The sequence below is a fragment of the Balearica regulorum genome, chromosome 1 (genome assembly GCF_011004875.1).
Source record: "Balearica regulorum gibbericeps isolate bBalReg1 chromosome 1, bBalReg1.pri, whole genome shotgun sequence".
In the NCBI taxonomy this organism is placed as follows: Eukaryota; Metazoa; Chordata; class Aves; order Gruiformes; family Gruidae; genus Balearica; species Balearica regulorum.
The window spans coordinates 71,448,771-71,931,160 of NC_046184.1; the positions used below are offsets into that span (position 1 = coordinate 71,448,771).

The 482,390-nt window shown below is 38.5% G+C and overlaps 3 protein-coding genes across 3 annotated transcripts; 2 read left to right on the forward strand and 1 right to left on the reverse strand.

Annotated features, from left to right (window-relative positions):
* The first annotated feature begins 91,423 nt into the window (after nt 1–91,423).
* Nucleotides 91,424–301,058, forward strand: PIK3C2G (phosphatidylinositol-4-phosphate 3-kinase catalytic subunit type 2 gamma). Its single transcript, XM_075757739.1, has 32 exons — nt 91,424–92,164; nt 97,683–97,765; nt 101,273–101,430; nt 104,825–104,936; nt 113,376–113,478; nt 121,687–121,757; nt 128,650–128,713; nt 133,632–133,754; nt 139,847–139,880; nt 147,812–148,007; nt 151,137–151,259; nt 157,452–157,583; nt 165,321–165,435; nt 167,207–167,337; nt 173,057–173,245; nt 183,644–183,737; nt 185,192–185,286; nt 213,405–213,585; nt 214,935–215,042; nt 217,317–217,409; nt 219,525–219,654; nt 221,807–221,943; nt 224,644–224,813; nt 240,461–240,617; nt 248,487–248,596; nt 256,996–257,188; nt 257,755–257,876; nt 262,595–262,703; nt 271,064–271,139; nt 278,517–278,611; nt 294,306–294,431; nt 300,196–301,058. Exons 1-32 carry the CDS (start codon nt 91,517–91,519, stop codon nt 300,346–300,348), a joined length of 4,431 nt encoding a protein of 1,476 aa, XP_075613854.1. The 5' UTR covers nt 91,424–91,516; the 3' UTR covers nt 300,349–301,058.
* A 2,193-nt stretch (nt 301,059–303,251) lies between these two features.
* PLCZ1 (phospholipase C zeta 1) lies at nt 303,252–356,870 on the reverse strand. The gene is made up of 13 exons (XM_075757917.1): nt 356,857–356,870; nt 356,108–356,231; nt 352,306–352,540; nt 342,196–342,397; nt 340,423–340,567; nt 337,333–337,485; nt 327,224–327,451; nt 324,788–324,944; nt 323,054–323,170; nt 310,428–310,600; nt 307,895–308,027; nt 306,372–306,521; nt 303,252–303,334 (listed from the first exon to the last, which is right to left on the reverse strand). The coding sequence occupies exons 1-13, from the start codon at nt 356,868–356,870 to the stop codon at nt 303,252–303,254; spliced, it is 1,914 nt and encodes a 637-aa protein (XP_075614032.1).
* Nucleotides 356,871–357,206: 336 nt separating this feature from the next.
* CAPZA3 (capping actin protein of muscle Z-line subunit alpha 3) lies at nt 357,207–358,100 on the forward strand. The gene has a single exon (XM_010300096.1). The coding sequence runs from the start codon at nt 357,207–357,209 to the stop codon at nt 358,098–358,100; it is 894 nt and encodes a 297-aa protein (XP_010298398.1).
* The last annotated feature ends 124,290 nt before the right edge of the window (nt 358,101–482,390 follow it).

Genomic DNA, 482,390 nt, shown 5'->3' on the forward strand with positions numbered 1-482,390 from the left:
GTCTGATTTTGTTATGAGGCTCCTCAAGTGCTCTCTAATTGCTGTTTAGCTCTGAAAGTACATAAAATACTTGGGTGCGTAGGTTTAGTTAGTCCCCTGGTGAATAGGAGACTGCTCTAGCATCCAGGTTACACTTGTATACTTACTCTGTTCATGTTTATTTTATTTGGTTTATATAACTTGAATACATGTATTTATTCTGATATTTTTACTCTCTTCTGATGGAACTCTTATGCATTGTATAAATTCTTCAATAAAGCACTGCATCAGTATGCTTGATGATGCGTATTACAGATACAACAGATTTACATGAGCTCAAAAAAAGAAGCAGACAAGGTATTTGAACATATGTTGATTACAGCTGAAGGAACTACTTAGTGGAGGAAAATATATTTAAGAATAAACATGCAGACACAACTTCGCTTTGAAGTCCCTGAGTTACACGTTGCTAATGGCTGGAGGTGTGTTCAGGGTTGGATGCCCCTATCTTGCTTTATGGGGTTTTTTTGGTAGTTTTCTGCTATTGCTCACTCACAAGACAGAAGTTACTGTCTAAAAAGAACTTTAGTCTTTATAGCTATTTTAACATTAGTTTTTGAAATAGCGGTATGCTGAGATCACTGGAGTCAGTATTGGTATAACTGGTACAACTTAATATTTTACTATTTCATATACATTGAAAGCACTGCAACAGGAAAGTCTAAAACTGCTTATCCATGTGCACCCATTATCAAGGTTGCGACTTTTGCAGGCGATTTAAATAAATGGTTCTGATGTTCCTTTCAAGCAGAGGTGTGAGGTTTGAACCTGGCTTTCTCACAGCTTGGGAATGTACGTTAGTTTCTGTTGAAGTACGTGCAGATTATCACTATGCCATAGAAAGGCTGATTAACACAGTTTTAACCCCTATAAAAGGTCCATTGTACAGTAGAACAGAGGTTAACTCCTAAAAGGAGTGCGCTCGAGATGTTCTCCTCAGGTTGGCTTTTTCTCCTCCCTGATTTTTTTTTAATTTTTTTTTTCACTCTTTGCGCATTCATAGCAATGTTGGCTTATTATAGTCCTGTCCCTTATTCCTGCCCCTGTGGCATGGTGGGCCAGCACAGCTCTTTGTGCAGGGGTGTTGTAAAACTGAATAGAAGAACAATTGCGTTGTTTCAACTCAATAAATTCTATGATACAGCCATAGTGGAGATTTCCCGGTAGCTGAGGAAAGATGTGAGTCTGTTCCAGACACTCTAGCAGCCAAATGAGCGGAAGTGAAATCAGGAGGTGAGAGATGCTGCTGTACAGGAAACTTAGGCATCAATATTAAGGATGTGACAGCTCATTCAAAATCAAATGCAGAAGTATTGAATGTTGTACTTGGGATGTAAATTGTACAAATGCTTATTTTATACCCTTGGCAAAGTGAAAAACAGAATTGAGCTCTCCTGTTCCCATTACTGGGATTGAACTATAGGAACACTTTTCTCACCTAGACAGCAGATATGATAACCAAATTAGGGTGTTGCCCACGTTAAAGAATATAATACCTGGAACTTTTATTTCTTTTAATAATACAAAAAAGTTTCTTAAGAAAACTGAGACAGTTTGTTGTGTATGTTCTGTATGCATATTCCTTAAAGCATTAGAGAAATTAAGTTTTAATCCAAGATTAAACAATGTGGACATTTCTTTTCTGAAAGACTTTCTCCATCACTTCCCAGAACTAAATGGAATTTAGTACTGCAACATGTACAGTTGTCCATTTCAGTTCCTTGCAGTACCAAATCCATGCTAGCCATCCCTCTGTTCTGCAGTGGTTTTGATTTCATTACCCACAGGTGTAAATGTCTGTACAAAGGTAGAGGTACATAGAGAACAGTTCATGTCTCTAGTGAGCAGAAGCTTATGGTGTTACTTTCAGGTCTGGTGATCAAAAATGATTCAAATCTGTGATGCTCAAGTTAGAAGTGAGTAAACTTTCTTTACATGTGTAAAAATCTACTATGAAACTAGTAGGCTTCTCACAGGTATAATAGAAATAAATTAATAACCAGATAAATTACTTTTGCAGTGAACATGATGGAGGATTGATTTTGAACTGTTTAAGCTAAAAGTTTTTACAAGTCTGCAGATCACTGGTCAGGTGAGGTCACTTTGCATTTCAATCCCAGTTCTGTAGGTTAGGACTTCTATGGCTTGATGCCAGACCTCTGAGAGGCAAAAATGCTTGTGGAGAAAAGTAATATCAGAAAAACATTTACTTTCCTTTTTACCTTTTTTCATGCAGCTTAGCTGCTGGAAATATGGTGGAATTGGGAATATATGACGATCTGTTCTTTGTGTACAACCATAATACTTTGACCCAAAAAGCACAGTTAGAAACCACTGGCTGAAGCAGGTGCCAGTTGTTTGCTCCGTATACCACGGGATTTCTAAATCTGAGGTTTGCATCCCTACAGAATTAGTCCCCTTTTGGCTTATGGAGTAATTTTTTCCAGAGAAGATCTGTCTTTTAAAGCCCACTTTCCACCAAATCTTCAGGTAAATTTTACATCTGCTACTCTAGCTGCTTCCATAGCACATGAACTGGCCAACTAGAGGTCTAAAACCACAATAAACCTAACAAAACTAAAAGAATGGGATTTTCAGCTAAATGTGATGTTTTCATAATCTATAGACTTGTATGTATTCCTCAGTGGGATACTCAAAAGTATTTATTTATGACAGAAGACGATACAGCATGCCATCCAGAGGGACCTTGACAGGCTGGAGAGGTGGGCCCGTGTGAACCACATGAAGTTCAACAAGGCCAAGTGCAAGGTCCTGCACGTGGGTCAGCGCAATCCCAAGCACAACTATAGGCTGGGCGAGGAATGGATTGAGAGCAGCCCTGAGGAGAAGGACTTGGGAGTATTGATTGATGAGAAGCTCAATATGAGCCAGCACTGTGCGCTTGCAGCCCAGAAAGCCAACCATGTCCTGGGCTGCATCAAAAGAGGCATGACCAGCAGGTCGAGGGAGGTCATCCTGCCCCTCTACTCCGCTCTTGTGAGACCCCACCTGGAGTCCTGCGTCCAGCTCTGGGGGCCCCAGTACAGGAGAGACATGGAGCTGTTGGAGAGAGTCCAGAGGAGGGCCACGAAGCTGATCAGAGGGCTGGAGCACCTCTCCTATGAGGACAGGCTGAGAGAGAGTTGGGATTGTCCAGCCTAGAGAAAAGGCAGCTCTGGGGAGATCTAATTGCAGCTTACCAGTACCTGAAGGGGGCCTACAGGAAAGATGGGGAGGGACTGTTTATCAGGGAGTGTAGTGACAGGACAAGGGGTAATGGGTTTAAGCTGAAGGAGGGTCGATTTAGATTAGATGTTAGAAAGCAATTCTTCCCTGTGAGGGTGGTGAGGCACTGGAACAGGTTGCCCAGAGAGGTTGTGGAGGCCCCATCCCTGGAAGTGCTTAAGACCAGGTTGGATGAGGCTTTGGGCAGTGTGGTCTAGTGGAGGGTGTCCCTGCCGGTGGCAGGGGGCTTGGAACTAGATGATCTTTGAGGTCCCTTCCAACCCAAACCATTCTATGATTCTATGATAATCCCAGTTACTTTGTGTTCTCTTTGCATGGTGTAGTGGAAAAGATGAAAACTGCCCTTTTCCTCTTGAAAATGTTGAACTGGTCTTGGAGACAAGTTGTTATATTCAGTGATTTAAATTTTATCTTGCTGGCTGTAAGAAAGTGGGGGTTTTATCAGAAATTACAAAATTGTTCTATGCTAAAGTACCATTAGTACTCAACAAAAGTCACTTTGGATGTGAAAAACAAAACTTCGTAGCTTCTCACACATTTCTCACAGACTCTGAAAGTGCATATCCCCCATGGTATCATGAAGGATTCTGCAGCCTCATGATATCCCTGCTAGCTGATAACGCTTAGTATTAAGGACAGTATGACAGGGTCAGTTCTGTTACAGCTGCCATTACCTTACAGCCCGCCACAGGAGTGCACCCAGGTGGACAAACACTTCTAGGACTCCGCTCCCAAAGTTTGGACAACACATAGTCTAGTGAGAATAGCTTACTGTCACTGTTGTGGGAATGAAATCTGAGGCATCTAGACCTAAACATTTATAGCATGTATCATCTACTGTTTATATAAATACATGTCTTCATAACATGAAAAGTATGCTCAGAATCTTTAAAAAACTGGGTTGAGTGATTCTTGGGTAAACGGTATATTTTGGGTTGTGGAAGTCCCACACCAGTGTTACATTATGGAAAGATAAACTGACAAGTTGATTTTCAGTTTCCTACTTTAAGTAATTAAGTACATAAACCATCTATTTGTTTAGTATCTCTTCTACACAAACGTTGGGACACAGATTATCTTTTGAATGTATAACTATGAAGGGACAACTAGCACACACTAAAGGCCTCTACATTTCACTGTAATGCAAATATTAAAACATAAAAATAGTCTCATCATATGGCTTCAACTGCCGTATGGAAGCTTTAAAAATCCTTCTTGAATAATTAAGGTGTTAATGACAAGAGACAAGAGATTTTAAATGGTATATGTCTTCCTTATATATAATTATTGTAAATTCTAATTTTAGACAGAATTCTGCTCTGCTTGACTCTCATATAAGAGACTTTTCCCAGAAATCAGAAATCTTTTTCTATGTAGTTAAACATTCAACTTAATTCAAGTTCAGTAAAATCTGAGTTGCAAGGCTAAATGCTTGCAGAGGGTGCTTATACTCAAATCCCAATATAAAGATTACATTTATTTATTTTTAGTGCCTAGGGGAATGTTATCTCCAATTAAGCAGTTCTATTTGTAACAAAAATAAACCCCACATCTTTAACTACGGTCTATACTAGAATTTAATTTCTGTAATTTACATTAACAGATTAAACACAGTATACAGAGAAAATTATTAATAATCTCAGAAGAAGTAAAAGAATTGAAATCTCTTTCTGTAATGTAATTGGCCAGAAAGCAATATTGCTTGTTGAAATAATTCAGTGTTAAAGATTTTTCCCCCCTTTTGGCACCAGAAAAAAACAGTTACTTTCCAGATATGCTATGCCAGAATTTTAAAATATGACAGGGAGTATCATCCTAGAGTAATTAAGCAATCTTGTCATTGAGGAGTATTTGTTTAAGATTTAAAAAGCCCAATCTCAAGTCCTGAATCACAACAAAGATTTAAAATTCTATCATCTCCTACATCCCAGGTAATTGCAGTGCTCTTAGGGGATGAAAATTGTTCTTAATCTCTGTCATTGATCTATTTATGCAAGAAGTTTTTGTTTTGTTTTGTTTTTTTAAAAAAGCTACATTAAAATATATTGTAAGGAGCCCTCACATTCCGGGCAAGAATCACCTTTTCCACGAGGTTATTTGGTGCATTGATTTTTTTTTTTTGCCCTCACTTAAACTTCCATCTCTGATTTGAGAAGAATTTTGACCAAAGAAAATTGTTCTTTTTAAACCATTTCAGGTTCTTAAAGCTCTGATTGAGATTCTAAAATAGTTGTCATTGGTTGCACTTACAGATTAAAGTAAAAGAGAAGCAATCAGATTTTGTTGTTTGTATGGAGAAACTGTGAAGCAATATTGAACAGTGGAAATATTTCATTCAAATTCTCATTCACAGTCAAAATTACAGAAAATCTATCTTGGTTTCCCTAATGAGTCTGGACCTAAGGGTCAGAAGGCTTATTAAAAAAACCTCAGGGTGATCACTGTTGATTTTCAAAGGGCAATTCCAGTAACAGATATTGGAGTGTCCTGGCTAGAATAACATACAAGGTTAGTATCGTGTATGTTCATGATCTCTATTGTTCTGCCTGTTTGGATGTTCACATATACAAAAAATAAAAAATTTTAAAAAGTGAGCTGTCAAAAAAATCACACTCAGAAAAGTACATAGTGAAAAAGTACTTATACCATTTCCATCAACTGGAGAAAAAAAAAATCATGAACTTGCATCCTAGGAGCAATTAAGCATTGACTACTTTCAGGAAAGAAAGAAAGAAAAAAAGATAGTCACTACTTTGTTTAATTAATGTTTTTTTTTGTTTTTTTTAATTCCTTAGGAAAGAAATACATTGTTTTGTGATGTGAAGAGAATTTAGCATATTAGAAAAGCAATCCAACCTGTATTTATATTACTTTTCCCACTATCTAGAAAGAAGTGTCCCATACACAAAAAATGCAGAAACTGCAACTGATTTATTTTCCTCAAAATCTATGAAAGAAATAGGGCCCTGGAAACAGATGATACGAGCACAGCATTAGGTTACAAGTTTTCACTGACAATGAAGTAGGAAAAACAGACCGTCATGAACTTTGAAATTGATTGGAGAGCCAGTCACTATTAAAGCTTAGGGCTGAAAATGACACCTAACTGTCATTTCTGCTGTGATGGCAAATGCTTTTTGGTGGTCATTGATGTTTGTTCAGTCTACATCATGATTAAAGTCCTACTGAGAGTTCTCAAATAAGTTACGGGGAGATAAACTAGTGTTTGAAATTACAGCATTTTAATCATTCTGCAGTAAAATGCCAACACATATGTTCTTATCTCAAGTAAACATTTGAGATATGTTGATCTGTAATGGAAGTACAGTCTTTCTGCATGGTACTTAAGATGTTAGTGTTGAGCTATAATGTCTTACCCTCTGCTTGGGGCCCTTCAAGTTTAATGTCAGCTCTTTCAATAATAAGGAGAGGCTTGAGGTTGCTTCCATCGTTTTAGAGATGAAGGAAGACTCCAGCTGAGCATGTTCCTTGTCATCTGCAATTCTCCTGACTCTCAAAATCACACCTCCTGCATTTTTTGATTGTAGATATGTTGTGCAAAATCTGTGTGTTTGAACAGTATATATGAAGCTGAGGATGGATTTTTTTTTCCCCAGTGAGACTTATCTCTCTATAAATCCATGACTTGAATCATTATGGGGTGTGAAAAGGAGGAACATGGTTCCTTTTTAAAGGTTTTATGTTTTCTAATTATATATTTAATATATTTTTAATGCTTGCCTGTGTTATATATGTTATAATGTTTGTCTGTGAGTGATAATGGCACCTCATACTAGTAACTTTTTGATGATGTTTTTATTAGATCACAACATAAATAAGCAATTACTGAACTCCTAGTACTGTGAAGTTCAGAGTGCTTTCAAGCTAAAGTTGTGTTATGTCCCACACATATTAGAGCAATAAAGTAGAAAATTAAAACAGCCAACATTTATTCATAACTTCTTGTTCTACAGATGTTCGGTCTCCAAATACAATGTGTTAAATGTATCAGAATCTAAACTTTTCAGGAAACTACAGAGATGTTTCCAGTCTGTGGTTGCTGTGGTTTGGATACAAGAAAACACTCAAGAGAAGATTCAATGTTCATCTTAAGCTGATAGAAGATACTTGCATCAAACTCTTCCCTTGTTCCTTCCTGTGGACTCTTGTGACTGCTATAGCATTAAATCTTATGGTCTTGTGGTCCCTTGATTGAACAGATCAGCTTGCTAATCTGATATAAAAATAAATTTCAAAAAAATGTTATTGCACTTGGTTTTATCTTGGATCAGTTAACTGACTTGACTCAACACTGGATCACAAACAGTGGTATAAACAAGAGTATGGAGTATATAGCCATGAGCAGGATGGAGGGCATGCCTCCTACTTTCAGAAGCAGCCTGCAGTTGAAACAGCTTAAGCAGTGTTGGGCAGATACTAGCTAAACAATCCATGGGACCAGCTGGTCTGAATCCCAGGACGCTGCGACAGCTTTCTGTCTTATTTGAAAGATCATGGAGATTGGCATGTCTTTGATGGTGGGAAAAAGGTAAATCTTGCACTTATCATCAAGAAGAGCACAGAAAGGATAATCCAAGGGACTGTAGGTCAGTCAACCTCACTTTGGTTCTTGGGAAAATCTTGGACAGAGTCCACTTGGAAGTTGTTTCTGGGCTCACGAAAGAGAAGACGGCGATTGGGAACAGTCAGTGTGGATATCAAAGGTACCATGATTTACCAAAAGTAATTCACATCTGACCTGCCTTCTATTATAAAAGGCCTAGGTATGTGAATAAGGGGAGAGCAGTTGGTATTATTGCCTCAACTCCAACTGTCTCCCACAGCACTCTTCCATCCATGCTGGGACATGATGGTCTAGATGGGTGGGCAACCAGATGGGTAAAAAATAGGTTAGATGGTGGGGCTCTGAAAGTGGTGGTGAATAAGTCACGATCTACCTGGTGGCCAGTAACAAGAGGAGTCCCACAGAGGGCTGAGCTGAGATCTGTCCATGACCTGGAGGAGGTGGCAGCTTGCACTCTTGTATAATTTTCAGATGACACTAAATTGGATGTACCAGTTAATAAACTTGAGTGCAAAGCTGCCGCTAAGGGGAACCCAGCGAGGCCGGAGGAAGGGGCCACTGGGACCCCATTGACCTTCAGCGGGGCCAAAGGGAGAGCCCTGCCCCGGGGAGGCTGAGCCCTGCCTGGGGAGCAGCTCTGCCCAGCGGGGCTGGTGGGCAGCGAGCTGGGCGCAAGCCAGCGGGGCCCTGGCAGCAGAGGTGGCCAGTGGCCTGCGGGCCGTACCGACGGGGACATGGCCAGTAGCTCGTAGGAAGAGAGGGACCATCCCTCTGCTCAGCACTTTGTTAGACCATGCCTGCAAAACTGCATTTGTTTTTGCCCTTCCCTCCCATGCAAGAATGCTGACTAACTGGAACAAGTTCAGCAGCAGACCACCAAGATGGCAAGGGGCCTGGAGCACTTGCCCTGTGAGGAGAGGGACCTAACAGCCCTCTGGTAGCTATGAGGAGCTTATCAAGAAGTTGAAGCCAAGCTCTTCAGTGGTGCACGGTGGGAGGACAAGAAACAGCAGACTCGAATTGAAAAAGGAGACTTTCAAACTCAATATAAGGAAAATCTTTTCTGCCATGAGGACAGTCAAGCAGTGTAAACAAATTGCCCATCCTCTTAGACAGGCTGATGAAGTATAGGCTAGATAAATGGCCAATGAGGTGAACAGAAAACTGGCTGAACTCCTGGGCTGAAGGGGTTGTGATCAGTGTCATGAAGTCCAGCAGAAGTCCAGTCGCTAGTGGTATATCCCACTGGTCAGTAATGAGGCCATTATTGTTTAATATCTTCATTAGCAACCTGAATGATGGGACAGAGTATCTTGCTGTACCCTCAGCAAATATGCAGATGCAAAACTGGAACAAGTGTTGAAACACCACACAGTTGTGCTGCTACTAAGAGGGGCCTGGACAGGCTGGAGAAATGGGCCAGCAGGAATCTCATGAAGTTCAACAAAGGGACAAGCCAAGTCCTGCATCTGGAGAGAAATATCCCCACGCATCAGGACAGACTGGCAGCTGACCAGCTGCAAAGCTGCTTTACAGGAAAGGTGCTGGGGTCCTGGTGGACAACAAGTTGAACATGAACCAGCAATGTGTCCTTGAAGCAAAGAAAGCAACAGCGTCCTGGGCTGCCTCAGGAAGAGACCTTATCATCATCTGATGGGAGGGTGTAAAGAAGATGGAGCCAGACTATTCTCAGTGGTATACAAATACAAATACAGTACAGGAACTCAGTTGACCTGATTACATTTAAATTTGAGACTGCTTTTAGAAATGTATTTTTATAATGTAATGCTATGTCTGTGTATAGAACTGTAACATGTAATGAGAGAGCTTCCTGCCCTTTAAATCTAAACTGTAGGAAAAATTATAATGAATTGGACCACAGGATGGCTAGTTTCACTCTCTTTTTTCAGGTAGTATCATGGTACTTGAAATTCTAAAACTGCAAGACTGTCCAAACAGAAATGGTTATATTTGTTTTAGTATAACTATGCAGTTTTGTAGAAACATTTTTGATTTGATGGTAAACTTAGTTGAGTGCCCTCTTAAGTTCATTCCCATTGCAATTATGATTGAGCCACAAAAAAACATCTTTAAAAGACCTTGGAAGGTCTTTAAGGTAGTTATTACAAGATGTATTTCATATGAAAAGATGCTGAGCACTCCAAAATCTATCAGCCAGAATAGTCAAGTCATAATATAGCTATGTGACTTTGCTTATGCTCTCTAATAGGCTTGTGTGCCTTTAAAAAAGTCCCAGAGAATTTGCGAGTAGAGTATAATTAGAGTTATTAGTGTATTGTAGTGTGTCATTCTAGCTAGAACACTCCAGCGGCTCTCAGTAGAATTTCCCTTGGAAAACTAGCAGTTAAAACCCTGAGGTTTTTTTTAAATAAGCCTTCTGTCACTAAAGCCTACAATTTGGTTTAAATTTTTATGGTCATTTTTTCTAATTAAATGCATCATATTTTCATTTAATGCTACTTAATGTTTTACTAAATGTAGTTTCATCAGAATAAGATGCTTATAGTCTAAGATAAGGGTTCAGATGTAGAGTTCTACTGCAGATAAAAATGGTAACAAGTAGTTATTTTTGTTATGTTTTGGATATAGATAAAAACTGAGATTCTGAAGTTATTTTTATGATCCAAATTACTATTAATAATTGTATTGTTTATGTACCTTTTGAATTTTTCTCTGTTTGGGCAATGGAAATTGTCACAGTTTAGTATGGTCAGCATTACTTTCAAGTTCTCGCTAGGGGTTTTGTTTTGCTTGGTGCAGTGAAGAATGCAAGCATTTCAGGGCTAGAGTTACTAATTTAGAAGCATTGCCATTGGAATTAAAACAAAAGCCATGGAATATTTTTCTTGGTCTGAAATTTAGTAGGAGCTGGTCTGACTCAAAATTGACTTGATAGTGCCACGTTAAATGTGTATCTTGTTGCTAAGATCTGAAAAGGACCTAGTTAATTAAAACTGACTGAGCTGCAGTGTATTGAAAAACACTGGGTTTTTGGTACAGCATGAGAGATCTTGCATCTTTCTGGCTTGGAAATGAAAAGTGGAAAACACAGCATGTTCACAGAAAGCTTCTGAGTTTGGGTTGTGTTTGGTTTGTTGGTTAGGTTTTTTTCTTTCTTGAGGGCAATGTGTATATTTATTACTGAACCATTCTCTGGACTTTATTTGACGGTGAGAAGTTCTTGCACATAGACTCATGAGAAATTTATAAATTATGTTATTCTCATGCATATAGTGAAGATAATAGTAGTACAAAAAAAAAAAAAAAAAGTAGCTGTAGGATTGTGGAATGCAGGAATAGAAACAAGCCCCATGTATATACCACTACAGAGCGTGCTGTAAAGACACTAATGGGGCTTATGACTGTGAGGAAAAAATACCTCAGGATTTAACATCTGCAGCTTGAATTGTTATAGATGCTTCATGTGCCCACAGCTGTTGACTCTGCTGCTGAAAGAAGCAGGAGGGAAAAGAATAGAAACACATTCATCGGCAGGTATCTGCATCATGTAAATACTCAGTTACAGCTAGTTTTCTTCATACTTAATTTGTTGGGGTTTTTAATTAGCTCAGGTTTTATAAGAGCTTTAATTAGTGTATAGAAAACTGTAACTGCTCAGAACCCTTGGATACAGTGATGACAACTCAGTGTGTGGGGTAAGAAGAATCCCTTTGTTTCTGATAGAGCTAGACAACTTGAAAAAGATGTACTAAAAGGCAGGAACCAAACAGACTGTTACTGAATGGATTTGCAATAGCCGACAAACCAAATAGGTGGAAAGACATCCATTTTAGCATGTTATGCTGGGGACAACTTTTTGTGGTAAAATGTTGCAGTGAAGGTAATGAATTTTGAATTTGAAACTTGCATAAGAATTAATTATGTCTTTGCTTGTCTTTTTGTTCTGTTTCCCTTTTGAGGCTTGTTGGTGTCTCAGAATCAATCGTTGCCTAGAGGGCAATGAAATGGGAGAGTTTTAGTAGTCCTGCAACTTGATGATTTGCTTTACAATGTTGCTGCTCCATTTAAAGGGCTCAAGTGTTTTCAAGGTAATTGGGGAGCAGCTGGGTATAGTCTGAGTTTGGTAAGCACGGAGTGTTGTGCCTGTGTCAGCTGACTTTGAGGGTGGCGAGGAGTAGCCGGTAGCACTCATGGCACATCCTAATGCATTTGCAGTTGAACATTCATTTTTCTTTGACCATCCTGATAAAACAACAATGATGTTGCCAGAAATTATCAAGTCAGGAGGAAAACCAAGACCGGTCCCTTGCGATTTATCGCTCATTGTGCATGAAAATTAGCAAAAGCAGGTTTTCATCTGAAAGGACCATGGAGCATCAGGAAATTACTTAGGTTTAGAAATGGTTGATGCAACATTACCTGCTAGATAGAAAAAGTACAGCCGCTGACTTTTCCATACACTTACTTTGAAGTTTCGTTATTTTCACAAAGTAACCTAAATAACTGATCTTCCCAATTTTACATGCCTGATCTTTTTCTTAAAGGAAATAATGATAAATCACATTTTGGTTCACATGGGAACAGCCAAGCTCCCTGCAGCCCAGAAATCATGACCTTAATGTGTCAGGAGTTGTAAGACTGCTTCCTCACGTTTTGGAGGGCAGACAGGAATGGCATTTTGTGAGTACTTCACAGGAATGATATGAAAGGAGGTCTCACTGCTCCATCGCAGAACAAGTTTGGGCATGGCTGTGCTGTGTATGTGACTCTGTTCCAGACTGGCCTCAGCAATGTCTTCTGCATCGCTTCTCCCATAGCCTCGGATTCTGATTGCCCAGAAAGTGCAGGTCAGTGTAGGCTCATCACAGCTTATAAAATGCAGCCTTAGGCTAGGGGCTGTGTTTGCCTGCTAGATATGGTTAAAAGTCAGAGATTTTCTACCTTAGTACAAAACTGATGTTCAGATTCCACCTGAGATAGAGTAGGTTTTGTTTTCTATCATATCCTTGGCTTGGTTTATAAAAAAAAATCAGAAACTGTTCTGCTTGTTGAACACAAAATAAATGGATGTAGGTCTCTAGTGATCTGAGTTGGGTCAACAGGGATATCTTCTACCTGTCTAAATCATACTGAGATTTTTTATGATCATTTTGTGTGTCATAAGACTATCATTTATAAGATAAGCACTATCAAGAGCCTCATCTTGTTCCTGGTGAAGTCAATGGGTGTTTTTGCTATTGCTTTTCAACAGTAGTAGGATTGATGACTGAAACTGAGCAGCTGCTGAAAGGTTCGTTTTAAAGTAGAATTGTGGTCAGAAAAGCAAAGTGACCTGTCAAGCTGACATCCGGGGAGCACTACATTTATTTTTTCTCAGTGATTTCCAGACCAAATCTGCTCAGTTTACAAGTTAAACATTTTTTATTGACTTCCAGAACTGCAAAGTCAGCCTCAGTCTGAAAAATCAAAATTGTTACTTCTGCTTCAGTCTGCAGAAGATTCTGCATTTAGAACTTGGTTGACATGTCGCTGATGCATGACTGAATCCAGCCTGTGTCTCTATGTCTGTCCTAGCTCTGGAGGGTGAAAGCTGCCACAGAAAAAATTTGTTAGGAGAGTAAACAGATGTGACTTGTAGAGATAAGAAGATATACTGGGGAAGGGCCATTTTTATATCTTCTAGCTGCACCTACACTTTACTCCTTAATTTCTGCCATGGTAATGATTTAATGTTTTCAGATTGCTTTAGTCTGGGACTATAGAGTCTAAACTACCTTCATTGTAAAATACATTTTCCCAAAGTCCTTAAATTTTATGATAAAAGTAATGATTTCAACATCTGTTTAAAACTTAAGAAACCACACCTGAATGAGCTGACTCCTCCCAGGTCATGTGGTTCCTTGTTTACTCTCAAGGGTTCACTGAGTTACACAGGGATACGGATTGGAGAACTAATTTACTTTATTATTTAAAAGCTCTTAACATTATATAATCACAGGAGGAAATTTGGCAGATGCTGGCCTGTCATATCTGTGTCTTAATCTGACCCTGACCTCAGAATCTTGATTTGGCTCCTCAGGCAACACGTACATCATCTGATCTTAAACTACTCGTTTGATTAATATATTGTAGTTAAAAATGTATGCTTAGTGTTAAAGTTAAGGCCAAAGCTCTTCCCTTCCATCACAAGTGCACCAAGGGCAAACAGATTTGTTTAAAGCTTCACAGTGATTAAGACAGTCCAGAACAGAATGTCATCTTTCTAATAAGGGGATAAATGAGGACTATTGTTTCAGAGTTAAACAAGTGAAGTAGCTTCCACTCCTGTTTTTTGCAATGTTCGTGGGCTCTTCTAGAAGTTCCTCTGGATCTTTATTTTGTCGGTTTTCACAAAGAATAGTAGTCATTCCAGTGCCTGAATGTGTGCGTGCATGCTTGTTTATGATGATATGCCTATGACAGATGCACATTTTTAAGACATGTGCTAATTTCTACCATGCTTTATACCACACATACTGTGTTGAGTAATGCTTTGCAGAACTTACGTCTGCTGTCTGAAAGTATAGCTATTTTTAAGGGCAGCCAAGTATTAATGATTCTTCTGAAGTGTGAGCGTATGCTAATTGAACTCCTTGGATGCTACAAAAACTTGTCAGATTTTTACTGTAGGAGATTTTTTCATGCTTTCTCTAGGTATTTTATTTATTCCTCAAATTCACCACCAAAGAGGGGTCACAAAAGTATCAGTGTTTGCCTTCATCTCTGCAGTTCCTCCTTTCTTCTGTGGATTATAGAATTGCTTAGTGAGTTTGTTAATCTACTACAGGTGAGAGTTTTTTTAAATGAGAGTGTGGCTAGACAGGGAAAGGGCTGCCTCTTGATCTCATTCTGCATCCGTGGTTGCTGGTAAGCCTTTGAAGGACAAGGGAAGATTGCTCCTCCCCAGAGAATGACTGAGTATGCGTAGGTGAGAAGAGTTATGTGAGACAGCTGGGTGGTACAAAGAATGGGATAGAGGAAGTGAGGAGCAGGTAAAAGGCTGGAGAATAAGAAGCTGAAGAGGAGCAGGGAGCTTACCTGTAGGGGGGCTTCAGCAATGATTTGGAGGTGGTAGAAAGAAAGAGACTTTCCTGAAGATCTGGAGGTTTGTTCTAGCTAGCAGTTGCTGGATGAGAACAGCCTTTTAGCTGTTGGAAAAGTTCTAGTCTTCAAGAACAGTGCTCTTGGGGTACAGGTTGGTTTCAAGCCTTTCTGTTTAGTGTCTTACTCTGCAGATGTGAATTTTCTTTTTGAGGCTTGGTTTTTTTCCTTTGTGCCCTTATTTTGGGTGCCCCCAAGTAAAAAATTGGAAGTGTTTGGTATCTGTTGGTGTACTAACTTTTTAAAGAATTCAGTGATTTACTCTTCAAACTGTGGTAAGGTATGGTTGTACGTTCACGTGGTGGGATCCTGCTTTCCCTTTGTATTGACTCATGTAGTCTCTTCAGGAACTGTGATCTCTTTCTAGTTATGTAAAAAAGCCTGTTTGCAAACATACGGTAAAACTGGTCTATAGATGCATGTGGTTCAATGAATCAAATCCATTGATCCACTGGGTTCTATGTTACTGTTGTGCTATGTGTGCATAGCTCAGCTCTGTAGTACAAACAATGAAGTTTGTTTTCTGGAAATATCTTAAAAAAACCGAAACAAACAAAAAATAAGAAATAACCCAGCAGAAACAACAAAATGCTCTAAAAATCTCTTCCTCTCCCTCATTTGGGAAAACGAACAAAACCACTAGAGTGTATGGAAGTACTCAAGTTAATGACATGCTAACTTCAGCTCTGCTTCTATGCTTGTGCAGTAGTAGAACATCCAAGGGTGGCTCTCTAAGATAAAAGAACCCCTAAATCTTTCAGACAACAGCAAGCTTATGGCTTAGAGACAACCTCATAGCAGAATGTGCTTAAGCTTATCGACTCAGATTTTTCTACTTCAAAGAAAGATAAAGCATAGTTGTATGTAAGTGAAGACATTAATTGGGAGGTGTGTTGTATAAAACTTTATATATGTCCTGTATACTGTTACAGAAGTAGATGAGCCATAAGAAGCTGTTTTACATGATCAGAAAATGTTATGCACTAAGTTGTCCTGCAAAAGGCCTTGTTTTAGCAGTTTGTAATGACTCATCCCCTTATATGTGCCATTAATCCAATTATGTTTGCCAAGAAGCTCTTATGAATAGGTACGAGGACAACATGATCTTGTGAGCAGGGACACCACATTGGTAAAGCTGAAGTATCATCATAGTTTAGGAGTCAAGAGGTACATTCTCAGGTTTTCTTCAAGGGAGACAACCGAATCAAAGAAGTCGGTGCTATTTTACTTTTCCGTCAGTGTCATTTCTCTCATAATACCTATGTATGAGTTTGAATTTGCAGTTGTGGTGTTGCTGATGTTAGACAGAAATGCAGATGAATGGTGTTTATCTATTTCTAATTTGTGCATTGTAACAGTAATATGCTCTTCCTATACACTAAACAAATGCGTTTACCCAATTCTTAATTTACACCTGATTTAAGTCTTGGCTGCCATCCAAACTCATGTGAATACCATTCATATACTAGAATTTGAGAAAATGTGTATGCAAATAACCATATGGAGTTATGGGGGGGGGGGGTGAGAAACCAGGTGAGCAGGTTTGTACTGCATTAGTGAAAACTGTAAACTGAGTGCAAAAAGTCATACTTAGGATTTAGGCCTGCGTGCATGTTGCCTGATTCCCTAAAACGTCAAGAATGCGTAGTTTTGCTGGGCTGCTTTTTAAGTCGTGAAAGATTACTTCTGCAAAACTGACACTGTTACATACAGCTACCTAAATAAGCAGGTAAAAATTGAATTTTGCCATCTTGAGAAGAGGGTTCTGTGCCCTCTCCATGTGTATCTCCTTTGTGTGTGATATTTTAAAGTAATTCCTGCCAATACACTTAATACAACATGAATCAAATGTTTCAATGTCATATATTATGGCTGTTATGAGTACCTGTTGATGTGGCATTTCTAATAAGTAATCTTGATATATCTAGTGGCTGTTGAAATATACACAGTTAAATTTCTCCTATATTTTTTTTTAAAGGAATGTGTTCATATGCATTATTTAAGCTTTCTAGTTTTTAGTGGTTAAAATCTGTCAATGTATTGGTTTAGGTTATAATATTGTCAACTTCAGGTTTTTTGCTTTTACAATGGTTTGCGCAGTTTATTTTCTATAACTAACACATTATAAATCAGTAGGAAGCATCTCATTTTCTTGCTATAAAACTATATAAAGCACAACTCGCCCAAAGTCAATGATATTTTTCATCTTGTTCTTTGTGGTGTTGAGTAGCCTCCATTTCTGTCAAAATCAATTGGATTTGCAGTTTAGTATCAGTTCTGCGAGAGCTTTTGTAACTTCAGGGCATGTAAAACCAGACTGAGTCCTTTGGTTAGTATAGTCTAATCCATATATAGTTTATAAATCATGCTATAGTCCCCTCAATTTGACATGGTTTACTTATTCCATTAGGTCCTTTGACTTCTGTTAACTTTAGCTTTAGTCAAACAAAGCTATTCATATTTTCCAGAAAGGCTTTCTGCCTAGGTTTTGAGATGGACAGAAATGGAGATCTTGACTTATGTGGTTAGCTGGTTCAAGTAAGTAAATCTCCTCTATGGTTTAAAAATAATAATTATGCATTCAGTTCAGACTGGCTTCAGCTTCTAGCAGTCAATTCTGATGAGTATTTTGGGTCTATCTGCATTAGCATGTCAGTTTGGATCTGGAGGGTGTTTTGAAGCAAGCTTGCTCTTCCCTTTTTTTTTTTTAAATCTCTTCCCCCCCCCCCCTCCTGCTGCCATTCACATCAGAGAAGGTCCTGGAGCCGGTAAGCAGATTCCTTGGGAGTGAGCCTCTCCTAGCAGATACATTCCAGGAGCAGGAGCGTAGCTAATGTGCTCCAGCTGTGGAGAGGCATTTGGGGCCGGGAAAGCAGGCTATGGCTGGTCTGCAATATCTCTTCTACCTCCTTCCCTCCCCCCTGCAAGCCCCTAATGGGTGGGCATCAGGCCCTCAGCACCCTACTGATCGTTTCCTAGTGGGACTGTGCTGCCTGGTAATGTAAACAAAGCCTTTGTTAAAGGTCAGCTTAGTACATAATAACTTCTACCTGTGAAAGTATTTACATACTGTGTTGTAGCACAATCATGATGTTCTCTTGAATGACCTAAAAAGATTTCAAACTCTTAAGTTTTCTGAAAGATTTGTTCTTACTTCAAGGTTCTTCTGAGCACAATTTTCCATTTTTTCAAAGTTCTTTAGAAGTAGTCTTTAAATATTTTTGAAAATATTTTTATTTTAATTACAAACATTACTCTTTAAAAAGAGTGCTGATGAGAATATAATGGGGTACTAATTCAAATGTGATATGGAGGTAAAGGATGTTGCGTTTAAATCTAGTTGCATGAACCACAATGAACCAGACCTATGTGGAATCAATGTAGTCTTTTTTTTTTTTTTGACAGCATAGCTAGTGCCAATTATCTAAGTATTTATTGACCTCTTCTTATTACTTCGTTCAGGATTGACATTCAGCCAAGCGAGGTAGATATTTTTTTTATAGTGCAGGTTTTATGCTTGGATTCAGATTTTCCTTTTGGAATATAGGTAGATTTTTAGCTCTTTTCCAGCTGTATAAAATATATTCAGGGCATAAATTGTATTAGAAATGGATGTAGGTAGGCTAGAGAAGTCATCTGCTGAATATATTCCAAATATTAGCTGTGAGTTGTCAGAGTATACTAATTTTAAGAATGTTTATTTCTTGTAGATGTTGTTTAACATCCTCCTTAGTTACTAATGGACTGGAAAGTACTTCATCATCTTGTTGTGATACTAGCCTGTCATCCCGTTTCTTTCCAAGCATACAAAAAAAATGCACTGAACTACTACTCCATTAAAAACGTTTCTGTCTTCACACAGGAATTAGCCTATTGCTAGGAATTCTAGTTCTCATATAGTTTAAATTTGCTAGCCATGTTATAGCAGCAGAAGCTTAGATATTAAGAGGTCTGAATTAAAATTCTTGGCTTCTCCACAGGTTACTAGTTGGCCCAAGACAATTAATTTAGAGTCAGATTTTCATAGAATTGTTTGGGTTGGAAGGGACCTCAAAGATCATCTAGTTCCAAGCCCCCTGCCATCAGCAGGGACACCCTCCACTAGACCACACTGCCCAAAGCCTCATCCAACCTGGTCTTAAGCACTTCCAGGGATGGGGCCTCCACAACCTCTCTGGGCAACCTGTTCCAGTGCCTCACCACCCTCACAGGGAAGAATTTCTTTCTAACATCTAATCTAAATCGACCCTCCTTCAGCTTAAACCCATTACCCCTTGTCCTGTCACTACACTCCCTGATAAACAGTCCCTCCCCATCTTTCCTGTAGGCCCCCTTCAGGTACTGGTAAGCTGCAATTAGATCTCCCCAGAGCTGCCTTTTCTCCAGGCTGGACAATCCCAACTCTCTCTCAGCCCATCCTCACAGGAGAGGTGCTCCAGCCCTCTGATCAGCTTCGTGGCCCTCCTCTGGACTCTCTCCAACAGCTCCATGTCTCTCTTGTACTGGGGCCCCCAGAGCTTGACGCAGGACTCCAGGTGGGGTCTCACAAGAGCAGAGGTGTTTTAAATGTGTTTAAGTTGCTACGGATTTGAGGTTTTAGATATGTGTATAGAATTTTCTTCAGCTGCTTGCAGCCATGTTTACAGAATAAGTCTCCTACCATTTTCATCAAATAAAATGGGGAGGGGAAAAAAAAAAAACAACAACCTAAACCACTGTTGAGATGCTGTCACTGCCAACTTTGGTAAGAAATCATTGTATTTACTAGAGCATGCTTAAGAAATAAAACTTAAGTTTGGTGTTACTACGGGTAGGGGAGCAATAGTCCAAGCTACCCACTTCTTTTTTTCTCTTGCTGTACTCAACAGGAACTGAGCAGGCTACCTTGTTTATCTGCCTGTATAGCATTGAGATGTACACTTTGTAATCATGTTAATATTTCTTAGACATACACTTTATAGTCTGAGGAGATTCTTGTGGATAAAGGAACTCAAAATACTCATTCACTGAAGATTCAGTTTAGTGTAACAACGTCTTATTATTGAGAAGTATTTTAAAAATGGCCAGCAAGTACCCTATCCTCTTTTAAAATCTTTAGAGAAAAGTTGTTGCACTTCAGTCTGTGTGTTTCCTTGTTTTGAAGAAATGCTACAAACTGTGAACCCGTCCTATTTATAGCTGGCATTTTTTCTGCAATTAAGAAAATTGCTCATGCCTCCTTTTAAATGCAACTTGGCCACCTCCTCTGTATTGTTCTTTCATGAGGAGTCTTCTTGACTTCATTGACATTCAATAATGTTGAGGTATGTTGCTAATTATTCCCAGCATGAATGCCTGCTTATAATTGCAATTTATCATCAATGCATAAGATTTGTTAATGATTTTTTTAAAAACTTTTTTGCCTGAAGTCTTGAGGGTTTTATTGTTTCTAAAGCTGCTGAATAACCTGCTGTTTGAAAATAGTAGTTAATGCATACCACCTACTGGTAATAATTACATCAAAGCTTTTTGCCCCTTCTAGTGTGCTAGTACTGCAGAGCTTTGTGTTCTTTCCAGCTAAAGAGCCCAGTTTTCTTTCAGTACATCAGTTAAGAGGAGATTTCTACCAGAAAAAGAGTCTTTCCAATATACTAAACAGGCATATATATTGCATCTGACCCCCTGGGAAGTTCCTAGACATAGTAAAGGCATTCTCTGCCAATATAGTGTCTACATAACGCACCAATTTAACTTTGTGTAGGCATCAAAGAGCTCTGGAAACAGTTTTGCTATGAAACAGAGCGCTACAACGAAGATGGAAAAGTTGACTTCTCTAAACTAGTGGCAATTTGAATGTGTGGTAGATATATGCCTGGCTATGGGCTTTTAATGAGCTGGGCTTTCATACAGCTCAGATCAGGGCTGTGCTCGATGCAGTTTGGTTTGTTTGAACTGATTCCTGGAGCAGCTATTTAAAACTTGCTTCTCTCCAGCTGTGTTCCACACTAGCTTGACACTTCTCTTGGGATTAACTCCAGTTTGAGTGGCTCCACTGCTCTGGAGATTTGTCTGGAACTGATTGCTTGTGAGTTTGGGAGTCATAATTTCAGGCTTGGAAGGAACTCTTATAGTGGCAGTATACTGAATTTTATTCTCCTCTTCCTTCTATGTTTCTGGGTAGAGAATGTGTTCTGAGGTGGAAGTGACAGCAAATACAAATACTCTAAGTTCTGTTAATAAAGATTAACTTTGTGTATTTTAAACTGTAGACACTGAAACAAAATTCCTTGACTGTTCATGATGTTTGTCTCCATGCTCTTGGACTTTCTTTGAGGTGAAGTAGATCTTTCCAAGACTAACCAAAGGTATGACTCTGGAGATACTTTACTCCAAGGTGCAGTCTTTGCTGGTAGTATAGATAAGACTGTTACAGATTTGGCTTCCTCTTTTATAAAATCTTCTAATGCTAGCCCTGAAGGCTCTGGATCCTCAAATACCTCCACCTCATCTGAGCACGAAGCACTTGCTCTTGGCATCAGGCAGTGGAAAGCTATGATGGTACTCTTGTTATTTCAAGGTAAGGCCTGTGGGCAACCCAGGCCAAATGCTGTGTGGTGTTGATGGGACCCGTCTGACTTGGAGGCTGTAGATGTTGAGGAGTACAAATATATGTGATCACTCAACGCTGGCTGCTTTTTGTAACACTTGCTAATGTCTGCTGTTCCAGCTGAATATGGTTTCAGTGCAAGTAGAGCTGCTACATGATGAGGCAGGTGGGTATCCCATTGATATGTCTCTTCTGTACCAACCTAAACGCCACTTTATGTACTGAAATAACTACACTTCAAAATAAAACCAGTTATGTTGTAATCACTTCTAGAGGAGGAGAAAGCAAAAAAGATGATTTTTGGGGTAGGACTTTATTCATCAGTGAACTCTCAAGTAATCTTATTATGCGTTTTGGACTTGGTGCTAAGTACCATATTCTTGATACTGCTAATTGAATTCAGGGCATAGGCATCCAAAGAGCTTTAATTCTCATTATATTGTCTGTATTTGATCTATTTGATGTTGTATGTGAAGATTCACTGAAATGTGCAAAGCAGCAAGGCATATAAAAAAGGAAAATGATGATGTGAACTCAGAGTGACCAGACAGATTCAGAAAACAATTATGAAAAGTTATGTTGTTTGTGCTCTGTAACTTCTTATCTGGACTGTGACCTTGAAAGTGGCATTTCTATTGCCTGCCTGTGAAAAGCAGCTTCTTTCTCCACTGTATTTCTCCATACGCTGATTAGAAAAAGAAGGGATGCAGAGCAACCTCTATGAAATTTAAGCGCATGTCTCCAATTACTTTAAATACTTTAATGTACTGTAAAAAAGATGGGAAAATCTTCACATTAATCTTAGGTTATGCGTTGCTTTGAGTGTGGCTTTTGGAAGGATGTAGCTGTGAGTGTGGTGGAAATACTTACTATCTGAAGTTGTGTAAAATGTTGAGAAGTAGTTCCTGCCTAAGAAACAAATGCTACTGTTAGGATGACGAGACTCTCTACTGGCTGCCTAATTGCTGTGTGCCATGGAGTTCCCACACGTGAGTTATAATATAGTTTGAGCATGCCTAGACTCCGTTATTGTTGAGCCTTTCTCTAGTGGGGGATGCACATGAAAGGCCTGAGGGAACTGCTACCCTTGATAAGAGGGTAACAGTAAGGATGGGGTAGGTATGCAATGTGTAGAGAGAGAAAGGGCTCAGCTGTGAGCAGACTTGTAGATCTCTGTATCATGTTGTCATTAGTCACTTCTGGAAGATTAGCCGTGTGAACTTGTCTCTTGTCAGAGAGAAGGTGACTTTCTTCTCCTATTTTAGCTGGTAGGGCAAATAGCATGAGATACAACATATCTGAAAGAAAAGTATTAGGGAGGAATGTGGGTTTTGCTTCACATGCTCAAATTCAAAATTATCTTGTTAACTGTTAGTTTATTTTGAGTCAGTTAAAATAGCTGGAAAGATAACTTTTTTCTTAAGTGAAAGCACAGTCTGAGACTGCAAGGGGTACAAGTTGTGGCTTTTTTCTGGTTGCTATGTTGAGGTGTCTCTTACGTTTTGATGGCAGTATACAGTAGAAAAGATGTCATCCAGACAGTAGTTGCCCTCTGTGCAACTCAAAGTAAAGGTGGGTAAGGCCTGTCTTGCTTCCAGATCTGGCCATAACAGTGCATGGGCACAGGGAAGGAGAGGGGGGTGGAGAGTGGGAAACTGATGCTCAGAGCATGGTACACCCTTCCTGTGAGTTAGTGTCCCAAGCAAACACAGAGCTGATCCTACCCATGATATGGGCCAAGCATTCTCCTGACTGATTCTGGCACAAAAGTCACGCCAAAATTACTTTTCCTCTTTTCTTCTTCTTTCTATCCTAGCTGCAGTTTGATGGATGGGGAAAAACAAAACACAACACCAAGTGATTTATTTAGGGTCCTGAACAGCCAAAATATTTAAGCAGATTTATTGTTATCTTAGAAAAAAAAAAAAAAACCAACACTGCAAACCATGCTATTTTTAGACAAGTCTGCTATTTTCATCTGATTCAGATATCCTTAAGAAAAGAGGGCTTGTGTTTTCCCAGAAATATATCAATATAAAGTTCATATCTGTAGAGGCCAAATGCAGACAAATAAAGCAATTAATACTGGCCTGTGTTCATGTAAAATCTATAACATCTTAGTAAGGAATAATTCTTATGGCTAGATGAAAATGGCTTTAAAACTTGGGGATCTTATACTTAGTGTTTTCAAGGGCTAAAGTAATTCCTATTTTGCAGTTGTAATAAAAGGTTCAGCAAAACATCAGGTTGCTGAAGCTCAGCTTGACCAGGAAAAATTATTCCCAGTTTTTAAAAATAATAATAGTTTGCACTCTTGTTGCTATTTCAAGTTATTAATGTAATGGAAAAAGTTAGGCATACTGCCTGCAGTTCAACTGCAAGTGACAGACAAAGGCAGTCTTGGTGCTGTGGCTTGCTGCAGGGGTGTGTGACATAAGATGCAGAGAGGAGGCTGTAGGTCCCTTTGCCTAGACTGCCATGGTCTGCTCTTTGTGCCAGTTAGCTCCAGGACATGGAAAGTATTGCTGACTGATCCTCAGCATGAGTTCCCTTGTGCCAGGGAGGTTTTTTAGTCAGAGCTCTGCACAAGCCTGACCTCTGTCAATTCAAGATTAGCTCCAAAAATAAAGTCTTTGGCATCTGTTTATAGTTTACCCCTCTCTTATAGAGAAGACAAGGGGAAGAAGGTGCTTTCCTGGGCTATGTGTCCTGACTCACGCAACTCTCCTGGGTGCCCTGGAGAGTTTCACCTCTAGCCACAGCCTGAGGAAGCAGGAGTCTAGTAGAATTTTCTAATCCTGTCCCAGCAGAGACTGTCAATCCTAGTGTGCCCTGCACAGCACTGCAGGGAAAGCTGAGATGAAGCAGGGCTGATGGCTTTTATTTCTTGGCCTGCTCACACATGTATCACATTCAGAATCTTTCTCTTTTGGAAACATCCATTGTACATAGTTTACTTTCATCAAACTTTTTAAAGTATGATAAATAAAGTGCATTATCTTTTTCATTAAAAAAAATGCTCTTAAGCAAAAAAAAAAAAACCCAAACCTTTGCTGCTTCTGATGTCCTGCTGTTACTCCCCAGTGTTCATGTCTGACTTAAAGATTAATTAAAATAAATATCAAGTACTACTGAAATAATTAATAAATTATACAATTTACATTCGATTGTAAGTGGAAGAATGTCTTACACTTCCCTTTAAAAAATCAGCATGGTTCCAGAAAGGAAGGAAGCATGCTAATTACAATGTCTCCATGAGACTTTACAATTCATGGCTGAGAGTTGATCAGAAGATGCAAAGGAGGCAAAGCAAGCATTTTAATGTTTGATACTTCAGTGCTTCTACTCCCAAAGCTTGCTATTAAAATACATAACAAAATTTGTGGTGCATTTCCAGCAGTTTGATATTTCCTGAACTCTTCCATCTGGAAGAGTTAGAGGCATTTAAGGTTGGAGGCTGGTTCTGTGCTACTTCTGGCACAGATGTAACACGGCTGTGGTTTCTCTTAACTTAGTGGTTAATGTGAAATTAGAATTAGACATTTTAGCTTTTTCCAAAATATCCAAATGTTTCATAGCTTTTTTTAAAACATACCTCATAACCTGCATTTATGCACCTAGAACAGAATTTCTACCTCTGATAGAAGCAGCAAATGTAATGTGTCCAATGCACAGTCATTCTCTCTGGTGTTGTTTATGAAATGGTATTAAGATATTAATCACAGAATGGTTTGGGTTGGAAGGGACCTTTAAAGATCATCTAGTTCCAACTCCCCTGCCACAGGCAGGGACACCCTCCACTAGACCACACTGCCCAAAGCCTCATCCAACCTGGTCTTAAACACTTCCAGGGATGGGGCCTCCACAACCTCTCTGGGCAACCTGTTCCAGTGCCTCACCACCCTCACAGGGAAGAATTTCTTTCTAACATCTAATCTAAATTGACCCTCCTTCAGCTTAAACCCATTACCCCTTGTCCTGTCACTACACTCCCTGATAAACAGTCCCTCCCCAGCTTTCCTGTAGGCCCCCTTCAGGTAAGCTGCAATTAGATCTCCCCAGAGCTGCCTTTTCTCTAGGCTGGACAATCCCAACTCTCTCTCAGCCCATCCTCACAGGAGAGGTGCTCCAGCCCTCTGATCAGCTTCGTGGCCCTCCCCTGGATTCGCTCCAACAGCTCCATGTCTCTCCTGTACTGGGGCCCCCAGAGCTGGACGCAGGACTCCAGGTGGGGTCTCACAAGAGCAGAGTAGAGGGGCAGGATGACCTCCCTCGACCTGCTGGTCATGCCTCTTTTGATGCAGCCCAGGACACAGTTGGCTTTCTGGGCTGCAGGTGCACAGTGCTGGCTCATGTTGAGCTTCTCATCAATCAATACCCCCAAGTCCTTCTCCCTGGGCTGCTTTCAATCCAGCCTGTCTGTCCAGCCTATAGTTGTGCTTGGGATTGTGCTGACCCACGTGCAGGACCTTGCACTTGGCCTTGTTGAACTTCATGTGGTTCACACGGGCCCACCTCTCCAGCCTGTCAAGGTCCCTCTGGATGGCATCCCTTCCCTCCAGCTTGTCGACCACACCACACAGCTTGGTGTCGTTGGCAAACTTGCTGAGGGTGCACTCGATCCCACTGTCCATGTTGCCAACAAAGATGTTGAACAGTGCCGGTCCCAGTACTGACCCCTGGGGAATGCCACTTGTCACCATTCTCCACTTGGACCTTGAGCTGTTGACCACAACTCTTTGAGTGCGACCATCCAGCCAATTCCTTATCCACTGCGTGGTCCATCCGTTGAATTCATGTCTCTCCAATTTAGATACAAGGATGTCATGTGGGACAGTGTCAAATGCCTTGTACAAGTCCAGGTAGATGATGTCAGTTGCCCTTCCCTTATCCACCAATGCCGTAACCCCATTGTAGAAGGCCACCAAATTTGTCAGGCAGGATTTGCCCTTAGTGAAGCTGTGTTGGCTGTCACCAGTCACCACCTTATTTTCCATGTGCCTGAGCATAGTCTCCAGGAGGGTCTGCTTCATAATCTTGCCAGGCACGGAGGTGAGACTGACTGGCCTGTAGTTCCCTGGGTCTTCCTTTTTTCCCTTCTTAAAAATGGGGGTTATGTTCCCCCTCTTCCACTCGGCAGGAACTTCACCAGACTGCCAGGACTTCTCAAATGTGATGGAGTGTGGCCTGGCCACTTCATCTGCCAGTTCCCTCAAGACCCTTGGATGCAACTCATCAGGTCCTAGGGACTTGTGCACCTTCAGGTTCCTTAGATATTCTCAAACCTGATCTTCTCCTACAGTGGGAGGTTCTGCATTCTCCCAGTCCCTGCCTTCTGTGACCTGGGCAGTGTGGCTCAAGGATTTGCCAGTGAAGACTGAGGCAAAGAGTCATTGAGTATCTCAGCCTTCTCCATATCCTGGGTAACCAGTTCACCTGTTTCATTCCAGAGGGGACCCACGTTTTCCCTCATCCTGCTTTCATCACTGACATACCTATAGAAGCTTTTCTTGTTGTCCTTGACATCCCTGGCCAGATTTAATTCTATCAGGGCTTTGGCTTTCCTAACCTGCTCCCTCGCTTCTTGGACGGTTTCTCTGTATTCTTCCCAGGCTACCTGCCCTTGCTTCCACCCTCTGTATGCTTCCTTTTTTTGTTTGACTTTGTCAAGGAGCTCCTTGCTCATCCACAGGGGCGTCTTGGTCTGTTTGCTTGACTTTCTCTTTGTTGGAATGCATTATTCCTGAGCTTGGAGGAGGTGACACTTGAATATTAGCCAGCTAATGCATCTCTGAACATATTTGGAAAATAATATCATCTCAATAGAACAGTGACAAGAGGAAGAAGAATAGAGAAGTCCCTTCTATAGGGCTGAGTATAAATGTATAGAATCTTTAAGGTTGGAAAAGATCTGTAAGATCATCAAGTCCAACCATCAATCTTCTACTATGAATGATAAAGCCATCTTAAATACACAATCATGAAAACAGTTGTGCAGGGTCAGATTGAACATCTAGCTTGGAGGCGAGGAGACCAATGCAAGCATGGTATTTTTCTCAGTCTCTTGGCCTCCAGCCCCATGGCTCCTGAAACCAGAGGATGTACTACCTTGTCTCTTAACCTTTGCACTGCCTCTCTTTTGCTCCCATTCCTTTAGTGTCTCAACCTTCTTTCCTGTTCCTTCATGATACTGAAGCACCAGTAGCAGGAGTACTGAGAATCTAGTCCAAGCAGTTTGGATGCTTATTTTTTATTTCTCCTACTAAATGGGAGAGAGCCAACTGCAGTAAAAATGCAGCTCAGTTTTTGGCTGAAGTATGTTTATCACTGTGTGGGATTAGCCTGTGCTCCAAATGAGGAGTTGAGTCTTGAGCATGTGTACTGCTGTGAGTGGTTGGAGATCTGAATGAGTCCTGCACTGAAGAAATGTAAAGTTTTGGGGGGGAGGAACTGTAATTCTTTCAGATATGCAAGGAGTTTCGTGGGAGCTATGGAAACACTACATTTCTGAAGTGGAGGCCTTTGCCGTTTCCTGCCAACCTTCAAATCCCCATTTGATAGCATGGCAGGTTTACGGCCCCCATGAGAATGTTTTCACTTAGTGGTGGTGGTTGGTTGGTTTGTTTTCCCCCTTCTCATCTTATTACTTGAAACTGTGAAAGCACTTAAAAAAACCCCAACAAACAAACAAAAACCCCCAACCCAACTAGCTGGAAAATATGAACCAAAATGGATAGGCCAGGCAAGTTTTATGAGTACAGAAGTCAGAATTTTGTAAATGGAGAGTTTGGGACTGGTTCTGTAGTAGTGCTGCCTCATCTGCCTTCTAGAGGAGCCTAGGCAGAAGTTTTCAAACTTGCATCTCAAGAAATGTCTTGAAGTATGAGCAGTTAAACCCCGTATCAGTATGGCTCAGTGTCCTATACTAGCATATAGCTTGCCTAACATTGTCTGTGTTAGAAATTCATAATGTTTTAGTTAACACAATAACATCTGACAGGATTTATTTTAAGCTTGTTGCCCTTGTAGCTCCATAGAAAGCTTTTACTGGGGAAAAAAAACCCCAACAAACCCCCAACCAACATTTCCTTTTTGCTCTGATCTGAGCAAGACCAGGGAAGTGTACAGTTGCCCAGAACTTCCTGGCCTCTTTAATAAATCTAGTGCCCTCCCATTCTCTGTAGTATGTAACTTAATGCTCTGGAATTCTGAGATGCAGCTGAAAATACAGTTGTATATGTGATGTAGGCATTTAACTTGATCTCAGTAGATGTGAGCAATTACAGAAGTTCAGTGAAGGGTGTATCTTGTTAATTGTGATGGTCATAATATACTTACTGCCCTGAATCCTGAAGTCTTGTAACTATTGTTTTGCTACTTAATTTCAGGCTTATAGACACAAGTATTCAATTTACTCTCAGTGCGTGTTTTTATCACGTACTCCTCTTCCATTACAAACACTATATTGTCATTTTAGTTGCCAAACTTTTTTCTTTTTTTTTTTTTTTTGAGTCAGGAAAGATTGTGCCTTTCCTAAGTATAGAACAAACTAACATCTTGATTATAGTTTGGAAAAATCAAATAGAAACATACAGGGACTGTAGGGTGTGTGTATAGGATTCATGCCTGGGAAAAATATTGTTTGAAAAGTTTGGGTTTGTGGTTGGTGTGGTTTGGGTTTTTTTATTTGGATTAACAACACTTTTTTTCCTAGGGGAAAAAACGGAGAGCACAACAAAAAGAATAACTGTTTAATTTGATAATGCTGATTACTATTGGTTTTTGACTTAAAGGCTCATTAACCTTTGTTCCAAAAAGCTTATCTAAATAATTCAGGATTTATATTTGGAACTGGGAGAGCAGAGGATGTGGATTTTTGAACTCTGTTGGAACATCACTGGCTCTGCATTTAGAATAGACCTGACCTTTCTCAGGCTCAGGTCCTGTGCTCAGTGTTCACCAGACTTTCTCAATGGCGTGCTTTTCTTTTTTGTTTTCTTTTTTTTTTTTTTTTTTTGTTTGTTTTGTTTAAGGAGAGGGGAAGTCAATACTTGTCAGGCTTGAGAATATTTTTAATGCAGGTTTTTAGTTTGCAAAACTAATACCTTCAGAAAACAGGATGTTTGAGGTGAATGTCATGGAAAGAAAATGTTATGGTCCATAAACAATTTTGTGGAGTTTGTGTTGTTGCTTGCATTGTGTGGAGAAAATGGACAATGTTGGTGCTTGGGAGACTTCTTTGAGATTATTTAAATATATTTCACTGCACTCTAGCACTGTGAAGAAAGGCAGAATAGCAAGATCGAATGAAGGGAAATCTTTCTCTTCTGTCAATTTATAGTACTGTATGTCTGGTTTTGCAGTATGTCTGACTATTTCTTATTCCATTTCCTGAAGAACAGAAGTGAACGTATCCACAGTCTCTTTCATTAGTTAAATCTTTAAATGTGTATAATACATACACTATGCAGTTAAGTGGATTTGTTAGAAAACTTAATACTTTAACTTATTTAAAACAGTATCTACAGAATAGAAAAAAATTAAGATATCACAGATAAGCAATTCAGAGGGTATTTGTGCCTGTTACTTTGTAAGTTTTCATTAGAGAAATTATTTTTGAGAAATGGAGAGCATCATAGCTTTTAAAAAGGATGTTAGAGTCAGGAATAAATACCAACTCTCTTCAAATCCTCTAAAGACAGACAAAATTCAGGAGTCAGTTATGCAAAGGAGAGATTCTTAACTGAATTCAACCTCTAGATCTTTGCACAATTTAGGGGAAGTTTAGGAATTACGGAAGTATCAAAAGTCTACATTCTTAGTTCATCCCTATGAATATCATATAAATGATTGCAAGATCTCTGTGTAAGAAAAGAGAGCATCAAACATCATCTGAAGAAATAAATTCAGGCAAATTAGCCTTCACTGCATTCAATGTTGAATAAATTCAAACTTGAAAACAAGTTGTAAGAAAAGTATTTCTTGGAAATAAGCGTGATCTGTGAGGAGACATTAAAGAAAAACTTTTATTTTTAAAAAAAAAAAAATTAGATGGTGCAAGTTGCTTCATGATTTTGTAGATATGGTCTTGTATGCATCTTCCGTGATGTTAATTGGATGTACAATAACTTTGAGTTGTTAATTCCTTCTGACCACTTGCAGTTGTAAAGAAGTGCTGGATCAAACTGACTACAAGTGAGCATCAAGCCAGCTACAGCACAGTTGAAAATGGGTGAGAAATCCCATCTACCTCAATACCCTAAACTTCAGGAGGGAAAAATCTATTCTGTTCCTAAATTAGGAAGGGTCCAGCTTATATCTACTCTAAAGCTAAGCCAACACTTTTCACAAATAGCAATTGATTACATATGTGTAAGTGCTTAATTTTGGGGTGATTTCCAGGCTGAAATACTGTAAGACCTTTGTAAAAATGCTGCACACTTGGACACTTCAATTTAATGTATGTAAACTGAGGGGGGGGGAATCATATGAAAGGGATAGCTGGGAAATTCATCTTGCCTGAGCTTGGGCTTCTTTTTTGTATTTTCCTGTAGTGGAGGTTGGATTCTCTGTGTGGTCAATGAACACAAGAGTGTTTACATTTGCATGCCAGGATTCCCATCCTAAAGTGTCTGTTTCTTTCACTTGACTGAAGGAAGTCTAGACAACTAGAACAGACCAGGATGCAGTTGTCTGAAGCTGGCTCAGTGAGTCCTATTTTTTTATGTCCGATTTGAGATACCTAAAAGTGAGGCCTCCAAAATAGTTATAAATGTTTTCTTAGACTGGTTTACCACACTTCTCATAAGGTTTCACTCAGATTAGTGAGTAAATGTAGTAGAAGAGAAACGAGAACAAACTAGAACAACCCCGCACCTCAAGGGTTTGTATTAACTTTAAGATCATTTAAGATCATTAACTTTAAGATAATTTAAGACATTAAGGGATGTTGATCTGGTTATTTATTTTGTAATACATCTGTTCAAACTTAAAGCTCTGAAACTTCACGAAGAAGGAATTCTGTCCTTGGCCTTGATATATTTTTTTTTTTTTTTCCAGCTGGAAAATAGCTTAATAGACAATCCTGATGATGTGATCATGAATGGTTTCATTAAATAAGCAAATAAGTAACTGTTTGTAGTGTGAGGCTTTGGGAGTTGTTCTTACAGTAGGAAATACCAGGAACTTCAGAAGATCCTGTTGCCTGTCCTCATAGGATAGGATGGTGCAGAACTTCCGACTACAGAAGAATATGTAGGGAGGAGCTCTTGCTGGAATTAGCCTGAAGAAATGTGATCATTGAAGAACAGTCCCATTTTTTTTTTTCCGGATGTTTCAGCCATGCTGGTGTTTACCCAGTGATTGGTTTTCAGCATAGGATTGGATCTAGGGATTTTTCAGCCTGTAAATAATTCAGGTGTCTGTTGTTTCTATTAACAAAAGAAAGGGAGTGTGATTGCAGGTCTGAAAGCACAAAGCTAGGATATTGGAAGGCTGATGTAACCCTTACTCTTTATGCTATGCGTCCTTGTTAATGCTGCTTTGAAATCTGTAGATGAAAAGAACTTATAGCAATGTAAATGAATTATTATTTTGATTTGTCATAACACAGCTAAGACTTCAGAGAAGATGGGCACCACTCAAATGTTTCACTGAGAAAGCATATCAAAGGAGTACTTTTTTCTTCTTCCCTGCGGTGCACCTTTCTGACTTTTCCAAATTGCATTGATGTGAGTTTTTGCCAGGCAGAGATATATATTTAGTCCTACGGTCTCTCTTATTGTGTAGAACGTTAATAAAATTCAACAACAGTATACTTTTCTAGTTTAATTCCAAGAGAAACAGTTCACTCATAAAGAATTAAAATCCATAAATCTATGAAAAAATAATTGAAATTCATTATAATTTCAACAGGAAAAGATCTTCCCACTGGAAACAATGATTTTTATTTTTTGATGAGAGCAATTTTAAACAACAGAGTTGATATTGTTCTCCAGTAGAGCAAACTGACAACGATATAATTTCACTAGCTTCAGTCGTCTTTCTCTGTTGCAAGAAAGAGATTCATATTGCCGTAGGCAAGCTACAGTTTTAACATGGTTTTCTTCCAAAGGACGTTTAAATTTAGTTGTTATTTCTTTAGTCTACATACAGCTCTGTATTTTAACCAAAAAATGTGTGAATTGGCACAACCAGAAAAGAGAGCAAAAGGGACTAGCTTCGTTTCTTGAAGCTGTGACAAAGGATCTACTTGCACTGTGTGATGAATGTGAGTGGGTTAACCATCCTGCAGAAGCCGGCTGAGATAATATATGCTAGTACATGTCTTCCAAGGTTTCTTTCCAAGGGAAGGTTTCTCCTTGAAAGTTGGCAGGAAAGGCCCCTGTTTGCTAAGTTGTTGACTATTGTGATAGTTGTAACCAGGTTCTTGATGGTGACTCTTCTGTACCACTTTCCAAGCCTTTGAACTTACCTACGTGTTAGTTTACATTTCCAAGAGGCCTGAATACCAGCTGTTAGACTTTTAACAGCACCCAGCCTTCCTTTGCTGTAGGTTAGCGAAATAGAGGAAGGAGCTTGCTACAGTAAATGTCATCTTTGTATTTCTTGCTGTGTGTTAAATTGGACATGATTCAGTATGTATAGACACTGTCAAATTCCTAAAGTAAGCATTAACCACTACTTATTGCTGGGAGATTGCTCTATTTCAATGTCTGTGTTGAAAAACAGCTGTCATGGGGGTTAGTGGGTTTGTTCATCTTGACAGAGAAATTATTAATTCTTAGCTCAGGTCCCTTAAAGTACAAGGAAGAAGGCTTCTTTCAATCTGGACTCTTCAACTTCTTTCAAATGGGCTGCCACAAATTCATTTTTCAGTGTTAATTAAGATTCTGAAAAAAGTTGTGATCAGTTTCCTATGAGACTGAAGTTTAGCCTCATAGAAGGACATAAGCAGATGACACTGAAGACCTGTGTAACTTTTAATCACTGCAGAATCACATGGGCATTCTAGTCTGATGGACATGTGGCACCTGTGCTCCCCAGAGTCACTGGGGCAAGAGTTAAGAAACTTATAATGGGATTCTCAGCCAGGAGACTGAGCATGGAGCTGTGTCAGGTATTAGGATAAAATGCTGAGCTTGATGATTTCAGGTAAATCCTCCTTTCAGGGACCTGTATGGTCAATTCTAAGCTGCTGAAATCTGCCTGTTTTCACTGTACTGCTAAGCCCTAAATCTTCTCCAAAGGCAAGAAAGTTTGAAATGCATGTTCTTCCAAAAATTGCAAAACACTTGGGTTTGCCTTTTTTTTTTCTTGTGTAGAACAGCTGGAGATGGAGGTCATATTCCTCCTTTCTAATGTTGTATTGCACAGTCCTTTCTAAGTCTTCTTCCACAGGATGCAAGCCCGTATCTATTGCCCTGTCTTCTAGTCTAACAATATGAAGAACTTATAAGGGCACGCTGAACAATCACTGCATTAAACACCTAAACCACTTCTTGCAATAGAAAGAAATAAATCCTCCTTCCAGAGGAGTACCCTAACCAGTAGGATAGAGAGATTCTTCCTTTTCTGACCCTGTGACTTTTTAATTATTCCATGTAAAGCAGCACAGCTTGAAAAGTAGGCTGAAGGCTAGGTCCTTGGTCTCCCTGTTTCAGGAATAACTTAGTGTTTATTAAAATCAATAGGCAATTTTCTTCTCGTAGGTCAAAAAAGAAATTTGGAGTTTTCCACAGTCACAGTGTGTTCTTTAATGACTGTTGTTTAAGTGAGATTAGGAAAATATGGGTGTACTACAGTGTGTGCACAGAGGTAGAGGATACGTTCTTCCTTGTCAAGATCTGATCCCCTGTGTGTCTGGTAAACATGCTGTGTATATAGCAGCTTAACACCTCAGAAGACTTGGCAAGAAAAAAATGCCTAATTTAAATATACCTACAGTTCTTAGGAAGAAGGTGATGAGATGCTCAGGTTAACAGTACTGAGGTAGTTCTGAGCATTTTCAGGCAAACTTTGGGTCCAGTGACATTACCTGGTTAGGAACAAAACCACCCTTCCTCAGGTTCCTATAGAGACATCTGATGCTCTCAAGTTCTATATCTTGCTATAAAACTTCCTGTGTTGGTGACTAGAAGGAAAAGAAAGCCCAATTGAAATTGCCCACATAATATCCAATTTCTTTGAGGTTTTGTGAAAATATCACTTCTGTGGTTTTTTTCCTGGTAATAACATCTACTTGACAGTTAGCAAAAGGTAATTAAAATATTCAGAGTTACTCTGTCTCCATGTGTATGTGTGAAATGTCATTGTCAAATCATGGATAAAGAATCTACTTCTGTAAACTTTATATTTGAAAAACTTAGATTAGTTCAACTAAATTGATGTTTTTTTCTGGGGATGTGTTATATTTTATAGCAAAGCTATATTTGTACTGAGTATAATTTATAATCATACAGGGTACATAATCTTAATTCTGGAAAATTATCCCTTTCTAACAGGAACATTCCAGCACTGTAGCATAATCTCACAATTTTTTGTGTCACCTCTTACAGTCAAAATAATTCTGGCAGTTTAAGTGGTGAACACTGCATGAGGAAAAGTAAGGGGTAGAAAATGACTTCATTTGCTGGCTGGTTTTGCTGTCCTTCAGTGCCTGGAGGTAAAGGGAGCTTTCAGGTCTCTGCTGTCCTCATCAGTTTAAACTGCATCTTCAGCACCATCTCTGACCCACCCTCCCTCACCAGTTTGTGATCAGTCTGCTTCCTAAACAGTAAGTCACGGATGGCAGTGAAGAAGACCAAGTGTTCTATATGTACATCTATACTGCTTCTACTGGCTGAGGCACTGGTGGTCTTGAAACCAAGAAACATTACATTAGAAGCAACACACTGGTGACCTTAAACAGTGCATTATTTTTTTTTTTTTCCCCCAAAAAGCATTGAAGTTTTGTCCTCATTAAGACAAAATCCTATTGGTCTGCAGGACAAGTGCAACCTATAGTAATTAGATGATCATAGTCCAGGACCTACTAGAAGAAGAATATTAGTCTTTTAGAAAATATGCATTTCATAGCATTACCTCTTAGTTTTGTATCTATAGCCTTACACTGTTTCAGCACAGATATAAAGAAATCTATGAAATAATTGTTTTGGAGAACGTAGATCCTGTTTTTCTTGGAATAATGCTGTTGCACTGTTCCTTGCTAAGTTAGTCGTTCAGAAGAGAGCGTCTTTTAACTAGCCTCTTACGTTTTACAGTATTTCTCTGATAGCTCCTCCCCATGCCTTTGAGTGGTGGTTTTGTTGTGTGGGGTTTTTTATTTTGTTTTGTTTTAATTTTTGAAAATAACATACGTATTGCAACTTTAGGGTATGTTTATGCCTATTGTACCAAGACCTTGATGAAATGTAATGTGACACACTTTCTCAGTTGTGATTTTCCCTAAACAGAAAATCGATCTCTGCAGTGCATCAGACTTTTGAACAGCCTTAGCTCTGTACAAGGGTGCAAATGCCAAGTTAAACACCCTTCTCAAAAGAAGTACTTTTCTGTCTGTACAGGGAGGAGGAAAGGATTATGTATGTCTTTGCTTCATATTACATATCTAAACTTTCTCTGTTTACCTTTTCCCAACCCCAGTGCAGAATCCAGAGAGATGAATTTTTCAGTGGGTTTTTTTTTTTTCCTTAAGGCATGTTTTCTTTGAGGTTTTTTTCCTGTGCAGCTTTGCCTTAGTTTTCCTATGCTTTTTTAAAAAGGGAACAATCACTGGGAATGAAAATTTATGAAATGAGCCCCGTCTAGCAGTATCTCTCTTCAGGAACCTGACTTGAAAAGATTTCCTTTAAAAACAAGGAGAAAGGAATTGAAAAAGGGCAAAAGAAAAATGAAAGGGCATTATGGCCTTTATCTTAAACTTCTTTTTTTTCTTTTTTTTTTTTTTTTGTGGTTCACTATTTATCCCAGGGTTTAAAATGAAATTTAATCAATTCTGTAAATACATGTTTGTAAAGTCAGTTTAACACACATAGCAGAGAAAACTTGTGGGGGAGATTGGGGAGTCTTAATGGGTCTTGCACTGAATTTAGATGAGCAATATCACATTGCTATGAAAAATACCATCTTGAGATATGTAAGTAGGAGTATAACCTGAAAAGCAAGTGACGTATTGTAGAAGTTTTAGCTGGATTATTGTGTCTATGTTTAGGTGCTCTACTTCAATGAGGACCAACTAAAGACAAAGCAGTGAAAATAAGCAGAGATCTATCAGAGTATTGAGTGGGTCTCAAGAGGGCTACAGAAGGAGGACACAGCAGCATTCATCTATGTAAACAGTTTACAGAGGGAGCAAGAGTAGTCTGTATGCTGGATGAAATGGAAGATAATAGATTTTATTCCAGCAAAGATGACTTAGAATGGGCATTAAGAGAACTTGTAAGAATTTATAGCAAAAAACCTACAAAACCCCAAACCATAAACAACAAAAAGCCCCCACCACTTGATCTGAAGCCCTGAAAAGAGTGAGACCTTTAAGAATAGGTTAAACAAATATCTGTCAAGAATTGAATGAGATTAATTGATCCATTGCTGGTTCAAACAATGGATTAGACTACCTTCTGGGGTTCCTTTCAGATTTATGATTTTATGATGATAAGTTTTTAGTATAAAACATAGATTTTTTTTTTTGTATTTTTTTTTTAAGTAGGGAAATAAAAGTTAGATTGGGGCACGTCAACTGGGGCTGAAAAAAAAATCACCTAAGTGTTAAGGGGAAGTGGGTTTTAGTTAGTCATGTGTTTTCAGTGTTTGACTTTCATGAACCTGTGAATGAGTGAATTTTAATATGATAAATGTTCACAGGAAATAAATTTTATATTTTCACACAGAGCTATTCCAGAAATCAAATTTTGAGTTTGCATGCATATTTTATGTATTGGCAGTATGTAAACAGAATAAAATCAGTAGCCTGGTAACTTTTTCTGACAAATAACCAGTAAAATACATCTTGAATTTTGGCTATCACGTAAACATAATCACTTGTAAATTATCCACAATTAAAAATTATAAAAGAAATGATAATTAATAAAGTCTGAAAGGGACAATTTATTTAATGATCAGAGAGAAGCCAGATTATCAGATAAAATGGCTCATTCTGCTGTAGAGTATCGATCTGGTATTTAAGACTGATTATTTTCTTTTGGAAAGCTAATAACCACTGAATAGTTAGGACCAACAAAAAATGGTGACAAATAGGATCTAAAGAATGATGGAAAGGGAATAAGCACAGCCGGTCAAAAACACTGATAGGAGATGGAGACAATCTATAAGATTGCCTCAAACTTGGTAAAGTGCTTTTTGCTGTAAGTATTCATGCTAATTTATTAGCAGTGTGTGGTGAACTAGCAATTAATCTGCAGTGTTCAGAATTGTGCTTTCTGTTTTCCATAACTGCTTATGCAGTGGCTGAGTCAGGTTTGCACAACTACTTTCATAAAGATGGCAGCTGGCAAAGACTGAACCTGCAATGTAAACAGCCCCTGACTTATGGATGTAAAGTTACTGCTTTCCTTATTTGCAGATCTCTGCAAAATGTGAACTTCTCATGCCTTCTTACAAGTATTTTACGCTGCTGGATATATTAAGCTCCTTTCTGCACAGGCTATCTAAGCTGCAGTATTGCATACCATGATGAGTAGCAGCAAATAGCCATACAGTTTTTAGTCGCTGTTCTGTTTTTAAGAATGTCAGAACCATTGCATGGAATTAGGTGGTTTATTCTGAGACCAGTTTTGGAGATGCCTCTTGTTGTGGACTTTCATGGCTTCTGAAGATGTGTGAGATACATGCAGTATAGTTATTAGTTTGTACCATTATATCCTTGACTTCAGCAGTTCCGCCTGTGATGATGATGGATCTGGAACCTTTTTTTAACAAAAGAGGTTAGTCACAGTCTCTTACCTTGTTACAAGCAATTAGACAAAGTATTACCTACTGCTTTGGAGAACTTACCTGCCCTTGGCAACCCCTTCATAGCTGCCATTTGGACACAGCTGCAGTTTATAGTCATTTTTTTTCTCTCAACGTTGGCACAGCATTGCTTTCATGAAATGATGGCTGCTTCTGGGACTCTAAATCAAGCTGAGACTTTTATATCTGTATCCTAGCTGTTTGGAAACCTACATCAAAATTACTGAGTATTTGCAAAAATAACATTTGTTTACATTTTTCTGCTGCATAAGATGTCAGCATCTGATAGCCTCTGTCTTGTTGGTACCATTCTGTAACTTTAACAGCGTAAGTGTAAAAAAAAAAAAAAACAAAAAAAAAAAACTCTGCAGTTTGTTGGAGTATGCATTTATTGTGTTGATATGGTTCTCCATGACGAAAAGTAGTGGTTATGTCTCTTAACTGGAGCTTTGATGCAGAAAGCTTGATGCAATATCTGCTGATCTGTAGCTATTGTCAGGATTATAGTCAGATATGGTCTATTAGTAAGACATTATTTGGTTACCTGTTTACCTTATTTTATGAGGCTGTCTCTGTACAGTGGGAATCACTATGTAGGACACTATTTTGTTGGAGGAGTTGTTTTCCTTCTCTGTCATATATGTCAAATTGTTACCGTTTTGCCTAATGGAGTGAGCGTGGTGGTGTATGTGATGTTGTTGTGTTATTTGTGATGGGGAAAAAAAATAAAAGTCCTTTTCTATACTTGATCTGCAGGTAGTTTGGGTTTTATTAATTTGTACTTAAGTTATATGCTGCTATTCTTCAGCCACATCTTTCCAAAGGACTATCTCGGTTGCACCCACCACTGTGTTCTCTTAGGATGGCTTCAGAATGACTTTGTCCTGTTCATACAGAACACCCGTGGAGTTGGCAGGCATCACACTTATCTGTAAGCCTTTGCATCGGTCGCCAGCAAGTGCTTTCTAGCTTTTCCCTGGTTTGCTTGCCACATTCCCAGCCCTACAATGGAAGTTGTACGTAAGAAATGGAGATGACCTGCCTTTCACTGTCCACGGTCATCCTCCTGCACCAACATAATGCAATAGTTTGTAGTTATCAAGATTGCAGGACAAGAGAAAAACAATGGGAAAACTTCGTACGGGACAGAATCAGGGAGTAGAAGACCATAACTGCATGAGAAAGCATCACTATGTTTATTCCTAATTCTGTGATTGGTGTGAACAGCAACTGTTTATCAGCTGCTTTCTAACACTTGGAGAGCATAGCTATCTAACTGGGGTCTGCCAGCAGCAAACTGGCACCACTGTGCTTTGACAGCATCTTTGAGACCACAGAATCAGCCAGAATGTGGGCTGTCAATGGTAGATTTTCTATTTTGAGGTGTGGGATCTGTATTATGAACTGAAAAGAACTGGAGGTGCAGCACAAATGCTTCTGGACTGCATCAGACTCTGGAAGCTATCCATGTGTGATTCTTAATACTTTATGACATATAGTTGAGTGCTGGTAGGTCTGCCAAGGTCACTGACTCATGGAGGTCTGTGAAGCTGTATCTCTACTAGTCTCTGGGCTCGATGCCATCCAAAACAACCTGCAGAGCACTGTTCTAGATTCAGTGTTTGCTGAAGCCATAGATGGGCATGCAGTCCCAACTACTGCATTACCACCAGCAGTAGGTCAGAGAGTCCAGATGCATCAGTGATGGATGTATTCTGGGACACTAGTGCCTGCCTCCTCTATCCCCCTCCTGTTCCTTCGCAGCCACAGGCACAGCCAGGCATCAAGATGATTAACATGTATGCCTCAAAACTTTATGTGCCCGCACACCCCCTTTTTTCCTTCTTGTTTTCCAGAGTCTTTCTGTATCTTTTCTGACACACTAGTCCTCCTCTGTTTAGCTTTCCTGTATAGCAATGTTTTGTGTTTGCTGGTCAATGGTCAAAGATCATTATCTGGTTAAAAAGGTTTGAAAACTTGCTCCCTGCAGATGCTTACTGCCTCTCACCCATAACTAACTAGCTAATGGAAACACATCACCCAACAGCCTGCCTAGATGTCCTGGCTTAGTGTTCCGTTCACAAGAGTGCATCCCATTCTGGAGTCTTGCACTGTTGTATGTGAAGATGCAGACCAACACCGTTGCTCCAGTAGCAGGAAGTTCTCTGGCAAGACTATGCATGCTCCAGGACCAGCTCTGCTGGCACACTGAAACCAGAAAAAGGGCGTGTATCTATAGATACAGGATTCAGATTCTATACGTAGAAAATATGTCTCCTTTTCATTCCTTGTCTCGCCTCTCTTTTGTCTGTTGAGGCCACTTCAAGTGTCTTAGAAGTCACTCAGATCAAAACCTCTGCTTCTGTTGGCTGTGGCTTAGTTTATTCAGAGACAGAATGTAAGCACGAGCTCTTAAGGTAGGAAAAACAAGAAGGTATTTGCTAGTGCTGTTATGTGTCCTTATGTCTGTAGTAAACAAAAAATGAAAGTCATCAAGTATTTTTGCACTTCTAAATCATGGCTCAGGACTGCTGACATGCATCTTCGCATTAGAAGGTATCAGTATAAGCAAGTACACTGAAGAACCCTTTCATAAAATATGGAGGGGGAAAGAAGAAGGTGTATATGTAGGAACAAAACAAATAATGAAGCTGAATTTCTGTATGGCCTTAAGTTATTTCATGAATTCCTGTGGCTGGGCCACATCTCCCCCCTTGCTACCAGGTCAGATGTATTAGGCTACAGGGCATCTGCTGCTGTTTTTGATATCCTTTTGTCCTATACCTGCCATGCATAACGGTCTGTGAGACTTCTCGTAAACTGCTTGGTGATCGAGGGAGTTGCCTCTCTTGTGCCTTCAGCTGAAGTAAATGGGTAGGTCAAGATGCTCTCTTTTGCCTTTGAGTAGGTATTGGATTTGGCAGCTGTAAGGAGGCCTGGCTGTTCCAAAGGCAATGTGCCCTTCCCTGGGTGGTAGCAGGAGATCTTGTTCTCTGGTTTTCTCCCCTCTGTCTACTGTTTGGTAGCGCTCAGGATTGTTTTGGTGGTGTGGTTTTTTTTAATAGTCTGTCTTCAGCAGCCAAGAAGCACTTGTATATGGAAACTTGAGCTGTTCTCTCAAAAATAGAAGAGGTTTGTCTGCAGTGGGAAAACTGATCTGAGAGAGTTCTTGGAGAGCTTGCTTTGCTGCTGTCTCTGCTCTGCCATTGGTGAGTAGGGCTTGCTCTCCAAGAGCTCAGAGGCTAGTATACTTTATTAGGACTAATCACCCTATTAGGACTAATGACATTAAAAGATATTTTTAAAGACCTACTAAAACAATTTGTCTGTCATGGGAAGAAGCCAGGCCTGCAGTATTTCACTTAGCTGTTACCCAGAGTAAATTTTTTGGCTATGGAAGAGACAGTGAAAGACAGGCAATCAGGTATAATAAAAAAGAGCTAGAAGGGAAGGTGAAGTAATAATAAACCCTCAAGATCCAGTTGTGGACTATGAACAAACATTACCTTTTTAAGCTTTTAATTGACATATGCTAAAACATCAGTGTTTTAAAAGAAATTATGTGGAAGTGTGGTGTTTTGTTTCAACATTTTACTTGGAGTCCTTCCTGGGCTTTTAAAATGCATTTATCTTAAATGACAAGGTTTTCCAAAAGAGAAATGTGTAAGTTTGTCTTCCCATAGCAAGAAGGTAAGGAAAAGGCAAGTGTTGCAGTAGTCTGACACAATACTGGTATCTCAGGACTAATACCTGCTTTCCAGAATTTTGAAACAAAGACAGATGTTGTGTGTTTCTGTAGCCAAAATATGCTCACCTTTTGTTTTGGTGCAATCTCTGTAAATTCAGTAAGGTTGCTCAGATGTAACTGCTAGTAGAGCATTGTCAAGCTTGTTAATTTTGTCTACCTTAAAGGATACAAGAAAGTGAAACTTGGGGATAAGGAGAAGATAAAACCCAAGATTTTTGTTTCACAACCCAAACCTGTAGGCTGAATCTAGAAAGCTTAAACCCTAAGAACGGATTGTGTCCGCATGTAATGAGTGTTATATCCATGTGTAGTTTGGCTTTAGATGTGGAACCGTTGCTCTTGGAAATGATTGACCCATCTTTTCAAAATGGCTAGAGCCTTTGGAATTGGAGGAGACATTCTAGAAAACAACTTTTGATTCCAAGTTTTCAGTTGGCTTTTGGCTTTTATAATGAACTACAAAATGCTTCTAATTGCTTGTGAGCAAGATGTTTTGAAATGGTGCAGTGGACCACTATATAAGGAGTGATAGTGGATGAGAATACACAGCAAAATGTAGGAAGGTGCCACAGATGAAAAGCCAGTGTTGAGAAGGGCATTAAATATTTATGCAGATGTTTTCCAAGTCCACATCCTGCTGTGCTTCTGTCAGACTGACTTTAAACTCCTCCTTATTTTCTCCCCACTTGTAGGTATTCTGGTCTGGTCTGTGCCTGCACTAGTTGTCACTGCAGCGCTCAGATGTCTGCTGTGCATCTTCACCTGGGAGTAAAAAGAAATTTAGGTGCTGAAATGAAGTTTTAGTTGTGTTCGAGTTGGGCTAAACAAAATAATGCTAACACTTGAAGAGGATGGTTTCAAATGCAGAGTGCTGAAGTAGCTCCTGACTTTCCAAACATTCAAATTTTATTGGTTGGTACTGGCAGGCCAACTATAAGTAGTAGTAATAACAATAATTTTATTTATTGGGCACCCTTCCATCGTTAATGTCCTGTTAGATGGCTCACAAAAGATATAATCTGCTGTTAATGTCCTGCTAGGAGCCTCATAAAAGAAATAAAACATAAAGGCAGTTATATGCTTAATGGTTTATGCTTTTTCTTTCATGTTGACGTAGAAGATTACAGTAAAAGGGCCAATTTTGCATCTTCATTGAAATTAATGGAGTTTCAACAACTTATCCTGGATATGAAACAGGTCCGAAATATGTTAATGCTTGTTCCAGTCAGCTGATGCTGGAACATTCCTGATTGATTTGCAAGGTACCCCAACTGGATTAATTAGAAGAGAAAAATACTGTTTTGCCCTCTAAATTCTGCTTACTGCAAAACCCGCTTGCTATAAAATGCCATGTTAGGGAGGCTCCTTTTCCCCATCTTCTGGCTAAATTGCCATTTCTTGTGCTCATTCTTTTCATCTTTTATGTTGTTCATTAAAAGTGTTACGTTTTATGCCCAGTATTGTTCACAGTCTACAAGGTTTTTATCACTTAGATAAAAGCAATCTACTTGATGCACAGCTGGTCTCCAGAGTGATCTGATTGCTTTTGTGATAGGCCTTAGACACCTAATGCTGTGTAGAGCACTTCTATGCTTTTTTTTCAAATAACTAAATTAAATTACTTGCAGATGAACTTGTTTTATAACAACATATCTGAAAATATTTTCAGATTTATGGCCAGTCTCTACTGTGCTTTCTAACGTTTAGTAGCATTGCAGTCTTTGAGCAGTCCTGCTGATTTCTTTAGGAACGAGGTACAACTCGGCTTGAACGTGACTTCCTTTTTCTCACGCTTCTGGTGGAGTAGGAGAAGGGAGGAAAGCATCTTGCCTCTGGAGAGGAAACACAGGTGTAAATCTTAAGAGGAAATATATGCCTCTGTTAGTGTAGACTTAGATGCCTAATTACTTATGAGGTCTAAAAGTTGGTGTTGGGCCTCCCCGCTGGCTGTTGGATAGCCTAGCCCACATACTTCTGTCAGTCCTCTTCCAAGGTCCCTGGTGTTCTCCATGTGTCTGAGACACTGGTCACTCCAGTCCCAGCTCAGGATTTCAGTGGGTAACAGAGCACCTCACTATTAGGCATTGGAGTATGATGCCTAAGTTTTCTTGGCTGATGTGTGAGACCAAGTGGCATCCCGCTTCTCTCCAGCATGATGCTGCTTTTACTGAAACAAACAAAAACTCTTACAGTCAAAAGTTACTACTTTTGCCCCATCCCTCAACATATTTTAATATAGTTTCAGGTTATAGTAAAGCTGACATGGTTTAGCCACAGCCGGCAGCTGAGCACCATGCTGCCACTTGCTCAGCCCTCCCCTGGTGGGATGGGGAGAACTGAAAAACAGCGGCAAAGCCTCGAGGGTTGGGATAAGGGCAGTTTACTGGGACAGCAAGGGAGAGGGAAAACAATCAACAACAGTGCTGATAACAGATATTCACAATGGGTGACAACAAAAAACAATTTACCGATGCTATGATGCTATGACTCACTGACCAGATGCTCAGCCTGTCCTGGAGCCAGGCTGAGCCCGCCCCTGCCCAACTAGCCCCCTTTTATGGTGAGCATGATGTCACATGGTATGGAATAGCCCCCGGCCAGCTTGGCTCACCTGTCCTGGCTCCTTGGGAAATTAACTCTATCCTTGCCAGAACCAGGACAAAAGCAAACAGGTTTTTAGACAAACCTCTTGCATTGTTTTAGTGCACATACTGAGACTGCTTAATGGATTTTATCTTTTTTTTTTATTGAAGATTTTTTTTTTAAAGCTGCCAACCTGCTTCAGATGGTATCATACATGAGTTGCAACAGTCAACCGGTACCAAATATACTTTCATCCACGCTTCCCTAGGAATTTATTACCTAGCTGGCTTTGGTCCCAAGGTAATCAAATAGTTGCAAATCCTAGGTTATTAGGCTTCATCAAATTCTGGTTAAAGTTAACCCTGGTCACCCAAGCCAAAGTCATCAGACTTTTTGGTCATAGGAAATGTAAATCCCATTTAGACTTGATTAATTTTTCAGAATTTTTAAACCTATTTACTCTAACAAGAAATGTGTCATCCTCTATGGGTTTGGAACTGTTTTACAGTCTTTTCTGTTGTTTTGTAAGCACTATCTGGCTTTGTCCACACTTCATTAAAGGCATGTAGTGGCTCAAGAGGATTAGGATAACTCAAACCCAGCATTTCTACTCCCAGCGGAAATTAATCTCTTGAAAAGAAAGCTGTGCAGGTTTTGTTCTTGCTTTATTTCTTAAACTGCCTGTAGCTCTGTCATAATTTCAGACCGTGTTTAAGGACCCCAAGCAAAACCCAGTATATTAAAATATTTGATTACAGCTCTCCTTGATACAGTCTTATATCAGCCTAATTACTGTATCTTTTGGGCTTCCTAAATCTTCTTTACAGTAGCAATGCCTACTGCTCTAGATATTGCTGCAGGTGTACCAAATTTAAAAAGACTATGAAATTTTGCATTGCTATGCATGACACAAGATAACAGTCTGGCTTCGTTGCCAAGCACTATGCATGTAGCTGACTGCCTCAAGCTCTAGCCATTCTCAGTGGTGAAAGATTTTTAGCACCAGACATTTGCACCTTGCTTCCAGCTGCTGTTGTGGTTCTCTTCCCCTCCTTTCTCTCTTCCCCAGCAAGAAATACTTAAGATATCAGTAGTTCTTTAATGACTTGTAATTTTCATGAGTAGAAATGTGGCACCCAAAAAGTGAATTTGCGTGACCTAGCATGGCCTGTTGTAAGAAAAGAATCATTGCACTGTGTCTTAAAAGAAAGTGGCCGTAGATATAGGTTTAAAGGGGAGGCTGGAAGTAAGGAGGAAGTATTAGGTGAAAGTTTGGGCACTGTTCTCAGAAGCAAATATATCCAGAAAAACTGCAGAGCTTATTCCATTAGTTAGCAGCACAGTTTTCAGATTTGTAGTGTTATGGATGAGGTCCCAGCTCAGCCTAGCAGTGGTGTACACCTGTCGTGTACAGATACACGATCAGCAATGGTCTAAGCTAATGTGTTTTAGTTCACACCGGAGTGGCCTGAGCTCGCACGGAGGCGGTAGCAGTAGCACCGCTCTGGAGCGGGTAACTTGTTGAGACTTGTAGCTCATCATTTGGTTTTATGCCTTGCAGAATATTCTCCATTTCTAATTTTCATGAAACTGAAATAAGATTCTTCTGCTCTAATCAAAAGAGATGCCTGACAATTCCCTGTGTAATCATACTGTAAACAACCATGGGTAATTGTTCTTTATTTTCTCTTGATCTTTACTTCATTTCTGTCTTCTCCATCAATCTGTGCTATACTGCACTGTACAAAGCAGTAATCAAAGAAATTGAAATATATTCAACATTTGCACTTAGATTTGTTTTCCAAATAAGAAATAACTTCAGGCTGTACTTTGGTTGTACAAGTTCATATTCATCTAATTCCTGACAATCTCCTTACCTGAAAGTTACCAGTACAGATTTTTGGGTTGGAATACTAGAGCATCTGGGAACAGGAACCTTCATTGCTTGAGTTTTTTAGTGACACATTTTTACAATCTTATAGAGAACAGATAAAAGTGGAGCTTAATAAATATTGAGGTTAGACTTGAGACTCAGCTACCAAGATAGTAAAGCTGTGCAAACTTTTCTTGTAAAACTTCACCAGGCATTGGGAAGCATCATGTCTGAGTGTGGAAGTGAAAATCTCATGGTTTTGATGCTAAGCAAACAATAAAACTTATTTTATGTGGAATCTTTTTTTTTTTTCTACTCCAGCTGGAAATCTTTAGGGCTATTATTACTCATGAGGCAGGATCTAGAGCAAGATGCTAGCATTTACAATAAATTTTCTGGGTTTTAATGCAAGTCCTTCATTTTTGATAAACCTGCTCCTTGCACTCTTCTTATCACGTATATGTACACATACACATCCTTCTTATCTTAAAAGAGGAATTAAGGTCAATGTTCTTTTTTTTTTTTTTAAATGCTTTTATGGTAACTGCTTTCCACCACTGCTCCAGACACCACCATGCAGGAAATGTTTCATATTCATTCCAATGTATGTGAATCTTCTTGCAGTTTCTCATGCTGCTTTGTTTTGTTTTTTAAATAAATCTTGCTTGACAGAAGTTGTAAGAAGAAGTCAGAACAGTGCCCTGGTCTGTGGGGAGCCTGCTCGGCAGGGGTGGTGTGCAAGTCCATTCTACCTCATGCCCCCCCCCCCCATTTAGAACATACTTGGAGGGGGGGGGGGAACAATCTAAAAATACTTGCTTTCAGTAGCATTTTCATTAAGGATGGTTAACAGCTCTATAACTGTTCAGCTGTTGCCAATAGCATTTTCATATTGCACCTTCTGGGGGTTACTATCTTGCTATTTAAAAATAAATAGACTGATATATAGGCAGACACACCAAAAAGAGGTAGTATTGCTGACAACTCCACTATAACTTTCAGCCCGTTAACATAAAACTCCACCACTAAATCTCTCAGGGTAAACTATGCAGAGATAGAAAAGCCCCAAGGTATTAAGAGTGATTTTGATATAAATTCCAATTTTATTTTATGACCATTTTACAGCTGCTTCTAGATATCTTCTCTCGTAAACTACAAGGTACAAGGCAAATGTTACCTCTTTTTTTTTTTTTTCCTGCAGGGTTTCAGACAGTTGGTTTATTGTGACATGTTAGCAGCCTTTTCTCTGCACTGCACATTCATAAGAATGAATTTTAATGAGACTAAGCTAGTAGAAGACCCATAAAGAAGATGCGATTATGTTTTAAGTATTCATAAAAAAGTTACATTAAATTTACACATTTTGATTTTGTCTGTGACAGTCAAAAGAAATAGACTGAGAGTATGTGAGGCCGTGTAAATCCATACAGTTGAAATGATTGTATTGTATGGGCTGCATATCCAGAAAATGTTTCTCCATGCAAATAGGAAAGAATTTTGCTGGGGAAGGCCAGATTGGGGGGGGGGGGGGGGGGGATGCAGGAAGCCACTGGGCAGTGCCAGAATACTAACTCCTGTTAGCATCACTGCTGAATGACATCACTCATGCACGTACGGTTATAGGATAAAACCTTTTATTTGGCCACTGAATAGGGATAAACAAGTAGGAAAACAAGAAGTTGTGGGTATCCTTATTTTAAACTCCACAAGGAAACTTTAGCCCTGTGAAAGGAAGGCTGCTTTTACATTGTATGGGGTGATGGCTGCAATTTGGGGCAGTTCTATCATGAGTGGCATCTCCATGTGCAACCTGAGTTGATACTTTCATACATTAGCTGCAAGTTTAAAAATAAATAAATAATCCATGAACAATGGTAAGTTATATTACATATAATGAATGAGTAGTAATTTTTCCAAACTAGTATTTATTCTTACAAACTAATGTTGCTAAAAATATCTCCCCCTCACCCCATCCCTTTTCTCACTGGAAATTGGTTAAAACTAAAGCTTGATGGGACACTTTGAGTATTGTAATGGAACTTAGTTTAAACTTTTAAAACTCTTTTGACTTGTATTACTAATAGTGCAGTTCTAGGTTGTCTCTCTTGCGCATCTTTTTACAGCAAAATTTGACAGTATTACCTGCTGTCAGTCAGAATAGGGAAAAAATATTATTGCATAAAGCAAATAAATGAATAAAAATCTCTACTACTTGTAGTGCAAGAACATGCTTGGTCTCACAGCGAGGATGGTAACGCTACAAGATTTTTTGATTACTATGATGTAGTTCCACTAAGCACCAGAAGATAACTTGACCTCTTCATTACTCTATGCAAGCAGGTTAGTAAACATTAAAAAATATTTTTAAAATGTTGTTTACAAGCTTCATGAAAAAGCCAGTTATTCTTAGATTCCAGGTTTATGGCCAGTCCCCTTCATGTGCAGAGGGAAAACAATTTTAATTGTATTAATGTAAGTCAGTAATGGCTGTCTAATAGTGATCTTTTCCTGTCCTAGCTGATACTATTTCCTACCAGTATGTTTAAAATATCTGTGTGAGTTTAAATCTTCCCCTCTTCAACACCTCCAAAAATAGTTTGATTAGAATTAAACTTCTTGTACAGTTTTAGAGGCTTTTTTCCACATTTATTTTGAAACTGAAAGTAATATAGTGTTAAGAATATCAAAAGTAAACATTTTACACTTTCTAATATTATTTGTCATCTTTGGTCATCACAGGTGTAAGAGGAATAAACTTCTGACTGGAAAAAAAAATCAGCTGACTAAAAATGCATTGTTTTGGGAAATGAATCATAGAATGGTTTGGGTTGGAAGGGACCTCAAAGACCATCTAGTTCCAACCCCCTGCTGCCATGGGCAGGGACACCCTCCACTAGACCAGGTTGCCCAAAGCCTTGTCCAACCTGGTCTTAAACACTTCCAGGGATGGGGCCTCCATAACCTCTCTGGGCAACCGGTTCCAGTGCCTCACCACCCTCACAGTGAAGAATTTCTATCTGAATCTACCCTTTTTCAGTTTAAAACCATTACCCTTTGTCCTATCACTACAATGAAGTCTTTATTAAAAGTTTTGTTTGCCATTTGGGCACTGGCATTTTTTCCTTGCCGGCCTGCCAGAGATAGTTTCTCACATATATACACCATGACCCTACTGAAGTCCACTGGAATGAAAGGACATCCAGTAGAAGTTACTGCTCTGACTTAATTTTCATAGAGTACGTCAGTGGGAATATGCACCTTTTTAATCTAGGATCATCTTTGATTGTGGTTTTATTCAATTACTTAATTCTATCAGGACAGAAATTCTGCCTAATATTTTTTTCATTCTCTATTTAGACATACAGGATTTTTATTTGACATTTATGTCTTTAGTTACCAGGTGTTTTTTTTAATTTCTGTTCAAATCCCTTTTAAGAAAACTAAAGAAACCCTAACCCCTAATCAGTTTATTATATTAGACATTCAGAGCCAATCATGCTGTGAACAACCCTAAGTTTCTAATGTATGTTGAAAACTCTTTTGTGAATTTGAGACTGAAAGCCTAATAAAGCAGGAGTATTTGATATGGAATTACTTCAGTTCAACCTTGTTCAGTTTTTCTAGTGATTCAGTTGGAGGGAGCAGTCAGTGAATCCTGGTCCATTGAATTATTTTTTTTTTTTAATATGTTTGAAGTTCTTTGCCGGTCCCACGTGGGAGCCTGCCTATTAGCAGGCCTAAATAAGAGTTTCCCACTCAATTGGGTATGCCTGCTCCTCCACCCTGGAGGTCTCTACCCCAAAAGATCTTTTTTCCAGCTAAGTGTGTTTTTGTTCATAGACTGGACATATGAAGAATAAATAGTTTTGCTTCAAAGTCTATGAGATCCTCCTCCTTTGAGCCCCATTAATGATTTTCAATTTTTAGTATAGGATTAATTTTTCATAAGTACAGATTAGCTCAGCATAAATATAGTAATCAATGTGACATTGTGGAAAGTTCCAGCTAGTTTTGTTCTGAAAGAACTGAGAGACTTTAGTAATGGAACTTTTCATGGCCAAGTGCAAAGTCCCAGTTTCACTTGACACTAAAACTTAGTTGTCCCCCGCCAATCTGTGTGTATAGAGGTGCACAGTTATCTCAAATGTAAGCATCAGTTTTGGAAAATTAGATCTTGTATCTTGAAAACACTTATCTATGGTTTAGATTAAGGACATTCTTGATGATGCAGTCACTCTACAATTTATGTAGTTGTAACACATCAGCTAGTCTAAAAAGTATACTAAATAATCAAGTTGATACTTGACTGAAAATAACACTTTACAAACACAGTGTTACAGAGGCAATGATAGAATAGAGTTTTCAACAGTAAGTAGTTGAAGTATGCACTGGTTATATTTCAGATATCCAAATATTTTGGAAAAACTGCTTCTACTATGTGTTGCACTCCCACTTTTCACAGAAAAAATGATCTATGAAGTCCTGTTGTGGTTTAGCCCCAAGCCAGCTACTAAGCACCACTTGCTCACTCCTCCCCCTGCCAGGATGGGAAGGAGAATTGGAAGAAAAAGGTGAAATTCGTGGGTTGGGATGAGGACAGTTTACTGGGATGGCAAAGGGAGAGGAAAATAACAACAACATTTATAACAATGTACAAAGCGGGTGATGCACAATGCAACTTGCTCACCCCAGAGCTGGATGCCCAGCCTGTTCCTGAGCAGTAACCCCTCCTCCCTGGCCAGGTCCCCCCGATATCCCAAGCATGACATCATGCTTGGAAATAACCCTTTGCTGGTTTGGATCAGCTGTCCTGGCTGCATCCCCTGCCAGCTCCTTATGAAAATTAATTCTGTACCAGCTGAAAACCAGGACAAGTACATGATATCATAGTAAACAATTAGTGATGTGTAGATCATTAATTTTCCACTGACTACAAAACAAGAAAAGCGATAGAGCAATATTCATCATTGCAATAAACCAAATTAAACAAGATGTTTCCTAATGTGCTTTATCCTGAATAACAGGAGTGTGTGAAATGATTCAGTACAGGAAGGGAATGTTTAGAGCTTTTGCCCCAGGCTTAGTGCCACTGATACCATCTAACTAAATTGATGTTGTTAAACAGCACAGACTCCTGGCGGGGTGCTTGCTTGGGTTTAGAGAGTGGTTTATTCTGGTTACAGCTTTTTCTGTTTATAGTCAATTTAAGAGGAGCTGAAATCTATTATTTGTGAATTGGGAGAAGATTGTCCATACTGGAGTCCGTTTCCATTGGTTTAACCAAACAAGGTTATAATCAACTGAGTATTCAGCTAGAGCATATCTAGATAACAAGGTAGACAAATACTCTTTATGGTACATTTGGATTTGGCTGACTTCTATTCTTTCTCATTAGGTTTCTAAGATCCTCAGTAAATAAGCAGATCTCTTCTTCCCCTGCTTCTCTTTGATAATTTCTACCATTGTTCATTGGATAGGTGCTGTAATCCACATCAGAGTTTAAGGAAGGTACTTTTATATTTCCCTACTGTGTAACCAGAAATGGCTCCTGGACAAGAGGCTGCAGTGGGGTTTTTTAATGTTTTTTATTTTGATTTTTAACAGAGAATATGACTTGAATAGTGCAGAACTGTCTGATCTTCCTCCTCTTGATAGGTTAGTGTTGTTCACTTGAGTCCTCCTGTCTCCCAGTTCTGTGCTGTACTAGTTTTTGGGTGTGGGGGGTGTCTATCATGAAGGATTGAACAAAGTTATCCCTTATTTAAAACCAAACAAAAAAAAATCCTAATCTGAACTATATAGCGAGCAGAGGTTGGTCTCTCCATGAAAGCTATAGGTATATCAGTGATTTGCTGTATGTAACTGGACTTAAACAAGTCCGGTTCATGTTAATTTTGTCATTTTGTTAATTTATAGCTTGGCAGTTTGCAAGTACTGCTTTAATTTGAGCCTCCCAAGTGAGACACAAGTTCTGCTTAACCAATAGCTGGTCTCCTGGAATTGTGAAGTGGGTTTTTAGCATTTGGGTTTTTTCCCTTCCCTTTGTTCTTTGATGTTCTTATCACCGAAGTCTGGCTCCACTGTAGCTGAAAAACGGAACAAAAAAGAAACAGATGCTCTCCATAGATGAATGAAACACCATTGCTGGAATAAATAACCCAGCTCGTTTTTAAAAATGAAACCTGATCTGAGGATCTAACTGCATCATAACATGGGATCTGTGCCAGCAAATATAGCATTTTCATATTTCACCTTACCTGGTGCCTTACACTGCCTTCAGCTCATGGGCGATGGGGTGGACAAAGCTGCAGTGAAGGGCCAATCTTTCTCCTACACAGGTCTTCAGAAAGCAGGACCTCACTACAGGCTTCTCAGCTACTGTGCAGTGTAACAGAATGTCCCTCCTGTTCTGGGACCCCACACATCAAACACAGCCTCGTGGTGAGTCCAGCAACTGCATCAGGCACCTGTGGTCTGTGTCTTGGGTGGGAGGAGAGCCAAGGCGCAGTGGGGAGATGTGCTGTTAATGTGGAGCAAACTCCTTCCACAGCTGTTGCACATCACCTTTATAGAGCATCGGGTACCACTTTCCTGACACTTACAGACACCTCATCACAGGAAACTGCTGTGATGGTAGCGCGTATCTCAAAGTCTTTGGTCAGATCTTACTACTTTAAGTTTCATAAATACATGAACAACTTTTTGTATGTGCTGTTTAGCGTGGTGTATTTGTATCGGTATCTTGCTGAATTGGATGCTCGATTGTTATGGTACCTGAACTACTGTTGTCCCTTCACATGTCTTCATCTTGATCAAGAACTACAAGTTGAGTACATTGCCTTATAACTTATTAGGGGATACTGCTATTCCTTGCTGTAATTGTTTGGTGAATAAATAGGAGCTTTTGTTGCAAGTGCAGTAAATCTCACAAATACCCAAAGCATTAGAATATCAATCTTATTTTTCCCTGCAAAATAGAATATTAAGTGTCAAACAGATTTTAGATTAGCAATTATAATTTTTATTTTGCCTATCCAGTTTTCTGACAGTTGTCTTTTTTTCAGTTTTCATGATGAATAGATTTCCAGAAAGTAAATATAAAGTTTTGACATAGATGCACAAGTTTGTGCTGTAGAGTGGAATGATTAATTTTTGTGTTTTTCCACAGGAATTTGGAACTTAATGTCTGCAAGAAATAATTTTATGTAGTCTCCATAAGCATTTCTTTTATCATAATCACTGCTTTTTGGGTTGTTTTTTAAATTATCACAATACTAGATTTCTCTTATTACTGTTATCTATGGAAAAAATGGATACCAGAAATATTTCTTCCTATTTCTTTTCAAATAAGGTCTTTTTTTGTTCACCCCTCAGTCCCACTGCAACCTTAGTCTAGCTGTTTTTGAGTAAATTGAAATGTGGATGTTTTGATAAAAGCCGTGTAGTATTTTATTGTAACAATAGATCAATCAAGTGATAAGGATTTTTTAATAGAGATCTTTTGTTTTGGGGAAAAAAGCTTCTTTGTCAGAGGAAAAGCAGAAAGCTAACTGAGAAAAATTTTATGTATAGTGTAATAATATCCAGTAGGAGATAGAAGATAATGATGATTTATCCAAAGATGTTAGGAATAAGGTTAAAAATACTTTATGCTGTAAAGTGAAAAGTATAAAGTCAAACTTTGTCACTGTAACTAAATGCATATTCTTAATTTATTTTCATAGCTATGGGTACAAGACTTCCTTATTAATGCAGAGATATGAAGGGCAACCTATACGATGACACTATATCACTATTTTGTTCATATTATGACATAGAATTATTTGCATGCCTATTTGTATGTAAACATGTCTTTATGTAAGGATGGAAGTTGCCTTGATTTCTGGTGCTCTTATTAAATACGTCATAACAGTTCTGACCTTATTTTTTAAATTCCTTGTTTTTTGCTACTTTCTGACCTGACTACAGGAAAGAAATTTTGATCAACCCCTCAGTGTTGCAGTGAATAAAATTATAATCTGTCCTTAATGCTGAGGGAGGAGAAGAAGAAATTAAGGGTGTCTGCATAGTGTGTGGGTTTTTGGTTTTGGGTTGGGTTTTTTCTTGTTTCGTTAGGAGTTTTTTAAGTTCCATCTTTCTTATTTGATGATCAGCCTAGATCCTTAATTTGGGAATGGATGGGGAAAAGCTTGCAGTACCTGGTAGCATTAAAGTATAAATATCATTATGAAATTGATAAATGTAATATAGGTCATTTGCAGATTATCTTTAATGATGCTCAATCCAAACATACATAATGGATTTTTGTGAAGCAACGTCAATTCATAGGTTGTCTGTGGATCTTTGGTTTTCCTAATACGTTTTATATAAAATATACATATAAATAATACACACTATGTTAAATTTGGGGTTGTCTCTAAAGTAAATCTTCCAAGACAGTTTTGTCTGCATGATTCAAAGCAGACTAATGGAATACTATCCTGGTTTTGATCCTAGGCAAATTTAGAACTTGTTTCTCCATTTGTGTTTTTAGTAATTTCTCCTTCAATAATCTGTAGAAATTTAGTTAACTTTTTCTTAATAAAAATTGAAAGAAAAAGACTGGAAAAAACAATATGCAGTGATCAGTGATCCTGTTATGGTAGGGTTGTTAAGAGGGTTTTTTTGGTTTTAATTGCTTTATTCTGTTTACCTTTTTCATCATAATCAGTTTCATTCTACAGAGTCACTCCCTAACAGTGATGCTATACTTCAGTCAATGAAATTACAAATAATTCAAGAATTATGTTATAGTTAAAAACATATACTTCCTTATGGATTTGTAGTGCTGGACTAGATAAAGCTAAAGCTGCTCTCCAATTCTTGCTTAGCTGTTGCTTCTCCTTGCTCTATCTGTAGTGAATTGCTTTTCCAAAGCTAAACTGTATACAGTTGTCAATGTAATATGCTTGAAGTATACTCCACAGGCCTGTTAGGCAAACCAGTACGGTACTTTGCACTGTAATACAATGGATGTGCTCAGAAAGATTAACTATAGTATGCAGTTACAGTTACACAGTTGTGCAATACTGTCACACTCTAGGAAAGCATGATCCAGTACGTTAATATGGATGAAATAAATACGTGTTAATATCGAGTCCCTCTGTGACCACGCTAGTTATATAGTTATCAGTGCTTACTGGTACAGATAATACTTAATCAAGCTGCGATTTCAGCCCAGAGGAACAGGTCAAGAGGAAACAGAACACTTAACACTAGTTACGCTTATAGATAGTAACCAAATCATGCAGGAACAAATAAATGTATAGATTTTAATATCCAGAAAAGAACACAATTCCTTCATATGATGGCTGGTAGTATAAATAATGGAAAGAAATATTTGTAAAATTAGTTTGATTTTCTTTGCTAAATATAAATGAAGTAAGGTTTTCAACTTGTGTGATGTGAACTGCAAGACTTAAGCAGTTCATACCAGCTAAGAGTCTATCCTGTGAAATCTGAATTGGATGCATTGCTATCAGAGCACACGTCAAAGACTCATAGCTGTCGTCTGCAGAACTAAAATACATGTATTGCACTTTGACAGAAGAACCATTCTGGACTTCTAAGATTGATAACTATTGTAGCTAAGATTAGAGAAAATTTTAAGATGAAATATTTTATCTGATGAAATGAAGATATTAATTGAAGAATGAATGAAGAACCCATTTTCTAATCATATTCAGTTATAACTGAACTACTTCACGTAAAATTGAAGCATTGCATGCAGCACCCTTATAAACAGCTTTTATTAATTCTGGTAAAATCAACAAGGTGAAAACTGAAGTCACAAAGTGAGTGTTGCATGGCCCTAGGTACTAGCAGTAGGATGAAGTGGGATCTCCTGAGCCTGCACTGTTTCTTCCAAGGTGACACTGAGATATTTCAGTAAGGCAAAGCAAAGCAGCTGCACTGTTGACTATGCTGCACTGTTTTAAAAAGTATTTATTCCAGTTAGTGACTTCTGCCAGTTAACTGAAAATCAAATAGCTGCTCCTTTTTCTTCTTAGTACTCAATGGAAAAATGCATGAAAACAATCCTGAAGTACTTTGTTCAAGCAAAAAGCATTAGAGATGTGAAGGAATCACTACTTTTTTTCAGGCTAATTTTGTTACTTCTTTATTTTTCAAGTAGTGACCAGTTTTTTAAATAATAAATATGTATTTTTATTGGGTTGCTTGTGTAAACTACATTTACTAGATTCTGTATTCAGCTTTTGGCTTATCTTGTCGGGAGCAGCGCTGGTCCACAGCACTGCATTTGCAGGTGTGTTCTCAGAAAGGGAAAATGGGTGGCTTGGCCCAGTCATCCTTCTGCCTCCGATCTCCTTTACCATAATTAAAATGGTTGTGTTTTATCTTTGAAGCTTCTGAGGCCTAAAGGATGGTGTAGTGAATAATGAAATAAAAAATGTGGGGCTTTCTTTATGAGTCTGTAAATCACGCTTAATAGCAACTGTTTTTTTGAGTGAAGAGAGAGGGAGAACAGTAGAAAGGAAAGAGAAGATGAGATTATGCTACCTTGCCCTAGCATCTTGTCAATAAAAGATCCTTATGTTTTTCCTCTGTTCAGGTTAGAAAATTATGAGCCCTATTTTTAATCCCCAGTTCACAGCAGCAGAACACCAGGTAGTTATTTCTAGCATCTGTTTGTCATAAAGTAAGGTATACCCTAAAGAGACACTCTTCATAAACACTGAGCACCAGAAATACTGTTCGTATTAAATTGGACCACATGAATAATACAGAAGTCATGAATTTAAATTATTACTGGCATTTGGAGAAAATGGCAGTATTTCAGCCATTAAATAACAACTTTGCTTTATTTCTGGAAACAGAAAGTTATTAAGTTGTAAATCATATTGATGCTATGGCTCAGATATATTTCTGGTTCTCAAACCATCCAGACATATCTCAGCAGTACTGTGTTGCACTACAGTTGTTTCTTCAAAGGTCTTCAGCCCACTTCTGTGGGACACTTGAGCCATAGCTGGACTATAATGGCATTGTTTTATCATAGTAGGTCTAGGTGCCACTCTTTGTGGAGCCAAAGTATCATGAAGTTTTTGAGGTAGATTGTGTAACCCATACTGTGTTTGAAGCTTCCACAGTCCTGTAACTGGTGGTGTCAGAACAGCTATTTAAAGCTATCTGGGCTACAGTACACTAAACAGTATTGTTGCAGGAACTTTTTCTGCCTGATCTTTGAATTTTATCTGTTTACATATCCTTAACAGGGTAGGACTAAAGCTTTACCAGATGGTGACCTAGATGGGTAAATAATTCTCTCTGTAGCGTGCAGTGCCCATGATTTCCCTTTCCTATTCCCATTCCTCATTCACCCTTCACCTCGCTTTCTAGCTAGTGAAATTAAGTTGGGGTGAGTTGAAAAAAACAAGCGTTGAAACAAGTGATTGCTTGTTGATGGGGTCTATAAGGGGCTTATTTCAGAATGCGGAGGAGGAGAACAGGTTTAATTCAGATAACTTTGGCACAGGAAACCAGAAGCTTCCTTTCTCTGCTTTAAGAAAGATGTCCTGAATGTTCTTGAGAGAAATCATTTAGTCTTTCTAGGACTTTGCTTTGTAAAGTACAAATGCTGTATTTGCACAAGTGCCAAAAAAAAAAACCACAGGAAGAACTAGGAGGTACTTTCAGTTTAAGAGGAGTTTCTCCAGTTCATGTTGTTTGGTAGAAAATTAACTGGATATAGTGACCATAAGAACAGAAGCAAGAGGTTTATTTGGACTTTGTTGGGTCTCTTGTCACTTCAGTTGTTACTTCAAAAGGGAGAACTCAAGATAATATAAAAAGATCTGGTTAGAAAAGTCACCTACACTGGAAAGCTCAGAGACTTGAATATGTAGGGTTTCACACATCTCTTCATCAGAGATACAAGAGACATCAGAAACCAGAATACTAAGCAGGGGAAAACATAGATATAGAAGAGTTGCAAATCCAGCATGAGGAAAATAAGCTCCAAGAGGAAAATGCCTTTGGAAAGTGAAAGAAGCACTGAGCAGCACAGGAAGCTACATGCTAGAGCTCAGGTTAAGTACAGATAAGATTTGATAAAAGTCAAACTGACTTAGACCTTGTGAAAGAAGTCTAAGCAAATAGAAAAAGGTTTTTAAGCTATACACATAAAAGAGACTAAAGAAAGAAAAGCCTTCTAGACTTTATGATGGGAGAAGATAAAGAGTAAAAATGGCAAAATAAATAGTGCCTCACAATCCATAAGGATGAATAAGCTGAGTGTGGACTCAAAGACAGGAAAGAAAAAGGGAACAAAATCTGAGATGCAGAATATTTTACAATAGGAATTTAATGACCTTGAGGTAATAAAATGAGGTTCAGCAGTACAAACTGTTAGGTCATTCTTTTTTTTTTTTTTTGAAGGATTAAAAACATCCATTTCTGTTATGAAGTGCAGACTGCTACTTTTAGAGAAAGCTGAGATGAAAAACTCAAGCGGGCACTTACAGAGCACTTCTGAGCTGCCACCACTGTGGTGTGTCTATGGGACAGGAAAATACAAACTGAAACTGAAATGGAGGCGATTATTTCCACAGAGACAGGACAGTTGTTGCCATTACACGAGCCATGTTGCAGAAGACACTCACCTCTAATACTGCACATGGTTCTGGCCACCCATAATCCAAGAACGTAATAAACCCAAGCTGGAGTAGGAGAAGTACTACAAAGATGATGAAGATGGCTTTTGGAGAACCTGTCCAAGAAGAGAAAACTATGTGAGCTCTCTTTTTTTTTTTTTTTTTTTTCTTCCTGACTAGTAAAACAAAATCTGAGAGAGGTTGTTCTGGTAATGGAGCATTAAAATAAGAAACATCACTGCTATGGAAGTTGTTATGCAAGGTGAAACTCTGGCATCACTGAAATGTTTTTTGTTTTGGGTGGGGGGGAAGGGAGGTTAATCCTATCCTGTCATTAGCAAATAAGCAGTCTAGCTTGCTTAAAGTGACAGGGATTGTTTTTTTTCTACACACAAATATTCATATACAAATCTATTACGGCCACCAGTAAACCACAAATCATGTTAATCTTTCTGCTACGAAATGTGTTTTTAAGGAAAACAAGTATTCCCACATTCCTAAAATAATTTGTCCATTACCCCTTTCCTCTCTCACACATGCCTGAAATTCTCCTGTCTTTTGAAACATTAAGGTTGAAAGTTAGCTACTTTTTTTAAGTTGTAATATTCTTTACTCCATCAGATAGATTTGTATGATCCACATGAAGACAACAATAAGATTTGAGTTGTTCCACAGCAAAGTCGAAGGTAAAATGAAAATACATAATAGTTGTTCGAGCTAATTAAATCAAAGCAATAGCAAAGCAGCCACAATTTAGATTAAGATACTTCTCAGAAAATCAAATTAAAAATAAGTTAAGGCTCCGTTTTGGTGTCCCATGATGTAAAATACTGCTAAAGCCCTACTCTTTATCCTTAGCTTTCTTGTGCCATTTTTCAATTAATCTTTTCACAGAAATAAACATTTTAATAAGCATATACAATAACACCAATCACTGGTAATTACTCTAAGTAAAATAGCTATTTTTATTGCAGCAAATATAAAATGACAATTTTAATTATATAAAGTCTCTAATGCCTTAATGATTTTAGCCCATTATCCATGTTTGTACATGAAAGCTGCCTCCATATTTTTACTGTTACCAAAGTTACAAGGAGATATTATTGGGCTTTAAATGTTTATTGTCATCTTAGCAAAGTGGCTTTTATTTTTTGTTTATGTTCTAAAAGCTTGGCAGAGTAGTGGCAATCCACATGCTAATGGCTAATCTGGGTTTGTGCCAAAAGAACAGTAATAGCTACAAGCACAGAAAAAAAAAAAATCTGAAGAGTAAATGCCAAATTAATCCCTGATGTAACTCTTTTGCCTTTGTGCAGTTACACTAGAGAATACATTTTTCACAGCGTCCATCCTGTTATAATCCATTATCTTCTAAGGGGGCTTGCATATATCAGGACAGTTGAGCACACTGGGTTCAGCCATTGCCTCTCTATCCGAAAGAATCAGAAATCACACTGCCAGTTGTGGCCTATGTGCCCTACTATTCAAACAGCTAAACTCACTCAATCTCTGTGCTGGTTTTGGCTGGGATAGAGTTAATTTTCTTCACAGTAGGTAGTATGGGGCTATGGTATGGATTTGTGCTGGAAATGGTGTTGGTAACACAGGGATGTTTTAGTTACTGCTGAGCAGTGCTTACACAAACTCAAGGACTTTTCTGCTCCTCGCACCACCCTGCCAGCGAGTGGGCTGGGGGTGCACAAGGAGCTGGGAGGGGACACAGCCAGGACAGCTAACCCCAAATGACCAAAGGGATATTCCATACCATATGATGTCATGCTCAGCGTATAAAGCTGAGGGAAGAAGAAAGAAGAGGGCACATTTGGAGTGATGGGGTTTGTCTTCCCAAGTAACCGTTACGCGTGACAGAGCCCTGCTTTCCTGGAGATGGCTGAACACCTGCCTGCTCGTGGGAAGTGGTGAATTAATTCCTTGCTTTGCTTTGCTTGCGTGCATGTCTCTTGCTTTCCTTATTAACCTGTCTTTATCTCAACCCACGAGTTTTCTCACTTTTCCTCTTCTGATTATCTCCCCCATCCCACCATGGGGAGAGTGAGCGAGCAGCTGTGTGGTGCTCAGCTGCCAGCTGGGGTTAAACCATGACAGTATCCCATTGAGAAACCTAAATGAATTACACCTTTACAACTAAATTTAGCTTGTTATAACTTCCTCTTGAATGCCGTAAAAACCTAAAGTGATATGTAAGTCCTGCCAAAGTCAAAATAGTTGTATGCTTTAATGATAATGATGATTTTTTGGCTTTCTTCAATACTGAATGCTACCATTTTGATACTTGCTGTATTTCATCTTTTTTTTATAACCTGTTAGTACGCTTATTGTTTACACAAAATAAGAGCGAGTAGGTAAGCTTATTCATACTTGCTATGAGCTAAGTTCTGTTCTACAGAGAACAGCAGTGTGCCTTTTAAATTTATCATGCTCCACCCTTGGTAAAATGAGGAAAAAGAGGGAGGGTTCAATGTCCATACAAGGAGGTTTTTAAAAAACTGTTCTCTTAATGATGATCTACTGAAAAAGAAAGTTTCTAGAGGCTGAGGCACCCACCTTTATAGTCTGTAATTAATAATAATTTGATTTAATGAAACAGTGGGACACAATGCCTCACTGATTTAAAATGGATGATAGTACAAAAGTACCTTGGACACTTTTTTTTTTTCCTCCCTCCTTTGTATTCTTTCTGTATTCAGGGGCGTAATATCTCCATGACTTCTTTTACCCTAGTCAGATGTATTGCCGGAGTACAGTGTGAGAACCTCTTGGTTCTCTTCTATCCGCATGGGCTTTCCCCACTGGTAGCTGTTAGCCATACTAATCGAATAGCTCTGTTCAATTCTCTGACCACTTGTTGTGGATGTGGGCTTCCCAGGCCAGGTAAAGTCAGATCTTTAGCAATCTCCTTTTTTTCCTCTGTCTTCCTAGTCTGCTTTTGATAAATTTTATCAGTAGTGCTACCGTTTCTAAACAGTGGCACCAGAGCCTGTAGTAACTGTCCAAGTGTAATATTCACATTCACTGTTTCCATTTTCTGTCTCTGTTACTGATTACTGCAATCAAGCTTATACTTTATCTCTCAAAAGTTTTATCCAGTCATAGCCTGGTCTTAATCCATCAAAATCCTGGCCACCTTGTTGTCTGGGTTTGCAGTCATCCCTGTTTGATTTGGTTTTTACTGGGGCATTGCTGCTTTTAAATAAAGAATTGCTGTGATCTCCACATCATTCATTGGAGATCATGATATCATGTATGTCTTGAGCTGCATATTCTTTGTGGGTTGATGAGCATTTCAGCTGATCGATGCTGTTATTTTCCCTCTGTAAGTGAATGACATTTGTTTTGAATTCAGAGCCTTCATAGTGTGCAAAAGATTTTCTTTGGAGATAGCTGCCAACACCGTTTGGTTCAAATGCCATCGTAAACTCAAATTTCCACAGTTGTTCTAATAATTCATCAGGTTTATACCTGTACCTCTGGGGAATGAGATCATATTTATTCTCTGGAAATTTATACATAACCCAGTGACCTGCCTGGTTTGGAAGTCATCATCACATCTTCTTCCAATGGCTGCGTGACACTATTATCCCTTGTTTAAACAATTTTTTTTTTAGCTTAATTCAGCTTTTTCAAAATAGAATGATTTACCTGCAAGATATTTGCTAAGATATGTTCAATATGGTAGTTGAATGCAACTCATTTTTTGTTTTCCATAGACCACACAAAAATGTTCTGGATTATTTCCAATTACATTCTCTGGTTGTGTGTGGGGTTTTTGTGCTTTACTTGCTCCCTTGCTAGCAGTGATGTTCTTGATTTCGTGTCTTTCAAGACTTCTCTCACCTTTTACTGTTTAAGCATATTCATATTTTAAATGCAGGGGGTTTACAGCTTTACAGTCTGATTGATGATTGTAGTCTAGATAGTCTACTAAGCCTGGCAGGTTCATTTTGCCCAATATGTTCTGCTTGCCACCTTGCTGTTAGCGAATGGGAGGATGGCAGAAACTGAAAGTAACCCCTTGTTTGTATGCCCTGTACCCTCTGTGTGTCTTACTAAATTGTTACATTAACTCATCTGGGCTGCTTCATTGACCCGGTAAGCGCGCCATGTGCCCCAGGCTTTTCAGTCTTGAGTGCTTTGTGTTAGTGTCTCTTGCTATTTTGGTCCTTCATGAAATGTTTGCCTTCATTCTTAGTCCACTTTCCTTTGGATGCTTACTGTATTGGACTCCTTCGTCTGTCATCTTGAGCATAACTAATAATCGATCCAAACTCCTTGCTTCCTTCCTGTGGAGGTGGAAGAAGCCATGAGAGACAGCAGTTTTCAGAACCTTCGTGATTCCTTGCTCTATCCTGTTGGCTTAGAAAAGGAGGTAGAAAAAGTCCTTCTGTCTTGGGTGTCGTTCTGAACGGAGAACTAGGATATGGTTCAAATGAAATTGCAATTGGAAGGGTTGAGTTGATTTCACTGTTCGAAAAATCACGTGCAGAATGGTTATAAAGGGTTTTCTATAAAGCCAGAAAAATGGAAAAAGTGAAACTCCTAAGATCTGAATGAAAATGGCAGCCCTCTATGATAATCTATGTGGGAGAATAAGTAAGCATACTACATTGTCAGAATGAAATTAAAAATGTGCCTCATACTTCGTAGAAATCATCTGGGCCAGCAGATAAGAACTAGTGCTAAGTAGCATACTTTGAAAATAAAAAACAACACGAGTAAGAAGGGGCAAGGGGTCATATTTGGCTGTGCTATGGTATTCAGAAGCTTAATCTGGCTCTGGTAGATTCCAAATTGTACTAGTCAAAATTAGACTGTTAAGGAAGAAAAAAAAAGCCTAAACATTATTTAGGATTTATAAACAAGAAAGGGGTGTTAGACCCTGGAGGTAATTGCTGCTCTTCACTCCCAAGTGGTCATGAGGCATCAACAGGACTAACACTGTATTTAATTTTGGATACTGCTCTTTAAGACAAACAGTGAGACTCTGGAGGAGGATGGCAAAGGTGAGGGGAACTTTCAGATTACACTGAAATTAGGCAATTGAATCAAATTACCAGTTGATACATTTGAGTTTGAATACAACTGTTCATGAGTTTACACAGGTGAATTACATGGAGTCAAGATAGTTATAATAGTTGAGAGGTAAACTGATGAACTTTCATCTGTTTCTTTTGCCTTATGACTCAAACAATGAAACATCAAATATATAAAATAAGTTCCATTGTTGAGAATGTTCTGCAAAGGGTATGCAGAGTCTTTTAGTAACAGTATACACTTCGCAGAGATGAGAGGGTTTGAAAGTGTCTGAGTTACCTTTCACAATTGGCAGAATAGCTCCATAATATGTACATTGAATAGTCCTGTAAATAATTTCCGGAATTGTTTGTCTGTTTCATCTTAGAGAACAATTTCCTTGGGCTAATCATCAGTAACTGTTTCCTCAAAAAAAAATTAAAGCATATGTAATGAACTGAAAAATCTCTTTAAACAATGTTGGTTTTTTTATGTAATACTTTCTGAGGTAGTGTTGATGGTTTAAGATTCACATAGAGCTGAACACCATGCATAGTGAAATAGTGGTAATGCTTCCTCTGATTTCAGTGAGCTGTGGAGAAGGCACAAAAAGTGGAAGATGTTGCTCCATGTTACAACCAGAGCAAACAAAACTCGGCAGTGGCTGTTCCAATAATATTTATGGTTGCTGTTTGTTCCTCCCTCATCTGTGCAGCAATTCAAGTGTGTGTTTGGTGTGTGTCTGCAGGTTGCACCACACCCTGATGATGTATGGTAAAATTGGATTAACGCTAGAAACAAGACATCTTTTGGGGCTGAGATTCCTGTCATGCTAAATATGTTGTATGCTCTTTCTTTGAACATTTGGCCCTCAATGTCTACAATAAACTGTCAACTGTTTTACAATTTATAGGTCTGTTAGAGCCGTTTGTTTTGTAATGCTTCTGAAGTCATAACCTCAGACATATTTTTAGTACAGTTTATAATTACATTGATTTATTTTTTTAATTATTATTTATTTCTTTTCCTAAATTATTTCTGTACCTCAGTATGTAACTCTGGTCTCCAGCACTGCAGGTGTCTTATGTTACCTCAATGTTCTCTCACACTGTGTTCTCAAAAATCAGCTGTATTTGGTGTAGGCTTGATACCAGTTCCTGAAATTTTTCCCTTTCAGTTTCAATTGCATTTGAAAAGGTTTCTCTGTCATTGCCTATGATTTATATTTTCTTATTCTCTTTGTTGTTTTTTAGATTAGAGGAATATATTATCACACTTGCTATTCAGGTGTAGTTGTCCTCTCTTCTAACAGTGTGAAAAGACTGACATATGTCTGCCAGGTGCCTCAGTTCACTGTCCTCTTTCTCCTCAGCAATTCTGTATGTTGGCTCATGACTGGTGATGATAGGGCCTAAAAAGCAAAATGCTTCTTTCTACTGCATCTTTTGCCAGCTACTTTCAGTTTACTGACCACTTGTCTCTGAAAAAAAGCGACTGACCATCTTTAATCTGGTTGACTGGCCACTTTCCTTTTCCTGGTAGTGTGGTGATGGAGTTTTTGGGAAGCTATTTGGCAATGTCTGTCTTTGCTGTAACAAAGATGAGAACCACTCTGTCAACAGATTGATAGCTGTCCTCCACAAATCTCACTTTTACTGGAATTGTTTTTTATCTTGTAAAATGAGTCCAGTCTCTCTAGTTATTCTGTAGATTACGTTCTTCTCCTTGAACCATCACAGATTTTTAGGCCATCTTCTTTCAATCTTCTAGAAAAAAGCTAGAAGTAAATATATCTCTGCTCTCTTCAGTTACTTAAAATATGCATAAAATAATAATAAAAAAAATTACATTTCTATTACCTTTAGCCACAGTTGGCACTGCATCCACGCGTAACATTGATTTGCTATGTTAGTCTTGGATGACTCTTGAGATCTTGTGAGGGCACTTGAATTAAAACAATAACTGTGCTGTTTGGTCCTCAGTATTTCTGTTCTCCTGGAACCATGGTTCATGGATTTAGGATGGGATTTTTTCCTCTGTAAAATGTAGAAGAATTTTGTTTATCAATGTAGGAAGATATAGAGAAAAATGAAGATGGTCTGCTGTGTAATGATTGGGTTCCAGACAGAATTAAACTGAAACCACACATTTCTAGCTTATGGTCAAAGTCATAAGCACTTGATGAGATGCTCTAAACCTGGACTGGAAATAAGGTTGTCAAAGTGAACTAGAGTGGCTCAGTGCACAGGCTAGTTGTACCATTGAGGAACATTCCAAGCACTGTTGACTGTCAAATTTTTAATAAAATAGTTCCTGATCTCTCCCATCTTGCTGTAAAAAGATCTGTGAGCCTAACTAACATGAGGAAGCATTGCTACTGCTCTGAAAGAAAAAACAGAGCTAAGTTGAAAAGCACGGTTGCATTTTCTTGTGATGATTTCTTCATTTGCCAGAAATTTGCCAAAAAGTATTCCTGCAAGTCTTGGTCAAGTTGCTTTTTTGTTTGTTTGGTTTTTTAATCAGAGTTCATGTGGGGAATGATGAGGGGGAAGAGCACTGTGGCTTGTCTGACAATTTGATTGTACATTAAGCTGAGATACTAATTCTTATGAAAGGAACAAGTCCTCTAGATAGCTTTATTGTTAGAGGCTTGCACAGTTTAACAGTGCAGGAAAAAAATAGAAAATTAATTATGTTAGAATTTTTCTTTTATCACTTTAATAAACTTCTCTGGAGTACATCAGTAATCCACTCCACAACTTCTCCCACCCCCTCATCCCTTCAAATCCATGTATTCCACACTGACTGGCATAACATATAAAGAATGATACTACAAAGAGACTCAGAAATATGTAAAGATCCCTATGCCTTCCCTGAATATGTTAAAATAGTCAACAAAAACATGGTAATTTCGACTCCAGTTCATTTGATCTAATATTAAATTAGCTACTCTTGGGATATTCTCTTTTTAATCAGTCAGAACACATTTGTATGCTCACATTTTTCTGTGGGGTTCATTAAGAGTTAAGGAATTGAACAGAACTGCTTCAAGTAGAGATGAGAGACTTGCTCACCCTCTCTCCCAGATCATTTTGACCTTGTGATATTTTGGGTATCAAAAGGATGAAACTTACTTTGCTGTTTAGAACCAGGGCCATCACTGATATTAGCTTTTTAATATGGGGATGAAAACTACATTATTTCTCGAAAGTCCGCTGAGTCAAGCATATAACAGCTAGTTTTGGTTTGGAAAATTGAGATGTAACATTCTTGGAAAGAGGCAAAGATAAGGTGAACTTTATTCTGAGAACAACTCCATATGAGAAAAGGCGAGGAGTGAGGTGGTGAGAGGAGCAAAGTAGCAGTGATGCATATGTAACTGGGAGATTTTTTTCCTTTTAATTTAACAATAAGTTCTATATCTCTGTAAAATATATGGTAAATTTCACTGGACTTGCATGTAACCCTGATGGGAGCAAAGAGACTCTGAAAAAGAACAGAGATCTATTAGCATGGGTCATCTTGCAAGACCAGAACCTTTATGGTAGTGGAGGTTGCTAGTCATGCTGCTGTGGTCTTGCAATTTGATATTTTTTTGTGTGTGTGTGAAGTCTAAAAAAGAGAAAATAGGTTGTGGACCTTTTTATTAAAAAAAAAAACCCAAAAAACACAAACCAAAAAAAACAACTCACCAAAACAACAACAAACCCCCTACACACACGCTGGAGAAAAAAAAAAAAAAGCCCCTTGAGTCCATTAACTTCATTGCATGCAATTCTAAAAGAAATAGCTTTGGATTAGCTGGCAACTGAAAATCCCATAGGAATGGGTTAGCTCATATACATGCTACCCAAGAGAAACAAAATTGTCACATATTTTGCTTAAGGTGTGGGAGGAAAAATCAAATCAAATAGCATTTTACAAGTGCATGTAATAACTTGAATTTAAAACAAGATATGTATTATTCAAGTAATTCTAAGCATGGTACAGTAAATTTTTCATGAAGGTTAAGAAAAAAAATGACAGAAATACCATTTAAACTGAGTGGTTTTGATGCTGAACTTGAAAGTGGGGGGTTTAATAGAACTTTTTTTAATGTGACGAGTCTCAGATAACATCATATTTGGCAAAGTGCTTTATTGGTTTTTGGATTAGAGTTTTTTCGTAAATTTTTCTCCTCAAACTAATAAAATTCATGTAGCTGTCAGTTTGGATTTGATCCCTATTTTGTTTTGCCTCAACAGTGTAATCTCAATCAGTCTAACTTATTTTTGTGCTGCATTTACAGGGTATAAAGATGACAAATCACTCATGTCTCAGTGCTGGTATTTTATCAAAAGTTTGAATGAATATCAAGGCTGAGGACAACAGAGAAAGATGAGGCTCAGAACAACAACAGCTGTGTGACAACACAGGCTGGACAGATTCTTCTGTCTTTACACCACTGCTTAATAGTGCATCGTGTTAACAGTCCCATACAAATCAGCTTTGCACTGGCGAAGTACAACCTCATTTGTTCAGAGCAAAGGTAGCAGAATCCATGGGGAGGATGGATAAAGGGGTATTGTTTCTGGAACTGGTGAGGCCTTTGTTTTAACCCTCACCTTGCTCCTTGAGTGTCATTTCTGATGCAATCTTTGCACCATCTTTTGATGATGGTTTCCTTCCTGGTTTGTGACTGCTGGGGTGGTGGTCTTGAGATACATCAGAAACGACCTCAACTATATTGCCTAAACCAGGAGTGGAAAAACTATATAAATGCATTTACTGTGAGTACATTCTATTGTATTGGCTTTATGTAGGTTTTGAACTCTTAAGAGACGGGGCTGTTTTTTCACCATGTTTTCATGCAGCATGTCGCAGAATGAGTTCCAAATCTCAGGTGAGACATTGAGGTACCACTGAAGAATGCTATAATAATAAGAATTAAATTCTGATAGCTTGAGAAATGTGAGTTTACCTTCCTAGGAATTTCTTTGCTTGTTTTTTCTTCTTTTTCTTAAAATAGGCTTTACCTCAAATTTCTGATTCAATAGTCTTTTATTTCTGGCATGTAAAATGATTTTGAGAAGACAGAAATCCCCTGAGCATCGTTTGTTGACCAGGCAAAATGTTTCAGGGGAAGAAGTTGCAGAGAAGCATTTTTCAATTACAGTTTCTTAGTCCCTAACTTGTGATGACTCATAAGCAGGCAGGAATGTTAGCAGTGAATTTATCCTCTGAGGGTCCATCTCATGTGGCATTTGAGATGATTAGAGAATTAGGAGGAGGGATTAATTTGAAATATCAGGCACAGGAACATCTTGTGCCAAAGTTGGAGGATCAAATATCAACCTTTGGAAAGGAATTGCAAGCTCTCAAGCAGAATTATAATGGTGTAAATGAGAAGGCTGAAAGGGCTAGGCATTTATCTGTAGCATTGGTAAAGGAGACCCTGAACCTTCACAGGAAAATGGAAGTGATAGAAAATGAAATTAAAATTAAGAACTTGAGGTTGCTTGGTATGAAAGTGAGAACTGGATATAACTGAAACTGGTGACATGATGTAGGAGTTGCTTGAACTTTTTGCTTCAGCTGCTGTTGATGAGGCATAGAGTTTGTGTTCCTCAAACTTTTTTCTGCTGTTAAATATATTTGACAGTGATTTTGATGAAGTTTTTAATGTAACTCTTGCCCTGTTTCTTCAGTACTTCAGTTATCATCCCCCTCTACTCTGCCCTGGTGAGGCCACATCTGGAGTTCTGTGTCCAGTTCTGGGCTCCCCCGTTCAAGAAAGACAGGGAACTACTGGAGAGAGTCCAGCGGAGGGCTACAAAGATGATTAGGGGACTGGAGCATCTCTCGTGTGTGGAAAGGCTGAGAGAGCTGGGGCTGTTTAGCCTGGAGAAGAGAAGACTGAGAGGGGATCTTGTCAACGCTTATAAATATCTAAAGGGTGGATGTCAAGAGGAAGCGGCCAGACTCTTCTCTGTGGTGCCCAGCGACAGGATAAGGGGCAATGGGCACAAACAGGAAAACAGGAAATTCCATCTGAATATGAGGAAAAACTTCTTTACTGTGAGAGTGACCAAGCACTGGAACAGGCTGCCCAGAGAGGTTGTGGAGTCTCCTTCCCTGGAGTTACTCAAAACCCACCTGGATGTGATCCTGTGCAACCTGCTGTAGGTGATCCTGCTTTAGCAGGGGGTTGGACTAGGTGATCTCCAGAGGTCCCTTCCAACTCCTACCAGTCTGTGAATCTGTGTAAGTGTTGGAAATGGCATCTCAGTAAGGAGATGACAAAGACTGAAAGGGTATTAAAGACAACTCCTATCTTTCCAAAAAGCAATTCTCCTCATCACTGGGATAAGTTCTATTGTCAAGATTAAGGATATATTGATATATAGCCAATAGTATGGGTATATTGTCCATACCAAGCCTCTTCAGAGGGTTGAAAACACTTCAGCTTTTGACCTGCCAACCTTACTCTTTTTTTTTTTTTTTTTAAATAAATGCTAAAGTTTTGTTAAGTAAGAAATGTTTTAAACAATTTTTATACCAACTTTTCATTATTTAGCATGAAAATGGATTTACTTCAAAGAATCTTCTTGCTATCTTCCTAAAATATACTTTTTTTTTCTTCTGAGGCCAAGGCTGATTTGTACTCTCACTAGCTGTGAAAACCTGAAATCTTTTTCTAACTGTATTGAAACTAACAAAGAAATGAAATTCCATGATATTTATGTTATTTTTTAGAAAGTTGCTATCTCTATATAATGAATTAGGCACAACTAATTAGCTAGGCACCACAACTGTGAAGTTTTCAGTTAACTGAACTTCAAAGCTTTCATGCTGACTTTGCAGGAGAGTGTTCATGCTACGAGCATTACTGTGCTTGTCTGTTGCTTTTAATAGTGTCAGCAGTAACATGAGATATGCACTGATTTCCTTAATAGAAGCTGGAGGTATGGGGATCCTGATGATAGTAATAGGTTTTCAAAACCTGCCTGAAGCCATATACAAAACTTAACTGACACACAGATATGGTCAAATTTCGTTTAAAATTTCCAGTTATGAAAACTGGGTCTGAAGGTGTATTTTGAGTCAGACCCACAGGACAGACTTTTTAGCTTATCAAGGCTGTTCCCCTGGTAATAGGGGAATTCTTCGCCGAAAATTTAACAAGGTATTATTGTAAGAAGAACCTGTGTTTTAGTGGAAACTTCGTCACTGTCAGCCTGTATTTCTCTCGCAAATGGTATTTTCTAGATTATTCCTGCATGTGCAAAGGACTCTAATTCCCACGCTAAAGGCGTGGAAGTTCTTGTATTCATTCATATGGCGGCATTTGTTTCCCTAGGGTGCGCCCACACCCGATACTCCAGATGGGAGATGGAGACTAGACTTGTGAGTCAGCTAGCAACAAACAGGAGGCTAAGAGCTATCTGAGACAAAAAGGGCAAAGGCCTGTGCTAGCTTACATCCAATCAGGATTTCAGTCACCTTAGGCAAAGGACTGAGAAGCTCTGGCAGCATGCTTCCCAGGAGGTCAGTTCTTCAGCCAGAGGTAAAAACAGAGGCTGAATTCCTTGTGAATATTCTTTTTTTTTTTTTTTTTTCTAGTAAGCACATGATTTCATGCATATAAGTTGAAGATATAGTATTATTTCCAAGTTGAAAACTTTTTTTTTCCCGTTTGATCAATTTCTATAGGTTCTTCTGTAGTCTGAATTTTCCTTAGGGGTATTTGCAACATTTTCCAGTGCAATGTTGGTTACAAGTTTAATTAACTTGTTGCTTATTTTCTTTTCTGCTATTCGATTTGAATTTTAATATATTTAGCATTAATAATAGTCTCTGCCTTAAGGAATTTACAGTAAAAAAAATAAAATAGAGATGTACAATATGTGATTGAGTGTCTTATTTGCAATTATAAACTTGCCTCTTGCAGCTATTGTGAAAGCACTCTATTGTAGAATGGGATTTGACTGAAAGGCAGTTAATAGCTTGGCTTTAACAGAGCTTCTTCCTTATCATGCTAGTCAACACCCTCAGAAAAATATTATTGACAATGACAATAACTGCTCAATGTTCTCACAAAATTTCTGAAAAATAAATGATATCTAAGGAGGTTTTCTTTTCCCTCTTAACTTTTTCCATATACCCTTTATTTTTTCTATACTTAAATCGGTGCTCTGATGAATGAATAGATGTACACAGAGCACTGATCCTTGTCTTATTAACCTCCTGGATCTGATTTTATCTCACTTAGAGACAGAATTTGGCTGCAGCTCAACACTTGCTGCTGTCATGTGTGTTACTGGGCATACTAAGAGCTACTTTGTCACTGTAATGGATTGCTGGATTGGGGACCAGTTCATCCCTGTTCCATAAAGAGCTGAGTAATGTGCATACTCTTAGGAAAGTGTCCTGGCTGTTGACCTTAGTGTTCACTGCAGGGATGGTGTCCCCTGATGTGCTTTGTTGAACTTGTACCCTCTTTGTTTGTTAAGCGCTGACAATTACTTCTGCCATAGCAAGCCTGTGTCTGGGATCGGTTTCATTCTACAGTTCTGGGCTGTGGCCGCTTTGCTTCCTTTTACATCTCTCATGAGAATTTTTACAAGAGCTTAAAACACTGTTTATAAGAGGACAGTGGGTTCCAAATAGGTTCTTTTTACCAGGATTTTAAAAGCTTGTGCCAGATCTAACCTACATGCAGTAAATACACATATTGTTAGAGATTAGTGAGACTTAGCGTGCAAAAGAATTGCGCTAACACAATAGCTTTCACTTTACAGAGCCTGTCTTGGTGTGTAGTTTCCATGCTTATCCAAACATATGAAGTGGTAATTTTGAAATTGCTTGCATGTGGATATATGAGCAGAAACTGGTTCAAGATTAGGGGAACCTGGCAGAGAGGAGGGGAGTACCTTGTCTGGTGCCCAGCTGCCTAGATGGCATTTGTTTCTACTGATAACCACTGAGAGCAGTTTACAATAGGTTAGATTTACACAGCCTATACTGAGGACATGCTCCTTTTAATTTTATGTGGAAATCATAAAGATGTGGTAGTTATTAAAGGCCTATGAACAATCTTGTTTGTTTGAATTTAAAATCTGTAACCCTTGTATTTAAGACCCTCCTCTTCTGCTCTAACTTAAGCAAAACTTTTTAGCAATGATTGGTTTTGTGCTCAGCAGTTCCCTTTGTCCATTGCTTTGATGGTTCACTAGTATGGTATAATTAGAAACCTGTAATATTTTTGAAGCTTACATTTTAAGAAGCATTAGCTCAGAGGCCACATGTGGGTCAGCTGGACAGCTTCAGAAATGAGTGGGTGCTGCATGCCCCTTTCCTTTGTGGGGAGAAAAACGGGCACTGAATCATCCCTGTCAGGTAATTGGAGCAGCTCTAGTTGCACAGTTGGACTCTCTTCTTGGACTTTGAGTAGTGAAGCTTGTGTCCGGCTGTCAGAATATTTTACAGATCATACTGGTATTTTTTTCACTTGCCTGAGTTTTCTCCTGTATAACCCTCAGTTCAGTGATCAGGGCTGCAATCCTTCTCTGGTTTCCTCTTCAGAAAATGCTTGCTTCATGTGAGAATGTTCTAAAGTATTTTTCTACACTAAGTTGAAATGCTTTTGTTTTCTTGTTTGCTTTTTAAAGTCCCCTAGAATAAAAGACTGCATTGCTGGTTCCCACTCTGGGTCAGTGCAATCATCACCTGGGGTGCTTTCTCTGGTTTTGACTAAGAAACCCATCATAGAGTTTAGAAACTTTTCTGGTGAAAAAAAAAAAAAAATACTCTAGCAGGTTTTATATTCTCACAAAAGGTTTTGGTTTTGAAAGGTTAAGTACTTAAACAGAGAACAGAGGTTGAGTTGAAAAATCCATAGTTATCTCCATCCAGGGATGTTCACCATGAGAATGGTGCAAGTTCACGCTTGCTCAAAACCTAACTGAGTCTTCCTGCACTTCCAGAATTGGGTCTAGTGAGTGAAAAAGGCTTTATCCTATTTATAAAACTGCTTTCACATAGAAGAGATCAATTTTAGCTGTACTAATGCATAACAGATCGGGAGCTCTAATGAATAACATTTAACAGCATCACTTTCACATGCATACTATTAATTCTTGAAGTGCTTCATTAGTGCTCCAAGTCTGGTTTGCTTTCCCTTCTTCACAGCAAAGAATGGAGTGGGAAGAGTTCTTGCTAAGGGCCTGCTTTCCCAAAGCAGCTTGCTGAAATTACTTCAATGTTTTTGGTTTTATTTTTTTATGTTGCAAAATGCTGGAGTTCAAATTAAATGGTGTTGAAACAATAGAATCAAGTCCACTCTCAAAAGCATTGCAGTCATGGCTGTAAGACTTTTACATTCTGGCCAAGTATTTTAATACTGAAATGGGACCCAGTTTTGCAGACCTGGTATTGTAGTTGGAAGCTGTTTCCTGAGTGCTAATTGAATTTTGAGGGGCTAAAAGAGCATAGCTGGGGCAGGATTACTGAAAAAGTTATTTAAAAAAAAAAAAAGCCAGACTCTTCAAAATAAATTTTGGTTGAGGTTACTAGGGCTGTTCATTTACACATTTCAAAGTGTAAGATTTTTAACATTTTGCCCATGAGAAACTTGTAATACTTAACATGTAGATGAGGATGTTTACCCAGAGTTGGCAGTATAAAAGACAAAATACTGAATTGCACTGACTTCTTGGCTTCTTGTTTCTTCTTGACGTATTTTCCTTTCCTTGCAGTTGTTCTATAGTTTTTGTGGCTATGCTGTCATCTTTCAGTCGGTTGCTGTTGGATAGGAACACTCATTATAGTTGTCTTTTTAAATCAAGGTGAACAATAGCAAGCAAAAAAAAAAAAAAAAGTGTAAAGGGAGGAAGATGCAGGGGGCAGGTAGGGAGGTAAAGTAAGGTTGGCAAAAGCGTTGGAGCAATAAGACAGAAGACAGAAATCCAGGTAGCCCAGAGAAAGCCTAAAGGCATTGGAAAGGAGCTTGTAAGGGTGTTATCCAGAACCTATGGCAGTCTATGAGGTTGGGGAGGTGTTTATTATTATTTTTTTTTTTACTTGACTCCTTGAGTATTTGGTGAACTAAATACAGGCCCCAAGCCACCTCCTGACTGGAATTAACTGTATTGCCAGAGGTAAAGTGGTGTCTTTTTCTATTCTTTTTCTCTGCTTCAGCTCCTTTGCTTTCCTTATTCTCTTTTGTATGCCATTTTCATAATTTATCAGTTTTCTCTCTACAACTTTGTTTTCTAGTTCTGTGACATTTCTCTGCTCCGTTTGAATATTTTTTTGCCTCTACTGCACTTCTGCTTTAGATAATACCTTCCTTCCTTTGCTTATTTCTTTTTCCATCCTCTGCTGCCCTCTCTGATGACTTTGTCTCTTTTGCTCCCCTCCTTATTTGCTGTTCTTTCCTTTGCTCCTGATTTTTTTGATCCATTGCTACACAGCTTTGCCCGCTTTCTTTATTGCCCTTTTTCTTTCTTAATTTCCTTTCTTCCTTACATCTGGTAGTATTAAGACAGCCTATATCTTAATGTGTTTTCATGCCACTGAGATCAAGGTAAAATATTCAGACCAATGAAATTATATGTGAGTTGGAATTAAAGGCAGATTTCTTCTACGTTTCTCCTCATTTTCCTCTCTGAGGATAAGACAGAGGATCAAAAACCTCTTGTACATCAAAAGTTTTTCTAGTTGTCAAAATGAGGTTTAGCAGTTGATAATTCCTTACTAAGTGACCAAATGTGCTTCCAGTAGATTTGTGATTGACCTCAAGCCACATCAGTTTTAGATGTTTTTTGCTTGTGTTACATTAGCACCCTAAAATCTACAGTGCAGTTTGAGAGCACCATTATATATGGCTCTCATAAAACACATCCCTGAAACAGAGACAAGAAACACAGTAAGAAGTATCCCCTTAGATACAAGATCAAGTATCCAAGTAGATCGAGACAAGTTTTCAGATATTTTGAGAGCCAAATGTTTATTAAAAAGCTTCCTCAGCTGTAAGGAGAGAGGGGGGTGAGCCACAGAAAGGTGACAGATAGAAATGGATTTACAACAAATCTCACAGGAGCCCTGACCATGGCAGAACAAAGACTGCTGAGATCTTTAGTCTCCAGCCCCAGTGGCTTTTTGTCGACTCAGCTGTGGAAGGTCTTAGTGATGAGGCTGCCCCATTACATTATATGAAACTTAGTTTTTTGTCTTCTGTTGTGGTGCTGTGCCTCTGATGAGGAAAATGCATGTTTAGGATGTGACAAACTGGGACTGTCGAGGATTAGGGCTATTTTGTGTTGCTCAAGTGCCTTCCACCTTGAAAGGAATATGAAAATATGTAGTGTGTTCAGAAGGCTCTTTTTTTTTTCCCTCTCCGTAATAGATTTGAATAGAGAATGTAGCTTTAGGGCTAACCCGTTCTAAGATTTAATATCCTTAATAGCAATTTTTAGAAATAGCCTTGATTTCTTTCAGTCTTGCAGTGGAATATCCCTAATACCACACTCTTATGTAGTGCTTTCCTTCCATACCTTTTGAAGAGTTTTACAAGCGAAGTCAGTATCATTCACATTTTACTACCAAACTCAGCCTTACACAATAAATGTTTAAATCTTGTATAACATTTTTCTGCTCTGCTCCCCGAAGCAGGGGTGAAATCCTGGCCTACCTGAAGTCGGTGGCAGAAAGCCCCATTAACTTCCAGTGGAGCTAGAATTTCCACCCTCAGTGCCTGTCATCTATTTTACTTTCTCAGTTCTTAATACTCTGGAAAATTGAATTCACTGAAGCAACGTCCACTTCAGGCCAGGCTCCAGGGAATTCAAGCTGAAATTCAGCCCTCAGAGATGTGGATGGATCATAAGCTTTTGCCTTCTGGCAAATGGAGGAACAAGGGGGCCCTGAAACTCCACTATTTTTTCTGCGAACTTTCTAAAAAATATCACTCAGGCAAAAAAAAAACCCACTCAAACCCACAACCAAACCAAAACAAAGAGCATTTCTATAAGCAATCCTTGTTTTGGGTATTCCAGTTCTTTTTTGACAAGCTGTGTCTAGCTGCAAGAGGGTATCTCTTGCCTTGTCCTAATATTTCAGTGGTGCAACAAAAGGGTTCAACAATATGGGTCTGAGAAAGATAGTAACTGAACTTCAGCAGTTCATCAGAGCTTGTAGTTTCAGATGATGTAAAGAGCAATAAAAAGAAAACAAAAATGCTTGAATAAAAAAATATCCAGTTTTCTTCACTGTCTGGTACCTCTGTAGGCTTGTCAGCATCGGGATGGCTTAAGCTTCTCTTTTTAGCTAAAAGGGGCTCCATCTGCAATTCCATGTTTTTTTCATTTTGTATATATGCCTAAATAAATGGATATCCGATTCTTGGCTGTAGTCTACTCAGTTACAGTCTTCTGACTGGCAAAGGCAAAGTGGTGCTTTGTGCAATGAAAGTGTAGGCTTTATTGTTAATCCTGCACATCGTAACATTTTAGTTACTTGATCTTCTAAACGACATTGAGATTGGGACAACCTGCATAGTCAGAAGCTCAGATTTTCTTAACTCTTGTCATAAATTCAGGTCTCATGGCCCTTCCATGATTTTCTCTGTTCAAAGCTTTTTTGGGGAGGATACAAAACAGTGACCATAATGGCTCTTACAAGAATTTGGACCTCAGGGTGCATGGGTTTGTTTCACTGTCACGATTGTTTCTACTGTGTTAATAGCCCCCCAGGTGCTGCTCTTATGTGCAGAAATTTGGGGTGGCGCACATCAGCTTTTGGCTCCAGGGCCCACAAAATTATCTTATGGCCAACCTAAATCCTGTAAAGCAGTTAGTAAATGCTACACTTCACTTTTTACAATTTTCTTAGCCTTCTTAATCTGATTTATCTAATCTACTTTAATTGAATCTTGGTAAGCAGTTATTTTATGTTTAATGGCTGCCCAGAGATTGTTTCTGAATGTCTTTTTTTCATAAAAATTGCACATGGGATTAAATCAGAACCCCAGCATACCCCAGAGAAATCTGATCTGAGTTTTGAATTTCGGGAGTGCAGGAGGTGACTAGCTCTGTAACAGCACAGCAAAGCCAATGCAAGTTCCTTTCTCCGGGCTTCTATTCGCTTTTTCCTTCCCAACTTCCTTTGACAGAAAGCTTGAAGCAAAGTCACACAGGTGTATTCTGAGAATTGTCCAGAGAATTTGGGTAGATAACTGAGTTTCCAGGCATGTTCAGACCAGTCAACTAATAACAGGAAAGATGCGTACTTTTTGGTTTTTAGGACTTAGAGTTAAGTTTTTTATTATAGCTTGTAGATTTGTGATCATTTAACCTTAACGTCTTTGAGATTACTAAAATTTGTGTGTATTGTCTAGTGCCTTGATTAGGACTCACTAAAAAGACTTTTTTTTTTTTCACCATAGTCGGTTTTATTTGGCCTCACTGCAAGTTTTCCAGCCCAAACCATCCTATGATTCTTTGATTCTGCATAGTGGTTTCCTGAACCACATCACTGTACGGAGACTCCTTCTCCCACCCCCAAAAAAACTTTGCATGTAAGTGGAAAAACACGTTGTTCTTACCCAGTCACATTCAAAGCAGAAAGAAATGTATTAATCCAAAAAGTGAATCTGGTCAAAGTCCTGCTCCCACTCGGCCCCACCACGTACAGACACATTGAATGCTCTGGAAGAACAGGAAGATTTTCTCATACTCGGTGATTGAGTTAGAGAGGTAATGGGGGTTTGTTTGCGAGGGAAAGTACATCAGAAAAAGGAGGTGGTATGGAGGGGAGAAAGAGGAACCCTTCTGTGGTTTCTGTCTCAATTTAGAATTGTAAGAGTATCAGCTCTCATCATAAGGGTTCAAAGGGTTAATAGAAAGAGGGATTTTCATTGCATTGTGCACAGTACCTATGATAGTCTGAGTTTAAACTTTAAAGGACAGGTGAAAAGAGAGAGAGGGAGCTGAATGCTTGCCTTATATATTGGAGAAATTGTTCATTCATGTGAAATGCTGACCTCTGTCATCCTGCCAAGCTGACTGGGCCCTGGGGTTGAGAGGCTGCTTGAGTGCTGGTTGCAAAAGTTAAAGCTGCCAGGGGAGTACTTTAAAAGGACAATGTCAAGGTTGGTATACCCAAAATCTGACCTATTGTTGTTTTGGGTTTTTTTTCCCTTCTTTCTTACATCTATTTGAAAAGTTCATGTCATTTGTTTTTAAAAATCTTTTAATCTAAACCAAAATGCTTCAATTGCTATTGAAGGCTAGTGATTAGGAGGAGAAGCTGTGAGAGTTCAATGTTCAGTGTGGTGACACAAACGTCAGGAAGAAGGAAAGATCCTGAAATAAAACACAAGTGTGGGGACTGTCTTTGAATTAGGTGATAATTAGTAACAGAGAATTCAGGTTGAAATGGGTAAAATGAAAAAGAGCAAGGGTAATTTTTACTAATGAAAATATCAACGCAGATCCAAATTTAAGTTCACAAGAAGTTAATTCCATTTATCTTTATTCTAATAGTTTTTGTTCTAGTTGTATGTACTGATTCTTTCTCAGTAATACTAGTTCGTTATATATAATTCCTGACATAAGTGGAAGATACCCTTCCCTCCTATTTTCTTTGCTTGGTGGCTTAATTAAAAACACATTATATTAGTATCATTTTCTTCTATATGATACCGTATTCCAAGACCCTCATCGCTATTATAACCTCGCTATGCTACTTGCTGTAAAAACTGTCACACAAGTATTGCACCTACTCAAATAATTTCTAGTCTAATTTGAAAATAGATGGAACAAATACATGTGCAAGTCATAAAAGAAAAAAAAAAACCACAAGAGGAAATCCTAAAATCAAAGCAAAGAAACTATTGTTTAGTACATAATTGTGATGTTTCCCAGAAGATGTGGGGGGGAGGAGGACTCCAAAACCAAACCTCAAAACCTGAACTCTGAGGATTGCAGTTCACCACTGGTTTACTGTACAAAATTTCAGAGCACTCGGATAAACGATCATGCAATATACTGCATAATCACAAGAGGGCGACCAGATTAGACATATATGTTCACTTTCAAGTTGACCTTTCTAAGCTTTCACGAGTTTATCCTGTTTTCAAAAAAGTTTTCCCATGAATGGCGAGGCTCACTTCTGATTTCCTTCTCAGTTCTGAAAAACATGCAGCTACTAAGAAACCCTGGTATGTCACAGTCTCATTCCTAGCTCCAAAATATTATCCTTCCCTCTCTTTATGTTGGACAGGGTTTTCTAAATCCTGGAGGAATAGATGACCTTGCTCTGCGCTGTGGGACAGGGCAGCTCTGGTGAATGGGAGGAGAGTGGCGTACAGGTCTCACAGTAGCCGGTCCAGCCTCGAGGATACAGGAGTGGGCACAGAGAATAGGAAGAGTCTGTGAGATAATCAGTTCCTCTATCCCTTCCCCACCCAAACTGTCACAAATCATGCTGTGACTTGGGAACATCACTTTTGCAAAGCCTGAAGGATATACCAAATTCTAGTACTTGCTAACAAAGATGATGACTGGGGGAAAAAAAAAAACAAAACAAAAAAACTAAACCCACACCACCTTTTTGCAAGACAAACCTCTACAATAATAATTTCCAATTTCTCTTTGTAGCTAAGATTTCCCATATCCTCTAAAGCAGAGTAAAAACCCAGGCAGCAATAAAGAAGCTGTCTTGGTTAAAAGACATTCTGCCTCCTGCCAACAAGGCTATTTAGTGTTTATCTCTATTACATCCATCTGTACCTAATTGTATAGTTATGGTAATAGTGCCCTCCAGAGGAATTTTAAAGGAATTATAATACTCGGAGCTAATAGAAAAGATGTTTTAAAAGTCAGTGCAACAGGAAAATGGAATATTATTAAAAAGATAAAATACTTGAACCTCAGGGGAAAAAAATCTCAATATCAAAGCTCTTTCTACTTTGCATGTGCATTTACATCTAAGAAAACCATATCCTAGTTACAATAGGCTTCTTCATAGCCTGATAGCAAATATGAAGTTTGCATAACTCCATTTGAATCAAGGATATAAAAGTAGATCAACCACGCAAAGAATGAGATAGCTATTCCTAGTCTGCAACAGACATGAAAAATGTATTGAGTGGGCTTCAGTCTCAGTCTAAGATGTCTGGATTTTTCCTGGATTTGCTGCTATAATGTAGGCATGGTGCAGTTAATTGAGGCCATCAGAAGTAAGTGCAGATGTTCAAGGAACTCTTTGAATGACGTTTATTTTAATATCAAGATAAACCATGCTTGTATTCTCAAATTCCAGTATAGAGTTTTTTCATGGCCATTGATTGTAACATGCTGTGACACTATGCCTCAAAGGAAGGGCATGTTACTGTGGTACAACATGATATCTTACTTTAGACTGCGTCCCAGAGCCTGCAGTATATCTTCTGAGATGACATGTCAGCCAGCACCTGAACGTCAGGTATATTTAAGTTTCCTGGGTTTTGTGTTTGTTTTTTTTTTTTTTTAAGGCACTCAACCTGTGGGGTCAAATTTTTCTGTTTTACCTTCTGAAACTCCTGTTCCCTCCTCTTTCAAAAACCAACCAGCCCTTAATGAAAACCAAAATGACAGTGAGTTTTGTATTCATTTGCTTTTAGGCATACCCCAGGCTTGCATTTGACCTGAATGCTGCAGGTTTGCAGTCAGGAGTCCAGCTTTGGAGATTTGCATTAGGACAGCTCCCACACAGATGCTGCCAGAACCGGAAGGAGTAGTCTGGTGTTCTCACTCTTGGGATCAGATAGATCTGGTAAGTGCAGCCCTTCCTTGGGAAAGAAGCAAGATGGTTGTGCTGCTTGTGATTTATCTCTTTGTAACAGGGTCACTGCCCTCAGTCTAAAACTTCTTCTAAACTGAGGTTTCTTATTTTGCGTGAAACTCAAAGGAGAATGAAGTGAGCGAGGCTCCCCACAGCTGGTAGGGCGGGGTGATCAAACTTTACTACAGAATGCAGGGAACGTACCTAACCCCAAAGTTTCCTGTTTTTTCACTTTCCCTGACAACTGTGGTGAAAAGTATGTCTCTCTGTATCTGCAATCATGTCATCAGTGCATGGCAGTTTTAGCCATCTTGTAGGCCATGGTGATGGATGGTACTACTTGTTTATTTTGTAGTGGTTACCTGCTACCCCCACCCAAAAGTATCAGGTGATTACTGTCTGTGTAGAGATTATTGAACTTTTTGAATGAGGGACTGAGTAGAGCACTCTCTTGCTTTTTCTCTCTTCCTTTCCTAACCCAATGCTTGCCAGATGATCTGATCTCATTGTGAGCTGGCAACCTGTCCCTGGACGATACCAGCCACCTGTAGAGGCCATTGTGCATGGATATGAAGTCCTTCTGCTTCATCTTCCCCTGAGGTATCCCTACTTCAGCACCATTTCCTCTTGCCCTCCCTGTCTGGGCCTCGTAGTTACCCCTCAGTTGTATGTTTGTAGCAGCTCCCCTCTGATGTGAAGCACCATGCTGCTGACTTCCTTCTTGGCATCAATTTATTCCTGCACTTGAGAGGAAGACAGAGCAAGTGTGGGAGGCCAGAGGAGCAGAAACAGTAAGGGTTGGCCGGGCTGCCCAAAATGGTGCAAGGCAGAACACAAATCTAAGTCACAGCTACTGCAATGTGATGAGTACCTTTTGGTATCATTGAGTAGGGTGTATGTTTATCGCTGCAGAGGTGCTGCAGTGTGAGTATCTTGCCCAGCCCCAGTGGACACACCTCACCTGTTTAATTGTACAGGTCCAGTGAACAGGGTCTTCCTTGTTGCTCCCCTGGTTCATGAATGCAAAAACATCATTAGCAAAACCATGAGGAGGATAGCACATGACCTGACACAGCAGAAAGCAGTTGCTATTGTAAGGATAATCTTTGCCATTGATGGTAAAAGGCACTTCAGGGTGATAGATGAAGCTGGATTCTCAGCGCTGCAAGTATCTCTTTGCCAGCCACTCATTCATGGGCTGGTCCAATTGTGGTGGCGGGCTGCTGTGAGCTTAATTTCCATGTAGCAGTTTGCAGAAATATGTTTTATTGCAGGTAAGCAGTCCCTTTGCATTATTTATGTGAAAACTTAAGTAAATTATTGTTGGCTTTCATGCTGCAGGTAAAGTTTTAATGAAAACAGTAATGAATGCTTTGCTGGCATGCATAGGCAACCTAAGTATGCAGCCAAATTAGCTATCTAAGCAGATGCTTTATATCCAGAATTGCATATAAGGAATGCTGTTCAGTTGGTTTAAAAATTATATATACACCCACGAACTATTTTTTTTAAAGCCATATGTTTTGGTTTTGTTTTTTTTTAAAGCAAGTGTTTCAGTTGTACTGTGAGCAATTATTACAGTAAAATTAAAGTTGGAAGAAAGATGTAAGAAGCCATCCATGTGCAAGAAGATCAGGGAAAATTTAGAAATATTGCATTATTTAAAACATTGTAGTAGTGCAATATGCGCACTATTGCAAACATAAGCAAAGCATCCTTGTGGAAAGGCAAATTGAGACAAGGTTGATACTGTGTAAGCAAGCTCTTGTTTTGGCTTTAGATGCCTGCATTTTTATGCTTAAAGAGTTATTTTTTTTCCTTTGATAAAGACAGTAGAGTTGATTCAGATGTTATACTAGGTTTACAGTAGATACTGGCTTATAGTATAAACCTAGTATAAGGCTTTATAATTTCACTGGTTTCACTGAAGGTACCTGTGGCATCAATAAGAGAAAAGGACTCAGTACTACTACTTCATCTGAATACTGGTCAAGCGACTGAGCTGGCACGTCATTGGAACCAAAGGTCCACTCACAGCGAAACCCAACAAGGAGTGTAAGTGGGTCTTTATTGCCATTTTCCCTTCTCTCTTATGTGGTCACAAGCTATGCTTAAGTTAGATCCTCTTCAAGGTAATCATATTATTAACAGCTCCCTGAGGCAACATGGCCAGGCTACAATAGCAAAGTCTCCCTGGCTCGGTCACCCTGGCTCAGGTCTGCTGGAGTGGTCAAACTGTGTGCTTTGGGGTGTCCTCTGCTCTCCTTCTGCTCTGCCAATCCTGTACAGCCCCAGGCACCATGAGCTGCACCGGGAGGGGGTCTTAGGAATGGTCGCGAGCCAGGTCACTAAATTTTCCATAAGAAAAAGCCTGCTCTACTGGCTAGGGAGTATGTCTTAACAGTGTGCTAGTATCACAAGACTGTGTTTTTATGTTTGTACAGTGTATGATATGAACAATTTCTGGAAGGTCAACAAACCCTATTGAATCTACTGGAATGACAAAGCTGAATTTCACAGAAAGCCATGGAGCAGGCACACTGGACTGGGGAGGCGAAAAGAATAGCATGAGAAAACAGTGGAAAAAAATCACAGAAGGTAAGAGAAATGGAAGAAAACAGCACAAAGTGAAATTTATAAAGCCGTATGAACAAAAGCTTTGGCTTTAAGCACTCTTCAACTTTGGCATGTTTGACTCTCTCAGCTGAAACTTGTGGCTTGACTTCTGAAACATTTAAGCTCTTTTCTTGGGTCACTTAGTGTTTGGCATTGATATGTATACACATATATTAGGCTTTTATAGAGACACATGTATATAAAAATATATACAGATATATATGCATGTATGCATATACATGTATATTTACATGCATATATTTATATATAAGCATACATATATGAGAGCGTGTGTGTGCATGTGTACATATACACATAAAAACCTGCCTGTTTGTTTTAACTCTATATTTTAAGATGGTTGCAATAAGACCATTCTCCATTTCAGCACTTAAATTTCTCAGTAATTTGATTTTTTCAAGCTGGAGTAATTGTTTCTGCCAGAAAAAAACTGGTAAAGTGTGCTGTTCCTTTCAGAGGATCAAAGTACAAAAGATGTTCAAATAAAGGGAGAGATTAAAATCCATAGCCTACATTTAGTCATGGCTAGCTTTGCAGTTTGTGCATGCAGGCTGTGGAGGTTGATCTTTCACAAGAGCATATTTCAAACCTCAGGAGGGTGTTGGTAACTTAGTAACTTTGTATATTATATGTAGGTGTCAGCAGAGCCTGTGAAAATGTTTTTTATGTAAAACAAAATGTTTTCTATTTATTTTGCCTGAAAAAATGAAACTTTGCTTCCCTCCCCCTCTTCTTCTCTCTCTCTCTGTCCTTTCCCTGACTTTTGTTCTGTGTGAGTAAATAGAGGGTGAGGAGTGTTTTCAGAATTGAAAAGTCCTTTTTGCCCTTTACAGCAAATGTCTCCTTTACTGATGAATCATTTGACAATGATTCAACTACTGTGTTGTGTTTGTTGCAACTTTTATTTTCTTTGCCCAGCAGCATTTACTCTTGCTGGGTTTTACTGCACAGGTAAGAATGCACAATCCTTGCTTGATGAAGCTTGTAAGCGAGTGACAAAAAAGGGCTTGTAATACAAAAAAACCCCAGATCTTAACATCTTTTTGTTACCAGGATTCTTGTTCATCTGCTGCTTAAACACAACAAAATCTTGACATTGATCACTTGGTTTTCACCAGCACATGGAAAAACCCTGTTGTACCTATGTAGTTTTGCTGATACCTTGTCATTGCTTTGGTGCAGCAGCACTTTGGAGCACTGATCTAAGAGAAATAGCATCACACCGTTTTCAAGCAGTATCTCTAACAATCATGGGCCTTTCATAAAGGGCAACCTTCTGACAGGGGCCGTATTTGTCAGTGATGATGACAGAGAGATAGGTGACATTCCCTGCAGACAGGCGTAAAGCTTAATTGCTACTGTGCTTGACACGGTGATCTCTGTTCCTTGCCTCACAGTTTTGGGGAAATGACAGTAGGTGGCACTGGAGAATAGCAACACAGATGGCTGGCTCTGTTATGAAATGGAGCAGTTTCCTCACTGGCTCTCTGTTTAGCCAGTTTTCTGGCCCCACGGATTGCTGAAACACTTTGCTGCATTCCCTTTGCAAGCCTGTTATTACTCGAAGCCTCAAGGCTTCCAATGCAAGGGTACGATTTGGGAAAGCTCCAAACTGTGTGTGAAGCAACACTGAGAGCAGAAGCCTGCTGAAGATGCTGTATTTCATCTCGGGGTGTGTTAGAGTGACTATTTTGCCAGCAGCATTCTATCAGACTTAACTCATACGAGCACACTCGTGCATGGCTAAATCAAATACAGGATTCCTCTTTAACCTGAGTGAGATGTAGGCTCCTGCCGGTTGGTGGAGCAGCGAGAGTACCTAACAGAAGGAAAGGAGGCATCCCAGGGAGTATCCAGTTTTCTTTGTGTCTAGAGATTTTGTCCTACATGCCAGCAAAAGAGGAGGGGACAATGCTTGGGAGTTCTAGGAGGAGTTGGGGTAGAAAGTGACTCAGCAGTTTCCTGCCTACTACTTCGATGGGAAGCAGAAAATAGTAAAATAGTGGCCACCTTAAAAGTCTAATAAAATCCTGAAAATGTTCAGAGTTTCCCAAGAAAAACCTTCATAACCTTCTCCTGGAAATCACTGTGGGGAGAGAGGGGGACGTGTCCCAGCTCAGTTCATATTATGTGGATAGTCTTCTGTGTTTGCTTGGGAATATAAATTCTTCCCATGCATATTTCCTCTGTTTTCTCGATCCTCCTCCTTTTACTGTGTCCAATCACTGTGAGATGAAGCAACATCACGCTGCCATAAACTCTGAAATGGCAGCTCCTAAAATTGGTGTATTCGTCTCTCTCAGGATCACTTTACAGTAATCGCTGGTAATGACTACAGTACAGCACAAATCCCACCAAACAGTTTGTGGAGCAAGCTGGCATTTTAAGGGTTGGAGAATATACGAGAAAAAATACACCATCTTTCATCAACTGAAATAAGTTTTGTCCTTGGCTAACTGCTTTTAAATCAGAATGACATTATTGACAGCTTTTTGCTATACTTTGAAGGGCAGAGCTTTCCTTGTAATGCTTTATCATACTATTACTTATATCAGATAAACTGAATAAAGTTATCTGAGATTAATTATTAACTTTAAATGCTTTATCCTAATCTGTTCAGTCTTACTGCACGGCTTTTTATAACCGCAATATTGTTTTGTTGATGCTGACTCCCTAACTATTTTTGAGGATATTTTCTTGCCTGTAACAACCTTGGAGTGGACTAGGATTGGGATTTTGTGTGAATTCTGAACAGCCGCTTCAGTGGAGCAATTTAGACCTTTTTAAGGAATGGTATGAAGTGTGGAGGCAGATCGTCCCTGAGGGAACTCCCTCTGCGTCACGCCTGGACCAGCCTCTGCTGTTCCCTTTTATGGAGGGTCTTGTGCTCCTTGACGTCTAGGAAGATGTTTGAGACCACTGTGGTATTTACTCCAGCTCTTCAGCAGGCCCTGCAGAGGTTTTTTCCCCTGTTAGACTGTCCCAGCTCTGCAATGAGGAGCCAAAGCCTGGGGGCCTCTCTGCCATGCAAGATTTGTGCTGTTCCCTTCTCTGAACAGAGCTAGGAGCTCCTTTCAGAGCATGCACTACCAGCGCAGATAGATGGAAGCTGCATGAAGATGGAGTAGAGTAAAATTTCTGAATCCTGTTCTTGTGCAGAAGTCTTTCTGAGAGGCAAGTCTTTCCCTTGGAGAAGTTGTCTTGTTATTTTAAGCATGTCTGATACTTGTACTGGAAGTGTGAGATCATCTACCATCATGTTTTTTCAAAAAAAAAAAAAAAAAAGGTTGGGTTCCCAAATTGAGAAAGAGAACAGATAAGGTGTTAGCTTTTTATTGTTACTGCTGTTTGAAATTTCCCTGAAGGAAGACAAGGGAAAGAATCATTACCACAGTAAACCGGTTAAACAGGAAGGAAAGCTTCTGATGGAAAGTTACACCCCCTTGATACTGAAAGCACATAGGTCATCTGAATGTGTCTGTGAACAGGAAGACGTAGGAGACTGTATATTCTTCCAACAAATTATGTGTTTCAGGTAAGAGGTTGATTGCAACAAATATTCTGCTTAGCAAGTGGCCTGGTCATCGTCTCCTGGATTCTGGTAAAAAGGGAAAATTGAGCCCATGGTGCACCAAGCTTTGATACTAGAATGTATGTGCATGCTGAAGTAAGGAAAGTATTTTTGTGTGCTTGGGCTTGTGAGCATTGTGTGATGCTGTCAAATCTCTTGATTTGTAGTGAATATTTTACAGTATTTGTTGGGATTCTCCCTTAAAACCCCTGATCCCAGAACCACGTGATTATGTGAAAACACAGCTGTCATTTAAAAGGAGGGTAACAGCTTCATAGCTGTAGGAGAAAAAAGCCAAACTCTTCAAAATGTGAATTCAGAAACCACAAGGCAAAGGAAATTAACCAAAAACTTAACTTTTTTTTTTTAAAAAAAATACAGTATAGATTTTGCCTCATTAGTGATTTTTGAAAATTCAGTGTTATCAGTGCACTTTGCATGATTCACATGGGGTAATAGTAGCTGACAAAGAGCCAGACCCTTTCCTGAGCTTCGTATGCTGTTTTGAAAAGGATCAGGAGTTGGCCCAAATATAGAGCCTAGTCAGTAATGGAACTAGCAGCTAAGACTTAAACCACTGAGATTTACAACACGGCATGCTGAGTTTCCAGTCTAAATGGTTGGTTTTAAATGTGAGCCTATGTAAAAGAGACACGGTGCTGTACGAGGGTCTGCTCCCTGCCAGGCCCTCCCTCTGCTGTGGTCCAGGCTGGGAGAAGGACGCTTCTGCATCCTTCAGACTTCTTGTTACTCACATGGACTTCCCAGCCCAATGAGGAGAACGGGAGCAGAATGCATGGACCAGCCTTGGGCAGCATAGCTAAACTGCCTGCTTTTAAAGACCACTAGGAAAGCAATACTTCTCCTCAACAAGTATGGAGAGTGCAGGAGATAAACATTCGTACACAGATAGATGAAGGTGGGCTCTGTGTGTGTGAATATTTGTCTGTCAGAGAAATGCGGGATGCTGCACGTAAAGGACTTAGTGGTGAATAAGCAAGGTTAGCTGTTAGACGTTTATGTATCATTTTAAACCGAATTTGTTTGAAATGTAAAGAAAATACTTTAGAAACAAGTGAAAGAGCGTAGAAGGTATTATATTTTCTGTGCCTCTATTATAGTCTTCCAGGTAGCCAAACTTTATTAAGGAAGATGGGGCTCGAGGGAGGTATCATTCTTTTATCTTCTATTTTTCCTGAAATGTTCCAGTTTTCAAGATGAGGGAAGAAAAACAAAACCAAAACATTATTTTTCTTTATTTAGTGGATATATCCTTTTCTTTCTTGTTTTCTTTCTTTTATTTACCTCATATAGAAATGAGAAGTTGTAAATAAGGACAATTTCATAAGAAAATTCTTATTGCTATGCTTATTAATTTTTTTCTGCAAAAAAAAGAGTGTCGATCTAAAAATGTAGTGAACTTCAGGATTTGCTCAGAGAAAGGTGCAGAGACTGTAACTGAATGGTGATCTAAGCATGAACTTCAAAGTGGTATGCATAGTTTTGGTTATCTGGCTTAGTGTAAGTCTTAAATGCTTTTTTTTTTTCCCTTTTTTTCTCAACATAGTGAAAGCAAACCAAAGCACACAACACATGGAATCATTGAGTGCTTGAAAGTGTAGTTCAGCCTCTAACTTGGAGATTTCATTTCAACCTATTTAACTTTTCATTTCTCTTCTCATTCCTCACGGTGGGTGACAGAAGCCTATGTCACCTAGAGTTTGACTTCAAATAAAACAAAAATAAATAAAGTTGTGATGAATACCTTCTGTTGTAATATAGATTTTCATTGCAAGGTGCTATTATCTAAACTAATTCAGTATAGATTTTGGGGACATATTAGAAAAGCTATTTGTGGAGCTAAGCTTTAGCAATTTTTGAGCACACTTTTCATCTTGGTAGCTTTTATTTTCCTGCTAGTGAATATGGTTTTTTACTGAATTATTGAATCAGATGTTTCTATTTCTTTTACGTGATAAAGTACCCAGACCAACTGTGTACTTTATGTAGTATTGCTATTCTGTGTCAGTTGTGTTTTTAGGCTGCATCTGTATCAGTAAATGAAACAGGCCAAGGCCTTGAGGGCAAATGGCCCAGAATAGATTTTGGTTTTAGAACTAAACGCTCTTCCTAGAAAATATACCCTCATGCCTACTGACAGCAGTCTCCAGTACATGCTGCCTATCTGAACCATAGGATTACTTGGCATGTGCCAAAATCATATCAGGAAGTTTGCTAGTAACAGCATGAATGATGGTGAGCTTCTGCAGAAGCTCATGCCCTTGCCTGTTAATTTACTAAAAAAGATACAACCTCAGGCTTGGAAGAGATATCTGTTTTGAAAGACAAAGGAACAAAAAAGGCTGAAATTGATTTATTTATATTTGTTTTCCTTTATATATGCCATATCCAGGTTTTTGTGGTGTAGCGTTTTGAATATTAATTGGAGATCCATGTCTTCTATGTTCTTTGCATTAACTTTTCTTCATATTACACTAGGATAAAAAGTGGTAGAATACAAAGAAATTTCAGGCACGAAAAAAGAGGAAGACATGAATGAAAATGCCATGAAAGCGACCATTAATATGAATCTTTCCTACCTACTTGTTTTAGATTCCTACATTAAATGTGCTACACAAGTGTAAACTAATGGAAATAATACAGAGATTTTCTTTAATATTTGTCAGAATTAATATCTTAGTATTTAGATCAATTGTTTCAGGCATTCTGTTGCTGCCACTTAGCAGTCCAGGATAATAATAATAATAATTTGTTTAATAATAATAATAAATATGTCTGGAAATAAGGATCAGGCAAAATAATATTCAAGCTCCAGAATAAGAAAATATTTCCACCCTCTGGAGAAAACTGTAAAGCCAAAAAAAAAAAAAAAAAAAAAGACCAAAGCGGTGTACTGCTTTCATTATTCTAGATATTTTTGGGTTTAACTTTTATTCTGTGCTTCCTTTCAGTGGGTATGTAGCTCCAGTTCTGAACATTACTCTCTTGACCTTGGAACTATTGCAAGAGTTCCCTAAGGATTAATAAGACTGAACAGAAGAATCAGCCATGGCATACTTTGGGATGGTGCCTTTCTCACACAATGAATTTTGTGAAGGACAGGCTGGGGACCAAGCATCTTACCCAATGTACCATTCTGGTTCTGCCAGAGAGGTCCGTCTAGGATTCGATCGAATAGTGGATGAAGTCAGCAATGAATTTTTCTTTTATGGTTCATCACATTCACATCATCATGAAGTTTTTTTCCCATCAGACGTCTTTGGTCTCAGTGTGCCTGACCAGAAGTTTTGTGGTCAGCCTCTAGTTGCTTATGGTGAACTTTACCCTGGAAGTCCTATCTCTCACTGGCAGCAAGGCACAGTGTTGCCAACAGTTGGCTTCAGATCTTCTTTCCTACCTGATTACAGAAACTTCTCTCTAGCAGATCCCTACTCCTACAGTCAAGAGAGAGAAATCTATGGAGGGAATGGTATAAGTCCAGTCACAAATGTATTTGATTCAAGTGTGCAAAGAGACAACACAAATCTGAGTTTTCAGATAGGCTTTGACAATGCAGATGCTCAGTGTCCCATTTTCTTAGACAACTACCCATTTGGACACGAAGTGAGAGATGAAAGTGGAAAGACTTTAACCAACACTTCCAGAAGATGTGACATAGGACCTACCTGGCCCAGCAGCTCTGGACATGATGGAGAGGTATTTAAATTTGCTCATATTAACAATGCCTAAGGTTCTTGATTCTTGTTTGTGTCCTTGCACTTTGTGTATTTGCTTACACCGGTTTAGATGGATTAGAAGCACTTGGTTTAAAGACCTGATGAAAAATAAAATATTTATGCCTCAGGGGAAGCAAAAGCTTTTACTCGTGTAGAGAGTTTTTGTCATGTGTCTTACGATTCAACTGGCCAAAAGCAACTGTGAGACTTCTTATTCACTTCTTATTTGGTCTTTACTACTTCCAAAGATAGAAATGCAGGGAAGTGTCAGGTGTATTTTCCAATAATTGTGTAAGGTGATTTCTTGGCAGTCAGAATTTCCCACAGTATTTCTGTATCTTTAGAAGGAAGATGCCCTCAAACAAACAGTACATGATTAGTTAAGAGATTTTTATACAGTATGAAAACCTCCGAGCATCCTCTGCCTTGAATTCTAATATCAGAAGAGAACCCAGCAGACCATAAAAAATGACTTTTGAAGGGAAGATGCCTACTCTGGCTAGCTAATGAGGATTTTGTTCTGGCAGAATCTGTGTCCTACCTGTTTCATGTTTAACCAACTTATACTTAAAATGTCAACACATTTCTGCAACCTACCTATTAAAGAAGACTTCATTTTAAAGTAATAGAGGCAGTTCCTCACCTAGTATAAAATGAAGTTTCCATAAAATGAATAGAGTCTCCATTGACTCTGTTGGAAACTTGCCATTTTACACCACAAAAGAATCTAGATTATAGTAAAAAATGCTCCAATAGGCTCAATAAACCATAAAACTACCACCGAGAGATAAGTACAGAAATGTAGAGTAAGATGTGTTTGAAAGAGATAACAAATCTGTATAGGCTGATATGAAACCTGAGATTGAAAACAACAATACATTATGCTGAATCTTCTTTTCTGTTGACCCAGGTTATTGTCTCTGTCTAGCTTGTCTGACACATCCTGATCCTGAGAGATGAAGCATACAATGTCCTGCCTTCACCGTGTTCTACATGCACTTATGCATGCATATGTAATTATTTTCTGAAAATAGACATATCTACTTTAACTGTGGAAGCTGGATCCTTATGACACACACTCTGTCTTTAGCTGTCTTTTTGAAGCAAATACTTTATCTTTTTTTCTTCTTTCCATCAGGTGTTCATAGCTCCATTCGTTGGTTTGCCGTTTTTAATAACGATATCTTATGGGACTCCCATGAACTCTTTGATGTTATATCTCTCCTCATTTTCCCTCTTTCAAAATCCTGACGTAGAGAAGGAAAAAGAAAATAAATCTTCTCTTTCCTCTAGTCCTTGTTAGCATTCTGAATCATTATAGGAATCCTGAAATAGCCTACAGGATACCTCTGCATCATGAATATTAAAAGACAGTTTAGGTTCACGTTCTGCTTTTAAACCCCAGCGATTACAGTATCATAAAGCAAAGGGGAAGACACTTGATTGACTTGTTTCTGCATCTGCGAATAGGGAGAACTACAGAAGTAAACATGCAGACCCAGTCAGATGGGGAGCTGGGGGTGTGTGGAAATTTACCTGAGGACAGGAACTCTTAAGACAAATCCTGGGCACCACATTTTGGAAGTTCAGTGATGAATACAAAAGGGGAGGGGATGAATAGGTGGAGAGACAAAAGGTGGTTGTGGCTTTTTACTTATGGTAAGAAATCTAAAGCATACTGACATCATGATGAAAAAAACAAACCTTCTCATGAGAAACGCAGAAAATAGTGGGATACAAATGAGCAGGAGAAGATTAAATTGTGGTGTGGGAAGAACAGGCTAGAGGAAGCAGACATATAAGAACAGGCACAAATGCTTCTGTGATGGAGGAGGAGAGAATTATAGGGGAGGGAAAAGAAGAGATGAGTGAGTCAAGGGCAACTACAGTCGAATGTGTGGGAGGATTTGATTAAGTCAGGGAAGTATTCAAGCTGTCTAGCTAGAAGAGGAAGAAATGGGAGAGAGGAGAGAATTGATTTGTAGCAGAAAAATCAGTGTGGTCACAGGAATTCCTTCAGGGAGAAACAGCCATGTCAGGATAGAGAGACAAGGCAAGGGGCTGGCAACTGAACCTTGAGATAGTAAGAAAGGGAGAATAAGAATGAAAGAGAGTTGAGAAAGGGAAGGGTTAAAAAAAAAAAAAGCCTCTGAGGAAGTAACTCATTGCTACTGGGCTGGGAGTTTTGGAAAAGATAAGAGCTGTGGGGTGATAGGGCTGATGCCGAGTAGAACTGTCAGAACAGTTGGAAAAGTGGAGCACCACAGCAAAAGAAAAAGAACAAGCACAGATTGGATTGGTGAGGTCCAGAGTGAGTAAATGATGTGTCTGAGTAGTGGGAGATGAGAAACAGGACTGCAGACAGAGTGAAATGGAAAGGATGCTGAAACACAGAGATTAGTATTGAGATGGGTCATAGGTATGCAAGATGAAATATTCACATTGCTGAAATCATACTGTCATTATGATCCTTAGCTCTTGGATGCAGTTGTATGGCCGTAGGCTTTATTTTTAATGCACGCTAATCACAATGCATCCAGTGTAATAAAGGAAACATTAATTTTCTCTGGCCTTGTCATCATCAAGTCAGATGTTCAAAAATACTAAAGAAACTGTCTTCATGACACATCCCTGTGAAAACACATTTTATTTTCTCTGTATTAGAAAGAAAACCAAAATACAACCTAAAAAAATATCCAATAGATTTGTCTGCTCCATCTATAATATTTAGGATCTAATTTTCAGAATAACTAGCAAGACTCACTCCTTTGCCCAAGCCCAATTATCAGACCAAACTTCATGATTTCAGTTTGGGTGCTCCAGAAATGAGAAATACACAATTAGCGTTCATATTTGGGAAGGATGGTTCAGGTGACTTGATTAGCATCATGTGAGAAATCGGTGGATGGGAAAAGAGAGATTCTAGTTGTCCAGGGATGGACTAGTAACAACTAGAGTTGTTACTTTATCGCTGTTGTCATCATTTCTCTCCATACGCAATTGTCAGTCTCATTCACTGCACACTTTTCAGATACTTGCAGTGAGTGGAGACTGGAGTCCTATAGAAAAATAATGTGTGATCATGTGATTAATGTCTTACCTTTATATACAATGGGAAGAAATGAAAATTTCAGGACACATGAAAAATAACAACACTAAATCTCTTGTCCACATGATTCACCAATAGAGTTGAAACTATGTATCTACTACGTACACCTCTGCCACCAGAACTAATTTGAGTTAGTTAGCAATGGTATATTAATTGCCTCTTTGTAGACTATTACTGGTTTGCGCAGGATGCACGTTTGCCATTAGGACTCCCTCGGAAATGCTGCCAGCAAAGGTGCAGAGAGACAGAGGGCTCCTGTGTTACTCCTGTCTCCTGCAGGAGAAGGTCCAGATTCCAGCTTTGTCTGTCAAGCTCCTTTTTGCCATCCTTTAGTAATTATTTCATCACGTTCTTCTTCAAGCCATGAACTTGAGCATCCATATCTATGTTCTCATGGCCAATCATCCTTTCCCAGTCTTGGCCCTCTCCTTGGTTAATTCCTCTCTGTTCCTCCTTCCTCAGTTCCCAAATGCAGTTTTGCCCTTTTAATATCTTCAGTCCCATTCAATGTCACTTCCCAGCCTCAACTTTTCTTACCTGTTCCCTAGTTTTCTTAGCTTTTCATTTATCCACTGGATCTCTTTTTCCATGCATTTTTTCCAGGGCACTGTACCTGCTCTGTAATGACAGAACTGCAGGTGGAAAAGGAGCCTTTTTGTGTTGCTGGAAGCAGCAGGTTTCTAGCCTTCCTTCTTGTGGGAGCCTCCATTCACTGCTCCTTTAGGGTAGTCTTGAGTTGTCCCTCCTTAGCTCTGTAGAGTCCCTGTCAATCTCCTGTTCCTCCTTCTGGCTGCTCACCTCCTCCTGCAGCTCCTTTGCCAGCAGCTTGGCACCACAAATGGAGCACAGCTCCCACCAGCAAGGCTGTCTACCTTGATGTAAGTGTCATCAGGAATGGGGGGGGGGGTTGATGTTTTGTTTGTGTTATGGGGGTTTTTGTCATTGCATAATTTTGGGAGGCCATTACTGTTACCAAATTGTTCATAATTTCTAAATAGTGGATCTCCACCACACATTCTTATTACTGTCTGCTGAGGTAAATTGTAAGGTAGGTGTCTAACCAAGGTGGAAAAAAATGAACTAGTGGAGGTGCTATGTTTTCAGTGACTTTTGAAGGAGCTTTTTCAGCAGTCTTTAGAATCAGGGGGTGATGGACTACTAATTTGTATTGCTAAATCTCATTTCACTCTCTTATTTAAACCCTCAGGTTTATCCATTGTTTTTCCTACCACACATTTCAATTTTTCCCTGTATTGATGATGCCCTCTTATTATCTTTAAATTTCATAAGCACTATCCTAATGTTTGTCCTATTGTGGTTACTGAAAATACTATATACAATGAGACCCAAGACTGATGGTATCTATAAAAGGTTTGTAACTTCAGAGCTTTCAGTTTTGCCATTGTGATCTCCCAACAGATCTTTCATCTTTTATACTCATCCCATCTTTTAAACGGTAATTAAAATTTCCCAGCCTGCATCTTTTCATGCATATTGCACTTCCATGTCCAGAAAAAAACCTTACATTTATTACATTTTTTATTACATTTATTAATAATTTTTTATAAATTTACATACTTGTATATAAATTATTATTAAAATGATAAAATACACCTTTTACCATATCTCAGTTTACTCTTCTGTGACATGTCAGTAATTGCTTCTCTTTCTGAAGAGATTTAAAAATTGGTGCCTCAGTTGAGCCTTGTACACGTCTCTACATACAACAGTAGAAGGGGCTCGCAGTTATAACAGTATTAAGCTCTTTCTTGGCGGTGATGTTCTGACTGAAGGGTACTATGGCAAACAGACAAGGAGGTGCTTTGACCCAAAATAATGGCTCAGACCTGTGCTCTCCAAGTTTACAGAAAGTATCTGGGGATTTTTCATGTCCAAGAGAATTATCTGTCTTAGGGACTTACCTGACAGGTTTATGGAGGTTTGAAGGGATGCTGAGCTTCCTTCCAGGGCAGAAAGAGAGAAAATAAGGGTTAAAACTCACTGCAGCACAAGCTTCATTTTGTCTCCTGTCTCTTTTGTAAACTAAGCATACATCTTCTGCATTTAGTTATCTGTGCTCTGACACTAGGTGAATTTTGAAAGCTTTGTCTGGAATTCCTTATATTCTGCATGGAGGGGAAAAAATAATTGTTAAACCTAGGGTAGCTGATGCTGTGTGACTTTTTTTTTTTCTCTGAAAGCATTTAGAGTGCAGTCAAAATGGAGTTATTTGTGCTTATTTGGAGCTCAATCAAGTCAGGGGAAGGATGATAAGGTATGAAAGCTAGTTCTCATGGAACCAAATGCAAGGTTAGCTTTATGTTCCTTCTGCTTCTGTTATCTAAATAACTGAGCTCTGTTTCTTCTGGTGTCATTTTTGTATTTTTAGGCTACAGATTGGTCTATCCAGCTGGTTGAAGCAAATCAAGGAAGTAATGAAAACACAGTTGCTTTTTGCAATGCAGTGGAGAAGTAAGTAATGAAAAAAACTTTATTCAGCCAACTGTGACATTTCACTTATTTAGATTAATTGTATTGGTTATCCTTGCATTCCTGAACAGTGCCATAATTCCAGTATCTACTTAAATATGGAAACGCTCCTAATTTTGGTTTAAAGATTAAAATCCACAAAAGAATGTTAATTCTGAAAATATTTTCTCCCTTAGCTGTCCCCATTATCAGTGATAAGTACATTTAACTCTTCAGTATTGATGGTTTAAAGTGTGTGAAACCTAAAATCCATTTTCTACCATTGTCTTGGACAATATTAGTGCCTGTGTAGTTTGGAGAAGGAAAAAAGAATTGGAGGAACTGACTGACTGAGAACAGAATTGCTACGTACTGTCATGATGAAAAGTGAGACTTAGCAAGCAACAAAAACTCCTGTAATTATTGTTTACTGTTACAGTTAATAGCATGGCTTAATGGGATAGAACTCTTCTTACTTTCTTAATCTTCTTTGGAAAAAGAAATTGTGCTGAAATCCAAGAGCACTAAGAAATACAAGTTTTTAGACCATCTGTGCAGATTCATTTTCCTTTGTAGATATTCGCTGATCACACTATCAGGTTGTTAGCACAAATGCATGTTTTTTATCCCAGAAAAATAGTTGGAAAATGAAATGCTGCTTTTTTTTTAGTATTAGATTTTAATGAATTGACTGTTTTCAAGATCAGCCAAGTGTGCTTCTCTTAAAAGAAAAAAAAACATCCAGTTTGATGTTACCCTGAAATTAACAGTGAATATATTATATATTCATGTGGGGTGGACAGTCAGCTTCAAAACACTTATTCACGTGCATTTCAGTTTTCTTTTTTCCAACGGTTCATCAGTCTGAACCCCAACCCAATTCTAACATCAGATGCATGAAGGCACATTCCACTTGACAGACTTTCCTCTCAGATATTCAGAGTTTTTAATGTCCAAACATTCTACATTTAACTTTGCACTCTAATTATAGGAAAAGCTTTCTATTGATTTTTTTTTTTTTGTGAATAAATGTGAGTTTATTTACAGGGCTAAAAAGATTAATAGATTTAAGCCATTCCTGTTTTGCAATAAGTTTAGTGTGCATCACTAGCAAATACTCTTAAAAAAGAAAATAAGAGCAACCTTTGCTTTTCTTCTATCAAATAAATGGGAAAGCATTCTTAGGACAAAATGTCATAGTAAACAAAAGATCAAAACCAGTCATAAATTGGCAAATAACTAACATATTCAGTCTTGCCAAATGAGCATCTTTCCAGTCCCCAAAGAATCTTAATAACTGGCAGTTTCGTACAATCAGAGGCAAGATGTATAATTCAAACTGTGTCATGCAGACTTGCACCTCCAGCATGTACCTCAGATAGAAACCCATCATGTTTTTCTCTAGGTAATATTTATACAGGTTGCAATCTATAATTGAAACATTGCATTGTACACAACTGTAAAGCAGTTTTCAAAATCCTTTTATGAGGTTACTTCTACAATTATGGACTTAGGTATAGTGAACGTTCATCCATGGGTGGCTTCGGAATACATTCTAAAGCGTGTTTGATACCAGAAGATGCCAACTGATAGTCTCAGGGTTCAATGCTGCAAAATGCAGAGTTCCTCCAGCTCCTGCTGACTTCAAGGATGTGCTCTGCACTGCAGAGAAATACAAAGCGTTATGAAATGCTGTGAAGTATCAAATCCCTATAAATGTTCGTACTTTCTGCATACAGAGTTGTTGCCCCACAGAAAGCAAGTAGCATAACATTTTTTTTCATGTAATGCTTGAATAGTATGTCAGTTATATCTTGGAAGACTTAACTTTCAAAATTTTGTGATTGGCATGTTTTGCCCACCTGCTAGGACCAGAAGCCCTTTAATCACTTGAAAACAATAGATGGCCATAACCTAGCAACACTCTCTGGAACTGAATGCAGTTTTATCTGAAAAGCAGAAAGAGCAAATTTCTGTCCCCACATTATCCTAAAATATAGATAGTATAGGGGTAAGGAAGGAGATGATGTTCACTTAGTTTTGAAATGACTGCCAATAAGTTGAGGACATGATTCACGCTCCGTGTGTGTACATAGCACATTAATTTGATGCTGGAGAAAGGGGAGTGAAGTTTCCGGTCTTATTCAGTCCTTGACCTTCTTACAGAAACAGGTTACAAGAGTGAATTTGGTGATAGAGGAAAGCTTTGTGTACTTTGCTCACAAAGAAAATAGACTGACATCAACTACATAGGTCACCAAACCAGCCTCTGTAGTATAATGATTTTTTGCTGTATAAATCTATCTCATATTATTGTCAAGCCTCATTTCCTCCCACCCCACTGAAACATCATGCCCCCTGGCTTTTTATTATAAGAAATGGGTTGCTTCATTGGATTATTAATTTTGGAAGCCTAGGATTATTTTTTTTTTTCCTTCTTATGCCATAGAAATACATAGCATAAAAGTAGTTCATACTGTTGTTTAAGAGACTTGGGCCGCAGCCCTGAGGCAGGAGGTAACATAGTAATGAAGAACTTTATGCAAGAGAATTATGGCTCAAAATACACTGTAATCAGAGACGGTATAAAGCACTGCCAACTCAGAAACTACAAAATGCTGCTTGAACTTACAAACAAAAAAGAATGCAGTATGCTTAGTACAGGATGTTTGAGTTTAGCTACTAAAATATTCAGGCCAATTATTGAAAAGTAAAGCTTCAAATGGTACAATGTGTAACCTTACCTGCAGCTGCAAAGTGTATTTGCTTAAAAAGCAAGTTTAATCTCAGATGACAGACATAATACCTGTGACCAGTGTTCATTAGGAAATGGTACCTCAGGAGGAATTAGTTTCTGCAAGTCTTTGGTAATTGGAAGGAGAAGGGGCAATGTATTTTATAGGTAACGGTATATAAGAGGGACTCAATGACTGTAACAGTTATTGCTCTCTACAGACATTTACATAAATACCCAGGGTTTTACTAATGAGGATTTCAGACTGGATTCTACAGCACTGTGAAGATGGGGAATTCTTAAGATTTTGCATAGAAAGCAGGTTTCTGTATTCATTTTGACCAGCTGTCCTAGTCACAGCTGTCTGTGCACGTGCTTTTGGTTAGTTTTATGTTAAACCACTGTTGTTTAAGTACAAGTGTTGAGCACCCTTATTTCCACTGTACTCAGTGTACACTGAAGCCTGTGCTTAAACTCCTTTAGGCTTCACTGATGTCAAGCTCAACAGTGATTCTGTGAAGTTCATGCAGATTTTACTGATGGTTTTACTATTAAGTAAAATATGTAGTTATATGTATGCTGTCTGCTATGTGGTTATCTCAGTAATATATGAAAATAAAGTTTGAGTCGATACCATTTTCCCCTCTGCACAAAATTTTATTCCTAACAGCTATGTTCTACTATTATATGTATCTTATAAGAGCAAAACAACAATTCTACAAGAGAGCTGAAATGCATACCTATTTAGACATAATTTCATTACCTGTTCTTTTCAGAATAAGAAATGCCTATCCTGCTTTTGACTTGAAGACGAACACTGGGAAAATCTGGAGTGTTGCAACAAGGTTCCCAGATCATATCCTTGGTGAATCAAAATTCAGAATCAGCGTTTGGACAGATTCTTCATCATATCCTCTGCTTCTTGCGCAACATGGTAAGTGATTGAGGTGTCCATATCCTCCTTTCAGTTCCATGGAGATGATAACAAAATGTATTTGTTATCTGGAGAGATACTTGGAGAGTAAGCCTTATGTGAGTCTTGCATACTTTGTCAAACATATCAAACTTTGCTAATGTGTAGATCTCTACTTTCTTTAATCACAATTGGGACCAACTCTGGCAGTGTCTCAAATGGGCCATCATTTAGAGTTTGATCCATAAGTAATTTAAGCTTGTGCCTAATTTAAAGTGTAGGGGTAGTCCCCATATAGTCATTGAACTTTTCACAGCCTTGTCTCTGTTTCTGAATCCAAAACTTAAGAGTCTGCAATGACTTAGAGTCTTCTGCACCTAAGGTTATGTACAGGTCAGGGAAAGTGTGTCGGAGAATCATCAAATGGTTTGGGTTGGAAGGGACCTCAAAGATCATCTAGTTCCAACCCTCCTGCCATGGGCAGGAACACCCTCCACTAGACCAGGCTGGTCAAAGTCCAATCTAACCTGGCCTTATGTCAGTCATTAAATGAAAGGAAAAATTCCAACTGGGTGGAAAGAAAAGAAGGATAATTAAAGATTGGAACAGTTTGCTCTCGGAGGTTGTGGAATCTCCATCCTTGGAGATTTCAAGGTCTTACAGGACAAAACCCTAACCAGCTGGTCTGAATTCAGTGTTGACCCTCCTTGGGGGAGGAGGCTGGACTGGATGGACCTACTGAGGTCCTTCCCAACCTAAATTTTTCTGTCACTAGTGACTGTGGGAAGCTGCCACTGTTCCTGTGCATTCTGTATCTGTGGTGAATGGGAGAATCTTTGATTCCAGCTTTCATAATTTTTAGTTCTTAAGTTACATATGCAAAAATGAAATAAATTAAATCATCTTCTCTCTCTCTTCCTGTGCTGCTTCATTAAATGATAGTCTGGGTTTTTTTAGTGAATCATTTCTTCAGCTGTCAAGGAATTATTTATCTGTAACAGGCTGAATATCAGTTTGTTTGACGGGTTGAAAGCTGAAAATCCAAAGTTCTACAGAATGTCAGTCAACATATATTAAAAAAATAAATCTTCATAAATAAGGTAGCCAAGACTTACACATTTATTCACACAAGTTTGGTTGCTTTATTGGGAGCATCTACGTAGTTATTGGAAATCCTGGAAGAGTAGTGGGTTGTATCATCTTAAACCAATGTTTTGTGTGTGTCATGTAACAAAGGGCCAAAGATCTCGGGACACTTGGACCAGGAGGTAGTATATCCAGCACTTCTGTCAGCTAGGCAAGGGATCTACCCTGAAGTTCCCTGTAATTCAAAAGTCTTAACTACTGGCAAATGTTTTATCATATAGCATCATTTACCCTACAGATTGTTTGATTATTTTTTTTCTCAGTCTGCTTAACTTTATTTACAAAAATGCCTTAGAATGTACAGCTAAAACTGCAGGGGATATAAAAAACAGTCCCTATCCTAAACTTGCTTGCAGAGTAAGTAAACAATAAGAAATATTTAAAGCGGGGGGAGGAAGTACACTTTTTTGCCCCATCTAACATAAAGAATTGTTCAGTCATGCAAAATCATTTGGCAGAGTAAGGAAAGGGAAATTGGTCTGCAAAGTGCAAATGAACTATACTAGCAAGTTTCAGACTTTTTCCAATGAGTGACCTGAAAAAAGTGCATGTTACAGTTTTAATTCAAGATTCTGTGCCATCCATCCTTCTTTTCCTGGTGTGTATATTTAGCAAATGGGCATTGCAGTTTACATGTCAAACCAGCTGTGAGGACTTGCTTAGAACAGCGAGTTGTCAAAGGGCTAGATGTTTAAAACTAGTAGAACTGGTAGAAAATGTTTAATTGAAGTGGCTGTCTGAGCAAAAGAAAAATGACTTTGCAAAGAAAATGTAAATTTTCAGAAGGAATTTTTGAATCCATCGACGCATTTGTTGGTTCTTCCCTGGGGACAACCAAACCAAAGCAAAACACAAGCTAGCTATGGTAACCAACTCTGTTTTATTTCAGCTTTGGTTTTGTCACAGCCCTCTCCCCTAGACATGTCAGCTATTCTCTGAAGTTTTTTCCAGCATCAATTTCCCTTAAACTTTGTGCAAAAACAATTTTGCATTTCTTGGTTTGTTTTAAAATAATAGCCTAGCAACTCTGAACCAGATCTGCCGGTATGAATCGGCTGCTGTGGGCACCTGAGTAATTCAGAGTACCCTTAAACCCAATGGAACTGGTTGGTTAGGCTCAGTTTGAACCGGTTGTCTGAACCTGGACCAGTGTGAATTAGTCAACACATGAGTCTGGGTTACATGTTTATTTTCTGGGGCTTTGTATTTAACTGTAGGTAGTCTCCATTTTTTGATACAAAAAGTTCACTTAAAGCTTCAGTAAGAGCTCCTATGGCTGCTAATTTTGAAGCAATAAAGAAATACCATGAATGAAAAACTGAAAGGAAAATCTACTCTGGCTTTTCTGTGATCGGCTACAGACAGTGAGATTGTCTGAGAATTGTGGAGGAAATCCAGACTTTATTTTGCATTGTAAAACCATCTCAGCACATTACATGAAGACTTTTCACTGATGAGTCACGTCTTTTTTCTGCTAGAGAGGGGTATCTCAGATTTGCAGCATCAGTGCTGGTGCAGTGTGCTCTCATGCCTGTAAAGACCAAACTTATGGGACATGTTTGCAATTTGACCGCCAAATTATGCAGCTATTCTTTTCCATTTTTTGATCAGTTCTTCTAAAATGGACAGAGAGGAAGGATATTGATAGGGTTGGAAAATGGCTTAAAAAGTTGAAGTAGCACTGGAGAAAATTCTCAAAATGCTAGAATATTTCTGAACAGCAGATTGTACAAACTGACATAGAATTTCTTCAATTATATGTATTATAATAACATATTGTAATGTATTTCTGTACTATTGTAATGCAACTATGCATACTAATAAATAATATTAATTTAATACATATATTAAATACATATCAGCATTAATTTACTTCTTGATTATAGCTAAAAAGGTGTGCACAGCAGAAACAACAGCAAGTAAAATTCTGGAGCCTTCTTGTGTCATGAGTGGTAACCAAGCCAACTTTTGCATCAGGCCATGTTTGTTCTGCTTGGAAAAGTTGCTCAGCTCTTCATTCCAGCTACCTAACAAATTGCTAATTTCTTCTAAATGGACATAGATGCTGTGACTTGTTGTAGAGTATTTGAAGCAAAATTAAAAAAAAAAAATCAGGTGTGGCTTATCTAATTCCTCTTGATGGAGCTAGCCTACAGCAGTAGTTAGGAATTACAAAGGAATTCTTATTTTCTTTGCTCAAGTATCTAGTATCTAGCCTGGAATTCCCTAGCAAGCTACTGTTAATTTTTCTTGCTATCTTTATTTACAGCTGGCTGTATCACTCATGACTTAATTGTAGAGATCCTCCGTTGCACAAATCGATACCCAGTCCAAGAGGAATGCCTTCTAAGTGTTTGCGGGTCTGATGAATTCTTACAAAAGTAAGTATCTCATTAAGAGACGGTATTATGTATTGTATAATACAAGCTGCGCAAATAATGCACTCTGATTACGTGCCATGTAAACAGAACCATAGGGAGACTTAGAGTATTATGTTTCAAATGCTCAAGGTATAGTTTGTGAAATTCCCGGAACATGTGGTACTTATGTTCTACAGAGATGATGGTGTGCTTTAGTGCAAGGATTCAAATCCTGGCTCCTTTATATAAGCTTTGTGCAGCCTTGAATAATTTGTTTCACTCCATTGCCCTTCTGGTCTTTCTTATCCATAATACAAGGATGCTGCTACTTTCAGTATCTCATAAGATGAGATAAGCATGAAGGGGTATGCGTATCCTCAAAGGGGGAAATCACCAAAGAGAGGAGAAGCAGTATTATACGACTGCATAGCAGGTGATCCAGTTGCAACAGTAGTAAAGCAAATGAAGTCAGCACTTTGCTGACTGCAAGTTGAAGAAAAACACGTTATACAAACAGGTCTTTCTGAATGTATGTAGTCTTCAAGTAAGGAAGTAAATGCTCTGATTCACATTCATTCAAGTAAACTCTTGTGGTGGTTGAAAGCACTACTGGACTCAGCTAGTTGTTTCTTGCCCTCTGGCAGCTTAAATTCAGCTGTCAGCAAAAGTGAGCAGATTTTGTGTTGAAGCAGCTAAAGTGCAGGCTCTTGTTGTCAGCTGTGCTGTAGGGACGGTGACTTCCAGCAGAAAGGGAGAAGTTGGCAATTCTCTGTGGTAAGATGTTAAGCTGGCACTGCAGGAGTCACAGCTCATCTGTTAGAGAAGTAAAAAGTGTTAGATAAAATAGTATGCATCTATAATTGAAATGGAAATTTTTAGAAGCAGTCATGTTTGCAGTCTAGCATAAAGATTACCTGAACTATCCCAGAGCAAGTCAGCTTGATTAATGAAAGTAATGTAGTTGTGAGAGCAAATGTCACACCGTGACAACAAATGAGCTTTGTTGTATATCCAGCTTGGACACTTCTGCTCTTACACAGATACATAGGTCAAATGTTCAGATATTTATGGTGAGTTATGCTTTGCAACTAAGATGGAGACTTCAATGTTTCGAAGCCCACTCTTCACTTGTTCAAATCTCCGTAAAGCAGGAGTTGGTACAGCAGAGTGCTGTGCAAAGCATCACAACGCTAGAACCGCTGAGCAGAGAATCAGGTCATACATAGATCTCTTAATTACATAAGGCAGCCAGGGCTTCCCCCCCGCCCCCTTTTTTTCAAGACTCTCTTCTCATTTGAAACTAATTGCTAAAGAAAATGGAAATAACGAGTCATTGTATTGAGCTTGAGCTCAGTGCGTTTCAGTACAGTGTACAGTATGTTCTAGTTTTATTTTCACTGTTGGGAAGAACACATCAGTAGTGGACTGTTTAAATTCCTGCACTTGCAGAATCTCTGCACGTCTCATTAGCAGTGAAACAAGGTCAATAACGTTCTCAGCTTTTTTGCCTTGCTCCTTCACTGTCATGCAGAAAGCACTGAGCTGCACTTCTGGCCTCAGCAGCTTGTAATTCTATACTATGCTGTACTTTCAGGTCCCTTTCTTCTGCCTCCTTATCAGAGTCCTGTATCTGAAATGTGAAACCCCAGACCATAATGATCCCTTGGGTAGCTTAACACAGCCTGCGGAGTTGCCTCGGGGTAAAATTTTTCCTATGTTTGGCCTATCTTTTAGTGCAAATTGCTTTCCTCGAGATGTTGCTAACAGAGTGATTTGATGTAGTTGTGCAGAATTCTGTCCCAGAAGAGTATTTGGAAATTGTTCAGGGATGAATTCCAGGAGAAGTTCCCCAAGTTATGAGACAGCAAAGGGAATAAATACTCTGCTGCTCCTGCTTTATTGTAATCCAGAAAAAATTACCATGAAGCCAAAACAGTGACATGATGAATTGTTCTCAGACCAGAGTGGTTTAGGGAACCAGACAATTTTGTGAAGATCTGTCAAAAGCTTTCATATACTATTATATTGGACTGTATTAATGAGCACTTCACCCTGCCTACTGCAGAAGCACCTGAAAGACTTGATGATTTCTGGAATCCCTTTAGGTTTGAATGAGATGGGGGGAAAAAATACTTGTATGCTAATGACCGTTACCCTAAGCGCCACAAGATTTCATCATCCATTATTCCTTTCCTATGGATATATCCTTGAGCTCACATCCTACCTGACTCACAAGTAGAATATCAGATTTCAAATATCCACATTTTAAAAAAATCAGAAGGAGGTGTATAGGCTGCAGGTCAGTCCATAACTAATAGAGCCATTTGTGAAATTCTGATTTGGAATCTCATTTGGTTTCTGGTCTTTATGGTCATTTTTGTTTACTGATCAGAAATCTTGGCCTTGCCTCAACCTGCAGGCTTTATTTTTCTTCCTAGACTTTTTTCCCTTCATGTTTTTCTTAGAGCACCTGTAGAAGCTCTCAGGATTCATTGCCATCTTGTCCCTGCCCCTTCTGTCATTCTGAGGTGTACGTTAGTTACTTCCCCAGTTGATTTGCTGCAGTTCCTTTTTTAGATGTTCAGTGTAGGTGCATCTGAAGGCAGAACCCTGTCTGAAAGACAGAGACTCCTTGAAAGAAGAGGAGTAAAACCCATATTTGTGTCATCAAATTTTGCCACTATTTGTGGACGTTTCTGATTTTCATATGTATCCATAGACCCTCCTTCTCTGGGTTTCCCAGCTATGAGTATGCTTTCTGCTCCCTTGTACTTGTCCTGTTAATGATCATTTATTTCTCAGAGGGCCACTTGCTGTTTCTAAAAATTCTTCGCTTTATCATCCTGTCATCCAAACCTTCTACATCTATCTTTAATTCTTGCTCTCACAGTTTCCTTCTTTCCTTAGATTTAGAATGTATGCCCCTAAAATGATTTTATGATGCCCTTCATGAAAGATTTTATATAAAAATAAATTAAACTGGGGTTAAGCAGCTTGTGTCAAATAGCTCCTAGCTCTCAATGCCAGCAGCAAACCAAACCCACACTTCTCGTGTGACAGCAATGAATAAATCCTCTATTTAGACTTTTTTGCCTTTAGAACTACAGGCCACAAACTCAGGGCATCCTGAAATGCCTAATAAAACAAATCACATGAGTGTATGTAGGAATGTGGGACATCTTTTTGTATTTTTTATTATTTTTTAATTCTTTTTTTTATTGATCTGTCTGCTAGCAAGAGATTTCAGTAATGCACATTCAGTAAAGGAAAGTAGTCCACGGATATTTATAAGCTTTATTTATGAACATGCCTTTTTTCTTTTTTTTAAGACATTGGATTTTTTTAAAGGATCTTTTCATATGTACTTTTAATTCCATCCCCATTCTACCATAGTGTAATTTGTACAGTTACCTTACTGCTTTGCAGTTCAGCCAACATAATGAGCAGGGGTATGGAATAGAAGTCTAAATGCTTATCATTTCTGCTCACATGCTTGCCTGTGACCTTATTGACAACATTTTTTTGCCTTACTAATTCTATTCTCTGAGAATTGAGACCTCAATAAGAATTGGTTTTCACTCAAATTGAAGTTAAAGCTATTAATTATATACTGGGCAGAGTTATATTCATGCAGATTGGGATCATAAGAAGCAAGCACCTTTTGGATGAATATGTTCTTTGTAAAAAAACAAACTTCATTTTCTCTTGTCACTGCAGATTAAATTTCTCATTCAGAGATGCTGCTCAGCTGAGTCCTTTAAAAAAAACCTGAAAACAATCTGATTGAACTGTATTAGGATTTGGAGCTTATAGCAGCACATCAGAGAACTTTGCTGTGGAGAAGCAAAATCATCTAGTGGTGAGGGAATCTCAAGAGACTGAGGGATTTTCCCTTTCTCTGCTTCTGATATGTTGTGGGACCACAGGCAAGTCACTTTACTTTGATCAGTTCATTACCACTTCTCTTAAAGACAAAGACTGCTTTTCACTTTGTCTTTTGTCATGGCATTCTCATCAAAGCTGTATTCTTCACATAGTAATTCCAGCAAAAAATAGATGTAACTGTTAGGTTAATAATGTTGTAGCATTTGATGCCCCATCCCTGGAAGTGTTTAAGACCAGGCTGGATGAGGCTTTGGGCAACGTGGTCTAGTGGAGGGTGTCCCTGCCCATAGCAGGGGGTTTGGAACTCGATGATCTTTAAGGTCCCTTCCAACTCAAACCATTCTATAATTCTATTTTTATTTGTGTTTCCTTTACAGAGCTCAGAGCACTGTAAACCAGTTACTAATAATCATGCTATCCTCCAAAGGGGGCTATATTACTTTTATCTTAATAGTACATGTATAGTAGCAGATCTGCATAGTGTGTTTTACAGCTGGGGTATGGCTAAAAGGTAGTCTGTCAATCTATGGCAAAGCTACATCTCTGTTTCTTGTAGTTCACTTTTTTCATCTAGACCAAGTTTCCGCATGATTTTATTGAGGCATTAATCCATTTTGTCTAGTCCTTTGTGTCACAATACCTGACAAAACTTTTCTCTTTGTATTTGTGCAAATAAAATCCACTTGTGAAGTCAAGTGTATGGCCGGTACTTCTGACTGCGATGTTTCAGGCAGCATTGCTATGTCAATAAAGGATTTCATGATGTATAGTATCTGCCTGACACAGAAAGCTAATGCAAACCACTAGTGTAAAAGTAGTTATAACCACAAAATTCAACTTCTGTTGGTGTAGCTTGTTTCTCCTGGAAGCATGATGACATGGAATAGTTATACTGGAAAGAGATAGGTTTTATACATCTTTTGGTTAGCTATACCAATTTACACTAGCAGAATGCTCCTCTTTCTTGGTATAGCTATACCAATTTCTGTCATTGGCTTGGTGTAATGCTGGCATTGCAACAGAAATCCGTATTCTGGAGGAATCAGGAAAAAAGGACCCAGGACTCACAGATGTGTTTCTTTGTAATTTTCTTGTGACTATACCTGTCCCAAGGTTGAAGGTAAGACTGAATGGAAAAAAGCAGGAATAATGATGGGGTAAAAGGTTAAAAACCAAGTGTGAGGCAGTTCTAAAGGATGCAAGGATCATGGGAGAGTTCATCATTAGAGTCACAAGGCAGGCATGATTAGGTGAAAGGAGGAGAGGAGGAAGTTCAGAGAAAGTCATGGGTAGGCACAACAGAGACAAACGAGCTGAGGAGCAACAGAAGGGAATCGATGCACTGGTGCAGTCCCAGGAACCAGTTGCTTGGACTTCTGCTTGTAAAGGGATTTGGGAAGGGTTGAGGCATAACAATGGTACACTTTCTGCCAGTGCAGGTATTTCACTGTGTCAGTGTTAACTTCTGTGACTCTTATATCTGTGCTTTATGCTCTTAAAATCAAGGAATTTTGCAAATGTATGGAAGCACTATCAGAGGACCTTGCTTTAGGTATTTGTTATGTCAGATGGAAATAGGTTTGTCCTTTGTGACCTTTAATGTATTTATTAAATAAAAAAAAAAAAAAATCTATATCTACACTTCCACCTTTTGTGACCTCTAACGGAGAGTATGTATTGTACTTCAGTGTAGCGTAGGTGCAGAACATTTACAAGATATATGAATTCCCTGTGATTGTGCTGAATGGCAATTATGTACAGCACATTTATTTAAGTTTAACTATTCATTTGCACTGGGGACCTCTGCTGCCATGTGAGAGATGAGTCTCTCCCCTAACTCACACTTTCCATGATTTATTCATAGGGTGAGTGGTTTTTTGCAACTAAATTCCGCCAGTTTTATTCAGGCATTCCATCAAAAGCCCTTTTAGGTAGAAAGAAACACCGTTTACATCTGAATTCTGAGTTTTCCATGGCACTGACAAACCAGAAAAGAATAATCTTTCCTTCATGGCCCAGGGAGTTCTGAAACAACTTACCATGCTGTAAATATGGAATATCCCTTTTGGCATTTGTGTGGCTTAGAAGCTTGAAAAAAGCAACATGAATCTAATTGAATACATACTAGAGTTGTAACTGAAGATGGATATTAACTTGTTTTGGTGATGAATTTGCCTTTGCAAAAACCAGGGCCTTTTTTTCTATCCATTAATTCCAAAGGATTTTTTTTTAAATGTAAAAAGATGTTTGCCTTAACTCTGAAATACTTTTTGCATTATTTCACCTGATTTAAACAAAAAGTGGAAAGGAAACACTGAAATTAATTTTGTTCCAAGTAATTTTAAGCGAGTGATAAACTAAGGCTGTATTATAACTTAGAAGTTGCCAAGAGTCATAAGTGGGCTAGAAGCTACTCTGAGGCAAATAAGTATGAAGGATTCCCTTGTCGTGGGGCACAGCATCCTTGACCAGCAGAGTAGTTTGTAGGAACCACTCCAGCTGAGTGAGTAGAGCTCTGTGTCTGACCTTAGCTGGTGTATGATTTGAGGAGGCAGGCTGACTCACAGCTTCTTTTACCATCTGTATGTGGGCTGCACAGGGTGAGAACTTTGATTTCTTTGAGAATCAAGGGCCACCTGTATTAATGTATGTGATTTTCAAACTTACAGTTAATATTTGATTTTCAAGTTGGGTATCAAACACTACAAATCATTCTGCAGTGGTGCATTCATAACCAAGATACTTTATATAAATTGCACTAATTTGGGTTTGAATAATATGCATGAATAATTTCAAGGTTTGGGAGCATGTGCAGTTTGTTTAGGATATTCTTTTCTCTGTTGCATGGTTGTTCTGTTACAGAACTTAATGGTCAAAGATATAGAATCATAGAATCATAGAATGGTTTGGGTTGGAAGGGACCTCAAAGATCATCTAGTTCCAACCCCCCTGCCATCAGCAGGGACACCCTCCACTAGACCACACTGCACAAAGCCTCATCCAACCTGGCCTTAAACACTTCCAGGGATGGGGCCTCCACAACCTCTCTGGGCAACCTGTTCCAGTGCCTCACCACCCTCACAGTAAAGAATTTCTTTCTAACATCTAATCTAAATTGACCCTCCTGCAGCTTAAAGCCATTACCCCTTGTCCTGTCACTACACTCCCTGATAAACAGTCCCTCCCTAGCTTTCCTGTAGGCCCCCTTCAGGTACTGGTAAGCCGCAACTAGATCTCCCCAGAGCTGCCTTTTCTCCAGGCTGGACAATCCCAACTCTCTCTCAGCCCATCCTCACAGGAGAGGTGCTCCAGCCCTCTGATCAGCTTCGTGGCCCTCCTCTGGACTCGCTCCAACAGCTCCATGTCTCTCCTGTACTGGGGCCCCCAGAGCTGGACGCAGGACTCCAGGTGGGGTCTCACAAGAGCAGAGTAGAAGGGCAGGATCATCTCCCTCGACCTGCTGGTCACTCCTCTTTTGATGCAGCCCAGGACATGGTTGGCTTTCTGGGCTGCAGGCGCACAGTGCTGGCTCGTGTTGAGCTTCTCATCAATACCTCCAAGTCCTTCTCCTCGGGGCTGCTCTCAATCCATTCCTCGCCCAGCCTATAGTTGTGCTTGGGATTGTGCTGACCCACGTGCAGGACCTTGCACTTGGCCTTGTTGAACTTCATGTGGTTCACACGGGCCCACCTCTCCAGCCTGTCAAGGTCCCTCTGGATGGCATCCCCTCCCTCCAGCATGTCAACCACACAACACAGCTTGGTGTCGTTGGCAAACTTGCTGAGGGTGCACTCGATCCTGCTGTCCATGTCGCCAACAAAGATGTTGAACAGTGCCGGTCCCGGTACTGACCCCTGGGGAACACCACTCGTCACCGTTCTCCACTTGGACATTGAGCACAACTCTGAGTGCGACCATCCAGCCAATTCCTTATCCACCAGGTGGTCCATCCATCGAATCCATGTCTCTCCAATTTACAGACAAGGATGTCATGCGGGACAGTGTCAAATGCCTTGCACAAGTCCAGGTAGATGACATCAGTTGCCCTTCCCTTATCCACAGACGCTGTAACCCCATCATAGAAGGTCACCAAGTTTGTCAGGCACGATTTGCCCTTAGTGAATCTGTGTTGGCTGTCACCAATCACCTCCTTGTTTTCCATGTGCCTGAGCATAGTCTCCAGGAGGGTCTGCTCCATGATCTTGCCAGGCATGGAGGTGAGACTGACTGGCCTGTAGTTCCCTGGGTCTTCCTTTATTCCCTTCTTAAAAATGGGGTTATGTTTCCTCTCTTCCACTCAGCGGGAACTTCACCAGACTGCCAGGACTTCTCAAATATGATGGTGAGTATTCTTAAATTGTTTCACCAGAAAGTATGTCAGAACCAAATCTCATCATTTTTCACAGGGGTAGGTGCCAAGTACAGGTTTTATATTGTTCGGTCTGCTTTGCACTTAGAATTTAGTCTTCTGCTGCTTTTAGGAGAAAGAGAGCCGGGGGGGGGGGGTGGGGGGAAGGAAGGGAGTAGCAAGCAGAGATAACCATTTGGTTGTTTTCTTCTTCCCCCAAACTGCAGTAATCGTACTTTGGGCAGCCATGAAAGTCTTCGCAAGGCAGCCACCTGCATTCAGCTTCGACTGCACAACACTAGTAATTTGAAGCAAAGTTTGGCTCGAACGGTATGTTATCGTCTTTTTTCCTCCTCGTTCTTTCAGCATCCCTGAAGGAATAAAATTCTACCAATCCTTTTATGTAGCAACCTGCAGTAATAATCAAGGAGAGATTATTTGCTTTCCTGAACGTGCATATATTATTGCTGAACTTCAGTTGAAACGTATTGGAGAACATCTCTGCTTTGCTCCTGTACTTATATCTAGTGTGTTACTGTAGAGAACACACAACTGAAAAAGACTAAAGGTTACCTTTTTAGAAAAAAATCAGTTTTGTCAGAATTTGATGATGCTATTTATTTCAGGAGGTCAGAGAATTCTTATTTTTGATTGACCTTTCTGTGTTTTGAAATATAACAAGGGCAAAACCACTCAAAGTACTGCATAACGTGAATTAGATTTGGATTCTTGTCATTATCACTGAAAACCAGGGTGGGCTGATAAAAGCCAGAATCACAGTTTGTTTGTGCATATCTGATGCATACTTGTGTGTGTGTGTACGAGCTTAAGCAATTTTGCAGTGGATTACTGAGCTTTAATGACACTGATCTATGCTACTAAATGTGAGCTTTATTCCCAGTGGACCACCTTGAATTATTTCCAACCCAAAATTTGCAGTGCAGAAGCTTTGTTCTGGGCATTGTTCACTGGCAGCGTGTTGACTCTGTTTGCAGATAGTACCAATTACCTGCTTTGCATAGGTATGCTATCAGCCTGAGTCTGTCAATATATGGGTCAGATGGTAGATTTCTAACAAAAAAAGGTAGGCACTTTCTTTTCATTTCTGTTATGTGTCATCATCTGAAACATCAAGTTCAATACATTACCTGGAGCATTTAAAAAAGAAGACTATAACGGGGCTAAATATGTATTTATCATCTTAACCAGATAAAAGCAGAATAATTGAGTGCTGGTGTGTACAATCCTGACTTAAATTATTGGCATTCTTCAGTGCCAATATTATTAATGTATTTATTTATGTTCTAAAAAACGTTGATTCTTTTTGGTATAGCATTGTCCAAAAGAAAGTAAGCTGGGAAACATAGAAGCTTTCATCACTGGGTCACTTCTTCAAAAGTGATTCAGATCAATGAATTGCCAATTGCTTGCTCTCACTCTAGAGAAAATAAGTTGATGTTTGAATATACCTTCAGAAGTGGGTGAGCAAGTTTCCATCTCGTGTCCTTTCTCACCGCATCCCCTTATATTGTGTCTCTATGATATTTGAAAAGTCATGGCAGTCAGGTGAAGTCCCTGGTGACTAGAAAAAGGGGAACATTACACTCGTTATTGAAAAGGGTATAAAGGAGGACCCTGGGAACTACTGACCTGGCTGCCTCGCCTCTGTGCCTGGGAAGATCATGGAACAGATCCTCCTAGAAGCTATGCTAAGGCACATGGAGGACAGGGAGGTGATTCAAGACAGCCAGCATGGGTTCACCAAAGGCAAGTCCTGCTTGACCAACCTAATGGCCTTTTATGATGGAGTCACTGTATCAGTGGACCAGGGAAGAGCTACAGATGTCATCAATCTGGACGTCTGTAAGGCCTTTGACATGGTCCCCCACGGACATCCTTCTCTCTAAATTGAAGAGAGATGGATTTGATGTTCGGTGGATGAGGAATTCATTGGATGGTCACATCCAGAGGGTAGTGGTTGATGGCTTAATGTCCAGGTGGAGATTAGTGACAAGTGGTATCCCTCAGGGGTCTGTACTGGGACCAGTACTGTTTAGTATCTTCATCAATGACATATACAGTGGGATCGAGTGCACCTTCAGCAAGTTTGCAGGCAACACCAAGTTGAGTGGTGCAGTTGACACACCTGAGGGACAGAATGCCATCCAGAGGGACTTGCACAAACTCGAAAAGTGGGCCTGTGTGAACCTCATGAAGTATAACAAGGCCAAGCTCAAGGTTCTGCACATTGGTCAGGGCAACCCCAGTATCAATACAGGCTGGGGGATGAAGGGGTTGAGAGCAGCCCTGCAAAGAAGGACTTGGCGGTGCTGGTGGATTAAAAGCTGGACATGGCCCAGCCATATGCACTCGCAGCCCAGAAAGCCAACCGTATCCTGGGCAACGTTTAAAAGAAGCATGGCCAGCAGGTCAAGGGAGGTGATCCTCCCCCTCTACTCAGCTCTGGTGAGACCCTATCTGGAGTACTGTATCCAGCTCTGGAGTCTTCAGTACAGGAAAGACATGGACCTGTTGAAGTGGGTCCAGAGGAGGGCCACAAAAATGATCAGAAAGATGGATCACCTCTCCTTAGAGGATCAAGCTGAAAGAGTTGGGGTTGTTCAGCCTGGAGAAGAGAAGGCTCTGGGGAGATCTTACTGCAGCGTCTCAGTACTTAAAAGGGGGCTTATAAGAAAGATGGAAACAAACTTTTTAGCAGGGCCTGTTGTGATAGGACAAGGCATAATGGATTTAAACTAAAACAGGGTAGATTTAGACTATATATAAGGACATTTTTTGCGATGAGGATGGTGAGATACTGGAACAGGTTGCCCAGAGAGGTGGTAGATGCCCCATCCCTGGAAACATTCAAAGTCAGGTTGGACAGGGCTCTGAGCAACCTCATCTAGTTGAAGATGTTCCTGCTCATTGCAGAGGAATTGGACTAGATGACCTTTAAAGATCCCTTCCAACCTGAACTATTCTATGATTCTATATCACAGCAGCAAAATGAAGGTGTCCAGTGACCATTGGAATGAGTTTTGTCTTGGGAAAGTATCTGTGGTACCTTGTTGTTGTTGAACTGCAAGTTGTTGAGATTGAGGCAGGAATCACCATGTGATTTCCATTGTCTGCATTAACCAAGGACTAGATGATCATCATAGTCCTTTTTGGTGTTAGATCTGTGACAAGACATTCTGTGTTAGTGCTACCAAAGGAGGGCTTGACAAGAGTGATGGTAATTAGATACAATTATGGACGCACATAAGTATGTGTCATGATGGAAAAATTATTTACCTTTTTTTAGCATCTCTGCCTTTTAAAGGGAATAGTATATTATTGACTCTTCTACTGGGCAGTTGCAGGTTTCCAACGTTTTCTGGCCTGCGAAATCAGTGACATCAATGTAGGTTTCATACCAATGCAGTTTGCTGCTTATATGCATATAGCATGTGATGAAGGTATTTTTTACATGCATATACTGAGAAGAGGGAACCTCAGACAACTTCCTGACAATGTCGTCTTCAAACTTCCAAGCCAATAACTGATTCTCTACAAGTTACTCTGTCTTCAAACAGAAAAGCCAAAATATAGAGCAAACGACCGATTTGCTGTATATGGTCTGCTGTTACTATAGATCTTCAGAATTATCTGCTTTGGAACCTAATGATATGTTCAGGAGTCTCTTCTGAAGCTTTAAAGCCTTGTTTATGTGCTAAGGAAATGAAACTCTATACCAATGCCATCTGGAGACTGTCTTCATAATTCTTGCCTACCTTACATAACACTGTTGAAATTGGGATGCAGTTAAAAATACCTGTTTGTACGTGCAGATTACTATTATCTTACTATTATGCTTAATAACCAATGTAAGTGGATGCTTACAAGTAATGTGCAATTAATTTTATTTTTAAACCAGACAGCTTATGAGCTTTGGCCAGTAACTAAATGTTCACAATTCTTTTGTGAATTCAGCTGAAAAATGATTTTTTAAGGTGAATACTTGCTTCCTTTCCTTCTGTGGGAAGCTGGTATTCTGTTATGAAGTACTCAGAAAGAGGAAATTGTCTTGAACTGAGCAGTTATAAGCAAGAAATTTGGCCTGGGGCTTTACATGGAATCACAGGGTTTTTGAGCTAGTGGGTGACCTTTAATTTGATTTTGGTTTTTTGAGACATGAGATTTATCAGCCTTAACACTCTGGAACTAAAGTCTTTTAAGACCCAAATTTTTCACACGCTAGATTCATACTAACCTTCCAAATAAAGCTTATACAGAGAACACAAGGTTGTCTTTATAATGTAGAAACATATTGAAGCTCAGTTGAGACACCCATTTTTTTCAGAGTTGTCCCCACATACTGATTATCTGGGCAAAGCACGAATCTTTGCAGTGGAGAGGCATCAAAGAACACTTAAGGGTTTCTAACAAGAGCCTCACTTACTTCCAGAAAAATATTTTTGGGCTGAAGCAGCCAGCAAGCGATATTTCCTGAAAGTTTAAAAACATTTTTATTTATATGCATGCCACTGTTAATGATGTTAATATTTTATCAGACATTCAGTGGTCCATCATGATAAGAAGGTGGGTTTTTTCCCATTATTTAAATGTTTGTGGCTTTTAGAGGGAAGGAAGGAAGGAAGGAATAGAAGGAAGCCTTTCCTTGTGTTTAAGCATCCCTTGAAACTGAGCTACTCTAAAATGCTTCAAGTTCTATTAATATGCTCAAAGTCTCCTTCAAATCTGTTGAAGTTTGACAGGTCTAAATGAGGTTTAATATACTGCAATGCACTGTGGAGGCCAGGAGCAGAGACAGACATCAACATTTCACATTTTGGAAATAGTCATGTTTAGCAGGTAGAATGATTACAAACAAACAAAAGTAGTCTTCCAGGCAGGTAACTAACAAGCTTGGGAGACAAAGTAGCAGTGTTCAGGACATTAGAAAACATTCATTGTCTCAAAGAATTTGTGGAACTATAATTAATAACCTACAATAGGGTTTAACCAGAAAGGGTGACATTTTAAGATATCTTCAAGAGAATTATCGATCACCCCTTTATGGTAACTGACACTATTCTGAAAGCCTTAGGCCATGAAGTTACTGCGGGTTGCTAATAATAGCAAAGAACATGAGCAGCTCTAGAGCTGGCATTAAGTCATAGACCCAGAGCTTTCGTCGAGCTCCAGGGCATGCTCATGGCAGAGTGCTCATATCAGAAAGGAGCGGTTCTGCTCCCAGGTGGGAGCACCAGCAAGTCTGTCAGGACCAGACAAAATCTCACGGAGAAGACATAGGCTGTGGTGCGTTGAATGCTGCAGTGTTTCCTTTCGCTCTGGACCCGGTTCTGTAGATCTCTTTGGGTATACTGAAACCTGCTCCAGCCACACTGAATTCAAGGGTCTGAGGTAGTCTACACTGAGCTCAGTCAATTTTGTTGTTGCTGATCCCTGAAACTTGCAGCTTTGGTAATAAAATGTATTTGAAAGTCACAGATTTAGAGGCAGTTTATGGAAAATAATTTTCCTCCCTCAGAATTCGTATAAAAAGATGTGAAAATAATGTGGTGTTTGTTTGTTTTTAAAAAAGGCACAAACTTTGAGACTTTTAAGATTCCTCAGCTATCTCAGACAGTATGTACATGTGCAGCTACTGTTTATTTTTGTGACTTAATCTGCACTCACTCCTGGGGAGAATTTGACCTGTAATCTATAGGATCCTTTCAAATTTTGGGTTAAGTTATTTTATAGAAACCTACACTGAGGTTGTAGTTTAACTAGTGTCACAGAAACATATTCATATCTTGGCAGCCCCTCTATATAATAATCACCCATATGTATTCAGGTGCTAAATAATTCACATACACCCACATTTTGTCCTAGTCCATCAGATCCCCTTAAGCTTCTGGGTTCCTATCAGTCACACATCTAATTTCTCTCTGAGCTTCAGGGCTGTCTCCTTCAGTCTCTGTCACATTGTTTCCAAGTTCATCCCTCCCTGTCTTCTAGTCCTGTCAGTGAATGAGATCAAGGAGGAAGTTTGTCATTTATCAACCTTGTTGTGTAGCTCAAGCCTTATCCCTGTTCAGATATGCTCTGTGATTTGTAAGGTCTCCAGAGGTACCAGTGCAACAGCTGAGCATGCAGTGACATTATAAAAATGCAGGGTGGATTTTGCAGAATATGTACATTACTCATCTGTAGGGTAACATGACTTTAAAAATTTAAAAAAAAAAAAAAAGGGGGGGGGGGGGGGGGGGATATGATCTACTGAAAGTCAAGATGGATGTGATTGACCATAGCTCTGTCTAGAAGTAGCAAATTCAAATCACAATATTATAGCAAGCAACTAGGGAGTGCTTGGTGCTATTTCCTTCCTGGAATGTGTGCTTCTGATTATGGTAGCCCTACAGAATATTCTCAAGGTCTTGAGATGTTATACCAGTCCTCTAGCATGCATTGAAGCTGTGTGATAGCTGTCAGGTGCTCCAAGCCTCAGATATGGTATGGGCAGAAGACATGAGCTGTGAGCAAAACCAGCAGTTATTAGGTCACAGCCATATGTAGCACAATTAGTGCTGCACTCAGGAAATTGGCATCCATAAGCTATTTTTCTATGTCTTGTAATCATTTTTGTAGGAGCAACTCAGTGGAGTTCAGAGACAGATTTTGAAATTAGCTGAGAAAAGACCATTTACTCTCAAATGCATCCCCTAAACCCCAAATACTTACCATGGCTTCTCCTCTGTAATAACGTGTAACACGCTCATATCAGCACACTGAGATAAGGAACACAGGTGTTTGTATATGATCAAATACCCAGATAAAGTGGAGCTTAGTGCTTAGGCCTAAAGCATGTTCAAAGCTTAATGCATGAGAATGTTTTACCTTCATCCCCTTCCGTTTCTTTCATCTAATTCATCTTTTACTGGTTGCCACTATGTGATAAAAGAGATAGTAGCACTCCAGATGGGAATTCTTTACAGAACATCTGTAATGTATCTAGCTCAGCAAGATCCTGCTCCTTAAATAGTGCTCTTGCTCAATCTCTATATAGCGATCTAAAGCAGAATTAGTGTGAGTTAGTTCACGTGTCGATTAACATATTTAAACTGAATCCAACCATAGCAGAGACACATGTTGCTCAGGAATGTTAGCTTTTGGCCACTACTATACTTCAATTAACTAGAAAAAATTGCTAGTGTAGTCACCTTGTTCTGAACAAGCTTTCAATATTTGAATTCACTAACATTCAAAATATTAGGAGAAGGCTTTTTTAGCCAAGCAAATAGAAGACTTTTTTTTTTTTCTTTAGGAAATACAAATTTTCTTTCAAATTATCTTTAAGGGGGGGTGGAAAAATCATGAATCATATTTCATCACGATTGAATTATGCCATTCTCATTTTTTTAAAAGTTTTGTTTATTGTATGAAAGTTATAACAGCAAAAGATGAATAGAAGATTGATTGTTTTTCTTACTGAAATGTTTTAAGGTTAAACCACTTTGGCTTCCCTTCACAAAGAACTTGAAAGTTTCATTAGTTTAGTCTAGCCTAAAATGGAGTCACATTTCGTATTCTTCTGCATCCTTGGCCAGATATTTCTGTTCTCTGCTTCACTTTTGAGCAAACAATTATTTTAGATCAGTACACATATAAATAAATAGGCTGTAGCCTGGTTGCCGAAGCTGTGCCCTTCTCAGCCATCTTTTGCATTTCTAGAGATACTAAGAAAAATAATGTCTGGCAGCTGTCCTAGCCACTATATAAACAGAAGCTCATTACCACTAGGTGCCTACGTGCAGATATTCAAACCTACTCCACAATGGAGGTTTTACGGCAACCTCTTCATGTGTTTGACTACCTTCACAATATATTTTTTTCTTGCGTTAAGGTGGAATTTCGTGTGTGTTAATTTTTGCCCTTTGCCTCTTGTCCTGTCAGTGAGCACTACTGAAAAGAATCTGACTCCCTTGTCTTCGTTATTTCCCATCAGATATTTGTGCATATGGATGAGTCCACCTGAGCTTTCCCTTCTCCAGACTGAACAGTCCCAGCTCAGCCTCTCCTCATACAAAAAGTGTTTTAGTGCCTTGATCATCTCTGTGACTCTTCACTGAGAATAGCCCCTTCAGAGAGGTTGCAAAGATGGTACAGATGTTCTTCATTCTGTTCTTTCAGAAAAGGAAGCAGCAAAGAGGTTGCAGATGCAAACTAATGTATACTGCTATTGCAAAAGGATGCCTTCTGCTGTCTGTAACAAGAAAGCAGAGGCAGAGTTTACTGAGATGTGGCTATAGCCTTAATCTATAAGTACCTAGAAGGATCTACTGTGACAATCTGGTTTAGCATCCTATATAGTACAACCCAGTGTAACATGAGAGAAATTGACCAAATAAAATTTCAGACCAAAACATCCCTAACGCTCTGAGAGTTCCTAAAAGAACGTGATGGCTTTGGAAAATATAAAGCAAATCTCTCTAATGTACATTTTTCCTATCAGAATACTATATGTCACTATAAACTTCTCTTCCACAGTATGAGGATGATCAAAGGCTGTTCAGTGTGAATCAGCTGTTCGAAGACACTTGTGCCTGGAGACTGACTCGGTAAGAACACTGGTATTTAACAGTATTTCTGTTTGTAGTGAGCCTCCTGGCCCCAAAGGACAATTCCAAGACCTACTGGGGACAGGAATAATACCAAAGAGAAAGGAAATTGGTTCAATGTTTTAGACTCTTATTTTCAGACCTTATTGATTGCTTTGAAAAAATCAATAATCATTTGTAGATCTGTGTTGCTTTTCCTCATTCTCTTCCTTTCGTGTCATTGAAGGTTTCATTAGAACTTTCTTGTTTCCTAAGGATTCCTAGGATTGGAGGAATCATAATTTTCATGTGTGTGTTGCTCTCAGAGAATTTTTAAGAGTAAATATTGTAAAAATAATGGATTTGCTCTTCATTATGCCTGTGTTTTCACAGCTGAGTGATGTTTTATTTTATTTTTTTAATGGGGGCTAGCTATGACAAATTTTTAACTTGGCACTCAAAGGGCATCTGACTCTAAAGCTAACCTACCATGGACAAGCACTATATGAGATAGAGTCCTCATTCAACTTTCATTATGTTCTGTTTCATGCACTTAGATAAAGAAGCTGTTAACACTTTTTGTAATGTTTTTCATCAATTCGTTATAAAGTATTTTGCCAAGAATGGTAAATGCCACACCTGTCACTTAGCAGATGGAGGAAAACAGAGAGGTAGTGACTTGTTCAAGGTGAATATCTGGTGCTTACTGAGGACCCATCTGGCTTCCTAGAAGCATGGCCCAAATTTCTATTCTGGTTCTTGCGATAAAGAGATCAAACCGATCATGCAGTCTATACACACACTACTTATTGACTGCTTTATTTCTGTGATGTAAAGCGTGTGGCCTTTTCCATTGCAAAGAGAGTCTTCAGAGGTGATATGTGATAAAAGATGTGGACCTGCAAATCAACTGTGGTCTGCAAAATTTCTTCTGATACTGTAGGGCAATGAATAACTGGTAGCATAGGCAATAAATACTTTCTTTCTTCAACCACAAGTTCAGTAAATATTGAAAAAGTAAAAGCTTGAACTGTGTTTGATCACTAGTTCGTGCTTGTCCCATGAATTGTTGACAGGTAGGAGAAAACATTTTTCAGCGGTGATTACCCAGAAAGATCTGTGGTCAGGCCCTGTGCTCTCAATTGCATTTCTAACTTATCTGAGAAAAAAAGGGGTAATAGCTAAGTGACAAAAGTTTGCTGTCCATAACATGCACAGGAGCTGCCCGTGATGATTTGCAGAAGGATTTTATAATGTTGAGTTGAGTGTGTGATAAAGTGGCAGATGAAATTTGGAGAAGATAAATGTAGATGGGAGGAAACAGTCTTAAATTCAGATATGAAATCATAGGCTCTGAGTTAGCTTTTACCACCAGGAGTGAGTTCTTGGGGTTATAATAAATAGTTCTGAATGTCAGCTTGGTGTACAGCAGCTGAAAAAAAAGATAAAACAAATGTTGGGAATTATTTTGAAAGAAATGAAAAACAAAAAAAAAATATTATGCCACAGTATTGGTGTAGGGTGTTCATTTATCTTGAATACAACTGGCAGTTCTGCTTCTCCCGTTTCAAATATGATGTAACAGAACTTGAAAAAGCGAGGAGAAGGGCAGCAAGGATGCTCAAAGGAATGAAATGCCTTCCATATGAGAAACAAATAAGTAATAATATTCTTCATCCTGATGAAGAGATAATAGAAGATGGGTATTTTATAGGTGACAAGTCTATGAAATTGAGGAGCACAGAGAATGTCTGCAGAAAAGGATTATTTACTGTGCCTTCCAATGCAGGATAAAGGGAGCATGAAGTGAAAGTAGCAGATTCAGAACAGACAAGTGTAGGTATTTCTTTGTATAAGACCTAATTAAGTAATGTCCAGATGGTTTCTGAATATCTCCAAGGAGGGAGACTCCACAACCTCTCTGGGCAACTTGTGCCAGTGCTCAGTCACCCTCCTGTGTTTCGGTTTGTGCCCATGGCCTCCTGTCCTGTCACCACTGAAGAGACATCAAGAAGACCCCCCTAAGCTTTCTCTTCTCTAGGCTAAACAGTCCCAGCTCTCACCCTTTCCCTATAGGAAAGATGCTCCAGTCTCTTCATCATCTTAGTGGTGCTTCATTGGACTCTCTGCAGTACATCGATGGCTTTCTTGTACTGAGGAGCCTGGAACTGGACACAGTACTCCAGGTATGGCCTCACCAGCACTGAGTAAAAGGGGAAGGATCACCTCCCTCAGCCTGCTGGTAATACTCCTGCTAATGCAGCCCAGGATACGTTTAGCCACCCTTAGCCTTTTTTGCTGCAAGTGCCCATTACTGGTTTGTGTTCACCTTCCTGTCCACGAGGACTACCAGGTCCTTTTCTGCAATGTTACTTTCCAGGTAGTCAGCCCCCAGCACGTACTGGTGCATGAGGTTATTCCTCCCCAGACACAGGACTTTGCATTTCCTTTTGCTGAACCTCATGAGGTTCCTGTCAGCCCGTTTCTCCAGTCTGTCAAGGTCTCTCTGGATGGCAGTATGACTCTTTGGTGTATCAGCCACTCTTCCCAGTTTTGTGTCATCAGTAAACTTGCAGAGAGTACACTCTGCCCAATCATCCAGATCATTAAGGAAGATGTTAAACAGTAGTTCACCCAGGACTTACTGCTGGAGTACACTGCTAGTTACCAGCCTCAAACTAGACTTTGTGCCACTTACCATCACCTTCTGGGCCTGGCCATTTAGCCAGTTTTCAATCCATCTCACAGCTCATTCAGCCCATGGTTTATTAGCTTCTCTATGAGGTTGTTATGGATGACAGTGTCAAAAATCTATGATTTAATGTTGGAAGGTTATCAGATTGGTCAAGCACAACTTTCCCTTGGTGAATTCATTCTGACTACTCTCTATTACCTTCTTGTAGTTCATGTGCCTGGAAATGGTTCTCAGGATTAGTTGCTCCATCACCCTCCTAGAGTTCAAGGTGAGGCTGATCAGCCTGTAGTTCTCTGCGTCCTCCTTCTTGAAGATGGGAGTGACATTTGCTTTCCTCTAATCTTCAGGCACCTCTTCCAACCATCACGTTTGTTCAAAGATTATCAAGAGTGGCCTCACAATGACATCAGCCAGCTCCCTCAGCATTTGTGGGTGCATCCCTTCAGGGCCCATGGACTTATGTATGTCCAGTTTAAGTATTCTCTAGCCTGATCTTTATCAACTTCCTAGTTCATTCCAGGGACTGCTCCCTGGGGGCCATGTCTGTGAGCCAGCACCACCTTAGACCTCTTGCACATATGCAGTCTTCCAGCGTTGTGCTTAAGGCTTGCTCCAGGATGTGCGTTACATACCCTTCACATTATGGTATGGAAATATTCCCATGGTAGACTGTCTTATGTTACGTTAGACATTTTGAATGGAAACCCTCCTTTTTAATTACTAGAAAACCTATGTAGCACTGTAGAGGCGTAGGGGGCCTTGAGTAGGCTCCCACTTGGTGCTACACAGGGTGCAGAAGTAGTTCTATCTAACTGTGGCTATTCCAGGTATTGTGAACACAAGCCTTAACACTCCTTAACTTAGTGATCAAAAAATCACTGCCTGAAGTAAACTTCTTTAGCAGTCTTCACATATTCTTTTTCCCCATTAGAGGCAACTAGTTTGAGCTGAAATCACTCAATTATGTTGAGAAGGCACTTCAGTTTGAAGCACTACCAAAATTATAACGTGAGCCGTACAGTGAAGAAAAGCCCTTATTCTTGTAAGCAGTGCCACCCTGGTATTTTTTTGTGAGTAGGCCAGTCAATAATATCATACCTAGTCATAACAGCTGTTTCTAACATAATATGCAAAACTTCTTTGTGGTTACTTTGCACTGGGACCTATGTTTGCAACATGTGATAATTCCTCAATTCTATATATAGCTAGGGCTGTAATACAGATGGATGCAGTGGAATGGAGATGCAGTAGAACAGGCCCAACACAGGCTGTGCAAATCTGCCTGGCACCTAGGAAGGCCAGCAGATTACTTTCCCATATTGCTGTGTCTTCACAGCTGTGAGTATTTAGATTAGCTAAATAAAATAACACTCAGGGTTGTCTGCACGCACTGTAGTTACATTTCTGATTGTAGCACACAAACATTTGTGTTCTAGAGAATGTATTGATTGAGATGCTCAGTCTGCTTAGATCCAGAAAAGAAGGAAAAAGAACTGTTTGAACTGGCTTGAGATGAAGTAAAAGGAATGAACTGGAAGCTTACCTCTGTAATAATCAGATTTCCTCTCACAGGCAAATGTGATCAAATAAAACAGGCAGCCCATATATAGCTTCACACGCTGATTTTCATAGCCTGAAAACCAAACACAATGTAAATCAATGAGTACATCAAAAGAACTGCAGTCTATTGGCCCACAATCTCTGACACTGAGATGCCAGTAACTATAACACGATGGCTAGTCTGATCCATGCAGTTAGTCACAGCTTAGTTAGTCAGCATGGTGATAAACAGCGTTTTAGAAAGGAAAGCTATCATTGCTCCACGGTAGGTGCTGCTGCCAGGAAACTGAAAAATGAATGCTGTAAGTAAATGTTATATACTTGTCGTGTTCCTCTCATATAGACCAGCTGGGATCTAAGATTGAGTCTCTCAAGTTATTTGTACTTTTCTTTTCAAAACTATTGTACCGTATTGCCTTGCAAAAAGCTAAAAAAATTTCCTCAGTGTCTAAGAAACACTGAATGTTTATGGGTTGGTTAGCATTGCCATATTTATACACAGCTATCAAAGATGTACAAGTATGAAGTATGTCTGTGTGATAATATATGGATATTATTAGTTACCTAGCAGCCAAAGGTTCAGGATAGTGTTAGTAGAGGTATTTTGATCGTTGTTTCAAGTTGCTGGATTTGTTTCCTATTAATTATGTAAAACTATGGCTACTTTATACACAAAATTCTCTAGGGTAGAATAAACTGATGGAAAATATGCTAATTTTTGAACTAGTTTTATAACTTATGAAATTATTCTGAAACCTGTATTGAGGCCAAGCATGCTAATAAACATGCTTACCTATATGCATCAAGGCGACAAGGCAAGCTCATATGTCCAGAACTGCTTTTGAGCTGGGTAATGCTATGAAGATGATGTTATGCCTGGAGACTTGGTCAAAGCAGAGCGACAACTTGTATTAGCTATGATTTAACAGGATTACAGGAGGAATTGCCAGACAGCTACTCAACACACAAACTGCCTGGCTAGATAAGGCTAGTGCAGATTGGAAATAAAAAGCGGTAAAGGCAAAACCATCTGTAGGAGGAGGTGGATAGTAGGCATCTACAGGGAAATGCGCTCTGGTATTAGCACAGGGAAGGCCACCTAACATTTCTTTATTCTGTATGATGGTTTCAGTGCAATGACTCTTTTTCCTTCTCTTGCCATATAATATATATATAATGAAAGTCTAACCATGTACCGTGAAACCTATACTTTGGACCATAGTTGCAATTCTGATTGCTCAGTTAACCCAAGATGCATGAGGACACACACAATTTCTCTGAAAACGATAGTCTATTTGCTCTGAAGCAATCAAAATATTTTTGTGACTTTCAGCTACCAGACTGAAATGGGGGAGGAATTCCTTCTAAGCCCTCTGAAAAGAGATAACCCTAATGCAAAGGGTCAGTGGGAAATAAAGAAGAAAAAAAGTCAAGGATAAAGTGATAGAGTAAAACAGATGAACACTGAAGAAAGAATATAAATTGAAGTTTCCATTGTTTCATAAAAGCACATGCAAACCCTAGCTACCACTGAGGACCACCAAGGCGATAGTGTGTCAGTTTTACCAATCAGTAGGTTAGGCAGGGTGTGGAAGTGGGACTTAAGGTTTCCGTATTCTTTCCTGAAGATTTGACCCTATAGAGGAGGCTGCCAAAGGAGAAGGTATTCCTGTGCATAACAACCTTAGCCATGGTCTCATAGGCACCTTTTTTGTTTTGCTCCAGCTGACAAATAAATGACAACTAGAATTTCACTGTGTTTGAAACACAGAAAATTACACAAATGCTTCTTAAAAGCAAAACTGATTCTGGCTATCTGTTGGGAATAGCACTTGGAGCCTGTGGTTCTGAAGTGGTGAGATTTACAGCTGAAGCATCAGTCCTGGAGCTCAGTGTGGAGAGGTGTATACTCCTGTTCATAATCCTAAGTAATTTAGTGAAGCTTTGCTAAAGCACAGCAATCTGCCTCTACAAACTTTGTCATAATTTCTGTAGCATGACAAAGGCATGGGAATACAGAGTGGTACATGTCTGTCTACAGAAATAAAGCAAATTCACAGCTTAAGTGATACTATGGAAAAGGTAGTTGCTGAAACTGTTTGAGCATGTAAACTTAAGAACTGTAAGAAAATAAAGTTTAGTGCATTATGTAGCAATGGTGTCCCTTTTTATAATATATAGTTTTATACTTGTTACTTAGTATGGATTTTTGAAATGTGGAGCTTTTCCAGCTGTTTTGCCTGATTCTCTGCAGCTTTAGCCTGTGAAGTGATTGAGAAAGAAGGCATTGTAGCATGTACTTAAGTCCATCCTTTGCTAAGGTAATATTGAAGCACTTGCTTAATCTTTAAAATAAACGGGATTTGGATTTCAATAGATGTTAAAATAGCAAATCACTTGCTGGAGTTCTTCACTTGGGAAACATGTATCCTCCGGGTAAAAGTAGAAGATTTTTACTTCTATACCTTGTGGCAAATGAGTACCAAAAAAACTATGGCAATCCAGGCTCAATTACGTGACATCTGCATAAGTACTTGTCCTTATTTTATATCAACATAAAATCACTGCTAATTAACTATTCCTAGTTTATAGAATGTTGGAAAAAAGTAAACCCAATTGTTATTAACTTGATGTTGTTTTCTTTTTTCTAATTTCCAGACAAAACCTTGTTTCAGTTATTCTGAAATATAGAGGTCAAGTGGAATATCTGTTGCAAAATGAGGTATTTGTTCTCAGTTTGTTATACTAGAAAAGCATTAACTTCTGTGTGAAAGGTATCTAATTATTAATCTGTCTCAAATGCAATTAAGGAAGACTTTTAATTAAGGCTGTTTAACCTGACTTTGAAAGGATATAAATTCTCTTAATAAAACTTGGCTTGAGATTAGGAAGAAAGTGTTATAAATTTAAAATATCAAAGGTGACTGTTTCTAAGTGTCAAGGAACCTGTAAATAAAACCAGGTTCATTTGGATTGGCGGTATGATATTTGGAATTTAGTAGAGGTATAATACACTATATATATATCTGCAAAATTTGTCCCTGATTTTGCAAACCCGCAAGTCAAATGTTTACGTACTTAGGATATATATTCAAGCATACAATAGCTTGCAGGACGAGGTTTAGGCAGCAAAACTCCAAAGAGCTTTATTTTAAAGTATTGTGGGCTGCCAATTGGAAGTTACATGCTTGAAAGAAAAATCTCTTTGGAAATCTTCTCTACTGACTAATGTTTTAAGGACAAATGTCTAAAGGACAAATGCATATTTGAGTGATAGCTTGGACAACACCAAATGGTTATTTGATCTGAGCTCAGGTTGTCATGCTAACTGACGTCCCAGGGTTTGGGACTGGAAAGAAAATGAAGGATGTTAGTAAAATCAAAGAATACTGTAGTGTGGAGATATTCCAGTGCATCCCTTCTGGAGTTATAACTCATTATGCTGAAATATGGATTTCTTTGAAATATATGTTAAAACATAAAATTCATATTTTGTTTCAGAAATCTGTCACCTGTATTCAAGCCCAGATTTTAATCTTTCTGAATATTCTTGATCCATGGGTATTTCTCTTTTGATTACTCAGAAAACACACATACATACAAGTGTGTATACATATACACACATATATAAATGCACATACAGGCATGTACATGAATTCATATATATTTGTCAATACATATGTAAATAAATATGTATTGATAAAAATATTCTACATTTTTGTGTAAATCTTTGACGCTTTTACAAAGTGCGTACAAATTTAAAAGCTGTTGAACTGTGCCTAGCTACGAAGTAAAGCTCTGGTTTTGATACTGTGTAGGAATTCACCGAACTTTCCTTTGTAAGCAACTTCTCTAAGGGAACTATTTAGTGTATAAAATGTGATGCAGTCATAACCATTTGGAAAATTGAGGTCCCCAAACTCAAATGGGCATATATATTTCTTTACTGAAGTAGACCCATCAGTGTAGTTACTCACATTCAATTGAAATTTTAGGGCCTAAAGTAAGAAGATTCTAAATTCAAAGAAAGCTATAATCTCAACGTTAATGAGGCATTACAATCTACCCTCTGCAACTGACGATGTGTAGATATTCCTCAGACCTATAATGAAGCACTCTTAAAGTTGTTTTTGCTAAATATTTTTACCTTGAGTAAGCAATTACTTGAGATCATTAACTTTTTATAAAGGGAAGACGGGACATTTTTCAAATATTCATGCTGTGCAACAAATATGCATGTGTTACTCCAGAGCTAAATTTCTCTGTAGTGGTGGTGGTTTTTTGGTGTGGGTTTTTTGTTTTGTTTTTTTTTTTTAAACAAGGCGTTATCTACACAGGGTCACTCAATAAAGTTCATAAGAATTGCTTAGAAGACAGGATTGCAAGTTAATGACATAGGTCAGATGCAGATGTTTTCAGTCAGAGGCATCAGAGTGTATGGAGCTTTTCCAAATGTATAATAATTACAACCAGTGTTACCGCTTTGCTTTAATAAGTAAGTGACTTGAAAATTATGGACCTGTAACATAATAAGTTATAGTCATAAATACGTAGTATAGAAAGCAAAAATGAGAAGCCTTTATTTGCTCTTTGAATCCTTGTTTACTTATTTTCTCTAACATCTGATTAAATTTCTTTAAGAGCATTTAAAATTGGGATCTTTATAACTGTCCCTTATCCCAAGGTTACGTGGGAATAATTATGTCGATTTTCAAAGCCAGCACTCACATGACTGGGAGGGTTGTTACCCTTCTTCTGATTCACCACAATCCACCCTCAGCACACTCTGAACTTTAAGCCACTGGAAGTTACTCACATATACTAAATAAATACGTACATACATGCCTAAGTTCTGTCCTCAGCTGGAACTTCCTTAAGCATTCAGTTTTAATCATATAGATCTTGAGATTCTCACTTGGGGGGGGGGGAATCAATATTTTGTTCCCTATATTTATCTACCTGCTTCCAAATTTACTTGTTCAAGATTGTCTGTTAAAAACCCTTGGAGATGCCAATACTTCTGATTTATGTGAGAAACCCACTATCATTATTACTAATAACAATCAATAAATGGAAAATTCATTTTGTGATGGATAGTGCCTCTATAAAATGAAAATGAAAAAAAAAAAAAAAGAAAAAGTTTAGGATATTTGGCATGAGGTGAGAGTGGGATTGGTGCTGTTGGGGTTGACATGTAAAGAGTATTCCCAGAGAGCGTGTGTAGTCAGATAACTAGCCATTTTGATTGCCCTGATCATCACTTGACATGCACTTCATTTTTAAATCGATTCAGAATGTGCTATTAATGTAGAGAGAAAACTTTGTAAATTTTTAATACCGAGTATAGAAGTTCTAGAATGAAGTAGCATTTTTTAATCATATAAATAATTTAAACACCAAAATATCCTTCAAAGGTTCTGCTGGTATTTAAATATGTAGAGGGGAAAAAAATCGCATACAAGACATTGACTATAATTCTTTTGGATTTTCAGAAAATGTAAAACTTCTGTAAGAAATTAATTGCTATCTTCCCTTCTTTGGGACAAAAATCAATGTCATATGTCTACATATGGAAAACTCTTTACATGATAATATCTAAAACCAGAAATAGTGTGAAAGAAGTCATCATTCATAGTATACAGTATTACACATTTTTTTTTATACACTTTCTTTCCTTGATCTACAATATGCTCCTTAGAAGTAGCTACCATATAAACAAAGTCTATGGTATAGTAACTTCTATAAAATATTAAGTACTTTGTTAATTTATCTCTTAATAGAACAGTATATTATACAGAAATGGATACATTCTTCAAGATACCCTACTGTCTTTGTGGAACAGCATATATATATATATACACACACACATACAAAAATAGATAAACTGTTGGGTTGGGTTTTTTGGGGGCAGCAGTATAGCAGTATTCTGTCCAGCAGTATAGCTGTTTCTCTACTCGAGGATTACTTTTGTGTATGTCTATTGCTCGTGTACCGCTCAGAAATTGCTCTGCATGAATGTGTCTTTATAGACATAAAATCCCTTGTTCTAATAATCCATATTCACTTGTGAAGAAGAAAAATGCTAAATTAAAATGAATTTAAATTAAATGCTAAATTAGAATTATATTTCATTTTTAATTACAAACTATATATAGTAATTAAAAATTGTGTGTGCGTGTATATATGCATTTATTCAACAACTGCACAGTAAACCAGCATGTATAATGCTTTGGTTTCGTCAGTGTTATACATGGTAACAATACCATGCCATTTTAAAGGTTTCTGTTTCTGCTGACAATGTATGGGTGCATAGAGAGTAAATCCTGCAAGAGTTCAATTTAAAAATTTAAGTGGTAGGAAAGAAATATGAAAGAAGGGAAATGTACTCCTTGTAAACTGGCGGAAGGGTAAATCAACTTCAGACCAAAGGAAGGTCTAAAGTTCTCAAGAAATCAGTCAGGCATAGCCTTTTTCTCTCCAGAACCTCTAGTATGAAAAGGTGTTGCTGCCTTTAATTGCTAAAGACCCAACAATTTACATTTAAAAGAATTCTGATCACCAATTATTTGAGAATATTTTATATAACTCATTCTTGCTTTAGTTCTGCTCAAGGCAGGTAATGTGGAATTAGTAACCTCAATATATTTTTATATTTATTTGTATTAATGACAGGTGGTAACCTTCTCAGTACAGTCTGGATATAGACCTTAAGCTTAAAAATAGAGAGTTCATCTTGGTACAGTTTTTCTTTTTCAGGCATGAAAAAGATGAGTTAGAGAAATAGACATGCTGTAGCGCACCAAAAGGAACGTTTATCAGTACAGAAACATGGAGAATATTTATAGGAGAGCTTTACTTGTTCAGAGAATGTATTTTAGGTTTAATGAAGTGATATAACTATGCAGGAAAACCATGAATTTTAATTTATTTATTTTCCTGAACATAGAGTACTTGATATTTGAAGACTGCATTTTCCTTTCTTTGGAATCCAATTTTTTTTTTCTTGAATTCCCCAAAGTATTTCTGAGAATTATTCATCTAGAGATTTTTTCATATGGTAATATTTAAATATCTAAATTTGTTATCAATAAGATTTAATAGTTTGAACTATATATATATATTGCAGAAAAGCTAGTCGCAGAAGTACTCAGTCCACAGGTGTCAGATCATACAGCCTCCCACACAGTCACTATTTTTAGGAGGAACATGGGTGTCTGCCAGCTCTCAGAGAGATGAGTAGGAGACAATAGTGGGGATAAATTCACAGTATCATAAAAACCTCAGAAAGTTTGTGAATCATTTGGGTTCAGGTTTCCTCAGAAGTTTCTCCACAGTGTTTCTATGCTCATGAAGTTCAGACAAACCAATGTTTTGCCTGAAAATCAGTCTTAGATACAAAATTTATCACAGTTTTCAACACGGCACAATTTGACTTCAACAAAAATGATGCTGTCCTTGGGAAGCTATTGATTACTAGTGATTTCAAGGTAGCTAGACTAATTCATGGTGTGTTTGAATTTTTGCATGAGCAGATATGGTTTTCTACATACTCACTGGCATGAAGTTTATGGTAAGGCATTTCTAATAAATGATATGCATCTACTGGTTCCTTTTTCACTTTCTTTCTTTGCTATCAACAGCGTAAAGTTGATAATGTGATTGAAGTAGCTAAAGTGATCTGCAGCATCCTCGGTTTTGTGGAAACCAGAGACATTACTGATGCAGTCGAGAAACTCCGTGCACTGCCACTGGTGAAAGCACAGGTAAAAGATGCAAGTTGATATCCTATTTTTCTCTTTAAAACTGGAGCTTGAATGGGTATGACTAATTTTCTGATTGATCAAGGCCATTCTACTGTCTTACTATGTATTTCTCCTCTGATAAGCATTAGGTAGAGACACTCAGAAAAAAGAAAAGATTGTTGGCAATGTGTGTCAGAGGAACAACAGAAGACTTGTCCTGTGTTTAACTGTAACTGGTACGCTCTTCTGGTAGTTCTTTCTTATTCTTACCAAACGTACAAATATCTGCTTTGCCACATCACCAAATCATGCAATTTCAAAGTATTCAATTTTCATATATTTAGCATAGGTTGTTAACAATTACAAAAAACAACCAAACAAAAAATCTTCTGTAAATGGCACTCAAATTATAAAGTTTTCAGGTAGAAATGTCTATGCTATTTATACAGAGAAGGACCAGCATCATATAGTCCTGATTTTAGCTGGAATACTCACTTTTAAAACACTGAAATGTTTTTTCCAGGGGTTACTGTATAATTGTGAACTGGGACTTTGGAGGGCCATATCTCTTCTGAGTTTTGTCATCAGCTGACCTTGAACAAGTCACTATGACCTGATTTACAGAAGTTCTGAGCACCCAAAAATTCTTTTGAAGTCAGCATCTTGGAAATACAGGTGCTCAGCAAATTTGAAAATCAAGCCATTAATCACTTGGATTTAGCCTAGTGTAACCTTAAGTCATGCTAATTCTTTCCCATCCTAATGAAATTCCCTCTTCATGCTTTTTAAAAAAGTTTAACATATTACTAAGGAATTTTTTTCTTTCCTTGCATTGTCTCTGTCTTCTTATTCTTTCTTACAGCAAATAATGTTTAGAAAAACATGCCAAACTGGGCAAGATGCTTGCATTCTCAGACCGTTACCTGCTTACAAAACTTTTATTCTTTCTCTTTCTTGTTTGTTTTAGCCCATGGCTTTTGATATGTGTAAGAACACCTAGGACAGGAAAGTAAACAATGAGATAACTGGTGTTAACTGAGTTAACTAGTGAGTGTTAATTAGAAACATGTCTAGCTACATAAGTGCAATTTATTTAATTATGCCTGATATGTAGTTTGAGATCCCAAACATAAGACTGGGGAAAGCTAGCGTAATGCTTTTATAACATTTGTTGTGTCATAGGAGTGAGATATAGCAAATTCTTCCTGAGAGGTGAAAAGTCTCACCAAAGAGAGTTGGTTGAAGAGGCTTTAGTGGTGCTCAGAAAACCTCTCTTCTGAAATCTCTGCGTTCTTAGCCTCTCTTTATTCCACTTAGATGGGGCAGGTGAAGGAGGGAATAGTTGTCACCTTAGGTAAAATACAGGACCAAAGCAAATAAACTCCAGAAAAATCAGTGTAGCTCTCTGCAGGTCTGGGTTGTAAGCGAATCTCTGCACCATGTTTCTGGAACAGAGGACACCGGAGATCGCAGAGCAGACATTGCTGCAGAGCCCTGGGCAGAACCAGCTGTGCCCTTCTGGAATTAGTTATATGGATGTTGTCTTTCTGAAGGCTGGCAAGTTTTGTTAAGGACCAAGCTGCAAGAAGCGACATAGCTCTAGTTTTTTTGCTGTTGCTCTGAGCTGACCAGCTTATTCGCTTAAGCGCCTTCTCTTACTTCCCTTCTAGGTCATGACTCACTGTAAATCTTGTTTCTATAGCATCCTAAATCTTTTCATGTCTACTTCAGCATCAATTATTAGAAGTTGCTATTCTGGGTAGATTCCAGCATAAATGGGTCTGTGGCAGCACACATTTTATCTGGCATGTTGTTGATGTAAATGGAAATAATAATATCTCCATTTAATAAAAGTTCTTCCGGTATATTAGAGGGCAAATACAGTAGAGAAAGAGATAAAAGAAGTAAAAAGGTATTCACATCATCTGCTTTTCAGTTAAACCCCAGGCAGTCCTGAGAGGCATCAGACAGATCAGCATCTTCCCCTTGAGAAAAGTATTGTGTCAACCCAGAATCTTTCTTAAGAGATAGATAAAGAGCTTGGTCCAGTAAAAAGATAGAGAGGGCAGTAACAGAACAGGTTCTCCTTTAGGAAGGAATTAGAGCAGAAGAAATGTATTGGGACTAATTTGTGAAAAGATTTCTTTTGGAGTTAGGAAGAATTTAGTGTATTTTCTCTTTGAGTGTTCAGGTCAGTTTTGTGAAGCCAGTGTGTAAACTGCCTCCTACGACTGGCTTACATTCGCTGAGTATCCCTGAGTCCATTTTCAGCCCCATCCTCTCTGACTGCCAGCAGAGAGATATAGTGGTCAAAGAGCCAAATCGGTTTCTGTTAGTCTGGCCTGTCCTGAGCAATCAGAAAGCCCCACATGCCATGCCATGCCATGAAGAATAAGATAATGGGATAAAAACCAAAGAGTACAGGTCATCTTTTTCAAGTCTAAGGTGTCTGTTGAAGTTCACGTTTGCTTCTGCTTCTCTTCTGAATCACTGTCATGCGAATACTGTTTTTATTTTAGAGATGAAGTGATTGTTACTAGGCAAATAATTGAATTATGAGCTATCTATTCTGTTGTAAAAACAAACAAACAAAAAACCCTGCTTCAAGTGTTCCCAGCTTGCCATCACTCATTCTCCAGCGTGTGCCCAATTTCCAACTCCACTGTATAGACAGTCTTCAATATATACAGGTTCTGCTGAACTAACTTCCATGTATTTCCTCGCACAGAGCGAGCAATACACTTTCCTTTTTCTGTTTTACCTATTAAAATTACAAGCTCTTCAGAGCAAGGAACACTGCTCCTTATCTATATGTACAGTCTCCAGCACAGTAGAGTGCTGGTCCTGGCTGTAATCTCAAGGCCAAAAATGATAAGTGGTGGTGCTGATGATGATAATAATGATGGTGTTTGCTCATCTGTAATGAGTGAAATGATACTGTTCCTGAATTCTCTCTTCTGAATGTTAAAAAGATTCTGTCCTGATCGAATACCTTATCACTATCTTAAAATATTTTTCTGTCCTAACATTCACATAAGAAGCTGCTTGTCTCCACATTTCTCTTGGAGAATACTGACCAGATTGTTACTCATTTTTTGAAGTTTTTAAGTTATTGAAGTTTTGTTCCTTTAACATTCCTTTTCAGGCTTGGTGAGCTGAACTAGTTGTCTGTCCCTTGAAGCCTTCCTATAAAGGCTGTCTATGACCCTGACTGACACCCCTCTCCCCCTTACTCCCTCCTGGTGAAGCAGACCTGACTAACCACTGACTTCAAACAAATGGGGTGGGGGGCGGAAGTCAATCTGTTCCTGCACCAGCAAACACCATTGCTGCAGCTTGCTTTTTACTCCTTTGAGAAATAAGTGTTAGGACAGTCGATTAGACTTCAGCAATCTAGAAAAAGTTCAGTTTTGATTTTATTTTTCATCTTTCTCAGCAGCAACTGAACTATAAATGTCACAAAAGCAGTAAAATTATTTCTGCATGTTCTGTAACTAGAACACTGTTCCATTTTATGAAAATAGAGGTTACTTATGTAACTACCTCATGTATAAGATAGTATATAAGTGTAACATCAGCTTTTTTTTTTTCTATATTTGTCAATATTTATACAAAGACAGTGGACCATCTCTCTTGTCTGTATCGACATATGTAGCCAAAATTAGTATCCAGTGGTTGGATGAAACTTTTTAAAGTTAAACTTATCCTGAAGTGTAGGGGCATTTTATGTGAATTCTGGGTACAGATAAACATATTAAATACTGCAATATTAGCATATCTTGTCAGTCTGCTTGAATTGTTTCTGTTATGCTCATCAGCACAGTACCCCCCAGACTTTGTTAGGTAGAAGAGAGGCTTTTTTTCAGACAAGCAGGTAACTTGCACCGTAAGTAAAGTGAAATTTTTGAGGCTTCCTGTTACATCTCAAGTGCTGCAGCATTACATATGGGGTAAGGGAGAAATGCCAGAAAAAATTCTAATTGCTTTTTCACTATGGTTTCCTAATGCTTTAGTGTAATGTATGGTGTGGTTTCGTGTGGAATACCTTTTAATGCATCCATTTGGCAAGCTCCATGTGCGCATAATGCCTCAGGGAAACTACTGCTTACTCCTTCCAATGTAAATTACATAGGGTGTCAGTATATGTTTGTGTATACGTATCTGTACATGTGTGCTTGCATACTTTAAAAAAAAGAAAATCTCGATGTGCTTCTATTCAATTCTGAGTTTATGAAAGAAAAAAACCAAAGAAACTTACTTCGAATCTTCTGTTTAATTAAACTGTACTTATTAAGTCCTTACTGCCTCCTCACTGCCAGTACTGTGCACTCCTGCACCGTGGTTAAGAGATTATGAAAGCAACTGCCACCAGTGATAGTTTCTTCTTAACTGATTGTGTCTCTTTATAAATGTGATTCATTCTGTCTCTAACCAACCTAACCTTGGGATTTTAAAATCCGTTCAGGGGGAACTCTGGGCCTGCTGCACAATTAATATTATTCATCTTTTTTTATTTTTTCTTCCTTTCTTGCAGCAGCTCACAAAAAGTCCAAGGAGATCAAATCCTGCCAGAACAGGCACTAATCCACTATATATTAAATAGGCTACACTATGTTGAAATTATAAGCGCTGTTCCAAAAGATTGTTTACTTTCCAAAATTTGAGAGAATTGAACAAAGGTCTCTGTTCCCATTTGTCTCACTGCATTATAAAGATTGTGAAAACATATTTCTTAGCCTGGAGGTTGCTTTTCTTCCCTCAAGTAAGCATTTGACTTCTCTTCATATTTACCAGACAAATGCTGGCAGCTCCAAGCTGGGTACTGGAGGGAGAATGTACATCCAGCATAGTACTTCTTATGTCACCTCTGCATGCATTGTGGTTTTTAAGAAGCATCTTGCTGCATGCATACGTACTAACGTGAAGCATCCGCAACCCACTGGGAAGGAATTAATGACCGTAAAGGATAGTAAACCTTTCAGGGACATGGGTTCAAGCAGTGCAAGCCACGGGCAAAATTGAAACACAGAATTTACTTGTTAGTCTCTCTGGTCAAGGTTTACACCTCAGTAATTTATTTCTATGTCACCTTGGCACGTGCAAGTCTGATGTCAGAGCAAGGCGAAGACAGCTGGCGGGGGAAGCCAGTCGCCCGCGCTTGCCTTTGAGCTGAGGCTGGGTCCCACCTGCGACTCCAGGGCTGTGGGTGCCACCTGTCCTGCCGGGAGACATGCCGAGCTACCTGCCCTGACCACGGCAGATGGGGAGGCACAGCCAGCGTAGCAATATTTAATTTTGTCCAGTGTGTGAGAAGGCTGGTGCAAGGTCTGATTGATGGCAGTTATTGTGCTCGGGGATTTAATAGAGCAGCTTTAGGGGGGAAAAAAAAAAAGTTTAATTAGGCTGGTCTGTTCAGTTGAAATAACTGGCCTGATCTCTCAATGGTCGTAAGCACCCAGCAGTTGCTGCTGACAGCAGTGGGATATGAGAGGTGGGAATACGGATGCTGAATTAATGTAAGGCGTCAAGAGCTGTGTTTAGGCACTGAGGGCATAAACAGCCCCTAAATCCCTGCACCTAATATTTCCTGTAGGCCACCTCTGGTTAGCTGCCTGCTCAAAGGCCTTTGAAAAGCATAGCTATTTTTGCTGATTTGGCACAGGAACGAAGGTGAAGTGTAGGCCACTTGAGTGGAGATTTGGTGCTCCTCAGCTTTGAAAGGATGCTCGTGGTTGTGGGATTCACATATCAATATATAAGGTGCGAAAAGGAATGGGGAGGGTATTCTTATCTCTGTTATACCAACACAGACACAGAAAACGCGTATGCACCAAAGGTAGATGAGTGTATCTTGACATGCCTAAATACTGTCAGAAATCAAGTCCTGAGTGACTTGTCTGAGATGGGCAGAGGAAGCAGGTGGAAGGGCTGGAAAGCAGATCCTGGTACTCTGAATCCCAGTCATGTTCTCTGTCATTGTAACATCAGGATACATCCTTCCCCTTTCTCAACTTATTTTCCATGGGTACTGCTCCTAAAACCATTGTAACTGCTATCTGTTGTTTTCTTCTGAAGTAACTGATTATTTTTTGCTTGTTTTTTTTTCTTTATAGAATTCACTTCAAAGTGTGGAAACACCAGACAAAGGTAAAATGTTATTTTAAAAATATGTTAATTCAAGGTGTATCATCATCAAACATGTGTTTTGCTATTTGTTTGTATTAGTGAACTGTTATAGTTGGCGTATTGCAGATGTTTACATATTTAGTCATATTATAAGGTAATGATGATAAGTTAAATTTTAAGTGATCTAAAAATGTAAGTAAGACAGCATTTCTCAAAACTAATCTGGCGATTCAAATACAGAGAATGAATAGCAGAGTGAAAGAATTTGTTGCAGTTAGTGGTGGTCATAGCAGTTGTGCTTAATCTCAACTTCTTCTGTGGAGAAAAGGGAGAATAAGGAACTTCATGAAAGCCTAAAAAGTTTTTGTGTATGACTTTTCTATGCGGCTCAAATAACTTTCTTTCCTCCCTCCTTAAGCTTTAGTTCTTTTTTGTCTTTTGCTGTGTGCTTAGTGTGTTGTCTAAAATGTTATACCGTCATAAGAAGAGGTTAAAGAATGGTAACGGACAAAATCGTAGACCGTGCCTTATTTAATTCCTTGGTTAAAATCAGCTGAGACTGGTTGGCTAATGCCCAGGTCCGCGGGCGTTGCTGCGGAGGGAGCGCCTCGCAGATTGCGGCACGTGCAGGAGTCCGTCTGTCCTGTCGCGGGTGCCTGTGTCGGGGTCCCGGAGAGGACTGCTGCGCGGGGGCACGGTCCTGCCCTGCGTTTCTGTGGCTGGCCTGCCACGCGCAGCTGGGGGAGACGCGGATGCTTTCAAAGGGCCCTCCATCTGAACGTTGCGGTGGGATGGGGGTGTGTGGAACGGTGGTCTCCCTCCACTTAGTTTGATTGTAAAAAGTGGCACCTCAGATGCTTTTTTTCCTCTTTCTTTCTTCCTCTGTCTGCTTGTCTCCATTACAGTGTGCTCAGAGAGGCAAAAAAGTGAGCCAACCGCAAAGATTGCAGCAACCTTTCATACACAGAGGTGGTTCAAAGGCAGGATCCTAAATGCCAGGCTTGTTGTTTCACCATTATTCAACTTTATGAACAGCAAACAAAGAAACAGCAATTATGTTTGTAAGCTGCCAGGAAAGGCTAAGCAGCTGGAGGGCCAGGGGAGGGGCAGGGAGAACATGCAGGTGCAGAAGAGAAGGTAAATACAGTTTGTAGGACTCTTCTCCCTTGGATATAGCAATTTATCCCATGAAATTTTGTTAACACCCTTAACAGCAACTAATTGTTGGTGATGAAAAGAGTTAATAGTTACTAATCAATATCTACCTTAGAAACATCTTCCTCTGCACACAGTTCAGAAAACCTGGCTGGAAAGGTTCTAAAACATTCCTCTGCTTAAACATATTTCCAAATTTGGACTTCATTGAATCAGCACCTTACTCAAGGAAAATATGATTTATTGAATACCAGTAAAGGAATCAGATTTATTTACACTCTACTTCTCTGTACCTATTTATTTATGCCAGGAAACCCGCAACTGTGAAGTGATGCTTCTGTTTGTTCTTGGCACGCCCTCATTTCATAACAATTGCAGAATCCTTTTGGTAGTGTAATATTAGAAACTGCAGCTTACTGATTGCAGGTCAGAACTTGCCAGGCGGTTAGTCATTCTGTGGAGAAGCCTACATTCAAAGTTGTCCAAGGTAACCAAAATTCAAATTGACCTCTTACATGCAGTGATACACATTTCGTATATGTTTTAACGTACTACATGCCTTTACATCTGCACCTATTAAATAAACTTCTAAAGGCCAGCATACTATTTAAAGTTAGGCTAATGAGCGTTAACAGAAAAGTCTGGCTATCATGTCAAAGCTGGTGTTAAGGGCGTGTCTGATCAAAACAAAGTGAGAGCAATGACCAAAACTGATCTGCTGGAACCTAGGCCTGGTCCCTGAGAAGTGGGCGAAGCCATTCTACACATCTTTTCTTTTGGGGATCACAAGCTTTTTGTAGTCCCTGGCTTCTCAGTGCTCATCTTCATGATACAATGCCATGGGGCCTCCCATCCGTTGCCCTAGGGACACTGAGCCTGAGAGAAATCCAGATGATATTTTCACCTGCTGAACCTAGAAGTAAAAACCAACTAGGTGAGGAGTTGTGCATTCCTGCTGAAATCACCTTTGTGTTTCCTTTTCCACCTCACTTGCTTCCCCTCCTCTTTTAACTTCTTTATGCTTAGCTGGCTAGAATTGCAGGCATGAAAATATTTGCAAGCCTATAACACAAAAGTAAAGTAAAATCAGTGCCTTAGTTCAGTGCTAGTAATTTTTTCCAGATCTCTCAGAAGCTAAAAACTTTGTGCTTTGCTTTCTTAGCAGCACAATTGCAAACGAAGTCAGCATTGACAGCCGAGGAGGACACAGACTGCCTTTCCCATTTGTACTGTTCTTTTTTGTCTCTTATATGTATTCATGTTCATCTTGAAGAAAACAACATCAAATTTGAACAGCAAGAGCAGCAATCAGTTACTCCAACTACTAATTTTTTTCCTCTCCACTTCCTCCCCCAAGTGATAGTTATTAACCTGCGTATCATAAGAGTTTCGATTTTCTTCATTATAGCCTCTCTCTATCACAAAAGAGAAAAAGATAAAAGATACTATTAAAACTAAAGCCTTACTTAATAATTTGTTTAGAAACTGCTTTAATCTTTCTCTTTAATAAAAAATTATCAGAGGTTTGATATTAGTCATTCACCATCGACTAAGCAAGTCAAAGACTATATTCATAATATCTAGCCTTGATTTAGTGTTGCAATAACTGGCTCTATTAACAGTATTATCTCTGTAGACCAAATTTATTCCATTGCTGTGAATAGAGCAGTACTTATCCATGTTCTGCTTAAGTGTAGATCACGTTCTTTTTCCTCTGTAGGAGGTCCTTAGAAGATTACATTAGTATTTTGGCACTCAATGTATATTTTTATTTCTTCTTAAATGTGAGGAACGATAGGCATTTCTAGATGTTAGCACCTTTCTGCAGCATCAAGTGTTCCCAGAAAATAAAGAATAAGATTATTCACATTAATAGAGATTTAGTATTGGAGTTTGCAATCCAGAATATGACAAGAGAGGCTGCAAGCTGGTACAAAACTGAGTCTGTGTGTGTTTCTCAAAAGCTGATGAATGAATGCTTATACAACATCTATAGCCTTGCTACTTCAGGCAGGGATTTCACTGGATCAGCCATAATAAGCAGCTTTTGGAATTTGATCAGTAGTTCTCTGGGACTCATCCCAGAAAGTCTAGTATGCACCATGAACTGATGATATTGAATCAACAATCTTTTCCAACTGAATTGCTGAAGTTGCTGTCTTGAGTGAATGCAGACATCAGATACCTTGATGACAATACATTTAATGAAGTCGTCATTACATTTAAGACTATGAAGGTTCACTAATTGTGCTTGGGATTTGATAGTTGCTTCTAGATGGGATCATAAAAATATTCACCACAGAAAGTTTAAAAAAAATAAAAGGGGGAGGCAGGATTGAACAGGGGTTTTTTGAAGGTTTTCCTATATAAAACTGAAAACTTCACTTCCTTCTTTTCCTAGCACAAAGCTATTATAGTTTTGGTTTGGAAAAATCACTTTTTGATTTGGAATATGGAAAACTGTCAAGGGCTTTTCAGAGATTGTATTTCATCTCCGTGCTTCCTGCCTTGTTTTCAAATCTGAGCATGCCTCTTTACCTCTAAGTTTTTGCTGTGGTGCATCCTGATGTGTTGTTCACTCCATCCAATTATTTGTGTTACAGCCTTTTTGTGTTTTGCCTTTTTCTTATTATAATAATGGTCTAATTAATGCTGCTTAGCACCTTACCTAAATCTTAAGGGTTTTTTTTCTGGTGGTTTTCTCTGTGTGACCTAAACTGTATTTAGGATCTTGCTCTTTTTCTTCTCTCTGAAAGTAAGTGGGGAAAGAACAATATCAAGCTCCTGTTCTCAAAAATTATCTTTAAGGTGTCAAAAGGGTCTTAAACCTTCCTTCCAAATTCTGTTCAACCAGATACTTGTCAGAGTCAGAGAGGGTGTATTTAGTATATATTGAATTGATGTTATCTGCTAGTGCAATAACAGCAAAGTACCTACTCTGTTGGAAGGCCTTGCACTAAAATACTATGCGAATTGTAAGACTGGACTGAGAAGAAAGTGGTTTTCTATAAGGAGTAAGCTGGTATGTTCCTTTGTAAATCTTGAAGGCACCTGCAGGTATATTCATTAACACTTTCAGGGATGGTGCGGATTGTTCTGTTTCCACTAAGGATAAAATTTATACCTTCAAACTCTATGTACAAGGGACCCGTGTCAGAAATAAGCATATCTGGCAGCTGTGGTTAAAGTTCGCTTCCCTTGGTCTCATCTCATTTCTGCAAGTCTCGTTTCTTCTCACACTCAGTGAGAAGATGATAACAAATAATTTCACACCAGAAAAAAATTACAACTTTTGGGTTGTGAGATTATTAATCTTGGTCACAATTCACTTTGTGGTGTATTCATCGTCTCCTAGATACTGCCTATGCCTGAGACACCTTTCTAGAAAATAAACTCTGACATAGCTGAAGCTGTGAATCTGCTGTAGGAAGTCCATAGCCTGTGCTGTGTAATTCAGTGAAACACCATAGTACTTTCTCATCTAAGATTTATTAATCATAAAAGTCATAAAAAGCAGTAAAGTTCTCTGGCTTCATGAATGGGTGATACAATTTCAGCTTACCAAATCCTATTCAGCAGCTCATAAAAATACAGTGAAAAGATGCTGACCAACTCTTGTGAGTAATGGACATTTACAGACTAGCCAAGATGTTTGTCTCTAATTTAGTTAATTGCTACCGGGCTTAATGAGTGAAGAGTGGGGGGAAAAAAAGGCTGACTCTGGCACAGAAACCATAGAGTGTTTTTAAACTGAGAGCTGACAAGAGTAAGAAGATGAATGTAGAAAAAATCCTGCAGCTGTAGACGAGGTCATACTTGAATGTTTGCTTACATCTGAAGAACTCTATTCCTGGGAAGATCTTCATTCTAGATCTCCTAATAATTAAATAAATAATGCTGAAATTTCATTTGTCTCCCTTTGCTGGCAACTGATTTCCCCATTGCTGCCTTCACCCCTCACATGCCATTGCAGCAAGAGAGACAGCCTGTAGTCCCCCACAGGCCCTGCTTCCAAACTGGCTCCATTTCTGCAGTCAGGTACAGGGTCTGCAAGCCCACGGGTGAAAGGTAGAAATTTAAGACAGAGAGGAAAAAGAACATCATTTCCCAGCTCCCCTCAGCAGGCAGTCTCACGGACATTGCCTGCAACTAAGACTTTTAACCTTGCCCCATCTAGCCATGTAGGTCTGGTAGGGTGGGCAGGTCACTGACACCCAGGAAACTTTTTTTGACCTCACCACAGACAGAATGAAACATGTTATAAATAATTGAGGCAAAAGTTGTGGGTTTTTTTTTCTTTTTTCCCCACACTTCTGGTGGATTTCTTTGTCTGTTTTTTTACATATCTGGCATTCAGGTTTTTGACTTGGGTAAATCATGAAAATCATTCTTCTGCAGCCATGGCCAGTGGACAAGATAGCTTAGGTGTAGTGATAGGCACCTTGCATCTTGTTCACTTCCTTGCCTAGCATGTGTAAATTTTCTATTATGGAAAATATTTACCCTATCAGGTATGGTTTTCCTGACTTTTTTTTTTTGTCCAAGGAGTATTCCCTTCCTTCTGTGGCTTAGCTGAAATATAATACATTTCTTCTTGTTCTGGAGACAAAATTTGAAACATTGCCTTAAAGCCTACAGTATCAATTGTGTAAAAACTGCTGGTGGCCAAAGAGTACCTTTCAACACACAGCAGGAAGTTTTTACAGATTCTGAACTACATTTCATCCTCTTTTGGAGAAAATGCTGAGAAGGTTCCACTCAGTAATCATTGACTTCAGTAGGCCAATTTGCATAAATAAGGGCTTTGCTATTAAACTACGTCTACCTGTCTGCCACTTCAAACAGATTGGAGCCAGGGAGTCTCCTAAGTAGCTGTTTTTCTTTAATGTAAATAGTGTGGTACTTTTCAGATAAAGTAGAAAATATTGGTTCAAGTAATAGTCCACTGGTGTCCTCTTCTGGACCTCTTAAGAAGGCTTTATGTATATGACTACAGGTAATTCCTTGGAATGTAAAGGAGTTCAGTGCAAATTAAACATGTAGTTTGGAAGGTACTAAGTTATTACAAGTTCAAGAGAGCGGGGTATGAGAATAAAATTATATTCTAGGGATAAAATTCATTAGAGCAAAAGATTTATTCAGAACAATTATGGTGAAGGATGATAAATATTGAAAATAGTAAAGAGAATAAATAGGTAATTAGAAAGAAGTGCTCTACAGAGAAGTATACATATACAGAGAGTAAAAGGACTGGGTTTTCTTAACCTGTTGGTCTCTAAAATGATTCAGTTTTTACATGTGGAAGATGATTACAACACAACAAAGTGTAGTGTTCTAGCCAGTCCTTCATGAGTGCAATAATTTGCTGTTAGTATTTCCAGTAGCAAATCCCACTATATGTCAAACTATTTCAATTTTATGTATATCTCTATTGCTACATAGTTGAAATGTGTCTATTATAAAATGAAGACTGAAATAACTCCTTTCCACTAGTTGCAATACATTTTGTGACCCAATAGTTCTAAATATTTGCTAGTTTAAAGGCAAAAGCTATCAAAGAAGGGGAATAAAACTCCAGACCTGAGGATATGATTTTTATAGAGACATTTCTGTCAGGAAAATGGGATAGCCAAGTCCAGTGAATCATGATATCTGTATTTGATGTTGGGCAGGATTCCTGCACCTATCCCCAAGTATAAAAAAGCTGATATAAGCAAGTCTCAGGCTTTCTATTCCTGGGAATTATTTTTTTTTTTTTTTCAATAGACGCTGTTAGGCATCTAATAGATGGCTGCTGAATACAGTGGTCAGACAAGTTTAGGGAGTATGTCAGGAACTATAACAGGTGATGAGAGTATGTTCTTGGTCGTGTAAGAACCCATGAGTTGGAGGGAAAAAAAGGAAAATTTGGGGTACTCCTCTTGGAAGACAAATCATCCTGATCTTGGAATGATACAAAGTACTGTGACATTTTCTCTCTCAACCTGTCCCTTGCCTAAGAAGCAAGTGCTTGTACTAGCTCTCTTCACTCAATGGAGACTGCCAGGACTGGAGATTTTAATTTATACTGGCAATCAGGCAATCCCTAGCTGCTACAAAAACACAGAGACAGGGAAGATGGATAAAAGCCAGTAATTGCAGAAAAAGAGCACTGCAGAGCTGAAGCCAGAGGAAATAACATAAAGGTGTGATATAAATGAGGGTACAGCCTGCATTTCATATATATCTGTATAGATATGTATTTCAGTGTCCATCATTTTGTAAAGTTATCACCAATCCATGACCATCTGAATGCTGACTATGTCTGATTGTGGCTGCTTTTATAGATATTTTATGAATTGTTTACCTACAGTTGCAGCAGCTTTATAGTCTTAGAATTTAACCAGTGCCTTTTCTCCATTCTACTGCTGCATTGCCAGTTCACTTGAACTAGGTAGCTACTTAGCTGCTGAAATTACAATATACCTACATAACAAAAATTCTTCCAGCACAAAAATTAACAGACTAAAATAGCATATCTGAGGCACACACTGACGTGCTGCAGTTTAAAATGCTTACTTTGAAAATGCCTTAATTTGAAAGCACTGTAATGAAAGACTGTTAATGATACACCAGAAATGAGCTGAGGCTGGTTTCAGAAGCACAGATGGCTAATTGGCTTCAGTTGGTAGGTTATGTCATTTTAATTAAATTTTGTTAGGAAGCATTTCAAAGCCGTAACTGATGGTTTAAGATAAATATGATTCTTCATAAATTACCTATGGCTAACCTTTACTTATTTCTCCCTCTCGCCTCAGCGTTAATAGAGGCTGCTGTGACTGAGCTCTCCATGGCCATCTCCTGTCTCATCCATGTTTACAGCAGCAGCTTTGATGCAAATTTCCAGCTTGCCACCATACCTAAAAGCCCTTCACGTGTGGACATCAACCTAGATTCCCAGCTCAGCTTCACTGTGTATGCTGCCCATAACATCCCAGAAGCCTGGGTGAACAGGTAGGAGGAGGTCCAGAAGGTGTTCGTAAGAAGAGGTGTTGTCTCTTAGATCACATATTTTTCACAGATACTAGCTTACCTCTGTTGCTTTGGTGATACTCCTATATTAATGTTGGAGGCTGAGTAAGTGGGTGTATCGCCACTGTTTTTTCTAGCATAAAGTGCATTTCCTTTAGCTTGAGTGACTAGGACACTCCCAGGCCCCATAGATGGATGGAGAATTAGGGAGGTGGCCTAGATGGTTGCCCTTGACCAGTATGGAAAGATGGTAATAGAAGCAACGTCAAAGCACTGGCCCTGATGGGTATGTGTACAAATGCTTCTGTGACCGACTTGCTCAGCAGGAGGGAGGAAAGGATGTGTGCTGCATGCAGAGACTTTGTACTGGGACTTTGTGTGGCCTCTGCAGTACAAGTAACTGGAAGGGTTGGAGGCCAGCTTATCAAGTTGAACAGAGGGCTGCTTTTGCTTAAACCAAATCTGAATGAGGCTTTATCAGGAATTCTTGTTCTTGTATTTCAGTCCCCATTACTTGGCTAAGCATGTGCATTGACAACACCCTTTATAGATGGTGATTAAAATAAAGTATAGTTTATAGATCTGAGTATATCTAGTATATCAGCATAGGACAGGGAAGAAAAGAGGGAGACAACTTTAATAAAAAGCTGGTTGTTTATTTGGTCAAATTAGTTGTCTCTTCAAAGAGCTGCTTTTCTTACTCTGAACAAAACTGGTGTTCTTCTCTTACCACTCGAGTGTGATCAAGGAGGACAGGTGACTACAGTCTGGTAGCATTATTTTTATGAATCAAAATGCTGTTCTCCAAGTTTTTATTAATACGTTCCCCTTGCTCCCACTTTACCTTGAATTCCAAATGACTGATTAAAAAACAGTGAAATCATTTGCATTAGACTGAGCAAGAGACTGTACTATACAGCATTAGCTGTAATTAGCAGTTTAATAAAAATCTGAGAGAATTTGCATTAGTTAAGGTAATAAATACAGCACTATAATCACTGTGCTGATTTTCAGAGGGTTGTACCATTCCCACTGCATTTTATGTTTCACCATAAAGATGTGAAATTACATATGTCCTAAAGGCCACTGATGGCTTGAGTGCTATGTTCAGGCATGTGAAAACAAGAATCTCTGTTCCTCTTTAATTTCGCTTTCCAGTCTTTCCAATATTCATACCTAGCATGGACTTCTTAACATGGACTGCTGCTCTGACACTTGCTTTCCTCAAATACTTTTACTAACTTCATTCACATGCACACTCCCTGGTTTTGTTTCTGCACTGCATGAATTCATGCTGGCTATGTCACAGCTCTCACCTTCCTTTTGCTGAAGGTCACATTTTATGATCTAGCTGCTGTTTGTAACATGTATTTTAATATATATTCCTGCATATATATATGTATTATGAATGTTAAAATTTTGACATCCTATACTGTCTGTCTCGCATTGTTTGGGTTTTTTCTGTACATACTAGTATGTGATAAATGGCTTTTCTATTAATCATTTGGGATAAGGGAGAGTGAGTTGTCTTATATTTTACAGAATCATGTTAGTGTCTTGTCAAATTCATCTCAAGTTCACTTTTGTGGATTGGCTTTTTGTCAATTTTTATATTTATGCTCTCAATTTCTTATTCCTGTCTTACAGACATTACAAGTTCCAGAATAATGTTGCAAAACTGATTACCTTTCTTTCTTTACTGTATTTTAATTCCTTCTTGTTTCTTTTATCAGTTTGTTGTTTTATCTCATTTAAATCCCAAGCAGATGTGCCTTATTTGCTGCCAGTGGCATAATGTTGCTAGCTTCATACTCAGCTGCATTTGTTTCTACAGCCCAAAACAATCAGATTCCTATTTAAATCTGGATGATATGAAGTGATCTTTGGGACAAGACTATAGAGTCATGCCTTTGAACTCACAGGGAGGCTACCTAGGCAAAATGCTCCACAAAGACCTAAAATGGGTTGAAGTGCATGCACTCCGAACAACTTTTCTGACTTCAGTCAGACTGAGGCATTGTGTAAACATTCATCTTTCCAGGATTAGGTCCTTCTGGTCTGTATATTGTGTATCAATACTTCTGTTTAAACAGCAATGCTTGATCATTTGATTGTATTAAAAACCTTTTTTTCCTACACTATCCTCCAACTGTTTGTAATGTTTAGACTCCGGAGGAAAGATGCCATATTTAAGAACACAAGCATTTCCTAGTCTTATAAGGTAATTTTTCCTTTCTCTGCATCAATACCTCATAGGTACTGCAGATTCCAGATCCTTTTCTTTGAATTAAAAAAAAAAATAATGAGAGAGAGAGAAAAAAAAACAAAAAAAGCATATCTACTACAATAATTATGGCAATTATTTTAATGTTCTGGAAGAGATCAACCATCCTTCTTGTAAATAAGGTAAAGCCAGGCACCTTCAATCTGCAAATGCTTCAAATTTACTGTTCAGATTTGACTCTGTTTCCCATGTTCATCATTCTTGTACAGAATATGCTCTAAAACTGAGAGTGGCAGGAAGATCTGGAAGTTACAAGACTAATTAAGAACATTAGTTGATTAAACACTATTCATCTATTTTGACTAAAATTTTATAAGATTTCACTAAGAAGAATATGAAACCAACAGCCCCAGATCCAAATTACACTATGAAGCTAGTTGGTCAAGTATCTGAAGAATGTCAACACAGAGAGCTTTAATGCTTCTGCTGTAATGAAAGTATAGATTCCCTTAAGTAACCTATTTTTTACAGGTTGGGAAAAGTAAGTATAAATAGATTGGCTGAAGTTGTATGATGAGCCAGTTGTAACACTTCAAAACTTTTGCCCAAACTTCCCTTGACTGCAATAATAAAAAAAGATAAATTAGTCTTAATGAGAAAAATATGGAACAGAATCTATATGTCTTAAGTACTTTTCTTGAACTCTGAACATGAAAAAACCAAACAACTCAAAATAAACAACCTCCCCCCAAATTAATATGAGATTCATTATTTCAATTATTTTTGCATGTAAGGATGGATCTTCACAAGTTTCTGAATGGTTAGCTCCAAATTTACTGTGTTGGACATGGTACATTACTTTTTTTTTTTTTCTTTCCCCTTTGTAGCTACAAAGTTTTCTCTTTTTCTTGTTCACTAACTTATGCTGGGAAGACAATATGTCAAGTGAAGATTTGCAAAAATATACCGGTTAAAAGATCCTTCTTTTTCCTGGCTGACTGGAACGAGAAGTAAGTTTCCATCTGTGTTTGATATATGTTTGTCTGACAGAGTTTACACATTGAATATTCATTTTAAAAAAAAAAACCCTCCATCTTTATTATGGCTCTTCTGAGCAAATTAAACTCTACAGAATTCAGAGAAACTTAGGGAGATGAGTTTGAGAAAGGACTAGGACAGCCAGAGGAAGAGAAAAAGGACTAAGCTAAATCGGGTCTGATAATAAACTACACTGAGCTGGTCTGAGACTAGCTTTCATTCACTGGAGGCATCCTGGAGGAATGCTAGAACCAAAAGGAGATGCATTCTGTATTACTTTTCTCTCTTGAGTACTTCCGCCCTTTGGATCCACCTCTGGTAGGTATGGAATCCAGCTTGAGAACCTATTGTAACTCAACTTTCTTTAAAGGTTCTTTTTTTAGAAGACAGAAGGCCGTTGTGGGGTTTTCTTTATATAAGAAGTACCTGCAGTTTTAAGATGAGGACCTTAGTTTGAGACTGGAATTTTAGAGTAAAGGTTACAAACCCTGTTACCTGCCTGACTGCTTTGAGGAGAAGAACTCCAAGCAAAAGCAAAGCACACACTCAAACAACATTCCGTTAAGGCAATGGGATGACAAAAAGCATGTTTGCAATAGATGAGGGAGAAGTATGCAATTTTTTAAGATTAGGCGGTAATATTGTATTCTTCCAGCATCCTGAGCGTGACATGTTTATATTTACAATCTTTGAAAATTTTGGTATTTTACATCACTGCTTACTATGTTCTAAATCTGAAAGCAGCTTGATTACATTATAATTAAAGGCTACAAGTCATCTGAAAGGGTTTTTTAAAATTATAATTGAATACAAAGTGTAATTCATAACTTCTGTTTGCCTTTACCCAAGACAGACAGATCTTTAACTCAGCAGTTGGAAGCAGGTCAAATGGAAGAGGATCTTTCTATGTCAAGCCTATTATGCATCTATCGTAATGGAGATTTTGCTTAGCCTTCTTGGACAACACTCCTGAACAGATATAGGAAGCTTAATATGCCTGCCCTATGGTTAAGAAACAAAATGGGTGCATTTCTGCTAAGCATTCAAATTAGGTGTTTTAGGACCTAACATCTGCTTTGGTGCCTCAGTTGAGTCCATAGAGTTTGAGTGTTGAACTCCCAATCTTTTGTGTGATTGGAAAGTAACTGTTATCCTTGTGTGTTTAAAAAAGAAAAAAATAAAATCATTCCCATTTGCTCGGTAGGAATTTTCACCTTATCAAAGTTTTGGTCTAGTACTATCTTCATGGTACATATGGGCAGATATAAGTGAAGTACAGGGGAAGGATTATATTGCTGTTGAGCATTTTTGGCTTCTAAAAAATGGCTGATGCCTTTCTGGAATGCATCTTACACAACCTTTTTCTAAAACAAAATATAAGAAGATAGAATAGAAATAAACTCTTTAGCCATAAGTGGAACAGAAACTCTGTTGTTCTTCAGTTTCCATGAAAATGTAAAGAAAGCAGACCAAAGCTTCAGGGTTTCTGTTTAAACCTCTCCCTCTGCAAAATCAGTATTAAATGTCTGCAATTCCATCAACAAGTTTCTTGGAAAAAGAACCAGTTAAGTATGCAGGCCAAATTCTTTCATAGTCATAGATACTTGTAAGAGGCATCCTTTAATGTCAGAAACAAGTTCTAGACTTGTATGAAACTTAATAATATTAGTTTGTAAGAGCACCTTTTTACTTTTTATTGGTTGCTTGAGTTTCAAAATCCAATTCAAATAAATTCCAAAGTAAAAACCTAAAAAATTCTATCTGTCTGGTAGGCTTTTCAATATTTCCCTCAGCCAAGGTATTCACATATTTTCCACCTCAAACCAATTGGCATAGATTTTTTTAAGTCTCAAAACACGAAGGGAGGTTTCTTGGACCTAATGACCTGAGGTCCAGAAGCACAGGCTGAGAATCTAGGTAGCCAGGCATACCATTATTTTTGTATATTTTAACTTGTATCCACAACTGGATTTTGTTAACGGATGCTATTTTTGAGTCAAAATGCAAGTATCAAATGAGTATTTTAAATCAGCTAACAGTCTTACAGCTAGAGCTTTCCCTCCCTGTCTTTGAGTCACTAAAATGTTCCCGGGCTGGCAGGGCAGATTCTGCTCAGGAAAGAGATGCTTATAAAGCAGACATTTACTGCAGGACATGAACATGTTGAGATCATGGTAATAGATTCTGTTCTTATTCCAAATCTAACACAGCGCTTAACAACAAAATCAAACATTTTCACATGAAGACAGGAACTGACTGCTTGACTGTTGTGCTTACTGCAGGATGACTTTGGTATAGTGTCAGAATATTAGGCAGGATGGTGATGCCAGAAGATCTTTCCTGCATGAATATACGCGTAGGGAAAGAAATGTTTATGTTGTTTTTAATTTATTTTATTTTAAATATGAAATTTTTATTTTAATTTATTTTAACTATGAAATACTTGTCACATTTCTATAGTGAGAAAATGTGCTTTTTGCTATTTGTGCTGCTAACCTTCTAAGAAAGAGTAAACAAATAGCACCAAACTTGACAGAATAATCAGTATATTCAGAATATTTTGAAAAACACAGAGAGAAGCAACAGTAGAGGTGTTGCCATATTATCACTGAAGGTGCTATGTGCCTAACTGGCATAAAAACCAGCCAGGAACAGGTTGGTTTGGCTTTTCTGCAATAAATACATATATATAAACACAAATTAATACTTTTTGCAAGAACTCAAGCTGGAATTGATTAAAAAAATAGAGGACATTAATGAAGTATTACTGCAATTGTTTTTCCATGTCATCAATTTCCTATCATAGGAAGTCTGGGTCACTCAAAACTGTAGCCAAGCTATGTTCACTCTTAGTTATCTTTTGGCTATAGTATTACCTTTCAGAAACAGAAGGGCATATGTTTGCGTAAAAAGGTTACAGAGGAGACAATTTCCTTTTTGTAAAGTTTCTTGTCTTGAGTAAAGCGCTACTTTCGTTCTAATCCATGTGCTATTTTCAGTTGATCACAGGCATTGAAAATGCATGTGGTAAAAGGTCACCAGGAAGAGCTTCTATTACATTAGGAAGTCAAATATTCTCTATACAGTTAGGGATCAAGCAGGGTAAAAAAAACCCCTAGCTAATTCAAAATGAGTCTTGCTCTTAGATTAGCATTGACTCAATGCAAAAAAAAAAAAAAAAAAAAAAAAAAAAAAAAAAAAAAAAAAGGAGAGCAGTGTTTTGATGATTAGGAATCTAGGAAGAGAGTTTCTACTGAAGACAAGTCTTGCTTTATTTGCCGATTTTCATGTATTTATTTTGTGTTTTCAAGTGCTTTAACCAGTTACTGTCTGAACTTTAACTTGATATGTTTTTATATTTAAACATGAGCTTCGGTTGATGCCTTTTATCATATTTAGTCTTTCCCAGAATGTTCTCAGAAAAGATGGGATTCATTTGATACCTAAGGAGGTTTCCTTGTTTAGTGTTTCTTCTGTTTGTCCATTTTCAAGAGTATACTTTGTTTGCTTTAGAACTTATGTGTTCTAAACTTTGAAAAAATCACTTTGAACAGTGTGATTGTCACCTTAGTGCAGAGTTGAAATAGGCTGATACTATCTAGCACGTAATGTGTGAAGTCCAAAAGCTGCCCTCTTATTTTCTCATGAGTTTCATTTTTCAATGACCAAAACCTCTTAATTATTTTCTTTTGTCTTAGCTGATTACTCTTAATATATTCATTCCACCATCTCTTTTTCCATCCTCTGTAATTTATGTTAAACCTACAGACATGAAATATGGAATTAAAATTAAGCCTACCATTCATCACCTCAGATACTTTCTTGGCATTGGTTTCCCTCTTCTCCATATTTTGTTTGGCTTGTCTATTTTGTTTATACTCTGTCAGGGCAACGCCTGAGTTGCCCCAGAGCTCTTCAGTGTTGAGTACTCTTATGATATTAGGCCCATGGCCTTTGAAAGCAGCTGTATAACTTTATCTAACATCTGTGAATAGCACTTTTTCAGTGAGTGTCTTCTCCATTCTTCTCAACTACTGTTGAAATTCTTCACCCACAGAGTATCTTATTTCTGGTCACTGTTTCATTTCCTTTTCTTCTTCTTAAGTCATCCATTTGACTCAGCCTCATGCAGTCAGAATGGATAATACCAACTGTGTAAGCTCAGACATGCATTAATCAAAATTCTTGAAAGCAATACAGATATTCCCCTTCTCTGTGTATCGCATGTCATTGGAAGGGAAATTTTGCTTCTCTGGCCTATACTTTAACTCTTGGCATGTCTAACTTTGACAAAAGTTTCCAGGTTCTTTTCCAACTGGTGTACATCTGGTAGTGGTATATATTGTGTCCTAAGGAAACTCTGGCAAGCATTTGCTTTCTGTAGTGAGGTTTTTTTATTGCTTCAGGTTCACAAGGAGTGTTAACAATTGTCTGTATTAGAAAATGCGTGTCTCGATTTTTTTATTTTTGTCTCTTCAGAGCATTAACGATTCTTTAAAGTTAAGTGTAACTCTTTGTCGAACAGTTTTAGGTAACATGGGCAGAGTTGTTAGCCTGTAAGTGAAAAAGACAGAACAAGCTATCTATAGCATGTAAAACAGTTCAGTTTCCCAATAACTGTTTCTAACTAATTACGAGTGAGAAAGAGGGCATGAGACAGGGAAAGCAGAGTTGAAAGCTATAAATAGGGACACGTAGGAAGACAGTTGAGAATTGCTTCTCAATTCTATTCATGTTAATTAGAAAGAGTGGGAAATTGCTGTCTTGCTTTGTTATTCAAAGAGAGAGGTATGCAAATTGGAATAATTTCCAAATGTTTAGGACTGATCATCTGAAATTTTGACACTAATGCTAATTTGGAATACTTCAGAAATTCAACTGAAAACCATTTACTTTCTTTCAGTGTCTCCTCAGTGCATTTAAGGAAACTTTCCTGAAGCCAATAGAATTTTGACAGATTTGGAACCAGGAGCAAAATCTTATGCTAATTTTACCTTATACTATTAGCACATCTTATTTCTGCTACCCATAATCCTTATATTTTTCAGGCTGCTATACTTTTTAATTACCGATTTCTGCATTTGGTTACTGCTTAAGTATGTCTATATCTTTTTAAAAATGCTGAGAGTTGCATTGTTGTGCCACTCCAGATTTAGTATCTTAAAATTGAATCTATATTATTGAAATTTATCTTCTAGTTTGTTTTCTTAATCTCAAGTTTATGCAGATCTTTTGTTTTCTTAATGCTTATGTTGTCAATGCAGAATAATTCTTTTAGCCTTTAGCTCCTTATATTGATTTTGTTTATACAACAAAATGTAATTAATTACACTTTCCACTTAAGAAATTTAAGTTTGCACTGAATATACATGGAAAAAGCTAGAAATGCACCATCCGCCATAAACGTTCTCTTCAGGAAAAAAGAAAATATAGAACTTGCACGTGTCTGGGTAGTTAGACACATGATCTTTCCATATAGCATGAAAGTATTATTAGAATTGTTCGAAGTTATTATTTTAAATCAATTCATATAATCTATATAAACAAATCGAATGACCAACCAAGTTTGCTAATGGTCAATGGAAAATTAAGATGAATATTGATAGATCTGAATTTTCTCACTAAAAAAATGTGAATCACTCATTGCTGTTAAGACAAAATCTACCTTTAAATTGTGTTTGGGAAGTACCACACCACCAAAGCACATCTGAACAAGAGAATGATTATCACACTCTACTCACAAGCAACTCCTAGTTTCTTAAGTAGTGTTTTCCTCTGAAGACACGAGACAGCAAATAGCTATTGGTTTATAAATCACCATTAAGGGATGCTTAATTCTGAAATAGCCTTTCATCGATAAGATAATTCTAAAGCAAAAATTTAACTAAGCTTTTCCTGCCTTTGTCAGCTCTAGTGGTTACCACTGAAGTGAATAGGTGTTTATATGCCTCTTCTCAAGTACTGTGACCCAAGTTAATGTTTGGCAATACTCATCAATGTGTTTAAGGGATCTGTCAGTTGCATTTGCCTTCAGAGTGCAACTCTTGTAATTTACTTTGATATATGTGTTAAGATATCTAGAAAAATGTAGAAAGAACTCACTTTTGGAAACAATGCTGAATTTTTTTTAACTTTTATTTTTCTCTTTTCTGATTTTCTTTTAGAATCAACTTTCCTCTACGAATAAAGGCTCTTCCAAGGGAAACTATGCTGACAGTAAAACTACTTGGAGTAAACAGTGCCTCTAAAAATACAGAAGTACTTGCATGGACATGCTCCCCATTGTATCCAAAAGAGTAAGTTCAGTTTTGTATGACAGCTTAAGAAAAGACCATTCTTGAACAGTATTGCACTCAACTTGGGAGAAATATAAAAAGACAGAACTACTCACTTCAGGACCTTGCTGTAATAAGACTGAGACAGTCATTTAAAGTAAACTGCTCTTGATGTGCCAGTAAGAGCTCCATCCGTAAGTTTTTCTTTCTTTCCAGTATGTTTTATTTGAACTTGGCTTATGTAACTGTTTAACACTTGCAATAAAGATCCCTATGCCTCTTGAAAGGCCCTGCTGTACCCTCTCCCATAGCTTTGCAAAATCCTTGTCAGTGTAGCTTCTTGTTCACAGTGGTTGGTGTTTTTTTCAGTCTGCATTCTGTTCTCACACCCATTCATTCTACTCAGAGTGGGGCAGTTAGGGACAACTGCAAGGAGCACCTTTCCCTCTATACACCACTTTAGAAGCTTTCTCCTCTTTTTTAACCTCTTGTTTCTACACAGCACACAGATTAACAGTGGTTTAAAGATGCTTGTAGCCTTGAATGTGTCTGCAGTGATGCGTAAACAGAGATCTAAGGTAAATTTTCTGCAGCACTCTAAATATATTTTAGTAGCACTGAGACATCTGAATTTAGATCAAGCCTTTACAATGATGTTTAATTTTTATGTAGACTCCATAGCCCTGCATGCCTTCTGGGCAATAGATGGATACGTTCAAGCCCCACAAGTTTCTGTATTAGCATCCATCTCTAAGCTATAGCTCTTTCCTCATCTTGAGACATCTTCATCTACTTCTCCATATGGTGGCAATCACCATTTAAAACAAAACCAAACCAAAAATTCTGATAGGATGAATGAATTTACTATGTTTGAAAGACCTTGGGTTCTATTTGACTTCTAAGCTGAGAGGCTTAAAACACTAGAATACAGGTTGGATTGGGCTAGAGGTTTTTTCCAGCTTTTCAGAAGAAAATTCAAGATTACTCTGTTCAGAAAGAGAGAGCATTCTTCTGTGACTTAGCGATTAGAGCGCTTAGCTTAAAGGAAAGAAAGAAACATGAATCAAATCGCTGCTCCAAGGATTGCTTAGACATTTTATTCAGTGAGTTTTCTTTTGTAGTCTGAAGAAAAGCACATCACTCTTCCATTGTGTGTGTCTTTTTAAACAAAACACGCATTATGTTTATGTTGAGTATTTCTACTATCGTGGTGCTTAGGGTGAAATAGAGTATCTTGGCTGAGAATCTAACTTGACATGAAGTGTTAAGATGTCTTCATCCCCTAGCAAGCTCATATGTGCTGAGTACCTTCAGAAGCAGAGCATTAGGCATGATAACTTAATTGGGGAACACTTAGGCACCTTTGGGTGCCTAAATGGGATATGTGAGAATCCTGTTCTTGAGGACCTGTGTTGTACTAGAGGTTTTCTTATTTTTCAGCATTCATGTCCCAAAGGAATGATTTTTGGAAAATCTGAAAGCCCTCAGCTCCCTGGGATGTATATTTTTAAAAATGTATGCCATTGGAGCAAGCACATTGATTTTCATTAGGTACATCTCCAAGTCACCCAGACAGTTTCAAAAATTTTACTGAAAAATGGTTCCATTCTTCCATGGTACACACAATCAGCACAATGAAGGGGATAGAGGGCTACTTTCCTTTCATCTGCTGTATAATTGTAGAGATCATTGCTAAAATGACCCTTCAAAGCAAAAATAAAAGTTGAGCTGTAAGGGAGGAATTATTTAGGAATAGCATGTTCAACACCCCCTAATCTGATAGCTATGTCATTTACAATTATAGTAATTACTAACACAAAGAAGCCTAAATGCTTTTTCCTCTTTTAGCCAACCACAACTCTGCAGAATTATTCATTCACCATGATTTCAATTTATAGAGTGGTTTAAAAATAAGGGTAGCCCTGAAATTCCTTCTAAAGTATGAAACTTGAAAATATCTGAACATTTGCCCAGCCTGCTTTTCCTTTTCTTTGGAAGATCATGAATATATTTTGGTAAACTAGCTCTGAGGTAAACTTTCTCTACTTAGAAAACAGAAGGATTCAAAACTGTCAGGTGATTCTTAATAGGTAGTGCTATCAGTTAGTTGAAATAATTGAGAAGCAACAGGAGGACTTTCAGACGATATTTCCTGTTCCACACAAAATTTAAAAGTTAATAATTGTTTTTATTTGACTCACCAATTTTGTGGAAAACGTTAGTAAACTGAGCAATGAATCCAACTTCAGTCCCTCCCTGCTAGAATGCAACTAAACTTCAATAATTACTTCAATAGAGTACTTCTGAACTAGAAAATATGTACCAAGGAAAGATTTGGACCTGTAGTGTCATGCTAATGTGTGTCAAGAGTACCTTGTATTATTGCAAACATTGTGGTATTAGGGTCTCTAAATGAACAAACTCTGTAAATTTATATAAAGACATTAAAGAAATCTGACCAGAAAGTCTTTGACAAAACATTTCTAACTTGGAAATTACCACTTTCTTAAAAAGAGAACTTTCCTAAGAGGTGCATTTGAGTTCTAAAAAAGTCTTAACATTCTCATGTCTGGGATTTAATTTATAGAGGAAAGGACAGAAGTAAGCTCTTTGAAGAAGCCAGTAGCCCTGAGGTATTTGCCTGGGTCATCAAACATCCTTGTTCTAATCCTTGTCCCAGTTGGTCTCTGAGCCATTCTTCTCAGGGTCAGCAAAGATAAGGACGGAGTGTGACCTCTTTTTCTTTATTCAGATGCTTGTTTAAAATAAATGATTTTTTTTTTTTGTTAAACATTGGAAAAAGAAAATAAATGTCAAACATTTTAAAAATACAGCTCCTCATTTCTGTCCCATTATATCTTACTCTGATTAAAAACACAGGAATTCTGTTCAAGCTGATTGTGGCTTATGTTAAAAAGTGAAGGAAAAAAATCATCAGTTTTGGGTTATTCCCAAATATTACTTAGGAATCTTGATGTTTGAGTGACCTCGGGCAAAAAGATGCTTTATTTTGAAAGACTCTGAATTTACTCCTCTCTGTAAATTTGGTATCTATTTTCTCTTCCAAAATAGTTATTGTCATTGTATGGTCACTTCTTATCTCATCGTTTAATTCTTTATGTTTAGCTTGAACTGAAGATTAAGAAAAACTAAACTTATTTTAACATATAATATACAAATTCCTTTCATCTGTTTCAAGAAGTGTGAAGAGTTTCTCATGCTTTTGGGCAAGACCATGTCAAAGTCCCTTGCCAGATCAAAGGTCTGTAGCTATTTTCTGAGATTTGAACACTGCAGTTCTTCTCTAAGCAGAAGTCTATGAGAAATTTATAAAAAAGTAGAGAAGAAAACCCCAACTGTTTAAATAAAGCATATTACTCATTTTTTAGCATTTCTTCTTGCAATCTCTTCTCTATACTTGCCCATGTTGAAACCACACAATATCTAAAAATATTATCAAGAATTTGGCCTGTTTAATTTTGGATGTTTTTTGTGGTAGTGGTGGTGATGTTGTTAAAGACTTGTCAGTGAACAGATGTTTAGTAAATTTCAAATTTGCTTAATTTACATTATTACCTGAATTCTAGTAATATCTCTCACTATTCTGATAGTTGTCTTGTAGTGTGCTGATTTATAAACATGACTAGCTGATGGATATACAGGGCAGCCACTATACACTTTATCAAATGTGTGTTGGAATTACTGCTTATCAACTTTGCATGTTTCTATACAAATAGTCTCACTCTTTACAAAACTGACTTCCTGCAGATATTCTCCAATCTTTGCCTAAATATAGTTGTTTACTTAAAGTCATTGCTTGTAACTTATTTTTTAACTTTATGTTTAGGGCAGAAATTAGGAAAGAATCAAGAATATAACTGCAAATTTGTTTTAAAAGTCTAGAATAATCTGATAATTTTGTATTTGCTGTATTTGGCGCTGTCAAATGTATGGAAGTTATTTAAACTAGAAACTGTGAGAATGGAAGGTGTGGTCCTTATAAATGTCTGTAGGACATTTAGCGTTACTTTGCAGTTGAAAATCATATCACTAATTTGAATTTTCTAGAATTCTGTAGTATTTGTAATTATAATGAAGTAGCTATTTCACAGTATCATTCCAATGGGGAATTAAGACTGCTTGGACCACAACATATGGAGTTTTTATAGCTTAGCAGCTTTGGATTACCTTTAAATTTAACCTCAACTCTGAATTTCTGAGGCTTATAATGTCAGGTTTGGGGATAATTATGTTATTTTTACACTATATTTTGTCCTCATTTTCCTGGTATATCCAGTCTCAACAGCATTTCTACTGTTATATGCATTTGGAAATGAACACAGTAATAATGATTGTAGCTGCCATCTTGCCTAGTAGGTGAGCCTCCACATCCACATTTCTCATCCTTATCAGGTAGTTGACTTTAGATAGTGGCCCTAAATCAATGCCAATAAAGCCCTTCATGGTGCATCTGTATCAAGAAGTTTTATTAGACACAAGAGGCAGTTCAAAAAGTGTTTGCAAGCCTGTGTGCCAACTTTCCATTCCTTCACATCAGAAAAATGTGTTTGTCTCTTGGGTTGAATAGTTTAGTGATCCAGAACTAATTAACAAATCAGAAATCCATCATTTGGGGCAATTTGGGAGTTGTAATGTCCCCCACAGTGCCCATTGCTCTGACTTCACTGATTCTAACAACACATTTATTTTGAACTGGTATTTCTAAATCAGACAGAGCAAGCAACAAAAATTTCCTCTTGCTGGGTTTGGTGAGGGAAGTCTCCCATATGACTTCAGGATACAAGGTTGGTTTCGTTAAGTTAGGGTAACTTGAGCTGTCCTTAAATAGCACTGTCCTCTTCTCTCTTCTGCTGTAATAAAATGGGAAATTTATTTTAGCTCCAGTAATAAACAAGAGCTGGGAATCTGTGTAATTCCAGGGGTTTCCATCTGCCCTGGTTTTGCATGAACATATAAAAAAATAAATGGCAGTAAGCAGAGAGCAGCAGTTGTTTATTCACCTCCTGATGTGCTTGATGCTGAAGTTGCTACGTAGAAGCCATTGTCTATAGCTGTGATCATTCAACAGTCTTTACAAAGGTCAGTAGCACCACCCTCAACTTACAGATGGGAAAACTGGCAGGCAGAACGGGGAGTGACCTGCCTGAGCTCATCAGCAGGGCCAGATAGCAGAGAGAGGAATCTGTTGAGTAAAGGTTAAGGTTGTCATGCTCATGATGCTAGCTCCTTCCTTTTCTGAACAGAAAAGTGTGCAGGCGCTCTCTCCTGCTTCTTTTCCTTTTTCTAAAAATAATGATGCATCTTTTTACTGTTTCATTCACCTGCATGGCCCATGTTATTGTTTCATTCGTGTGTTGAAAAGCAGACTTGGTTCTGAAGAATGTTAGCTGTGCAGTGCATACAGTGCCCCAAAGATTGCTAGGGAAAGCTGTGCATCAAAAACATACACCGTATTTTGCAGTCGTTGATGCCTCTTCACATCTCTTTAAAAATGCCTCCTGTGTTTACAGACTACACTTAGTCCAAAGAGTGACTTACTGATGGAAGATACATAAGTTGCTCACTTATTTGTAAATGTACAAATTAGGCTACTCTATATACAAGGCATAACTATGTGTCTAGTTTTTAAAATGAATTCATTTTTTCTTAGAAGATATCATCTCCATACTACAGAAGTGGTTAATGTCTTTGGTTTTACTCACAGTCCTGTCATCTGCTTTAACAAGTGAAGCCATCTCCGTCCAGCAAAGAAACATTGCTTTACTTGCTGTTTCTCCAGTTGAGGACTCTGAGAACCCCACCTGCTGATTCTTCCTTATCTTCCTGGACAATCTTTAGCCACATCTGCACTGGGTGCAAATGAGTTGAAATAATGAGCTCAGGAAATGTCTCAAACACACACTTCTACAGTGTCTCTGAGGTCCATGCTAATTCTTGTATTTGTCTATACAGGTTTCCCAGGAAAAAAAATCCTCTATATAGATTCTTTTTTAAAGCCTCCTATGGTTTTAGAGCACAGTATGAAAGTGATTGGCAGTGAATGGTTGCTCAGAAGGATAATTTAGTCTTCATGTTCTTTCAGTTCTCAGCTACTCTCTTCCCTTCTGACAAAAGTGCCAATTAGTTCAAATTGATGTAAACCCCTGTCAACAAAGGAGTTGTTGAAGAGATGCGACTCGCCTATTGAAGCTCATCCCAGTACACATCACAGAAAAGCAACTTGGAACCACCATTGGTCACTTCCACATTCACATCTGTGACCTAAATGTGAAAGACTTCATATTACACAACTGCTTTCCCCCGAGTGCTGTCTTTTTCACATGACAACTTCTTTTTCTGCCTGCATTCCCCTGCAAATGCACTTATAGCTGCAAAAGAAACTTCAGAAAATGCTTTTGTCTTTAATTCTCCTGAGCTGTATTCTCACAATAAAATAAAATGTTTGCACTAACATGAATAGCTTGAGAAGTGAAAAAGAAAAATTAGCCCTGAATTAGATTTACACTGAGTATTGACTCTAAAAATGACTTTTGTAGGAGTTTCTTCTCTCTTCTACAGATAACTTAGAAACAGTTTATTTCAGTTTGCAATTCAAAAAGTACTTTCTTACAGCAATGTTATAAACTCATGCTGGGATCAAAAAGTCCATCTAGGTTCTTTTGTACCTCTAACATCCTCATCTCAGATAAAAGCTGTGCACTCAGAGCTCATCTACCTGGCTGGCTGTTTCTGTTGGAATGGGCAGAAGAGAATCCAGCTCGTTCTCAGTTGTTTTGACTGAGCAATGCTTGGAATGATCATAATAAAAATTATTTGTCAGTAAAAGAAGGGGTGTTGAACATAATCAAATTTCTGACTTTGCTTACCATTAAGATGTGGATGATTTAAATAGTAAGTCCAGCGTACTATATCTTCCTTTATTCAGGTACCGCATTCTTAATTTGAGTGGATTGGTTATGATTAGAATTTACACCTGAACTTTCTGATTTTTTTTTCAAGTTCTCTAGACTGAATTGTGTTGACCTGCCAAAAAAATGCTCCTTTTCTTATCTGCAGACCACATGCACGCCTGTTTCTGATAAGACTTTCTTGAACATGTAGTGCTCAGACTGGTACTTCAGACCATCTTCTTTCATCTTTCCAAAAACCACATGCAGCACATGTGGTACAAACTATCCCACTCAAACTTCTTTCAGCTCTTTAGAGACTCTGATATCATACTCCCTTCTCCCTGCCATCAACACACACAATCAGCAAGGATCCTTCATGGGTGCAGTAGGTTGCCATGAGGTTGTTCTTTTTGTGAAATAAATACATACTGCCCTCCACCTTATATAATGTGTTGACATTTCACATTCTCTAATGTATTTGTCCTCAGAATTAAATCTTGAGCTAGAAATATGGTATTATCCTTATTTTACACCCAGCTTAAATGGGAGCCCCTGTCACACTAGAAGTCAGCGGTAAAGCGCAGAGCTGACCTAGAACGTCTTGGCAGTCTGATTTGTGTCGTGATCCCTGTAACTGCACAGATATTGCTACAGCAGTGAGGCCAGCGGTATGCGACCTCTGCTGATCTACGCCAGGTTTGTACTAGCCACGTAGAGATAAAAGGTTTATTCTCCTTTTGCTTGTCTTTTAAGCTATCCGGTTCCATGTTCTTTGACGTAATTTTGGTAAACCCTGTTCACCTTGCCTCCAGGACTGATGCATTGTTTCCGTCTGTGTGTATTGCAGGCGGCTCATTCACGGAACTGTGCTGCTTAACATGACGTTGTACAGCACGCTTACAACAACAATGATTACGCCAGGCATCTGCAGTACTGATACACCAACCTCAGTAACAATGCAGGTAAAGAACCGAAAAAGCCAAGGAAAGAGTTGTTTTCTAACAAAGTGCAAGAAAAAGGATTGTTCCCACAGCTCATCAAGACCACACAGATTAAAAATCCTATTTCCATTATAGCTGCTTAAAGAGAGCATGTTAATCTTAATGGATGGAAGTGTGTAATTCTGCACAGTGGCAAATATGTATCATACTTTCATAACAAATACCACCTCTGATGACTAGAGAAGGTTTTTGTAGAGTAATTTTCATTGTTATAATTTTGGTTCCAAAAATACTTTTGACACAAATTAATGACTTGGTACCTGACTTACAGCTGCTTTTTCAAATGTGAACTTTTGTTCTGAGTTCTATTGAATTGCATGCCATTATAAATGTAACATACAGCTTGCAATTAGACTGTGTAGCATAAAGGATTTGTAGAGGAAGTGGCTACCAGCAAATTGTCAATAGGCATCAGTATAGCTCTCCCTTGATGAGCACATGCTGAGCACCCACTCATTCTGGGCAGAATGGCGCTCCCAGAATGGAAAATTAGGTCCGCATGGTAGTTTTGTCACCTTTCCAGATTAAATTAGCAACTGGATGCTTCAAGGGCAAAGCCGATTGTTTTCTGTATTAAGAAGCTGAATGACTATTAGCAAAAGACATGTAAAAGGAGATAATACAGATAAATGAGGCTGGCCTAAAAATGCTCTGGTTTTAATAGTCAAGCAAATGGGGATTTTCTAGTTTGAGGAGTTCAGTCAAAGACAATGCCTTAAAATAGCTCCCCCATTAATAATAAGGGGAAGTTGAGACACTAAATGGCTATTAATTAATAATCTCTCCCTGCTGAAAGAAATGGAACAGGAGGATCTCTCATTCTTACCCCCACCCTCCCCTCTGCTCCATTTTCATTTATTCCCACACATGTGACAGTATCACAATTTGTGAACATGCTGGAAATGTCATAAAGATAGCTTTTCTGATGTGACCGAGACACATTTTGTAGGGAATAACTTTGTTAACCTTTAGAAGAGTGATGTATATCAAATACTTGTATTAGAAAAATAGATATAGATAACAGATTATAATGTGTGTTAATAAACCAAAACGAGATGTGCATATTGAGCTGGATTTTGAAGAACCTGAATTTCCAGCTAAGTCTGTACTCAAATTATCAAGCCCCTCAAGCTTTGTAATTATGGTTGAATGTTTTCTTTCTCTATATCTTAAAAATATTTTCCTAAATTTCTGACACTCATATGTAAGTGTAAAGAATTAACAGTTGGTAGATGCTGGACAATATATGTGAAACTGAACATCTGGAAATGAAATCAGGAATCTGATTTCCATTGTTTACACTGGCAAACTACACATCAGAATTATCCCTATTTTTTCAGAAAAAAACCCTCCAACCTATGTTAATGGAAGCTTTCCATTTAAGAACCATCTCATTAAAAACCAGGAAAGGAGGACTAAAGGAAAAAATTACTTCAGTTTTGAGTTCATGCAGTTCTAACAAAATTGAAATACAGTGGATGAAATTCTCCCAGGAAAGTCAGTGACAAAGCTCCCACTGATTTTTGTGGGCTGAGTTTATCACCAACATATTTAAGTAGTATATTAGATACAGTGAACATCCTCAAAGAATTATTCCCTGTTCTTTCTCTCATGTTTTGTATGCTTCCTGTACAAATCCAAGATAACATTTATTGACAGTTGTATCTGACAATACATATTGCTAAAAGGACTTATCTCTTTTCTTTTTTCCTTTTTTTCTTTGTAAATAAAGATTGACTTTCCAGAAACTAATTTGGAGTTCATTAAACCTGAACCTGAAGAAAGAGGTGGTGATCTTGAAGAGCTAACTAAAGACTGCCTGAAGCATATTACAAGACTTTCGCAGACGCATTCTCTCTTGCTGTAAGTTGTACCCAGCTGGCCCCGCTGATTCTTGGCTTGCTGTACTTATCCTATCGATCACAATTAAATGTATCCAATTCTTCAGAAACAAAATTTTCCTTTGAAGGAGCCTAGCTTGATTGATTTGAGAAGTAACACCTCTAAGTGAGAGAACAGATCACAGCAAAGCCTAAATAAGCCCCTGAAGGTGGCAGTTTAGAAAAGAATTGTTTTTCCCTTTCTATTACTGTATCTTTTTGTGTCTTTGAAGCAAGAAACTAATTTTTGATTCAGAACATGAGATTTTCAGGTGATGCAGTAAGTCTACATCAGTATTCGCAAGAAAACCTTTGGGTTCTATGGAAAGCAGCCTCCTTTAGTAATTGTATACTCAGGCTTCGGGTCTGGTAGTTAAATGACATATAATCATTAAAACAATCTGTGTCAAGCTATAAGCAAGGAAAGAAGTACAGAAAGTTTATTTTTCACAGAAAGTGGATGAAGAGAAAGTGAAAGAAAACATACTGCATATACTGGGGCAGATTAATATGCTCAGCTGTATGTATGTTACACTATCAATTAGAATTATGTACTGTATAAAATAATTTTAGGTATAATCAGAGTGGAATTGGGAACACAGGTGCTTACAGAGAGCCATTATACCAATCACAGTTAATTATGTGAATTAATCCTCCATCAAAGGTCAAAAGGTGCATTAGTTGTACAATGACTAAATAACTTAAAGCCAGTTCAGCCCTCTCAGTGTGATATGATGTACCTGTTAAGACGACTATTCTGTGCTGATTTCTGTGTTGGTTGTTTGGAATTTTTAAATCAATTTCTTTAACAAAAGACAAGAGACAAAGTTGCTGGTGTATTTGATGTTTACATCAACTTTTAAAAAGACAGGATGAAACGTAAAGTTATTTTTATTAACCATAGGATCTGTGATTTGGTTGTTCTTTGTATTTTATTTTTAAGTATGAACGGGAGGTCAGTGTTTTATTGTGAATAGCCACTGTGCAAGGGCACTGGCAAGTTGCCAGCAAAATTTCCACCTGCAAAAGGGTACTCTAGAAATTATTTGGAGAACTTCAAGCCTATGTGTCTGACCTCTATTAGTGGTAAAATAGTGGGTTCTGTAAGAAGGAAAAAGATTGTTAAACATTTAGCTAAGTATGGAGTAATTTGTCAGGCAAGAGCCAGTGTGGCTTCTGTGAATAGAAACCCTGCCTCATCAACCTGTTGCTGTCCTAGAAGGTTGTCAGCGGTTGCACGGATATTGGGGATTTGGTGGATGTTCAAAAACTTTGCTGAGGTTCCACATCAGATTGTAAAAGAAATGAAATTGCCATGGGTTTAGAGGAAACCTGGTTAAAGGCAAAGGTTGGATGTTTAATGGGTGGCTTTTCAGAATGGAAAAAGCAGCAGTAGGGTCTTTCAGTGCTGGAGATTGGGACCAGTTTTATTCAGTATCTTCACTGATGATGTGGACAAGGAAGCGGGTGGGGAAATCTCCAGGTTTACAGATGGTACTAGGCTCTGCCAGATTGTCAAACACTGTGCCATGAAGGGGACGTCCAGAAGGACCTTACAAAACTGGGCATAAACACGACAGATGAGCTTCAATGTGGATAAATTTAATGGGATATATTTAAAGAAAAATTATCTAAGCATCTGTATGTGACACTGAACTCGGAATTGGCAGTTACAACACAGAAAATACATCTCGACATTACTGCTGTTATTTCCCTGAACTCACGAGTACAATGTGCAGCAGTAGCCAAAAGTGCCAACAAAATATTGCGCATAATCAGGAAGACTGTAGAGAAGAAGCCAGTATGTGTTATTTCACTGCTGTCTAAAACCTTGACATGCTATATTTTGAGTATGCTGCATAGTTCTTTTCTCTGCAACTCAGGAAGGACTCAGTAGATCTGGAAAATGTACAGAAATGATTAAAGGGATTAAGCAGCTGCTTGACTAAGAGAAGCTAAAAAGGCTGAGACTCTGTACTTTGGAGAGGAGAACATTAGAGGATGTGTATGTATGTACGATTAATTTTTATAAAATCACGATGGTGGTGGACAAGGTGAATGCATCATCAAATCGCACAATATTTGAACGAGGGACATTTGATGAAACAAGTAGGAGATGCTCAACAAATGGAAGAAAGTACTTCCTGAGACAGTCAGCGGTGAACTTTTTAAATCTGCTGTCACAAAGCTGTGGAGGTAGAAAACATCATCAGATTCACGAAGGCTATACACAAATTTAGGTTCATAAAGAGGTATTACAAAGACCAGGCAAGGGTAGACCCTATAACATCCCTGATACAACAATTTTGGATTCTGTGGGAATATGAAAGGAAGAGAACACTGAAAGTCACCAGGCTGGAGTTAAAGCTTTGATAAGTTCCATAACAGGTACTTGGAGAAAAGAGAATGGTAGTCCTGGTTTTTTCCAGAGTTTGTTTGTTTCCAGACATATGGGCTTCCCAGTAGCTGAATCTTGGACCCCTGTCTCTCAGGTAGCTGGCTCAGATCACTGGTCCCCATGGCCAGCATCTCTTGGATGTTGATTAGTGAGAGGATCAATGGAACTGAAGGAAATTAACTTCACCATATGGCTCTTGTGCTCCTCACAGCCCTACGCCATGTGCTGCTGTCTGATCTCTGGCATCATCGCCAACCCAGGCAAGAGAGGTGGAATGAAGAGAATTCATTGGTTACTGCCAGCCACTTTGGCTGACTTCTGAAAAAAATTCATATGTGAGCCTTTGATTCCTTTTAGGATTACTGTGTTTGAAATGCAAACCCCAGAAAACTAGCCATCTGAGATAATAGCTGCTCTTTGAATGTGATTCAGCCTGCTTATGCACAGTGGCTTCCAGTGTAAGGATCAGAGACTGATTTAAAGCCAGGAAGATGACAGTCTTGTTTCTGCCATCTTTCTTTTTCATTCATCATTTGCCTTCTATCTTACTTTTTTCTTTTCTTTCAGCTTCCTTTTTCCTTTTCCTTTCTGCCACTTACCTAGTAAGAAACTAGTTTGCCTACCAGTCGTTACTAGAGTGCCATTGCTGTGGATTGTGATTAGAAAGGTTACTTCCAGTTTGGTGAATAGTGGAACAGGTCTAAAAAAGTGCGGTGATGCTGCATGCTTTGCTAGTCTGTCTACAGGAGAGAAACTTGCAAGTGAGAATTGGTGCCAGGGGGCAACATTTTGTGTTTTCTAGCTTTGTTTTTCCTTCCTCTTTTCCCTTTTGTCTTGTTCTGCTTTAATACTGAACAAGAGCAACAAAAACAGCTCAGAAGCATTTAAACTCATTTTTGCCATTTCCCCCACAAAAAAAATAATAATTAAGACCAGCTAACAAAGCTTTCACAGAACCTGTTTCCTTCATTTAGCTAAAAGGATTAATGAACACTTTTAAACTGAAAACTACTGAATTATTTAGGTTTTAGGATATTTCATTTTTATTTTATTTTTATTTGTGTTGAGTAGAAGGCTATGTATTTTAATATAGCTGTTATATAGAAGGAAATTTAGATACAACTCTAGCTAAAAAGCATAAACTGCATTTTTATCAGTGAAGTGGGTTTACTAGCATCTTATCCCTATTGAGCCAAAGAAATATCCTTATTTACATAAGAATTGTCAGATGCTATCTGTATGCAAAATACTTTTACCATCTATCTTAAATGTCCTGTTACAGGTATATGTAAACTTTTGTTACAACTAAGAAATTTAAAATCAAAACTTAAAAAAAAAACCACGCAACCTTTAATTTTATCTCTGATCTTTAAAACATGGAAAGAGGAAATGGCATTGCCTCTGGAGTGAAGTCAGAGGGAGAAATCTGTTATTTAGAAAACCTGATACAAGGATTGATTTCTTATCTCCCTTTGTAAGCTCAGTAGAGGCTTTAGCTGCTTTAATCTGAACAACAGATTCTCTCGTTTGGAGGATGCTGTTTGAAAGCTTAAATCTCTGTTTAAAGTCAACATATAAAAGGGGTCCTTTAGCTGAACTGTCCTGCAGAATACCATCCAAATGCATAAGAAAACCAAACAGGCCATAAAGTCTTAGGTCTGCTTTTATCTCTTTTTCTGTGTGTGACTTCTTCACACAAACACAAAGACATCTATCTGTTGTCACAATGGACACGCTGTGAATTCTGAAGACGTTTCTTGAAATGGTTACCAAAATGATACTTTTTTGGAAATGATTACTGAATGTCATGACAGAATTTGTATCACAGGTTCATCTTCTGCATACATTTATGAGCTTATTCTCCTAAAGGAAAGAAATAAACATTCACTCTTGTGACAGTGAAAAACAAACCCATCTTTGTACCGCCACTCTCTGTTCCTGAATGTCTGGCAATTCAAAATTGCAAAGAAGAAAAGGTCTCCAGTGCATACAGAGCCAGAGGAACTCATTGCTATGAGTTGTGAAAGCCACAATCTTGACAGTTAGAGCAGGGCTAAGAGAGTTTTTGGCTAAGAATGTCCCAAAACATTGCAAATAGAAGGAAGACGACCTTGGAAATAATGTAAGCGCTTGGAATTTGAGCCCTGCCTGCTCATCTGGAATGAAACAAGCTATTTACGTACTGCCTTCTACAAGGTTTCTCACACCTTGCTCTGAAATATCTAGGTCTGTTTAAAGTCATAGTTATGTTAAGTAGATGGATCACCAATCTGGTCAAGTTTGACCAAGAAAACTGATGTTCCTTTTGGTTTCAGTAATGATTTGTGTGAACTGGAGGTCAGTTTGCACTCTCAAAACTTGCTTTTGAAGGCTCTCATATCAGATTAAGGAGATTGTCTGAGCTTGTCTCTCATGGGGAATTTATTTTTCTGTTTTCTGATGGTAACAAACCCTAGGATTTCATATGCGTGAGGCAAAGATACCTGAATTGTTGACCAATCAAAGGATATATAGCAAACTTTATTCTGAGGCACTTCTCACTGTGGTGAAATATGGTGTGATGACTGACCACTTTATCAATATGTCATTTAGATCCCTAATGTCTCTATGAGAAATTTGGTATTGCAACCTTTTTTGTGAGTGCAGCAAAGCACAGCACGCTAGGCCTTGTGAACAGACAAAAGTTGCTGGGGGCTTTCCTTCCCTTTTCCAAACTCATACCAGTGCTAGGGATAATTGCACTTTGTGTGTGCACACGGTAGTGTTCTTGTGTATGTGCACGGATGTGCCTTTTTAAATGCAAATACACTAAAAATAGACACACCTGCATTAAACTGTCAAAGCAAGGGCAGGAATGAAAGCTATGGCTAGCAGTGTTGTGTGTCAAGTTGTTGCAGTAGTTAGTTAGTGGTCATGTGTAGCAGATGAATGTAACAATAATTTATCCCGTGATAACCGCACCTTCCTTGTCTCTGTCAGAAAACACCAGTAAAAACAAACACCACCACCACCAAAGACAGTGCAGAAGAAAAATGAGAGTGCTTGGGAAGTGAAATAACCATATATGTGTGTCTTTTGACACTTCATTTTTATATGACCTAAGGCTGACAGATCTAGAGTATAAGTATCACTTTTCTTATAAAAGCTGGTCTGCAGAAAATTATATCCTACCCCAAGGAAAACACGTACTTAGCCAAAAAGCAGTGTACTGTATGACTTGGCCCCTCTGTACAATAAAGTTTGTTGCTACACAAAGCTCCAGGTGGTTTTAATTTCAAACTGAATTTCTAATCTTCTCTTCCAGACTCTCAGAGCAACAGAGAAGAATCTTATGGTTTTATCGTTACTACTGCAATAATCAAAATTGCTCCCTTCCTCTGGTACTGGGCAGTGCACCCAGTTGGGATCGAACGACTGTATCAGAAATGTATGCAGTGTTGAGGAGATGGAGATTTTCTAACCCTCTGGAGGCACTTGGGCTTCTGACTTTCAGGTAAGGGAATATTAACCAAGTAGGAAAATAACAATAAACAGAATGATCACTTGCTGATTAATTCAACACCTGAATTTGCTCAGCGCAGTATCATGCTTTGGTTCACTGTCCATGTTTTTGTTTCTGTCCCTGTGTCAAAGTCAAGGTTAGTTGCAACTCTTGTTGATGACCTTGAGTTGAACGTGCCAGCCCTGCCTCCTTGGTTGAGAAGGTTTTCTGTTTCTCAGGATAATGAAAAGAGTACTTCATTCTCTATAGCAGATTCAGTCAGTTTCTGGTAACAGGTGATCAGTCAGATACTTAGCGCTTACATAGCACTCCATATCTTCAAGCTACTGTACAGATGTGAAGTGACTAATGTGAAGTCCTCCTAATAAGGAGGACTGAAGTATGCTTCCAGATCGTGATACCATGTAAAAATGTGCGGTCCCACCTGTAGCCCATCTTTCTGAAGTAGATAGGATGAAACTTTGAAGTCAGTTCCTTACACTTTGAATAAATTCTGTTGTGATGCCTTAGGTTCCACCCCCACTTCTTACACTGGGAGCTGATTGTTTGTTGGAAGGCTTTCTTGATGTTGGAGATAGTCTTGGCTATGATGTAATAGTAGATGTCAGGGGACAGAATCTGTGTCAGCTGTTACATTTCCTCCAAAAGCTTGGGAGGTATTTGCATTAAGTGAGCTACCTGTGAAAACATTAAACGTGCGGATGAAATAGTTGAGCAAATTTGGTTTATCAAGCCCTTGCTTGTCTGGGTAAGCACAAGCTGTACCAGCTTTGCAATCTCAGTTCCATGTTGTATCTTTAGAAAAAAATACCTCGCCTAAAGCTTTACTTGAGAAAAGACTGTATACACTCGCCTCCACATTATTAAAAATAGCTATTTAATAATTTAAAACTCTCTATTGATTTTTATTTCCCTCTGGATGTGATTTCCTAGGAATACCTGTATCTCAGGTTATATCTGAACTGCTAGCAGTTTCACACGTTTGCATACCTGTCTTTTTAATATTTGGGAATGACAGAAACAAAGATCCTGAAAGATCAGGTTCTGGAGCATAATGTTGTTATCTTATTTAGCATTATTAAATTATTAGAATCAATTTCTAAAAGAATTGAGTAGAAAGGAGTATACGGGCGGTGTGTTGTCTTCTACACGGCAGAGTAGCAAGAGATTTTGAGATGATTTGACAGAGCATGCCAGGCTTTCAGATCAGACCTTTTGTCAAATTTTGTTTCTGTGTATGGGTGGCATTTCTGCAAATGAAGAGCTTGATTGCTCTTTGAAGATGCAGCTCAGCATCAGGGTGTGGTGCATAGTATCAGTCCTGTCAGGTGCTTCACAGAGTATTTAATATGACTCAGCCTGTCACAGAGCTGCTTAGCGTGTAGTGGATGCAGTGTACACACTGTTCATTCTGGCTACCACAAAGATTGCTGGCATGAAAAGATGGGAAGATGTCATCACTTTGTCTCTCCTGGTGCCACTGTTGGGAGTGGCTGGCACCTGCAGTGGTGCCAAAGAACAAGTACTTCTGATCAGGATCTTAGCTGGTTTGTCCCTTTAGTTTCTTCCTCACAAAAGATAATATCAATCTGGGGTTTTTTTTTGCTTCGTGCTAACACTACAGAAAAGTTCTGGATTACAGCAGAAATCCTCTTTAAAAATAATTTCTGTCCTCATATCCACGGTATTTTGTAGGTGCATGAACAACTGTGAAGCTAACCTTCAGAAACAGAAGGATTACATTTCCTTAAACATGTCTGGTTTCAGAGATGTATAGGTCGCATGATTTAACTGCTGAGACACATGTATATGCAGATGGAGTGGGTTGAAGTGGAGGAGTACTTTCCATATAAATGAATTTCTGAGGTTTCTTCTCTTGGTTCTCTTTTTCTCAGATTTCAATCATTTTGAAAAATAAAGTAGTACTGGATATGGTCCAACTTCCCTTCACCATTACCTTCACTGACTTTGGATTGTAGGCTCTGTAACTGAGCTGTTTTTGAAGGTTCATTCAACTCTATCCTGTATTATGTTTGGCACTGACAATTCATCAACTTGGTTCCTCACTTCTATCATCCACAAAACAGCTCTCTGATTTCTTGTGATTACTGAGACACAGCTGAAAGATCCACGTTCATATAAAACATGAGCAGAATATGAAAGAAATGCTCTTTATATATTCATGTCTGTTTTAAGGACTTGTGTTACCATTGCTATTTTGATTTTTTTCCAAATAAAAATTGATTCCACATAAACATTCAGCTTTCAGAACATGGTGTAGCAAGGAGATCCACAGTTCAGGTCTATGTTGTATCGTTTCTATAGACTGCAATTTACCACATTGTTAGCAATACCATAAGAGAGACCAAGACTTTCCAATCACTCAGAATTTTGGATGCTTCCTTTGCTGAAGCCTTCAGTTTGCAGTGTCTTAAAGAGAACCTGAATTCCTCCTGCAGGCATGTGCTTACTCCTTATACAGTGTAGAGAGGATACTCAAAATCACTAGTCATTTTTGCAAGCTTTGGTCTGGGGACTCTAAATTATTCTTCTTCTCAGAATGAAAAAGCAGCATCTGTCCTGATGATTAAGCTCAATCTCACATTTGCAAGAATAAAGAAATGAAAATGATTGGAGGCACTACCTCATTGCCTGGGTTAGAAGACATTATCACAGAGCTTAGGGAGAGGTACCATGGCCCATCAGATCAAGCCTCATTATCCCACATCTGAGTTAGAGCACTGCAACTTTTTGAAACTTCTAAATTCTTTTTGTTCCCTGCACAATTAAATTTACAAATTAATAGATATTTCTTGTTCTTTGAGCATGTCTCTCCAGATTATGCTTTTTCCACTTTGCAGGCACACCTCAAGGCAGCCAAATGATAACATACTCATTTATGCAGTGGAAAAGAAGAACTTTCATAAATTGGAAACACAATCATGGCACATTTCACAGATAAATTCAGTAGCAACCTTGCATCCAGTCCTTGCAGTAAACGCATTGATTCTTAAAGCCCCAGAAGCCAACACTTTAAAAACAATTTAAAAAAACAATGAACGTTTCTTTAATCAATAAAGATGGGATAGAGAAGATGGCAGGGGGGAGTGTAGAATAAGATTTTACACTCTTAGTTTTACCTCTAATTTCAGGGAAGGGTGATTATAAGCCATTGCCTGAAAAATAAAATTTTCCTTAAGGCAGAATGTATAGAGCTGGTCCCTCCTACTCAGCACTGCTTATTGGTGCCCTGTGCATTTTACCATTGACTTCACTTATTGAGTTTGGTAAAACGCCAAGTTTAGTGGAGTTAGAGCTTTCTATAACTGTATCTACTTTGCATGGCACACTTGCCAGGGAAATGACATGGGTACACTTGTTTATTCAGAGAATTTTCTTGATGACAGAAAGAAATGAAAGGCAGTGTTAGAAAGTCTATCTTTTATGATGCATTGCTAACATGCAAATGTTTTTTGTATGTATAGAACAACTGCACTTACAAATAGATTTTTGTGAGGTTATCTTGCTATTCAAATTATTGAAAATGAAAGCCAAAATATATTCATTACCCCAAATAGCAGCGTGTTTGCTCCAACCTTCGTTTTCTGGAATATCTAGAGTACACTTGCAGCCTTGTGAGATATTGTAGCTAGGAATCAGGAAATCAAGCTAGAATCAGGAAACAGCCACCAAATAAGGTATGTCATTTTCCAGTATTGTGCATGGCTGCAACCATTCTGAAGAGAGAACTTTTATTATTCAACAGTGGAGGTGAAAACATAACCTCATTGGTAGGCTTAATGGTTTTTCCTACAAACTTTCTGATAAATTATAACTCTGTCAGGGCAAGTGCATAGAAAAGAACATTCCTTTAAAACCGTGTGCCAATTCAGAGGATTTTGAGACCAGACATGAAGGTGTTAGAGGGGTTTTATGCTGCCTTACTTAACTCCCTGTATGGAGCTGGCAGAGTAGGGGAAGATATGAGTCCTCCTACTTCTCCTTGACCAGAGAAGATGCCCTTCTGGTTACAGCATCCCTCAGCCTTAATACTAATCTCACAGTATTATTGCTGATTTTCACATTATGTAGCAGAGTAGCTACTGAGTTTCAGAGGTTAAGATATATACCAATATATGCAAAACTTTTGAACCAATAATTATAATAAAATGTGATAGCTTGAAGCCAGAGTTTGTTCTTCCACCTTTGAAAGCCAAATTGATTTTAGAAGTGTTGAATCAGGTTGTCATTGTTTTAATAAAAGCAGAATGTGAACTGTTCCTGAAAGTCCACAAAGAATGCCCAACAGAGTATTTATCAAACAGATACAGCTAGAGTATATCTGGCCTGTTTACATCTTACTTGGTTTAAAAGGCTGTAGTCGTATATCAATGTGGAAACCAAACACAGGCTTATGCAAAGAAATAAGAACAAAGTAAGTCTGCAATTAATTTGTTACTTTGATGTACAGAATGTACTACTGATAAAGCTTTAAAACTGTTTTGTAGTAATGTACATGAAATTTAGTGATAACTTATGTGGGAATATATGCATTGTTAGGAATAGACAACTCTTCATTTTAATCACCATAATGTGATTAATTCCTCCCCCCCGTCCCCCCCCCCCGTCCCCCCCTACTGGCTTTAACCATTTCTAGCTTTCTTGTCAATAAATATGAAGGTATGACAGCAGACAGCTATAGTAAGACAACAAAGAACGGATAACTATGTAGGACATGTCGTGCTTTCTGTACGTAAACATGCAATCTGATCAGGAGGCTAATCCTGTAAATAATCAAGTTTTCCATGTTTTGTTCTTTTGTTTTAATGCGACAGAGAACAAAGTTTGTCTCTGGGGTGGGAAGAACCTTCTAGACCATACAGATTTCAAATGGCAAATTCCTTTTTGTTAATTTCTTCCTGTCTTGTTCTCTCCTAGGATATGGTTCACCATATGGTCTCCATGACAACTTAAACTTATTACTAGTTGTTTTAGTTAGAATTTCTTATAGAAAATCTATGTAAGCATTACTTAAAGTGTATTTTCTTTGAGTAAATTCTACAGATCCATCTGCCAGTTGATCAGCCAAAGCAATAGCTAGTGTATCTGACCATGAGCTTTGCAGTGAGGGGGGGATGGGGAGGGTTTACATGTCTTATCACAATGAGGAGTGAATATATTACTCTTTTTCAACTGAAAATTTTGAAAATCCAGTGTCCTTTTTACTGATGGTATTTGTTATTTTTCTGTACTATCATTTCGTCCTTGTCATTTTCTAATCTTCTTACACTGACACAGAGTTTTCTTTAGAAGGCCTCAGAAGAATTAAAAAAATCACCAACAGAAAGTAAATAGCCCTGATAATTTTATCTGTGTGCTAAAACTAAAGGAATTCCTTAATTATTATTCTTTAAGTTTCTTCTCTCTTCCTGTCTAATTCGTTTTAAAATACTTAAACTGTTACCCAGAACTTATCTGTCTATTCTTTTAAACAGTTCTTCCATATTTTCTGTACTGGCCCAGTTGCACCTGTCAGTGACATGATATCCTTTACTACGTAGAGGGCTTTTTGTTTTGAATTGGTATCTTCGTTACAGTAGATTTGCTAGCTCAGCCTTCCTTGTTTCTACCAGATTCAATAACATGCATTTAATGAGGCCAGAGTCTTTCTTTTTTGAAAATGCAACAGAACTTAAAAAGTGAAGGGAATATGTGGCATGTTATAAACCTCTAACTTAAAAGATGGCTCGTGGAAAGGCCATTCTGTTCTCTACAGAGATCGCCACGTACCAGGAAATGTAGTGAACTGTACAGTTCCATTTACCTGACAAATATCTTCCAGCATAGGGTTATTTGAGACAATGCAATAAAATTAGAATAATAAAACTGTTAAAAATGAAATGCACATCTATTTCTCATTTCCAATCAAGTCACCACTGGCAGATGCTAAAATCTCAGGAGAATTTCACAAATCCACAGGATGCCTCAGCAGTGCTTAGTTTTCTGTTTGAATCAGATTTAGCTGAAAGGTACAGCTAGACAAATCACTCCCTACTGGCTATCTGTATGAAAAGACTCAAAGACTGTAAGTTGTTCTTACTTCTAAAGTAAATGCTCATCCAGCTCATCCACATGCTCATCTATGCTCCTCCAGCTCAAAATTCAACTTTTACCAAAAACATCTTAAAGTCTCAAGGGACACCTAACAATCTACAGCTACTTAGACAGAAGATATAAAAATGGATGGCTGTCAATCATTGGAATCATGCAGGGAGGGAAGAACAAAATAGCGGAAGGGGTGTTGAGGTTAAATATCAAAGGAAATCAGTTTCATAACCTAAGGAGAATCCAGGTTGCAAGACGAGTTGTGAAGGGGAAATTTGAAGTCCTGCATAGTGTGACCTATTGCTAAGGACTAGACTCAACTATCATTTACGTATTGTTTGTTTTTCAGTAGTGTCTCTGAGTGTGTAAACCTGGAACCAATTTGTAAGAAGTCACAATCTCTGTTATGGAGTACTCATTACCTGAACAGAGAACAAATAAAATTGGCCAAAAGAAGAAAGCTAGGATATATTACAATGCAATCAGGCAAATAAATGAGGAACACCATGGTTCTATTCATGTAATTATTTATTGACCAATAGGTTGTTTGTAGAGGGGGGAAAAAATACATCTGGAAGTAATTGGAAACCTGGATGAAAATTACCATTTTGAAACTGCAAAGAAGTCATACAAGCATTGTTAAAGGTTCTTGGTTTAAGTTGCATTTTTTCTAGCTAAATTCTCAGAGATTTTGGCGGCAACGATAAAACAGCTAGGGAAGAGAAGTGCCTGAATCTCCTGCCTCTCTGAAGCCATTATCGGAGGCCACATGTCAAGAACTTGATCATCTATGGTTCAAATACTTTGCAAAATTGATCTGATATAGAGAGCTCTGATACAGATGTGCTCCTCTTTCTTAGGAGAGTACCCTTAAAGCTGGAATATTGAATTTGTTGTGATACAGTCGTCTCACTTCTCTGCTTCCGGAGTTTTCAGTATGTGTAAATAATTACATATTCATTGTTGCAAGCCCTGGATATCAGATGTCTTCTAATACCCCAACTATGAAGCTGTTTTTCTTAGGCCTAAAGTGATTTCTTTTGCATTGAGTCACAGAGCCAAAAAATCTATTACTTGTGTCCTCTAATCAAGACTAATTTATGGATTACTAAAATCAGATTTGATACAACACTCAAAAGTTTGCAAGATTATTCACTGGAAAAAACCCTCTAGCCCTAATTAATTACCAGGCATGTGAAGGATAGGATTTTGTACTCGGATCTGCTTCTAGACCTTAACCTGTTACTGGCTTTTAGCAAATTAATTGATGTTTATAAGCACGAATAGCATAAGCACCATGTAATACTAGTTGAGTTCATAAGTATTTGCTGTAGTTCTAGTGTTTCTGAGAATGTTAAATGTTTGCTCAAATACAAATGTAAGGGGTTAAACAAATAGCAGTAAATATTTTTCTGTTGTACCTGTGGCCCTGACTGTCACTGAAATTCAAGAGAGCAATGGATATTACATCTGGGGCTTAACAAATTGTGAGGTAGTTAAAAGAACGTGTTAACTGCCCATTCTTTCAAAAAGATTCAACTCAGCCTCAAGCTCAAGATTTAAAAGCTGAAGGAAACAGTTTAGTAACCAGGGCCAGCAAATTACCAGAAGGTCATTCAAGAAGAGTGACAGGAGCCATGTTTCCTGAAGCAAACCTACCAGTAGATTTTTTCCCCACAGTGCCTATGCGCTTGAGCTCATCGTTATTCTAATCACATCTCCTAGAGATACTTTTGCGAACTTAGATATAGCCCCCATTTTGACTTACAGCAAATTAACTCTAAACAAATCAAATGTTAGCTGTTGAATTTTCTGGCAAGGTTGGGATTAAAATAATTTTATCGTTCTTAGTTTAGCTGGAAAAAATATAGGCGTTTCTCTCATCATAGCATTGCATGTATTCAAATGTTGGCTTCTAGTAAGGACAAGCAGTAACTAAGTAATAACATTTTTCTGCTTGACTTGGTGCCAGCGTAGAGCATATTTCACTGTTCAGTAACCTGTTGAACTAGGCGAGAAGAGAAAGGGGAAGACTAATTTCCATATTATCTGCACATGCTTGGCACACAGGCCTTTGGAGCAATTGCATAATTAGAAGATAGGATGATATGAAAGGGATTAATTTTTTTTAATATGCAGTCCTCCTTCAAATATGTTTTGTTCTAAATAGACACGTGAATATTAAAGTAACAACTTCATATTCCTAATAGGTTGCCTAGAATAAATAATAATTAAAAAAATCCTTGCAAAATAGGCTAATTTGGGGCTATCATAATTTATTTATAATGTATTCCCTCTCTCCTCATCAAGGCCCTCTCAGCATTATACAATTACAAACTGTATTAAAAACATCATCAAATATGTACCATAACAGACAAACATAATAATAAAATCAGACCTAAGCTGCATTTTTAAAAGGGACATTGAAAGTGCTCTAGGAGGCAGCTGATTGCAGCACAGAAGCCAGGCCTTTCAACTAGGTCCAACTGTTAGCTTTTTTTTTTTTGCCTTTTTTTTTTTCCCAAAAATCTACATTTTTATTTGATGACCTATAGTTAATTCGATGATCGCAGTGGGGAAAATTAACTCTATATCAGCCAGACCCAATATGGTGACTTCTGATTTATTTTTCTAGTGGGTATATTGTTGGCAAAAGTTGCTGGATGGGAAGCTAGGAAGAGAGCAGTTTGTTTTTGTGTTGAGTGCGTAAAGCAGTAATACTGCAGGCCTCGTGACACCTTCTGACATACATGACGGTTCTGATTTCAAAGGACTTTCTCCAGGGTGAATTGACAGGATAACCTCTGTCCTTTACTCATCATTTTTATGTATGCCTAAACTGCCAAATCAGAGATTTTGAAAAGAGCCTAATAGCCATATCAGTACAGAGAGGGGAGGGATTCACTCCTTTCTGTGGGGCAAGTACTTACCCTCAGAGAACTGGATCAAAGCCCAGCAGCTCTTTTGAACAATATCTAATTGACTGTGCTGCTGTTTGAAGACATTTTTGCCTCTTTGGCAGAGATGACCACTCTTGCTGCTCTGGTGACAGAAAGGTCTGTATGAACATTTCCAGTTTGCTTCAGGGGAAGACAGAAAAGACTCTTGGGATGGCAATGGGCAAGCTCAAGTGCTAACAGAGAGTTAAGGGTGACACCACGTAGCAGACATACACAGAAGGGCACATCTGTTCCTTCCCTTGTGAAAGGGACAGTAGAAGAATAGCTACTGTGAATCAATCTAGGCAACTTCTGTGTACATGAAATTCTCCATGTATCACGATTAATGTCACAAATGCAACACATGAAAAGGTGGAAATTGTTTTTGTATTTTATTTTTTCAAAAAAACTTCTTAAAATATTATTTTGCAGCTTTCAAATATTAAAACAACAGTGTATACTTTTGGGGTTTTTTTTCTCTGAAAAGAGAGAAAACGTTCAGTTAAAAGTCAGTTTTGATCAGTTAGGTTACACTAAAATTTCATTCTTTTTCTTTTTTTAAAGAAAAACGTTTTGACCAGCTACATTATCCAGCCTTCTTTCCCTGTTTTATCATTGCTGCTATACCATGTTTTCCTCTTTTATCATTTTTACAGTTAGAGCTCCATCACAAAATCTATATTAGGCTACAGCCACTCTGCTTTCAACCAGAATTTGTTAAGAATACAGATTATGCTGAATTCTCAAACATTTTCCCATCAGAAATCGATGTTTCACTGCCTTTACTAAATTTTCCTTTAGAAAAGCTAGAAAGAAAACATGTTTTCCATTTCAAAATTACTGCTGTTTAAAAATATTTTTATTGTGTTATGATATGAACCAAAAGAGCTGACATTGAAATAAACTGTCTGAAATGAACCTTTTTTGTGTGGGAAATTTCAAGCTTTTGTGTTGTTGCTCAGAACAAAAGAAGTCTTCAAGAGTCTGTTAAAAGTTCCCATGGCACAGGTATTTCCTATTTCAGGTAAGTAGGAGCAGCAAGAGAAGATCCATAATTTGCTTTATATTTCAGTATATAGAGAGGAAATTACAACATGTGATAGCTCAATTAAAGATGTGTTTGATCAGGTTCCCCCCCCCCCCCCCATGAGACTGCGGCAGTCAATCCAATTAAGTTATCTGCTATGTGTTTCTTGACTCTTCTTACAGTAAAGCAAATGAATTGATTTTTGTCCTATTCCATTTTGAGAGAAAACCTGGCTTTCTAACATTTTATATCAGTGAGAGCTCAGGACAGTTGCAGTGGTTCAGTAGCTCTTAATTATATCTTTTTGTTTTGCTCTAGTTTTCCAGATCGAGATATTCGCAGAACAGCAGTCCAACAAATAGAAAATCTGTCAAATGATGAATTGTTAGAATACCTCCCACAGCTGGTTCAGGTAAGGAAGAAATTGATAGCCAAGAAATTCTTCTGTCTAGATCAATAACTTCATTAAATACTTTTGATTCTTTCAGTTTGATTGATACATTGTAAGAGGAATAAATAAGAAAGGCTGTTCAGCTGATGCAATGATTGAATTAACAACAGGGCTGAGCTATAGACTGTTTTCCACTTAAGAGAATGTAGTTGTTTAGCACACTGATTGAACTTTTCTGTATACTAGGAGAGGGTGTTTTCAACTAAAAAACAAAAAGAAAAAATGGATCTGAACAAGAGATTCTGCTATGAGCACCAAACCAGGGGCTGGTGGTGGCAGAGCTTTGTTGTAGTCAAGGAAGTAAATGGTGTTGCAACAAATCACAGTTTTCTTAATACCACATACATGGGGAAAATCACTGTCAGCACAGAGTAACCAGGGCAATTTGGGTTAGAATTGTCTCTTTGCAGATGTACACTGCATTTCACTGGAAAGTAGTGTTTTACAAGCTATGGGCCCACTACTTCCAAAGCAATGACTTTGTGATTGAGTAGGTCCTGTGTTGCAGTCAAGGAGGAACCGGACACTTAGAAAGCTTTATCCTCTTACTTTGTAACACTGTGCACGTGGATTGCTTACAATTCTGTCTTTTGGAGTTCCTGGGGGGGGGGGGCGAGGGGAGGGTTGTGTGTTTTTAAATGTATATTTATATAAATGCATGCACATATATGCACATATCTAGATAGATAGATGTGTATACGTGTATGAATATATTTATGTAATCCACTACCATGAAGCAATGGAAAGGACAAGGGGTAATGGGTGCAAGTTACTGCTGAGAAGATTCCAGCTGGACACAAAAGGACAATTTTTCGCAGTGAGAACAATCAGCCATTGAAATAATCTCCCCAGGGAAGTGGTGGATTCCCCAACACTGGACACTTTTAAGATTCAGCTGGACGGGGTGCTGGGCCATCTTGTCTAGACCATGCTTTTGTCTAAACGGAGCTGTTGCCAAGAAAAATTTGGGCCAGATGATCCTTGAGGTCACTTCCAACCTGGTATTCTATGACTCTATGATAATGGAACCTGCACAGCTTTACAGCATTCACACAGTAGGACACTAACGTGACCTTTCAGTGCCCACAGCTTCTGTTTTACAAATAAGTTTATTTTCCAAACCAGGTAATCAGATAAAAATTTAAACATAGCATTGATAGTTTTATGCGAGGGAAGAAAAGCTGCATGTTTACATATATGTTAACAGAGTTGGAATCAGCATATCTGCCTGTCTTACAGATGGCGGCAGACACTTGGGTCCTGAAGTTTCTTTGCTTATTGTGTTGCTAGGACAGTCTCCATATGTTGGATTGCTTTGTTCGAACTAAGCACTGTGTCCTTTCTGATTAATTTTATTATAAAGGAAAGATGACAAAGTCAGCATACAAGTGATTCTTCTTAATTTATCTCTTAAGGTGCTCAAGTTTGAGTGGAGTCTTGAAAGCCCTCTAGTGAAACTTCTGCTGAATCGTTCTCTTCAGAGCATCCAGGTAGCCCATCAACTTTACTGGTAAGATCATTTGCCATTACTACCGTAGTCATTTTCTGTTTTCATGAACTTTATTCATGATTCTGTTGGTGACAAACTCTCTTTTTTGTTTAAAAACAGCAAAACCTAGGGTTTTGCTCCTTCTTTATTCTCCTTTCAATACTTGGGATGGGTAAATTGTGTAATAGACCTACTCATCCCTGCCTTCATTCTGCCCCTGGCAGGAGGGGTGGGGAGAAGTTCTGTCCACTTGTAAGATACCATTTGTATTTTTCTGCATTTTCCGATTTGAGCCAAAAATAGTCTTCCTCAAAATTTGCAAGCTCCAAGCAGCATTTGGCTTTCTTATAAACAATCCTGCTTTTGTGATTTCTCTGACCTCTCCTGAAGTTTTCAGGCTTCTCATACGTGCCAAAGTATATCTCGTACTCCTTTGCATATCAGTCTGACTTGTGATGGTAGAGTTTCCAATAGTTCCTTTTCATGATTATAGAGATGTACCAGTCTTGACAGTAACTGCTATTCACTGTCTACCTCTACAATATAAGGAGCTCTGTAATTGTATTATTGCTTGCAGTGGTTATTCTGTTTGCTGTGCTGTTACTTTAAGGCTCCCTGAACTGGAATGTGGCTTTCTGTGTGTGAACAACTGCCCTGTGAATTGAAAATCAAACTGTTGTGGCTGGTTGGTTTTTTTTGTTTGGGTTTTGGGTTTGGGGTTTTTTTTTTTCATGTTTAATAATGATGGATGAACTGAGTTTTAATTTACAGTTCAACTGGTTCAGACCCCTTAAAGCAAAAGCTTTCCTTCCTGCAAAGGAAAAACAACAACTTGAAATGTAATCATTTGGTTGATGAAGTGTGAGGTCGGAAAGAGCATAGATCATACTTTCATACCTGCATGATCTCTTGAAGTGTTAGTGGGGATAAAACAGAATTATGAATGTGTTTGTTTCACTGAAATGAGTAGGATAACAATAACATGCCTAATAAGCGTATCTGTCAAATGAAGAGGAACCACATTTAGCAAGCCATTTTTCTGACAGTGCCTGAAATATACCTGAGCGATTTCTACTATCTTGTATTAAATATAGTCATACTGGATATAAAATGTCCAGGCTAGTGCTCTTAAATGTGTCCAGAGAGTTCATAGTTTTTCTGTGCAATTAGAAATGATTTCTAGAGTTCATTGGACAGTGGGAACATCATTGGTTTGCCTGTGTTTTCTTTAACTCCTTCCTTCTTCTCAGAAGGAAAATGACTAAGTATCTGCGGTGGTCTTCCTCTTTACTTTGCCGGGTAGACCTGTGTAGATTCCTATTTTTTCCCCAAATTTTTCTCAAGCTGTCTAATACTATAATCTTGGGTAATATAGAGCAGATATGCCATCCTGAATAATAGATATCTTTATCTGGCACAATATAATTTAATGTGACATTACCAGCTAACATGTAGCATCCACTAACGTTCCTTGTAAACTTGCTGCCAGGGCCTCTTTAGCCAAAAAAACAGATAGTATCAGAAGAGAGAAACACTGTGATTGTGGATCGGGTGTATATATTTGAGTTCTTTTTTCATGGAACAACCTGTCAATAAAATACAACAGATAACTTCTTTCTGAGAACAAGTTCACCTAATGGCAATGTGTTAGAATATGGCAAAACCTGGGAGAGTGGGGAAACATCAGCAAATACAACAGACAAAAATAACAGCAGCCACCTCTGTGGTAGTCATCCTTGGAAGTATAGTTGTAGAGCTATGTACACCTAATATAAACTGAGTGGTCATTAGTTTTAGGTGGGGAGGTTGTTTCACAGGATGTACTTGCTGGCTGCTCTCAGTTTCAAAAATTGGTAAATTTTAAACAGTCTGATTAAACTGGTGTGTATAATATAGGTGTTTAGCTGCACAAAGTAATTGAGCAAACATCTAGTAGTCCCATTCAATTTAGTGGAAGGAGCCAGAGTACCTCTTTTATTTAGGCTTTTTGTTCAAATGTTTCAATCTAAACTGAGAACTTAAATATGGCACGTTATCTGTTAAAATTTTGCTTCTTGTGTTCATCACACTATGCACCTTTTTTTCTTTGGTAAGTCTGCTCCACCATGTTCTTCAGTAGTAAACTCTCTTCTACCTAACATGTCAATTTATGTAATTATTCATATTCCTGTTCCAGCATTTTAAAAGGTGGTTTCCCAAGTCATAAATGCTTTTTACAAAATTTAATAGTGATTTCATAGTTTTTATTAATAAAACCTTAATTAATTAATAAAGGCTTTCTTTACTTCACAAATTGAATTTCAGTCCTTATAAAAGTAATGGAAAACAGAGGTTGTCTTATCCACTTATCTCTAAGGAGATTTTTAAAAGAAGCTCAATGATTTAATAATGTGGGAAACCCATATGTGCATGTACACTCATGTAACTTCTTTTTAAGAAATGTGATTAGGTAACATTTTATTCTTAATTGTTGTAGTCTGTTTCATTACCAAATTAGCAATCAAGGAGCAAAGACTGGTAAAAACAAAGTTTAATAACAAGATTATATTTATTTGTAATTGTAATGAATGACATTACCATTCGATTATTAAATAATACAACATTATGCACAGTGTACCTGCCCAAAATAAAACTTGGAAAAGACAACTTTAATGTAATTCAGAAAACTGGTGATGTGATTTCAGAACCACAGGGGAAAAAATCAACTGATTTTAACATCCATGTTTTACAACACTTTTGTGAATTTAGAAACTAGTTACCTGAACTGGTGGTGACTGTCAACACTAACTTATTTTAATGACAAATATAATTTATAATAATATCTCAGTTATTTAAAATTGACTCAATTTCCCTGCATACCACAGATAAGCAGTTACTCAACAATGATGTAGCAGCTCATCACCTTTTTAATATTAATGTTGGATAGTAAATTGTTAACTCATTTCCATCAAGCAGTGATAAGTTTCTCTGAATATTTTGTTTAAAAATGATGGGACAGTAATTGCCAAGGTGGACAGAACAGATAGAATGTTCATTGTTGTAAATAAGGATAGCTTCAGTCTGTTCTTTGGTTGTATCTGCTGCAGATTTGTCTCATTAATTCTGCTATTTAGAGTGAAAAGGTAATTGATTTTACACCCTGTGTTTGTTTGTTTTCTTATCATGTATGACTTTTCCCCTCTTTAAATTCTTGAGGAATTTGGGCGACCTGCATCCATCAGTGTTTCAGCTCCTCGTTGGTACTTTTGAATGCACTCCCCTTCCCAAGGAGACTGAAAATTGCCCGTGCATACAGTGCCGGTGCAGGACCCGTGTGTCACTTAAATCCCATTTAACTCTTATTTCAAGAGTTCCTAATATCCGTGAGGCATGGAGAACGTCTACCCTGCCCCACTACCTTCTAGAAATTCACTCTGATTCTAGTCTTTTCCCATCAGAGTTTCTGGGAGGGGGGAGAAGGCTGGAGCAAGTTTTCCCGTTCCCTGGAGCTATGGTGAGAAGAGAAGTTTATTAAACTGGTTCTAGCAAAGCAGAGGAGTTGCTTGAGGTGAAAGAAACCTGCTTGGGCCCCTTCTGCTTCCTGGAAGTCTCTGTTTATCTCCTCGCTACTGTGTTTTGCACACAGGTGGTTTTTGTCAGCTTTTGTGCTGGAGTTTTAATCCGCCGCTCTGGCAACCTGCCAATCGGTTTCCCCGCTTGCTTGAGTGTTTTTGGCTTTTAGCTATTTTCATCGGTGGCAGGTGCAGCGTGCAATTGAAACAGCTGGCTGGGGCAGCCGGTGGCCAGGAGTATGTCTCACAGATGGTTACCTACCACAGGAGGAGTGAGTAGCGGGGAGAAGCGTAGTGTCCTCCAAGAGCTGAGGCAGCTGCTTAAAGGTGGTGCTAAGGAGCAGGTTTCATCATCGTGGAAGAGTATGCGTGTGTGTAAATTTTGGCCAAGCATGAGAATCTGGCATGCTTAGCTCAAGAAAAGAAAAAGTTAAATCCTTGCTGAAGGCAAAAAGTCCTTTTGTAACTTGTCTTCTAAGTTCTCTTAAAGTCACTAAAACTTTACAGAACTTTTCTATTTTATAACATTTCTGTAGATTTTGACTGACATCCAAGAGAAGAGAGATTAGTCTTCTGTCTTTTCCGGTCCAGATCTTGCAGATAAGTAACAATGTGAGATTAAAAAGGAACTCTTGGTGAAATCCAGCACACTGAAAACAATGTGAATTAGACTATTAATTTCAAGGTTAGAATGTAATATTTTATTTTTATTTCTTTTTCTATATAAAAAGAACTGTAAGAATCAAAACCAACATACCCAATGGGTAAAAGTTTAAAAAGACCTAAGTTAAATTCTCTGCAGTTGGGAGGTTTATCCCTCAAGACTGTGTTTTCCAAAATCATTACCACTTAATTTCATGCAGCAGTCCAGCACTAGAACAATAGATTATTGCTTCATGTTTTCTGAAAGGAAATAAATTTTTTGCTGTCTAAACTGGTTTACGTTAATCATAATTTACTTGAAGACTTCAAAAGAAGGAATAAATGAAGGAGATACTCATCTGTCCAACACTTAATTATCTGAACATTAAACAGGCGGCCATTCTCCAGCTCTTTCTCTTCCCACATTATGGTGTCTTTCTCCCACAGTCAAAAGTTGTGAAGTCTGCTAATAATTAATGAACTTCCTAAATGGCCGTGCAGAGCAGGTTGAAAAGCCCAACCCATTAAAATGACATTAATGTAAACACAAAAGACATCTATTTTGTTTTGTGTTAATTTGGTCCTTTTTGCTGATCAGAATCAGAAGATCACTTGATCGTATGTGTAACTTTAAACCTGTGAATAGCCAATTTCAGTATATGTTTGATCAGCTGTTTTGCTACTCTGCATTAGGATTTGAGTTCAAGTCTGGAGTTGCTCAATCTTACAGCCTTCTGAGGTAATGTATCATTCAACCAAATAATGATTATAAATTTCATCTGAATTCAGAGTATTTGATGTGATTATCATTGTGTTTTGCGTGTCAGAAGCCTCAACCATAGAGTGGATTTACATGTAGGGATTTTAATTCTGAACTCATAATTCTTACTTATGAAGTGCCAATATTTTGGTGACCTTTTTTTCTCCAGGTACTTATGTGTATAGTAATACCATTAGATCGTTACTTTTGTGAGGTAATGACTCAACCATCTACTGTGCTAAGTGTTTCATCATTAGCCATGTGGGACTTGGATTATTGCCTTGGAAAACAGATAATTATTTTGTTTCCTAATTTACAGACGTTCAATCTTCTCAGATTCCCGTTTTAGAAAAAGGTGGTGTCAAATGAAACAAAGAGATTTTGTTGTGAAGCACAAAGAAGTAAAATATCTCGTTGTTGTTTTTGACCTTTGGTATTTACAGACTGAGTAGGCAAACGGTACCTCTAAATCAACAAAACCATGCCTTGCATTTAAGTCAACACATTTTAGTTTTTAAGAAAAAAAATGTTGGTTCAGACTCACTTTTTTCCAGCTCTGAAGAAAGGAAGGCGTGAGCTGGCTGTGACCACAGCTGAAATTGATAAAAGGAGGCAGTATACTGCAACTCTGGGTTGTCAATGCCAGCTACTGTCAATGTTTAGCTACCCTGGGTCCACCAATACTGTTCAATACAAGAGGACCGGGGACCACGACCAAGTGCTAGACCTCTGTTCTGCCTTGCTTTGTAACTGCTGCCTTCCTCTCTGGCCCTGTTTTGGAATGCTTTTTCTAAGACGGCACTGGAGCACAGTTTGGGATTAGTTCATTCCAGGCACCCCCCATAAAAGATAAGATGGGTTCAAGTGCCCCAGTTTTGACACGCTCTGTCCTCCAACGCTGCTCTGCCCATGCTTGCAGGTTTGTGTGAACCATCTGAGTCAGATACGGCTGACCTTCAGTCTCTTTTAATCTCTCTACCATTTGCTGGACTATAACGAACCCATCACGGTCTTTCTGAAGCTATGGGCTCAAACACACACAGAGAATCTTATGACCACAGGGCGAAGCACACGGAGCACCAAGGAGTCCCAAAGCTCGGTGGTGCATGGTGAGATGCAGTCTGTGCTGCAGAGGGAACTTGCCCTGCTACGCCTGTGCCGTTTGGCTCCAGGTCCAGGAAGCGCTCCATATGTCTCTCTCAATCTTAGAAATGTGCCCTACAGCATAGACTGACGTTGTCTGACATAATCCAAAGGCTGGATGGCCTGGTTTGCATGCTAGAAATGGTAGGTTCAGGGAAATCTACAGACAGATTGGCAGGTGTTCTACCCTTCAGTAGAAATATTTATTAAGTTGCTGTCTATACAATATAATATAATGTACAAAGGAGAGAAGTCTGAATCCATACCTCTCTGCGGTTTATGTGATTCTTTCCATTGTTTCTAGTGGCCTTTTAATCAGGCAGTTATTCTCTGGGACTGTGTGATGTGTTTTGCTAAAACTAAGTTCATTTATTTAAAGGGTTTTGCATGTAACGTCTGTTTGCCTAAGGTGCTGCAGATGCTATGATTTCTCTTCACAAATTGAAATATTCTGACCAAAGTAATAAATATTTTTAACTTCTGAATTTCCATCTAAAGGAAATAGAAAATAAGTTCCAAATAATTAAAAAACAAATTGCAAACACAGCTGGGAAAGGTTAACAAATAACCTAAACATGGCATTTTAACATTTTAAATATAAAGAGGCAGTTATTTTTCCCACTCTGTTAAAAATCACCACTTTTAAAAAAAGAAATCCATTCAAAAATTAATAAAGCAATCAAAGCTATGCCTTGTAATTCAGTCAATATGATATAATCTGGTGAATCCTTGATAAAGGACATAAATAACAGTTGTGTCTGGTTTTAATTATTGTAATGATTCCTAGTAGAATGAACATGTTCTTGAATATTTAGAAATCTAGGAATGTCACGTGTTTTTCCAAATTGGGTGCAAGCATGAAAAGGAAGAGGTAAGGCATCCTTGTCATCATATATCAAGGTGAGAATGTAGTGAAGCGTGATCCTTCACGTCACTGATTGTATTTGTGCAGGCAAGTATTCAGCTGCAGCTAAATAAGTTAGAGAACATAGAGATAACTCTGTGTGTGTGTGTGTGTGTGTGTCCTTTGAAACAGAGAAAATTCCATGCCAGAAATCATATTTGAGGAGGATTAACATTGTCAAGTGCAATATAAAGTCTGCAAATGCTAAAGTTATCAGTGCATGTTATTGTAATGAAAAAACATGACACTGTGTAAGTGTACAAGTAAACCTTCTTAAAGTTAAACAGATAAACTAAAAAAGGTGAAAATTTTCTAAAAAAAAAGAGCAGCAACTGGTCTTAATTCTTTTAGCTGCTTCATGATTTATAAGGTAGCATTAAGGAAAATGTTTTCCAGTACATTGTTTTTCAAAACACTGCTTATCTGATTTATTTTTGTTTTGGCTCCTTCTACATTTAAAAATGTTGAAGCTGACAAATCTAGTTTTTCAGTTCTGCTGGAAAACTCCCTGCTAGCTTCAAGTCATATCTATCATAACCCCTCCAATAATGTAACTGAATATGAAAGATGGGTGTTGTCTTTTCGATACCCTCTGTGGAAAGGATTGAACGTGCTGTTTTGGCGGTCAGTTACTGTGTCTCTGATGCTGGGATGTGATGGACTATGATGACCAGCTTGCGGAGTTGAACAGGACTGAGGAAACGGAGCGGATGTTGCTGCAGAAGGGATTCAGAGCAGGGCTCTGTGCAGATGTCACACGAGGCTTTCATCTGTGCCTTTCATCTTTCTTCCCCCCCCCCCCCATTAAAAATGTTTTATTGTTTTTTTCTTCAAAAACGAAACAAGAGAGCCAAAATCTTTCCTGATGGATAACTCACATAATCTTTGCTTGTCCCAGAGGAACATTTGGGGATGTAAAATAGAGTAGTAATAAATCAGGAAAGCTTTTGACAAAACATTCATCTAGTTCTATCACTTCAAAATGTATAATTTTCAGTCACAAATTTGATGGATGTGGAGGAGTTTTGTTTTGTTTTTTTATACTGTGAAAGACTGCTGGAACAAGATGACTGAGAGTAATCCATGAAGCTATGTCTTTAGGCTGAAATTTGCTTTAAGTATTCTTCGAGCTAGGCCAATATATGAAGAGCAGCCAGCTTTAATAATCTGAAATCTCCAAATCATAAATAATAGCAGTAGCTGCAATTTAAAGATGAGGCAAATTTTGCAAATCAGGCTGTAATGATTTTGGAGAGTGCAATCCTCAGTCAGGAAGCGAACAGCATGGAGAATCGCCTGGGATTCTCAGCTGAGCAGCAGGGGTTGTGTTTCACTGGTGGCATGTTGCAGTCCTGCGGGAGAGAGGGGTCCTCCAGCACGCTGCTGCTCTGCTGCAGGGTCGTGGGGCTACCTGAGCCTTATTGCTGAGGTGAAATCATAGGAGAGGACTCCTCGCCTTAAAATTGTCAGATGTAACATCTAAAAAGTTTCTTTTCTTCGTATTTCATGCTCGCGCTTTCACTTTTTGCCTTTTGCGACTGTGTGGAAACTATTTCATTATGATCTCCTTTGTACGAAGCTTTTTTTCTATAAATGGCAATTATTGTATGCAAAATGAATCTGCAGATGTTTCAAAATTGCATCAGATTATGTAAAACATTTTATAAGTCTTGCTCTGTTATAGGTCTTTTTCTCTTTCCAGCTTAGCAAGATTTTGTGTTTTAACTATAGCTGTTTGAATCGGGTTTTGGCAAAATTTGTCTTGAGCTACTCTAGGGAGTTGTTTCCAATCCATTTTTCTTTGGATGTGTTGCAAAGTTCTTACCACATGAATAAATGCAGTGCAGACTCAGAGTTTCTTGGATTGATATGTTGGGAATCCCCATTTATAGTTATCATGCAATTGATCACAACCTTATGTGACAGGTTTCAGTTTAGTAAATAATTACTATTTCTTAACACTGTTAAGCTTTTGGGAAAAGTATGAGAGAGAGGCTTCAAGTGGATACTGGACATTCAGTGTAACGAATTATTGGTCATCTTAACATTACTGTCAGTTGGATGTTTCTATGGCTAATATTTCTAGGCTTAATTGTCATTTTCCACCAGAATAAAAGCTGGGTCTTGGACTTCTGTCTAGAGGAGAAACATGATTTAGATTTTGTTGAATATGTTCCATCAGTACATGATATAACAGAAAATTACTTTGTGACTAATGGAAATTTTTCTGAGAAGAGACATCCCTAATGTAAACCCAAATATAATTATTAACAGGTTTTAAAATTAAAAAAAAAAAAAAAATCAAAACCTATAATAAAAGGCAATATTTCTAGGAAGGAGAAGGGGAAGGATTGATAAAAGGTCATCCCAGGTCAACAGTGCAGAATTACTATAATTCAGTATTTTTAGGTATTTGCAGATGATGAGTATTTCAGGATTAAATTTATAAAACCCTTGCTGTTTGAAAATATTTCCTTAAGCATTAATTGCTTTCTGAATGCTCCCTCATACTAAATGGTACATTACTCTGTAATCATAATGTTGTCATTTGGACGGGGACCAAATTAAAAATAAGCTGAGAGCAGAAAGAAAGAACTGTCAGATGAGTTGTCTTTGCGTGGCTTTTTTGCTTGAGCACCACTGCTAACATGTTGTAATAACCTTCTTTTGAGCAAGAGAATTACGCAACGGACCATGTCTCACATTGTCTCATTCAGTGTTTTCTTGGCAAAGAGCCCACTTGGTTAAAACCTATGTATGTTGGACCTTTGAATTAAATAACAGAAATGACCAGTGAATCTGAAGGAATTAAGATTCCTTCCAAATCTAAAGCCTGTAAAACTCTAGCCAATAGTTTGTACAACCAGTAGACATCTGAGTAAAAAGATAGACAGCTGGATTGTTCTTTAGCTTCCACTGTGATGTCTATCAAATACACAGAATGCTGCTTGGTAAAGTTCATGACATTTTTTCATTGTTTTAGAAGGAAAATCGGGCTACCAGAACTGAATTTTGTCTCTGAAAGGCCATTGTTCCTATAGAAAAATATTCAGAGATATGTTATCACAATATTATATCAATAGTGGTTGTTTTGCTGAAATAATGCTGTGGCTGAAGGATTGCTGTAAAGTAGTTAGCAAGGAATTTTGCACTGAATATTTTGAAAAATGTTCATCAAAATCAAAGCTTTTCACAGAAACATTGAGCTTGGATGAAAACATTCAGATGGTATCTGAAGTGCCAGATGAAGTTGAAAAAAAGGTCTTAATACTTATGCTCGTCACTGGAGATGTGAAAGTAGATACTTGTGGCTGAGATAACCCAGTGAGTAGTGCCACACTGAGCTATTTTGAAGGATTTGTCTTCCCTCCCTCCCTCCTTCCCTGCACGCTGTTGGAAAGTACCCCATTCATTCTAAAACAAGTCATCAGCATTTTTTCAACTCAAATGAGAGGAGATGTAATGCACATTTTAAGATAATCCCTAATACAAAGGTTGTTGTATCAGGTACATGTCCATCTTGGAGTTCATCTGAATTGCTCAATCCTAAACCATTAACAGATTGTCTTACTTAGCTTGAAAACATAATTGTCTTTTAAACATAATGATTTATGAAATACCATTGATATCTTACTTGTGCTGTATGTCACCTGGGTGCTTTTCATTGATGGCCGTTACTTGATGGAAAACCCATTTGCTTATGTTAAAAAGAAAAAAAAAAGTATTATTAAGTAGAGGGTGGGTTTTAAGACAGAATAAATTGCTGGCAGCACATATACGGGAAACTGGTTGTAAACTTGATCAAAGCTTCAGTGCTGCAGTAGCTATTGCATTTCATTTGTTTTTCTTTCAAAGAGTTAATACGAATTACCTCCACTGAAAATTTTAAAAGGTGAATACGAATTTGTTTCTATTCCTATTTTGTTTCTACTCAGTTTAGGATTTTACTAGACAGAAGCAAAATAAAATGCAGGGTGTTGGTCTCATCAGAAAAAAAATTAGAAGGCCGATTTTCCAAGGTGTGGTTGAGCCATGCAAGCAGAGCACAACGGAGCATTTGCAGGTTCTGTTGTGAGGATAAGCAGACATGGAAGTAACATCAAACCCTTTTGTTACTATAATTAACATTATTAATGATGAGAAGAACTGCAGAGGTGATCAATTTTAAGATGTTTTAGGAGATGGCTTTTAGAGATTGCCTGGCCTGAACTATGAAAAGGATTTCTCTACTGCTGACTGTTCTTGCTGCCCTTATAGGGATCTAGATAAACTGTAGTGAACAAGCAAGTAAATTAACCATCTTGTTAGTAAAACTAAGAATAGTAAAATCCTCCTCATTAAAAGGAGAGAGAGCGCTGAAATAGGTATTATAATAATATAACATGGGAACAAAAATTTAATGGTCACTTGAATAAAGAAGTAATGGAACATATACAAGTGGATGATCTTTTTGAGTCAGCACCATCCCTCTCTTGCATACTGAGATTTCCTTTCTCATCTCATCTAGTAAATGGCTTGGAGAGTTCAAATCCTTAGACATAAAAGGTGACTCTAAGTATTTCAGTGTAAACAACAAAGCAGCCTTCAACATCTCTCTCAATGAAATCCTGTTTTATGCTTCTTACTCTTCATTTTTCTAGCTTGTGTAGCAGGGCTTATATCCAAGTAGATTTAAAAAAAAAAAAAAAAATCTTTTTTCCCTTACATAAGTGCTCAGTTTTCATGTTCAGCTTCCTCCAGCAATTGTTCACAGTCTGTCATCCATTGAAATTAAAATAACTGTTCCCCCGAGGCCTCCTCACGATGTATTCCCAGCCCAGAGCTTTCTCACATGTGTGCAGTGGTGTTCGTATATTTACAGATATACATACTGGTGCGCATGCTTTCCTGCGTGCAGTCTTATAATGTAATCTATGGGGTTTCATGTATGGAAACTGAAAGCTTTCTTCAAGATTGGCTTGGAAACAGGTAGAGGATGTAACGTGCAAGCATGCTGCTGGCAGTCGAAAGGGTTGAAACCAGGAATTCCCTCTGCCCGGCTGTGCAAACATTTCTGTCTCTGCTGCTTCCAGATCCCAGTTCTTCTCCCAGAATCAGAAGTCTGAGCAGTCTTCACTGGTTTGAGAAAGGGGGGAATTGCCACAATAGTTCCAGTGTCTGCACAGAAGTGTGGGACTATGTTTGAAGTGATGCAAAAGAGGCTTTCAGCAGGCTAAGAGATAAAGAGCAGTCGCTGGTAGTCATTGAGGGAACTGAGAAGGATAGCAAAGCAAAATATCTTTATAGGAGGAAGGCTGCAGAAAAGCAAGAGGAGAGCAGAGATAAGCAGTACAGTAAGTAATATAGTTCTGCTATAGTTCTCTAAGAAGTAAGAGAGTTACTTTTTCCCAGCTGTGACATTTAGATTCAGGTGAAGACCTCCTGAGAGATCTAGAACCGCTTCCACAAAAAAGCATTATTCCCGAGTAATACTTGTGCTGTTACTTTCCCCTCTCTATATAGTGTAATTTTGATTTGATTGCCTATATTGCTACATGTTCCTCTGGAGACCCATGTGCCTAGACATGTAACCACTCTGTGCTTCTATCTCCATCTAAGTTATTGATTCTCGAAAACAAACAGCCATCAACTTCCCTTTCAGAGGAGCCACTGGAGACTCGTACTTGATCATTTCATGCAAATCCTGACTCTGACTGTTCTCCTTTGCCTGACCTAGCTTTTCTAAGAACCTGGAAGACTGTAGGCCAAATAGTGGTAACTAAATAACTAAAGTGGTTCATTCAGAGAAAGAAGCTTTTACATTTTTTGCATTGCAAACACACAAGAGAATGTTGTCCAGGCAGTGGCATAGGCAAAACCCCAATCTCTGCTGTTCTGTACCCAAGGGTAGTTCTGGCTGATGTGGTTTAGACAGCGTAAAGAATAGCATGGAGTCTTTGTTCATACCCTAAAATTAACCTATATCACAGAAATTTTGAAGTTTTTTCTGTTCCTGTGACAGTTGGATCCAAGCTAGAATTACTTGCCAGAAATTGTGTTTCAGTTGGAGTGCAGTTGATGGGACTGAAGGCAGACCAGAGTGACATTCACAACTTAGAAATGCAGTTCTTTGGCCTCTTATTCAAGTTACTATTTCCAAAAAGTTAGGATGGTCAACAGAATTTTAAGTCTTCCTAAGGTGAACCGCTGTATCCTTGAAGGTCTACTTGTCATTAGGTCATGTCTTTTGAAACCACCTCGTGTTCTGGGGCTTCATCATCGTATGGTCAAATTGCATCTCTGTTTTTTCCCCTGTCTCAGGAACTCTCCCAACCTGCTGCTGAGGCCAGCCCTCTGAACAACCTGATCTAATATCAGAGCTAGCTCTGCTTTGAGCGGGGAACAGACCAGAGGGCCTCCTGAGGTCCCTTCTGATCTCAGCTGTTTTGTGTTTCTGTAAGTTACAAATTAATTCTCTCTCTTGGCTTGTTTACAGATTCAGTTTCCACAGTCCTTCAATTCTTGAGCCGTCAGAGTGGTCCTTAGATAATGTATTGCAGAAAGGGTGCTCTCATCTTAGGAAGGATTGAGAATGATACGAGTATTTCCCAAATAAGCAACTTGGTAATAGGTATCATCTGTTGGATGGAGACTCTCATCAGTAACTTTCTGTAGTGTTCCAGACAGGTCAAGTTACAGCTGAAAGATAGTATCATTGTGAAAACTACAGGATAGGATCCCAGACAGACAAGAATGGTCAAATGATGTGTTCAGCCCCAAGGAGTTCCACTTGCCATCAGGGATGACAGTGTTGGGCCACTGCTAACACTCCATCGCACAAATGTTAATGCTATTTTTCACCCAGAAGTGTAATGAAGTATGCTTCCTCCTTCCTCTTGTCAGTTACTTGAAATATAAATACTGACATTCTATTGTAGCCGATGAGGGATTTTATCTTTTATGTTAGAATAAGAACAAGTGGTATAGCACTAGGGATGTGCACTTTCTTCTGTACCATCTGAAGAAAGCAAGCCTGAAGGCAAGCTGAATAAACCCAAATTTATTTAGTTAAAAACAAAACAAAACAAACCTCCAACAACAAACAAAAAACCCCTCATCCACCAAAAAAACTAGAGGGGCTGAATTCAACAGTGCTTAAATGAAGAGTTGTTTCTTATACTTTTATTCATTTGTTTCAATCAATCAGAAATGTTACACATATATAATGGAACATATGGTAAAATTAAAACATTTAGAGAAATTACCTGATTGTTCCATTCTGCCCACATCACCAGTCATATGCTTGGGTATTAAAGTTCTGTAGCTAGGCAGAAAACATAAAATTTGATGATGATATTATTTGAAAAATAGCTGTATAAAAAGCCGTAAGTTATAAGTGACAGCAAATGCTCTTTGGAATAAGAAACCAGTATTTTTCAATTAGTGTTAAATGAGAAATTATGTTATGTCAGCTGATATTAAATGGGTATAAATGTCTGGATTAGTACAAAATTATCTGATGTCTGGGAAAAAAAATATAATTTACTGAATTGATATTAATCAAGCTTATTAGCTTTAGTGTGGCAGCTGCCATCTTGTCTAATGCAGAAGGGATTGAACTGGGATTTCCAGAGCCAAATCCGTGGGTGTGGATTAACTGAAAGAACAGTCCCTCATCATGAGCACTGTAACACATGATACATTTTTAGCTGAGGGAAGACCTTGTTTGTACATCAGCAAGGGAAGTGGGGTTCTGTCTGGGAAATAGATCATTGCCATCTGCAATAATTGTCCTGTGAGCCCTGGGCACAGAGGAGGTCAGGCAGTAAACAAGATTTCCACTCTTAGGGCTTGGCAAAATGACGGCTGATAAAATTCTGCTTACCTAGCTCAGCTAATTTCTACTTTGACCTGTAGCATTTCCTTTGTTGAGCCTGATATTAGAAGTCAGTATTTATTCTTCTGCTTAACCTTCTCCACAATGTCATTCCATTGTGTGTGATGATTTCCATCAGGAGAAGCATTTTTATTAATTAATATTTTCTAGTAGGCACTGCTTAGCCAGCTTCTGAGTGACTTGCATAACCCATAGATCTCATGTGTGTGTTTTTGTTGATAGGGCAGTTTGCTGAATGAGTTTAAGCAGCCGTTGTGGTGAATATTCTTGCAATTGTCAATGCTTTGTGCTGTGTGTCGCTCAGAAGTACATTGCTTGGTCATGGTATGAAAATGGAAAGTCACTTAAATAACGGCCCATTTTAATATAATTTTTTGCATCAGTTTAAAGCTGACACATGCGGTCTTCAGCTGTTGCCCTCATTTATCATCAGGAGTTTTTCAAACAGCAATTTGAAGGAGGTTTTAAACAGTAATTTGCCTGGCTCTGCAAGGCTCGCCCATGGCTGCCACCCCATGAGTCCTGCCGCTGCTTTGCTGGTAGAAATAATATGGCACTTATCCATATTATTTTTTGGCGCACAAAAATTTTTTTTTGCTGCTTCAGCAGAGTACACATCCAAGGAGAAATGTAGTTGATTCAGAGGCATTCACCCAATAAAAAGTGAGTATGTGTATGGTGGGAGAGGGGAGGAAAGTGATGATTACTGCCTCTCAGTCTGCTATCCAGCTGCACCCTCACATGCACTGAGCGTTAGGACAGCTCTCCGAGTGCAAGGAAGATACCTATAGCAGAGCCAGTGAGTTTCAAAGTCCCAGCAGAATTATGTGTCAGATGGCTGATCTATATTTATTCTGCCAGTGCAGTAACTGCCCCTGGAGAGCATGCTCCACTCTTTACCTGACTCAGTACATATGGAAATATGACATCTGCTTGCTGCAATAATACTTCCACAAATGTGATTGTGAATCTTGGAACTAGAGCTGAACTTTTCATCATAACAACTAAATCTGAATTCTGCTTTTCGCATGAGGAAAAAAATGCCTGGGGCTGCTATTTTCTCCCATACGAAAAATGCTGGCTATACGAGTACCACATAGGAAGGTGGCGGCAATGTTATTAAACACACCTATTTGCCATGGCATTTACCTCTAGCATAAGAGCAGCTTACAAACACAGCATCCTATGAGAAGGTAAATAATCCTTTCCTCTTTTGAAAAGGAAAACAAAATCATAGAAAACTTAAAGAATTTTGCCAAGGTCATCCAGCAAGTAAAATTGGGAATTCAAGATGGATTTTCATTCTTATATCTGCCTTAAATTCTTCTGACATTAAAATCTATAAATTTTAACCCCAAGACTATATGGTTCAATCTGAAAAGTCATGTAAGGTTTCCTTGATAAAAGCTTAAGAAGTAATGCCTTCTTGGTTAGGGGTCCATTAAAAGGGAATTTAGCTTATTCAAAAGTTTATTCAGATCTGGTCCCACAGTTAAACATGTCTCAGCAGAGCAAAGATGGACTTGTAAACCTAGATGAAACTTAATGTCTACTACCCAGCAATGAAAGAGCAACAAACTGTCTGAAATGAGAGATTAATTTCAGCAAGCCTCTGTAAACTAAGCCAACCTAATTTCACATAGGTCTATGTCTCACTTTCCTGCTGTGCCTGCCCTCCAGCTCTTCTGTTTTCCATGGTAACTAGGCCAGCTGTCGACTAGGAAAATACCCTTGGGCTAACTAAAAAAAGAAAAGTTTTCTCTTACTAATATCTTGCAGCAAGCTTTCCCTGGTACATGAACTTAACTTCAAATTCCCACTTCTCTTTCTACAAAACCAATATTTGGTGGCAATAAAGCAGTGAAACAGAAGCAAGATCAGAACCAGACCAGTATTTAAAAAAGAGAAATCTAAAGATATTTCCTTTTCTGCTCTCCTCTCCTACCCTTGCAAAAGATGCTCTTGTAAAATATAAGGGCAGCGAAAAATGAACAGAGACCAAGAAAAGAGGAAGAAAGAAAACTGGCCTAGAAGGAAGGAGTATGAAGATAACAGAAACACTCTACAATGTAAATGCTTGTTCTTCTGTCCTACCACTGACAGGAGTGAGCTGACAAGAGCCATCCCTCACAGTCTCATCTGCTTTAATTAAATGAAAACATGGTAGGTATCATCTGGTTTGAGAACGACTGCAGAGCAGCCTTATGCATAAGGAGAGCTACAGTCTGAAGAGATTTCTCCCTTAGAAGAGTCAGAATCATGAAAGGATGAAAAAGCATTATTGGGAGTCTGGAGACTCCACTATTGAAAAGTCTGATTCTCTGTCTTCTGTTGTTCCGTGAAAACAAATGAGTTTTGCTAGTTATTTTTGAAGCGTAAAGGACCATATGTCTTCATGATGCCACTTTATTTGAGTTATGGAGGTTCTCGTAAAATTATTCTTTTCACAAAGTCACACACACGTATGCACAGAGGTAAGAGGTTGCTGTGATCTGACGATCTGATCCATGCTTCCTTTGTTGTTGTGCAGTATTGGTCCCACTACTGAAGCTGTACCCTTCAGTAGGCTTCTCTAATGAGATGCCACATGGCAAATTGCTAGAAAAAGAAGACTCAACATCTGACAGAAAGCATGCTACATCAAATATGAGAGGAATACTTAAAACAAAGTTTTGCAATCTTGTAATTATACTGAGGTACTATCATTGCTGAAACACCTAAAGCAATACCTGCTGAAGGCTCATTATATCTCCTTATTCCTGTACAGGCAGTGATCTGAAAAAAGTTTCCTTTGTTAGATGTTGGGAAAAGAAGATAAGCAGGGCCACTACCTAAAGCAGAGATGTCCAGATGAAACTAAAGATCCAGAAGAGACAGACATGTCAGGAAGTGATGTGGGATCAGGATCCTAGTTGTTCTTGCACCTGTATTACCTGTGCTTAAAACACAATGGATCTACAGTCAGTTTCTTCCAGGGAGATAGGAACCTTAAAAGAAACATTAACTCCGCATCTATTTGGAATGTATCAGACCTCATCCATCCTTCCTCTGCTGTTGCCATCTCAGCACGTTGTCAGTAAAAGTCTGAAACTCTACTTGAAAGATAACAGCTTTGATTGTAGACGTTTTTAAATAAAGCAAATTCTTGTAACTGAGTACAGAGCAAATAGGAAAATTAACAGCCCATCTCAAGATCCACTGCTCTGCAGAGTAAATTATTTTGAATGACATAATATTTGCAAAACAATGTCACTCTCTCTTCTTATTCCCCCTACCCCAAAAACCAAACCCCTCCCTCCCTATGCCCAGGGTAAGTCGTAAGAATGGTAATCTGAAAACTCTAGGATGATAAAGTGCAGATCTGGGTCAGAATGTAGGAATAAAATCTGGAACTGTTCCTAATATGAGCAGCCAAAGGCCATAATGACCTTGTAGAAAGACAATTTCAGTTTCCTCCCTGAAGCTACTTCTGTATTAGTATGTAAAAAAAAAAGGGGGGGGGGGGCGTGAAGGCAGCAAAGAAGTGCATACAGCATTTTTAGTGAAGTTAACCGAAGTCTTGCAGTGCAACTCAGGTTTAATTCTGCAGTTTCGTGTAAATCTGGATTGCCCAGTGCATGCAGAACAATACAGAATTAGTTTTGTGTCATACATTTTTGTTTTATAGTGTCATAAGGGATTTTTGTTCCAGCCGTGAAGCTAATGGGAAGGTACAGAAGCTATCCAAAGCCATTTTGAACTACCCAAACAATAGGCAGATGAAGAAAACCATTTTCAGATTCTCCTCAGTGTATTGCTGTGATAACTGTGACCTAAATTCAGATACAGTGCAAAGCTTACCAACTCCATTGGCTCTTGTGGACTACTTGAACCTGGATTAATTTTGCATTTCATTTTTATGGTTTGAATGTAGAGTGGCTTAGTCACCTCCTGTATCCAATTAATTGCTGGCATATTTGGACATCATCCCATTAAAGCTACTGGGTCTGATTATTTTAGTGGTGATTATCCCATCTAATCCCATTCCAATGCTGTCACCTACTGAGAAGAATACTACAATTTCTGTTATGCCTAGAATGAATGGCCATTTCAGATCCTGTGCCACAAATTTACTCTAAGCTATTACAAAGTTAGATGGTTTGTAACTTTCAGGCTTACTGATTCTGGTGTAACATGCTGCATAAAATTCTGGCAACAATGTTGTACTTGTTCTGAGGAGAAAATCCCCAATTTTGAACCAACCGCAGACAGGGACGTACCTAGTCACATGAAGAAAGCACTGGCAAAAATGGAACCAGACTTTTCAAAATTAACGCCAGACTTGAATGCTGTGTTTCTCATTGAATGCAAAATAATACTGCCCTATTGATAATCTTCATGTAGGTATTAAATGCAATATATGTGTTAAGCAGGGTTTTTTATTTATTTGGAATACAGTTTTTGGAGGGCAAAGTTAATAATTCTCATTGAGTCTCTCTACTGATACAGTGGTACTTTTGCTATTAGTAGTTGAGAGCAGTTAGACCTGTAGTTGCAAGACTGAGCTAGAGTTAAGTCACTGTCAGCCTTGTCATTTCATTTCTGTAGCTCTGGATTGATGCTTTATTAGGGTGGGATCTTTGGCTGACTGTGAACCCTCACTCCCAGATTTCTGAAGTCATCCAAGATCAGCTCTGTTGTATACAGATGTTGTTGGAAACAACCACTAATTCTGTTATGCCAATGTTCTGCTGCAGGTATTTTTTGTGTTCGTGATAGTGTCTCAATAAATTTGGTCCTCTGCTGCTTGCAGACCCCACCCAATTAAGAAAAGTAGACTAGAAAGAGAGAAAATTGCTAACAATTCTTCTTATTTTTTCTTTTTTTTTTTTTTTTTAAAGAACTGGAGCAGCAAGAGACAGCCACTGTTTGCACTTCTTTTTACTAGACAATTCTTGTGGTGCTTCTATTGACATTAACACATTCATTCAGAAATTGGAGATTATGTGTTCTGAGGGTGATCATTTCTTGCTTAGACCAGGTAGCATCTGCTAGCTGGTAGTGGTGGTGGTACCTGTGCACCATTATACTCTCCTATTATTTCTTGATACAGTTCATTTTCAGGGTAAATGCTCTTTCTTCTCCAAAACCAGTTTTATCTGGGTTTCATTTTCTTAATGCAGAACTGTGTGCAGCTATGTTATGTATCAAATAAAACATTGTTCTGCTAGACAACTTTAGCAGGGTTTGGCAACATACTTGCACGGCGTTGCATAGCCTTTGTTTTCACTGATCTGCTAATTTTTCTGAGTTAGCGGGACATGCGTTCCACAGTTAAGGCGTTCAGTGGGAGTGGGGGTCTGTTGGTTTTGCGTGGCAAGGTTTTGGTAGTGGGGGGCTACAGAGGTGGCTTCTGTGAGAAGCTGCTAGAAGCTTCCCCTGTTTCCGATAGAGCCAATGCCAGCCGGCTCCAAGACGGACCCGCCACTGGCCAAGGCCAAGCCAATCAGCGCCTCTGTGATAACATATTTAAGAAAGAGAAAAAACAGTTAGAGAGCGCTTTTGCAGCCAGAGAGAGGAGTGAGGTGTAAGAACATCTGCAGACACCCAGGTCAGTGCAGAAGGAGGGGGAGGAGGTGCTCCAGGCGCCAGAGCAGAGATCCCCCTGCAGCCCGTGGTGAAGATCATGGTGAAGCAGGCTGTCCCCCTGCAGCCCATGGAGGGAGGATGAGGGGGTGTAGCGATTCCACCTGCAGCCTGTGGGGGATCCCACGCCGGAGCAGGTGGAGACACCTGAAGGAGGCTATGACCCCGTGGGAAGCCCGCACTGGAGCAAGCTCCTGGCAGGGCCTGTGGATCTGTGGAGAGAGGAGCTCACGCCAGAGCAGGTTTGCTGGCAGGACTTGTGACCCCGTGGGGGACCCATGCTGGAGCAGTTTGCTCCTGAAGGTGTGCACCCCATGGAGGAGACTCACGTTGGAGAAGGTCGTGAAGGACTGTCTCCCGTGAGAGGGACCCCACGCTGGAGCAGGGGAACGATGAGAGGAGTCCTCCCCCTGAGGATGAAGAAGCGGCAGAAACACCGCGTGATGAACTGACTGTAACCCCCACTCCCCGTCCCCCTGCGCCGCTGGGGGGGGCAGAGGTTTGAAGCCAGGAGTGAAGTTGAGGCCAGGAAGATGGGAGGGGTGGGGGGAGGTGTTTTAAGAGTTGATTTTATCTCTCATTCCTCTACTCTGTTTTGCTTAGTAATAAATAAGATGAATTCCCTCTCTAAGTTCAGTCTGTTTTGCTCGTGATGATAATTAGAGAATGATCTCTCCCTGTCCTTATCTCAACCCGTAAGTTGTTTTTTTTTTCCTTGTACTTTTCTCCCCTGTCTAATGAAAAAGGGGAGTGATAGAGTGGCTCTGGTGGGCACCTGGTCCTCAGTCAGGGTCCACCCACCACAGGGGGGAACTGGGTTGATTGAATCTACTGGATCAAGTGATCTGTCTGGATGTGAATTGTGTTGCCTTGTTCATAAAGATCTTTGAGAGAAGATTAGCAAATAATGGCAACTAATCCCTTGGCTCCCAGAACAACGTTACGTTTCTCAAGCCTGACTTTATAATAAGTCTGCAACAATTTTTTGTTGTCTAACTAATGTGTTAGACATCTGATCTAAGTTATGTTATTAAAAAAGAATCAGAAAAAAGCAAATGTATGGCATAGCATTTTAAAACAAAATTTCACTTTGAGCTGAGGTATTTTCCGTTCAAGGGTAATGCTTTGAAAAATGAGTCTATAAAAGCAGCTCTGTTACATGAGAAGCAGCAGGTGAAACTGACTGCAGGTGAGACGTGTGAAGAGCCAAAAGTGGACAGGTGCTGCAAGCAACTGAACAGCTGCTGCTCTTCCATCCCTAACCACTTTCCTTGGTTAGAAAGATTCAGAGAAAATATTGTACCACGCCTCACTCAGTCTACTCAGGAAATATAAACTTCCATTCTCATCTTGTTCTAGAGTAGAAGAGAAGAAAGATCAGCAGATGAGGGAGAGTTCTGCCAGCCCTGTGTGCCTCTCCCTTTCTGCTGGCTTTGTACTTGGTGAAAGGAAGGGAGAGTGAAAGGGAGTTCAGTCTTGGTCCTTCCAGTCAAGTGGATGACCTCGCGCTGTGTTTCTGTAAAGCTATGGAAAATGCCCAGTACTGCAGTCGCTTGGGAGAACTGCTTTGTTGCTTCCATCTTTGTTGTACATTAACCCTTCTACCTAATTGGCTTTCCTCCCCATTCTTCCCTGCAGAAATTGTGGTGTTCTCAACATGTTAGGCAATTTGTGCTTCTCACTTGTTCATTTTTTTTTTCTTTTTACATCTGTTACTTTGTTGATTGCCATGCCCCAATAGGTCTACACAGAACCATGCTGCTGTTTTCTGTGTTTTCTTTTCTGACTTGTAGTACGTAAAAACCACCTTCTTAGAATTTGGGGTTAGATTAAAAAGGAAGGTATTATCTTGTATCTATTTTTTAAAGGAAGTTGACAGAGATAGCTTGTGTGGTTCTCTTGAATACAAAAGGACCATGAGAACAGAGAAGAGAGCCACCTTAAGGCTTTCCAGTAAGGTAAAAGAAATTACATTTTGCTGTCCAGTAAAGGAGGCTGGGAACAGAGATTACATTGCAACAAGTGCAAATGTTCCTTTCTGTTCTCTGAAGCAATAGCTGCCATCCCACAGACATGTTCCTGGGAGATTCAGCAAGTTCAGTCATCCATCCTGGGCACTGGCAAAGTGATCAGAAAAGCCGCAGTCATATTTGCCAGCTTGGCCTCTGCTGTCTTAGAGTTTGGCTGTGTCTAAAGAGCGGAGCAGCTAGCAAGTGAAAAAGATGAGTTCTGCAGACTTGGCTGTACTCCGCAGAGGAGTAAGGGGCGTTGCAGGCGTAGGAGATGGAGGATGACAGGTACTTGTTAGAATCTGGAATTTGTTGGAGTTTACAGTGTTTGTGCAATACCTGCTATGTTGATATTTCTATCAAAGGGATTTTTCCCCGTTATCACTGGCAAAGAAGTAAAACCCTTGTCCAATATAACCTTGGGGAGATAAAAGAGAAAACTAAGAAAGATTTTACTTGAAAGTGAGTAATTAATAGCAGCAGTTGCCCACTCATCCTCATGCCCCATCGCAGGCTAGACGGACGTACTAACCTTCAGCTGCATATTTTTTTCATCTCTCTCATCCTTATGTCTGCAAGTAACTTGCAGTGGGATTTAAGAATCTGCAGACCCCAAACACAACCCCACTGGCAAACCACCTTTTACTTTCTCTCCTGTTTAAGAACACAAACAATAAAATGTTTTCTTCAAGGAGTCAAAAATTAAATCCGTCGTATGCTCCAGGTGTGTGCTATAGCTCCATGGCACAAAAAACCCACAAAGGACAGGTTAGGACTGTTACAAGATGTCTAGTGAATATCAAGATGGATGGCAACCTTAGACATGGAAGCTGTGCAGTGGTAGAGAAGTCTGTTCGTGTGCTAATCTTTGATATGAAGGACTGGAGAATCATTTTAAAACAATTACTGCTATAATGAGCAACAGTCTTGTACTAATGTTCTCTTCTGTGACTTGTCCCGCCTTCAGCTTAGTGAAACAGAAAATAAGCATAAAATATACCTTCAGAACAAAGCATATTGACTTCCTTGGTCAAGTTTACCAATGATTGACCAACAACCGTAAGGGCCTCAGCATTCACCTTAAAACCCTGAGGCACCTCATTTTCGTGGTGAATTCTCTGAATTCAAAACACCTTAAGCAGAGTACGCAGTCTGTGTGCTGGTAGGCACAGCTTTTGCGTAATAAATACCAGACATCCCTTGGAAACATATTAGCCAGGATCACTGCTCTGACTTTGACACCACATGTAAATAACCCAGTCAAACTGTACCTCTCTCCTTCATAGCACGTAGGGGCTAAAACCTGCAATAAGATACTAGAGATCCTGGCTTTTTCTTGGGTTTCTTTTGCTGCAGTGTGGTTTAACAGGCTACCTGCAAGCTAATCTGTCCTGTCAAGCATTACTCTCTGGTTCACCCTGCTTCCTTTTCTGAAGGAGACAAGGAACAGATGTTCAAGCAGCAGAGTTGTCTGAGCAGCATCACTCTTTCACTTGTCTGCCAAATCCAACTCAGAGAGCAGACTCTGCTCTGCTGCAAGATCTTTAGAGCACCAGCTTCCCTCTCTCCCCACACCGCAGAAGGAGAGAATGAGGCCAGCTCACTTGTTTTGGTACCAAGATCCATCCAATCTCATTCCTTCCTTTTTTTCCCCTTCATCTTTTTTTTTTTTTTTTTTTTTTTTTAATTTCCCTTTTCTCCATAGCTGCTGGTTTTAGGTCTGTTTCTCCTTCTCTGACGCAGCAGCCAACTCATCCTGATTCAACCCCACCTTCCCTTCTGCCTTGTGGCAAAAATCTCTCCTGCACACTTGTGTTTCTGTACCTGGAAAAAACATACACAGGCTTCTGCAGCTGCGAGTGCCAGAAAATGGGGTTGGAGTCACCTTGCAGGCATGGAGCAGGTGCATGCAGAAAGAGAGAGAAGCAGCTGCTTGCAGAAGGAAGTTGGGGGCTCTTTCAGGGCACCCCGGGACCTGACTTGGACCCTCTGACTGATGCTAAGCAGGAGCAGTCTGGTTTGCTGCTTTACTAAATTTCAGGTCAGCATCCTTCTGTTTCCAGCCCCATTGTGCTATTTCCCAGAAAGTGACCTTGGGACAGTGTATCTGAATGACCCTGGCCTTGCTGCGAATGAAGGTGTTTGTCCCAAATCGGAGAACCCTGAAGAGCAAGGAAGTCTCCCTGTTGTTAGGAGCCAGATCCTCTGTATAGGCCTGGCATAAAGCCAGGCTTTTATATTGAGTTCTGTCTTGCAGAACCCTGTGAAAATTGTCAGAGAAAAAAAAAGTCACATATTTCCTTACTGGCAGCCTTGAGTTTTAAAGCATTCCAATTTTGTCTTCCTCTATCAGAGCTAGGCATCCTGTCCTAACATGAAAATTTCATTAGCGTCTTGAGCATTTCTCCATCCTGCAACCTCAGAAGTTGCAGACTTTCCTCTCTCTGCTGAGTTCTCACAACAGCAGAGCAAAGATGTGTGGGCCAGGAAACTGGGAAGACAGAATTACAACTGCATATTTGTTCAGTTGTTGAATAAACATTTCGGCAAAGCCTGCAATGAGTCATCACATTAGAAGCTGTCCTTTGTATCCTCTTTGGGACTGCTTTTATAAAATGAACATAAAAGTCAGACCCAGTTAATCCAAATCATTTTGCAAATTAAGGTCTTCAAGCTTTCAAAAGCCTGCCTACCCCCGTGGGTCAGCAGAAGGAAGTTGTGCTGCCTGTGCTGCGGTCACCAGACACATTTTGAGTGCAGAGCCCCTCACCCCTCACAGGGCTGCTGAGCGAGCACGCGCGCTGGCAAAAGCTGTCATGTGGGCTCAGACCGTGGAGCGTGTGCTGGGCTGCAGCTGGCGTGGAAATGGATTTCACCAGTGACATCATGATGACCGCCTCAACCTTCCCCACGGATGGGGCTCAAGAAGCACATGTGAGAGGATTCAGACTATCCATCCTCTGTCCCCATCTACGCCTTGTGCATAAGCTTTCTGAATCTGGCCTGTAATCCTTTCTTACGTCGCAAAGAAATCTTTGTATCATCTATGTATATAAGCTTATTTTCTGTGAATGCTCAACCATAAGAATAATCAAAAAATGGATCTTCAGAGTTGATCAGCCTTATGGAAGGAGTAGCTCTGTTTAAAATAGGAAAAGATTTTGCTTTTGCTAATTTGTTTCCTGAATGTGAAATCCTAAGCCTTTCATTTTAGGGAAATAAAAGTTGTTTTAATGTTCTGTATATCTGAGAGGATTAAAGGGACATTTCAAACATGAGAGGGGAGCCTTTCTGAATTTCCTAAATATGTACTGTTAACAATGGAGTAGGTGAATTAATGTAATTTAGATGCTCAGGAGCTGATTTCAATGCAAGCCTAAGGGCAGACAGAAGATTCTGCACCAACATAACCTGGTCAGTTCAAAATAGATATCACAGTAATATCATCTTTTCTTAGGTGCGCTTGCACTTGTCTTTGCAGGGCAGAAGTGAACAAGTTCATTCCGCCTGTGCTCCAAGAGAAACGCAAGCTGTTTAGCTGGATGGAGACTGAGCTGTGCTCTGCTTCAGTAGACTAAAATTCCTGCCCGTGTGACAGTTTGGACTGTGCCAGTAATGCTTTTGTTTAAAAAATAATCACCAAGCCTGTTCCTGACTTGCTGTTGAAGTGCACAATGTTTTTGATTTAAATCACTTTGTTTGTGTATAACTGAGGTAAAAGGGCACTGCAGAGTGTGATTCAGTACCCTAAACATTAGCTGTTTTACACAGCAAAGGGCATCTGAGGTATCTGCGTGGGAGTGACACGTGCCCTTCCAAGGCATCAGCTGGACACCAAATAGGATTTCCTAGGGTAGCTAAAATGGCACGAGGTATCTACATTTAAGCAAATGAATCCCATCCTGTGGAATCTTGGACTTACTCTGCTTGAAATCTGGAAGAATTAGTTTCTCCAACGCCATATATGCATGTGGTCTCAGCCTTCTTCAGTTTGTGGAGGGTTCAGGATAAGAATACAGCTGCCTCTATGTGCTGGGGTTTGCCTTCCACCAGGCACTGCAATGACAATTTGTATTTCTTTCCGATCCAAAAAGTAATTATTTGTTTTTACTAGACTAGAGAAAGAAATGTCATTTCAATCTCCTCCAGAGAGTACTGATGATAAACTTCTCACATCTCTTCCTTTTCATGTCTAGGCATTTCTGGTAGAAACACCACACATTATTTTAAGATTTTTCAATACTTAAAACCCCTTAGATGTTCAGAGGTTTTGTGTAATTGGAAAGACTTTTCAGAAACCAGTAGATGATATTATTCTGCATTGAACTATGTAGGAAAAGACGACCTAGAAGGATCACTGCCTTATAAAAGGTGACAAGAATCCCTCATCACCAAAAGAGGCATGGACTGCAGTTGCAATATTGTAATGCCTTATATATGATTTGAGGGAGTTGAAGTGTCTATAGGAAATATGATTTTTTTACCCTTAAATATCAGTGCTTGATACCTCGTTATGGCTTTTTGTTATGTGAGATATTGATATGTGATGTGCCTTAAAAGTCAACAGTTTCACTGACTTTTGTCCTCTGAAAACTACCATTATTTATTAGGTTTGAGGAACCTCATCAGGTAAGGCAAACTGCATTAAGATTCAGACATTTATAAGGAATTAAAGGTTTGAGATGTTCTTAAGGATGAAGTTGTGGGGAGGAAAGTTTGGACAAAATCAAAGAGCAGTTCATCAGTCCTATAGGCAAAGGGAAGTCGCAGGTGATGGGCAGGATGTTAGTAGCAATATAAAGCTGGTGATTCCATCTACATTTATAAAAATAAATCAACTGTGTACAAAACCTCTGACCCACATAGGGAGAAAAATTCCCAGTAATCAATTCAATTAACTAAACAGACCTCTAAACTCCACAGCTTTCTTGGCCCAACTGAATGTGTGATTAGAGAAGACTGCATGGTGAACACGGGGGAAGTATGTTTTTGGTTTTATTTCTGACTCTTGTGTCGGTAATAACTCCAGTTCCAAAGCTTTTACAAACTTTAGTAGAACTAAGAGCCGAGTGTGTGCTCTAGTCCAACGCTTACTGGTAAAGAATGGAATAAAGTGGGCTCATTTCACTCTTTTTAGCAGTATAGCCAATTTCAGAAATGTCTCCTCAACTTAAAACAGTGAACATTTCTGGAACTGTTGATACATCTGAGACTAAAATGGTCTTTAAATGCACCTTCTAGCTGAAAGATGTGGTTGATTGTAAGTGTATTGGCAGGAGAAAAAAAGAATAGGTTTAGGGATATATATTTAAGACTGGACTTCAAAAAAATACAACTTTCACTTTCTAAACTTTTCTAGCAGAAATAAGAAGCAATACAGGCACCACACTATGTATGACAATAAGAAATGGCAGGTTCTTATTGATTCAACACACTCAGAATCTCATTAGTTATCAAATGGGACTTGAGTACTGCCAACAAATAAACAGTATTTTTTTTTCATTCTCTGCTGCCCAAAGTCTGCAAATACAAATTAGTCTGGAGTGCATTTATTGTTCCTGCTAGAGGTGACATAAAATAAAAATCAGTTTTAGATACACAGATGTTTTTTTCCCCCTCCTTCCTCCAGGCTGTTGAAGAATGCACAGAATGAAGTTCATTTCAAAATCTGGTATCAGAAACTACTGGCTGCTCTCCAATTCTGTGCTGGAAAGACCCTGAACAATGAGCTTTCTAAGGAGGGGAAACTTATCAGAATTCTGGAAGACATTGCCAAAAAAGTGAAAGTTGCCAGTGACCCAAAAAGAAAGGTTTGTTAAAAAATACCTCCCCTTCCATCTAGGTTTCTTCAGGTAATTTTATTTTTTCTAAGATGACCCCTATTTCCTATAATGCCCTTTACATAAATAAACCCAAGATTTGACTAAAATTTGTAAAATTTTGTGCTGCTCTGAAAACAAGTAAAACATGTATATTTAACTCATATTACTATTACTCTCAAGATCAGATCTTTTAAGCCATTTAAATGCCCTCATCAATGGTTTCTCAGCCAGACTTGGCGGTGGTCAGTAACAATGGCAACAAAGCTGGTTAACATTTTACTGAAAGGACCGCTCACATTCAGCACCTTATCCCAATATATTTGACTGCTGTAGAACTGCATTGTTTCTTGAAAACTTTGCTAAGAGTTGTCCTTGACAGACTGAACACCCTCATTTCTTAGCAAAGCCAACCAGTGTGGACTGTACGTAATATCTCAAATACAGCATTTAGCAATTAATACTGTAGGCATATCTGCAGAGGTGCATTCCTGGCAGTGGAAGGCTTGCAGTCGTCTTCTCCAGCAGGTGCGGCTTTTCTGTTGCGTAGGTACATTTCCAGTTCAAAACTGTTAATTTTCCAAGACAGCTGTTGTTACTTACCTGATGTGTAAAACTGTTTCTTGCTGAGATCTCAGCAAGACAAACCAGAAAGCCAAATAAAAATATACCTGCCGCTGCTGGTTATCATGACAGTTATGCATTCTTTCTGCCTTGTTAAGGATTCAAAGATTTTCAAAGGATTTTGCAGAAAACTCTGTGTTGCTACAGAGAGCAGCAAAGCAAACATGGAAGCAAAAAGACCAAAATATTTGCAAAGAGAAAGATCCATGTAAAGAAAAAGAAATAGTAGTGATACATTATACATTACTGATGCATAATTCAGATTTTAGAGATTAACCTCAAGGCTGCAGTTACTGTGATACTGAGAAACTCCCAAACCTTGCAGTTAACATACCTACAGTTAGGTGAGGGAGATCACAGTGTTGAGGCAACAAGCAACAAATCGCGAAGTTGTCCAGCAAAGCGGAAAACACGTGAGATGCAGCAGAGCAGATGCAAGGCTAATCAGCCCCTAATGAAGGGTACTGAATCTGGACCTATGTGACAGTGTGAACTGGTAGTGCATCTAGGCAGTAAAAGTGTAAATGTGGAGTAAAATCACAGTTCTTATTTTTAATAACTGCACCTCAGTGTGACCTCATTAGCTGTTACAAGGTTACATAGATGCTACTATCTCCAGAAATTGTACTGCTTGTTTAAAGCATAGAAAGACAGTAAATGACTGAAAAGCTGCTGTTATGTTCTTTCATGTTACCATAATGATTCACATGTTGCAGGAGGTATTAAAGGTGGAACTCAACACACTTCAGCAGTTCTTCCAGGAGGTAAAGGTTTGTCGGCTTCCTCTGAATCCCGCACTTGTTGTCCAAGGCATAGAGGCAGACGTAAGTCCAGCTCGTGCAATGGATTACATTTGTAAATTTTTTTTTTTTTTTAATAAGAATAAAGGGGGAGAGTGAATGAATGGCAGCATTGATTGGCAAATAATCTTACTGGTATTAAGCTTGAGTCATCTGGTAAACTGACATTCAGCCTAATCCCCTTGAAACTGGGGGCCTTTGTTGGGGTTGAGGTGAAGGGGACTGGTGGGGTGGGCGTTGCACGCGGGTCTCACTTTGCGCAGCAGCAGAGGTTTCACGCTCTGAGCAGCCTGCTCCCCCCTCAGCTGCTCTGCTGCGGTGGTGGGATTGGCAAGGGCACCCGGCATCCCTGAAGCTGAGCTCTGGTTACCGTCCTGCACAGGTAGCTCTTGGTGGCAGGTTTTTTTGTCATCTAAGACTCCCCTGTCACAAATGGGAGCAGCTAAAGGTCTAGAGCTAGCTCTCTTTTTGCTAAGGTGAGATGAGGCACATGACTGAGAATTGCTAAAATATTAAATATTCACAGTAACTTACCCATGTTTGTGACCCCTATTGAAAATGACTGAGAAATAAAGGAAACAACAATGCTCTTTAGTGTTACTTGACTTTACTTTGACCACAGTACTAAGACTCAGTTATTCATTGTTTAGAAGTGTTTTCATAAAGAATATTATGCCAGGAATAAGCTGTTCCAGCTCTGAAGAAGGAAAAAGTATCCAGCAGCAAGAGAAAACAAACCTGAAGAGCCATATATATTACCAGTTATAGCTGTCTAATTACAGCAATTTGTGCTCTGTTTTTGTTCTCTGGCTCATTATCCACAGTGGACCTGATTCTAAGAGGTGCTGATCCCTTCAATTGCCTTTGACCTGTGATTCTCCAAGTAATTGCTATTCAGTCTTGATCTCGCTGAGAACAGAGGTCTTCCAGCACCCCGCAGGTTTGGGCCAATTGTGTATGATATAAGTCAGAAGAATTTGAAGCCTGCTGCTTCTCACTGCTTTCAGGCTTTCTGGAAATAATGACTAATGGGAACGTATCTCACCATACAGTCACACTATTTATACTGCACCAGCTTGGCTGGGCAGATATAAAGTGTTTAAATATAAGTATCTGAAGAGTTTTTTGTGTTGTTTCATTTTTCTTACATCATTATAGGCCATTATCTTGCTATAAATATATGGAGCTTCTTGATTGAACTGTATGTCAGTATAATCACGCAAATTAACGTTTTAAAGTGCTTATAATTACCCAAATTTAATTAATTTTGGTATCATCTATTGATTTTACTAGTAGCAAGCACTGCTCCCCGCTCTATCAGTAATGCATTATCTCACAATAACCTTTCAAGCACTTATTGAGACATTTCAGTTGGCAAAATTCCATAGGGGGTCAGGATTTCATCATCAATAATAGCTATTGCACATCGCAGAGGTATGATGTGGCTAAGAGAATATTTGCGTGCTTGTACCATGCTTTGAGATGTTTAGATGAAAAGCAAGAGACAGCTGTGTCTAGTAGTGGTTTTGTTCAAATTAGCCACCATTGCACTCCACCCAGTAAGGACAGCAGTAGCTCCTGTGGGGGTGCTCATTATTTCTAGAAACCAGGCCATTAATTTACCATTGTCTTTGGTTGTTTTTTCGGTGGGTTTTTTTCCCCCCTCCTTTTTTTAATGATGATAATATTATCTTCCTAACTCACCCAGGATTTGCAGTGCTTGGCTCATTAATGGTTTTTGAAGCCCTTTGAGGTCTTCAGGTGGAGGGAGCTGTAGGGCATGAGAAGTCAGAATTTATGTTTAATTAAGATAAATTCCACATAAAATGGATTGTGATTTTCAGTATTTCCTGTGTCCTCAGCCAGAGTGAGGTCACGAAAGAAATTAGCATGTTCTTTGCTTCCATAAAGACTGTATGATTGGGCTTTTTTTTTTCCCCCCACAAAAGCTTTTCCATGCTTTACAGATTCTCATTAGATCAGTCTTATATACTTTGTCCACTCAGTCCCAGCCAAACTTTATCATTAATAGGCCTGGGTGAAAATGAAAAACAATTAGTATGGAAAATATTATCCATTCGTATAATCTGATTATTGAGTGAAACAAATCAGGGGAAAAAGAATTTCTAATTTTCCTGACCTAATTAAACAGTCACTAATACCAAGAATTATTTATTTTTATTATCAGTGCTACTGAGCAGTATTTAGAGATGGTACCTTTTTTGGAGGTATTGTATTAACTTGATGTATTGTATATATGACATGGTTGTTCTCTCTCATCTTTTTTTTCCCCTGAAGTCATGTTCATATTTTACATCCAATGCTTTTCCATTAAAAATCTCCTTCATCAACGCAAATGCTCCAAGTGGAAACATCAATGTTATTTTTAAGGTATGTTCTTCCTCTAATCCTCAAATCCTTTTGTATGGCAAATGTTGTTTTGAAATTCACCTAATTTATGTTTTAAACTTTGAGCCTGAGAATGTGTGATTTGGCTCTGCTGTTCACTTTTCCCAATTATTTTTGACATTAGAACTTTTAATGGAATATGCTGAGGCAGTGCACTGAAGTATCAACTTTTTGATCGGTGGAGAATCAAACAAATTCCTGCAATTTTTTTTTTTTTTTCCTTAGTGGAGACAACCAGGCTAAAATGTGAAGTTTATATTCAAAACCTAATTTACCTCACTGAAGTCAGAGGGCAAGTCTCAGAGAAGAGATAGTTCAGAATGACTGAATCCAGTAGCCTTGTCCATATGTCTCTAATAAATCAAAATCCTGGAGTGTTAGAGACTGCATTTGCTCCACAGAACTAACTCTGCCTTGTCAGCCGGTGTGGGGGAATGGGCTGAGGAAGAGGGAGGTGGAGGGGACAGCAGAGGAGCTCTGTCTCGTTGGAGTTACTTGCAGGAACTGACTCTGAAGATAAACTCCAGTTTATTTTCCAGTTGTCACCTAGAAAAGCTTCAGAGTTCAGGACAGTCCATCCTGAAGCCCATCCTCAGGAGCTGAGTCCATCCACAAAAGACCATACATACAATCTAAAGTTACCTCTCTTTCAAAAGAGCAAAGGTCTTCCATAACAGTGGGTACTGTTTTTAGAGAAGAATACTGAAGATCATAAAATGGCTGATGGATACAAAATGGTCAGTGTGGCAAAGATGTTATTCCTAGGTCTTTTGCAGTATCATGTGCCAAACCAGAAGGCTAAAAATTGGTAAAAATAAATTAAAAAAAAAAAGAAAAAAATATTTCTACATCATCTTGAATTACATTGACCTTTAGAGCAGCTGTGATTCTCAGGAATAGAAGTATGTTTTCCAGACATGTTAGGGGAAGACTAGCAATGTTAAGTTTTTCTGAACATTTAGAAAGCTGGTTCTTACACTATTTCATCTGAGAATAGGTGTTAAATAGACAGGTTCCTACTTACTTGAGCAAATGCCTGCTCATGGGGCATTTAAACATTTGTACTTGTTTTACCTAGACAGTATTTTCTTTGCCCAGGAACATTCAACAAACAAGCGTCCAGCATCATAGAAATATTATAGCTGACATCACCTTCTGCTGTCAGCAAACCATTATGTTAAAGTATCTTTTACTTGTACTATAGTTCTGTTATTTGTTCCTGACGGGTAATGCATACACAAAGTGATAAGCACTGGTATTGTACTGAATTATCTACTGACTCTACGTGTGAGCGAAGGAGGGAAGGTAAGTGGAGAGAATAAAATTTTTCTCAGGTTTAGGTACTAAGAAGAATTAATTGGAGTTAAGATTACCTTTAAATGAAAGAAAAATAGATTTTGATTTATTTTTTTTAAAGAATAGTTTATGTCCCCTCAAGTACTCATTTCATAGCATTAAATATCTGTAGATTGGAACACTTATATAAAAAGAATGTAATCAAATAACAAAGCACTTAAAAATGCCAGTAAAAGTCACGTGTATTTTATATGGGATGGGGAGGAGGAAACAAAAAAAAAGCAGGGCTTTTGTTTTCACAGGTCATTTACTCAGCCATGGTTGAAGATAATCTCTTCCTTACCTCTTGTGGCTACAATTAAAGCCCCGTTTCACTAACATTGTTGTTTGACCGACTCCATGGGGAGAGCAGTCAACACTGCATCACTGTTTGAAACTGAATATGAATCATGTCATGGATAAAATATAAATTCATGATAAAATTCCCCTTCAGCCTGCTACAAATACCAAGTCATGAAGCTTAACATTAGACAAACGCTGTCATTTGTGAAAAGGGATCTAGCATTAAGTAGACTTTAAAATGTAACTAAATTAGGATCCTACCTCCGGATTAAATTTTCAAACTCTAATAATTACAAAGGAATAATAAGCAGAAAGGTTGCAGTTAATCAGGAAGCATTTGTTACCATCTCTGTGGCTGCCAAAACTGTTTCTGCCTAGGTGTGCCATTTACTCTGTCCTCTTAGTTATTTTTATCTGGTACCGAAGGAGTAACTTGGATTTCTTATGCAATTTTCACAGATAGGCGATGATCTACGTCAAGATATGCTGGTTCTGCAAATTATTCGAGTGATGGACAGCATTTGGCTCCAAGAGGGACTGGATATGCAAATGATCATTTATAGGTGTTTATCTACAGGAAAAAGCCAAGGTCAGTTTTAGATTATAAATTACCTGTATTACATTATTCATATCTCATATAAACAACAGTAGACAAAAATCCTCTCTTCAACTTTTATTTTCATGGGTGTCTTATTTATTTCCCCATTAAAGAAAAAAAAAATGCTCAGAATTTCAGTTACTCAGGCCCTAAATTGCATACTTGCCTACTCGTGAATGTTCATTTTATTTATTCATTCTGCCTCTCCAGAAGAAGTACAACCAAAGTCATTGAATTTTGTAGCAACCTAGGCTAGAATTTTCCAAAAGCTACACCACCATCAGCTTGCACCGGATTCTTAAAAGTAACTTCATACATCAAAAAGAGGGCTTTTGCGGCTACTTAAGTTTTAATCCAGCGTGATCCTGCATAGATGCTTAAATTTACCTAGATGCGTGTGGCTACGGAAAGTATCTGTAGACAAGTTATGACAGCTTTACTGTGTTGATTTTGAAATATTGCTCTTGCAATTTATGCTACTTAGGGCAGGCCTGACTCATCTGAAAGCTTTATTTCTCTCTTTTAGAGTTGTTATAGCAGAGCAATAGCAAGGATACCAATTGCCCGGTAAAGAAATTTACTGACAGCAATAAGCTTACTATTTTTTACTGACTCTTCAAATCTTTTACTGAAAATAATCCTTGCGCAAATAGAAGACTGATGTATCCAGATTACCTGCTGGTACAAAAACTACAAAAAAACCTCAAACGACCCCAACCAAAAAATTCATTGCTTTCTGAGCCACAAAGAGAAAATGAGAGAGGATGAATGATCTGAAGGATCTAGGAGAAAGTATAGATGAGTTCACGCACATGGAGGGTCGTTAAGGTGACCTGAAAAAGACTCGTCCCTTGTTTTCCTCCCTTCTTTGTAGAGATGTGAGTCAAAGCTTGAAGGCTTCTGCTTCAAAAGCAAATAATACAAGAATATTATTTCTGAACATGGTATTTTAGTCTCTCATTATATGAACACTTTAGTCTCTCATATATACTAACACTCAGTATCATTTTTGACAAGAAAGATACAGGGATTGTCCGAAAATAATATTCTCTGCCTGACAGTCTCTTCCTTTCAGCACCGTAGCAGCGGAAAATCTCTCAGTGTCTGTCAGATTTTCCACAGAAAGTCTTTCCTTATGAGCTACAGAAATGTTAATATCATTGATTTACAGTTAATGATTAAGGATAAAAGGACCAAGTGACATGCCTGTGGCCGTACAGGACATGTACTAATGTAGTCTTCTGCACCCAGGCCTTCCAAGTCCTAGGCTAACAACTTGCTCCATGGGCCACCTTTTCTACACAAGGGACATAGGAGATGATCATTTCATAGTCATGGGAACATGGAAATCACTTTTCATAGAAACGTGAAAAGCAGATAAAGCACTGGTAGGATACCACTTTCCAGGCATGGTATAGTAGAGGAGCCTGTCACCAACTGAAATTGTTAGAGAAAGCCCTTCCTGTAATGCAGAGTTGTGGGATGATGTGCCAGGGGACTACACACAGGGAGAGAAAGCTGGCAACCTACGTCTCAGTTCCAAAAAAGGAATTAAGTGCGTGCAGTAGAGGCAGAGGATTCAAGTGAAGCATTGCAAAATGCTTGGCTTCTCTCTGCACTTCAAAGTCCCAGTTTATGTCATCTCAGATCAGACTAATTTCTGCACTATCTAGTATCCTTTCTCCCAGCTGTGATCAGCATCACATACTGCAGAAAAATTTGTGTAGCATTCTTGACAATAAACACCTATGAAATAACTTTATATTTAATAATAAATATCTGATCCTATTTTTTATAGATTCCTGTTGTTTGTGCACATATTCTACCCACTTTAAATCTTGTTAAATTGTTGGCTTTGTTGGTACCTTGAGGCAGTTATTTCCACAATATTGTTATTGCTGGTTTTATTTCTCATTTGCAGAACTGCCACTTTTTACTAAGCATTCTTAGTTTTTTGTGTCTAAAGAGAAAGAGGGAAAAAAATCTTGATCTATGTTTTTCTATTGCATTCATTATTTTATAAGCTTTCAAGCATGTATTTTCTCTGCATGGAATGACCCAACAACAGGCCATGTGCATTGGTGGTCTTCATATCTTTTTAAAGTTGAAGGTTTTTCATGTGAACTCTTTTCTATCTGATTAGGATTGGTACAGATGGTGCCAGATGCTACCACACTAGCGAAGATCCACAGGGAGTCTGGTCTGATAGGACCATTGAAAGAAAACACAATTAAAAAATGGTTCCGTCATCACCATCCTCTGGAATCAAGTTACCAAGAGGTAACATCATAATGAAGCTTATTATACATTTCATGTTTTACCATGGGGAAAAAAGAAACCAAATGGCAATAAGTAGCAAAAACAAATGACTCAGACACAAGACAAACAAGTCACATGCATAGAAGCCAGGGAATTGACTTAAATGCCATTCTCTTTCTAAGGAGATACTGCTCTGGATCAGGTGCATTGTAATACATTTTCTATAAAAATGTGTCACAGAGATGTTTTGAAATTTAGTAGTAAATTGAAGAGAAGCTGCAGTAGAAATTAAGTATTGAACTCAAAAACATTTATTTTTAGGTCAACTCTCTAAATACTTTATTTTATGTAAACCATGCAAAGTCTCAGTGTATTTCCTGTATTTGGAAATGGCCATGTCAATACCCACAGTTTTAGAAAGCTGTTTTATCAAAACTACCTAGTCATATGATACATAAGATCATGCTTTTTATACTACATTGTGGGATCCCATGTAGTGCATCTGATTTTATGAAACTAGACATTATGCACGAGCTAAAAATTTGCAAATTTTATTTATAGAAGCAAAAGTTTCCCCAGGAACTCTTCTTATTCATTCTTTGTTGTCTGAACACATTCTGAGGCCCATGAAAAACCTTTTAATGTTTGTGTTGCTGAAACAGTTTTTAGAACTCTACTCCATGCCCACAGTAGATTAGTAGCCAAAATTATAAATTTAAAGGGGACCTTTGAGTGTTTACCATTCTGAAAATGAAATTAATGAAGTGCTCTTGTAACAGTTTATTAGTAGATGTGTAGCATATATGTGTTTGATAAACTTTAGTAATCTTGTAACTATACCATAGACGGTTGTTCATCCACATTTTCAATAAAAGCACTTGAAATTCCTAGTGTAACATCTTGATTCAATTAAACAGGAACAATCCGTATAGAATTTTTTTACAAGTTTGTATGTTTACGTTTACAGTGTTACGGTAGAAGTGCAGCCAACATTTCAACTGAAAAGTGAGATACTATTAGTTATTGATTGAAAACCTGATTTCTTGCTGCTGCTGTTTGTAAAAAGTGCCATGGAATATTCTAAAACCAATTTCTACCCATTTTCTTTCCATTTTTTAAACGCAGAAAATACAGCCAGATCTGATTGCATAGGATGTGCAGAAAATTACTGCTCTACATTCACCTTGCACTCACTGGTGAATGAACCTTTCTCTTTACTCCTTAATAATGTTTTACTCATACAATACTGTTTCTAAGATGCTCAAAAAAACTCATGCAGAATAAGCTTTAATAACCTCATTTTACAGTTGGGTGAACAAAATCACAGAAAGCTTACATGTTTTATCCAAGGTCATCGAAGTGGAGAAGTAGTACAGTTAGACATAAAATTGAGCCAACTCGAGCTGTGGCCTGTCTTCCACAGTGCTGTCATCCGTATCAGCCATTGCAGGTGGCACCCCGCATCTACAGGCAAATCCTCAATGCCCAAATCACAATTTATCTTGACTAATGTAGGTTTTGTCCAAAACCATAAAGATCACAGATTAGGATTGTTTAGGTTTCTATATAAATGAATCACATTGTGATTGAGATTCATGGGAGATTAAGACTTTCTGAGTAAGAACTGCCTTTTCAGTACTTAAACTGTAGTAGGTAAGATTTAAAAAACCCAAAAGCTGTTCCTCATGCTTTGGGGTAGAAAAGTAATCAACATTTGAATCGGGAATAACTGTCCCCTGAGAGAGGACACGGAATATGTGTGTTGTGATAGAGATCGGATAGATTCTTGTACTCGGAGAAGGCACAGTTAAATACTTCCCACTGACGTTAGCAGACAACTTGGAATCCACCTATGAGTGTCTGGTGAGCAGATTATTAGCTTGTACATTTTCCTACATCTGCCATGGGCACATTTTTGGCAAAGAGCAATGCCACAACATAATACTGTAAAGAAATTCATGAGATAGTTCTGAATGAACCAGTCTACTTACACAAAACAGACTAACCATGAAAGTACACATCTCCACCATGTAAAAGAGCATCAGAGGAGTAGGTTATATTAAACATGACTGCTAGACTGGTTTTTGGTTTAATCACCCTCTTGGGTCTCTCTGCATGACACTAGGTTTGATCCCATAGTCTATTCAGATTTGCAGATGCTATGAGCAGAAAAGGATTTAGCCTTTCTTTGTTTCAGTTCATTTCTGTAAAATAGGGTTAAATTCTTTGGGCTGGAATATTGTGAGAGTTGATTAATTAGGATTTGAGAAAAAAGAGCTATGTAGATATGAAACAGTGGGTGTAAAATAGCGTGCTTTCTATACAAAGCAAATGGTTAAATTTGTGTATTTTCAAACAATTGTTTTTACAATATAAATGCAGGCTATTGAACAGAAAATGTCAGCTTTCTGCCAAGAAGCTTGCTTTCTTAGGTACGTTTCATCTTAGAAGTTTTCCATAGAATTCTAAGTATCTGTAAAACACAAGGTGAAAACCTCATGCATAAAATTGTTCTTGCATTCTGACTTTGAAATTTGTGTATTACTTGTTTGAGTAGCACTCCTACGAACACTTGTCCATTAAAATTTTAGCAACATGTGTATCATTTGTAGAACTATAATTTTTGGTTTTCTTGTTAGCATCACAAACAAATACATCTCTCTACATATACATCTCTGTAAATATGCAATTTCCAATAAGTGCTTTTGTTTTACTAACTAGGCAATAAGAAATTTCTTTTACTCCTGCGCTGGCTGGTGTGTTGTTACCTTCATTCTGGGAGTCTGTGATCGACACAGTGACAACATAATGCTGACAAATACTGGACACATGTTCCATATAGATTTTGGAAGATTTTTAGGTCACGCACAGACATTTGGAAGCATAAGAAGGTTAGTATCTATAGTAATGCCCATAGTAAACTTTAAAGCAATGTTCTGAAACTTCACAGCCTTATCAATACCCATGGAAAATATACAAAGGAGATCATGCTTTGTTGTTGTTTCTGAATTTTCAAGAACAACATCTTTTTGTTGTTCACAAAACCTCTAAAAATATAGGAACGACTGGAAAAGGAATTAAATTGAGATGTTGGACATCCCCTTTCAGTCTAAAAAAAAAAAAAAGTGTAAATTCTTGTTTTGTCAGAGATTTGAATGATGCAGTTCAGTAGTGACCAGAATAGGAGACTGGCCTATGCCAAAAGAATTCTGATGTCCATTGTTTTTTTTTTTCCTAACAGAAGAGTGTTCTTATAATTGATCCAAAACTATAGATGTATCTAACTGACCACTTTCTTCCCATACACAGAGAAGAAACCAGCTTTTCCAAATAGACATTATGCCTCTGTGGGTAAAATTGCATACTTTGTCATTATCTTTTGAAGGTTTACATCTAACCACACTGAGCTCCTTGTTTTACCTTATCAAGACTGTGATTTTTCTGTGTTTGTATCTATCTGTGATGAAATTATCCCATGATAAAGATAAATAAAATAGTGTGATCATGCATTCTAGTTCTTAGTGAGAACATACTATGGAGGAATGAATTGGGATGGAATAAAAATAGGTAGGATAATGCCACTATGTGCAAAACACAAAGAAGCTGTTATAGCAGAGTAGAGAATAAATAAATGATCCCTAATACTGACAAGATGAGCGGGGTGGGGGGATATGTCTTTCCTCCATGTTTCCTAATAATTTCAAGAACTAGTCCTAGAATTAAGTTTGAGCCAATTGTTCTTTTTTTCTTTTTTCTTTTTTCCTTTTTTTTTTTTAAGCTGGCCTTTGACTATTCTACACTATCTCAGTGTGTTAGACAGAAATGACAGCGTGGGAGTATTGATTGGAAGCTGATGGGGCTAATAAGTACTTCTAAGCCAGGCAGTCAAAAGATTTAGTTGCAGTGCTCAGAATTATCATCAATCATTCAAGATATGCTCCCTTAATCCTACTTATTTGCTGTGGAAAGAATAAAGCAGAACAGAATAATAAAAAAAGATACTCATGCACACTCTGTCAAGTGCTGCATCCCTCACTCCAGCAAACCTCCTTTTGGAGCCTAACAGGCATTTCCTTGAGCAGTAATATTACATGAGCAAAGAATTACCTAGTTTGAGTGAGTGACAGGATGAAGCAAATGTAGGGGAGGGGATACAACAACCAAATTTGAACTGACATCATGTAATAGCAATAATAAAAATAGATATTAATTTTACCGTTTTACTGTTTTACAACTCACTCATACTACACTTACTTATTAAGTCTATGGAAATGACGTAAAATATAGTCACTTCCACAAACAGCAACCATTTTTTCCTGTTTCTTCATGCAGTGTATTACTTTTGACCTATAAAATAAAATAATACATTTCAGGACTTCCATTCGTGGAGTGCCCTCATGGTTCCTTCGTAAAACTAGACTCACATTTAACAGTGGGTTGTGAACACCATGGGACAATCAATGGTTGTCTTCCTCGTACCTACAGGCAACTGAGCAGATACAATATTAATGACTATAGTTCTCATGAGTTGTACACACCTTCATGAAGTGTAATGTATTATTTGTAACACAGGGATATCACATTTCTACATCCTTAAATTTCAGGCGCTCTCAAAATTTGAAACCCTCAGTGCTATTTGTATCTACTCATTCCCACAAGGCAAGTCCTGAAATAGGTTTAGCCTCTGGTTCCTTTAACAGCTCTTTATATTAGATTTTTATTTGAGTTCTTACTAGATTTTTATTTAAGTTTTTTGCACTCCCAACAATATCATATACCAAAATAATATTGATAAAACAGCAGCACAATGCTTTCAAATCTTTAGAATTATTAGTGATGACCCTTGGGGTTTTGTACAGTAGATGCTATACACATATTGTGAAGTTCTATAGTGGCTTTAAAGAATGAGAAGTATTATATACAAATCCCTGTACATGCAACTGGTCTTTACACACATCACACAAACAAACTTTTTTTTTTTTTTAAAATTGTAAAATGAAATCTGTGTGAATGCATGAAGGCTTATAGGAAAGGAGTCCTGACTGAACTGTTTGAAATAGTCATTCCTTTCAGAATTTAGGAAGATAACTTGCTTGCCACCACTGTCCATTTTCTGTTCTCAGGGAGTGCTTTTTGCCATTAACAAACTCTTATTCCTCACAAAGCTTCACGGGCATAGATCCTCTCCAGGGTTCTGTATATGGAGCATTCCTTCTGATGTAAATAAAGGGAAAGGCATACATGTCAGCTTTAAGAATCACGTGCTGTCATGCATGGGCTGCAGTTCTTTCAATCAAATCCAATATGAGTCTTCAGAGAACCCTTTGAAGCTGATATGATTTCATGCAGTCACACTCACTTTTGCATTCATGATTGTATAACACCCCAACAACGGATTAGTTAACTTTTCTACTTCCTGTCCTCATCTTTAAATGATGTCCAATAAATCTGCTCAGTTTGAGTCCAAGGCACAAATCAGTAGGTCAGCTCTTATTGATTTCAGAGGGAAGAGGAATCAGGAACTTTCTGTCTTTTCCAGTTCCATGTACCTTCACAGTGCAGCAAATATGTTAAATAGTGCTAATAACCTGTCTTTACTTGGGTCTAGGAACTAATGTTTCAAAAGTGTTGGAGACAGACATATGAAGTATCTGACCAATAGCATAATAACAGAGCTTGGCAGAAGAATTATTCCCAAAATCCCACTTTTCTACCAAACCAGGAGATTTCGTTATCTTTATTTATTAATTTATTTATTTTTAAAATCATAGCAGATGACACATTTTGATAGTGGTGATAAAATACTCCTTCTTTCATTCTCTAATCCAGCCACCACATATGAGCCTACAGTCCCCTAAAGCAGTAAATTCTGCAGGTCATATTCTTTATCTACTGAGTATTCTGTGGCAATCATATTAGACCTACTCTGACTGAAATAGGTGTAATATTATCCAGGTAATCATGCAGAATAGGTCATCAAATGGTACAGAAAAAGGTGTCTGGCTCATGGTTGTACCTGCCATGCTTTCTTTGCTTTTGTTTTCTTCTTTTCAGTTCTGACCAGTTCCTTTTGAACTTTTATTCTTTGGTGAATTAAGCAGTAAGAAATTTATTTAAATCCTGTGCTAACTGAACTAATCCTAACTTCAGCAGTCTCATCCTCTCCACTAGCAGTCACTTCCAGCACCGTTGTTTATATTTTTTCAGTCAATGATGTGTAGTCTGAAATCTGATGGCAAAATATGGAGTAGTCCAGCTCGTGGCACTCTGTCTATTCACCTTTTGAAAATCTAGGTGTCCATTCTTTTTTTTTTCTGGGTTTTGTTTTTTTTTTTTTTTTTAATATCCAGTCATCCTGATTATTTACAACATTCACTGGCCTTTCTCTTCCCTGAGCTGAATCACAGAGACCCTCTTGTCTCTTTGCCAAACTAATCCTGTGTCTTGGCGTGATATTCCCAGAAGTTAAATCTGCTAGGCTGGTTTTGTTCTACAACGTTAATTACAAGAGGCAGCCTAACTATTCCATTGGGAAATTCCATTTTTTTTAAGGAAGTTTCAAAAATATGGGAAAATTATCTTTCCCACACTTACTTTCTTTGTCAGTGTTTTCCTATTCTGAAAAGCACTTAAGAAAGTCTGAGCATGTAGAAAAGTAGAAGTGTTTCTTTTTATTTTAAAAGTAACACATTTCATTTTTAGTGTTAATAACCTAAAATGAGTGTTACTGTCTCACTGGAAGTGTTTATTTGGAAGAAAAAACATTCTTTTCAGGTATTTCTTTCTAAAACAGAAAAGTTGGCATGCTGTCAGGGAAAAATAAGTTGTATCTACATTCTTTGACTACATTGCATCTATATGTGTTCCATCTTTTTCCTAAAAATAGGAACAAGTGGGGAAGAAGGAAGATAGGAATTAGAGAATTTCATATTTTACTTTTTTCTTTTTGCCTATTTTAACTTTTATTTAGAGTACTCATCAAAGGAAGAGTCTAAAACTTGAAAGTAAAAACTTAAAGTATAATTACTTTCCATTTCCTAAATTTGTGCGTGAAGACTTGGACTAACCTCTATTACCTGCTGAAAAGTTTCATTAGGAATTTTTAGTATGCCTACTTATTAATTCATTTTCTGCAGTTTAAATTTATTTTTCTGTCATGATCGATCTGGAGTTATTAGTTTATGTGAACTGGTAACTCCTTTGCCACCACTTTCGGCACTTCCTGTATTCCACCCTCAAAAAATATCTGACTGAAATCCTGGAAAGATTTAATTTCATGACTTAAAGCACCTTGGTAGCCCCAATGATCTTAATAAGATTATACAGATGTTTGAAGATAGTCATACACACATTAGTCTATGCATAAAGGCTGAAAGATGAAATATGCATAAAGACCTAAAGGTGAAACAATGTCACCTCCAAGGTGACTAAGGGGACTTGAAGTTATGAGGCAAGTCCATCACTTCTGAAAGTCAGATGTCTCTAATTGCCCCGAATTAAACACTAAAAGCTCAAGTCAAGTGTGAGAACATATGAGCAGCACAAGTTGCGGTCGTGAGTTTCAGGTGCACTTCTGTTTTCTTTGTCTGCCTTGAAGAGTAGGTGTTTATTGTTGCCGGTTTGATGCTTTCCCTAATTATCGAGCCTGGATAGTAGTTTGCCCTTTACCATTCGTTATTTATTTTCAGAAATAGCCTCTTGGGGAGGGCATTCAACTAAGGCTTTTTGAAATCAGAGTAAATTATGTTCACTGTCCACTTTATATCCCTAATTTTTTTTGGTTATCCTTTCCAAAGTACCCTGACGGTTAAGGAAGGCACTATTTTTCCCATACAGTGGCTGTATGGATTTGACTCTATCCAGTTTTGTTCATCCAAGTGCATTGTTCTGCTGCTGGATTGAGTTCCCTGGAACCCAGTTATCATCTGCCCCGACTCTCAGTATTCTTCTTGGCTTTTCATTCAGTTCAAGCATGACATAAACTTCTTTCCTATCTTCAGGAACAGCCGCTTGCTTGAAGGAGTTACCATGTATTCTTGTTAACTATTATCTGGGCTAGAGAAATTGTTTGATGCCTTCAAAGCTACCAATGGAATTCCCTCTGCTTTGGGAGATTTACTGCACATGACTTATTTAAGTGATTCCCTATCAACTTCCTGCTTCAGAGATTTCCTCCTGCCCTCTCTCCTTCCCTCCTTCTATTTCTATTAGTCACCCTGTGATTTTTTTGTAGACTGTGACTCTAGAGACAGGAAGTTTAACAATAAAACAGAAATAAAAGGGGAAAAAGACATAGTGTTCACTGTCCATTTTGATTATATGATTGTGTTATCCTTTTCAAAGTATAACTCTTTGCAGACATATATTTTCTCTTTCCTGCTCCCATCAGAAACATTTTATTGTATCATCTCTTTTTCCAAAAGCCTTCTATACATCCCACTTTATGTTCTGGGGGAGCTGTTCTCACATGCAATCAAGTGTACATTTATATGCAGGGAGACCTGTTCTCACACACAGTCAAGTACACATCAAGCACTTTTAAATTAATCTCCGTTGTTTGGTCTTGGTATCTTTTTTCTCTTGTTCTGCACGCTACGCCTTTGTCCTTCATCCTTAACTGGAAAGCATACTGATATATTTAATTCATGTAAGACTTCATCCCCTGCCCTAAGGAATTGCTTTGTAATTCAATTTCTTCATCACTGGTTTACTTCTCTATTTTACCCAGTAATATACAAAACTCCTGCAACAATCTACTACTGTATTTTCCAAGTAGCCGTGTTGGGTTTGCGTGGCAAGGTTTTGGTAGCGGGGGGGCTACAGGGGTGGCTTCTGTGAGACGCTGCTAGAAGCTTCCCCTGTGTCTGACAGAGCCAATGCCAGCCGGCTCCAAGACGGACCCGCCGCTGGCCAAGGCCAAGCCAATCAGCGCCTCTGTGATAACATATTTAAGAAGGAAAAAAAAAAAAAAAAAAGCAAGTTAGAGAGAGCTTTTGCAACCGGAGAGAGGAGTGAGAAGATGTAAGAACATCTGCAGACACCCAGGTCAGTGCAGAAGGAGGGGGAGGAGGTGCTCCAGGCGCCAGAGCAGAGATCCCCCTGCAGCCCGTGGTGAAGATCATGGTGAGGCAGGCTGTCCCCCTGCAGCCCATGGAGGAAGGATGAGGGGGTGTAGAGATTCCACCTGCAGCCTGTGGAGGACCCCACACCGGAGCAGGTGGATGCACCTGAAGGAGTCTGTGACCCTGTGGGAAGCCCGCGCTGGAGCAAGTTCCTGGCAGGACCTGTGGACCCATGGAGAGAGGAGCCCACGCCAGAGCAGGTTTGCTGGCAGGACTTGTGACCCCGTGGGGGACCCCATGCTGGAGCAGTTTGCTCCTGAAGGTCTGCACCCCATGGAAGAGACCCATGCTGGAGCAGTTTGTGAAGGAGTGCACCCCATGGGAGAGACTCACGTTGGGGAAGTTCATGAAGGACTGTCTCCCATGAGAGGGACTCCATGTTGGAGCAGGGGAACGATGAGAGGAGTCCTCCCCCTGAGGATGAAGAAGCGGCAGAAACACCGCGTGATGAACTGACCATAACCCCCACTCCCCGTCCCCCTGTGCCGCTGGGGGGGGCGGAGGTTGAAGCCAGGAGTGAAGTTGAGGCCAGGAAGATGGGAGAGGTGGGGGGAGGTGTTTTAAGATTTGATTTTATCTCTCATTCCTCTACTCTGTTTTGCCTAGTAATAAATTAGATGAATTTCCTCTCTAAGTTCAGTCTGTTTTGCTCGTGACGATAATTAGTGAATGATCCCTCCCTGTCCTTATCTCAACCCGTAAGCTTTTCATTGTCCTTTTTCTCCCCTGTCTAATGAAGGAGGGGAGTGATAGAGCGGCTCTGGTGGGCACCGGGCCCCCAACCAGGGTCAACCTACCACCCCATCTCATACTAAGACCTGTTAGCTGAATATTCGTTAGGTATGGGATATAAGGTCACTTGTTATATTTATTTTAAGGCAACTTTTAGGTCTGAATTTTAAAATCTTTTTTTCAGTACTGAGGGTCAGTCAGAACAAAAAAAGCAGTTGTCCAGCAACCTCTAATAATAAGAGGAATTGCTTCAATCTCCTTGTGAATTAACTCTCAACTGTTTTATCAATAGGGTTAGTAATAAACTCCTAACAAGCTTGGAAAATTTGGTAGTCTTAGAAAATGGTGTAAGACATCAGGAATGCTGTACTGAGCACTTTCAAATATAGATATTGAACGTGAAGTATATACAGGATTTAAATCCACCTTAACATTGTTATGCAATCTGGTTGCTGGTACAGGCTGCTTTATATGTGTCTATGTGATCAGAGGATCCTAACTCAGCTCAGAAGGTGCCTGAGCTGGACACAGCAGTGCTTTTTAACCAGTCAATATAAGATGCACATGGTTGCAACAGGACAATGTTCGAAACTATTGAAGACATGCATGTTCTTAAAGCAGAGTACATCATCTTTCAGGGGGGATCTTTTTTGGATTCTTCCAAAATATACAATCAGCTGACTGTACAAAATGGTTGAAATTCTGTGATATAAGTGAATAAATTCTGTGGTCAGACTGCAGAATAACTAGTAATCACAGCAGAGACCAGGGCAATGCAACCAGAGTGAAAACCATCAAGAGATGCCTGGAACTAGTTTCTGCTTTCCCATCACGAGGCTATTGCAAATTTTCTTGTTACAAGGTAAGCTTCCAGATTGCAGTGGCAATACAGGCTGCAAATGCTAGGTCTACACTAAGAACTGTAACCATGTCTAACCTCAGCTGTCAACATTTGGGTTAGCTATACTGTCATTTAGCATAATAATCCTATTGGACCAGGTGTAATCAAATCTCCATGATTTACAAACTCACTAACTTCAATTGTCCCACCATGACAGGGATTTTTAGTTAAGTCACATTCCCTTGCACTTTGCACAGGCAAAGGGGCACAAATAAACAGTTACTATGGCTCAGTTTACATGGGGATGTTAGCAGAATGATGAATCAGAGCCCTTTGCTTAGGTGAGGATTATAGCTTGTTTTCTACCATATCCGTTAAGCATGATTAAATCTCGATGTAACCAATTCAATTACTGACAGAAACAGATAAATCTTTCAGAATAAGCCAGTCCAATGTGTGAAATATTTCTTTTACTACTGATCAAAATAGCGGGTATGTCCAACAGAGTAATTTTACTGGAAAGCTAACATTAAGGCATTGATAGTGAAAAATAATGATAATAGTAACGTTGATATACACATAAGAAGAACTAACTTCATGAATAAATAAGACCATAATGGTTTAAGAACTGTCCTCAGTTACCTAAGGAATTCAGGAGATTCTTTCTAGTTTGATGTTTCTGCCTATAAAGGTAGATGTTAATATAAAAATAATGTGGATAAAACTGTAATCAGAAATGAGATTTTAAATTTGTAGTTAGAAAACTTTTTATGCAAACTTAGATATCTCAAACAGTAGCAGAAATGGCAGAAAATAGAGTTAAAACCATCTTATCTGGTATAGACTTGACTTCTGGTTGTTTGGTTGAAGATTATAGGTCAAAAGTATTAGATACATGTTTCAAATGTCTAGGCCCTGTAGTTTACCTGAGCCAAGGATGCTCAGGGCATTCAGGAATCTTTCTGTGTAAGTATTGAGGGGATAAGGTCAACACTAAATTCAGACCAGTTTACCCAGGGCTATGTCCAGTTAAATCCTGAAAACCTTCCAGGACAACCTTTCCAGGCAAACTGTTTCAATATTTAATTATCCTCATAGTGAAGAGTTTTTTCCTTATGGCCAGTCAGAACCTCAGCTGTTTCACTTTTCTCTCTTACTCTTTCCTGGATCCATCTGTTTCATAACCTCTGATAGATACTAGAAGATTGCTGTTTGGTCTCCTGAAAATCTTCCTCAGCCTCTCCTCATAGGCAAGTTCTCTAGCCCCCAGACATCTTGGTGGTGGCCCTCTGATGAACTTACTCCAGTTTAGTGACATCTTTCTTGCTTTGGCAGGGTACGGACTGCCAAGTGCTAAGTAAAGGGCATCTACTGGCTGTTCTCCCATGAATTCAGGCCAGGATGTTGTCAGCCTTCATCACTTCCAGGGCTCATAGTTGGCCCACCACTGGCTCATGCTCAGCTCACTGCCCACCACCTGGGGGTCCTTGGCAGTGAAGACTGAGGCAAAGAAGGCAATGAGTACCTCAGCCTTGTCTGTGCTGCCATGTCACCAGTCGCCAGCAGGTCCACATTTTCTTTGTTCGTCCTTTTACTAATGATGTATCAGTAGAACTTTTTCTTGTACTTCGTGTCCACCACCAGCTTTAATTGTAGTTGAGCTTTTGCTTTCCCAACACCGTTTTTTCATGCCCAGGCAGAGTTTGTATATCCTTCCTTTGTAGCCAGTCCTTCCACTTCCTATATATGTCCTTTTTACCTTGAAGCTTAGTCACGAATTCCCTGTTTGGGCAAGCAATTCTCCATCTGTCTGTTACTGGAAATAAAAGTTGTTATTAAAAGTACAATTGACAGTAAATCCCTCAGGATAAATAAATTCTGCATTTTTTTTTTATTTTTGAAAGCTGTTTCAAATTTGCCAATTCACTTGTCTCTTCTATTCCTTTTTATAGCATTGTAATTACTATTTGGCAATTGAAAATTAGACTGTCATTTTATTTAGATGCGGATGGATATATGTCAGGTCTGGGTGAATTGAGGAATAAAGTCTCAGCAAGATGCTGTTTACACTCTTCAGGAGCAGACATGTATCTGTGGAACTGTTAGCAAGATTTCTTCACTAAAAGAAATAGAAAACAGAAAAGTTTTCTAAACAAATCTGAATATAGATTTGCAATACAAGCCAGTGAAAATGCAAGTGGTAGCAGATGTCATTGAAAAACTGCTGTAAAGTCCAGCAAGTGAAGTATTTATATTTTATACAAAGCTCAGAACTACCGCTCTGTTATGAAGTCACTTAAAATATATTTACATCATTTAGATTCTATGCTTGCTGAAGAGACTGTCGTCATCTATAACAGTGATCAGAAGAATAATAAACACTGTTGAGTTCTCCTGGAGCATTCACCTTTCTCGATTGGTTATTTTTTTCCAGGAGAGGGTCATTTTGTGGAATAGAGGAGAAAGAATAGATATCACGTAACTTGGTGCAAGATAATGTAGCCTTAGTAGACCTCCTGTAACTTTCACAAACAACATTATCATGAGGCACTGCCTAGATAAAACCACTGCCGTGCAGAACTGCTTTAACAGCCATTCATGGAAAGTACCTGCCTGTGTTTCAGTATCGGGAGGGAAGGATACACCACATGGCATACCAAAAGGTTTGCGATGAGACTGACATCTTTCAATATGTTCATTAGTAACCAGTATGATGGGATAGGGAATACATTTGTTCATTTTTTAGTAGAGGCCTATTGAAAGAGTTTTTAACTGTGTTGAATGTTAAGATTAGCAGTGATAGGTAGTTTTTCAGAAAGGGACCTGAGAGTTGTGCTACAGACAAGTTGAATATGAGTTGATGATAGAATATTGAATTGGAAAACATGAAATGTGAAATAATCCTTTTGCTTCACATGACACTGGTCAAAACTTCAGCTGGAATATTTTCAATATTTTACTTTTAGAAAGATGTGGTTAAGGAGTCCAGAGAAATTACAAGGAGTCCAGTGAAAAGCAATTAAAATTATCAGACATCTGGAAAACAAGACTTAGGAGAAAAGTCTGAAACAATTGTCTACATAAGATTGAGGAAAGACATAATAACAGTCTGCAAGTGCATTAGAGGCTGCTGTAAAGAAGAGGGGATCTTCATGTTCCCTTAGGAAAGAGCAAGAATTAATAGGATGAAAGCACAGCAAGGTTAGATTAGCCATGAAGGAAAAAATCCTCTGTGAGGGGAGTTACTGGAACAGAAATTTGATAGGGAGGTTGGAGAAGAACTCTGTCACTAAAAGGCTTTGAGAATAGGCTAAATAAGCATCTCAGAGGCATGCTTATGGTTGATCTTGTCCTGGTAAGCAGAAAGATGGAGTATGTCTTGTGGTTCCCTTTCCAGGCATATTTTTAAATCACTTTTTATATGTTTGCTTGAGACAAATTGTACAGTTGTCCACTGTTTCATTCTTTAATATATGAAAGAAATACACTTGCACATGTCTTCTTCTGTGTCTACAAATATATGTGATTACTATGATTAGATGTTTTCACTTGGCTCAGAGATACAAGTACTCATGTTCACTTATTTTGTGTGAATGTGTTCTTCAATAAGCTTTTGGCTTTTGCTGCAAAGGATGTCAGCATTCAAACACTCCCTAAAAGCTTCTCCTATTTTACTGGATACATCCAAATTCCACATAGTCATGCTGAATACTATCAGTCATTCTTGACTCAGCCAAAATGGTTTTAAAGCAGTCAGGGAATATATGGGGGCATATGCTGCTGAGCAGCTGACTTTTAAATTGCAGACAGTTCTGTATGGTTTCTCACACACAGTCTCCTATGTCCATATGACAACTTGAACTATAACTTTTTTTGAATCTCATTGTATTACTGTGTGTAACTTTTCCATAACTTCACTATTAGGAAGTTTAGATTGGATCAGAGTAAAGGTCATTTGTTGTTGTTTATCTCATATGCTTTTTCTACTTAATATAAAAGGAAGTCAATGTATCATTCTTAAATGTCCTGTACCGTGAGATTCATAATAGGAAAAACTAAAACCATTGTTGATCTTACAAGCTTTGTTAATCAGTTTACATCTAGTATTTCATAACAAATCCTGATCTTACTGGTCTTCTTGGGAGCCAGCATATTTCTAGCCTACACTGAAGTCCCAGTAAATGTTCCCATCACCCCAGACCAAGTTTGTTTTTGCATTATGATCTCTTCAGTTGCTTGAGGTTTCCTTTCTTTCCTCCCTCTCATGACATATCATCCAAACATTCTTAATCTCCAGAAGAACTGCAAAACACATTCTCATGAAAATCTTAAATCTCTCAAAGCAGTACACAAGAAAAAAAAGAATGCAAACACAATAAAACTACCCTTGCTTCTCACTGCATGAGTTAAGTAAACTCTTTTGTGACAGCCATAGTAAAGTATAAGTCTTTAATATCCAGGACTGCATTCAGACTCTGTCATAAATGAGAGTATTGCCTTTTTGACTAATGTCTGTTATAAAACTAAAGGGCTCATTAATCTCATCTAGGGCTTTGGGGGGGAGGGGGGAAGAAAAAAAAAAAAAAGGAAAAAAAGAGGGAGCTAGCTGTGATAAGGAAGCTTTAATGATTTCAGGAGGCTTATTGGCTGTACATCTTATTGGCTGTACATCTTTGGTCTATCTCAAGCTGCACCAGTTCTCTCAAGGCTTTTTTTCCTGCAAATGATGGTACCTGTCATTACCATTATACAGTAGGAGTCATTCAAGAGTTCTTCAATTCCGTATTTCTTTAGCACACCATAAATAAAAAAGTCTTATGGTCTTCTACAGAGATAAGGTAAAAGCCTTTTACTTGAAAATACTTCATCATACCAGTTTTGTTTAACTGATGCCAGTAATTTAATTAATTTGATGGAAGCAGCAAGTTGTAATAGATACGGATTTTAGACCAAGGGGCTCTTGTCCCATTGGCTGTAACACAGTCATTGGTCTTTGAACATCCCGTGGATGTAAAATATTACAGGGCTTAGCTGTGATCTTGAGGGTATGTTTTGAGGTGAGAAGTATTTCATGTTTATATCTCTTAAGTAACTTTATGTGAGCAAGCTATGCAATAGATTTGTGTCCAAATGAGTGATGTCTTTCATAGTTATCATGAGGTCTTTGGATGCATTGCATATCTTCAAAATAAATGCCATCAGGTAATACAACCTCCGCTATGTGCCACAAAGAAGGCCGTCAGAGATGTAGTGGTTTAAATATAGAAATACAGGTTGTGCTTCAGCGTGAGGTTCATTTGCATGTGTGTGTGTGTGTGTGTGTGTGTGAGATAAATTAGAATGCTCATGCAACACCAGGGCATGCATTGCTTTTTTTTCTTATGTGGGCTAAAACGGCCTCTATTGTTTACTGATGTAAATTTTCCCATGCATAAGGGACTTGACTTGGTTGTTTGTAATTTTGCTGGAGTAATTTTTAGACTATCCTCTTCTATGTTTCTATAGTCCAAAGGAGTTTGTGAAAGCAGCAAGCAACTTTTTGCATCTATACGCAGGCATTCAGCCCTGTCAGTTGGTTTTTCAGAATCTCTAATGTACTCTTCAGTAAGCATCTCCTCCCACTGAAACTTTGCTTTTTAATATTATCGTGAGAAATGACTGTGTTGTTCCTTCTAGTGGGTCTTGTCTCCTATACTAAGTTGGTTTTACGTGGGGTTTTTTATTTCAATTACAAAGTGTTCCCTTTATGAGCACTGGCTTACTTAGATATGTGCAGAAATGGAGCTTCGGCATCTGATTGATTGCAGGGGTTACCTTGTGGGAGAGGCTCTGATATCACGAGACCTTGAGCAAAACCAGGAAAAACAAATTTCTACGTAGTATTTTGTAGGTTAACAAGGGAAGACAGGCCTACCACCTTAGAAGACAGTCTTAAATGATACTGAGAAATTTAAGAACCTTGTAAAACTGCTTGAAAATCATCTTACAAGTAAAATTAATCTATAAATGCAAATACTAATGTATCAGTTATATGTTCAAATGGATCCTCTAGCAACAACAGTAAGAGAATTGACTAATGTTGCAGTCATTGCATTATGTGGAAGTTGGCCCACAGCCCAACCCAACATGCTAAACACCATATTTCTTCCAGGAAAGTAATTTCTGATTACAGTATCTGTTTTCAGCTCAAGTAGCTTAATGTGGGAGACTTGGACTAGCTCAGAAAAGGCTGTTTTCATAGTTTAATTGTGTCTCTTGATGCAGTTGAACATCAGAAATGAAATATGAATTTTGAACATAATACATAATATGGGACCTTTAGAGCAGTAGTTTTGACTTGGGATATTTTAGTCCAAAGACATAAATGCAGATAAGAATCAGATTTGTTTTTTTTAAATTCCCAAGATGCTAAAATGCTTTCAAATCAGGATTTAGATTTTACTTCTGTCTGCAGATAAAGGAAAATGTTAACATTGCTAATTTTCTGGCTCTATCTCTCCTTCTTATTGCCTTCAACAAATTACACAATAACTGTGTAACAATCATGGTATAACATAACTGTCACACTATGAACTCACATCTTGCATAATACAGAAAAATGTGGAAGGAAAGAATAAGAAGGACTATTGTGGACCTTCATCATTCCTAGTGCTGCCTAGCTGAAACTGAATAATATCTTAAAAAACTTTAATGGCCTGGGCTGTTTTGAGGTGAACAGCACCCATAGGAGGTCTGCTTTCAAAGTTAGCTTCAACATAAAACAGGAAGAATGTCCATATGTAAGAAAGGGAAGGACACCTGAATGTTACTTGTGACTAAGACTTCCAGCTGCAGCTTAAAAGATGGCAACTTGACTTTCTACGATGATACAGGGCAGATGATTTTATAGGAAAATGAGGAAAACTCCTAGGAAAAAAAGCATTCAAGCTTCCCAAAAAATTTAATTTACTCAAGTTCATTTTGAATTAAGGGTTAACACGCTGTGTATATTTCCTTGGACTATAGCCCTCTAATCTGTTTACATGCCTCTGTATACACAGTTGTGATGAGTAAATCACTGCAGTAGTTTTGTCTGTGTGAGGATGCAGTATATCAGGCCTTTCTGAAACTATCGAATGATAGGATTATTAGCAGAAGCCTGGCTGATCTGTTTTCTTCTGCAACAGTGTGCCATAGCTATGAACTATACTAAAGCTAAGAAAAAAAGGTAACACATGGTGTCAGATTCTGCACCTCATTTACTCTAGAATGAATACAGGGCAACTGTACAGAAAATAAGACAATATATTTAGGTTTATTTTGTTGTTACTTGGGTCAGAAATATCCCTTCAGATTGGTGTATATTTAATGACAGCATCATATGTTGTATTTTGTTGTTGTTGTTGTTGGATTGTGGAGTTGTAATTTTTTCTTAAATTCACTTCTTGCCTAGTAGGGAGTTGACATTTATATCTCATCCTCTTTGAGAACAGCTTTTAAATATTTCAATACCAGGAGAGAACTTGTTTCCACATTCACTTTCAGACTTGAGTCAAGAAATTAAAGCAATGAGAGTTTAAAAAGAAAAGCAAAGAAAAGCCAGAAGAAAACACATAAGCTCCATACTTGTTCAGTTGTTGGCTTTCTCACTAGGAAGCTCTTGCTGTGAGACCTGTCTCTGCCCCAATTAGTCAGTGACACCAGGCAGAGCAATAGAGCTGTCCACATGGACGAAGGGAGAGATGAAATAATGAGGAAGGTAATACTGGAAAAACAAATGTGCATAATGAGTTACAAATATTAACTGTCTTGCATGATTTGCTATTTTCAGTGAAATTTCTTATGTAATTGTTCTCTTTTCAAGGGACCGAGCTCCCTTCATCTTCACATCAGACATGGAGTATTTCATCACCGAAGGTGGAAAAAACCCACAGCGTTTTCAAGAGTTTGTGGAGCTTTGTTGTCGAGCTTATAATATAGTCAGGAAACACAGCCAGTTACTCTTGAACCTGCTGGAGATGGTAAGAAGCTTGAGGATGAAACCAAAAATCAATTTTCTCTGGTGTCCCTCTTCCCTTTTACCGCTTGTCTGCTGCCTCCAGCAGCACTGTGATTTGAAGAGGTATCAGCTGGTCTCCTGGAGATGTTAGTGCTGGAACTTCCTGTGCAAAGAAACTATCCAGTTCCAGCACTAGTTTCTGAGAGAAGAAAAGAAAAGCTATGCTGCTTGGGTTTGAGAGTGGGTTTTTCCCCTCTTTTTCTTAATTCATTCTTTTTTACAAAATAGCAGAAAACTGGAAAGGAAGCCGAGTACAAGTTTTACAGTCAGGAATTGCACTGAGCCCTTTTTCTAAGTCTTCAAACAATCATTTACCAATCCCATTCATGGTTACAGCAAGACAAAGTAAACTAAATATTTCATAGAGTAGGTGATGTGACAGTACCTAGTAGCACTGCAGATACCAATGATGCCATTAGAGTGGTTTTTTGCACATTTCCACACTCCCTTCTTGGAATGGCAAACACAGGCAAGAAGGAGCACTACCCACATTAACACAGGTTTGAAAATCCTTTTGCATAGGATTTAAAGACCTCTAGGAGTTTTTATCCCTTAAGTATTCCTACCAATTCACATGCTGTGACAAATTCCATAACTGCTTTATGCCTCTATTTACTTGAGTGAAAGGTTAATTATTTTCCCCCTTCATGGGTAGAATGATAATATGAAATTAACTAATATTTGCTAAGAAGTTGCTTGGCTAAGGTATTAATCTAAAATTTATGTCCAGGACCCCATGCAAAACTGAGATGACTGGTCTGTGCATGAAAAAATCTACACAACCTTATGAACACAACCCCTGCTGAGGTTGGGGTACAGCCAAGAAGTTACTCTGTAAATACTGCTCTATAATCTCCAATTTCTGCCATGAAGAGGAGAGAAGGGGCGAGAATTTGTTCATCTCGCTTTGAGAAACCTGGTCTACTGGGGGCTGATGGGGTCCATCTGTCAGAGAAACGGAAGAACATCTTCAGTCATGGGCTTGCCAAGCTAGTGATGAGGACTTTAAGCTAAAGTTGCCGGGGGGAGGGAAACCTAAATCCATCCCACTCTTACTAGTTTGATGCCAGTGCCAGCAATAGATGCCCAGAGCTGGGAGAATCATAGAATCATAGACTATCCTGAGTTGGAAGGGACCCATAAGGATCATCGAGTCCAACTCCTGGCTCCACACAGGACCAGCTGAATCAGAGCATATGACTGAGAACGTTAAGACTGAGAAGGATCACAGGTCAGCAGGAGAGCACCTGAAGTGCAGCACAAAGGAATTACAGCCAGTAAGTCAGCTTCATTGGGGGCCCAACTGAAATGCCTCTATGCAAACACATGTAGCATGGGGAATAAACAAGACAAGTTAGAGACGTGCGCAAACCTGCAGGGCTATGATCTTATTGTCATCACAGAGACATGGTGGGATGGCTCCTATGACTGGAGTGTTGGAATGGAAGGATACAGGCTCTTTAGGGAGGACAGGCAGGGGAGATGAGGAGCGGGTGTGGCTCTCTATGTCAGTGACCAGCTGGAGTGCATGGAGCTCCACCTGGGGATGGATGAGGAGCCAACCGAGAGCTTATGGGTCAGGATTAAAGGGAGGGCAGGGACAAGTGACACCATAGTGAGAGTCTGCTATAGGCTACCCAACCAGGAAGATCAAGATGATGAGGATAGATAGATAGGAGCAGCCTCACATTCACGAGCCCTGGTCCTCATGGGGGACCTCAACCACCTCGATATCTGTTGGAGGGTCAACACAGCAAGGCATAAGCAGTGCAAAGGATTACTGGAATACATTGATGATAACTTCCTCCTCCAAGTGATAGAGGAGCCAATGAGGAGAGGTGCCATGCTGGACCTTGTTGTCACCAACAAGGAGGTGCAGGTGGGGAATGTGAAGCTCAAGGGCAGCTTTGGCTGTAGTGGCCATGAAATGTTGGAGTTCAAGATCCTTAGGGCAGCGAAGAGGGCACACAGCAAGCTCACTACCCTGGATTCAGGAGAGCAGACTTTGGCCTCTTCAGGGATGTGCTTGGTAGAATACTATGGGACAAAGCCTTTGAGGGAAGAGAGGCCCATGACAACTGGTTAGTATTCAGGGATCACCTCTTCCAAGCTCAGGAGTGATGCCTCCCAACAAAGAGGAAGTCAGGCAAAAATGCCAGGAGGCCTGCATGGATGGACAAACTCAAACAAAAAAAGAAAGCCTACAGAGGGTGGAAGCAAGGGCAGGTAGCCTGGGAGGAACACAGAGAAATTGTCTGAGCAGCCAGGGATCAGGTTAGGAAAGCCAAAGCCCTGATAGAATTAAATCTGTCCAAGGACGGCGTCAAGGGCGACAAGAAAAGCTTGTATAGGTATGTCAGTGATAAAAAGACTTGTAAAAATGTGGGCCATCTCTGGAAGGAAATGAGAGACCTGGTTACCCAGGACATGGAGAATGCTGAGGTACTCAACAATTTTTTGCCTCATTCTTCACCAGGAATTATTCTAGCCATACTGCCCAAGTCGTGGAAGGTAAAGGCAGGGACTGGGAGAATAAAGAGCCCCTCACTGTAGGAGATGATCAGGTTCAGGACCATCTAAGGAACCTAAAGGTCTACAAGGCCATGGGATCTGATGAGGTGCATCCATGGGTCCTGAGGGAACCGGCAGATGAAGTTGCTAAGCCACTATCCATCATATTTGAGAAGTCATGGCAGTTCGTTGCAGTTCCCACTGACTGAAAACGGGGAAACACACCCACAATTTTTAAAAAGGGTAAAAAGGAAGACCCAGGGAACTACAGGCTGGTCAGCCTCACCTCTGTGCTCAGCAACATCATGGAGCAGATCCTCCTGGAAACTGTGCTAAGGCACATGGAAAATAAGGAAGTGATCAGTGACATCCAACATAGCTTCACTAAGGGCAAATCGTGCCTGACAAATTTGGTGGCCTTCTACAATGGGGTTACACCATTGGTGGATAAGGGAAGAGCAATTGACATCATCTACCTGGACTTGTGCAAAGCATTTGATACTGTCCAGCATGACATCCTTGTCTCTAAATTGGAGAGACCTGTATTTGATGGATGGACCACGCGGTGGATAAGGAATTGGCTGGGTGGTCACACTCAAAGAGTTGCAGTCAATGACTCAATGTCCAAGTGGAGATCAGTGACAAGTGGCGTTCCTCAGGGGTCGGTACTGGGACCGGCACTGTTCAACATCTTTGTCGGCGACATGGACAGTGGGATCGAGTGCACTTTCAGCAAGTTTGCCAACAACACCAAGCTGTGTGGTGCGGTTGACACGCTGGAGGGAAGGGATGCCATCCAGAGGGACCTTGACAGGCTGGAGAGGTGGGCCTGTGCAAACCACATGAAGTTCAAGGCCAAGTGCAAGGTCCTGCACATGGGTCAGGGCAATCCCAAGCACAGATACAGGCTGGGCAGAGAATGGATTGAGAACAGCCCTGAGGAGAAGGACTTGGGGGTATTGATTGATGAGAAGCTCAACATGAGCCAGCACTGTGCGCTTGCAGCCCAGAAAGCCAACCGTATCCTGGGCTGCATCAAAAGAGGCGTGACCAGCAGGTCAAGACAGGTGACTCTGTTCTGGTGAGACCCCACCTGGAGTACTGTGCCCAGCTCTGGGGGCCCCAGTACAAGAAAGACATGGACTTGGAGCAAGTCCAGAGGAGGGCCTCGAAGATGATGAGAGGGCTGGAGCACCTCTCCTATGAGGACAGGCTGAGAGAGTTAGGATTGTTCAGTCTGGAGAACAGAAGGCTCCGGGAAGACCTTATAGCAGTCTTCCAGTACCTAAAGGGGGCCTGCAAGAAAGCTGGAGAGGGACTTTTTGCAAGGCATGTAGTGATAGGACAAGGGGTAATGGCCTTAAGCTGAAGGACAATGGATTTAGATTAGATATTAGGAAGAAATTCTTCACTGTGGGGGTGGTGAGGCACTGGAACAGGTTGCCCAGAGAAAGTTATGGATGCCCCCTCCCTGGAAGTGTTCAAGGCCAGGTTGGATGGGGCTTTGGGCAACCTGGTCTAGTGGAGGGTGTCCCTGCCCGCAGCAGGGGGGTTGGACCTAGATGATCTTTAAGGTCCCTTCCAACCCAGGCCATTCTATGATTCTGTGATCTTGTGTCTGTCTTGTCCATAGATTATCATGCCGTGGTACAATGAATGATTTCCCAATATGGAGCAGGAAGGATTGCCCCAGATCTCTTAACCTCAATTCTAAGTACTCACAAAGGCGCAGCAAAACTGCATTGCCATCATAAAACATAATTTTGCCCAAGTATGTTGTACCATATTGGCTGAAGGCAATGCAGAGTGCAGTTATAGGAGTTACTGTCTTAAGTTAAAGAGCCTCTGGAAAACTCAGGAGCACCCATGTTCTCTCATCCACAACAGTAATCTCTGCATTTCTGAACAGGTTGCCTAAAACTGCATGCTGCAAATATAGCTACATCTTCTGCCCACCTCCTCATCACCAGTGCAGTCCCTTTTTCTGCAATCAGCAGAGATAATGATGTTAGATTACTCTGGGATAATAGAGAGGGTGCGTTAGGAAAATGTTCCTGGCAGGAGCTCTGAAATAACTAGCTATCTCTGCCTGGGTATAGCTCAGGTTTGTCTATATTCAGGACATGCTGCATCTTCTTTTGTTTCTGCTGATCTTTAAGGAGAGGTAATAGTGCTGAGCTGAAAGTCAGCATACAGATATGTTTTAACATTTGTCAATGGGCTACAGTTCAGGCAATTGTGTTGCATTTCATAATTGAAAAATAGCTGGCAGCATACTCACACCTCCTCAATAAATACTTCATATCAAAAAGAAATTAAACAAACAAGACAACTTTGCGAACGCCTTGTTTTTGCCAGCGATGTTTGGAAGGGTGAGTCTGCTTGTGCACTTGAAATGAGGTGTTGGTCAGAAACTGAAAGTATCAAAATGTTTTAGTTACATGGGTTATTTCTAGAAAACTAAATAGACTGTGAAGAAGTTCCACTTTGAATTCATTTCCTTGCAAAATATCAGATGTTATCATGAAGGGGCAAGATAAACTAACCACTGCTTATTTGTATCGATGACAGTCTAAGATTTCTCTCAGTATCTGGAAATCTGCATCATTAATCTTTCCTTCCTCTCCCACATTCTGTTTTCTGAGTTGCTATTTATAAAATAAGGTTAAAAAATCCAAACAATAAGACTATTTCCAAAAAGTACAGTACTTCACAGGAGCAGTAAACTGCTCTGGATGGTCAGTAACTGTTAGTGGTTTCCAGCAAACCATGATTATGAACAACAATTTGGGGTTTTTGGCCCAGTTTGGTACTTAATGCTTTTTCTTGGTAGTGAGCAGCATCTTACTAGAGCTGTACTGACATTTGCTACTGGGAGTAAGAAATTATCCATGAAGCTTCCATCACTTTCAAAAGCAGAAACATCTGCGGGAGACCCAAGAGTCCACTGGCAGAGTTCAGCTGCATAAATGCCTGCAGTTCATCAGCTTTGCTCACATTAAAGATATGATGTGAGCTATTATAAAGAGGGTGATCGCAGGACACAAACACCTTTCGACTAGTTTAAAGAAATGCAAAATCCATTACTGTTATAAAGATTTTTCAGGTAGAAAATTGTTAAAAGGGGCTTAGAGGTATCACTAGACAGCAAGTAATTGATCCACTTGCCTCTGTTGTGATGAGAAACAGGTCCACCTAATAGTATAAACCAGGAGACACTGCTTTGACAGAGGATATCTAAGACTCAAGAATCTCATGTCCCCATACAAGTCATTTCACCCTTCTAAACTCAGAAACACCATTTGGGAAAAGAGGATCAGGAAACACCCTCATTTTGGAGGTTTAATGTGTGGAAAGCACATGCCAGGAGGATTCATTTTTCATGGGATGGTGGGCTGAGCATCACACACCAGCCCCGAAACCAGGCCCAAGGAGGGTGTAGGCAGCTCCACGCAGTGAGTCAGAAGGCCTGGGATAACCAAGTGGTAGGTCAAGCCGTACATGTGGGCAAACAAGGGGAGCGATGCAGGCAGTTACACTTAGGCATCTAGTGACATTTGAGTTGCCCTAGGTGACCTGTAGTTGTTTTTGGAGCAAGTCTTGTCTAATTAGCATCTAGTATCACTAGCCCCAGCGTTCAGAAGCATCCTCCATCAGGGAACTGGAAACACGAAAGATATGCTATGTGAAGCAAGAGGGATGAAGCAGTAGAATAAGAATCTAGGACCCCCTTGCAGCCAGCAAAGCACTGTTGTAGGTACCGCCCAGCTAAGGGCATATTTCATTTGCTCCAGCAAATGGTTTTCTACCTTCCACAATACAGAAAACCTAAAAAAAAAAAATCCCGTTTTTCAGGTTTTTCTGTTGCACTATAGATCATTCAGATAATGTTCATATCTGTCATTGTTCCCTTTTCTAATGCAGGGCAAGAAGCTTAATTTGCTTCTTTTTTTTTTTTTTAAAGGGGACAGAAGTTGTTACTATCTTTTATAAATGGGTCGAAGGCATGCAGATAAATAGCATTGTGCGTCCTTAAGTGCTGAATGTTGTTATTGTCCCTGCTCTTAACTCACTTAAATTCACCTCACTGAGCATTCTGCTTCTCTTGCTAGCCAGAACTCTGTGAGACAGCAATCTACCTCTCCAGTGGTAGTACAGGTTGGGTATTTCCCAAGATTTTCCTCATAATGCCAAAAAAGAAAATATACAAAATATTGAAACTTGATTTAAAATATTGAGAATGTTTGAAGGATTAAAGAAAATACACCCCACCATCTGTTTTCCCCTTACTCTGTTCACCTCTCAAACAAACCTTAAAATAAAAGTACTACTTCCTTTTATTTTTTGCTGTTACTTGCAAAACTCAGTGGGTCCTTCTGTCTGAGCTAGACATAAATATCAATGAAGAATGCACAGCAGTGACTGCAAATTCAGATACGTTTCCTTCTGAGCAATGCGAAGGAGTGATTTTTTTTTTCTCCAATACACATAAAGCATCTCTCGACTTACTGTGATTGTTGAGAAAAATCAGTAGGTTTTGAAGTGAGTAAAAATTATTTTTGTTGTTGGCATTTTAAAATGCCTGGAGAGAGCTGTATGGGCAACTGGACACCCTCAGTTGTCTACCCTATTCATGTGGTTATTTTGTAAGGCGAATATTTGCACTATTTGTCTTTCGATCCTAACTTGGCCAACTAACTAGAACAGCTTCATCCCTCGTTGATGGAGAATGATACCCTCTCCAGAGGGAAATTCTCAGTGCCCAGGTCAGGGCTCCTTCTATGAATCAAAGTCTAAAGGAATCTTTCTCCTCTATTGACTGTAAAGGGATTGAATTTACCATACCTTTGCAGGAGGAGTCCAGAGCAGTGATGGTGGAATCAGTAGTTACAAATGAGAAGGTGCTGTTACACTAAATTGGATTAGGACTAAGATAATACTGTGAACATAACACAGTTACTATTGTTCAAGTGGCTGAATATGGTCGCCTTCCCTTTATCACCATTAGAAGGCTATGAAGGAAACTTAGCAATGCACACATTAGGCTTATGATATCCAAAGAGAAAATAAATAACTAAAATAGATCGGTGATTTTGACCCATGCCTCTTTGCAGTACCTCATTGTGAAGGTTTACAATGCAATATATTCACTTCAGTATTCCAGGCATTGCTCTAGCATCAGAACCACTTTTCAGATCAGCAAAACTGTGTTTTACAAGAAGACCTTTCAGTGTAAAACCTTTCTTTTCGCACTTAGCCCCATTTCATTTAAATTTCTTTTCAATAGAACAGTGAACTAACAGTATTTCTTTACTTTAAGATGCTGCATGCAGGATTGCCTGAGCTAAACAGCATTCAGGATCTGAAATATGTGTATGATAACCTCCGTCCTCAGGACTCAGACCTCCAGGCTACAAGCTACTTTACAAGGTAAAAAAAAAAAAAAAAAGAAAAAAAAAAAAGGCAGTCTTTCTGTTATGTGAAGAGGTTGTAATCAGTGAAATTACACAAAAGGATAATTGGGCTTCATGTGCATACTTTAAAAAAGTCCATTCCTTATGCATGTTATAACCAATCTCCTCAAATTCCTGGAAGAAACAGTTGTGCATTTGTGGTACACTTGTAACCAGTCACCTGTTCGGTGCCTAGAGATTTCTTCGGCTTTCATGGTGAAACCATCCTGGTTTGTCTCTAGTCAGCTTTCCTCTCTACTTTTAAATGTAGCAGCTGCGTGCAACAGGATTTGGACTGCATAAAAAGGTTCAACTTGTTAATGGACTGAGTGAGGATCTGGAATTCCTGCATTTTATGTCCTTTTCTGTTCTTCTTTTGACCTTCAGTGTGGCTTCAGGCAAGTTACTTTCCCTTTGTTAGTCATAATATCTCCATCTGCAAATTGGTACTGATTTTTTTCCTTTTAAGCACTTAACAGATCTATCACAGAAAAGCATTGTGTGTGCATATAGGTATGTTTAAAGCTCGATTTGTGTTAGGATAATGAAACTTTTCACTTGTTTGTGATAATAACTGGGGATTATTGATGAGGAACTGCAGCTGACAAGTTTGAAGCCCTCAGTCCTGATTTTTCAGGTCAGGCCTCTGCATTACATATAGTTCCCACTGTTGATGTGATGGAGGCAGTGGAGACTGTCTGGATTTGCAAACTCACTTTCCCATTCTAGGCATAGTATGTGAAAAAAATCTCCCTGTCAGGGCCTGTCCTGTGCAGCACCATCATTTCCCAAGGACAGTCTATGAATTCACACACCCCGGACACCACGTACTCTGACTCTTCTGACAGAGCAAGCCAGACTCTTCCGACCTCCTCCTCTGGTGCAAGTGCAGGGCGCGTATCCAGGTCACAGCTCTGGACTCTGCGTGAAGGGCTTCTTTCAAATTCACATCCCTAAGGGATGCTCCCATAAGGCAGCACAGTTCTCTGTGGGTGCAATCTGCCTGCAGGCAAGAGCAATCCCCCTACTCTTCAGTACAGCCAGAGGGCACGCTGCCACAAATGAATGAGATGAAAGCTTGAGCCAGAGCAGCTGAGCCACTCTCATTACTGTTACGGAGGCCCATATGAAGATTTTGGGCAATTTGAATTGTGTTGTTTATATGTCTCCTTTTCAAGTATTAGAATCAGAAACTAAGGCCGCACGTTTTGAGAAGGCTGGAACAGAGACCTAGAGAGTTTAAGGAAGACTCTTCTTTAAATAGAAAGAGAGGAACTTCTCAAACAAAACTATTGTTTTATTATGTGTGTTATTACTTAACACACAGTAGAGCACTGAGTTCCTTCTCGTTTAATACTTGTTTTTTTCATATGCTTTCACTCTTGCCCCTTAGCAAGATTGTTTTATTTTAAAATTTAATTACAACTTCACATTTACTGTCAACTCCTACCTTATCCTTTCCTTTAAAATTTCACATATTCCCAAATTAAGACTTGTATTTCCACTTCAAATGGGAAACATGCAGTTTCTAATTAAATTGTAGAAGTCTTGAATCTGTCAAATAGTTTGGGTGTTTGTGTCCATCTGTCATGGGTAAAAAAACGATATTCATTTGATTAGTGAAAAAAGGCTAGGATATACATAACAAGTAGGGAAACATGAGTCTTCAGAGTGAAAATTGCATTAGTGTCATGCAAAGCTCAGAGCTAGTGCCCAGTGCTCGTCTAGAGGTGGAAAGGATCAATATGTTTTTCAGTTGGGTAGGACTAAGGTTATGGTTAGGGTTAATATCACTGCAGTCTTCCTTACCTGGCAGACAAAGTATGAAGGCTGGGTTCAGGACAGAGTTGTAGCTCTGTCTTGGAGTTGGGCAAGGTGGTTGTGGTGTTTTGAGGGTTAGGGTGAAGGAAGTGAGGGACTTCAGAGAGGGAATTCACCTGCAGTCTTTCTCAGACAAAGCACGTGGAGTAACAGCTGGCCTTAGGAAGGAGACGTGGCTCAACACTGTTTTGGAAGTAGGAAGAGTTGGTGTGCTTTTTTGCCTGGTAGAGTTTCTTATTAGGGTTAGCAAATCCGGTTCAGTGCAGAGACTCTATAGGCAGGTCTCAGAGGCCAGCATGTCTTTCTTCCCATTAGATTTCTTGTTAGGGTTGGTGTTAAGGAAATTAAGGCCTTCAGAGTGGAAATGCCACTTGAGTCCTGCTTATCAACATCATGGTGCAGATCTGTACAGCTCTGTGGGCTCTGTTCTTATCTGAAACTGTATTTTCTGCTAAAACTTTTTTAGTGAAGTCCAGAGCTATTGTTACACTTCCCTTCGAAATGCTGCAGTGCAGATTTGTTATTGTCCATAGAGGTCATTACATCACGTACAAAAGTCTGATATTGCTAGGGTGTATATTTTGTTCTTTAATACTCTTAGGTATGTTCGTGTTATATATGCTCATTTGCAAGAAGAAAGTCTTTTGTCATTAGCTCATTAATTTCCATGAATCTCATTTCTCTTGGAGCTCTTCTTTTTTTGCTCTGTTCTAATTTCTATTCATGTTTGAACATAATTTGTGTTAATTCAATACATATATTAACTAACATTTCTACATGTTTAAACATGGGTAGAACATTAGGCTTCATGTCTAGTAGTATTTTAACCTCTGAAAAGTGTATCCAGGCACTTATCAAAAGACTTTTGGATAGCCTGATACCCAGATCCATGCAGAACTTACGCCTCTGTATAAGTGTTTTCTGACCTGCCCCCTGAAAAGTTAATAAATTGACATTTTTGTGAGCTTTGCATTACCTATGTCATCTTTATTCCTGTCCTTCAGAAAAATCCTTCCCCACCTCCTTGTTATACAAAATGTCTGGGTGAGAAAAAAAATTCCAGTTGCAAGCTACTTATAGTCACTCTGTAGCTTATTCCTGTATCTATTTTTCAAGCTGTCCTTAGAAAGCCAAGGAAATTGAAATTTCTGATTATTAGCATAACTTCCAGTAACTCTCAAATCCTTCACAATTCATAGCTCCTTTTTCTCTGTAATTACTTCCAAAAACACTTTATTGTATTTTAAAAGTTCTTTTCTAGACAAGGAGTGTGGTCACTGGAATGTTAAACACTGCCAACAGAAAGTTATTTCTTGTGCTAAGTACAAGGTAGTTATTGTAATCTTTCAGATTCGATCATATAACGTATCTGCTGAAAACCCCAATCTTCTGCTAGTGGAAATAGGAGAACAGTATTTCTCTGTATTTCTGTAGAAATAGGTTGCTTTTAGCAATTGTCTGAGTTTGGTTTGAGTAATAATACTGACATTGCCTCTACTGTTGTTTAAAAACAACATGAAATGATGAACGATGTCACAAATATTCCTGGCAAAACAATGTTAATTTGTGCATTGCCATCACCTTTTTAGCCAACAGAATAATGCTACCGGAGTTTAGACTGTAACGCACTGACCTCTTTCAGGATCATAAAGCGTTCTGTGTTTTACCAAATTCCTTTGCTCTCATTCTTGATTTAAGACATGTTCAACAATCTGTGGTCTCATTTGTGTACTGTATTCTTCTCACATCGGGTCAGTTCGCTGTTATGAGCTGATGAGCGGCAGTGTTAAGCCTCATGGCTTACAGCCTTCTGGAAGGTCGCACCCCCAGATCGTGGATAAACAATGCACCAATTGAGAGTTAAACAAGAGTTTCTGTGTTTGCTTGTCAGTTCCGTACACCTAGTGCCAAATGAAACATTGTTGTCTCTCCAGCATCTGCCCTGAACTCAGTTTGATCCTTGAAACTCAATTTGATCCTTTCCCCTCCCTCCTTTCCTCTTCCCTTGACAACACAGTTTTACCAGAAAGCGGAAACCCATCTTAACTCTGGATATAAATTTCCTCTTTGGTTTTCTGCAGATATCTTCAAATGTCAGCATGCTGTGGCATGCTGCTGGACGTTTTTAATGTGCCTGTAAAGGGATGTATATTGAAAATTATTTTTGAGGGATTTAAGTTAGCCTAATGCAATGAATGGAGGGGATTTCAACTGATTGCAGCATGCAATCTAACCCCTTCATGGAAGCCCATAAATAAGAGATGCATCATGGATCTGACAATTACCAGCGAAGCGCCACTGCATATCTTCAGCAGCCTGATTGAGGGGCTTGCCTGTTGGGTCAGCTGCCATCTTTACATATTTATTAACAGAATCATTTGCTAGGTACCTGCCATTGCCCAGGTCAAGCATATGCACTCCAAACCACAAATGCCAGCAGTTGCAAAACTGGACCGTTCAAGGTAACTCCTTTCAAAACATGACACTAATCTCAAACTGATCAGCCGATCCCTGTTTCTCGGGTGGCTGCAGATATTCCAGCAAGAAATCTCCCAAACAGCTGAAACACCAGTGAAATGGCATAAACAAACCTACAGTATTAAGCTTTCAGGGGCATTCAAGCAATTTGTAAAGATAGTGGTATATGTGCCTCAAAGGAACAGAAGCAGACTTCCTCCTCGGATTTGTATGGTTTGAGGCATTCATACTGTTGTACAAACCCCACATGCCACCGGCTCAGGGGAGAGGAATGTCCTCTGTCCTGGGAGAGGCACGTAGGAGGACTAGTAGGGAAACTAGACTGGAAGATTCACTTCAGGAGAGTATGTGATATGCTCAGCGCAGCGGATCAGAATTAGTCTGAAAGTAAACCTGGATTTTAAAGCCTAGTGAAATAAGGGGTAAAAAGAGCATGGTTATTGTCCATATACCATCACAGTGGGAAATAAGGTTTTAAACTGAAGGATTATTACTGCTGTACACAAAAAGAATATCAACTGAATATTAGAAATATCTGTCCCTGAAAGCAGTAATATTCTGGAAAAGTCTGTTAAGAGCTGTTGGGGGCCTTATACCCAATTTGTTTTAAAGTGGAGCCTGGTAAATTCATGGATGGAAAAGTTGGATATAAATGAAACACCATGTTCATTAACATCTGAGAATACCATGAAAATAAATTTTGCTTATATATTCTCAATTATTTTCAGGCCTAGATGGAAATGAGAAGCAGGATGCTAAATTGATTATTACATATACCAAAACTAAGATTTGGATAACTAGTCAGTCATAATGAGTATATGTGCTTTTAAAAGGCTGTGGAGAAGGGCTGGTGTGTCCAAAAAGATCTAAGCACCAGCCCTCAGAATACCTGTCCCATGAAGAAACATCTACTTCCTAAAAATCAAGGCATCAACTATCACCAGACACTCTTGAAAACATTAGCCAATCTTTTCATCCAGCTCAGTTTACAGAAGCAGCCAACCAGTCTGTGCATGTTTTACCTGATGCTGTAATTTGACAGTTCTGTACAAAGACTGTGAGCCAAATCTGAAATTCAAAGTCAGTTCAGCAGGTGGAAAGCAGAAAGTCATTACTTTTCAATAATCCTGGATATTTCACTCAGTTTTCCAAAAAGTAGGTCAGACACCAATCTACATGGTAAACGGGTATTGTCATGTGGAAAAAAAAAAAATATTCTGCTTGAAAACTATGTGTTAGCAATATTGTGATTCAAAATTAATGTTACTCTAGTTGATGACAGTTTCCTGTTTTCTTCTGATTAATCTATGCTTTTGATGCCCTTCGTATAGGTCACTTTAATTTTCCCATCTATAGACCATTAGGCACTAATTCTCTAAGCTTCTTGGACTACCGGAGCTCTGACATAACTAAGAAATTTTTTGTCAGCTTTGTGAAGGCAGAGGCAGCTTTAGGCACAAAGATGGTAACATCTTAGGGAGCAAGAGAATCTAACCAGGACAGCAACGAATACCCATGACCTTACCAACTTCTTCGCCTATGGCTAAACGTAATGTGGCTGTAGAGAAAAGAAGGTCTATGGGGATCTCAGAGAGTTCGAGGAGAGGGTTCCACCACTGATCGTTAGAATGAATTTTAAAAATGCTAGCAGAAAGGGGAATCAGATTATCACAATTTGGTAAACTGGGTCAGTGAACTAATCCACACCAAAAATAAACTGCAAAATTAAAAAAGGTAAGACACATGGGTTTGATGTACCCCATTGCTCCATACATATTTAGGAACCAGCTTTTGGGAAGCTGTGTGAAGGAGGGTTTCCTTAAGCCAGTTTGCCCTTGAAAGAAAATGCAGAGAACCATAAGCAGAGTTGTTCTGCCTTGCTGCAAAGACATGTTCTGAGATGCCATCAGAATAGTAGAGGCCTTTTCAATTCTTTGTTGATAATGGGATGTAAGGATTGCTTAATGTTTTGTATTCTAACAGAGAGGACTGTATACAGAAAAAACAGGGTATTGAGAGGGGGAGAAAACAACATATACTTCTGGTTTTATTTTATTTTGAATGTAATCATTTAAAATAACTCACAGGAAAAATCTGCAACAATGATAACAAAAGCCTCTGTTTAGGTTTAAAGTATGTGCTTAGCAATCTAGGTGTTAAAGGCATTTTAGAAGCTTAATGGACCCATGGAAAGAACAACAGGCCATTAAAATACTGAATCGTTTAAATAATGGTATTCTGGTATCAGCTGTTCTTTGTAGTGATGATGTCTGAATTAATACTAGTTTATAAGCAGAGGCCTGCTTTATGTGAATTAAAATGCACTGTATTTAGCTGCAAAGGTAATATGCCTCATAGTTATGTTGCGAATTCCCTAACTATAATATAGCCCAGTTACAGATTCTATAACCTAAATCATGTCTCAGTGATTTAGGAAGTGTTTAAACTAAATATTAAATACATAGGAGTTAAAAAAGGAAAAGTTCACCACAGATGCAACCTAATTAATCAACACTGAATTGATTTTGTACTAATATTTAGAAATGAGATTTGTTTTCTTGTTTTCCATTTCAATGTTAATTTGTGTCATTTATTAAATAATCTGTATGTATCTGTTTCTGGAGAAAGTAATTAATAATTAAGATAATTGACTGAATCAATTCAGAGATACCTTTCCTTGTATTACATTAAGAAAAAACTATATATCTTCTTTCCTCAGTTTAGTATGCCTAATTGGTGTATGATAAATTCACATAGTATTTTGAATGAAATCTTAGTTTTTTGGGGGGGCAAGCCAGGGAACTATCTGTAGGTAGAATGTTCTTTTTGGTATGGTTGCATCTGTGAAGGTACAGACTTTAGCCAGAATGTCTGAGATCATGACAATTAGGCTAATGCAATGAATGGAGTTGATTTCAATTGATTGCAGTATGCAATCCAACCCACTCACAGAGACCCATGAATAAGAATTTAATTTAAAATGACAGGTGAAGCATTTGCTCAGCTTTGAACAGGGGATGATGAAGATGGTTATGGGTATTGTCAGCCCTTGTAAACTAGTTATAGTCCAAAACTGGAAGAAAAAAAAAAAAAAAGAAAAAAAAGCACTTGACAATTTGGTAGAGATTTGCTGCCATGTGGCCTGAAATTAATGGGTCGTTGTTCTATAACATCAGAACCTGTTCAGAATATCTTCAGAGAGCTGTAGAAGTAAGCAGGGAAATAGAAAAAAAAAAAATAAATTACAAGTTAAGTAGATCTTAACCAGCTATTGAATTCAAGAGGGCAAGTGTTTTCAAATGAGTACTGCATCTTACTCTTCAAAGACCAGTGATTATCTTGCAGTGTTATTTCTCAAGTTGTTCACTTTGACGTTAAAACACATTTGCAGTACATATCTACATGCATATCTAGGGTTTTTTTTTAATCTATTGTGTCTTTTCTGATGAAGGATCTTAAAACTCTAGGAAATTAGAAGTGTGTTCTGGCTCCCGTTGCACAGGGATGAGATGGGGGAGATAGGGTGAGAAAATCCTCTTTCATTTTTTTTCTTAAAGCATTTTCTTAAGCAGCTCCACATGGATAGAGCTTTTAAGAATTGGGTAGAGGATTTTTGCAACACATCAGATACAGCTAAATCACAAATTGGATGCAAGAGCCTTGCACAAACACGTGTAAGTCCCTGTGAGGTTGGTGTAACCAAAAAGAAAGTGTTAGGGCACGCTCCCCTACCTGTTGCAGTGAACACATGCTGTTCTGTCCTGCAATTCCTCAAAACACACATGGGAACATTCTGTCCATCTCTATTATCTGAAAAAAGGCTGATGGTATCCAGATCATGAAGAATAACTGCCCCAAGGTAAGCCATGAGACGGGCTATGGCAAGAGCACTCCGTTAAGCAGCGGAGCTCAGGGGCTGGCTATGCTGTATTTGCTGCTATTGGTTGTGACTGGTGTGTGTGTGAGGTGGGTTATAGGATTTGGAGATTTTTGGTTCTTGCATCCATGAAACCAAGGGTCAAGAAATGGAAACAAAACATGCATAAATCATGCCCCTTCTGTTTGTTTGTTCTTCAGGAAAATAAAGGAAAGCTTGGAGTGCTTTCCTGTTAAACTCAATAACTTGATCCACACACTTGTACAGATGTCAGTGACAGGCTCAGCAAAGCCTCCAGCTCCAGAGACTGTCCCCCAAGAATGGACGATGCTGAACGCAGAGAAGTCAATTGCAAGAGCCACCATTTTGGGGTTCAGCAAAAAGTCTGACTCCGTATGTATTATGTTCTTTGCTTGCCTTCATTTGCCTTGATCTTTAACGACTCCTCTGTGAGCTTATGTACTCTCCCTCCTCCTTTATAGAAGATGTGCTTGTGCCACATTAAAAGGATCACAGGATGAACAGCAGTGCCATAAGCAATGAGCTACCAGAGAGAGAGAACACCAGGCAGACAGCTATTAGCAGGGAGCCATTAAGGAGAGCAGTTCATGCCCTATAGTGAAAAATAAATCAAGAGCTAATTAAAGCATCCAGAAGGAAAGCATGGCACAAAATTAGGAAGTCTAATAGAAATCGGAGGCTGTTATATGATGCTTTAATGGTGCATTATTAGTTTTCACACACTGCAGCGATCTTTCAGTGTTTCTGTTGTATGCTACCCAGGCAAGTTTCTCTTTCTGTGCAGCAAAGACTATAAATTACAAACTGAATGGCAGTTTGCACTACATTAAAGAAAGGTTTTTCTTTGTTAAAATCACCCTATATTTTCTCTTGTACATTTCTTTAATGTGCCCCTCTGATCATTTCTCTTTTCTGCCTCTCCCTTTTCCCCAATACAGCTGTATCTAGTCCAGGTGGTGCAAACCTGCAATGTGGTCACTTTTGTGGAAAAATCGTTTGACCAGTTCTCAAAACTTCACAGCCATCTCCAGAAGCAATTTCCATCACATGCCCTCCCAGAGTAAGGCAGCATATTAGCAAATGTTATTCTGCTGTTAAATGGTTCTCTCTGTGCACAGATAAAAATGTGAGAAAATGTACGGCAGACATATTTTTAGAAACACAAAGGCAACGCGACATATTCTATCAAGCCTTCTATTCAGCCCCAGAAGGAACTGAATCATAGACCATTGTAACAGTCTAAATTTTAAATATTTTATTGTTCCTTTTTTAATGGGAGGAGAAGGGGGGAGCAGCTTGGTCCTGACACGGCTATTCCTGAAATCAAAGGGTAAGTGGTACTAACTTCATTAAAGTCACGATAGGGCCTTTAATAGTTTTCATTTTCTGCATGATGCTGATCAAAACTCACAGCAAAATCCATATATTAAAGCAATACAGGAGTGTTCACACTGGGTCAAAAAAGAAACAAGCCAATCTCTGACACTGATAGGCGTGATCAACCTTTCTACAAAAGAGCGCATACTGCCCAGCTGAGAAATATGCAATAATCTTATGTACTATCCTGGCCCCAAAACACGATACTTTGTGCCTCACATCATTCAGTTTAATATCCCTTGAAAAATACGCTATCATTAGTTGCAATAATTCTGAATATTACTTTTTATCCATGTGCATGTCTATTCCTGCATTTCATATTCTGAATCTTATTTCTTCACTGTTTCCCGGGACAGTGAGTCCTGTGGTTTATTTCCATCTTATGTGAAACAGCTTTGTCTTATGTAGTTATTGTCCATGGCTTTGGTAATACAAGTGGAGTTATGTATTCTACAAGTATCATATACATTATAATGCATACACCATTGAGAACAAAGTAGTCCTCTCTTAAACAGTCATGCTGACTGACCTGATACAAGCCCCTCTTCAAGCTCAATCTACAATAGAACATAAAGCTGGCCAAAAAGACAAGCAGTTTCCTTGAACGAAGCTGAGATTCCAGTGCTATGCTTGAAAAATAGAAAGGTCTTGAGGTTTGATATGAAGTAAATAGCTACAAACAACATGGTTTTGACTTAAAAAATAAAGTCCCTGAATTTCAGGTCCAAGTTGGATATTCCCCCAAGCTTATGAAATGCATTCAGTCAAATGGCTTTAGGTTAGTTAATTCTAGAGAATCTTTCTCCTACCTGAGGGTATTTTAATTGATTCCAGTTTGACGCATTATGATTGGCTCACATGAACTGGCTTGCAGCAGTTGGTGAGAATCAGAATTTCACTAAACACTGAATGTGCTTGAATCATGGTTTTGATTTGAAGATATTTGCTCGCTAACTATTAGATTGTAAAATAAAATATTTAACAAGTACCTATTTATGATTTTTTTCCTGTGGTGACCACAGCCCTTGAAGGAAAATATATTTCTCTTTAGAAACACATAGACCTCAGAACCCCTGCAGTGAATTTCAAAAATAGTACTAGCCATTTTTCAGATAACTCTACCTTTAATAAAATCCCTCACAACATTTTCACTGCAAAAGAGTCCCAGAACTCACAGAGGGTTAATCTGCGTATACTCAGGCTGTGTCTAAGAGCTCCAGAGCTTTATTGTTATAATTCAGTCCCAGCAGTAACCTGTTACTGTATGATCTTTCCCCAATACTGTGTTAAAGTAATTCATTTTATGATGTTTCTTTATATGTGTGTTCTTTAAAGTTAAAGTTTTGGTTTGTTTTCCAACAGAACTTTGCCAGTTTGAGGCTTTTCATGTATTCCAGATTTTATTCTAATAATAAAAACCTAATTATTTCTTTATAGGAAGTTATCACTGAAACTGCCATACCTTATCAGACCATTAGTCTGTCTGTGTGTTACAAAGCTCCAGCTCTGGCGGATGCCAGACATTTCAAAGGAAGCAAAAAAGCCTTGTTCCATTATGTAACCACAAAATCAGTTTGAAAATCTATGATTTAAAAGTAAAATGTCTAACATCACTAGGATAATTGGAACCGCTAACAGAAAGGACTTGGTTACTGCTTTGCATTGATTCATGAAATTGTATATATTCATGTCTCATTAGAGGGAAATAATGCAATATGAGTCTGCTTCATACAAGTGCTAAATACTGGCTATATCGCAAGAAACTAATGGCAAAAGCTCAGAGTTCTCAGAGTCTGAAATTTTGCTATTGATATGTAAACATTCAGCCCGTATTTATAAACCAAAGCACAGCTGCCCCAAGCAAGGCCTTGCAGTCTAGCACCTTCCCTTTTATTTGGTTTCAGACAGAGTATTAATTGTGTTTAGTTATTGTTTTTTAAAAGGCCAAAAACCTTTTCACCCAACAAAGCATTTAAGTGATGTAGTGTGTACAGAGAATGTTCTAATAAGCTAATAAGTAGGAAATGGAATCTGCTATGCAGGAGGTTTGCACATGGCACGAGTTTGTATTTTTCTGACCTACTTAAGGTAGGTGCAAAGCTCAAACCAGCTTGGGAAGTTAACTTTTTCTAACACAAGTGTGTTCACAAGTGCAAAGTCAGCTTCAGCCACAGGCGCGATTCAGCAAAAGCGTGAAGGCCTTTGAAAGAAGCGTTCAGCAGTGCCACAAGGTTCGTGTTGTCCTTCAGCGCAGCAGGGTTATTGGTGCTATCAATCAGCAGTTTCTCTGTCCTCTCTTTGGCCACTGTGTGGAGGAGCATGCATCTTCTGAGGGCCTACATTTTACAGCCAGAGTCCCCTCTTTATGTTATACAGTCTAATTAATTTTAAGCTGCTTCCAAACAGATCCTCCCTACCATCTCTTGAAAGAAGTCCTTTCTGTGCCCCAGAGGAACGCAGAATATTCACAGGCTATCTCTGTGTGCCAAATGACCTGGGCTCTATTTTTATCTATACAGCTCATATGTGTCGTGATCCTGGGTCACTTTCCCCCCGTCTCATTATGAGTCCTGCCACCGTAATTTCGTGAGTCAAGAATTGCCTCTTACTGTTCATTTTGAGCCCTGATCTTTCAGTGCTATAGGCAAAAATAATCAAAAGGTCATACATACATTCAATATGCTGCTATCATCCGGGCCCCTTGCTGGTTTCATTGCAGACTAAGTTTTACCAGTGCTGAGTTCTTCCTCAGAAGTATTACACCAGATGGGTAAAGATCTGTCCGCTCCTAAAAAGAATTACAATATCTTGTTAATCAGTATTCTCTTCATAAAAGAACTTCTGTTACAAAACAAGCTTAAAAAAGCCCAACCCAACAGGTCTAATTACAGTTCATAAAATCTAATTACATTGAATCTCTTGGTAACAAAAACCGTGGGTTAATCATCTTCGGTCTTTTTATTTTCACTAGGTGAGGCTGCTATTTGCCATTTTTACAGCTGGGTGGTTTGCAAAGCTGGCCAATGTTCCTCTCTAGGGATGGCAGTCCAGTGCTCCATGTGTTGCTATTTGGCTGGCCTTTGAAAAGCTGATGACATCTTATCACTGAGCTGTGGAATTGGGTAAAACCTGTTCAAAGTAGGATCTGACCAGCTGCCTTTCAAAAGGCCGGCCAAATGTCTCTTTTCAGTGTATTGCACTGCTAGATGGCTCTTTAGTCATTTGTCTGGAGCCTCCAGGTATCTCTTGAGATCTAGTGGATAAACAAGGTTGTACCAGAAATAAGAGGCTTGTAAATAAGACACGGTTAACTATTTACAGTGGTGGTGTAACAAGAAACGCAAACAGATCAAAACTTCTACCTTTCTATATCACATAGATTACAGGACATAAAGCATAATGTTCGTTATGAATCCAAACATTAGCAATCCATATCACAACACCCATTACATGCAGCATAGCACAGATAGCTTTTCTAATGCTCCTTCAACCTGAGAGAGAAATAGTCCTTGTCAGGGCAAGGTTAATATAAATCGATTATGTGTATTGCTAAAAATCTAATCTTTTGACTGATCTAATGTGCATTGTCTCTAAAACGCAAAGATGATTCAAGTAAAAAAAAATGTGGGGTTTTGACATTTTCAATCAACAAAGCATTTGAAAATTGACATAAGGCCATTCTATGCATATGTGGTTTATTTGCTAAACTGAAATGAAATTCATCTTAATAAAAATTCAGCCAGAACATTATTATTATTATTGTTACTGCTTTTGTTGGGATTGATTTTGTTATTGTGACGATCATTTGTTTTCATATATTACTTTTATTATACTAGTGCCTGAAATTACATATGGGATCAGGGACCTTCTCTGAAAAACTTATCCACACTCTAAATAGCAGAGGTAAAAAAGCAAGCAATGATATATTCATAAAATGTCGCATTGCTGCTGTAAGCCTTGGGTATTCAATATTCTATAGGAAGGGTTTGTGTAGCCTGAGCCCTGGGCTGAGATCAGAGATCTGTTTTGCTATGTGCAGTGCAAAAAAAAATGGGAAGGGTAGTGTTTTCCTGGCATCACAAAGGGGCAATTTTTTAGAGGTATTTAGATATCATAAAATGTAAATAAGCACCTTTTAGGTTTTTATTTGGTTGGTTGGGTTTTTTTAAATTCATGATTTAGACAGAAAAAGTGGTACAGTATGAAACAGGTTATCAGAATTATTAGAAGAACCAGAGTCAGAGGGTAAACGGTCCTCTGGAAACTGTACCCATCCCTTCCTCTCCCTGCAAAGCCTCTTAGAAAGTGTTAACTTTCTTCTGGAAGCGTTCAATTTCTTCTGGAAATATTTTCAGCAAATACAGTGCAAGAGTTATACTTACAAATATTCTTCTTTTGCAGGTTTCCCCCCTCATGGCATTTACCTTTTACAGATCTTGAACATAAAAGAGTGAAGGATTTGAATCTCTATCTGAAGCAGCTATTGAGTGGATCCAGGAAACTGGCTAATGTGAGCACTTCCACTATTTATTTTATTTGCATATGACTTTTAGTAGCATTGTACCAAAAGATTCAGGAAGCTTTCCACAGCCTTACTTGGGGAAAAAAAAAAAAAAAAAAAAAAAAAGACATAAATGACACATCTTCTAATGCAGCCATTTTGTGGTGGAGCCACTGTAGCATTCATCAGAACTTAAGACAAAGACAAGAATGACTGAAAAATATATTAGACCTAGCAGGGCATTTTTCAAAAAACTTCTCTTCCTTTGCTGCCATCCAAAAGTAGTAATTCACTGAATTTTTGACAGTAAGAAGTAGGTTCTTAGGAATGTACTGTCTAAAAAAGGAGTAATTTTTGAAACATTGAAGTCTGATTTTGACAGTTTTTAAATGAAAAGTTCCATTCTTTCAGCCCAGAAATACTCTTCATTTCAAAATTTAGTCAATGTGTAGAAGAAATTGTTTTGCAAACATAAGACAAAACCCAGAATGTTTCGATATTATCAGAGTGATACATTGTGTCCATTAATATTGGCATTTTCACATTTTTTTATCCATTATTGTTTTCTGAGATTTGATGTTCTCCTCCTATCTCAAAATGGAAAGTTGAAACGATAACAAACTCTGACTCCTCACTGCCTGGTCCAGCATCGTAAAAGCCAGGGCCAAGAGCAACTAACGGGCCACATGGACCCGGGGAGGAGGATGTTAAGTCATTATGCTGCGTCACTTCGGAGGCTGAATGGTCATTTTGGAAGTTGAATGGTCAGTTACGGATCATGACACCAGGGTCTGAGAGAAAGGACCATCTTCCAGCCACCGGCCATTGTCAGGAAAGCTGTCAGGCAGGAAAAACAGTGTTTTACATTAGATCCAAGGCTTATGTAGAGGCAAGTAAACTCAAGGGAGCCAAGGCATGAGCTCGTGCGTTGACGCTGCTGTTTCACTGTTGGCACATTCTCTAGCAGAACTTGGGCCTCTGTCAGGTGAGCCATCTCATGTCCCGCGGCCTCAGGGCCATAGCACAAACTGGGGCTGGGCTGGTTTAATAGCATAGGTAATCTAGGATGCTGAAAGAGGGTATGATGAGATGTTTTTTCTCCAAAATTTCAAACATCAAACATCTTGCAGGAGGAGAAAAATGTTCACTGCCTAACTATATAACTTTCCCAGCTGTGACTGTGTAATGGAGATTAAAGAGGAAATTGTCCATATGTAAAACAAACAGGAGTTTCCTTATTAATAGGAATATAAATTCTGTGCCCTGAGTTGAAATTGAGAAGATTTCCAAAGAGGATAGATAATATCTGTCTCACATAGTTACACTCAATTTGGTATGGACAGCTGACTTGGTTGCTTGGTGCCCTTGACTGACCTTGCCAAATAAACTGCACAAGTTGGGGTTAATTGTCGTGCAATTTCTGTCGCTCACATTAGGTCGTGGGATTATTTTACATTAGCGCCTTTTGGTCACAGCTGAGGAAAAACTGATATAAGCCAGTGACCTAGAAATGAAGAGCTCTGTATCTTCTGCTGTGCTCTGGGCTGCTGTAAGGTACATGGATTTTCAATCTGGGACAAGCACTGCTGTTTAGAAGCCTAATCTATGGTTGAAAAATTAGACTGCTTAAAGCCCTGGGATAGCAATAAAGACATTTCCTGGTCACGTGCAGAAGCTCTCCTCTCTCTCCTGCTCCGTGGTCTGTGAATGGACCAGTAATCAGCCAGAGCATGCTGCCTTGCAATGGGCTTCCTAATGCCTTTCCTCCTCCCTTTATGGTCCTGCAGCACGCACCTGTGGAGCTGGGTAGGTTCTCCCAGCACACAGATAGGGTATTCAGAGGGAACTGTGGGCAGATCTGCTTGGGGACATGCGCTGGTGTGGCTCTCAACCAGCCCGGTGGGACCATTCAGACGTGCTGGACTATGCAGTTGCTGAAAACCGTTCCAGTCTGGTACAGCTTGTAGTGCTGAACCATGAGGAGAAGAAAACCATTTTGTGTCTCAAGAGGGCTGTACAGCTACTGGTGTGCTGGACTTGGAGGGCATGATAATAAACTAAGTAATGAGCAGATTGTTACCAGCTGTAAAGCGCTATTGCATGCGGGAAATCGTCTTGTTTACCACCATGCAGCTAACCTGCAATTCTAGATGATAACCTTTAAAGTTATTGATACTCTATAAACATTGAATCATTATTTTTACTTCAATATGCTTCTCCTGCTGGGAGATGTGAGAAATTTATAAAATACTGATGTGTTCTGACCCATTTAGAACAAGGAGACCAGTCAGCGGGTAATTTCCTTTGTATTCCCAGCTGAAGGCTTTTTTTTTTTACTTTTCCCTTTGGTATGACTCTTTTAAAAGTGTCATGGTGTCGTCTTGGTTTTACTCTGAGCAGAAAGCCATGCTAGAAGGCTTTCTTGATAAAAATAAATACAATTATTTTGTCTCTTTTCATGCCTTGGACAACTTTGCAGTCAAATGTGTCCTTTTTTCTCAAATTGCTGGGGAGCCTGACCGAAACCATTAAGTGAGTTATCTGTTCTCAAGCATTACCAAACTGTCATTCCTATGAAATAGTAAAACTATGTAGGAATAAATAAATAATTCAGAAATTTGCAAAGAGATCTTGTAAGATCAGATGCCTGTAGAAGAGGGTTCCTTTTACTTTCTTGACACAGTCATTTCTTTCTTCTGAATTGTACCTGTATGGTATCGTAGGTGTGTGGTAACCATACGGTGTACTGGAGTATTGTCTGAGAGGGAAAGAAGAGCTTTTATTTCATTATAAAATACCCTTGCTAAAACTGTAAACACATTACCCTGATTGACTAGACACTGTCTTCAGCTCTGAAAAGTTTAGTCCAGTCCACACATGACTGACTACACGCTTAAGTTACCAATTAAGTAATTAAAAATCCTAGGAATAAAGAAAGAATTGGATTATATCCAAATTCTTTCTTCAGTCATGCCTTAAGTGCATGCTTTTTAGTCCAGACTAAGTTCTGATTATGAAAATTGTGTTATAATTAAGAGTAGGTCAGAATGTCACTGACCTTTTCTGCTAAATGGTTTGAACGAAGGAGGAGAGGTGGAAAATGGCTGCCTTCTCATTTGCACTGTAGTTCAAATGGAATTAAGTATTTCTTTAAACCCTTCTTTTAAGAATAGAAACTTCAAGCCACCTTTCTCTGTCTCTGAATATTAGTATCAGATCCAAAAAATGCAGATACATCAGCTGATGGAGATATTTGCTGTTGGGCCAGTTTAAATGCTTAAATGCACTCATGCTCTTCCCTATTCAAAGAAGTTTTTTAAGTCTGTGATTTACTTTGAGTGCCAGCCTCACTCATTGACTTGCTCTTAGACATTTGTTGAAGAGTTGCCTTGAATAGGAGTGCTTTTCCTAAGTTCAGGTTAACACTCGGTTATAAATAACTACACCACCAGACTATATACATGAAGAACAAGGTATATTCATTACATACTAAAATGCAAAAGTTGATGCACCTCCAACGTCATATTGAGTCATTTAGGACAGGATCAAAAACAGGTTTCAGGATCTTTTTTAGTTTCATTCTACTCCCCTCAAACCAGTGGCAATATATGTGATCACACCGGAAGAATATGTAGTTTTGTGCCAGTTGCACCAGTGCTGACTGGGTGATCAGCTGCATGCGTTGAAATGCTTGGGTCTTCTAGATCAGCAAGGCAACGTACTCAACAATGTTTAGATTCCTGGAGTTTTGCTTTATTAAATAGCAAAACAACCAGGTAGTGCCACCAATAAGAGCTGAAGCATCAAGAAACAATAAATTCAAGGTTGGTAACATGGAGTGGGACAAAAATATACATTATCAAAGTATAAGTCAAATCTGTGACAAAAGGCAGCTTCTACTGACGACTTTTACATTTTTCTCTATTTCACTCAACTCCAACTGAGTGACAGGCTGAATGGAGATTGCAGCCCAAATCTCATAACATATCATATAAATTAAGGCTGCCGTAGTGGCTTGTCATCTTAATGCTGTATTGTAGAAGGGTTGTACACTCCCTGGGGACACAAAAGCAAGGTAAGGCTCCATTAATTTAGGCTGCTCCTGGCCCTGGTGTCAAACAGCAGCATTCACAAAGCTGAGTGTCTACATGCTTATCTTGAAAAGACAACTTGCGGCTGGCTTGGGCATTATGAATGAAAAAGTATAAGACTGAATCTAAATCTAATGTTTTATATAGCAATCATGCGCGTTTGGTACCATCAGGCAGCTAGTAACTTTCTATGGATAATCTTCCCATCTCACACCATTTTAAAGAAGTGGCATTTAATTTGTGGATATCGTTATTGATAACACAGCTCAGACACTAGATGTACCTACTGATCTTGCAGAACTACATAGCCTTCAATAAACACACGTAATTTGTCCTACATCTTTCACATAGATTGGTTTTGTGTGCAGGTTTGGTGGGCTTGGATGTTTGAGGGGGTTTGTTTATTATGGTGGGGGGTTAAGCAAACATAATAGTAAGTGCAGGCGCACAGTAGGCTAATCAGTAAAAAGTAAATGAGGTGTATTAGGGTTTGACTCTATACAAATTTTCTAAGTATCCAAATTATCTAAAGACTTTGGGGCCAAATATAAATGCTAGTGCAAGCAGGTAAGCAAACAGTAACAGTGTGACAGCTATGGATAGGTTTTATAAACAGCTTTACGGTGACTTTTAGACTGTGTAAAAGGGCTTTGAACAGGATGTAAATGGAAATGATTGTAAATTATGTTCACTCATTTTCAAACTTACAGTGAAAACCAGGACCACAGCATTGTTCTAGAGTGACTAATGTTTTACACTATAAAAGTAATCAAGTTTGATAAGAGTTTCCCATATTTCATTTGTGTTTTATTCACTGGCACTACTTGGGCTTTACAGAGATGAAAAAATAGCTCCTGCAGTGGAGGTACATAATGCGGTGGTACAAAGTGCACCCAAGGAATGTGGGTCCCTTAAACTCCCACCACTCCTGTACTCTTGCAGCAAGGAATCCAGCAGAGCCAAAATGGGGAGGGTTCAAAGTCCTCTCTTTTCCGCTGTCCTTTCCTGAAGTTATAATAGCTGCAGCAAGGTCAGCTTTTTCTGGTTTCTTTCTTTCCTGCTGATTCTCCATCCTGTTAAAGTATAAGAGGTGCATGGGTGTTCTTTGACCCCAAATCTACTCTAATGCAGCTGAAAAGAAAGCTGAAAGCAGAGGAGAGGCTGCTTTTCTTTCTAACAAAATTAAATCTGGCTTGAAATCTGGCTATGTTTCACTAACAGCAGAGTGCTTTTCTAGTTGGGCTCTGATGGAGAGCAGTAGACAAATTCTACTGTGCTACAGTGGCGCAGGGATGTGCCACCTCCCCTGATGCCACTGAAGTTGCTTATTTCGGTTTTATCCTAGTGTAAGTGAAGGTGGAACTTGTCCTTTTTGAGTTTAGTGTCCTAATAAAGGTCATGCGTGAGTTCTAGCCAGGCCAGCGCTGGTGCACCCATACCTACCTGGCTTTTCCCCAATAGACTAGTGTTGTTGAGTGACCTGAAAACATTACCTACTAAAGATTTTTGTCTTACTAGGTAAGAATGATATCAGACAAATGATAGGAGACTTTCATAAAAACCCCCAAATGGGCAGTATTTTAGGGAATTTCCATTTACTGATTTAAAGGTAATAATTCCAGGGGGAAAAGGGTAGGTGAGTGCTGGTGGTCATCCTCAGTGCCTACCTGTCTGCCACGGCTGTCACAGGGTCTCTGAAATTCTCACCTATGTTCACGTCTTTGTAACGACAGTTGCTTCTTTAGAAGCAGACTCTATCCACCTAAATATGGTGTGCTTTTGATCATACATACATTCGAGGCTCTGCTGTGCCTGTTTCTATTAAGCTGTGTAATAGATGCACACTTGACTCTAAGCATGTACTTCAGTACTGTTGACTGAAATCCAATTGCTTGAATTCTCATTGATTTAGGAATCACCTGAAAGTTCAGAATGCTTTGGTGATCTGCAGGCAAAGGGTAAACTTAAGAAGGTGCTTTCACACTTTGCCTGTGGCAATCTGACTGGTGGAGTCCTGCAGCAGGCAGATTAACAGAGTGCGGGGAGAAATTGGTGTCTTGTGAATAACAGCATGCAAAATGCCTTTTTCCGCAAACATGTCGGAGATCACCTCCATTGCTTTCCAAGCACTTTGCCCTGGATAGACTGCTACATCTGCCCTTGCAACCTGGCCTGTTATGCTTTTGCTTTCCATTTGCCAACATTAGCCATGCTGCTTCCCCACACGCTTCGATATCTGTTGCATACAATGGACGCACAGACAGGGAAAGCTTTCGAATCAGTGCTGCGGCACCAGCAGCGTACATGCCTGTCGTGCTCACACCTGATGTAAGATCAGCACAAATTCCACTTCTGTTCTTAAACCAAATATCTTTTTTTTTTTTTTTCCGAATGTTTTCTCCTTTAGAAATGAGAATTTGGAATTATTACCTGAAACAATCTTTGTACCTCCTGTTTACAAACCTCTCTCTTCATATATTTCCATTTACTTCTGAAAGAGTAAGCGGAGAGGAAGCAGAACACCAGGCTGCTCAGTGTGGAATTTTTTATTTCTCTTTCAAGTCAGTTAGTGTACCCTTCCTTCCACCTCCTGCCCACTTCTCTCAAGATCTTTGAACTCGAAGGGCTACTTAAGTTTCTCTGCTTATTTTCATGCTGTCAAATAAAGACTGAGCTGCCAAAAATATACTCTTTCAACCCTTGAGATTTCCTACACTTGGGACTTGTGCTGAAAGAGCAAATGGAGGTCCCACAGGGAATAACTCGGATGTTTCAAGCTACTGGAAGCTGAAGCAGGTGTACGGGCTTTCCCCTGTAAGCTCTCCTCACAAGATGTGAGAGAATAATTACTCGTGCTCAGAACAGACAGGTATATTGGCAGTCCACTGCTAATAGCTTAAGGATTTGTCATTCAGTTCAAGGAAAATAATTCTGTTGGGTTATCTTTCTTTCCTCTGATTTTTCTTTTAAAGAAAATACCAGTGTGTGAAAAAAATTCCAAACAGTAGAATGAAAAATAAAGGCAACTGCTAAAATAAATCCAGATTGCTAAGTCTTATCTCTGTGCTGAACATAGACATCTTGTTTCTCTGTGCTGAACATAGACATCTTGTTTCTCTGTCTGCTGTAACCACTGTTAACTCCTTGCTAGCTGCATTTGTCACTAAACGCTTCCTTTTTTTCTCCCCCTGCACAAATCATGCCACATCTTGTCAAACTGAAACAAGACAAATGCTACATGAAGTACGTCTTGCCGATAAGAGACACGTTATTTTCCATGGCCTGGAAAAAAGCAACGGTGACATTTTAATGCTAGACTCTAAAAAGTTTCTTGTTCTACCCATTCATTACAGTGTCAGTCCAAGTAACATCGGTATGAATGTAGCAATTCTAACCATCCTAAAGAATGGCCATTCTGAAATACGGCTTTATGAAAAAGCTAATAAAATGCAATTACTGTCCACCTTTGATTCAGAATCATAAGAGTCCATTTCAGAATTCACATTTTTATTGCCTTGGACAATACTCAAATCTGGAGATTTGGTTTATTGTTTTAATTCTCTGCAGCTGATGTAACTACCTGTTATATATGTTCACTAGAGCAGCACAGGTCAGTACATAAAAATGAAAGTTATAGTGCAGTACATAAGGTGGATTACTGTTTTAAACAGGACGGGGAAATATGATCATCCCTTTCACTCCCCATGTGTTTCTGGTAGGAGTTAACTCTGTATGGAGCTTTTCAGCGTGAGTGTCCATTAAGCTGCCATGTGAGGGAGGTATGCACAGTATCTAAGCCTCAGGGAGGCACACATTAGGTCAGGTGCTTGGGGTCAGTCCTGTGCCAAGGGCGAATTTCACGCTGACTACACAATACGTAGCAAAGATGTTCTCCTGCCTTTGTTTCGCAGATGGGCTGCTCCGTAAAAGCAGTTGCAGCTGCTAGTACGTATCTCGAGACGCTGGAGATCGAGTGAGAACGCAAATCTATGGCCCACGTGGCACGCTGCTGCTTGGAAGCGTGTCGACAGAAAGGGGCCGGGTAGGCAGCAGTGCAGCACCCCTGCGCCGGTGGTAAGGGGCACCGTTGTCTTCCCAGTGCCTGTGTAGAAATCATTCCCTGGGATCCTTGCCCCTGATCAGAGGGGAAAGGCTCCCCTTTATTGGTAACTCCAGTGTACACATTAGAAGCCTACCACCAGTCTGCTCGGAGGGGAAGAATTTAAGAAACAGAGCAAAACATACGATATTCCCTAAAATATTGTTATTTTCTTTCAGAATGAGCTTGTACTCAGCTTCTTCCTGAATTGCTGCAAAAATACCTTAGCAGAAGATTCATCATCTGTGACCTTAGGTATGTATGTGAATTACCAATGCTACTTGTTTTCTAAGAAGGACTTTTAAAATAAATATTAAATATAATAATGCAAAGGTGAGTCTAAAGTGTTTAGGTGGCGCTTTTTTTTTTTAAGATATAAAGATACCAACAATAATTTCTGATTTCTCAAGGTCTCTGAAAATGTGTTAGTAATGTGACCTGTAGCTCTCTTTCACTTTGACGTATTTTCCTCAGCCTTGCTTCATTTCTTTTTGAATAAACTTACCTATATGCAAAGTAAAAGTTTACACAAACTGTGGCAGGTTTCTTGTTTTACAAAACAAAATCTTTAGAGAAGAATCTGGAGGAAAGGATCTGAGTCATGACAAAGCACAATATGTGCTTGGACGAGCGAAGAAAATTAGGGATGGCTTCTAAAGTCATTTTCACAATGAGTGGAGCAGGTAAATAACAGAACATTATGTTAATGCCTAGGCATACATTATTAATGATAGTGGTAATTCACTTCTTACTAAATGAGATTCTGCATTGCTCCCTTAGCCTATCTAAATACTTAACCCATTTCCCTCTTCTGTCCAGCACTTTATTTAATCTAATCTCTGGCATTACAGCATTAAAAGCCAAAGCACAAACCATAAAATGTAAACTGTGAATGTTTATTGTCTTCCACTGCGCTAGTTCTGCACTGAAAATAATCTTCCATAGTCAGTTTTTAGGCAAAATAAAATCTCATAAAGAGGCCTGCAGCTGCACTCTGCACCACAACAATTCAATGTGCTCCAAGTGACAGGATAGTTTTCAAGATCACCAGTTATCCACATTTCAGAAAGGAGTGCAAGTACCTCAGCATATTTAGTTTACATGGCCATTAAGTTAATTTAATCTCTCTGCAGACAGGGCCTTCATTATCTCTTTTGCTGGGACCATTTTTTTTTAATCCATCAGCACAAAATAAATCCTATTCTGGCTTCTCAGCCTTTGGAAGATTCCTCCTGCATAGAGTTTATTTGATTAGGACATGCCATTATCATATTAAATCCATTATGACTATTGAAAATTACTAATGATTTCTCTAACTTTTACAAAGGAATGAAGAGATAATGCAAAGATGTCCTAGGTGTTAGGAATATGCAAGGCTAAATCTTGTCACAGAAAATCCCAACCCGAGTTCAGATGTAACATGTAATCTGGGTTCGTGGGCTGCCTCTCCTGTAGACTAACACAGATACATACATGTGAAAGTTAGCTGAGGCATAAAGGAGTTAATGTCCCAGGTCTTTAGAAGGATTTTGATATTTCAGTAATATTTAGGTGCCTAATTATTCAAGAGAATCTGAGTGTAAAAGTCTTATGCAAAAGCATGAACTGAGTCTGTAATAAAATTAAAAAATAAATTACAGTCCATAATTCCTACAGTGGTCTCCTGCGCCAATATAGTCTGAAGGGTAAACCCTTTATCTTTGTTGTCAATGACATCAAAATCAGAGAAGAGAATAAAGAAACAGAGGTAAGAATGTGTTTAGTGGGTGTTTGATGAAAGCTATGTGACAGGTAACCCAATCTGCTGGTTCACTGTACAGTTAGTGGAGGTGAAGGTCACAACCTGGTCAAGGGAGATAGTTACAGAGGGATTATTTTTCTCCTGCTCAGTAACTCTGCCTTTTAAAGTTTGGACACTTCAGTTCTAAACTCAGGGCAAAGCCTTTATTTAACACAGGAGAAAAAAAAAAAAAATCACCTAAAAACCTACCTCCCTTTGGCCTAGAAAATTCATCGCTATCATTTATTGATAGAATACCAGTAGCACACAAGGTCCGTATCAGGACCCAATGAGTTTAGACTCTGTAAAAACAGAGAACAAGAATAATGGGCTAAGTTGCTCTGGGTATGGCACCACTTCTGGTCAGCGAGGAAGGGAATGCACCTGGTCAGCAGTCAATTGCAGCAGACTGTGGAAGTAGGTGAGCTCAGCTGTAAATGAGCTAGCTCAGCTGTCAGAGGAAGACCAGCCATGCACGTGCTAATTACCCACCTGAAAAAATTATTTTCACATATGTTAGTCTATGCCTCGCCCCTTGCTGTTGGAGTTAGACTGCTGCCGTACCCCAGCTAGCTCACTTCGATCTGTGCTGCACGGCACTCTGTACCCCGTTATCATCCGTCCTGTGAGGAGGAGGAGACACGAGTCCAGCTAAGGCAGGAGGTGGCTGACCATGCCAAGCTGACAGGTAGCAAACACGGAGTTGCTGGGAAGAGCACGGTGGTCCTGGAGGCTCTTAGCATGCCCTGAAACACTCTTAATTTGAGAGTAAGTCCTGTAGTAATGCCATAGTCAGTCTGGGCCAGGAATTAAGTTCACTGAGCCTTGCAGGAGAGAGGCAATTTCCATGAAAAGAATGCATCCTTCCCCCACAGCTTTTTTGCTTTATGAGCTTATAGGGGCCTTAATTTTTGCCTGTTTTGAAGAATAATTCAGGTTTAATATGGGCTGTAGCTTTCCATGAATCTGGTGATTTCTCTGTCAGCCTTTACGCAAGGTAATAATCTGTCTCTTAGTTAGGATCAATGTAAAATGAAATGAATGCCCAATAGAAGCCGGTTATGAATTTTGATCAAGATAGCATCTTTCTCTTACATTGCTTTAATTTACAAATGTTGTAGGTAATTACACTTACTAAAGTAAAATAAAAATTAAAATTTATGAATTTGTACTGTGCTTCTAGCAATGAAGAGATTAAAAATCAGTGCTAAATTTACTTTGACATGAATACTGATTCAGTATTCCCAGTGGGGTGAATTCTGAATTATACTGAATATTGTCAGCATTTCATTATACCAAGCTCACTACAAGGGAGTGAGAGCAGATATCAGGAATGATTTCACAGACAGCCTTTTATAAAGCCCTTTTAAAAAAAGGAAGAAAGAAAATCTATCAAAATAATTTTTATATCAATCTTGTTTATTTTTCTTCTCTTGAGTTTATATGTCCTGAAAATATTAGTAATTCAGACTGTTTTGCCAAAGTTCTGAAATCACGAAGTCTTTGCTAGTGGTTATAACAGTGTACAACCCAGGTCCCAGTCTGGCGTGTTTGATTAGTGCTCCACTCATGTCAAGGGCTGCTCTCCATTTAGTGCAGTAGAGAAACTGGCTCTATGTTCTTCTAAAGGAAGATCCAAGTTTTCCAAAAAGAGTATCAAGTGGTACGCCTCTCCACGCAGAATCACAGTCCTCCTGAGGACTCACGAGTCCCTCAGGAACGTCGACTATTTTGCTCATCTTATGTAGTGTTTCGACCTGCTGCAGTTGCTCATTCTTGATGTAAAGCTTTTGCCCCTAAAGTTGCATTCCTACTTTAGTTGCATTTTGGCTGTTTTGTTGGCCGTAATCACCTCTTGTTGGCTTGCAGAGTGAAAAGAGTGAGATAGTTAAGGTATTTACAGCTGAGTATCTGAAGCTGGGTACATTGGAGGCTCATAAACCCAAGCTGTAGCTAGAGCAGGCAGCTGGTTGGCTTGGGGTGTTCAACCCTGGCCCTGGAAAACCAAACAGGTTCCAGTACCCTTTGGTGCCAGGTGTTAATACAGGCCGTCACCAAGAAGAAGGATCTAAGACAAATCCGAGGGTCCAGAATACAGAATAAAACTTAACTCCCTAACAGTAGTGCTGGGACACTTAGTAAATTAGTGCTTTCACTTTGCTTTGTGGTCCATGTGTGAAAGGCAGTGTGTTATTAAATTATAGTTTCTCTATTGATTTTGTCAGTCTTCTGTGTAGCACCTTCCTCGCTGTTTATATTTCTCATGCATTGTGCAAAGCATAATGCGGAGCTTGTTTTAAAATGCTGCTAGCGAAAACATCGCACAAATTACAGTATATAGAGCTGGTAGTTCTCCAACATGCTAGGAAAGACCGTCTTGATAAAGAAAAGAACGGCATACTTGACTACACTGAAGATCATTCCACCTTTGGTAGAAATTTGAACACTAATTGCATTAATTTTCTCATTCAAAAAGAAGAAAGGAGCCACAGTTTTCTAGCGTTTATGTTCCTTGATAAAAGAGAATATAAACTGGCACAGTGTTTTTCTGCAGTAGGGGTTGGTGGCTGACTTCCACCGCAGAGTGCTGGGACACGCAGGCACAAGTCATACCGAAAAACGCTATGAGCGCTCCAGGGTCCTCATTTGGCATTTGACAGCTTTTGCATTGACACCAGTGAGCGAAGAATCAGTCTCTGGGCGGGGGGAAATCTTGCCTCAGCTGAAGTCAGCGGAGCTTTGTCCTGTATCTACAGCAGACCAGCATTTGGTCTTTGCCTCTAATGGAGTGCAAGTGGAGCGTGACAGTTCTTAAAAAAGCAGGGCCTGAGCTCAAGTCCATCTGCCCAAGCTGGATAGACTGGAAGTGATGGTTGTATGTGTATTTTATTATAATTTGAAGCTAAAATCACCTAGACTCCAAAGGGACTATGATTTAGCACTGAATGTAGAAAAACCTAAAATGTAACGGCAGAGTGTAGCTAACAGTAACTTTCGTTATAAAATATAAGCGAAAGAAGGTTCTTCTGTGTTTATCAGATTCCCTGCATTCTGTTATTTTTTTCTTTTCCTTCCTTTCAGAGTTTTTATTTTTTTTCCATTAATGCTCAATTTATTACATAGCAAGAGCAAATATTTTAGTAATAGCCATGCCCATAGTGTCTGTTTCAAACTTCATTTTACATACTCAATTAGAAATGCATTTTCCCCTCCCATATTTTTCATTAGTTTCAACTTGGTTAGAAACTTATTTACATTTGGTGTTTTCTAAATGAAAATGCCAACTCCCACAGAGAAATTCCTTGACTGGATATAAGCACTCACACTGTAGAACTTAAGTAATGCATAAAAAGGCACTGGTATTACTGGTAGGAGAGGAAAGGCCTGGTGTTCAGCTGAATTCTAATGATGTAATTTAGCCTTTGAAATCTGCTGCTCTTGTTGAACCGCTCAGGATGACCCACTGCAATTCACAAAATTAGCAGAGCCCTGCAAGTGGATTGTGCCCTTACCTTAAAACAGAACTCCCCTGGTGTAACACTATTTAGTGCTCTAGGATTCTACCTTCCATGCTGCAACTTAAAGGCAAAAGGCCCAAAAACTTAAAAAAAAAAAAAAAAAAGTACAATGGCTTTGCATGGTGGGGGGAAGAACTGATTTTTGTGGGCTTTTTGTTACCCTGAAAAAAACTCAGCATTAACTGGTCCATGGAGTTTTCACCCCCGATCCCTCCCTGTCCTTATTTGCATACAACAAGAAATTAAATAAGGTACAATCTGGCTAAGTGATTTGTCAAAGTTCATAAAGGAGAATAACAAATGAAGAACTGCGCCTTGGTCTTCTAAGTCCCAGCTTAGTGATTTCTTCATAAGATTTCAGTTCTTCAAGAGTCTCTTTCTGGCCCTTCTCTAATTAGGATGTGATTAAAAATGTGTCTTTGTAGTCTCTAAAGGGAAGAAATTGGAGATGGATTCATATTCTAAAATTCCAGTCCAAACATCAGAAACTCAGAAGTGTTGATTTCCAGGCTGCCTGGAAAAATTATATTATGGCAGTTGTATGTACATATTGTGTTCTTTTTAATTCATTTGAATTCCTATTCTTAGGATAAATGGCAATTGCACTAGCTCTCTGGCTGTCAGTAGTACATGACACCTCTGTAATTCTATCTGCTTAGCGGTTATTTTAGCCTCTGTTTACTCCAGAGGTTACACATTTGGTTTCTCCAGAAAAATACAGCCAACGTGGCTTATCCATTACAACTTCCACTCTGCTGCCTCTTCTGCTGAGCAGCAGAGTAAAAGCTGAGGAGAGGGAGTTTGGTTTCTTGCTCTTACAACCCTGGCTGTAAGAGCTCTGGTGCACACGTGGAAAAGAGAGAGGAGGAACGCGACAGAGAACGCGCAGGTGTCTGCGGAGGCTGGCAGGGAGACGTGGGAATCCTGCTGCTACTGAGCGTGAACAGTCCCTGTACTCTCTAAAAAGCCGCCCCTTGCTAGTGCATAACCCTCACGTGTGGTGGTGGTTCCTTCGTTCTCATCATCCTTTCTCATTCCTTTCGCTTCTTAAAAGACATGTTTCTATTTAAAGAATTAATTATGACTATATATATTTTTTTGTCTGGTGTCATTATCTCCCCCTGCGGTGGGCTTCAGGCTGGTGTGTCAGACCGTGAGGCACGAGAAGGGGACCGGGACTTTTCTGTCTGAGGTCTCAAAGTCAGCTACTTCTTTAGCGGGGAGGCGGGCAGAACAGAGCGCAGCTCATGAGAGATCACCATGTTGGCCTAAGGTTAGCAGCACTGAGTTCTTATTTTTCCAAGTACAATAAATATATAATGCTGAGTGTAATACAGCTTTGGTCTAATTAAATGAAGCCCTGCTTGCATAAGTAAAACCAGGCTAGTTCACACAGGCAGTGTCTCGACTGTCGTTGATGATGATCACGTGGGGAGAAGCCCGGGTCTCAGACCAAGTGGTACAAAATGGCTCATGTCCACCCTGCTCAGGCTTAACACTGCAAAATAAGAAGGTCAGGTAGATGGAGAGGTTGCTGTGTTCACCATTACCTGGTATACTGTGGTAAAAGCCATCTGTATTTTCTCCTCTGTCTCTGTGGTGCAGGTAAGCCGCATTACTCACCCAATGTTGAGGAGACACCTTTTTGGCAGTGAAGGCAGCTGGCTCAGTCCCTCCTGCAGAAAGAAGGAACGGGATATGCTTAGTCATTTCTTCCACATTATGAGACTGGTCCATCTTGCTTGGAAACTGAAGATGGGGTTTTTTTCAGTGGGAACAGAATCAAACTCTGTAAATGCATCTTAGTAGAAAAATCTATGAAAGCAATGGGTTGCATGAAAACCAGCCTGGAATGGGAAAAATACAGAATGAGGAAGGGAGAAATTTATGTATGATAGATATAGATGTTATTTCTGTAACAGTTGTTTTGGAACTGGTCTGGAAACTTGCTTTTTTTCTCTCTTTTTTTTTTTTTCTACTGGGACCAGGGGAAAAAAATTCCAGTGTTTTTAACCAGACAGAAAAATTGCAATAATACTGACTAGTATCATCAATGATTGCCAGAAAAAAAAAAAAAAAAAAAATTGTTACTCAAGCATAAGTTTCCCACTGAAAAAGTTTCACTGTTGATGTATAAACAGGAAAGAAAATGAGCACTGCATGTCAGACCACTTTCTTCTGTCACACTCCTTATCCATGTTTTCTAATTTCATCCCCGATTTAAACACTCAGTAGGTTCTTTTTCTATATTAGTTCATGTGTACTGCAATTTTTTACAGATTTACTTCTGCTGAGCTATTAACTAAAAAATCAAACTATCTGGCCTTTTTTTAGGTCCTCAGTCAACTGATCATAAGCCTGGAGTACAATTGGTCATATCCTATGAGAGCACCCGTCTGACAGTAATGTTGAAACACATGAGGAGCATTGTAAGTATTTTTATCATAATCTAGAACTCATAAGTCCTTGCATTTGCAGAGTACTGTGAAAACATTAATCCTCAAACACCCTTTCTGGGATAACTAATTTTAACTCAAAACAATGATGGTGCTGTTCTGTCATCATTTAACAGTTGCTTTCTCCCTCTGATCTCACTCAATACGGTTGCAGGTATGGGACAGATACAGAAACTAGGTTTCCTTAATGGCTGGTAATGGCCTTTTCCATAAAAACCAGTTTTGATGACTGTTTTGGCCCTTTGAGACGAGGCATTTTGATACCAGTCAGACATAAGGCATCATGCAGCGGCATGACTTTTTTGTAGGGTGTCAGCCTGGCGTTATTGACTGCTTATCCATACATTTCTTTCAAGCCCAGCGTGGCTGGTCCATGAACGGGGAAGAGCTGGGCAGAGGGAGCAGTGCTGTATTTTAAGAAGCAATGTCATTTGGTGGGGTGATGCTCAGCTTTGTCATGCGCTCTGCGTCACGAGGCTGAGCGGTAAGCGCTGTGCGTTCCTGGAGCCAGGCTGCGAGAGGGGGAAGCTGGCAGCGCTCCCGCAGCACGGGACAGGTGAAATTGAATATCTCGAGAGATCTAGCTGGTGCCGTGTGCGATCTCTCGGCTGAAGCAGCGTGTCTGCTGTTTCATAATGAGCTCGGCCGCCTAGATGTGCTCTTGAATTCCCAATTGCTCAAGACTCAAGTAATGGCTGTGGCAAAGAGATCCTTTGCTGTCTTTGTTTAGCTAGGAGATTAAAGCATTTATTAACATTGCAGGTTCTCGTAGCATACACTGATGCCACTTCCATCTCAGAGTGGATTGCAATCACTTCCCCTAAATGGGGCCAAACTGAGGAACCTATGTGAGCACCAGCCAGTAATAAAATGAGGGTGAATGTTTAATTAGTTGTATGAGACACATGAGGCTTACAAGCTCCAACTGTTCTCTGTTGGCCACTCTGGCTTCTGGTTTGCAATTCAAGCATGTTCATTTTGGTTTATAATTTCCAATAAGTCTCTGTCCCGAGAGACTTGTCTTTTGTTTCCTATGCACCACCTTGACAGGTGAGATCAGCCTCTGCTGACAGGTCCAATTTAGATGAACTTTACCTTCAGGATTTAGTACAAGACCCTTTTTATTTTTTCTATTGTGCTTTTTAAAGCTAAGTGACTTTGATAAACCTCTGGTAAAGTTCTAGTTGGTGGGAGGGGTGTAGTTAAGTGATTGCCATGCTGATGTTGTTACTGTGAGTTCAGACAGGTGATGTGGAGATGCACACAAACAGAGCTACAGCTGTCAGAAACTTTCTCCTTCTTTCCATCATATTAAGTGTATAGGCTCCTAACAGTGTTCTTTAACTTAAAAAGTTCCAACTATTTAATTAAATGAAAGTAAATTGCAGCATAGATAGCTGTGTATAGCAACTGTAAAATCAAGGGTTCAGTTCACTTCATTATGGAAAGAGACAATACAACTTTAAGTTATTGTCTAGCTTTTGAAAGTAGGTAACTTAAATCAAATCTGTTTTAGTGAGTTTGCAGAGAAGTGGCAGGAGTCCAATTCAGTAAGACTAGCAATGATTCATGACTTCAAAGTAAGGTCATTGTTTTAGCAGCCTAATTTAGGCAATCATGCTTTTAAATCCTGGCCTTCCGATTCCTTCCTTCCATCCGGCCATCCATCCATTGTCATCTGATCTGAAATATGAAATAGTAGTGCTTTGGGTACTGTGATGCTGGACTGCCTTCAGACTAGTAACCTATAGCAGAAAGGTTCTTTACCCCATTAGTAATCTTCTCAGCTTTCCAGTCATATAGATCAATCTCTCTGACGTGCTCTCTTTTCTTTTTACTTTCCTTTCCTTTTTTTTTTTTTTTTTTTTTTTTTGGTGTAGCTGAACAGGGATTTTAAAAGTATGCCAAGATCATATCTTATTCAAGACATGTTAAAGCTATTTCAGGTATATTCAGTCTTTTGCAGAGTCTCACTAATTATATTTTAGTGGTTCATCTGTGCAGAGATTACTTTTGCTATCTTGTTTTATTTCATAATTTATAGTAAATAATTTTTGTGCTGCTTTTCCCCATTTAATTTATCTCTTTATAGAGATTTTATGATGTGTTCAGATGTGAAAATAATTGTCGTGGTCCAAATTAATCCCAAATGTAGCTTCACAGAACTGACAAGAATTGTGATAGAGACTTTTGATCCATGTAAATAAATTTTATTTACTATTTGTGTGGGTTTACTTCTAGGGGTTTTAATAGCAGATCTAGATCCTGCTGTGCAAATCCTATATTAATATACAACGCACAAGATAATCCCTAAAGAGCTAGTGTTGTTTATAGCCATTGTCAAATGCCACATAGGGTCTTTAACAGAGAAAGTCAGAAGAGTGCAATGCTATAGATTCGCGGGCCTGTTTCATGAAGCTAACCCCATTCACACAAGATGTCACAGGCGAAAAACGCGATAGCACTTGAGAGAGCATTGGTCTGGTGCAGACCTGCCAGTGGACTGTCTAATGTGGGTGCACGCATGGACTCCACAGTGCAGGCACTTTTGATCTGATGCATCCACATGTGCCAGATTTGCTGCAGATGTACAAGTCAGTCATCCCTAGATCTGCTTCAGAATGTCCTCTCCCTTATCACTGCAACATTTCAGTCATGTGTTACAAAAACCAGTCCTGCTTGAAGAAAACTATCAAAACCGCAACAATTGAGAACAACAGCCTTGTAGATTTTGTGACTGGAAAGAACCATTAATCTAATCTAACCTCCTGTAAAGCACAAGCTGTATTGGTTTTTTCACCGAGAAAATACTTGCATCTAGACCAGGAATGTAGATGGAGAAACTGAACAGAGAGATCTAAGACTGGTTGCAAATGTTTGTCTACATTTTAAGACTGTGGGTGCACAAAGAAGACAAGTTCTGTTAAGTAGATATTTATAAGATACTAAGAGTGTTTCAGTCTCAAGATTTCCCTCAGCAATTCATATTTTTGAGTCCTGAGATTCTGTAAGTCAGGTGAGTCACATTAGACTCTCTGCTTCTACTTATGATTTGAATGGCATCACTATGATTGGTGAGGAAAACAACTTTAAATCCAATTTTCAAAAACATAAAAGCCATGATGCTAATAAAATGCAATTTTCCAAATATACGGAATACATAATTTTAAGTCAACCTCTTGAGGCATTACTTGCTCCACTCAAATGCAGACAGTGCAACACTGGGCACTTTGTGCATAGGCAGTACAGGCAATATTGCCTTAATAAAGTGAAGCTGGGCTAGAAGGAAACCTTTGTGGAGGGATGAAAACTGGAGAGGTTATATGGAGAGACCTCTGAGTCATGGAGGATGTGGCAGCAGGAGGGGATGAGACAGGGCAGGCTTCTTCTACAAACACAATAGTGCAGTACATGGCAAAGTGCACTAAGTGGTCTTCAACGGAAGATACAGGAACTGGGGGGGAAGTTTGTTTTGGCATGTGAAAGGAGTTGTAGCTAAGAGCAAAACTAGTCTGGCTGTGGCAGCACAAGACCCAGAAAAACGGCAGCAAACAGGAATAGGTGCACGGGGGCGTGCTGGGAAGAAAGCCTGAGAGACTACCTTAAAAACGTAGGCTCCTAAATCTGTGTAGAAGCTGTAGAGATGGATTTATGAAATTTGAGAGGCTTGTAGGTTTTGAACTTGAAATGGTCAAGTCCAGTTCCATTCATCTGTATTAACCAACACAGAGAATTGGGGATATAAAGAGAATGGGGGATACCTTACAGGATCTTACAGAGAGCAGACTATGGGCCAGCTTTGTACTGCACAGCCAGAAACAGCCAGGCTACCTACTGCTGCTCTGCTAGGCTCACCTATTCAAAAAGACACCAGAGGCAAAAAGAATTAGCCATTTCTGAAGTTCAGAAAATGTTGGCTAATATATTTCTTTTCCTGCTTCATAGAGATCCAGAAGGGAACAGTGGTTCAGCGTTGGCTCAGAAGGAAGTCTGCTTTGTCTGCTGATTTCATTGACATGACTTCAGGCATGCCCTGTGTTTCTAGATAAGCAGCTAAACTTTCAATCCTCACTGCTAGATATTTTTGCCCATTACTTCTTGTGGACAGAATAACTCCTCAAGGGTAGTGGGGAGGAGAAACAAAGCCAACTTATCCTAAACCTCAAGCCAATAAATGTAAAATGTTACTAGAATTCAGGAAAGCATGTGTGGGTGATGAATTCAGAACTGATTTTACAGGGGGAAAATTTGCTGGAAGAAAAATAAACTCCTACAGTACTTTCCAAAACTACTTCCAGCTTTCCTTTTATAAAACCTCTGAAGCTGTCATGTACCACTCTTGGTGATTAATGATTCTGGGATAGCTGATATGTGGGTGACGAATTAGTAATCAGCTTTAGGCTTACACAGACATCCAGCCTCTTTCCATTTCATGTACTACACCATCCGAGTACAAATTGCTTCCAAAAATGTTTGTGAGATGTGATGGCTTAAATGCTTTGGGAAAAGAGGTGAGAGGCAAGCTTTCCCTAAAGCACAGGGATGAAATCTATGTCAAAGCCTGCAGGTGCAGGGCTGCGGGGACGTCCCCACGTACAGTATGGGTAGATGCTCCACTGCCTTTGCTGGGCTTTGTCCTCGCTTGATGTGGGTAAGGGGTGGGGATTTTTGGTCAATCTCAGTTGGTTGCCATCGTTCCTCTCATGGGCCCACTAACTTTTACACTTTATGAATATCATTTTATAGATTTAAGTGGAAAATTTATTACCTGCCAGCCACACAATGCCTGCCAATTAAATAAAATCCTGTCAGAATATTTTGAAGGTATCCCGCTTTCTTGCCTGCGGCCCATGGATCAGACAACAGGGATTGGGAAGAAGTTGCATAGGTAGGCCAAGCCTGGCCAGTCATCCAGGGATGGAAAACAAGTGGAAAAAAATCTCTTTGAGCCAAACAAAAGTTATTCAGAAAGTATCGGTGACAGAATAAAATCAGCAGTTTGGCTGATGGAGGGAGGTAACACATTCAGATGGAGTTCTCCCTAGACTGGCACAGAAAAACAAAATAAAAAGCCATGAAAAGAAAGCTCTTGTACTAACTCTACCTTATAAAGAATTTGGATTTGATTTAATTTTATATTCATAGAAAATGCTTCTGCTTTAAAAATGAATGCAAATTAGCTTAGATAGCCTATGTTCTATTTCAAACTAAAAATTAGCTGAACACCTATAAACCAAGGGTGCTACTACTCAGCAATAGTTTAAATCAGGAAGAGATGAGGTCTGTTCTTGTGGCACAGGGATTACTGTTGGATTCCAACATATTTGTTATGAAAGGTGTTTGACAAATATGTTGTACAGAAAGTTGTGTTATTATTTCTTGTTAAACCCTTTAATCTGTCACAGTCGCATTACTGCCTCACTTCTAAATTCTAACTGCTAATTCTTAAATAAGTAATTCCCTACATAGCTGGTATGTGTTGAATAAGAAAAAAAACAACTCAACAACAAACAGTGAGCTCTGTTTAATAATATGAGTGATCCGGGAGATGAAGGTGAACATAAATTAAATTTGCCAGTGGTTGCAAATGAAGAAAACATTAAAAATAATAGTCGAGACAGAGCAGGATCAAGAGAATAAAAGTAATTTCCAGAACCCTACAGCCAGCTTGGACAAATGAAAAGTATTTCCTCAGGGAGATGCAGATCTATATCCCACAGTAATGTGAAGATAAAACAAGCAAATGGTGAGACATGAGGTTGCTATGAGAGATGCCAATGAGAAAGGCCAGATCCTGGTGTCATGGTGGAGAAAGAAAGTAGTTCATCTTTATAAGGCTTTGATAGTAGAATACGTCTCTCAGGAAATTTCTTAAAAACTAGAATATAAGTTCAAAGCACAGTTCTCAGGTGGGTTACTTGGGAGTGATTGATTCTTCAGGAGTGATTTATTGTTACTGAAACTTAACTTAGTTAAGAACAGACTAACAAGGACACAAGTCAATTGTGCAGATATTTAAGGGAGAAGACAGCAAGGTTCAAGAGGAATTATTTAGGGCATTGAGCAAGAGCGTAAGCAGAAGTAATGAGAGATAATTAAGGAACAGAAATTGCATGCATCATATAATGAAATGGTTTCTTAAAAAGGGAGGTGGCAAGCTGTAGAATAATCTAAAGAAAAGTGGAGGGAGCTCTGTACAGTCTGAAAAATTAAAAATAGTCTAGATCAGGCATATACAGACATTTTTAATTAAGAAATTGAGAAGAAAAAATAGTGCACGGTGAAGACACAGATAACAGTGTCACTATTTATACGTTTTTACATTCACTTACTATCTGTGCCTAGGCAAAGAGAGAAAAGAATATGTATGTGACAAAAAGATAGAAAGAGAACAACAGCATTTGCTTGCGTTTCTTTTCTCAAAGGCTAATTTTCTTTCATGCCCTCTAACAGGCAGCAATGGGGTTAATCCTGAGTAATTTCTAAAGAAAAGCAAAATGGCGATGTTGCCTTAAGTATTTGTTCTCCCCCCGTGCTTTATTCAAGAGAGAAGAAATTCTGGGATCTATGTTTCTAAGGGTCCAAACTACATCGGTCTTATCTCAGCCAGTGTCATAGACTCTGCAACTAAATCTTCATCTGAAAATTAAATGTTCCAAGCACAACAATAATACAGGGTTGAAAGCAATGGAATTTAACTTTACAGGCTTGCTGGTAATTCTGCAGTAAGAGCTTGAGAGATCTGTTCATGAAATCTGCTCTCTGCATTTTATGCCCGGCACCAACTTTGCTTATCCATAGAATAATATAATTTTAAAGCATGACCAAACCTTGATTTCTTTCATCTGTTTAGTTTAGCAGAGTTTAAACGACTTAAAGATAGCAATAGATACAGCATGTGGTTTGGGAATCAAGAACATATCTTGTCACCTCCTTTTCTTTTGGAAAAAAAAAAAACAACTTCTAGGTAAGTCTTGCTCAAATCTTTTACTGGGAGTTTTACATTTTATACATTCCCACTTCTGGTTATAGAGTTGCCTTCTTTTATATAATTTTTGCAGCCTTGGTAACTTTTTTATACCCAGATGGTGCTATGTGGAGCACCCAGTAATCTAGTCCTAAGCACTGGTGAAGTGTTGGAGGGGTGTCAGAGCTCAGGATTTAGACTGAGGGGACACAAGCCATTCTAAGACATCTTTTCCTTTATTGTTAACTCAGAAACAGTAAATGCACACAAACCTGTATCATTGCTTGCTGGAGCTAAATTCTAGCCCTCCTTGTCTGCTACTGCTGATGGTCAGTAAAAGATATGAGCCTGCTTTACCTGACAGTTACAGTCACGTAGTTGTACAGACTTTTCCCCTTTTCGTTTGGGATGGTGTCTATCCTAATACACAATGCTTTCTGGGTTATCAAGACAATAAATTACTCTTCTTCAACAGGGTGTCAGAGCTAGCTATGTCTCAGTTCCTTCATCTTTCTGAAAGTGATTCTGGATTCAGGGGTCTAGAGAAATAAAGGCTAGGAAGGGGAACCCCTATGACCACCTAGGTATCACAGGCCAGGTTTTCTTTTATTTACTTTATTCTAAGCAGAGTTAGATGGGCTTTTCTCTCAAATGATTGAAGCAGAGCAGAAGCTTTTTATATTGTTCTTAGGAAGCCCTGAATCTTTCGGGATCCACAACTGTTTCCCAGAACTATCTTTGTCCTTATAAGAAAAAAAAAAAAACAAAACCCACACCAAAAAAACCACACTAGTTTTGTTAAATATTTAACAAATAATAGTTGTTCATTTTAAAAAATCGCATTGTCTGTGTGCCTTGGTCTAATTGGAGTGGGATTCAGTTTGAAACTAAGATGCATACATATGTGATTTCATGGAATTCAGTTGCCTGATCATGGCTGTTTTGAATACCATGAAGTATCTTGCTTGACCTCCAATGATCAGTCCAGAATGGTGCCAGTTTCCCATAAAGCCTATGTCATATTTCCAACTCTATACACACCTTTTGTCATCTGAGGTGACATGAGGCAGTAGTATTTTAGAAACGGGATGCTAGTCTGGATGGCTAAGTTCCCATTTTGATAAGTCCCAATTCATTTTTGTAAACATCTAGGAGATGACCTAACATGTCCCATCTGGCCTCCAGCTGCCATTGCAGAAGAGGAGGCCCTCAGGTAAGGCTTGTGTCTTGTCTGAGAGTTTATGCAGATATCTTATCATCATATGTGTCTCAAATGATGCCAGATACCAATGTGTAGGCAATTTAACCAAGCCAAGCCAGGAGATGTCCACAATATGATGAGTTGAATCTCTTTCTGACCTCCCTCCTTGACAGCGTTTCAGAGATAGGGGTAGGTCAACACCTCGACATTTTTGCCCAGAACTGGTGTGTTCGTTGCAAGGCGTTAGCTGTGAAGCCTCCCTTCAGTCTCAGTTACTGAGGGTTAGTTTTTCCCATTTGACAGCCAGGAGACCTTGGAGAGTGTTGGCTGGTTCACTCTTCAGAGATTTTGTGACTCAGGACAGCTCTAGACCCCATGTTTGCTAGCATTGCTCTCCCTGTTAGGAACGCAGCATACCATCCTTTATTAGCCGCCAGACTGCACAAGTCCTTGCTACTCGACTACAAACAAAGCCGAACCAGTGAACCTGCACTTTTTTTTTGCCCAAAAGCCTTATTTCACTTGGGAGAGAGAGGGCTGGAATAAACTACGGTGACAAAGGCACTGTTTGTTCATGAATTAACAGCACCCACAGTTCTCCCATTTGGTGCACCGACAAGCTACATGCAGAACGCGCAGGTTAATGAGGATGTTGAAGGTGTTGGACTGCACAAAGTGCATAAGCTATATTTGGAGATTAAAATCAATAACACAGATAGAGCACCTCTGCATTTGTATCAAAGCACATGACAAAGCCATCTGGAGGCTTGCTCCACTGACACCACTGACACTACCAGATTTCTGAAAGGTAGAAAATGCCTGCTTAAAAAATGCTTTCCAGAACTTCCCTGAAACAAAATACCTGTTGTTCTGAAACAACATATAATTTTATTTCCTCCATTAAATTGAGATAAACTTCATTTCTTTTTTTGTTGCTTTGCCATTGGCCTCCATGCCCGTGTTCGTGTACATACCCGGATGCATCCATGAGATAGGAAAGAACTTAGCAATGGGAATGAAGTTGCTCACAGAGAAGAGGGGAAAAAAAACAGGATCAGAAAATATAATAAAGTAAAACTTATCTTGCAGAGAAGCAGTTAAATGTTTTCAATTTTTAGGTGAAAAAAGCAACTGTTTGGGAAAAAATTCCTTATCTGTGCAATCACTTTTGGCCGGGTGCTTTTCTGTTTTGTCTTGCCAGTAGCAGACAGTGCAGGGTGCACCACAGCGATATAGTGGATTATCTTCTTTTTGTAATTATTATTTAATTACTGCAAATGTGATTTTGGTTGAATTTTCTTTGAAGTAATTCGAAAATATTTTGTGGCAGGAAACCTAAAAGCTTAGTAGCAGAGCAGAAAAGAGGTGTTCAGTGCTCTGAGATATGCAGAGTTCAAAGGAAAAACAAGGAAGGGTCTTCAGTCCCACGTTAGGATTTAAGAAGTAACAACACAACCGCCCATTCACACAGCAATCCCCTTTGTCTTGAAGTTTATATATCTTATTAATCTGTTTTTGAAGGAACCTCTTGCTTTGTAATATCATTATTTTAGTGCTGATTATTTTCTCAGCTCTTTAAATTTAGAATTAGCTCAGAGGATGTTATCTTTTTCTAAGGCAGAGGCTGTATTTGTTAATCAAGCTGGAGCTTACAAAAACAGGGTTGAGCCTTTCTCTGCTAAGTTACACAGGGACTCAGAGAAAGTCAAAGACAGTGTAGCAGCAGTGATGGCTTTTCCACATTTCTTGCTAGTTTTAATTTTGTCAAGAGGCAGCTAGTAATTTATACAGGTTAGAGGGGTGCAAGGCTGATTTCTTCTGTGGATTTTTTTCTAATCCTCCTTTATTGGATAATAATCAAATCTGCTTCATATCCACTTTTAATATATAAACATTTTGCTTCGTAGCTGTGAAGGGTTTTTTCTAACCATTTGGTATAGTCATATGATTTTTAGAGATGTGAGGATGTCTCAATGTTAAACATTAAGGAATATCTTGTAGTCCTTTCTTCACTATGTAGAAGATAAATTCTCATGGCAGTGCATGGCAAGGAAAAACACAAGATGAAGGTAAAGGATAGGAAAACTGAGTTAGAGCTACCGGACAAAGTGAAATTTTTTTTTTTTTTTTTTTTTTTTTACTTTGGGGGGAGTAGCTGAAATGGGAGCCTTTCTAAAGCCTGGATTTCTTTTTTTTTTTTTCACTGAAGAAGGGGAAGAAAGCAACTGAGATTTGAAGATGTCCAGGAAATTAATTTTGGTGGAAGAAAGGAAGTTATTTATAGAGGAGGAAAGATGGCATTAGTTAATACAAGTTACCTTTGATCTTTTTTTTGGTCAAGATGGTTGAAAATGAAAAATGGGAAAAAGAGAACAGCAGCTGGAACTATCAAATGTTCAGGAGCCATCAATCTGTCTCACTCTAAGAGAAAAGGTGGAAAAATATCTGCATGTCTACCACTAAGACAAACTGATGACATGATTTAAATTTGAGGCAGTAGTCTCCTAAAAAGAAAATTAGATGTTACTTAGGAAGAGGTGAGTTTTTAAAAGCTTTACAATAAATTATCCCTAAAGTGCATTTTTTAAAAATCATAAAACTTTCCTTAAAATTCATATTGGCTGCTAAATTGCGTAGTTTAATATATGGCAAATTTTGAAGTAGTTAGACCTTTCGTAATGCTAACAAAGAATCCGTCCTTAAGGAGACTTGTAGATGATTAGTAATGATCAAGGGAGAAAAGTCATTAGGATAATGTAATTCTTATGTAAAAATTAATTGAATTTCATCCATTATTTCCCAGCTACAGCTAGTGTATTTAAAATTAAATTACACAGGACATAACCTATCTGCGTGGGGTTTTGTTCGTAAATATCAATACTTCTTAGGTCTTGGAAAATAAAATTGGAGTGAAAAATGGAACACAGCTATAACAGATACATGTCTGTATTAGTTTTACAGTATTGAATTACAGATGTGGAAAGAAGTAAATCCAGAGTATTATTTCTGCTCCCTCACTCCCTGTCATTCTTAAATATTTTCATCACCTTCTGCCTGACTTTAGAAGAAAATAACATTTCAAAAATAAACTGCTTTTTTAAACATATATACAGGCAGTTGTAAGTGAGTTCCTTACAAACATCAGTCATTATCAGGGTCAAGAAGGCAGGTCAGTCTCTGAGAAAATTGTTTGGTAGTGGCTTGTTTGTATTTGAAGAAAGTACAGGGAGTCGGCTTCTAAATTCAACTCAAATTTTTTTATTGGCAGATCAAAATGACCAGGGGATTTTTTGTCCATAGGCATAGCAAGGAGACAGCTATTGCATTTCTGTTGGGAACTTGGTTTTATACCTTTCCAGCCTTACGGGTTTTGATAGCTTGAATTTATTTACAAGTATACACAATCAAAGATTTAAGACAGTAGTTTAAATGGGGAGTAACTTCTTTTAAAGGAAGTAAGCTTCCTTTATTTTGGGGTTAATGAAATTACTACAGAATTAAACATAAATAGAATTCAATCTAAAACTTTGAGGTTTTCTGTTTGCTTGATCACACATACATTCAAGCTATAAAGGTTTTGGAGAGTAGTTAAAGTGCAAAATGGCATTTCCAAGGTACCCTTTGATTTTCCTTCTGGCCTGGACTATGGACAGAAGTCAATGATTTTTGATCCATTAATAATAACAAAAGGGGTTTTTTGCTGGATTTTAGAATTACTTGCAAGTCTGCTAGACATCTTACTCTGTGTTTATAATGGACCCACCAGAACAGATATTCTTTGGTGCAAATGAGACTGGCATTTAGGTCAGATATCCTAAGTTTATAAAAGTACCAATGCAGTCTGAGTTAGAAGTGGAAGGATAATGCAGGGGTTTTGCACACTAAATGTGACACTGTAATATGACAGAAGACATCTTTTTTAAAAAGAAAAAAAAAAAACAACCTGTTGTTTTCTCCATTCTCCTTTATTCAAACAAATACTCAACTCGCAGGTAAAAGACTGAGAAAGGACTAGTTTGCCCGAAAGCCTGGGATTTTTGCCTGCTATGTCAGTTGTCTTAATAAAACAGTTTACCTCAAATGTCACCTATGTTAGACCTAAAAAGATATTTCTGCTATGTTAATCCCTCTCTTGTTTTTGCTCTGTGGTTCTCAAACTGTTGAGGTCCTTCTTTGTCCCTGATAGGGGAGGGTCTAGCAAAGTACAGCTCCTTCCATGGCCATTGCGAGTCTTGTCTCAAGAAGCCCTTCGGTGAAGCAGGCTTTTCACAAGAAAAGATGGAGCCATTGTGCCAATCAAAAGAGAAGCCAGCACAAACTCATCGTACGAGCTACCCAAACTCTGCTCCTGTAAAGCCATGGCTGATTAATGCCTGCTCTTCCTCAGGAGTTTTGAATGATGAGTGTGTAGTGAGTCAGAGACTTTTTAATGCTTAGAGACCCTCGTTAGATGTTTAGTGTCACATCAGGAGGCCGTGGAGGGCAGCTGAGAAGTGGAAGATGTGATCTGTCTTGAAGAGTGCTCAGCTGAAGCTTTTTGATCGCTTGATGGCATAACAGTGCCACTGCAGATGGAAAATGGGGACGATTGTGGAATTTGGAGTGGCCTGCTTGCCTTTCCTCTGCAAGGGAAGATGAAGTTGGGAAATGTTATCTGTAAAGCAGGAAAAAGAAAAAAAACCCACCAACCAGAACTAAGATATCTAGTTGGAATTCAGGTGGCTGCAGTTTAAAATACCTCTAACAGTCTGGCTGCTGATTGCTACTATTCATGAAAAGTGGCTTTGTTTTAGTTCTGAAAGATCCCAGAGCAACTGCTCTGCCCTAAGTTTTCTTCTCTGAATCACTGAAATATTCTCTTTTTTTAATTTTCTCTCTTGATCTCTCCTCCCCCTCACCTTTTTCACCATATATTAAGCTACATTCAAAGGGATAGCGAGGAAGTTGTTTTCTGTCCATGTTTCATCTGGCCACAGGAGTATTGCAAAGTGCCTCCTTTAGAATTTGGGAGGAGTCGACTGATGGAGGAAGGTGTGTTGGATGAAGGCTACATAATGTGCCAGCACTGCTAGCAGGGTACAGGGAGCAACTCAAAGTCATAGTGACAATTTTATCTGCGACTTTTTTGTGATTTACCACATGCGCTTCTGGATACCCCGGTCCTGTTAAAAAATCACAGGGCAATCAGCTTGGATTCTTTCCCTGGCAGGTGAATGTCAGACTGAGCCTGTTTCAATTGCAAAGTACAATGCCGTGATCTGTGCCTTTGTTGTCCTGAGGTGTGCAGTGAGGCACGGCACAAGTGACTACACCCTGTCCTATCTGGGCATCTCAAAGGCAAGCAGAACTGGATGAATGCAGCTGTCCTCTCTCTTACCTTTGTAGCCCATTACCTACCATCTGGGCTCCTCTGCAGCTGCTGCTGACCTCAGCTTTCAAAATTAGCTCCAACATTGTCCCTGGTTAGGCAATACACTGCTGGGATGATTTATGAAGCCAGACATTTTACAGGACTCTCCCTGTCCTGTATTTCCATCCTTGAGATAGCGAAGATCGTTGTGCTGAGCCTCAGCAGTTGAGCTGATAAGGTCTTCTTCAAGAATGACACCATCCCCCCCCTTTTTTTTTAAACCATATTCCCTTTTTTGTCTGAAACAACTAAAATCTGCTGACCTTCAAGTTACAGTGATGCTTATCTATTCATTGAGAAGGGAAGAGTTTGATTACAGCTAGGATCCTGGTTGCTTGGACTGGTATTTAAGGCTACATTTCTTTTTTCTTCCTGATTTTTAGGAGACTGTTCAATTTACTGTTACTTGTAATCCTTGATTGCAGTTTTAGTATAGTCCTAGATCAATAGAGATGGGCTTTCAAACGGACAGTCTAAATTATAAATCTTGTGTTAACAATATAGTACTTTGTCCTAGGAAAATACCTGTTAGTTTCACTGCCATTTAATGGCATTCTTATTTTGGCTGTTGAATCCCATCTATCTAAATCCCATGTATATTTTAAATCAGACGTACTCTGGGGAGCTTAGCAATAGTAACATTAATAGTTCACATAGTGCTGACAATATGTAATGATTTGAGTAGTGCATCCTTTGATGCTGTATAGTGTTAATGATAGCAGTAATAAGCTTTGTGGTTGACCACGTCATTTGCCTTGAAGGATCATTTCAGATAACAAAAAACAGAGATTTGTTGTGCAAGAACTGGTTGCTCACACACACAAGCTCTGTTTTTCTTCCCAATAGAGAAGTTATTTATTGTTAGGACACCAGCAGTTTCTCCTATCACAAGGATATGTTGTTGATAATGTCAGTAGAAAGCCCCATATTTCTAGACACATACTGTGAATAATCAACATCTGAGTAACGACTTTATTCTGAGCCAGGTAAAATTACAATGGGAAATATAAATGCAACTGCCTGTGTAATGCTCTGGGTTCATGTGTTCCAGACATTTTAAAATCTGTTCTTTTTGCCTGCATTTTAATTTGCATCCTGTCGCTGGATTGCCTATGCGCTGTCAGGTAAACTTGCTGCCTAAAATGATTATAATATGATTAAAATTACTGATATTTTGATAAACACCCATACTTTTATGCCCCATTTTGTCCTTTCTGATTGCATACCATGTTAGCAACACAAAGGTTTCTGATTAATTATAAGCTAAGCACTAAGTGACATATGCTGGCAAGATACCTGTTCCACAGTTTTTCATGATTATGTTTCTTGTGTGTTCTTTTAAAACCTCTCATACAACAAATGTGTTTTCTGAGTAACTGTGATGTTGCTTTAGGAATAACCTTATATCTGTTCACAAACCCTCCACCCAGCAGCATCAGCTTATGACTGAGCCTGGCTAATTGGCTCTGATCTCGAGTAGCTACCCTAAGATGGAATATCTGGAATATCATTCAGTAGTCTGAACTGGAAAATTAAAGAGAGTTTGCAGCTGTGTGATGGGAGAGATCGGAAAGACTGTTGTTATCAGAATCCTGTTCTGCCCATATTGCTGCAGGAAATGGTCCTGGCTCTTCTATAGTAATGTGCTTTATGAAACACCCTTAGAAACAATCAGTTTTCCCCAGCATCAGCACTGCTACTTAGGGGTTAAAATCAATAGGAGCTTACTGGCTAGAATCCAGTTTCTATGCATTGCTCTGGAAAATGGAAGGGCTAGACTTTGTATCAGAATAAGCTGAGTAAAGTAGATTGAGGCTTAAGGGTTTTTCTATGGGAACGTAAAATATTAAAGATAGGCAATTTTACCTTGTTCTTGTACTATTTCATTTCTATTTTCCTGATTCAATATTAAGCTGAATTCTAAGAATTCCTGTTGATTACTACACTAGCACTCCAATTTAGCCAAGACAATATTGAGAATGTAACACGTTTCTGTGTCTCCTTAAAGTTCAGATTTCATTTGGTACTTTTTATTTGTTTTCATTGCTAGAACATGGGCATTCATATTTATGACCGTTTTGTTTTTCAGCGCCTCCCAGATGGCTCTGCCCCAAGTGCACACGCTGAATTTTATCTTCTGCCAGATCCTTATGAGGTCAGTCGAAGGAAAACAAGAACAGCTCCAAAAAGCTCTGACCCTACTTACAATGAAATTGTGAGTACCATTCACTTTCTTCCACCATTTCTCACTTGCTTGATAGTCTTTGCCCACTCTTGAAATAAAATAACAACACAGCATTTAGAGGTGTTGCAATGAGTACAATCAAAAAGAAGGAACATATCATAAACTGAACCACAAATGGGGACAATCTTCTGCTTTACATCTTTCTCAGAAGCGAAACAGTCTTTTTATGTCTCTTTCTTCAGGAAAGCAGTTGGATTATTCACACTACTCTGTCTTACACCAGAACCACAGTTACATGTTAGCCAAATGAGACCAAGCTTCGTTGCAGCAAAACCTAGGCTGGTTTGAATGCAGATTTGTACGGTAACATAACAATTACTAATTGAATGGATTCCATTATTCAAATTCACATTTGAAAATAGACAAGCAAATTGACAACACAGTAATAGATAGCCCGGTTCTTTTTTACATCAAAATGCTAGCAGTTCACAGCCATATATAATTATTTCACACAGCACTGAAGTGCTCGTGCCTCTGGGGTGAAAAGAAACATTTGTACGGAGAAACATTTACGACAGAATGGGAAGCAGCATAAACTATATTCTTTTGTAAGGGCAGATGAGATCCAAACAGTAGGTAGAATTGAAGATTATAATTATTACATATAACAGATCTCCTAACGATCTCAAAGCAATTTACAAATGCACTTTTGAGCAGGCTTTAAAGTAGAAGGCATGGAAAATATTACCACTCCACCCTGTTTCATAGATAAGGTATGATGAAGCTTAAGTTAGTCAGCTGAGACTAAGAGTCCTCATCTCCTAGTTTCCCAGTCCTGGAGTTTTAATATTTTTCTTTTCCCACATCTATTTGATGACAAAAGTTACCCACTTACACTGATGACTTGCAGCGCTTCTGTCAGTAAGGTCCTCGAGTAGTAGTGCTGCTAACAGCTGAGGCAGATTTCCCTCCCTATTCCCCTGCAGTGGAATAGCAGGGAACTAGGTGCCTTTTTTTTTTTTTTATGTTCTTTCCTTGTTTTGCAAACAAAGAGACACTGGAATGAGCCTAACTGACCTGTCTACAGAAATTCCTTTACATCTGAAGGGTATTTAAAGCAAAGAAGTATAATATGATTATCTAATAACATTCATTGTAAAATATCCAAAATGGGCTACAGACGAGAACCAGCCAGCATCGCTGGAAGACAACTATTTTACTAATCGTTATTAGATGAAGTTGATTGCAAGAAAATCCAAAATCCTCTCTGCAGTCAGACAGTAGTCACTGGGAGATTTAATTGTGGTTAAGGAGCATTCCACTGCTGTTAAGAGAAATTCCATGAAAACTTTAAGATCCTTTACTCAAAACTTACAACCTTTTTCACCGATGCTCAATCTTTTTCACCAGGAACTGCTGGACTGTCGCACTGGGGACATACGGTTCCATTGAACCTGGACATTTCAAACCCAATGCTTGTGCTCTTAGCAGCTCTGTTCTTCCATATGTGATATCACTCTGTATGCATTTTCTGTCCAAGGCTGGTAGACTGAGGCAGAAGCCGCCCCAGGGAAGAAAAACTACTAAAAATATGTCAGCTGTCTTTCAAGTTAGTTACTGTCCGAAACACTCTGTACAGAAATGTACTAGCCTTTTTTATGAGTTCATAAGTTTTTATTAAAGCCAAATGGCTGGAAGGAAACTGTATATTAATTTCTCTCTGTGTTCGAGACTGAGAAAATTCTGAAATGTGCTTCTCTTGGGTATTTTTGGTTTTAGTTTTGTACTTTTATTGCTTATGACTGCCTACAGCAAATCATCAACCTTGCAAAAGTGCATTTTATTTTTGATTTTTACTCATGTGTGTGAGAGTAAAGATATGAAAGTCCAGGAGGGATGACAATAGAGTGAACTATGCCAAATGTTCTGGAGTTGCTTTTAACAAGGATTCCTTTTTTCTTTTGTTCCTTTATTTGGATTTTGGAGTTTGTTGCATTCACACTGGTATAACATTGCATTAAAAAGTGATGGTTGAGAAGAGGAAAAAGAAGATAGAAAAATGGAATGGAATGGAATGGAAAATTCTCTTTTTGTAAAGAGAAAAAGAATAGCATACCTGCTTATAGACCACTGTTGGGAATAAATAAGACTTACCTGGGAGGTTCCAGAGTAGTTTAGTGAAAACTAAGAAAGTAAAAAACCTGAAAATAAATCTGAACGATTTAAGTTTAAACTCTTGCCAAGAAAAGTCGCAATGACCAGAACCAACTGCAGTGGGGTCTTGCTCATGTGTGTAGCATTTGCCCTGAGACGTGCTTCAAGGTCTCAGTTGTCCTCAGTTTGCCTCTTGAGTGCCTGCATGTTTGCGCACCCACGAAATGAGCAAACCTCCAAGGCAAAGCAGAGTGTGCACTGCCATAATGAAGCCAGAACGAGAGGGAACTCTCTCCATCCTGCCCTTGGGGTGCGGCCAAACGTGAGCAAATACACCTGGGCCACGTCAGTCTGTTAGTGCTGCTGCAGTTGCCCTCGGAGCAGAAGGGACGCCGGCCTGCAACAGCCAGAACAGCACAGGCAAGCCTGATGGAGGGGGAGGAGGGGACCTGCACCAGGAGCCACAGCCGCTCCCTCCAGCACCCTGCATCAAAGCTAATTTGGACAATTCGGAGCAAATCTAGGAACTGTGCCATGGCTACCTAAGGGGAAGCAACTGTCCCGCATTTGCGATTAAAACGTCATTAGACTCTTGTAGGTCAACAGTGCTTCTCTTTTTGGAGCCAGGAATACTTGAATTCCAGCCCTAACTGTCCCACTCTTTTGCTGCACGGCCATGTATAACTCACATTTGATCTAGCAGTATAAATGGGAGGCAAATATTCTTACTACACAATCATTTTGGGATTTAACTGTTCTGATTATGAAATTCTGGCAGGTGGCATTTGTTTTATCCACATACTAATTCAGCTATCTCCAGACCTTTCTTCTGTCCCTACATTCTGATGATCTATACCTTGCTCCAGCTGAATTTGCAATACCATTTTAGAAACAGTTTATTGGGATCATTTGAAAACCACCCACCCTGCATGTTAAGGTCTGTCATTGCTGAAAGCTGAAAGCCTCTTTTTGTCCTAAGATTGAAAGTTGTTCACTACCCCAGTTCATGCCTGTTGTGATCCACCGTACTGAAGATTTCTTAGCTTTTACAGCTTACATGTACACTTTTTGGTGATTTAAAGCAACAGCTGAAGATGGTATCTTCAATATATTGGCAAAGAAACAAGGCACCTTTCTATGGTAACATTAGTATCACTTCAGTAATCAAATCATAGATTTATTCTAAATTATATTATCAGTGACTGTACCTATCCTTGCTTTTCGAATTTTCTTCATCATTTCACTTTAGTTTTGGTGGGGAGATGCCACTGGGGGACAGAGAAGCTGGCATTTTTAATTCACATACAACTTGGTGAAATAGACACGGTAAACATCAAAACCAAAAAGTACCAGGTGCAACTTCCCTGGCAGCTGTTCCAAACTATGATTTCTGAAGGTTTCTAAATGGAAATGTTGCTCCCTGGTAAGTCACTAAAAGTCAGTTAAAACAAGTGAGGGGAACAGTTTTTCTTTCCCCCGCAATCTGTGGCAGTGGCCGTTCATCCCCACAACACCAATTATCCCCCTACACCAGAGAGGTTGGTGTCCTGTCTGTTGGTGCTTGCTGCCAGAGTAGCCTGATGTCCTGTCTGTTCAGCACTCACTGCGACACCCCTGAGCCTTGTAGTGCAGACAAAATCATGCAGTGGTCCCACGGGGCAGCTGCCACCAGATAGGGTTGTCTGGGAGAACCAACAATTTTATGCCTCCTGGGTCCACCCATGAAGTTCAGAACCACCCTTCTGTTGCCACTCCGCGTGAGGAACGTTGCTGGGGCTGAGCCTTTACAAACTCTATCCCTATCTGAAGGATGTCTCCCATGGCCGTTTCTGCTTCTTTATAATCAGAGGTACAGAGAGGACTCAGCAGTCCAGCCCGCAGAGATCCAAGCTAGAGGGGGCTCGGTCTGATTTTGCTTTTCCTCAGCAGTGCCACACATACAGACTGCATTCAGATTGCACAGCAAATGCAAGCAGGTTGCATGGCAAACTCCTTTTAGGCAGTTTCACTTTCCCGTTCTCCTGAAGTGACAGCGTGTCACCGAGTTTGCTTTTTAAGCTGCACAGAGATATTAAAATTTATAGGTTTTTCCATTGCAACTAAAATGGCAAAAACATTTCCAGCCATACAAATTTTAGATTAAAGGTACTTCTCTCAACAAATCTTACCTTTCAGGCCTGAAACTAGCTGAGAGCATTCTTTCACATTTTATCAACTGACATTTTATCAACCAAACACTCAGCAGTTTTTGATTAATGCAGGGACTGAAACATAGGAATCTGTTCTGAATGCAGCTCATTCTTGTTAGCCCATCACTCCAGATGATTGTTTTTTAAAATTCAGAAAATACACTATTAACATTTCATAATTAACACCAGTGTGTTCTCATAGTATTAAGGTAATTTCAAGGATATTTTAAGAACTACAGGCCTTAGTAATTTTCTAAAGAGATGCTAAGCAAGCTGTCTCATTTAATTTGAGAAGTATTAACACCGCTTCTTGAGTAACAGAAACATCCAAATTTAGTAAGTTCCACTTGCTAAATTGGGTCCAATCTCAGAGATGTTCCACATCTACAACTTCTACTGAGTGGGCTGAGCTTTCTGTCATGTTTAATATTTGATGATTTCATTAAAAATGCAAGTATGTTTATAATGGGCACATTTGGATACAGTTAGCATCCAGAATCACGCATAAAGTTATTGTATTGAAATAGTAAAATTTATACAGAGAATTTTCAAAGGAAAATTATTATCTATTTTATGATGTTTGTTGGATCTAGAACAGTTATGAAATTTTATGGAAGTCTTGGTTAGAATAAAATTTGGTTTTGCTTTGGCTTGATCTTTTTTAATTCTGTTATGTAGCACAAGATTTAATCACAAGTACAGTAGAAGTTCTGAGGTACTGTGCATTGATGTGATACAGCTTTATGTGACATATCAATGCAACCTAAAGTTGCTTTAAGGCACTACTAAGCAACATGTAACAAATACAATATACATAGGTTAAAAAAAAATAGTTCAAAACTGTTTTCCTATTGTTTTCTAATTTTTGCAGAAGAGCAATACCATTTATCAAAGCATCTGCTATGGAAACATATTAAAAATATATAATAATCTACACTTTTACAGAATTACCTATCTTATGTTTTCATGCTTCTGTCCTTGATGAGTACCCTCCACCCGAATCTCTCCTCCAGAAAATCAACCGTATTGTCATTCCCTGGTGAACTTCATGGAGGATCTGATATTTCTTCACATTTGAGTTCAAAACCCTGCTTAAGTTAGAGTTTCAATTTTCACGGGGAAAATTATGCATACCTATTTTTTTTTTCTCAAGGATTGTGCAACACAGGTTTCAAATTTACTTACAAATGTGTGGTAATCAGATTTCACAAGCCTAAGCTGGCAGAATCTCTTTTATATAAACTACATAAGGTCAAATATTTTTCTGAGACAAATTCAATAATTTCAGTGAATTTGGTTCATGGTTAGTAGTTTATAATTCTGGAGGGCAGTTTAAAGCAATTATTACAAATTTTGTAATCATCCTGAATGCTCTATTGAAGTAAATGTTTTGCCTGTCAAATAGATTCACAAATTCATATTTTTTTCTGTTTCATTATATATTATTTCAGGTTGTGTACGACAAAGTCACAGAGCTCAAAGGCCATATACTGAAGCTTGTTGTGAAAAGCAAAGGAACATTTGTGGGAGCTGTTAACATTCCACTGAGCAGTGTCCACTTAAATGAAGAAAAATGGTATCCACTGGGAAACAGTGTGATTTAAATGTTGTCTAAGATAATTCAATTATTTATCCACTGATGTTTCTTTATCCCATTTCCCACGGTACCTTTTGTCTTGGTTGCCCTTGAGAATACGCAGTCATCTGCTGATCACATACCTTAACATTTCTAATCATAAGGCTATTGTCTTAAAATTGCTACCATCTTCCTGCGACTGATTCCTGTCAGTGTGAGTTTAAGAAATCGCATGCTAAGAACTTGTAGCAGCATGCAGAAAATTATATGAGAGCAATAAAGATTTTTATTTTGTTCGTTAAATAGTACTGTAAAAATACTAAATTCTGTACAGGTCGAAGTGTGGGGCCTAATTCTTTGCCCATTAATTCCACTGACTGTTGAAACAATGCTGATAATGGTGTAATTTATCAGCATCTGCTATGACCTCGCGGCGTATGATGATTTCACCAGAGAACCATGGAACAGTTCTCTAGGTGCCAATATATTTCAGATGTCTAGCAAATTTCGTGTTATATCTTATACAATCAATACATTTAAAAAAAAAAATTAAGAGCTTAGCACTTTACCTGTTTTGTGTAGTATATGTTGGTGTGCTTTTAACTTTTGATATAATCTAACATTCAATCCAGGATATTAATTTGTCGATAAGATATGTCGTCGTTTCTTTTATTTTGACATCCAAGAAGCAGATGTAACTGGTCATTTGTGAGAAGAAAGGAGGAGGGAGAAGCTAATATTCACAAATAAATAAAACATATTGAATGTGAGCTTTCAGTGTGGTATTTATTTAAGATCATGCTACAAGGAATCTTTGTTCACTCGTCTTACCGCATTACATTCTTAGGCTGCGTAAGGGAATCAAGTCAATACCTGCATTGACCTCAGGGCTATAAAATGTATAAATACATATTAAACAATGAACATAAGTGGTTCCTTTGAGTTCACTGAGACTAATTAGGGGCTCTGTTCTTCAAAGCATTTTTACCTAAATTGAGGAAGCACTTAAGCACATCTTTAAGCATTTAACGTGAGCATCCATAATGAACTGTCCATTATTGCCAGCCTCTTACACACACATAGTTGGCCATGTATATATACCTTTCTAGGACCAAGGGCACATTTTTAAGGCACAGGAGACATGTTGATTTCTGATCTGATGTGCTGGAAAATTTTAAGTTACGATATGCTGAGTAGGTCCGACATTTGTCCTACCAGGTGGAAAAGTGGTCAACAGAGGGATAATAATGCCGAAGCTGAAGATAATTGCCGCCTTCCCCCAAAGGACACTCACAAGTCAGACTTCAGGAGGCAATGTTGTATAAAGCTCCTGAAGTGGGACTAGGAGTGTTATTTAGGAAACTAAACAACCTGGAGTTTTTCTCAGCATCAAACCAATTGACTATGTCACTTGGTCAGTTTTTATTTGAGAATAGATAGACGAGATTGCCTGGGGAAATTAAACTGCTCCTCAGTAAGGGGAGGTAAGGGGAACTCTGCTTGAATATTATTAGTAGTATTCTTCAGAGATGAAAAAAAGCTATAAAATATTTACCACATGAAAAGGATATTGGCTAGCATACAGATATGATCACTACAACAATCAGTAAGTCTAACATTTTAGATTATAGGCTCTCCTGGGTAAAGAATCAAGTGACTTGTCACTCAAGCACAGAAAACACATTGTGGCCAGCTTACAATGTTATCAAATTACCTGACCTTACAGTTCAGTATTGATTTTAGATTCTTCTTAGTCTACTGTCTTGGTTTCCTTATTATAACTATAATGCAATTTTCTACTAGTGCTATTTCCTGTGACATTTTCTAATCATTGTTTACCACATGCCCTGATTTTCCATCTTAGAGCAGCATTAAATAAAATAGCATTAAAATGGCATTAAATAAAAAGAGCATTAAAATACATTATCAGAACTGTCTGTGAACATAAGGAATACTGTTTAGTATTAAAGAAATAAACCTATCAATAAAACATCCTTTTTTTTTTAATAAAAAGCCATGTTTGAGTAACAAATCTACAATTAACAGGTAGATACAGTCCTGTGGAAGCTCAACAATACTTCAGGTTTTTAAGGAAGATGGGGAAATTGTGTCTTACGGGCAAGAGCTACACTGACAGCTATGTCAGGCATGCTAAGAGATCTTAAATCACACAATCAATCCTTGCCTTTTCTAAAATTCTTCTAGTCCATCTCAAAGCATTGTGCTTCCTCTTTTCTGAGTTCACAGTAAGACGTATCCTGAGCTCCCTGCTGCTATGAGGAACATAACCCTTTACAAATCAGTCCGTGAATTATTTGTCTGTCTTTAGCAGCAGGAGGTTGAAGATTAAGCTAAGAAAAAGTACCAATATTAGCATCTGAGTTTTTATCATTTTAAGAGCCAGGGTTTTTCTCCAAACTATTTTTCCAGGTAGCAAAATTACAGTGGACATTGAAGACGTATACCCCAATCAGAAGCTACTGTTATTAGAAATTTAAAGGGTACATTGTATGTGTAATTTTTCCTGTTCCCATGGAAAGATACAATGGTAAGAAATTTTGTTCAATACAAATAAAAATATCAGTGCAGCACACTCATAATTTTGCAGTCTCAGATCATAAATATTAGACTATTATTCTCACTCATAATTTTGAATTTAGCTGCAAATGAAATTATTAATTAACTGAATTTTAAAAATGTCCAAAAAAGTTCAGTCTGTATTAATTAATTCTAAATAATGATAGGGCCAACATCAGTAACCATTACTTATTCAGGATACCATTTACTCACACAAGAAATCCCATTAGCTTAATAAAATCATTGAGAAGGTGCCACTCTGAAAATCAGACCACTGGGTTGTTGCAAGCCTAGTGATGATGCTTTATTGAGAAGGGTGTGATCCTCCAGAACAGCTGCTACAGCAGAGCATCATTAATAGTACCAGACATGAACAAACAGCGAGGCAGCATCGAGATTGTCACCATCTTTGGACAAGAGGGGAACGTTACGGTAACCTGTAAATATAATGACACTTGATTAGTGTATTAACTGCAAATGCAAAGATGCATTAGCTGCAAATGCAACTCCATCATAATGGAGTGGTTTTATGATCTACTATGCAACAAGGCATAATTTATGATTCTCTAAATAACTTTTTAAAATAAACTGAAATTAAACAGAGGCCAAGTCCCATTTCTACTGGTTTTCTCCTCTACATATACAGTATTTCAATTCTGGCATTTTTGGACACAGAAAAACTCCAGAGTCTTTCAGAATGTGGTGTGTTTTCAAACTGAAGACTTTTAGCCCAGTGATATTTAAACATGGGGAAAGCATACATTTTAACATCCAAAGATGTTACATGCTGCACACATTGTTCTTCTAGCAAATCAAATAACTTGTGAATCAACAGGTAGAGCCTTAGAGAAAAATGGTGTTGCAGCAGCAATGTACTGTCCAGCTGAGGCAGAAAAAAATGTATAGTGTAAGATCTTCTACCATCTTCTACTTAAGCCTGTTAAGGATCTCCTTTTACATATGAGAGTGATTCCCAGTATCAGAGATAAGACATGCCTCAAAGAACTACACGTTCATCTGGTGAGCGGAAACATTTGGAGAAACTGTAGTTTTCAACTTCAAACTTTACTTACCCGCTCGGAAAACAAAATAATTCCCTCTCCAAAACCCCATATCTGTATTGCTTTATATGACTGCAAATTATTATTTCATAATAATAAACAATGTCACTTTCAATTAAAAAAATATTCTGTGTTTTATCTATGTATATATAACTGCAGTTATTCAAGTAAGTATTTATTATGAATAAGTATCTACATTCAGAACTGCAGTTTTCAAAATCCTTCTTTAGTTGTGTCTGGATGTGTGTGTAGTCTTGGTACCCTCATTTATTTGGGTTTGGATTTTCTTGAATCTTTTATATGACATGAAAGTTCACCTGGCATCTAAGGTTCAGCTTCTGGGCAGCAGATATTAAAACTGAGTCCAAGCACTGAGCATTTGAGATCAACTTTTAGAGCATGCACAGAGTATGCAGAAGACACTGTTTATTTCCCATCCAAAAACACACTTCAAGGACTACGACTCCTGTTTAAAGTCTGTCTTCTAGCCCTAGAGAATATTCTATAAAGTGTCCTGAGAGAAGTAAAACTTTTTTTTCATTAAAGTTGTTCCAGCTTGTATGAAATAATTAATTAATCGTTGATCCAGTGATAATGGCAGTAACAACTGAATTCCTGTCCTTCCTGTATTAGTATTCTACATGGCAGGCTCATTGGGACAGAGACTGCAGCCCAGGACTCCACTCCTCTCACCTTTAACCACTCAGCTAAAGGATTATCCTCACCTTCAGCCCCTCTGAGTATACCTATTTAATCACTGCATGAAAAATCAAATACTGCTACAGGTGAGCGGCAAGCATTCTTCCCCAGTGCAATCTACAGCTGAGTTGGTAGGCTGCTGCTGGGGAAAGGAAGGAAGCGATGATATACATTTGAATCTTTTCAAGAGAAAATGCAGAGGAGGGTGGCAGTGGCACAACTTTGTCCCACTCTCTATCAAAGACAAAAAAAAAAAAAAAAAAAAAAAAAAAGATGTAAGCACTGCTCAGCTTTTGGAAGCAACATGCCCTCAGTTGACACCTCAGGGATATGAATCCTAGGGAAGGAGGGACAGTCCTGTAGTGCAGATTAAAGCAATCGGGGCTGCAAAGAGTAAGATTTAAACCCTAATTTGCTCTTTAGCATGGTTTAGACAGTTCTTTCCTAAGAATTCTAGACTGCTATGACTCCCGCTGTAAGACACATTCCCCTTTCACTATTTAGGGAGCTTAGGGACCTAAAGCAAAACTATGGTTCCAGATCTGGAATTCAGACGTCTCAATGTTAAGCATTGCAATAAAGTTTGAAATGATCTGTCAGTTCATCTCTTAGAAGAATTTTATTTATGCCTTTGGGTATATTGATGGCATCTTATATTTTTTTTTTACATTGTCTTAAGTGGAGATTGGGGCGATTTGTTTGGCACTGTTTATAGTTTTTGTACCTACACTTATTAGCTAGTATTTTTAATTACTCCACTCAACTTCCCTGTAGAATCTGCATGCTCTTTTCAAAAATATGAATCCCTATTTGTGACCAAAATTAATCATACAGCCACATTAGAGACACATTTATATATGAATTTATAAATGAAAATTTATAAAATTAAAAAAAGCCCAAACTGACATTTTTTGCAAGCATATGCAAGCTTCAGTGTCTGCTATTTAAATTTGTCTCAGACATCATGAGTTGGTGGGTGTTTTTTTCATTATCCTGAAATATACAAAGAAAAGGAAAGTAAAAGGTGATCAGTGTAAAAATTTATGTTGGAGAAAAGTAAGTGTGCTTTAAGAGTAATGTCTTTCTTTGTTCTTGTGTTACTCCTCAACCTCAGCTAGGAATCACAAACACCTTTATGACTTCAGAACCTGGAAAAAAAAAGCCATTCAAAATCCTGTTAAGCTTAATAAAAAAAGCACAGTGCCCATTACCAGCTCCAGTGTTTTGCCTTCACATCTTCATTCACTAATAAAAAAGTTGGTTGTTTGTTTTGTCAGAAATAGCTTTGGAAATTCAATATAGTAAACAGTCATTTTACATAAGCTTTTCTCCTTGGCCTACTAACTTCTGTGTCTGTTCTTTATGTGCAAGCTATTAATCACGTAAGATTCCATAAGCTATACTGGTACAATAAAAGAAACACTACCAAGAAAAATAACATAAATATTTTGCTTAGTTTATATTCTGTGTTCTCCACTCTGAAAAGTTGCAGATAGATTATGTGAGGGGTTTGTTTGTTTTGTTTCAATTTGGCTTGTATTATGTTTCGAGCTTGTATTATGTTTCAATTTAGCTTGTATTACGCACTAAGGAGAAAGTGCACAAAACTTGTCTTTATAGTAGTTCTGACTAATCTCTCTCCTCTTCTTGATAAAAGCCTGGAAAGTTGTAGATTTTTTTGAGCTGTTATAGGTGGGTCACTTAAAAATATTACCTTTACTCAGGCTCAGCAGTGGTAAAGTGTATTGACCAAGGAATTCATTTGCAACCAGAGATATCTCATCCTTCACACAGAAGCGTATCAATGCCAGTTCTGGAACTTGGATGGTAAATGAGAATGTTTCATTCCATCTAGGGCTCAAAGCTAATGAAAAGAGAAAATCCACAGTATCAAAATACCATTTCATTTATTCTGCTTAATATCTGAATTATTGTATCTGCTATTACTACTCTGAACTTGTAGAGATTCCTACTTTTTCCCTAGATTTCTGTCCCCATTTAAATAAATGATGAGACTCCCACTGACTGCAGTGATATATATGTAACATCTTTTGTGTAGATTATGGAGTTAAAACTGTCAGAGGGAAGTTCTCAGAATGAAGCAAACATAGAGAGCTTGGGACTTGCCTACAGTATCCTTCTAAGGATTTGTCATGTATTTGCTACATAATACTGTAAATCAAAAGCCTCTCTTCTAGAGAGTGAAATGGGACAGCAATGCCAGATTAAGAACTTCTGCTCAACTTAAAATTTCCTATAGCCATACAAGTTTCATATTTTTGCCAGTGTTTCTCCTTTCATAGTGTTGGAAATGAGGCAGAAGCTAAATAAATTAAGGTAGTAAAGCGATCACTTGACTAAAAATCTAAAAAGAGGATATGGAAGAGGAGGGGGGGTGCTTTGTCTTGAGCAATATTCATACAGAGAGAAAAGGCATTCAGGGGCCGATTTAAAACAGTCATCTACAAAAAGGAAAAATGAAATATAGAAGACAGAGGCACAGAAGAAGGGAGATCATAGGGAACCTTTAGTCTGAGACATCAAGAACATCTATGTGATAAAGGTGAGAAAGTGCTTGAAGATAACTACAAAGAGTGCACACTTCACCTGTCAAGCAATTAAGGCACTAGTCCTACTAGAAACTTCGTATGAGCTAAGTGATGAAGTCACAGAAATTTCTTCAGAAAAAATGCCTTTAAATTTACAATTACTGTACTGGTTTGGACTGGGACAGGGTTAATTTTCTTCATATCAGCTGGTATGGTGCTATGTTTCAGATTGGAAATGGCTAAACGTCTGCCTGCCGATGGGAATTGGTGAATGAATTCTTTATTTTGCTTTGCTTGCACATGCAGCTTTTGCATTATCTATTAAACTGTCTTGATCTCAACCCAAGAGTTTTCTCAGCCATCCCACTGGGGGAGACTGAGCAAGCGGCTGTGTGGGGCTGAGCCGCTGTCCAGGATGAGCCCACAATAGCGAGTAAAGACAATGCGCTCCATTTTCCTTCAGGTGAATGCTACTAACTAAGAGAGTTTGTGCTTCCTTAACCTACTAGTCTATAAAAGTGGCCCATAGCATGAATTTCTGCTACAGATTTTGTGCCAGAAGATCCTAGTCTAGAGAGAAATAATTGCAGTCTTTGTAAGTACACAACAGCTTCTTGGCATGGAAAAATAGTAATTCCTTACAAAATATTATTGTGCTTTGTTCACAGAGAATAAGACTGATACTCACCATTGCTTTTTATAACACTAGATTTTTTTTTTGTTTGATCTTCTGGCACACCATAAATTTCTATCTGCACTAAAGGGTCAGCTTTGTTAGTCTTCGACAGGTTACTGGGTGGTAACTGATGACCACTGATGAGCTGCAAAATTAAAGTTGTAATATAATGTATTGAAATGACTGTAAGAATGAACGTTATATAGTAGCCATATAGTAGACATCATAGTAGCAAAAACTGTTCCCTAAGAAACTACTATAAGAAGCATTTACCAGCCATAAACTGTTAGAAAAATACATATTAAATGTAATGAAATTAAGAATATGGTACTTCCCATTTAATTTAATTCTTGGCTAATTTCATAGAACCATAGAATCATAGAGTAGTTTGGGTTGGAAGGGACCTTCAAAGGTCAGCTAGTCCAACCACCCCCTGCAATGAGCAGGAACATCTTCAACTAGATCAGGTTGCTCAGAGCCCCGTCCAACCTGACTTTGAATGTTTCCAGGGATGGGGCAGCTACCACCTCTCAGGGCAAACTGTTCCAGTGTCTCACCACCCTCATTGTAAAAAAGAAAAAAAAAAAAAAAATCTGATATCATGCTTTAAACAATAATTTTCAGATTTAAGCTTTTTTATTGAATACCCATAAAAATATATATTTGGTTACCATGCAAAATAGTAATGTTGAAGGAATCAGTCACATGATTTTTGCATTTTCTGAGATCAAGCTCCTAAATTCCTATTAAAGCTGTGTCTAGTGAACCAGCACGAACATCCACAGTGACATCAGCTTTGCGTTACAGGGTATGTAGCAGAGTGTCTCACTTGCTTTCTTTGTCTTTCATAGTAACAAAACAATGAGTTGTTTTCTGCACATTATGACCCAAAGCCATAAATCCAATCAATTTTTGAGACCCAAGATGAAGCAGACATACAGACAGACTAGTAAATAACATGGTAGGGTCAGAAGTTTCCAGATGAAATATCTTGAATATTTGTAGTTCTGCTTCAAAGGCTATATGCTTCTTGTTGAGAAAGGTAACCATCAGGTTAAGAAGAGTATTGAATTCAGTAAAATTGGGCCCTGTGTGATTTTTGTGTTCCCTTGTGTTCTTCTCTTCATTCATTCATTCATTCATTCAGAGTCAGTCAGAGAGATTTGACCTCTACATACTTTGTACCTTTGCCCTCTGTTAAGTAATTTCTCCATTCATTAAGTTACTAACTCTTCTTTAGCAGAAACTGCTTTTCCTTTGACTCCTGCCCCTGACTCTTTTTGTCTTCAACCACCATCCCCTGACTCTATGAAAGGGGCTGTCTGCACCTTGCAGTCCCGCAGCTGGTGGGACTTTGTAGCTTTGTATCCTGCACTACCCAGCCTGTTGTCTCAGTCTAGAAAGCTGCCTTTCTCTTTTCCAACTTCTGCTATATCAGACATTTCCTTCCCCTTTGATGGTTTTGTCTGTATCCTGCATTACAGTTGGGGATTTTTCCTCATCTTAATTAACTCCAGCTTTATACAAATAAGGGCTAAAATAACTGATGTATATGCATGGGTGCTTGAAACCATCCAGTAAAGCCTATTCATAATTGGTATGCTCACTGTTAGGACACTAAAATGTTCTTGATTAGGTGCATGCATTATGTGAGTATTTTATAATTGTTATTAGCTAATGTTTTATCTCCACTATTTCTCTGAAAGAAACAAAATAGCAATTATACAATAATTTTATGCTAATCAAATAGCGTTTATGCAAGTAGTGTACTGTGTAATCAGAAATAGAACTTTTTCATCGGAGAAGGTAGTTTTCTAACTACTGAACAATTACAAAACATCTACTTGACCTCAAAAGAAGGGTTTTTCTAACCCATTAGTTTTAAATGACATGTATTTCTAATATTTTTAAGAATAAAATCAGATATTTGAATTTGGGAGAAGTAGAAATAATTCAAAAGCTTATTGATTCATTCCCCTTTTTACACTTATTTATATCATTTTAGGATGATAAATAGTCTTTCATGTATGCATAGGAAGATAATGAAACATAAAAGAAGCATAAAGCCTCCTATCATATGTTTAAACATTTCCATTTGTCACTTAGCATTATAACAGCACATGTGGTATTACTAATACTTAAAGAAAATAACACCAAAAGTGCGCATTCTATTTCTGAGTTTTCAAAGTCCCTTTGTCAGCTACACTTGTGACACAATGCAAGGTATATTTCTGTTTCTGTACACAACATTGTGAAAAATCATGTATTTTTACAAACTCTTATAACTTCTGAACTCTACATATTTTTAGCACACTTAAGTGAACTACAGATGGAAAACCATCCAAGCAGCAGTAGATATTATATGAGAGTTTTAACATGTTATTAATAAACAATATTAAACTTCCCAACAACCAGGAATGGGGATAAAATGAGAAACCAATAATAGATAGCCAATAGTTCTGAACTACACAATATTTGTTTTCACATTTTATGGGGGGAAAAAAAAACCCAAAACCAAAACATACCAAAAATTAACTAAGCTTACCCTTATTGACAGAGATATTGGTTTACTGTATCTCCCCACATTGTGTGGGGTAAATGTTGAATTGCGATTTCTCAAGAATTCTGGTTTCAGAATATAGCCACAACGACCATTGTCTAGGAATTTTCCATTTTGCAATTCCATTGGTACTCCCGGTGTCTGGAAGTTTAAGGCCACTATAAAAATAAATAAATATTGATTTTAGTGAATTAAAGTTGATATTTTATAAAACAACTCTCTCACAATAGTAGTAAAAACAAAAGCAAAAGAGACTAAAATATGTGTATCTTTCAACTCATATGTAAGATCCTGTTATTTCTCTTAAATTTAGCAGTATTCAATAATGAATGATTCACATGCAAAAGTGCACTATTTAGAACTGTACCATGTTTTAAGCATTGCCCTATAGATCTTTTTTACACTGCAGCATGTTGTGCATTTTCCCTTTTCTTTCTAAATTAGACCTTGGAGAATATGAAATGAGATCTCTTTTTTCTCCATAAGGACTGAATTCACATACTAGTTTCTCTACAGCGGCAAGACTCTGCGCCCTGAACCTGCTTACAAAGTTCTGGTGCAGAAGGCAAAAAAATAGGATTGTAACTAACCTTAGTTATGGTGTAGAATTCATCACAAAAGCATGTCACCCAGAAGATCAAGAAGCTTTAGTTTAGAGTTAGAATGTTCAGTGTGAATACATATAAGTTTATAGAAGCAGCAGCAATTTTAAAAGTGTTCTTAAATTTATGTGAGCAAACTCTCTTCATGCTTAATCCTCCAATACTGGTGGTTATTGTCAGTATACACCTGACAGATTTTCCTTTCCCTGGCAGCTCAAAACACTTTTGGTTTGCTGCAGCAGCAATAATAAAATAACACACTTCTCATCAACAGGATATTGTAATTCATGAGATAAAGTCAACATTGAAATAGACCTGTTTAATGAAATTTTCCCCTATTCCGCTACATTGGAGCTTCCTGTCACATTCAAAATAGAAAATGCACAAGTCAAATCAGTGAAATGATAACATGACATGTCTTAAATAGAAAATGATAAAAAGTCATTTACTTGATGGCTTGGCAGGGAAAAAAAATGAAGATGTTAAGCAGTACAAGTGACTCATAATAATTCAGGAAGAGGACCTTATTACATGTTCCTATGAGATGATACAAATGTATTGAATGAGCATTTGGCAGAATTCAGAAATCCTTATCTTATGTGGAAAATGCAAGCAATTTGGATCTGTTTCATTGCAAAAATTATTTGTTTCTTCACTACTTTCATGGCCCTTTCAAAAAAATTCTGTAGTAAATGACACAAATAGGAACAGATCTGCAGAGTGAAGCAGGTACTATAGACCTAATGTTTACACTATGCATGTTTTCGGTGGTGTTACTTCCGAAGAGCTCTAGCCTGGTCCCATGACCTCAATATCAATTAATGGCTCTAATACATCAAGTGCTCCCAGAGTGCATCCTCTATTTCATCTGAAAGGAATCCCATCTGTGCTAGGTAAGATTGCTCTACAAGATGAACCAACACGCAATAAGTACGAACATTTGGGAACCTTGCCTAAAAAAAGCCCCAGACAAACAAAAACCCAAAACCACCACCAACAAAATACAACATGCACTCCTGCTTTAAACTAAATGCTAATGTAGACGCAGGCATAGATTCTGTGGCAATATGCAAAGGAGCTTTAAGCTTATTTTACCTTTGACAACAGAAATTAAACTTCAAAATGTTCATATTGCCCATTGCATATCATTGCCTGGTTTTGAGAGGGTAAGTATTCTTTTGGCATAGTTTTGGAAGTGGTTCACAACTTGTTTTTTATGACTCAACACATCATCCAGAAACAGACCCAAAAGTGGTGCTCTGTCACCCTTGATGTATCTTAATGCGTTGTTTCAAACCTGCAATGAATGCTACAGAGCTGCAACCCTGAGTCCCTTTGAAGCCGAGGCCCTGGCAGGATCTACAGATAACCCAAGATCCCTCAGCACATAGGTGATTCCTAGGCTGTAGCTTCAGAATAAGTGGTTTAAAAAGTGTAACTGAAATTAGGCAAATTGAACAGCCATAGCTTCAAATAGCATCTTCCACATGATGAAACAAATTACATGATTGCACATAATGAGAATGTTGCTAAATTTGCCAGGCTTCATAGGCTACTAAGCAGGAAAATCTGATTTAACAACAGAAACAAGCAAAGGAGAATACTTTACATTTTATCATATTAGGAAAATTACTTTTGCAACACAAGTGAAGGGCAACGTTATTATGGGTTGATATCTTCAAACATCAACACTATATTTTTACTTAATTTAATTTTATCTTAGAATAAGTTAAAAACACACTGAACAGTAGTTTTAATTTACCTACTGATTTCCCGGTGTTGCAAGTTGTAACTCGATTAAGGTAAGTGAATGTGAAATTTTGTATTATATTCTCTGAGATGCATACCTCTACTACAACTGTTTGCAAGGTTCATAGCTGTTTGGAGCATCCTGGGACAATGCTTTATGGTGTACTGTTCATGCACAATTTTTCTTTTTAATCAGATGCAGTTATAACCTTTACACTTCTTGAGAAATGGCAAAGTTCATAAATTAAAACCTGTTTTCCATTGCCTACCAGTGTGGTCTTAGCAACATCTTTCTCCAAGGAAGACTGAATTTCTACCCAATATTTCATCTTAATTTTGCTGAATTCAAGAACAGAACTGTCAATAACATGCTTTGTACTGCCGTTTTATGAAACAGTAGAAATTTAATGCATGTATGAACAGAGCTTTAAAGTGCTGGTTTCTTTTGGAAAGAAGCCCAAATATGCTTACTATGAAACCATCTGAACAGCACATAATTTTAATGTATGTTTTTCATGGGAAAGTACAGGCACTTGAAGTTTAGCACTGTGTAAGTTAAACTTTGTCCACAATCTTTCCATTAAGCCCCAAAACCCCTTTAATATTAGCATCAAAATCAAAACAGCAGAGCAAAACATGGGCTTGGATGACAACCTGAGCAAAGGAATTCCTCAGTATTATTCACGCATCTGAAACAGAATCAAGTCTTCCCAGAACCATGAGGCTGAATCTTCTTCAGATCAAAGGATTTAATATTCATCTTCTTGCAAAGGACCAAAGCTGCCATGGCTGTCCCTGTTGGCCCCATGTGTAAAGAACTTCATATAGCAAATGCAAGTTAGGAAATAGCCTGCCTCCAAAAACGATGAAACAATCCATAATGCACAGAGGAATACAAAGAGTATATTTCATCCTAAACTTCTGTATCACAAGCAGTTAACTGAAGTCAGTCCCACAGCTAATTGCAGAACTAACCACAATCTAAGAATTCAAATACAACACCTTCCATAAGCACTACCATTCAAGACATAATTGGTTTTTAGACAGAAAGTAAAAGCTTTTGAAAACGAAGGTGAGCATCGGGGTTCTTAGATTTCTAAGTGACTATGATTTGAAGGCAGTTGCGGAAAACTGCATATCTTTCATCTGTGATGCTGCCTCCCAATTAATGTTTCTATTGGGACTTTTTAAATTGTCATTTTTACATTTTATTCTTTGCTTCCTGGTTCTGTTAGCTATATTATGATCCGAAGGTTTAATATATTTTCTACATTTAAAAGGGACGATTTTAAAAGGGATAAGCACACATTTGTCACTGATTTTTCTTAAAATGAGTTACTTAATTGCATTTTATACCATTTAAAATCCATCTCAAAATGTCTAAATTTTATGCAACCTCCAAATATCATACATAAAAAGCACTCAGTGCCAATATTCCCATCTCCATGATTTATTTCACTCTTTTGCATCTAAAGGGATATAGTAGATCACACTTCCAATCCTTTGATCAGTCTCATTGCTATCCTCTCAGCTCTTTCCAATTGTCTATGCCCTTAAAATGGGCCACTCACAATGATTGCAAAGCATCTTCTGTGCCTTAGATATCCACCATTGGAACTGAATTCCACATAGACTGGGAAACGCTATGAAAACTGGACCATATCCTAATGATCTGACATATTTTGTCATTGGCTATGAAATGATCTATGTGATTGGATTTGAAGACACTGCATTCATTCCACGTTAGCACTCCCAGCTAGGCATTGACTGTCTATCCTTTCTTCTCCCATGCAGGTCACAGCTGTACACAATCCACCACTGCCCGAAGTTACAGAAATAATTTCAGAAGTCCTTATGTGACTGGGTAGTCCACATTACTTTTTTCAAGGTGATGTAGGTGGCTTTTAAAAAATTTCCTCCACAGCCTGAATAAAGGGCATGCTGAGTATGAGTTGACTCAAAATGTGGTTGCAAAGGGAGGATATTCAGTCATGAGATTACATTGAAACCAAGTGAAGACATCTGAAGGAACGATAAACTGTAACCATGTGACATACAAGGAAGCAAGCATTCATTTAAACAGGAGCAGCATACCCAGCAGTAGGGTCTCTTATCAGTAGTAAACAAATTCTATCAAACTGGAATACGATAATACCTTTATCACCTGAATGATAAATATAACACTAATTTCTAACCCCTATGCAAACATTTACTATCACAATATCATCAAGTACAAATAGTATTTCCCTTTTAATATATTGAAAATATTGTTCAATCTAATAAGCAGTCTGATGGAGTCTGCATTAGAGAAATGTAGTGCATACTATAGTACCCTGTAGACCCTTCTCACTAACAGCAGATCTAAGGAAGACAGCATGCTCTATCACCAAGTGGTCAGAACATCTGGAAAAATGGTGGCACACAGTGGGTTTGAAACATCTTTTTCATCTGGGTCTATCAGAGAAATTAGAAAGAATTCCAGCATAATTAAGACACCGCCAAATTACAGCAGGCTCCTCAGGCTGCTCTGAGTCTGAGCATTACTCGCTATTCTGGTCCTGTCTTGACATGTCACTCTGATCCCCACTGCCATATCTGGGTACTTATAAATTCAGGCTTGTGGACATACTGTCCAAAGTCTTTTCAGTGTCCTCAGCATCCCCTTTGCCTTGGACTTTATGAGTTTTTTTAAATCTTTATGCAGTTTTAGCCCTCTTGCCAAGCCAGCGAATAGGTGAGGTCCCACCCAAACTTTATGAACAAGGAGTTACGCCTACCAGAAAAAACCAAACCAAACCAAACCAAAACAAACATATAGAATGGTTGGTTTCCTGACAACACACAGCAGACTTCACTGGTTAGTATAAATTTTGGCATACAAACCATCTCTCATCTCTTTTTTCTGACAAAAAAATTTGGTCAAATTGTATGTATTTTTTTCCTCTCCTTACAGAATAAAATGGCGCTTTAGCTATTCAGACTCCAAATTTTATTAAGCTTAATTATAATTTCTGGCTTTGCTTATCACTGACACATTTTTAAATGGATGTTATTATTCTACAGAAACTTAATTTATGAATGACTTACAGCATAAGGTATTCTGCTCTAGTAAGAACGACTACTCTTCAGACAACTGAGTAACATGCATAACTGTCTGACACATCATGCCAGCATATGCAGTCAGCCTGTCCTTATTGTCTTGGGGCCAATTCAATACTGTTGCTCTAAAGACACTGTCATTATGTTCATAATTGCTGACATTGTTCCTATGTAATTACAAGTAGCTCTACTCGAAAAAATATGTCAGGTGATTAAAAATCATCCATTGTCCAAGTATATCTGCAACGGGTTTCAATTAGGGATCCTCTCTTGTGAGGTTCTCATGGGAAAAGTACCTAAAGCATTTGTGATAAACTATCAAATCCAAAATCTAAATTGATTTTTGCTATTTAATCACTGTGTCAGTCTGAAAGTTACACTGCAGTGTAAGTCTGAGAATCTTTTGGTTGTCATTTCACTTATTTCACATCTGAAAGAGATACTTTTCCAAAGTAATGTTCAAAATTTGTTTGCCTTGTGCTTCTTGGCAGAACAGTATGTATTATCAGCTCTCCTTTCCTGTTTTAGTCTGGGTCTCTAACGCAGGGTTTAAGAACAAGGTCAGCAATGAGTTCAGAGACAATTGTGTCCCTGCAATTTTTTCTGTCATTCTTTTAAATTAACTAGATTTCAGATAAATTATTTAATATTCTATTAGTTGCCTGCAATTGTGGATTTAGTGAAGATAGCTGGGAAAAGTTCCAGTATCTATTATGCACACCAAAAAAGCCCAAAACCTGCCTAAAAAAGAAGCAGGCTACAGAGTAACCCAAGAGCTTTTTCATAAACCCAGCATTTAGAGACCTTCCTGCAAGAGAAACATGAAACCTTTATTCAAAACACCTCCTGGCCCTTGAAGCTGTTCCAAATGAAAGGTGAGTGTATCTAGGTAGCTTCATATATCAGGGTGATACTGTCCTACCTAACTTGTAGATGTCTGCACATGAGTTAGCTGCCCCACTACAGCTAGAGAGCATCTAGTCAATGAAATTTAAGGGACAATCTAACAAAAAATTGATCCATAGCATGAGATGAATCATACCCCTGGAGTCTGCAATTCTAATGTTTTTTCCTATGGAGCTGGGGACTTCTGGGAGCAAACAGTAATAGGTGGAGTAACATTTTTCTGGGGTTCCATAAATCATGATGGTCATGTGGCCTATCATCTCAGCTGTGGATTGGATTTTTTTCCAACTACATGACTTCGTTAATAATAAACACGCTTCTTTGCTTGGCATCTTAGTGTTATCTTTCTACCACACACTATTCAAGAATATTTAGTAAGATTTATGCCAGTTGTGCAAGATGATGTTCACTTCCTAAACATGAATTTTTGGACTGTTAAAACCATACTAGGAAGAAAGTAATAATATAGGTATTGACACACAACACCCCCTGCCCCTTTCTGCAAGCCAGCCGCTGATCTATGATGACTAGTCCTGTTCTTGAAATCTCAATTGAGGTGGAGGAGGCAACTAAGTGATGCTTTTCTATGCCTTCTCATTTCATTCTTCCAAGGCATTTCTTGGCTTGAGAGCTAGCAGGAAATCTTTCCTGCCTTTCTTACAGCGCATTCTCCATGAGTCAGTTGTGGGATAAAACCCCAGCAAGCCCAAACAAAGAATGAGCTTCCAGACTGGAAGAATACCTGTACAGAACAGCCTGGGTGTGTTTTTGCCATGAGGTGTATGATGTGTCAGATTCATCCCCTGCCTTAGAGCAGAAGTGTTTTAGTTTGGGACAAAATCTGGAGCCCATTTTGGAAAGATAGTGAAGCACTGTTTAATGGCTGGAGACTATTAGGCTTTTAGATGCAGAATGAACATAGATGAAATGCTGTGATGTATCAGTCTTTTCCATGTCACAGGCCATGTTAAGAGTTAAGTCATCTGTAAGGTTTTAAGGATCACAATGCTAACTGCATTATCATATCTAACTCCAATAATATACACTGAAAAGAGCTTAGATGTATTCTAATAACCTAACCAGACATAAAAATAAAAACACTAAAGCATGTCACTTCACAAATTTCACTAGAAATCCAAGCAACAATGAATCAAAGCTACAATGTAATGAATTCTGTGATTCTGTGAATATTCTCAGTTTGTTTAAGATGTTGCATTAGCTGTTGAGAAAAGCCATGTCATAGAAAATGCTTGCTTTATGCTGTTGCTGTGTTGTAAAAAAATGTCCAGTAAAAATAATATCCCAGAGTATAAAACTAATTAAATCTAAAAAAAAGTGGTATTCCACTATCTTTTAATAGAAAAGCCTGTGTTTTTCCTTAAATTCAATTTCCTTATTTCACAAATTCCTTTACTAAATTTCACACTCCATCACATATTCTAAAATGTATATTGTTCAGTAAGATTGCAAGAATATCTAAACTTCCCATGATGAAACATAATCTGTTTATTTAGGAAAAAAAAAATCAGTCCCTGTTGTCTCTAGTTTTGCTATTTGTCCAGTGAAAAAGAAAAATACAGTTTCACAGAAAAGATACAACATCTGAAAATACCAAAGTAAATCACTGATCCTGTGCTCTCTGTTTGCTTTATAAGGCTTTCCAAAGTCTGCCTCTTTAACTTTTCACTCACTCAGAACCCAAGTAAGGTCAGATTGACAGTCACTTTAAGTTGCACAGGTGAGGCATACTAAGATCTAAATAAGTGTGCTGCTTTTCCACAGGTAGCTTCAGAGCTTAAAATCAGAACTAGTTAGATAACTCTTTATCATTCATCTGTTTATGCATTATTTTTTGTCATATTATTGCACACAAGATTTTGCCACAAAACAGATGGGACAAAATTGCCAAACTGCATTTTGATCTCATGGGCCAAAACAAAACCTACAATAAGGAAAAATCCATCATACAAGTAGTGGAACCTTCACAATAGCATATAAATTTTTATGAGTGCTCCAGAAAACATGTGCTCTAAATAGCCTCTTCTAAAACAAAATCCTGTATCTAGTTTCTCATATAACTTACGACATGTTTTGGTCATTCCTGTAGATTGTTTTGATACATGGCCAATGTTTTCTATTGCATGCAAATGACATGTTCAAAAGGATATTTAAGTCTTTCTATTTTTATTTTCACTGAGGTTTTCTTTTGGTTTGTTTTTTTGCCGTTTTTCTCAGCCAATATAATACAATTGATATCTGTTGATTTAAATAACTGTCCTGAATTTTCTTTCTCTGCATAAATCTTTACTTTCCATTTTATTTACTAAATAAAAAGGAAATATGTATACGCCAAACCAGTTCTTTCCAGTGCTACACTGCAGTTGTATGCAGGAGGCATACTAATTTTCCCAGACTATAAAAAGTTATTGTAGGTATTTTTCTCCATAAGACCTCTTTGTTCACAAAACCTATCCTGTTCTTATGAGCCTCAATTTTCAGAGAATGGACACTGAGTACACAGTGATATCCAAAAGCAATTTTGTGGAAACTCTGTACTTTTTACTGTCATTTTTAACTTGCCTTCCTCTGGAAATTTGGTTTACACAATTACATATTTCTTGTCCTCAGCCCCAACAAATCTTCAGCCTGTTGGACTATTTCATCCTGCTTTAGCCAAGTGCCAAGCTGCTCTGAGCTAATATGTTCCAACCAATTTAGAGAAAAATGCTGGCAAGGTACAGAAGAGAGCACTGGTTTGGGCCTGTCACTCAGGCAAGTGAAGGAATAACTTAAATCTCACTATTTACATGATGCGGCGGCCTGCAGACAGTATTATATGTAGGTTTGAACAAAATCTACTTTCTTTGCCCAGTCAGAAAAATTATGGATGTTAGAGGAACTTAAAGGTAAGTGAGAAGGGTAAGCTAGTAGGTGTGGGGAGGGTTGGAGGAGCTGAGGAAAGGGAATAGGTGACATAGCAGAAATCTGAGAGTCCCGTGAATAGTTTTAGAAAAACAGTAGAAGCGATCTGGAGGGATTTCTTCTGTGCATGGGATGCAGAGTGCAATGGTAGGGAGAGAGGGAAGGTATGTGGCTATACGGACACAGGATAGACACAAAAATTAAAAAATCTGTGTTAAATCAGTGGAAGGACATCAGCAGAAGATTCACTGAGTGGAGCTGTGGGAGTCATATTTCTGCCAAACAGTTATCTAAAACAGATTAGGGAATCAAGAATAGATCTGACATGGCTGGGAAATAATATATGTGGAGAATTGCTTATAATCAGCCTATTCCCACGAGAAAAATGTTTCTTTAAATGAAGATGCAAATAATGTGACCAAGAGAGCTGATCTAACCATTTCCTGCATATTTTTAATTCTTCCAGGAAGGGGCCCAAAGCCCCTATACAGCAAAAATCATATGTTTTGTATACTAATGTTTAGAATGACCTTTCATTAAAGTACACTCTGAGTGAACAGTTAGTGTAGTCATTTTGAAAGACTTCAGTCATGTTTGAGATCTAACAAATGGATGTTCTTTGCAGAGATCAGTGTGGAGATTTACAGGCTAGAAAGAAAACTAGTACACTGCAGTATGATAAGCCTGAGAGATTCAATTTTAAACTAAGGACCACTGGCTAGCGCTTCTTCTAAGCATTAAACAAACTTACTAGTTTTTAATAGCAACGTAGATAGTATACAGAGAGTGCACCATCCCAGATAAATAATCCAGCAATAGCAAGACATCAGGCTAATTGAGGATCAACCACAAGGACAGAATATAATCAAACCAATTTCAAATGGTATGGTAACAGTGAGATACTTCCAGCAACAGCCTAGCCCAAGTCCATATCAGCACTATAAATAAACATTGTGACACAGACACAAATAAGATTTATACTAACTACTAATTTTTTACTCCTATTGTAGCTGCAAAACTATACCTCAATACAACAGTCAGGATGAGAAGCAGAATTTGTAATAATGAGAGAATTATGGGGCATCTGAGTACATTTCAGTTCTTCCACTGAATGGCCAAATTCACACAGTCTCCCTAGTCATTGTTTCCCACATGACCTCAATGGTGTGGCACTGACTGCAAGGCGTAGCTTGGGCCGGGGACAGCAAATGGTCAGAAATTTAGGTTTGGGGCTGTCCTCCACTGCTTGCAGTCAGGGCCACAGATGTGGGAACAGCAATCTCTCAATGAAAGCTGAAACATGAGACAGTTCTGTAACTATAGGAGAGTAGCTGAGGATACATTAGGGGCTTAAACAATAAATAATACTTAAGAACATGATTGATTGGAAAGAGCACACTGTTAAAAACTTTTCTGAGAAGGTAACTTGAAACAGAAGATATTCTGGGAGCTGAGAAAGGAAACAAGTGAAAAAGGATGCCTGGAGCGAGGGTGCACATAAACTCCAGGGCCCTAGAGGCGAAGTGAAATCTGTGCCCGTCTCTGTATGAGTGTGTATTGGAATATAACAAGGTGAGACTATACCTTTCACCTCTCAAAACTGGGAGCCTACGGCAAACTGCCCTGCTCACCCCACGGTCTCCCTCAGGTGGCCTTGGTATAGAATCAGAATAAAAGACAGAATATATATGTGGATGCAAAAAATATTGTTCTCCACTTTACCTAAGGCTGAAGAAGGTATAGCAGACTGACGTAGAAAAATATTCTGTAACTGAGAATCTTTTAAACTGAAGAACAAAAAAGATGAAGGCAAGATTGCCTCTAAAGCCATTAAAAAAGGGAAAGTGCTTACAGGCGAGACATTTTTCAAAGCCTGCTGAGTAGAAAAGTCATGCTTATTTTTAACAATTTCAAATTAAAAACTAACTTGAAGAGAAATAGGGAACTAATATGCTTTGTACTGGAAATTTAAATGCGAAACTCACTTTGCATCTGTACAGTCACTGAAGGCTGACCAGGAGCATATGAGTGCTTCTTTGCAGTAGCATATCATAGTCTGGGAATTCTTGGCACCAATATTAATAGTTGTGCCCACATCTCCTGCTTCTGTGCCACTCCAGTCAGTTGCACAAAAACACTGAAAAGCCCCAGATCCTCCAGATGGGGCTTCCATTGCTGTGTAAAATTCCTAAATCACACATATTTATCTTTCCATCACCACTTCTAATTCAATGCTATAGGGCAACCTTTGGAAAAAGCAAGTGCAATTGCATTCCAACAGTTCCCACCTTTAGCTAAACAGGCAGCTACTTCTATTCCCTTGCCAACTACAAAGTAGCTATAAAAAGTGCTAGCCCTCAGCTGAAAAAGGTGGGGTTTTTTTTCCAGAACAAAAAGAGAGAAAAATAATAAAAGAGAGAAAAGAGGAAAAAAGGAAAAAATAAAAGAAGAAGCTACCATTCCCATTTTCTCTTATAAATGTGCTCTATTTATACCTTAGCCACAGATGACAAATAAGCATGAAGGTCATGGAATTTGATTAATATAGCATGCAAAATAATTTAATCTATTCTCATTTTCTTGAAAGTTATATTGCAATCTCTTTTTTTTTCGGCAGTACAATGCTTAATGCATAGCACACTCACTTTTACCTCAAAACCTAAGGTAACATAGTTAACATAATAATCTCAGCCCAAAGAGACAGGCAGTAAAATATAAATTATCATTTAGACTCTCCTTGCAAACACCCACAGATAAATATCATAGAATTATTAATAAAAAAGGAGATAATATATGAAGAAAAAAAAAAATTCTGTTCTAGCAGTTGAAAGTTGTTTATATATGTGCTTTTGCTACATTATTTCATAAGATAAAATCATGCTTTGTTTAGTCTTAGGGCTCAACAGGAGTAATACAAAATGAGGTTCAAAACTTTAAAATGTTTTATTGTTCTTACTAGTGTTTTTCTTATTGTCCAATAAAAAAAAAAAAAAGGGTAGTTTAAAGGGATTAATGAATTATAATAAATTGGAATATTTGAGATAAGATATAGCTATTTATCAGAACCTGATATTTATAATTACTCAGAAGTAAATAGATGAAAATAATATTCCCCTTAGTTATTCTGTAGCAGAATTCCTGATTTCCAGGATGTAAAATTACTAGGATATGTAGACTGATGAAGATGGTTAGATAACACAAAATTAAAGGGATGCCACTGAGAGAAAATATGTAACTTACATAACAGAAAAAGTGCTCTAGGAAGGAAAACCTCTCGTATCTCTATAGTCTCTGCAAAGCCTGGAATGCAACAGTCTCTGCAAACGTACATACCCATTTGACACCCCACATTCCAGAACTCTTGAGGATTATAATTTGAAGAGTTCGTTCTTGTTCCTTTGGGGTAGATTCTGGTAATGAATCTTGAAGTATGTGAAACAAACTGTTTAGCTGAAAAACAGAATGACAAAACCTTGGTAAGTAAAACTTTATTAATAAAGAGATCCTATTTGAATAAATAAGAATAAAAATATAATAATCTGATCCAGCAATTTTCTTTTTTTACACAATCTGTATATCATATCAGTGTATTTATATTTTAGGACATTTCTATGCATGTTAAAATTAGTATATGGGCCACTGAGATATAGGTGAAATCCTATTTTAAAACCTTAAAATGTGATAGTATTTTGTGTATATTTGAATGTGATAGTATTTCTGTCTATAGTGCAGACTTTTGTTAAAGGTTCAATAATCAAGAATCATTCCTTCACAGAAATATTCTGTTTCTTCACCTCTTTGTTAGGTAAAAATACGATTTTTGTACTAAAGCCCACTGTGTTGTCATGGAAAATTGGAAAGACACAAAACAGGAAATTGATCAAAAAGCCCACTCATTCTTTTATAGTTCAATAGGAGAAAAATCATCCCAAGATGATCTTGGCTTGATTGCTGTTTTGAGGTTTAAATAAATGACTGAATAATCTCAAGTGAGAACAACGCATTTCTAAAAAACACTTAATTGGTTCCTTTATAATCTTCAGAAGATGTTAACTATTCAAGTGAGTTGATTTTCTTACTCCTAGCAGTGTTCCCTCCCACAAAGGCATAAAATAAACAGATGTGGAAAACTTCAAATCACTTCTACCTACACTATTCCTGTTTGGTAATTACACAGAAAGCTTTACATTCCCAGGATCATCACTCTGATCCTTTCCATCCTTCCCCTGACACCCCACCCCCTTTTTTTTAAATAGAACTAGATTACTAGAGGGACCAGAGAGGACTCTGTCTATGGACAGCTGGCAAAAGCCTACTTGTTTTGATGCCATTCGGCACCATTCACCTAACCAACCATTGAATCATCTCCACAACGTGGTGGATGGCAGCTGGGCTGGCCCTGAATGAATGGGCCTGTGGCAGACTTCATTCTCATGGTCAGTTATCTCTGTTCTTAATGCTCCCTTAAGGCTGTTGGCAGGCAGCTGGTTAAAACAGCAGGGGCTGCACTGTATCAGCTGCCCCAAATGGAGATGCTCCAACACAGAATGAGTTTTGAATAAACTCAGCTTTGCTGGTATGAAAGGTCTGGTCCAATGGAGCAAGCTGCCTGCTATGGAATTTATTTATTCTGCTAATGCAGATTCTCTTATCTGCAGTTATCAGCAAAGCCAGAGTACTGCAGGACCAACTCGAGTGAGTACTACAAACTGTACATGGGTGTGTGTGTGAAATCTATTCTACACATTTTCAAGTATTGACTGTAACTTCTAAATTATTTGATGCAGAAAACAATGACTAAAAACATATTCATACATTTTGTATACTATGTTAATATTTGTTCTTATAAAACTACATGAAATTAAAACAAAGCTGAGTTTCAATTTTCCTCACAAAAACAACTGAAATATAAAAATGCAGTACAAATGACATTTCTAGAACAATGTTATAAAACAACCAAATTAAACTGGACAGCATGTGTTTCATAAAATTTTAACCCTTCCAATGCATAAGCAGTGAACCATAGCAGCACTGTAATTTTTATCTGATTAAATCAAAAGAAATTACCTGAATGTTTTACAAGTTTTTGTGCTCGAACCTCTCCAATTGAATTATTTTCATAGCACTTCTGATTAGCTAGGGAATGCGCAAAGCTCACAAATTTCTCAGATTTGGTATAAATCACAAGGTCTGACAATGCAATGGCAATTTTTATCTTCTTCATCTAATAACAAAATATAAAATAATGGAAAAATAAAAAATCACAATAACACATATTTCATTATTATTATTAACAATTCAGAAGAAACTATCATTTCAGATGCATCAAGCATGGGAAAATGTCTCACAATTAATGAATATTTGAGCTTAAGATATGACTTTTGATAGCGAGAGGTCTTCCAGTTAGAGACAATTAAGGTTATTGTCTCTATGTTCATTACAGTAATTGTAGGGTGAATGGAGAGAAGTTTCCAACACTTCCTAGCACAGTGTTCTCTTGGACAGCTTCATCATTTCCCTGCATCTGAGTCTGGTATGCAAAATAACATAATTTCTCATGACTCTTAACATTACTCATTTAAAATACATGTCCAACTTTATATTCCTAAAGTACTAGAAAAGGTATACTGGTAGGAGTACTTGGAGGGAAGGGAAAAAAAAAAAAAAAAGCAGAAGAGCAGCAGAATCTATACATCAATAGCACAAACTTAACCACAAAATGTATAATAAATAACAGGAGAATATTTTACCATGCCAAGCAAATCAATCAAGCAAATCCTGCAAGCGTTGCTCTGAAGTTAGAAAAACTCTGTTCTTCTTAATTAAGATGGAAAGTTCTTTGAACAAGGTCTTTGTTTAGTCTTGTTCCATTACCAAAGCAAGCAAAAGCAAAGGTTGCTGTACATTGAAGCAACTGAAATTTTACCAGGGTCTTATCTTTTATACTGAGGTACTATGTGATCTCTGCATTTTACTTAGCATGAACTTGTGAGCTAATCAGTGGTAGTAGCCAGCAAAGAGCTGATGGTACTAATAATGTTTACATTCCATTAAAGCTTCTGCATGCAAATTCTCTTCTGACAAAATAATAGGGATTGCCTGCTCATGGCTCTTAAACTACTCAAAGTTCAAGTGCATTAATTATTCTGGGGCTATGTCACATGAGGAGCCATAGGAGTGTAACTGGCACAGAATTCCTGAATAATACAGCTCTCCGGATGTGGAAGGCAGTGAGGCAGCCAAAGCCAACAGCATCACTAGGGTATCTTGGGTGCGGATTTCAATGCTCTCCCACCCTACCATAGAGCAATAGAGTGGGACCTCAGAATAAATACTCTCACTCCAATAGAGTGGGAGCCCAGAAACCATTTTCTCTTGTGCCTGTGAAACATGATCAGACATCTGTTGATTAAGATGTGGTATATTTTCTGGTCTGTAATATGATGTCACTAACATATGTGACCCTATTATCTGGAAATTTGGCCTTCCCTGTTCAAAGAGAACTCCATCCTTCCTCAGAATTTTTCCTTAATATCTCTCTATATTAGATGGAAAAAAAAAGAAGCAAAGATCTTGACCTTCAAATCACTTAGAGAAAAGAAACACAGAGAAAGAGACACTGCCTTTCAGCAAAAGCACTGAGCCCTGAGGAGCATTGCCAGTCTATCCGCATTCAGATAATCAGAGCATGATGTGCAAAGTGACTGGATACTGGGTGCTTCCTGCCGGCCGAAAAAACTTGAACAAAGCAGTTTTAACCCTGATGGAGCAACAGATTTCCATGACAGAGAATTACTGTTTGGTTAAAAAAATGAGTAAGTTCAATTCAACTATTAAAAAGAAGATTACATCCAATTTTTACACTCTCTTTCAGAAATAATATTTAATGTTAAGTCTCTACATGATAAATGTAAAAATACCTTTTCTATTATAAGTGCTTAGAAATGTTTTAGTGCAACCAGAACTCTACACCTAATGTCATGCATAAATCCAGAATGGAAGAAAATAAGGGAATGGGAACTCTTCAAAATTTCCTTCATAGACTGGTAGGCTGAGGGAAGAAATAGTTAACTCTGTCCTTCATCATCAGGAACTGCTATGAGTGTTTTCTACGCATAGCTCCAGGAGGGTCTTGAGACCAACAAAGCAGTTGGGCAACTTTATCTTAGATCTATTGTAGACCTGGGACAAGCACAAGACCTGGAAGTGAAAAATGCAGGGGGAGTTTAGGATGGGAGCACAGGGAAGTTTGCTTTTCAGTTGGATACTAAAATATGCTCCAGTTTGGAGTGTCTTGTAAGAATCAGGAAAACTCTGAAACCTTGAGTTAAAAAGTATTATTTCAAAATATATTACCTCTAAGTAACTTTAAAGCCTATCTTTTAAGTTTAGTCCCTATCTTAAGCTAATATATTACTTCTTTAAAAAAAAAAAAAAAAAAAAAAAAAAAAAAAGTTGGCATACATCTATGTGTTTTCTAAATTGAATTGAGACAAAAGTTACCTTTGCCTTTTTTCGAGGTGGAGATGAAGGTTTCTGGTCACTTTTTCTCTTTGAGGAATCACTCTTTGGGTACAGAGGGGCTTTTGCATCAGTCTCATCTTCATCAGACATATTTTCGAAGTCAGAAATTTCCTCTGTCTCACCATGCCTGTCAAGATGTCTCCTGAGCATACCTTCCTCAATTGTTCCAACTTTTTTATTTTTTATCAGAATTTTGAATTTTAATGCCTGTAAAAAAGAGAATAAACAGTAGTGACTAGAATTATGTAAGGACTAATTGTAGGTTTTCGTATCTACGTATTGTTTAACCCATGTTCAAAGCTGTTTGTTAGGTATAATGAAGGTAACACAATGAAGTGAAGATAGATGTTGGTGAGGCAGAAGTCAAAAGCAACTAAAACAAACAGAATCTGGGGATCAAAGTACACATCAGAATGTGAATATCTAACCCCATGACAGGAATAAAGGCTCTCCACCATACAGATCCACAGATGTTGAAAGTGTGAGCAAGACTAAGGTAGGAAGTTAAGTAAGTGTCAGAGGTTATGGCCAGGTAAGACAGAGGAGGTATATTTTTTTACTATGTATGAATCCATTTTTATATATGGACTTGTAGACATGTATCTGATATTAATTTGATTTTTTTTTAATCATTGCAGCTGCTGGAAATTTGTTACCCCATTTGATTAGTCCATTTGTACACATCTGTCTAGCATATCACATGAAAACTTTTGTCATTATATCATTAGATAGTGGATCCTTATGCTGATCTTACTTGGCCAGGGAAATTATCAGTTTGGTAATTGGTTGCTTGAGCAATTTCTTTCTTTTTAAGTGAGCATGTTTACAATTCCATAATAAAGAATGTAGGAAAAAAAATTGCACTAGTGAAAAGAAAGGTTATACTGCTGGGAAGGTTACAGAAAGAAGGAACAAATACTTACATATTAAATAAAAGATAACTAAAACATTGTGGTTTAAGATATCCATTAAGTAAATATGAAAAGCATGGATGATAGAAACATATATAAAAACCCAAAGCTTTATAATAGAAACTAAAGCCATAGACAAAGAAATAGACATTCCATTTATTTACATTGCAATCTCTGTTGCTGGTAATCCCCTTATTGCTTCAGATCTTGTATAAGTAGTTTGTAAGTGTGCCAGTGGAATGAGATATCCCATGCTTAATATCTGTCAATGCCATGCTAGTGTAAGATTTGATTAGTGTCTCTGCACTGGTGAATCAGAATAAGGATGCACTTTAACATTTCCTTCATTTCTTATTGATGCACTCATTTTTTCTCTGTGATAATTTTAGAAGAGCTTTAATATGAGTAATGCTACTCATATTTTAAAGAGTTCTGAATTTTCCTTTGCATATTCATATTTCCCAATATTTAAAAGCAATTCTATCCACTTTTGGTCTTGTATTTTTTTATTCATAGGTAAGATTTAATTTTACAAATTAAAAAAAAAAAACCCAAACAACAAACTGTTATACAAGGGAAGGAAAAATTTTTTATGGATGTATTACTGTCTCATATATGTAAACTTGCTTTAAGTAAAAAAAGACCATAGTCTCTGACATGATCTAAAAATGGGCCATGATGTTTTGAGTCAGATATAGTTTCTAAAATTCTGTTTATGAACTGTTAGCAAAGATATAAATATACTGAGGTAGAACAGCTACGTTTCTTTTTCTTTTCTTTTTTTTCTTTCTTATAAAGATAACATTTTAAAATCACAGCTCTCTTTTCAAAAACAGTTACAGAAAATACTCTAGCAAGAAGAAATTTTGCTATTTTTTGGCCAGAAGAAGAATCCAATAATAGTTAACCTAAATCACTGAAAGTGAACCATGAACTGAAAAAGACATACGATGGATTTTAAGGCTAGGCTTGAAACAGATCTTCAAAAAAACTTATGACAAATGTATGGTTAAAAAATCAGTGACTATGTGAAATTTGAGTTCTTTAACTGGTAATCAGCAGCGCTAAACATGCAGCATCTTTTTTTACAAATGTCTAAATCCTTTAGGCAGATAATGAGCTGAAAGTCTGAATGTTCACTATAACCTCTCTTTTCTATTTTAAATATAAAATACAAAATATTTTTAAAAATACGTGTACTTATATATAAGCTTTAACCATATTAAAAATTTAAATATGTAAAATAGAATAGATCTTCCATAGAGCATAATGGGACTTCAAGGCTGGCATAAGCAAAAGTCTCCAAGTACAATCAATTGGAACAAATATTTAAATAATTAAACGAACAAAACTTAGTTATTGTACTAAATAGGCATTCTGGTTAATGTGATGTACACTACAAATCGGAACAGCTGAAGTAATACAAGACTCTAAGACAAAATCACAAGTACTTTGGAATGGATCAGGCAAACCCATCTACTGACCACTGCAATTAATGTAAAAATCAAGGGACAAAAGTCAGTCTTCAGAAATGTAGAGAACAAACCCTGGATTTGGGTCATGAGTATTAAAAAGAGAAGAATAGTTTCCCCTACTTAAATTGAGCATGTTCTTCTCTCTTCTCTCCTGACTAGATGTAGGTGCTTAGAATATCAAATCCTGAAAATCTTGCTAAGTATCAAGGTTAAAATGAGTTTAAATTTTTACATAATTTTCTATTTCAAGAATTATATTACTGTCTTAAATACTGATATAAAGATGCAACACCTTCCGTGAAGTCTAATATGGGGGAAACTTTTGAGGCATAGACAAACTTTATCTTGAATGAAAATAAAGGACACTATTAAGCACAACTGTTAAAAAACCTCTAACACCAGCATTCTTCTATGATTCAAGAAGAGAATCACACTTAGTGAAAGTGTGAATAGATTTCTTTGTGGCAGCCTTATAAATCACAGTTATTGAGATATTTCAAATCAATACTACCAGTAATGTCTGAGCTCTAGTTAAATGGATATTAATTGTATCATCAGGAGCACCTTTTTAGCTCATAACAAGGTTTCATATGATACAGTTATCTAGTGAGAAGTTCCCCACGTTGAAAACTCCAGTTCCATGTTGTGCTCGTAGTAAACACAAAATACATGAGACAATCTTTCTAATTGTCCTCTTATTAAAAATACAAAAAAGCAAAAAATGCCTAAAGAAGGAAATTGGGAGGGGTGACATAGGCAGACTAATCTTCTGGATGAAGTGAAAACCTGACACAAACTTGGGTAAAAATGTATGTGTTCTAAGAACCACTCTGTCCTTAAAAACAATTTTACAAGGTATTATTTCTAATTCATCTACCAGAAAGAGTCCCACTCAGGAACCAAACTTCAAAGATAGAGAGAAGATCAATTTGCTAATGGCTCAGAGGCTTGACCTATTATAACTGTTGGCAGTAAGGTTAGATCCCATTGACAAACAGGACCTTTATCTGGCACTGTCTTGTCCAGTTTTACCTGAGGACTCCATCAGATGTAAGAGAAATATGAAAACACACATAAACTTTCCCAATCATGCAATCAAAAAGACATCAGACAGTGGTCTTGGAGAAAGTTCTAGTGCAGATGATTTTGCATTATTTGAAAGGCAAAACAGTGAACTGAAAATGTTTTTGACTTGCTAAGAAGCAAAGATATTTCTGATGCAAAGACTTGGTCAAGACATTTGCATATGTGACTTGTAGGTCAAAAAAAAAAAAGAATGAATCTCATCGCTGAAGCACCAGAATTAGATGTGCTAAAGTAGTCTTGATCTTGAATTTCTGAGTGAAAACCTTCATGTTCTACTTTTTCACTAACAAGAAAATAAGACTATAAAACCCTAAAAAGATATGGAGAGGAAAGTTTGGGGATGGTTATACTGAAAATTGAATCATATAGCCACAGGTTAATCAGACTGTTACCCTTTTGTCAGACGTTACAAACAGTCAGTAAGAACCTATTTGTCAGAGATCATAGTCAGCCAGGTACAACCAAGTTTTGAAAGTTTATCAGTGAGACAGGTTTTTACAGAGAAAGGCAAAAAAGTGCAGTAGCAATATGAGACTCTTAGACATACACTCAAATGTTATATCTAGACTTCAAAGACATACTTGGTTGACCCAGACTGGTACATTCTGGGAAAACAGTGAATATTCTTGGAAAAAAGTGAATGCATATGGAAAGCTCCTTTGTATGTTGAGTAGATACAGGTGAAGAAAAAGGTAAAGGAGCAGTCCTGGCTATAGGGTCTGTTTTTTTTCTCCCCTAAGATTAGGATTTAAATGCCCAGAGACTATAAAGTTGTACTGGAGACTTTCTATGAATCTTTCTCAAGGTTCTTTTATTTAGATCGCATGGCTTTAATAACTGTGGGGAAACCTTGGAGATCATGGCCAGAAATGCTTCTGAACCACCACAACATTGTAATTGATCTTGCAGCTGTGTGGTAAACATTAAAGATGACTTGTAAAATAACAATAGTTGCCATTTCACTTTCAGTTAACAATGCATCAATCACTTTCCAATTTTGTGATAGGAAACTTGCAAGTAATAAAAAATTCCCAAGTAGTTCATGTATATATCATGACAGCAGTGTAAGGCAGTTTGATGTACTACAATGCAAAATAATTGAGGAACAAACCTTCATCAAAAGCCTCAATGCATTTACATTCATTTTTCTGTGTTACATTTGAGGCTTACTTGTTTCTTTCAGTAGCTGTCAAACTCATTAGAGAGGAAGGATTCAGCAGGGTAAGAAAAAAATTATCTTCTAGGATTCTAATATTTTCTAAGTTCATCTACAAATTGCTGCACAAAACACCACATTCTGTCATTTTATATCAGCATAATCCAGGAGTGCTGGTGCAATCACCAGAGGTCTCTGGTCCCAGTCAGTGATGCCAAATATAATTTAATGTGGGAAATTACTCAAAGGACCTAATATTATAGTGAATATTAAAGTTAATGAAATCTCTTTAGAAGCATTGTAGTGGCCAAGACTGCAAGGAGAGGATTGTAGTGGGTCTGCTGCTTTGGGTGACAAAATATCTACATGGGAAAGCAGTAAGAGGATAGATATGGCAGATGAGATCAGTCAAGCTCAAGGGTGGCCTCAGTTTATCTCAGTGGGTAAGGGGTGTGTGAAAGAATGAAACAGTGCAAAAGCCTTCTCTTTCCTCTACTCCACACTGTAGAGGAAGAATTGTCTGTTGAGACGCTATAGAATATAGTAATATTCCAGGGAATTAGCAGTACTAGTATAATCAGCTGCAGGGTGTACATATGACTGAGGCCAAAGAATTAAAAAACCTCTTTTCCTGAAATTTTCTGGGTTTTGTGTTTCAGGGCAAGCAGGTGTTGAGAAAAGGCAGACAACAATAGCTTTCAGTGACCATCCAATTTTCTTTTCTGGACCTCCTTGTGATTTTCACTTAGATTTACAATGGTAGGAGACATCATGCATGAGCTGTGGTCCAAGGAAGCACCTAAGACTGAGTTTGCTCTGCATTTTAATCCTTCTTCCAGACACACACAATCATTTCTGCCGACAAAGATGTAGCTCAAAACCTTCTTAGAAGAGGAAGTAGGAGAGATTAGACAACAGAGGAGAAAAAAATTTCCATGGAGATCTCCAGACCTCCAAGATCTAAATATGACCCTGTAATTGGCAAATGTTTCTATGAAGTGTTTGGAGAAATTATGTGGTAATCCACTTCATGTACAGACGAGGGCACCATTTTATTTGGATCTTGAAGGATATTGAGAAATGGGTATTAAAAGAAGTCCTTGCATGAGCTGCACATACCCCTTCATTGGAGGATCAAAACTAGGAACAACAGTAGCTGTCAGATGAGGAAGATTTCCCACCTAAGAAACATAATGTTTGAGTCTCATGTGACAGGAAGAAGCTGCATGTTGAAGGTCCTTGCCAAAGAAATCTGAGAGAAAAGGGAAGGAGGGTTAAACTGGTTAGTCCAAAGCCAAATCTTTGATGGATCCTACAAGCAAGTTGTTAAAAAAGCCTAGCAAAGGCCGCAACAGCAACAGGTCGTGAACACAAGAGGCGACAACTTGTTGTGACACAGACAATCAAAGGACTTGAGGGACAGAAGTACGCCCATTGCATTTATAGGCATGTGAGGCGCATGTGGAAGTAAAGAGGTTTGTGCTGTGTACCTAGGAATATTATTAGATTGGAATATTCTCTAACAGAGCATATTATTAAAAAAAGTGTCTGTGGTTATTGTTAATTTCAATGAAGAGTGAAAGACACACTACCTTTTCAATCCCTCCCATCCCTTGCTAAGATCCAACCAGAAGGGAGGAGGGTGAAGCTCAAAGTAGGTGAAGATGACAAAAGAAGGTAAACAAGATTGTAGGGGAAATGGAGGTAAAGTATTGTAACTGTAATCAAAATACCTTAATTTTCAAACTCAGAGTAATTCAATTCATGTGTGTGTATATATATATACACACATACACACACATACTAAAGTGATTTGAAGTATATTCACCTTAATACTGAGCTACTTTAGAGTGACATTCATACTCATTTATAATCAAGTTAAGTAAAAATTTTAGCATATAAGCAATTCACCACCTATTTTTATTTTGCTTTAATATAAAATAGGGTAACAGTCTAAAAAAAGAAGCAAAACTGAAGAAATAATATTAAATTAATATTTAGAGCAGACTTTAAAAGCATATCCTATAAAAAATGCTAAGGAAAAAGCTGATAAATCTAGGTGAAAGGAATGTATGTTGGCCACAGAACATGCTGAACAGAACACTGCAAAGAAAACTTAAGACCTGTTAGCAAGCTAAATTAAAGTGTATAACAATTTCTTTAAAAAAAAATGTTGCTTTTTGCTATATTTTCTATTTCTTCTTATTTTAATATTCAATGAAGGATACAGGTTCACATATAAATACAGATGAGTTACACAGGAAAATTTAAAAAGAGGAAACTGATTTCAAAGCTTTCCATTTTTGTTGCATATGAATATAATATATGCCGTTATCTGATAATTTTGCTAGTAAAATTACTCGTGTAGGCAGGTGCACCAATTCCCCTGAGTGCATTATTCATAGTAATTCTTTTTTGAAGTGAGTTATCAGACTATCAGTTGTATCAGCCTCTAAGCAAGCAAATTTCCTGCTCTTGAGCCATGCCAATCAATGAACACTTACCATTCTGTTGAACCAATCTCATATCTGAGCAATTACAATGAACTTTAATCTTGCTCACACTATATTTTATTAGAGTTATATTAGAAGACTGTCATGTTTAAAGAACAACACCTTTACTCTGTTACTGGTGTTATATAACGCTTCTGATATACAATTTTCTTCCTGGGATGATTTTACCAGTTGAATTCCTATAGAATCATACCAGATGCAATAGTTTCCTCCCTATTCTTGCTAGTGCTCCATCTTGAAAAAAGTGGAACAGTAAATGATATAGGTGACAAATATATATATATTACTTTTTTTACACTAACTGAGAATCCTTCTCACAAACAGCATTTTAAATTCATCATTTATGGTTCTGTAACATCTCTTTTGCACTGTTTAATTAAAGCAGGCTTAAGACTAAGTTCAGCATCTGGCTCACTCAAATGATAATGAATTTATTCAGGACTTGAATACGCACAAGGTTCCAAGCTTTAAGAATGTGATGCCACTAAACACCTTTTGAATATGCACCAAAAGTGATTCTTCAAAAAGATGCTAGCCAAAAGTCAACCTTCCTACTCTATTTGCAAATTCAGTCATAACTACATGTTTCCATTGCAAAATAAAATCCTAATGATTTTTCTTAAGTGCTTGATCAGAGCAGCTAAGAGAAATGGAGATGATTGTAAACTTTGTTCATTCTCAACATAATGATTTATTAAATTCAGACTTTTGTAAATCAGCTGAGGACAGTCGTATTATTTAAGTAACTCTTACATCTTACATAGATGTGGAATGCATCTCACATAACTTTAAAAGAGTAAAAGTTCAATAGAATGAATCTCACCTGAACAGTATACATTTAAGTGAGGAATAAGTATAGAAACCAGCAAAACATTTTCAGGCAAAAATTCTATAGAGCTGACTTATGAAAACACCAAGCCATGGAAATATGAAGTAGGAATTCCCTATATCGCAGTAAATATATGTTAAGGGACATATCTCACAGAAAGTAATATTTTGAAGTATGTGATTCAGTGACTCCAGGATTTAGATGCAGTACACTGATTTTGTGTTTGCTACAGAGGACATATGATCCTTGGACATCTGTTAGACTGAATGCAGCTATGCTCTGAGAAGCTTTAAAACAAACCTTCATGTTTAATACAGCTTATATTTTTTTCTAATTTACAGAACATTTTTTAAGGTTGCAAAGTGATCAGGTTTGTAACTGATAAGGTTACAGTGTGATACAAAAAATATAATGTTATAATCTAAAAAACCATGATGGCTTACTGAAAAATTTATTAAGATATATTAAATGTATTTACGACAACATTGCTATGTAAATGTAACAGTATGCTAATACTTTAGCAAGTCTTTTGGACACACCACTTCAAAAATGTTTTTTTCCATAACAAATCCTTTACAAAAATACATTTCTCTGTGTATTGTCTTCCCTTATGACAGTGTTTCCTCCTCACATTTTCATTTGCATTGTTCCTTTTTCAATTACTGTAAAAAAAAAAGGTATAAAATATATCTGTTCTATCACTGATAACAGTGACAAGCCTAAATAACTATTTTGTATGTATGCATGTATTTGTGTTACAAGAGATTAAAAAAAAATCTTTTGTCCTTGAAAGAAAATTAAGTGCAAAGACTGGAACAATTGGAATTTATTTGTTTTAGTTTGCAATAAAATTTTCAACACCCATCTAATTGCCTTTTCTGACTGCATATCCCAGGGGTCTCAAGCCACCAGCTGAGAAACACTGCCTTAGGGAGAAACACGCTGAGAAAGTGACAATGTTTTTGCAGTAACAGAATTCGATGAAATAGCTCTATCAACGTGGTTATTGACAAAAAAGTAGATTCAGGTTTTCTTTTCAATAGCTTGTTTAAATTTAAGAAAATTCTTTCAATCTAAGGAACAAAAAATAAATAAGCAGAAAACAGATGCACTAACATGTTTAAAGTGAAGATTTTTAAATTTTGGTTCAAAGCATAATGTTGTTTAGAAACTTATTCATTGCCTTGTCTTTTAAAACTAAAACACTGGAAGTCTCATTTCAGAGAAAAGGAAGAGGGAGAGGGAGAGGATAGTTCAGTTTAACCTCAAAATGTTGACTTTACAGGTCAACAGAAACGTCGAAGCTGTTCTTTATAACATAATGTTTCCATAACTTGAAAATTCCAAAATTAAATTAATCAGGTGTTTGCATAGCTCTCAGATTCAGAGTTCAGATCAGTAGTACTTATTTCTACAATCTTTGGCAAGTCATTCCCTGTATATTAATCTGCCCTCTTTAAAGGCAGATGCTCTCTTCTGTGTTTAGATTACCACATCTCCAACATAGGACTACTGTAGATGAATCACTCTATAATAACGTAATTCATATTAAGTAATAGTCTACTTTAAAAAAATCAGAGTAATTTCAGTGTCACTACTCAGTTTTTGATAGGCAGGTTTATTCATTGTTAGTAAGTGTGGTTCAAAATAACAAGACACATTACTATAGCTGCCTTGTTTCCATATAAAATAAACTGCAATACACAAACTTTACCTAACTGTATTTGTAAACAAAACAAAACAAAACAAAATGCTTAATGCATCCAAAGCACCAGAAGTTGGACTGATGTGAACTGCAAGATATAAGGCTTTGAAAAAACATTAGTATATTAGCTTTTAATAAAGACATGCTTCAGCATTGTACTGAGAACAGTTTTCCATTAAAAAAAAACCCCTTCCATATCAATCCATATGATTAAATTTTGCTTTTTCTGTTTTCTTTATCTTTTCATGTGGGTCTTTTGTGTTGTTTAATTATTTTTTTTTACCACCTGAAGTCTATTTCAGACATCAGATGAGCAGTTTCATAAATTCAGTTTCAGAAGATTCAAAAAAAAACCAAAACCAAAACCAGGGCTTTTTCCCTATCTTTTGCAGAGAAAAATGAAATGTTATTACCTCAGGAGAAGGTAGTTGAGTGAACTCTGTATCATCAATTGCTGAAGTAATAAGTTTGTCACCAAGAATACTTTCTAAATAGTCTGCCATTACTTCCTGTTGCTTACAGCTGCAGTGGTTCTCCAAAGACAGTACAATGGGATAGTCAGATGCCTGGAAATATAATTTAAAGGCTTTTATTAATAAATTAATATATTAATATTAATAAATAAATATTTAACAAATAAATATTAATAATAATAGATAAAAATAGGACTACTTGATTTCCCAAAATATCTCGCAAAAATTCCCTTGCTAATTTTCTTTTATTTTCAAAACTTTCAGAGTATAGGTCAGTTGTTTCAGGTTAGTAACACAATAAAAAAGCTCATAATATTTACAGAAAAGAGAAAGTAGAATTGAAAAAGAGAAAAAAAAAATGCATCCTCAGGAAGTTAAGGGGGGTTAAAACAGGGCTAGATATATTCAGAGATGAAAAAAAAACCAAAACAACTAGTGAAATCAAATGAAGATCAGTTAAGGAGGACACAAGACTTCATTAGAGAAACCAGGTAATATCTGTGCTGATCTTTGGAACGCGCATATTGAAATGTATTTGTCCAATAAGCCATAGAAAATAAATTATCAGAGGCATTTAACTTACTAATTAATGTTGGATGTAACGAAAATAGAGAGAAAATAAGTGTTAAATCAGCCAAAAATCAGACTGATTAAATTGCACTGGGCAGAGTACAAACTGGAAGCAAAAAGCAGAATTTCTCAGAGAGTTAATGGCCTGGGTTATACACAGAGCTTCTAAAGAATGATACATTGGCTATCGTGTGTCTGAAACAGCGTTTCTCAACAAATGATCTTACAAAGAAAAAAGAGGAATTATAATGTCATCTGCCAAAAAAGGAGGATGGGGTAAAACCTCCCCGATGTGCTAAAGCATAAAAAATTATTTAGGTTCATTTCAAAGGAGACTTAAAACATTCTGAATTCTAAAAACATCAGTGTTGATCATTTTGTTGTTTTTCAAAATTAAAGAAATGTTCACCTCTTCAGAACTAACATCTGCTTTTTCTTTTGCACCTAAATGTTACATATCACAACTGCTCTGAAATTCTGTTGACTAAGTCATCCCAACAGGGAATTATCACATTGGGTAGATGATGTTTTTAGAAATAATGACTAAGTTTTGCGAAAAATAATTTCAACAAGGGGATATAAGGGAAAAGAAAAACAGAAAACAAAATTATTACAATTTTCATGTACCTATAGGAAGAACTTGGAAGCTTTGACATAATGATGTACATTTAAATTTACATCTGACATATTTTAGTGATGGTTCCTTTAGTAGCTGGCATCTATTTTAAAGGACAATGAAAAAATAACGATAAATAAGGCAAAATTGGCTTTCAGCTAAATATAAATTGTAGCCACCAGCTTACTGTAAGTAACACAGATTTCAAATATTTCTCTGTTTTGTGGGGGAGAGAGTTTCTTCTGTTTTGTTATATTTTGTTGTTGGTTTTTTTTAAATGTAAAATCAGATTCTAAAAGTGTAATTGACACAATAAACCAGGATTAAATGTCTTTTGCTTTAATTTATGACAGATTTTAATTGACTACATTTCAAGTTGACAGTATCCTTACCATTTGCTCAGACATCATTGCCTTCATATGAACAAGCTATGCATATCTTTTTATAACACCACAAACTTTTCTTGGATCTCTATACACGTTACTCATCACAGTACTCAAGTAAGACAGGTGAAACATGTAAATTGAGTAAAAATTAGAGAATAGCTCAAATGAGACATGTCCATTTAGACTGTGTAAATACATCTCAGAAGTTGCCAGTAATACTGGTGGCTACAAAACCCAAATAGTCTGAATAAAATCTTTGCTTGGGCAGAACCTAAACTGTCCATTTCTAAGGGAAGTGTCAGTTTATGTTTGCCCTGTTTTTACACTTTTCCCCTGAACATTTGCCGTTGATCACTAATAGAAGCACACCTTGGCCTGGATAGGCAGCTGGTATGAACCATTACCTATTGTTGTGATTTTATCATCTTGTTGTAACTTGTGCCTGTTAAATGAAGTTTGTATTACAGTTATGTACAATATGCTGTGTTTTAGCAAAAACAGGTGAGTTACATTTAATGAGTGGTAAAGAACAGTGAAATAAAACCCTATTTTTGTTTTCACTGTCTTTTAAAATCAGACTAATTAAATTTTATACAGAAATCACAACATTAAAAAATATAGGTTTGCTTAACTCTGAGAAGGCTATAAATATATATGTATAAAAATCCATATAAAAGTATGATCATAGGTGTATATATTCACACACGTAAAGCTGGCCTGAATACAAGAGTTAGCTTAATAGTTGTTCAGGACTTCATTTGAGCAGGAGTTTTGCCAAAAACCTATATAAAAGACTGAGACGGTGCCAAAAGCTCTCCAGCTTTAGCTGTTTTGCCAGAGATAGGCAGAAGGGATGTCGCCCTAATGAGTCATCTCACAAAAAGACAGCAGTAGATGGTAACCTTTATCAGGCCTTGAATTCAAAATAAAAAGAGAGGAAATGGAAAACAGAGTAAGCTACAAACTCAGCTATAATCCAGCTTTTTTTCTCTATTTTGTAAATTTAAGCATAGGATGTGACAGACAGATAGCAACAGAGGAACAAGTGAAATAAAAAAATGAAAAATATAAAGAAAGAGTAAAACATCAGACTGATTCTGAAGTAGTTTTTTACTTTATATTCAGTCCTTGCTTAAAGGGTGTCAGGTGAGAATTCCACCTAACAAGCTGAGTAGGATCGTCTGAATTCCTTGCACCAACTTTGATTTATCATCATTATCAGCAAAATACGTTTACCGTTCCTTAAATAAAATAAAAAATTATATTAAGAACAAATAGCACAATTTTCCCTTAATTTATTTCAGCAATGCCCACTGCCACGACCACTGTCTTTGTTTCATATTTTTTTAACCTGGAGAATCTCTGACAACAACCATGTCCCTGGGCTTTGTTAAAGTCACCATCACATTTTAACCAACACAAATACATATATATATATAAATAAATGTATATACATACCACAAATGCATACTTGTCTATCACTTCAATTACAGACTGAAATGGAATTTTGCTTGTTAAAGTGTGACCATGATACACAACAGGTTCATTGTTTGAGCCATCCCAGCAGTCAATTTCCAGGCAACGACATCCTTTTAAGAGAGCACTTCAAAAGAACAAGAGAAATAATTTTACAGTCAAAAGAAAGATACCACACTTTCTTATACAAGTCATTGTATTTCTGATTACAAGCACATTGAATAATTGCAAAAACCTCTACTTTTTCATCACAAAACAAAAGGAATCCTATAGAACTATACAGATATGAGACAGCTATATTTTCTGTTGTTTATCTTAGGCATGTTGGGTAATAAAATTTATTAGAGCATTAAGGAGTAAGATGGATTATCTGAATAACATTCATTTAGAGACTAAAAATGAGGTTGAAAGATTTAAATAAAAGAATTTTGTAATTATAGCAAATCGCTGCTTAAAATAGAAGAAGAAATGTTTGAAAAGGCCTTTTTTATTACTATTCCAGGGTTTGCCTGCAAGTTTGAGAATCATTATACTTAAAAACAACAGCATCACCCTTACAGAATCAGGTTGTGCTTGGTCTGTACATAATTCAGTTGTTCTCCCTCCTTGTTATTCCTAAGAGGGAGTGCTAAAGTTTCTCAGATGTCTTAAATTTACTCTGTTTTAATTTTTAATAAGTTAATGGTACCCCTTAAAGGTCTTCAGTTTCTAATATTTGGCTTGTTACTAATTTAAACGTTTCTTGTAGATTAATTTGCCTAATTACCAATCTCTCTTTTAAATGCTGCCCTTTACATGCTAATAATATCTCAGAGATGCTTCTAGCTTATTTTAGTATTTCAGATTTTCCTTACACAAACAGTAGATAAACTGGAAGAGAGGGGGGGTTCATGCCCTCTTTGTACTTACTTTAAGCAAGGCAGTATTTACCTCATATAATCTTAAATACTGTTAGAAATAGATTCACTAGTGTTTCTGATGGTTGCAAGCCATTATAGAATATCCAGAGAACCACCAAAACAGAAAAGTTCAGATAGATGAAGGTTCCAACTGCTTTCACCTCACTAAAGTAGTACAGAGTAATAGGAATGCTGGACACCTGTCTTCCCAATTTTTCATGCTTTCTGTCCCCCTCTGTATTGCCTTTCTAACATAACCCATTTTCTCCTTGCCTGATCATTTCTTCTAAATGTGTCTTGGCAATAAAGCATCCTGGTTTTCTTCTCCTCTTGGAGCCATATGCTGCACATTCAAAGTTTCTTCTCTCCCCGGCTACTCTAGTGCCCACATTTTTTGCTGTTGTTGTTTTTAAACTGACCACATTGCAACACATGCTGATCACAGATATCCTTGACATACCCACCATACTGTGCCTTTATGTCCTGTATATTGATCAGATTAGATTTTGCCAAGGAATTTTACTTTTATTTCAGGGAGTTATTTATTTTTGCATGGCATGTTGAGATTAAAACTGATTTAATCATATACTGTGCGGCATACTATAGATTTCACTTGCTGCGAGGTAGACTTCTTGAGATGTAAGTAAAAAAATAGATTGTTTCCAGACTACGAACAGATGGTTTGGCAAATATATTGAAAAGTGTACACACAAAATAAAATACCACTCTCACATTTTCTACTTGTATCTGTGATGGCTTTGTACATTACTGCCAAGTAGGATTATATGTGACTTAATATTCATTTTAAAAAAAAGCCAAAGAATGTTTAAAATATTAAAAACTGGTATCTAAATACCTGGTATATCCCCATAAATGACTGGGCCCTATTAGCTGGTCAGATATCAAGTAGGTGTTGTGAGAAGATGAAATAAAATAGTCACATAATGGGTGGTTCATATCTTGGTAGACGGTCCTGTGGTTGTTTTTAAATACCGAACAGTCTTCTGAGCTCATATACCTTATAAATCCTTCAAATGACATCTGCCTTCTTTTCCTCACTGAACAAAAAAAGAAAGAAAAATTTCTGGTATGAAGCTAAACTGATGGTTATATCTGTGCACTTTCCATAATTTTTAATAGCCAATTCTGAACATCGCTAAAGGTTATACATCAGGACACTTTCCCACAATTTTAAAATTCATAACAAACAATATAAACACAAACATCAAATGTGTGCAGTTCTGGGGCTGAATTGCTGGTTCAAAATTATGAGAGGAAACAAATGTGTTCTGACATTTTTGTTCTTCTATGGACATGCGTAAGAAGAGTTTGCAGTAGTCCTAATAAAATACAAAGGAAAATATTTGCTGTTTAGTGTTGGAAAGTACCATGCCAGTCAATGCACAAAGAGAATTTCTTTTCTCTGTAGAAAGAAGAAGAATTGTTCTCCAAAATGTCAGTCGGAGACTGTCAAAATAATCTTGCAGAAACTGATTCCTAGCACCAAATATCTTTCTTAGTGGTGGAAAATTCCAAATAAATACTGATGGAACAATGTTTAAATTAGAAGTATTTCAAATAAAAACAGCATCTTAACAAAATAAATGACTGCCCACAAAGACGAATTGCAAATCAAGCTTATTATATTACAGCTTCTATAACAAAATGTGCTAATTGCCTCCATACCAGTGACAGTCATCCCATTTGTTTTGTTTTTAACTGATTTAATGACAAACAGATCCATTATACTGCCAACTGCTGCTCCAATGTCATGCTTCAAATGTAATAATTTTGCAAATGATATAATCTCAGAAGTCAGCTTTGCTTCAAAACAGAACCTAGTTTGAATTAGTCAGTGATTTTGCCCAGCTCTGGCTCTAAAATAACCTTATTATTATCACCATAGTAGGCTAGTGATAATTAAGCAGTAAGTAATCCAAGATTACTTTCTGTTAACGATAACTTAAACCAGTCAATGTATTCAAACTTTTAACAACACACTCCCCCTCCCTCCCCCAAAAAATCCCAAACAAACAAAGAAAACCCACAGCACTTATCTGACCTGTTAATTCTCAATACAGCTATAAGAATCACAATTTACAGGTTAGAATTGCAATTATCAATCATCAGTATGTGTACAGATTGAAAGCTTTCTATCTGAATGAGAATTTATGAATGTCATTCTGATGATGGTAACACAAAGAAAATAATTATTTCTAAATGACATGTTTTTTTGAAATAGAAAACTTTGCAATGTTATAAAATAGAAAACAAGGATGAAGGCCCTCCAGACATCATACATGCATACACTGTTGTCCTTAATCATACAAATGATATGAAGTCTGTTGAAGACTTCCATTGATGACAAATCCACAGACATCCCATTTTAGCACCTAAGTCACCTTGTTGTTAGAAACTTTTCCATAACTTTTACTCTGAAACTTCCTCGCTGACCAAAATATTTGTTCTCTTTTGTCAACTGGTCTTCACTGATCTGATTAAGTCACTTAAGCATGCCCTCCCTATTTTTTTCCATATTTTTGACTGAGATCTTTGACCTCATTATACTTAGGTAGTGCATCAAGAATTTCCTTGGTCTTTCTTTTAACTAACATATTTGCAGAATGACTTGGTGTTGCACTGATGATTCTTGATAGTTGTGTTTTATTATCTTGGCTTTTTTGGTTTATCCCCATGCACGTTATATTGTTTTATACTTGGAGCAATAAGATTAAGTTTCTAGTTTCTGAATCTTTAAAAAAGTTTTGATTTTTTTTGCATGTTGCCCAAAACAGAATACATTCATCCTGTACGCTTTATCTACAATGAATTACATGACTTATAGACTTAATTCCTTCGAAGAGAAGGCTTTTGATTAATAGTATCTAGTTTACATTTCTGATTAATTTATTTTTCATGCTCTATATATTTTTCTGTGTAATTACAAGTTGGGCCAGTAACTTTTTGTATTTTTTTTTATTTACCAACTTTTTGTATTTTTTTATTTACCAACAATTCTTACATGATTTTTTTTCATTTATCTTTTAAATTAGTGAAAAATACTGACTTTCAAAGGTTTTTTTTATTTTCTGAATTATTTTTTATGATTTCCTGGCTGCTCTTGTCATAGATAAAAGATAACTACTGAGTTCTCAAGAACTCAGTATATGTTCAGATAAATATGCTCATGACCATAATGCCCTAAAAGTGAAAACATTATAAAGTAAATTTGTGTTACTTTGGTAACCAACATGTAAGGTCTTTGAAAGATGGAGAGGGACTTTTTACAAGGACATATAATGATAGGACGAGGAGGAATGGTAAACTGAAGGAGGGTAGATTTAGATTAGATAGTAGGGAGAAATTCTTTACTGTGAGGGTGATGAGGCATTGGAACAGCTTGCCCAGAGAAGTTGTGGATGCCCCATCCCTGGAAGTGTTCAAGGCCAGGTTGGATGGGGCTTTGGGCAACCTAGTCTAGTAGATGGTGTCCCTGCCCATGGCAGGGGGCTTGGAACTAGAAGATCTTTAAGGTCCCTTCCAACCCAAACCATTCTGTGATTCTTTGACTTCAGTAAAATATTCAGCTCATGTCTCTAATCAATGGACTAAAAATATTTTGTATTTTTATAGAGTTTATTACAGGCCATTGTATTACATTGGCTTACAATTTTTTTTTTTCCTCAGGGATCTGTAGTTGCTGTCCTTGAACCGCAAACAACTAAAGCCACCATCATGTTTCTGGAGAACTACCAAAACTCCAAGCAAGTTTGTAAAATGATAAGACCTATCTGTAAGCAGGAAGAGAGTGGCTTTGCACTAACAGTTCTGGCAACATATGCAGTTCTGTGAATTGAGATATGCAAAAGAGCATCACGTGAACATAAATGGCATACCATCTGCTAAAATAAGTTTTCTGAGATCTTATGTTTGGTAGAAGATATTAGAATTTAAGATAAAGGTAGGCTTAATATTTTGTTATTGCTACTATTCATTCACGCTTCTCCTACCACTGGAGAAAACTTACCGGCTTTCTTTATAACTCTCTCTGATGAAGATACCAAACCTAGTTAGGAATGGAAGGGGATGCTTTTTATGTTCTGAGGAATAGCACAGTCATACCACTTTCTGACCATTTACAGACATTTTCTGCTTCTACAAAAAAGAAATGGGAATTCATCTCCATAACTGTTCTGCAGTCAAAAGATACTTTCATCAAGCCCTCACATTTCTTCCCAAGAGGAACCTCAGTCTTTTTTTCCATTAGGATCCTTTAGCAGTAGTTAGTGTGCACACATATCCATTTGATGTAGAAAGAAAAAGAAAGCAAGAAAAGATTTCTGTCTTGTAGCTTCTTGTTGTTTACAAAGTTCTATGCTTTATTCCTCCCCCCTCCCCACCCCGCCCCCCGCTTTGGATAGTAAGGAATATAATTTATTAATAAATATTCTTTTTTTCCAAGCATCATTTTGAAAAAAAAGTTTTTCCTCATTCCTCCAGTTAAGGTAAATTCCAGCTCTGCCATATATACAAACACTGCCATATCAGAGGGGAATTATGGATATGACCTGAATATTTTAAAGACTTGGATCACATTATATACCTATGCTTTTTAGAGTTTATTACGTTCTGTTTTCTCACTTATCTTGGAACTTCTTTGAAAGCATTTTTCTTTCTTTATGGAAAGAAAAAAATGAACACTTTCAAAAGATGTATGCTGCCCTGAAGGGACCTGTGGGGAGGATCCACACTGAAGCAGATGAAACAAGTAAGAACGAAGCAGTAGCAAAAAAAAAAAATGTGAGAAAGGTGGAGCAGCAGAAAGAAATCACTATGCATTGACCACAGCCTCCTGCAACACCTGTTTCCTCACTGAAAGGACTGAGTACAACATGCAGCAATGACAAGGTGGGAGGAGAAGTGCCTGGACTGAAGTGGAGACTAGGAATTAGGGAGGAAAGGAGTCTGAACTGAAGTTCAGCCTGGGAAATGAAAAGAAAGCTGTTTTTGCTGTGTTTAGATGTGTATATTCTGTATTTCCTAATAGCCAAATTAGTAATTAAATGTTTATGTTACTTGGCCACCAGAAATAGTGAAATGGGTACAAATATGTCTGCTGGGAATCTTAGGGGTGAACTTTTGAGAAATACTTGCAATCAGCAACAAGGGTGTTGCACTGCTATATTGGAAGAAGGAAGCTTTCAATTATTGTTAGAAGTATCAATAATAGCCTCAAGGCAGAAACATTATCAGATGGAATTTCATACTATGAAATTTGTCTACTTAATGTCAGACTAAAACATTTATACTCTAGGTGAAAAGTAAAGACAAATATTTCCTTGGCTAAAATAAGAGTTCAGTTATTCTTTTTCTACTCTGAGTTTACATTCCAGGGAGTCTATTTTCCACCTGACTCAGACTTGTAACTAATACTGATGCATACTGGAATAAAGTATCTGTCTGAGCTGCAGTTTAGTTTTCTAAGGGCTTGTATCTCATATTCGGTTGTTGTCATCTGGTGAAAGCTTTTCCTAAAATTGAATATTTACATGCTCTTTCATACATCTGAATTCTCATGTTTCATAAATCCAGCTTCAGCCATTGCCTTAGCTGAGAATTTTAAGTCATCTTTCTTATTTCACATGATTTTTTATGAAATCTGTAGGAATTTGACTTAGGTATCTACTCTGTTAAATTTGGTTTACATTGGTCAATGGGATCAAAAGTTCTCTCCCACAAATGCATGCTCTCCCTCTTGCTCTCTCTCTCACACACACATGCACACACAAAAAACAATTTTAAGAGAACGTATATCCTAGTAATAAACTTAAGATGTTGTTTTGATTCACAAATACATTCTGGATTACTCAAATTCTTTACCTGACAGATGCACCAAGCTTATAGTGTTATTTACAAAGTAAGCAAGTTTTTCAAGACACGATTCTAGTTTTGACCTGGTTTTCTACTGCCTAGCAGGAAAACACAGAAACAGGAATAAAGTATTTGAATAGCACTACACTGTAAATAATAGTGGGATGCACCTTCTTATCCTCACAGTGCCTCTAATCCTATTCACGCAAATACTGAATTACGAGCAATTTATTTTTTTTAAAGAGATATATACCAAGCTTGAAAAGTAAAGTGCATTTGCTTGGCATGATATCTTTAATCTCATTTAATGATTCAAGATCTCTATTAAAAATTAATAATAAAATGGACAGATAATTGAATGTTTGTGTAGAACAAAACTGGCATTTGGATGTTAAGACACAACTGTCAGGTGTGAATCATATATTCACCCCCTTTTATGATTAATTCCATAAAATGGTTCCTTCAGTCAAAAATGCAAGTTTTAGCACACACAAAAAAACTCTTAATGCAGCATTTTGCCACTAGAAATTTAAATTGTACAATAAAAATGGGAGAGTGATGTATTCCCTACTGTTCCTAAACTAACTACATTACCCTTAGAGAGTTATTTCAGAGTTATCTGGCTCAATAGCATCGAAAAACCTTCTCTCTGCACCTATACGTTAGGGATGCACTAAATGTCATAGACGGACTTATCAACGTTGTATATAAAATCTAGTCCATTTTTATCTTAATCCTGACATACTAGTGCTATCAAGTTTATCAGATAATGGTTGTCACTATTAGCAAACCAGTCAATCAAGTGTCAGAATCTGCCCTTTTCCCTTTCTGCAATACACAGGACAAGGATGGTAGATGAGTTCAACAGATCATCCTGATGAAGAATATTCTAAACCAAATTCAGAATGACAGTTACACAAAATGGTCTATATCACAACAGCATATGAATCAACTATCATGTCAATCATATCTGGAACTTTCCAATAAATATCTTTGAGTGGGAGTATTAGTTCACTCAAAGGAGCATGAATACAGCTATTATTTCATTCAGTAAGATTATTTCCAATTACAAGACAAACAATTTAATCACAGATAAAGAAACAAACAATTTGACTCAGCAGCTGAAATTTAAACTAGACATTAAATTAAAATTATAGAAACTTTAGTTGATATTTACAAATGTGTTTTCTAACTGACTACCGAGTCTTCATTGTTTATAGCTATTATCTTTCTCATCAAAATTGATAACTCTACACAAAAGAAACATTTTAAATGGGTAACTTATTATATAATTAATTAGTAAACATATTAGTTCTCAGAAAGAGTAGAATCTATTCAATAAATGTGTTTTAATTTGAAAGGCAATCTCAGAAAGTAATGTCATAAGGAATCAAAAGTTTTGCAGCTATTACTGGACAGTGAGTAATTCTTAATGAAACACTAAATATCTTCTTTTTTTTTTTTTTTTTTTTTTTTTTGAGTTGAAAGACTGATCCAGTTTCTTCTTTCTACCACAGTGGGACTGATCAGCATAGATATTCCAGGGTTATTATCCCAAAAGGAAGATTTTCTCCTTCTTGGGTTTATTTTTCTTAACCAGTTATCAGTTTCACCCCTTATCAAAGACAAGCAACCAAGGAAACTAGCAAAGTTAAATATCTGAGATTCACCTTCCACTGAACAAAGTAATAGCTTGCAATAAAACGCAGTTAGTGCCAATTTCCTCTTCTTAGCTTGGCTGCAAATTTTGCCTTAAGTTATATTCAGTGAAACTCAGCAGAAATGTTACACCCCCCCAACTTGAAGCAGCCTTCAATAGCTGAAGAATATGCATACTACAGATTTAACAAACCTCCACTCTTGTCAGTTCTCATGATTCAGGAGTGGTGATCAGGCACCTATAAAGATTTTACATAGTGCTTCTTCTGCAAGTAAGTCAAGGGGACATATAAGTATTCGGGTTTGGGGGGGAGGGGGTGTACATTATCACTAAATGACTCAAGTGAGAGAAGACAGTATAAAGAGCAGACAAGTAAAAGGGAAGATAAGAACCCTAAGAAAAATAAAGTAAAAAATGGTTTGTAATGGCCAAGAATGAGTTGAAAAACAGAATATGTTAAAGGACAAGGGAAAAAGACAAATAAATGACAAAGAAGAGAGCAGAGAAAGAAGAGCACCATGAAAATAAATTAAAACACAGATTCTATCATCTATTCTCTATCATCTTTGAAAGACCATAGAGATCAGGGAAGGCCCCCATGACTGGAAAACAGCAAATGTTGCACTCATTTTCAAAAAGGGCATGGACTTTTTGCACTCACAGCCCAGAAACCCAACCATTTTGTGGGCTGCATCAAAAATTGCATGACCAGCAGGTGATTGTCCCCCTCTACTCTGCTCTGGTGAAGCCCCACCTGGTGTATTGTGTCCAGCTCTGGGGGCCCCAGCACAAGAAATACATGGACCTGTTGGAGCTGGTCCAGAGGAGGGCTATGAAGATCATCAGAGGGATGGAGCACCTCTCTTATGAAGATACGCTGAGAGAGTTGGGGTTGTTTAGCCTAGAGAAGAAAAGGCTCTGGGAAAACCTTATTGCAGCCTTTCAATACTTAAAGGGGGTTTATAAGACAGATGTGGGCAAACATTTTAGTAGGGCCTGCAGTGATAGGACAAGGGGTAATGGTTTTAAACTAAAAGATTCAGACTAGATAGATATAAGAAAGAAATTTTTTATAATGAGGGCAGTGAGACACTGGAACACATTGCCTAGAGAGGTGGTAGATGCCCCATCCCTGGAAACATTCAAGGGTCAGGTTGGATGAAACTCTGAGCAACCTGATCTGTCGAAGATGTCCCTACTCATTGCAGGGGGAGTTGGACTAGATGACCTTTAAAGGTCCCTTCCAACTCAAACTATTCCATGATCCTATGATTGATTCTATGATGCCACAATTCTATGATTCAATTCTGGGAATTACAGATTGGCCAGCCTCAATTTCATCCCTGGGAAAATCATGGTGCAAGAACTCTTGGAAGCCATTTCTGGGCACATGAAGGAGGCTGTGGAGCTCTGTCCTTAAGAGTTTTCAAGTTTTGACTGAAAAAAGCCCTTAGAAACCTATTCTGAATTCAGTGTTAACCTTGCTTTGAGCAGAAAGGTGGGGTAGCTGCCCTCCCAAGGTCCCTTTCCATCTGAACAGTTCCATGAGGCTGTGCTAGTAGAAGTCTGTGTTTAGAGACTTACACTTAGAAGCTGATCAGAGAACAAAATGGAAATGGCATTTCAGCTTGGGAGAGCATAAATAATTAACTACAGCTTTAACCCCATGTCGTGGTTCAGCCCAAGCCAGCAGCTGAGCACCATGCTGCCGCTTGCTCATCCCTCCCCCACCCCCATCCCGGCAGGATGGGGAGGAGAATGGGAAGACAAAGGCCAACCCCATGGCTTGGGTAAGGACAATTTACTGGGAGAGCAAACGGAAAGGGAAATAACAACAGTACTTATAACAGTATATACAAAACAGGTGATAACACAAGGCAATTTACTGACCAGATGCTCAGACCATCCCAGGACCACCCCACCCTTTCCCCAGCTAGCCCCCTTTTATGGTGAGCATGATGTCATATGGTATGGAATACCCCTTTGGCTAGTCTGGGTCATCTGGCTGTGTCCTGTCCCAGCCCAGCTTCTTGTGAAAATTAACTCTGTCCTAACTGAAACCAGAACACCCCAATAACATGGATAATGACATCAGTAGACACATGATGGGACAGATTAATACCCAGACTCCATGCCTGCTGAAGATGCTGAACATCCACCATGTCTGCAAGACTGCTTCAATGCATCCCTGATATCATTACCAATCATATCCAGCTGAGGGCAAACCAGAGTGTAACTGCCTAAGGTTTCAGTCTTTCTCAGTAAAGAAAAAGTGATATAACCTTCTCAGTAGATACATCCTTAGAAGTTGTTTTCCTCTGTGAAATCTCTGTTACTAGATTACTTCTACATTTAAACTTCCTGTCACATGACAAATATAGACATACCAAGTGCAAAAAGTATGATTCATGGAGAGCATTCCATTAAAACAAATTGTAGGTTTAAATAGTACAAAATGGAATTACTATATCAGAATCTAGTAGCATGTATTCTTTCCATTTGTAAGATAAACTTTAAGCATAAAGTTCTACTATATCAACAATTCTGTAAAAATTAACGTGGCCCCCAAGTAGGATTAAAACAATCTTGGTTGTAAACTGTGCTTTGAAATGCAAAAGGTTTAACTAAACTTATTTTCACTTTATTGTGATTATGAATCATAATACTGAGTAGTTAAACCAAACTAAATTACATAACAATAAATTCTGACATCTTCTAGTCTTAAAAAATCCTATCTTCAGTCTTCATATTTTAATACTGAAAATTTAAAAAAAAAAAAATTCATCCATTATTACCGATTTACTAATAGTTGATTTCCTCTAAGACAAATATTCTGTGCTGAACAGACCAGTTGCTAAAAAAAATAATTGCTATTTTTTTTATCTTCGCAATGCAATATTTATATTCCGTTAATTAATTGAGCAAAATTATTTTTGAACACTTAGCTAAACAAAAAAATTCAGTCTGGCTTCCTAATAATGGTCATTCACATGTTTCAGTGGGCATTAAAAAGATTTAGTGCAGTTTGTATTAGTTCATCTACTATATGAAAATTGTATTTTGTTTGAAGCAATCTACATGTAGGTTTTGGACCAGTCTGTTGCAACAAGAAGAAAGAATGACAAATCTGGTAAGTAATGTAATATGCTATTGCTGAGCAATATGCTGTGTAAATTTATTGTGCTTCATTAATGGTTTCTCCTATTACTACATTCACAATGTTTAAAGATCTGAATTTCAAAAAATCAACATTTAGTACAAGTGCTTACAAAATATATTATACAACATACATAAATATAATATAAATGCTTATATTATTTTTTTCTTTCAAATGTTCAATTTGTATAGTTAGATGAGTATTCAAAATATAATCACAGTCACTGACAGAAGCACAATAAATAAGAGCTAGAAATCAAACACTTAAACTATGCATACCTTCTTCAATGGGTTCATACTTCAAAATAATTTCTAAAGCAGTTGTTTCACAAGCTTCAGTTTCATATTGTTCCTTTTTGAGAAATTCAGCGAGCTCAGTGTCAGCTAGAATTTTTCCATTTGGAGAGTAAATATGGAAAAGTTCTTGAAATTCAAGTCGATGTACAATAGTTCGATAAATTGCCCTGAAGTCTTCTATGTTAATCATATGTACCTTCCGTTTGTCAATTGCTTTCTGGGGAAAAAAAAAATTCAAACCAGTCAACGCAAAGATATGCAATGATACAAAGATACACACAAAATACTCTTTTATAACTGATCATAAGAGTGAGAACAATAGAGAAAACTTCAGGCAACAGTGACTGCAATGCATTATCAAATTATATTCTTCTATCTCTATATAGAGATCAACTTTTAGATTTGATTTTGTGTGTTAAAAATATTTTATACAAATTAAAATGTACTTTATGACATAATTATCATCTAAGTAATTACAATAAATTTCTATATAACACATATGTAATACTAAAACACATTATGTAACACCTCTAAAATGCCACACAGTAAAATAAATCTGCAGCATAAAAATTATTGAGTGGAAAATATATCTAATATAATACCTCTCCAACAGCAATTTAAACCATATTGTAAACACTGTCAGCTAAATTTACATACAACATACAGCAAACAATAATCTAAAAAAAAAAAAAAATTATAATGAATCTCATGAATTATCATGAAAGCCAAATCTTTCAATACATCAGATAAGAAACACTATTAAAGTTTGGAGACAAGATACTTTATAATAACCTGTGACATCGTGTTCTATTCTTAACAAGCCAGAATGTTTAACTCAGATTAATTATTCACACTGTCAGAATTCTTAAACTGTAAGCTTGTTTTCATAGAGCTTACAAAATGTTAGCACATTAATTAATTTCATTATTTCAGTATAAAAGCCACAAAAAACAATGAAAAGGGCAAAAGAATTTGAGTAGAATAATACTTTTTAACCATTTCTGCCATTTACATTTTCTCAGGCTTAACAACTAATCCTTTAAAATTTTCCACATGAAATATGTAATTGTGCATATGAATACAGATATTTCTAACAGTTTAGCTTGTATTATTCTTAAAAGTTGCCAAATAAAGTTTTGAAAATTACTGACAAAATTACTCACAAAAATAATAAAGAAATGGGAAACCATTGCCTCATTGATTATCACTGTAAGCTCATCAAAATTCATAATCGTTGGCTTCTTAAACTGAGAGTATCAAAGAGGCTAAATTTCAGCATCTAATAACATGGCATCTACTATGGTTTGTAGAGCTTCCCCAAAAGTGTCCATAAACATAAAATAGCTTACAAGTTCTGGCTGCAATTTGATGAAGAATTTTGATTACTATTAAATTAGATTAGTTTTGAAGAGACACCATAAAAACTAAAAGCCTAATGATACATTACCAGCTTCTTCCCATGCAAGTACAGTTCCTACTAAGAGATGTCTGAATAAGTACAACAATAAAAGAATACATTAGATAACCAAAACAAGTACAAAAGTAAATTTCATGAGTTCTAGCCAAAAAATTTACAAATCAGTTTTTAAGTATTTGCTTTGAATTTGTGAGAGAGATTTGTAATGATAATTTTTAACAAAAATCACCAGTAAGAAAATAATTCAATACAAACGCTAATAATACGCACTTCATTACTGCTTGAGAAATCCCACATATGAGGTTGATATCCACAATCTAATTTCTAACATCTTTAAGAAAACTGCAAATTTACTCATAACTGTTACATAGAAAAAGAAAATACCAGCTTATTTTGGAATGAAACAATCTATCAGGACTCGGGAGATGTTCACTTAGGTATTGGCACAAAGTGAAGCTGGGCAAAAAATTAAATTTTTTATCTCAATTGCCTCTTGACGAAATACAGGCAATAATAGTACACAGGGGAGCTTTTCAAATTAAAGCTACGAAAATCATGTCAATATAAAAAAAAGATTGTTATAAAATTTTTGTTGGTAGATTTTTAGTATTTTTTTTTCTTAACGCACATCAAATCTTTACTATTCAGAAAAAGAAGTGTCTTGACAAAGACTGAGTCTTGAGAGGAATTATATGAAAACGTATTATTCCTTAAAAGTCTTAATGTCCATAATTCTGATATTTCTCAAAGGAGCATTACAATGAAATAAATTCAAAGAGAATATACAAGAAAAAAAGCAGCTTATTCTTTAAAAACTATGTTTCCTAGAAAATTGGTTTTGCCATGTATATCCATTCAATTAACTGTTATGTATAGTTACTGACAATGATGCTGGTAAGCTTTCCTTCCAGATTGCTTTGCATTTTTACATTCTATTATACTGATGAACAATTTGAGCCCCAAAACTATTGAAAAAAACTCAAATGTCTCTCAAATAGCAAAGAATACCTAACAGTACTGCTGCAAATAACTAGATCAGACTGTTGAGTATATTATATTGTTAAATATAACTAGATCAGACTTCTATGCAGGTCACTTCCTCAAATAATTACTGTCTACCCACAATTGATCATCACTCTCAAATTTCTGTCAGAAAGTAAAGTAGGTGGAAAATACAGGAAACAATGAGAAATAGTTTCAAATTCTCATGAGATTCTCAAGGTTGACAATTCTTTCAATGTAGTGCAGGTTCAAAAACCACAGGCAGTCTCTTCAGCAAGGGTTGAGTTCACACTGCTGGTTTTGCCTTGGCTCTACAAGGCAGAGAACAATGAGAGGAACAAGAAAGAGTGAGGAAATCTTAATGCCTTCCCTCTGCCTGCCTGTCAGCATGACGTGACCTAAAAGTTTCTGACTTGCCATAGTTAATTGTCCTCTGTCAAATCTGAACAGAATCAGCCAGCTGGTTAGAAAATTCTCAAAGAAATCATATATATACAGCCATTTGGCATCATTCCCTTAGGAAAACAGCTTTACCAAGCAGCTATTTCTGGTAAAAAAAATGAGCTAAAAAGAAAATGCATACATCTTTTGAGTAATTACTAGAGGACACTTGAAGAACACGAAAACCTAATATGCCCAAAGGCACTCAATTTTGCAGTATTTGCTTATTGGGACCGCATCCACTTGATGGTAGTTTGCTTAACTACATTGAATTAACTCATTAGCAAGTTCAATTTCTAGCTATATCACTGCAACCTTCACAGAAATCTCTCAAGTGTTGCCATATTTCATGGCCACGTCCTTTCCTGCAGGTTAGAGTGCAATTCCCATCCATTTGGGCACACCTCTTAAATACTTCAAAAGAGAGGCACAGTGGAAAATTAAATAAAAAAGTGTGCTGGACCTATGTTGACCTGAAGCCTGAGCAGATCAGACAACTTCATATTGTCCTCCTGGCAAAAGGATTTTTAGGAAGTCACTCTAATGGCTCTGCCCAGCACCAGACAGGCATGTCTGGACTCATTAACTTGAGCACAGAAGCAGCTGGATGGGATGAAACGAGAATATTTTAATTTTTCTCAAGGGAGGCCTTGTTATAAAAAGGTTGGGAATCAAAATCTACATATTTTCCATCACCCTACACTATTGTGGTGTGGTGGAGATGGTGGTAATGCAACCACTCAGTTATCTATTATACACTGAAACAAAAGACCCGGACGAGGCAAATTATTTGCTGATTTTGCACATCCAACTAGCATGAAATTCACTTCTCAAGACAATAATTTTAATAAGTCAGCAAATACAAGGTACTTATGTAACTAGATTTCTAAATGTATTTAATTGCTTTATCGACATATTCCTCACCTTGAAAACATGTTTTACATGTGCGAAATCAAAAGGCATTTGTAGTTTTTCAAGCAGTTTCATTGTGCTATCTAAATCAATCTTCCCAGTCCTGAACTCATTCTGAATGACGGACAAAAACCACGTATGACAGATCACATTAAGGAAAGTTCTGGCCTATGTCATTGCCTTGTAACAGAAGGAGGAGGGGCAGAAGTTTAATTTTTATAAACCTAAAAAGCTTGCACTTTGCTTTTCTCATACTTTGGAACATCCTTCTCTTCTGATCTGATAACGCAGCAGGCACACAGGAAGACATTCTTGCTCTGCGCCCAGAGACTCTGAGGGCAAAAGTGACAAAAAGGGCCAGGGAAAGAGAAGGGGAGGGAGTGAAGGAAAACAAGGGGTGGTCAGGGTGAAGAAAGGGGTGCAGTGAGAGGAGGGAAATGTGGGGAGACCAAGGAGATTCAGCAGCTGTGAGGAATGGAGGGAAGCTGAGTGCCAGCAAGCATCAATAAGGTGAGGGTGCCCAGCATTGCACCCACCCAGCCGGCCTCAACCAGGCCAGATCAAACGGAACTGGCTGCCCCAGACCCTCCCTGCCACCCAGCTGGGGGGTCCCATGGGTGCACAGGCAGGGTCCAGGCTTGAGGGGAAAGATGCAGGTGGGGGAGGTCACACAAGGGTGGTTGTCACAGGGCGGGGAGAGGAGAGGAGGAGGAGGAGGTAGATCAGCAAAAGGAGGAGGTGGTACAGCAGGAGGAGGATATCTGTTCTCCTCCATGGCAGCTCTGCATCGCCTGCTCTGGTCTCTTCACTGTGGTGGCACTGGCAGCGTTTGGCTCAGCTTGCTCCAGTTCCTGGCAGGGCTCTTTCCCTACCCTCACACCACCATGTCCCTTCCGGCATGCCCAGCAGTCTCTCTGCCCAGCCACTCCACGCTCAGACCCCCACCAGCGCTGCTGCTGTGAGGTCATAAACTGCAGGTCCCCAGCGCAGGCCCCTTCCCACCACTGCTCCCCTTACCCCCGCTGCCGTCTTGTGCCTTTTCCCTCCGGCGGCCCCTGTGCCCTCCCCATGTCTGCGGCCTCCCAGCCTTTAGATAGCCCTCACCCCCGGCATGTGTGCGAGGCAGGAGCTGCGTGAGCCGGAGAAGGTGTCTCTCATTTGCAGCCTACTGCGCCAGTCTCCTCCCGGGGAGTTTGGCCAGGTTGTCCAAGATATCTCTGCTCTGGTCCGAGATGACAAGCTGATGAGACAGGAGGCTACCCGCATGGGGGCCTGTCACAACCAGAACAACTTCACCCCCATCCAAATAAATAGACACACTGTTCTACTGACTCACTACAACAACTTAGGGGGAAACCGCTTCTTTGACCCTCAGGACAAATTCTCTTTTGAGTTTGACCACCTACGTGGGGTCACCAGCAAACCCCAGCTGCACGGTGTGATGCTAGATGAAGGGGAGCTGTGGCGAGAGACCCTCCACAAGGGCTTGAAGGCCTACGTGAGCCGCCACTTTCCTGAAGGGAACTGCTGTGTGTTCAGAAGAAGCCTGGGGAAGAGGCATATGTTTGTGGCCTGCATTGAGGCTCATCAGTACCAGCCTTCAAATCACTGGAACAGCCTTTGGAAGTCAGACTGGACTTTCGCCCTCACTCCATTTACCACGCAGGTTACAGGGATCTTTCTCCTCCAGATACACTACTTCAGAGATGCCAACCTCCATGTAACTGTCAGCAAGTCTGTGAGTGAGACTCTAAATGTGATAGACCGAAGTCAGTTTGCCACAGATTTCGTGAGATTTGTCAAAGCTGAGGACACCAAGTTTCATATTGCTATCCTGGAAAACATTCAGGCTTTGTCAGAGGATATATGGGAGAAAAATCTGCGAAGGAAACTCCCTGTTACTCGCACTTTTATGAACTGGAATAAACTACTGAATGATCAGCATCTGAACACCAATGTCTCCAATACAGAAGTGCTTCCATGCTTACTGAAACACACTATTTGATATGATGGCCTAACTAAAAAAAAAAAAAGTAAGACAAAACGAGGGTGTTTAGTTGATTTATTTCTGGATTACTCAGGAGAGTGCAGAAACTGTCATCAATCACCAGTTTGAAAATAATTTGCTGTGGGTTGTTTATTTTCTTCATACACTTTTCAATTGCTTCTAGAGGTACTAGTAATGGTCACTGTCAAAGGCAGTACAGTGGTACAGGTGAGCCAGCAAGCAAACTCTTACTTTCCTTTGTAATTTTACCCACTATTATATTTATTTATGTAACTTCATCCTATATGTAGCATTGGTTATAAGGAAATCAGTAAGGTAGATTGGCAAAGATATTGAGGCATTTTTTTCTAGATTTTTTTCATTGATACTGAACCGCAGGAAATTTAGCCTTCAGGCTTTGCTTGTGCATACCTCTCTCTATGCACAAGAGACATCCCTAACAGAGTCACAAGAACAAAGGGAGATCAGTACACAGGAGGAATAAATATCTTATAGCTAGTACAGAAGCTATTTCAGGACTGACTAGTAGGAGTGTATGCTGGGTGTTGCAGCATTACAGAATAAAGCAATGCTACTTCCCTTCACCCAGTCTTTATTACAAATGCCAAAGGAATGTATGTGATTTCTGTATTACTTTCAAACTATGACAGTGACACTTTTGCTAACATGTTTATTACAATAAATGAAATGCCTACCACACTTGCTGTTTTCTGTAAACATACCTTTTAATTAGAGTTTTATTAGAAACAAAGTTTAATTTTAAGCAATAATGTAAACACTAAACTTTTTAAAAATACTGACATGAACATTTAAACATTCTTACAAATATAAGATGTTTTGATCGTAAGCATAAGATTTCGCTTTTGTTCATCGCTGCTGGTGGCAATTACATTGCCACATGGGTTGAACATGCCCTTTTGGAAATATCAATCAGTGGCTTTATAACTTCAGTACTCAGACTGGCCACGATTGCTTTCATTGTCTCAGTTTTAAAAGGTAGTAGTAGTAAAGAACTATGCATTGTTATGGTTTTGGAGATAACCAACATTGTGTGAAAATGCAATCTTCAGATTACTCTTCTGTAGTCACACCTGACATGGGAGGTTCCTTACTCTATACATCTGGGTGTGATCATTAATCACTCAGAGAAACCAATAACAAAAAGGTGTCTAATATAAAAACCATCATTCTACATCATTCTATATTGTTGATGACAAAGTCATATGCTCAATTTTTATTTAAAAGCATACTAATTTATAAAGCCTTATTGTAGAAGATGAGGTTGTAGTGTTGCCAATATTTGAATGAAACTGAAGTAAATGAAATCGTTCCTTTGACATACACTGAATTTCTTCAGATTTGCATTGACTAGAGCACATTTTTCATCTGGTTGTTCATTTTTATAGTAACTCAGCACAAAGATTCTGGGAGTGTTGTACTAATTTATGTGCAGAAAGGCACTCATCTCGCAGGGTTTCCTTCCCTCAAGCAGCAGGCAGACTGCTGCCCTTGTAACAATGTCCCTTGACAATGCCTTCTACAGATGCCCATTTGTTAGAGAATCTGCACCATGCACTTGAAGAGGGAGAAGGAAGGAGCATGGAGAGCATTTTCTGTGCTCCTTTGGTTCTTCACAGAAAGCTGCATTACCTATGGGTCACTCTCTTTTTCACCCCACAGCTGCTACTGAGATGTGTCCAACATCAATCTAGCCCTTGTAGTGCCTATGCTGCTGCTGGAGACCATTCAAAGAGCAAGCAGCTGTCTTTACATGGTATTTATTTGAATATGTGATTATTTCTTTATTGAAAAGAGTAATTTTATTAAAAATGTTATACAACCCAGGGCTGCTATAATGAAGATGGCCTGTTGTGAGTGTAGTTCATGTCTGCAATAGAGAATTACAGATGAAATTTTGGATATACATTTAAATGCTAACAGAAACAGGGTCATAGCACTAGAAATTCTGGATTGTGAAAAAAGCACTTTATTCAAACACAAATATTGAACATGAGCTAACAATAAGGAACAGTAGGGAACAATGGAAAAGATGAAGCAGTTAGAAGACACTGAGTTTCAACATTTATTCCACCAGATCAGTCCCTTATGAGATGGATATATATGACATTTTCCTATCTTCCCTACCCATCTACCTTTATGAACTTTCCATTTTCCTTTAATTTCCTTTCTCTATAAGAGACAATCTGTGATACCACAATCTGCAACAAAAGCTGCTCAGAGGGATGGAGTTTGGGCAGAGTAAATGTTCTGATTTGACTGAAAACACTAATTTTTTGCAAGACCTATGAAATTAATCTGGAAAAGGTAATTGCAATACAGGCTTTGTCAATTTTCCCTCTACATTCCTCATGATGGGCTTGGAATTATTTTTTTGCCTTTGGAAAGTTGAAACTTGGGGAGGAATAAATATTATGAGAAGAAAGCAAAGGTGTACAACTCCATTGAAAACTTTACTGAACTTTTACATATACACTTTTGTGACTCAGAATATGTTTGAGATTTAGTTGCAACTTATTATTCTTTTGCCCATAACAGATTTTTTTTGTTGTTGTATACGGAATACATTCTAACTCACATTATCCTTATTCCTAAAATTCCCCTCTTTGTCTGTCTACTGCTTTGAAACCCATTCACATTCTTACAGCTGTCTGCGAATCCATCTCTTTTTGTGGCATCAGTACCCTGTATTTTAAGAAAAGAAATGAAGAATAGGCATATATAACTAAAACAAAAATTAAAGTTGTCAAACTATATCTTACAATAGGTTTCTACTGCAGCCAGGAGTATAGCATATCTACAATTGAAGCTATATCTACCTATTTACAATGACAACTATCTACTGTCACAGACTTGCTTTGTGCCTGCAAAAATACATGATCATCAAGCATCTTTCTATAATATGCTTCCAATACTGCTTTCTCCTTCTTCTTATCTCTGGTTGTTACCAAGTGGCCATGGTTATTTATCTGAAGGAGAAGATCACCTACTCTATCAGTTCAGAACATTTACATGATGAGATGTAATTTTCTTTCAAAATAAAACGTGATTTTTTTTTTAAATTCTGCTCCTCCATTTACAGGCTTGCAGACTCATTGGAATCATGAAGTTGGTACAAATGTACCTGAGCCAAATTGGCTCAAATTTTTGATTTCTGAAAATAATTTTGTAGCTATCATTAATTGTTGCTGCAAAGAAAATTATCATTTTTATTACACCAGTAACATTAGAGCTTAGCTTGGACTTCATTGTCAGCTTCCAGCTGCATTAAAATTGGAAGAAAATCAACACTTAATATTAGTATTTGGATTGAATATTTAATGTTCACATTATAAAGTTTGTTTCATGTTTTGCTAGTACTGCAGCAAATGGAAAACCTATCAAAATGAGGACACTTAGCAAAACAAGTTTCAGAATTTCATTTTCAAATATATGTGTTGATTTAAAAGCTACTTTTTTTGTAATTTCAGAATAGATAGACAAATCTTTAACAAGCACTAAACGCTCAAGTTATCTGTTGGCAGAAAGCAAGGTCTATCGATACTCCTTGTCATTGGAAGAAATTCATGTTTCCCCCCTTACATTCTCCAAACCCAGTACTAATTCTTTCTTTGCTTCATTCATGGAATGAAAAAGACAATATTGCAAAAAAAACCCACCCCTACTTGTAAGTTTTCCAGGCTGTAGCCTGTATTAAAATCTCCATTGTATTCTTTACTCCATAATCCTTATCAAGTTGTGGAGAAGAAAGGAAAACATGATTTTGAAACAGAGGAAATAAAAGTGAAGGAAATACAATGCACGTTCTGTCAAGCATATGTCTCTCATTGATTACAAATAGTCAATGCATTAATGCTCCAATTATAGTAAGACCAATTTCAAGGATTATTTTCCCTTCTTCAGTAAGAATGGTTTAATATGTTCAACAAATCTGAAAAAGCGGATTTATTACATTCCAAGTGCAAGATATTTTCCAAGTCCGTATGTCAGTATGCCACTCTTACACAAATAGTGGTTTTTATAATTCTTTTTAATGAAAGCTTTGGAGTTATTAAAAATGTGAAGAGGTTTCAAAAAGTCACTATTTCAATAATTAACTATCATGAACTATTCAAAGCATAGTATCCTGGGATTCTCTAAAGTTACAAGAGGTATTTGTTGTAGTAAGACTTAGGAATTGCCATCATACAAAACTGAGGGAATAAGAGACCTAATGATAATTAAAACAGATAACTCATGTTATATTAAGTCATTTATGTAGCAGATTATCTTTGAATGGAACAGGAACACATCCTTAAATTCATAACCAGAAAATATCCTGAGGTTGTGGGATCCTTATAATGGAGTCTGGTTGGTTTTGGTGTTTTGGGGTTTTTTTGATATTATTGTTCATATAATACATTTGGAAGAAAAGGGAATGCGGGTCTCAGCTTTTTTTTCTAGATTTAGGTGTAGACCTTTCAGTCCTGAATCTTTATACATAATTAAAGGTTTGCATTTCCTATTTGCTTACTAAGGAACATATCAACTCTTATATACACTGCTTCTTAAATAGCATTCATAACTGCTGTGTTGGTAACATGAGCAGCTGAAAGCCTTTCTAAATACTCTTCTCAAACCAGAAGGCTAAAAATTTTAAGTTTGTATGGCAATAATCATAGCCATCTTTTCAAAGTATGCTGACAGTGATAAAACATAAAATACAGTTTGCAGAACTTTATAAGCCCTTTATAAGGGCCCTACCTATGTATCCCACCAGAACTGTGAGACAGTTGTCTCTCCATAGGGTAATGGAAGCACAGTGTCTAGTATGATGTTAGAGGAGAACCAGCAACCTGGAACAGGAGGGATGTATGAGTATGAGGGATGAAAGAGTATGAGTTCCTCAAAGGGTTAAGAAAAATATATTCCCCTTGCAAGCCACTTCTCTTTGAACAGGGAATTGACAGCTAAGCCTCCTAGAGAGTGGTTTCAGTGGAAAAAACGAGGTTTCAATAAATGTCTTTGGTTTCAGATAGATATACTTGCTGTCTGGAATGAGATAATCAAAATGAAGGTGAAGATGAAGTATGAATTATTAGAGTTGGGGGTTTTTTTACCTTGTAGAGTTTTGGGGGTTGGGGTTTTTTGGGTTTGTTTTTTGGGTTTTTTTTACCTTGCACTGAAAATAACCATAAAGGGAATGCCCTCTGAGAAGGTCACCACTCGGAAGTCAGACTCACAGAGTGAGAAATAGAAACTCTTGCATATACCTTTAACAGCTATGTTGTCCTGTATGTGTCATGAAGTAATTAGGATTCCATTGATCTTGAAGCAAGTGCCATAGATAACTTACCTGTAAAACCAGATATATCCCAAGTTGCAAAGTTTCCTTATGCTATATTTCTTGCTTTACAGCATTCAACAGATGAGAAAAAGCAGGTTTTGTTTCTAATGCATATGAGTTCATTAGTAAGTATCTTCTACAAATCCCTGTGATTATTTCTGAGAAAAAAACATTTCTGCCAGTTCACTGAAGATATTATTAATTTTACTTAAGAACTGTATTTCATACAAGACTTCCCATTTGCAACTTACTTTTAATTATATCCTCATTAGAGACAGATATGAGAAGCACAGCTTATTTCAAGTATTTATTATTCATTCTTGTATTGTTAATGAATTAATGCCTGAAGTGCATCTCTACTAAAAAGTCACCTTCTTGTTCATCAGTTTTGCATGTCCATAAAATAAATGTGATTGCTTCAGGTACTGTATTACATAGATTCAGTACCATTACTTTCCATATATAACATCTACATGCAAATTTATTCTGTTGTTCTTTCTTAAATAATTAACATTATCTGCTAATATATTCTTGCTCAGACCAGTTCTTCTAGTAATTATAATCGAGTGTGCAGCATGTATTCACTGAGCATCTATAGTTCCATTCTTTCTCTTCCCATCAAAAGGTCATTTTGAAGACACATCGACAACATGCTTTCTATGATCTGTAAGCCCTGCAAAAACCAAGCTGTTATTTCAGCCTCTGGGCTGTAGTTCCATATGCCTAAATCCATTACAAAACATGGATTTAGCTGAAGCCAATGAAAAGCATAATTAACATTTTTGTATTCTGTGTGCAATAATTTATTTTCCATTATCAAAGTTACATAGGCTGCCAAATGTGTGATACAGATTATGGAAGAAACTGTGCTTAAAATGCAGGTTTTTTCAAAACAACGTGTTATGTCCTGTGAAGTATTCATGGGGAGAAAGAGAACATTAAAATGCATAGGCTCTATTTTGCCTTCAGCTGTTTTCTGCCTCCTCTGTTTAAGTCCCAGTTCAACAAAGTACCTAATTGTTTAATTATAATCATTTGACTATTTCCACTGGGAGAAATACTATGATATAGGTACTATGATGATACAGCTGGTTAAATTGGATCATACCACGCTGAAGGACCTGATATAGAAGGTACGGACAGCAGCAGAAAGATTCCCTTCTTTGGACTGTGAACTTTAGACTGGCCTGGAGAAAGTTCCTACAGAACAATTTCCACCCCTTTGCTCAAATCTACCTTATAAATTAATTTACATTATCCTGCTCCATTTTGTCGTCTGAGTCTATGAAACATGTTAATTATGAAACAATTAATTTTCTTTAAATTAATACCCCTACATCCAGAAATGGACTTAAAAGTCTAGAAGCTTCACTAAATTAAATTATAAGCATTTATTTATTCTCTAGTCAAATACACAACAGTCAAGTGAAGCACTGTTGTGGTTTAGCCCTGGCTGGCAACTAAGCACCACACAGCCGCTTGCTCACACCCCCCACAGCGGGATGAGGGAGAGATCTGGAAGACTGAAAGTGAGATAACTCATGGGTTGAGATAAAAACAGTTTAATAGGACAAACACAAAAAGGATGAGGATGATGATAATAATAATAATAATATAAAAAAACACGTGATGAACAGCACAATTTCTTACCACCTGAAGTCAATGCTACACAAGATGCCCAGCTGCCCAGCCTCCCACCCCACACGCACAAGCAAAACAAGACAAAGAATTCATTCCCCACTTCCCATGGGCAGGCAGGTGTTCAGCCATCTCCAGGAAAGCAGGGCACCATCACGCGTAACGGTTACTTGGGAAGACAAACGCCATCACACCAAAATCAATGCTACACAAGACCTCCAGCTGCTGCGCCAGGCCACCAGCTGCCCAGTTAGAAACAGGACATGACATCATATGGTATGGAATACCCCTTTGGCCAGTTTGGGTCAGCTGTCCTGGCTATGTCCCTTCCCAGCTTCTTCTGCACCCCCCACCTTCTTGTTGGCAGGCCAGTATGAGAAACTGAAAAGTCCTTGACTGTTTGGCAACAACTAAAACATCAGTGTGCTATCAACACTATTCTCATCCTCAATCCAAAACACAGCACTACACCAGCTGCCAGAAAGAAAATTAACTCTATCCCTGCCAAAACCAGGAGAAGCACCTATGCAGCCCATGGGTATTTAGGCTCTGAGCTACAGCAAGCTTACTCCCTGCAAGAGTATTCAATGTCTTCTTAGGGAGGTTCAACTCTGTGTCTCATTCTTCCAGTGGAGTGCCCTTACAGCTATGTTATGGACTGGCACTCAGAGGAAGCACACTACACTACACCTGTACAATATGTGTGAATGTGTACCACCAAATGTGCAATTCGTGGGCATAAAAAGAGCAAGATTAACATAATTGATGACTTAGCTGGAAGGTAGCTGGAGAACTGCATTCTGATCACTTCTTCTGCACTATCAAGGTATAAAACAAATTCTTTAAACTCTCCATACTGCTTTTGTGGATCCAGTAAAGTATAATTCTTTTTAATGATGAGGTAATTGACCATTTTGTATTGGGAAAGTAAATACATGAAAGCATATGAGCTGCTGAGATTCTGCAAGAGTAGGGATTACTTAGGTGTCTTCAGATAACAGGAGGGAGGGAAGAAATTAGGTGTAGAATGAAGGAGAACAAAACCTTGGATTTTTGCCTGCAATTAGGATCTTTATTTTAGACTTTGAGGTTATTTCCAGTACCTTTTTTTAAAAAAAGATCAATTTTAAGAATTTCCAAAAAGCACTTATACTATTAAAAGAATTTCTTTGATTCTGCGAACACATAGAACCATACCAGAAGAGGACAAAGCATTTGCAAGTTTACCCCTGTAACTGAGTAGGTAATTCCAATGTCTGTCTATCTTTTGATAACGGCACAATATTTTTATAAGCAAAAAGTTGGAGTGGAAACAAAAAGAACTCAACATATTTATCATAAAATTCTGTGTTCAAAAATCACTTTGTTGCTTCTGTTCTCGTTTCATTAAATCCCTCCATAGGCAGCATAATCCTGATAATTTTACTCCCTGGAAAAATATCGCCTATTTCATTTTCTTCTAAACCACCAAATTATTAACTATGTCATACTGTAAAAATATCATCTAAAGACACCATGATGTGCTAAGTCGAAAGGAAATTGCCAGAGGCTGTAAGCTTTGGGTCAAAGGACAGCTGTGTGTAGCTCATTAGTATGATGAAGTGAAATCTAAAATTATATTAAATGTTTGTTTAAGATGTAATTAGTGAGGAATTTATGCATTTTCAAGTATTCCATACAGATTTGTAGTCTCATATCAACAGTGGCAGAAATGCTTTCTTGGGTACATTAGTTGCCTCCTCCAGAGGCAGGAAAACAATGCAAAAGCCAAAATCTATTGCTCAGCATTTGTTTGCTTTTATTATGTTTCCCACTTCTCTCTTTTCTCAGCTGTGCAATCCTGACTGCCAAATTATGATTTCACAGGAGAGCTCAACTGCGTCTGTCCTGTTTCCTTTCTGCCTTTAGATATCTGAAGAAAATTCAAATAAAATCTGAATTAGTCTCATGACTTTGGACCACGTAGGCCAAAAGTCAGCTTCCAGGTTGGTGTAACATGAGTACCAAGTACATCAAAAACTGTTTCTCAGGTGCACAAGCTAAATGCTGGACGGTCTGTTTGCTCAGACTGGTCAAAAGGAGAATAAAGACTTCACACATGAGACTTCCACCGGACTCATTGTTTTTGATGTCAAGGAAGCTGCCATGAAAGAGGAGACTCCACTTTTCCCTTGGGAAGTTGGTCTTAACACTTTTGCACTGTGTGACCGGTGCTGCACACTCAATTTAGTGATTCACCCACTATCCAGAGCTCTGGGCAACTACTACTTCCTCTCTCTAAAGCAATCTCTGGACGCAGAGCTTCAGACCAAACAGTAGAAGCTCTCCTTCAGTGTCTTAGGGGGAAAGGATGAAGATCCTGTTTTCCGCTGGTGCATAGGAAGGAAAGAGGCCTTGGCAAGCAGCCCAGTGACTGTGAGCACCCATACAAAAAAATTAAAAGGAAGAAGACAGACAAGAAATCTAAGTATGGGTGGGAAAAAAGAGTACATGTTCTTAGAGTACAGTAGTACCTGACCTGTTTCTGAAAAAAGACAGAGAATACAATAGATGCAGAACCGATATACTTCTATCAGACTGTCAAAATAAGGACTAGTGAATCCTGAAAGAGAAAAACCTTAAAGGACATTTCAGAATGCTCAGAATAAATATGGTGTCCTCTAGATGGTATTGTGCTTAAATAAGAATGATGCATAAAAATGACTCAGTGAAAACTATTACCTGCATGTTTTAAATAAAAAGAAGGAACGATATTTCCCATCCAGCATGTAGACATTATTTAGAGTGAACAACTGAAGATAGTTACAGTATTAAAAAAAACCCTATATGACCAATGACTTCATAATATCAAAAGACATCTTAACTAAATATAGAATCATAGAATCATAGAATGGTTAGGGTTGGAAGGGACCTCAAAGATCATCTAGTTCCAACGCCCCTGCCACAGGCAGGGACACCCTCCACTAGACCACACTGCCCAAAGCCTCATCCAACCTGGTCTTAAGCACTTCCAGGGATGGGGCCTCCACAACCTCTCTGGGCAACCTGTTCCAGTGCCTCACCACCCTCACAGTAAAGAATTTCTTTCTAACATCTAATCTAAATCGACCCTCCTTCAGCTTAAACCCATTACCCCTTGTCCTGTCACTACACTCCCTGATAAACAGTCCCTCCCCATCTTTCCTGTAGGCCCCCTTCAGGTACTGGTAAGCCGCAATTAGATCTCCCCGGAGCCTTCTCTTCTCCAGGCTGAACAATCCCAACTCTCTCTCAGCCTGTCCTCACAGGAGAGGTGCTCCAGCCCTCTGATCAGCTTCGTGGCCCTCCCCTGGATTCGCTCCAACAGCTCCATGTCTCTCCTGTGCTGGGGCCCCCAGAGCTGGACGCAGGACTCCCGGTGGGGTCTCACAAGAGCAGAGTAGAGGGGCAGGATGACCTCCCTCGACCTGCTGGTCACGCCTCTTTTGATGCAGCCCAGGACACAGTTGGCTTTCTGGGCTGCAAGCGCACACTGCCGGCTCGTGTTGAGCTTCTCATCAATCAATACCCCCAAGTCCTTCTCCTCGGGGCTGCTTTCGATCCATTCCTCGCCCAGCCTATAGTCGTGCTTGGGATTGCGCTGACCCACGTGCAGGACCTTGCACTTGGCCTTGTTGAACTTCATGTGGTTCACACGGGCCCACCTCTCCAGCCTGTCAAGGTCCCTCTGGATGGCATCCCTTCCCTCCAGCTTGTCGACCACACCACACAGCTTGGCGTCATCAGCAAACTTGCTGAGGGTGCACTCGATCCCACTGTCCATGTCGCCAACAAAGATGTTGAACAGTGCCGGTCCCAGTACTGACCCCTGGGGAACACCACTCGTCAGCGTTCTCCACTTGGACATTGAGCCATTGACCACAACTCTTTGAGTGAGACCATCCAGCCAATTCCTTATCCACCGAGTGGTCCATCCATCGAACCCATGTCTCTCCAATTTACAGACAAGGATGTCATACAGGACAGTGTCAAATGCCTTGCACAAGTCTGGGTAGATGATGTCACTTGCCTTTCCCTTATCCACCAATGCTGTAACCCCATCATAGAAGGTCACCAAGTTTGTCAGGCACCATTTGCCTCTAGTAAAGCCGTGTTGGCTGTCACCAATCACCTCCTTATTTTCCATGTGCCTGAGCATAGTCTCCAGGAGGGGCTGCTCCATGATCTTGCCAGGCATGGAGGTGAGACTGACGGGTGTGTAGTTCCCTGGGTCTTCCTTTTTACCCTTCTTAAAAATGGGGGTTATGTTTCCTCTTTTCCAGTCAGTGGGAACTTCACCGGCCTGCCAGGACTTCTCAAATATGATGGAGAGTGGCCTGGCCACTTCATCTGCCAGTTCCCTCAAGATCCGTGGATGCAACTCATCAGGTCCCATGGACTTGTGCACCTTTAGGTTCCTTAGATATTCGCAACCCTGATCTTCTCCTGCAGTGAGCGGTTCTGCATTCTCCCAGTCCCTGCCTTCTGCGACCTGGGCAGTGTGGCTCAAGGATTTGCCAGTGAAGACTGAGGCAAAGAAGTCACTGAGTATCTCAGCCTTCTCCATATCCTGGGTAACCAGTTCACCCATTTCATTCTGGAGGGGACCCACGTTTTCCCTCGTCCTCGTCTTGTCACTGACATACCTATAGAAGTTTATCTTGTTGTCCTTGACATCCCTGGCCAGACTAATTTCTATCAGGGCTTTGGCTTTCCTAACCTGATCCCTGGCTGCTCGGACAGTTTCTCTGTATTCTTCCCAGGTTACCTGCCCCTGCTTCCACCCTTTGTAGGCTTCCTTTATAGTGCACTAGAACACAACCATGTTGCATTAGGTATTAGATAAGTATATCCTTTGCTCCATTAAAAATGTCATTGTACACTTCGATAAATTTTGGATATTTTCATCACAGTTTAGCTACTCCATTTTATACCAGGGGAAAAACTGATCTCAGGATTTTACTGCTAGTGTGACAAGTACTGATTGCTGCCTGGATTTTGGATAGAAGCTTTGGCCAAGTAAGAATCTCCCATCCATTTGGTATTAAATCCATCTAAAATCTTTGCACAATAGCTCTTGGTATTGGGATGTGAAAACACCGACCAGCCTAGTTCTTGAAACTGATTCATTACTGCTCTGTCAGAAGAACTAAGACTCAGGCTAATGAGGCTGCATGCAATATGGAGCTACTGCAGCTAGATTGATTTCAGAATTCCTGTTGTATCTCTGATAGAATCCCCAGCTGTGCTGCACAGTATAACTATACTGGCATTGATGTCGCTACCTCAGGGGTCACTGCAAATGCATTGTGGGCATGAAATGCCCTATATAGGACAGGACGGACCTGCCATTAGAAAACATATTTTAGGGGAGGAAAAAAAGGCTATATGTATAAAAAAACATGAAGTGTGTGTGTGTGTGTGTGCACGCGCATATATATGTAAAAACCATATATATATATACACACACACTTTGAGATTAAAGAGAGCCAATAAAATTAGGAGAACTAAAAATCATAAAAGGGCTAAGGTTTAATTCACATACAGGATGCAAGCTGTAGTTACTTATTCAATGTTTAATGTTGTACCATTGAAGATTCATCCTATGCAGATTTCAAATAATCCTCACAAGAAACAAGGTTGCAGTGAAAGGCATATTTGAGGAATTATTGAAAAATAAATGTATCTAAGCAAGAAGAAACTGAGTACGCTGGGTACATCTAGAGCACTCTACACGTTTCAGCATAATCAAACTTTTCCTTTGAAAGAAAATTTAATGATCCGATAATAATTGGTTGACAGCTAAACTTTTTCCCTGGTTGCCAAATAGATTTACAAATATGCAGTTAGAAATACTGATTTAGCTACTGTATCTAATATAATTACAGAAAATTGAAGCTTTTTAAGCAGCATTTGTTAGTGTCTGCATACTTTTTAAAAAACCAGCAAACACTAGGTTTTTCAGAATAACAGCCTTTGAAAATACTGTCTGGTCACTTAAAATATTGGACTTAAAATATTTTTGACCATAGATTACTCTAAGTAACTCTAAAACAAAAGTTACTATATATAAACTTACCATGCCGCATTATACGAATCTATCCCACAGTAAAATACTCCCATATTGAATCTAATTTGTTTATAAAAATACATCACTTATACAAATAAGGATAGCTTTAAAAATAATATTTGATTTAACTTTTAATTTTTATTTATATTAAAAGAATATTTAAATACCTCAATTATGTCAAATCATGTGAAATATTACTAAGAGTCAATATCTGTTCCAAAAAGCTTCCAGACTGAGTAAAGGCTTGTGTATATATGATTTTTGTAGCTATGACAATGCCCGTTTAGAAACCTAGGCAGGAGAAGCAATATAAATATTTATTACAGACATGTTTATCCTGCTTATAATAGTATTGCATATTCCTGTAAATTCCCAAGAAGAAACCGTACTTGTACCAGTACCATACATCTTGTACCATGCATCCATGTTATGGGAAGCCACATCCTAATGAATTAATGGAATGATATAGAAATACTTGCAATTACATACACAGACCTCTCAAAATAAAAATTAATAAGTAAAATACAATTTGGCTTCTTGGGCAAGGACAAACAGCATCAGAAAAATCAGTTTCCACCCGTGAGGGGAATAAAATTGTAACAAGTCATAGTTCATTCTGAAGTGGGAGGAGCAGTAAGCCCCTGGAAGGCAGAATGAAGTCTGCCCAGAGGGACGAGGTGGAGTTAATAGTAGAGCACTGTCATCTAACAGAGAAGAGCTGCAAATTGAGCTACCATCCTCATTCCAAGTGGGATCAGTTTTATCAAATGCACAGTGAGATCAATGGGTATACGGTTCCTGCCCATGCTCACATTGCTCCTGAGAAAGGTTAGGCATAGGTGTGGGGTACTTCTGCACGTACTGGTCAGACAAACCATTGCTGCCTTTCCTCATCCCGGGGCACGTGCTCCTGCGCATCAGGCTGCAGGGGAACGAATGCCTGCGGTTACGGCAGGCTGCTCCCCAAGATAATGCATTTTTCCGTAAGGCACATTCGGCATCATGTGCTGTCACATGACAGAGAAGGAAACATCTGACTCTCAGGAGAGACAGTGGCCAAAAGTAGCCTGCTGTGGCTAGCACAATTTAACTGGCCTCCCTGAGGGGTACTTGTAAAAGAGCGCATGCTGAAAAACACAATAGGATCACAGCTTCTCTGAGCTCCTGGTCTAGTGTTGGACCAACCTCATGATAAAAACATTTTTTCTTATATCGAGTCAGAATTTCTCATGTTCCAGTTTGTGCCCATTTTCTCCTGTCCTTCCACAGTGGTCCTGGTCTTCACTACATCCTCCTATTAGGTAGTGTTAGATGGCAATTATATGTCTCCTTTGCCTTCTCTCTTTAGGGTGGAACAGCTTTTTCAGTCTACCCTCATACATCCTGTCCCTCTTACCAACCTGGTGCCACTTTGCTGGACTTATTTCTGTGTATCAGTGTCTTGTACTGGGGAGCCCTTAACTGGAGACAGCACTAAAGGTACAGTCTCATAAATGCTGAACAGAGGGGAGGTCTTCAGACAGCCCATCATTACTGAGCAGATTGCTTCCAGGTTTATGAAGAATTGCCCTTGAAATTGCATCTACATGCCACTGAAAGCAGACAATCTCTCCTTTGTTTTTGCTAGTCCTATGATAGCAAGCCACACAGCCTAGAGAACCAGGAATTGACTGTATTACAATGCAGAGGGGTAAAAAGCTTGTGGAGGATAAAAGAGGGATGACTAGGGACAAGAAGTTAGAAAAATGGGACTTGGATAAGGACAGGAGGCAAATGGATTCTGTAGCCAACAGACTCGCCTGTAGCTCCTGAATATTCTGGTTTTTGCATGTAGCTGAACCCTGACTCTATTCTACTGTTTGCGTATAGCTCTGAAATTCAATGCCAAACTATAACCTCCTAGTTTATGGATAGCTCTTCGTATGTCAATTTGCGATGACCTTTGCTTTGTTTACTAAAGTGACGGACATTTGCACTGTGTAGTTAAATGATCCACTCTTGTGCATGAAGGAAATACTGATGTTGTTTCACATTTCAGAATTCTTGTTTTGGTCAGTTTACTCTTTGAAAATTATATTTAAATTTTCTCTTTAAAGAACAATATATTGAAAGCAAAGCACTAAGTTGTTTACTTTTAAGTATTCATACTTTCTGATACATTCTTTAACTCCACAATCATACATTAGTTATTTTCAGCTTGGTTGGCTGGTGTATTGGTTAGTTTGTTTTGTGTAAGAGTTCTGTTTCATTCATTACCTTGTTTCATTCCCCTGGATAAACTGGGGATATAATTTAGATTTTCTCCTTTTTCTACAAGAAGCATTTTAAGATAAAAGAAGAAAGAACTTTTATTTTGAGGTGGGCTATTTTTAAAATAGATTAAACAGAGTGCTATTGCTGTATAGAATGCAAAACAGAATGGCACAATTTAGTAGCCCTGATTTCATCAGCAGATTATCAGCCCAAATTCACTGTACATAACTGTTCATCTTATGTCTTTGCAAAAGTACTTGAACAGCCACTGCAAATTCTCATTTCTGTCATCAATTAATTGAAATATTCTGGATGCCAAAGAAAAGCAGTTAAACCATTAGACCTTCAGTGACATACACTCTCAGCTTTTCAGTTACTGGATGCTTGTTCCCAGTCTCAGGAAGATGGACTATGTTTCAGGAAATCCATTCTGTTCTCATTTAAGTTGAAGGACCTTGCTTTTGCTGCATATCCTGCTCTTTCTTCAAAAAGATTTATTACAAAAGATGTAGACATTCTAATGAGGTACCCTGAAAATTTAGATTCCCTGAAGGCAAACGCTGCAGTGTAAAGCTTCACTCTTGCGGTGGTGTCTTATCACACGAACTCCTAAAATTTGCTGCAGATCCCCACCAGGGTCTGTATTAGAGCACACAGGATTGTGGCCTAACCACAACGCTGAATCTTCTGCTGTACTGACTGCCGTTTTGGCTAACCCAGGAAAATCGATATTTCATCTAGAGATTAAAATCAAAAGCATATTAAAACTGAAATATCTAATCTACATGGTGTTAAAAACACACATAGACTTCATAGATTGTTAGGTCATGTACCAGAGCAGAGGAGCAATAACTCATCTCTTCTTCTCTGTTAAGCAGGTGAGCTAAGTAAAAGGAATTATTCACCATGGTGCTCCTTGCTATTACTTCCAAATATATGTGTGTGTAAATATATATATAAAATATATATAATATCCATTTAGGGGTAGGGAGGGAAATAGAGATTAAATTGTACTCTGTACAGCATAGCATTCTCTGGGCAAAAACTATCACAAAGAAAACCAGGGTACAGTCACTGCCCGGGCCTCACTCCTCTGCACTGCTGTGAAAGTCACTCTGAACTATCACTAAGCTAGACATGTCCACCTTGGCATACCTCTCCTGCTTTGCCAGCTCCTAAGAGGTGGAGAAAATGCATGAACTCTAACTTCACCATCTCTTTCTGCTGCTATTTCTCTGCTGAGAAAGCAAGCAGGTAATAGTGAATGCTAACAGAACCTGTCAATGTGATCTGATGCTATATGGGATGTACAGCTGAAAAGCTCCACTTGTGTTTGGGGAAAGGCCAGTAGTAATCAAGGCTCAAAAGTTTTAAGGTAAGAATATATTAAAGGCAATTACTCTAATTGTAGGTTAATTTCACAAATGGAAAAAATGTGACTGTTATTTCATCTGCTCTTTTGTGATTAAGGATATCTTATGCTCGTGTTTTTTGTGCAGCAGAAAGTCACCTTCCCTTAAAATATCAAACAAGTGTTTGTAAGAAGTTGACTTACTGACATAGTTAATTCTTATACTCCCTTGGGGCTAAAATATTGCAATTTTACTTACTTGGGCCTTGTAAGCCAGAAAGTATGGAGGTGGATGGGGAAATCCTTAGAAATCTTCAGAACGTCATCTCAATTTTTTTTGCTTGTAGGTATCTGGGAGACAGGAGTTTTGTTTTCCTCTTTAGGGAGACCTGAATAATTAAATCATGAATTTAAACTACAGGTTGAAAAGTTGATATTTTTTCTCATTTGGGGATCAACATTCAGAAGAAATTTGATCATTCCAGCAGATGATACCCCAGAAGTCAATGCTTTGTTATTGAATTTCAGCTAGTCACCAAACCTTTTGAACTACAGTCATCAAAATGTTGTATGATCACTTATTATGGACAGTCACATATCAAATAATAACAAGAATAATTGATTTCCTGTCCTTAAGGTTACCAAAGGCCATCTAAAATTTACTGTCTTTCATCAATTTTTGAATTTGTCGATTCCCAGGGATTTCTTTCCAGAGTATTTTATCTACCATTGTTCTAAAAGTGGTGAATGAATCTCCACTATTCATAAGGTAGGTGACATTATGTTGTTCTAAACACTGAATAGAAGGTTGAAGCAAAGCCCTAATCCTAGTTGGTTTTGTCTACCCGGCTCCTTTTACAGCATCTCTGTGTTGTGAATCACAGTATAGAATCATAGAATCATAGAATCATAGAATGGGTTGGGTTGGAAGGGACCTTAAAGATCATCTAGTTCCAAGCCCCCTGCCGCCATCAGGGACACCCTCCACTAGACCACGTTGCCCAAAGCCTCGTCCAACCTGGCCTGTTCAATGGGGCCTCCACAACCTCTCCGGGCAACCTGTTCCAGTGCCTCACCACCCTCACAGTAAAGAATTTCTTTCTAACATCTAATCTAAATCGACCCTCCTTCAGCTTAAACCTGTTACCCCTTGTCACTACACTCACTGATAACAGTCCCTCACCATCTTTCCTGTAAGCCCCCTTCAGGTACTGGTAAGCTGCAATTAGATCTCCCTGGAGCCTTCTCTTCTCCAGGCTGAACAACCCCAACTCTCTCTCAGCCTGTCCTCACAGGAGAGATGCTCCATCCCTCCGATCATCTTCATGACCCTCCCCTGGACTCTCTCCAACAGCTCCATGTCTCTCCTGTACTGGGGCCCCCAGAGCTGGATGCAGTACTCCAGGTGGGGTCTCACAAGAGCCGAGTAGAAGGGTTTAGTTTGCAGGATTAGGAGTGGGTTTAGTTTGCAGGATTTGGAGTAGGTTTAGTTTGCAGATCTTTGCTCACAAATAATAGTTCAAAATGCAATTTCACTTTGAGATCTAAATACAGAGGAAATCCAAAATAAAGTTAATTGAAAACCAAAATTAGTTATATGACTTATCCCCAGTTATATGACTTATCCTTTCTGAGTTCAAATTACATTTATGACCCAGCAATTGTTCACTCACATTTGGTTTTCTTGAAAAAATTGCCTTTACTCCAGTCTTTGTTGAGAAATCCCCAGATGTATTGTAGTGGTGTGATATATTTACCTGTTTGAAGTCTTGTTTGTTGTGATTAGTCATCAAGAACTCACTTGTTGAGAAACGTACTCTGTTTCCCTTATGCGCCCACCTAGATGATCATAATTCATATGATCAGAAGGATCGTTTCTGCTTGAAAGACGCTATGTCCATTTTTTTCAGATGTAAATCACATTTATGTCCAACTCAGACATCTTAGAAGTATTCTAGTTTTCTTCCCTGTGTCCTTCTGACTTAATCAGATAGTATCCTAGTAAATTTATTGTCTTCTCTAATTTCTTTATGTAGTCTCATATTTATTTAATATGAGAATCTCTCAGTTTTACAAGGAAATATGGCTGGATGTTTATATGCATTGATTGTCTCATATCATCAACCCTAGTCCCATAATACATTGCAGTGTACTAGATGTAATTGCTGTACTGTATTCTCTCTTATACACCCCTAATTGATGGGACATTATCCTAAAATTTGTGATTAATTATGTCAATCACTCAGTTTTATATCAGGAGTGGTCTGTCTGTTCCCTTGTATCACCAGACAGAAGTGCACAGGACTTCTAAAATAGATAGTAAGGGAATGCACACTGATAGCTGATTTCCCCAAGCAAGAAGATTAACATATCTAACCCAGAATGTCCTCAGGCATCATTTGCATTTGCAAAAAAATTCATCAAAACCCCCCAAATTAAAAGAGTTCAATATCCAATACCTACTTTGCTGTAACTCATAGCCTCCTGCTGGAGTCTCCCAGATCCCAATAGCTCTTCTCCAATTCTACTACCTTCGTGTCTCCAGACAAAGCAACTTACTTTATGGAATTGATTTCTTTGAATAAATTCTGCCATCCTTAATAGGAACTGTGTGTTATGATCTGATTGATCAGAAAACTCCTCCACAGGTTCCAAGCTTCTGTTCTTAAAACCATCTCAAAAATTGGCTGTTGTGAGGCATGTTTTCATCACAAAGTTGAATAGCTGTTTAACAGGGTGTTAATGGTAACACACATTTTAATATTTCCTATTTCAAGCCATTTTTTCATATTTTTGAATCTCTAACATAGATGAAGAAGATATATCTGATTGCTCTCCATAGACAAAATTTAATATAACATTGAGGAATGAAAAGCTATTCTATATTTCCTTGTTACCTCAATGACTTTATACAGAAATTTTTTACTTTTTTAAACAGAGATAGTTTAAGAAGGAATATTTTCCTGGAACTAAATTTACAGGGATAACTCTCTGAGATACAAAGAAAATTAATGTAAGCTGATGGGTAAGATAGGATGTGGAACATTATGTATGTCACCTCATGGCTACTGTCTGTAAAGCTGCTAGTAATACTTCACTGATGAAAATACTATATATATATTGAAAATTGTCTTTGGATAGACAGCTACAAGACAGCACTATATCAGGAACTGTGAAACAAATGTTACGGGGTTTGTAATAGGTATAACTGGGACTGATTTGGGATTGAAGAGTGCTGGCAAGCTAATTTGCAAACACAGATGTGTGGGCAGACATATTATATGTATCCTGAACAGTTCTGCTATGCCATTCGGTACTGAATTATTCTGGGTATAAGTATTTGATAGAGCAGTAAAACGCCAGTGAAATTGATGCCTAAAACTAGGTAATATTATTCTTTTTTGAAGGTGACTGGTAAAAAAAGGTGGTTTGCTGAGTAGTTTGCCTCAAATGTGTTAGAAAGTCCTTGGCAATAGTAACCTGCATAATTAATATGTGTAGTAAAATATGCTATTCCCTTGTCAATATAGTTTAGGATTTTTTAAAAGACAGTATTTTTTGTGTGTTTTTTAAGACTTATTTTAGAATGCTGCATACTCTCACAACCAAAGAAACCACAAATTCTGCCTCCGAAATCATTCTCATTCACCTGGCTTTTCTGCTCAACAGACTTATTTTTTATAATTCATGTAGGCTTGTCTTCGTATATGAGAAATGGTAAGAAATAAGGAAATATGGTTTATATCCGCCACAAGTTTCTAATCAAGTTTTTAGATATCAAACAACAATAGCTGTTGCTGACTTCAGGTTGAGTTGTAAGATTGAAAGGACAGATTATGCATCAGTTTAACGAACAGCTGATCAATTACAATTGCTTCATTGGCGTGAGAGAGATGAAAACTTAGTCTTATGTCTACTATACAAATTTAAATGGGTGACTATAAATCTACTGTATTATATTAGGAAATGGGAGCTTATATACCATCTTATATAGCTCCTCACTTTTCTGTTTTTTAACAAAAAGACAATATTTTCTGTAGCAATTTACCTAGGTATGAATCCACAGTAATTACCAGAATCGGATCATAAAACTGCTAGTAATTGGTATATGTGGTGTTTCACTTTGGTTTGTTCATCAGCTGGTATATCTATGGTCAATTTTAGAGACCTAAAGCTTTTCATAGATGGAAGAAGTTTCAGCCTTATGGCAGCTAATGAAATAAAAAAGAGAATTCCGTAAATCTCAGCTATGACACAAATCATTCTTTTCCAGAATAGCTGACTGTCAAGGTTATGGTAATATCTATCAATTCAATTTCTTCTGAAAGGTACTCATGGAAAATGATTTAAATCTTGATTTTAAATCACATGCTGTCCCATAAATGCTGTATTTGTGCGGGAGGGAACTTACATGTCTACGGGACTTCTCTGTGTAATACCGTATCCTGTCAATCCTTGAATTTGATTGATGAACATAGTCTGGTCTCAAGTACTCATATACAATCCCACTGACTTCCAAATTTGGCACAGAATGTACTGAAACTTTTGAAAAGACATATAAAATTAGTCTCCCATTATTTTTATGTCAGTGACTTAATGTACATTGAGCAGACAAGTTTGTACTTTAAAGTGGGCTCCATGGACAGCACAATAAATGGGAGATCTGGATTTCCAAATATTTCCTAAATTACTTGCTGATTTCTTTTTGTTGTCTTCTGCTCCACAAGTTTGGTGTTTATGTAGCTTGTAAAAAAGTCATGTATTGATATTAGATTAGAAATCAGTACCTTTCTGTAACTCCTAAACATGAGTAGTATTTTAAATATGTTAATATTCAGTTTGTTCCAAGAGATACAAATAAATCCTGCCCCAATAACCAACAGTTTTCCTTTTTTTTCCACATCACACCTCCCATTTAATAGATAATGAGATCAAAAATTTTAGTCCGTGGAATCTCAGGGCAGAGGAGCAGAAGGCAGAGAGGAGCAACCAGCAATTTGTTCGGTACAAAAAAAATCTTTAATTCTTTATATGAAGTTTAAGGTTAGCTAAAACCTATTCATGCAGTATTTAATGCTGCCAAAGCATGATTATGGACATTATGTATGTTTTGAAAAACTGAAAAAAAAAACCCCAACCCTTATTTAATCAACATGATCACAGTGTATAAAACTAATTGACCCAATCATGCTATATAAAACTTGGTGCATGCATACTGGATCTGCAAAGCATCTTACAAATCCTATCATTCTGAGTAGAGAGAGTATAGCAAGTGTAAATATGAGAGTTTTGGTTAAGTTTGATCTCTCTCTTCTCTGGTTTTCCTACGTCGTGGGTTTTTTTTTACATTTTGTCTTTTATTGCTCTGAGCTGTGTTTCTTATGATAGCGTCAAATCTGAGGACTATTTAAGTTGTTTCAGTTTAAATGCATAAAAGTAAATAATTTCCAGTTATGTAATTATTGTCACTCCAAATAGCTGTGTCTTTGTGATTTGCTTTATAACTACTGTCACTTTTCAGTGACTACCAGGCATTCAAATACCGGTAGTCTGGCTGAGAGCCATCATTAGCAAATCAAAGCAGATGTATTTGTATATTTTTTTCTTCTCAGTCCTCAGAGTTCTCTGTACTGCTGCTACCTTAGCCTTTGATGCCTGCCAAACCATTAGACCGCCTAGTAGCAGAAATTATTTTGGCTCAATATTGAGATTCCTTAGCAAGTACTTTCCTCATATTAGGGGCAGGACAATGGTGTCTACAGTGATTGTACATAGCCTCTGAGAAAGCCCAGTGGCAAAGCCCTGATTCAGATGAATTTGAGTCATGTTCCGGGGACGCTGCCCTCATTCCTGTTCCCTGGATTTCTCCCTGTGCCAAGGAGCCTTCCTCTCCCAGGTGCTGTCTCATCCTCAAGTGAGGAACCTTAGCAGATTTCTCTCAGCAAATACTTCTGATTCCCACTAGAATATAGTTGTTGGCAGTTAGATTTCTTACATTATTACACACAATTTTCTTATAAAATTATTTTTCCTTGTTTAGTAGGAATCTTCAACACGGAAATACTATGATTAAGAGTTCCTGAAGTGAGATGTATGAGATGTGATTTAATAACTACTTCACCAGAGATACAAGGAAATCACTCAGATACTTTGGGCCACAGCTCTCTGCCTGTCAAATGAGGATGAAATAGTCTCTCTCTTTTGCCCTTTGTCATCTGTTTAGATTGTAAACCCCTTGGGATGCAGGTGGTGCTTTGCAAAGCATAGGTCCTCATTTCAGTTGGAGAACCTTCAGGACTGAATTCATTACAAGGGTCAGGAAGAATAGGGACAGGTATTAAGCAGATTAAATGTGGCAGAAGCCTCAGTCACTGAAAAGGTGAAAGATTTTTAATAGCCTGTTTTCACTGAAGAAACGAGGTGAAGAAGAGCATGTTTCTGTGCAATCATACCTACTCATTAACTCAGTAATAATCATATCTTTGGCTAGTGAACTCCTTGCATTTGAGACCCAGATTTTATTTAGCTGAGGCTACAGTCATTATCGACTCTTTCCTCTCTCCCCAGCTTAGTTTTTAAGTTCACTGTAGTGATAAGCCTAAAATACGTTAATTTTTGCATCCTTCTATGGCTTCACACACTAAGGTCACCAAATTTGTGCCACTGCTTTAATTCCTACTGTAAATGCTGACATCTAGAGTGTGTAGATCACCAATATATTTATTTTTTAAATTGCCTGGAACATAGAGTTTTGCAATAAAAGACAAAGATGCAAAAAACCCCTCCTCCTGATATTTTGGGAGGACATATAAAAAAACCCAAACCAAATTGAGGGCACGATTTACTTTAATAGAAGATTAAAATGTGCAATAAAACCCTAGATTTGTTTTTGTTTAAATTTTTTTCTGGTTCTGTTGTCCTCATCTGCCCTCAAAACTAGTGTCTAGAAATTAAAGTGTCTTATTCTGGAATATGGAATAAGGTTTTTGTAAAGTGAGACTGAGTGGAAGAATCTGGAGCTTTATTAATGGAGGCGGTACTTATTTTTTTAAAATGCTAAATAAACTAATTTTAGGGAAAAGAAAATGCTAAATAGGTAAAGAAAAAAAATAATCCAGTAGGAAGAAAGGTAATGAAAACAGGAAGGACCAAAAAAGTCAAGATCAGAAAGGCGGTAAAGAAGTGATTCTGCAGAATGACAACTTTTAATCTGATTTATTGTTGTTTTGGCTATGTAAAGTCTCAGTTTTACACAATATCTTGTTCATTGTATCCTGCCTTGTAAATACAAGTAAAACAAGTGGATCTGTTTTATTCGAATTTAAAATGGCTGTGAAGAGTAAAAAAAAAAAAAAAAATCTTAAAAACTAGTTCTTGACCACAAATTTGCTTTAAAAATTTGGTTTAGTAGGGCAGCCAAAAGTTACAAACATAAATATCATTCAATATTTGTTGACTTTTGCCAGCAAGGAACATATTCTTTCAACAATATTTTAGTAGACCATTTATGAAAAGCTAATGCAATATATATTTAGGTCTTTTAGCCATTAAATGTGCCATTTGACAACATAAATGCTTTGCTTCTGAGTCCCACAAAAATGTCTTTTCAAAAGGACTATAAAATTGCAGATGAAATATTTTTATTAGAGATTTGGGTATTGTAAAATTAACTGCTATAACTACATTGGCAACTTAAGGGGTTTGGAAAGCACACTGAAACACTCTTAACCTGCACTAATTGCGGGTCCTGTTTTTTCTACTAGTCTACCCTAACTTATCTTATAAGGATATAAATTCAAACACTTGGCAATTATCTGTAGTCACATAGTACAATATTCTTTTGAGTATAAAAGACAGAAGACTAAAATAATAGTGTATAACACTTGATATCAAAGAAGTGCTGTGTGAATAATAATTCTTGTGAGCAACAGCTTCCTGACACAATATACATAACTTCTTTTCTATATGTATGAGCAGCAGACAAAGCTCAAAGCCAGTCATTTAAAACTTCAGGCTTTGAGGAAGGGCAATGCAATATCTGATGCAAGTGTTCAGTAGACAGAGACGTGTCCCTCTGACTGTATTAGGAGCATCCCTGCCTTGCGGAATACTTGAATTAGTGTTGAGGTATATCTCAGCTATTGTACCACCTGCAACACTTGCTGTTCATGTTTTAGAGGTGGCAAAATTGAAACACTGAAACTGTAATCTTAAACTACCCAGTGTGTCCAGCAGATTAAGCTAAGAACCCAGGAGAGGTCTGTCTTGCAACAAAATCTGGATTTTTTGTTTTTTCCCCAGGAACATGCTATGTCCTTCACTACAACTGCTTTGATCTTAGTAAGTCTTTAAATATCTGTTGTGAGAGGCTAAAGATGATCACTGTTGTTTTGTTAAGGGAAAAAACAATATATGAAACCCAACCAGTCACAGAATATTCATACTGAAATGTTCTTCTTGATATTTGGTGTTTGGTGTTTGGCTTCCTCAGCAAATTCTCCAGAAAATAAATTGTATGGTGCCTTATAATATGTATATACTCTGTATATATAAAGCTATACACAGATCTAGACATCTAGGTATGTAATCAATATTATACAAAACACAGCTTCCTTTCTCTCCAGTGCATGGGAGTCGGTAACCACTTTGCCTGAGGTCAGTTCCAGTGTAGTGCTTAAACACTGAACTCTGAGCGCTCAGGAGTGCTCCTGCAGACGGCATAACACGTCCCTAAGTGGTTTCTTGAAGTTGACATTGAAACCGGACTTTCCTAGCGCTGAATCAGATTTACACAAAACGAGTGCCTTGCTTTAACAGGCATGTGATTACGACAAATGCATATCACACAGCAGAAGTAACTGAGCAACTGTAACTGGTAGGTTGTGAGAATCCCTTTTTCCATTCATGACATTTGTAACTGAATTGAACTATTTTTATGTTTTGATAGATTAATATGATAGAAAGATTAACCATGAAATTCAAAATAAGCAGGCGGAAACATCCAAATATTGTGTTTGTCTATGGTAAGAAATACAAAGTACACAGAACAGATCAGGCTCAGCTGAAAAAGCAAGAACTTAAATGATATGATGTTGGGACTTTATTCTTTCAGCTGCGTAACAGGATACAATGTAGCAGTGATAGGATATCCTCCAGCTGTCCCGGAAAATAGGAATAGAGGAGTTTATTATATGGTGAGTGTATAATAGTGAATGTGTCATTCATACTATGGTTTGTTTCCTCTCTTCATAGAACACTATAACATACTTCTGGATAGACCAACGGTACAAATAACTTGCTCTCTGTTTTCAGCTACTAGGAAAGTAATGGCTGCTGTGTCTTCATACAGATTTTATGCTGTAACAAAGCATGCCTTATCTTTGTTTATAACAAATGAACACTTATAGCCACAATGAACTTAGATGTATATTTTCAGAATAGTACCCAAGAGTGCCCTATTCACTGCCTGATTAGGGAAGCAGGAGGATTCCTAACTCATATCTAGTGTACTGCTTAAAAATTGATGCTTTGTTGTTTCATATGCAGTTCATTTCAAGAAGAAGCAAGAAAAATGCTTACTTGGCAGAGATACAGCACGTCCTAACTCAAGGACCTCCATTATTATTGGCTTTATTAATAAAATGACATTTTTGCAGTTAGCTCAGTATTTGCCAATGAATATCATGCAATTACTACAGTTTGCCACTGTGAACAAACTATATGCTGGTTAAATAATCTCAGGTGGAAGTGTCTGCTAGCAAATGCTGCGGTTTTGCTAGTAATTTCAGAGGTCAGAGTAAAGTAAAAAAAGAAAAATAATCATTACATAGATCAGAAAGGGTAGTAAGTTAAAGACAAAGAGGAAAGAGAGAAACTATAGCAACACTTTTGTTGGAAATTAGTATGGCCGAGTAGAAAACCCATGGGAAATTAATGAAAGTTCCTGAGACAGAAAGTCCCATCTTGCCCCTGGCAAGTCCATTTTGTCTTTATAAATAGCATCCAAAGGATGTGGGTCATACATAGCAGTCTAGTTAAGCAGTCTCTAATTCCAGGCATCTGAAATTTGGTCACATCAGAGTCTGAATTAAGATTCATTGTGAGGATTTCAGTGACTCCACTGGAGCAAGAGTACTGAGGAACAATCAGACAATAGTTCTCCCCTGTCACATTTACTTGGGAGTTAAGAATAGACCTGGGCCTTTCTTGGGTTGCTGGCCATTCATTACTTTAAATATGCCTATTCAATAGAAATTCCAAAATTAAGTCTCCCAACTGGAAATGAGGACTAATGGGGAAGGGAATGGTACGCTCTTATTTACTGTCATAAATCGTGCAGAAGGGAGGCCACAGCCTGGTATTAAAAATGATCTTGAGTCAGAAGAAGAATATAATACCAAATTAATAAAATTTATTTCACTTGTGATGTCTTGTTCTCTGCTGTGTTCTTTCAGAGAGCTCAAAAAATAATTTCAGTACAGTCTTTATGTGAGTAGTGGAACAGTAATCAAAACATAACTTTCTCAGTGGAGTTCAAAGGACCAAATAGGTACAAGTTTTTTCTCCATCAGACTTTGTTTTCTTCCAGAGATTGCTTTTAGAAAGATAAACAAAGATGTCATATTCTAAATCACTGCTGTCAAACTTCCCCCCCCCCCCCCAAATATTTAATTAGATCTTTAGATAACAAAGCTCTGTAAATTCTCTCAGTACTGTCAGCATTCATTTACAGGAATGTTAGCTATGTCACGTCATCTGTGGTCGTTATTTTGGAACAGTACTAATGCTGGAAATCCAGCTGACTAGCAAGCAGTTCAAGAAAACAGCAACTGTCTTTTGGAAGAGACAACAAATGTCGATCTGCTTTCAGATGATTGGTGAGCTCTCCCTAAAGGCAGACCAGCGAGTGAAGCGTTTCCTAGATGGCCACTGCGTAAGCGACGGCAGAAGAAACCAGCCTCTCCAGGATGTCAGACGAATGACCCACAGTTTCCCATTTAAAGAACTGAGCCGTATTAGTGACAGCCAATACAATCCAGAGACAAGGAGATAGGTAAAAAGAGTGTCTGTCAGTATTTTTGGGAGACTATGTGGCTTGAATAATGGAGCACAAATTTTATAGTTCTTACAGTGATAAGAGCACGTTACAACATTTTTTGTAGCAGAGTATCTTTCCATTACTCCACACTCCGGCATGTGGTGTTTTCTGTAGAGTGAGCTGTACTAAAATTGTCGCTGTTAAGTGTAACTTATTCTGTGATTGTTCCTGACATGGGTGTACCAAGCTATTCTCTACTGGTCTAGCACCACAACTTTCAATGGGCTCTCATAATGTTCTCTTACAGCCATCAACAAAAGCCAGTAGAAAAAAAGAAAGGCTAGATAGAAAGCTAGGGAAATATCCGTTAGACTGAGTACGTGCTACATAACTGATGTTACGGTGATTTTGTTAAAGATTTCCAGTAAGATGATAAACAGTATCTCAGATTTCAGCTAACGGAAAAGAGCAGTATTCTGCAAATTTTATGTTGTGCATGATGGTTATATCCAAGCCTTTTTGTTGCTTGTTAATTAATCATGTTTTGCCTGTCCAAAAAAAAAAAAAAAAAAAAAAATAGAGCATTAACTGTAATACTTTGCATATAGGATAATAAACTGCACAGGCAGTCCTGGTCTCTTCAGCTTTCTTTATCTTTTACTGTTTACCTGAAGTGGTGATCAGTATTCCAAGTCAGAACAACCATTAATTTTCTCACAGAAAATATGGATCAGGCCTTTCAACGAACAGATGAAACAAGCTGATTGTTGCCAGCCTTGATAAATTTTGCTTAATTGGACCTGGCAAACGCACAACAAACAACACTGTGATGTGGACTTAATATAGCACCTACTCTTTTAAAACATTGTAGTGCAGTTGGAATAGCATACAAAAAGTTCTGCTGTCTTCATTTAAAGTACTGCAATAATTTATTCTAGAGATTCACAAAGAAAGTAAATGTGGTTTGGTTTGGTTTTGGGTTTTTTTTTTTTTTTCCTGAGGGAAAAAAGAAAAAAACCCCTACAACCAAACCAAAACCCACAACTCAAACTAACATTCTATTTACCCTTTTCAGTCTTAACAAATACAGAGTCTCTGGGAACAATCTGTTCTGGAGAGATGACCCTGCATATAACCTCAATTAACCATTAGAAACCAGAAGAGCCTTTTGGGGCTTACAGTTATTTGACAACGTTAGCACTTAGAGGAAAGATGTAGATGATGTTATTTGTTTCATTACGAAGTTACAATAGTGAGGTCTTAGCTGAGCAAGAGCAAGTTCCTTTTCTACTGATCTGTACCAACCCAACAGGATACAGCCTCTGTCTTATAATTAACCATTTCAAAGACAAAATTATGTGAGTGCTAGATTATGTGAGCCATATAAGCATTTGACCTGATGCCAAATGAGGAATGAATGTCCAAATTTCTTCAGTCCTAGAGCACTGTATTCACCTAAAGACCACCCACTTTTTATAGCATAACAAAGTAGAGACCACTAGCAGCACTGTAGGAAGGGACTGCTGGCAAGGACTATCATGTCAATTCTGTACAGAAATAATTGGGTTTTTTCCTTTTTTCTATTGCTTGGTATTTATAAAGCTGTAATGTCTTTGTTCTTGAGCCTCTTGGAACGCTGCGGTTAAAAGGGGTAAGCATTTCTGAAATGGTTGTTAATATTTCTTGGTATTATGCTTCGTATTTACTTGTTGTAGCATACATTCAAAGATAAATGACATTTCAATATATTAAAACTTATCAATTGTCTGATAGTCAGATTTTGTGATAGTTTAAACTGATGCAGCTCCATTGACTTCTCTGAAATTTAGCTGGTTTACACCCACAGAACATTTGGCGTCACAGTCACTGCACGGCCATTCCACTACAGTGTGAATCCAATGTCTACCAGGTCTTGGTGGTGTCGCATATACCTATAAGTGATTCTGGTACTTCAAGCTTATAACTTTAAAAATATTCTTGTCAGTGACTGACTTTGTCTTGCCCGCTCTCACATCCTTGTACTGCTATGTCCAAGTACTAGATTATTTTCTCGTAATTTTCCCCCGAATCCTTGCTAACATCTGCAGGTAACAACCACTTAACACTAATCTACTTTGACAGGAAGACGGTATCAAGCACACCTATTAAGTAATTTGGTGGAAATGAGAAGAATACATAGCAGCCTAAGGAAGGCAAGTAGCCTCTCCCTGAAAATGCTAGAATCACAGGTGCCCACAATGGTACAAACACTCCCTTCATATAAATTTCAGGATAGCTAAAATGATTACAAGAGGCCAGACCCAGAAAAATTTGATTTAAATATGTATTTTGAAATATTTTTTTTAGTTCTCTTTCAAGAACTTCTGGTTGTAAAGTTGAAGAGAATATGGTCGTCTTCATTAGGTTTGAGACATTCTGGACAACCTGGCTCAATTCTGTGCTTCAGGGTGAAGGAATCATATGAAGCAGGTATTTATAGCTAAAGTTTTAGGTGAAGAATCCTTAGCAAAAGGACTTGTAAAAGTCAATGTGGTTTTTTAGGGGATTTTTAAGGAAGGGCACACAGAATCACTTGGGGTTTTTTGTTGTTTTGTTGGGTGGGTTTTTTCATAGGAGGGAGTCTGTGCCCTGCTCACCCTTTATAAAAGAACTGGGATGCTGCAGGGTGTTGCTGTGATCTGACTAACCAGCTCTGGTCAGAGCTTTGGGTAGAAATAGTCTTCAGAGAGCAGATTAATGGGAATGGCTAATGGCAAACCAGACTCACAAGTAAAAGTGGTAGCAAACAGCACGTCCATCAAGATCAGCAGCCCAGAGCAGCAGGTTCACTGGCACTTCCACTTTCTAGTGAATGCTGACCACTGGGGGTGGGGTGGACAGCAGTATTCCCAAACCTGGATCCCTGCTACCCCTGCCCTTGGGAGAACAGATCCTTTCGCTCATGAGCTGGTTTCATCCACATCTAGACACCAGTGAGCATGTAAGGTATTGCTGAGGATGGCTAATGGCTGGTTACGTTTGCTCTCGCTCGTTGTATTCTGAGGTGTGGTGGTATTGCACATTTTCAGTTGTTTGGTTTTCCGAGTTGTTAGTCTCACTGAGTTTCCCTTTCAGCTCTGCTCCCTAGTAATGTTCTGCTTCTGTAAATCAGTTTAACGCACTGCTTGCAAATGGAGATTCATAAGCACTTCTTAACTAAGAACCCAGATAATATAGTTCCCGTTCATGAAGGGCTGAAATGGGGGTTTATGTTTTGTATCATATTGTTTTCAGTAGTTTTCCAGTGAACTTGGCCATAGTTTTTGCCAGTCAGTGCCTGTCAGAAAGGTTATGGCAGTTTGCAAAAATCTGCCTACCGCTTTACTGGATGTAGCTAGCTGGATTAGTGAATGTGGCATTCGCTGTACAATAAGCACCTTTGTTTAGGGCTTTTGCAAAGTTTGGAAGCGCTGGCACTGTGCCTGGTTCAATGTAGCTATTAGAGTCTTTTCATTGACTTTAATTGGAGCTGGATTAGGGCCTAATCATTAAAAAAATCTTCATCCTGCAGCAAGAAATGGTCACATTTGACCTCAAAATTTCAGTAAGAGGCATTGGTAGGGAAAAACCAGAACATAAAAGATAGAAAAATAATATTTTCCTGTCAAACAATGAATGATAGACAACTATATGTAGTACAGTGACCATATGCCTCAAATTTGTCTTGAACTCCCCAAATTTTTTTTCGATGTGCGATCTGTCCAATTTTGATTTTTGGCAGCTGCCAGAGCACAGTGGAAGAGAAGGCTGTTTGTCTGCCTTTAGCTGGTGTGGGATTTACTGTTGGCAAGCACAGATGACAAACACTTCGGTTCCGTGACCAAATGTCTTTGCCATTGTTTTTATTAGACGTGGGATGTTTTGCCTGATATGAGACAAGATATTTTTGACAACTTATTGCAGTGTAATAAATGAATAAACTATCAGAGAATAACATATTTTGTGAGTAAGTTTATGTAAGCATATTTTTATGTATAAAAGTATGATAAGTTTGCGGTTTTATTTAGAAAAGATTTTACAGCTCACAAAGCCAATGCTGTATCATTGTTATAGATTTGCAGTGACTGTCCATCTGTGTCTCTTGCTCTTTGCCTTCAATTTCTTTATATTATCTATGTACTACAGATGAGACGTCCCATGCTTTGTGCCCTGTCAAAGTCCAAATGGAGCATGTGAAGTGGAATGGAAGCGCAGATGAGCTGAGCCGGAAAGATTAGTAATGCAGGAAACTCTAAATGCAGTAATATTATTAATGTTGTTATTATGACTTTCTGTATCTTAAGTCTATTTTTATTTTTAGGGAAGTAATTTTTTGGCAATACTATTAGGGAGGTGCGTTTTGTTTTGGGTTTTGTAATGTATTATATGAGTTCTTACTTTTTGTTGCATCCGAAACATCTGCTATTTGGGAGGCATGAAAAGAATAATCTCCATTAGTTTTATTATATCTACCGATATGAGATATGAGGTCAATGAGATATGGCAAAAAAAGATCATGTTAATTTATCAATGTCAGTAACCTGTAGTTGTGTGTCTTATGAACTGAGCCTATCTGGTTGCTGTTTTAAAAACCTAAACAGTATTCTGGTAACATTTTCCTTAAAGGAAGAAGTTTCTTTAGCAGCTTTTGATCATGTTTCTTCTCAAGCATTGAAGCTTTTTATTCCTGTCATACAAATGCTAGTTTTGTTCTCTCCTCTTTCCCATCATGAGGGCATTATTATTTGCATGCAGTCAAATGTGGCAGACAATTGGAGAAACTTCAACATGGGAACAATGTGGCTCAGCCTGGCAACTTGTACATAAAACAGTTTATTCAGTGTTCTGATAGCAAGAAATTGAAATTGTGGCAAAGAAAATCTTCCTCTCTTTTCTTGTTTTGTGTTTTCCTTCTCTCCAAGGCAAATAGTTTCAAGCTAATCTCTTTGATTCATGTATTGATGGACAAATGTGTTAGAACTCCTGGAAGCGAATGCTGTAGGGCATGTGTTTTAAGAGGCTCTTGATCCATTTATGTACTTATAAATTTTCTATTTTTATTCATGGAGAGCATACTTCACCACCCCTGTCACACCAACTCAGAGACTGAATTGAACTTTTCCCCTTTAATGGTTTTATCTTCTGAAATATCTGTAAAGCATATTAGTTTGTTCTTTTTTTAAATCCCTACTGGATGCATAACTACACATTCAGTTTAATTCACTATGACTACAGCACATCTTTCCATACTCCAAATTGTCTACTCTTGGTAGGTAAAACTCCTTTGCCATTTGAATAACAGAAACAAAATTTTGATGTCTATGCTCCTCTACCTTCTTGAATTTTGTCATTTTTTTCTTTACTGTTTTATTTTGTAGCAGTTAAACAGATTCAAAACACGCCCTTGCTGCTTTCATGCTCTTGCTTCATGTGTTTTTTACTTTATGTGCAACAAAACTACCTGGCTGATAAATATCTTGCAATTCAGGCCACCCTCTAGGTGTCTAAATAGGAAGATAATGACCAAATTCCTTGTCCTTATTTGAGGAGGTGGGGTAGGTAAGATGACCTAATTATCATATTTCTCTGAAGAATGTACTAGAATATATAGGATTTATATTAAGATTTAACTTATATTTGAGGTGACAAAAATGACTGTTGACTTCAAAGAAAGTTGGTCAAGACACTTGTAATGAATACTAAGCGTCTAAGGCTAGGAAGAAGTGGGGGTGGTGAAGAGTCCTTTTGAGGAAAGAAATTCAAATATACCATTCTGGAAATGGAGGACAAAGATGACTTGAAGGACACTTCAAGCAGTAAATCATAGAAAGGAAGATTGTGGGACAAGAAGAGTCGAGAAAATCATGGCCATTTCTCATCTTAGAGCCTAGCTAACAAAATAGCCTTGGAGAAGGAAAGGATTAAACAGTTGGGCAAATGTTGTACAGTGAAGTCCCACGCCTCTCTCAGAGCTGGGCTTTTTTACAGAGTTCACAAAGCCAAGAGCAGAAAAATTAAGAAAGTGAATGCCAGGAATCATCAAGCTGTGGCAGACAGGGCTGGAAAGCACAGCCCTACAGAAAATGGCTTTTCAGGGAATGCAGAACTTGTGGGCTGCAAAGGGTGGGGAAATAAAGCAGTTCAGGTCCACAAAAAAACATCCAAAAAAAAAGAGGAACAGAAGATCAGTCCCAAGAAGAGCTATGAATGCAAGGAAACTAATTCACAGAAGTAAAAATTAATTATGCCAGAAAAGGACATTGTTTTAATTATTTTGGGCAGAGAAGAAGCAGGGTACCTGCAGGACTGTTCTAGGCCTTGAAGTACTTTGAGATAATTTCCATAAAAAACCCTACAAATTCTGAAGTGATGTTCATTCAAACTATGAGGTGTGTCACACCCTTCTGTTGCTTGCCTCTTGTTTTGGGCATATTTCAATGTTAACAGTTTCTGCTGTTTCTCCATCACCGCATGTCCTGGTAACGCGTTTGCCATGCAGATGCTAAGGACGGCAAACTGCTTCCAGGATTAATGGGACTCGATAGCAATGTAATAAATGCCAGCAGGAAGCATCCCTCCTGTTTGCTGCACAGCTTTGACTTTCAGCTATGTACATGGAAGACCATACATTCTGATATAAGTGCAATTTCTTTATGGATCATTTAGTGTTATGCTCATAAAGTCATTGCTAGACTTTTAACTTTCAAAGTTGGGGAATACAGGGGAATATAAAGTAATAAATCTGCCATATATCAGAATATGTATTACCTTTCCCACAGTTATATAACGTTCCTCCAAACATAAATTTTGGCCACTTGTGCACCCATCAGGACGTGGACTGAATTGGTCTCTCCAAGGCAATATAGTCATATAATCAAGTCCTCTTTCCCATTCACCATTCAAAACAAAATTCAGGTAGAGAACTCTTGTTTTGTTGATGTAATTATTTCATGTGACAGCAGAGGCTTCTTGCTTTGTTTGTTAGCAAAAGTAAAATAAACAGATTAATCAAGTTTACTACAGAACTCTGTAAATACGTCCTTATTTCTTCTCTGAAAATGGCTCAGCCTATCATCTTGCTTCTAGTCCGTATGCAAAAGTCAGACCACCTTCAAAGAATTCGTACCACTGTCTCTTAAAAACTTTAATAGTGGAGAGACATAGTCCAAATATATCCCACTGTATTTTCAAAGAGGTATTTTGAAACCAACCTCTAGTTTTGCATGCCTGGTGAGCTATGTGAATAACCCAAAATCTGTGTGCATAAATAGGACGGGTGTCAGCAAACTGTAGCTCTCTATTACAGCCCTTATGGCCATCCCTGAGCCCTTTGCAACCTTCCCAGAGCTGGCTTCTGGCGTCTTGAATTGTGCTCCGTCACAAGGCCAGGAGCTAGGGCTGGCGTTGCGCTGCTGCCGCAATGGGATGGAAAACAAGTAGAGGGGTAAGTACAAAACTGAGATGAGGAGTACTCTGGGGCATCAGGCGTCCTGCTGCTGCCCACTGGGGCCATCCCCAGCCACCCCAGCAGCAGCGGCAGCAGCGGCAGCAGGAAGCAGGCCGGCGTGTGCTCTGACACAGCATCAACCAGAGAGCGGGGCCATGACCTTCGGCGAGCCCCTCACAGCCGGGTGCGTGAGGTGCTGGCTGCTGCATGCAGAGCCATTGCCACAACCTTCCTCCAGCTAACAAATGGGGACGTGTAATCATTTGCCATCCTCCAATGTCCAGTTGAGCAACAGAATCACTAAGTCATGCTGCTTAATAGGTAGGTTTTGGCAGGTCGTCAGTCCAGATGTCAGTCACAGCAGTGAAGTTTTGCAGTAACTGTATCCAGATGTTAGCTTTTTAAAGCTTTCTTATGCATCCTTTTTAATGTTTCTGTTCGGTTCCACTGTTGGCTCTGCTGACAACTGCAGTGCTGCCGGCAGCCTAGCACAAGGACTGCAGTATTACTGTGGTAGTACTTTGTCTTTCTGAACGTCCTCCTGCTTTCAGTCATATAAGATGAAGAATGTGTACTCAGTCTTGCTGAGGTCAAATCCATAAATTCTTCAGGAGCAGAAGAGTGTAAGACCCTTTCAGGGCTATCAGAGGGCAGTTACTGACACACACCACAGCCCACCCACAACCCCGATGCTTCTCTTATAACTGATGTTTGTCATTACAATAAAAGGTGGAATATATTTCTGTATATATTCTAATTGCAAACCAGTTTAAATATTGAGGAATTGGTGACTACAGCAACAAGCGTGCAATGCAGCAGTTCCCTTCAGACCATTATTTAGCTGTCCAGAAACATGTTATAATGCATCTTTTCTCTCAGCCCACATATTTTACTCTAGTCTGGTCTCTGGTTCTCTGCGAGTTGTCAGTAATAAATAATATCCCCTTTCCTCTGCCCATCGCTGCAGCCACCTTGAATTTTCAGCGGCCGTGATGTTTTAAGTGTAGAGGTGGGAGGTCATGTCAGGGAAGAACAAGAGATGGTTCTCTATACTCTGTGGGAGGGTGAGAGGGACTACATAGAACATACTGATTTTTCCCTTTTCCTTTTCGAAATTCCCAAGTTGTGGGTGTGTAAATGTACGGTGCGGCGCTATTGTGAATCATGTTGGAATAATATGATTCAGCATGTCCTTAAGTACTCAGTTTCTATGGCTAAAACTAAAAGTCTTGTTTCTTTAAATGAGACTGTTCGATATCTGTTACAGAAGTCCTCTAAAGGTGAGGAAGCTAGGAGCCTGATAACTGCACATGCTGTTATCAGATCCCACTGGGAAGTGATCAGCTGTTGCCTCTAAAGAACTAAAAAGAGACATTTCAGGGAAGGATTTTTTTTTCTTTTCAGAAGATTCTGAAACTAGGGAACTAAATGCAAAGAATTTGTTAGAATAGGATAAACTGAGATGAAGGTATTACATAGCTGATTCAAGGACTAGCAGCAGCAAGACAATGAACAAAATTGCTGGTTTGTTTTGCAGCACCTCGTTGGTATTTTTAGCATGTATTTTGAACCCCATTTAAGCTGCTGATCTATTACAATCCTTTGCTGTGTGCAAAGTAAAAAAAAATTGAACTACTACACTCAGTTCTCACATAAGTAATTTATATATGGCAGTGCTATCTCCCTAGCTGTTAGCTACAGGTAAGTATTATCTTTTTGACAGTAAATGTTGTGACAGAATGAGTCCTTGACTGATGTTCTGATTGCAGGCCACATCAGTAATAATAAATACACAGAACTCTCTTGCAGATGTTTTCTCACAAGTGTTCAAATATCTTTAAGTGCTTTGGTTCTTCCCATGTTTGGATTTTGCATAGTTGATTTTTTTGGGGTTCAGAAAAGTAAAAGTCCCATAAAAGATGTGTAATGTACAGTACTGTGACTCCATATTAGTTAGGGAACTTCAAATTCCAGTTAGCAGTTAGCAAATGTGTATGGATGATTTCTCTTAAACAGAGCAGGTTTTTGAGAACCAATGCTAAGTTCTGCTCATCAATTCTGCTGGTTATAATGTTTTGCAAAACACAAAATTATTAACCATGGTTTGGGCAGAGAAAACTCTATCTGAAAATTTTATCTTCTGCATAGGATACATACAAAACTCTGCCTGATTCTAGTCCTTTTTTTCTGCCTAATTGTCCTATAAAAAAAAAAAAATATTTTCCAGTAATTCATGCTTCCATCTTCTAATAACTTTTCCTGAAAATGTAATGGCAGCATCTATGTATTTCTCTTATTTGCTGTGGTATTCTCACATTCTATCACAGGCTAGAAAATGCTTTAAGAAATGAGAGTCTTGATTGATTATACAGTCAAGATTCAATGACAAAGCAATAGCTAGAGGGTAAAGCATCTTACTGGTCAAGCTGATGGAGCTTTAAACTTTTACCTAAATTCACAAAGCCAAGAGCTAATTGGAATGGTACAGTTCACATATAAATCTTTGATACAAATGGTGTATTTTATCACAAACCACAATAGTAATTCAGAATTGTGTCATTCTCTGTAAAATATAGCACCATGGTGATTTCTGATAGAAAAAACTCTACAACACTGCTGGAAAGTGAACAGCCACAGTAGGGGATACCAGATAGGCAGACTGTAATTACTAAAATTTTGCCAACACATCACCTGTACTTTTATTAAAATAGTCTGTTAATCCTTTTGAAGGAACAAACAAACATCTTCCCCTTCATCCTAAAAAACATGACTAGGGATGTGGAGGTGGTAGCATTGGCAAGAAGCGATATTTATTTCTGTTGGAAACTTCCTACATATCCTGGCAAATGGTTGACTAAGGATACTATTTAATGGTTCGATACTAATTCACAGAAAAAAAAAGACTGTGCTGTTGTGGCTTCTGGAAGTGTAGTGGGTTCTGTATGTGGTAATTCCAGTACAGTCCTCAGAAGGGCTGAGTTATGATGAAGAGAGCAGGTTTCAAGTCGGGATTACAACTGGAGACAGAATAATGAGCTACTATAAAGCACACACAATTAACAGAGTTGGGAACAGGAGGAGTCTGGCTCACAGATGCTTCAGAGCAGGATTTGTAAACCTAGTTTCTTTAGCCTGTACCTCATCCTTATCTTTACTCCTAATACCATGTCAGAGAATGTCATGATCCTCTCCTACAGTGAAGTTTAAGGCAATATCTGCCAGCAATGGCTTTCTCCCCAATCTTACTGTTTATCTGATGTTTGACACTAAACATCATTTCTAGATGTTACAGTCCTAACCCCTAACACCAGTTTTTAACCCTTGTCATACTTCATAGCCCATGGATATTTACAGGACCTATAACTAAACACTAAAGGTATTTAGTGCTGTTCTACTTGGCATTCCCTGCTGTACCCTCGCAAAAGCTACTCCTAGAAAACCTAACCCTAGCCACAGCTCCGTACCAGGACGTCCCCAAACACTCCGGGAGCACTCCTTTACGTTGTGACGGTTAGAGTCCTATAGTCATCTGTTCCCCACTACAATTAAGGAAAAGCCACTTGCCGTTACCTGCGCCAGTTCTCATGCTTGCCTTGCCTTCTTCAAACTTTGCACCACTTCAGTAACCCCTTCTCTGTAACCTTGCAGAGCCCTGTTAGTTGTGGAGTGAGAATTATTCACTGTGATATGAATAAAACTGGAATTAGGGGTAGTTTTAGGAGATTGAGAGGCTGAGGACTTGTGATCACTTCTGAATACAACTAAGTCCAGGAGGAAGGAATGTAAGAAAACTGCAATTTCTTGTTGCCAGGAAGTCTTAAAGTTAATTCTGATAGGGTTCCTGTTGGTTTAAGTTGGACTGTTAGCACAAAGCTAAGTCAATCCTGTTAGTCAACTGTATCTGAAATAAAGAGTTTAAGACTGGGTCACTTTTGTGCTTAAGAAAATAGAGTCAGATTTCAATAGATATATCTTTCTGAGAAGTGAAGCTGATGGTTTCTACCTTATGCTCCATCAGTTTAGCTACAGGAGCACATGCTAATCATCACAATACACACTTGCTTCTCTTCCCTCCAATTCCTTTCTCTATAGCAGAGCAATGACAGAGGGAGATATATTTGTAAATGTAAGACATCAAAGCATTTGATATGTGATGAATTATTATTATTATGCTCATGAGACAAAAGGAGATGTTTGTATCAGAAAGTAATTATAGCTCTATCGTAAGCACCTTAACTTCTAATATCTAGCCAGTTGTAGAAGTTTTTGGGTCTGCTGGAGAGGAACCTTGAAGAAGACACGCAACCTCCAGCTGCAACTTCTGTCACTTCTCATGTAATTTCTAGTTCAACACAGAAAGGGAAAAAGGTTGACACAGGCAGCAACTCCTTATGTGAAGGACAGGAAGCTGGTTCCTGAGAGAAAGGGCACTGAACCTACCTGGTTGGAGAAAGTTGTCTTCTCCTGACTAATATCATTTGGGCAATGTGGCCTCATTCTTTGTTTCTGGTGGGGGAAGATGATGGCAGTTTAAATTCTTTGCTTTGCTGTGGCACTCACTGAGCTGGCTGGCAGCAAGCCTGACCTAGCTACATATGGGCATAGGCAAAGGAGATGTCTACCACCTCCTGTCAACAGCCTCCCAAAGCAACTGCCTATGTCTTGTGCCAGTTCTGCTAACAGGTCATTTGCCTGTTTAAAAAAATAAATAATAATAATTACACACACATACACACACACCCACACCCCCAACATTCTTTGAAGGACGTGTTTGCATTTAAGTTATTTCTGTTGTACTCAGAGCGTTTGTTGGCTTGTATGTAGTTAACATGACTCATTTAATCCAAAAATAGGATTTGCACACATGTTTTGCAAATCTGCTAACGGCCCACATTACTTCTGCACTCAGCCGTGTTTGCAGCAGTGCCTTCTGGGTGCGTATCCCTGCTTTCTTGAAATCCATTTTGGTCTCTCCTATTTTCCACTTGTTCATATCTCATCTTTTTCTGTTCAGCTGATTAAAGAGATGTGTTCAGTCATGGACTTCGGTTTTCATATTAAGGTGACATGGAAAGGTCACTGTTTCTAGATTTTCTGATATATACCGATTCTTCTGTGATACCTTTGTATGATAACAGGAAAATTAAATTAAGGAACACCTATGAAACTCTACTCCCATGGAGTACTAGAAAAATAGGATTTAGTAGTCCAAAACTTCTTTGAAAAGCTGCAGGTAAGTGTACCTATGATAAATCAGTTCAGGTACAACAAGTCATGCAAAATATAATTACTTGGAAGACAGGAAACCCAACTGCATATATATATATATATCTATCTTATAATCCTGAGATGGAATACAGGAGCTATCCTAAAATGGTGTATTTTGAACAGAGATGTTTTTGATGCTCTGTATTGTTTTAGTAGATATAATTGATTCAAACACAGTAGTCATGAATTATGGCATATAAAATAGTATATGAATCAAAAATGCTAAACTGCTGATCATTTAAAATGTCATCTGGGTTTTTCTAGACACGGACGTTTTGTTTTCTGATTGATAGAGAAGTTTGGGGCAGTTAGGGGTTTTTGTCATTACTGATTTTTTTTTACCCCCCCCAAAAAAAAAAAAAAAAAAGGCTATTCTTGAAATGTTATATTTGTGGTATTCCTTTGTCACAGCAATTAGAACTGTTCAGTTTCCAAATAAAAGCTGCACACTTGGGATCAGACCTGGCAGATCAAGGAAGTGACAGACTGTGTTTGCTGTGCCACAGGATACGGAGATCCTTTGGCACACGCAGTAGACTTCAGCCCTGATCCATTACTGGAAACCATTAGCATAAATACTCTGCCAGGTCATTGACATCTGCATTATCAAATCCCCCAGTGGGACTAGATATTCAGCACTTGGATTATGCTATTAGTCTATCATATGGTAATGAAATAATCAGCAAAAAGGCATGCCTAGGAATTCCTGAGTTAACACAGAACTGAAATAAAATTAAAACTGCACACAACTCCTTATAGTTGTGTGTACATGGTGTATAGTGGATCACTTTAATGTTCTAAGCACCAAGCTTTGACTCATGTTCAGACTGATTCAAAGACTTAAGTGTGAGTAGAGCAGGTCCCGCTCAGCTCATAATGCTCTTTAAGTAGCTAAATTATGCACAGTAACTGTACAACAACAGTAGTTGCCAGAAACCAGCTTCCCTAATTCCAGGGTCCAACCTTTGTTGCCTGGATTACGTCTCATCTCGGAAAGATTTTTGTACGTTTCTTGATGAGGGCAGTTCAAAGCCATCCATTGGAATTTTCTGGGTTAAATTTACCTTTCCAAAGGGAGACAGAGGTACAGGATGCCAGACGCTCCTTAAGTTATCTTTGATGTCAAAGAACTTGCCTGAAAATTAATTTTAGTAAAAAACTCAGAGACAGAGGTTAATGTCTCTTGGGAAAGAGGAGGACTGCAGGGGCAGTTTAGACATTGTTAATTTTCACCTTATAATTCTCAAATATTTTTGTTTTAATGCATCATCAGAAGACCATTTGTATCATTAGGCCATTGCAGGAATTTTAATTTTTTCAGGTGTAGGGAGTTAATGATGACACTTGCAGGCTGCAAGCGTATATATGCTTTAAATGATACAACTGCAACACCCAGACACTGAGAAGAGGTGTTGGGGACATGAATTTCATGTTCTTCTAGCCTGGTACAAATAAAGCCAGCCATAAACTGAGCAGCACATACATCTTACCTTAAAATCATATTTCGTTACAATTATTTATGGTGTTTAGTCTGATATGTCCTATTGCAGAATGTTTCTGGGAATTAACTGGAGTAGGTGTTTTAGTAGAATTAATCTTTAACCTAAGTGCCCTGATTTGACAACTTAACAACTGTGGAGTAGGAGATAAGCTTTACAACTGTCTTTATCCTAGCAATTCAGTCCAGTGTTATTAATAAGGTGCATGAAATTTACAGTAAGACCTTAGGAGGTAGATTGAAGTTTAACAGCTAGGAAAACTAAATTTTTTTTGTTATAGAAGCAAGGCAGAGAATACTAGATTTTTTTTTTTGTTTACTTTCCAGTAAGCTACTCACAAACAACACCGTAAATTTTACACTACAGCTTCAATTACCGAAGGCTTTAGGCACCTGAATAGAATAAGAAATTTGCATGCAGATAAATACATGCAACATTCCTTTAAAACAAAGAAATAAAATGTCTTACAATAAATAAAAATCCAAGATCCTATACGGGTAAAACGTGTGTCTCATACATATTGCAAGAAATATAAACAATACGAGGAAAAGGAACAAACTCATAATTCTTATCCAGGAATAAGTATGCAACCCTCAATAGCGTCTTACAGTTTTCAGTATTTATGATATTTATATAATACCTTTCTCTCTGCCATTTCAAAGTGTTTTCTTTATATTAAGTTTCACAGAATCCTTGTGCAATAATATTATCCTCATGTAGGCGATGGAAATACAAAAGTAACAGTAACTGACACCTAAAGAGCAAGTAAGTGCCACACTCAGAATACAACTAACTCCCACTTTCTTGCACCAGCCCTTATACACAGGCTCATTTCTGGAAGTGTCTGTTCAAACCTGGGTTTTATTCACTTTATTCTGAATTGTTTTAAATATATTCTCCTTCTGGGAAAAAAAAAAAAAAAGGTCATCAAGTTTTTCATCTGTCAACTCCAGTATGCATCAGTGTGTGTCTTCCACACCTACATTAGCACACACTTAAATTTACAGGAAAATGGCTTTCTATTTGGCAAAGTATGCCAGATACCTGAATATATTTTTCATTTGTTTTGGTTATTATAACACATGGCATGGTTTGTGGTGTAATAATTTGAGGTCTTTGTGATCTCTTTAGAGATGTCACCACAAGCCCAATATGAAAGTCATGGTATGATCATTTGTTCTCTTGGAAAATTCACAGCAAGGTGGAGATACTCAGCATATTGAAAGTATAGTTTTATGCAGTACTCACTGAAGAATAAGCATGCTCCTACAATCCCCTGTGGCATCTAAAATTTCCTTGAAAACCTCTCCTGAAATTACTCTGAAGTATTTGCCTAACATGACCCTGTTCTGTTTGCAAGATCACAGCTCACAAATAAGCAAGCTATAGCAGCTTTAGGCATCGATCCTATTACTCCAGTACTTTATAACGAAGCACTATATAATTACTCTTGAAATGCTGGGCTAAAGTGTTATTACTACAAAGTGTTATATTACTACAAATATAGCCTAGAATGCTGGAAGTAACTATAACAAAAATGCTAAAAAATATTAGAGAGACTACAGGGCACAATTGCACTTACAGATTGTGTTGATGCTTTCTATCACTAGGTCATCTAATTAGCACCTCATGACATCACCAGACTTTAACCATTTTGGCTGACATTTTCTACACTACTTGCCACAACCAGATGTTGCCGTGACTCACTTTCCTTTTGTAAATAGAAGGTCATAAGGCAATTTAGCTCACAAAGTATTAGGAACTGGTTCAACTAATATTGGTTAGGCACTTAGATATTGTAATGTAAATAGAATAGTCCATGTGGAAATGAAAAAATTTTGTTTTCAGAATGTGGTTTGAATCTATGGGAGGCCTGGGGCTGCACACTGAACCAAATGTTGAAAAATCCTTAGGCAGTAAGCACCATCCATTCTGTGCATGACCGAGTCTGGAGTCTAGAGAAAAAATTAATATGTGATCATGTAATTAGACTGTAGAATAATTAATATACACAAGGGAAGGATAACTTCACATACAGGTAATCTTAATTCCCCTTTTTTCCTGTAGTTAATTTTGCAGCCTGTATTTTCTTTCACTGTAGGTTTTCTCTATGTGATATATGGCATAAAGAAAAGCAGAAGTGCCGTACTATTAGCTGATTTTATTCCTCTTTATTAAATGTTAATGTAAAATCTACAGCAAAGAATGCAATTGCCCATTTGCTATTCTACAACAGTTCAGCCATCTTTCAATCAAAAAGAACTTCTCGGTCACTTCACCAAAAATCCAGTCAGAATCTTTCACATTATCTGCCAGGCTTCTAACTCTCTTAAGCATATTCTTGAACTTTGAAAGTCTTAACACTGTGTGCAGAAGTCATGAATTATTTCTAGTTCACCAGGAAGGCCACGTCTCTATTGCAAATACAGCTATGTTAGGTTATTGCCTTACAACGCTGTTACACCTTAACTTGGATTCGACAGAATTAAAATCTGTAGAGTGCTAGGAATTAGTTGTGTCGTGATGTGACTGGAGGATAATCTTTTAGATTTATTATTAGTTATATTGACTTTCCATCTGAAAGTTCCATCCAAGCTCAGAACTTTATCATATGAGAGTACAATTCAGCTTTCAAGTACCATTCATAGTTTACCTTTCCTAGGATATACTGCAACATATAGCTCATCCCACTGAAAAAGTAGAGTCACGAATATGCCTTTGCAGATAAAATAAGCAGGCACACACATACAGGTATATTCATAGGGAAGTCTGTACCTATATTGGTATCAAAAATTAGTACATTTTCCTTATCTTCTAGTAGGCTTTTGTTCAATGAAATTGCATTGTGAAATACCCCAGAGCTATATATTCAGTAAGCAACAAGCACTTGCCGCTTCTCAATCATTAACTCTCATTTTATGCCTAGTTCTCAGGCAGTTTCATGCTTCCCTGTATTTCCTAGAGCTCTGATCCTGCTGTTCATGCCCGTGCACAAGCCTCGTTAACATTTCTCTTCAAAGGCTGCTGGGACAAAGCATCTGTGCTGATACTACATAGTGTAAATTCAACAAACAGGCTCGACAGTAAAAGTAAATGTTCCAAAATACCCAAAGTATTGTCGTAATGTCGACAGAATATGTACAGCTATCCTGGGGGAGTCGGGCGGGGGGATCCAATTTACCTGCTCAGAAGTGAAATGCAGAGCAAGTAAAAAGACATTTGTTCACATGTATCATTATTACAGACAAAGATAACTCATTAATTTTAAAGATTCCTGGGGTTTTTCTGATGGCTTTAAATACAGAGATCGGTGATTACAGCTGCTCTCATTTTCCTGGTCACTTTTTTTCTCTTCTTACAGGACTGGAAATAGGACCCCACTGAAGCTGTAATTTCAGCTTCCAGCCCTGGCTAGCTCAGCTCAGAAAGAGAACAATTTGGGGTTTACTTTTCGTTAAAGACATCAACACATCTCTCGGAACGTCAATGGCAAATATCTCGTTGAATTCAGTTACGCAAGATCAGGTTCTCAACTGGAAAATTCAGCAGATATACACCAGTAATTGAGAGAAGACTCAGACAGCTTAGGCAGGCAACTTTGAGGCTCTTATTTTTGTTCCTCTATAGTCAAAAGTAAGCACTGTGGTAATTCATGTTTCTGGCTGAGAAAGCATTTGTTTAATAGCCTCAAAAATTTTGAAAATATCCTCTTATAAAAGGTGAAATTTAAGACCTAGAATGTACTATTACAAAAAGAGCAAGAAATAGTCTTAACAATTTTGAAGGGATTTGCGTTCTAATGAGTGAAAACTTTGATAAACACGAAGAATACTTTTTAAAATTCCAGTTATTTGTTCAATAAATTCAGACAAATACTTTAACTATGTAGAATCCAAGGCTTATGGCACAACCACAAACTTAAATAAACGTCATACTGTTCTTTTGATATTGCATGACAGAGCTGAGAAAACAAATCAGGTTAACTTTTTTTTTCTAATTCCATGCTTTTCACATTAGAGATTGTATACAGCTGGCTAACTTTTTTCTTGAAAGTCAGTCATTTCACAGCAGTGTTTTCAAATATTTATTCTGGGTAGTTGTTATTAATAGTTGAGCTATTTTGGTTGTTACTGTACACAAAGGTTACCTAGAGTGATTCTCCTTATACTCCTTCTTCTCAATTTTGCATGACCTTCCTGAACTACAAACTAAAGAATTGCTGTAACATGTCAAAAAGTGTAGTCATTCTTTAATGATTAAGGTGAGGAAACTATACATGCATGTGATATAACTGATCATCTTCTTAGTGTCTTTTTGCCTCATGATCCCCATCATTTGCTTCAGCAGATCTTTGTCCTTGCGTTTTGCTGCATACTATAACATCATCTTAAATCAAACATAGGTGTAATCATCAGGAGAATACATCTGATGAAAGATCTCATAAAAAATTAAGGTAAATATCGATGGAAAAAAGTATTGTGGCATCTGCCAAGTTGTGATTGTGCTGTAAAATCAGCATTCTCTAATGCCAACCCAATCAATCAGCCAAATTTTTCTCTAAATGTAATGCAAACTCTATACTTCACCCAAACCTCCTTAAAAATTCCAGCTAAGCTAATGAAAATAAACATGGTTTAAATTTGGGCCTTGTAACAAAATCTGAACCTGAGTAAGATTCATACCATTTAAGAATTTTTAAGAAAAGAGTAGAAGAGAACTGAACAGGATTCAATTTTTATCTAGACTCTAAAAGTAAAAAACTTGGACAATTTCACTTACAGTGAGAGAATCTTTCTTATCAGGGGTTGCTATGGAAGAATACCTGACCCAAAAAGAGACCAAGACTATTCTCAGCCTCATTTAGAATTACAAATGTTTATTGTCCTTATTTATTACCATGGAATTACTGAAAGGAACTTAACATGATATGGCCAGAGTCTGTGTTAGGACCACAGTCTATGTTAGAGCCTAGTACTGTTGTCCTAGATACATAGTAAGCAATGCATCTCGTTGGACACACTCGATTTTTCTAGTGAAGCCTGCAGTTTTAAATGTGACAGCGACTGATCATCAGGCAAGTATTTAGTAGTTAGAAAGAAACACCTAATTCATGCAATAAAATGTCAGATTATTACTACTTCATGTCACCGAGACTTTATTTAACAAAGGTTTATTCCTTCCTGTTCTCAGCCAGATGACTGGATTTGCAATTAAGGTCTTTGTTTAATTTCTTTAAAACATCATTCCTGTTTATACATCTTCTGCAATTCCATTTTTAAATGTAATTACTTCTAAATCTCAGAGGATATTAATAGCTTCCTGAACTGATATGTTTTAATACTAAGAACTGTGATTTAAACTACTAAAGCAAAAACCGAACAAAGCAAACTAGACACACTTCTAATCATGTTCTGGCAGCTGAGTCTTTTTTATTTTCTATCTGTACCACTTATTTTAATGTCTCAGATTCAGCTGTAGGTTTACTGTTCCATAAGGCTACACTGCCTGTCTTTACAGGGATGATTTGAAAAATTAAACAAGCCATTCCTGCATTAGAAACCACCATTCCTTCACTTTTACTTAGGGTGAGGACAATTTCTGTTGACCCATACTATTGGAAATTGGATTGCATATTCCTTCCTGGTCATCTCACAGACTTTTCTGGAGTACACTTCTGACTGGGGAAGCTATCACTGAGCTCATAGCTATATCTGCTGACAGCTCTGTTCAATAGGAATTTAAGCAATATAAAGTCTTCAATGTCTGCTGTTAGAGTAAAGGACACCTCTGTTGTGCAGATACCCTAAAGTGGCAGTGGAAGGCTCTTTCCTCCTTCACTGAGAAGTCCAATTTTCTGTTTTCTTCACAGGTAGATGGTGGAAATGACAGTCTTTAACTTAGAGAATGCCTGTAGTGTGTTTCAGAAACCGATGAGAACAATTTCTTATTACAGAGAAACAGAGAAATTACATCCTCGTCAGATTTTTTTTTTTTTTTCTTTCCATTTTCTTTCTGGCTGAATAAATGTCAGACAGGCAGGAATGAACCGCCTTCACTTAGTGTATGTGCTTATTGTCTCCAGCCACCACATTTCTTAGAGCATAGTTCTGCTCTATTTGAAGACACCCATGACACAATTTGTATGGATGTACTAGTATAATCTTCAGAAAATTAATCTTGATACAGGCAAAGATATATCGTCAATGCTGCTTTAATAGCTGCATGATCTAACCAATCTTTTCCATACTCTAGCTACTGAAACTTCTAGATAATGAGGAGGTTTAGCAGTGCACCTCATTACATCCTCCCCTCAGTGTCTTGCAGTCAGTAAGCACAAAACTCTGGGGTTTTTATGTCTTATAGAGAATCCTGATCTTTCTTGACTGATTTTTTTTTTCCTCCTTTTACTGTTCCATATAAAATACTGTTTGTCATTCTCATATATATGTATGTGTGTGTGTATAACATATGATTGAAATTATTTTAGTAGGTGTGTTCTTCAAAGTTTCCAATGAAGTGTTCTGACACCACTAACATTTTACCATACAGTAAGTAATCTCAAAAAACATTTTGCAAATTGGTTCCACCTGTTCCTCTATGAAGACCTTGCTGGTGTCTGAATGATCTGATGAAAAGGCATTTCTCTGTTTTCTGCCTTAACCAAATTTCCCTAAACATTGGTTTTCTCTTTCAGAGAGCATCTTATGCTCACTGAGGAACATAACTGCGAAACAAGAGCTATATGTAGAGCAACTCAAGAGAAGGTGGAGAGGTAGCAATAAACTGGCTGAACACTTCCTGGTCACAGATTAGAGCAGTGTCAGTTACCCCTAATTATGTGTAGCTGCCTATGGCTTGCATGAGTCATTTCAGCAGCCAGGGATCAGCACTAGAGTACTTCACCTGCTGCCCTTTCCCTCAGACAAATCCTCTTTTTCACATTCCAAAAAAAGCCTGACGTAAAATGGTTTCATCATCTCTCCGGCACCTGTGAGTTTAGGCAAAGAGTTTGTGCAACAGCTGAGTCACAAGTTCTACTCTTAACACCTTTTTTCTGTTTCTTTACCATTCCTTCTCTTTCAGTCTACAGCTACTTTCAGTCTCATATCTGTCCTGTCACTGTCTCTTCACTTGTCATCAAAGTTCTTTTCCATGGTGTTGCATTTTTATGCTTCCTGCTCTTTCACAAACATATTCCATACAGCCCCTGAGAGAGCTGTCTCTTCCAGTTCCATCACGACAGTCTGTTCACTTCCTTTTTCCTTGAGTGATGCTTTTCTTCTGCATGGTCATTTTCTGATCTACTCCGCCTTACTGCATCCTGACTGTGCTCTCAGAATACAAATGCATTTTCCTCATAGTACTCTTTCTTTTCTTGTTATATTTCCAGGTTGTTCATAGTTTTCCACGCTTGGGGACCTGACTCAACAATTTACATCACATACCTATTGTGCAGCAATCCTTCTAATTATGCCACACTGGGAACTCTGTTATGGAGCCTAGACTAATTAGCAAAGCTTTGTAAGATCTGTCTATGTAGGCTAAGTGGAGCTGCTCCAGTGAATTGCACCGGTGAAACCTCCCAGGGCAGAGACACCCTCACCACCGCTGCATAAAGAGCTCAAGCACAAAACTACGTGACGAATGCTGTAATTCTCAGGTCAGTAAGATCCTTCATTAATCACACAGGGATGCATTTAAGACATTCCTGGTTTTCCTTTGATTATGCCTACTCTGGATATTTTGCCCAGGCCAGCTGGAAAGAAGTTAGCTCAAGAACAGAAACAGTCCAGCTGTGGCAGAATGGAGACCAATTTAGACCAATTTTCCCACTTGCTATTCACAGCTACATGGGGTGCTCGCAGCCAATGGTGTAAACACACCATTTTCATTTACAGGACTGATAATAAAGACAGTCATGCAAAAAGAGTTCTAAATCCTGAGCAGGTATAAACGCCCAGGTTATATACCCACCTGCCTTTTACGTAGATCCATCATTTTCTCCACTGAATTCCACCGAGACGTAGCCAGTCTTCCTCAGGTATGATGAGTTAGAAGTGTGATTTAACAACACTTGCACTAGCAGAGGCTTGGGAAAAGGGAAACAACTAAGAGACAAACTAAGTTTTGCAAAACTGGTGAGATATTTCATATAATTAGCATGTAACAGTGACAACAGTTCTGAAAACCTACAGTAGCTTATGAAATAATCTAAATCCGTGCAATTAGTTCACTAGTATTTAGAGAGTTGATTTTGGGATTATGGTTAGAAAAGTCTTATTTCCCAGTATGAATAACATTTGGGGTATAAGAGGAAAATGTCTTTTTCTTTCAAACTCTCTTCCTTTTATAACAGCAGAAAAAATAACGTTTTAGTTTTTCTGTATGATTTAATTGCACAAAAAATTACCTTCAATGAGATCCTCAGCTTTATATTAAATACCCTAAATAGATCTCAGCATGACAACAAATGAAAAAGCAACAAAGTGTGGGTAAAAGGGCAAATTAGTAAGTAGTCCAGTGGTTTTGAACGTCATTCTGAGTAGAAAAAAAAGCCATGAACAACTGACATTCTGTGTTCCTGATGATATTCATCAATATCCCCTGTGGCTCATGAGTTGTTATATCTGGAATAGCCAGTCATCCTTTTGGTTAGCACAAAAATCCTGTGCATTTGCCAGGAAAGCTAAGATGCTCTCAGCAGTTTAGGTGTTTCTTTCTCTGTCATTTCCTTTTTTGCCTTCACTCCCAACTCACTTTTCAGTGTATCTTTGTTCTTACAGACTAGCATAGTATTACTTGGAACTTTTAGAGGAAAAACACTTCTCCAGTTCTCTTCTGAGTAATGTAGTGCTAGGAATGATGGCCAAAGCATCATTTACATATAGGACAGTTGACCAAAGTGTTGCAGGGTGAGGAGAAAAAAAACCTAAATCCAAAGAAACCAAAAATTGGTGACAAAGAAAGAAAAAATTCAGAGAAACAAGAAAATATTATGAGAGCATATAAGTTACTTAAATAGTAAATACATCTTTGATGTATCGCTTCACTTCAAACCGGTTGTATTCGTTCCTTTTCTTAACTGTTTTCTTCTTCTATTTGGAAACTCCTCTTCTGTAAATAGACATTGCTATTTTCTGAGTCCCTTTCAGCCAGAAAACATGTTCAAACCTTCAATCCAGCACACTGCTAATTTATTCTGTGGAATCCATCTTACTTCAAGTGTTCTGATTCAGCAAGTATACTTTCACAGCAAGTGAAAAAAAAAGTTATTTCATTCTCTCCAGCCTCAGCTGGGGTTGTTCACAGATTTAATTTAGCAATAATTTAAGTGCATTTGATGTCTTCAGACAGAATTCACATTTGTTACAATCTCAAGAGCTGGAGACTGTAAAATTCTATTTTTTTCCTATAAGCTCATGACTTCAGTAGCAAATGTTGTTTCTTCCTGCACTATACAAACCTGCCCTGTTTGAGCAAAGCTTAGTCACTCTGTCCCGTATCTACAGCCTCTCCTCAAAGCTATAATGCTGATATTTCTCCTTCCAATGACAGTTTTCCTCCTGAGGCAGTTCCTTCTTCATGAGAGTGGTCAGAGCACTAACATTAGCTTGAAACATTTTGAAAAAAGATGTCATGGTTTCCAGGATAATTACCCCAGACTGTGCTGTACTTCATATGTGACTGAGTGAAACCACTCAGTTCCCCCCCTCTCAGGCTGAGCCATGTGCAATATATCCTGCGTATCAGAGGGATCATTTCTGCAATCTAACTCAGAGCATTTGCTGGCCGTACAAGAAGAGACACCCCCAAGGCTTCTGGAAATAGAAATCAGACAGAATTGGATATTGCCATCAGAAAACTCATTTGGTCCCATCTGTACCTGGCACCTGTCAGGTACCACCTTTCCGGGATCCACTTGTGCATGTGTGGACGCCAGTATCACCATATAGCCTGTCCACTACTTGGGGAAGCACCAGGTCTGCTGCCGACGTACGGCTGGAGTATCCTGTGGCCAGCTGGATCGCACGGGGAGGAAGGAGGAGGGCTGGCACCTACCCCACAGGGCTGGGCATCGCTGATGCAGTGCACGAAACAGTTACTGCACATCAACTATAAATGTGCCACACAGAGGGAACCACTGGCAAATGTTCAACCAGACCGGGGTACAGCTGCCTTTAAAAAAATACATGGCATTTCAGCAGCTGAAGAGCTGGGACATCAGCATCATGAAGGGATAGGACACTTGTTTCCATCCGTACATCAGTTGTCTTGTAGAACTGAATACTTCCAATGTGGCCTCTCTTCTCTCCTCCTTTTCTGACCCGTATATCCTTTAATTGTTTCTTAGGGGATCATCTTTTGGCCACATGGCTTCTTGTTTGTTTTCCTTGCCTGACTTCCAGAGGGATCTGTCAGATAGGGATTCTTACAATCAGCCCATAATCTCTTTAAAATCTTTCCCACCTCATGGCACTCTGGTGTATTCTATTCAAAAGAACCTAAGAGCTGTATTAGGTTAGTTAGCTTTATTATTTTTATATGGTTATTCATTAACACCAGATGAGATTTTAAGAAACGCCGTAGAAAAAAAAGAAAAGGAAAAAAACCCTCACACAAAATTACACACATAATCTGTTTTCTGTGAGTCAAATTCTGCCCTATAGCATATGTCTATAATAATAAGTTTTAAGTACATATCAAAGACAAAGCCATGAATAGCTCTGTATTTCAGAGGTTGATTATAATTTTCTGTTATTGCAAACTGCTCTATCACTTTTATTCTAGATGAGGATCTTCGAAAAGACCTGAATATGTACCTACACCCAGTTTAGACTCAGTTTTATTTGACATCATAAATAATGATGACTTTTAGCTTCATGATGACTTGAAAATCAGGTCAATATTTAAATACTGGCATGGAGGTTGTCCCCTATGAGTGGATTCTGCAATTTTATCCTCTATCTGTGAGATGTGGGTTACACTTCCATTTTGCAAGCCAATGTTCTTTCTCAAAAATATTTATGTCTAAATAAGTTAGGCTAAAGCTATAACGATCTTTGCCAAGTCAGTCCCCTTGCAAAGGGGGAAAAAATCCACTCCCGGAAGGCAATCATTTGAGTGCTTTAGCATGCCTGGACATAACTATACAGAAAAGTGAATAGTTCAACTTTGTTGCTGCATTAGGCTTGCAAGATAAGCCAAGAATAACAATAAAAATTGAATGTAGATGTTATTTGATACTGCTATTGTGATTGTGCAGTTCAGTAAGTCAGAAATATTCCATAGCTTGTAAATAGAATTTCATCCTACTTTCACCACTAATAAATAAATAGCTATTAGTTAGATCAGCAAACCCGATTGTGGGTAAAATACCATAATACAGAGATGCTTGCCAAACGCTATTTGGACACTGACCATAGTTCATGCAATTGTTCTGACATTTTTTGTTCAATGAGAACTGACACATGGTTATTAAAAAACAATCAAATATTTGCCAAGCAACAAACAGAATGCACAACAGCAGCATTCCTTTTTGGCATCGGAGGACAGTCATACGCAGTCCTACAGAACTTTGTGTCTCTCTCAGACTGTACTGAAATATGTGTTTAATTGTCGCATGCCCTTTTTTAGAACATTTTCACAGAGTATGGGCTTGTGTCAATGGATGAGGGGACTAGAGTACGTGTGATTCCTACTGAGCATCTTTTGAAGATGGGTTTCCAGATGAAACTTCCAAGAACTCCAGACAGTCCTGTAGGGAAATAGAGCTAATGGATTAGCTTATTTTTGCATTGTATTAACTATAAATGTGAAAAGATGACAGGAGCAACACACTGCAATGTCATGGTAAAGGTACACATGCACACGGAAAGATACAGTAAGTTCAGCTTTATTGGGTGCATCACCTTTCATTCCTTTAAGAATGGGTGATGAAAATGAGAAAAAAAGGACTGGAGCAGCTTGTTCCAGTAAAGCAATTCTCTACTGCATCAAACCATATTCATGAAAGTTTAAGAACCCTTACAGCTCTTTAATAAATAAGCCAATGAGGTATATAATGGTACAGTAATAAAAATGCTAATTATTTGATATTGGGAAATAATAGATCTGCTTGCAGTAGCCCCATGTTAATTAGTAAGCTACTTTTTTTTTTTTTCCAATGCAGTTTTATTTTCATGAATAATACTATGCTGTTTCAACAGACAACGCTTCCTCTTTTGGATTTCACAACTCTCCAGGGCACACTAGAGAGCGAATCAGTTATGCCCAACATGCAAACATTTAGCAAACAGGAGACTCATTGAAGTTATTTTGGTGCCTTCTCTTTGATTTATGTTGAGTAATTTCAGCAAAATATCATATAGGAAGAGTGCAAAACTTTTCTGCACACTATGTGCTAAATTAGACCTACTTAGGGAAAACATCTATGTCGTGCTCAGTATCACTGTGCAGTATTAATTTGATTTGGGAAACTATGTAAAAGATTTTATGAGTAAAAATGTCTGAAGGAAAGAAAGGAAAATCATTCTAGCATTCGGTATATATTCTCTAAGGTTTTGATTACACAAATATTTTTGCCAACATCTATATATCTTGTAGGTAAAGTGAAGATTAAAAAAATTACCTAAATTATACTACTGATGTTGAAGGTGTCTTTATTTCCCTTCCAGTAATCTAAGCAATGGGGTCCTTCATAGTGTAAACACAACCTCTAAATTCCTGCACACTTCTGGGAAAGTCTCCTAAGTTGTAAGAATTATTGAAAATTATTACCCCTACATTAATAGCCTAGATTGTGCACTAACATTTTTCTGGTCAGTCCCTCAAAAACATAAAACTAAAATGCACCTATATTTAATTTCAGTACTAAATGCAGTATACATTTTTAATTTTACATTCTGTCTTCACTTTTTTTCTCTGAGATGGTGAATAACAGTTGCAAACTGTTTTCCTCTACCAATATCTGTTTGATGTGGAAAGAGGAGGGACAGAGAGAGGAGATGTTGGTTGAAACAGAACATTTAAGAATGAAATGTAGATCTCTAAACAGAGCTATGGCATGCAGCTGTAATAAGTCTTTCAATGTCAGACCAAATTTGCTTGTTTCATTGTAATCCCACTGACCTTGAAAGACAAACTACACGATCTTTTCTACTGTGTAGATTCTGTCCCATTGTGTGATCTGAATAAAAGCAGCCTTTAAAATGTAATGTCACGGTGCTATTCTCAAATGATAAATTGTAGTGTCAATTATAATTTACTCATAGAGAGAAAAGATAATATAATTTCAAAAGAATATTACAGGGAAATCTTCCATAACAATCAAAGAAAAAATGTATATATTAAGAGTGACTGCTGGTGGTATTATTATTGTTAAAGTTATTATGCTTATTATTAAGATTGCCAGACACTATCCATTATAATACAGGGGGGTTTAATCTGGCAAACTTTTACTGAAAGGGCTAAAATTTGCCATACTAGATATCTGCCTCGGTCCAAATGTTAAGTACAGCCTGAGCCACATGATGCAACTGTATCAGTGAATAAGGATAATGAAAAATATTTTTTTCAAGTTATGCTCGTTGGGAAAGTGAAATGTATTCGTGTAACTGTCAATGACCGGTAGTTCTGCCACGAGGAAAGATTCACTCGATGAGGAGACTGAAAAGTGATGCAAGAAAAGGGAGCCGCAGTGATTTATCTCAACCTGATGTAGCACTGGATCCCAGAAGACATTTAACAGGGACAAGAGAAAAGACACAGGGCAGAGGACAAGGAAGGAAACTCTCCAGCAAGCCATAAGAGACAGTCTGCGACTGGGAGCAGCGTGGTGTGGAGAGCATGGGAACCAGGGAGAAACAAGCTGGACAAGAAGCTGGGGGCAATGGACTGGAGGCTGGCCAGGCAAGGAGCCTGGAGGAAGAGCTGGGAAAGAGCTGGACCAAGTTGGGGGTGTTTCTGAGTCTTCGCATTTTTCTGCCATCAGCAGATAAATTCCAAAGACAAAATGACCTGTCCTTCTACAGAGCAGCTCTGTGGAAAGTGCTGGCGTGCATTACTGCTTGTTCACCGTGATGCCAGTGTTCAATTAAGTGGAATTCCCTTTTTTCAATTTATTTAAATAAAAAAGGGGGGAGGCCAAATTTCATAGAGTTTCTTTCCCTTCTGTGGCACTCACTTAGGTAGGGTTTCCTCCATTCACCTATTATGGTCCTTTGTATTCTTGTTCTTCTATTCAGTATTCATGAATGCCATGGCATCTGCAGCTTTAAAACTGTGCTTCTTGTCAGCAAAGCAAACTAACTTCCCCCCTTGCCCCAAAGAAGTCTGATAAGATCCACGCGTGAACAGAAGCAGAAATAAAGGAATTAAAAAATTAAGGTGATGATAGGAAGTAGGTTGCCTAATATGAGAAGCAGAGAGGTTGGAGTCAGTGAGGGTCAGGCGGGGACTCAGAGTGGCTCAGAAGAGCAGAGAAATCATGAAGAAGTTGAAAAGCAAGAGCATCAAAGGAAAAGCAAGGCAAAAGAATGACCACAGTTATGAGTCATCGGAAACGGCATTTGACAGTCCATGCTCAGCATTGCCAGAAGGTGTATTAGTATAAAAATGACATCGTTGTGCTACTTTCTAAATCTGGTTACATGAAAATATAAACACCTCCTCACCTCCCATTAAAATCAAGGGCATTAAAGGAGGATTAATTGCACGAAAGGTAGAGATTTACTAAGATGTCTTGATGCCTAGCTCGAACTAAATAGGTGTTTTACTGTGCTAGACAACTTTGAGTATCTTATCCTACATTCTCTGTTTCCAAAGTGGGGAGAATCGAGGACAATCTGCAGCATTTACAATGGATATTTTAATTGTATTTTCACATTTCCAAGCCCAAACGCCAATCATACAAATATTTGTGGCATTTCAACTGACTAGATATTTTTAAATGAAATTATTTACACAATGGGAATGTAAATGATTTACACAAAAGGCTTTGAGCAGTTCCTTTAGAAGCATCATAGCCTATTGTACAGAACTGTACCTTTTTCAAAGTGAAATTTTAACACAATGGCAGCTGCTCTCAAGCCTCCGTGGTGCATTGTATGAACTCTGCTTGCAGTACTTCATGCCTCATTTCCTCTAACTTGACTTTGTGTATATTTGTTGAATAATCGGTGAAAACATATCATCGTTAAAAATGTTTACCGTTCTGTTCTAATGGGAATAGCAATAAAAGGGTAAGGGCAAAAATATGTCATTTTACACCAAAAGCAGCACAACTGCACCCTTCAGAGAGGCCTTGCAAGGAACTATGAAAACCATGCTGTTGAGAAACTATTTGGTTCTTTCAGATTTTCTTACTGCTTCTTTCTTTTTTTCATGTGGTGGATGTTTGCACGAAAACAAGAGGTCAAGTTCTGTTCTCAAATCAGCATAAATTTGAAATTCAACAGAGTTACCGTAAACAAATAGCAATGTAAGCAAGTGAAATCCCACACTGGCTTTCTGAGTGTGTTTTATGGCCAATGACCTAGATGTTGGAACAAATTTTTACCCAAACTGCATTGCACTCAGACCTCTGGAATTAATCTGCTTCAGCTTGATTTTTAAAGGAAAAACTTTTTTTTTCTTTCTTTTTTTTTTTTTCTTTCTCCCCCCCCCCCCCCCCCCAGGATCTAGAGGATGTTTCATTGCTTAATTGATGAACAGCAAGTCTTGCGCCTGGAACTGCAGAAAATGTGTGCTGGTGCCTCTTTTTGCCCATACATTGTCTGACAGCAGACAAGTCAGCTAATATATTTGTCCTTTAGTTTCCTCACCTCGGTAGGAACGCAGACCAGCTTTAACAAAAGTTTTGAGCACCAGTTAGTGATACGTGAAAAGCGCTTTTGTTGGAAGGGGCTACTGAACTGCAGAGTATCATCATTGGAGCAATAGCAGAATAGGTTCAGTCATTTTTTATCCAAAGCATCAGAGTAAACAATACAAGTTGGAACAATGCGCTGTTTCCAGAATGTGGTTTTAAAGAATGTGTTATGAGATGATGATGTTGTTGCTATGGTTACAGATCCATCTAAAGAAGTGAATGCACTAAATACTGTTATGAAAATTAAGTAAATATTAAGCAACAGTTTAAAAACCAGGTGTGTAGGAGTGAATGTTTTTATTTTTATCGTTTTAATTACTCTTAATACTTATGAAAGTGGCAGGCTGGAAGAGCTATCCGGAAAAGAGTATGATGCCTGGTTAGTGCTTGGAAGGCAGATCTCTAGGGAGCATCTAGATGTTGTAGCCACATTGTGGAGATCCAGTACTTTTCACCGCTTCTCTCCATTTTCTCCTGAACTTACTTAATATGCAATGGAAAATCATGCTGTAGGAAGAAATTTGAATACAATGTCCTTCAATGAGAATCATTGCATTAAACTCAGGCTCTTACACAGCAGGTGACAAAAAGCTTGCTCTTCCCAACTTACAGATGAGGATAAGAAGCTCTGCAAGCTCGTACAGTCATGGATATTGTGGTGTGGGTGGTATTCAATTATCTATTTGACCGTGGTAGCACTTACAGCCCTTAGTCAGTATAATAAAACCACTTGAAATCCTAAGGGGTTTCTGTGCTGTTAAGCAAGCGAGCTTCCCAGCCTTGGTCACCGGTTATCCATACTGCAGGCATGCCAGGACCTTTCCAGGCTCCTTTCCCAATGACTAAACTTGTTTCCTCCGGGAGGAAACCAGGGCACAGTTGGCACAGTAGTTTGCTCCAGGGCTCACCCCAGGCAGAAAACACGAAATAGATGGTGCCAAAATGGGCTCCTTCAGCCTGGGGACGGTCTTCTGACATGATGCCAGCAGGCCCTGTGCCTGCAAAGACAAGCACATACATACCCTCAGGACAAGCTGCCGGGCAAGCAATGCAGGCTTTTGGCACTGTGCTCTGGAGACACTGCTCTGGTAGGCTGCAGTACAGATTTCACATTTTTTTCCGATTATCTCACTTTATTATCACTTCGAAAACACAAAATATTCTAGTTATGTCTCAGGGCTGCAGAGCCAGGAATTGCTTCCTGAGGCAGATGAGTTTAGCAATGTAGATCTAGCCAGACATACTTTGCACTTGTCTTGAACGCCATCACAAATGTATTCCCTTCTGACTGAATACTAAAATTTCAGGAAAAGATGGAGCTGTTGATTATTAACGAACCTTGAATGTTTAGTATGAGTGTTCACTTTCTGTAATCATAAAGGGGACATGCAATTTATAATGCATACATTCAAATACATGGCAGGTGGTTGTCTGTCAGAAACTTACACGTTCTCTAAGAGTTTGTACCTAAAAGAGTTGAGCTTTGGGAGAGACTCGGCATATGGTAGTTAAAGAAAAGCTGTTTTTAAAATTGTACTGCCACTATATCTAAATATAATCCTAAAAAGAGAGAGAAAAAAAATCAAAAACCAGAGCTGTAATTATGCTTACCAACCTACTTCATTTATCAAAGCACATTATAAAATGACTAGAGAATTTAACTCAGGGAACCTGTACCACTTTCTATTATCAGCCCTATAAATTACACAACCAGTGAAATGCAATGAGATCAAAGACTCTGAACCATTTAATTTTCTTACACATGAGTGAGTGGCTGGCTACTGGGCACATTGATTACTCACCAGTGCTGAATAACTAGGACAATATTGAACTCTGTGCATGTGGCACCACTGACAATGGCAGAGAAATGAACCAGGGGATAGTCTGGAGGTCTGTTTAGCAACAGAAGGCGGGTGTACCGACAAGCAAATGTTTTATGAATGTGCTAATGAGTTTACCTTCTAACCCCATCAACTAAAAACACTGGGGCTAATTTATTTTTCTTTGTCTCTTCAGAATATGTATCATCTCTATAAATTGAAACGTAGTCTTTAGAGTGTATTAAAAATTGCAAATTTCTAATCTATTCAAGGCACCCTCCAAAATTTGGATTATACCAGTATCAGGTGTCCTGTATTATTTCAGAATATATTTCTTACAGACTATTCAATTTCATGCTTTCATCATCTATCCAAACAGAGAGGTAGATGATTTGACAATATTTGTTAAACAAATTTCATAGAAGTTTTAGGGGAAAATTATAGAAAATACTGCCTTTAGTTATGAGGCTGATCCAAGCCTACTAGTCTTCCTGCTTTCTTCCCAATAGCTTTTACTCTGGACTTAATTGTACAGCTCTACTTGCTGAAGTTGTTTTTTTCACATACTCTCCTGAATAACTTCTATATATACAGTGGGAAAAGAGGCAGGGAGAAGGGAAGGAGAAAAAAGGCCATGCAAAGGCCTTTTCTCTCCTGTCCCTCTGAACCGTTTTGACACATAATTCTCGTGAAAAATAATTTTTAAATATTTCCAGCAACGGTGGGTACTTCTTCCTATGCAGGAACGGAGATGGGCACTGTAGGGCGTGCAGGCTCTGCACCAGCCAGCTCTCCTGAGTCAGCTGTCTGGGTCTCGGCTGGTACCGACTCAGCGGACAAATCCTTCTCCTTCTCCCGGTAATAAGGACAGTAATTGAGAAATCACAAGTCCATCCCTAGGCTTGTCACACAACTGTGCATCATCCTTAATTTATGGTGTACTATAAACGGACAATCTAGCCTTGTGTTTTTACCTCAGACTTTAACCTTGTTTCTTTTTATGTATTCGCTTTTGCACACAAAGATGGAGGTTTTGCTAGTCACACAGCCGGTCTGTGTGAAAATCTGTGTATGCCAAACTAAATTTTTTACTAAGGAGAGTTTTAAAGCAAAAAGTAAACAAGAAGAGGAAGTTCAACTTAATTAATGTCAGAGTTTGTACAATCCACTGAATGTGTAAAGCACTATATAATTGGTAGGTATTACTACTAGTCTTGAGTGAGTAATTCATGTTGAATTATCTGTTTGCCAAATGTCATCTCTCTGTTTGTGAACTGTCATTGAAAGAGCATGATTTTTTTTTTCCCAGATTTGTTCAAAACTCCTCTCTGAATAGCTTCTGTCAGTAATTTTTAGCCTGCTGCTTATTCATGAGCAATTCATTGCAAGTGCCTGATAGTTGCAATTTGAGCTGCTTTGACTGCCCAGTTAGGTATTTGATATACTTCCTTTCAGACATTTGATGACTGTAACTTTGAACTGTGTGGTGTAGCTACTCATCCAAGCCAGTATTAAATTTGCTTTCCATGAGTACTAATATCTGCCTTAATATGAAATCTAGCCCTGTTTTAACATTCATATTGTGGGAGCGACTAGAAGTCAATCAATTTGAGAATACATTGTTTTGAGAATGATACAGATATAGAGTAAATGACAGTCCTTGTTCCAAATTATTTACCGTATAGAAGAAAGGACTGGTCTGTCTAATGTTCTTGTCTGTAGGAAAATAAATAAAGTCTCAGTAAGGTGATCTGAAATTGGAAATGAAAATGAAATGTTTTCACAAGAAAGCATCCAGACCTATTTATTAAATAGCTACAGATTGCTAAATTTCAGCAAAATGTCTGTACATATAAAATACACCCTAGCACATTATGCTAACTGGACAAAAACACATGGAAATATATTTAACTTTTTCTGAAGGGAGAGGAAATTAAGATGTAAATCTGGAATGCCAAAGGGATGTGCACTAATTTCTAGAGCATTTGCCTAATCATATCTCAGTGCTGCTCCATGCTGAGAGTGCACAGAAGGTTGTATCAACTACTATTATCTGCAAAGCAAAAGTAGTTGAAAACTCTGACCAAGTCTAATTGTAAAAATTATTTAATCTCTGAAATCCTTAAAAATCCAAAAGTAATATCTCTGTGAAGATCACATCTATTATTAAAGAAAGGGTTTTCTTTAAGAAAATAAAATTGTATAACACTTTGCTACTTGCTGATGCCTAAGCAGCTAACAGAAGTGGACATTATGAAAGATCCAAAAGAACTGGATGCACTAGTTCCCTTTCACTCCACTTAAACTACAGTTGATGTAATTAAAAAAAAAAATAAAATCAGAAATTCTCTGCAGGAGAGAGATTCCTTTTCTAGGAAAGAAACAATGTTAAAGAGAGGGCTAAAATGACTTGTTAATATATTACAGCATGCCTATGGAACAGAGCAGTCCCCTCAGTCTCAGTGTAGTCAGGGTTGTTTCCACCTAACGCTTTTCAAAATAGTGCACATTCTTCATTCTTTTTAATTAATCACTCCCTTTTAAACTGAATAATTTGATTTTTCTGTTTCTTGATTTTGAAGTAACAGAGCATTTTGGAAAATCAGTGTGCTTACCTGATTCAGAAAAGAATACCTGGCATGCAGGTGCCAGGGAAAGTGGAGAGAATAATCCGTTATAATTCATCCCTGGTGTTATCATGCATCATCTCTACTAAGTATACAAATACTCTGTTCACTGCAGTTCTTTTTACAAAAGAGGCACAGAAAGCAGAGAACTTCTTACTGTATATGACCATGAAAAAAAAACAGATGCGAATATCATCAGGAACAAGGAAAAAGCTACTGCTTTAATTTTACTGAGAAAGATTATTTGCAAGAGCAGCCATTTGAATGGAAGAACTAGAAGGACTTTGTGTGATGGTAGAACTTTCAGATAATGGAGGAATTCCACATTTCTGAATACAGTTTACTCACAGGCAATGGAATTTCAAGATTTCCAGAGTATCTGTGCACCTAAAAAGGAGATAGACAGGATTGATACAACTTCTAGCTACTTGGACCTGATCTTGCACTCTTGGAAATGAATGGCAAAACACCTACTGACTTTTAGGCAGAAATAAAACCAGGAGCCATTGAAAACACATATTGATCCATATTCTACCCTGCTGGATGGCTCACTTTATTCCTCTTGAATAAGAATATAAAGAAGGCATTTATAAGTATTATGCCATCTGCTTAGAAGAACGAATAGATTTTTCATTTTAAAAATCCATTACTCAAGTATCTGGAGCTTCAAGAAAGCGAAATAATATAAAATACCGAACTAAAAAAGTTCATGGCCTTATTCTGTCATGATTTATATCCAGTGCATATTACTTGACTTTAGTGGGGTTGCCCAGACATATGTTAGGATAATTACAGGGGAAAGAATCTAATTGTAGTGTACAGTGCTGGTTTAAGCTGACAGATAACAGGTTGTTATGTATAAAACATGTGCGTACATAGAGTAACAACATGTTAAATATCTCATTACATCTTGATAGATAGATAGTGTTTGGAGGATGTAAATTAGAGTACCAATTATTCTGTTGCAGTGGTAATGAAGCATTAGCGTCTTTATTCACATGCATCTATATTTGTGCAGCTAACAATGACTCTCCTTAGGGAAGCAGATTGAATGGCTTGATGTTGACCTCCAAGCTATTGCTCCCACTTTTAAAATGTTGTGTGTTAAAGATGCATATGCATGGGAGGGAGGACACTAGTGATAGTGTAAGAAAACAGAACGGTATAAGCAGCATAGAGTGCTTTATTGTATAAGAAAACTAGGGAAGAAGGGACTTGAGGTAAATGAAAACAAGCTATGGGAAATGACATACAGAACAGTGTTTCAGACGGGAGAAATACCACAGAGAGCCAGGAAATTATCATCATATGTAACATCAGTATCGAACAGTGATTCACTGCTCTCTTTTTAAAAAGGTTTCCTTATGCATCTGCATTCCACAGTTATTTGTCAGTCTAACAAATACAAGAACAGAGATGAAATGTCACCAAATATATCAAGCTCTTGCCTTCTTCTGTACGTTGTGCTTTCACAAACTGCCAATCCAATCTACCAGATTTCCAGCTTGAAAGATGTAGCTTATTTCAGATCTTGTAGGAGCAGATATTGCCAGTAGCAGTGACGGGCTCATATTACGGCAAAAGCATGTTCAGGTTAGATAGAAGGACTAGATTTACTCGTGCTAAAATTTCCTTTGAAAGCTGGATGGCTGTTTTCCACAGATTTTGAAACTTTTTTTTTTTTACCTCTTATCTAAATAACTATTTTATCATGCCAATGAATCCCCTTTCATATTCTAATAAATAACTCAGACAACATTTTGAAACAACAGAAAATACTTTATGCCCTCAGAGAGGTCAGAAGACACAGTCTCATGGGCAACGAAGCCTAGTGAAAGCTGGAAAGTATCTATCTGGAGGACTGCAATGGTCATCTATTGGATTTACGTCATAAATGACAGAGAGAAAAGGACACAAGAAGAAAGATTAGTAGAGGAATCTCAAGGGCAAAAAGGAAGTTTTTACAACAGGATTAACTGAATGAAACACTAGAGGAAGAACATACACTGTACACCTTGGACAGAGACCCAGATAGGTCGGAGGAAGGGAATTATTGACATCGATAAGGAAGCCACCACTTTGAAAGACTCTGTAGGGTATGCTGAGAATTTCAACAAAACTAAGGCAATAACAAGGATTTTGAGGAAAGTAGGGCATTCAAATTCCTACCTTGCTTTTTCATTTCATTTGGAAATCAGACCTAAAGAGTATATCAAACAAGTATTAAAGAGATAAACACTGGGAAAGGATTCATACATCCTGGATGTATCAACCTCTTTTTTAATTTAAATAACATTTTGAAAATAAAAATATTCAATGTTTAAAATATCTGCAGCAATATGCAGAAATTACACCATAAAATTATTATAATAAAATTTGACACCAATTGGTATCTCAGAGTTCCTATATGACATTCAAAGAGGGAGGGTTAAAATAAACAGCAAGGTACAATGGAGTATAATATTAGAGATACATTGCACGTTTGCTCCCTTAAACTTGGTTTTTTAATATTCTTTAGCATCATTTTATCTATAATTATCAAGTGGGAGACTTCAAAGAGATGAGTGTATTACAGTGGATTTGTCTAGTCTTCCTTGGTTATTAAAAGAAATAAAATAAGGGAAATCATAGACAGATCATTAAATGCAATAACAAAGCAAGGGGAAAGATAAAGGAGAAGACGTCTGTTTCATGCAGGATTTATATTTAGTGCTGAGCGGTAGGGGTTTTTCCCCTGTAGTTCTGCAGATCGGGTCACTGGAGGAGGAAAGGATTATAGGAACATTTGCAGTGGGATGCAGTATTATTTAAGTTTGAAACTGGTGAATTGTGAAACATTGATGAAAATGAAGAGTGCTACAAATCACTGCTGTTGAACCCTTTTTGATCATAGTGACAATTGAAAAGAAACTAGCTACTTTCTAGAAATCTATTGCTACAGTTTGGCTTGAAAGCTCTTTTTGTGAGTCACTCCATCTCTTCTGTAAATAGTCATTATTAGAATGGCTTGAACCAACAGTGTTGATTCTGACAATTCTGAACTTTGTGAAAGTCCATATTTGAAATCAAAACTTCTCTGCCGCTTGGGATCATTTCAAATAATAAAAATATAAAGATTTCTTCATGTGTTAATGTTTTGCAAAGTCAGTATTAATGTGTTGGTTTTGCGTGGCAAGGTTTTGGTAGCGGGGGGGCTACAGGGGTGGCTTCTGTGAGAAGCTGCTAGAAGCTTCCCCTGTGTCTGACAGAGCCAATGCCAGCCGGCTCCAAGACGGACCCGCTGCTGGCCAAGGCCAAGCCAATCAGCGCCTCTGTGATAACATATTTAAGAAAGACAAAAACAGTTAGAGAGCGCTTTTGCAGCCAGAGAGAGGAGTGAGAAGATGTAAGAACATCTGCAGACACCGAGGTCAGTGAAGAAGGAGGGGGAGGAGGTGCTCCAGGCGCCAGAGCAGAGATCCCCCTGCAGCCCGTGGTGAAGACCATGGTGAAGCAGGCTGTCCCCCTGCAGCCCATGGAGGGAGGATGAGGGGCTGTAGCGATTCCACCTGCAGCCCGTGGAGGACCCCACGCCGGAGCAGGTGGAGACACCTGAAGGAGGCTGTGACCCCGTGGGAAGCCCGCGCTGGAGCAAGCTCCTGGCAGGACCTGTGGATCCGTGGAGAGAGGAGCTCACGCCAGAGCAGGTTTGCTGACAGGACTTGTGACCCCGTGGGGGACCCACGCTGGAGCAGTTTGCTCCTGAAGGTCTGCACCCCGTGGAGGAGACTTACGTTGGAGAAGGCCGTGAAGGACTGTCTCCCGTGAGAGGGACCCCACGCTGGAGCGGGGGAACAACGAGTCCTCCCCCTGAGGATGAAGAAGCGGCAGAAACACCGCATGATGAACTGACCGTAACCCCCACTCCCCGTCCCCCTGTGCCGCTGGGGGGGGCGGAGGTTGAAGCCGGGAGTGAAGTTGAGCCCGGGAAGATGGGAGGGGTGGGGGGAGGTGTTTTTAAGATTTGGTTTTATTTCTCATTCCTCTACTCTGTTTTGCTTAGTAATAAATAAGATGAATTCCCTCTCTAAGTTCGGTCTGTTTTGCTCGTGATGATAATTAGAGAATGATCTCTCCCTGTCCTTATCTCGACCCGTAAGTTTTTTTTTCATTGTACCTTTTCTCCCCTGTCTAATGAAAGAGGGGAGTGATAGAGCGGCTCTGGTGGGCACCTGGCCCTCAGCCAGGGTCAACCCACCACAGTCTTTTTTTTTTGAAGAGCAACAGGTGCCGATTGCTACTACAACTGTGCACCGGCAGCAATACCGCACCAACAGAGACTCCCTGGTTCCCATCCACAAACTAATTCATCAACTGGAGGGTCAGGGAGTGATCAGCAGAACCCACTCACCCTTTAACAGTCCCATATGGCCAGTGCGGAAGTCCAATGGCGAGTGGAGGCTGACGGTAGACTATCGTGGCCTGAATGAAGTCGCACCGCCCATGAGTGATGCCGTGCCGGATATGCTGGAACTTCAATATGAACTGGTGTCAAAGAAGGCAGCCAAATGGTATGCCACAATTGATATAGCTAATGCATTTTTCTCGATCCCTTTGGCAGCAGAGTGCAGGCCGCAGTTTGCCTTCACTTGGAGGGGCGTCCAGTACACCTGGAATCGACTGCCCCAGGGGTGGAAACACAGCCCCACCATCTGCCATGGACTGATCCAGACTGCACTGGAAAAGGGTGAAGCCCCAGAGCACCTGCAATACATTGATGACATCATTGTATGGGGCAACTCAGCAGAGGAAGTTTCTGAGAAAGGGAAGAAAATAATCCAAATCCTGCTGCAGGCTGGCTTTGCCATAAAACGAAGTAAGGTGAAGGGGCCTGCGCAGGAAATCCAATTTTTAGGCATAAGGTGGCATGATGGGCGGCATCAAATCCCTATGGATATTATCAACAAAATAGCAGCCATGTCCCCACCAACCAACAAAAAGGAGACACAGGCCTTCCTAGGTGTTGTGGGTTTCTGGCGAATGCACATTCCGAATTACAGTTTGATAGTAAGCCCTCTCTACCATGTAACCCGGAAGAAGAATGATTTCAAATGGGGCCCTGAGCAACGACAAGCTTTCGAACAGATTAAACAAGAAATAGTTCATGCTGTAGCTCTTGGGCCAGTCCGGGCAGGACCAGATGTAAAAAATGTGCTGTACACCGCAGCCGGGGAGAATGGCCCTACCTGGAGTCTCTGGCAGAAAGCACCAGGGGAGACTCGAGGTCGACCCCTGGGGTTTTGGAGCCGGGGATATAGAGGATCCGAGGCCCGCTACACTCCAACAGAAAAGGAGATATTGGCAGCCTACGAAGGGGTTCGAGCTGCTTCAGAAGTGATTGGCACTGAAGCACAGCTCCTCTTGGCACCCCGACTGCCAGTGCTGGGTTGGATGTTCAAAGAGAGGGCTCCTTCTACACATCATGCAACCGATGCTACGTGGAGTAAGTGGGTTGCACTGATCACACAACGGGCTAGAATAGGAAGCCCCAATCGTCCAGGGATTCTGGAAGTGATCACAGACTGGCCAGAAGGGAAAGATTTCGGAATGTCGCCAGAGGAGGAGGTGACACGTGCTGAAGAAGCCCCACCGTATAATAAACTAACAGAAGATGAGAAACCATATGCCCTCTTCACTGATGGGTCCTGTCGCATTGTGGGAAAGCATCGAAGGTGGAAGGCTGCTGTATGGAGTCCTACACGGCGAGTTGCGGAAGCTGCTGAAGGAGAAGGTGAATCGAGCCAGTTTGCAGAGGTGAAAGCCATCCAGCTGGCTTTAGATATTGCTGAAAGAGAAAAGTGGCCAACGCTGTACCTCTACACTGACTCATGGATGGTGGCCAATGCCCTGTGGGGGTGGTTACAGCAGTGGAAGCGGAGCAACTGGCAGCGTAGAGGCAAACCCATCTGGGCTGCCCCACTGTGGCAAGATATTGCTGCCCGGCTAGAGAAGCTGGTTGTAAAGGTACGTCATGTAGATGCCCACGTACCCAAGAGTCGGGCCACTGAGGAACATCAGAACAACCAGCAGGTAGATCAGGCTGCCAAGATTGAAGTGGCTCAGGTGGATTTGGACTGGCAGCGTAAGGGTGAATTTCTAGCTCGGTGGGCCCATGACACTTCAGGTCATCAAGGAAGAGATGCGACATATAGATGGGCCCGTGATCGAGGGGTGGACTTGAGCATGGACGCCATCTCACAGGTCATCCATCAATGTGAAACGTGTGCCGCAATCAAGCAAGCCAAGCGGGTAAAGCCTCTGTGGTATGGAGGCCGATGGCTGAAATATAAATATGGGGAAGCATGGCAAATCGACTACATCACGCTCCCACAAACCCGCCAAGGCAAGCGTTATGTCCTCACAATGGTGGAAGCAACCACTGGGTGGCTAGAAACATATCCTGTGCCCCATGCCACTGCCCGGAACACTATTCTGGGTCTTGAAAAGCAAGTCCTGTGGCGACATGGCACCCCAGAGAGAATTGAGTCAGACAACGGGACTCATTTTCGGAACAACCTCATAGACACCTGGGCCAAAGAGCATGGTATTGAGTGGGTGTATCACATCCCCTATCATGCGCCAGCCTCTGGGAAAGCTGAAAGGTGTAATGGGCTGCTAAAAACCACCCTGAGGGCAATGGGTGGTGGGACTCTCAAACACTGGGATACGCATTTAGCAAAGGCCACCTGGTTAGTTAACACTAGGGGATCTGCCAATCGAGCTGGCCCTGCCCAGTCAAAATTCCCACGCCCAGTAGAAGGAGATAAAGTTCCTGTAGTGCACATGAAAAATACGTTGGGTAAAACAGTTTGGGTTATCCCTGCTTCAGGCAAAGGCAAGCCCATCTGCGGGATTGCTTTTGCTCAGGGACCAGGGTGCACTTGGTGGGTGATGAGAAAAGATGGGGAAGTCCGGTGTGTACCCCAAGGGGATTTGATTTTGGGTGAAAATAGCCAATAAATTAAATTGCATGATATTAATAGCGATATACTGTATCAATGGTATGACCATAAGAATCACCCAAAACTAATGAAGGATGAACTTTGAAACTGAACAAAGTGCCACGATGATGGAACTAGAACTGCCTTCAACTGGTGCCCAGAAACTTCATCGAAAAATCACATCTTTGGCATCCAGACTGTGAGCATGGACCATACCAGATACACCGGCTGTGAAGACTCCGGATGCAGCGTGCAACAATCCAGCTGCACGCACCATTGCTCCTGCTCTGAGAGACTGTAATGGCAGATGGAACCCAAAACCCTGGACTAAATGAACTCGACAGACATTTTAGAGCGATAGCCCATAGAGTAAGGCAATGAGTTCTGTAAAATAATCTGGGCATGACGTAGATGGTATGGAATAAGGGGTGGATAATGATCTTATGTAGCATGATCTTACGAAATGCACAGAAAATAATCTACTGTGTGTGGAGTAAAACAAAACACTCAATATTATATGTTTTATTTTAGAGTGGGTTACTCCAAAGTAGTTCCATCTCTGGCTAGGAAAAGAACCTGAAAATAAAAATCCTAAATATTTAGTCCCTAATCAGTCAATCCCAGGAAAAGCCTTTCCACAATCTGCATATTTAGGCATGAGCTACAAATGGAGAATATATTCATTTTAAATAACCCAGTGCCTAGCTTAAGATAAGGTCATGCAAAAAAATTTTGATTTCTGCTCAGAATCCCAACTCCAAAAGAATGTGATCAGAAATAGGTCAGGCAGGAGGGGCAGACAGACTATCCCAAGGATCTGCTTGCTGCTCTCCAGCTCAGGCCACTCCATCTCCCAGAAGCAGTTGCCATCTCTTTCAAGAAAATTAGTGAGGGTTGATTAATGGGTGTCCAGAATATATATAGCACGGGGGCCTGTGTGAGTCTTCCATGTGCCCACAGCAACTCCAAGCTCTCCAGGAGAAACTGGAGACAGTGGTCTTGTTGCAAACATCCTTAAAGCCTCCTTTGCTAGCCTCTGTCTTCTTGGGCAATCTCCAAGAGGGTCCAATTGCTTGTGCACCTCCTCAGGTGTGTCTGTGAAGGAAACACAGCAAAAAAAAGGACTGGCCCTGTATAACATCTGAAGATACACCTGTACACTGAACTGTAGCCGGTTACAGCTCTGTTTGCATGTCGTTGGCAACAATGCTCTTCCTTGCAGACCTTATTGCAGGAAGGCCGCTGCCAGGAGATCTGGGGAGTAGGCCCCCTGTGTGGGCCCACAGGACAAAGGAGGGTGGTGGGTGGTGAGTGCATGTGTAGCCTTGTGTCAGTTGCCAGGGCCAGGATTCTTGAAGGAGGTGTATCCACTGGGGCGTGTGTTTGCCACGAATAGTGTGTACAGTGAGAGGGCAAGTGTCCTCTCTGGGACACTAGCTGGTTCCTCTGCAGATACATTCCCAGTGCTGCTGTTTTCTTGGCTCAAGTCACTATATGGGACTGTCAGCCAAGATAACAGGTCACTCTTCCCCAAGACAGAGAGGTTGGTATGAACACAAACAGTTAGGTAGCATGGTTATCACTGTATGTGGTGAAAATTAGATACTGACCCAACTAGCAGAAGCAAGAAGCAAGCAAGAAATAATGTTTACCGTATGACCAGTACATTGAAGCTAATATATTTTAAAAAGAAGTTTATAAAACACCATCACTCTTCACTCATTATGTACATTAAAAGTTGGCATGTATTTTTAACTTTATTTTGATTTATGACTTAATATGTATTTGATAAAATTGTCTTTCATCTGCTCATTGACTACATAGATTTTACAAGGATCTTCTGGAGCTACTACATCTAGTAACATCTGCTTCAGTAATGCAAACATCCAGCTTTTTGCAGTCATAGTGGTGAATTAAATGCTAATAGGATCGATATTGGCAAAGATATAAAAAAAAAATAAAAATATGTGGAGCTCAGAAGTGATCACACCAGTTTAAAATAACACATCTTTAATGGGATATTTGGACAAATTGGAATCTGTGATTAATCTATTTGCATTTTAAAAGTTTTCTAGTTCACAAGAGCTTTTGAAATGCCCTACATAATTACCCTAATGATTTATTAATGAACAAGAACAAGGCTTAGAAGAGAAGGTGGTACCTTTATACACAGTGATGTGGCTGGATATATCGACCCTGAGAGACCCAAGTTCTCATTGAGAAGCCACTGATCTCGATCTAAGCACAGTTTGAGAACTGTTGCTGTGAGTTAAAATGACTCTGTTAGTCAGACTGGGGCTTGAGTCTAGCTTGACAGAAAAAGGCACTTGGAGTATAAGGAGCAAGAGGAAATGTTAGAAGGGAACGGGTGAGAATGTTGATAACTCCAGTAAAGTCAGAAGGATGGGCAGGTAATGATGAGACACAGAGGATTTAGTAGGAGGTGAGGACCATATGTGCCATCAGACTAATAACACTGCAGAATCCATGATTTTTGGACCAGACACCTCTTCCTTTCTTAGTAAATGAGATTTCCTAATATACTCATTGATAGATAATAATAATGAGCAGCACAAATACTTTATATATGCTAATTTTCTTGCTTTCTTAATATTTTCTATTACCTCATACAGATAGATATTAGAAGTAGAGATGAATAGACAGACACAGATAGACCTATCTAGGTATAGCATATTATCTATAGTAGCTACACTACATTAAAAAAAAAGCTTTGCCAGTGTGACATTTCAAAGGCTTTGATTTTCTTTCTGTAACTAAATTGCCTACGATTTATCTCTATAAGCTTCTGCAGAAAAATACTCAGCTTTCTATCAGACTGAATCTTCACTTGGTCTGAGATGCTGCAGGTTTTCAAACTTTATAAAACAACTGGTAAGCAAAGCATTCTAACCTTCCAATTTTTTACAGTAATTTTCCTTGCAACTTCAAGTTTTTTCATCAAGTAGCGGAGCCAATGTCTAAACTGAGGTACTATAGAGGTGCCTCCTGGACAGAAAACACAACTGCTTATTGTTAGAAATATTGCTAGAGAAAAGGAGAAGGAACCTGTTGTTAGAAGCCAGAAGTCACAAACAATGCATATTGGTCCATAAAAGCAAAGAGAAGAATGACTTTAAGAACGTAGTGACAGAAGGAAAGGTGGCCGTTCACGGGCCAATGGGGTTTGCCTCAGAGCACCGAGAGGTCCACTGCTCACGATTTGAAAGGGGCAATACATTAAGAATGTTTCCAAAAACCGCTGTATGATTCTGCCAACATCCAGACATGAATTTCAATTCCACTTACTTTAGTAAATAAGAAGCTCTTGAGTCACAGTGGTGGATGCTGAGAGAATATTCTGGAGGTATAAACTGTATATTTACCATGTCTTTACATCTTCTCCGGGCATCTGCCAGCAGCTGTGGTCAGAGAGCACAGCCCCTCGCTGAGAGCTGTTGTGGCTCTCCTCACCGTTCTAGGTACTTGTCTGATTGATTTTGCAGGTTGAGTTGATAGAGGAAGCAGATTTAGAGGGTAAGAGGTTAATAGAGGCACATGGGAATGGATTTTTTAACCGAGAAAAGTACAGCGTTGGTTTCCAAATATTGTGACTCTTTGTATAGCCATTATGGAGCCCCCTGATTCATACAAGGTTTCTGACAGATGAAACAGCCACAGCATTGTTAGTTCAGGACTTGCTGTGCTATGTGAACTGCATCATGCAATCACTTGTTAAGGATGTGATGGAGCTGGTGTTATGTTCACCAGTATTATTGAGCAATCTAATACTAATTAAAATTGTTTGTTATTGTTTCACAGTATTAAATTTTAATTAGAGTCCATACATCTCTCTTTTGACTACTGTAAAGTTAAATAATTAAATAATAATGTCTTAATGCCAGCTCACTGTATTTTCAGTAGCTTCAGCAAGATTTGAAACACACTGTTGAATGATACCAAAAAAAACCCTGTAATGAAATATAAAGATAATAGTCTTTATGTCAGAGTGCATTCCTCTTTTATGTTCTTTGCATTTTAAGCTTGCTTTTGTAATCTATCCTGTTCAATTATTTCTGAGTTCCTAATCAGGGTTACCTATCTCTTGTGTTTTATTGAATAACCCACAAAATTGTCCATTGTTTAACAATTAACCAAGCTCATTTCTACTTCTAGCAATAAACATTTAAGACTTCTGAGCTGATATTTGCCTCTGAGCTTTTAGAAACACGAATTTGTATAGCAAGTAAGTTTGCTAGCAGAAAATTCAGATTTCTTGCAGATATCTAGACAGAAGTGAAGAAACCACTTTGTTTCACAGGTGTTTCAAAAAAAGCAAGGTATTGCTTAGCCTTAAAGCCTTGTCACTCTAAATCTATTCTAAAAATGAAATAATGTTCTATTCAAAATGGAGGATTTATCAACAAACACATGGAAATTTACTGAAAGCTTCCAACTGTGGCAACTTGGCAAAGCAACACATTTTGGCATTTTATTCTCTCTGTACATATGTTTCGCTCACTTAAATGTCATTGAGAATTAGGATGCATATTCATCACGAGAGTCTACCACTTTAGGACCAGATTTGTCATCCTTTATCTAACAAGCAGTCCCATTGAAGTTAGTGGGTGTAATCCTGATTCTGAAATAGTTCAGAGGAGTCAGTAAGCACACATTTTCAATGTGGGTTTCTATCACACACTGTTTCCTAAGGAAAGAAAGTGTTTAAGTATAGTAATCTGATGTTGTGGCTCCATCTTGATTTCTTGAGTTTATTTACCTAAATTCCTTTGGAGTTTCACTTGGACAGCACTGTATTTCTCTTTGCTGTTCCCTTAGTCCAAGTAGTTTATACCATCGCCTCTGAGAACCCGCTGATTACTTGGGCTTATTTTCAATTATGAGAGGGGAATAAAAGAGAACCACAGGCTTTTTTTTTTTTTTTCCTTGCAAGTTTATAGCATTTTAATTAACCCTAAACCAGAAATCTTGCAATTTGCAACTGATGCACATGCTTTCTGCTGCTAAAAAGCAAAAATAATTTGTCTTTCGCATGATAATGAAAATACTAAAATAATAAAAATCTCCTTAAAAAGTAATTTTGCCAACTTTTTTCATGAGTAGGGATACTTCAGCTCCCCAAATTTGAATAGGCCAGTTTGTTCAAAGCCAGGCTCTGAACTTAGTGCCTGCTCTGTTAGCACCCGTTACACGGCAGTGTACAGACTGTGAGCAGCTACTATAGACTGATCCACTGCTTAGTTCTGCAGCAGCAGACCGGTCCTTCAAACTATATGGATTACTGATACAGTGTGAGAGGAACTGCTTAAATAAAAATTAGGATGTTTCTGACTTCCATTCAACAGTGGTAAACAAAAATATGTCTGCGTAAGACTCGTATAGATATTGAACTGTATTCTTAGTTGCTGACAATGAATGTGAGTGTAGCATGCTGGTTTAAACTCTCTCAGGAAAACTTAATCATCTGGCAAAAATGCATCAGTTTATATTTGTCAGTCTCCTTCACATCTTTATAGAAGAGTTCTTATAAATCTATGCTAGTACTATTTATTATGGAAGATAACACAACATATAAAAACCTGAGATTACAAGAAATTTTGCAGGCACCCTTTTTAATGAAATACTCCAATTTTTTCAGTCGTCTCATCTATCTGTCTGTTTAAATGCAACAAGTTTAAAAGTGCTTTGTTTTTCCCTCTCAGTTGCAAACAGATAAATGGAAATAAGTCACTATTTGCCATTAGATTATCAAGAAAAAAAAATGAACAGTTACTACAAATGAGGTAATATTCCTTATGCTAGTCAGTGCACTTGTACAGACTATTTCCAATTTTACCTGTAAATATTTTATCCATGGCCCTAGTAAAAACTTTTTCAGTGATACAATGGTGTGATGATCACTGGTGTGGTAATCTTTATTCAATGGAAACAACTCACGTATAAACTACTTAAAGTGAACTGCTATGCAGGTTTGTCGTTATTCCCACAGCGTAAGATTTTCAGGTAAAGAATAAGTTTCATTGCTTCCATATTTTGGATTCTTCTCCTTCCACAATGTAAAGCTGACATAATTGCCAGAAAACACTGAGTGCCTTTCTTTCTTTATGATACTTCAAGGGTAGGTAGACAACAGAAACAAAGATATTAACAACCCAGTGGATTTTGATAATGCAATGTACATGTTATATGAAGGTAGCCTAAATGCCGTAATCTCAGTTCTGTTCATTGGTAACCCCAGAGCGAAGAGCTCCTGTAAGAACTTCACAAAAACACATATAAAAATATTCCCATAGGGTGATAAATTTGTACTTTTTGATTTCTACTGTGATAATTTTAGCGAAACTTTTTCTGAATTGACAGAAGCAACTCTGACTTTAAGCTCCTTCTCCTTCAGATGTTACTGTAAGGCAGTATGTGACCTTTTAGGATATTTATGATGGGAACTGAACTACCTTTAAAATTATAATCCTTCAATAGTCAGCACATCCTTGCAAAGTTCAATATATTCATAAATAATGGAAGTTAATATTCCACTACAATACCTATGTAAATTATAAAGGCAGATATATACAGGCTGGAAATAAAAACACAATACTTTTTTTCCATTAGTATTACTTCAGGTTCAGAAGATAAAAAAATTGCAAGAATCATATTCAGAATAAAATTTGTACTCCTGATGCTAGTAACTTATTTTTTTCTTTTAAGAAAGTTCATTCTTGCATTTTCCAGTGTGATGATTTAGTCCTTTTGGCACTTACCCAAATTCAAAAGTAAAATAAAGCCTTGATGCTGCAGTAACATTTCCAGCCTCCTCTTTATCTCCATTGTATTGCAAATATTTATCCTTTGCTCTCATGCAGCCTCCCACTCAGAACAGTCTGCCAATCTTTTTAAAAGCTTAGGTCAGGAGATTCTTCTCAGCACAGCAAAGCTTTCTTGGAAATGCAGGAAAGGTCATACAACAATAAGAGTAGCATCAACATTTTGGCTACAGGCCTTCATACCTAAATGGTTATGACTGCTACTAGCGTAATCATTGGTTCAGTAATAGATGCTTACGGTGAGGACTGTAATTTAACCTTCTAAAACCAGTGGTGATTTTTCTAGGGAAGCTTTGTCTCGAGTAGGATTCAAAAAGGTATTGTTTGCATATATTAGTGAGCATGTATTAGCATGCTGGTTTTATCCTTTCTTTACAGAGTTGGGAACGGAGGTCCAGTGAGATTAAGGATCCCTATCAAACAAAGGACTTGGTTAACCAGAAGTAAAGGTCTGTAACTTCTAAGCAACTGCCCCTCCCTAAACTGTGTAAGGCATACTAGTTGCCAATATGTTGCATAGAGAACGTGAGGTATTTCATAATAAGATTTAGAACAACTAGTACAAAAAAAAATCAGCAGCATGTCTAAAACCAGCACATTAAAATGCCACAAGCTAGCACCAAGCAGTGAGAAAACAGTAATCAGTCTTGCCCCTTGGAGGAGCTGGGAAATAGATTCTTTCATTCCTTTCAAGACCGACTTTTTGTCTATTTCTTCTGAAACATTGCCCGAAGAGAAGGGGAGTTTTGGTCCACTTTTCAGATCCTACTGTGGATTTTCAGGGGAGGCTTCACCTCACAGCTGCTCGTCTGCAGTCTTCCCATAGTTCATGAAGAAAGAGGGAGGAGAGGCAGTTATTTCTGTCAGCAGATTCATCCTATTGTGTGATAGAAGACTAAGACAGACAGAAAACATTGTCACCAGAGACATCGGTTACATCTGGTGCAGCAGGGAAGATAAACCAAAGCTGAAAGAAGCTGTTTGCTGCACCTGAGAAAAGGTCTTGCCCAGTCAGCAGTAGAAAAGCTGAATTCATCCATACCCAGCCTTGCCCACAACAGTTACTCTTCTGTCACTTTTTTTTCTTTCTTTTTTTTTTTTCTTTTTTTTTCCCACGCAGGAGGGAGCAGTAGCCGGCACTGATCCGCCCCTGACACAGGTACTTGGAAGTCAGCAGAGGTTTGATTAGGAAACACGTATATGTCAAGATGGTTTCAGACTTCACTTGTCACAACACAATCCCCCTGCACTGCCAAAAATTGTAAGCCAGCAAGTCATGCTGGCAACGTGACTTCTCTCTAAACTCTCAAATGCGTTGTGAGAACGGTTCAGCCGTTTACGATTGTCCCGGTATCTTCAATATTAGGCACTCACATTCTCTTCTGTTGTTATTAAAAGAAGTTGGAAACTCAAGCAAAAGAAAGAAAGGTCCGAAGGAAAATAAATGAACATAACTGGATGTAGGTTAGAGCAGGCGGAGGAAAGGCGGAGGAGCTTTCATGGCCTGTTTATCAGAGGGCAACAGTGTCCAGGCTATTTCACCATGGCTTGGGGATGGACTGGTAAGCTTTTGGGGTGTTCAAAATCTTGAGGAATCCTTTTTCAAGGACTAGCTAGACACATGGGGTTTTTAGCTTTTCCTTTTCAAACACTCACCATGGATAGTTTTAACTAAGCGTAGAGCAGTCTGCGCATCACTCAAAAAAGCTTTTAGACAATGACTTCATTGCTCAGTTACGTTCTTGGGCACTGCCTATTTCAGACAAATTACTTTTCTAAAAGCCATTTCCTATGCTAGACTCAACCAAGTGCAATTTTAAAACTTCTTTAGGTTTTAAATATCCAATTTTATACACAGTGAAAATCTCTTCTCCTTTTGACCTTTCACACTATGCAGACAGGGGCAAGATTTCCTGCTTGAAGATTTTCCAGGAACTGCCATACCTTTTTCACCCCTCAAAGTTTAACTAGTGCCTTTTTAATGGATGTTAAAGAAATTTTCTGCTGTCTGAATTTAGGCACCAATCTTGAGCCTGCTCCATAAGGACAACTATTTAAAAACCAAAGTTTTAACATTTGTTTAAAAAAAAAAAAAAAAGCAGAACTGGATACACCTGTGTATTTGCCTTCCAAAGTGAATAATAAATGTGGTTAGCCCTGTAATATTCTACCACACAACACTAAAACTATCAGGTTTGTGCTTTTATGCAGGGGATATCCATCTCAGTCTCATAGCTCTCATTTGAGAAGATTTACTATTCAAAGAGATAGAAAAAAACCCCAAACTGTAAGGTTAATTGTATGTCCATAAGGAACATAAGTAAAAAATGTGAGGAATACATAACATTATGAGCCTTTATTCCAAGTAGAACATAATGCTTTCCTTTCTTTTTATTAAACTTTTCACTTCTTCATTTACATACTAGTCACTGCTCCAAGTTCGCTAAGGGCAGCAAAACAGAAAACCTCTTTGGTGCACCCAAAATTTTAAAAAGCTATTGGATTTCCATTAATGCAGAGTTATTAGCTATATTTCTTATTACTAAATTTTCTAAGAACTGCACCAAAACAGAGCTTTCTATTTTCTATTTTTGATGGCTTCTAGGAGTTTGGACAGGAGCATACATTTTCACTCCAATTTTTTGGGTGTTCCTGACATATTTTGTGCTCAGCCCCTCTGAAAATCTAGCCTTATGAATACATCTGCATGGCTGTGGGTAATGCCCCAGGAATGCTGTCAAAGCCAAAATTGGTTCCCGGCCACAGGAGATGAGATCTGGAGTACTCCCAGGGCCAGCTCTGGAGAGGATTTCCTATAATTATTAGGGAAAACCTTGATATATAGAGCACTCTTCAACAATATCCAAAACATAAAGCAGCTGCATGCAGTATGAAAGGGCTCTGAACCTCGAGCTGTCCCATCTACCCTCTGAACTCTGGTTTTCTTTGTAAAAGAGCCCTAATGGCACCTGCCACAAAGGTAGATAAGATTCCTGAGTCCTGGGAAAGGCAAGATTCAAGGCAAGCCTCTCAGAAGCTCTTTGACGGGACTAGTATGGACATCAGCAGAGTGTCACCAGTTCAAACCATTCCACAATTTAGCCTGTAAGTAAGTGCCACAATTTTTCTATACGCTTGGTATAATGCTGCCTGCCACCATTGAATCTTGTGAGAGTTAATGATTGTAAAGCTCTTTGGAGCTTTAGAAACTTAAAAAGCTTTTAGAAGAGGAGAAAAAAACAAAACAAAACAAAAACCAGACAACTTTCTCTTTGCAGAAGGGAAAACTTAAAATCTTCACTCATTTTTTGAAGGTGTCTGGACGGATGCATCTCTTGAAGCAAATGTACTGGAACTAATACATAATGGCTGACTGACATTCAACCCACGACTCTTCAGTGTTAGTTAGCCTAGATTCCCTAAGCCTTTGATTGCACCTAACTCTGGGCATAATTGCATGAATTCTTTAAGCTTTTGGGTTGTTTTTAACAATTGTTGGTGATTTTTCTATTTGTTCTTTCAAAGTGGCCACAAAGTGTTATATTTGCAAGTTCATCGTACAATAAAAAGATTTGTCAGTCTACCTTGCGCTTTCTTCCATTGGCTTCTGGATGCTTTTTTCTTTCCAGCTTCACTGTTTTATTAGTATCATAAATATTCTTATTTGTTTCACCAAACTCTTCATAGCTAAAGCCTAAACCGAAGCAGAGACATTCTGAAAACATAATTAGTCTGAACAACTTAAAATGTGTGAGCTTCCATGGGTTAAGTCAATATCTTACATGCGTTGTACTCATTTTTCAAATCCAAACAGCATGAGCACTTTGTTAGGATTTTCTTAGGTTTTGGTTAGAGTATCTTCAGGTATACAAGAAAGACAAAGAATAGCCAAGAATACAATTAAAAAAATATATATATATATCATTAAGTGTACATCGAAAGTTTTCTCAATTTCTTGAGCAATTCTTTTCTCCCTTCTTCCTTTGGAGAAGGATCAATCAGGAGCCCATTTTTTGCTGAAAGCTAAAACAAGGCAGAGTGTTCCCTACCACTTGCTGCTATGCTTTAGTACAAGAAGGAGTGCCTATTTCTTTTGTTCTTCATTACATTCATTCTGCATCATTTTCAGATGCAGTTGAACCATCTTAAAACTCCAATTCAAACAGCAGAATCGCTGTCTGGAGGTGGGCGCTGAACATCTTTTACATAGAGCCTGTCCTTCGTGGCCCTAATGACTCCACAATAACTGACTTGTGATTTACATTCTTCTATGAGCTAATATGAGGGGAGAAGCTTAATATGGTCACTGTCCAAAATACTACAGCTCCAGAATATGCATCTGTTCATAGATAGCAATCATAGTGACTTAGAGGCACACCTATTCATCTTTGCTATCAGTAATCCCACATGATATATCAAAACCTCCTGTGCAAAGTGAAATATCAGGTTACAAAGTTGCTCTGATGTGAAGACAAAAGGCCTGATTCTTCTTTTGGACTTGTTTAAAGTAAGTCTGTTGAATACCGCACTTGAATTCCAAAAAATAAGCTCAGTTTTCCTTTCACAACCATTTTCTATCATTTGCTGTTACTTAGTGTCACAATTTAAAATACATTCTCAGGCAAACAGTAGAAACAATCAAAGAAACAACTGCCACAATACTTCCCTCAAGAAATTACTTCTGTCTAGAAACAACTTTATTAGTTTGCATTAATTTGCTACACTTATTCATTCTTAAACCCACATATTTAAATATAATTATCTGCTGAGAACCTCACAGTACAATCAACATTAGTCACCAAGAGTTGCTTTTTTTTGCAATGAATAAGTTAACTTGGTACTTTAAGTGAAGGCAAAGACGACTAAATTCATTTAGATCATTTCACATCAGGGAGAAATTCTTCATACTGCACAAGCTTATATAAAAACAAAACTGTTTAGTTTCTCTGCAAAATTACCAGATCATCTGATAAAATTTAGAGAAACAGAGTTAGAGGCAGGGTCTATTCCTCCTGTGCTACGATCAACACAAGACTAGAGTGCTAAATGGACAAAGTGGTTTCAAACCAGTGCTATGACTTTGACGTGTTTATGACTCCCCATTACTTAGTAACCCCTGGAATGACCAGAGAGGCTGCACTACGGCCACCCAGCCACTGTTTCACAGCCACGGCTCCTTGGTCAGCAGCCTACAATGACTTTGTCCAGCACAAGGGCTGACCTAACACCTTTCCTTTAAAACATAAGACTTTTCTGTGCTCTGTGTGGAACCCTCCACCTTACGCTACCCTTCCACTATGATTTCCCTGCTCAACACAACACTTGCTTTAAAGACCTGACCTCCCAAGTATCTCTCTTATCTAGAAGAAAATATAGTTTTGTAATTAGAAGGAAACAAAATGATAGCAGGGAAAGAAAAGCAGGAAGAAGATCTAAGGAAAGATAATAGAAAAAGTAGAAACTTTCATTAGAGTGCAAGAATCGCATATGCAAAGTAAATTGTTCAGCAAGTGTATCAACAAGCACCATCTGTGGATACTGACTTGCTAATCGTTTGTAAATGAAAAGAGATAATTCTGCAAAAAAAACCCAGGAGAATGGGGGGGGGGGGGGGGGGGGGGGGGGGGGATAGGGATGGGTGTGGAGGGTGTTGTCATTATGTAACCAATTAATTTGGACCTTCCATAACACATTCCGCTCAAAAAGACAGAGACCATTTAGGATAAACTCCTACAGAGTTTACCTGGAAGTACCATAAACCAGAGAACCTGTTCTATAAAATTGGGAGATTTTCCAACTGTGCTTCTCAAAGCAAAACCAAAAGAACAACAAAAATTACTTATTAGAAAAACAAGCTACAAGCATATGCAAAACCAAACAAGCTGTCACAAAGCTTGAACATTGCCTTTCTTCTTTGCTTACCAAGGATCACACACTTTCTGTGAAACACACAGAGATTCTGAATGCCTGAAAACTACAGTCAAAGCAAACCTACCATTACAAAACCAGATGACAGTCCTGTTTGGTGTGGGTTGGGAAATCAAAAGTTTCCTCTCAGGATGCCCGTACATTTAAGTGAACAAAATGTCATTCTTGTCATCTCAAGTTAAAATTTGGGGTCGTTCTTTTTTTTCCTCTCCAAAATGGGATGGAACACTTCTTTGTAAAATCAACAGCAAACGAGGATAGGCCGTGAAAAAAAATCCAGAGAGATTCTCCAGTTTCAGTAACTCAGCATCATCCGGACTATGACATGGAAAGATGTAACTGTTAAAACTGCTGTATAACACATCTTCAAACAAAAGAATGTTTTGAAGTAGTTGAAAATGCTAATTGCTTTTCAGTTTAATCAAAACAAAAAATATGGAAGAATAAGATTTTACCTGAAGTCACAGGCTGTATTTCCCAAGCTGATAAGAAACAAAACCAATCTGAGCATAAAATCAGTTTTCTGTATATCCACACACTATTAAAACCAAAGAAAATACAGTAAATAAAGGGAAAATACCGTGATAGCTACAAGCAGCTTAAATTTAAACCACAGTGTGCCACTGGAAGTGCTTAGATTGTACAATGGACTTACCTTGTTCAGCATTTCTAATTTTGAAATTAGGATCTAGCATTTTAACACCAACTTGTATCAGAATGTTTGAGCCATGTATTTACAAGATATGCTGCAAACAATGTTTAAAAACTGGAAGACAAATCATTAGCAGACCACAGCATAATCTAATGCATTTCCTTTCTCAGTATCATTATCAACGTGATCCTCCAAAATGTCTACACGTAGTAAAAGTTCCTGTGTGACTGCTATTTGGAAAGCAGACAGCGAAATGCAAGTAAACGTTTTTATGAATACCATCAGCCTGAGTGGCTGGTACATGTTAAGCAGCAACCTTAAGGAATAACTGTTATAAAGGATGGCTATGTAATTAAGGCTAAATTGAGATCAGGTGACTGGTACTTTTTTCCTTTTTCTTTTTGCTGAGCTATACAATAGCTTATAAATATTCAATCTTGATAAAATACCTGAATGAAAGAGATAACTAAGAGTGTGCTACCTCTTAGATAACAAAAACAGTCTCGTTATGACATGCCTGAACATTTTGTTTCGCTGACAACCTTAGAGAATCTATTGCAAAATCCAGAAAGGAGTGAATTGTATTAATACTTAAAATGAAATTAAATGAATTTTCTATACGTCTTAGAAAACCAGTTATTGCCACTGTCAAGCTGAGCAGGAGAGTGTATGTATAGCCTGGTTCCAGTGGCTAAGTAGCAAAATGTGTTTTTCTTTCACACAAGAGAAGACTTGATTATTCTAAAGTTCTGTACTTCGCAGAAGATAAGTACCTGAATTACAGTCCAGCGGTGCTCTAGGAGTGTAACACCGTAGTGTTTGACAAACAAGTTTAACCTTCATTGACTAGCAACAGAGTTACATCAATAAGCAGCCGAGGTTGCCAAGACTGGTTAGGCTTGTCACGCTGACACAGACCATCGCTTTCTGCTACCCAAAACTCACTACGGCCAAGGACAGATGAAAAGATGCTTTAGCGTCTAGTGCCATCAGCTTGAAATGGCACTTGTTTTCTAGTCAGAAAAAAATGACTTGAAAGAAAAAAAGAGTTTTGAACTGCTTTGTAGTGTAGGGAGCTTTTACCACATTTGGACAGGTGTTTAAAAAGGTGTAAGAGCCACTGGTAGCTCATGTTGGTACATCAGCTAACGTTATTACCTCCGTCTTACATTTGAGGCTTTGGGGGAAGAGGAAAGACTTGCCTGTGACTCACAAGCAGGAATATTTACTGTGATTAAACATTTTTTGAATAATGAAATTAGAATTCTGCCTACCCCTAACATTAATGCTATATTGGCTGAAGTGTCTTGGTACTCCCATAATTTGACTACTGTATACAACTTGATTAGACAAGGCCTTGCATTGAAAGATCTACAATCTTGTGTTGTATCAAATGACTTGCACCTGCAAAATGAGTAGTTAGATTTCAGTATGACTAGTGAATTGATCAGATGTATCACTTCTGGATGCTAACTAGAGCAGGTGATACTAAAACTTCTAAACTCTACTAAACATGCTCACCAGGCCATCTTTATTTTGCTTTCTCTAATGCCTAGGATATTTGTAATACACTCAGCCCTCAAGTTTGTATCTTCGTAAACAGCAGACACAAAAAAATCACAAGGAACATGATGTGGGCAGCTGGTTGAGTCTAGAAAGAGTGAATGGAAAGAAGAAAAGGAAAACTGTATTTAGATTTAATTAAAAATCATTTACACTTCTAAGTAAAGAATTTGAAAGTTGATTCATCTGTCATTCATCTACAAATCTTGGGGATTTTTTCTTCTGAACTAGGAGATAGCATTTTACTCCCAGAATAGTTTCAGATGAAAAATAGAGACATTTAAGAGTAACCTGACAGAAATGAGTCAGTAGCTACACAATTACATTTGGCCACCGGTGGCAATGTGACAGAAGTAAAAAAAGACTGGAGAAGCAAAACATAATTTTTCAAAACATCTGAAAATGTTAAAGGCTCTATACTATACAGGGCTTTGCATCCCTAAAGCTCATACTAGGCAGTCTGTCACAAGGTTTCTTCATGTAACATATGCAATCTTTGTAAAGAAATTTGCAGCATAGCCGCAGTCTCACCCTTTGCAGTGAGTCTGTGGAACCGGTGCCTGGTCTGCTTACCATGAACGTATCAATAAACCAGATAAAACGCCCTACCCAGGTGGAGACAGGAGGCAGTCATGGGTTCAGCAAGCTAAAACCCAAGGAGCTAAAACTTTTCAGCTTTCACACTCTCGGACTCATCAGTAACAATCTGCACAACCCGTGTCTGCCTAAATGATTACGTCAGAGAGGAAATCACCATTCAGTACCCCAGAGCGTTGGCAAGCCTTCTCCAGAGAGCTGTCAGGAATAGCCACATTTACACTTGAAATTCAAACTCCAGAGATATTCCAGTAGTGCATGAAGAAAGTCTTTCAGATTGCGCAGTCTCTAGGTAGTGTTAGTGATATCCTAAACCTCCAGTTTTAAAGGCTTAGGTACTCTTACCTTAGGTACTCTAGCTAACAGACACTGGGCAATTAGAAAGGTATCCGATTATCAAGTAAACCTAGGACAGCACTTCTGTTTGCTCTGCTTGTTTACTTGCTCTCAGTAGTCTGGATGGCATCCTGGCATCAAATCTTGCTCAATAAACGCCAATGTGTGTGTTTGCGTGACCGTGAGGGGGGAGTTACTCTAGCTACTACCCTCGCCTCGTATTTTGAGTGCAAAGTGCAGTGAGGTGAAATAGGCAAACCCAGGTTACTCCACCTCCATGAAGGCAGCAAATCTAAATAAAGCTGAATATGTGGAGACTTTTGAAGGTTCTGTGTTTGCAGAAATATCACAGACATAAGCTGGTAGTATCTCTGCCAAGATGCTTAGGGCCAATGTGAGGGCTGGCACAAACAAACGTTGGGTGTCAGGGATATTTCCTCTCTGGCAAACATAAGCCGGAGCAACAAGCAGAGGAGTTATTTACTCCTCCTGCTTTGAGCAAGTCCAAACAAAACTCCCGATTTGTTGAATACTGTGCAGAAAGTGAAACCAAAATGTAGTTCCGTGCTTCTGCAGTGAAATACTTACTATTTTCACTGTATTTCCTTACACAAACATCACTCCTAGAAACAGAGCCAACGTAGAACAGAGCAACACTTGTGTCCTGGCCTCCAGTTCTCTGGCCAACATAAAGCAGAAAGTTTTGGTAGTCTTCCAGAATATAAAACACAACGCAGTGCTCAATATTATGTGTGCTAATAGGCAAAAACTGAGTAGAAGCTCACAGAACCGCATGCAGCAATAACAGCTTTCCAGAGCTGTTCACTGAAGGTCGGTGTGCCAGCTGTGAGTATTGAACATGAGCAACTGGGTGAAATGTCTGGTCTTCCCGGAGAGCAGGAGCACACTACATTTGCGCTAACTCTAATTAAAAGACTGGGAGGTGCTACATGCCAGTGACGAAGCTGGTGACAGACACGAGCAGTTTTATATAATCAGACTGCCGCGCTCTATTTCGCGCAAAATAACCCTCTGTACAGTGGGCTATATGGGAAAGGGACATGGGAAGACAAGATGGAAAAAAACAAGGAGGCCCAGTTAAGGGGCACGGTTTTCTTTATTTTGTCACTTAGTGGTATTTTACATTTCAGCATTAGGCACAGGCGGCTGAGTCGCGCAAGGAGCTGTCAGAGCCATGCAGCAAATTGTCAACTCACCTGCAGCAGCAACAGCAATTTTACACTTCTTTGGGGTAAATGTTAGCATCTGGTAGGACCACATTAGCAAACAATGGCCGTAGGTTTTCAATATGCTCATGTGTGTGTAAAAACGGGTGTTATAATACTTTTAAGTGGACAGTTAGGAGCTTGGGGGAAAGGCATAAATCCCCAAATGTGTACACTTGGACTTTCAGTTTCAATGGGAACTTTCTCTGGCGGCAAACTGCAGGAGCAAGAAATTCTTGTGTTATTTATTAGCATGAAGTTTTCCAATTTTTTTTGTGTGTTTGTTTTCTTATTCAGTGTGGAATAAGAGCCTTAAATTATGATATTGAACCTTTGAAATGGCCTTGAAATCACAGGACTTCAACAGTGCACACAGGGCAAAATGCATCTGCCAAACTTTCTATTTTTATCTCTTTAAAGCTATTTTAATACCACTTCACTTGGGAAAGAAAACAGAGTGCCTTTTACTGCTAATAATATATTATTCTGCTCTTTTGATCCTTATGTTTTGCTTTCTAATTACCTAAATGTCATGCAGGCCTAATAAATTGGATAAAGGGTATTGATTACGCCTCTGGTTTTTGTAGTCAAACCATTGAGTCATTTAATCTGCATTGTATACTTAGGAAGATAATCAGTTATTAAAATTGAAAGGAGGCAGACAAAATTAAACTGAAGAGTATTTCAGCAAATGAGTCCATATCTAGTATATAAGATTTTCATTCAGTTGTGTTGCAAAATAGTAAGCATTGGAAATTATTGGAGACCTTGAGGAGATGCTGGTTTCATGCTTTATCTGCCTTGCAAATCAAGTAAATAAATGGTTTCTCAAGCTTCGTAGGGTTTTGCCATTTTTTTAAAACAAAACAAAACAACAACAAAACAAAACAAAACAACAACAAAAAAGCACAAGACTTGGAGTTGTCAATATGAATGGATACATATTTAATTTTCTCAAAATGGAATCTGAGATAGAACAAGGCGAGAGGAAGATAGAGGCAGTCATATATTTTACCACTGCCTTTGCTATGTAAATACCCAGTGGCTGTGCCCATGTGCAAATCGATGGTGTTAGTGGGGCCGAGCCGCCAGCACTGCTGCAGGTACGAGGGGTGCCCGAGCCCTGCAGGGCCAGCGCCCAGCGCCCAAAGCCAGAGTACCATGGCCGGGGTGCCTGCTCCTTCACCGCGGGGGCAAGGTGCTGGTGGTCTGAGGAAAAACGCTTGGGCGCGTGGGGCCACGCAGAGGCTTCCCCTCTGGTAGGTGGGCTGGGAGCTCCCGGCCACCCCCCGCACCCCAAAGGGAAGATGGAGGGAATCCGCCCGCGGCGCTCCTCCGAGGGTGGAGCACCCCAACTGAGCTAAGTATGCGAACGCTGTGTTAAATGAGGCTAATGCTTTCCTATCGCAGGGAGGGAGAGCGAAGATAAACATATTAAAGATGTTCACTTACTGCAGCGCTGGCGGCTATATAAGCCAACAATGGCTGCATAGATTAAATGCCAAAAAGCCCTTCAGCAATGATTAGTCTGTGGCTGCACTGACAGCTGCTTCAGCTGTGATCATAATCACCTCCCTCCGACCGTGTACCACCCCTCCTCTGCTCTTCAGTTGTTTCTCATATTCTGCTTAGCTATTGCTTTAGAAGAGTTTTACAATGAGCTCTTCAATGTGTCTGTACAGCTTGTACACGATAGGGCCCAGTCCCTGACTGAGACCTCTGGGCACTAGGAGAGTACAAATGGCAGTAGTAATTGCGTACTCACTGAGAATTAGTCTCTTGCTGGAGAAAATGTGAGTGATGGCAGGCAAAGAATGCCAAAGAATTGGGCTTGTTTTCCGCCTTTCTTTTAAACTTTTCTTGAATAGTAGCACTTGCTTCTTTTCCAAGGAATAGGACTATTAGTGTATCACGGCATTTTTGTTTTTCTTTTCACTCTCACGTTTTCCGATTCCCTAAAATAATCTGAAGCAACCTGAAAATCTTTAATCTTGAAAAGAAAAATGTTATTATTTCAGGTATAATTTAAAATGTATATTTTCAGAGGCAAACAGCATTCTTAACTTCCAGCCTGAGATGGTAGGACATATAAAAAAATATTTGCATTGTTCTCATCTTTAATATATGCAATGGTTCTGAAGGAAATCTTCTTTCTGGTCTTAAGGATTTCTAAAATAATATGAGGTACTAGAAAAGGAATTTTTCTCCAGACTAGTTTAAAAGCTGTAATATTTTTCTTCAGTTAAAAGACTATGTCTAGAATCCTTTTAAATATTAGCAAATTCTACATGCTGGAAGGATTGCATTTTCTAACAGAAAGCAAATGAAAAACAGTAGTAAAGGGCAATTTTTCTCCAGGTTTTATTTAAGAAATTAGGTAAAAGGGAGAGGTCGTCAGGAAACTGTGAAGTTTTGTTTCAAACTTACTTTTCAGCTTCCTGACTCAAGCATAAACACACAGACAATTGTGCTCCCATTAATACGAAACGCTGCGTAAGGGATTCCACTTCCCTTAGGAGGAACTGAACCCAGATTCGGGGTGCACACGGCAGCACCAGTGCCACAGAGTAAACCCACTGAACAACACATGTTGGAGGAGATCTCTGGACGTCCTCCGCTCCCACCTCCCACCCAAAGCGGGGTCAGCTTCGAAAGTAAGTCAGGTTGCTGGAAGCTTCATGAAGCTGAATTTTTAAGGTCTCCAAGGATGGAGACTCCACAGCCTCCCTCCTGCACCATCCTCCTGGTGCACGCTCCGCACACTAGACAATCTAAACCACTATTTTGTTACGCAGCAAAAATTTCATCAGCCAGCTAGTACATAGCTATGCAAAAGCAGTATAACCAACAATTTAAGCAGATAAAGAAAGGTTTGTAGAAGATATAACTAATCTCTTTTGTCATATCAGTAATGGGGTTTTTTTCTTCTATAAAATTCTCTTTTACATTTGGACTACGTTAAACATTAAGAAAAGAAAGAAAAAAAAAACAAACAAAAAACCCAACAAAAAACCCAACCCAGCCACATTCATGCAATTCATACTCTTTATCATATATTTCTGTGATTAGTCTTTTTCTAACTCACCCAAAATAACTTGGTTTCAATCACTGTTGCAATCACATTTCCATTGTAAATATGAATGGGAGTGCTGAAAGGGTAAGAGTCAGTAAAGCCTGAAGGATAGCGCCTTGGGCTTAGGCATCAGAACAGCTGGATCCTATTCCTGCCTCTCCTGCCTACTCTGTTTGTGAAGTACACCCAAGCTGTTTCATCTCCTTATGCTTTTCACCATTTCTTCTTTTCTAGGCCCTGAGTCTGCAAAAAACATAGAGAAGACTTGCAAGACTGGCGACTTCTTTGAAAACTCTCTTAAGGAGGTATTGCCTCTCCCCATGGTTCTCCACAAAGCCTCTGATGGTACCAAGAATGTCACTGAACTTCTGGAGGCTCTCCCCTAAAACTAATAATTAAAGATAAAATTGAAGGGTTCAAACCTGATACTTCAAAAAATTGGTTTCATTTCATTAATGCGCACTGCACCCCTCCTACCTCAGTTAGGATTTTTGTCACATATGTTAAAGTTCATTAATTATCATACTTTGGGATCTTGGCAGGCAGTTTGAAAATAATCACAGAGCCTTTGGAGCTTTGGTTTCAGAGGATTAGTTCATTATACTCTGAGACTGTTGTATAACTATCACGCTTGTGTTGTTTGACAACAAAAAAATAAAAAAAAAAAAAAAGGGGAAACATTTAAACCAGATTTTTTCCTTCATTTTTCATTGTCACTCTGCTGTGAAGCCAGGTAGTCAACATCAAAACATTGCCGATTGCAAAATCCAGATGGCATGGAAGCTTAACTAGCCATATTAGTTACTTCATGATATATACACATGCAATTAAAATCAAGATTCTGAAAGGTATTAGTCTGTTGCTCACCTAATTGATGTGCTATAGATATTTAGAAAAAGAAAAGAAATCATGTTTCTTACACATAGAGGAATACTGTAAAAAGTTGGAGGAAAAGAAAACATAGCAAATACAACACAAGATGAGTTTTTCTCTTGTGAGAATGAACAATTATAGAAAATTCCAGGCTGCTTCTAAAAAACACAGCTGACACTCTTGAAGTGGCATTATTTAGTGGATTACATCTCCCGCTATCCGTCCAGTTGGATTCTGACATTATTAATTTCTATCTGTAGATTGCAGGTTGTACGTTAGAAAATCTAATGAAGGAGGTCATGATAGCTGGGGCTATGAAGAGAAGGAGGGAAGCATAAGTAAAGCTAGTGGGTGAAAGCAAAACTGAGCCGCAAAACTGTATTTTCTGTTGTTTTTTGTTTGGTTTGGGGGTTTTGGTTTAAAAATGGAATACAGACATTTTGTCCAAGTTCAGTACACAGAGATTCCCCATGAGGACAGTTGTTGTTCTTCTTCCAGAATATCAGATACCTCTGTGCAGCTCTTCTTCCTTCTCCCCATCAGCCCCTGTGATCTATGATTCATCCTCCAGGGGAGAAACAGTGGAAAGGGTATAGCAAGGCTCGGTAACTAGTACGGACTACACCAGAAAAGAGATGCAATATCAGCAATATAGCCAGGAAAAAGACCCTTAGCTAACTCACAAAGCTCTAAAGGAAGTGTATTGCCACAAGGTAGGAAAATGCAGTAGGTGCTCTGCCTTCCAGCGGATCTCCAGGATACCCAGCAGGCAGAGAAGGAGACTATGGCTTTTCAACGCTAGACACACAGCTCTGGCTTTAGCCTCTCTCTGCAAGAATTTAAGGGCATCTCTAAGAATTTTCCTTCCTCCCCCCCCTTCTTTTTTTTTTTTTTTTAATCAAAAAAGCCACAATATGGCCATTAAATCAAAATTTAAATCACACATTTCTTCCCATCAGGACTGTCCTGGCTTCTAAGCTGCCTTTATTCCTTTATACCCAAACAACAGTGAGATGAATGGAGATATTGTGGCATGGGAATAGAGAGAGGTTGGTATCTGTCTGATGTCAGGCAGGTACAAGAATCTAGTGTTCTTTTGGAAGTGCCACCCTTTTTTATCTGCTGGTGTGAACAGAATAATCTGTGGGAGAAAGGGCTGCCCCATTTAGTGGAGTGAGGCTTTGGAATGCAAAACTTCACAAATAAAAAATCCTGTAGACCTGCATGAACTCTAACTATTATAAACTTAAGTCAGTTTTGAAGAGCATGTCATAGAATGCCATAGGAACGTATTTAAAACTCAAATCCTCATCTGGAACAGGTCTCAAGCATGCTGAGTGTCTGGCTCATAATATTACATTATATTACATTTTTCATTCCAAAGAATTACAAATTACTTTACAAATTATATACACAACCTGCCTAACCACTTAAAAGCAATTGCTGATGGGGACAAGCTCAACCAGTGTCAAGAGCTGGCAGAGGAAATGTATCTGGTGGAAAACTGAGGCTATGTCTTGAGTGACCGAGGTTCAGTTTGCTACTCTATGTAACGCTGACAGGTTGCCACCTAAAAAGTGGTTATCACATCATGACGTGACCAGACGAAATGAGGATTGTAATTTTTAAAGTTTCTTTTGTATATAGCAAAAAGGGAGAAATCTTTACCCAAAAATTACCACAAGGTGCATTACTTGCTTTTCAAGATCTCATGTGAAAAGAAAACATAACAAGTAAATTGTATGAAATTCATTATCTCAGAACAGTGAATAGCTCAGTGGATCTTGCAAGACTGAGAGTGTGTGGGTATTTTAAACGTGATGCTTAGACGACTAAACTATCCCCTCTGGGAACTGAGTTAATGTTTCAGTTCCAATTCAGTTAAAAAATGTCTTACTGGCATGACAAGCTAGAGGAGTGTTGCCAGAGTTTAAGGAAGGTATTCCAAGTGTTTGTCAGGGGCGGATAATGCACAACACTGCTGTTATTTCATGTTTCGACATCACAAGGAAGCGCTGTCTGCCAAACCTACTCCTGCAGCCACCGGAGACCACAGAAAGAGTCAGAGGGTTCCTCAGCTCCTGGTGTGTGACCAGGGTGGCCGCTGTGAGGTGACTCTGCAGTGACATACGGGACCCCTGAAGCTGGGAAAACTGGAAGATAAACCAGAGAAGTTCAGCAAACAGGATATAGATTCTAGAGCCGTAAGAGACTGTGAAAGAGAAACTGCCTCGGATAAAATCAGCTACTAGTTTTTCAAAGAGGAGGAAACAATTGAGGGACTGAAATATTGTTGTAATAGTGGAGACTTCTTTCAAATCCATCTGTTGTCGCTCAGGGGAAAAATCAGAATGCTGCACTCTCCGAGAGAAAATCAAGTTGTTTTCTGAGAGAGAAAGGAAAAGCAGGGTTGTGTTTCCAAGTTTTTTCCTACTGAACAAACCATGCTGTGGTCACTGCGTCTTGCCTGCTCCCACTCGCCAAGGGGGCTGGTTCCTCCGGGTGACCCAGCGCAGAACCGGAACCTGGTTTTTGCTCTGGCAAAGCCTGCAGCGACTACCACATTTTCTGAAAATACTAATTACAACCCCCTAGTTAAAATTAGAGATATGCTAATTCGTCCTTTAAAAATTAGAAGCTTCATGCAAATTAGAAACAGACGTCTGCGTCTTCAGTCAACGCTAGTTAGTTTATGCACTTCACACAGCCTGTTCCACCATCTCCCCACAGCCACAACCTCCTAAAACACAGCTCCACCACTGATCCCAGGGCACGCGGCACAGCTCCCCCATCACTAGTGCCTCATACACACCTCTTCCATGCCAGGGACCTCTGTAGCTCGGCACTGACGGTTTCTGTCCTCTTATTATTGTTTTCTTTAGTGGAGTGCCGACCTCTGACAATTTGAAACTCTGGGCCTGGAGCCAATCCCCTAGGCTTTTTGAAATTTGCTTGTCACCAGTGTAAACCTCTAGCCACTGTTGTGGACAGGTGACAAAGTGCCCCCATTTAAGGCTGTAACCACCTCTCAGTGTACTTGTTGTTGAGTACAGCGCATGCATGTAAATCAAAGTGCTAGCATTGAGGATAAACACTGACACTGCTTGAAAATGTTTGATGATGTGGGGTCAATGATGCGGGCAGAACAAACCTTTTCTGAGTTACTTTATCACTGAAAATCCACAACCCATGCATTTTTGTTTGAATTCTTTTTTAAAGTGCTACACTGGTTTTAGGGAACAAATTTTAAAAGGCTTTACAAAGATTCTTGCTTAACAGTATCTGCAGTGCTGCTTCATTATCGTCCATAATACTCCAGTGAATCACAGTACCTGCGGAAAAATGACAACAATTCTGCCTTTGTAGAATATCTACTGCAGGGGGGAAAATAAGCTTAGTGGAAATATAAATTATAGATTCCAATAGTCATGGCTGTTCATAAATAAGAAGATATATACAGACCAATATGGTCTAGTGAAACAGGGACATTTCTCTCTAAAACTGACTTGCTGGATGATTTTGAAGGAATCACTTTGTCACTTTTTGGCTCAGTTTCTAAATATGAAATATAAACTGATATAATTCTTACCACTCAATGTAAACAAAATTCCCTTGAGAATGTGAATAAAAATCAGTGTAGAAATGCTAATGGATTATTTTCTAGCTACATCCACATTCTGCACACGCAACCAGAGAGTGAAGCTGAGTTTTTGCTTTTTGCACATCTGTGCCACTAGTGGAAGTTTTGCAAGCCAGATTAGGTCCTTGGGGACATAAGTGCATTCCTACCACTCACAGTGTGTTTGTACAGTTGAAAAATGGCTTAAACTACTAAGTAATTCTGCTCATGGGTGTACAAAAAACAACAGCCGTCATCTTACCCTGTTAGCTGCACTGGTTCTTCAGTGCTAAGCAAAGGAAAAATTGGAGCCATAATATGAGAAACTGGAAGATACATGATTCATAAAACACAGAAGGAGTTTACAGCCTTATCAGGATGGGAAGAGACCAGCTCTGCCTGAAGAAGCTATTGGCTTCTACCAGCAGAATATTTCTGCTAATTCTGCTTGTTAAGAAACTGTTCTTGAAATAGCAAGAGGCTTCACTTAATTAAATGTTAGCCGGTTCCTGCATAATTTATATTTCATTTTGGACAAAAGTCATCTGAGAACTCCAAAATACTGTGGCAGAGCTCTGCCTTCATTTACATGGCTGCAGTTCCACTGAGGTCTACAGAACACTGTGTGATGATTAGGTCTTGTTAAATTCATTTTACATAGAAGATGAAATATTGGAAAGCTGAATAACTTGCCCAAGGTCAGTGACACAACGGGGAGCTGAATTACCAGGAAATGACGAGTTCTATTTGCTTGCTGAATTCACTAGACTCATTGAAAATTTAATTTCTACTCTGCTGACTCATATGTAGCCACATAGGTGTGGCTTCAGCATAGGTCATAAACGTCTTTCTAGGGACGCTGCTGAATCACATCTTGTTGTTTGGGCCTATTCTGTGTGTACATTCAAAAAGGATTGCCAGGTCTGGTCGTAGCGATAGCAGCCGTTCAAACTGAAATACGATGCTGTTCCAGCTGCCATCAAGTACTACAATTTTTCTATTAGTTAATAGACAGATATTCTCCTTTAAGGTTAACCACAAAAATGTCTTTAACTTAAGGAACAATACTTTTTAATAAAGATAGAAAAATGCCATTAGAGGTATATATTTACATATATTCTTTTAAAACAAATAATTTGAAGGTTTAAGGCACTCTTTCATTTTGAAGTGCTTTTAAAATATTTTTAGAGTTTATATGAGTCAGGAGAATAGTACAGCGTCTGTATACTTTTTTTTTTTTTTTCTAGTATTCCAGTCCAGCCTGGGGTCACTCTTCTGCCAAGAGTTAGACAGCAAAGGACTTGGCATCAGCTCTCACTAAGACTTTTACACATCCTTATGCCCAATGACTAGTCCTATCAAAGCTAACAGGAATACTCATATTGTAGAAACTGAAGCATATGTTAAAACTCTAACAGATCAGGGACTATATCAGCACTGGTTAGTGCTGACTAAATACAGGGGGGAAAAAGTAAGTATTAGAAATAATCTGACAATGTGAAAATAACTTTGCAAACAAAATCAGACTATTATTTTTGTAGTGTTGCAACCCCTTGTAAATAACTGATCCACATTTATATAAATGAGTGAAATCTGTTATTCACAAACAAATCAGCTATTCACAGCTAATAACAGAAGTGTAGCTAACTACATGGTTTTCTATCCACACATTAACAATTCTCTAGTTTTTTATCATGGCACTGAAATTAAATGTTCAAATTAGGAAGAACAACTTTAAGATCTTACCTTTTTTCATTATATAGAACAAAATTACTTCATCTGTAAAATCAAACTTCCACTTGCAAATCAAATGACAGCTAAATACCCTAAAGGGGATCCTTTTGGTTACTCTGGATGACAGAAATTTTACAATACCTTTCTCTGTTAGGTGCTCTCTGAGCATGGTTGTCATACTGTGCCCCCTTTCCCACATCCATGCTTGGAGAGCAGGTGCTGAGCAGCAGGTTCTTTCCACCCATCGTAATTTTCAGGAAGGGAGCACATTGCAGAGGCTGTGCCACCATGTTAAAAGAAGTGCTGGTGAATGTCTTTGTATATCTCTGAAGAAGCTGTATGTCTATCACGAATGAAAGCCCCACATAGAGAATGTCTTGATGAATAAAAGTAGCTTTTAGTAATCATCCGTATCTGGGAAGGACAAGGCTGTGGCATAGCTCAGGTGAAGACCAAGGGGGAGGACCTGGGCTTAGACGCAACTCCTGCGCAAACAGGGGAATCCCCCAGCCAGGTTTCTCCCAGCTGTTGCTCACCCAGCTCCCTGCCCAGCAGTCTCACCCAAAGTCACCGCTGCACCGTCCCAGCGCTGGCTTTGAATGTGGGCAGCCGAAGCTCTTGGCATGAGGAGAAGAGGTAACTGAGCCTCTGCACCTTACTCAGGGACCTGATGGCCAACAGGTTAGAAAGCTTATGGCAATTTCTTCTTTGAAATTCTTATGTAATCTTATCAGTGTTTCGGATAGAAATTTTCTCCACAAGGTTCAGAATATGGGGTAGACAACGGCTTGATGAGAGTGCAGCCCCTTTTAGTTACATGATGGTTTTATACAAGTTTGGATGAATCTGTGCCCTCTGGGGAACTTCTGTAATTTTTAATTTCGGACTTATACCTTAGAGGGATAGTGCAGATAAATTGATTAAAGTCTATCAGGAGGTTAAGTATAAAATGATGAGGGCAATATTGCAACCTATGTAAGTATGTGAGAGCATTTTGTTTGATACCACTACTCTAGTGTATCATGTGTCTTTGTGAAAAGGACTAGCTGGCGTCCTAACTGTAGTCTTGACTAAGAGTGGGTAGCCACGCTTTCTTCTAGACATGTCTGCAGAAAGCATCTGCTTATCCTGCCTAGGAAGAAAGAAGTGTGCGACTGCTTTCGGGATTGCAGAGCAGCAGTCTTTCCTGCATGAATCTCACCTCACTTGAGAGTAAAATGGCATTTTCTACAAACCTGAAAACAGTGTTGGTAAAGGTCATTCTTTGCAAAAATTGCATTCTTTATAAAGATGACCTATAAATGAAAAAAAACCTCAAAACAGTTAATGAAATGGTGAGCATGACAGCGAAAACAAAATCTGAACATGTACTTAAACACATGGCTGGTAGTTGCTATTTTTTAAATTTCTGTGGTTACTTAGTATTTTGGAGAAAAGGCTGTCATGAGAATAGAACATCCCTTCACAAAGTGTCAGAGTAAACAGTGCTTGTAACTCTCAAAGAAAAATCTTCATATTACTAATATGTTTTCAAAATTCAACACTACCAGAAAAAAAAAATATCTATAAGAACTTTCTATTTTTATATTTCATGAATCGGAAAGGTCACAAGCCCAGTTTAAAAAAAAAAAAACAAACATGCCTTGCAGGCATGAAGGGTAAAATGCTGAACATGAGATGTAGTCTGTTAGAAAATATTGCACATCACTTGTCACAGGGATGTATTCTTAACATAATAAAGCAATCTAGCAGAGATTTGCCACCTGATTTTACCCTCTCTTACTTGACCATTAGATGCTCGTTCTTCCATTTCTTACTGGACAATTTTAAAAGCATCTCCCTGTCACTGCCATGCTATTCTCCTGACCTTCCCTGCTGAGCTGATCCATTTACTGAACTTGAAGAAGCAGAACTGCCTCCTCTCACTTACTGAGTACATGTACCAGTGCCAGCAGGAGACGGGCAGAGAAGAACAGTAGAGTTTTAAAGAGGGTGGGGAGGAGGTTTGAAGGTGGTAAAGGACAGAAAGGAGAATGTTTAACAAGCTTTTGACATCTTAAAAATTTAAGAGAAAGTTAATAAATAGAGAGCAAAAAGGGGGGAAAAAAATTGTGGATAGAGAAGGTCATTGGGTTGACATTAAGATTTGAACATGTTGGGGCCAAGTAGAAAAAGGAATTGAAGACAACAGGCACGAGTGGAGATCTGAGGAGAAGTACAAAGAGTAGAGTTGAAGTATTAACAGCTGTGCATTAAAGGTCAAATCCTACAGAGTGTATTTAGAGTTCAGTTCTTCTTTCATTTATAATTGCCTAACATTGATGTACCTCTACTGACTTAACTATAGCAACCTTCATCATCTGTCCTTGATTTTTTTTTTTTAATAAAGCCAGTGATTCCTATTTCAAACCATCAGATCTACTGATATTCTGAATTGGATTTTAGCCATAAGCAGGAAGTCAGGAAGTGCAAAAGAGGATCTCTTTTAACAAAAAAAAAAAAAAAAAAAAAAAGGTATTTAGGGCAAAAGATATCGGACATCTGTTATTCTTGATTGCTCTGACTAAAGACAGACAGAGGGTAGAATCCCTTCATGTATTCCTATCCTGTTAGTTTCATATCGTTTCTCAACACTAGTGTGACAGGGATAGCTGAGCATAACCATTCTTATTCATATGTGGACAGAGCCTATAAACTCTAATTCACCCTTACAGATAATGACTAAACCTCACTTTCAGTGAAACTGGAGTAAAATTTCAATAGTTCTACTGGATCAAGGAGGTGATCTGATTCCAATTTTTACAAAGGCAGCAGATTGTAGCCTACTGAATATAAAAAAATGTAGAAAATTAGCAGCCTAATAAGTAACCAAGCAACAGAGGCAAGACATGATTGCTATGAAAATCTTAGCTTTAATATGCACTGATTTTTACCCTAAGTTTACAGAGCTAAGATGGCATTATCCCAGGCTTTTGCCAAGAAAGGTCCTGTATCACTATCATCTTTTGTGATTTTTACGCCAGTCAGCAGCTTTCTCACCAGGACTCCACCGGAGCCCCTCAGTCTTTCCTTTCTTAGCTGCCTAACAGAGCTGAGCTCATTTAACATCTGTCACAGATACCATGCTTACACTTCTTAGTGCAGTGTAAAGATACCCAAGTTAGCTTCCTTACAGAGCGCATTATTCTGTGCAGAGCACACCAGCAGATGCTGCTTCCGGCACCCTACCTAATCTGTTAGAAGTATTTTGGGTATCTCAGCTTGGTACTGCACTGTGCGCTGGAGACATATTATTGCTTGCTTAACAACTTGTGTGAATGCCTTGGTTTCTACTTCCAGTATCTTAAAATGGGGATATTCTGCTTCCCTGGAGGAGTGCTATAGGGATAAAGTTATGCATACTACTAAAGTACTCAGACGGCGTGGTGAAAGAAGCCACACAAAACTCCACTGGTGTCCTTCTGTGGGTGGTGCAAGCTGGAACGAGTGCTCTCCTCTGGCTGCCCGATGCCGTGCGTGACTTTCTCCCTTCTGTCCAAGCACAAGTCAAAATGTGGATCAAACATGAAGAAGCAAGAGAAAGAAGGATTTCTCCCTATCCCCAGTCAGATTAGTGGCCACTCAAGCATATAGTGTTAGACGAATATGTAAAGAAAAGAGAGAAATTACTAGGTTGTGAAAGGGCAAGAATGGAGAGTAGCTTAATAAAATTAACTGAGGGAATATTTACACTTCCTATTTCTGAGATTTCAATTTCTGTAGAATAATCTCCCAAAGGAAGTCATGAAAACCTCATCATTGAGCCATTTGAAATGAGTTGGAATAGCTCTACAGTGAGCAACAGTGTGGGGGCTGTGGACTGGCTTATGGTTCCTCTCTCCCTCTCTTTCTAATCAAGCATGCTCCCCTCATATCTCCATGGCATGAAGTGTGGGATAATTCATATAAACACATTAATGTCTTTGACTTTTAAAACCTGTATAGATACTTATCCCAAATATATTAATAAGATTACCAACAGGATTAATGTACTGTTGTTTTTCATTCTTCTGTTTCCTGTGATCATACAATATAAATGTTAATTTAAAACTTCTGCTCACTCTCGAAAGCATTTCATGATGTGGATTCCCCATGCACACACATATCTGTTGAAAGCTTTCCCCATAACTTTGCATAGTACTAAATATTTCTTCTCTTGTCTAATCCTAGGAAACTTTAGGTAAAACAAGACCTTTATGGGTCAAGATCCTTTGTATTCTCTTATTGTGCATCTCAGCATAGACATTTCTAAGTTAAAAGCTGAATATTTCGGAGGATTAGAGTTGGCATTGCACAGCCCTCAGGACATAGCCCATCTTGGGTACAGCCCAAAGGCATCCTCTGCAGAAGAGATGAGAATAGCTGCATTGGAGGTAACAATTTCCAATGCCTCATTTCACATTTCTGTGTCTTTACCAAATGCAGTCTCTTCGATAATTACCTAAATTGCACACTGTTGTTTTGCCTCTAATACCTGGTGCTGCAATTGTGGAGTAGCTTTTTCAAGTGTTTGTTCTCACATCTATGTACCAGCTGAGATAACTAACAAGGTCTAAATATGTAGGCTTTGCATAGTACACAAGATTACTCACCTCAGACTAGCTAATTCTGTTGCTACTCTGCAGAATCAATTCCACTTTAGCTTACTATGACAGTTTGTTTACTTTATTCATAAATATCTTGATTCTTTAGCAGAAAAAAGATTAAAATTGAAATGAGAAAGAAGGCTGTAAATGATATTACTAGCAGGAAGACAGTAGTTACTGGACCCACTGAAGTTTTTCCTACTATTTCAATTAGAGACAAAATTATGCTTCACTTTCTATTGGAAAATTACGTTTCAAGTTTCCACGAAAAACATCTGCTGTATTCCACCCCAGCACTGGCAGTCATTCAGCAATAGATTAAATCACTCATTCCATATATGCTAGTAAATTTAGTCTCCCTTCTGCTAAAGTTGTTATTGACCATGGCTTATTGAAGGACTCATTTTGTAAAAGTCGATTTCTAACTTTTTCCAATCTGACTATTCTTTACAAGTAAATACCTTACTTTTATCTTGCTCTGTCATTTGCACTTTGAATGCAAAGGTTGCTTCCAGACACACAGCGTTTTGGAAAGTCAGGCCATCAGGCTTTCCCAAGCATAACTGAACATTTATTTAAATCTTGCCTTTTGCTGATGATGCAGACGCTATCGTTCAGTATTTTTTGTTTTGTCACAAAGGTCTTATTATAACATGGGCAAAGGTAATCAGGATCCCAGCTGATTACTTTTTACATTTTCTGTCTTGAACTACAAGAAAAGGCTCATTAGAACAGGGTTGCAATACAACAAGCACCAGTCATTGCCTGAGCAATGGGGCTCATTTGTGCAGCTCACACAGCAGTAGCGTTTTACATATTTGAGTATTATGGATAAAAGTGATTTAGCTATCTTAAAATTATATATTAATTTTGCAAGTGGGTTTCACTATTGCCTTTTTGCAATAAGATAAACTGAGTTTTAAAGATCCCTAGCAAAGACAACATAGATAAATACCACCAGAAACAAAACTAAAAAAAAAACCCTGAAATCTGTGGTCTCTATCTTCTAGCCACCAGCAAAGGAATTTCAAGAGGAATTAGAGAAGTACCTAAGTCTTAATGACATTGTCTAGACCATGGGGTAGCTACGCTTCATGGCGTGTTTTACACTCCTGATCTGCCAGTTACCTTGAACTTTTCCAGAGCACCGCAGCTACCTCCTAGCCCAGCCATCCAGGTCTCATAGGTGTACACCCAGGCCTCATCCTAAAGAGGGATTTGGATATGACTGGATATGCACCTGGGGAACGTTCGTGGATCCACAGAACCAACATAGGCTGTTGTAAATGGGAGTTAAAAGAGTGCCTCAAAAGTTGGGGTTCATGGTTTTTGAATTCTCCTTCCATATTCTGTATTCAGAACTATGGCTTAGGCAGAGTCAGAAAGAAGAGTTTCTAAAATATTGACAAAATTTTTGATGTTTTTCTTGTATTCACCTTAGTACTTGTCTTTAAACTTAGTCCAAGTAGAGTCCAATCTTCAAAAACACATTAAGTTCTTAAACCAAAAATTAATTTTTCCTGTTTTGTGTTTGACTAGGTTGGGATCCTGAATTTGCTACAGTGTTGATTTTCATGCCAATGCATTTTGAATTTCCAAGACATACAGAAGTGTCTGAAAATGTCTACATGCATACTTTAGCCTTGTACAATAACTACCATTATTGCACAAAGACCACTCTTCAGCATACAAAGAATCAGTTGCAGAACACTACATGGATTGTAAGTGGTAAATTATTAGTATCTCTAGACAAATTTTTTATCTGCCAATTTTTACACTGCAGAAATTGCGCCTTATATGTAGTTTATATTCCTCCTACTAGCGCTTAAAGATTATTATGTTTGAGAAACTGAAAGATTACTTCTTTCTTATGGCAATTCATGTAGTTTTATAGATTTTTATACAGAATATATATACTAATATATAGGGTTGTAATTCTTCTATTGTATCCAGTGCAAGCAAGATCACTGTGAAACAAAATGTCTATTTACAACCCTTATCTACACTTCAAGAAATAGACTGTCTATACCTATCATGATTAAAAAAACCAGACTGAGTGAGGTCAAACAGTATCCTTCTAAAACTACTAGAAAACTTCCTAAGAGTCATCAGCAAATGTGTCTTAAGAATGATGTCACATATGAAGAGAAAACAACAAGACTTGGATATGCTATGTATGCTAAAGGAACCTGACTGGAAAGTGAAATACTTATGCCTTTCTTTTGCTTCTAATGCAAACAGTAGCTGAGTAAAGTTAAAAAAAAAAAGTCTGATTAGAATGAAACCTCTGCAGCACACAGACTGAGGCTTTCAGTTACCAAAAATGAAAGTAATGAAAATCAGGACGTGAACACTCACTGTGTCAGGCTTTGGGGAAATAATAGCTGCCTTTCAAATCAGAAGGCTTCGCAAAGCCTGTTAGAGAGTGAACAGCAGCAACCCACATAACTCTGCCCTCATGTTAGAGAATCCAAAACATAATTCCGCCAGCAGTGCTGCATACAGGCTTCACAAATATTTGATTATATCTCCTCTAAGAGACTAACAAAATCTAAATGAATATTTGGGAGGATGACTAATGGCTTAGCATGAATATTCCAAACAAGCCTTCCTGGGTATTTGTATAAAGTCACTCAAATTAACCTGCTCTTTTTGTGTGTCTGTACATCTAGATCAGCGCATTTTCATTCCTTTGATTTGTTTCATAACATGCATATAGACTTATGCGCTGGACAAACATGAATTAAACAAAATTACGCACTACATAAGAATAAGCAATTAATTTACAATATATAGCATTAATATCCAGTAAAACATTTTACTTTAAGAGTAATTTATTTGCCTTCAGTTTTTTTTTAATAAGCTGGTCCCTTTATCAAGCTTAATTCATCACCCAGGTTACTCTACCATTTGCTTAACTTTAAGCTCACATTTCTAGTTAGGCATATGGTAGACAGTTTGAGACCTTAGAACATGCCAGTCTTGCATATATCATTCTCTTCACCCCATGAGAGCAGAGACAGCTGAAAGATCACAAAACCAGCTCCAGTGGAAAAAGCTATTAAATTTTATTAACCAGGGCCCTGAACCAGGAATCATTACTATAACAATGCAAAGGGAAGATAAAATACCACCTCATCAGTGTGATAGTATTTTACAACCATTTCATACTTATGCAAATGATTGCATATGTGAAAGGCAATAATGAATTAATGGACCGACCACATACTAGCGTCAAGGGTAAAAATGCAAATTTATTTAGGATTCACTAGAGTGATAGAGCAAAATTTTAAAGTAGAGAGAGATTCTTTTTCCTGGAAAAGTTCCTCCTCACATTCACATCACACTTATGGCTATCATCAAATTCTAATATACCTTCAGCTGGATGTGGGAAGTGTTATAATACACAAAATTTGTAACTGCTACAGGATGTATTAGTTGCTGGTGGAATAGGAAGGTGAGACTCCAGCGAGTTGACAATCTTTCAAATAAATGGTTAAATTTCCGTTCATTAGACCGTAGGAAAGGTAGGGGTTTGATGAGAATCTTTCCTGGATGACTGCTAATCTTTTTGTTCCGCACACAGAGGCACTGTTGCCTATTGTCATGGTAACAGGCAGCTCTGCTCCGCTCGGCTTCTGTCTTTTCTCAGGCGCTGGGCACCCATGCACTTCTCCACAGGTATAAGCCTGTCATTCTTCCAGTCTTACCCCGAAAGTTTTGCATTGGCCCTTACTTTTCACACTTGATAATCCACCCCTTCCCCAGGAAGGGACCTTTCTTTGTTCTCAAGGACAGGACACGGTGATACAAGTTAATTTTTCTTGTCCTGCCATGGCACTGCCTCGTGTTCTACCTCATTGTCTGTACAGGTGCAATGGGACCACACCGTGCAGCTCCCAAAACTCAAGCCGACATTGGACCATGTATAATGTGACAATCGTGTTTAAGCTCATCCAACCTTTCGCTTGCCTGCAGACCGCCTGCCCGGCTCTCCGAGCAAAGCACAGGGCAGGCCCCAAGCACGCATCCCACCGGCAGCCTGCGCACCTCCCCTGCGTTCCTTGCGCTGTTTGCTCTGGCTCTGCGCCTTAGAGACCCGCCTTGTAGTCAGGTAAAAGGACAATTTGCTTCTGCCTAGATGCGTAGTTCTGCTAACCAGACAGACCTCTCAGAGTGAAATATTTATCCTGCTCATAATGCAAACACACGCCGCGTGAGTGACAGCCTTTTCCAAACTATTACAAATCACCCAGGATCACCCCCACGCTTGTCACACGTACCTATTCTCAAAATGGAACCACACATTGGCAGATTTTTCTTCCGTCGGTTCAGCGAAGGGAAAGAGGCCGATAAGAAGACCGAGGGCTCTTCTAACCTACGCCAGCTGGCAAGGCTCCCGGGGGGAACGTACACCAGCTGGGGAGAGGCGTGGGGGCTCCAGGGGCGAGCCTCAGCCCTCCCGCCTTTGGGAGCTAGGAGGGGGGACGCTGCAGGACACGGAGAAGGGAACGCTGTGACTGCTGAAACCAGTTATCTACGAGGAAAACTGCCACCTTGCCAGAGCCAGGCGCTTTTTTAGCTCTTTCGGATAACTTAAACGGCATTAAGTCTGGAATGGACAAGGGTATCTGGCGAAAAAATTTCAATATAATATTAACTGAAAACCTTTACCCTCAGTTCCAGGCCTTTTATTATCATCTTGTCATTTTTTTCACTGGTCTGGCAGTGTAAAAAGAATCTGAATTTCTGATATAAAAAAGCACAGAAGAAAAAGAAACCAAAAAAAAGTTGTTTCAGACCCTCCTTACTTTTCATTAAGGAATAAAACAGGGTGAGGAGGGTGCTATTTATTTTTCTCTTCTGGCCACCTTTGTAATGAACAGGCCAGCACAGCCAAGAAGCATCTCTTGACTCATTCAGCTAGCATTATTAGTAATTTTTGCTTACCTTGTTTTTTACCTAGGGCTAGTCTGAGTAAAACTTAGGTTAAAACCTGGATGGAGACCTCAGGCTTTGGCCCAGTGTGTTTTCTGGGTGCAAATGGAACGAATGAATGAATGTATGAATGCATATTTAATGCTACAGGCAGTATTTGCTGTATTTAATAATAATGTTGTGTCCTTACCTAACACTGTTCATTTGAGGCTCTCAAAGCAGTTAATATTTGCAATAGTCATATAGTATTGTTATTAATTATTATTGTGTTTACAGATACAAGTTGAGATAAAATACAACTAAACACCTTCTCAAAGCCATACAAGATATGGATTCTCGAGAAAAAGATAAGCTTAGCAGTGACCCATTTTTCACCTCTTCATGATCTAGACAGTTGGCCCTTCACTTGTTATGGCCTGTAAAATTTGTCCATAATTATTAACAGTAGTGGGAATTCAAAAAATCTAGGGAGGCTCAAAGGACTTGTTGCTCACGTACAAAACTAAAAACAATAGTGATCACCACTGGTGCAGTGGAATGTCAAAGAGAAACAGTCTTTCTCAACAGTGATAATCTTACAAAGCAATTGTAAGTGACATTGGACTTTAGATGCTGAATAGATAATACAGTACTATAAAAAAAAATACTCATATTTTCTACTATAATCTTTCCTTTCTATTTTTTCTAGCCTGTCTACCCATCTCCCTTATGTGCTTATACACAGAGCCTCTCTCAATACACAAGGAATCTATTAAATCTTCTTTGGAGAAAGTAAACATGCCTGAGAAAAGATGCTGGTATTATTCTGCACTATCTCACCCAGCTCTCGGAATGCAAGTACAAAATGTGAGCAGCAATGAATGACAGCTAGGGGCGGGTTTTCTGTATAAGAGCGAGCCCATATTTACCCCAAAGCACTTGCATCTCCAGCACAGCACAGTTTCTATGTTAGTGCAGCAACTGGCTCATATATGAAAAGCTTGTTAGGCGTTCTGTAGATGCAGTGACAGCTAATGGCATCAGAAGCAGGCAGACAGACAGCACAGCTATAAAATAAATGACTAATAGGAAAATAACTTTGGATGTCAAGAGTGAGCACCCCAGACTGCTGATGGTGCACAGAAGGAAAAAAAGAGGTGTATAGAAACAGAAAAAAAGAAGTATCACTGCACTGACCAAGACAGAGGCAGAGCTTAGTGTGGAAACTGTTCAGCAAGATAAATAGAAAAAGGGGAATTTCCCCCCCTCTTAAATGCAGCTGGAGAGAGCTGTCTGCCATACACCCCCTTTATTTTAACTTGTGCTTCACAGAGCGTCACAAACAGGCTGCCCTGTTATATATGATCTTTAATAATCTCACTCACATAAACATGTGCACTAAAGCAGAGGATTGATTGTAACTTGTTCTCAGATAAAACATGAAGCATTTTGGCCCACAGTCTGCAGTCAATTTCCAGACTCTGCAACAGTGAAGAGAGACCCGAATATTTTTTCTCATTCCTAAATTATTACTGGCTCAAATGTCCTGAATACAGATTAGAAGAATTACCTGATTACATTAACCTAGGGAAAGAATTGTGTAAAAATCCATGATCGTATTTCAGGAAAACAGTCTCCGTTAGGGAGCAAAATCTCTCTCCCTCCCCCTTCTCTCGAGTACTTATATCCAGCATATAGTGCTTTTTATAACCCATTTTTGGGGTACTTGAATCCGATTGAATATTGTCTACTCTATTTGAAAGATTATGAAGTCACCTAGGACTCATCTCCTAGGACAGCAATAACCAACCCTCCTGCCAGTCATAAACACATAACATGCCTGCATTTAATGTTTGCTCTGTTCCCTTTGAAATGTTAATCATCTCTATGTAAATTCTAGCATACTGAAACTCAGTTCATATTAACTTCAAGTTACCTGATTTAGATACAGTAGAGGACAACCATTTATCGGCCTGGTTTTTCAACATCAAAGCAGCTTGTCCCTAAAACACGTCCCATAACATGCAAATTAATCTTAATGTCTCTAATTAGATTATAACTTGAGGGTGCTTTCTGCTGTTGAGATAAAGTGTTACTGTATCATAGGCTTAATACACTCCAAGGATCTGATCTTCTCAGCAAGTCACAACCACACTTCCTAGCCTGGTCTATGACTTGCCTACCCTCATTGGTTTTGTTACAAAAAGAATCAAATCTTTTTTTCCGACACCTCCTCTTCAGCTCTAACACTGGTGACATCGTGGAAACGCTCGGGGAGACAAGACTCCCTCATGATAGGTGTACGAGTTACTGGGGGTCTGTCGTGCAACATGTTCAGCAACTGTATATGACAAGGTCTAGAGGGCTCTACGTACTTGCGGATGAGTAAGAAATTAATTCACACTTCAAACTTATTCTCCATTGCTGTATCTTATACAGGGAGATAGGTATGTCATGGTGGTTATCTTGCTTTAAATCTCAGTGGTGAGAAGCCCTTACACTTCCACTGAGAGGTAGCAAAGTGAGGTCAACACTACATCATACGCCTGTAAGTGACTCCACCTGCTATACTTCACAGTAAAATAAGAATTTGCTGTCTCCACGAAGCTTTAAGGCAGGGAACAAAAATACAGGGTAGTAATCATGTAGGAAAACATTTTGTTTAACTTGGAAAGAAAAGCTTTAGTCACCTGGTGCAAATACATGTATCTAAAAATAAAAAGGTGTGGTTGGCGACTGGACTAGCACTTCCATTTCTACAGGGAATACTGCAAACTCTCAAACAGAAGCTACTTGGTAAGCAGGAGGCGAGAACAGAAAACGTGCAGAGATGGCTGAATGTTTGTTACAAATGCAGTCGTTCTTCATGCTCATGAATCATTTCTTAACTGATCCTGATTTCTTCAAGTACACTTGTTGTTGATATGCTACGGGGTATATCTTTAAAGCAATATTGCTAAGAAGCAAATATCATTATGAGTTATGTGCACAGAAAATGGGAAATCTGACCCATCTCTCTCTGCTGTCTTACTATATCAAAATATTATACTGTAAGGTTGCTGGGGGTTTTGTCTGTTTGTTTCTGTGGTTTTGGTGTTGTTTTTTTTTTAAATTGTGGTCTCAAACTATTCCTCAGTAAGTCCTGCTATTTTTATTTGGGCATCTCTAGGTTAATATTAAAATCAATACAATTGTTTTTCAACTAATTTGTGGGAATTAACTCTAAGCATTTGGATTTTCTGGGAACACTGAAGTCGAATATGCAGAAGGTTTTTTTTTTTTTTGAACAAACACTGGATGGCACAAGAGCAGAGAAAAAATTTATATCTAACAATCAGAAAATAGTGCTAATGAATAAAAATTGGGGGAAAAAAATAAGAATCTTGGGATGTGTGATTATTTTCAAGAATATTCAACTCTTGCTCACAGATATTTGGACAACAAATAGTGGGGCTGCACAAATAGCAAAATAAACTCGTGATTCCTGTTTTTCAGGATGTTTAAAACTCAGTTGTCCGTTAAAATAAAACAAGTGCTAATTCCAGGATCAAGTTTTAAACTCAGATGGGTTGTTTCACTGTATTTTTCCAAGTATGTTAGAATACTTGGTTTGCATGTTCAGCACAGATTTCTAAGAAGAAAAGATGTGCAGAATGGATTTGAGGACTTTCACTGGCAGCCTGCAAGTTTCACACTGAAATCTGTGTTGTGCAAATGCTAACGTTCTTACTTTTGAGTATTCAGATAAACACCAGAGTGTTAGTAAAACACAGACCTGTGGTGTAGGATTTGACCACAGATATTTTTAGCAGTTGGACAAGATGAGAACGGGCATTAGGTGATTAGTCCAAATGTGATAAGCCCGGGTCATGGCGAAGGGTCTTCAGAATGGGCTCAGATGTATCCACCCAGTCCATGGGGACATGGATAAGGACTTGGGCACTGATGCTTTAAGAATGCTGCTTGTGTTCTGAAGAAGCTAATGAAAGAGGGTGGCGGCAAAGTCTCTACACAAAATAAAAAGTTGTGAGTCTAGGAACTAGAGAGAGAAGCAGAAGGCTGTGGCTGAGGCTTCCTAGAGAAACTAGGCTAGTTTCCTTCATGAGAAGGAGTTGGCAGAGAATTAGAGACCTGAAGTCTTTGAGCAAAGGTGTTCTAATATTTAAGCTGGAATGGTCAGGAGAGGCTGGCTCACACAAAACCTAATGAAGTGGAGTTTCCCAAAAGAAAACTTTTTTCCATATGAGTCATGTTTTTGCAAGAGCTGAGAACCTTACAGTGTCACCTGTGTGCAAGGAATGGGAGAGCAGACAGATGAGACAATGCCTGAGCCCTACGTACAGATATGCAAATTTAAAGAGAACCGCCCAAAAAAATCATAAGCTTATGGTAATAAAGAAATAGATTTACATGTAAAAATTCTAGGTCATTCTTAGCAATGGCAAATCTCTCACTGAAGGAACCTTGCATGCTCTTTCACCACTAATTTAAACTGAAAATATAGTCGAGTCATGCCAGATAGAGTCAGTATTACAAGATCTACAGGTCTAATCCCTGTAATATGAGTTGAATAGTATTTAACCTCTATGCTGCAAGTTAGTGTAGGCCCATTTGAGACTGGGCATTTTAACTTTTTGTCTTCCTAAAATCAGTCATATTTGTGTCAGGATGAAAAATCACAGTGGAAGAGGAAAGCTAAGCTTAATACATAACAAAATGGGATATAATGAGAAATTTTTTTGCTCTTCTACCGAAACAGATTTACTATGTTATTTTCTCATGAATGACCTTCCATGACTCTATTTGACTAGCACAGTTAGCTGTAAAATGCTACGTATGTGATTCTAACACAAAAGCAACGTTGCATCAGATGTAGCTGAAAATGACAACAGTAGGTTGTTTTTTTTCTTTTCTAGTATGTCAGAATAAACATAGAACACTAGATTTATTATTCTGAGGCCTTTTAGTAAATAGGTAAATAGTGGTAAATATTACTGAGATTATTTTTATTCTAGTGGCATCTGTAGCCTCTAATGAAACTGGGCCCTCATGGATCTCATTATGGTTACAGTCTGGGTCCGCTTATGCAACTGGTGGTATGTGATGAAGATGAAATATTTGAGTTTTGTTTTCTGGATATTCACTTGGTCATTTCCAACTGCATTTCTTTGAACCAAACTGAAAAACTTCTTTTGCAGCAAACAGGCCTGAATTTATTACTACTTTTTTTCCTCATTTATGTCTTGAAACACAAAATGTTTGTAGACCACAGGAGCCTGAAGCTTTACTTGTGAATAAATTATTTGTAATATCCTAATTTGTTGTGGTGTTTTGAGGCCATTTTCTTCTGTCTGAGTGACACCAATAAGGGTCAAGAGCATCTGCCCAAGGTAGTCTGATTTCACTTCTGGCTACTTGCAGCTATAAGAAGTAACATGGAGCTCTGACAATACCAGACACTTTCTGAAGACAGACTTTTATGCTTGCAGATAATGCATGAATATCAAAACTGTTATGCTGTCTTCCACAGAGAGCTGATTTAAATGAGTTTAAGATCTCTTAAACTATTCTGTGTTAGATATCTGGAGTGATTCAAAATTCATTAAATTATCCGGAGAAGATATTTGGACGTGTAAGTGATCTTTAGAATCCTGCCCTAAAACATCAGGTGAAAACTCTCAGAATTGGTCTCCAGTTTGTCAAATTTGGTCACCAACAGGTGATTCTGGAGTTAGTAGCTTTCTCAGTGAGTCACAGACTGGAGACCTGGAACTGAAAAGCAAAAAAGAATAAAAAATGTTCCAATTGGCACTGAAGGCTTGGTTTCCTCTGTAATTTAGTGGACTGTGGATAGTCTGCTTTAGCTTTGATCTGCTATGTAATTGTTCCTTCTCTATCACATGTGTGCTCCTGGGAGCTTCTGGTTCTTGGCAAGCTTGAAAATCAGGCAATTTATTTTGGTAACTAAGTATGGACATAGGAGCCCAGCTTCAGATATCTATTTTCCTTGCTGATAAATCACTGCTGGGCAGCTTCCTGCCAGCAGCACAAATGCCATAAAGGACTATACTGGAAATTAAGAGCTTTTAGCCAAATCAGGACTTCACGAGTATCATGTATTGCAATACTGATTTCTATTTCTTTATGGATGAGATTCTCTAAGCATTATTGCCTGCTCTGTACATTTAGAGAAGGAAATAACTACAACATTTCCATTCCAGAAAAACAGCTTTGTGGCCTACTCATTGCTGAAATCCATTAAGTGACTCTCCAGGGTGGGAAAAGAGGTGTTTTTTTCTCTTCAGGTTATATATTTTACAGCTGTGTGATAGAGTATGAATCTGTCTGTGTGGTCAAGGCCATCCACCTGACTGTTGTATTTTTGTCCTACATTTGTTTATATCAGCATCCCTTGTGGATATCATAAAGCACTTATTTTCAAAGCACTGAAATTGTAAAAATACGCTATTCTTTCAGAAATACTTTGTGACAGGGAGGTCATTGCCAAGATGAGAGCAAACCTGGCAGAGGCTTGTTCCTTCAGCTCCACCCAGCTTTGCGCAAGTTTCCAGCAGGCTTTTTAACTGTGCGTCTCTAACTGGCTCCAGTCAGCTGGCTGACGCTGAAATTGCTGTTGTTGTAAGGTCAGCAAAGGCCTCAGGTTTTGTTCATTGGTTTGTTGTTTTTTTTTTTCCCCTCGATTCTAAGCTCTTTCCTGTTGTGTCATTGCGTAACTGGAGCTCTTGACAAAACGTGTCCCTAAGACTGCGCTCTCTGGGAAGGGCTCTGTTTGAAAAGAAAGTTGCCAAGTTGCAGCAACAGCATTTGTATTCTGGGCAAAAAATTTGTTTAATGATTTTGGATTCAACTGTGCCACTAAAGGCTTAAAGAGACATTTTTACAACAGAAATAAACCATACCAAATACTCAGTAAGCTGTTCAAATGTCTGTGTCATTACAAAGACTTTCATTTCCACTGGGACATAATGCTGGGTTGGGTTTGTTTGTATGTTTGCGATGCTTGAAATACATGACAGGCTTCTGGTTTTCCTCTTCATTTGTTCCTACTTCTTAAAAACAGTTGTTAAATGTTACAAAGATGCACTGTTTTCCACAGTTGCTGCAGCACACAATGAATGGACCATTTTGGTGACAAAATTAGATTCTGTGCATTACCTTCATTTGAGATTACCTACAGATTTTGGTACATACAGAATCTGTTAAAAATAAATTCTAAAAAATTTAAAAGTAATTCTTATGAACCTATTCAAAAGTTACGTATGTTAAGGCTTGAAATGCTTCTCATTTTCTCTTCAGATTTTCTAGTTTTATGTTTTCTTCTATGCAAGGCAAGGTTGTCTTGTTAGACCTACATGTGGTATACATTTTGTTCAGCTTTGTGTTCTCTGTCAACTTCACCAGTCAGATATTATGCTAGTGATCTGGTCCCCATAAGGCTGATTTGTTCTGAAGACTAACAGAGCACTGAAGAAATGTTTAAAGAGATGTGACTGTAAACACAGGGGCAGTAGTTAGCATTGATTCCTTCGCAGGAAAGCATTTGCCAAAAGCTTCTTGTGTCACTTATTTCTGATAGTATTTTGGCTGTGGATAACCTAACAAATATCTGATGTGCCGAATGAAGCAAGTATCATTCCAAAACCGTACTTGTACTTAGTTCTGTGATGTCTATGGAAGTAATTGGGTTTTTACTTAAAAAGCACTTATCCAATACTTCCTGTCTTAGAAATGACTACAGTGCCTTGATACTGAAAAGCAATAAAGAACTATGACACCAAAGGAAGTGGCAAATTATCTCAATCTTATTTTGTTCCTTTTTTCTAAACCTGTGAAGACCTGTGAAATGCATTTATTTATAGATTCTTCTCTATCAATCACCAGTGTAACCAACCTCTCCTATAGCTAACTCTTTCACTCCTGGCTATCACAGTAAAAGTAGCTGATATTTTCTCCTATTTTTCTTGGAATATTTTCTTTTCTTTCTCTAGTTTCCTTAAGAACTGGCTATAAACACCTTTTATATATATAAGCAGTACAGTAATACTGCACATGTCCAGAATTGAATCAGGCCTTTTCCAGGTCTGCAATTGAACAGGCTTGGCCTTTTTGTTTTGGATTTTTTTTTCCCAGTGACAGCTGCTCCAAAACCAATTTTATCTTTCTTTCGCTCACATTGATTCTTCTGTATTGTGGTTCTAGTAGTTCCCGAGGAACTGTCCATTAACATCTAACACAGCTTTACTGGGTGAGTGTAAAATCTATAGTCTTTCCAGATATATGGCTGAAACACTTGTACTCTTTTGGCACAACTGTCCCTTGCACAACCATTCAAGAATCAATTTGAATTCTCATCCATTCAGATTTATCTTTTGTGTAATATGGTAATATGGGATATGTCTATCCCATTATGTTATCTCCCGTGCGAATGTGGAAGCATCTTCTGACCTCAGTCCTCTTTGGGTGGTTTCCAGTATTTTTCACTATTTGCATGCTGCTGCGATGTGGTTGCATACTGTTGCCTTTCTTCCTTCTTGTGACCTGTGCTGGATGCAGCCTGCAACCATGGACTCTTCTACAGTTTATTGTTATTCTCCTCTTTTATAAAGGTCTTCCGCTGTGAGCATTTCTATGGCGCTAATATTATTGTACTGGAAATCTGGCTTTCTCATTTCTCTTTTATTTCTTTTGTTTGACTTCATAGTGTCACTGGAAATGTTGTATATTCTGCTGGTGGCACAAACAGCACTGCTGGTTTACATAATTTTTTCACTAGTGGTCAACAAAATTTGAGAAATTGTTCCCTGGGATAGATGAACTGGTAAAACTTTTTTTTCATGATCACGTAAACAGCACTGAACAACTCTCTTTAAAAACCCATATTATTTCTCTGCTTGTTTCTTGTTGCAACAGGCAATCTTTCTAAGTGGTGCTAGAAACAAAATCTGTCTGTCATCAAGCAGGAATGAAGCGAAATGAATCTGCAAAACTTTCTCCTTTCCTTTCGACATTAGTAAAGGGACACACAGATGATAACAACTGCATTGTCCCATCTCCTACCACAAATATTAGGACATTTATCTTCTTTGAATGCAGTGTAATACACGCACTGGGGTTTACATAACTTCTCTAGCACGGTGGCCGTGCGGCAGGGAGCTCCGCTGTTGCAGCTTGCTGTGAAACACCAGCAGCCTTCGGGGCCTCTGGCACGCTGCTGCTTACTCCTGTTTTCTATTGAGCAGGGCTGCTTCATTGTTCAGTGCTTTTGCAATCCCCTCTGCAGTTGTCTTTGTTATAGGATCTATTTAAATGCCCTTCCCCCTGCCCTTACTCAGGAATTCTGATTTTCTGTCATTTCCTAAGTTGTGAGATATTACTTAATTTCTTTCAGTTTCCCAAGTGCTCCCTTGTCTTTCTCTCAAGCTTTTCCCAGCAGCCTGATCTCACTGAGATTTTTTTTGTGTTTTCCTAATTTGAGAATAGTATCCATTTTTTTCTCGCAGTGTTTTAGGAATAATAATGCACGGTGGCAAAGCTTTGAGAAGTTCATCTCTTCAATTTGCAAGTCTGCCACATGCCTTCTTACCCTCTCTAAAACCTGAAATGTTAAAAAGTTACAGGGGAGTTTAACATTCTCAGTAGCTTGGTTGATGGAAGGAACAAGAGCACGCTGAAGTGGCATGAGGAAAGCAAAACAGAGTGCTTATCTGGAGGAATAAAGCAGCTGATCTAGACTTACAGAGGAGCACAGATCTCAGTGTAGAAAATGAAATCATCAGCTACAGACAGAGCAAAATGAAAAGCCAGAAGCCAGTGTAATAGAAGGCTCAGTACAGGAGCGAGAGAAGAATGGTGTCACACGGACATTAAACATAGAAAACAAGTGGGCAGGTAGAAAAAAAGAAGTGATAGCCAGAACAGACTGGAGGGAGGGAAGCCTCGTTATTCACAGGACCAATCTGACTCCTCTGGGGACCAGCTGGAGGTGCAGAGTTTTGCAGAAATTATCACAAGTGACTGCAGGTGCACAGCCAGTGTCGGAGAGAAGATGCAGCCTTCAGGGAAAAGGAAAAGCAGAGGAGAGGTCATAGAATCACAGAATCATAGAATGGTTTGGGTTGGAAGGGACTTAAAGATCATCTAGTTCCAACCCCCCTGCCACCGGCAGGGACACCCTCCACTACACCACGTTGCCCAAAGCCTCATCCAACCTGGTCTTAAACACTTCCAGGGATGGGGCCTCCACAACCTCTCTGGGCAACCAGTTCCAGTGCCTCATCACCCTCACAGTAAAGAATTTCTTTCTAACATCTAATCTAAATCGACCCTCCTTCAGCTTAAACCCATTACCCCTTGTCCTGTCACTACACTCCCTGATAAACAGTCCCTCCCCATCTTTCCTGTAGGCCCCCTTCAGGTACTGGTAAGCTGCAATTAGATCTCCCCGGAGCCTTCTCTTCTCCAGGCTGAACAATCCCAACTCTCTCTCAGCCCATCCTCATAGGAGAGGTGCTCCATCCCTCTGATCAGCTTTGTGGCCCTCCTCTGGACTCACTCCAACAGCTCCATGTCTCTCCTGTACCGGGGCCCCCAGAGCTGGACGCAGGACTCCAGGTGGGGTCTCACAAGAGTAGAGTAGAGGGGCAGGATCACCTCCCTCGACCTGCTGGTCACGCCTCTTTTGATGCAGCCCAGGACATGGTTGGCTTTCTGGGCTGCAAGTGCACACTGCCAGCTCGTGTTGAGCTTCTCATCAATCAATACCCTCAAGTCCTTCTCCTCAGGGCTGCTTTCGATCCATTCCTCGCCCAGCCTATAGTCGTGCTTGGGATTGCGCTGAGCCACGTGCAGGACCTTGCACTTGGCCTTGTTGAACTTCATGTGGTTCACACGGGCCCACCTCTCCAGCCTGTCAAGGTCCTTCTGGATGGCATCCCTTCCCTCCAGCTTGTCGACCACACCACACAGCTTGGTGTTGTTGGCAAACTTGCTGAGGGTGCACTCGATCCCACTGTCCATGTCGCCAACAAAGATGTTGAACAGTGCCAGTCTGAGTACTGCCCCCTGAGGAACGCCACTCGTCACTGTTCTCCACTTGGACATTGAGCCGTTGACCACAACTCTTTGAGTGCAACCATCCAGCCAATTCCTTATCCACCGAGTGGTCCATCCATCAAATCCATGTCTCTCCAATTTACAGACAAGGATGTCATGCTGTGTCAAATGCCTTGCACAAGTCCAGGTAGATGACATCAGTTGCCCTTCCCTTATCCACCGACGCTGTAACCCCATCATAGAAGGCCACCAAGTTTGTCAGGCACAATTTGCCTCTAGTAAAGCCGTGTTGGCTGTCACCAATCACCTCCTTATTTATCATGTGCCTGAGCATAGTCTCCAGGAGGTTCTGCTCCATGATCTTGCCAGGCACAGAGGTGAGACTGACCGGTGTGTAGTTCCCTGGGTCTTCCTTTTTACCCTTCTTAAAAATGGGGGTTATGTTCCCCCTCTTCCACTCGGCAGGAACGTCGCCGGCCTGCCAGGACTTCTCAAATATGATGGAGAGTGGCCTGGCCACTTCATCTGCCAGTTCCGTCAAGACCCGCAGATGCAATTCATGAGGTCCCATGGACTTGTGCACCTTAGGTCGTTCCGTCACAGCTTTTACCTGTTTCTGTGCTATGCTGGTCCTCTCTAGAAAAAGCAGAAGTGTAAATGGAGGGAGAGAGAGGTCAAGTTAAAGGGGAATATTGGGAGAGGCAAAGATGATGACGAGGAAGTAGGGTTCAAGGCAGAATGGGTACCAGCCATTTCAGAGGTAGAAAAAGAAAGTTGAGAAAGAGGAACAATGATGGGGGAGGGTAACCTTCAGAGACTGCACGGTGCTAACTCTAAGTGAATAAATACTTCAAGCAAGATATTTTATATATGCAGAAATCTGCAGGGAAAAAAAAAGAGATGGATATTGCTCAATACAGAAAATTTAATTTCAGAAAACTGAAAGTATAAGGATAAAAGGAAACCATTCCAAATCAAGCTGGGTTAACCTTTGCTACAAGCTGGGACAAATGGAAATAACTGGGGAAAAAAGATCTATCAATCAACAGCAATATTTAGCAGAGAACTACAGACTGTGTGTGATCTGTGAACTACTAAGTGTTTAATGAAAGATAATCCTAATTTCAGTGAATACAACCCTGCCACACAGGGCTCCTGCCTCCTCTGGAAGAGAGCTCTACAAATCAAAAGAATATTGAAAACCATTTAAACAACAATAGTATATGACAATATACAGAGTACAACAGAATTATACGAGCATAAAACTTAATCTACAGACTAGCAACTGAGATTATGTAAGAACTAGTGAGACAAAAAACAGTGGGTTTCTGGTTGTAACCGAGTGACCCGTTGCTTTAAGAGGATGGAATGCTCTCCAATACAGCAACTGTTGTCGCTAATACTTGTTGCCAGCAACTGGCTTAGTGGAGCATTTGTAGCTTCTCCTTTAAAATTTCCTTCCTCTCTTGTATCTTTATTACTTTTACATATATGCATTTTATACATATACATATATGCTTTTTTATATTTAAAATTGCTTTTTATCACTAATCTAGCATTTTTTTTAATGCAACTTAAAAGCCTTACATGTGAGCACTAGCAGAGGTAAGAACAAAAGATGGCACAGAGAAATAAAGGACTAGAAGAAGTGGTAAATGGAGAATACTATGGAGCAGACACTAAAAAAAGTTCAAAGCAGATTAAATTCTCCAGAAATGGAGGATATGGTTGGAGGAGATTCAATCAAATAACACAATTTTTCTTTAAAAAGGAGATAGGACTGATGAAAAGGAAGATGAATTAAGGTAACTCTCTGAGTACTACAAGACCAGAAGCACCAGATTGCAAATAAGAAATCCTGTGCTACAGAGATTTCAGAAAATATTGCGCTCTTGGAAAGACACAGCGGTTGTATAACTGAAACCAAAAAGGAAATCTTTCAAGATACTTATAATGTTATAATGTTTGAAAGTACTATCAATTGCATAATTTTCAAAATCAGATCTGAGATCAGAATACTATACGGATCAAGAGACCCAAACCTCAAAAACAGGGCTTCTAGAAGAACATAGTTTTAGCTTAGTAAAGACTGTGAGAATTAACTTGGCTGCAGAACAGAGCTAGATCTGATTACAGGTTTTGAAAGGGAAGCCAGCTGATGCTACAGAACCACGTCACAAAATGAAGAAGCAGAATAGATCTGAAAATTCAGAGGTGAACTCTAAAAACCGCAACAACCTGAGCGAAATTTGAAGAAATAATGGAAGAGACTGATTGGAAGAAAATGCACAGCTATATTGATAAGAAACAAAAATATTTTGCAAAAGCTTCCCTTCAGTGACTACAAGTCTCTTTAAAAGGAATATTCTACATGGGGGGGTTCTTTGTGGGAACTATTCAAATGATAGTTATGTTTCAGATGGCATTTGTCTCCTCTGACTACAGTAGACTATGATATAGGTCTCTACTTCCGCCTGGGGAAGAATCCCATTGTTGTTGATGGAGCGCTAGTCAATGGAAAAACAGTTCAAGGTGTGATTCAACTGAGCAGCTATAGGCACCTATATCAGAATAAGAACAACTGCACCATATTGACTCATACTGACTAGCCCACTGCTCCTGTAAAAGTGGCCTTGGGAGACACCTTCATTTTGTCAGAAAAATCCAATCCCAGTACCTGAAATACAATCAATATGAGTTGGACATAATTTTGCAAGTAAAGTTTCAGTAACTGTGGGGTTTTTTTTCAGTTACATACCTATCCAGCACAAGTAGGTAAAATTCACGTCGTGCAGTGAACAAAATATTCTAACTGTGAGTAAAATGTAAACCAAATGTAAAGGAAGCAAACGTGAAAGAACAAAACTTTGTCGTACCTCCCATTGGGAGAGTTGAAACTATGGAAGAACAGGAGTTCATGAAGATAAAATTAAAAAGATGTGCATAGGAAAGCTGAATTACATGAAAATATAGCAAAATAAGACTAGAATTTCTAATAAATAGTCCAGGCCAGAAAGAAAGTGCTAAGATGATAAAAGGTGAATGCTGTTAACAACATAACAAGTGTCGGGACGGATACTAGCGCATATCTAAATACACTCCAAGAAACTTTAGATCAACAAGTTAAGAGATGGCCTGGGTTTGCCTTTGATGCTGGGAAAATTACAGACTAAAAATAGATTACTTTTCTTGTTATTCTGCTATAAGACTGTTAAAGAATATCATTGCTACACTGGTAGTCTTATGTCTAGTCCATAAAGACTGACATAGGCATTACACCAACTGTGGTAATCACAGGAAATGGATCATGATTTGATTATGATGTTAAATGTCTTGCAAAAATAGTATCACTGGAAGCACTTCAAGGCCAAGGTATCCACAACATAATGGTTTTATGGAAAATGTCATCAAGATTGCCACAAGGCTGTCTACAAAACTCTCAAGAGTGAAACATGCTATTATTTCGCCTTACCCTGAAAACAGACTATCAGTTACTGAAAGTTTAATGGGGATAGCTTAAAATTCATTATATAGTTTGTAGTATGAAATACAAAGACACTGCAAATTCTTTCTAGCCCCATTAGAAAAGAAAGGGGGAAATGCACATGAGAAAAAATCACGTAAGTGAAAGCCCTTGCAGCCACAGGGTTCTGTAGTTCTTATGTGATGTAAACCACAGGGGAAGCCCTTCCAGATATTCCACATGAAGTTTCTCCTTATTTGTTCAAGCAACTACTGAACAAAGGCAATTCTTAGGAGAAAGACTGGTCATCTTCTGCTTCTTCCAGAACAGAGAGAGCTTCTGCACCTCCTAGAATTTGAAACAGAGCAGGGTTTTGAGGAGTTGGACAGCAGCAATGAAGAGAACTGTGTGAAGAAAAGCAGACGCTGAAGCCTACCAGATACTGAAGAGATCTGTGAAACAGAGGAGCCAGCTGAGAGACAAAGAATTTATTTGTGTTGTAATGCATATAATTTTCTTCTGGATGATTCAAATGAGAGGGCTATTTGAAAGATGAAATTTCCTGGTTTCAGCTAGATGTGGCTATCAACTGCTAGTGAGAGGACAATTGGGATATTGAGATCACTGTATTTCCCTCACAAATTCTTTCCTTCCTAATATTATTTTAAACTAATCCTGGTAATACACGTGATTAAAAAATGTCATTTGACTGTTACACAAAAGTCACAGACAACCATTGTTGTAGTAGGCTTGAGGGCTTCCTAACCAAGAAGGCAGTGAAACAGTGTGAAAAGGAAGAAAAGGAAGTTCCAGCAAAGCAGGTCTTGATCTTGAGGCCTCAATCATTTTTGAGATACTGAAGATTATACGATCAGTGAAAGAAACCTGAAGGTCCCAATTATGGTATCCACCATTTCAGGCTGGAACACCGTGCGAGAAGCTCATTGTGGTATACATGACATGGATGGTAAGGTCTTTTCAGAGACTTGTTAAGAAAAGAGTATTCTCTGTTCAAAATTGTGCCAAACGGTCAATATGATGCTGACAAGATGATGCTGGTTTGGAAAGTAATAAGCTCTTTTGCTTTTCTGATATTGCCTGCCAGGGAAAAGCAAAGCTCATGCTCTGGCCTTGGAGTTGGTTTTGTATTAGTCTGATAGGATCTTTAAAAGAAATCGGCCTCATATAAGGATTCACTGTCCCAAAGGTAACAAAATTTTCACACAACATAGCCATACCTGGAAATCATGAATTGCAGCTAAACCCAAAGTTTTGAAATGAGCAAAACTGCTTTTTCTGTCAAGCACAGATTGCAAAACTTATTAAGCTGTAAAATAAACGCTTTGTTTCTACTGCCTGAGTAAGCGCAGGCTTTAGTTCTGTATCTCACAGCCTGTGAAAACAGTCTGCTAGGATATCTCTCTTGTGCTGATGACAGGGAGGCTAATGACCCAATGCTTGTTCAGTCAGCCTGATGCTTTACGCTAACCCAGAAGAGGACTACTGTGCCACTTGTACCGATGACCCCTAGAAAAACCTGCAGCCTTCAGCGCTACTGAGCAGGAGCTCTGAACTGTTACCAGGCTCTTTATTTAGAGCGAAGGAGGGGCTCCGTTCTACCAACAGAGCTGTCTGCAGAGGCTGCATTAGACAGCTTTTTTCCTCTTTCTTATTTCCTCTGACCTAGGCTAATTGTTTCTTTCATCTACACAGAGATACTCTGACTCCAGAGAACGTCAATCAGCGTTTTCGTTGGTTTTTTCCCTCACTCTGTCACTGAGGAAAGCCTAAAAGGAGCGGTTCTTCTCTTCCCACTTGGATCTTGTTATCAAGTGACCTCAGGACAAGTTGGATCAGCTTATTGATCTGATGGGAAATGAATTATTTGAAAGGATTTGTGATTTATTTTCTACCAGATTGGCAAACTGATCTAATTCACCGTGGGCTGCAATATTGGAAGGGGTAAGAAAAACTCATGTTTAGGAATGGGGCAAAAAGGAACCCACCCTTCGGAAGCAGCTCCCTCATGAGAATGTGTAATTTAAAACTGTCACACCAGCAATGGTCTTTTCTTGTGATGTTGTTATATTGTCTTGCTAGTTAAACAGCATAAAAAAATGTAAAGTCACAGACTCCATGAAATAACCTCATCCAGTTTGATTCATATTGACAGAATACACAGAATCGACTCTGACAAACACAGTTCTGTGAAGAGGTTTTAGGTGGAGCGTCGGGACTGCAGTCCACTCCTGGCTTTGTCAGATGACACGCTTAGACGTAATCCTTTTTTCCTTGGCTCATCATATGTTCATTGTCACCTCATACCTGTTGGGAGAGGTGTGGGTGGATTTCTCTGAGTCTTATTCAATGAATGTACTCCCAATGCTGTTTTTTAATTAATCCCATTTAAAGGGATTCATTGTTTTGTGGGCAGGGCTCTTTTGCCTCAGGAATTTTAAATATTTTGATTATGAATACATTATTGAGCCAAAATGATTTTTTTTTTTAAACATCAATAAACTTACTGCTCCCTTAGTATTCCCTGACCCTGAGGGAGTTGCTAGAAAAGCTACCATCATGGGGAGGTGAAAGAGGAAGGAAAAAAGGTGGGGTCAGAATGGCAAACCACAGGAAAAAGCGCAGTGGAGCCAGGTTTTTACTTTACCCCAAGCTCCCAGTGATGGGTGGCCAATATTCTGGTGGGAGGGCTCTGCCTCACGCACAGATCAACAACTTGCTCCACATCCTCTATCCACTTCCCACCAGTGACAGGAGCAGCAGATAGATCAGGCCATAGATGCAGAAAGCAGAGAACAGTTTTATCAGTGGTGGTCACCACTTCAACAGTTTGTCTTCAACTCCTCTGGGAAGAAAAGTATTGGCCAGATGGGAGCATCCTGATGGATTTCTCTGAGTCTCATAAATCAGATCGCCCAATTTCACATTTGGAATCATTAGCTCATTTTTCATAGTAAAAAAATAGTGATGTGAAAGGTACAATATGTAGTATCTTAAATTATGCATGAAGTTGTTACGGTGATATAAACTGCTTTTAAGAGAGATTTTTACTCCTGTTAGTGATGTGGCTTTTTAAAAACGATTATTCCTGAGTCCCTCTTTTAAAAGCATTCAAGCACTTATCCAACTGTAGAAAAGATGTACTTCTAGTGAACTTTGTGAAAACTTGATGTGTAATTTGTTTTTAGCAAACTTTTACACTAAGATTGACGCAAAGGTTTTAACTACGGAACAGCAGCCTTCAGAAAGAAAAACTGCCAGCACCAGCCTGCGCAAATGATGCAGGTGTGGTTTCCCTCATACTCTTTGGAGTTCATAAGCTCCATTCCACAAAATGGTAAAACTCTGCGCTCCCAGAAATTACTGTGAGTTCATCGTGCGTGGCACCTTGCAGGATTAGTTCCTGCAAATGCAGCCATAACGTGCCTTCCATATGTTCCAGAACTAATACCAAATTTTATTTGATGACTGTTTAACATACAATACATGAGTCCCTGAACAATGGAGTAGAACCAAGATCTTCCAGCACTCCCTGGATGAGCTTCCTATTCACGAGACCAGCCAGTCATGTCACCACCCTATAGCCCAATAATTATATTTGCAAAATAATGTGACTTCAAAGGGGAAGGAGGAGCACCTTCAGTATACTCATAGAATAGTCTCAGCTTCAGACTAGCTTATAGCTTGGAGCAAAAGTATTTTCCTGGGAAGAGAGTGACACAGTTTTAAATGCCCTTCATCCTTCAGGCTGAAGAGGTTTTCTGTAGTGTTCGTGGCAGTAACCCTGCCACCAACCTGTCTGCTGTGAGTTATACAGAAACTAATCTTGTAAGTCTTAGGTGTGGCCTGAATGTGGCTAATTTATCAGGTCTCCGCGGCACTTGGAGGAATGTCTTGCCTGAGAATTCAGCCAGGCTCTGACATATTTTAGGTACCGTGCTCTTGGTTTTACCAAGATAGCAGCAATCCTAAACATATGCAAAGCAGAAAGAAGGCTGCAAAATTTAGTTGCCCAAGGAAGGCATTTGGCAAAGTACATGCTAGGATTAGGCAGGATTTATGCACCTAAATCCTACCTAAATACCTAATTTACGGATCTTGGTCAATCTAAGTCTAGCTGTGCTGCGTGTCCTTTGCTGGAGAAGAAATTTGATTCTGCATGGTGGAAGGTATCCCACGTTCTGGAGATCAAGAGCATTTGCTCTTTGCTTTAGTTAGGCTGTGTGAGGAAGTATCAGGATATGACCACTACCACCTCAGGAGTCCAATATGCATGTGATTTCCCCCGGGCTGTTGCCAGATGGCTTTCCACAGCCCTTCAGAGGAAGAGTCATTATTCACTTTTACTTATCATCCAAGGGCTCTTGCTCTTAGGAGAGAAGGGAACTGTTTATACAGTAACTTGTGTTTTCTCCAGTGTCTCTTTTTTCTGGCAGTCTATAAATCTCAGATGCTGTCAGTGTTGAGTGGAAATGAAGGCTGCTGTTGGACAGGGAGGAATTCCTATCTTAC

Excerpts from the sequence above, each read along its gene's own strand:
- PIK3C2G (XM_075757739.1), top strand. The coding sequence starts at position 91,517 with ATGGCATACTTTGGGATGGTGCCTTTCTCACACAATGAATTTTGTGAA. Across the intron at positions 151,260-157,451 it reads CTGGCTGACTGGAACGAGAA|AATCAACTTTCCTCTACGAA; the intron begins GTAAGTTTCCAT and ends ATTTTCTTTTAG. Across the intron at positions 240,618-248,486 it reads TCTTGAACCTGCTGGAGATG|ATGCTGCATGCAGGATTGCC; the intron begins GTAAGAAGCTTG and ends CTTTACTTTAAG.
- PLCZ1 (XM_075757917.1), bottom strand. Across the intron at positions 342,398-352,305 it reads GTATGAACCCATTGAAGAAG|TGAGGAAAAGAAGGCAGATG; the intron begins GTATGCATAGTT and ends TTTTTTGTTCAG. Across the intron at positions 337,486-340,422 it reads TAGACAAGTATGCATTTGTG|GCATCTGACTATCCCATTGT; the intron begins GTATGTATATAC and ends TTATATTTCCAG.
- CAPZA3 (XM_010300096.1), top strand. The coding sequence starts at position 357,207 with ATGTGTGCGAGGCAGGAGCTGCGTGAGCCGGAGAAGGTGTCTCTCATT.